The 566,173-nt window shown below is 42.1% G+C and overlaps 10 protein-coding genes and 3 long non-coding RNA genes across 19 annotated transcripts in view; 8 read left to right on the top strand and 5 right to left on the bottom strand.

Annotated features, from left to right (window-relative positions):
* Positions 1-93,491: 93,491 nt before the first annotated feature.
* DUSP7 (dual specificity phosphatase 7) lies at positions 93,492-105,796 on the bottom strand. Its single transcript, XM_051985382.1, has 3 exons — positions 105,168-105,796; positions 100,676-101,104; positions 93,492-95,453 (listed from the first exon to the last, which is right to left on the bottom strand). The coding sequence occupies exons 1-3, from the start codon at positions 105,565-105,567 to the stop codon at positions 95,146-95,148; spliced, it is 1,137 nt and encodes a 378-aa protein (XP_051841342.1). The 5' UTR covers positions 105,568-105,796; the 3' UTR covers positions 93,492-95,145.
* LOC127554130 (uncharacterized) lies at positions 102,832-120,771 on the top strand. Its single transcript, XR_007951903.1, has 3 exons — positions 102,832-104,754; positions 118,061-118,160; positions 120,650-120,771. It is a non-coding gene; the product is annotated as an uncharacterized LOC127554130 (long non-coding RNA).
* POC1A (POC1 centriolar protein A) lies at positions 113,502-329,017 on the bottom strand. Of its 5 annotated transcripts, XR_007951902.1 has the most exons (12): positions 328,662-329,012; positions 321,606-321,690; positions 320,681-320,852; positions 319,578-319,757; positions 316,742-316,849; positions 315,358-315,473; positions 295,344-295,477; positions 269,215-269,283; positions 267,024-267,119; positions 234,937-235,080; positions 233,007-233,106; positions 171,670-171,765 (listed from the first exon to the last, which is right to left on the bottom strand). XR_007951902.1 is itself a non-coding variant. In XM_051985347.1 (11 exons), exons 1-11 carry the CDS (start codon positions 328,499-328,501, stop codon positions 114,687-114,689), a joined length of 1,266 nt encoding a protein of 421 aa, XP_051841307.1. In that variant the 5' UTR covers positions 328,502-328,611; the 3' UTR covers positions 113,502-114,686. The 5 variants fall into 5 exon arrangements, 4 of the variants coding, with proteins under 4 accessions (XP_051841307.1, XP_051841300.1, XP_051841317.1 ...); XM_051985347.1 differs by lacking the exons at positions 171,670-171,765; positions 233,007-233,106; positions 328,662-329,012 and adding exons at positions 113,502-114,830; positions 328,484-328,611; XM_051985340.1 differs by lacking the exons at positions 171,670-171,765; positions 233,007-233,106 and adding an exon at positions 113,505-114,830 and having other exon boundaries at positions 328,662-329,017.
* A 58,294-nt stretch (positions 329,018-387,311) lies between these two features.
* On the top strand, positions 387,312-399,453 carry ALAS1 (5'-aminolevulinate synthase 1). The gene is made up of 11 exons (XM_051985218.1): positions 387,312-387,509; positions 389,119-389,338; positions 391,377-391,601; positions 392,445-392,594; positions 392,837-393,059; positions 394,238-394,422; positions 394,981-395,160; positions 395,521-395,685; positions 397,063-397,331; positions 398,425-398,587; positions 399,153-399,453. The coding sequence occupies exons 2-11, from the start codon at positions 389,140-389,142 to the stop codon at positions 399,311-399,313; spliced, it is 1,920 nt and encodes a 639-aa protein (XP_051841178.1). The 5' UTR covers positions 387,312-387,509; positions 389,119-389,139; the 3' UTR covers positions 399,314-399,453.
* Positions 399,454-416,806: 17,353 nt separating this feature from the next.
* TLR9 (toll like receptor 9) lies at positions 416,807-422,410 on the bottom strand. Its single transcript, XM_051985207.1, has 2 exons — positions 422,272-422,410; positions 416,807-419,988 (listed from the first exon to the last, which is right to left on the bottom strand). The coding sequence occupies exons 1-2, from the start codon at positions 422,356-422,358 to the stop codon at positions 416,893-416,895; spliced, it is 3,183 nt and encodes a 1,060-aa protein (XP_051841167.1). The 5' UTR covers positions 422,359-422,410; the 3' UTR covers positions 416,807-416,892.
* Positions 422,411-440,862: 18,452 nt separating this feature from the next.
* On the top strand, positions 440,863-442,208 carry LOC127554063 (hyaluronidase-2-like). The gene has a single exon (XM_051985296.1). It carries the CDS (start codon positions 441,253-441,255, stop codon positions 442,075-442,077), a length of 825 nt encoding a protein of 274 aa, XP_051841256.1. The 5' UTR covers positions 440,863-441,252; the 3' UTR covers positions 442,078-442,208.
* Positions 442,209-442,518: 310 nt separating this feature from the next.
* LOC127554072 (hyaluronidase-4-like) lies at positions 442,519-444,457 on the top strand. Its single transcript, XM_051985308.1, has 2 exons — positions 442,519-442,954; positions 443,396-444,457. The coding sequence occupies exons 1-2, from the start codon at positions 442,901-442,903 to the stop codon at positions 443,786-443,788; spliced, it is 447 nt and encodes a 148-aa protein (XP_051841268.1). The 5' UTR covers positions 442,519-442,900; the 3' UTR covers positions 443,789-444,457.
* Positions 444,458-444,549: 92 nt separating this feature from the next.
* Positions 444,550-466,799, bottom strand: TWF2 (twinfilin actin binding protein 2). Its single transcript, XM_051985273.1, has 9 exons — positions 466,585-466,799; positions 459,327-459,404; positions 452,620-452,798; positions 452,196-452,291; positions 448,835-448,939; positions 447,641-447,766; positions 446,286-446,436; positions 446,065-446,186; positions 444,550-445,437 (listed from the first exon to the last, which is right to left on the bottom strand). The coding sequence occupies exons 1-9, from the start codon at positions 466,607-466,609 to the stop codon at positions 445,270-445,272; spliced, it is 1,050 nt and encodes a 349-aa protein (XP_051841233.1). The 5' UTR covers positions 466,610-466,799; the 3' UTR covers positions 444,550-445,269.
* A 7,367-nt stretch (positions 466,800-474,166) lies between these two features.
* PPM1M (protein phosphatase, Mg2+/Mn2+ dependent 1M) lies at positions 474,167-486,389 on the top strand. Its single transcript, XM_051985261.1, has 10 exons — positions 474,167-475,373; positions 478,087-478,210; positions 478,341-478,595; positions 478,809-478,921; positions 480,235-480,319; positions 480,459-480,577; positions 480,680-480,743; positions 481,123-481,230; positions 482,023-482,171; positions 482,653-486,389. The coding sequence occupies exons 1-10, from the start codon at positions 475,039-475,041 to the stop codon at positions 482,810-482,812; spliced, it is 1,512 nt and encodes a 503-aa protein (XP_051841221.1). The 5' UTR covers positions 474,167-475,038; the 3' UTR covers positions 482,813-486,389.
* On the bottom strand, positions 485,606-505,098 carry WDR82 (WD repeat domain 82). Its single transcript, XM_051985285.1, has 9 exons — positions 504,601-505,098; positions 498,514-498,611; positions 495,263-495,329; positions 494,271-494,370; positions 491,891-492,007; positions 491,224-491,379; positions 490,842-490,911; positions 489,048-489,190; positions 485,606-487,279 (listed from the first exon to the last, which is right to left on the bottom strand). Exons 1-9 carry the CDS (start codon positions 504,759-504,761, stop codon positions 487,250-487,252), a joined length of 942 nt encoding a protein of 313 aa, XP_051841245.1. The 5' UTR covers positions 504,762-505,098; the 3' UTR covers positions 485,606-487,249.
* Positions 505,099-505,221: 123 nt separating this feature from the next.
* LOC127554089 (uncharacterized) lies at positions 505,222-512,033 on the top strand. The gene is made up of 2 exons (XR_007951892.1): positions 505,222-505,306; positions 505,610-512,033. It is a non-coding gene; the product is annotated as an uncharacterized LOC127554089 (long non-coding RNA).
* A 22,323-nt stretch (positions 512,034-534,356) lies between these two features.
* GLYCTK (glycerate kinase) lies at positions 534,357-548,691 on the top strand. 3 transcript variants are annotated; one of them, XM_051985231.1, is made up of 5 exons: positions 534,357-535,969; positions 539,436-539,846; positions 540,356-540,507; positions 546,697-546,872; positions 547,339-548,691. In XM_051985231.1, the coding sequence occupies exons 2-5, from the start codon at positions 539,476-539,478 to the stop codon at positions 548,200-548,202; spliced, it is 1,563 nt and encodes a 520-aa protein (XP_051841191.1). In that variant the 5' UTR covers positions 534,357-535,969; positions 539,436-539,475; the 3' UTR covers positions 548,203-548,691. The 3 variants fall into 3 exon arrangements, with proteins under 3 accessions (XP_051841191.1, XP_051841210.1, XP_051841201.1); XM_051985250.1 differs by lacking the exon at positions 534,357-535,969 and adding an exon at positions 538,837-538,865; XM_051985241.1 differs by lacking the exon at positions 534,357-535,969 and adding an exon at positions 539,170-539,273.
* A 15,933-nt stretch (positions 548,692-564,624) lies between these two features.
* LOC127554096 (uncharacterized) overlaps positions 564,625-566,173 on the top strand; it is a 3,160-nt gene continuing 1,611 nt past the window's right edge. Inside the window, exon 1 of the long non-coding RNA XR_007951897.1 lies at positions 564,625-564,687. This is a non-coding gene — a long non-coding RNA (uncharacterized LOC127554096). The remainder of the gene's footprint in view (positions 564,688-566,173) is intronic.

Here is a 566,173-nt window from a genome sequence, read left to right as displayed (position 1 = left end):
TTAGCCTGCTGAGAGGGGAGTAACATGATCTAAATTTCAGAAAGCTGGTCTGGCTCCAGATTGGGGAGGCTTTGAAAGCTTGGTGGAGAAATCTGAGCTTTATTTAGTAGGGAAGAGGAATTCATATTCTTGAGCTTAAGGGTTATGGGGTCTGGTCTATTCTAATAGTAGTAGGGAGTCCAGACGTGGAGGAAGAGGGAAGATTAGGTAAGTAGTACTGAGGTTCCCTAAAAGGGGGGCAGCTAAAGGAATAAAAAGGAAAGGATGGATGGAGAGGTGTTTGGAAAGTGGGCTGTATAAGGCTTGGTAACTGGATATGGGAAGGGAGGAAGAGAAGCCAAAAAGAATACTAAGGTCTCTGATGGGGGAGCCTGGGTGAATGACGGTACCAGAGGCAGAGGGAATGAGCTCTCCTCCCAGTCCCACAAACACACAACCAGTGGGATAGAGGGAGGACAAGGGCAGGTGTTTGCCCAGAGCCGGGGGATCACAGGCTGGGCAAGGAGCCTGCCTCTGAAAGCAGGTAGAGAGGGAGGTTGTGGGGTGACTGCTTTCAATCAGGCCTCTGGGTGCTTGTCAAAGCTCTGCTCCTCTCCATACTGCAAAGCCTACAGGGAACTTCACAGCTTCACGGTCATTTCCCCCAGTCCTTTCCCCTCCCTTTCCCTTCCTTTCCTTTCATGGAAAAGGTGTTGCCAGAACTGAGACCTGAAGGAAGAGAAAGGAAGGGGCTTTCCAGCAGGCAGGGGCCAGGCCATTTCACAGGGGCCCTGGGAGCATAGCGTGATCACTGGGGCCACAAGGAAGTACCCGCAGGGAAGCCATGGGCAGGTGATTGGGGTCGGAGATGCTGGGGGGCTGGACCAGACGGGGTCAGCAAGATGGAAAGGGCGGCTGGGGCGAGAAACATTGCAGAGGCCCTGAAACTCATAGCGTGGTGTGAGGGAAGAGTCACACTCCTGCTGCTCATTTATTATGGGAAAGATAGTAGGATGAATGAAAAGGAACAGGGGCTGGTGAAGAGAGAACTGGTCCTAGAGGGAGGGGACCTGGATACAAGGCCACTTACTACCTGAGTGAGTCAGGCAAGCCCCTTATCTCCTGGCCCTGAGGGGAAGGGCCCACCAGGCGGCTCGTGCGATCAGCGAAAGTCCTTTCTAGCTCTAGAGCTCTAATGCTGGGGTGGGAAGATGGTGGGAGCCTCGGCAGCCTCTGGGAGCAGGCGCAGCAGGTTGCTGGGTTTGTCTGGGGCCTTGGGCAGCGCGTAGATGTAGAAATCCCAGACTGGAGAGGAGGAAAGATAATGGCTGAAGATGTGGATTTGGGAGTCATTTGCATAGAGGATAATTATACCCATGGGAGTCAATGAGATCACTGAGTGAGAAAAGAGAAAGAAGAGAAGAGCCTTGGGGGGACACCCACACTTAGGGAGCAGGAGCTGGAGCAAGAGGCGTCTGAGCCAGGGGAAGAGACATACAAGGTGAATACAGACAGGGGCTCACAGAGTTCTGGGGAGGGGAGAGGGGAGAGAATTGTGAGATGAGTGGGGAGAAGAGTGGGATGGGGAGGGGAGGGGGATGGAGGATGGGGAGGAGAAGGGGATGGAGGATGAGGAGGGGAGGGGAGGGAGATGGAGGATGAGGAGGGGAGGAGGATGGAGAATGGGGAGGAGAAGGGGATGGAGGATGGGGAGGGTGGGGAGAATGGTAGGGAAAATAACCCGCATTCCACTCTCCTCCTCACTCTCCATCCTACTCTCCTCCTCACTGTCTCCCCATGCTCCCTCACCTTGGCTTTTACAGCCCTCTTGGCCTGGTCACCTCCTCCTTCATCTCCCCCTTCTCCAACTCCTTCACCGGTCTCATCACAGTTTCTTTATCTCTAAAAAGCGGGGTGGTACAGGATGCCCTCTGAGGTATCTGATTTGTGCTCCTACTTCCGGATCATGGGGTGGACTTACTGCCCAGTGGGGGGTTGTTCCCTTGGAATGACTTGATGTCCCACCTAGTGTCCCCTTTTCCATGCGTCCAGTGTAACTAAATCCACAGATGTTTGGTAAGCATTTCCCATCTGCTGCACACTGTGCCAAGTGCTGGGCATATAAAGAAACTACAAAAGAGTCTGTTATTATTAGCTATGGATTCTGAGCAAACCACTTAACTTCTCGGTATCTCTTCTAAACAGGGATCATCATATATCTCAGCATGTGCTATCATAACAGCACAGAGATGCTGAGAGGAAAGCCTATGGAAGTCACTTTGCAAACCTTAAAATAACATATAAATGCATTAGCCGCTGGCCAGCCCTTTCTCCAGAAGCTTACCTTCTAATAGGGTGAAAATATGTAAATGTAAAAAAGATAGATATCGAGTAGATAGAAGTAGTCAATGAACATTTATGAAGCACCTCCCATATACCAGGCAGTATTAAAGTTCGGGGACACAAAACCAAAACAAAACACCCCCCCCACCTCCTGACCCCTCCCCAGGAGCTCACAAGTCTAACAGGGGAGACAAAAAGCAAAACAACATCTGCCATGTGAGCTGTGTGCAGGATAAAGAGGAAATAATTAACAGAAGGAAGGTACTGGAACTAAGAATCGCAGAGTCTCCAAAATGAAAGGGAAGTCCAAGGTCACAGAGTCCAAACCATATCTGAAAATAAATCTTCCCTAGAGCTTTCCTAGTAATCCAGGCTCCTTCCAAAGGCAGCCCCTTCCACTTCTGGACAAGTTGCTTTAGTTTTTGTTAATCAGTTTCTTCCTTCCAGCCTAAATCTGTCTCTATAGCTTCCTCCCGGCGCTCTTAGGTCTGCCCTCTGGGACTGAGCCAGGGCAAGGATGAGCTCCTTTCCGCATGGGAGCCCGCAAATATTGGAAGGGAAGCAGCAAGTTCTCCTTCCATCCCCGAATACGGGCCTGGCAGAGAGGCCTCCGAGAGCGCCCGGTCCCGTCGTGCCCCGGTGGAGGCCCCTCTCGCCCGGTGTCCCCGGACTCCGAGGGCGAGACACTCCCCACTGCCCTCCCTCTCTTGGGGACAAACATTCCGTTTCCTTGAAGTGGTTCTTCACCGACTGCCTGTGGCCCCGGCACAGGTGATACGAAATGCCCGGGGAACCGCCCCTGTCCCAGGTGGCACCCATGGGGACACCCCACAGCCCCCAAGAGGAGGGAATGCTTCCCTTTGAGCCCAAGGGCTCCCTGGGGGCTTTGCCTTCCCCTCGGACAGATACGTCTCGATTTTTCTCCTGTGTCCCCCTTGCCTTGCCTTAACCTTCCCCGTTCCTGGAGAAGACTCAGTCTGTGGGTCGCTTGAATTTGGGAGTTTTGCAGGAGGGCTATAACTGATTGGACATCCCCCCCAAGTCTGGCACCCAGAGGGTGAGCCCCCAAGAGTGGAGAGACAGCTGGTAGGAGATAGAGAAACCCAGTCTCAAGCAAAATAAAACAAACAAACAAACAAAAAACAGTCTAAGATTGGAAATAAGAAGACCTGGGTTCATTTTAAGACTGCCATTCATTTGCTTTTTAACCTCTCTGGGTCTCAGTTTCTCCAATCTATAAAATGGGGACAACAACCAATTTGTAGCCCTTGCTCTCTTGCCATAGCTCATATCATCTACCTCTGCTGGCAATGCCCTTCCCGATCTCTTCCTATTGAAATCTTTCAAGACCCATCTCAAATATCTCTTCCTTCAGGAAGTCTTTCTTGATCTACCCAGTTTTTTATTTTTATTTTTTAGACTATACATGCACATCACTTTTAAACATATTTCTATGTTTGTCTTGTTGTGTAAGAAAAATCAGCCCCAAAGGGAAAAAAAGCCACGAGAAACCAAAGGAGCAACAACAAAAGGTGAAAGTACTCTGCTTCTCTTCAGTCTGCATCCACGGTTCTCTCTCTGGATGCAGTGGGAATTTTCCATTCCAAATCTGTTAGAGGTGTCTTGGATCACTGCTTTGCTGAGGAGAGCTAAGTCTTATCACAGTTAATCATCACATCATCTTGTTACTGTTTACAATATTCTCCCGGTTCTGCCCCCTTCACTCAGTATCCGTTCGTGCCTTTTCAAAGTTTTTCCAGGCTTTTCTGAAATCAGCCTCTCATCACTTCTTTAGAACAATAATATTCCCCGCATTTATAGCCATAGCTTCTTCAGTCATTCCTCAAACGATGGGCCTTCACTCAGTTTCCAGTTCCCGGCCACTACAAAAAGGGCTGATAAATTTTTGCACATGCTCTTTCCGCTTTTCCCTTTTTAAAGCTCTCTTTGGGATATAGGCCCAGTAGGAACACTGCTGAGTCAAAGGGTTTGCACAGTTTGATAGCTTTTTGAGCATAGTTCCAAACCGCTCTCCAGAATGGTTGGATCTGTTCACAATTCCACCAACAATGCATCAGTGTCCCTGATATTTGTCATTATCTTTCCCTGTCACTCTAGCCAATCTGACAGGTGTGTTGTGATCTCTCAGAGTTGTTTTAATTTGCATTTCTCTGATTAATACTGATTTAGAGCTTTTTTTTTATATGAATACAAATGGCTTTAATTTTTTCATCTGAAAGTTGTCTGACCACTTATAAACTGGAGAATCTCCTGTTGTGAAGGGTCTTTCCCTTTGACCTTCACGTAGCACTTGGTCTGCATCTCTCTCAAGCACTCATTATGCCGGCTTTTTATTCTCTTTTCGTGCATAAGCACAGGCACACTAATCCAGGGCAGAAGGAGAATCAGTCCTCGCCTTTTCCCACAGCCCCTCCATCCACCTCCCGGCCAGGAGAAATCTCTGCCCTGGGGCTCCACTTCCCTGATTGGCCGCGGCCTCTCCCAGAGCCTTATTAGAGGAAAAGCCCCAGTTTTGCTTGACTTCATTTGAGTTTTCTGGCTGTCTCCTCCACAGCCCTGACAACTTCCTCCCCAGGGGGAACTCTTGCCTCGTCACCTCCCCCCAACCGGATCGAGAACCAATGGGCCATAAACAAATCAACTCTATCATTGTTCCTGTGTGGGGTGTGTCAATTTGCTTTCCTAAAGCTCCCTCCCCATCATCCCTGTAACTTTCCAGTCCCAAGTGTCCCTCTCGTACCCACGGCCTTTTGTCGGCTGCTGGTCCAGTCACTCAAATGGAAAACATGGAATTAGGCAAGAAAAGTGGCCCCGTTTTTTACACTCTAGGACCAAGGAGTCCATTTGTTACTGACCACAAGACTGGATCCCTATCTACACAAATGTTCCCAGAAGCATTGTTTGTGATAACAGAAAATCAGAAACAAACTACGTCCCCAGGGATGGGGGGTGACCGAGCGAACTGCGAATGCAGTGGAATCTTACTGCAATGATACAAGAATGAAGCCTTCCGAGAGACTTTCATGCAGTAATGGAGAGGCTGTAGGAAACAGAACAAAAGAACCAAAAGTGTTTGGGGGGTGGGTCCGGACGTGGGATTTTACCGGGATGTGGAACTCACTCCTTCACAAGGCTCGCCGTCACCTGGAGGCCCCGAGCGCGGGCGCGGCAGGGATGTGGCCCCGGGCCAGGGCTTCTGACCCCGAGCCTGGTCTTCTGCCCATTTCACGGCAGCCTCTCACACACAATGAGCACGAAAATGTCACTGACAACAAATTGGGGTCGGACACAATGGACAATGTTGGTTTTACGCCGTCACGGTTGAAGCAAGTGCGCTCTGTTTGTGTTCTCCTGGTTACCGTGGGCTCCGTCTGGAAGAGTGCCCCTTTCAGGGTCCCGGAGAAGGCTGGTAGTGTGGGAGGCTGAGGAAGGGTCAGTGGAAGGAGGGAGGGTCTTTAGGCCCGCGGTACCCTCAGGCACATCCAGGAGGCAATCGGACTTTCGTGCTGCCTCCCAGAGGGCAGAACTGGGGAGAGTATCCGGCCTCAGCTTGAGGGAAGGGTGGGATTTCTGGTTATTAGAAACCTCCCAACGTGGGATGGGATTCCTTAAAAGGTGGCGAGTAAGACCCCAGTCTCCGGCTCCCAGAACTGTCCCAGGTTTTCTGAACCAGGACTGCCCAGGACTGTTGTCAGGGCAGGAATCTTTGCTCCAGGTGCCCACGGGTCTGGAGGCCTAGGGTGGCCCCTTTCTGTGGCGAAGGCCCCTGGAGGAGAGAAGGGAACCATGTGAAATTCTTCGGCCCGCATCCCTGCCCTGCCTCTCTCCAGTCCTGGAAGCCAAATCGTCTGTCTCTGGAATAATTCAAGTCCAGATTTATGCAGGTTCTAGGAAAATGCCTCTGCTCCCCATGTGCCCCCGGGCCTGGCTCTGTGCGAGGAAGGGTTTCCTTCCCGCCCCAGTGCCCCTTTCTCATCCCCATGATGGGCTCCGGGCTCTCCCCGCCTCCCCAGACCTTGCTCCGGACCCTTCTCCCAGCTCTTCTCCACCTGTGACTTTGCCCCCGAGCTCCAAACCTGCCCGGGAGCCCACCTTCCAGGCGCCCACCCAACCCCGCCCCCTCTCTTTTCTCCGGACCCCGGGATCCCTGGGCCCGCCTGTCACAGGCCCAGATGGCTGGTTCAGTGCTTTGCTACCTGCGCTCCTGCCAGACGAGAGGCTTGCCAGGGGCAGAGCCCAGTCTGCTGCTCCCGCCGTCTCCGGCTTTGGGAACCCTCAAAATGCGGAGCTGTAGTCCCCCTCCCCAACTTCTCCCCCTCCCCCCGTCCGCCTCCGCCGCAGTGGCCAAGCTCAGGGCTGGCTGACACACCGGAGACTCCCTGCACTGAGCGGGGCTGGAGCTGCAGACCCTGCCCCCTTCTCTCCCCGGGCCGGGGGCTGGGATGGAGAGGGCTTTATGGCCTAATTCTCTTCCTTTGGCTCTCCCCCTCCCCCCAGGCTCTGCCGAAAGGGATTCTGAGCTTCCCCGCCCCCGCAGCCTCGGCCTTTGAAGTTTCTTCTTCCTCTCTTTTCTAGGGAAAAGTTCTTCTTCCTCCTTGGGACGCTGACTACGTGGAAATCCCACCGAGTGTGGGCTGGGGGAGGGGCGCTTCTGAGACCCCTTCCAGCTTGAAGTCCATGAGGATCCCGCTCTTCACCCAAGGCCCAAAGACCCTAAGCGGGCTGGGGGAGAGTTCCCGGGAGCTCTGGGGGTGAAAGAGCAGCAACACGGCGGCTTCCTCCTCCCTAACTTCCGACTGACCCGAGGGCTTTCTCCAGCTACGACTGTAGGGAGCAGACTTTTTTCTCAGGCCTCCATCAGACTTGGCCAGACCGCACACAGGTTAAGGGCCTGGCCATAGGGCTCCCGGTAGGAAGTCGGGGGGGTGAGCCCCCATTCTCTCAGGGCAGTTTTATTTGGGGTATCACAGTTTCCCCGCAGGCCCCCCTTCTTCCCAGGCTGGGCTAGAAACGGGTGACTTGGAGACCACTTCTGGAGGGCGGCAGCTCCGCAGAGGAGCTCGCCTTTCGCCTTCCCTTGGGGAGTCTCTCCGTGACTCAGGAAGCAGCCAGGGGAGTCAGCTCCGCCAGGACTGGGGGCTTAGGGGGAGGCCGAACTTCCCTGCCTCCCCAGAAGTCTTGGCCTCCAGGGAAGTGGGGGCTCTCGGGGAGGGGGGACGCGGGGGACCCTGAGTCACTCCGCCCGTGGCCGATCCGTTATGGGCACAGAGGCCCTCCCTCGTGGGGAGAGGAAGCGGGAGGATGGGGCTGGGGGCTGTCCCTGCCGGGGAGCTGGAAACTCGCCTCTCTGGGACTTCCAAAGCCTTCCCACTGTGACCAGGTCAGGGAAACTAGGGAGCTTTGTTCCTGGGGACCCTCGGGGGCCCTCCTGACCCTCTCCTGGTCCTTCCTCTGCCCGAGGGGCTGCCCCCTTCTAGTGCTTTCTGTGGGCCGCCGGCTCCCGCCCCAGCCGGGACAGCCTCCTCCCAAGTCCGCTTGCTTTGGGCAGCAGGATCCCAGTCATGCGACTGTTCACAAGCCCCCACCTGGAAGTGTCCCCCCGGCCAGCCTGGCCAGTTCTCTGCCCCTTGCACCGACCTTCTTACTCCCCCATCCCCCTCTTAATCTGGGCCGTGCCCTATCTCAGACAATTTAACCCTCCAAAATGAAGCAGCTGGAAAGTACGCTGAACACAGCCACAGGCTCGGAGTCAGGAAAACCTGAGTTCGAATCCAGCCTTGGATACTTATCTGACTGACTGTAAGCAAGTTGCTTGTATGCTTCCTGCCTCAGTTTCCTCATCTGCAAAATGGGAATAATAATAATAATCCCTACCTCCCAGGGTTCTTGTGAGGATCAAATGGGATAATGTTTGCAAAGCACCTGTTTAGCACAGTGTCTGCCATGTAGTAAGTGCTATAGAAATGTGAGCTGCCATTATTAAATGTTTCTTTACAAATCATCTCCTCCAGAAGACTTTTCCTGATTAACAGGGCCAGGTTCCTATCATACCATTCATTTATATCCCTCCTGTATGGAAATGCCGTCTTCTCTAGAGAAACTTCCCAATAAAAGGGCTCTATTTGCCCCCTTAAACTGAGGGCAAAGGCTGAGCAGAAGCTCCCCCCAAATTAGGATTATTGTGTCTCCCTGTCCTTAAGTGCTGTGGTGGAAGGAAGTCTATTCTGGGAGTCTGGACACCTGGGCTTTTGTCTGGCTTCCTTCCTCCACTTACATTCTGTATAATGGGTGATTCCAATTAATAGATGATCCTAAAGGTTCTTTCCAGCTCCATACCCTAAAGTTCAAGCCTTCCAATCCTGAGAGGTAGGGACTATTATTATCCCCATTTTTGGGGTGAGGAAACCGAGTCAGGAAGAATAAAAGTAACTTGTTCATGGTCACATAGTAAGTATCTGAGGGAAGATTTGAACTCAGATTTTCCTGACTGAGCTAAAATGCTTCCTTGGGGCTCACAGTGGGCAGATTGGTCTCTTTACAGCTGGGCTAATCACACGGTCTCAGGCGGTGGTATTGTGGGCCGTGGATGCTGCTGCTGTTCCTTAACTTTACTTTGTTCCTCTGTAAAGGATGATAATAGCACTATTTCACCAGTCAATGTGAGAAAAAAATGAGAGGATAGTTGTAAAAGTGTCAGAGAAATGCTGGCCACTGTATATTACTACTGTTGCTCTTTTCTGTTCATGGGGGGGTCTCCCCAACAAGACTGGGGGTGCCCTGAGGGTAGGAACCTTGTGAGGAAGAGCAGCCAGGATCCCTTTGTGGGTAACTCCATCTCCTTCCCAGCCCCAGCCCCTACAGAACAAGTCTTTGTGAGGGAGATTAGAGCTGGGGGCAGGACGGCAGACGCGTGATCCCGTTTGCTGGGGAAACTGGGACTGGGCTGGCGGCTCTAGGGCCCGACTCCTTATGTGAGAAGTGCTCCTGTTCGGCCGCAGGCCGGCCGGGCAGCCTGGCCCAGGCCTGGGAGCCGAGCTTCCAGGAAATGACCGCATCGCTCCTGCTGGTCCCCCGGTCCTTGACATCATCAGCGGCTCCCCAAGCCAGAGGCGCTGCTTTCCAGCTGCGAGGCTGCCTGGGAGGGAGGCTTCCTTTCCCTGCCCTCCCAGGAGAGGCGGCTCGGTGGGGAAAAACCAGACCAGCACCGAGCAGGGGTAGGCTCTGGCTTTCCTTTCACATAGTGTGACCTTGAATAAACCGTCCTTTTCTATGAAACGAGGGCCTTGGAGACTCCGTGCTCGGGGGGCCTTCCTCGCTCTAACAAATTATGATTTCTGTTTTCAGTCAATTTGGTTCAAAAGACCAGTATTCCCTGAGCCCTTGCTGGGGGTTCTGGGCTGAGTGAGGGGAAAAGATGGGGAGGATTAAGCTCTGGGCTTAGAGAGCTGCCGTCTCCCAGTGAGGAAATGATATGGTCCCAATAACTCTGACACACGGCAGAACGTGGCCAGTGGGGGAAGGAGCTGTGGTCTGGCAGTCAGCTCTACCGCTGACGGTTCCTCTCCGTGACTCAGTTTCCTTCTCCATAAAATGGGCCCACGAGCTCTAGCCTGGTCTCTGAAGCTAGAACCAGAGAATGGCTGTAAGTTGCTCGGTTGGTATCCAACCTCATCCTTGCCCAGTGAGGGGGCGTCCCTTGAAGGACAGGCTGTGATGTCTCTCTGGGTGGATGTGACTTCTGATTAATGGAGAGGCTTCCGAGAGGAGAGGAGGAAAAAGGGAGCAATTGTGGGCTTTGAATGGTGAATGGGGGCCTCTGGACATACCCCAACAGAGACCAGTAAAAGTGAACTTCTGTGATGAAATCATGTTCTCTCTAGTTGAATTCTTGGATCACAAAGCTGCATCTCCTGTGTTTTCTTACACACACACACACATATATGCATGCAGAGACACACACGTGCACATATATACATCTTTATATATATATATGTTTTACTGCTTACATTGAAAAATATGTTTGATATATTGGATTACCACCCGTGCAGGGGCGGGGAGGGGAAAATTTAGAACACGGGGCTTTGCTAGGGTGAAAGCTGAAAATTCTCTATACATATGCTTTGAAAATAAAAAGCTTTAATCTTAACACTTCCTAGCTGAGGGACCTTGGGCAAGTCACTTAACCCCAATTGCCTCAGCAAAACAACCCCCCCCAAAAAAAGATTTAATTAAAAAAAAAGAAAACTATGTTTGCTCAGTATCTGTGGTTGTCTTTTATATACTAAGCATTGAGTGGGAGAGAAGGTAACTGAAATGAAATCAAGTTACCTTCTAGGTCTGGGACAGAACGATTCTTGTCCTCCTTCTCCCCAGGAACCAGGGGGGGCACTTTTATACTGAATCCCAACAGAAGAGTCATACCCTGTAATGCAAACATCTGATGAGGGATAAATAGAATTTCTAAGGCAACATTCCTCTTCAAGGTAGAAGGGCAGCTACAAGAGGAAATTCAGTCTCTCTGAGATTTAGGGGGGGCTCCCAGATCTCTCCGGGTGTGCGCGCACACACACACACACACACACACACACACAGCTTTGTGTCAGTCAGTCAACAAACATTAAAAACATGTGTGTGTCAGACCCTGTGCAAAGTGCTGGGGATGCAGAGAAAGGCAGAAGACGGAATTTACTGAGGGAGACAACGGCAAACAGTGACATACACATAAGCCATACACAGGAGCAATGGAATGTGAGCAACAGAACGAAAGGGTTCGGAAAGACTCGCTGTCCAAGGTAGGCTTTTACCTGGATTTGCAGGTGGAAGGACGCAGAAATGAGGAGGGGGAGCCTCCCAGCGTGGAGAATAGCCAGTAAAGTGCTGACCTCCTCTACATGATCGCTGCTACAGATAAACGGATAGATAAAGCATTTATGAAGCATTTTCTATGTGCCTGGCCCTGGACTAGGCTATACTGTTACCAAAAAAAAAAAGCAAATAAGACAATCTGCTCTCAAGAAGCTTACGCTTTAATGGGAGAAGTCAACAAATAAATGGAGTAGGTCCTTAGACCAGTCACACCCAGGCACCCAGCAAGCCCAGAGCACTTTAAAGCTTGCAAAGCCCCTTCAGTGTTCTCTAAGGTCCTTTCTGACTCCTGGTGGCTCTGAGTCCGGTGCTCTGAACCTCTGGAGCATGGTTAGACCCTGGTGATGATGGAGCCGCTGTTCCGTCGTAGCTAGTCCCTCCCTTTCTCTGTTTCCCATCGGAGAAGCCAGGGGATTCCGTTAGGGTTTTGAGCTTTGAGCATCTAAAACTCAAGAAAACCTGATCATTTGAGCATGTCCCCCTCCCCAGAGTTCTCCGGGCAGTGAGTTAGGGGCTCCCCTAGCAGGACACTGGCAGGGCCAGGAAGCCCGGCTCAGCTGATAACCCTGGATGCCGGGCCCAGCTGACTCCCCAGCAGGCCAGAATTTTAACTGTGACTCGAGCTGCCCCTTCCCAGGGTTGTTGGGGCGGGGGAGTCAGGAGGCCCAGGAGGCACATTCCTGAGCATCTAAGGGATGCAAAAGGTCGTTTGCCTTCGGTCTTCAAAGGCTCCGATTCTGTGTCCCACCAGTCCCTCCCCTTCCCTGCCCCTCCTCATACACAAAGTCCAGGAAATGGGTGGGCAGGCCTTGGGCTAGCTGGGCCCAGCTGGGCCCCCTTTGGGGCGCCTTTCCCTCACGAGCAAGGGGCGGTTCCAGGAGAAGTCAAAGGCTGCCTGCTCCCTCGAGAGACGAATCAGCCGGAGCCGGACCCCCAGCCGTCAGGTGATTGGACGGAGTCGGGGCCTCCTGAGCAGGACGGCCGCTTTCTTAGCTTCTCTCACACCATCTCTTCCACAAAATCTATGGCCAAGGCCAGCCCCAATGGACTGCTCTTGGCCCCAGTTCTCATCCCGCTGCTCTCCCTTTCTGGGCCCTTGCTCACCCTTCGAGTCTGACACGGCCTGTTCTCCCCTTCGCCGCCCCCTCCGTGAAGTCCTCCCTGACTCCCAGGAAGGAAACCGTGTCCCAGCTCGGTTTCTCGCCCTGCCCTCGGCTTGGACCTCTCCTTTACAGGCCTCCCTTGTCATTCAGACGCCAGTGGTTCCAAATCGGCCTTTCTTCCACAGCTCGCTTTGTCCTCCAGAGTCTAGGATAATATGTACACACAGGGAGTGTTTAATGTACGGGCCATGAGTATGAATCAGTGCACTCCCGATAAGGGGCTGATAGTCTTCCAGAATGTCCTGTCCTCAGTCCTCTTCCCACCAGCTAGCCAACAGCCACAGCGCGGGCTAGGCGAAAGTCGCTTCCGGGGGCTCTTCTCCCCCGTCTGTCTCCCCTTTCAGGCTCCAGAGCTGGGAGCAAGGCAGGCGCGTGAGCTGCTAGGTAATCATCACTTTTTATAAATATTCATTTAAAAAAATCTGAAAAATCAGCCAAACTGTGGGTGCAACTTCCATCGGGCCTGGAGAACACAGAACGTGGGCTACCAGAACTAGACGGGCCTTTAGAAAATGGAGCCGAGGAGGTGAGAGCTGCAGGGGATCTTAGGTCATAGCATGTTTGAGTGACAGAATGTAGACTCTCAGAGGAGAGGCGGATGTTAGAACATACTACCCCACGTAAGGGAGTCTGTGATCTCATTCGTGTGGACCTTCTTTCTAAGGGTGGAGAGCACAATTTGTTCTTGTCTGCTCATGACTCTTGTCCGCCCGTTCCCATAATTCTACCACAGAAGGGTCGCCTCCTCCAATTTGCCAGAGGCCTTCTTCTAGATCAGGAGGACTGAACAGTTTTGGTGGCTTGGAACTCTTTTTAAAATTTTTAATTTGCATTTTATCTTATTTTAAATGCATAAAATAAGACATGTAAGTTTCCAAAGGAAACCAATTATATTGAAATTAGTTATAAAAATATAATTTTAAAATAAGTTTGCAGACCCCCGTTTAAGATGTTCTGATCTCTGAACATTAAGTGTGAGAAACCGTGTAGTCCTCAACTTTTCCGTGTTTCATTCCCAATAAATGACTGGTCAACCTCACTATCTCATCATACATGTCCTGGTTAATAAATGTTATGTAAAGCACGTTGCAAAGTGAAATCACTATGATCATTGTCATGGTTGTTTAATTTTTAGACATTGTGGTAGTTTTTTATGATTACAACATGAGTTGTAATTATTTTAGTCACATCTGACTCTTGGTGACCCTTTTTGGGGGTTTCCTAATCCAAGGTCACTGGAGTGGTTACCATTTCCTTCTCCAGTTCATTTTACAGTTAAGGAGACTGAGGCAAATATGGTTACGTGATTTGAGTAGAGTTACACAGATTATAAATAATTACCCATTTTAAAAAGATGGGTTTTTGTTTTAAGAAGAAACTTGGGATTCTCAAATGGATTATCAGAACTGGAAGGGCCCTCAGAAAACGGAGGAGAGGACACGAGAGCTGGAGGGGACCTTCGGCATGTGTGAGGGAGAAGGACTCTTAGAACACAGGAGATAGACTGTCAGAGGGGAGGCGGATGTTAGAACATACAACCCTACTAAGGGATTCTCCAATTTGCCAGTCAGTTTCCCAGAAACTTCTTAGAAATCATCAGTTCAGTCATTTAACAGGTACTAAGCACCTGCTGTATTGTGTGAATAGCATTGTCCATGATATTGGAGATACCAAGGGTTGTAGTTCCATTTGAAACAGTGGCTGTAAATGCTGATGGATAAATTTAACAAGATGACCGGGCAACTGAATTTCATAGTCCGGACCAGTGCTGTCAAACCAAGATAGGAAAGCATCTTTCAGGACTGCATGTTAACTCAGAAGGCTATGAATTACCATTATCTGTTTTGTATTGTATTGCATTTTTATTTATTTCATTAAACATTTCCCAATTACATGTTAACCTGGTCCAGGACACTTGGAGTTTTGTTGTCTGGCAGTTTGATAGTGCTGGCCCAGATAATAAGCATTCTTTATTTAATTGGATTTTCCTATGTGAATTATTAGACAAACCCCTTTTAAATGGCTATGGATGTTATTTAGGAGGACTAATAGTATTCTGGGGCTCAATACAATCAGGACAATATTATCCACAAACAGGAACATCGCTAGAGAACATTTCTTCCATCTGGACTTTTTTTGGGCAGTCTTCCAGGAATGTCAGGACTAGGAGCTAACTTAGAACCTAGTATGGCCGGATTGGAAGACATCTTAGAACCTAGAATGTCAGGACTGGGAGACACCTTAGAACCTAGACTGTTGGAGTTGGAAGACACCTTAGAACCCAGAATGTCAGGACTGGGAGACATCTTAGAATCCAGAATGTCAGGCCTGGGAGACATCTTAGAATCCAGAATGTCAGGCCTGGGAGACATCTTAGGACCTAGAATGTTGGAGCTAGAAGGCATCTTAGAACCCAGAATGTCAGGACTGGGAGACAGAACATAGAATGTCAGAATTGAGAGACACCTTAGGACCTAGAACGTCAGGGCTGGAAGGGTTCTTAGAACGTAGAACACACAGTATCAGAACTCTAGAACACAGAATGTAAAAACTAAAAAAAAAAAAAAAAAAAAAAAAAAAAGATCTTAGACCACAGAATGGTAAAGACCATCTAAGAAGAAGAATATTGACCTGGTGTCTGAATTTTAAAAATATATATTTAAATCATTTCAATATGATTGGTTTTCTTTGTACTCCAAGTATTTTGTGCCTTTGGAAATATTCTGAGTAGCCCATAGACTTCACTAGAATGCCAATGTGGGTCCAAGATACTTGGATGTAAGATAATTTTGGGGAGGGGGGAGGGGGGGTTAAATGGCCTGCCCACGGTAAGAGCTAGCTATCGGTGAGAACCTCTCCCTGGAAGAGAGGGAAACTGAATTCCAGCAGAGAGGGGTCAGGGCGCCCATCAGCCAGGGCCTCTGTCCCTGAGTTGGAGCCCGGGCTCCCCCAGGCTCTGAGCCCCTGCAGCTCCCGTGGGGCCCGGGCTTCTCTGACCCTCTCTGGAGCCTGCTGGTCCTGTCACACCTCATGGTGTTTCTATGAATGGGACTGACCCTTGCCAAGAACACCATCCCCTCCCAACTTCCTGTGTTATGCAATGTCAACAGAGCCGGCCGTGGGCTGCAGAGGTGGCTGGGCCCCAGGGGGGCCCTGCCGGGCCCTGTTTCTAAAGGGCTTTGTTCTGCTATCTCCCAAACCTGGCCTGACCCGGCTTCTCCCCGTCCCACCTCCGCCTGCCGGGCCCAAGGCCCCGCCCAAGCCCTGTGTTTACCCAGGGCTCCCTCCCCACCAGCCCCCCGGCTTTAGTGCCCCGAGGGTCCCTCATGTCCAGCCTGGGCCGCCCCGTGGTGTTCCAGGGATCTCTGGCCAGGTCAGACAGGGAGGGTCCCCCTGACCCACGCCGACCCCAGCGGGTTAGGGAGCAGCCTTCCCGCTCTGGGCACTCGTTCTCCGCGGGCAGGGCCAAGAGGGGCGAGCTCTGCCTCCGGCCCCAAGTTGGGACCGCCTGTAGGTAGAGAGTAGTAATGAAGAGAGGGAGCTCTGATCCGGAAAGATCCTCATCTCCTCCATGAGTTTGATGACGAACATAGTCCCTTTGTAAGGCTACTGATTGGTTTGAGCAGGGAGACAGTCTGGTGGGTCGGAGTCAGGAACTCCGAATTCAAATCTCAGAAATGTACTCGCTATGGCTTAAGTCACTTAACTTCTCTTTGCCTCAGTTTCTAAAACTGTAAAATGGGGATAATAATAGCACCTACCCGGTCCCCTTTCATCCTTTTGTATATTTTAAAATACTGTACCCACGTCAGTTTTTAGTTTATACAGAAAAGCAAGGGGAAGCAAGATGCGAGGATGGAGGCTTTAAAGGAGTCTATTACAGTGCTGTGGTGAAATGGAAAGGCTATTCTGGGCCGGTCGCTGAAGCCCTCTGGGGTCCAGCATTTGTAAGGGGGAGATTACAAGACTTTCGTTCCCTCCGTTGCAGAGCTGCTGTGAAACGTCCTAAGGGCTGAGGCTCCTTAAGTACAGAAAGCGGGGAGGATTTGGGAGTGGTCTGCCATCTTTGTCTTTGTGCCCTAGGCAAGTAACTGCAGCACAGAATTGTCGGGGATTTTGTAGAGGAATTAAATGAGTCAGTCCATGCTGAAAAGCAATGATCTGTTTTATTTTGGCATTTTTAAGTGAAAGCTCCGTAGCTAACTTGGAGCCGCCCATGGGAGTTCGGAGGGAGAGACAGGGCCAATAAGAGGGGGTGCTCAGACACTCTGTCCAAGCAGCTCTCTCTGCGGCTGGGACTCACACTTCCAAGCAGGGCTGGGAGGGCAGGGATGCTGTCACTGGGCCTTGGGCTTCCAGCCATGGAAGGAGGACGCCTGGAATGGTTTGGGGAGAGGCCCTTGCGGGGTCCATGCTTCGGGGCAGCCTGGGAAGGTCTAGAATCAGAGGCACTGAGGTGTTATCCAGAGAGTATAATTTAGCATCTTGGTGGGAATCTCTCAGGATTCTGGCCTGGGTCCTTTTTCTCTCCCTCTGTGCTCTTTTACTTGGTGATTTCTTCCTCTCCCAGCTTGTGATTATCATAAGATTCTCAGATCTTCTTAAGAGAATCTCCAGTCTTGCATTTCTGCATCTTGACCAGGATGGCCAGTGGACTTCTTCAACTCAGCGAGTTACCTTTCCCTCCAAAGGCTTCTCCCTCCCGAACTTCCTGTTGGAGGTCACCCCCATTATCCCGGTCATCCAGGCGCACAACCTAGTACCATCTTCCACTGCCCACTCTCTCTCCTCCTGTATCCAATTTGTTGCCAAGTCCTTTGATTTCCCCTTTGCAGCATTCCTAAAAGATGCCCCCTTCTCTGCTCTGCTACCACCTTGGTATCTCACACCTGGATCGTTGCAATAGTCGGGTCCCTGTCCCAAGTCTCTCCCTACCAGCCCGTCTTCTGCAGAACTCTCAGAGTGATGGGTGGCTCCCTAGTCAATAAACTCCCGAGCTCCCTAGAGCCTCCAGGACCAAACGCAAAGGTCTTTGTATGGCGTTCCAGACTCCTGGCAAAATTCTCTCCTGTCCTTTGCATAGACAAGATGAAGAGATGTTTAGAACTTTGGGGGAATGGCTGGATCCAGAGAGTAGGAAGAACCTGCTTCCTGATGTTCGGGGCTACAAAAATGGGGGCTGGCTTCTCTCCCCCTGGGGATGTGTTGTGAGCCTCTTCTGGAGATTTCCTTGCTGTTTTTATTTAATCATAAATACTCTTTAGGTCTCGTCATTCTTCCTATATAGACCATTGCCTAGCCCACATCTTGCAGTTTTGCCCATGAGGATAATATGACGATTTTGTCAGATGTTTTGCTGAAATTGAGGTAGATGCGCTACTTTTATCCTATTCTAGTAATCCTGTTAAAAGTAAAGAAATAGGGTTAATCTGTCATCATTTGTTCTTAACTAACCCATGTTGGCTCTTTAAGGTGTTCTAGGATTTTGCTAGGAATCAAAGGGGGGGGGGAATCCTCTATAATTGACGCAGTCAAACTCATGGGTTTGTAGTTAGAAGACTCTTCGTTCTTAAAATAAACAAGCAAACAACCTGGGCGTTTACCTATCTCTCTTCCTTTTGACTGCTTTCCTTCCCTCTCCACCTCCACCTCCAACCCACCCCAAACCAAAGACTGCGTAAGAAGAGAGACTGAATAAGTAGTGCTCAGTTACAGATGCTCCCAGCTCCCCGTGACTCCTGGCTAGTTGCACTCGCTTGTCCTGGGATTCATTCAGTTTTTTCTATTGCCAGAGAGGGGAGCAGAGGGTTGGGAAGAGAGGATGAGATAAAATAATGAGTCAGAGTACACGAATTCAAATATTGGCTGGACCATTTGTTACCTGATAAGACATTTTCTTCTCCCTCGGCTTTAGATCCTGTATCAGTAAAATGATGGAGAACTTTCCAGAAATTCCTATTATCCAGTTGATTTAGCTTTTAGAAAGCATATTTACTGAGAAAAAATTCTACAAATAGTTGGTATAAAACATGCTTGCCAGACTAGGGTCGTGCTTTTACACTCCAGGAGAGAGTAGACTCAAAATCTTAGAAAGATATAGAGATAGAGATATAGTACATATGGAGCAAAGGAGGGCTTCCCAGTCCTGGCCCTTAAAGAATTCTCTTTAGGTGAAGTTCTCTTTGGGGCTCTGAAGACTAGTGTCTCTCAAGTTCATAGACAGTGCTTCCTTCCACTATGGAGGATAATGCTCCCTGAAGCTGGGCCCATTGCTGGCTGGCCGTCTTTCTTCCCTGTCAGAAGCTCCTTCCACGGAGACAGACCCTGAGAGCTCTAGTAGCCCCTGCTGTGGCCACTGCTCCTGCCTCCCTTCAGTTCTGACTCCCATGGGAGCTCGGGGTCCTCGAACTTTCCAGGTGGCCCAGTCACTTATGTCCTTAACTAATCAAGGAAGAATACAACCAAAAAGGGACGGTCCGAGCCACCACGGCAGCATGGGAGGCGAGCCTTCCTCCCTCCCGCCTTTGTCTCCAGGGACCTCTTCTAAGTGGTTCTGCCTTCTTAAACCCCAGAGGGAAAATAGGGCAATGAAGTGGGGGAAGGGTCTGGCGTATTCCCTGCCTCAATTCTTACCTAGTTGTAATCACTGATTGGATGTCTCCTCAGTTAAACTAAGACCCTTAAAGACCTTATCTTAAAAGACCCAGGTCTCCCACTCCATCCTGAGCCATCTCCAGACCTCCTGATCTCTCTGGTCACGGACCCAGATGTTCTGGAGGGGAAACTGAGGCAGGTGCCCTCCCTCCCTTAGCTCCATTCACTTGCATCGCATACAACCCCTCCCTGATGTCTTTCAGGTACAAAGGACAAACAACAATGACCGCAGGAGCTACCCCTAAGTCATCGGCCTTTCCGCCTCCAAAGGCAAATAGAAGGTGCATCTTCACACGGTATAAAGTCTTTGAGTCACAGAGGGCTGAAAACCGTTCCCCTCACTTGTCCACATGGTCACTTGGACTGAAATTAGGTGGGGAATATCTGCATACGTTCTGGCTCCTAGAGGAAATCTATTGATGCCATGGGTTTGTTTCTGCTGCAAAATTGTTATTATTTGTTGTTCTTGTAGCCAAAATATTGACTGTTGAATTTACTGAATTGGATTGGATGGGATTGGACAGGATTATATAGTAGAAAGAACCCAGGCAAATCAGGAGACCCAGACCTTGGTTCTGGGTAACCATGGAAAGAGCCCTCCTTCCCCTGGGTCTCAGCAAGAAGAGCTGGGAGGAAATCAGTCTCTAAAGTCCTTTCCCGGTCTGGTGTTTGGTGATTTGGAGGTTGGAGCTGGACTTGAGAGAAGAGGGCCCCATCTGCTTTTCTGAGACTCATCTCTAGAGTGTTGGCAGTCTGGTGGGAGACCCACCACCTTCCCTCAATCTCTACCCTTCCTTCTGGGGCTTTGAAGCTCTAGAAGCAGTTCAGAGTTGTCTCCTTGGATGATGGCTGAGAATAAGGCTGTTTAGGAGCAGGAAAACATAGAGGTAAATACTCAGTTCCTGGGTAAGCCATTTAACCCTTTTTGCCTCAGTTTCCTTATCTGTAAAATAAGCCGGAGAAGGAAAAAGTAACCCTTCCAATATCTCCACCAAGGAAACCCCAAATGGGATCACAACTGGAAAAAAGACTAAGAACAAAAGAATCTGGAAGCGGGCTGTGGAATAATAATGTGACTTTTACAGAGCCACCTGAAGTTTGCCAAGTGCTTTTCAAAAATTATCTCATTTGAACTCAACACAATCCTGTAAGACAAGTACTATGGCTGTAATGGGATGAGGAATCTGAGTCTTCGGGGGCATTAAATGATTTGCCCCCGATTCTATAGCATCTCCTTCTTCCCTCCGCTCCCAAATACACTCACTTGTCTCTGAAGTTAAGAGCAGCAGAAGCAGGCACTCAGATGTTTAAAGTCCCTTTCTCTCTTTTTTAATCCAAACAGAGACTTGGAGACTATCAAAGGAGGGAGGTTAGAGCTCCTGTGTTTGTTCTTATTGAAGGACTCGGGGCCAAGGAGTGTGTTTGCATTTCACAAGTCTTGCTGCTTCTTCTTTTTTTCCCCTAGGATTTTTTTTTTTAAGTTTCATTGATGTCTTCTGTTTTTAATATCACAATCATTTCCCAATATAGCCTCCTCCATTCAATCTTCCCTTATAATTAAAAAAAGATTAAGTAAAACTCAATGAGCACAGCAGCTGGATCTGACAACATATACAGCCTTCTGTATTGAAAGGCCACCTACCTCTCTCTACTGAAAGGAGAGAAATGTGATTTATCATTTGTCCTCTGGGACCCAGAACAGTAAGTACAATTTGGCTGACTCCAAGCACATTTTTGCACTGATTTTAATTTATGTTTTCTAAGTTATTGTGTATGTTGTTGCCTTGGTTCTTTCTACACTATCAGCTCATATATATTGTCCTCTAGTTCTCTGAATTCCTCATCTTCACTATTTCTCATGGGGCAATAATATTCCATTACATTTATATACTACAATGTATTCAGTTATTGCCCAATTGATAGGCACCTGTTTGCTTGCTACCACAAAGAGAGATTCAAAGAATCTTTTCTCTACTCACACAGCAGCCACCTAAACCGGGGCTCTCGTTCCTTCTCAACTAAACAATTGCAACAGTCTCTTAATTTGGTTTCCTAATTTTGATTTAATGTCCCTGGATTTTGGTTTCAATCCTCTCCCCATCACAGCCTTGGAAGTGATTTTTCTGATCTTTTCAGATCTAACAATATTACTTTTTTTTTCTTTTTTTTTTGCTGAGGCAATTGGGGTTAAGTGACTTGCCCAGAGTCACACAGCTGGGAAGTGTTAAGTGTCTGAGGTCATATTTGAACTCAGGTCCTCCTGACTTCAGGGCTGGTGCTCTATCCCCTGTGCCACCTAGCTGCCCTCAAATCACTTTTCTAACAAAAATTTATAGTGTCTCTCTATTGGCACTGAGATAGAGTTTAAACTCTTTTGTTGGATTTTTATGGCCCTTCCCATCTGTCCTCAATCTCTCTTTCCAGGCTCATTATGTAATAACCCTCTTTCTTTCTTTCTTTCTTTCTTTCTTTCTTTCTTTCTTTCTTTCTTTCTTTCTTTCTTTCTTTCTTTCTTTCTTTTTTCTTTTTTTCTTTCTTTCTTTCTTTCTTTCTTTTTTTCTTTCTTTCTTCTTTCTTTCTTCCTTTCTTTCTTTCTTCCTTCCTTCCTTTCTTTCTTTTTTTTTTTTAGTATTTTTTTATTTTTTAAATAACTTTTTATTGATAGAACGCATGCCAGGGTAATTTTTTACAACATTATCCCTTGCATTCACTTCTGTTCCGATTTTTCCCTTCCCTCCCTCTACCCCCTCACCCAGATGGCAAGAGTCCTTTACATGTTGAATAGGTTACAGTATATCCTAGATACAATATATATGTGCAGAACCGAACAGTTTTTTTTGTTGCACAGGGCGAATTGGATTCAGAAGGTATAAATAACCCGGGGAAAAAAACAAAAGTGCAAGCAGTTTATATTCATCTCCCAGTGTTCTTTCTTTGGGTGTAGCTGCTTCTGTCCATCCTTGATCAATTGAAACTGAATTAGCTCTCTTTATCGAAGAGATCCACTTCCATCAGAATACATCCTCAAACAGTATCGTTGTTGAGGTATATAATGATCTCCTGGTTCTGCTCATTTCACTCAGCATCAGTTCATGTAGGTCTCTCCAAGCCTCTCTGTATTCATCCTGCTGGTCATTCCTTACAGAACAATAATATTCCATAACATTCATATACCACAATTTACCCAGCCATTCTCCAATTGATGGACATCCTTTCATTTTCCAGCTTCTAGCCACTACAAACAGGGCTGCCACAAACATTTTGGCACATACAGGTCCCTTTCCTTTCTTTAGTATCTCTTTGGGGTATAAGCCCAGTAGAAACACTGCTGGATCAAAGGGTATGCACAGTATGATAACTTTTTGAGCATAGTTCCAAATTGCTCTCCAGAATGGCTGGATGTGTTCACAATTCCACCAACAATGTATCAGTGTCCCTGTTTTCCCACATCCCCTCCAACATTCTGCATTATCTTTCCCTGTCATTCTAGCCAATCTGACAGGTGTGTAGTGGTATCTCAGAGTTGTCTTAATTTGCATTTCTCTAATTAACAATGACTTGGAGCATATTTTCATATGTCTATAAATAGTTTCGATTTCTTCATCTGAAAATTGTCTGTTCATATCCTTTGACCATTTATCAATTGGAGAATGGCTTGATTTCTTATAAATTAGAGTAATTCTCTATATATTTTGGAAATGAGGCCTTTATCAGAATCTTTAACTGTGAAGATGTTTTCCCAAATAACCCTCTTTCTAAACTGGATAGTCCAACGAAAATAGCCTTTTATCTATTCCTTCTGCATAGCCCAAGTAGAAAATGGTCCTTTCTCTGTCCTGGCCCAAGCAGAAAAGACACATTTTATTCCCCAAACAGGAAGGGGGAATAGCATGATTTGACAAGCTGAATAGTGGCCAGAAAGGTGAAGGACCTTGAGCTCTGGATGTCCAGGGAGCAGAGAAGACTTAATGACTATTTTCAAGTATTTGGAGATGGCTGAAAGACTACCTTGCGGAAGAGGGAGTAGTGGGTTCTTCTTGGGTCCAGAGGGCAGGAGTGGGGCAAATGGGTGGAAGCAAAGAGACACCGATTTCAGCTGCTTGTTGGGGGCAAGTTGTAAACGATTGGAGCTGTCCAGTAGTGGAAGGGGAAGCCTCCAGAACTCGCGGGTTTCCCTCTTGGTCTCTGAGCAGAGTCTGGGTGACCACTTGTTGGCTGTGTTGCTGAGGGGGTTGGGGGTGGGTTGGAGCAGCCAGACGCCGAGGTCCTGCCAGCTCAGAAACCCTTTGATTCTCTCAGGCATTTTCTGTGTGTGATGGCCCCAGCAGAAGCTTCTGTCATTAATCATCCCGTTTTTGAGGTTTGGACTTTTTTCCTCCCCTTGATGTAATTAGCCCCCGGGCTTAGGAACAGTGAGTTGTTCATGTCGAGCAGAGAATGGCTTCACAGAATGCCGAGCCGCTGGGCTTCCAGGCTGGGGAGGAGTCATGTTGGTTCATGAAAAAGCAGAAGAAGGTAGGAAAATAGCAACAAATATCAAGCTCTCTTGCTCAACCCGTGGCTGACGGTATGTCAACACGTGGGAGGCCCGTTTCTAACAGGCCTTAACACAGGGAACTAGTTCCTTTACAATGAGAGCCTGACATGTCTGCGCCCATCCCTCTGACTCTCTCGGAATAAGATCCTCTCCCCAAAGGGAAGGGCTGCCTCGGAGCTCCACATGCAGCTCCCATTTCCATGACCTTGAGTGAAGGCCCAGAAAGAGTCTTTAAATTAGCCTCTGAAGCCCTGCTGCGACCAGAGCCGGAGGCAGAAAAGCGGGCCTGGACGCTATGGACTCACGCTCTGAGCCTCAGTTTCCCCATAACGCGTCGGGGTGGGACGACATGATTTCTGGCATTCCTTGTAACTCGAGCAGTCCACGTTCCAGAATCACACAACTTCAGGGTTAAAGGGAGACCAGATGCCCTCGACTCCACTCCGTCTCTGAACAAGAATTCTTTCTACCACATGACAAATGAGCGATTGTCCACCCTTTGCTTCCAGTGGGGGGACGTTGACAGTCTCCACCATATCTGGAAGCAATCCATTGCACTTTTGGATGGCTCTAATTGTTAGAAGATTTCTTCTTTTATCAAGTTAAATTCACGTCTACAATTTCAACCCATTGTTTCTAGATGCCATGATCGAACCCTTCATCCTTCCAGCTTTTTCTCTTCCAGGGTGAAGTTGCCAGCTCCTTCAACCGACCTTCCTCTGTCATAGAGTTGAAGATCTTTCCTATCTGGTCCTTCTCATATCTTCTATCCTATTTCTGTGGCTCTATGATCTCTTCCACTCCACTTTTCTGCTAGGGAAGATTGCACTTCCTCCATCAGGAGTGTGATGATAAATGTGTACCACAAATTCTCCAAGGGAAAAATATTTATGCAAAACATACTTTTAAGTTTAACTTTCATTATTGCATTTTCTCCATTACTTTCTTAAGTTTAGACAATAAACAAAAATCCTAAATCAAGCCCTGATTTGTAGTGCTTACCCTGGAAAATTTGTTCTCATGAAGCAGTTGGAACTGGCTCCAGCATGTTCCTGCCTCCATGTTTTCTTTTTCTCTGTGTTTCTTGTCCAAGGTTTTCCACTAGACCCCCATAAGAGATCTAGCCAATGAGACAGAGGCCTTCCTCTGGTTCCTTCACTTGTTTTAGAGACGCCAGTCCAACATGTTGACCAGCTCTCTGTTATATGTTTTCCATCTTGATATGTGATTCGAAGACTTCCTTTTCTGGTCACATATCTCCTTAGTGATGCTTCTTACGTCATGGTTTCCATGCAAGATATCATTGATCATATTCTGCAGCCTCCTTACTCCCCCTTGCATTTTTACATTGATCTTTTAGACCATTCAATTGAAATCTTGTTTCTTCAGAGATTGGGCTATTCCATGCTTCAAGCAATATGGAACTCCTGAAAAAGTGCTATTGTTATTTTAAAAATGGGCCTTAAATACTTTTTTTTTTTTTAAACATACATACTGGTATTTTATCTGGCAAGGAAGGAGGAGACTGGGGAGGAACATCAGCTGATTCTGAATTTGTCTCCTCGAGGAAGGTTAGCTCCTCTGGTTTTTGCAATAGCGGCCTGTTCTTGGGGTGAATGGGAGAGTAAAGGCCCCTCAGGTGGAGCTGAAGATGGGAGAATTCAGCCAAGTGAAAAAAAAAAAACTGCAGGGAGAGATGCTGTGGCTCAACTCAACCCATCCTCTAAAGGGCTTTCATAATAGCCTTGGATCTTTTTCCAAAGTACTGGACTATGCAGAGTTCCTATGTTCCCTGAGGCTTTTCCATCTCTTTGCTTCACTAAGACTATTTCCGCTGGTTGAAAGTTCTACCCCAATTGCTCTGTCAGTCAAAAGTCTGCTTATCCTTCAAGGCCCGGATCAAAGACCACCTCCTCCAGGAAGCCCCCCCGGAGAGGCATTTGATGCAGTAGAAAGAGCTCTGACATTGGAATGGCTTTGAAACTAACTTCTGACATCTTCTAGGAATGTGATCGTGGTCAAGTTGCTTCTTCTCTCTGAAACTTCGTTTTCTTTTCTGTAAAATTCAGATACCGATAATTATATCACCAAATGCACCTCAAAGAGTTGTGGGGTAGATCAAATAAGATGCAATAAGTAGTCCCTCACAATTCAATGAAAGGAGCAGCAAGCCCCATCAGTTCCAGGCTCTGCTTTCATTGGCTCGTGTGCCTTTATCTAACTGAAAACCCCCCACTTCCTTTTGAATGTTACCTGCTCTCATCTCACCTCATCCTCAAATTTAATTTATTTAATTAAGATTTTTAATTAATTATAATTTAAAAATTAAATTAAATAATTTAGTTATATTAGTAAAAACATGATGAGGACCAAGAAACATTATCTATCTATCTATCTATTTACACTATAGGATGGGTTGTTTCAAACTTTTCTAAGTTAGAGTCCATTTTTCCTTCTCTCCAGTCTTCCAAGCTGCAAGAGAAAGAGAACTTAGAAGCTCAGCATCTTATAACAAAGTGAGAGCAGGAGGTAGGCAGCCAAGTCTCAACAGGATGTTCACACCAGAATCCGGCAGCCCTGATTATCTTGGATGCAGCTGTGTGGGCAGCCCGCTCAGCAGCCTCCCGGCTCCCATGGTCCCACGGCTCTGGTCCCCCCAAGTTTCATGATCTGGCAGATGGATATTACCCTCCTGCCAGGCCCGAGAAGAGGTGCTGCTCCAACCCCCAAGCAAAAGCTAAATGCCTCCTCCTGCCCCCGGCGCCACTCCCCCCTTTCCCTTTCCCTCCCTCCCCACTTCTTTCTTCCCCAACCCTCAAGCTCCCTGTGTTGCTTTGGTATCAGAGCCACAGCCAAAGCAGCCGGGGACGTGTTGGCACTGAAGCCCACTGGAAAGCATCCCAGCACTGGCAGCTCCTGTGAAAACACTGCATCCCAACAGGCATCGTCCTTGTAGAGATAATGTATGGACAGAGTTTTGCATGACTTAAAAAGCTAAATGGTTGTCAACGATTATATTTGTTTCTAGTGGAAGTGCTAACTTCAGCCTCTGAACCCTTAGGACACTTTGTGATTCTAAGATCTTTTTTCATGTTGTCTTTGGGATCTTAGTTCCCTCTCTCTCTTTCTCCCTTTATTCATTCCTCTCCCTCCCTCTTTTTTTCCCTCTCTCCCTCCCTCTCTCCTCTTTTCTTCTCTCCCTCTCCTCTCTCTCTGTCTCTCCTCCTCTGTCCCTTTGTCTCTTTCTTTCTCTGTACCTTTCTCTATCTTCCCATCTTCCTCCCTCTTTCTTTCCCTCTGTCTCTTTCTCCCTCCTTCTCTTCTCCTTTCTCTCTTTCTTGCTCTCCCCCTTTCCCTCCTCTTTCTCCCCTCTATTTCTCTTCCCCCTCTCTATCTCTCTCTTTATCCCTCTCTCTCCCATTCTCTTCCTTTCTCTCTCTCCCTCCCTTTCTTTCTCATTCTATCCCCTTCTCTCTCCCTTTCTTTCCTTCTCTCTCGTCTCTTTGTGAGTCTGTCTGCCTCCGTCTCTGCCTATCTCTCTGTGTCTCACTGTCTCTCTCTTTGTCTCCATGTCTTTTCATGAAGACAGGAACCTGTCATTTCCTAGATGCTTTCAAAGAGCATCTTGTCTCCCTCCAAGCCCTTCTGAAATACAAAGCAGTCAGTTTACAGCCCATAGGCATTTACTGGGTCCCTCAGCCTCTTTCTTTTTGCTCGCCAGGAACACTCTCCCTATTCTAGGTCTCATTCTAACTTAGAGTTAGACTGTTGTCTTTATTTTCTATCACTTCCCAACTGATAACCCCCACTTTCAAAATAATGTCGACACTACATTTAAGCAAACCATGAAGGTTGGCAAATCAAAGGCCCCAAGATTTTTCTCGACCTTCTATTTTGCATCCATCCCCTTCTCCTCCTTCGCACAATCATTATCACAGCTCGCTTGAACTACACAATAGTCTCTTCACTGGTCTCCCTGCAGCCCATCTCCCTCCTTTCCAATACATCCTCCATAGTTACCAGACTACTACCCCTGAAACACAGACTTAACCACATCCCTCTCTCGCTCAGGAAGCACCCGTGATTCCCTCTGGCCTCTAGGATAAAAACAGACTCTTTGCTTGTTTCTTAAAGCCTTTTCAGTCTGGCTCCAGCCTAATTTTCCAGCCTTATTACTCATTACTACTCCTTTGGCCTACTTGTTGTTTCCTGTCTGGGATGCTTCATCCCCCCTCTCGGGGCATTGTATACAACGTCCCATTCCTGGAATACACTTCTTCCTTCCCTTTACCTTGTAAAATCCCTCACTTCCTCTAAAACTCAGTTCAGGTACTGTCTCCTACAGAGCCCTTTCTTAGTCTCCCCCCACAGACTTGCTAGAGTCCTCCTCCTTGAAAATATTTTAAAATATATTTTATATTTAGTTTTCTGTGTATGCATTGTTTCCTATCCCCATTTCTCCAGCCCGACAGAATGTAAGTTCCTTGAGGGCAGAGGCTATCTGATTTTTGCCTTTATGTCCTCAGTACCTACCTTTGCACTGAGCACTCAGTAGATGCTCTATAAATGCTGGGTAGACTAATGAATTAATGAATGAGTCCCCACAGAAGTGAGTGTAAGGGATAATGTTGTAAAAAATTACCCTGGCATGGGTTCTGCCAATAAAGTTATTTTTAAAAAATGAATGAGCCCCCAAGATCATTTTGGCTTCCCATGCAAATAAAAGGTCAAGGGGGAAAAAAAATCCAGATAGAGATGAGATAGACCATTGTCTTCCATTCAGTGGTAAATGTTTAACTGCAGGCTCTTTTTAAAAAAGTACTCATGGCACTGCTTTCCAGTTTAATCCGTATTATTCACATTTTCCCATCTTTTCTTAATTCTAGACAATCAACAAAGAAATAAATGAAGCCCTGAGTTGTAGTGTTTGCAGAGTTCTGAGATTTAAGAACCTGTGCTGAAAATTTAACAATCGGCCCTCTGGAAACATTTGGGTCTGGTTCCTGTGCCTCGCCTCAGTCCTGTTCTAAATTTCTGCCACTCTTGGCGTCTGTCTCACACACACACACACACACACACACACACACTCACACACACTCTCTCACACACACACTCACATACACTCTCACACACTCTCTCACACACACACTCACACACTCACTCACACACACACTCACACACACACACTCACACACACACTCTCACACACACTCACTCACTCACTCACACACACACACTCACACACACACACTCACACACTCACACACACACACACGCTCACACAAACACACACACACATCTGTTGTTTGAAAGCCCCGAGGAGCTAACAAGGAATGATGTGTAAAAGCTGCCCGAGCCAGGTCTCAGTTCAGTGTAAAGGAAAGCGAACAATGATCGTTGTCCCCGAGCCCATGAATGGGCTGCTTTGAGAGGTCAGTTCTCCATCGCTGAAGTGAGGCTGGATGATCCTTTTTCGAGAGGCTGTAAAATGAGACCCTTGTTTAGGTGTGAGTTGGATTTCCAAGCCTCCTTAGCGTCCTTCTCCCCGGAGACCTTGTGATTTCTCTGTTTTTATTTTCCCCTTAATCCTGTTCTGAATAAGCCAGTTGAGAACCACCTTGGCCCTGGGGAGAAAGGAGAGAAATAACGGGCCTGTGCCCAGAGAGGGGTGAGGGCTGTGGGTGGGCGCGGTGTTTCTGAACCACCAGGATGGGGGTTGCTTCACAACGCTCCCAGTGCCTTAAGAACAAATCGTTTTCAGACTGGGCTGGGATTGGGCCTGAGCCTGACAGATCAAAGAGGCCCCGATTTGTGGCCCTGACCCAGTGCTCTCCCTCCCCCGGGAGTCGGCCGAGCGGGGCTGGGCGTCCGGTGGGATGCGGGATCTGCCTCGGCCGGGCGGGATGCTCCTGGGACAGCCAGGACTGTCACTTCCCCCCAGGCCAAGCTGCCTGAAACTTTCTGCAGGGACCGAAGGGAGGGAAATTCTTCTTCCTCCGGCATGTTGCCCCTGGACTCACCTAAAACTCAATTTCTTGACATCACTGTGGCGCTCAAGAGCTTCCAACAGTTCCCCGGGGCCCACAAATCAGGCCCAGCTGTGCGAGGCTGACAGGGAGAGGGGAGGGTGTCCCCCCTAGGCTCTGACCCTGGAAGCTGCGGTCTCTTCCTTCATCTCCCCCACCCCCTGGCCCACCCCCTCTCCAAGTGTTCCAGCCGAGCCAGATCCTTCTCACCAACCGGACTCGTGGGCGCCTCAAACCTCCCCGGCAGCTGCACGGGGAGAGAGGCCCCGACTCTCAGCCCAACCCGCTGGGGCATCTCGGGTCCTACCTAGGGCCTGACATCGGCCTCGGGTGGGAGGCTGGAGAGATGATGTGAACCCACTGTAAAGGAAGGAAGCTAAGGAACCCAGAGCGTTTGAAAGCCTTGTTGTGGTCACATGGCAACAATAATTTCTTCCTTACTCCAGTAGAACATATTACAATTTCCTTCTTTCTTCCTCCCTCCTTCCTTTATTCCTTCTTCTTTCTTTCCTCCTTCACTCCCTCCCTCCCTCCTTCCTTCCTTCCTTCTTCCTTCCTTCCTTCCTTCCTTCCTTCCTTCCTTCCTTCCTTCCTTCTTTCCTTCCTTCCTTCCTTCCTTTTTTTCTTCCTTCATATGTAGATAGATACACACACACACAAAAAAAAAATACAGGTGAGATGATATTTATTTTTGGTCTGGAATTGTGACATTATTGATAGGGAACTGTCACTACCAATATACACCAACCATTTGCCTGTAACACACAGATGTTAAAAATTTCCTGGAAGGTCTAAGAGTTTAAGTGACTGCCCAAATCAGGAACTAAACCTGAAGAACTAGCCCCTCTCCCTGATAGAGCACACTGCCTCTCATTACTATTACAAGAGAAAAATCATGGCCCTTTTCTGAAATTATATTCCCTGATTATTATCTTTTTGAATGATAAGTTTTACAAGCTTATTACTTGCTAGGGAAAGGTTTGATTTTTCTAATTAGCCTTCTCTGCTGCTGAAGGGGACCCCACTTATATTGTATGCCCAGGCCCTTGTTTAGTGGTCAGGAATTCAGACTAGCTGGAGCTCAGGATATAAAACAAGGAAAAATTATTTTGTCTGTTACAGATACTATAGAACCATCACAGAACTATAGAAATGAAAAATAACCCCCCCAGAAATCATTTAATTCACTTCCTTCCCTGACTACTACCCCAAAATATGATAGAAAATTCGGGCTCAGAAAAAGAAATGAACTTGATGCAGGTCACAAAATAAGTCAATGGTAGATCCGCTGGTTGTGGTCCTTCATGCTCAAAGCTGTGTGAATGTGGGCAACTCACTTTATTCTGTTTGCCTCAGTTTCCTTATCTATGAAATGAGCTAGAGAGGAAATAGCAAACAATTCTAGTGACTCTGCCAAGAAAACTCCCAATGAGGCCGCAGAGAATCAGATAAGAATAAAAAGAATGAACCACAACAAAAAGTCATATTACTCTAAGTAACATGAAAGATGAAGTTGGAAGAAAGATAACAGACAAAAAGGGGAACAGATCTGTCAGCATTTTTATGACAAATTATTTCCTTTGTTGATAACAACGAAACTTTCACATTTGGACTAACTTTGCTATCCCATTGGGAGACTACTTGAAGTCATGGAAAGGGCATTAAAGATGAAATGAAGATCAAGTATCTAAAGAAAAGGACTGTGCTGAAAGCAATCCAATTTTAAAATTTTTTTATCACATCTTTCTTTTCTTTTTATTTTAATAGCATTTTATTTTTCCAAATATATGCAAAGATAGTTTTCAACATTCATTTTTGCAAAACCTTGTGTTCCAAAATTTTCTCCTTTTTTTCCCCCTCTACCCTCTCCCAAAGACAGCAAGCAATCCAATATAACATGTACATTTCTTCTAAACATATTTCCATATTTGTCATGAGCAGTCCAATTTTTAAGGATATTTGAAGAATTTATTCTCAAGATGTCTGAAAAGGAGAAGAAACTGATGACTGGAAGAAATAGTGGATGATAACACTACTGAAAAAAAAATTAAGAGGTTTTCAACAGAGACCAACCTATCATATGTTAATTTTTCAGTCTTTCTGAAACCTTTATGAGAATTATCTATACAACAGGATATCCTTAATGAAGCAATTTGACACTGAACCTCAATCCAATACAATGGAAAGCAAAATCCATTTGATAAATAACTACTAGACACAACCTTAACCTTTTACCACTGGAACTCTTAAGTTCTAAAATAATTGAATGCCCTATCATTTCACCAGGGTAATCAGAAACAATTAAATTATAATTCCCTTGGACATTTAAAAGCTTACACCCCCTCCCCTGGCTTGTATTTGGGAACAAAGGATGATTTATTATTTGGTCTCTTCTTGTTACTTTACTTTATATCTTAATTAAAAACTTTTGCTATTGAATTGGTGACTTTTACAATAGATGGTGCTATACTGTAATGGATTTGAGCAGCGATTTGCATAAATGATTATCTGAAATAGCTATCCTGAATCTAGAAAAGATTACTAGAGGATTAAGATTCAGATGTCTCAAAGTTTCTAGAGTCCCAGGGTGATCTTTTGTGGGGCCTTATCCAGGACATTTATGAGTTGATTAAAGCTATAGAGAATCAAATCAAAGCAATGCTACAACATTAAGGGATATATATATATATATATATATATATATATATTGGTCTAGGCTACATTTGTATTTCATATAACTTCATTAAATTATTTATGCCGCCTTACTATCCTACAGAGTGTAATATATTTGATTAATAGCATATACACCAATGGCGACATTGAAAGGTTCAGGGTTCTTCCCCCAACAGACTATAATTTGACAGCAAGTTTTCTAGTGAAGACTCTAATACAAGTCGGACTAGTTGATTCAGGTCACCATTGTTCCATTGTGTATAAAAGTGTCATTGCTTTCTTTTATTGATTGAGTGATATTATTGACTATGTGGAAACAATTTTGGTGAAGCGAAGTATAATTGTGTTGAAATAGACTTATAATTGTGAATATGAAGTGACGTTGTTCATGTCATCGTACATTGCACAGAACAGTTGGCGTGACTATTCATGCAATAAAGACCAGGGACACAGTGAGCACTTGACCCTCATCACGGTTGGGTAGTTTGGGGGTTCCTACTGTGATAGTGATATTTACAGCATGCTGTGGAAATTTTGTCAGAAAATTAGATATTGACTAAGATATCTAGAAAGATAAAGCAGGAAATATACAATGTTAGCTGTCTAAAATTGTGGGGTATTCCAAAGCCCCCAAAGGGATAATTGTCAAGAGAGTTTTGTGGAAACTAGTTATTAAGCTCCTTAGTGTTGACTAGTAGTTGAACCAGTTTACCAGCCTTCGGTGATGAGAGAGGGATGGAGTAATAAAACGTTTAAAAGGTTTAATGGCCCAGAAGCAAGAGATAAAAAGAGAAATCTCATTTAAAATACCTATAGATAATATAAAATATTTGGGAGTTTACCTGCCAAGACAAAGCCAGGAACTACATGAGCACAATTACAAAATACTTTTCACAGAAATAAAGTTAGATCTAAACAACTGGAAGAATATCAAGTGCTCATGGGTAGGTTGAGCTAAAATAATACAAATGACAATTGTATTAAATTAGTCTAATTATTCCATGCCATACCAATCAAACTGTGAAGAAATTACTTTGTAGAGCTAGAAAAAATAATAGCAAAATTCATCTGGAAGAACAAAAGATCAAGAATTTCAAGAGAATTAATGGGGAAAAAGTGCAAAGGAAGTGGCCTAACTGTACTAGACCTAAGACTAAAAGGGGCAGTCATCAAAACCATTTGCTACTGGCTAAGAAACAGAGAAGTCAATCAGTGAAATATTTCAGGTATACAAGACAAAAATAGTCAGTGACTATAGTAACCTAGTGTTTGATAAACTCAAAGACTCCAGCTTCTGGAATAAGAATTCTCTAATTGATAAAAATTGTTGGAAAACTGAAAAAAAATCTAACATCTAACATCTATAAAAAGAGCCACATTCATCGCAGTTGAGCATCACATAATCTTGTTATTACTGTGTACAATGTTCTCTTGGTTCTACTCATTTCACTTTCCATATTAGCCATATTTCAAAAAAACAAGCAAGAAAAATAAAGTGAGAAAATTTCAATTTGCACTCAGTTCATCAATTCTCTGTCTAGAGGTAGATAGTATTTTTTCATCCTAAGTTCTTTGGAATTGTCTCGGATCGCTGTATTTATCCAAGAAGCCACATTGATCATCATTACAACATGGCTGTTATTATTGCACAATAATCTGGTTCTTCTCATTTCACTTTGCATCAGTTCATCAGGTCTTGCCATGTTTTTCTGAAATGACCCTCTTGTAACTTCATTTGTTTGTTTATTTGTTGCTGAGATAATTGAGGTTAAGTGACTTGCCCAGGATCACACAGCCGGGAAGTGTTAAGTGTCTGGGGTCAGATTAGAACCTGAGTTCAGGGCTGGTGCTCTATTCACTGGGCGTGTTCTATCTAGCTGCCCCTGTAATTTCTTATAACACAGTAGCAGTGCATCCAACCATATGCTTCAACTTGTGCAGCTGCTTCCCAATCTTCTTACACTGTTCTTATAGCAATTGTGCTAGACCTAATCTCCCCTTCCTATTTGAAATGGGAAACTTTGAATAGCTTTGAAGAGAGCTCTGAGGAGATATTAAACCTTTGAGCACATATTTCATATTCCATGAGTATATATCCTGACCAGGCAAAAACAACAAAAATACATGTTTTTCATAGGCATAAAATGTTCACATTGATACTTTTGCCATTATGAAACAACATAGATAAACAGTGTCACTGCCACAGGAATCTGTCTTTCTGTTAATCTGGAGCTAAGAAAACCCTAAGTTTTCTTGTGACTAGGAACAAGTTCTGGTAAAGATCTCATTTCTAAAATGACTCAAATTTCTAAGAATATGATCCATTCCCCACTTGATAAATGGTCAAAGGATATGAATAGATAATTTTAAGACGAAGAGATTAAAGCCATTTCTAGTCATATGAAAAAATGCTCTGAATTATTATTGATAAGAGAAATGCAAATTGAGACAATTCTGAGGTACCACTTCACACCTCTCAGATTAGTTAAAATGACAGGAAAAGATAATGATAAATGTTTCAAGGGATGAGGGAAAACTAGGACACTAATGCACTGTGGGATTGTGGGATTGTGAAATGATCCAACCATTCTGGAGAGCAATTTGGAACTCTTCCCAAAGGACTATAAAACTATCCATAGTCTTTGATCCAGCAGTGTCTCTAGTAGGTCTGTCAAAGAGATCATAAAAGAGGGAAAAGGACATGTACAAAGATGTTTGTATCTGCAAGGAAATTGAGTGAATGTCCATCAGTTGGGGAATGGCTTTATAAGGTATGCTATATGAATATAATAGAATATTATTATTCTATAAGAAATGAGCAGCAGGATGATTTCAGAAAAGTCTGAAAAGACTTATATGAATTCGTGCTAAGTGAAGTGAGCAGAACCAAGAGAACATTGTACACAGTAACAACAAGATTATGTGAGGATCACCTGGGATGGAGTTTGCTCTTCTCAACAATGAAGTGATTCAAGACAATTCCAATAGACTTGGGATAGAAAATGTCCTCCAGAGAGCAAGAGAGGGAACTATGGAGACTGAATGTGGATCCAAGTATACTATTTTTCATCTTTTTGTTTTTGTTTGTTTACTTGTTTTTTTTTCCTTTCCAGTTTTTTTTTTCCCCTTTTGATTTGATTTTTCTTGAATAGCATGACAGATATGGAAATATGTTTAGAGGAATTGCACATGTTTAACCAATATTGGGTTGCTTGCAGTCTTGGGGAGAGAGGAGATAAGAGAGCGAAGGAGGAAAATTTGGAATAAGGTTTTACAAAAGTAAATGTTGAACATTATCTTTGCATGTATTTGGGAAAATAAAATACATTTTGGGGGAAAAAGGTTTAATGGATGAATGCCATCAACAGCCAATTATTCTATTGTTTCTGCTTAGTCTTTTTCCTTGAATGGTCCAAGTAGCCAAGCCTTTTTCTGTTACAAATGTGGACCAATTAAGCATATGTATGGTCATGGACTTAAGAGAAGGAACTAGAACCTATTTGCCAGAAGCTGAATTCCACTTGACCAGCATCAGGAAATAGAGTAGAGCATAAGAAGTGTCCTAGGCTCTGAAGACTATAACTTCAGTTCCAATAACCTTTCCTTGGTCCTTTCTACCTGGATTCACTTTGTTCAGCAGAGATGGTAAGGACTGGAGATGAAGAATATACTTCTATACTAGGCAATATCTCCCAACTGAAAATTATATTCCAGTCATTCGGTTATTGTTGTTGCTAATAATAATAAAAAAACAATTCTAGCTAATATTTATAAAGCATTTTAAGGTTCTCAGAGCACTTTAGGTACATTATCTCATTTGATTTTGACAACAACCTGTGAGGTAGGGATTATTTTTATCCCTACCTTGTAAAACGACAGACTATTTTTTTTTATGACATGTTAGAGGCATATAGTTCTGCAGACTGTGCAAGAGCTACGTTTCTGACGATTGAGTGAGAGGGACTGTCCATATTTAGATTATGTTCTGATGAGCTTGTAATTCCTAAAGTTAGGTATGTCCTTGGTGTAGTTCATAAGATGTACTCTAGAGAGCTCAAACATTTTTTAGGTATTGATTGGCAATGGATTGGTTCAATGTGTTCAGGGTTCAGATTTATTAGAGATTTGCATGCTAGGGCTCAGTGCCTGAATGCCTAATTACCTACATCTTTTATGCAGGAGTTTATCGGAAAAAAGAGGATGCTGCTGGAAGAGAGGAAGGCTAAAGTGCCATACCCTTGAATTCAAGGATGGATCCATAGGAGGTCAACTTCGATGAGGGTCTGGTGTCTGAAGAATGGGAAGATTGTCCAAGGAAAAATCTCAGGGTGAACTGGGGTGTTCTCACCACTTTAATGGGACATGGAGAGTATGTATGTGTGTGTGTATATATATATATATATATATACATATACATATATTATATAATATACATATATATAACATATATATTGCATATAATCTACCTCATCTTTTAACCTTTCCTAGAACATTCTCAGAAAAATCTCCTTAATAAGCCAGGAGGGGAAGAGAGAGCATCACAGACATGGGGGCCCAGAGTTTGGAGACAGAGCATCTTGTTTGAGCAAAAAGGCCAGGGTCAGAATGTGTGATGTAAAGTATAAAAAGATGGGGAGGTCAGTGGTTATTAATACCGGATCTCGACAGTGAGGTACCGGCAGCTTCTTCTGGTGGAAGCAAACAGGGAAATGCAGCCTTCATCAGCCCAGTAACCAGATCCCTACATCAAGCTGTGGCTGAAGCCTCCTTCGGGTTTGGGCTGGCCGCGACTCTGGAAAAGAGCAAATCAGTGGAAGGGACGATGACCTTTCCTAGCTTGGGCTTTGCTCTCCCCCACCTGCTCATCTGCATGGGAGAGCAGAACAGGTTTAAGATACAAAAATTAGGGATCCCCAAAAGTCACAGTTATTCGTAGGTTTTTAGTAAATAACTCTAAGAGGGCTCGTAGTTGAACTTGGAGAGAATAAAACTGAGAGTTACAGAAATGCTCACCAAGAGCTCGATTGAAGCTGCCCGGGGAGAACTCGAGCCAAATGACCAGGAAGTTTGATCCAAAAGGGAAAAAAAAGACAAAGGATCCTTAAGGGACCATGGACTGAGCTAAGAGGGCCTCTGTTCTTTGTTCTAAAGCGCTTGGCACCTAGAGCTGACAATCTCTTGTTGAAGAGACACCAGATCTAGAGCCAAAACTTGGAGGGGAACAAGGTGATTTACTCCCTCAGATGAAAAGCTAAGAGCCTGGGGGAGGTTTCCCACAGGGAGATGTGTTTGCTGGTCCAGGGCAAAGGTTGTAACAGGAAAATGCCCCAGAGACAAGAGGATGGCAGAAGGATGCTTCCCTCAAGGAGGAGAAAGCCAAGGATTTCTTTCAGCTAAGCCAGGGGAGCCTGCAGGGAAGCCAGGCCCACAGGGAAGCATCTCGAGGAGGCCACGAGTACGGCCGGACAGTGCCCGGCTGAGTCCGGCCCAGCATCATTATGAGCCAGAAAGAGCCACAAAAGGACCCATGAGTCTGCAGGAGTGGTCCTGCTGAAGCTCCTCAGGGTGACTTATTAAGTATAAAAACCTCTGCTTATCTAAGTTTCCTCAAAAATAAGAATAAAAATAGCACTTATCTTGCAGGGTGGTTGTGAAGATGAGATAAGAGTGTGAAAGGCTTAGCACAGTGCCTGGTATATAGTAAGCACTTAATAAATGCTTGTTTCCTTTCTTCCTCTTCCCCAGTGTTCCCTGGCCACATGCGTTTCTTGCATCTGTGTCTTCTATTTGTGTCTCTTACCTGGGTTCATTCCTCTTACTTATGCTATTTATATTGTGTTATTTTAATTTATTTATATTTATATTATGTGTTATTTGTTGGTAGGATGCTCACCCTCATATTTGTGGGGGAAATATTTTACCATTCTTGGGTTTTTTTGTTATGCCATTTCACATTTTCTTTGAACTCATTGTATATCTGGCAGATTAAAGTAACTACATGGATGCATTCACTGCTGTAATTTTATTTTGACTTTTTTTTTCTTGCTCTCCTCTTACTTAGTGCAAATAAGAATAAGATTCCCGAGCCCTACTTGTTCTTTCTTCACCTTTATGTTTGAATGTCCTTCACCTGGGAAACTTGTGAGCCCTGATTTGAGGAAATACAGAACCACAGCATATCTTGAGTCTGGGGAGTATTCTCCAGGAACTTCATCTATAAGTTGAAGGGAGGCCCATTTTTGTGGGCAGAGATTTCAGAAATCGTCTAATTCACTCATTTTATAGAAGAGGTGAATAAAGTCTTCCACTTGAAAATATACATGCATACAAACTTTTTTTTGAGGTTAAATTCCTTTTTTTTAATTAAGTATTTTATTTTCTACAGTTACATGGAAAAACAATTTTTAACATTCTTTTTTAAACTTTTAAGTTCTAGACAATTTTCCTTCCTCCCTTCTCACCCATTCCCCACATTGAGAATTCAAACAAATCAAAGTAGCTTATACAACACGTAAATATTTTTAAGTCATGCATGTGATAAAGAACACATATTCATATATGAATTCTTCCCCTTCACGAATCAGCATTGTTATATTATTTGTATATAGCATATTCTGATCAAGGTTGCTCAGCCATTTTCCTTCAGGAGTCATCTCAAACCCAGTGGCAAATTCTAAAACCAGATCTAGAGTTGGGTAAAGGCATCAAATCAAAGGCCAATAATTTCTTTTTATCACTCTTTATCTGTGAATCTGTAGTCCCATACATTAGTCCCACAAATTTAAACAGCTTCAGATTGGGGGTCAAGTGGGTTACATCTCTCTATATTCAATTTTGAATTGTCTCTCGTTGTCTATGGAGGTTTTAAGCATATGTATTTGTCCTTAAAAATATCTATTTTTACTGTTGTCTTGTCTGAGATGATAATTGCCATTCCAGCTTTGGGGGATTTAGGCGAAGCTGAAGTGCCATAAATTCCATATTTTACTCTATGAATCTTTATGTTTTATGTGTATGTCTTGCTTGTCATGAGCTGTTGGGTTTTGCTTTTTTTTTTTTTTTTTTAAATACATTCCACCATTCCATTTCATTTTATAGGTGAGTTTATCTCATTCCCATTCTCAGTTATGACAATTAGGTTTTAACACCCCTTCCCATCAAATCCTTTTTCTCCTCCTCCCACCACCACCACCACCAACCACTACCATTTCCACCATTTTATTTTCCTTTCTTCTTTAAGATAAAAACAATAATCACAAAAGGTAATTACCACTTCACATTATTTTGGAATAATTCAGTCCTATTTTCTATTCTTTCCAATCCCTTCTCTGTTCAGACTTGTCACTGAGTCTTATCCCTAAAGGGAATATATATCTGTAATTCCCCAACCCTGTGACTGTAGGACCACAAAAATGTTTCATCTTGATTTGGGGTATTTAGGCCAAGGGGTAACTAACTGCAGCTGCAGAGGGACAGCTTCTGCCGGTCCAATATGGTAGCAGGTGTGTGCAAGAAGAATGGCATTGAGCTTGGTGTTTTCAAGGGAAAATTCTCCTCCCTTGTAGGACTTTGATGGGGAGCATGAGCACCAGCAGCTTTGGATGTGGTATGCGTGAGCTTCTTATCTCTGGAAGGACATAAGCAACATCTGAGTGATGACAGATCATTTCACCCATATGTACTGTTTGCATGTCCTATCTTACCAGGAACCAGAAAATAACCTCCGGATTGTAAATGCCCTCAAGACAGAGCCCAGAGAGTAATCTGGGTACTCTCTTGAATACTGGGTAATCCTCCTGGGTACTCTCTTGTCTAATTGTTTTTCCCCCCTAGGTTTTCATAACACTCTTAACCACTTTACCACTCCTTTTCAGCCTCCTTTGCTTCTTCTTCTTTTTTTTCTCAATAGAAAAGATAGTTTTCAACATTCATTTTTATAAAACTTTGTGTTCTAAAATTTTCTCCCTTCTTCCCTCATCTCCCTCCTCCCCAAGATTAGTAAGCAATCTGGTTAAATATGTGATATTTCAAATTGCTTGCTGTCTTGGGGGCAGAGGAGAAGAGAAGGGGAACAATTTGGAACACAAGATTCAGCAAAGATGAATGTTAAAAACTATCTTTGCATGTCCTTGGAAAAATGAAATATTATTAAAAACTAAAAGAATGAAAATTTTAAAAATAAATATGTACTATCCTTTTAAGCATATTTTGACATTTGTCATGTTGTGCTGCAGAACTCAGATCAAAAGGAAAAAAATACCACGAGAAAGAAAAAAACAAACAAAAGGTGAAAATACTATGCTTTGATCCACAATCAGTCTCCTTAGTTTTCTCTCTGAATGAATGAATTTTCCAGCCCAAGTCTATTGGAATTGCCTTGAATCACCACATTGTTGAGAAGAGCCAAGACCATCACACATGATCATCACGTAAGCCTCTTGTTGCCTCCTGCAATGATCCCCTGGTTCTGCTCACTTCACTTAGCGTCAGTTTGTGTAGGTTTCTCCAGGTTTTTATGAAACAGCCTGCTCATCTTTTCTTATAGAACAATATACCTCTTTAATGTCTGTTTTCTGGATCCAGAAGCCTGGAGGAGGGGAGGGAGTGGTCACTGATCTGAAATACCTTGACTTTTGCCCTATAGACCTTGCTAGGACATGTACCAAACCCTGGCTTTTACCTCCTAATTCATAGCAAAGATCTTTTCAAAGATCTCGAATCTCTCTTTCCAAACTCTAATCTCTCACATCTTGTCTTTTCTGTTGCTTCTGAGCTTCCTGCCTTCCCCACTGCTTCACCCAGATTACCAGAGCCCCAGAAAACAGCTTTCCTGCTCTTTTTTTTTCACTTTCTCTTTCCCCGACTAATCCTGTATTATATCGAATAAAACTTACTCCAGTCAATTGTTAGTGCCTAGATCTCTGTCTGAAGGGAATACAGAGGAAAGAACCCCGATCTTGGAATTAGGAGACCCGGGATCCGGTCACAGATGTACCATTGACATGATTGATCTTGGTCATTTCTTTCTTTGGGACAAATATCTGTTTCTCCACCTATATAAAGTGAGGAGGTCTAGGTATTTGTGTGTTGTCTCTCTTCCCTCTGATCCTCCTTTGTGACTGTCTTTTTATTCCCCCCTTTCCTGTTGATCTCAGTAGGGTCTGGACCTTTGTATCTATCCATAATTAATTTTGGAGACCAGATCACGGGATTCTCAGTAACCTTCCCTCATCAGGAAGAAGAACTCGAGTGGGAGCCCTGGTCTGCTTGGTCACTGATTCCCCTGCCCTGCTGTAGGCAGGGTCTGGCCCATTTCTGGGTAGCCCTGGCCTTCCCACATGGGTGATAGAGGCCATTCTGGCCCTCCGCAGACCTGGCTCCTGGTCCTGCTTTGATTTTAGTCCTTGGTGTACCTTCTAGTAGATTATTAGTCATCTCTGGGCACCAGGTTCTACTTCTCTCCAATGAAAGGAGTCGGGTCAGATGCCAGGCAAAGAATCCAGCCAGCTCTGACATTCCTGCGCCTCCGTACCTCCGGATCCCATCTCACTGCATCTCTGCCATTAACTTTCTGGGTGATCTCAGGTAGCCAACCGTAGCCCTGAGATTGCTCCTCCTTGTAATGAGGACATCAGTTCTCCAACAGGTAAGTGATCAAAGGCCACTCTCAAGAGCAGAAACCCAAACTCATACAGCTATATGAAAAAATTCTCCAAATCACTCATAGGGAAAAAAATACAAATTAAAGTGGCTCAGGTTCCATCTGAATACATTGGGGGATAGGAATGTGGCAGAATTCTACCCTGCTTTAAGAAATGACACAAAGGGGACAGCTACGGGGCCCAGTGGATAGAGCACCAGCCCTGAAGTCAAGAGGACACGAGTTCAAATTTGACTTCAGACACTTCACACTTCCTGGACAAGTCATTTAACCTCAATTGCCTCAAGGGGAAAAAAAAGAAAATGGCTAAGAAATGACACAAAAGGGTCAATTTCAACAGAAGCCTCTGAAGACTGATATATCTCAGTGAGATGAGCAGGACCAGAAAAACAAATTATACTATAATATAACATCATTAAAACAAAAAACCTTGAAAAACTTAAAACTCTGATCAATCAATGCAATGATCAACTATGATCCCTTACTTCCTGACAGATAGATAGAAGACACATTTTAAAGCATATTCAATATAGAAATTTGTTTTGCTTGACTCTGCAGGAATTCATTTTGAGCTTTTTTTTTCTCCTTTTTTTTCCCCTAATGGAGGGAGGAGATTTGGAAGAGAAAAAAAATACATTTTTGTTCATTGAAAAAAATATTATTTGGTTTAAAAAAATAAAAAGAGGGAGTTGGATTAGATGATGTCTAAGGTCACTTTTATCTTTCTTCCTTTAATCTAAAACCCTTCCTTTTTTCTACTCATATGAGGCCCAGAGGAAGAGATATGATTCTCTATCCTTCTTCCTTCCATAATTAGTTACACTTTAGGATATACATTTTATAATTAATGGATGTTCATTTTTTCTTATCTTTGATTTCTCTTCTGCTGGCTTCTGCTCTACTGCCTTCAAAATAGCCTGGGTTTTCTTCCACTCTCAAAACACCCCTCTTTTTTGACCCTCCCAATCCTTCAAACTACCATTCTCTATCTGCTTTCCTTTACTGATAATCTCCGGAAAGAGTTATCTACACTTGCTTCCTCACCACCCACTCACTTCTTAACCCCTGGCAGCCTGGCTTTGGACCAAAACTGGTCTTTCTAAGATCCCCACGGATTTCCTCATTGCCAGGCCCTGTGGTCCTCCTGACCTCCCCGAAGCTTTGACCACTCTGCTCTTGGACAAGTCTCTTCCTCTGGTTTCTGTGACGCTGGGTTATCCTACCTGTCTGACTGCTCTTTCTCGGTCTCCTCCTCCCGCTCCCTAAATGTGGGCGTCCCCCAAGGCGCTTGTTAAACTCTCTCCCTTGGTGATCTCAACAACTCCCATGGGTTTAATCATCAATCTGTGTCGATAACACCCCAAATCTTTATCTACAGACCCGGTCTTTCCACTGTGCTCTTGGCCAGTCTCTTCAACCTGGATATAGGCCCAGCATCATCCCAAATCTCTAACCATCCAGCTCAACAAATCCTCCCAACTTCCCCTATTTGTATCAGTGAGGCTACCTCCTCCTGGAAGGGCTGGGAGGTATTTATTACTCTTCCCTCTTGTACATCCAGAGCCCACATTTATGACTCTGCCCTCCATCACATTCAAGCATCGGCCAAGCCCTGATTCTGCCTCTGAGGTCTCTCTTACACCTGTGTCTTTCTCCTTGTTCACAAGCTTTCCACCCCTGCCATCCTTTGTTTGCCTCCTAAGTGATCTTCCTGCTTCTCCTCTCTCTCTTCTCCAGTTCTTCCTCCTCACAACTGCTCAAATTCTCTTCCTAATTCTCAGCTCCCGCCGTGTCCCTCCCTGCTCAAAAAACTTATAACCTTCTTGGGCTTGAATTTAAAGATCTCCACAATCTGGCTCCACTCTGCCCTTTCCAACTTTATATATATATGTTTTTTTTAATATATATATATGTGTGTGTATATATATATATATATATATATATATATACACACACATATATATATTAAAAAAAAACTTGTCACCCAGTTTTTACTGAAAGTAAGATTTGTGAAGGGGATTGTTATTATTATTATATATAAAATGTATAATAATATAATATTGTATAATAATTGTATTGTATAATATTGTATAATAAATAATATAATATATATTATATATTTTATATATAATAATAATAACAATCCCCTTCACAAATCTTACTTTCAGTAAAAACTGGGTGACAAGTTTTTTTTAAATATCTCCCACCCTCTCCTGCTCCCATGCAGTTAACCACCTCCTATGCCTAGAATGCCCCCCCTCCCTTAGCTCCATCTACTGTAACTCTTCTCTTCCTTCCTGGCTCATCTCAGGTGCTACCTCCACCATGAAGTGGGGATTTCGTGATTAAACTAGAAGGTGACCTCTCCCTTCTCAGGTTTCCCCAGAGAACTCTGGATCCCTCCTTTGCCCCTACCATGCTCTTCTCTGCTTGGATCACATTCACCTGTAGTCATGTCTTGAGTCCTTCCCTCTCCCTCCTTTCCCCATCCATCAGTGAGCTACAGGGCAAGACCTCCGTCATTTTAAATTTCTGTATCCCCAGTGCCCAGCACAAGCCCTGGCACATAGTAGGCCCTTAAGAAAGGTTTTCTGGAGCCAGATTGAAGGTAATTTATACCAAAGACAACTGGCATTATTTGTCAAAGGAAATAGAAACATCCGTACAAAAGGATTCGTGTAGAGTGCATATTTAACTTCATTCTAAAATATATTATTTATGCTTTATTTTATTTTTGCTTATTTTGTTAAATATTTCCTAATTGAGTCCACTCGATTGTGTTGCTGCACCCAGGGCCTTCAGGTCAATGTTTGACACCTCTGATTTATACAAATGGCATAGACAGGGCCCCAGACATGGAGTCAGCTAAGCTAGAATTCAGAATCCGAGCCTGACACTCTCTAGCTTAGTGGATTGGAACAAGTCACCTGACCTCTAAGCCTCAGTTTCCTCATCTGCAAATTGATGATAATAATAGGACCTCTCCTAGAGGTTTATTGTGAGGATCAAGTGAGAGAAGATTTTATAAAACTTAAAGCCTTTAATATGTGTTAGTTATTATTATTATTAAGGGATGGGGGGAGGGAGGGAATCTGAGACTCACAGATTGAGAGCTGCAAAGGGCTTCCCAACTCACGGAAGCAAGTCCCTCATTTTATAGATTTGGACATGAGCCCCCGGAAGTTTAAGTGGTTTCCCCATCACAGAGAGAGATCAGGCAGCCAAGCCAAGACTGGGGTTTTGACTTAGTGATTCCCCCAGCCAGAATGGGAGCTCTTCCCGGGCCCAGACACCCGAAGAAAAGCTCAGTCTGGAGCTAGCATTTGAGCCACTGTGATAAGGCCCAGGAGATTCCAAGGACTCCTCCGACTTAACTGGGGCTCCTTTCTGTGGCAAGAGCCTTGGGCCACAGCCCCATCCCCCTTCCACGTCTGAGTTACTCAGCAGTTAGGCATGGGGCCAGTCTCTGGAGGGGCAGAAGCCCCTGCTCCCAGAATGGGGACCGCGAGGCTCCACACTGACTCTGTGCAGGGACCGGGCCCTGTCTGGTCTCCTCCGGACCTGCCCCAGGCCAGAATTACATTCTCCAGAGGTTTCCCATGCAAGCAAACAATTGGGTGTAAAAATCTGTATACAGGATAAAAATGGGAAATTATTAACAGGGGGAAAGGCATTCCAATTCAGGGGAATTAGGAACAACTTCAGGAGAAGATGAGATTCTCCTTGGGACTTAAAAGAAGTCAGGGATCTCTAGATGAGTGAAGAAGGGAACAGAGCAGCCCGGTCCTGGGAGAGAATGACTGGAATGGAAAGATGGAGGGTCTTATTCCTGGGACAGCCCGGAGGCCAGCATCCCTGGATCGAAAAGGACGTTTTGAGGAGTAAGGATGGTAAAGGCAGGATATGTGTCAGGTATTGGGACTACAAAAGCCAAACCCCAAAATGGACCCTGCCTTTGGCAATCTCCCACTCGTCGCTCCGATGTTCTTCTTCTGCTTGGATTTTGTCTCCCGTACTCTTCATCTAATTCCTCCTGGGTAGTTAGTTAGTCGGTAAGAAGAATCCCAGAGATTCATGGCTCCTAGAAGGGGAGAGCTGACGTCTGGCAGGGAAAGAGTGTTCCAGGGGCATGGGGAAGGTCATCTCTCTGGGGCATCTTAGGCAATTCCCCTCTGTTCCGTGGACCCCAGCTTCTTCCTGCGTTTGCTGGAGACACAGGCTTTCTCAGGGCCTCCCCAAATTTCTCATTTTGGATCCTTCACGGGCACTAGGGGCTGGGAGTGCGGAAGGACACTGCTTCTGGTGACCCAGTAATCCCAGTGCTGGGGACCGTTCCAAATTCAAAATGGCAGCCCACGGGCCTTCGGGCAGACCCCAAAGGAAGGTGGGTAAGACAATGGCTATCAATCTGGTTCCAATATTGCTAATTATTACCAAAGCCCAGTTAATGATCTCCCTCTGAGTTTGGAGACTGGGGGGGGGGGATGATAAACAGGAAAACACTAGAAGATAGTCAGGGGCAGAGCTGGGATTAGACTTCTAGACTTTGGATTCCCACGGGGAGACCTGGAGGAGTGACCATGTGCCTGAGTGCTCTGGGTCTCTCTGAGTGTGTATCTATCCTTGTCTATCTTTCTTTGTCTCTCTTTGTCTTTCTCTATCTTCCTTTCTCTGTCCCCCCCTCTCTGTCTCTGTCTCTCTGTGTCCCCTTCTCTCTGTCTCTCTGTCTCTCTGTTTCTCTGTCCCCCTCTCTCTGTCTCTCTCCGTCTCTGTCTCTGTCTCTGTCTCTCTCTGTCTCTCTCTCTTTTTGTCTCTCTGTCTCTTTGTCCCCCTCTCTCTGTCTCTCTCTGTCTCTGTCTCTGTCTCTCTCTGTCTCTCTCTCTCTTTGTCTCTCTGTCTCTCTGTCCCTCTCTCTCTGTCTCTCTGTCTCTGTCTCTGTCTCTCTCTGTCTCTCTCTCTCTTTGTCTCTCTCTCTCTCTCTCTCTCTCTCTGTCTCTGTCTCTGTCTCTCTCTGTCTCTCTGTCTCTGTCTCTGTCTCTCTCTGTCTCTCTGTCTCTCTCTCTCTCTCTTCTCTCTCTCTGTCTCTCTCTCTCTCTCTGTCTCTGTCTCTCTCTCTCTCTCTGTCCCCCCCCCTGTGTCCCCCTCTCTATCTCTGTGTTTCTCCCTGTATTTTTGTATTTTGATCTGTTTTTCCGTCTCTCTTCGGCTCCTCTGCTTCTCCGGTCTCTGCCTTTTCCCTCTCCCTCTCCTGTGCCGGTGGCTCCTCTCTGAGCCGACGCCTCCTTGGTGGGCAGGACGGGCAGAGCCTGGCAGGGCAGGGATGCGCTTCCCCCAGAAGCGGGGAGTCTTCCCCAGTCCTCCCGGGGCCCCTCCACATGAGCCTGCCCCGGCCTGCTCCAAAGTTCTTTACCTTGAATCACCCACAAAAGCGCGCCCGGAGGCCTCCCCAGCTGCTGGAACCTGACCACATCCTGCAGATACAGACAGGCCGGCTTCAGCCCTGCTCCCCCTCTGAGCTCCCACTTCCTGCGAGCCTGCCATCTCCCAGCGGGGCCTCCCAGAGCCTGACAGGAGAGCGGCCTTGGGGGCGAGGGCTGGAGCTGTAGGGTTTGGAGAGATACTCGAAGTCACCCGGAGCAGGGCTCTGGAACTTGGGGAACCAAGATCTCTGACAGAGCTTATGAAGGCCCTCCAGAGTGTTGGGGGGTGTGTGCTTAGTGCATAAAGTAAATGAAGGTTAGGGAGCATCAAGACAGAATGCTTTTCCCGTCCAAGGCCATGGGCCCCCTGAGATCGCTCCCCTCCGGGACCCCCAGGTTAAGGGCCTCTGATGCGGTCTCTCCCTCATAAGGGAGCCGTGGTCTCAGGAGAAGGGATTCTCCCAAAGCCACGCGACTGCACGAGTGCAGGGAGGCGCTTTTCCCGTAATGCTGGAGGGACCGGCCAGATCCAAAGCCTCCGGAGTCCAGGGCAGGAGCACGGACGGGCTGGGAGTCCCGGCGTGGCTGGGACTGGGCTGAGGAACACATGCCTGTGGGAGCACCTGTGCTTGGCCAGGGGGGCTTGGAGAGAGCGAGGGGTCTGAGGCGAGAATGGGGGCCCCGCTGCAGAGCCCACTGGGGTCACGGGTCCCAGCTTCACATGGGTCGGCCGGCTTTATACAAGGAAAGCTTCTACTCCCCAGGCCCAGACTGAGCCCAGATCCTACCAGCTGCCTCACAAAATCTGTGGGTCCCGGGGGGATTAGCGGGGCGGGTGGGCCAGCCGGACTCCTGCTTTATGGGGGAGACCCGCATCAAAGCCCACGGCCACGGTCAGCGGGCCGAGGCCGGCGGGCGGGGGACAGACGGCCTATGTTAGCAGGCCCGGGGTCCTGAAGGGCTCAGTGCAGACTGGGGTGCCCGGGCTCGGGCTGGGGAGCCGCCATTCAGCTTTCCTTCGGAAGGAAGGGCCTGGTGGTTTCCGGCCACTGGGTACAACCCAATGTTCTCTGGGCGCCCTCAGAGCCTCGGGAGATTACTCTGAGCTTAGTCAGAGGAAGTGAAGCCCAACAAAAACAGAGATATGAAGGCAGCCACGGGGGAGGTCTGGGGCTGATGTCACAGGCGGGCCTGTCGAAATCCATGGAGGGCGAGGCCGGGAGCTGAGAACCTGCTCCTCCAGAGGGAACAGACCCGCGCAGATGGGGCTCCCTCTGCCCTTGCCCGGGCCCTGCCGGGCCTGCTCCGGGGCCGCCCTCAGTATTCGTAGGGGAGCCAGCCACATTGCCAGAATGGTCTCTCTCCAGCCTGGGGTTTAATTGTCCAAGCTCTCCTCTTCCGGGAAGTCTTTCTTGACTAAATGTCTCCACATACTGGACCTAGAAAGACCTTTCTGAGACTCTCTAGTCCTAGTCCCATAATTTGCAGAAGATGGAATGGAAGGAGAGAGAGAGAGAGAGAGAGAGAGAGAGAGAGAGAGAGAGAGAGAGAGAGAGAATAAGAAAGAAAGAAGGAAGGAAGGAAGGAAGAAAGAAAGAAAGAAAGAAAGAAAGAAAGAAAGAAAGAAAGAAAGAAAGAAAGAAAGAAGGAAGGAAGGAAGGAAGGAAGGAAGGAAGGAAGGAAGGAAGGAAGGAAGGAAGGAAGGAAGGAAGAAGGAAGGAAGGAAGGAAGGAAGGAAGAGAAAGGGAGGGAGGGAGGGAGGAAGAGAGGGAGGAAGGGAGGAAGGAAGAAAGTAGATAGATAGATAGATAAACATTTATTAGATACCCAGCACTATGCAAAATGCTGAGAATACACATACAAATAAACTAAACAGTCTCTGTCTTCAAGGAGCTTACATTCTAATGGAAGAGAAATAATGGATCAAGGAAGGGGAAGGGGATTCCCAAAGCAAGGCTACCCAGCTGATATGGCAGAGGGAAAATTAAGAACCAAGTCCCTGCCTCTCTTCTTAGCCCTTCCCACACTGGTTCTGACCCCGAACTCCTCCTCAGAACAGCTCCAAGGGAGCCTGGCCTTTGGCCCAGGATTCCCCCTTTCCCAGTTGTAACTTTCATTGCTCCTGGACCCCAGGTCTTGGCGCTGGATCCAGGCCTCCTGATCTGCCGCCCCCCCTTCTCCCCACCCCCAGCTGGCTTGGTCTCCATGGACCTGAGAGGAGTCACACTTGACCCAGAATGACCTCCTTCCCCTTGCCCCTGACGTGGCACCCACTTCCCTCTTTCATTTCTTCCCCCTTGCCATCAAACACAACAGGCTGCAAGAGTGCATCTTGTGAGGTCTTTATTCCCGAGGGAACAGTTGTCTAGAGAAATAAGAAGAGGGCGGTTTCTGAGGGCCCTGGGGTGGGCATCAAAGCAAACTCTCCAGGATAGAGCAGGTGTATCAGAAATTTCGCAAACATTCTCCGGATAAAGCTGCCTGGGATCCATTTAGGCCCCGTGATTCTCTTCTGATCTAGAGCCCGCTCCCTGTGTCCTGAGCACAGTCACTCTGGCGTCTCTCCCCGTGCCCACGTAGGGGGCACCTACTGGGAGCTTGGGGGCCTGCTCGTTCTGACACAGGGACAGGTTTATTCTCAGCCACGGAAGTTCTCCTGGCTCCCGACTGACCCAGCCGGGGATTTTTCCTCCCTGATTCAGCCGTTTCGGCTTTTTCAGTCTCCGTTTACCTGTGAGGATACTGAAGTCCCAGCAGGAGAAGGGCCTGGCCCAGAGAGCTGGGAAACAGTGAGATCAGGGTCGACATCCTCCGCCCCAAATCCTGCATTGTTCTTAATGGACCAGACAGGAAATCAGTTTTAAGGGTATTGGGGTAGTTGAAACCTGGGGCCTTTGTCCCATTTCTGCTTCTGACCCTTTTAAAACCCAGTGACCTTGAAGAAAGTTGCTTAAATCCTACGAGCCTCAGTTTTCTGTTCTGAAAAACGGACAGAACAATCTCTGAAGTGCCTGAAGCCAGGGGACTGACTGGGTGATTTCTAGGTCACTTCTAGCTTTAGGGTCTCCGTTCTGGGATCTCTTTATCAGAGTTGTGTGGCCTTGTGGGGGAGGGCTCGGTCCGGCAGGACGCTGGTCCCTGGAGTGGGCAGGTGTGGCTGCAAGGAGCGGGTGCCCACACCCCCCTCCCCCGTACCTGGCAGGAGCTGCTGCTGTTTGCTCTTTTGCTGCTCAGACTGAGATTCGGGGGCCGCAGGAAGCCCCCGCTCACTCCCACATTCATCCCTCCCTCTGACCCAACTTCTCCCGGTCTACCAGTCAGGAGTAAACTCCCCCGAGACGGGACACTCACTCTCCCTGCTCCGTCTGGTGGGGGACCCCCTGCCCCCAGAACAAGGGGCTCTCCTTTGGGTCTCCATTGAAGGTTCCTCAGGGAAGGGAGCTGATTCCTGAGAGGCAGTTTGTTCTCAGATCCCAGTTAAAGTTGGTGATAGTTTTTCACTCACTTTATTTAAGAAACATTTATTAAACACTTACTATTTACAGAGTCCTGGGCTGGGCACTGAGGGAAATCCACATTTGGTCTAAAACATGGTCTCATCCCGCCTGTAATTCACAGTAATGGGAACAAGAATTAATGCAGTTACGGGGGGGGGGGCTTTCACTGGCTTTGGGGTCCAAAGAGCTGGATTCTGATCTTTCTCCCGTGGGGCTGAAGGTAAGTGACAATGTTTGGGGGCCAGAGATTGGGAGGCGATTTCTGAATTCCCTTCTACTTCTGGGGTGGCGGCAGGCGGGCTGGGGACTGAGCCTTTCCTAAGGCCCTTTTACAAAAATCACCTCATTTGGTTCTTACGGCAGGGGATGGCTGCTATTGTTACCTGCTGTTTATAGTCGAGGAAGCTGAGCAAGACAGAGGTGACGTAGCTAGTAAGTGTCTGAGTGAGTTTGAATGCAAGTCTTCCAGACCGTCGGCTCTCTCCGGGGTACCACTGGTAGTCTGGCAAAGACGAACCGGATCCATGCTCTCCCCTCCAAAGATGCAGTCTGTGGGACTCCTGTACATAACCTCCCTTAGTCGCCCCAGAGGTCCCACACTAGGGCCCTCCTCCTTCTGTCCCAGGGGTCCCACACTAGGGCCCTCCTCCTTCTGTCCCAGGGGTCCCACACTAGGGCCCTCCTCCTCCTGTCCCCAGGGGTCCCACGCTAGGGGCCCTCCTCAATCCCTCTTAATGTGTCAAGGGCACCCCCAGAGTATTCTTCTGGTTCCACTCTCACACCAACCCCATGACCAGCCCAGCTGCTCTTCCTATTTTTCTATGACCCTAAGTAATTTCAATGTATTACACAATAAGTGCTTAGAGCAGGACAAAATCAGGCCCAGGAAGAAAAAAGCAGTGCACGTCGCTCCAGAAAAGTCAGGGAAGTCTTCCTGGAGGAAGTAACATTCGAGCTGCACTTTAAAGAATGAATAGGAAGGAACAAAGAGAGGAAGGAAGGACGTCCTCAGCCCAGACATGAGCAAAGGCACCGGGGCAGAGGAGCTCTGACTGTTCTGATGAGAAGAGAGCAACAGGGCAAGCGGCGGGTCTGTGTGCAAACCCTGCCTCGGATAGAAGCTGGCAAAGGCGCTGCTGAGTCAGCGGGGCCCAGGAGACAGCGCTCACCTCTGGGTTAGCTCTGATTTAGTTCTCCGCCGAATGACGGGTCCTGGTGATGTGGGCACTCAGTGAGGGGCTCCCAGGGCCGGACACACAAAGCTCCTGGGGAGGAGGCAGATTCGCTCCCGTCCGCCTTTGTGCCGGCTGGGGCCGACCAGGGAGACGCAGAAGCCCGAGGGGACAGGCGGGGGCTCAAGCCCATGGAGCCCAGGAGAAAGGAGGGCCTCCAGAAGGAGCCGAGCCCCAGGGAAGGAGACAAGACTTTGAAGGAGGCGATAAAGGGTTGGGCCTTAACCCCTGGCTGCGTTTGGGGAGATTACTGAACTGGAAGCAAGGCTGCTCCCAGAAGCCCCCCAAGAACCCTGCTCCAGAAGCCCCCCAAGAACCCTGCTCCCAGAAGCCCCCCAAGAACCCTGCTCCAGAAGCCCCCCAAGAACCCTGCTCCCAGAAGCCCCCCAATAACCCTGCTCCAGAAGCCCCCCAAGAACCCTGCTCCCAGAAGCCCCCCAAGAACCCTGCTCCAGAAGCCCCCCAAGAAACCTGCTCCCAGAAGCCCCCCAATAACCCTGCTCCAGAAGCCCCCCAAGAACCCTGCTCCCAGAAGCCCCCCAAGAACCCTGCTCCAGAAGCCCCCCAAGAACCCTGCTCCCAGAAGCCCCCCAAGAACCCTGCTCCAGAAGCCCCCCAAGAACCCTGCTCCCAGAAGCCCCCCAAGAACCCTGCTCCAGAAGCCCCCCAAGAAACCTGCTCCCAGAAGCCCCCCAATAACCCTGCTCCAGAAGCCCCCCAAGAAACCTGCTCCCAGAAGCCCCCCAATAACCCTGCTCCAGAAGCCCCCCAAGAAACCTGCTCCCAGAAGCCCCCCAAGAACCCTGCTCCCAGAAGCCCCCCAAGAACCCCACTCCCAGAAGCCCCCCAAGAACCCTGCTCCCAGAAGCCCCCCAAGAACCCTGCTCCCAGAAGCCCCCCAAGAACCCCACTCCCAGAAGCCCCCCAAGAAACCTGCTCCCAGAAGCCCCCCAAGAACCCCACTCCCAGAAGCCCCCCAAGAACCCCACTCCCAGAAGCCCCCCAAGAAACCTGCTCCAGAAGCCCCCCAAGAACCCTGCTCCCAGAAGCCCCCCAAGAACCCCACTCCCAGAAGCCCCCCAAGAACCCTGCTCCCAGAAGCCCCCCAAGAACCCCACTCCCAGAAGCCCCCCAAGAAACCTGCTCCCAGAAGCCCCCCAAGAACCCCACTCCCAGAAGCCCCCCAAGAACCCTGCTCCCAGAAGCCCCCCAAGAACCCCACTCCCAGAAGCCCCCCAAGAACCCTGCTCCCAGAAGCCCCCCAAGAACCCTGCTCCCAGAAGCCCCCCAAGAACCCCACTCCCAGAAGCCCCCCAAGAAACCTGCTCCCAGAAGCCCCCCAAGAACCCCACTCCCAGAAGCCCCCCAAGAACCCCACTCCCAGAAGCCCCCCAAGAAACCTGCTCCCAGAAGCCCCCCAAGAACCCTGCTCCCAGAAGCCCCCCAAGAACCCCACTCCCAGAAGCCCCCCAAGAACCCTGCTCCCAGAAGCCCCCCAAGAACCCCACTCCCAGAAGCCCCCCAAGAAATCTGCTCCCAGAGAACATTATACTTTAGAGAAGAATATTACGGTTCTAGCTCATCATTCTGCTGAGATCTCCTCCCCTTTCTTTGCCCTTTCCCTTCTTCTCCTTGTCCTTCTCTCTTTCTCTCACCTCCCTTTTCAAATACGTGTATGTAAGGCAAGAGAAAATTGTAATAAAAATGTGTCTTGGGCAATGTTAGCATCCACTTTGGGGCCTGGGAGAGGAAGCTCCAAACAGAGAGGAGAGGAGCAGGACTGAAGAATATAGGGTATATAGGAGCAGGACTGAAAAATATAGGGTATATAGGCGCAGGACTGAAGAATATAGGGTATATAGGTGCAGGACTGAAGAACATAGGGTATATAGGAGTAGGACTGAAAAATATAGGGTATATAGGCGCAGGACTGAAAAATATAGGGTATATAGGCGCAGGACTGAAAAATATAGGGTATATAGGCGCAGGACTGAAGAATATAGGGTATATAGGAGCAGGACTGAAGAATATAGGGTATATAGGAGCAGGACTGAAGAATATAGGGTATATAAGCGCAGGACTGAAGAATATAGGGTAGATAGGAGCAGGACTGAAGCATATAGGGTATATAGGAGTAGGACTGAAAAATATAGGGTATATAGGCGCAGGACTGAAGAATATAGGGTATATAGGCGCAGGACTGAAGAATATAGGGTATATAGGAGTAGGACTGAAGAATATAGGGCATATAGGTGCAGGACTGAAGAATATAGGGTATTTGGGACACACACACACACACACACACACACACACACACTTTTTTGATCCTAATCTGTGACTTTATCATTACACTAATAAAGTGTAGAACTTCTGGTATGGGAACTCCTTTCACCATTACAGATCAGCAGCTTTTTCTTAAGAAATTGCCTCCGAGGGGGAAAGGGAATTGAAAGGTTAACTGGTCTGCCCAGGATTACCAGGAGTGTGTGTCAGAACAAAGGTCATCCTAACTCCTAAGGTCATTTGTCTATCAGCTGTGCCGTGCTGCCTCCCGTATAATTATGGAATATAATCTCATCGAGAATATTAGGGCTGGAAGGAAATTTGGAGCTCTGCTGGTAGGCGGTCCCGCTTCCCAGATGGGAGATAAGAGTGCCTTGTGGGGAGATAATCCAGGTGGCCAGCGGCGACCTTTGGCCGGGCTGGTGTTTGTGCTTACATCAGAATCCAGATGTCACTCAGGTCCACCGCAGCTCCCCTCCCTCTCCCATCGGCACGCTAGCTGAACTGTGCAGTGACCAGACTGCCAAGTGGGCCTCGGAGAGCTTTCCTTTTCCTCTTTCTCTCCAGTTTCCACTGAGGTAACAAGGCTCTGGGTAATGAAATAGGGGAGGGTAGCAGCGCGAGGGAAACGAGACCCCGGGGGGCACGGTTACCCCTGGAGAGCTCCGGCCCTCTCCGACTCCGCTCTGTAGCTCTCCCCGGTCATCCCCACCCTTCGGGTCCCAGCTCCGGTCTCTCCCCTTTGGAACCCCGCTACGATGACTCTCCTCCGCAGTGACCTTTTCATTCTCCATCCGCTGTTTTATCTCCCCCAGCAGCTCGTGTGCCCCTGGACAGAGGGACTGCGGCTTTTTCATATTGTCTCATTATCTTCCCCAGCCCTCAAAGGGATCAGATAGAAGGTGGAAATGAGGAGAGCAAGAGAGAGGACAGAAGAAAGACCCTAGGGATGGTGAGGGACGGGCCTGGGCCTAGTCTGGCTGCCAGGGCCTTAGCCTCCCAGAGCCCCCTCCCCATCCACCTCTCCTCCGTCAAAGCCCACAGGCTTCTCGGAGGTGGCTGATCCTGCCAAGGCTACCTGAGGGTAGCCGGACAAACAACCGTCCAGAGCTAGGTTTGGCAATTTTGCTTGTGGGCCTGAGCCAGCAACAGTGCTGATAGCGACGGCCCCAGCTGATAAAGGCCTAGAGGATCTCAGGAGAGAGCTGGCCCCTTTCCTCTTCCTCCTCCTCCTCCTCCTCCTCCTCCTCCTCTTCCTCCTCCTCTCCTCCTCCTCCTCCTCTCCTCCTCCTCCTCCTCCCTCCTCCTCCTCCTCCTCCTCCTCCTCCTCCTCCTCTTCGTCCTCCTCCTCCTCCTCCTCCTCCTCCTCCTCCTCCTCTTCTTCTTCCTTCTCCTCCTCCTCCTCCTCCTCTTCCCCTAACCTCAGCCACTTCTCCGACTCCAGCTGCTTCAGCCCCCCAGAAGCACAGCTGTGTCCTCCCCCCAGGAGGCCCTGGAGTCATGGGATGGGGAGCTGGTGGGAGGGGGAACAAGGGCCAGGAGGGGCCCCTGTGTGGGGCAAGGGGAGAGGAAGACAGGGCAGGACCCGAGCCGGGAGAGGCCACAGAAATCATCCTGTTTTCATCTGGGGAAACCGAGGAAGGTTTAGCACACGATGTGTCCCAGAGAACAGAGCGAGGATCTGACTCGGGGTCTCTTCCCAGAATTCGTTTTCTTTCCTCTCTAGCCCAGGGCCATGAATGGGAGCCGGGGGGAGGTGAGGAGGGTGGCCCTCTGGGAGGAGGCTGGGCTGAGAAAGGAAACTGGTTGACTGTGGCCCCTCCCGGGGCCTGCCTCGTTGTTGATCCGAGGGAACAATAATGAAATGGTCCCTTTGTCCCAGGGCAGCCAGAGTCCTGAGGACTGAAGGAGGCCTGATGAGAAAGGGTCATTGTTCTCCCTCTGGGGAGCCACTCAACGGAGCAAGGGCCAGGGATAGGTGGGGGAATGGAGTGCCCTGTGCCAACCCCACACGCCGGTCCCTGGGCCTGTGCTGGGAGTCCCTTTGCTTGAGGTGCCATCCCCACCTGTTGCCTGAAGAGAGCCCGTGCAGTCCGCCTCCTCCCCGGAACCCTTGGGATCCCCCTTCCTCCCCTCCTTCCGGCCGACTCCTTCTGGAAGCCTCCCTGATTAGCTCTGGTTCCTTTATCTGGGGGGCTCCTCCATCCGGCCTCCCACCAGTTAGAAACTATTCAGTGAATGACCGAAACGGGGAAAACGAGGGGCGATCCCTCTTTATCCCCAGGGTTCCCTCTCCCCGAGGTGTTCACGGATGTGCAGCAGGGCCGTTTGGGGGGTGACGGTTTAGATTAGACCCGGAGCCCTCCCCGGGCGTGTTACCTAGTATGATAAAGCGCACCCGTCCCGCCAAACCAGGAGCAAAACCATTGAATTCAGATACGAAAAAATGCCGGCAAGGAGACGAGCTAAGCGCCCAAACATGATCTGCTGAGGATAAAAACCGGTGCCGGTTCCTCCATTTGGGGCAGGACCCGGTTCCCCAGCAGCCCTCCCAAGTCCCCGTGGGAACTACAAGACACCAGGAGCTCATGGTGATGACGGATCAGGGAGGTCTGGCTGCTTTTTAGAAGTATCTTCCCCGGGGACTCCCTCAGGGACAAGAGGAGGATGGATGGGAGCCCCCGCCTCAGCTCTGGAGGCATCCTTCCAGTCTGGCCCCCTGGGCCTCAGGCCGTCCCGTGGGGCTCTCAGACTTCCCGCCCTCCGAAATGTGCCTCCGGATGAGCCCGCGGCAGCAGGGGGGCCGTCGGTTCTGACGGACCGGGCTCTTTTCAACAAGGAGGTGATCGGGTCAGTTCCAGTGGTCTTGTGGTGGAGAGAGCATCCGCCCCCAGAGGAGGGCTGTGGGGACTGAGTGTGAATCACAACAGAGCATTTTCACCTTCTTCTTGTTGTTTGCTTTGTTCTTTTTCTTTCCCCCCTTTTCGATCTGATTTTTCTTGTACAGCGAGATAAATGGGGAAATGGGTACAAATTTGCACACGTTTAACCTATTTGGATTTCTTGCTGTCGAGGGGAAAGGGAGAAGGGAGCGAGAAAAATTGGGAACACAAGGTTTTGCAAGGGCAAATGCTGAAAACTACCTCTGCAGGCATTTTGAAAATTAAAATCTATTCTTAAAAAAAAGAACTATTCTTCACTACTCAGAGTCCTTGCCTAATGACAGCACCTCACCGTGGCTCCTGAATCGCTCCAACACCATGGAAGCATCTCTCTCAACATACACTGAGACTGTAGGAAATGAAGATCCAGCAATGGGAGGGGGAGGTGGCCTTGGGAGGATCTCAGCAGACAAAGCAAGGAGAGCAGGGGGAAGACACAGGGCAGAGGTTCACTCTTGTCCATCTCTGCCTCTGAGGGGGGCTTTCCCTGAACGCAGCGCCAGTGTGTTTGGGGGGTGAGCCCTGATCCTTCAGCAAGATGAAGTACACCGGCCTACTGCTCTGCAAGAGCTTCGAAGTCTTTAAGTCGGTTAGGATGCTCACACACAAAATCCGTGTACACAGCGTTGGGCGTTGCTGGGAGCTGAGCCTAGGAAAGTACTTAGGGCTGATCAAAGTTGAAACCCTTGGGCTTGGCTGGAAATTCCAGGTCATGGGAAGTCTGATGGGAGCCCTCTGACCCTTCTCCCTGCCCCTGTGAACCCCGTCTGGGTGACAGAGTCGCTGTCCCTGTCCCTGACCTCCCCCGAGGTTCCGAGAAATGGAGACTTTGTGAAGGCCCCATGAGAAGTAACTAGTAGAGTCACATTTTGAAGCAAGGGCTTAATGTGGAATTTACCCTAACCTAAAATGAAAGTTGCAGAAAAAGAAAAAAATACCTTCTAGCACAAACACTTTTTTATTATAGCTTTTTATTTATAAGATATATGCAGGGGTAATAGCACAAACACTTTTAAACTGACTAATGGTAGTCTGAAACTTAATATTTTTATAAAATATTGTAATATTGACTTGCTTTGTGGATATACTTGAAAATAAAAGTTCTCCCTGAATGCAAAAAAAAATTAGCCCAGAAGTAGCCTTCCAGATTGGCACACAGTTCACTGCCATCCTTCCTTATGAGCCATCAGCCAAGCAACACTAAATATCAATCAACCCATCAAGAAGCTGTTAACTGTGAGCTGGAGATACAAAAACAAAGGCAAGGAGTCCCTGCCCTCAGGGAGCTTCCCTTCCATCCCAGGAGATAAATCTGTACCTAGATAAGTATCTGCAGGAAATCCACAGACAGCTAAACGCCTCAACCGAGAGATTCCGCTTCCCGAGTCTCACTTACCAGCTGTTGTAGCCCGGCAAGGCACTTAACCCTGCTTTTCTCACTTTCCTCATCTAGAATATGAACTGGAAAATGGAAAACTGCTCCGGGATATTTACCAAGAAAATCCCAAATGGGGTCATAAAGAATCAGGTGTGACTGAAAACCAACTGAGCAATGAACAAAAGATTAAAAGCAAAGTAGATTTGAGGTTAGGTTTTTGGGGAGACCGGGAGGTAGGGGCGAGAGGAATTAGAAAGGGCTGATTTTTGAGGGACTAATGTGGGCACAGCCCAGACACGGAAAGGAGAGTAGGAGGTCCTGGGAGACCCTCATGGGGGGGAAGGTAAGGAAAGACTCCAACTCTGCTAGCCCTGGGGAGCCAGAAGAGGAGGAAGAGTTCAGAGGACCCTCCCGGATGTGCCCAGGGCACAGGGACCAGCAGCCGCAGCATCCACCATACTGTGAAATCGGCTTCCAGAAAGTTCAGTTGTGCCACGTTTTCAAGGAAGTCACCTCGTGGGGGTCTTTTATTGTAAGCCCCCCAGTGTCCGGCTCAACCTGGAAGTGGATGGGGAGGAAGAGGGCCCAAGGCCTGCTGATATTCAGCTCTTTAGCCTGTGATATGCAGCTGAGAACAACAAATTCAGAATTCACAGTCACCTCTGACACATCCTTTGCCTTTTCTGAGCCTCAGTTTCCCCAGTAGTAAAGTTAGAACAATATTCTTTCTAAAGCGCCCTCCAGCTCTAGTACCCCGTGACTGTGGACCCCCTCAGGGTTCGGGAGAGTGGTGGGCAGAACTGGTGCCACATAGTTCCCTCCTAGAAGAGTTCTGAAGTTCCCAGGACACACTGGCAGCTTCTGGGAGGGGGAGAGGGCCTTCTGAAGAGACTTTGCGCCCCTAAAGGCACACTCCCCAAAGACAAGAGACTAGGTGGAGTTCTGTCCCCAGCTAACGGGTCAAGAAACCCCTAGTGCTCCATCGGAGCGTAGAGCGCCCAACCTTTCGGGTTAGTTGGGTTAACTGGAATAATTACTGGGAAGTTTTAAGGAATCAGGTCAATGTTCTGGTCCCACAGGCCCCTCATTTATCTTCTGCGACGTGTGGCCCCGCATCCCAAGTGGTGGGCTTCCGCCAACGGCGTCCAGTCTTGGCAATGTCCCCAGAAATGATAGCTTGGTTCGGATTGCCCCCAGGGCTGCATCGGGGCATCTCGGAGCTCTGCTCCCGTCCAGGGTTCCAAGTCTATGGGTAAAAGCATTGCTGGCTCCCGTGGTGACAACGCATACATTTGGTACCAGACAGCCATTATTCTGCAGAAAATAGAGACACTCAAGGACTCAGAGCAGCCCCTAAACAACTGGTCCAATTCTCCTCCCTCTCTGTTGAACACTGACTCTCCTCGGGGTCTCATCGTCCTCCACGCTCATGGAAGCACCTTCCGAATCTGACCTACCCTTGGAGAGGACATGAATTTAGGGTCGCCAGTGGCGCGATCCCCTAATATTCCCTTAAGTCTCACTTTTTGCCACTTCCAGCTTCCAGGCGCTATCCTGAGGACTTGGGTGATGAAAAAGGAACTACATTTCCCATGAGATTGTCCCACACAAGCAACTCATGGTAATGACAGAGGCAAAGGCCGCATCTCCTACTCTCCGATATTTCAGCTTAGACTCTAACTCCTCCGATGCTGGATGCAGATTCAGGACCCACTTTTCTCCTCAGGTATGACCAGGGCCTCCCTCTGCTGTCCAGAAGGAGGGTCCTATAGTGCTTGAACTTGAGTTCCTGTAGAGGGAACACGAAGTCTGGGGCTGTGCAGAAATTCTCTCTCTAACAGGTTTCTACTGCTCAGGAAATCCCCTCTCTTCCAGAAGGAGCTGGTGCTGAGGATTCTGAATTATCTCCAGAAAGCTGAGGGGCAGGAACTCCCACCACGGGCCACTCTTGTCTGCGGCTGCCGTCTTTCAGTCTTCTCCCCCAAACTGAGACGAGAAATTGGGGCACAGCAACTCTTCTCGGGGATCTTGTGGGCAGGAACACATAGTTCCCACGGGGATGTCCGCCATAACCTTGCAGTCCACATATGTATCCTGTCAACTCATTCATTGTCAGCATTTATTAGTTGCCTCCTGTGGACAAGAGCTGGGATAGAAAGACCCGCAGTAATCCTCGTTCTCAAGGAGCTCACTCCCCCATCGCTGCTCCTTGCCCAGGAGACCAGGACAACATAGTAGAAAGGGGACTTGTTCCCTGACTACCTGAGTCAGGGCAAGTGACGTCGTTTCTTGGGGTCTCAGTTTCCTTATTTGTGAAGTGAAAAGATTGGGTTAGAAGCCAAGATTCCTTCTAATTCCAGAGAGAAGATCCATGACTGTTTTTTGGTGATGGTGAGGGGGGGATAACCCCAAATGGGACCCGTGGCCTAAAGGAATCCAAGTGTGTCTGTAGGTAAGAAGTGGAAAGAAGAGTTAGTTCAGTATATACTGAATTTCTTGCCATCTAGGGGAGGGGGTGAGGGGAAGGAGGAGAAAATCTGAGACACGAAGCTATGCAAAGGTCAATGTTGTCAAATTATCTGTGCATATGTTTTGAAAATAAAGCTTTATATATATAAAAAAAGAATAAACTCAAGTGGGTTTGCTTAAAATAAGAGTTAATTCCGTGAGAAGGGATGACTGGTAGGAGAGGGGGATGAGTGGAGCAGGAGCAGCCCAGGCTGAGACTCTCTGGGGAGAAAGAAAATCAGGTCAGGGGCAAGGTCAAGGCCAAGGACAGAGAAGATGGAGGAGGTAGTTGGTGTAGGAATATGTGGGGATGGGGGATGTGCCAGAGGCAGAGGGAGGGATGGAGGGGAGAGGCAGGGCTCCTGTTCCCGGCCTCTGGCTGACGGGCCCTGCTTGGGGCCTGCCCTCCCCTCATCCCATGCATGGATCTGCAGACAGGTGGGCCCGGGGTGGAACCCGAGTGCCTCGTGGTGGGGTGTGCCTGGGAAACGCATGGCTGACCGAAGGGCTCTCGGGGAGAGGCTCACGGGGTTTAGATCAGACCACCGAGAGAGACGTTCGGACGCCGAGTGACCGGGCCAGTCCCCCCCCCCTCGGGCCACAGCTCTGGCCTCTCAGCCCGGGCACCGGAATCCCTTCAAAAGCTCCAGGTGAAAATAGAAAAAAGACCTCGGAGTGTAAGGAGCGTTGGAAAGCTGCTGCTCCGGGCTCTGGGGTCCCCGGCCTCTGGGCCATTTATCCTTCTAGGCCCTGCTGGAGCCCCCTCCTCCAAGCCCACCCCGGCCACACCGGCCTCCCCTCCTTCCGAGTGCCTACAGAATCCCCATCTGACGGGCCCATGGGGTCTAAGGGATTAGCCCAGTCCTGCGGCTCTGCCCTTGCTTTCGGTGAGTGGGTCTCGTTGTCCCTGGCTCCCTGAGGGCAGGGCTCGGGTCTGTTCTATGGATGGAGCCGGACTGAGAGTCCTGGCGTCCCCTTGCCCCAGAAGAGGCAAAGGAGGAGCGGGCAGTGAGTGAACGTCCTGCACTCAGGGATGGGCCAGAAGAAGTTAGTAACGGGGCTGGGGGAGGCACAGGAGGCAGGACTGGCCAGTGGGGCACAGAAACCAGAGGCCCAACTCTGGGGCAGTCTTCAGGCAATGGGTCTGGGAAGAGTTAAAAAGCACCAAAAACATCTGGAGGACAGTCAGTAGTAGAGGGGGTGGGGCAGGGGGTCTGTGAAGTCCCCATCAGGGATCTAAGAAGCATGAAATCTGCTTGTATGGGGAAAGCCAACTCTCCCCTATCTCCCTCTTTTTCTGGCCACACAAGGAATCCAGATGTGAGGGTGGGGTGGAAATTGCCCCCCGCCCGGGAAAAAAGTCCCCTTCTCTGCACAAGGTGTGTGGTGGGGCGGGGAACAATGGGGAAGGAAAAGCTGAATGCCTGAAACGTTGGAAACACGGGCTCAGAGCCAGGCTCCCCGAGAGTCCCCGAGAACCAGAACTGATGGATTACTCCTTGGGCCTAAGCGGCGTGCCAGGTGTGTGAGTTATGGGGAAGGTTCTCAGGAGTTTTTATTACAGGGGGAGGGTCTTACCAAGAGGCACAGAGCCCCTGCAAAGGCCTGGATTCAAATCCCTGGGACTGAGAGCTAGGAGGCCCCCCTAAGGTCATCTAGACTAATCCCCCCCACTTTACAGAGGGGGAAAGCTATAATTATTCAGAGAGGAGGTGTAATTTGCTTAAGGTAACATGACAAGTTAATGTCAGAGAGGAGACGAGAATAAGGCTTTCTCCAAATGCACACCCCCCCAAAAATAAAAAATAACTAAATAACTTTAAAAAATTAAAAAACCAAATACATACAGAAGTACACAAACACAAGGCCAAACCATCCTGCTCCATTCCACAAACATCTTACCCAGTTCTCAGTTGTCTCCCTGGTCAGCACCATCAGCTCCACAGCCCCAGCCACAGCTTAGTTCAGGACCACAGCTGCATTCCATGTTTTATAATCTTCTTCCTTGCTGCCCTGGGAGGCAGCTGCTGCCTTCCCGCTCCTGTAGCTCATTAGCCTTGGCTCTCCGGCCCGAAGCCCTTCCGTGGGACAGGGAAGCTGAAGGCCGGCCCGGAGGGGGGATTTCCCACGGCTGCCCGTGATCTGGAAGGCCCAAGAGCGAGTCCCAGAGGAAGCCGGACGGATGGGAGCTTTCAGAAAGAAGGGGCAGCTCCTTCTCGCAGAAGGAAAACACGCCCAGAAGGGACCTCCGAGAGGGGGGATGGCTAATGCACCTGCCAAAAGGCAAGAGCAGCTTCTTCAAAGGGAGAAAACCCCAGCGGCTCTCCAGATGTTGGGCGTGAATGGCTAAAACGCTCCCTTTTCTCCATCTCGAGCGCCACACGGATCAGTAAAGTAAGGCCACCGGTGACAAGCGCAGTGTCCGCGGTGCCCCGTGTGTTCCCATGCGTCCCTCATTCTCTCCCTCGGAGGCAGGAAGAGACCATCGCCCACATTTTCCAGATGAGAAACCGAGGCCCCCAGAAGGATTCCGCAGAGAATCAAAGACCGAAGGAACTTGGGACTAACATAGGACGATCTAAGTGCCGGACAAAGGGGGATAAGGGAAGTCTTCCCTGCAGAAGGGTCACGAAGGACGGGGAGCAGATCCGGGGGCTTAGACAGGCAAGTGGGGAGAGCGCTAAATTTGGGGCCCAAGTGCCGTGTTCGAATCCCGGTTCTGATGCACATCAGAGGCTTACACTTGGTTTCCAAAAGTCAGCTCCAAGGACAAGAGGGAAGCAGAATAACAATGTAGAGGCTCCTCTGAGGAAGACCTGAGAGTCTTAGGGGACTACAAGCTCAACAGAAACCAACTGAAGACAGTGAGACAAGACAATTAACAGGAAGAGATGAAGAAGGAAAACGCTTCTCTGCTGAGACACCTGGAGAGTCCGCCCCGCGCCACAAGGCCCAGAAGTCAGCTAGGACGGCGAGGGGTCCCAAGCTCGGGTCACACGAGGAGGGGGAGACGGGAATGAGTCAGCGGGAGGACAGACTCGGGGACGGGCGATGGAGTGTCTGAGTTGCTGCCGGGGAGAAGGGGGCCGCGGCCGGTCCGGACGGACCCACGGCACAGGGGACGGACTTAGGGCCCAGGAAAGGGCCTCTGACACTCACCTAAAAGGGGGAGGGGCCGCTTGGCAGGCCACGAGTCCCCTTCCCCCCCAGGCTCCAGGGCCCTCCAAGTAAAGGCTGCATCGGCCTTGTCGGGCCCTACCCACATTCCCACTCTGGGACAGGGCCCAGGCGTCCCCCCACATCCTGGGGGCCCCGTGGATGCTCAGTTCACACTAACTAGAACTTGAATCTGGCTCCTGGCTCCTGAGCCAGTGGCCCCCCTCGGGGTCTCCGTTGGCTTAGGGTCAGGTTGTCCCTTGTTGCCCAGCCCGCGCGGGCGCCCATTTGGGTGGGGATGGGGGGAAGGGACCCGAGAGGCTCTGCCCCAGCCCCGCCACACCTGACGATCACTCGGGCCCAGGCAGGGCTCAGAATGGGCCGTTCTGCCCTGGCCCCGGTGCCCGTAACTGAGCCTCACCTGAATCTCCTCCAGCCTCTGGGACTCTGGATTTCCACAGCTCCGAACAATGTCTTCCATTGAAGGAACTGCCCGGACACACCCCTGCCCACACCTGCGGGACTCCTGCTCCTGCGAGAGCCGTGTCACAGAAACCTTCTGTCCCAAGGTCAGGGAGCCCCCAGGGTTCCCTCTCCCCAAGCAGCAGGGACAGGGCCGCGGGAGGGGTGGGCGGAGACCCCCACCCAGCACCTGTCCCCGGTGCTTCCCGAGCCCAGTCAGGGGCAGATGGAGGCCCAAGCCCCCGGCTAGGAGCCAGATCCAAGGTCTAGTTAGTGTTAACTGAACATCCACTGGGCCCCCAGGATGTGGGGAGACGCCTGGGCCCTGAGGTGCTGAGAAAGCCCTGAGACTCTGTGTGTGTGTGAATGTGGGGAGAGACAGAGACAAAGAGACAAAGAGACAGAGACAGAGAGACAGAGAGAGAGAGACAGAGAGACAGAGAGAGACAGAGAGACAGAGAGACAGAGACAGAGAGACAGAGAGACAGAGAGAGACAGAGACAGAGAGACAGAGAGACAGAGAGAGAGACAGAGAGAGACAGAGAGACAAAGAGAGAGAGAGACAGAGAGAGACAGAGACAGAGAGACAGAGAGAGACAGAGAGAGACAACAAGAGCAGTAAATCTGTGCCCAGGGACCTCCCTCGGGAAGTAGGGAACATACAGTTTGGGGGGGAAATGGGGAGGAGGGGAACAGAAGAAGATGACTCGGTCCCCTCAGGGAGCTTATAGTCTGAGGAAGGATAGAGCTGGGGTCCTGTCCTCAGGGGGCTTACAGCCTGGGAAGCAGAGAAAGGGTCTCCAACACTTAGGGAGTGACATGGGCCAGCGCAGAGTGAGAGGCACAGGCAGCAAGCAGCCCGGCGAGGAGGGAGAGGGAGTGCGGGTTATTAAGATCAGAGAAAACTTCCTGGAGGTAACCGAAGGGTGGGGTAAGAATTGGACGGGGAGAGGAGGAGGAAAGGCATTCCAGGAAGGGGGAACAACACAGGCAAAGGCAAGAGGGGGAATGAGTCGGGGGTGAGGTGAGCTGGTACGGGCAGGAAGATGCTGTGCAATAGAAGGGAGATGTCTGCTGGGAGCAGCCGAGGGAGGCACTGGATGCCGGCCTAAGACGTGATGGGGGTCGTGCTGGCTCTCTGAGGAAGAGCAAGTCAGCCCTGGAGCTTGCGTTCTGCCAGGAAGGGCTTATGATGTACCCAGTGTGGAGGCAGAGGGAGGAAAACCAAGCAACAGGGCAGCCGGTGCTTGACCCCAGCTGGGCTCCCCTTGCTTCCCAGGCCCCCCTGGGCTGTAGGACTTGGGCTGATGTCAGTCTGAAGCGGGGATTACTAGTCGGAAGCGTCGGTCTGGGGGGAGGAAGGGCTGGCCGCCACCAGCAGAAGGCCTGGGCTTCCCACTGAGAGGAAGGGATGCTTTCAGACTCTGGGGCTCGGCTCCCACTTCCCCAGGAATTCCTTCCTCCCCCTCCCCACCTCCTAGAAGTCTGGGGAAGCCCCCGGAGCAAAAGTGCCGGGATTTTCCCGCCACCCTCAAGCCCCGGGCGGAAAGGGGTCAGGGCAGCAGGTGGAGATTACTCAGAATGAGGTGTTGGATGAGACGGGAGCGGCCGGGACTCATCCCGGGGAAGGTGGGTGGGTGGGGGATATGCCAGATCTGACCCTGACGTAGCTTTTCAACAAAAACACTTCCCAGCCCCTCCCTGATGCCCCAACCCGTCTGTGCTCTGTAATTAGCCAGCGGAGCATGGCCACCAAGGTAACCGAGGAAGAGGAGGAGGAGGCGGCAGCCGTGGCAGGAGTTCGAGTCTCGGCTTGCCCGCCTGTCCCCCTCCCCTGGGGCCTGAGTCCAGAAGGGTTAGTGAGAAGGAGGCTGAGCCGCTGCCATCCTTCTTCCCCCATCCATCAGATAAGAACTCTTTCCTGAGCTCCTGGGTTCCCAGCCCCAGACCAGGTGAAAGGGAACAGCAGGAGGGCCTCGCCCCGGAGCCGGCCGCTCCCTGTCCCTCTGTCCCTCTGCAGAGGAAACTCCTACAGAACCTTTCCGAGAGAAGGTCGCTGCTGGGATTCAGACCGACCCGGGAAAGGGGAGGAGGGCGGCGCCGGCTGAATGGGGAGAAGGGTGGGGGCTCTTTCTTCTGATTTTGCTTGTCGTGGGGTTTTGGGGGGTGCTCTTTGTAAAGTTTTACCCTTACACTGACAAGGACCAGGTCGAGCGGCCTGAATCCTGGCTCCAGCTTTGCTGCTGACTTTCTGTGGGAGCCTGAACAATTCACGACCCCTCTCAGTCTCAGTTTCCTTCTCTGTAAAATAAGCACGATAGTCTCCGGTCCTGCCTCCTCCCCAAGGGCTCCTGGGAAGATTCAATGAGCTAATGGGTGTGAAAGTGCTTTGAAACTATACAGCTTTGTACACACAGGAAGGGTTGTTATTATAAGCCAATATAGCAGCGCCCAGCCCTCCTCCCCCCTCCCAAAGCCCCCACTGCCTCTCATTACTTCGGTGGACTCCTGCCAAGGTGCCTCCAGCCCAGTATGACACAGGGTCTCCGCCCTGACTCAGTACCTCCTTTCCCCTCCATTTACACACCTCCTCCCCACCTCCCCCCTGCCCTGCCTCCAGCCTCCAATTACAGCCACCTGCTGGGAGATTTGGTTCCCCCATGACTCAGGCAGGAGAGGACCACTTCCCACAGAACAAAGGGCCTTCTGTCCCTCCTAAGACCAGGCAGGCCCCACGCCAGGGAGACTCGGAGGAACAACCTGAGCATTAGTCCCGTGATGGAGGTGGGGGAGATTGTGGTCCGGTGGCGAGAACCGGCACTCAGGAGGCTGGGGATGAGCCCGGTCATGGCTTCCCACGTCTTTCCTGAATCTGACGCTCCCCGTTCTAAAGCCCCTTCCAACTCTCATCTTCTGTGCTGTAAACTCCCTTCCAGCCCCGACGTTCTGTCTTCAAAGCACCTTCCTAGCCCGGCTGTCTGGGATTACTTGAAACAGAATCCATTGATCAAGATTTGGAAGCTTTAAATTTATTTACTTTTTGGTAAAGTAAGTTAGACCCTTAAGAAAAAGATCCTTCCAAAATGAAATTCTTCCTAGAACCAACGATTCCCTGAGCCGCAGCTGGGAACCCCCTTAACTGAACCTGCATTTGACATTTCAGCATGAAATTAAAAGCCCAAGGGTTACCTTGGAATCTGGGTTGGTGGAAAAACCTGTACCTGACTGTGCAGAGAAGCCGGACCAAAGGACCCAGGGCCTCCCCTTTACGTAGCAGTCAGCCATCGAGTGGGGGGAGGCAAGACAGAGAGCGCCAGGACCCTAGAAAGTGGGGCTGGGAAAGGCCTTCGAATGCACAGTGGAAGGGAATCCACTTTGTAAGACTCCAGAACTCTGAAGGATCCAATGACAAATGGTGACCGATAATAAAATGTACTTCTTACTTCTTGGATTGTAGGTATGGAATGAGACATACACTTTTCAAGCATTGTCAACATGTTGATTAGTCTTGCTATACTTGTTTGTTATAAGTGAAGGTTTCTATGAGGAAGATGACAGTGGGAATTGATAGAGAAAGAAGAGAAGGAAAGAAAAGAAGGAAGGGAGAGAGGAAGGAAAAAAGGAAGGAAAGAGAAAGAGAGAAAAAAACAAAGAAAGAAAGAGAGAGAAAGAAAGAAAGAAAGAAAAAGGAAGGGAGGAAGAAAAAAGAAAGAAAGAAAGAAAGAGAAAGGAAGGGAGGAAGAAGGGAAGGAAGAAGGAGAGTAGGTGTGAGAAAGAGCCAGACAAAGAGAGACAGAAAGAGCATAAGAGAGAGAGACTGAGAGACAGAAACAAAGACACACACACAGAGTGAGAGAGACAAAGAGAAGGAAGAAAAGAAAAAAGAAAAACAAAGGGAGAAAAATAAGAAAGAATAAAAGGAAGAAAAAAGTATTAATGAAATAAAAACAACAAACTAAAGAGAAAAGAAGACCACAAAGAGATATCAAAACAAAATTGTGTAATTTGGTTACTACCTTGTTAAATTTAATGCACACTTTAAAAAGTCCTGTAAATAATAGAAGTTTATGATTTCCTCCCTCCCTCCCTCGCTTTCTTTCTTTCTTTTTGTTATTTGTATATTGGAATGTGTTGGTTGAGAATTAAGTTCATAATAAAAAAGAAAATAGATTTTTTTTTAATTAAAGAAGGACTTTGGAGCCTAAGACTATAGAATGTCAGAGCTGGGAGGGCCTTTTAAGGAGCATCCCTATAGGTCACTTTCTCGAACCAAGAACTTTTAATTGTAGGAGAAACTGAAAGTCAGGGAAAGGATGAGACTAGCCAAAGGCAATACAGAGCGTTTTTGGAAGAGCAGGAACTGAAACCCAAGGCTGACCCTAGGAAGCAGCACCTCTTGGAACATTCCAGGAAACCGGCAGGTTAGTCTGTCATGCAGCTAAGCAACATTTATCGAATACCTGCTGTGTGGAGTGTGCCGGGATGACGTCCCTTTCTCTGGGCCACCTAATACGGGACCAATCAAAGAGAAGCTAGGAGGTGGTTATTCCATTCACAAAAGAATTCTTCAGAAGGTGACTTCAATTCAAAGAGCATTTGTTAACTGCCTACTGTGCACCCAGTACTGGTTTGGACCCTGAGAATACAGACAAAAACCCCAAACAGTCCTTGTTCTTGGGGATCTCACACTTGACTCAGGGAAACAACATGTTCACAGATAAGTAAACACACACACACAAAACGCAAAGACATTTTGGAGGCGGGTGGGTCCTAACAACTGAGGGAAATAAAGACCTCGTGGGAAAGGTTAAAAATGAACTGAATTTGTTGTTTTGTTTTGTTTTTTAAGAAAATCTTTTTATTTAAAAATTTTTTATAATAACTTTATTTTTCCAAATACATGTAGAGACAGTTTTCGACCTTCACCTTTGCAAAACCACGTGCTGAACTTCGTTTTAAATGGCAGATTCCCTTGGTACATCTCAACATTTGTTTACATATCATTTACTGCTTCACAGAAGGACTGAGAATCTTTAAAGGGCCTTATTAGGATGATCTGTTGTCAAAAATGAGTATTAGTCATCAGGAAAATGGTGTTTGATCTCCACATACATTTTCAGGAAAGCGATGTGAGAGGCGAGCGGCAGGATTAAATAGTAGTCCCGTTGGTTGAAATTTTATCCTGAGCAGGAAAAAGATCTGTTCTAATTATACCCAAAGGATCGTCAAACTGGGCATACCCTTTGACCCAGCAATACTGCTATTAGGTCTATATCACAAAGGTTTTTTTTTTAAGGGAAAAGGATGTACTTGAGCAAAAATATTCATAGCAGCTCTTTTTGTGGTAGCAAAGAAACTAAGGGGATGTCCATCAACTGGGAAATGGCTGAACAAGTTGTGGCATATGAATGAAATGCAATATTATTGGCTATAAGAAACGGTGAGCAGGAGGATTTCAGAAAAACCTGGAAACACACAAAATGATACTAAGTAAAGTGCACAGAACCTGGAGAATTTTTACAGCAATATTGTATGATGAGCAACTGTGAATGATTTAGCTATTCTCAGCAGCGCAATAATCCAAGACAATTCCAAAGGATTTTAGAGAAAACTGAGGAAATATAATGAAAATTGAAGCATACTTTTTTTAAACTTTATTTTCTTGATTTTTTTTGGGGGGAGTTTATGTTTTCTTTCATAACATTACTAATATGGAAATAGGTTTTGAATGATTGTACATGTGTAATCTACAATCAAATTGCTTGCCTTCTCAATGAGGCAGGAGGAGAGGAAGGGAAGGAGAGAATTTAGCATTTAAGTTTTAAAAGAGATGTAAAAAATTTTTACTTGTAATTAGGAAAAAATAAAATATATTTTTAAAGAAATCTAAACAGTTCTTTTACTCCATGCTCCTTTTCCAGGAAAAAATGGAAGAAAGATGCTCATGGGAAAAAGGCAGAAGGCCCCTGGCCCAAAGTAGCTATAAGCAAGAGGTAAATTTTCCAAGTATGGAAGATTTGAACCAGGAGGGCTTCCTGGAAGAGATGAGCCCTCCAATTTGGCTTTAAGGGGTGGGGAGGGTGAAGTATCTAAAGTACTCCACAGGACTAGGGAATGAGGAATGAAAGTTCATTTATTCCATTCATTCACTCAGTGTAAATGAAGGACGCATAGATAAAATCAGAGAACACCAGGGTTGAAAAGAGCCAAGAGATCGTACCCAGATTATAATCTGCAGTTGGAAAGGCAACCCATTGAGCTGGTTCATCAAGGTGCAACCTTCCCTAATCTACACCCTCCCCCATCCTGGCCCACCCCCACTCCTTCCTTCCTCAGATTTTCCCACAGCCTTTGATTTCTCCCTTGTTTGTGTTAGGTTTGTCCCTCCAGGGAGGATGTAAGCCCTGGACCAGGACTGGGTCCCTTAAAAAAAATCTTTGTGTCCTTAGCACAGTGCCCTCGTACACAGTAAATGTTGTTGAATCCTATCCAACCCCTTCATTTACAGAAGAGGAAACTGAGTCACAGATTAGGCCGAGTGATAGGCCCTGGGTCACCCATGCAGTGTTCAGGCAGATTCCTCAGTCTTACACTGGACCATATTCCTTTCTGTGTGTCCTGTGCCCAGGTATATTCTCACTTATAAAGCGAGGTAAGCAGACCACCTAGTTTTTAATTAATAAATATATCTAAAAATTTAAAAAAAAAGAACATTAGCTCCTAGATTAAGAAGAAAATATTGGAAATAACAATAAAAATCAATTTAAATGTCATGAAACTACAATAAAAATTACATAAGACCTAGAAGTTTCCACATTGAAGAACCATAGGTTTTAAAATACTATTTTTCCATAGCAAAAGAGCTAGGATTACAACTCAGGTAATTTATCCAGCAAAATTAAGCCTAATACTAAATGGGGGAGGGGAAGTGGGGAAGGATACTTAAAGACCTGACGGACTTTCAGGTTTTTATGACAAAAACTCTGGAAATTAAGGGAAACTTGGACACATAATATCTAAGAGAAAGATAAGGTAAACATTAAAGAGCAATTATAAGAGATTCAATAAGGTCAGATTATTTTGGATATGTGAAATTTTTAGCAGTATTTTTTTGATTGTCATCGTTATTTAGATAGTTTGAAAGAAAAACTTGGGCTAAGCTGAATGTGATGGGTGAGTCTTAAAAAATAAAACTGTAGCAACAGATTTAAAAAAGTAATTATCTCATACAAATGAGGAAAAAGGAAAAATGATGCAGAAGAAGCTAGTAGAGGGGAAGGGAACCTTGCTCTGATCAGGAATAGGTTAAAGAGGGATCAACATATATCTACAAGGTATAAGAGTATTCTAAATTCAGAAAGAAATGAGAGCAAGGGGATAGAGTGGAAAAAGAGAATAAAGGAGGGACTTGTGAAGAAGCAGGTAGGTTAAAGAATAGGAGGGAAAGGTAGTGTTTAGAAGTAAATCAGAGGAGTGAGGAGGGAATAAGATAAATAGATGGGAAGGACAGAGAGGAAAAATAAAAAGGAGGAAAATATACAAGTAATTGTAGTTTAGAATGTGAATGGTATGAATTTATCCATAGAATAGAAATAGAAAATAGATTAAACATTTGAATTCAACAATGTTGCTTTCAGGAAATATAAAAATGGGAAATAGACATAAAGATAAAATAAAGGGCAAGAATAGAATTTATTATGCAAAAAAAAGCAGGGAGAATAATCATGATGTGACAAAGTTAAAGTTAAAATAGACAATCAAAAGAGAGAAATATACTATAAGCCGGAAATATTATTTAATATTGTTTTAGACCATTTTAAATAACTAGACAGTATAAACTATCTCATATTTCCCAAAAGAGACACTTTTTATGTAAATAAACTCAGATCTAAATAATTGAAGGAACATTTTTTGTTCATGGGGTGGGTAAGCCAACTTAATTTTTAAAATGACAGTTTTACCTAATATCTATTTATTTAATGTCATCCTACTTAAATTACTAAGAAATTAGTTTTCAGAGTTAGAAAGATAATAACAAAGTTCATTTGAAAAAACAAAAGACCAGGAACTTCAAAGAAATCAAGGGGAAAAGATGCAAAGGAAGAAAATTTACCTTAAGCTATAAGGTGAGAGCACTGTTGAAGTGTAAAATGGGCAATTTCAATTATTTTAAATTAAACTTTTTTTTTGTATAATTAAAACCTATATAACAAGAATAGAAGGATTGCAGAAAATTGTGAAAAAATACTTTCATAGACAATTTTTCAGCTAGGATGTGATTGGGTTGAAATATTGTTGTGGTACAGGAAATAATGAGCTGATTGATTTAGAAATGTATGAAAAGACTTGGGTTTATGAAGGAAGATGCAAAGACAGAGGACAGGTAGAAATAAACATGCTACAGACTTACATCTATGTGTATGACTGTATATATGTGTGTTTATAGATATTTATATAAATGTGTATACACACACTTTTTTCACACTTAATTGTACCCTTCTTTAGGGTAGAGGAGACTAGGGAGGGAAAAAAAAGAAAACAAACATTAAAGCAAAGAAAAACTGGCAGCTTTGAAAATGCCACATTGTATTTATTATATAGGTTTTCTTGAAATGAAAACTGATTATTTTATGCTGAATCTTCTCTTATGTTCTGCTGTGTACATGACTAATATTCTTCTCTAAAATATAATGTTCTCTGGGAGCAGGGTTCTTGGGGGGCTTCTGGAGGCAGACTTTGTTTCAGTTCAGTGATCACCCCAAATGCAGCCGAGTATTAAAGTCCAAATCCTTTATTGTCTCTTTCCAAGTCCTGTCTCCTTTCTTGGGCCCGGTTAGCTTTTTTAGAGGCCTATCTCTCTCCTTGGTTCCAAGAGCTCCTGCCGCTGGTCCTTTGCCTCTGCCAGCTTCAGCCTCCAGCCACCACAAATGGAAAGAATCTGTCTCTGCCTCCGAGAGCTTCTAGTGCCTTCTCCTTTCTGGCCCTGAGAGCTCCTCCTTATATGCCCCACCCTGAGTATATACCAATCATTATATCCCTAGGAAACCATTATTTGTTATAGGATTAAATCAATGCTAAATTAGATTTAATCACTGTCTCCTCAATTCTACTTACTTAGCACCTTTTAAGAATCCTAACACATGACAATCTCTCCCTTTTCTTATTTTATATTTGTTTAAAATAAATTTTTAAAATTTAAATTTAAAAAGAACATTGTACATTTGCCACTTTCTACAGGAAGCCACTTCTAGCCTCCCTTTGTTGATGTATTTATCTGACTTATCCCAGATACAGCTTATTGGTACAAAGGTGTTTTGCCCACCATCCTCCCCATGAGATGGCAAGCTCCTCCAGGACAAGGACTTTCTTTTGGTTTTTGTGTGGTTTTTGTTGAGCTCAGGGCAGTGCCTGGAACATAGTAGGTGCTCAATAAATATTTATTGACTGCTGACTTTAAATGTCCCTCTACACTGCCTTCCTCTCACTTTCATCAACGATAGTGGTGGAAGTGGAGAAGAATGATTCCAAACTAACTGCCAGTTGTTCACTGGAAAGCTGACTCACTTGACGCTCAGCCTCTAGCTTTGGGATCTGCAGGAGGCATCATTTCCCATCAGTTAAGAAGAGATCCTGGGGACTTAGGACCCTAAGATTCTCTTCCCAACATCCCCAGTGATTAGAAGTAAATCAGAGGATTAAGGAGGGATAGGGTAAATAGGTAGGACGAACAGTGAGGAAAATAGAAAAGAGGAAATTTGTAGTTTAAAATGTGAATGGTATAAATTTATCCATAGAACAGAAATAAATAACAGATTAAAAATTTGAATTCAACACTATGTTGCTCTCAGAAAATACAAAAATGGGAAATATACATAAAGCTAAAATGAAGGGCAGGAGTAGAATTTATTATGCAAAACAACAATAACAACAAATCTTGCGAGGTTCCTGTTTCTGCCTCCTGGGCTGGAGTTGCAATAGACAAACTTGTGTTTAAGAGATTAGTGAATCACAGGTGTGGGACCCTTGGATCCAGAGCTAGGCTGTTTGGGTTTGTTTGCTTAGTGGATTTTTTTCAGCTCTAGATTTGAGTCCTCAGTCCCTGGGACTTCCTAAGGCCTCAGTCTGCCTTAGAATCAGACCTGGTTTCAAACACTAACTCCGACTCTTACTACTCTCTGTGTGTGAGAGCTTGAGCCAGTCAATTCCTCATCTAGGACCATATGTGAAATGAAAAAAGTTGTGCTCGATTGTTCTCTGCCATATGTGACCGAACCTCCTCCAACCCTACCCTAGTGAGTACAAGAGGAGACAGCGAAACAGAAGGAAGACCTCGATGAGGGTCAGGTTCTACAAGCCAAACAATTCTTCATACCCAGCCAGTTAGGAGGAAATTGTCAGCTTTCCCCTGGCCAAGATCATTGGGTTGTTTAATCAGGGCTACTGAGGAAGAGGAGGCAGGGAAAGCTGCGAGGAAGAGAGGGAAAGGTTGTCTGAGTTTTCTCGGCAGTGGAGCCAGCAGGGGCTGGCAGAGGAGTTCTAGGGCCGACTAGCCTGCCAAAGCCGAAGCTTTGTCCTTTCATCCAAGAGCCAAAAGAATCTGCCCAGAGCAGAGCCCGGAGTGTGGACCCGAGAGCTGTGTGAGGTCACTCTTTGGTGGCTTCCCTCTCAGAGAAGACCTGAAGTTTCCTGGGATCTGTGTAGAGGAATGGAGATAAAAGCCTGGGGTCCCATCCTGGGAATCCACCCCGAGGAGATTCAGTCTGGCATCTGCTCCTACAGGGACCAGTTGCTTCTACAGAAACTCCAGAAAGGTTTTATCACCAAAATCCTTGGTATTGTCGGATAGCTACTGAGATTTTATCAGTGGGAATAAGATTTAAGATAACATCCTGCATCTGCTTTGCGGCCGTACCCTGAGGACTGTGGGGCCTCTCTCTCTCTCTCATTTGCAGCTGAGAATTTCCCAGTGTGCTGTCTCCTTCTATGGGAGCTCCTGGAGAGCAGGGGCTGTCTTACTTTTCTGTGGCGCATCATGAGCCCTCGATATTCACTCCTTCACTTTCTCTTTCAGATACTTTGGCTGTTATCATTGTGTGCTCACTCTCCTTTCCCCACATTCGTCATTCACAATATCTCTGGAAATATGTGGCCCCTGGGGATCAAGAACCCGATTCTGAACATGCTCCACAGACTAGGGCTGTCCACCTCAATATTTAAGCAAAATCATCGAAGTATAAAAGGAACTTGTATGGGGGTGGGTGGGAAGTGGGAGATGGTGAAAGGGGGGAGCGGAGAAGTGGAGCTATTCTTTGGGACCAGGCTGTGGCTAAGTTCTCTTTGCTAATGTGACACCAGTTATTCTGATATTTATGATATCTACATATATGCTCTAGATTATCAATGACTTTCTTGAACTGTGATATTTAGAATTGAACACAACAGTCCAGATGAGGCTGGTGAGAGCAGAGTAGAAAGAAGGACTATCATCTCTTTATTACTGGAAGCTATGATCTTTTAATGTGGCCCAAACTTAACTCATCACTATTGTGGTTCATTTGGTGCATATGGTCCACTAGAACCTCCAGACTTTTTTTTTTATATATATACACTGCTATTCCTTCTACCATTTTGCACTTGTCAAGTTGATTTTTCTAATCCAGATATGACTTTATAATTATCCTCTTGACTTTCATCTTTTTCTTATATCATATTTATCCCAAATACCCCTTTCCCTTTCTCTCCGAGAGCTGTCCTATTTGAAAAATTGCATTTTTGAGAGGAAAAAAAGCATAACTGATTAATATGTTGAAAAAATTTAAAAATGTGTCCAATGAATAACACTCATGAACCTTCCACTTCACTAATGGGTAGAGTAGGGGTATCTCTTTAATTGAATCCTGCTTAATCTTTATAATTTTAATACATACACTTCTGATCTTTGATGTATTATTCTTTCCATTTTCATTGCTATAGTTACTGTATATAATGTTTTCTTGGCTCTTCTTATTTCATATAGATCTTTCCATGTTTCTTTGAATTCATCATATATACCATTTCTTATAGTACAATATTCCATTACATTCAAGAACCTCCATCTGTTTATCTGTTGCTCAACTGATAGGCATCTACTTTATTTCCAGTTCTTAGTTATCACAAAAAAAATGCTGCTATAAATATTTTGGTGTATATGTTGACTTTTCTTCTTATTAACTGATGTATAATCCAGTAATGGAGTCTCTAGTTCAAAGAGTATGAACATTTTAGTTACTTTATTTCCATGATTCCAAATTATTTTCCAAAATGGTTATACCAATTTATAATTCCATCAACAATTTACTAGTGTCTATCATTCCACTCCTCCAACATTGCCATTTTTCAATCATCTTTGTTCATTTGTAGGATATAAGACAAAACCACACAGTTGTTTTGATTTTCAGTTCTCAACATTCTTTCATATGGTTGTAAACTTTGCAATTCTTCTTTTGAGAACTTAGTTTATATCCTCAGACTACTTAACTATTGTGGAATAGCGATCATATTTTGGAAACTAAACCTTTATCAGAAAAATTTGATACAGTGATTTTTTCCCCTATTAAACCACTCTCCTTCTTATCCTATGTTCATAAATTTTGTTTGTGTAGAAGCTTTTCAGTTTCAAGTAAATAAAGTTATATATTTAATCATTTAATTGCTTGTATCTCTTGTTTAGTTAAAAAATATCTGTGAAGGCCATATGTTTTGTTTCTCTTCTAATTTTTAAATAACATATTTAGTATCAAGGTCATATATCCAATTAGAATGTATTATGGAGTCTAGTGTAAGATGTTGGTCTAAGCAGCAGGATGATTTCAGACAGGCCTGGGAAGACTTACATGAACTGATGCTGAGTGAAATGAGCAGGGCCAGGAGATCATTATATACTTCAACAACAATACTATATGATGACCAATTCTGATGGACCTGGCCCTCTTCAGCAATAAGATGAACCAAATCAGTTCCAATGGAGCAGTAATGAACTGAACCAGCTACACCCAGTGAAAGAACTCTGGGACATGACTATGAACCACTACAGAGAATTCCCAATCCCTATATTTTTGCCTGCCCGCATTTTTTATTTCCTTCACAGGCTAATCGTACACTATTTCAAAGTCCGATTCTTTTTGTACAGCAAATTAACTGTTTGGACATGTATACATATATTGTATTTAAATTATACTTTAACATTTAAAAAATGTTGGTCTAAGTCTAATTTTTGCCAGGCGCTTTCCAGTTTTCCCTGAAGATTCCCTAAGAAGTATTTTTCTTAGATAATTTATGTTTTTCACTTTATCAAGCACTGGATTATTGAGTTCTATTATTTCTGATTTTCCCTTCTTTAGACCCCACTGACTATCTCAATTTCTATTTTTTAAACTAATACCAGCTGATTTTGATGATTGTTGCTTTATAATACAGTGTGACATCTGGAAGGGTTATTTGCCTTTCACTTCTCCTTTTTATAATCTCCCTTATCTTCTAGATCTTTTGTTTTTGTTCTAGATCTAGATTATTTTTGTTTCTAGACCTTTTTGGTTTTGTCTTATCTAGTTCTATTTTAAAAATTCCCTTGGTAATTTAATTGGTGCAGCATTAAAAATGTAAACTAATTTTGGTAGTATTGCCATTTTATTTTGTTTTATTATGGAAACCTAGCCATGAACACCAAATATTACCCTAGTGATTTAAGTTGTTCTTTATTTCTTTAAGGAACACTGTAAATGAATCTAAGTTTTTTGAGGGTATCCTCATATATTTTATACATTTTGTAGCTATTTGGAATGAAGTTTCTCTTTCTATTATTGTTTCTTATGTTTTGTTTTTATGTAGAAAAGCAATTGATTTTTAAAAAAAGGTTTTGTTTTCAAAACATGCATAATTTTCAGCATTCATCCTTGTAAAATCTTGTCTTCCAGTTTCTTTCTCTCTTCCTTCCTCCCTCCTGCTCCCTGGCCTGCAAGTAATCCAATATATGTGAAACATATGTAGTTCTTCTATATATATTTCCACAATTATCATTCTGCACAAGAAAAATCAGATCAAAAAAGAAAAAAATAAACAGGGATAGTTGCATCTCCTTTTTATCTATCTTTATGCCATTAATTTCTTTCTCTTTGTATATGATGCTTGCTTTCTATTTTAAATAGATGCTTTCTAATATACTCAAAAAGAATCCCTGAATCTTTTTACTTTGTAGAATTTTTAGCATAAGAGATTGTTGTACTTTGTCAAAGGCTTTTTCTTTATCTACTGAGATGATTATGTGGTTTTAGATATTTTGTTTTTTAATATGACTAATTAAGTTTATTGTTTTCTTTATGTTGAACTATCTTTTCATTCCTGTTATAAATTCCAGTTGATCACAATGAATGATTTATAGGACTAATTGCTATAGTCTGATAGGATTCCATTTGAAATGTTTTTGAGTCAATGTTCATTTATGATATTGACTTGTAATTTTCTTTTTTATGTTTTGTCTTTCCCTGATATAGATATTAGGACAATATTTATCTCATAAAAGGATTCAGGTAGAGTGCTTTCTTCTCAATTTTTGAAGTATGGGTATTAACTGTTTTCTAAAAGTTTGATAGAATTTTCCTGGAATTTGGTAGTTTCTTTGCAATCAGATTTTTTTTTTTTTTAGTTTGAGCTATTTAATATTTCTACCTAATCTTCTGATACTTTTGGTAATTTTATATTTTTGAAGTTATCCTCTATTGGCCTGTATATAGGCCATCTCTCCCAGTTTTGTGTCGTTCACAAATTTGATGGACATGACCTCTAGGCCTTTATCCAAGGCCTTGGCTAGGGAGTATAGATGGTCCTACAGAATACCATCCTTCAGATAGGAGGATTACACTTCTTATCTTTTGAGCAGTCATAGGTAAGAAACTGAGAGCCCAGCAGGAGGAATGGGCTATCCTGAGTCATCCATATTTCCTGGTCAGTCCCAATAATAGACATGTGCAAGATGCTCCTAGGTCCTGGAACGTCCAAGGTATGAGAGAAACTTGTTAGGACTTGCCTGGCAGCCTAAGTGAAGGTTGGCAAAGACCCCCTCGGGGCACCCAACAGGGCTGCCCACATGATGATGACCATCCTCTGTCCTTTCTATGAATGACTAATGACAGTCATTAGGTAATGAGCCTTGAGCAGAGATGACATCACAGAGGACCTTTCTGGGACAATATTGCCCTGGGACAGAATGGGCAAGGAGATCCAGGAGTCAGAGGCCCCAGCACTGGTGACGTGGCCGTGGAACCTTCCCTGGAGCAGTCAGAGAGCCAAGAGGGCCGCCCTGCCTGTCTGGGAAATGAGGGGGCAGGAGGATGATAGGAAGGCCGTCTGCATTAGCCATCTGCTTCCTCCCTGACCCAAACAGAACCCTAGAATCTGGGTAAGAAACAGAAGGAGGATAAAACACAGTCTCTGATCCAACAGGGGAAGGGACCAGATTCTGCTTTCCAAAATCTGCCAATCAGAGAGAGGAAACAGGACGTTGCCTTCAGGGTGTCTCTAGTCTGAGGTGGAAAGACAAAGCTCTGGCTCAGGCCGCCCCTGATCTGGGGGAGAGGGAAATTCAGGTATTTCCCTGAGGATTTTCCCAGTCTGAGGGAAAAGACTGAGCCCTGCCCTCAGACTTCTTACAATCTGGGGCAGGGAAACATTGAGAGGACAGAACTGAACAAGGAGGGATGGAGGGCTGCATGTTCTGGTCCCACAGTAAGTCCTGGAGCTCTGCAATGTAGATTTGAACTCGGAGGGGCCTTGGAGGTCATGTAGCCAACTCCCATCAGATGAGGAAACTGAGGCTCAGGGAAGCCTCGACTTTCCCAACGTGACAGGCCCTAAGTGGCGGAGCCTACGTGTAAAACTCTTGTTCCAAATCCAGCATTCTTTCCAACAAAACACAGAAGGGGAAATGACAGGACAGAATTAATCAGGACAAGCTGGGACTTGAAGGCTAGGGACTAGGAAGAGGTGTTGTGTTGGAAATGTGATTTTATCCCCCAGTCTCCATGTGGAGAGGGTTGGGCCACATTAACACTGACCGGGACTGAGTCCCTCGGTGTCTAGAGTTGTCTGGTTCTCAGGCCTGGGACCCTGTTTCACCTCTATTAGTGGTCAAGCAGGTGGACCAGCTCGGGACAGTCCCCCTTTCTCCAGGAGGCTGATTCGGTGCCTCAGTGCCTACCTTGGGAGCCTTGAAACACAGCTCTAGTTTTCAGCTTCTAGGAGCAAGGCATTCCCCACTGTGTCTGGGGTTTTCCCGCTAAGCTACTTCCTCCTCCGGTGCCTCTGGTTCTGTGATCACTGGGTCCAGAGCCCAGAGTGGAAAGCCCAAAGTCCATAGCCCTGCTTCCCGGCTTCTCTACTGAGTCAGACCTGAGAGAAAATGCCTGAGAAAGTCAGGGTGTGGGCCAAAGGGGGAAACGCTCACCCGGAGACCCCATTCACCGTCCTGAGGTCGGGATTAATTCAGCCTCCGGGTCACTCGGATCTGGGATCTGGTCTAGGAGCAACTGGACAGAGATTAGGGGAGGGAATAGAGAGGAAAATAGTGAGACAGAGACTGGGAGACAGAAGAGAGAGACCCAGAGAGACGGAGAATAAGGACCCTAGTGAACAGGAAGAGAGAGACAGAGACAGGGAGATAGAGGAGGGGAAGGGAGGGACAGAGAACGAAAGATAAAAGACACAGGAAGAGACAGAAAAACCAAGACAGGAAAGAGGAAAATGTAGAAAGCCCAAGGTTCACCAGGGCTCCGTTTGTCCTGAGATCGCAGGCTGGCCCCTCCCCGCCCGACATCGAAACCTGAGATTGGAGAAGGGAACCCAAGAGCCCAGACCCAGCCAGCCCCCAGCAGGCAGGAAGGACTTTCACTGTCAAGCTCAAACATGGCCCTTGCTCAGCCACCAGCCTACTGAGGGCTCTGTGACTGGTTTTCCCAGAGTCCTTCCACCTGACCACTTATTGGCTGGGTCCCAGACTGCTCGGAATGGGGCCCTGCGACCCCGTGGGAGTCCTGGCCCCCGGGCCCGGTTCCCCTGCTCCCGGAGCCCATGTCACGGTCACAGACAGGTTACACACGGAGTGTTCAGTTCCTTGAGGGAGGGACCTGTTTTCTAATTTCTGTTCGCACAGCAGGACTTGATAAATATTTATTGGATGAATGATGAATTGCGTTCCCATTTCACAGATAGAAAGGGAGCTGGATTTGGCTCCACCACCGAGGGCCACCCCCTCCAGTTCCTTCTGACCTGCCCAGCCCAGAGATGAGTCGGTGCCTGAGCCCAGCCCGAGAGGGAGGGCAGGGCAGGGGGCAGACAAGTCCCGACGAGCCAGGCCCCTCCTGCGTGAGCGAGCCCTCCGGCCTGCCTCCAGCCCTCCTCCTCCGCTCAGACTGAGGCCCTCGGTGCTCCCGGCCAAATTCAACTCGACAAACTGCTCCTTTGACTAGAAAAAACGAGGCTTTCCTTTCTCCATCTGTTGGGTGAGGGTCACAGGAGCTGCCATGTAGGTCAGCAAGGATGGCCAGGGAGCCCCAGACTCCATGGTCTGCACCTGGGACAGCCTTTGGAACCCCAAGGGGGAAGGCCCTCAGCCCTCCATTCCTCCCAGAGAGGTTAGCCTGCCACAAATGAGGGGGCTCCTGAGTGGGAAAGGGCTAAATGTAATTCAGGGCAAGAGAAGGGAGAACCCCATGGGGGAAGGCCCTCAGCCCCTCCATTCTTCCCACAAATGAGGGGGCTCCTGGGCAGGAAAGGGCTAAATGTAATTCGGGGCAAGAGAAGGGAGAACCCTGGGGGGATGGGGGAGCCAGAGAGGGCTTCCTGGAACCAGCAGCATGAGCTGAGGGGACCAGGGGAATGAAGAGGTTATTCCAGGCTAAACAGAAATGAGGAAAAGCCCAGTGAGCCCCCTGCCAAGTTTCTCCTCAGGTTCCCACCATTTTCTCCAGAGCCAGGGCCCCGTCCCAGCCCCGGGATGCTGGTCTGTGGTAATACCAGCACTGCCAGGCACTTATATGACTAGCCAGAGCGGGAGAGGGGCCAGGGCCTGGGCGGGGGCCAGGGGAGAGAGCCCAGCCCCCAGCTGCCACACACAGACACCACTCAATGTCACCCATGGGCTCCCGGCTGCTCTGCCTGGCCCAGCGCGGGGAACAATGCGCCTGTGTCTGTGTGTGTGCCCTGGAAGGATCCGATCCGCCCCCTTCCTGATCTCCCCTGGTACAGAGGGAGCAGGGCCCAGCCCAGACACTGGGGACTCCTCCGGCTTGCTGGAGAAGGAACAAACACTGTGAGTCACCCCGTTATCCCTGTCAGACTCCCCAGAGCATCCCCTCTGCTCCCTCCTCCATCCCCTGCCAGTCCTGGGTGGAGCTGCACAGGGGGGAAACTGAGGCCAGAGAGGGCAGAGGCCCAGCCAGGCTTGGAACAAGGCTTCCTGATTACCCCATCTTTCCTTTATTAGGTGCATTTAGATTTCAGGAGAAAAGGGGCACCATGGTCCAAATAGCAATGGTCTGGGAGTCAGGAGAACTGGGTTTGAGTCTCATCTCGGTCACTGACTGGCTGGAGGTGGGAAGGGGTATTGAGGAGAAAGAGGACATTTTAGCTGGGGCAAGGGACTTCTCTGGTCCCAAGGTTTTCCATAAATAAGAAGAAGGAATTGAACTGTGTGACCTCCCAGCTCCAACTTCCTATGTTTGATGTTCAATGTTCCTCCCAGTTCAGATAGATCAAAGGATCATAGCTCAAAAACCATGTGGTCTAACCTATGTTCTGTGTTCCAGCTTAAATAAATCATGGGATCATAGCTCAAGAACCATATGGTTCTATATTCTATGTTCTAAGATTCCTCCCAGCTCAGACAGATCAAAGGATCATAGCTCAAGAACCATGTGGTCTAACCTATGTTCTATGTTCCAGCTTAAATAAATCATAGGATCATAACTCAAGAACCATGTGGTCTAACCTATGTTCTATGTTCCAGCTTAAATAAATCATAGGATCATAACTCAAGAATCATGTGGTTTAACCTATGTTCTATGTTCCAGCTTAAATAAATCATAGGATCATAACTCAAGAATCATGTGGTTTAACCTATGTTCTATGTTCCAGCTTAAATAAATCATGGGATCATAGCTCAAGAACCATATGGTTCTATATTCTATGTTCTAAGATTCCTCCCAGCTTAAATAAATCATAGGATCATAACTCAAGAATCATGTGGTTTAACCTATGTTCTATGTTCCAGCTTAAATAAATCATAGGATCATAACTCAAGAACCATGTGGTCTAACTTATGTTCTATGTTCCAGCTTAAATAAATCATAGGATCATAACTCAAGAACCATGTGGTCTAACCTATGTTCTATGTTCCAGCTTAAATAAATCATAGGATCATAACTCAAGAATCATGTGGTTTAACCTATGTTCTATGTTCCAGCTTAAATAAATCATAGGATCATAACTCAAGAATCATGTGGTTTAACCTATGTTCTATGTTCCAGCTTAAATAAATCATAGGATCATAACTCAAGAACCATGTGGTCTAACTTATGTTCTATGTTCCAGCTTAAATAAATCATAGGATCATAACTCAAGAACCATGTGGTCTAACCTATGTTCTATGTTCCAGCTTAAATAAATCATAGGATCATAACTCAAGAATCATGTGGTTTAACCTATATTCTATGTTCCAGCTTAAATAAATCATAGGATCATAACTCAAGAACCATGCCATCTAATCCCTGCACTCTGCTGATGAGAAAACGGGTCAGAGACTTGTCCAGTCACACAGCTCTCTGTGCAGGGAACAACAAATGGGGCACTTTGGTTGCCCTAGAGAGTATACAAGGAAGGGTAAAGCATGAGAAGATTGGGAAGGTAAAAAGGGACTTGTGGGGATCCTGAAATGCCAAACAAAGGACTTGATATTTGATCTTGGAAATAATAGGGAGCAACTGAAGTTTATTGAGCTGGGGAGGAGGTGAGGAGTGACAATACGTGGAATAGGGAATGAACAAATGTGTGTTGCTCAGTGTTTAACAACCAGCTTTTCAAGAGAAAAAAAAATCAATCACAAGAGGATTTAAGCCACATTACTGACACTTTAAGTTTAAACTATATTATTGGCATTTTCTCCATCATTTTAAAGTCTAGTTGATCAACAAAAAGCAAAACAAGCCTAGCTTGTAGTGTTTGTTAAATTTTCAGCACGAGCATTTACACTTTAGAAATGAGCAATCTATTCTTGGGAAATAGTAGGTGCTTGTTTCTGCAGACTACTGGTGAGATGGGGAGATTAATTAGAAGACTTGCAGCAAAATCAGGCAAAGGGGGATGAGTGACTGTGGAAAGGAGGGGAAGAGGACTCAAATGAGAAATATGATGAAGGTGGAAAGAATAAGGTTTGGCAATGGGTTTGCATATGTGCTATGAGCAAGAGTGAGGAGTCAAGGATGACGGTGAAGTTTCAAGCCTGAATGACTGGGAGAATATCTTTGACCATAAAAGGAGAATTGGGGGAAGGGAAGAGTTTGCGGGAAAGACTACGAGTTTTGTTTTGGACGTTTGGTTTTGAGATGCTCTGGCTCAGGAAGTTCAGTTGGTGATGCTCAGGAGAGAGAGACCAAGGCTGGTTAAATGCATCTAAGAATTATCTGCACAGAAGCGATCATTGAAGAATAATAATTGCTGATAAGGTCACCAAGGGAGAGACCATGGGTGGGAAAGAGCAGAATCTCGGAGAGCACCTGCACATCCTGGTTGTGACATGGATGATGATCACGTGAAAGAGAATGAGAAGATCGGTCCGTCAGATAGGAAGAGAGCCAAGAGAGGACAGTCATGAGAACTCGGAGAGGAGAAAGGAGCAGGTGGGCAAGAGCAGCCCATGCTGCAGAATAATAACAAAATGCATCTTGGGGAAAAGCCGCTGGACTTGGAGACTGGCACTTAGATGGCTCAAGCCAAGTCTCAGGCTCTCTCTAGCTGCCACTAGAAGTACTTTTAACCTGTTCACCTAGGAGGCAGCTGGGTGCGCAGTGGACATGGAGCTAGCCTCAGACACTTAACTAGCTTACTAGCTGAGGGAGTCACTTAATCCCCTGGAGAAATAAAAGACAAGCCGTTCCAGCATCTTTGCCAAGAAAACCCCACGGATGGTATGGCCCACGGGGTCTCCAAGAGTGGACACAGCTAACCAGCAGCAAGGTTTGGGGATTAAGTGACCTCTGGAGACTCTGGAGAGGAGTCTCAGTTGCATAATGAGGTCAGAAGCCAGACTGCAGAGGGTTTTAGAAGACAAAGAGACCCGGGGTTCTGCTGCCATGTACAGTGTTCTTCAGGCCCTTCAGTTCTTTCCTTCTAGAGTCCAAGTTTCCTGCAGGTGCAGAAGCTCTTTGTTGTAAGACTCCTCCCCAGCCCTATGTCCCAAGGCCCTTCTGGCTCTGACAGTGTCCCCAAGCCCAGCCTTGTTCTTAGGGGCTTCCCAGGCCTGACATCCTCAGGTCCCTTTCTCAATTCGAGTTGCCAGCCTGGTTCTGATTATGATTCTAGAGAACGGGACGGGAATAAGCATTTATTAAGCACCTACTCTATGCCAGGCTAAAAGCTTTGCAAACATTATCTCAGTGGACCTTGATGGCCATCTTGGGAGGTGGATGCTGTTGTTATATCCATTTTAAAGTTGAAGAAACTGAGGCAGGGAGAGGTTAAGTGACTTGCCCAGTCACATAGCTACCAAGTGTCTGAGGCTGCATTTGATTCTAAACCTAGTGCTCCCTATCCAGACGGCCATTTCTTTCATGTTTTTGAATTGTGGGATGGTGATTGAGGGGGGAGAAGGGGCCTTGGCAGGTGCTAGAAGGAGTCAGAGAGGTCCCTGTCCTGGGCACCTTTGGCTCTCTTTCCTACTTCAGGTAAGGGGAGTGAGTAGATGAGATCCGAGCCCCAGAAGCTTAGTCTAGGCTCCCTCCATACATGCTCTGGCCTTTTTGTGGTCTAGAGGGTGTCCAGGAGTCCATCTCCAGCAGATTCAGGGCTCTCCCTCTCCTGCAGGGAAACTTGGATTACCTGCCAGTTGTCATGGAAACCAATTAGCACCCCCCCAGGACTCCAGGCAACGGCTGCGGGAGAGAGAAAAGGGAATGTTTGGAGAATTTTTCTTTTTTTAACCACATTTTAATCCTCATCATTTTCTGCAGGTTTTCTCTTCTTTCTCAGGAGCCTCTCCCGCATGATATTCCATGATATTAGAGCAATGGAGCTAGGATTGCAACTAAGAATCACCTATCCAGCAAAAGTGAGGATGATCCTTCAGAGGAAAAGGTGGTCATTCAATGAAACAGAGGATTTTCAAGCATTCATGATGAAAAGACCGGCGCTGAATGGAAAATCTGATTTTCTAATACGGAACTTCTTCTGCATAGCTCAGATCCATCTTTTAACTCAGGGCTTTTTAAACTTTTTCTGTTTGTGTCGCCTTTTTGTCCAAGAAAGTCAGAGAGGTCCCTGTCCTGGGCACATAAAGTAGGTACACAGATTAAACATTTGCTGATAATAAATCATAATTTAGTGATCACCACATTCAGTTATGAAACTCCATATGGGGTTGCAACCCACAACTTAAGAAACTGGGCTTTAACCCAGCCCATAGTCCCACGCTGGCCCAGCTCAGCATCCTCAGCCCCCTACAATGATCAGAGTGCAGTTACTGTGTTCCAGGCACAGGGTAAGTAAACACTAGGAATACAAATAAAATGTTTTTTAAAACCCTGACCTCAGGAGACTTACATTCTAATTGAACCTACATGATCTTACATGAAACTCACAGTGGAGGGTAATCTGCCCAAGTGGAAAGAGCCCTGAGCTGGTACTCTGAGAGCCCTGGGTTTTAGATATGTTCATCTTCTGTGATATTAAACCAGTCTCTTCTTTCTCCATTTCATTTTCTGTAAAATAGAACATAATATTTGCTGCCCTGACTCACTGGGTGATTAGCTGCCTGAGAGCCAGAAGCTCCAAAATCGATGTCCAAGTGCCAGGGGTCAATGATCATAAGGCTTCCTGGGACTTATCCCATGAGGGGATTGAGAGATCCTTCTTCCAGCAGTAGAGACCAAGGGGATCCTCTTTGCTGATCCTGGTAAAGTGAAGCCTGGAATCTGTGGTATAAACAGCATCAAGCTGCCTATAATCCTTCACCCACATGAACCAGACCAAACGCTGGACTTCCCTCCATTTCCCTCAACCCCCTGTACCTGTCCCTGTCCCTGTCCCTGTCCCTGTCCCTGTATCTGTACCTGTACCTGTCCCTGTCCCTGTATCTGTACCTGTATCTGTACCTGTACCTGTACCTGTACCTGTACCTGTACCTGTATCTGAACCTGTCATGACCCAGGGAAGTTCTACTAAAGTATAGCTTAAGTTTCTCCCACTGTAGTCCAAATCCTATCATGATCTTCTCCCCCCGGGAGATTCCCCAGCTACCTCCAGGAATCTCAAGGTCCTGTGTCAGCTCTGAAGTAGCAAGACCACTTCCCCTGAGGGCACCCAAGGAAGCTCGGCATTCAAAGTAGTTCCTAAAGCCCCCGGTGAGCCAGGGCCACGTGGCTATTTATTACCTTGCATCCTGTCTGTGCTCTCTGAGTCAGAAACCAAATAGACACAGCAGCCTCAAAAGGTAGCGGGTCTAAAAGAGAGAAATGGATGCAGAGGGATGGAAAGAGACTGAGGCACAGAGAAACGGAGGAGACAATGAGAAAAGGATGAACAGAGGGATCTGGGAGAGACAGAGGCACAGGAAAAAAGAAAGAAAAAGAGCTGAGAAATGAGAGGGGGAAAGGGAAAGGAGAGGAAAAAAAGAGAGAAGAGAGAAAAGGGAGAAGAGGAGAGTGGAAGAAGATAGAATGAGAAGGGGAGAGAAAGAATAAAAGAATAAGAGAAAGAGGATAAAAGAAGGGAAAGAAAATGAGAGAATAAAAGAAAAAGAGAATGAGAGGAAAAAAATAGAGAGAATGAGAGTCACACACAGGAGAGTCAGAAAAGACAGAGGGAGCTTGATGTAGAGAAAGAAATGGAGCAGAAGAGAAAATGATAGAGAGAGGGGGGAAGAAAGAGACCAAGACAGAAGCATACAGACTGAATGAGAGAGAAAGAAAGGTGATGATGGAGAGACAGAGAGAGGAAAGGAGGGAAAGACACTAAGTCTTTGCCCTTCCCTTGCACCGGACCTCAGCATATAGAAGGCTTCTTCTCCCCGGGGGGCTTTCAGAAAAAAGCAGAAGCCACTTACTGGGCTTACTGGAAAAGATCCTCAGTCAAATAAGTAGATTCCCCATCAACAGGGGAATGGCTAAATAAGTTATGGTATATGAAGTTAATGGAATATCATTGTTCTATAAAAATGATGAACAAGTTGATTTTAGAAAGGCCAGGAAAGACTTACATAAACTGATAGTGAGAAAAACAAGCAGAACCAGGAATACATGGCACATAATGACAGCAAGAATGTGTGATAATCAACTATAAAAAACTCTATTCTTCTCAGTGGTTCAGTGATCCAAGTCAATCCCTTGGATGGAAAAGTTCAACTGCATTAAAAAAATGTTGAATGAATGTAAATCAACACATGCTATGTTCACTTTTTCTTTTTGTTTTTTCTCTCTCATGGTTTTTCCCTTTTGTTCTGATTTTTCTCTCCCAATAAGATTCATAAAGAAATATGTATTTTAAAAAATTAATATACATGTGTAACCAGAAAAAGTAAAAACAATTAATAGAAAAAAGAAAGGATCCTCAGTCAAATTGGATGAGTTGTCTTCCAGATCCCTTCCTGAAATGAAACGTTGTGAAATAAGTGGTGGAAAGCCTCCCAGTGCTGATGGGATAACCCTGGTCAAGGCTTCTCATCCCAAAACCTACAGTTCTCCTAAACTTCTTCAAACTGTACTTAACTAGAACACAGTGGATAGAGCGATGGTCCAGGAATAGAGAAGATGCAAGTTCAAATGTGACTTTAGACACTAAATGTGACTGGGCAAGTCACTTCATGTTTATCCCAGTTCCTTCAACTGTAAAATGGGCAAAACAACAGCATTGACCTCAAAGAGTTGTTTTGAGATTCAAATGAGATATTTGTAAAAATAAATAAATAAATAAAAAGCACTTAGCACAGTGTCTGGCCCAATAGTAGGTGCTCTATAAATGCTTATTCCCTTCCTCAAACAACTTAAAATGTATTTATCTAAGCACCTTGCCAATAGGAATCATTTCATCATTCCATTTATCCATTTACTCATTCTTTTATTAATTGTTTCTCTCTCCAGCACCAGCATTTAATATTGACAATTAATAATGGATCACTTGATTGCCACAAGGCCCTCACCCCAGAATAGGGGCAGATTTAGGAGTCATGGATGGGAGGTTGCCTGCCTGTAAACTCTCTTGCAAAAGAAGGGGAGGAGCCTCCCCCTTGTAAAGGAAAGTTTCGCCATACTTCCGCTGAGCTGGAACCACCCTGCCACAGATGGAAAGAAACCTTCTGAAGAAGCTGACCCTTTCCCATCGCCCTTTCCTAGCCCCCCATCTCAGGTGGGTGGGACCGGCCCCTCTCCTTCAGGATATGGCAGCAGACGGTCTCTAGAATCAGCAACCCTGTATTCTGGACTTGGCCCTGCTAATTACTAGAGGCCTGACTGGGAAAGTTGAGCCTACCTGAGAAGAGCAAGGAAAGTGCTTTGTGGAAATGGGAGGTGTCTCTCTGGGAGTCTCCCACCCCTCCTTACCAGAAAAGTCCCATCATTTTAAATGGCATGGGTCACACCTCTTCCAGGAAGCCTGCCCTGACCACCTCCCTCCCATACCGATGCCCCTTTCCTCCCCTATATTTCCTTCCTGTGCCCCTTATTTGGGCATCTCAGACTCACCTTTTTCCTCCTAAATTTACCCTTCCCCCTAGCTTTCCTATTTCTGTTAAGAGCAAACTCATTTTCCATTTCCCTAGGATCACAGCCTTGGGAGTCATTTTTAATTCTCTCCTCTCCCTCTTCCCCTAATTATAAGTAGCTGCCGAGTCTTCTCTATTCCATTTGGTCCTTTGCATCTGACCCCTTCTCTCCACCCTAGTAAGATCCCTCATTAACCTCTAACCCAGAGTATTGCAATAGCCTTCCCACTGGTCTCCACATCCAACATCTGTAATCCTTTCTCCACACAACTGCCAAACTGTATTCCTTTAGTGGTCAAGCCATTCCCAAGAAATTGCCGTACGGGCAGCTGTGTGACCCTGGGCAAGTCACTTAACCCCAATTGCCTCAGGGGGAAAAAAGAAAAAAAGAAATTGCAGTGACTCCCTATTTTCTAAAATACCAATTCCACTAATTAGCATTCAAGGCCCTTTGTCATCCAGCCCTAATTTATTTTTCCAGGAAGGATTACATATTCTTTTCCTTTAAGTACTCCCGGTTAGCCAAACTAGGAAGAAGGAAACAAAATTCTTAAGTGCTTACAGCACCTGACACTGAGATAAACGCTAGGAATATGAATAGAAACAAAACAAAAAAATCATTTCCTGCCCTCAAGGAGCTTATATTCTAATGGAGTAAGAATCACAAAATGGGTGGAGAGGCAGGGCCTGCGGTTGTGAAGTTGCTGCCTGTTGTCCTTCCTCCTGGAAAAGGACCAAAGTGCTATCGCCAGATTAGAGACCAGCGATGGTGGCTCCTACTGTGACTGAGCTCGGCGTGCTTGGCCGTAGGGCAGCCTCAGACATAACCCGTGAACATTCGGGGTGGACTTTGTGCATCTCCCATTTCTTCTGGGCTGATCCAGTTCCGCCTTGCTCATAGGGCACAGCACCTTCTCTGGTGAGGGCCCCTTACTCTGGGTGGTCCCGTGCCATGCCATCCCTTCCAAAGTCCTGGAGAGAGACCTTAAGGGAGTTCTTGTCTCCCTTTTTCTGACTCCCTTGGGAGCAGAGAAGGTAAGGAAGTGGGCCTGGAGAAGACTGGAGGTCCTTATGCAAAATGGAGGCTCTTGAAGAGCCTTGCCAAGGGATATTCTGTGGAGATTGGGCTTGGGGTGGGCTGCTCCGGGGTGGGGAGGCCCCTAAGGCAGAGAGAAGTCTCAGGAGGAGCCCTAGGGGTGAAGCTCAGAAAAAGAAGGCCGCCTTCTTCCATCACAAACACCCTTATCTCCTTGTCTATTCCTAGGCATGGAAGCTGGAACCTCTCCCATCCTCCCTCCCCCTCCAGCTCCCCATAAATCCTAGCTCAAGTGCCATCTCTTTCAAGGGTCCTTTCCCGATTCTCCCCCCAGATCCCTTTGTATCCTATTCTCCATTCACTTTGAAGTCCAACAGGTAGGCCTTCTCCCGTCCCAACGCTAACAAAGAAGGGTGACTCAGCTCCCCCGGCGCTTCTTCATTCATCAAGGCCGTCCTCAAACATTCCTGGATTTCTCCCCATAATTCACTTCTGCTCTTCCTCTAAGCAGCCCTGTCCCCAAACTCCAGGGGATAGTGAGTGGAAGGACTTGGTTCCAAATCCTGGTTCTCCCACTTTATAATTGTGACAGGACAAAGGACTGAAGGTCTGGAGAACTGCTTCCTCACCTGCCCGATCCTATGATCCATACTTCCGGTACCCCTACGCTGGAATGGTCTGTCTGCCTCTCACCTTCACCTCCCTCTCTATAGTCTTTGTCACCAGCTTGGACTTTTGCCATTGTCTCTTATGTGGGCATTAAAATAAAGCTATACTTTACTTAGCTCTATGCACATAATCCATCTGCTCAGAAATCTTTAGTGGGAATCCTAAATATTAGGGTCTTTCCCCACAACTACAATTTCTTTCATAGAAACAAACTTTTAAAATCTGTTATAAATAAGACTGGAAAATTTTTTAAAAAAGAAATCTTTGGTGGTCCCCTTTTGTTCCCTGTATTCATGTTAATTAACTTTGCAGAGAAAGCTCAACACTTTTTGGAGCTCTGTTCAAGACCTGACAATATGGCATTGCCCACCCCGCACTCCTGTGCTCCAGCCAAAGCACCAGCCTCGCCTCCACCCCCCGTTCACCCACACAAAAGTCCCATCTCTTCTTGCAGTGGGTTGGCTCCTAAGCCTGCAAAGTCCTTCCACCTTAATGTCCTCAGCATCCTTCAGAGCTCACCTCCCACTGGGGTCTTTCCTGAGTTTCTGGCTGCTGGTGCCTTTCCCAGAAACCCCCAATTACTTTTACTTCTCTGTGTGTCCATCTCCTCTGCATTACAACGGAAGCTCTTCCTGCAGACAAGGGCTCATTTTTTGCTTTGGAAGCCCCAGCCCCCCGGCCCAGCATGCAGCGACTCACTCCTTGCTAGCCGGACTAGCCCCTTTGGGAAGCCAGATCCAGTCCCCTTCAGGACAGCGTGCACAGGGCGCCAGGTGGCCTTTCCTAATGCTCTTCTGCCCCGAGACCTGGGTGGGAGCCCCAGCCCTGCTTTACCACTTACCCCCCGACTCGTCATTGGGCAAGTCATCACAGCTACAAGCCTCCAACTATAAAGTGAAAGATGCCCTCGGAGGTCCCTTCCCCATCCTAGTGATCTCAGCTGCCCTGGCTTCTGCTGGCTGAGGAGAGCTACTGGACACAGAAACACTCTTCTTTTTATTAAAGAAAAAATAATATTTATTTGCAATATAAACAAAGTCCCATTATTGGTTCAGGATATATATATATATGTCATATACATATATGTATATATATATATATAGGGTCACAAATTTTCCTTCATTAAATCACAAAGCAAAACCGGCCCTCTCTAACAAACCCTCATTTGCATGTCAGATGCATCTTTCTGGGTTGTTGAATGTAGTTTGTTCTTTTTTTAAAAAATAAAAGAATTTAAAAAACGAAAATAAAAAAGGAACCATCCACAGCCCAAGAAGCTGTTTGGTCAGCTCTCTCAGCCATGACAAGTTTTTATAATTCACGGCCCCAAAATTCCCTGAAAAGAAAACCCTCGATGAGGTAAGATGCAGTGAACACATTCTCCTCTGCTCCGAGGCTCCCACTCTCAAACCCTCGGACATCATTACAAAAAGGAGGATCCCTGTCCCCATCCCCACCTGCCCCCTCCCCCATGGATACCGGGCCCTTCCCTCCCCTCCTCTGGCTGCCTCCCCAACCCCTCTCCCTCTTCTTCAGGCAGAATAAAAACATCTTCTCTGGGCAGAAGGCACGGCGGGACAGGAGCTGCGGCAGGACAGGAGCTGCTCCGGCCCGACAGCGGGAGTCGCCCGAGTCCGGCCACGGCCAGTTTGGGGGAAACGCAGAGGTGGAAGAAGAGGGAGGAGGGAACAGCCCCTCAGCCCCCCCAGGGTAATGGGGAGGGAGTTAGGTGGGGACACCGGCGGGGGGCCGGAGTCCAGAGCCCGTTGGCTCGGTCCCAGCCCTCCCGGAGGCGGATTCACAAACCCCCAAACCCGAAGGAAGCTCAGAAGCGTCTGCAGCTCCATCCAATCAGTGCAGAGTCGGGGGGTGACAGAAGAGGAGTCAAGGGGGGAGGGAGAAATTTACAAATGGCGTCGGCCTTCCGGACCCAGCCAGCAGCCGGGCAGCCTCCCAAGGAGGGCCCCACACCCGGGACGACACCCGGGCTTCACATATGTGCAAAACGCATTTGGTCAGTCGAGACCCTGGATATTCTTCTCCTTTAGAAAATGCAGAACAAAAACGAGAACAATCCTCTCTCTCTCTCTCCTCCGGAGAAGAACAGGAGAAAATACTGGTTTTTCCATAGCCCGCCATTGTCTGTACACATGGTCAGAAAATTACATGCCTTTTTTTCTTTTAAAATGAGTTCGGATGCTCTGCTCCAGAGCTTGCCCCCCTCCCCTCGACCAAAGAGTAAACTCAAGCTTGTAGCTTTAAAAAAACAAGGAAACCAAAGTCGCCCGGATCGGGCCCTTGGGGAAGGTGGCGGGGCCGCCCGCCTGCCCGCGGGGTGGTGTCCGGGTCCCGGGGCTGGCCCGTGACCGGTGCGGAGGCCGCGGCGCCGAAGGCACCTGCGGTGACTGCCCGCTGACAGCGCCCGTCAGGACGCCCGAGGAGCCCGGCTCGGGACCCTCTCTTCCGTTTTAAAAAGCAGCGAACGGAGCCCCGGGGCCGGGGGAAGCAAGTCCTCTCTGGCCGCGGCGGAGAGGAAGGGGCGTTCCCAGCGGCCCCCCGTGCGGGGCGCTGCGCTCTGCGGGACGCTCCCACGGGTCCGTAGCAAGAATGCGATGCTCGCCCCCCTCCCACGGGGGCCCCGGCCTCATGTGGACTCGAGCGTGTTGAGCTGGAACAGGTTGTGGTTGGTGGGCGTCGTGAAGTACAGCTGCTCGCTGGGCACGCGATTGTCACAGGGGCTGCTGAGGCCCAGGGTCCGCTCGAAGTCCAGCAGCTGCCCCATGAAGTTGAAGTTGGGGGAGATGTTGGACTTTTTCCTCTTCACAAAGTCGTAGGCGTCGTTCAGGGACAGGTTCAGTTTCTGCATCAGGTAAGCCACGGTGACGGTGACCGAGCGGCTGATGCCCGCCAGACAGTGCACCAGGATCCCGCACTTGTTGGAGCGAGCCTCGTCTGAAATGGAGGAAGGGGACAGGTGAGTGTCTGTGCCAGGGGCTGCTGTCTCCCCCAGGCCCACAGCGAGGGGCCCGGACCCCCGAGTGACAGGGCAGGGGCTGCTGCCTCCCCCAGGCCCACGGCGAGGGGCCCGGACCCCCGAGTGACAGGGCAGGGGCTGCTGCCTCCCCCAGGCCCACGGCGAGGGGCCGGACCCCCGAGTGACAGGGCAGGGGCTGCTGCCTCCCCCAGGCCCACGGCGAGGGGCCCGGACCCCCGAGTGACAGGGCAGGGGCTGCTGCCTCCCCCAGGCCCACGGCGAGGGGCCGGACCCCCGAGTGACAGGGCAGGGGCTGCTGCCTCCCCCAGGCCCACGGCGAGGGGCCCGGACCCCCGAGTGACAGGGCAGGGGCTGCTGCCTCCCCCAGGCCCACGGCGAGGGCCCAGACCCCTAGTGGGGCAGGAACAGAAGGGCAGGAGCTGCTGCTCTCCCCAGTCATCCATGCCCTCTCTGGGCTCTGGCCTCCCCCAACGCAGCATTAAATAGGCCGCTGGAAAGGGGTTTTAATTGTAAAGCATGCAGATGCAACTCAAATTTATTCATATTCTTGGTCCATCCCATCATGGGCACCCCTCACTTTACACCACAGCGGGGGTCCCCAGAAGTGGGCTGAAAACCTTTAGTTTCTCCCCAGTCAATCAAACCCTTTTTTAATGAACAAGAGAAACTTGCTGTTTAAAGATACTCTGTAGCCCCTCATGAATCATTACCCTTACATTGCTTTAGCATAACCTGATTTTCCTTAAAGAGACTAGAGCGGAACTCACCCTCACAGTGAATTCTATTCCAGGCCTCAGTCCTGACCCTTAAATACTCAGTCACCCCTTCCAATTCTTAGGAACTACTTAGCTTTACAGACACCTCTCCATTTCTCCATCTCTCTCTACTTCTCCATTCTTCTTTCCTTCTATTTTTCCATTTCTCTATTTCTCCATTCCTCTGTTTCTCCATCTCTCTCTCTTTCTCCATCTCTTTGTATTTCTCCATTCCTCTGTTTCTCCATCTCTCTTTCTCATCTCTCTCTTTCTCCATTTCTATTTCTCTCTTTCTCCATCTCTCTCTCTCTTTTCCATCTCTCTCTCTTTCTCCATTTCTAATCCTCTCTTTCTCCATCTCTCTCTCTCTTCTCCATCTCTCTCTCTCTTTCTCCATTTCTATTTCTCTCTTTCTCCATCTCTCTCTTTCTTTCTCCATTTCTATTCCTCTCTTTCTCCATCTCTCTCTCTCTTTCTCCATCTCTCTCTCTTTCTCCATCTCTCTCTTTCTCCATTTCTCTATTTCTCCATTCCTCTGTTTCTCCATCTCTCTCTCTCTTTCTCCATCTCTCTCTTTCTCTCTCTCTCTCTCTTACACACACCCCGACGCTTGTGTCACCATTGTGAGACCTTAGCCCAGGTTTCCTGACAAAAGCAGTCACAACCCAAGCTACTCACCCGGCTGGGCCAGTTTCCTCACTTTGTAAACAGCCCCGGGTCTCTGTTCATGTCATTACCTGCCCTAGAATCCGATGAGACGGGTAATCGTTTTCAGAGAAAAGCCCTCCCGGGAGCTCCCTCCCCAGGCTTCCGGGCTCTCGCAGCTGTTGGTGAGACTGGCGGGACCTGCGCGTGGGCCCGAGGCGGCGCGGCTCGGCTGACACGGGGGAGCGCTGGGGCTGCGTCGGGTTTCTCACCCCAAATCGCTGCTGAGCGCGAGTTTCAGAGACAGCGAGAGGAAGCAGGTGCCCTGAAGCTGCCGTCAGTGGCCAGGAGTCTCACACGGACAGAACGGCGCTTGGGGCTGGAAGAGACGCCTCACCCGTGAGGGGCCCAACCAGGAGCCACAAGCAGCAGGGCCAGCGCTCACCCCCTTCGCCAGCGATCTCTGAAACACACGGCCGCCGCCTCATGGGCCTGAGCACGAAATGTGAGGTCCCGCTGCACTGGCATGTGCCGGGCAGCGGGCGGAGGGAGGGCCGGCTCCGGCGGAAAAGACCTGGGGGCCCTTAAAAGTTCGAGAAACAACCGAGTCTGACACGGAAGGCAAACCCTGTAGTGCTGCCTTAAGCTGTGCAGGAGAGGGGTCTGGCCGGGGAGACGGGAGCCCCCTGGGACCGCCAGACCCCGGGCGGGACGAGGACCGCAGATCCCTGGCCATCCCTTCTGTAACCACAAGCATTTCACATCCACCGTCCCATTTTACAGATGTCAGAGGCTCCGGTTAGCCACGCCGACCAGTCCAGGCTCTTTCCACTCGACGCTTGCCCCCGGCATCTGCAGGAGAGCCAGGGTTGGAGCGCAGGGAGGACAGAGCTGCCTTTAACGACCCGAGAGGCCCCATGGGAGACTCGCTCCTGCAGGCGACAGGAAGGCGGCTGAGGGGAAAACTCTGACTTCCATAGAGAGAAAGAGAAGAGCTTCCCTGGGCTGGGAGGTCCTCACCCCTCACTGAAGAGATTCCAGCCAACTCTGCCCGACGCCCTCCTCCAGCTCAGGGAGCTCTTTTCCCTCAAGAATTTTCCATTCATCCTCAGAACTGCCCAGTGAGCGCACAGCTAACTGCCCTATTTTCTTCCACGGGGCACAATCTAGCATTTTTATCATCTGCAAATAGGATGAATAAAAACAATCTCTTTTTCTTGCACAATTGCAGCCAGAGGACTCTTATCTGGTCCCCCCGGACTGTGAGCTCGGGGCCGAGACCCCAGGTACCCCACGGACGCCAGAGCCGTTCACACGCGGTGGGCGGCCCAGTGTGTGTTCCGGAGCCTGGGTTCTGACTTAGGAGGGAGGGCCGGGGCTGGGAGGCACTGTAGGGTTAGGCAGCGGGCCTCTGCTCCCCCTGGGATCAGGCCCTCCCGCTCTCCTGGGACCAGGGCCTCCTCCCCTCCCGGGGAGCTCTCCCAGCTGGCCTTAAGAGTCCAGGATGTGGGTCCTCGGGCGTCAGGACCCAGCAACACCCTCCCTGCTGGGAAGGCATTTCCTCTCCTCTTTGCTTCCTCTCTCAGGGGGCCGGGACACGGAGACCAGGAACAGCCCAGTCCCCGCCTCTGTGGTCTAGGGTCACCTCGCCCTCTGCTTGCTGCTCCCAGGCAGCAGGAGGGTGTATGGAGGGGGTCAGCGTCTCCACAGGCTGTTCTAAGGGCTACAGAACAACAAACCCCACAACAGACAGGTGTTATTGTCACCCCCATTTTACAGGTGGGAAAACAGAGTCAGATGGGCAGAGGCTTGCTCAGGGTCATGGAGCTAGGAAGTGGATTTGAACTTGGGGCATCCTCTCAACCTGAGGAGATGATGTTGAGCATATGGGAGAGCACAGGAGGCTGTGGAGCCAAATTCAAATTCTGGCTGCTGTATTCACTAAGTCTCTGCACCCACACTCTGGGCGAGGTCCCTCACCTACAGCCCCGGTGCTGAAGCTCATAAGCTCCTTCCACCCCGGTTCTGCCTCCCTGACCGGAGCAGGGGCTCGGGTGGCCAAAGGAGGGGCCGGGAATGGGCCCCAGCTGGCCGGCGGTCCCAGGTCTCCCACTCGGCAGCCTCGCAGAGGCTGGAAGAAGTGAGAGGTCGGGATTCCGGGGTCGGACCCTCCCTCGAGACACCCCGGGCTGCAGGGGACCCCAGAGACGGCCCGGCTCGCCTCCCCCCCTGAAGGTCAGGGGTACGTACGGGGCTTGCCCAGTAACTGGGACGAGATCGGAACTCAGGCCTGACTCCCACCCGGGGTCTCCATAACCCAGCCACCATATAATGTAGGCGACGTCCCGCTTCCCACCCCCTGGGGTCACTGCGGAGAGAGCCACCCTCGGGGGAGTAAGTAAGCACAGAGCCAGGGAATTTTGTCTCCTAAAGGGCTGTCCTCCAGCCACTCCACTCCCAGTGGGGACCAGGATGAACCCCAACTCTGCGCCTGCCCCCAGAGCGGACTAGGGGGGGGACGAGGAGCAAGGGCTGAGGCAGGGACCCCCAGCCCCGTTACAGCGCCTTCCCGTTTGGGGGATCCATTTGGTCAGTTCCTTAGAAGAGGATGATGTGAGTAATTCCCTCATTTCCTGTTATGAAATCCGGCCAGGGCCAAATTGGCATGGAGTGTGCCACGGCCGAGCCCAGCACGGAGGGTTCCCCGGGCCTGGGCAGGTGCCCTCAGCCTTCCCTCCCGGCCTCCCGGAGCTCCCAGGGGAGGGGCAAGAGCCCCAGCAGCACCAACCGCCCCGCCCCCGCCTCTGCCAGCTGGTCCACGCTGGCCACAGGCTCTGGAGACCCGGGTCGGGGCCTTGGCATCCTCCTATTGTTGGTAGAGCCCATCCATCTGGGGGGGTGAAAAGGGCCCCGACTGACCTCAACGGCTCCCCCAGTCACCCGCTGGACCTGCCAGCCTCCCTGCCCCGGGAGAGAGCAATCCTTCGGACCCTCCTCTTCCCCAAGTCCAGTGAGCCGCCCGCTCGTGCTCCCTGGGGGGCCCTCAGAGGACGCTCCCCCAAATTCTGCCAGGAGCCCCCGCATGCCCCAGGCTCGGCCCGGGCCCCCCGCTTTGAAGGGCACTAAAGCAGAGAGAAACCTCACCCAGGCTTGCCTTCATCTGGCGCCAGACAGGGCGGTTCGGAAAGCCCCCAGCCCCGGAGTGGGAGGTGGGGGTGGGGAGCTGAGAGTCCCTAGTGCAAGTGGGAGCTGCCCAGAGGCACTCAGCACAAACACTCACACTCACACACTCACATTGACACTCTGACACACTCACTGACACACTCATACACTCTGACACACACTCACTGACATGCTCACACTCTGACACACTCATACACACTGACACTCTGACACACTGACACCCTCACACTCTGACACACTGACACACACTCACTGACACGCTCACATACACTGACACTCTGACACACTCACACACTGACACTCACAAACATACTGACATGCACACATACACTCTGACACACACACACACTGACACTCTGACACACTCACTGACACCCTCACACTCTGACACACTCACACACACACTGACACACACTCACTGACACGCTCACACACACTGACTCACTCACACACACTGACACTCTGACACACTCACTGACACCCTCACACTGACACACTCACACACACACTGACACACACTCACTGACACACTCACACACACTGACTCACTCACACACACTGACACTCTGACACACTCTCACACGCGGGGCACCTACCGATGAAGGTGATGGCTTCAGGGAAGAACTGGGAGAGGTTCTGGCTCCAGTGGTCGGAGATGGGGATCTGCTTGTACTTGAACTCGCCGCCGTGCTCGAACATGTTGGGCAGGTTGGGCGTCACGTTCAGGATGTACTTGATGCCGTACTTGCCCAGGACGTCCAGGTTGGTGGAGTCCTTGGCGCAGCCCAGGTAGAGGTAGGGCAGGATCTGCACAGGGAAGGCCGGCTGGCTGGAGGGCAGGGGGCTGCCGTCCGACTCGGTGGCGCTGCCGGGCTCGCGGTCCGACTCCCCGTCCGAGCAGTCGGAGCTGATGCGCAGGCCGCCCAGGCCCAGCACCGAGGCCGGGGGCGAGTTGCTGGGGGAAGAGCTGTCCAGGCTGGTCTCACAGTGCTCCGAGTACTCCGTCTGGAACTTGTTGAAGCCACCTGGGGGGAGACGGCGGGTTAGGGCACCGTCGGCCGGCTGCCCCTCCTCCCCCCCTCGCCGCTGGCGTTTCCCGGGCCAAGGGGCTTCCAGACAACCCCCCCCCCCCCGTCCCGGGTATAACAGAGGAGTGCTGGCTCCGAGAGAGGGGCCCAGGTTCTCCCACAATGGCTCCTTTCACCAACCTCCCCGGCCCCCGGCTCCTCGCTGTATAATGGGGTCTCTGGTCCCCTCAGCCCCCGAAGCACTCGCTAAGCCAAAGCATCTGAGCGCTCCATGGGGCGCTCCCCAGAGACACGCTGGGGGTCTCCTCGTCCTCCCGCCTGCGAGGATCAGGACAGAGGGAGGGAAGAGAGTCAGGGAAGGCCTCCTGGAGGAGGGGGCATCTGAGGGGCCTGTTCCCCTTCATGCCCCAGGGGAGGCAGGAAGGTCCGGTCCCAGCCCCTCAGGAACATCAGAGGGGAACTGGGGGATGAGGAAAACATGGGGGTCGGCGGGCTGGGGAACTCGGCCACTGGGTAACCTTGGGCAGACCACACCAGGGCTCCAAGTCTCGGTTCCTCCTCTCTCTCTCTTTGGAGCCTCCAATTCTATGCTCACACTGTAGCAGAGGATGGGGAACAGCTGGCAGCCCAACTGTCCACCAAACACTTATTGAACCCCTGCTGCATACAAAGTGCCCAGGCCAGTGCTGAGCCCCTGCTGCATACAAAGTGCCCAGGCCACTGCAGAGCCCCTGCTGCATACAAAATGCCCAGGCCCTTGCTGAGCCCCTGCTGCATACAAAATGCCCCGGCCACTGCAGAGCCCCTGCTGCATACAAAATGCCCAGGCCCTTGCTGAGCCCCTGCTGCATACAAAATGCCCCGGCCACTGCAGAGCCCCTGCTGCATACAAAATGCCCAGGCCCTTGCTGAGCCCCTGCTGCATACAAAGTGTCCCGGCCACTGCTGAGCCCCTGCTGCATACAAAGTGCTATGGCCACTGCTGAGTCCCTGCTGCATACAAAATGCCCCGGCCACTGCAGAGCCCCTGCTGCATACAAAATGCCCAGGCCCTTGCTGAGCCCCTGCTGCATACAAAGTGTCCCGGCCACTGCTGAGTCCCTGCTGCATACAAAATGCCCCGGCCACTGCAGAGCCCCTGCTGCATACAAAGTGCCCAGGCCAGTGCTGAGCCCCTGCTGCATACAAAGTGTCCCGGCCACTGCTGAGCCCCTGCTGCATACAAAGTGTCCCGGCCACTGCTGAGCCCCTGCTGCATACAAAATGCCCAGGCCCTTGCTGAGCCCCTGCTGCATACAAAGTGCTATGGCCACTGCTGAGCCCCTGCTGCATACAAAATGCCCAGGCCCTTGCTGAGCCCCTGCTGCATACAAAGTGCCCCGGCCACTGCTGAGCCCCTGCTGCATACAAAATGCCCCGGCCACTGCTGAGCCCCTGCTGTATACAAAATGCCCAGGCCACTGCTGAGCCCCTGCTGCATACAAAGTGCCCAAGCCCTTGCTGAGCCCCTGCTGCATACAAAATGCCCAGGCCCTTGCTGAGCCCCTGCTGCATACAAAGTGCCCCTGTCCTTGCTGAGCCCCTGCTGCATACAAAGTGCCCCAGCCATTGCTGAGTCCCTGCTTCCCCTCAGTCCCCACAGTTCCTGGGCCCAGGTCCTCTGCCTCCTCTCTCCAGGATGGAGGGCCAGGGCAGCTCCTTCTGCCCTCCGGCCAAGGCCAGGTGCTCCTGGAGCCTGGAGCAGCAGCAGCAGCAGCAGCAGAGCAAAGCAGGGCAGGGCCAGGCCTCCCCTGCCTCCCCTCCCCCTGTCCCCGCCAGAGAGGCCATTTTGGAATGTTAATTGGAAACACAAGCAGTTTCCAGCCGGCTAGGGGTAGCTCTCAGCCAAAGGAGCTGCGGGGAGGGGGAGTGGAAGGGCTCTCCAGAGAGAAAACGGGCAGGGGGTTCCCCTCCGGGTGGGCAGGACTGAAGGCTTTTGGCCAAGGCCAAGGGAAGCTCTGGTCAGAAGCCTGGACGCCTGGGTCCCTTCCTCCAGCTGAAATTTTATTGTTTCCCTTGGCTTGGGCGGCGGGGAGGGGGTGAGAGGCTCCCTCACCCCTCACCGTCGGGCGGGTACAGAGAAAGAAGCCCCAACATCCTCTCTCTCCGGGGAAAGCTCCCAACAGGGGCCGCCTCCCTTCCTCTCTTTCCCTTCCCCCTCCTTAAAAAAATGAATCCCAAACCTGGTCTGCAAGAGGGGGTGCTGGCCCAGGGGGTGAGCCGAGGCCAGAACGGATTTAACTACAAGCTTGCCAGGCAGGAACAGCGGCTTCCTCCCCAAGACTCTGGCTGTGGGCTGCGGGGGGCAGGGGATGGGTGAGAGGGTCCCCACCCACCTGGAGGGACCGGGCGACCGCCACCCTCCCCTCCCTCTACCACCTACACTATTCCTTCTCAGCAACTGAGAAAAAAGCACGGAGGGGGGAAAAGTTTGTTCCTCCCACGGAAATCGTGCCGGGAAGGGAGAGGGGAGCCGGAGGGGTCCCTGCCGCGGGGTCAGGGGGGAGGGGAGCAGAGAGCTGGCTCCTCCATCCTCCAGGTGGGGAGCCAGAAAGGAGGGGAGGCCCCAGAGTTCTCCCAGTTGGGCAGAGAAAGATAAAAGGCCCCCAGCATGGGGGTCTCCTGGGATGTAAAGGACTCTGAGGTGGGGGAGGAGGGGCTGTCCCGCCCTGAGCCTCTCGAGTCTATTTTACTCTCCTCCATATCTAACCACTTCCTAACTAAGAGCAATGATTAACCGGGAGCAGTCTGGCCCTCCCCTTCCCCCAGACTGTAAATCCTTGGAAGGCAGGACTGTTATTTTTCCATTTTTGAAATCTCAGTGTCAAGCACCTAGGAGGTATTTAATAAATGTTTACTGAACCCAGGGCAGCTCAGCTCCCGGAAAGGCAAACAGATAAGGCCCGGGCTGGGGAGAGGGGTGGCCCAGGGACCGAGCCAGGGCAGCACAAAGGGAAAGGCAGGCTCCAGAGGGGGAGGGGGCGCGGCCCCCAGAGGCTAATTAGGATAACTCTAAGATAAAGAGGGGCCGAGTGGGAAGGGCAGGGCCAGGCTGATAATCCTGGGGCTCTGGGTCAAATTCTGGGTCAGGGGAAAAGGGGACCCAAGGCAGGGAGAGGGCTTGGGAAGGGGGCGGCCAGCATCCCGAGGAACAACACAGACATCAGGGTCTGGATGGCTGAAGGGTTAAAGGGGAGGGGTACCGGTCCCAGCCGGTCTAGATTAGGACAAGGGGGCAAGTTCCTGGTGCGAGGCTGGGGGGAAGGATGGTCCGAGTGGTGCGAGGACAGGGAGAATGGGGAGTGAGGGCGGTTAGAGTGTGGGTTGGGGAGGGCAGTTCCTGAGGACTGGCCTGAATGCGGGGAAGGCCGGTCAGTTTGGGTTGGTGTGAGGAGGCTGACTGCACTTCTCAGTTGGGGAGGGAAGGGGGGTCCAGTCTGGGCGAGGGGGAAGGAGCGCCCCAATCCCCACTTCGGCACTCAGTCTGGGGAGGCAGTCCCTAGTCTGGGGTGGTGGGTAGGGACGGCAGAATCTCGGTAAAAGTACAGGGCGCCCTACTTGGGGCCGGAAAGCACGAAGGAGAGCCCAGCTCCTGATTCCCCTGGCGGGTAAGAAGAACCAGTCTGGGTTGGAGAGGGGCGCGAAGGAGACCCCGGGCCCTAGTTTGGGAGGGTGAGGTGGCCAGCGGGGGGAGCACAAGAACGGCCCCAGTTCCCATTTGAGAGGGAAGGATGGTCCTGGTCTGGGTAGGAGGGACCTGAGATCCTGGTTCTAGCGGGGAGGGGGACAAGGGGTAAGGATGGTCGCAGCCCGAGTGAAATCGAGGGGGACAGTTTCCAGCTGGGGGAGGAGCCCGGGGAAGGCTGAGGGGCCTCGGAGATAAGGGGAGCCAGCCCCGGGGGAGCTCTCGGGCCCCGGCTGGGGCGGGAGGATAAGGGCGACCAGCCGAGGGAGGGAGAACGCGCTGGCGGGGGGGCCCAGCCGGGGCGGGGGCCGGGGTAGCGCTCCCGCTCGCCCGTACCTTTGAGGTAATAGGCCTGGCAGCCGTCGTCGCGCAGCTTCTGCAGCAGGAGGCCGAGCACGGAGCTGGGCGCGCCGGGCTCCGCCTGCCAGTCGGCCGTGGCCTCGTCGTAGAGCAGCACGGTGGCCGCCTTGCAGCGCTTGGCGAAGCGCTCCTTGTCCTCGTGGTTGGGGATGATGGAGCGGATGGGCAGGTTGCCCTTCTTGAGGCGGCGCAGCATCAGGCCGGGGATGGCCAGGTTGATGGCCGTCTCGATGTGGGACGACTCGAAGAGCTCGTGCGGCCGGCAGTCCAGCAGCAGCAGGGACGCGCCGCCGCCGGACTCGAGCTCCTCCTGCAGCCACTCGGCGCTCTTGCACGGCATCGCCACCGCCATGGGCGCGCGGACCCGATTTTTCATCGGGATCGCGGGCGGGCCTGGGGGCCCGGGCCGGGGACGGGCCGCGGGCGTGGACGCTCGGTCAGCGGCTCTCGGGCGAATCCCGGGCGGCCTCGGGGCCGCAGCTGCCCCCGCCCCCGAGCCCCGGCGCGGGGCTGGGCCAGGGTCCGTCCCGGTCCGCCGCTCTGCCCGGCCGCCCGCTCTCCCAGCCGCCTCCCGGGGCAGCTAGGCTCGCTCGCTCGCAGGTCCGCCCGCCCGCCTGCTTCCTCCCGCCAGCCCTCCCTCCCTCCCTCGCGGGCTGCAGCCTGACAACTTCAATTAAAAAGGGGCTTCTGTAGCTGCGCGGCGTGTCCTCCTCCGGGGGGCGGGGCCTGCGGCGGGGCGGGCAGCCCCGGCTCCAAGCCGCGCCCACAGCCCGGAGCCTGCACCCGTCTGGCCTGCGGAAATCCGCCCAGCAACACAAAAGGCTGAGAAGCCTCAGGGAAATCCACGTGAGCGCCGCCTTCTCCAGCACCCGGGCACCACCCCGCCAAGCCCAGCCGCTTCCTTTCAGTTACTACTCCCAGCCTGTCCCCCCAAGCTGGGTTTGGGGGCCCCAGTTAGGCCCCTGCACCGAATCTTGTGTCCCCCCGCGGGCAGCAAGCTCCCTTTAGCGGCAGAAGCAGGTTAACAGGACCCCGTCCGAGGTCTGAGAGCTGGGGCCGGACAGAGATCAAAGAAATCACAGAATTTCAGAGTTGGAGACCTCGAAAGCCTTCTTAAAAAAAAAAAAAAGCTCCCTATAACATCGCAAGTGGCCATCAGCCCGGTATTTTATGGGGCTCACCCAGCGTAACGTGGACATTTGGCTGAAGAGGAAACAGGCCCACAGAGGAAAGATTAAATAAACCCTGACCTGTCCAGTTCATCTTAGAAGAGCAGGCCCCAAAGATGGAAGGGGCAGGGGCACCTATCAGGACACTACTTCTCCCACAGCCCTAAAAGACCTCCTGAGCAGACTGCTATCCAAACTTCAGTGCCCTCTAGTGAACACTGGACTAAGGGCTGGAATCACTCTCCTCCTCCAGAGACCCCAGATGTTCAGGGTGAAACGGGTGATCTCTGTAAAAAACTGTGACCCCTTTTGATCTGTAAAATTAACACTGAAATTGTGTCCCCTTTGATCTGTAAAGAAGGGAGATTCGAGTCTCAGGCCCTCCTGGGAAAGCATATTTCCCTAAGTGCCGTTATTCAATTGGAAATCTTGGCCAAAAGCACCCATTGATCTTTTGGGGGATGCCAACCCTTTTCAGGAAATTCCAGATTCTTCCAAGCCTTCAAAGTGATTTTCATTCAATTGGGAGCTCTGGGCCTGGTATTGATAAGTATCTAGGCCTGGGGTTTTCAACTTGAAACTTCAGTCTCAGATTTCCTGTTAAAGGGCAATTTTAAACTCATTTCTTTGCAGAGGCACGAAGCGGGACGAAGTCTTGCCAAGGAACCTCTCCTTGGTGCAGCTGCCTGTCAGGACTCCCGCCTGCTGTGAAGAGACCATCTTGTCAGCGGAAAAGCCTTTTGTTATTTCTCTGCCACTGAGGAAGTCAGTCTCCTAGCAAAGCTGACGTCCGCAGTGCAGATAAAACTTCTCTTTTGCCATTCAAACTTTTCGGGTTCGTCTTTCAGGAAGGACTGCGCCGACCGGAGGGGATTCCCACGCCTCAGCTCTCCGCACTGCCACTCACCTCAAGTACTCTCTCCAATTCAATTACTGTCAAGTTTCCTCCCCGGGACAGGGGAGGGAGGGGGGTCTTCTCCCAGCAGACCTGGAATCTTAGACCCCTTTCCCAACTAGAGCACCTCTGTCCTGAAATCTACAAAGCTCCCAGTTTAGGATGGAGAGTGTCACTCAGCTAGCCTGCCACAGCCTGGATGGAGGCTAGAAATCTGGTACTCCCACCTCCAGCCACAGGGAGAGCTGACCCTTTGGGCTCAACCTAGCCCTTCCGTCCATTCCAGAGCTAAATGTTGGGAGGAGGGGGAGTGCCGCAGTGACCTGCGGGTGCAGGCCCTAGCCTCTCTCGGCAGAGAGGACCAGAGAGCCTGGAGCCTCGCGCTAGGACATGATGAGCCCATAAAGGAGGCTGCGCGCCCTTTAAGAAGGCTTTAAAAGCTGGGTTAACACTGACTACAGTTTGAGGCGACACGTGACTTTCCAGAGGCAGAAGGGGGCGGGCGGGGGGGGGGGAAGAAAAAACTCTTGTCTAATCCCTCGCTTTCTTCCTCTCTCTTTTCTCTTCCCTCCCTTTCAATTTCCCCAACCTACCAATCAGTTCCTGCGGTGGGCGGGAGCGGTCCGCCTAGGGGACCAATCGGAGGTCAGAAAGGAGAGGGTGTGGGGAGGTGGGAGAGGAGGGAGAACGGCGCGCGAGAGTGGGCGGAGGCCGGGGGGCGTGCCCCAGCGCTATGTATCGGATTGCCAGTTGCGGTAGCGCGGACAGCGAGGGGAGGGCTTAGAGGAGGTGAATGGAGCCGCAGGTAGAACTGTAACAATGTGACTACTTGGGAGCCCGGGAGGGCCTGAGCACGCATGCGCAGGACCCGGCCCGGCTGGCTCTGGGGCAACGAGGCTGCCTGGTTAAGAGGCGCTCTGCGGTCCTCTGGAGGCGGCCACGGGCTCTAACGGAGCTGGAAGCTGCCGAGCCTCCGCCCTCCAGCCACCGGCTCTCCGGCTGCTTCGAAAGGACGGCGCGTTCCCGGGACGGGGAATGGGACGAGAAAGGAGGGAACAGGCACCGCTTGTGCTGGGGCTGCCTCGTCCTGGAGCCCAGGACCGGGCATCGGGCCTGGCCCAAACCGACCCCGGCCAGGTGGTTCTGTAGTCCCTCTAGGAGCCCGTTAGCCCTTCTCTGCGTCGCCTCCGCCAATGAGTCTTAGACTCCCGGAAAGCCTCCTTTCCCAAGCCGGGATCTCCAAGTCCAGCCTCTGCTTGAATACTTCCAAGGACAGGGAGCTCGCTGGCCCCAGTAGTAGCTCGGCTCCGTGGTGGACAGGACCTGAACTTTCTTTCTTTCTTTTTTTAAAAAACTTTTTATTGATAGAACGCATGCCAGGGTAATTTTTTACAACATTATCCCTTGCACTCACTTCTGTTCCGATTTTCCCCCTCCCTCCCTCCACCCCCTCCCCCAGATGGCAGGCAGTCCTTTACATGTTGAATAGGTTACAGTATATCCTAGATACAATATATGTTTGCAGAACCGAACAGTTCTCTTGTTGCTTAGGGAGAACTGGATTCAGAAGGTAGAAATAACCCAGGAAGAAAAACATAAATGCAAGCAGTTTATATTCATTTCCCAGTGTTCTTTCTCTGGGTGTAGCTGCTTCTGTCCATCTTTGATCAATTGGAACTGAATTAGATCTTCTCTTTGTCAAAGAAATCCACTTCCATCAGAATACATCCTTATACAGTATCATTGTTAAGGTATATAATGATCTCCTGGTTCTGCTCATTTCACTTAGCATCAGTTCATGTAAGTCTCGCCAGTCCTCTCTGTATTCATCCTGCTGGTCATTCCTTACAGAACAATAATATTCCATAATGTTCATATACCACAATTTACCCAGCCATTCTCCAATTGATGGACATCCTTTCATTTTCCAGTTTCTAGCCACTACAAACAGGGCTGCCACAAACACTCTGGCACATACAGGGAGGACCTGAACTTTCATATGCTGCTTCAGATCCTCTGGCTTCTTTCAAGTCTAAGCCAAAATCCCACTTTTGCTGATCCCCTTACTGCTGGTGCCTTCCTTCAGTTGATTATCTTCAGCTTAATCTCTATATAGCTTCTTTATACATATTTTTAAATAGTATTTTATTTTTCCAAATATATGTAAAGTTTTCAGCACTCATTTTTTGTAAAACTTTTATGCGCTAAAATTTTCTCCCCCCCTCTCTGTCTCTCCCCTCCTCAAGACAGCAAGCAATCATAGGTCATATATGTACAATCCTTTTAAACTTATTTTCATATTTGTCATGTTGTGCAAGAAAATCAGACCAAAAGGGGGAAAACCAAGAAGAAAACAAAAAAGTAAAAACAGTATGCTTCAATCTACATTCAGTCTCCATAGTTCTCTCTCAATGGGAATGGCATTTTCCATCCCAAATCTAATGGAATTACTTCGAATCACTACTTTGTTCAGAAGAAATATGCCCATCGCAGTTGATTATCTTGTTTTTAGCAGGTTGTCTCCTCCATTAGACTGTGAGCTCCTTGAGACCTTTTTGTTTTGTTTTGTTTCCCCAAAACATAGTAGGATACTTAATAAATGCTTATTGACTTGACTGCCTTTGTGACTTAGGCAACTCAGCTTCTCAGTCTTGCTTTTGTCATCTGCAAAATGAAGATAATATACTCTACCTGAAAGGGTTGTGAGAATCCAATGAAAATGTGTGCACATACATTCCATTATTCCTTGATTAGTAGGAAGTGCTTCCTTATATCTTGAGTCAGAAAGTGCCTCTTTCCAGCTTCCCCTCTTAAAGTCCTAGTTTCCTCCTTTGTTACCAAAAACCTGGTCTGATTCTTCCCCCCGAATGACTTTAAATAGTTAAAGGTTGTGATCTTGTTCTCTTAAGTCTTTTCTAGGCCAAACATCCTTTGTTCCTTTAACTGGTCAATTACCCATAGGTCACTGGATCTCTAAATACATCCATTTGTCAATATCCTTCCTCAAATATAGCCCCCAGAACTGAGGAAGACTGAGATTCCTTGTGATCTGACCAGGGCAAAGGACACGGTTATAGTGGCAGAGTTCACACCAGCTTGTGTGTTTACCACATCTCACTATTTGATTAGTGGGTCAACAAAGTATTTATTAAGGAATGTCCTCCCTCCTGCTCTTTATCTGTTCAACTACCCACCTTTTGAGCTCAATTCAAATGCTGCTTCCTGGAAGTCTTTCCTGATTGGTATCAGCCTTCCCCCACAGATCTTATGTTATACAGTCCACCTCTCTACTCGTGTGATGGTGAAATTATGTATTTGTGTTTCTGTCCTCTCAATGGGGTGTCCTCAGAGGGACCATGTCTTGTCCAAATGTTTTATCTTCCATAATAGCTAATACCAGACTCCAAATTGTGTGAGTGCTCACTTTATTTGTGGATTTGGGACCGGTTTCAAATTCATTTTTTGAAAGTCATCCCACCATAGTTAACTCACACCCATTCCCTCTGTCTATGTGTACTCCTAACTGCTCGAATAATACGATAAACTTCTTAGAAGTTACATGTATCATCTTCCCACAAAGGAATGTAAACAGTTTAACTGTATCGAGATGCTTATGGTTAATCATGTTTATCTTTTTATGCTTCTCAAGTCTTGTATTTAAATATCAAATTTTCTATTCAACTCTGGCCTTCCCATCAGGAATGCTTGGAAGTCTTCTACTTCATTACAGATCTATTTTCTAGCTGAAGGATTTGCCCCTTCCCCTTGTAACTACAAGCCTCTTCTTCACTCTGTTACTGTAACCAGGGCCCTCTCTCTAAATTGCCTAGGGCTGGGAAATTGTTTCACCCGAGCTTTTGTTGGGTCTGCTGTCTCATAATTCATTTCAAAGTGTTATTTTGAAGTTGTTTAGAGGGGAATTTGTTACAGTTCCAGTGAGTTTCTGCCTCTACTTTGTCATCTCAGCTCCCTTCAAGCTAATTCTACTTTAAAATAACAAGGACTAATTTCCTCTCCCCCACAAATTGCACTTCCCTATTTCCTGATTTGTAAGATGGGGGTAATAATATTGGAATTGTTTCTTGAGGTGGTCCTGAGAAAATGTTTTGTCAGTCAATATACATGTATTAAGCACCTACTTTATGCCAGGCATTGTTGTTAATCCCTGGAGATATAAAGAAAGGCAAAGCAACAAATATGCATTAAGTACCTACTATATGTCTTACATTGGTGAAATCCCTGGGGAAATAAAGGCAAAAGATAGTCCCTACTCTCCAGATGTTTACAATCTAATGGGGCCATTATGTTAAAACAATTCATAGAATAAACTGCTGATAATCAACCGAGGGAAAGCGTGGGGATGGAGGATTGGGAAAGGCTTCCTGGAGAAGGTGAGATATTTAGCTGAGACTTTATATTTAGACTGAGGCCAGGAAGCCGAGATGAGGAAGAAGGGCATTCCAGACTTGGAAGACAGCCAGTGAAAAAGCAGGGATTTGGGAGATAGAGAGTCTTGTTGGAGGAACAGCAAGGAGGCCAGTCATAGGACTGAAGAGTAAAACAGAACTGCAAAATATAAGAAACTTGGAAAAGTGAAAGCTGAGAGGGTAAGAAGGATTTTGAACTTTAAGCAGTGGATTTTATAGGTCTTGGAGGTAAGGGGGAGCCACTGGAATTTACTGAATATAAAAGTGTGCTTGTATGTGTAGGAGGCAATTATGGGGGGGGGGGGAGGTGACTTGCACTTTAGAAACAACATTTTGATAGCTGAGTGAAGGATAGTATGTAATGGGAAGAAACTTGAGGCAGGAGGACCCACAGTGGGCTATTTCAATAGTCGGAGTATAAGGTGATGAAGACCTGGACCAGGGCAGTGGCAGTGTCAGGGGAGAGAAGGCAGGGTAAGGTGTATTGGAGAAATTTTTAGCAAGGTAAAACCGACAGACTTGGGGAGCCAGGCTGGGGAGATCAGAGTTGAGAGAATTAGAAGTCCAAGATAACTGAGGGACTAGAATGATGCTACTGTGTAACTCGGTAGTAGTAACACTTTGTAAAGCCTTAAGATTTTGTATGAATGAGCATTATTATTGCTAATTAATCATATCATCTTCTTTAATTTAAAGGGATTAGAAGGTAGCCTTAGTCCTGTGCTGCCCAAATGCTACTGGGTTTACATTGAAGAGCTGGAGGCCTATTTCTGCCACTGACAAACTCTGAAATCTTTGTGGAGTTCCTTTCCTTCTTTGGCAATCATGTAAAATGAGGGAACTGGATTAGATGATTCTAGCTCCTCTTCCTCCTCCTCCCTTGCTTTTTCTCAGCCTCTGGGACTCGGGTATCTACTACAATCTTTAACTGCCACCCTGATGGGTAGGAATGGAAGTGAAGGAGAATGAAGTTGGGACCTCTTTCCTGTTCTGTGTGAACTTCTAGGGGACCTCTGGGACCTAGAAGTCCTCAGGATCTGAGAGAGCTCCTTCCCTGAAGCTGCCTGGGGAAAAGGGGATGGATGTCTGTAGGAAGTCCACAGAGAAGTGGAGGCCAGGGATATGGCTAGTACAATTGTTTGCTAAAGTGAGTGAATGGTCAATTCCCCCCTCACCCTTTTCCCCACCCCCACTGTCTGGAGCAGGCTCTGGAAATTGCTTGTCATTCCCAAGCCAGGTGAAAAATAGGAAGAGATATGGAGCAAAGGTAATGAGACAGAGCCTTTGGTGTAGGGAAAAGATCATTCTTTGAAATCCAGAGCATCTAAGTCTGCCAGTCAACTTTATGGTTTTGTCCAAATCACTTTAGTCTCTCTGAGTCTGTTTCCCTAACTGCGAGATGGTTATCATAATAATATTAGATGGCCTGCTTCACAGGGTTGTTGTATAAAAGTACTTCACTGGGTTGTTGTGGAAAATATTAAAGCGCGAGAGAAATAGAAATTATTTCTAGCCATATTTGATGATGCTCCTCCCCCTCTTCTTGTGGCCTTCGGGGCCCAGCCCTAGGGTCAAAGGTCTCTAGTTTAAGCCCTGACTTCTTTCCTCTCCGGAGTCCACCATTTAGAGAAATTGCAGTGAGATAAATTTCAGCCGGAGGTAAAGAAAAGCTTGCTAACAATTAGGTTGCCTCAGGGAGACAGCAACTTCCCTATCCCTGGAGGGAAGAGTTAGGCTGAGAAATTATGGAAGGAATTCCAGTTTAGGTCCAAACAAGTCAAGTCTACCTTGGAGATTCCACAATTGGAGAATTGTACGACCTCAGACAATTGCTTGATCTCTCAAGTTTTCTTATCTATGAAATGGGAATACTGCCACTAATGCTTCCCTGACTGGGTTGTTGCGAATCTTAGAGTGGCCCAACCTTATTGATTGCTGCTATTGCTCAGAGCCAGACAGGTGTGGGCCCTTGCCCGTAAAGCCCGAGTGTTGGGGGTTAGAACAGGTTTCACCAAAGAGCCGTTCACCCAGAAAGCAATAGGACCGTTCAAAGCCTAAAGAGGAAACCTCTGGGGCTGGGGCAGAGAGCATGGTGGGGAGGGGACAGCAAAGAAGGATGGGACTGAGCTATTTGGCAGAACCATCCCCACCCCTCTGAGTGGTGGTCCAAGCCCAGATGGAATTGGGTCAGCGGTGCCCCCGGAACCAGTTCTGCCAAACTCTCCATCACTAATCCACCTGCCCCCCGAATCTTTGCAGCCTCCACCCCCTTTCTACATCATCTTTGGAAACAAGTCATCACTACCATTCCTGGAAAGGTCACGTCAATCAGTTACTTTACAGCAACACTCGCCATCCCTGTGACTTTCCCGACCAAAATACCTTTCTCCAGCCACCACTTCCTCATTAGTGCTGCCTCCCCCTCTTACAAGATAAGTTTTGGGGAAAAGACCCATATTCTTTTTGTGGATTTCCAACACCCAGCACTGTGCCTGGCACACAGAACTTAATAAATGCTGTTTCTGCCTTTCATTTATTTCTACCAGCCAGTGGAGAAGGGGCGGGGGTGAGTTTGGTTCTTGCTTAGTCTGGTTGATTTTCATCTCTGGTAACATGGATACAGAGCTTTGAAGTACTAATACAGGAGATGCAGCAGAAACAAATAGGAAATAAAAGCATGACTGGATTTTTTTTTTTTTTTTTTGCAAAGCAATTGGGGTTAAGGGACTTGTTCAAGTTATTAAGTATTAAATATCTGAGACCGTATTTGAACTCGGATCCTGCTGGCTTCTGGGCTGATGCTCCATCCACTGTGCCATCCTGCTGCCACAGTATGCCTTAGATTTTAAAAGGGATGGGTCAAGTGGTCACTGCCGCGGTCCAGAACAGAAGTGACATCAGAGAGTCCATAGACCCCAAGTTGTTGTTTGTTAATTATCACAGTGTGTATTTCTGGAGGAGAACATTAATCTAGGGTACAAAAGAGAGGAAGGACCTGGGATCCCTAGTTCTGGGTACAAATCCCATCTCTGAAATTACCCTTGTGACTTTGATCTCTTGACCCCTTGGTCTCAGTTTCTTCATGGGTCAAATGAGGGAGTTGGACTAGATGACTTTTGGAGATCCTTCCAGGTCTGGATCTGTGATCCTGTAAGGCAATGAATGACTTGACTGTACCTAGAATCTTGAAGCCTTTCCCAAAACACTTTGTAAATTGTAAAGCAGGCTTTTTCAGATGTGAGGACAGAGGTAATGAATGTGGGTGTGAAGCAATGGACAAGGTGATTTGGGTTTAAAAAAAAAATCTCAACTTACCTGAAACATTTCGGAAACTATTGTGTAAAACATGGCTATGTGTTATCAGTTAACATTCAGACTTTCCTTTCCACCCCTTTCCCCGCCCTTAAGAGTCAGAGGGTTGTAGAATTTAAAACTGGAGCCCAGAGATCTGATTCAAGTCACTCCTCTTACAAGAATCTCCCTCTACAACTGCCCCCCACAATTGGGTGTCAAGCCTGTTGGTGACAGGCAGAACATCAATCCTAGGCTGGTGGCTCCTTACCATGGTAAGGCTACCACACATCTTTCTGTACTTCCTACTCCCCCTTTCCCTAGCAGGTTTATGACCTCTCTCTCTCTCATTTCTGAACCTCTCCACCTCTTGAACTCAGCTTAGCACAATTTTCTAATCACTGTTGGCCTGAGAAAAACAAAATCGTAGATAGATGGATGGCTAGATAGACATAGATATCTAGCTGATAGACATAAACATAAATATATGGATACATAAATATAGATAGGAAGAAAGAAAGAAGAGAGGGAAAAAAGGAAGAGAAAAAAAGAAAAAAGAAGGATGGATGGATGAAAGAAAAATAAGCTACATCCAGCTAGAGCCTGGGGGGCTACTTGGTGGTATCATCCAAGGTGATCACATCCCCCACAACTCATTGGGGCCCTTCAAGTCAGGATAAGTAGCCTTGTCTACCACTGAAGCATAGTACCAAGAACTCAGCACTAGGAATCGGGACTGCATTCTGATGGATAACTCCATTTCCAAGTCCCTTTTCCTCTCAGGATCTTAGTTTCCTGCCTTTGATGGATTTTATGGTTCCTTCCATTTTTGAAGGTCTGACATAAACATTGCCCTGGGTCAACAAATCTCAAGAAGCAGGGGAAGAAAAATAAACTGGCCTGATTCCTTGTAGGGGAAAAGAATGCCTTTGGTCCCGAGCTGTGGGGCTAATGACAAGGAGCTCTTGCAGCACAGGAGATGGCAGGGAAGTCAGCAGCCCAGCCCGGCTTCTGGGATGAACACCTCTTAATTCCACCATAGAATCTGCCCCCAGGATGGATGGGTGGAAAGTGAGGCAGCCTCTAGGAGAGATCAACTGGTCCATCCACCTTGTACAAGACTGATCTGGGAGCTGGGAGGAATGTGAGGCTGGGGTGCAGGTCAGGGAGAGGGGGGGTCTGGTTTGATTACAGAAGTAACTAGAGAGCCTCATCTTGGTGTGGAGATGACCCTGGGCTCTCAAGACCATGCCATAGATAGTAAAGTATAGGTAGGACCCAGACTGTGGGCTGATCTCTGGGCTGAGGGCCAGGAAGGATAATTCTGATCACTCAAAGTGATTCCATCTCCTACCTCTTTTCAGTGAGAGCAGTTGTAGAGAGCCGGACACTTGGCTGTAGAGCCTGCCCAGTGGTTCAAGCTATGTTCCCTATGGCTCCAGAGGCTGCCTTCCCCTCTGACCTAGAAGCCCATCTCTGGGAATTGCATGTTCCAGCACATTCCCCGCTTTTGGGCCATGTGGAGGTGGTGGAAGAGGGACTGGCATGTCGGCATGCCAGAGCCTGCTAGTCAGTGTGCCCAGGATGGAGGTGGCTGCCAGGGGCTTGATTCGTGAGGGGTAGGGCCTTGGCAGGGGATCAGTGATGGCCATCTGGAAGGATAATTTCCAGAAAGAGGCGGAAGGTCTCCCTTCCCTGAAGACTTTGGTCCCATTTTGCTATTATGATCGAGACCCACAATACCAAGCACCCAGTTTACCTGGATGGTTACCTGGATGCTCAGGAATAAGATTAGTTTCAGCACTGAAGTTTGGTAAACAGAGGCAAAGGAAGAGAAAATCGACTGAGACCAGATGTTTAACTAAACCAGTAACCTGCATGGCTTTTCTTGGGCTCCTGCATAACTAGCTAGCCCTGGGCTCAAACTATGGGTGGTGGGGAAGATTAGGAAGCACCTGGAGTTCAGAAGAGTTACAGACCCAGGTCCTGCCCTCTGACAGCTTCAGATCCAAGGAAATGAGAAAGAGCAGAGATAGAGCTTAGTAGAACTCTCAGACCAGGGGAGACAATCAATCAACAATTGCTTATTAAGTATTTACTATGTGGTGGGTACTATAATAGGGACTGGGAATATAAAGTTCCTATCCTCAAGGAGTTTATACTGAAGAAGCCACATGCCCACATATAGATAAATGCAAAAGATTCAAAATAAATATAAGAACATTCAGGAGGAGTAGGTCAGTCTAGACCAGTGGTCCTCAAAGTGTAATCCAAAGAATTGTTGGGGTCTCTGAAACCCTTTCAGAGGGTCTACAAATTCAAAACTATTTTTTATTTCTAATATAGTAAATAGCTATAAATATAACCCATGTGAACAAAAACTCTTTGAACAGATCCTCCATAGTTTTTTAACAACATGAAGATATTGAGAACAAAAGTTTGAGAACCACTGATCTAGACCCTCAGGGGAGTCCCAATATGGCAATATATGAGCTGGCTAAAACTATGGTCTTGTGCAATCCATCACATCCCCAGTGTGTGTATATTTAGTTATTTGGACATTGTATCTCTGTGCAAATAATTATGGATGTCACAAAACAGACAAAAGTATGAATTTTAAAAAGTGGTAAGATAAAGAGGAAATAATGTTGGAGCTATAGAATCGATAGGGAACCAATGGAGTTTACTGAATGATAGGATCTCTTTAAGAACATCACTGTGTATGGATAATGCATTGGAGATGGAAGAGATATGAATCAGGAAAAGTAATCCAAAAATGTGAGAGATAACATACATAATGAGATTTGTAATCTATTACAACCCATCCATTCATGTCTATGTATTTATCACCCCATTGATCCTCTTTGAAAGGAAGGTAACAATCACTCTGAACCATCAAAAATGAAAGGAGACGAGGAGGCAGGGCTGGTCACTGGTCACTGCCGTGGAGCATAGATTCCATTGTTGATCATCACTCATTGTCAAAGGGGAACAGTGACATCATGGGACGATGTCTTGATTTGCTTGTGAATTGGACTTAAGTGAGGCGGAATTGTGCAAAGTGATCAGTCTTATTCTCTCTTCCAGAGTCACTGAAGCTATGGCAAGACCAAAGTAAACACTAATGGCATGACCCAGCTGATAGCACCGATTCTATCCTCCAACAGGCACCTGCTGCAGCCACAAGGTAATTTGGGGTAGGGATTTCTTCAGTAGCACCTGGGTAACTACTGCTGTGGGTCAGGTGCTCAGAGAGGCACTTATTAATGCCCTGTAGGGTTTGGGAATATACATAGGGGAGAGGAGAGGAAAAGTGGGTTAGTTTTAGGGAATTAAGTTGAGTATAGTTGTATAAGGGACAAACAAGGTTGTGCTAGTAAAAATATTTAACAACCAGCTTTTTCCATTTAAAAAATAAAAATTACACAACATACTTTTTAAGTTTACTCTGCAATATCAATATTTTCTCCATCACTTCTTAAATCTAGACAATCAACAAAACAAAACAAAAATTCAAACCTTCATCTGTAACTTTTGCTGATTTAGGAGATATAAATGCTTACATTGAAAATTCAAAAGTCGGCCCTCATGAACCAGTTTGAGCTGGCTCCAGCACACCTCTGGAGACAAATCCTTCACTGGTTGCAATGGAAAGGCTATAGAGACTGCATTCACCAATTGGTTGATACCCCTTTGGGTCAAGCCACAGCCTTCTTAAAATCAGGCCTTGCTTATATACTTAGGAGAATACTGGATTTTACACCATTTCAGATGAGCCAGTGAGGGTCAGAGGATCAACTGATACAGTTGGTGTTTAATCAGTGCTTATTGGTTGACTGAATGAGTGACTGTAAAGACCTCCTAAAGAAGGAAGGATGTGAATTGGACCCTGAAGAATGAGTGATAGTTGGATAGTGGAAAGGGGGTGGAGAGAGAACTGTAGCAAAGGCAGGGAGGTTGGATTAGTTTAGTATTTGTGGAAAGGGAGATTGTCGTATTTCCCAAGGACTGTTCTGATTTGAGACTCATTTTCTCTGTAACCTGGACAGTGCCCACTGATATGCATAATGAGGACCTTGAGCTACCCCCTCCCCACCGCCCACCAGAATTCTCCATAATAATCCCCTCATTTTTACATGATTTCCTAATCTCTCAGCCTCTCGGTGAGACAGGTCCTTACAGGGTCCGGGCCCTTTCAGCAGAGGAGGTGACTTGAAGCTCTGAGAAGCCTCTTGCACATGACTATGATATGAGGTGTCTACAACGAGGTTCAAATCCACGTCTGTGGCCTATAAAGTCCAGCGTTCCATTCGCTGTGAGAAGCTGTTTCTGCTGGGAGAGGCTTTTAGCACAGAGAGCCACATCCCCGCTGGAGGGGACTTCAGAACCCAGAATATTGGTGGTCAGACAGAAACTAGAGACTCCCTGACCCCACTGTTCATTTGGGAGCAGCCTTAGCGAAGGTCCGGCAAGGGCAGGACACACAGTGTGTCTGTAGCAGGGTTCCTTTTCCACTTTGATGTCTTCCCGGGTGCTATTTTTGACTCCTGCCCCATCACTGCTCTATGTTCCCTTGTGCTTTGATCCCAAAGTCTCGGGCATGTCGAACAAGGTTTTCCCCTTCAGACTGGGAGTTCCCTGAATACGGGCCCGGCTTCTCTCCAAAGTTTGGGGCTCCTTAAGGACATAGCTGTGTCTCCCCCCAGATCAAGAGCTAGCGTATGTTCCCCCTTAGACTGAAGGCTCTCCAAGGTCAGTTTCAGACTCGGGGCTCACCAAGGGCAAGAATGGGGCTTCTCCCCCTCCCCACTTACACCACCCAGGGCACGTGAGCCCCTTGGTGGCTGGTTGCTAGGTCACCAAGCCATCAGCACTCCCTTTCTGAGAGAAGCTAGCACTTCCAGAGTTAATCTGGGATTGGGTTCCTGGTGCCAGATGGATGGCATTCTAATCTGGGTTCTTTCTGACGTCCTGCTATGAATAGGCTGAGGCGAGGGCTGGGGTGCTGGGAAAGGGGGGTGTGGGGGCCCCTGCACGAGGCACTGGCCGTCCCCGGGCAGGGCTCCTCCCCTGACAGGTGCCCATCACCCTCCTGCCCGAGGTGTGAGCCGGCCCCTGGCCCAGGAAGGGGCTCCACATCTCAGTCCTCCTCTGCAATGCATCTCTGTGCACTGCCGAATGGTGTCGTTTTCTGGTTCTGAGCTTCAGGAAGGCAAGAAGAGAGCTGGACGTAAACGTCCTACACATCCCCTGCCGGCCTAGCCGCGGTGCCCTGACACTTAGCCTCCATCTACGGTTTCCTACCCATCACAACCCCTCCATGTCCTCTGTGTCCTAGGAGAAATCCTCTGTGGGGAGGCACCCGACATTCCCTCAGTGCCCTTCCTGTGACCAGGAATGCTGATGCTTCAGAGACTCCTGTGTGCCGTGACTCACAGTAGTGACTTTTTAAAAGACAAATCTGATGAAGGTTGCCCGAGGTTGCTCAGCTAGCACCTGAAAGTGGGCCGTCTAACCCCAGCTTTTGCAGAGAGAGCCGAGATGCCATCACTTCCCACCGGCTCTTGTGCTTGTGGCCCAGAAAAAAGCTATTTCCCTGTTCCGAGGGTCAGGTTTGGGGCTGATGTTCCGACCACACAACGGTTAGGAAAGTCTCCCTTCTTCCCCTACCCACAGAGCGTGTCTGTGACACTCCCTGCTCAGGCGAACTTCCCCCGGCCGTCTCCGCGGCAGGAAAGCCTAGCCCGAATACACCCCAACGCATCCCAGCATGTCGGCACCTGTGCGGGAAGTACCTGGTTGGGCGCTCTCCGGAGGGAGGGGCAGGTGAGATTGGCAGGGCCCTCCCCACCCCCCCACCCCAGTTCCCTGTCTCCCATCTGCTCGCTAGCAACATGTGGGCTTGTTGACTGTTGCTGTGTCACCATGGCAACTGTTTCCAGTAAATGATGGAGGAATTTAGACCTACGTGGTCCTTGTGACCCCTCGTACCACAGCGAGGGAGCCTGAGACATCAGACGGTGGAAACAAGGCCATCAAGGAAGGGGATTTCTCCAGTAGTGCTTAAACACGCATGCCATCCCTCACCCTGTGCTGAGTGGAAGGGAAAAGATCTAGCGACCAGAAACACAAAGATAATTGGGGAACATTACCACAGTGCTTAACCGACTGCTGGGGAATAGGACTGAGAGAGTAGGGACCGGAGGAAACCAGAGAAAGGGGATAGCCATGGGGGCCGAGGTAGTCTGGGAAGCTCCCTGGAAGAGGTTTAAAGATGCGGTCAGATTTGGATCAGCAGAAGGTAGGGTGCTCCATATATCTCTAGGATGAGACAAGAATCCAGCTCAGTAAGAAAAAAGGAAACTTCCCTATTTTCTTTCCCTCCTTTCTTTCCCAGAAATCTCTGTGGTCAGTCAGTCTCATAATGAATCTATAGAAATAATCATAAGGCAGCTGGGTGGCTTAGTAGAAAGAGGTCCAGGTCTAAAGTCAGGAAGACTCCTCTTTCTGAGTTCAAATCCAGCTTCAGACACTAATTGTGTGACCCTGGGCATGTCACTTAACTGTTTGCCTCAGTTTCTTCATCTGTAAAATGAACTAGATTAAAAAATGGCAAACCATGTCAGTATCAACATCAACAATATCAGTTAATTAATTAATATTGAAATAAATATAACAACAGCATATAGAGTAGCCATGGCCACAGTGAGAGCCCCAGTAGGAAAAATGGCATTATCAGAGAACGCTGCTATGGCCAAGCGTCAAAAACTACCATGGTAGAAGAGACGTGAGACTGTGTCAAAGGCTCCTAGAAAATAGATTACATAAACATCTAGCTATCAGGCATGGGAGAAAACTTGAATGTTGTGTCTCTCAGTTAAAGGCAACAAAAAAGAAATATGTTTGTAGGGATCCAGAAAACAGCTGAAGGCACAAATCCAAAGGTGAAGGTGATACCAGGAGTCAGTGGCGCAGAACTAGAGACAAAATAAACAATTCTACATCAGCCCCAAACTTTATGGAACAAGCCTGAGGGGGGGCACGACAGAGACAGAGACAGAGACGGACAGAGAGACAGAGGGAGACAGAGAGAAAGGGAGGAAGGGAGAGAAGACAGACAATAATGATCATCTCCTGGATGGTCCCAATAGGAACACAATTTGGATGGAGAGAGAAATGGAAAGCTTGTACATCACCAGTGACTGAAAGGCTATATCAAGGGAGATGATTGAAACACAGGCTTCTTTGTAGAAACTGGATAGCTGTTGAGGCTGGAAAAGAGCTGTTTTCTGAGGCTCAAGTGCTTCACAATGTGCATGAATTCCAAAGAAGGTCCCTAACCCTCTTCCTCTCAGACTAAAGCCTGACCTCACCATTCTTAAAAGAAAGCTTCACCTAACTACTACCCAAGATGAGAACACAACACGAGGGACTTCTCCAAAAAGAGATCAAGTAAGTATATGGATTTTATGCAGACATTTACATCTTGTATTACTACCCAAATTCTACCATAAAGTTGGGGTTCTGACCCTGGGATCCCTAGATTTCAGGAGTTCATGAACTTGCATGGAAAGATAGAAGAATCTTTATTTTCAACAACCTTTGTTTCCTTTCTACTCCTATGTATTTTATGCATTTGAAAACATTCTAAGAAGGATTCCATAGGTCAAAGGGGCTCATAATGAAAAAAAAGAGGTTAAGAACTCCTGAAAACACAAGAAAACAATCTGTTGACTGAGGAACAAAAGGAACGCACTGAGGTCCTGACACTTAAAGAACCACTATTGATTTCAGTAGTTTTTGAGCAAGCTCAAAAATCCATAACATTTCAACCATCTTTATAGCTTTGTGCAAAGCCTTTGACTCACTTCCACAAAAGTGGTGGAAAGTGCTTATTTATGTACTGCAGATGTATAAAATAGATCTAGATGTTGCCTGCCCTAATAGAACGGAAGCTCTTATAAGAAGGGCTCATTTCATTCATTGTTACTCATATCTCTACCTCCAAGAATAACATTTGACACACAGTAGTTATTTAATAGTTTGTTAAAAATTCTGCAGTATTTGATGTCCGTATGAGAAACTGTTCTCTGCCTGAAGCATGCCATCAACACAATAATGTCAAGAAAAGTCGACATAAGATGCGGCATATTTCAGGGAGACAATTTAAATCAATTATGGTTCTTTCTGTTTAGCCTTCATCCCATCATCATTTTCCCTGAATGGGAGGGAGCACTGCTTCTAAATGAAAGGAATACCTATATCAGAAGATCATCTTAATCACTCAATGTACTTTGATGGCATCAAGCTATATAAAATGATTTAATAAGAAAAGTGTTTACTGAATGCTAAAAAAGGCTTAAATTTAGAAGTCAATTTGAACCAAGAGGGACAAAGATGATCCTTTAAAATATTTTAGCCTTTCAGAGAAGCCTGGAGAGACTTACATGAACTGATGCTAAGTGAAAAGAGCAGAACCAGGAGATCATTATACACGGCAACAACAAGATTATATGATGATCAATTCTGATGGACATGGCTCTCTTCAACAATGAGATGATTCAAACCAGTTCCAATGATCTTATGATGAAGAGAGACATCCACATCCAGAGAGAGAACTGTGGGAAATGAATATGGCTCACAACATAACATTTTCATTCTTTTTATTGTTGTTTACTTGCATTTTATTTTTTTCTCATTTTTTTCTTTTTGATTTTTCTTATGCAGCAAGATAATTTATAAATATGCATACATATATTGGATTTAACATATATTTCTACCATGTTTAACGTATATTGGATTACTTGCCATCTAGGGTATGGGGTAAGGGAAGGGGGGGAATTGGAACACAAAGTTTTGCAAGAGTTAATGTTGAGAAGTTAATCCATGCACATATTTTGAAAATAAAAAGCTTTAATTAGAAAAATACTTTAGCCTTGCTTCACTCTCAGTTTCTGCCCAATACTCAGCTTGGTAAACAGATCAGAAACCAAACCTTTTAACATAACCCTTTCATCCCTTGAACTTCTAGCCTGGGACCTATTCTTCTGATTAGTAATTGCCTCATTTATCCCTTGTATTTAAGAGTGGTTAAGAGCAACATTCTATTTACTTATTTTTAACTGAAAAGCCTTTTATTGCAGGTAGACTGGGATAACTGGACATAGTTTAGATTATTTCCATTTTATTGAAAGCATCCAAAGCATCATTGTCTGGAGCAAATCAGATCCAGGCCTTCTTCTCATCATTGGGTCAGATCAGTATGTTAATCTTGGTCACAGTGATGTCGTATAGTTTCTTTATTGCCTCCTTGATCTAAAGTATGACTTCCACAATGAAAATGAAGGGTATTGTTGTTCCCAATCTTCTTCATAGCAGAGTCAGTGATCAAGGAAAACTTAATGATGGAACACTGATCAAGCTTGATTTTCCTAGGGTTCCTTTCCTGAGGGTATTTATCCTGCCTTTGAAGTCTTAGTGTTTTGGGTCACTGGAAAATGGGGGATGTTTGGATCTTCTTCTTTTTCTGACTATGGACAACCTTTAACACCACCCTGTGGCCTTCAAAGCCTGGGACTTGGCTTCTATTGTGGGGGACACAACCACTTTCTTCTTTGCCTTTAGTGTCATCTTGAGGGAAGGAGCTACGTAGCTGTGCCTTATTTCACTATGAAGCCATCTCTTCACAAGCTGCTATGTTTCTTCAATTTATACCTTCTATTTTTGCTGTACTCTTCTAATTTTGGGACCACAATCAAATAGATTCTGTTATTAAAATATTCCTTTTTGATCAATACTTTAAGGTTAGAATTTAAGTTCCTTGAGGATCAGGACTTTTTCTGCTTTGATATTTGAATATTATGGGCCAGAACTCTGTACTTGAAACAAGAATTCTTACAAGGTGTTAAGTCAGTGGAATTGCTAAGACAATGGTTATCTAGTTTAACTTGGTGATTAATAGTTCTCTAGTTCAGTATGATTGATTTAATCTTACAACAAATAATGGTTCCCTAGTGATAACAATGATTGGTTTATACTCAATATACTGCATATAAACTGGGACAAACTCGGCCAGAGGCAGACTCAGAAGGGGACTGGAACATTTTGGGGGAAGACAGTGGCTGGAGGCTGGAGCACAAGCGCTCATACTGAGACAGACTTCAAGACAGAAACCGTGGTGGTCCTCTTGCCTTCCCCACAGAAACCAAGACATATTCCAAGGACCTCCAGAAAGCTAGCCCGGGCCCCAGGCAAGGAAACTAGACTATAAAGGAGACAATAAAGAAAATAAAGACCAGCCACAGGGATAAAGTCCCTGGCTATTCTCGTGCTGATTACTTGCTGAAATGAAGGCTGATCCAGAGACTTCCAGAAAACCAACCAGAACAGTACAATGTTGCAAAAAAAAAAAAAAAAAAAGCAAGAAAAATAAAGAAAATGAATCTGCATTCAGAGTTCTCTCTCTAGAAAAGGAGAGCATTTTTCATCATGAGTACTTCACCTGGTCTCATCACGAGCCATGGATTCAATTGTCATCTGATGCTAGACATATCTTAAACTCAGCTTGACCCAAACTGAAGTTTCCATTTTTCCCTCTAAGGTCTCCTTCCTTTCTTTCCTGATAAAAGGTGCCAGCTTCCTCCTAATCACCAAGGATCCTGACCTAGAAGTAGTCCTCTCACCCTTCCCCAACCCCATCCAGCCCATTGCCTGGATGTGTCATGATATATTTTTTGCATATATTCATCCCATTCTCTCCTCTGAGAGTCTTTCCTCACCCCTCATCTCACACATGGAGGATCTGCCTGCCTCAGTCCAACCAAAGTGATCTCTCTACATCACCTGCCAAATTAAGTGCCTTTGAAGAAGATGGAAGAACCTCTTCCTTTCCTCTTCTCCAAGGAAACCCTGGCTGGCCCAAGAAGCTGCCCATCGATGTTTTTTTGCAACATTAGTGTTCTGGTTGGTTTTCTGGAGGTCTTATCAATTCCACTGAGTTAGCACCTTGTAAGAATCCTTGTTTCAAGTACAGAGTTCTGGCCCATAACATTTGAATCCCTTTTTTACTAAAGCTTTTTATTTTCAAAACATATGCATGGATAATTTTTCAATATTGATCCTTGTAAAACCTTGGGTTCCAAATTTTCCCCTTCTTCCCCCCGTCTCCTCTCCTAGATGGCAAGTAATCCAATATATGGTAAATGTTAAAGACATATATTTATACAATTATCTTGCACAAGAAAAACCAGATCCAAAAAAGGGGAAAAAATGAAAAAGAAAACAAAATGCAAAGCAAACAACAAAAAGAGTAAAAAATGCTATGTTGCGATCCACACTCAGTTCCCATAGTCCTCTCTGGGTGTAGATGACTCTCTTCATCACAAGACCATTAGAACTGTCCTGAATCACATTATTGAAAAGTGCCAAGTCCATCAGAATTGATCATCGTATAATCTCCTTGTTTCTTTGTACAGTGATCTCTTGGTTCTGCTCATTTCACTTAGCATCAGTTCATGTAAGTCTCTCCAGGCCTCTCTGAAATCATCTTCCTGATGATTTCTTATAGAACAATAATATTTCATAACAATCATATATCATAACTTATTCAGCCATTTTCCTACTGATGGGCATCCACTCAGTTTCCAATTTCTTGCCCCTATACAAAGGGCTGCCACAAACATTTTTGTACATGTGGGTCCCTTTCCCTCCTTTAAGATCTCTTTGGGATATAAGCCCAGGTATTTGAATCCCTAACATTTAGCTTAATACATGACACATAGTAAGCTAATATATGCTTTTTCACTTTTTTTTCATTTGTCTCTTCCAGGTAAAGCACAGCTCGCATAAAACTATCAATAAGTAGTTGTGGCTATGTATCAGGAATCTTCATAGCATTCTGAAATAAAAATTTGATGTGAATAACATGTTTAAAACAATAGCTATGCAATGTTTATCTTCACATACTCTTTCAAAGTTTTAACATATACCACACAGATTTGGAAATTATCCTAACAAAATCTTATATAGCATTAATGAAACAAAGATCATGTCACCCTAACACAACTACAGAAAGAGGCACACTGCCTCATAAAAAAGAAGGGAGACTGATCGATAGTCTCAGAGCACATGATAAATAAGTTAAAAATGTATAAAAATACTTTTAGAACAAGACATTATTTCACAAGTACTAGAAATAGCTGAAAATAGATACACCCCATGGATTAGTCTAATATAAATGAAAATCATTTTCTTCTGAATATAGCATATGAAATAGGTAGGATCCAAAGACCCTTCTATGGGCAACATCTGCATGAATTCAATCAACCAAACGCAAGCCAATGTGGACTTATTTATTTAATTAAAATGACTTTAATCTAATTATTTAATTAAATAACTTATTTATTTATAGAAATAAAGGAGTTTATTATGGCAATACTACAGAAATTATAGATGAGTTGTTCCTAAGGAACAACTTGGATTTATTGATCAATGCAGAATATGCTTTACAAGGAAATGATAGAAATTAGACAATATTTAACTGCAGGTTACAAAAATTTTGGACCTACACCACTCCTAATAAGACATGATCTGATGAAGGAAAAGGACTGGTATGCAAAAATATTTATAACAACTCCTTATGTTGTTATGAAGGAGATTATCAATCAGGGAATGGCTAAACAGATTGTGAACATTGTAAATCCACAGACTGATATATGTGAATATAATGGAATACTAAAACCTGGAAGACTTTCATGAATTGCTGCATAATGAAATGAGCAAAACCAGGAGGATAATTTATACAACAAAAGGATATCATAAAGACAAATAATTCTGAAAAAGTTAAGAACTACGATCAAGACAATGACTAATCATGATTCTGAAGGTCTGATGAAGAAACATGTTAACCACCTCCTGACAGCTCCATCATAAGATGGTGAAGGATTTAGACGTAGAATGAGACATTTTGCAGAATGAGTCATACTTTTTGGACACGGTCAATGCGGGAATTTGTTTTGTTGAGTATACATATTTGTTATTTAGCTAAGTTGCTTGACTATGTATATTTTTCTTCTTTTTTCAATAAGAGAGGAGATGGGAAGAAGAAAAGATAGATTTTTGTTATTGAAAATAAAATAAAACTTTTGTAAAAGGCATGACCTGGTCAACAGAAATACAGAATCACAGTTATCATCGATCTAGGTAAAAGATCTTAGAGATGATGTAGTCCAACCCCAACCTACATCAGAAGCTCATTATCTTTCATAAACTAACAGACCAGACACTCCCATATTCCAAATATAAGCTTAAAATCATTTTTGAAAATTCAACCAAAAAATTGTCTGGCACTGAAGCATTCTCACAGAACTGTTGCCCATACTCTCAAAACTGTTCTCCAAAAGGAGTAAGAAAATTTTAAAGGAAGCCCGCCATACCAAACATTCACAAGGAAACCTGACCCTGCTAGGGGAGAGGGAATGGAGGAAGGAGAGGAGCTTTCGGATTTGTCAGTTAATCACCTACTATGTGCCAGGCACTGTGCTAAGCAATGAGAATACAAAGGAGAACAAAAGACAGTGCCTGTCCTCCAGGAATCTGTGACAAAGCAACTTCTCCCTTCTCTCTAGGCTTCCCAATCAAGCATCACAGGTAGGGCCACAAGACCGCAGGGCCTCTGCCAATTCACAGCATCAAGGCAAGGTGGGCATTCTGGGGACTAGTTGGTTTCCTCCAATTGTGTTCAGCCTATGATGAGGGGCTTGGTCCTTGTTCTGATCAGAGGTCTTGAGTTTTCCAAAGATGGTTTTCTTTATAATGCTGTTGTCACCATATATTGTTTTCCTGGATCTACTCGTGTCATTTTGCATCAGTGCCCAGTACTTGGGACTCTCTGACATTCTCTCTTTCGTTATTGCTTAGAGGACCCTACCATCTCCTTAGTTTTGTACCCATGATTTGTTTTTGCATTCCCCAATAATCTAAAAGACCATCTAAGGTACCCCTTAGATGTTGGTTCTTTTCTTTTTTCCCTTTATATGATATAATATTTTATCTTTGCATTTCTACCTCGATCCTTCTTCTTGTGTTTGCTCTGAGCTCCAGGCCCTTAGTGCCTGCTATACCAGATTTTCACCCTTCTCTGACCGCTCTCTCTTCCATTCCCAATCTTGACCCTTTGGTGAACTAGTTCAATCCTATACTACCATGTTGTCTCGACTCCTTTCCATAACTTGCAAAATCTAAACCATGGATTTCCACCATTTGACTCCTACTCACCATACTGCTGAACAGAACTGGAGGAAATCACAACACCATTTACCAATTTATCCTGGCTAATCTAAGCCGGGCTTCATTGCAGCAAGAAAATCCTGCTTGTACCTAATTGAATCCCCATCACAATAAAACTGTAGCTTCCCAAACTTTTCCTTTTTTCCTCAAGTTTCCGCCCATCTTCTCCACTGAGGACTTTGTCTCATGCGTCACCAAATTAATTGGAGCCATTTGCTAAGAGCTCCTTCTTCCTTCCTCTTCATCTTGTATCCTTCTGACATAATTCTATCTGTTGCTCTACTCATGTCTCAAAGGAAGAAGCATCCCTTTTTATCCCTTTTCATCCCTTGATTCCATCCCCCTCTGTACTCTTAAGATGTTGCTTCCCTCCTGTCCCACCAGCTTCATTCTACCTCTAATCTTCAATCTTTCCTACCCACTGGCTCCTTCTCTGCCACCCACAAATATGTCCAAATCTTCTGTACTCTTAAAAAAATTACTAGAAATTATCATACCCATTGCTTTTATCCCATCTCTCTCTTCTCAACTACATGTGCTTCTCTTCTCACTCTCTTATAAATCTCTCTGAAATTTGGTTTCCAACCTCATCATTTATCTGGATGAATTTGGCTGAATTCACCTGCCCTCGCTAAAATTATTAATAATTTCTTCTTTTTTCTTTTTCTTTTTTTTTTTTTTGCTGAGGTAATTGGGGTTAAGTGACTTCCCCAGGGTCACACAGCTAAAAAGTTAAGTATCTGAGGTTGGATTTAAACTCTAGTCCTCCTGACTTCAGGGACAGCACTGTATCCACTGCACCATCCAGCTGCCCCTCAGTAATTTCTTAATGGTCAGATCTCATGACCTTTCCTTAATTCTCATCTTTCCTGACTCCTCCGCAGCATTTAACATTGATGACCATTTTCACTTTTTTTTTTTTTTTGCTTTTCCAACTCTCTCTTGGCCCTCTTCCTCTCTATCAGGCAGCAGCTTCTCATTCTCTTTGGCTGGATCTTCATTCACATCAAGCCTATTTTCCATGGGCATCCTCCAAGGCTCTTTCTTTATCCTGGCACTCGGGGATCTCACCAGCTTCCTTGGGTTCAGTTCTCAGTGCTATGTCTTTGATTCCCAGATCTGTCTATCCAATGCTCATCTCTTTCCTGAGCAGTATATATCCAGATCACCAACTGCTCGTGGAATATTTCGAACTGGTTGTTCTGTAGGCACCATGACACATCCGATCCAAAATCCTTTATCTTTTCTCCTGAACGCTCCCCTTTCTGAATTTCCCTATTATTGTGGAGGGAACCATCATCCTCCCAGTTCCCCAGGTCTGCACACTCAGAGGCATCCTCTGCTCCCCTTTCTTGCTCCCCCCATAGATATGAATCATTTGTCAAAGTTTCTCTACAACTTTCTCTACAAACGTCTTTCAAACATGTCCTCTCTTTTTACTTAAAATTTGGGCCTTCGTTACTTCATACCTGGATGATTGCAATAGCTGTACCTTAAATCTCTTCCCACTCCAGTCTGTCTTTCACTTAGCTACCCCAAAGATGCTTTTGGTGAGTCTACAAAAGATTATTTCACACTTCAATGCTCTTATTCGGTCACAAACCCAGTAATTTTAAGCTCCCTCTGAAGCTGTATCTATAAGTGTTAAATTGTTCCCAAAATCACACAGGTAATGGCAGAGTCAGGATTCAAACTCATTCCCTGATACTCAATTTCCACTATATCATGCTTCCCAACCCACCATTTACAGGGAATATCGAAGCTGGAAAGATCCTCAGAGATCACCGGATAATACCCCCCCCCATCTTATTTTATTGTAGAAGAAATGCAGGTCCAAAGAATCTTGTCCTGAATCACCCAGCAAGCTACTGACAAGGGCAGGGTCAAAATCCCTCCCAGTCCAGGATCCTCCCCACTGGCCCTGGAAGCCCATCCCCTAATATGCCCCCTGCCTTCCCTTGTCAGAGAAGGGAAGAATTTTCTCTGGGATTGTGTCGAAAGGGAACATTAGTCAATCTAAAGTTATGCTGCAGTTCACCCATCACTCTGGCTTGGGGGTGGGGAGAGACATGTGGACATAAGGGGAGGACAGAGGAGGGTTAAAGTGTGGAGGACGAGGAGAACGTGGAAACCGCTGAAGAAGACACGTGTGGGAAGGGAGAGCTGGGGCTGTGGTGTGGAGACCCCACTAAGAAGGGTGAGAAGTGGTAGTTTTTGTTTTTTTTTAAATCAGGCTGTCATGTACATACTGAGCTTCTCTGCTGTATCCAGGGAGTAGCCTGTGAATGGTCAAAGCAAACTTTCCTGGGAATAGTTTCTGCCCTTTGGCCCTTTAGCCATCTCCCATGATCACTGGGGGACTTTCCAAGCAGGCTTGTGTAATCGTCCACTCATTTATTCATTCAACAAACTTAGGGGCACTGGCTGGGTATTGGGAGTTGGCGGTGCATTATAGGGTCATAGTTTTTTTTTTTTTTTTTTGCTAAAAGGGGCCTCAGAGGTTGGCCATAGTAACTCAAACAAACTAAAATGCAAAATGACCCTCGAACCTGGGCGTCTCCTTCTGCAGTGACAGTGACAAAGAGGCAGAAAATGGAAAAAGGATGTCATCGATCACACCTTTTCTTAGACTAAATATTAACTTGACTGTTAGTACTCTAAATGTGATAGCCTCTGCTCTACTGACCAACAAACAGATATAATCCTGGAAGACCTAAATTGCATCAGTCTTAAACTTCTCATTATAACTAAACCCAGAAGACAAAAGAAAATAGAAGAGTGGCTCTTGGGCTCTTCTTGGAGAGGCCGGGGGAAAGGAAATGAACAAATATTAAGTACCAACTGTGTGCCAGTGCTATGCCAAGTGCACTACAAATATTATTTCATTTGCCAAATATAAAAGTTTCTACAGAATTGGTTTTATCCTATGTCCAAAGTCAGTAAGATGCACTATTTCATAGACTAATTGGCCATCTTAAATTGTAGCATTTTTTAATGAGATCTTGCAAAAAGAAGAAAATTGCAGTTTATTCACCAGCATAAGATTTTCTATGAAGTGTTTGAACTTCAAAATAAACACATACTTTAATTCCTGGTGACTTTAGGGCAAAAGTGAGCAGAGGAGAGGATGGCAAAAATGAAGCTGGAAAACATGGTTCAACAATAAGAAACCAGAGAAACAAAAGGCTTGTAGAGACTATACAATAACCTCATGCCTATGTATCATGAGTATTTTATTCAAGAAGAAAGCATGAGACACAGGATGTGACCAGCCCCAGAGAATATCACAAGACTATATCTTAATGGATAGGATGCATCTGGTTGGTGATGTGGGAACCATTTCTGAATCAGCTGTCTGTGCACAGTCAGATCATTGATGTGTTAGAGCAAAGATCCAAATCAGTGCCAAATTATAAGGATGAGAGCAAAAAGATATGGCACACCATTGCAGTAATTCCATTCTGACCTAGTTATACAAGCTATTAACAAACGCACAAATGGAAATGGATAAAAGAACAGTTATCAACACAAATCAACTGTGACAATGAGAATAAAAGAAACTGTCTCAAATGATTGACTTTCTTGCCAACCAGAGAAATATGGCAGTGAAGGGCAACCAGAAGAAATGGCATTAAGGAAAACAAAGATGGTCTAGATCAGATATGAAGAGAGAAGATCCTTGTTAAAGTCAGTACAATTAGGAAAGACTAGAAAGAACATTGACCATCCCGAGGAGTAAGATGATTGGAATAATGAAGTAACTAGAGACCAAGGTATATGAGAATTCATTAAAGGAACTAGGCATATTTAGCATAGAGAAAAATAATTAAGGGTGGAGGATGGGTATGATAGCTATCTTGAAGTATTAAAGGAATGTTTATAAAAGAGAGATTTAATTTGTTGTGTTTTGCCCTAGAGGACAGAGTTAGGAATAAGGAATGGAAATTACAAAAAGGTAGATGTAGACTTTATAGAAAAAAAAAAAAACCTAAACCACTAGATCCATCTGAAAGCAGAGAGGACTACCTGGAAAGGTCATCATTTCCCCATCACTGGAAGCATTAAGGCAGAGGCTGGACAACCATTTGTGGGGGATGTGGCAGACAGTATTCCTACTCAGGTAAAGACTAAACTAGACCACCTTTGAGATCTTTTCCAGATTCAATATCCTTTGATTCCTCTAATCCAGGGGTCCTCAAACTACTGCCGCGGGCCAGATGCGGCAGCTGAGGACGTTTATCCCCCTCACCCAGGGCTATGAAGTTTATTTAAAGGCCCACAAAACAAAGTTTTTGTTTTTACTATAGTTCGGCCCTTCAACAATTTGAGGGACAGTGAACTGGCCCCCTATTTAAAAAGTTTGAGGACCCCTGATCCATCTCATACCCCACTGCAGGGCTCAATGAAACTTTCAAGAGGCCCTGAGATCACATGTAGGTAACCCTCATGGTGTAACCAGAACCAGTCAGTATTAATAGTAAAGCACTATTTGCCATTCTACTGCCTCTCACCAGCAATTTTCTATCCTTAGGGTGAAGTCATTCACCCCAAAATTTCTCTCAATCTGAGGCTCTCAGGCTCCTCAAGCCAGAGCCTAAAAATAAAACTGGACTTGGAATAAGGAGACTTGGGTTCAAATTTCAGCTCTAATATTTACTGGCTCTGTGACCAAAAGAACACAAATCTCTGAAGCTCAGTTTCGTTCTTTATAGCTAGGGTAGTTGTGAGAAAAGTGCTTAGTGAAACTTAAAGCCCTAAATTGTTGTTGCTCTTATTGTAATTATTATTGTTGTTGCTATTGTCATTCCTGAGCTTGGGAAAGAGGCCCATAGACCCCTCAGGAAATAGCTGGTCTAGTCAGGGTCCTAAGAGGAAGATAGAAAAAGGCCAAGTCTGCGGGAGACTGGCCTGTTACTCACCCACCAGGCTGACTGAGTCAGTCCCCCAGGTGGGGATGGGCCAGAAACCCAGACAGACAACTGAGGTGAGGGTGAGGGAGCAAGAGCTGAGGGTGGGGGAAAAGGAGAAGGGATTAGGGACCTTTGATCCAAGCTGCAAACCCTATTCTCTCCCACCTTTTGATCCAAGCTCCCCCAAATATACAGAAATATAAATATAGCCACCAACAGTTTCTGGTTGGGGAAGGGAGAGTCCCATGCCCTCCTTGACCTGAGTGGGAGTCTGGGAAGGAAAACGATGGACACTGGCTGAGACCATTCTTGTTCGTGTAAGAGATTCTGGAGGAGATTAGGGCATTCTCAGGGTCAGGATAACCGTGGTCCTGAAAGGAGCATCCTGGGATCTCTCCTTTCTTGTCCTAGATTCACTGGTCTAGGCCAGGGGGAATCTCACCTCCCTCAGGGTCAACAAGGAAGGACCAGTGACAGTGAGTACCTACTCAGTTCTAGAAGGCAAAGATCACTGCAGCACCAAGAACACTAGATTTGAAGTCAGAGAATCTGGATTAAAATTCCTACTACTTCCGAGCTTAGCCCAGTATTTGGCACAGAGTAGGTGCTTGGTAAATATTTCTTGTTGACTACATATGTGATCTGAAGCAAATCACCTCCCCGCTCCTTTCCTCATCCACATAATGGAGAGAATATACTAATTGATAGCTAGTCTTTTCCAGCTCTAAATCAACGATCCCATGAACCTCAGCAAGATTGTGAGTTGGATATTGATAAGTCAATAATCGTTGGTGTTTGTCTCCCAGGCAGCAAAGCCAACTCAGTGGGACACACTGAGAAATGGTTTATACCATCCTTCCCCAATTCAGATGTTTTCAATAACCCCAGAATTGGGTGCTAGTGGTCATGGAGATGGGAGGGAAGGCAACATAGATAATCCACAAACTGGATAATTGATAAGCAATTGTAAAGAAGGCTATTATTATTATTATTCCCATTTTTAAGATGAAGAAAATGAGTCCCAGTTTCTGGCAATTCATCATAAAAATGATAGTTCTTTAAAAGATCATAAAATATTGTTTTCAATTGATCAATCTTGTTTTTAATACAGTAAACACAAACTCTCAAAGTCCAAAGTGTATCTCCCAAAAAGTACTTGAACAAGACAACACAAAAGGGTGATTGTGACCTTGCAAGCTTGCTCCTGAACGCTTCTGTGATTTAAAGAACACAAAGGTCACATCATCTGCTTTAAGAATGGCCAGGCTGGCCACTGGGTTTTGTTGCCATTTAAGGTTTTCTTCCTTTACCTAACTGTAATTAATGTTCTTTTGATTCTGCTTCTTTCTCTACATCATTTCATGCAAGTCTGCCCACATTTCTGGGAAATCTGGTTAGCCATTGTTCCTGTTGTACAGTAATATTCCATTACGCTCATGTACTATAACTTGTCTCTCCATTTTCTAAATGGGCACATGGTTTGTTTCCAATTTTCCATTATTACAAATGGTGGGAGACATATTTTTGTACAGATGTCTTTTTTTTTTCTTTTCCAGTAAATTGCTGGGGATAGAAACCCAGGCTCATTGAGTCAAAAGGTGTGAACCATTTTAGTACTTTTCTCCTACAATTCCATATTGTTTTCCCAACTGAAAAGACCAGTTCATAAAAACTTTATTTTTTGAGACAAAACTGAACATTACTATTTTATTGAAAATTTAATTTTTTAATTAAGCAGGTTTTTAATAGATGTCTGTATTTTTCAGTGTATTCTTCACTTGTCTCAGAGTCAATATTTTCTGCCAATAAATTCATTTCTAATTCTAGGATGCAAATCAGATAGGGAGTTGGGTTTATGGAGAAAGTCACTTTGCAGGCCACCCTTGGGGGTCCCTGGCTCTGGAATATAAAGGGCGACTGTCTGGAGAGCAAAGATGTGGAAATGGAAGGAATGTTAGGCTCCTCCACAGCAAGAGGCTGGAAGTTCCCTTCGGAGTGAACTGCAGCAGCTCTGCCGGAAAAGGGCTGGGGCTTTTCCCCCTTTATCTTTCTCCCCTCTGGGCCCAGTCAAGGCCCAGACCACAGCTTGCTCAATCTGTGCTCATTTCCCATGTGTCTCTGACAGAGGGAATGTACCCGAACCCCGGTCCTGAAGAAAGCTTTTGTCTAGGCTCTGGGGAAGGGAGGCAGCTGAGCTGCCTGGGGAGGAGGCACTTGGGGGGAATTCCCAGCATCAAGCTGACTGCCATCCTGAGACTTTGGCAGCCCTGGAGGCTCAGCCTGAGGAAATTACCAAACACAGAACTTCAGAACTGGGGGGGACCCTAGAACATAGTGTCAGAGTCGGGATCATCTATCATTTGAGCCCCCACCTCGGTTCCAATCTAAACCCTACTGTTTAATAAGAACAAGGATAATAATAACAATAGCTAGCATTGATAGCAGTGCTTAGAGGTTAGCAAATGTTATCTCATGCCATCCTAGGAAGTGGGTGCTATTCTTATTCCCATTTTACAGATTTACAAAACTGAGGCTGAGAAAAAAACCTGGCTCTTGGCTAACACTGGCCCTTGGAGGCCTCGGTCAGAGCTCCACAGCCCTTGTGTCTGAACAGCCTTTCTTCCTCCTCTGACTTCTGCAGACTGCCCACTGCTCCCCAGTTATGGAACTTGCTTTTCTTGGCCTTAGCTTCCCTATCTGTAAGATAAGTAGCCTGGACGCTTCCTCGGAGACCTTTCTGCTCTATGGCCTGTGATTCTGTGACTGTTCAGGAAGAATACGGCCCCCACAGGCCCTCCCCTGTGCTTCCCTTCCCCAGCATAATGACACTACTCCTGAGTATTTGGGGAGGAAAGTATCTGGGCTTGGGAGCCAGGAGCACCCTGGGAAATTCTAGGTGCCTCCTGGAGCGAAGAGGATGGGAGGATGGGGACCGCAGGGCGAGCTGTCAGGGCTTTCTTATCTCTCCCACAAGGCTCCCTGCCTTGGCGGGCTCTGGGAGGCCCTGAGCCTTTGAAGATAAAGGCTGTGGGCCGGGTAAATATTATCCTTGTGAGCTAATGCAGAGAGAGGCAGCCCGGGAAGGCAATGAGCACCACAGCCACAACTGCCCAGTCCACTTGTCTAGAGAAAGGCCCGCCGGGAGGTCCTGGGGGCCCATTATCCCCAGAGGGTTCTTTGGGCCCCACAAGCCACCTCCTTTAGCCTGAGGGAGCCGGGCCCGGGAGTCCAGGGGGCCCTGGGACTGTCCTGGCTGGCCCTGCCCAGGAGTCCAAGGGGACCTGGGACTGTCCTGGCTGGCCCTGCCCGGGAGTCCAGGGGGCCCTGGGACTGTCCTGGCTGGCTCTGCCCGGGAGTCCAGGGGGCCCTGGGACTGTCCTGGCTGGCCCTGCCCGGGAGTCCAGGGAGCCCTGGGACTGTCCTGGCTGGCCCTGCCCGGGAGTCCAGGGAGCCCTGGGACTGTCCTGGCTGGCCCTGCCCGGGAGTCCAAGGGGACCTGGGACTGTCCTGGCTGGCCCTGCCTGGGAATATAAGGGCTCCTGGGACTGTCCTGGCTGGCCCTGCCCGGGAGTCCAAGGGGCCCTGGGACTGTCCTGGCTGGCCCTGCCCGGGAGTATAAGGGCTCCTGGGACTGTCCTGGCTGGCCCTGCCCAGCACCCTGAGGTCTATGAAGGACTTCCCTGTATTAGCTCACAAGCACCTGGGGGGAGCTGTTATTGTTGCCATGTGACCAATGAGGAAACCTAGGAGAGAGACTAATATTTGCCATCCAGCGTGTGAGGCAGACCAAGGCGGTCCGGATGGTGGCTGGGAGTGGCGGGGGCTTCAGCAGCCCCCTCCTCGGGGGTACCCTGTCAGGGGCCCAGGCGATAATCCAAATGAGGCAGTCCCAGACAGAGTGAGACTCCCGGGAGGGACCAAACACTCTGGGACAGGCTCATCCTGCGAGGCTGCTAATTGCTAATAATTGAATGTGGGAAATAGGGCTGCCTGAGTCACGAGGCAAGGTCGTCATATGGTGGTGCTTTAGAGGCACAAAGTATGACAGGGCCACTAATTAAATAGCACACACACACACATACCCTCAGGTAGGGAGGGTGCCGTGGTTACATCTCCCTCCTTCCTGTAGTATGGAAAGAAAGAATGGAGGAAAAGAAGATAAAGTCTGACCCTGGGAGTATCAGAAGATAGTACAAATGATTTTAAAATAATAATAATTAACATTTATGTAGCACTCACCAGGTACCATTAATTTATAGATGAGGAAACTAAGGCTGAAGGTGAAGTGACTTGCCCAGGATCACACAGCTAGGGGGATGACTAAGAGGCGCAGGGGATGGAGTGCTGGGCCTGGAGTCAGAAAGACTCATCTTCATGAGTTCTGATGTGGGCTCAGACACTTCCTAGCTGTGTGATCCTGGGCAAGGACTTAACCCTGCTTGCCTCAGTTTCTTCATCTGTAAAATGAACTGGAGAAGGAGATGGAAAGTGCTCCTGTGTTTTTGCCAAGAATACCCCATGTGGGGTCACAGTGTCAGGACTACAAGGAAACAACAACTCCAGGATTTGAATTTAGGATGGGGAAAGGGCTCCACGTGGGTGAGTGGTGGGTTCTTGGCTGACACTGGCCCTGCCTCGGAGGGCCCCAGTCTCCAGAGCCTGGGTCAGACCTCCCCTCTTCCCCCCCAGCCATGGCTCCTCTCCATATGTCCCAGCACTTGTGTCTGAACAGCCTTTCCCCCTTTTCTGACAGCTACCCACCAGAGGACTACATCTCTCTTTCTGTAACTCCCGCCCCTGGGTTCTGGTGCTACCCCCTTGGATCTTGTTTCACAGGGGAGGACAGGGACCTGCAGATCCTAGCAGCCGTTCCGGGCCCGGGAGGCCCTCCTTCATGTCCACTGTTGGAGTTCTGTTTCCTCTCTTCGAGTTGCCCCCCCTACTCTGTCCCCCACCTCTGCTTCTCTCAGAAGCAGGATCTCAAGAAAACCTTAGGAGGGGTGTCTGGGAGGGGGGGGGTGACACTCTATAGGCTTAGAAACCAGATCACAGACTTCTAGAAACCCATGTCAGCAATAGATGCTCCCAGCTACTCTATGGGATGAGGTGGGGAAGGGGGAGAGAGGTAGAAGAGGGACGTGTGCCAGAGGGACAGGACCCTGGCTTCTGGGACAAGCTGGACTGAGGTTAACTCTCAGATTAGTATCAGGGAAATAGAATGGGAAGTGGGGGGGGAGAAACAACCTCTTGTGACCCCCCTCCAAGCAAACCTGGCCTACTGGCTTGACTATCAAATGAGAGCATTGACTCAGTGGCTCTGGGGCTTTGCTAATCACATACAGCACCCAGAGCCAGAACCTTCAGTTCCCCTGAACCCCGAACTTAAATGGAATTTCTCTGAGTGACTGGGGCTCCCAGAGCTCCCTGAGATGAGCAACTGATAGTCTGGGCCCTTCAGAGGCTTATCTCCTCTCTGTTCTCCCTTTCACTTCACTTGATCTGTCTCTCTTTGTTGTATTGTTCTTCCCTTTCCCTTTGTCTCTTTTTCCTTTTCCTTTCCATCTCCTTTGTCCTGCCTCTCCCTTCCTTCCTTTTCTATTTCTACCTGTCTTTTGTTTCATTCTTTTCCTCCTTTCCTCTTCCCCCTTTTCTTTCTTCCTCTCTTTCTTCCCACATGTTCTACCTTCTCTTTCAGATCTCTGCAACAATAGATCTGATGCTTTTCCCACCTGCTGAGCACTTGATAGAACTAAAACCCAAAGAGCTCCTTACCGTTCCTCCGCTCCTCTCAGAGAGGTGAGAATGGAAGGGAATGCCATTAGATGGGAAGACCAGAGAAGTGCCATGCAATTAGTTGATAGAATCCTGGAAACGGAGTTAGGAAGACTTGGGCTAAAATCCCATCCCCACTACTGACAGAGACTGAAACTGGTGGATCACTTGCGCTCAGGAGCTCCGAGATGGGATAAGCTAAAACCAACTGGCTGACCCTTTAAGGTTCAGCACTCTCCTCATGAGCCCCTGGCTCATAATAACTGAATAATAATATTCAATAATAACTGAAGTACCTCCCCCATGTATAAATAACACATGTTGTAAATACTATGTCATATTTTATATGAATATATATATGTGTATGTAAAGTGATTTGACCCCTCTAGATTTCATGGGAAATGAAGAGTTTGGTCTAAAGGACTTCCACGACTCCTTGTAACTTCTGATCTGTGCTCCTGTGAACCGGAAGAGAAATCTCTAGGGGGCTCCAGGGACTCTTCCTTGAATGGAAGCACGGCAGAGCTGCTCAGTGAATCCATTGCCGATGCTGAGCTGAGAAGTATGATGACCATGTTGAATGATCCATTTAGGATCCAGGGATATCTCAACAGTAATGGAAGAAAAACATGGAACCCTACACTTGACTTGGGAGCTAGGTGGCACAGAGAATGGAGGGACCATTCTGGGAAGCACCTGCAGTAGGGTTTGGCTCATGAGTTTCCTTAACATCTGTGCTGTCCCTTTCTGGTTCCCAAAGCCCCTCCCTGTGGTGAGCTTTTTCTTCTCAAAACGCCGCCAGGTGATAAAAGTTCAGATCTTTTATTATCTCCAATATAGCCCGGTTAGCTTAGAGGTCTATCTCTCTGCTTGGTTCCAAGAGCTCCCTCCGAATGTCACCAAATCCAAGGGTTTTGTCCTTCAGCCTCTCCCTCTGCTTTCTTCAGCCTCCAACCAGCACAGAGATGGAATGAATCTCTTGTCTCCTTCACTTGGGGCTCGGCTAGCTTTCTGGTGAGTCTTTCAGACCAGCTTGGTCTCAGTGGGGAAAGTGCAGCAGCCCAGCCACCTACCACAGTGGTGTGAGATGAAGATGAATCTGGTTGTCCACTGAACTCTCGACTCGTAACTTCTTCCTCTGAAAACTCTTCTTCTGCCACCAGCCAGCCAAGTGGAAAATATTCTGCCTTGCCTCGGAGAGAGGGCTTCTGGCGTAATTCCGCTGAAATCTCGACTTGTAGCTTCTTCACTCTGAAAAACTTCTTCAACTGGCCCATTGAAGCTCTATTTATGCTCCTTCAAGAGAGGGATTGTGGGTTTTCTCCCATAGTGCTCTCTGGCCCAAAGAGCTTCAAGGGAGGTGTGAACTCATAAAGTTACAAAGTTTACTTTGTGAAACTCCCATACTTGTGAACTCCAATGAGTAAAGGTGTGAACACAAGCCTTGTATTAATTCTACTTAGTACCTTGTTTCAGGTTCTGGCCCAAAACATCTTCTTATAAGATTAGATCAACTCTAATTAGTTGTAAAGATTCCAACACCTCCCAAGCAGTTTCATATGGCCCTAAGGGAAAGCTGGTGGCCCGTGGGGAGGGGCATGTCCCCGGGGACACACACAGTGAGAGGAGGGGTCCTGAAACCCCTGAAAAAGGGTTTGAAGCCAGCAGGTCTGGGATGGGGCCAGAGTTCTGCCACTTAACCTCAATATTCAGTGAGGGGAGAAATCACCTAGTTCAACTTCATCACCTTACTGTGCTCCTGGACAAGTTATTATTTTCACTGGGCCTCAATTTACTCATCTGTAAAGTGGGATAGTAATCCCTGTCCTCTCCCTTACCTGTGCTTCAAGAACCTGAATACATGATAGAGAGGATGGCCATTGTTATTTGCTCCAGCTCCCAGTGAGTTATAGCAAGGAACCCAAATCTGGCTCCCCATAGCCTGTGCTCCCAGGCTCCCATCCGGCCCTTTGGGTCCAGTGGATCCATAGGGCCCAAGCACCGTAGCCAGGCCTTTCCATCCAGACCCTGCTTAGCCTGGTGTCACAGGGGCAGCTCAGCCAGAAACTTGGGGGGCAAATTCCAACTGGGCCGTGGCAAACCCTCCTCCTCCTCTTCCCTATGTAGTCTCTGTAAGCCTCAAAGCTGCTGTCAGGTGTCCTTCCTTCTTGAAGAAGCCCTCAAAGTCAGGAAGGTGATGTCACGACACACAAGTGAACTGGACTGAAGTGGGGCTGGGCAAGGGCACCTGGCTCACTGTCCCCTCCAGAGCCACAGGACACCCAGAGACGGCCCAGAATGCACTGGAGGACCCGGCCCGGGATGCACTGGGGGACAGACCTTTTTAAGCTAAGGTCTTTAGCGGGTCTCAGTTAGATGGGGTGACCTCATTCAGAGATTAAGGCTGGGTAGCCATGGAGGCAGAGTCCCCTCTTTCACCTAGGGCCCCACAATCTAAATCAATCACTCTGGGAGGGGAAGACCCTCAGGGTTTCAAAGCTAAAGACCCTGGGTTGGTGGGGAAGGAAACAGGCCAGGACGGAGGGGTGGAGACAGGCAGCAGGACCACTCTCCCTGGGCACTCTGGGCTTCCCTCTTAATCAGCAGCCCTGCTGGAGCAGGTGGAGCTCCCCCAGGCTCCAGCCTCGCTCCCTCCCTACCCACAATCCCCTTTCCCAGAAAAAGGGGTGGGGCTGGGCAGGGCCGGCAGCCACTTTCACCCAGGTGTGGGCCAGGGGGGCTGAGGTGGAGAGGGCTGGGCCCAGTTCCTGGGGCTGAGGCCCTCCGTGTCCCAGTGACTGGGGGGTTGTCACCTCTGACTCCTCTGTAAAATAAGAAGGTTCAACTGGGCCCTTTTTAACCTCCATCAGAGAGCTGGCCTGTTGGAGGGCCGGGGGAGCCAGGGGGAGCCCCACTTTCCAAGGGCTGGGGCAGGTTCAGGCTCTCTTCCTGGCCCTCTCTCTAATGCTCCGAGGTGACTCCAGGCACACCAGCCCATCTGGGCCCTGGTTCTCCAAGATGACTCCTCAGGAGAAGACAGGACAGAGTCTAACATCAAGCAAGGGACAGGTTTCTCCCCAGACTCCGGAGTCTGGCCACCAGTCTGGATTGAGGGACGGGGCTGAAATATAAGGTCAGCTCTTTTCAGGTCCGGAGAACTGGGGACCAAACCTTTTCCTCCTTCGGCTCTGGGGAGAAGCCCTAGGAAGCGTTGAGGGATTCCCAGGATGTTGGGATGGGCGCTCAGCACCTGTAGGTGGGGGAAGGCCTTTCTGGGCCTTCAACACCCAGGGATCTGCCCCATGAGTCAGATATGTCTCCCCCAGCATCTGCTGGGACTTAAGGGCCAGTCCGCCAGTCTGTTTGCCTGCCTGCTGCTGCCTCCCTGGCTACCATCCCAGGCCCTGTTTGTCAAGAACCCTCCTCCCCTGGATTGCTGAGGTTGTGACAAAGAAGGAATGATTCTGGGAAACAGGCAAGCCCCAGTTTGGGGAGGCCTGAGTCACCCACAGACGGCCTGGGGCATCCTCATCGTCAGGTGCCAACCCTGGTGATCCTGGGGTATGAGAGCGCAGGGGTGGGGGGGGCAGGTGCCCCCTTCAATCAACCCCGCATCCCTCAGGGGCACCGATCCTCCCTGGGGCTCTGCATAAGCATTCCAAAGAGCTGCCCAGGCTCAGCACTCATTTTAGGGCTGGGGTCTCTGTCCATTTCGGGGCTCAGCTTAGTAGAAAGAACAGTTAACCCTTCCTCCCCTGGATCAGACCCACAATCAGAGGACAAGCATCATTTGGGCTAAATTGGAGATCAATGGAAGAGCCCCCCAATAGGGGACATCTCTCACAGAGATTCGGAGGAGGGGAGAGGAGAGTTTGGCTTGTTTGGGAAACGGAGGACAAGTCTCAAGGTTTGCTTCTCGAGATGTTCGCTCCCAGTCACTAAGGAAATGAAGAGGAGTCCAGACCATTTAAGTAGTTCAGGGCCTCTGACTCAGACTCTCATTAGTTCAGACTCAGCCTTCCACAAGGGCTCCTTTTCTCACACCCCCAAAGGCACTGGCTCAGAGCAAGGTGGACTGGGGATTCAAAATATTTATGGTTGAAAGGTCTCATGATGAATGAACTAATGAGTAAATCAACTAAAGACAAATGAATGAACAATGAATAAGTGAATGAATCGACCAACGAAAGAATGAATGAACTAACAAGTGAATGATCTAATGAACAAGTTAATGAAAGGATGAACCAGTGAACCAATAAAATAGTAAATGAGTGAATGAATTGACCAGTGAAAGAATAAATGAACCAACAAATGAGTAATCTAATGAACAAATTGACGAAGGGGTGGACCAGTGAACCGATCAAATAAATGAATGAATAGTAGTAATCAAATAGTAAATGAATAAATGAATGAACAAACCAAAGGATAGGTGAATAAAGCAACGAACAAATGCATGAATATATTTTTAGAGGAGGTGGAGATTACGGCAAGCTTTTATTTTAATCATCCAGATACAACGTGGAATGAAATCCAAACGGTCTGAGGACTCAGGATTGTCCCAGCGCTGGGGAGGACATCACCAGCTGAGGTCCAGCAGTGGGCAGGGGCTGGTGGGAAGTTAGGCAGCAGTGATGCTGCAGGGCAGGGCAAGCCCTCATTGTCACCAAGAGGGAAGCAAGCCTGTCTGGGCAGCCCCTTTGTATCTGAGGCCAGAGGCCGCTCCCCCAGCAGGAAAGCTCTGACTTGACCAATAAGGTTACTTAGCAAGGAAAGGCAGGGCCGGCCTCCCCACGCCTCACCCAGCACCCAGAGCAGGTTCCTGGCCCAGGCCCAGCTGACGTCATGGGAGGTAACCAAGCCCAGAAGCCGGGGGCACGGGAGATTTGGCTCTGGTCAGTGTGGGTCAGGATGGTTAAGGTTACAGTGGAAACTGTCACCCTCCCAGTCTGACCCGATTGCCCTCAAGTTTCCCATCTCCGAGCTCGAGCTTGTGGCGGCCTCCTTTCTCCTCTGAGGAGAGAGCTTGGTACTGGAAAAGAACATCAAATTGGGGTAGGAGAAGGGAAGAGAGGCAGAAGAGATGGAGAAAAGGGAGAAGAAGAGGGGAAGGAAGGCAGTTCTAACTCAGGCCCTCGAAAGACCTCAAGAGGCCACTGGTCCAAAATTGCCATTCTATAGATAAGGAAACAGGCTGGAAAGCATTCAAATCCTCCTCAGACACTTGCTAGCTGTGAAACCCCATGGAAATCACTTAACCTTTCTCAGCCTCAATTTCCTCATCTGTAAAAAAATAACAATTCCAACATTCACCTCAAAAGATTATTATTACAAGGATCAAGATAGAAAGAATATAGGTAAATTCATAAATTTTGAAGCCCTATGTAAACTTTGACAATTATTAGTATTATCATTAATTTTCAGAATTTGAACCCAGTTCCTCTGACTCCAAACTCAGAATCCTTTGTCATAGGGAAGAGGACAAAAGAATAAGCATTAGGCACTTATTATATGCCCAGTACCATGCTGAATGCTCTACAAATATTGTCTTATGTATTCCTCAGGATAGCCCTGGGAGATAGGTGCTATTCCTCCCATTTTACAGTTGAGAAAACTGAGGCAGGCAGTGGATAAGAGACTTGCCCAGGGTCACCCAGACCAGTGTCTGAGGTCAGGTTTGAGCGCTGGTCTCTCTGACCCCAGGCCCAACACTCTCTCCTCTGGGTCACCTAGTTGCCATAGTCAACTGTATCCCCACCTTTACTCTCAGGCTCTGCTAATCCACCTTTGTGGACATTGCTTCCCTTTCCCCCACCACCCAATCCGCTCCAGGAAGACTTCCAGACTGCCCGGTGGTCCCTTTCTCACATTATTGACTGTTGGGACTGCTGTGTGCTGTAAAATGTCTTTCTTGTGTCTGCACCAGGCTCCCCGAAGGCCGGGATCAGCCCCCACTCAGGACGAGCCCAGGGCCCTGTCACCGACGGGAAATAAAAATTTGTTGCTACCAGATTCCTACTCTCTGCATGGAACCGGTCTTTCTACGAGACCTCTGCAGGGAACCCAAGGCGCTAGAGAAGTGCCCAGTGGGTGGGGAGGGTGTCCCAAGGGAGGGGGGCCTGTCTGAGATCTGGGTGGGAGACAGGGAAGGCTTCGGAGGCAGAGCAGACCGGCTGGGACTCAGTCCGGGATCGGTGGCTTGGCTGGGAACACCTCCCTTCCCTTCTTTTTCATTCGTCCCTCCCTCCGGCCACTCTTCATCCAGTATTCACGGAAGGACGAAGTGACTGTCCCCCTTTTCCCTCGCTTCTATCCTGTCCTCCCTAGGAACTCGCTGGCTCAGCCCTCTCCTCCGCCGTCTCCCTCCCTTTGGCCTGTGTCATCACTGTCTCCATCTGCTGGGGCTCTCCATCTTACAACAACAACACACCCACTCCTTGGTCTGGCACCTGTCCTTCAAGTAATCAGCCATTATTTCAATTCTCTTTCCCAACTAAGCTTCTAGAAATCGTCCCTGAAACAGCTTCACTTCCTTCCTCCGCTTCCTCTCCACCCATGGATTTCTCAACTTCCCTGCAATCTAGCTTCTGATTCCAGCACTCTCCTTCAGTTCCATCCTCTTTTCAGGAGAGTCCAGCTCTTCTTGTCCCTGTCTGGGGTTTTCTTGGCAGAGGTCCTGGAGTTTTTGCCGTTTCCTTTTCTAGCCCATTTTACAGATGGGGATACTGAAGAGAACAGGGTTAAGGGACTTGCCCAGGGTCACCCAGCTAGAACGTCCCTGAGGCTGGATTTGAACTCGGGAAGGGGGGTCTCCCTGACTCGCTCGGTGCTCTCTCCGCCGCATCACCTAGCTATCCCACTCTACTCAAACGCTCCACTCCATGGTCTCCAACAATCTCTAAGCTGCTTTCCTCCCTCCTCCTTCCTGCAGCCTCCAGCACTGGGGCCAGCCCTTCCCTGCCTTCCCCGGCCCCGGTCTCTCGCTTTGCAGTCCTGCTTATCAGACTACTAAGAATCCTTCGCTGGGTGGCCACCCGCCTCTCTCCCCTCACCATGGCTGTCTTCCAAGGCTCTATCTTGAGCCTGTTTGACTTCTCTTTCTTTACCCTCTCCCTTGACGATCTCACTGTCTTCACGGGATCCAACAGATCTAGGTGGTCAGAATCATTCTCATCTCTATAAATCCAGCCCTCATCCCTCCTCTAAGTTCCAGCTTACTAGCTGTCTGCCGGAACTCTTCATTTAGATGTCTTCCAAGCAGCCCCAAACAGAATGCATCACCTCCCCTCACCAAATCCACTCCTTCCCCAACCTTCCCTGCTTTCGTTAATGGCGTCACCATCCTTCTAGTCGTAGGGCAGTCCTTCTGGTCACTCAGAGTCGTCCTTGACCCTTTCCACCCCCTCCTCTAGGATATCTAATCAGTTGATTGATCCTGTTAATTCTACATGGACAGCATCTCTGTTACCGGTCCCCTTCCAACCAATACCAGCCTCGTTCAGGATCTCATTATCTGTGGCCTTGGCTACTGTAATGATCTCCTAGCTGGTCTTCTTTTGGTCTTTCCTTTCTCTAATCCAAGGATTCTTAACCTGAGATTAAATTTCCTGGGGTCTGTGAACTTGAATAGAAAAAAAATACGTCTTTCTTTTACTAACCTCTAACGAAACTTTAGCATTTACTTCAGTTATGAGTATAGGCAACACGCAGTGATTCTGAGAAGGAGTTGCTAAGTTTCACCAGCCTGCCGAGGGAGTCCATGACACAAAAAGTTAAGAAACCTATTCTCATCTGTAATGGAGATAAATGAGAGGACTTTCCAGGGTAAAAGCAAGGATGTACATTATCACCATTGTTATTCGGAATATATAGTGCGAGAAGTGCCAACTTAGCAATAAGACAAACTAAAAAGAAATTGAAAGAATAAATATAGGCAAAGAGAAAACAAAACCATCACCATTGCAGATAATATAACGCTTTACTTAGAGAATCCTAGAGTTCACTAAGAAGCTAATTGAAATAATGAACAATTTTAGCCAAGTCACAGAATATGTAATAAACTCATAAATCATCAGCATTTCTGTATATTACCAATAAAACCCATCAGAAATCAAAAGAGATATCCCATTTAAAATAACTACAAACAGTATAAAATATTGGGAGGTCTACCTGCCAAGAGATAAACACAGGAACTTTCTGAACATAATCACAACATATTCTTCAGACAAATAAAGATATATCTAAATAACTGGGGAAATATTAATAGTTCATGAATAGATCAGGCCAATATAATAAAAATGAGACTAAACCTAAATTAATTTGCTTATCCAGTACCATACCAATCATATTGCCAAAGAACTACTTTATGGAGCTAGGAAAAAAGCATAAAGAAATTCATCTGGAAGAACAAAAGGTTTAGGATCTCAAGGGAAATAATGAAAAAAGTGGAAAGGAAAAGAGTTCAGTAGTACCAGATCTCAAGCAGTTAATCATCAAAACAATTAGATACTGGTTGGGAAATAGAGAGTCTCAGCACTAAGAAAAGAAAAAGAAATCAAAGGATAAGCATAGGCAGAAATGAGGAAACAAAAGTATCATTCTCTGTAGATGATATGATGATTTACTTAGAAAACCCTAGAAAGTCAATTAAAAAACTAATTGAAACATTTAACAACTTTAGCAAAGTTGCAGTATATAAAATAAATACATTTAAGTCATCAGCATTTCTCTATATACCACCAACAGAAACCAGCAGGAAGAAATAGAGAAAGTCTTCTTAAAATAACTACTAAAATAACTAGTATAACTAGTATGAAATACTTGAGAATTTATTTGCCAAGATATTCACAGGATATGGACACAAATACAAAACACTTTATATAAATAAGAGGAGAAATAATTAGAGAAATCATGTGTAGACCAAGTTAATACAACAAAATGACAATACTATTTAATTGATGTATTCAGTGTCATACTAATTGGATTACCAAAGAATTATTTCATAGAGCTAGGAAAAAAATATTAAGATTCTTCTGAAGGAATAAAAGGTCAAGAATATTAAGGGAATCAATGAAAAAAAATAGGAAGGAAGAGGTCCTAAGAGTACCAGATTCCAAACTATACTACAAAGCTGTAATCAGCAAAACAATTCAATACCGGGTAAGAAATAGAGAGATTGATCAGTGGAACAGATTAGGTACACAATATACAAAAACAAAATGAGGACACTATCTTAGGGTTTGATAAACCCAAAGATTCAAGCTTTGGGAGCAAGAGTTTTGGCAGCAATCTAGGCAAAGACCAGCATCTCATAGCATAGAAGTTCAAAATAGGTACGTAATTTAGACATAAAGGTCAATATCATGAACAAATTAGTTGAAAATGAAAGAAATTACCTTCCAGATCTACAGGTCCAAAAAGAGTTATGACCAAACAAGAGATAGAGAAGTCCACAAGAATTCAAAAGGATAATTTTAATTACTTAAAATCTAAGTTTTTACACAAACAAAACTAATGTAGCTAAAATTAGAAGAAAAGTAGGGAACTGAGGGAAAACCTCTAACAGGTTTCTCAGATTATAATCTTATTTAAGAAACATATAGGGAGGGGCAGCTAGGTGATGCAGTGATGAAGTCTGGAGGACCTGAGTTCAAATGTGATCTCAGACACTTAATACTTCCTAGCTGTGTGACCCTGGGACAAGTCACTTAACCCCAACTGCCTTGGGGGAAAAAAAAGAAACATATAGGAAAATGAATTAAATTTACAAGAAAAAAAGTTACTTCCTAATTTAAAAATAATCAAAACATAGAAATAGGCAGTTTTTAGAGGAAGAAATCAAAGCTAACAATAGCCATTTGAGAAAAAAATGCTGTAAAGCACTATTCATTAGAGAAATGCAAGTTAAACCATACTGAAGTACCACTTCCTATTTAATATATTGGCTAAGATGGCAATAACAAATGATAAGTTCTGGAGGGGATGTGAGAAATCCGGTACATTACTGCACTATTAGTATTAATCCAACCCATTCCAGAAAGCAAAGCTCTTAAACTGTATATTACACTTTGACTAATACTAACTATAAACCCTAAAGAAATCAAAGAGAAAAAATGGCATATATGTACAGAATTTTTATTTTGTGGTAGCAAAGAATTGGAGACTGATGGGGTACCTATCAATTGGGGAATAACTTGTGGTATTATGGTATATGAATGTGATGGAATATAATTTTACTATAAGAAATGATGAAAGACATGGTTTTAGAAAAACGTGGAAAGGTTTGTATGAATGTTGCAAAGTGAAGTGAGCAGAACCAGGGAAACAATTTATATAGCAACAGCAATATTGTAAAGAAAAGAAAATCAACTCTGAAAGACTTAGCAACTCTTATCAACACAATGACCTACCACACTTCTAATGGTTATTGATATTGATGATGATATCATCCACTTCCAGATAAAGAACTGATAGAGTCTGAGTATAGTTTGTAGCATATTTTCTTCTTTTTCTTTCTTTCTTTCCCTCTTGGAACACAGCCAATATGGAAATTTGGTTTGCATGTCTGTACAAAATTGTAATGGGTTTTATTTTTCTTGCCTTTCAATGAATGGGGGGTGTTTGAGGGAAGAGGGAAGTGAAATAAAATTCAATTTAAAAAAAGAAATAGGTTGATCAATGGAACAGGCTAGGGACACATATTATACAGAAGCAAATGAGTACAGTAGCCTAGTCTTATAGACCCAAAGATACTAGTCACTGGAGCAAACACTCTCTATTTGACAAATGTTGAGAAAACTGGAAAGTAGTCCAGTAAGAATTATGTATAGAACAACATTTCATACTGTATACAAAAATAAGGCCCAAATGAGCACATGATTTAGGTATAAAGGGTGATAACAGGAAGAAGAAAGAAATTACTTGTCATTAGTTTTTGCACAAAGAAAACCAATGCAGCAAAAATTATAAGAGAAAAGGCAAGTGTGGGGAAAAAAATCTTTTCTGATAACGATCTAATTTCTCACTTCACTTTGCAATGTTCATATAAGTTTTCCCAAGTTATTCTAAAACCATGTTCCTCATTTCTTGCTGCAAAATAGTATTCCATCACATTCACCTATCATAGCTTATGTAGTTTTTCCCAAATTGATGGGTACCCCATCAGTTTCCAACTCTTTGCTACCACTAAAAGATCCACTATAAAAAAATTTGTACATATATGCCATTTTTCTCTTTGATTTCTTTAGAATACAGACCCAGTATCTAGGCAACTGACTTCAACTAATAAGAATCATTTCCTAATCAATAAATGGTCAAAGAATACAAACTGGCATTTTTCAAGGGAAGAAATCCCAAGCTATCAATAACTATATAAAAATGCTCCAAATCACTAATAATTATAGATAAATACATATTAAGACAATTACAGGTCTTACCTCAATTGGCAAAACTGGCCCCCCCAAAAAAGAAAATAAGAAATGTTGAAATGGCCAAGGGAAGAAAAGATACTTTAATGCACAATTGGTAGAGCTGTGAACTACTCTAGTTATTCTGGAAATCTATTTGGAGCTATTCTCCTAAGGCTATCAAATATCAGCAATATTACTAGCAAGGGTATATTCTAAAGAGATCAAAGAAGGAGGAAAAGGAGCCACATGTAGAAAAATATTTTTAATATTTTATTTTATTTTATTTAATAATAACTTTATATTGACAGAATCCATGCCAGGGTAATTTTTTTTACAACATTATCCCTTGCACTCATTTCTGTTCCGATTTTTCCCCTCCCTCCCTCCACCCCCTTCCCTAGATGGCAAGCAGTCCTATATATGTTAGATATGTTACAGTATATCCTAGATACAATATATGTTTGCAGAACTGAACAGTTCTCTTGTTGCACAGGGAGAATTGGATTCAGAAGGTAAAAATAACCCGGGAAGAAAAACAAAAATGTAGATAGTTCACATTCGTTTCCCAGTGTTCTTTCTTTGGGTGTAGCTGCTTCTGTCCATCATTTATCAATTGAAACTGAGTTAGGTCTCTTTGTCAAGGAAATCCACTTCCATCAGAATACATCCTCATATAGTATCATTGTTGAGGTATATAATGATCTCCTGGTTCTGCTCATTTCACTTAGCATCAGTTCATGTAAGTCTTGCCAGTCCTCTCTGTATTCATCCTGCTGGTCATTAGAAAAATATTTATAGCAGTTTTTTTCATAGTGGCAAAAAATTGTAAACTGATGGGATGCCCAACAGCTGGGGAACAGTGAAGTAAATTATGGTATAAGGATATTATGGAATACTACTGAGGAAAAACAATGATGAAGGGTATGGTTTCATAAAAACCTGGGAAGACTTATACGAACTGATGCAAAGTGAAATAAATAGATTCAGGAAAACCATTTAAACAATTACAATATTGTAAAGACAATGCATTCTGAAAGTCAACACGCTGACCAGGCATTGAAATGGGGGATTTCATGCTTCTAGCTCTCTCAATTGGTGACATGGGGGGAAAGGGAGGAGACAGAGAAGGTGTATGTTAAATTGAATATGCAGAATTAATTTGTAAAAAGGACCTCTGATTTAAGCTTCCCTTCATTCACCTGCCCAGATATACCTCTTACTGCACAAGTCTGATCACGTCCCTCCTTTTACTCAAGGACCAGCGGGGATTCCCTCTCACCAGCATCTTACTTTCGCATTAAAGACCCTCCTGGATCTAGCTCCAGTCACACATCACGTGAATCCCCTTCACAAAACCCACTTTCTAGCCAAGTTGGGCCATTCTCGGCTGGCCCTGCCCAGGCCTGCTTCTGCCTCTTGGTTCAGGCCTCCCCCCCAGCTCCAGCAGCTGGGATGCCCCGCTCTCAGGCACCCCCTGAAGCCCTGATCCATCCTGTCTCTGGGTATATTTCCCCACCTCAAATTGTAAGCTTGGGTATCAACTCAAGTGGCAGCACCCACCATGGCCCAAGTGGAGCCCAAAGCAGATCAAACACAACTGGGAAATGCTGCACAAAATCACCATGGATGATGTTTACTAGTGACTAACACGTGGCTCACCCCCTTTTCATTGAGTTTGACACCCCTAGTTTGGTGCCGTTGGTCTCTCTTAGAATATCTCAGTGTGTGTATACATATAACAGACGAAGGCGCACCATCACCATTGCATGTCTCCGTATTTGCGTCCGCAGCACCTGCCTCCCACGGAAATGAGCTTCTTGAGGCAGGCTTGTGAATGCCCAGTGCCCGGCTGGCAGTGCCCCTCACTTAGTAGGCCCTTTATAGGGAGCCGGGATTGCTTCATCCCTTGCACCTACACCTCCTGCGAAAGCCTTGTACCTGGTGCATATTGGGTGCTTAACACAGGCTTATGCTGACTGGGTTCTTATTTTTAAATCAACTGCATTCAGGAAGGATGTCCTGGATCTGGGCAAGTTGGGGCCAAAGGCAGAGAAGAAGGGGCCCAGGCCTGAGGCTCCCGCTGGCCTGTGAAAAAGCCTGCTCTTCCCTGAAGGTCTTTCCTGAGCTGACGCCCAGTCCTCGGGGAGAGGGAGTCCGTACCCGCCTGCCTCATGTGGGTCTGCAGAGGGTGCCCGGCCACCAGCCTTCAGGGAGGGGCAAGAGCCAACCAGGAGGTCTCCCCGGGCTGCTCAGGAAGGAGCCCTGGTGGGTCCCCTGAAGGGGAATGGGGGGCAGCCCCTGGTGGGCCCCTTCTCCACCCTCTCCCCATGGCTTCTGCAACTCGGGGTGTAGGCGCGTTAAGCTTGTGTCTCTCTGGCCACTTGGGCCCCGTAAGCCGAGTCCAGCCCTGTGCAGCCTCAGGTTGTGGATGTGTTACAAACCCCTCCGGTCCCCCTAATGAGTTCCACATGCAACGTGGAGGAGAGAGGAAATGAGAATGTGGGGGAGGGGGCAATGGGCCTTGGAGGGAATTGGAAACATGTGAGGAGGTGGTAGAAGCCAGAGGAGGAGGAGAGGAAGAGGAGGAGGAGGAGGAGGAGGAGGAAGGATGGGGGGGGGAGATTCACAGCTGGCTCTACTGTGGTAAGAGCCACCACCCTCTTGCAAAAGAGACGCTTCCCATTGAGGAGAGAAACAGAAGAGCTTGCCTTTTGCTGGCTAAGTTCCCATCCTTTAGACAGGAAAAGCCCCAAATTCCTCCACCCAAGCCAGGCTAGAGTTACTGAGCTGAGAGAAGCAAGGTCAACAAGATTTAGAAGTCAGAGCTAGGAAAGGGACCCGCAGGGTGGCCCAAAGCCTGGGGAGATTTAGAGAAAGGATGAAAGTGGAAGATATGGCCAACAGGGTTTCTTTTGGAGAAGGGGATCTTCTCTCCTTCCCAATTTATTTGCACAGGAAATTCTGGGGGGAGGGAAAATCAAATTGCCTCAAACCCATATAGTATTTTTTGGGTTTCTTTGGTAGAATCCTTTGCTACCTTTCTCCCACTGTTCCCCTAGCCACAGGTCTGTTGCCCATCACATATATGCAATAATTGGAACAAAGTGTTGAAGTTGAACATTATATCTAGCCAGGATTTCATCTGACTTGCCTCAGGGTCCATAAAAGGAGTTTAATGGTAGCTTTAAGGAATATCTAATTGTAAGTCAGCTGAAATCAGGAACAGAAATGTTGCCCCCAGTGAGCAAGTAAGGGAGGTTCAAAGACAGATTAAATGCTTGGGGGCTGTACTTGGCTGTCTGGCTATTCCATGTTCCAAAGAGTTCAGTCTCTCAAGACAAGGTTATCTGTCCCACTAGAAAGAAATATTGTACATATTTAAGACTCCAGGAATCAAAATGTTCTTTTTCCTTATGAAGAAAAAGCCATTAAGGGTTCTTTCCTAGCTTTACCTTGGGTGTAGAAGGGCCTATCTTCCTCAACAAAAGAGCTGAAGCTTTAGCCACTGGGTTCTAAGCTAAAAGAGCATTGGTAAAAGTCCACTTTTCTCTTTATTTATTGAAAAAAGTATTATACTAATAGCTTTTCATTTTTCCGAATATATGCAAAGATAGTTTTCAACATTCACACCTGCAAAACCTTGTGTTTCAAATTTCTCTCCCTTCCTTCCCCACCTTCCTCCTTCCCTAGACAATATGTTAAACACATGCAATTCTTTTAAACACATTTCCACATTTATCATGCTGCAAAAAAAAAAAAAAAGACAGAAAAAATAAGCAAGCAAACAACAACATCAAAAAAGGTGAACATTGTGTTGTGATCCACATTCAGTCCCCACAGTCTCTCTCTGGGTGCAATGGCTCTCTCCATCACCAGTCATCAGAATTGTCCTGAATCACCTCATTGTTGGAGAAAGCCACGTCCATCAGAATTGATCATCACATACTCTTCTTGTTGCCGTGTGTAACGATCTCCTGGTTCTGCTCACTTCACTCAGCATCAGTTCATGTACGTCTCTCCAGGAGAGACCACTCCTCTTAAAGAGAAAAAGGCAGCATCTCCCCCAAGGAAGTGTGGGATCGACAGCTGGTAGTGAAGAGGAACTCTGCGAGCAGGAGTGCTCGTGAGAAGCACTGACCATCACCTCCTAGTGACCAGGGGGGTACAGCCTGGCCCAGAAGGCTAGCAGGGGGAAGGTCCCACCAGAACAGCCTCAGGGCATTCCCGAGACTGGCGGCCCATGTTGTTTAGTCCTTCTCCTGTCTCTCTTTGCGACCCTTTTTGGGGATCTTCTTGGCAAAGATGCTGGGATGGTGGCCGGCTCCTTCTCCAGCTCATTTTACAGGTGAGGGCCCGCATACTCTGGTACTCCTGTCCAGAGTAGCCTTGTCCACTCTCACTGACTGTGTGTATATAGAATATCCCGGGGCTTATGGGGGAAATGTTCTCCTGCTCCCTTCCTTACTGTGCTATTTCATTCAATGCCTTACCTCTGTAAGCTATGGGCTTTTAAGTGAATATGGGACCACACAGTTTTATCATTTTATTCTAACAGCAACCTGGAGTTTGCTTTTTCTAGGGGCTTCATGGATGAGAAAGATGTGCTGCACATACTGGAAAATGGACTTGCCCAAGACAAAAAGGTAATTAAATCAAATCATCAAGCATTTATTAGGCACCTAGTGTGCTCCAGTCACTAAGCACTGAAAGTACAAAGAAAGGCAAAAGGCAATCTCACAGAGAAGCTTATAGTCTAATAGAAGAAAAAACATGTAAACAATTATGGTCAAATAAAGTATGGACGGGGTGAATTTGAGATTCACAGTATTGGGAAAAGGCACTAAGATTAAGGAAGCCTAGGAAAGGCTTCCTGTAGAAAGTGGCATTTTTCTGGGCCCTGAAGGAAGCCAGAAGGCAGACCTGAGAGGGAGAGTTTTCGGGCAGGGGGGACAGATAGTGAATGCCTGGAGTCTGAAGATGGAGCGTCTTGCACAAGAAACAGCACGGAGACCAGTGTCACTGGGTCATGGGAGAAAGGTAGAAGTGGGGTAGAAGGTCATTTATGAAGGGTTCTGAAGGCCAGCTAGAGGTTTTTGATTTTGATTCTGGAAGTACTAGAGAGCCACTGGAGTTTGTTGAATAGGAGAGTGACAGATCTGTGCTTTAGGAAAATCACTTTGGGAGCTGACTGGAGAATGGACTGGACTGAGGAGAGATTTGAGGCATCTTCCTGGACAATGTCCAATTGCTGGATTTACCAGGAAAAGGTCTTAATGCACAAACAAGCAAAGAGGAAAGGGGCCTTGTTGAGGTCCCTGATGATCCCTTTCCTTGGGGGGCAGGGGCCTGGGGATGCATTCATCGATATAGAGCCCACTTGGGAGTATAAGCCAGGACAGCCCCTTGGGACAGAATCAGGGCAAGGTACCTTAAAGAATCTTAGTAATAATTCCAAATAAAATCCCAACCGGAAGCCTTCCCCTCGCTCTCTGAATCCCAGTGCTTTTCCTGTTAATTATGTCCTATATGTTCTACATATAGTTGCTTTATGTAGATTTGACTGTGAGCTGTCTTCCCTATTAGACCATAAGCTCATTCTTTTGCCCCTTTTTGTACCTCATTGCTCTGCACAGTGCCTGAAACATAGTAGACACTTAACAAGTATTTGTTGATTGATATTAATAGCTAGAATGGTGTGGAAAGAGCTTTATCAATGTTGGTCTCATCTGACCTTTATAACAACTTTGGGAGGTAGATGCTGCTATTATTCCCATTTTACAGATGAGGAAACCAAGGCAAACAGAGTTAAGTTTCTTGCCCAAGTTTGCACAGCTAGCACGTATCTGAGTCAGGATTTGAATTCAGCTCTTTTTGACTCAAGGTCTGGTTCTCTAGCCCCCTTGCACTTTAGCATCAAGGTCAGTCAAAGCTGGCAGCAGGCAGCCCCGGGACCCTCACAGTGTCTCATAGCGCTTCTTCAGCTGACAGGAATGAACCACCAGTAGCCAGCTCTAAGACCCTTGCCAGCTCCCATTTTCCAGGAGTCTAAGTTCCTGCTGGGGTCAGGTGTGGGGAGGAAGTGAGAGAAACCATGTCAGCCATGTCTGGGCCTTGGGGAGTTTCCTCAGGGCTAATTGGGACAGGCTGCTTTCCAGTCCTGGGATTCCTTTATTTCTAGGGCTATTAAGCACAATTGCTTTTCCCTGCGATGGGGTAGATGCACAGAGACCCACTAGAATGTGTTGTAACAGCCCTAAAGTGAGAAGGGAAATCCAGGGCAGGGGAGTGGAGCGAAGCCCCCTTAGACCTCGAGGGGGGGTGGAGGGGTCCCACGGACCGTCCCCTCGCTGGCCACTCACAGGCCATCACCTCTCAGGCTGCCATCTCAGGGGCCCAGGGGCCTCAGGAGGGGATCATTCTCTAGGGAATCATGGCTGATTCCTTCCTCTTCTTGAATGTCGCTTTCCCCCTTTTCTCATATGGCTTCCAAGGATCTTGGAGGCTTTTGTCTGGGAGGGAAAGCTACTCTGAGAAAGAGGGGCTGAGAAATCATTGCTTTTTCAGGGGCCTGTCCCCCGAAGGCTCACGTCTCTTGGGGAAACGATACCCACAGAGGTTTTGACAAGGGGAGGGTGAGAACAGATGAGGGAAGGGGCCTGGAATACGGGCCAACGTCCCAAGCCACGGTGGTTACCGGTCTGGCCGACCATTGGATTTTGGGTCTGAGAGACCCCTGGGGGTCCTGCCCTCGTATCACAAGGAGGTCAAAGGCCGCCCCCCAGCAACCTTTGAGGCAAGCGGGCCTAGGGCTGTGGGAATGTTCTCTGTGGAATCGATCCATCAGTCGGAGACGCCAGACCTCGACAGAATCATCAGAGAAGTAGGCATGAACAAGGCCTTCTTCACTGAACCAGTCAATAGAAAAGCCCAACAAAACCTTCCTCATTCCCCTTGATCTTTGTGCAGAGAAGGTTCAGCTCCCAGCCTCCGGGAGCTTCCTTCTCTGCTGGAGAAACTGGACTTTTCAGTCCGTCCGGGGCCAGTTCTAGGCTGCTCAGAGACAAGGCCCCATCAGCGGCAGAAAGATGCGGACAGAGAACCATCCTCCTGCCACCCGAGCCGCCCTGGCCCCAGCCCCCCGCTGGGACGAATTTTATTTCACCAAAGAACTATTCTATCTAGGAGAGATGTATGTTTCTACTTAGGGAGCAGGGCAACTTTTGCTTCTTTGCTGCAAGAGGGCTAATTACACTGCTTCTCCCAATTAAAATTTCAAAGAGCTTTCAAGAATAAATCCAAGAACAACTGAAATTCAAGCCCTCTTGGCAAAGCAGCATTATTTCCCAAACTGAGGAGATATAAATAAGATTCAGAATGGTTTGCATGAACAGGAGGTAATTACTCTCAAGGAAGAAAATCTCATTCTGCCCCTCCCCCATCCTCCCTCCCTCTCTCTCTCTCTCTTTCTCTCTCTCTTTCTTTACTCCCCCCTCTTCTTCTCTCTCCCCATTTGTCTCTCCCTCAATATCTCTCTGGGTGTCTCTGTCTCTCTCATTCTGTTTCTCTCTTTCTCTGTCTCCTCCTCCTTCCCTTCTCCCCCTTCCCCCTTCACTGCTTCTATTTTGCTCATTTCCTCCCCCACAGCCCACCCAGCCTTTCCATTCTCTCTTCAAGTCACCAGGCAGACTGGGCTCAGGACTCATGTTTGCCACTCGGAAACAGAGCATCTCCATTCATATGGATGGAGAAGGCAGGAACTACTCAGGAAAGAGAAGGTTTGGAGAGAGGAAGGAAAGCCCCCGTCCAAGCCTTGGGACTTCCAAAGGTCTCAGACAATTTACCTGTAAGAGATCCATTTTAGTGTCTGAGGTCTGAATTATCTTCAAGCATGAGATCCCAGAGTCCCCTTGAGAATCAACAGATTCTCTCAGTGACTGTGATGAAAGCCATCCCTGAAAACCCAACTAGCTCACCAAGGCTTGGGGGCTTTTTGATACTGCCCCTGCAAAGGGTGAGTTTCTCCTCCAGCCCCTTTGTCCATACTCTGCCTCCTTCCCCCATGGGTCTGATATGGCCACACTTGACTGTAAAGTCCAGGCTAGCTCCCTGAAGGGTCTCAGGGTCAGCCAGAGTCAGGATAAATTAAAGTCCTTGGTCTGTAGGAGAAGTGAAGGAGGCAGGCAAGCTGCCACAGGGCTTGCCAAAGATCTCTCCTGGATTCTGGAGTCTGGAGCCTCCAGCCTCTCTCCTTTCTCTCCCTCCCCCTCCAATCCTTGCCTAAGATTATCTCATTACCAAACATTCAGCCAGCACCAAAGGTGAGGAGAGCCATCATCCAAATATATGCTAATAGAGCCATTGTCTCACGTCACATAGGGAGCCTTAAGAGCTCAGCTGTGTGATTCAGAGCTTCAGCTCTCTACATTTGACCATTCAAAGAATGCATGTTACTTTGAGGAAGGATAGAAAGCTAAGTTACAAGCTAGAGATAAATTCAACCCTGTTATCTGACTTAACTTAGCAGGGGTTAAATCATAGTTTTATAGTCATTTCTAGGAACAAAATGAAAGCCAACTTCTACATGGCGCTTTCAGGTTCACCGGCTTTGGCCGTCTTATCTCGGCTGATCTTCACAACAACCCTGAGAGGCAGCTGCTCTTAAAAATGGAAAAGAATCCTAAAACAGGGCCAAGTAGCTGTATAGTGTGGCTGCCGTGGGTAGAATGAAAGCTTCTGGGAAGGAAGGATTGAATTTTTGTCTTTGTAATACAATAGGGGAAGCTCGGTGGCCCAGGCCTGGAGTCAGGAGGAGTCTTCTTGCTGAGTTCAAATCTGGCCTCAGACATTTTCTTAGGTGTGGGATCCTGAGAAAGTCACTTCACCCTGCTTGCCTCAGTTTCCTTATCTGTAAGATGAACTGGAGAAGGAAACGGCAAACCAGCTCAGTATCTTTACCAAGAAAACCCCAAATGGGGATCCACCAAGAGTCAGACAGGACTGAAGTGACTGAGAACAATGATAATGATAATAGCTAACATTTTTACCTGGCTCTTACTATGCACCAGGCATTGTGCTAAGTGCTTCCCCATTATCTCATTTGATCCTCGGCCTTGTGGGCTAAGTGCTATTATTATCCCTTTTTTATAGATGAGGAAATTGAGGTCGACAGGGTTCTGCCCAGGTCAGAACCAGTTAGTATCTGAGATTGGATTTGATCTCGCAACCAGGGTTTTGATCAGTTCTGCAATCGTGCACAAGCAGGTCACAAGTGGACAACCTTAGAGAGCCTGGGATTCCTGGTCGGGTGGTGAGTACCGTTCAGCTCATATCGAGACATCCTTACTAAGGGGCTAGTCTGTGCTAAGTGGTGTGGGACTTACGAAAAACCTGCTTTCTTTTCCTTGGAAATTCAGTCTGGTTGAAGAAATGAGATTCACACCCAAGAAACAATTGATTAGCCAGACCATGTGCCATCAGGTTGTAAGCAGCTGTGAGATGTCAAAGAAGGGAGTGACCCCTCTGGGGCATGGTGGCCAATAAGAACTCCTGGAGGCAAGGAGAGCGGTAGGATAAGGATGGAGATGTGGAGTGAGAGAGCACAGAAAAAGATCTAAGAAACGTCCTGGAGATGAGAAGGAACTGAAACAGGGATTGGCAAAAGGAGATTGCTTTAGCTTGTTTGTGTCCGGGTGCATTTATTATGTAAGGAGGAAGCATGATTAGTGTTAAGATTGCTGAGTCTGGAAGGAGGAAGCCTGGGTTTGAATTCTGGCCTTGACAACTATTATCTCTGGTTTGGGGCAAATTACTTCCCTTTCTGGGACTCAGTTTTTTCATCTGTAAAATGGGTCCCTTTCAGTTCTGAATCTAGAATTCTAAGGAATTTTTTAATGTTATGTGGATTGTGTGGACTTCGTTCTAAGTTTTTTTCACCTGTCAGATATCTGGGGATGATGTGGACTAGCTCTCAAGTCTATTGGTGCAGATGACTAGGTATAGGCCCCAAGGGCACCAACGTGCTTTCAAATGCCAATTCCTGCCTGTGGGAAATGCATAATCTAAAATTAAGACAAATGCAGAGTATTTATTTCAGATGCTGAGCTGAAAAGCAGATTTAAAAACCATGCTTTCTTCACCTGCTTGTTTTTAATGGTTCCAAGACTGCCAGAGTGTCGTGGGTAAGAGATGTGTGGGAGTAGAGCAAGAAGGACAAAGAGAGGATGGGATGAAGGCTGAGGGAAGCCTGAGTGAGGGGAGATACCTCCAATCTCACCTACAGGGAGAGCAATCCGGAGCTCCAAAGCCAGAAATAGTTCCCAGGGAGGATCTGTTTATGTGTAGGTTTTGCTGGAGGAGGTGATAGCAGACCGTTTTTAAATAATTTCCTTCTTGCTGGATGTTTCAGAAAAGCAGGATGGGAAGCCCCCAGGTCTCTTGGGAAAGCTCCTTGGAACCTCTGCATAGGAAACCTTCCCCCAGCGAGGGGCAGACTGTGTTTGTGGGCTTGACTTGGGGGAAGTCTGAAAAGATCGGCTCCCAGACTGCTGGGAAGAGAATCCTCCCAGAGACTTGGGGGTTGGGGTTTGGGCGTGGGGGCGGCAGCGTTGGAGGGAAGTGAGGCCGCAGTTACCAACCGATTACATTAATCCTTTGGGAAACAGGAGCAGAGGGCCCCCACAGCTCCTCGAGGAGGGCCCCGAGGCAGCTCCGGGCACTGATGACAGCCTGGCACAGGCTGACTTTCCCAGTCCAGTGAGAACCCATCAAAGTGCCCCATAATGAGCAAACTGTGTGAAGACGAGGCGTTAATCACTAGGGAGTCAAGTGGAAAGCCAACTAACTGTATGACCAAAACAGCCAGAGGCTACTGAATGGGGGGGACACACAGCAGGGGTGACTAGTCCTGGTTCAGCAAGTGACTCAGGCTCTCCTTTAGCCCCCTGGGCTTCCAGGATCATTGGCCTGGGCAATTATCACTCTAAGTGGGAGCTCCCACACTGGAAACAGGAGTGCCTGCAAGGGCCAAGCTTAAGGGAGCCTATGCTGGGCCCGGTTATCCCCGCAGTGAGCAGGGACCACTGGGCTCAGGAGCAGATGTCTAGACCAGACGGGGAGTGAAGGTTCAGTTCTGGACTCAAGATTTGCCCTCTGAACAACTTAGCCAAGCTGTCCCAAACAATCCGGATAGGACTATAGGGGGACTCCCCAGAAGCCTGGGTGCGGGATCTCCAAGAGCAATTAGAATATGGCAAAGGTGTTCCTCCAGGCCGAGGGCACCCAACAGAGCTGAACACAGTTATGGGTCCTGGGAGCCTCTCAAGGTGAGGAAGGAGATAGGGGGATGTCAGGAGAACCTGTCTACCAGAGGCCCCTGGGAGGAGGTGGGAGCTTTCAATGACTTTGTTCTTCACTCCCCCCCCAAAAAAGGACAGATTATCAAGGGCCTACGATGGTCAGCCGGCCCAATATGGAGACCTCTGGGCAGCCCGGCCCCCTTCGCTGCCTCTGTCTGCAGTTGTCTCAGCTCTCCCAGCTCAGCATGCTTGGCTACTGGAGCCCAAAGCCGACTTGCTCCCAGACTTTCCTCTGGTTTCTATTCTGACTTACGGTTCGTTACCGCAGCCCCAGGACTCTGGCAGAGTGTGGGTGGCTGATCTCAATTTAAACCAGCTCTGTCTGCTTTCATTCTGCTGGGCTGGAAAAAATAGGGCAAAGGGGGCCTCCACAAGAGGCCTGGGCTGGGGCTGATGTGGGGAAGCCGGGCTTTCGGAGGCTGGTTATTTATTTATTTAGGTCATTAAGAGACTGAAATTTGATTGTCTTGGTCTCCTGTAAACCACGGCCTGAAGTGAAGAGCTCTGATTTGTGATCCTTTTGTTTCCAAAAAGGCACCTCGGCTTCCAGGCTGGGCTGTGCTGCCTGGCTCCTGGTGATAGCTCCAATGATGAGGGAAACATGTCCTCAGGTTGGCAAGGGGAATGCCGATGAAGACACCGCGCCTTTCTCCGGGAATGGCCGTCCACCAGAGGGGGACCAGCCCCGGTGCTGTGGCTGCCTCTCCAGGAAAACCGTCTGTGTTCTGGCACTCTCCCGGACTCGGCAGGCCTGCCGGGCCATCGCTCCACCTCCAGTTTCCAGACAGGAAGGAGGGAATGAGTGGGCCGTGGGCCGGGCTCGAGATTCCAGTTTTTTCATAGATCAGGATTACACTTTACATGCTTCATCCCTAGAGCGGCCCAAGCTCTTCTGCAGCCACCCTGGGGTCACTCCAGCCTCCCCAGGGAGCCATCTCTGCACAAAGAGCTGTTGCTGAATGTTTAGTGAGGTCATATGTCTGGCAACTCTAATGGCAGCAAATTAAACTACTTTTTAAAGAACTTGGCTCAGGATGAGCTGGAGAGGCCCCAGATAAAATCCTTAACCCTCTGCAAGGCCCCATGAGCCATAGGGAATTTACAGACAGGCTGGTCACGTATATATCCAGTCGTCTCAGGAAAAGATCTCGCCTTCCAGGGGTGGGCATGGGTTTGCTGCCTTAATTGGGAATTTCTGAAGGCAAACGGAATTCACCAAGGACCTGAGTTGTGTACCAAACTATTCAGTTTGAATAGTCTTAATCTGCTGTTCTTTCAGTTTGGGGGGCTTGCTGATGGGCACAGGCCATGGAAGTAGATTTGGAAGTGTCGAGGGGCCATCAACCCTTGAGATTGTATCATAAGCCATACATAAAGTCTTCCTGAATTTGGCTTGTGGTGCTTCCTGGGCAATTTAGAACCCTGGACTCTCAGTTGCTGAGAAAGGTCCTTCTTAAATTAAGTCTTTATTTAACCAGAGCGTCATAGGTTCACAGCTCTGGAGCTGAAAGGATCCTCAGAATCATCTATCTGGCCCCATTTTACAGATAAGTAAATTGTGGCCCAGGAAGGCTAGCTGATTTGTCCATGGTTACATAACATTGGAGGAGTAATTTCAATCTAGTTTCTATGACTCCAGAAATGGCATTTTTTCCTTTCCATTTGTACCATGAAAACTGGCAGGGAACTTAGGACACTTCTGGTCTAACCTTTTTATTTTATAGATGAGAAAAGTGGGGTCTAGAAACAGATGGGGAGAACTTAATGGATATCCAATAATAGTGGGAGACCTAAGACTCAATCTCCTGTTCCTCCTCCTTCTTCCCCTCACTATATTACACTGATTTTATTATACCAGGACTGTTTTTTTAAAAATGGAGTGTCTGGTATACCTCTCCCCCTTTTTCTCTCCGAGTCCTAAGTCCAAAAAAGGGCAGGACCTCAGTCTCAGAACCTTGGGGGGGGGGAGGGAAGGAAGGAGAAAGAGACAGAGAGAGACAGAGAGACAGAAAGACACAGAGAGAGACAGACAGAGAGAGACAGAGACAGAGAGAGAGACAGAGAGAGAGAGAGAGAGAGAGAGAGAGAGAGAGAGAGAGAGAGAGAGAGAGAGAGAGAAGGAGAGGAGGAGAGGAGAGAGGGGAGAGAGGGAGGGAGGGAGGAAGAAAGAGAAAAGGAAAGAGAATGGGGAGAGAGAGAGAGAGAGAGAGAGAGAAAGGGGGAGGGAAAGAGGGAGGAAGAGAGAGACAGAAAAGGAAAGAGAGAGAATGGAGAGAGGAGACATATACGGAAAAAGACGGAGACCTTACTTATTTGAGAAAGTTGGACTCTACTGCCACATGTCTTATCAAGAGACAGGATTAAACCCAGAATACAAGTGGATCCCTGAATAGAAACAGTGCCATTTTTGAGAATAGAATAAACTGTATCAACAGAGCTACCTAGTTCCATGAAAATTGTAGGATCAAATACTGACAACATCCAACCTACATTTAAGAAAACCTCAAAGCATAAAAAGAATTTTATGTAAGCCTTCTTAACTCAGTGAAGATTGCAAATGCAAAGGACAAGATTATTGCCTTTAAAAGTCTGAGGGTTCTCATGGGGAATAATCTTAAAATCAGTTAGCATCAATTAATAAACAAGTATTTATTAGGTGCCTACTATGTGCCAGGCATTGTGCTAGGTACCAGGGATAAAGTATCTGACACATGGTAAATATTTAATAAATGCTTGTTGACTGAATAGGGATGCAAATAAAATAAAATTAATGAAATAATATTCAAAAGTAGGGATGGGGAGAAGTAGCAGGTGGTGTGGGTAAGGGAAGTTTTATGTGTGTGTGTGTGTGTGTGTGCATGTAGAGAGATACATATATATGCATACAGAATAAATAAAATAATTAACAAGTTGTTAAATGCAAGGCAGTTTGGGAAGGAGGGCTTTGGAGATCAAGGATAGCTTGCTGATTCTTTTTTGCTTTCTGCAAGGCAACTGGGGTTAAGTGACTTGCCCAGAGTCATATAGCTAGGAAGTGTTATGTCTGAAGCTGGATTTGAACATAGGACCTTCTGATTCCAAGCCTAATGCTCTATCCATTGCACCAGCTAACTGCCCTGGCTTGCTGATTCTTGAAGGAAGAAGAAATTTGCGAAGAGAAGCTGAGGAGAATATGTGGGATATGCACCACAGGCAATGAAGATGGTCAGTGAAAAGACATGAAGACGAGAGATTGAATGACATGTAACAAGTAATAAAGAGGTCAGTTCCTATTACAGAGTACAGGGAGTAGTAGCGTACAATGAAGGTTGTAAAGGGCTTTAAAAGTAAACAGGAATTTATATTTGATCTGAGGCAGCAGGAAACCACTGAGCTTTACTATGTAGGAGAGTTATATGATCAGATCAGCACTTTTTAAAAAATCACTTTTGGCAGATTGTATGGAAGATGGACTAAAGTGGGGAAAAAATTGAGTTTTAGATTATCTCCAGGATATCCAATTTGAAATATTCAAAAGGCAACTGGTGATGGAGGAACTTTTTTTTTAATTTAAATTTTATTTTATTTAATAATAACTTTGTATTGACAGAATCCATGCCAGGGTAATTTTTTACAACATTATCCCTTGCACTCGCTTATGTTTCGTTTTTTCCCCTCCCTCCCTCCACCCCCCCTCCCCAAGGTGGCAAGCAGTCCTATATATGTTAAATATGTCACAGTATATCCTAGATACAATACCTATTTGCAGAACCGAACAGTTCTCCTGTTGCACAGAGAGAATTGGATTCAGAAGGTAAAAATAAGTGGGAAAGAAAATCAAAAATGCAAATAGTTCACATTCATTTCCCAGTGTTCCTTCTTTGGGTGTAGCTGTCTCTGTCCATCATTTATCCATTGAAACTCAGTTAGGTCTCTTTGTCATAGAAATCCACTTCCATCAGAATACATCCTCATACAATATCGTTGTCGAAGTGTATAATGATCTCCTGGTTCTGCTCATCTCACTCAGCATCAGTCCATGTAGGTCTCTCCAAGCCTCTCTGTATTCATCCTGCTGGTCATTCCTTACAGAACAATAATATTCCATAACATTCATATACCACAATTTACCCAGCCATTCTCCAATTGATGGGCATCCATTCATTTTCCAGTTTCTAGCCACTACAAACAGGGCTGCTACAAACATTCTCGCACATACAGGTCCCTTTCCCTTTTTTAGTATTTCTTTGGGGTATAAGCCCAGTAGAAACACTGCTGGATCAAAGGGTATGCACAGTTTGATATGCACAGTTTGATAACTTTTTGGGCATAATTCCAGATTACTCTCCAGAATGGTTGGATTCGTTCACAACTCCACCAACAATGCATCAGTCTCCCCGTTTTCCCGCATCCCCTGATGGAGGAACTTTTAAAGCTTGAGGAGAGTGAAGATACATAGATATAGACATATATACATACATATATCAATAGAGATAATTAAACCAGTAGGAACTGAAAAGATCACCAAAAGAGAGTCAGGGCTTGAGAGAACCTCTGAGGAAATTCTACATTTAGGAGGTGCGATCGAGAAGAACCAGCAAAAGACTATGAATCTCATAACTGAAAGGGTCATTAGCGTTCAGTCCAACCTCCTCATTTCACAATGTAGGAAACAGAGGCCCAAAGGGCACTTTCTGGAGGAGAGGGCTTTGCAGTAAGGTAATGTCAGATAGAGCTGGCTTAAGTTGGCTGGCTGCAGAGGAGGAAGAATAGGGGAAGAAGCTACATTGAAGCAGGTTTGGGCTTAACAAAAGAATTTCCCAGTAATCAGAGCTAGTTAGCAAGAGAACAGGCAACCCAGGGAGGTGAATTCCTCTTTCACTGGAAGGTTAAGTAGGTAGAGAACCAGCTGCGGAACATGTAAAGGGTACTGCTGCTTTAGACAGACATAGGACTAGGGACACTATTGGATCCCACTCAATTCTGTGGTAGACTGTAGCAGCCCAAACTTCAAGGGGGGAGGCATCTCAAGTTTACCCTGTTTTTCTGGTTCGACTCCCTTGGCTAGAGGAGGCTAGCTTCTTCACTACAATCACTTTCTAGTCAATTGGATACAATTTTCCCAGTGAACATCACCCCTCAATTTATTCATTTTAACATCAACTTCATTCTGTCAGGTTGCTCCTTTGTACCACTGAATGTCATCTCTAATGCCAGGAATGAATAAAATACATTGTTTTTAAAAATCAGTTTTTCCATTCTTTCATGTCTTTTCATATACTGTTCAGATGTTCTCTTGATTGTCTATGCCCACATCATCTGTCTCAGAAGGTCCGCTCCTAAGGGAGTAGGGGCTACACACTAGAGAAGAGTACTTGGGCTTTTCCCTGGCAAACTGGCCTTCCAGAAATGCTCTGGGACATAAATGATCATTATGGTGTCAACTACCACAGCAGCATACCCATTCAATGACTCACTGTCAAAGGAGCATCGATTTAGAGTTGGGAAGGGAATTTAGAACTTATTTAACTCCCTATTATTTTTATTTTTTACAAATGAGGAAACAAGTTTAAAGAAGTGACTTATCTGGTTTCATACAGAAAGACAGATGATGAGAAGCCAAGTCAGGATTCCCAGCCAGGTCCTTTCCATTCCACCATAGTGCTTCACATACATCTTACTTGACACATACAACGTCCAGGTAAGGTGATGTGACTGGTCACACTTGACATGTGAGGAGGGAGAGGGAAAGGTGTCCTTGATTCTTAGTTCAAGGCTTTTGCCCCTACATCATACTGCCATGACAGCATTCTCCTTTAGTTATAAATCTTGGAGACATTTTCATTGATAGCTTTTGCTCTTTGCCTACATTTCCAAATTTGTCTACCTTTTCCCTCCCTGATACCAAAGAATTAAAAAAAAATTAATAGTTCCTCAAAACGAATACATCAACAAAAATTCAACATTATATGCAGTGTTCCACATGCAAAGGGGACGATCAGGATCTTCTCCAAGATCATGCTTCCTCAATCTATTTTCAAAGAACTGAAGTTTATCTGTTTTGTTGTTGTTCTGTTTATATTACTGTAGTCATGGTTTTCCTGGATCTGCTTACTTCATTCTGGCTCCCAGAAGTCTTCTTACGATTCTGTTTTCATACTGTTCCTTACAGTGCAGTAAAATATTCCATTGCGTTTATATTGATGGATATTTACTTTATTCCTAAATCTTGCTCCTACAACCAGTGCTGCCATCAATATTTTGGTAAATATGGGGACTTTTAAGGAAAAAAAAAAAAAAAGCACTTACCTGCTTAAGCAACAGCTTCTCTGTGTGACTTATAAACTTTCTAAACAGAAGAAGCCTTATGAGAGTTAGCCCAATTCTTGGTATGATTTAGGTAGATGATTCCAACTCAAAATAAAGACAGAAAAGAAACTTGTAAATCAATAGGGATCTCTACCAGCCCAAGTTGTTCTGTGTCTGTGCTTGGGTGTGCACGTGCTTAAAGCATTTTGCATTTCTACCCAGGCGATTTCACAGGCCATGAAACCAACAGGATCAAGAGCATACAACATCAATTGCAACTTGCTATGGGACAGTGGGAGAGGAGTTATTTGTTAAATCTGAGTCAACAAACACTCAACATTTGGGATACTGGACAGGGAGGGGAGCTGGCAGAGTTAGGCCCTCAACGGGCAGGCACAGTGCAAATCTGTGGGGAGGTCTTAAAGACAAAAGGCAAGGAACACTATCACAGAGTAATGAACAAAAGACAAAAGAGGATGGACAGGCAGATTCTCAAAGAACAGGAGGCGTGGGGGAACTTTTAGCTGCTGGCAAAGACCTGAGAAAGGCATTTCATCCATATGGAAATAATAAGACTTCAATAAAATTTAACAAGGTTTCAATAGAATGCAGACTTGAGCTGATTTTTACAGAAACAGGTGCAGAGGAAAGGGTCGCTTATGGAAACCCCTGTGAGCAAATGGAAACTTGTGCGCTCAAAACATTCAAGTCTATGTTTCTAGGGGAAGACTGAGTGCTCATGCGAGCCAGGCCTGGGCTGCTGGCCAGAGCCAAGGGCTGGCTGCTCTTAAGCAGTTCTGTTCTTTCTCCCAAATTACTTCAGAAATAACATGCTATGTATGGTTTGCTGGGGGAAAAGGGGCTTCTAAGGCCTCAGCAGAAAATTTCCTTTGGAGAGGCCCCTCCAAAACATGTAATTTTCTCTTTCATTTCCTTACTTTCACAGCTCTGGGTCTTGGTGAACTCATTAGATCTTGAGCAATGAAATGGAAACAGTGAATTCAGAGGGTGTCTGTTGGACCCTCACTGGGATGAGAGAGGAGGAAGAAGTCATGTTGAAATTAAAATGTGTCAGGCTTCTTTCGTTTTTGGTCCATCCATAAATCAATATTTTGGTACTTTTGTAAACAAGGCCTATTCCCCTGGTACTAAGTTTGACTCAGTCTAGTTTGGGCGTTTTTCTTTGGTTCTGAGAAAGTCTGTTGGCTTTTCCAGTCTCTTCTAGTCAATTTTTAACTTGAAGATGGAAAACTCTAGGACTGTGGGTGAAAGATGAAAAAAATCCTATGAGATTACACTTTAGGGCCAACCTTGATTCTTCACAGACTGGAAATCATGATTTTATGGCCTCCAGAAATTTACTCAAACTTTTCATTATTTATTTATTTATTTTGAGGTAAAGGAGATCACTGTGGCAAAGTTAAAGGTCACATACTATATTGGGTACATTAAAATATAGTGACTACTAATGCCATAGAGGTCTGACATCTATTTAAAAAAAATTTTTTTAATGTATATTGTTGTTCATCCTTTTAGGTTTTTTTTTTTAATTAAAGATTTTTATTCACAAAGCATATGCATGGGTAATTTTTCCAACATTGACCCCTACATAACTCCCTGTCGCAAATTTTCCCCTTCTTCCGCCCATCCTATCCCCACCTGGCAGGCAGTCCAATACATGCCAATTATGTCGAAATCAATGCCAGATCCAATATGTATATACCTATTCACACAGCCATCTGGTTGTGCAAGAAAAATCCAATCAAGGAAGAAGAAAAGAAAAACGGAGGAAAAAGAAAAACTGAGAAAAAAGAAACAAAATGCAAGCAAATAATAGAAAGAGTGAAAATGCTATGTTGTGTTTCACATTCTGTTCCAATGGTTCTCTCTCTGGGTGTAGATGGCTCTCTTCATCACTGAACAAGTGGAATTGGTCCAAATCATCTCACTGTTGGAGAGAGCCATGTCCATCAGAGTTGGAATACAATAGTATTCCATAGCATTCATATACCATAACTTATTCAGACATTCATTCTTCAATTGATAAGCATACACTCAATTTCCAGTTTCTTGCCACTATGAAAAGGGCTGCCACCATCATTTATAACACCTATTTTTAAGTATAATAATAGAAGTTTTGGCATCCATGTGCCAGGGTCCATGAGCCAGATCCTGAGGACAGAAAGGCAAAATGAAACCATGCTTACCCTCAACAGGCTTACATTCTATGAGAGGGAACATCAACATTAAGTGGACACAAAGTAACTGCAAGATAATTCTGAAGAGTGAAACACCACCAGCTGGGGAAAAGAGAAAAATAAGCTTTTAAAAAGCTAGCATCTAAGTGCAGTTTGGAAAAATGGCAGGGTGTAAATGCACCAGGGGAATGGAGGACGGCAGGAGATAGGCTGTCCTGTGTGAGACATAGGAAACAGATAGTTTGACTGGATTATGTGAAAGAGGTAATATATAATGTTAGAAAGACAGGGTAGAGCCATATTGTGAATAGCTTTAAATGAAAAACAGAAGATATCCATATATTTGATTTCAATAAAATATCAGTTTTATTTATACAATTCACACAATACAAATGCATTATACCCTCACCACTCACACACATACATGCACACATACACCCCGAATTTATTATCACACTTGATTTTGCTTTCTTTTCCAAATCACTCAGCTTTATTCTGCATGATTAACTGCTGATTTTCCAAGCACTGCTTGAGTTTGTCTTCTGTCAGAGTCAGTCTCTGTTCTAGAATGGAAACAGTCTGTATGACAAAATGGGAGAGAAGGAAAAATTAGGGATTCTAGTCAGTGCATCAAGCTGTTATGGATAGCATACACTTTCAACTCTTGCATTAATCATTAATTACACTGGCAGAAGTCTTAGAACTCTCTGCCACTGGAGAATTCTGAGATGGCATCTATTTTCCTATACAATATGGCCCCAATTTCAAATATCCTGCACCCCAATTTTATATTGGTATGACTAGCTATATCCTAGACTAAATAAAAAGGAAAGAGCAAGTCCAAGAAATTATTCGTTATGATCAAGCTGGATTTATACCAGGGATATCATGATAGGTCAACATTAGGAAAACAATGGACAGAACTGATCATATTGAAAAGCAAAACATCTAAAATCTCAAGATCAAGATACAGAAAAAACTTTAGATAAAGTACAACACTCATTTATGCTAAAAACCCTTCAAAGTACAGGCATGGGGAAAACCTTTTTAATGTCTTTTTAAAAAATATCTAAAAGCAAAAGCAAACGTCACATGCAATGGGGACATACTAGAACATTTCGCAGTAAGTATAGGAATAAAGCAAGGAGGCTCAGTTTCTTCAGTATTATTTGATATAGTTCTGGAAATGTTAGCAAGAGCAACAAGACAAAAGAATTAAAGGCATAATGATAGGTAAAAGAGGAAATAAAATTATTGCCAATGATATACGATAGTACACTTCAGGGATGAGGAATGTTTGGCCCACGGGTCACACAAAGCCCATGAAATCATTTTGCTATGACAACCGCAGGCAATAGGGAGTTTAAGACTAGATGAAATAACTTACTACCATTTGAGTTCTATAACTGGATAATTTTGTTTGGTCCACAAATTATAAGTATCCCAATGGCTCTTGGCAGAAAAAAAGGTTCACTACTTGTGGTATACTTGGAAAATCCTGGGGAATCAGCAAAGACACTAATTAAGACAATGAACAGCTCAGCAAAGTTGCAAGTTGCAAAACAAACCCTCAAAAGTCTACTGTATTACGATATAATAATAATAAAATTCAAGGGAATCTGACTCCAAATACATACAAAATACATAAACTACCTGGGGATCAATTTATCCAACTACAAACAAAATCTGTATAGATTCAATTACAAAATGCTTTCTTAAAGAAACAAACAAACAAAAAAACACAGAGTAAATAGCGCATTCAGTGCTCAGGGCTGGGACATACCAACATAAAAAAAAAATTATATTGAATTTATATGTGAATTTATACTTTTAATGCTATATTAATCAAATTATAAAAGAAATGCTTTACAATTTTTGATAATATAATGACAATGTTTATTTGGAAAACCAAAAAAATCTAGAATATCAAATTACATGATGAAATGAGTTGGGATGAAAGGGCAATAGCAGTTCCAGACAGTAAATTATAAAGCAGCAGTCATCAATGTCATCTGGTACTGGTTAAAAAATACAGAGGTAGATCAATGAAACAAACTAGACAAAGGAGAATTAAAAACAGTGGAACTTAATAACCCAGTGTTTAGTAGAAAACATAAATCATCACAAAAAACTACTTGATAAAAACTGCTGGGAATACTGGAAAGGAATCTGACAGAAATTAGGTTTAGACCAATAACATTATATCAATTTCCACTATACATTATAAACAGAGGAAGTGATATTAGAAGTCATACTATTAAAACAAATTAAAAGAGAAGCAGATCATATACTTCTCACAGCTATAGAATATATATAAAAAAATCTTTACATCAGATTTCTCTGGTAAGTGTTTGATATTCAAGATATAAACACAATGAACAAATAAACATATGGATGTAGGCATATAAACCAACAGCCATTCCCCAACTGATAAATGTTCAAAGGACATGAACAAATAGTTCTCAAAAGAATTGTAAAGTGTTCATAACCACAAAAAAATAAGACTCCAAATCACTAATAAGAGAAATGCAAACCAAAACAACCCTGAGAATTTTATCTCACACCCTGCAAATTGGAAAAAATGACAAAAAATGGTAATACTCAATGTTGAAGGAATTGTGGGAGGTAGGCATTATGTAAATAAAAATAGCCAAAATATCCATTCCCTTTCACCCAGAGATTATATTACTGGGTTTAATCCAAGGAAGAAAGTATCCATATACACAAAAATATTTACAAGAGCACTTTTTGTAATATCAAAGGATCTGAAATGATAGATGCTCATCAATTGGGAAAGGGATAAATAAACTGTGGTACATGAATATAATGAATAAATACAGAAAAGTATTGAAAGTTCAACATGAACTGATGCAGAGATGATATAAACAGAGCCAAGAAAATAATATACACAATTACTACAACAATGTTGATGAAAAGAAATACCACACAAAAATCAAAATGAATCCTGCATAATTATAAAGAACAAGATTCAAATGAGGAGATATAAAAGAACATCTCCAACCCACAAGTATTAGATATTGTAAATGTTTTTAGACTTTTTCAGTCTATTCGACTGGTTGTGCTGATTTTTTTCCCCTCTCCCTTTTCTTTTCTTTTTATCTTAAAAAAAAAATACTATTTGTTCTATGGGACACTTTCTGGAAGAGGAATGGGAGGGAAATTATGATATTAAAAAAAATAATAAAAACTCACTTTTTAAAAATATAAAGTAGATTAAACTTTAAAAAGGATAAAAGAGAAGAAGGAGAAGAAAATCCAGAAGGAATACAATAAAGAACAGAAAATCCAGAAGGAATACAAGAAAGAACATTCTTCAAGAGCAAAAGATCAGAGCCCTGCTACTGCTAAAAGAGTCATAGTCATTGGAGAGAGCATTTTCTCCCTTTGAGTCTATGACTTTTGTTTGCCCCTATGCCATTTGAGACTTGATCCAGCCCTAGGCCTCAGTGTATTACAGACAAATAGTATATAGAGAGGTGATTCTTGGGATCTGAAGAGGCCATTTGACTTAGACCATTTTACCCAACAAATTCATAAGTTAAAAATGCTTTGAGATTAATTATAAAGACAGTATTTTGAAATTTCTAAGTCTTTTCTTTTGTTCTTAACCATCATATTTTTGACTGACTAGCCTCTGAACTTGACAAAAAACAAACAAAAACCCACTTAACCATATTACTTTTTTTGGATGGGAGGGGGAGTTATATATTTGGTTTTTGTTTTTTAACCTATTGATACAATTTTATTGGTGACTTTCATTATTAAATTACAGCTATTTCCTACTGTTATTCCGAAACCCATAGTCTTCTCTTGTAACAAAGTGAAACAAAAGCCCCTGACACAATGCAAGCATCTATCCATTGTATTCCACATTAGGTATCCACAATCTATTCCAACAAAGGAGTGTTTCATCATCTTTTCCCTTGGAATCGAGAGATTACTGCACTTAATCAGAGTTCAACTTGTTGCCTACCAGAACCATTTCCCTGTGTTATCAGTGGAAGAAAAAAGGTACTTTAGGGCCATTATAGTCATTGTCCTGTCTTCACATACCCAATGAGTCTGAAAAAAGTTTTTAAAAAGCATGTACAACACCTAGATTAAAAAGGACAGCTGGCTCTGTGGTCATTATCAAAAGACTAAATTTATTTCACTTGCCCTGCTCCCAAAGGGCAATTAAATTCCACTAAAACTGCTTGGGATACACAGGCTAAGGCTTCATGAAAAAGGAATTTTAGAACATTGAGGCGGCAAAGAATTGGATGGTGCCAATCTAATACAAAGGACTTAAAAAATAATACTAATTGACTTTCTTTGATTCTGTGCTTAAAGATTTAAAAGGAGAATGTATTTAAATGACTTAAACATAATGAAAATCATTTATTTTTAGTTGTACCTAAATCCAGATTTATAGTTTATGTATGGATGTGGCTTACTGGCTTCCAAAAGCTCCACTGTGAATTGCCTAGAGATTTATCGTTGACTTTGTGTATATCCATAGAACATTAGAGACAAAAGGGACCTTAGAGATTATCCAATCCTTGCCCCCGATTTTACCAGCTAACTTTACATGTGGTGAAACTGAGACCTAGAGAGTTTTTATTTTACAATTTAGCTTATAACAATTTTTTCAGTGAGATGTTTCATTAGGAACAATGAAGGAAAGTGTGTCAAAGAGTGAAGACCCATAAAAATAGCGGGGCAGCTATGGGGCAATAGTGCCACCAGAAGTGACAGCGGGCTTGGGGTTCTACACACTGATTCAGCCCACTAGAAGCACAGGACAGAATAGGACTGTCTGGCCCAGGTTCCTCAGTGCTCACCCTCCCTCTCCTGGGATGTCCCCATTCATATTCAGTGCAGGTATAGCCCCAGCTACTTATACAAAATAGCCCCAGCCTCACCACACCTCCCAGGAAGATTTCCCAATGTTATCCCCAACTCCTGGAATCAAAATGACTAATTAATACAAGGCAAAACTCTCCTTTCCTAAGCCTTTCAAGAGTGAATTAGAAATCTCTTCAGCTTTGGCTTAAATGAGAGTACAGTACCTGGGTGTAGAAAGGGTTCTATTTATGACCTCATACTCTTCAAAAAAGAAAAAGTTGCTATTTAATTTCAACTAATAGTAGAGTGGCTTTGCATTGGATCCCTAGTACACAAGAAAGTTTCTCACATCTGTACTGTGTCAAGGAAATTTCCTTTTCCCATATCTAATAAAACCTAGAAACATCCTGGGAACTGTTCCCCCAGGCCAGATGAGATTTCATGACCTTATGCCTCAGTTATAAACTCTTTTCACAAAATGTGTTCATTCCAAATGCCTCGCTAATTGTAGAAGATTTGAATACTATAAGCAATTCGGTTTTTAAGGGGCTTGCACTGACTTGTGAAAAGAGTGTTCAAGCTGAATGCAACCACAAAACCTGGGTTTGAAAACCGGCTCTGCTACTATCTCTGGGAGAGCAAGTCCCTTAACCTCAGATTCCTCATGTGGAAGAGGGGCAGAGGACCTTTCTGGCTCTACAGCTATGAGTAAAGGATCTTGTGGTGGTCTTGGAATGGGATAGAGGAGCTTCTCTGAAGGGCCTGGAGGGGATCTTAGATCATTCTTTTAAGTTCTAGCCAAGCCTACATGGAGCCTCACACATTGCTTGAACATTCTTTTGTTTTCCACATCGCTCATTTCTTCTATGTCAAGGCATTAAATATTTCAAAATAAAATTCTTTCAAAGAAAAACAAATCACCTATTTTACACTATCAAGATGCAACTTTTTTGAAAGAGGGGGAAAGTGTTAAGTGAAATTGGTCTAGTAGCAAAATGGATGGGAAAGGAAAGAATGAACTTAGGGTCCAAAATGGGGGAAGAGAAACTCTAAGAAATTATGAATTTTCACGGGGATTTCAGGATCAAAGGTTTCAGGAGCATCATTGGTCCTTTTAAGGAAAACCTAGAAGTTTACTCTTTCTGGACTACTAGTCATGATAGATAGAGGGAGAGAAATTGACTTCCTGGAAGCTCTTCATATTAGATCAGCATATCTACCAACAGGGGCTAAGTTTCTTCCCAGTAGAAAAGACCAATTAAAAAAAATGGACACAGAGGGACCTGTTGACATTTCTGGGGCCAATGTTTACCATTTATTTGTGAGAAGTCATCTGATTTCATTATAATATTTAGTGTCTAGAACTCAATGAGAAAGAGTCAAAATTTCTATAAGACTGTTAGAACTTTATACTCTTGAGTTTCTTAGGAGGGATCTGGCTCAGCCAACACTTTCCCCATACTAATAGCAAAAACAATAGCACAGAGTTTCACAATTCTTTATCTGAATCAGAGGGGAGTATGGGTTGGAACAATAACTTAAGTTATTATTTTGTGAATGGGTCTTTTAGTTGGATAAGTAAAGTACTTGAAGATGGGAACTTTTACTTGGTCTTTAGTCCAATGACGGATACATCTTGGTTCAAATGTTATAATTATTCTGAGAAATTGGTGACATACTTACACAATGACATACTTAAATAATGTCTGATTTTGACTGTCAACAAACGAGTCACAGTAATTGTCAGAGTGGGTCACAGATTTAGGGCAAAGGGCTAAGTTTTGGAGAACAGAGCAAAGAATAGAGAGGCCACACAGCACACTAGTATCAGTGATTGTGTCCAGACACCCACAGTCAAAATGTAAAGCAAAGTAATAGGTCAAATCTGAGCAGGAAAGTCAAAAATGAGGCATATGCAAATAATGAAGATCTAGGACAGTGGTTCTCAAAGTATGGTCTAGAGAATCCTGGGCATCTCTGAAACCCCTTTAGAGGGTCTACAAATTCAAAAATAGTTTTTATTTCCAATATTGTAAATGTCTATAAATATAAACCAGATAAACAAAGCCGCTTTGGAGAGATCCTCAATAATTTTTAATAGGATAAAGATACTGAAAACAAAAGTTTGAGAACCATTGGTCTAGGATGTCAGGGTAAAATCAAATAAACAAATACACTGAAGTCAAAGTAGGCAAATGCTTCAAAATCCAAGGAGAGGGTCTAGGCAGAAATTTTTAGGAACTCCAATAAATACACTATGTATGAAGAGCAAAAAGGATTTTGACACTGTGATAACTTGCCATACACCTGGAAGCTTTTACATGTTTCCTACTGGGGCAGGAGTCAACTCTCAAGCGTAGTTATTCTAAGGGCCTAAAGGTAGAGATAAGTAAGAACAGCTGAATGAAACAGGTTTTAAGGGGGTTGAGAGAAAGGCAGCTCCTGATACTAATTTTGAGTCCTAAAATTTTCCATACAAAATCCTCTTGCAATTGGAAGCAAAGGCAGCCAGGAGGTACAGTGGACAGATCTCTGGTAGTCAGAAGTTGTTACTCAATCTTTTCAGTCATGTTTGACTCTTTGTGACCCCATTTGGGGATTACTTGGCAAAGAAACTGGAATGGTTTGGCATTTCCTTCTCCAGCTCATTTTATAGATGAGGAAACTGAGGCAAACAGGCTTACACAGATAGTTTCTAATGCTGGATTTAAATTCAGGAAGTTAATTTTTTCTAACTACCCTGAGTTCAAAAGCACTGAGGAAGAGCTGAGTTCAAAACTTGATTTAGATACTTGCCAGTCATATAACCCTGGTTAAGTCCATTAACCTCTTTGAGTTTCAGTTTCTCCATCTGTAAAATGAGGGAGTTGCATTCGATGGATATTAAGTCTCCTTCTTTAGCTTTAAATCCATGCCCTTAATATTTTTCTTGGTCCCACATGTAAACATCAACTTAATCCAGGCCTGGAACATAATTAATAGGCACTTAGTAAATGTTTATTGATTTGATTAATTAATCCATATGCTCTTAAACACTTTCGGTTATTTCTTCTTTTTATACATGTCCATATCAAGTTTTAAAGTTTACAAATATTATCTCATTTGATTCTCACAATAACCTGCGTGGAAGATGTTATTATTATGTCCATTTTGCCAACTGAAGAAAGTGATTCTCAGAGAAGGGGTTATGACTTGTCCAGGTTCACACAGCTAGTGTCAAGGGCACTTGAGCTCAAGTCCAGATCACTCCAGGTTACTCCAGGTCCTCCTCTCTGGCCACTGTCTCAGGCTGCCTCTTCTGAGGCAGCTACAAAATCTATCAAGAGGCTCCATGTAGAGAGAGAGAGGTTTCATAACTCCTGGCTATTTCCCACCAAAAGGGAATTCTTAAGTGCTCTGTTTTCTCTTCCTCTAAAGCTCATGATACTCAGCACTTGGATATTCTACAAGCACCTACTCTTGCTGCACTAGGGACACTGGAGCCTGGAAACAATACCAATATTGCCTGAGATGATGCAGAGTTATCTGTTTCCTACTGCTTTTTTTTTTTTTTAAGGGAATGAAAATTTTTCAAATGGATTATCAATGAACAGAACTCAATTTACTTTGGCTTCTATTTCACACCAAGGGAAGAAACAGCAGCTCCTTCTTTCTATTAGAGCCCAGAGACCTCTGGGAGTCCTATATAACTGCACATGGTGAATACTTATTAGCTAAGGGAGCTGTGGCTTCTCCATAATCATGGAGGTATAATCAGTGATCAATAATGGAAAATGTCTTTTGAGTCTCCTGACTGGCTTTCTGTCCTCTTTTTAAATAAAAATGAAGGGAGACTGGGAAGAATGGAGAAGAATCATAAACCCTTAACAGTTGAAGGGATCCAGAACAATTTTTAAATCTTCACAGACATGAAGTAGAGTCACAGAATACCAGAGTTGGGAAGCATTCTGGTCTAATTCTCTTAGGACATAAGCCCAGGAAGCTTGTGATATTGATCTATTCTATTACCAAAAAAGACAGCTGAGAAGATTCTACCATCTTTCTATTCCTCTTCTTTCAAAAAAATTTTCTTATATCAAGCTATCAAATCAAATACTTGGCTCTGGAATTTTTATCTGTTCTCTACTTATGGAATGTTTTATCTCTTATAGTTTCCCTGGCTTCCTCTAAATCCCAATTAAAACCCCACCTTTTATATGAAATCTTTCTCAATCCTTCTTAATTCTATTACCCTCTTTCTGTTAATTATTTCCAGTTTATACTATATATAATTGTTTTCTTGTTGTCTCCCCTAGAAGATTTTAAGTCTTCAAGGACAGGTCTTTTGCTTTTTTTTGTATTCACAGTACTTAGCACAACACCTGGTACATAGTAAGAGCTTATTATATTTGATTGATTGAATTGATTGAAATAAAAAATTTATCATTGAAGTCTATTTCTTCTCCTTCAATAGATGAAAGATGGAAAAGACCTAGTCACAATTTGATATAGTGCCCTTAATGACCGTTTTTAAATTAGTCTTTTCCTTTGTCTTCTCTAAATCAAATCTTATAACAATTATGTGACTTAGTAGTGCTCAATTCCAACATGTTGAACCTTCATATGCCCCCAGGACTCTAATTAAGATCTGATCATATTAAATATAAGGAGAAGATTAATGGCTTATATACAATAGGCTCAAAAGACTATTTCTGTCACTTTTCCTTTATACATGTATGATATTAGAATCATGTATTTCCTTTATACATGTATGATATTAGAGTTCATAACAGACTATAAGTTGATCATAAACATATATATATATGCTATACACATATAGGCATGATTATACATATGCCTACACACATGTACACACACACACACATACTTTATTCTTTTCTCCATCTGATAAATAGTTAGTTTGCTTTTTCTAGCTAATTACTCTGCCCTTGGCCTTCATGAATTTTATTTTATTCCTTCATGGCTAAAAGATATTGCCTGGGTCCATTGCCTTAATTATGTAGCTAAATTAAAGACAAATATTGTGACCACACTGACATATCAATGGAAGACAGAGGAAGAAAATGCATCCTGTTGGTATAAAAAGGTCAAAGCTTTGGGATAGGAGATGTAGTCAAATAGGAGCTGACTACCTTTATCTTGCATCCTGATCCAGGATTGATCTCTAGGGTTTAACAATCTGTTTTGGCACCTAGTTTCCCACTTCTACTTCAGTCTTTTGCTTTTTGGTGATTTGAAGAAAGCTAATGGAGATTTCTAATCAAATTTGGCATTTGATTTATATTCTTTTGGATCATGATTCAAATTATTTCTCAATTTTTTTTTCAGAAAGAGTTCTTTTTGGTTCTGTCCCAATAATTTCTTTTCTAGCTGAGAGTGGGATAGATAATGGCTAAATCATATCAAAAGATAATTTTGTATTTCTGCACTGAAAACAATCTTGCATCCTTAAATGGAAGTATCTTGTGGAAGGAGACATTACCATTCACATCCATGGTAGCATATTACCTGACTCCTTCTCTGATCTTGGATTATACCTGGACTCTGTCACCTTCACTTTTGCAATTCATTTAAGTCATTAGAGGGTATGAGGGAGAAAAAGAAGTTAAATTTGATACATTGCATTTTTACACAACATACTTTCCAATAAAAGCCCAAAGAAGCTCCTCCCTTTCCCCATATCTTTAAAAAGTTTGTTTCTTGATTAACAGGAAAGAGGGATATGTCCTTTAACTTTAATGATATTACTATGGTATGTTCAATGTTATAATATTTGTAGTATTTTGCTGCCATTTTATATCATCAAATTCATTCAATCCTAACCTCATTTTCCATGGTGCTTCCTACCTTAACACACCTTGGGGTCTATCTGTCAAGTAAAAGAGTAAACTCCCTATTTCTACTATGTATTGAATTCAGCAGATGCTTATTATGAAGAAGAGCAGTACTAGGGACACACAACAAGTAAGAATTCATTCAGAAATTTCCATTGCATAGAAATTATAAACCCAATTTGGGAGAGGGATCTGTCTCTGTTAGGATTGTAGCTTATCATATAATGTATTAATTTTCAATTTTTATAAATAAAATTCCTTGAAATAATCACATGTAAGAAAAGAAATCCCCCAAACAAGAATATTTTAATGGAAAAGCTATGTCCATGTCTAGATTTGAGGGATTCCAAGTCACAGAGTCACTAAATCAACAGCAGAAATATAATTACCTCCTTTATTTCTGCTTTTGAGGACATTAATCTCACTTCCTTATTCTGGATAATTTAATAATGATACTATAAGAAACCAGGGAACATTTTAAAGTAGACATCCTTGAAAATTAATAACATGAAGCTTAGCAAGATTATTTAAAAACACTGACAAATGATCACCATACTGCTACAGCTTGAAATGGTGGCATCTATGATCATCATCATAATCTTAGCCTGATGTTTGATTTCATTTATTATGGCTGACAAGAATCAGAATCTTAAGGAAACATTACCAAACATCATACTGGTTAAAATTTCTTCAACTGGTGACCTTGATCAAAGAATAAGTCAGCATGAGAACATGTGAATGTTTACATGTCCCTATGTATTAATTTTTAGCCATACTACTTCGTTCTCATTTACTTAACATTAACTGTAACTTTTCATTAGCTGATAGAGATCATGGCTTAGAAAAACAAAACAAAACAAAACAAAACAAAACAAAGCACCAAATAATCTAAACCGCTTTTATATTTGGCTCTAGAATACAGCAGATGGTGTTTTTGCAGAATATTTATTTTAATTTCATCTCACCTTGGCAGATATCAGAATGTGAATTCTCTCATCACACATTAGATGGATAACAAGGAAAAACAGCCCAAGAGCATCATGGGTAAAAAAAAGAAAGAAAAAGAAAAAAAAGAAAGGTCCACTGGGATTAAAAACAAGGCCCGGGGAACCTGCATGTGACTGTATAGCAATATCAAGGCCCTGAAGCAAAGTGACTGGCTTTGGTCAGATAAAAGAAGAGATTCAGTTTAACTAGTAAATAAGAGTATTCATTTCTTTTCCAGTAAACAAATCCGTTCATTTATTTTAACAAAGAAATGCTAAAGAATTTACAATCTAGAGGGAGAAAATAAGGCATGGCACTAATCACACCATGTGAGAATATGGAAAGTGCAATGAAAGTTCAACCCATGGTTCCCACGCCACATCTTTCCCACTGTGCTCCACTGTATGCCTGCTCCCATACAGGTTAGCAGCTCAAGCTGGGGGAGCAGGCCAGCTTGCCAAGGGAGAGGCTGTAAAGAGAACAGAGAAGAGAGGGCACAAGGACAGCGCCTTTGGGGACTCCTACACAGAGGAGGAGGAAACAGATAGGAAAGGAGGTCAATCCCAAGAGGTCAGAAGATAGGAGAGGTCAATCCTAAGAGTCCAGGGTCACTGAAGGTGAGGCAAGAGCAGCATCCAAGAGGAATGTTGGGAAAGTTCCAATGCCACAAAGAAGTTGAGAATGGGATTAAGAAAAGGCCCCTGGATTGGGGCTTTTAAACATTTTTAGCTTGCCTTTGAGCATTTTATTGGCATGGTAACAAAGGAAGCAAGATCATGAGAAATGAACCTAAGGAGGTGGAAAGTTCCAACATTCAACAAGCATTGTTTATATACTTGCTGTGTGCCAGGTTCTATACTAGGAGATGGGGATATAAAGACAAAAGAGAAAGAGTTCTTGAAGGAACTTCAAGGATCTTACTTTTTACTTAAGGGAAACATACAAATAAATAAGTGAAAACAAATAATTGAATTGTTTGTACCCTACTTTTTCAAAAAAGTATAATAATAAGAGAGGAGTGAAATAAAATGATGCCTCAAGAAAGGAGATAATAAGAAGAAAAGGTTTTTTTTTTTTTTTTTCATTTTGGAGAATAGACTGGAGAATGTTTCCAAACAGATGGGAAAGAGCCAGAGAGAAGAAAAGATTGAAAATGTAAGAAGCAGGGAATGGCTGATCAAAGAAATTCTGAAGGAAGTGGGAGAATATGGGATCAAGGACTCAGATGGAAGAATTAGCTTTGGAAAGGAGGAAGGTCATCTCCTCCTTAGAAACCAGAAAGTAGACAAGAAGGGTAAATGTAGAGAACTGCAAAAGGTAGAGGCAAAAAGTTTAAAGAATTAAGGATAGATGGCCTTGATTTCATTAGAAAAGTAGAAGCTAAAAGGGAAGTGAAAGGAATATAAGGTGAACAGTACAAATTCTGAACAGCCATTGTAAAGCATGCTGAACCATGAGGCCTACTACTGAAAGAAAGTAAAGATAATGGGGCAGCAGAATTAACCAGAGAAGAGAGATGGAAGAAGCAAAGGAGGTAAAAGAGTGAGGTAAAAGCTAAGGAAGCTACAGTCAGAAGGGAATTTCAGACATCAGAAATATGGGAGTTGGGGGGAAGAGTACTAGAGAAGTCTTAAGATGTAAAGGGGTGAACATACCACTGGGAAGCTAAAGTACTATAAGATAAGAACAGTTTTGAGGAACAACAAAAAATTGCCATATGACCTAGCTTTCTCCTTAGTAATGTCATCTATTAAATCTAACAACTAGGAAGAATTCCTTCTGGGAATTAGATTAGTATTCGTATTAGATTAGAGAAAGTGACATTTGGAAGAAAAATACAAGCAAAATTATCTCAAAACAATATATATGCACACACATATATAGATATACTTACACATACATATACATGTAAAATAAAGAGAGAGAGAGAGAGAGAGAGAGAGAGAAGAGAGAGAGAGAGAGAGAGATGAGTGGATACTAAAGTCTTTGACATCAATTTGGCTTTTTTTTTTTTTATTGGGAACAAAGCTGCATTCAATGACAAACTTGGTTTGTGAGTGGGGAAGGGGACAGGAGTACACTGTATATTTTTATCATGACTCATTCTCTGGAGGTCTCAAAAGCAAAACATTCTAGGAGCTGTGGAACAATAGTATTTTAGTCATACCATAATTTCCCCTCTCAGGAAAAGAAGACATTGTGACCTACCTCTCATCAAGATAAAATTAACATGATAAGCTCTTATTTTACTTGGTGCTCAAAAAGTGTAAGACATTTTACATAACGCACTTCTGAACTGAATATAAAAGGACATTTGGGGGGAAAAAAGCAACCTTTTTATGATTTCTAAAAATTATAGTGATACCCAAAGAAATAACATTTAAATCCATATAAGTGGAATTATATCTGGCCCTGACCAATCTTCACCCAATAATAACTGGATAAAAACACACCATTAGGGCACGAACACAACTAGGAAAACAAAGAGTGAAAAGTTACTATTCAAAACTGTTGGATTTTGAAAATGAAATAAAATGTTACCAGTCTATGGCACTACCTCCCTCTTTCTATATTCATTCATTAAATAATTACCTAAATGCACCACATCATATTAGATGCTGAATGCGAGACAAGAGAAACACATATAATATATGTCCCAATTTCTGCCTTCCTGCCCATCTGGCACCTGAGCTTCTTATCCTTCATCTTATAGGTTATTTCTTGTAACTCCAGTTCCTACTTCTAAAATTCCAGTGATCAAATTAGCCAAGTTGGGGGCCCACTTTTCATTCTTTCCTCGCTTATGCCTATCCATTTGACATTAATAGCCAGTCTATCTAGGGACTTTGATTACACTTTACTGTGTAAAGTATACAGATGGGCAGACATTTAAGTTTTTACTTCTGTATCTCGGGAAGCATAGATGTCCAAGGACCTAAATCCAAGCATACGTAGAAGTGCTCTGGAAGTGGAGCTACATCATCAGGGACCAAAGACCTCATCTGGGGTTTAAATAAACCCTTTGGCCTCAGTGTGTATGTTTTTTATGTACTGTCCCTCAAACACATACACACATATATGTATATGTATAGAAAATAAGAAGGCAATTAGAAGCCCCCCAAAGAGACACAGTAATGAAAAATGGGGGGGAGGGGAGAGCCAGGAAAAAAATGCAGGGGTAAGCAGAATTAAAAAGATTTGGCCTCTTTTTTTGTAATCTTTCTTTTAAAATGATTTATTGGGGCAGCTCTCTCTTTTAATAAGTATGGTGAAGGAAAAAAAAATCAACACACTGGCCATGTCTGGAAAATGTATCTTCCATGCACAGTATGTGTTCCCCAAAACTTGCTTCTGAGCTTTCTGATGGAGCCTACCTTTAGTCTGCATAAAATACGTAGTAATACATATTAGGAAAAACAAAGGATTATTAAAGTTGAAAATTATCTCTGGACTTTCCATCTACTGGGTCACAGATTTAGAGTTAGAAGGGACATTAGAAGCCATCTAGTCTAGCTTTCTCATTTTGTAGATACAAAAAATTGAGGCCCAGGAAAGTTATGTTCTTTACTCAAAGTCTCACAAAGTTGGGACTGAAATTTAATTCCTTGGATCCTAAATCTAGTAAGCTAGGGCAAGTCCTCCCTGAGGTCTGGGTATCATAAGATTAGGAAAACTGTTATTTCTGTAAAAAAAAAAATTCTATACAATTATCTTCCTCTTCACAAAAGCCCTATGATGTAGACAGTACAAATAAAATTATTCCCATTTTACAAAGGAGAAAACCCAGGCCTAGAGTAAGTGACTTGTCTAATATCACACAGGAAACTGTAGGGAAACTGAGGATTAACCCCAGGTCTTCTCTCTCCCAAGTACAGTTTCTATTAGATCATGTTGTCTTCACTTAAACAGAACATCTCACATCAGATACATGGTTAGAATGAAAAGTTTTAAGGGGCATTATGAGGAGGACAATTAAGTTACTATGAAGTTGTTTGGCTGAACAAACTGAAATCTACATTCAAAAAGCTGGGTACAGTTTGCCTAATACAAGGCAGTTCTAACAACAGTTTTCTTTAATCTTCATCAAGATAACTGAACATGATAAAAATATACTTCTTTTGCTGCTCTTTTTCCTTCCTATCCTTTTACATCTTTGCTTTTCCCTTGTTTCTCATTTTTCTTTTGACCCATTGCTTCTCAAATATTTCCCCACTTGTTATCACCCAGTTATGTGTCATCCTTCTAGATCCCAGGCTCTTCCTGGGTGTGTCTCCTCTTCTTAAAGCCACATTGGCCTGCTTCCCTAAGGTTTGGCCTCTTTTTGATTCTGCTTACCCCTGTACTTTTTTTCTGGCTCTCCCCCACCCCCCATTTTTCATTACTGTGTCTCTTTGGGGGGACTTCTTCTTGCCTTCTTATTTTCTATACATATACATATATGTGTGTATGTGTTTGAGGGACAGTACATAAAAAACATACACACTGAGGCCAAAGGGTTTATCTAAACCCCAGATGAGGTCTTTGGTCTCTGATGATGTAGCTCCACTTCCAGAGCAGTTCTAAGTATGCTCGGATTTAGGTCCTTGGACATCTATCTATGCTTCCCGAGATACAGAAGTAAAAACTTAAATGTCTGCCCATCTGTATACTTTGTGGGAATCAAAGTCCCTAGATGGACTGGCTATTAATGTCAAATGGATAGGCATAAGCGAGGAAAGAATGAAAAGTGGGCCTCCAACTTGGCTAATTTGATCACTGGAATTTTAGAAGTAGGAACTGGAGTTATGAGAAATAACCTATAAGATAGATGAATGATAAGAAGCTCAGGTGCCAGATGGGCAGGGGCAGCAGGGGCACCAATGGGTAACCAACTACCAAACAGGTGATCAAATATTATAATTAATACTAAATCATAAGGTCAAATCATAAATACCCAAAGTGTTCACAATTTCTTAAAATTATATGAGGACCTGGCAAAAACATGAAGTGTGTGAGTTTGAGTGTGTGTGTGTGTGTGTGTGTGTGTGTGTGTGTGAGAGAGAGAGAGAGAGAGAGAGAGTGTGTGTGTGTGTGGAGAGAGAGAGCAAAAGTTACCAACAAAAGTTACCAATAGAGCCTGCTATCATTCCATTGTCTACTTTAAGAGTTAACTTCCAAAGCAAGAGGCACTACATGTATCCAAAGGCCTCTAGGCCAGAGACTGACAAGCTGTTTCCACAGACAATGGAAACCATCTGTTTTCCCTCAGAGGTAATGTGAAATGCCAGTCTACAAATGAAGCATTCAAACACACATGGAAGCATTTCTGACTTTTTGAACACATAACAAGAGTCCATTTGTAAACAAAAACTAAAACTATAAACCTTTTCTACTTTTAAGCAATTAACCAAAGGAGGGCCTACAATTTTATTAAAAAAAAAAAAATCCAAAGCAGTTTCTTCCTCTCAAAGAGAAAAAAAGTCATTATGGATATTTTAATTAAAATGATGGCTTGGGATACTCCTGTGAAAACGCAGTCTTCAAGTTGAAACCAGAAATTGAGAATCCCAAGTTTTAGTTTGAAGAGCAAATGGCACCCAATTTTGTTAAGACACAATCTCAAAAAAAAAAAAAAAAATCTTTTTTAAGTCATCAAGGAATATCAGAATCAGTGTTGTGATAGCAATCTTTCCCAACCTTTTGACAGTACTATGAGTTGGTTTGGAGGTCATATCAATGAACTGACTTTTTTTTTTTTTTAAGAAAGTAAAACAAAGAGTAAAGAGAGCACACCACCACCAATACTTTTCAAATGGATTAGACACTTAAATAGTTCTTTTTACAGGCTTTTGTCCTAAAACAAAAATGAGTGCTGGGTTAGGACTCAGAAAATCTGGGTCCAAATCTTGTCTTTCCTATATAATCTTGGGCAAAATATTTTCTTTTTACGGACTTTGGTTTTTACCATCCATAAAATGAAGGGATTAAACTACAAGGCCTCTAAAGTTCCTTCCAACTCTAGACGGATGTTCCTACAAATGAACCATCATTTGCCTATCCATTCATTGGTAAACCTGAGAACCTTTGCCTAGGAGATCTTTGTGTATGCTTAGAGATAATAGTCCTTTTTTTGTTCCTGATTCTCTTTTTTCCTAATGGATGTAAGAAAACCTGGGTTCTATTCCCAGACTCTATCAAATTTTGTGAGGTCTTGAGTAAGTCCCACCCCTATCATTAGTTTCCTGTTTTCTAAAGTCCTAAGGCTCTTCTAACTATGAAGTTCTATGATACCAAATTTCTTTTTTCTCTGTTTTCTGAGCTTGCTTTGAAGACTCCACACTATAAATAGGAATTTTTCCTCTCATGATTCTCTATTCATTGAGAGTCTCAGGACAGTGTCCCATAATCACATGGGGATCATTTCAGAGTAATTTTTTTTTGAATGAAAAGAAATATTCTAATTTGAAATCCTTTCAGAGTTCCTTTGGTACGTGCCTCTGGGTGAACTAAATACAAATAAAGCACTGAGGTCTTTCTAGCAATGCAATCCTAGGAGAGGGCACTGAATGCCATGCTCTCAAAAGATAACCCATATGATTCAACAGCACAAAGTGCTACTTTTATCATCTGTTTCCTAAATTTTAGAATTTGAATAATGTAACAACTAATTCAAATGAGTAAGACTGATCGCACATTTTCAGTCTTAATATACTACTCCATGCCAATGTCCTAAAGTAGATCCAAAGTCTGAATATTTGGGTTATATTTCCAGAAAGGATGACTCTTGAAAATCTACCACAATTATGATACTGGTGATGTATTAAAGTTAATGAGATGCAAGTATGTAAAAGACATCTTTGATATAGGTCAAATAAGAAAAATACACATCAGGTATTGGGTTAGTTAGGGTCATGTATTTATTAGGAAGGATATGAAAAAATTGAAATGACTCTAGAGAATAGCTATTCAGATGATTAAAGATATGGTAAATGGGTCACATTTGGAAAGGTAAAAAGCCTGTTTGTAAAATGAGGGGGTTGAACTAGAGGGCCTGAGGTCCTAGAACTATGAATTAGAACTACTTAATGTGGAGGTGGTAAGACTAAGGACTAATGTGATTATCTTCCAGATCCATATACAAGGGAAATACAGAAGGATCTGTATGAAAAGTGTATATGTGTTATTTTCCAAAATGAATCTACCTCAGAGAAAGGAAAAGAACTAAAACAGAAGATATTTCATTTTATTATAAGATTACATTATTACATATATTATATGGAATTTTATTATAAGTATGATAAAGTAGAGTAGGCAATTGATAATGTGTTTAGAATCTTCATATTAGCAGAACTTATTCTGTATACACTTTTGGCCACGGCAATCTATAGTACTCTGACCTGATAATGTGTTTAGAATCTTCATATTAGCAGAACTTATTCTGTACACACCTTTGGCCACTACAATCTATAGTACTCTGACCTCCTTCAGCATGCTTTTTATTTAATGTGCCTTTCCTGAATAACTTCTCTGTGCTCAATATCATGCTTGTTGCTACGGGAAATAGACAAGAAACTCAAGACATCATCTTGACCTCTTAGAGTATTTATAATGATCCCAATCAGAGAGAGTACTTTACTCACACAAAGGAAAAAAAGAAGTTTGTGAAACAGGAGAAAATAAAGTGCCACAATGTTTGGTCAGAAAGAAGTCTGTAGGTTGATCTGATTAGGAAAGGTTTTCCTGAAGAAAAGGGAATCTGGCCCAGGCTTTTTGGTTTTTTGTTTGTTTTGTTTTTATTATTATTATAGCTTTTTATTTACGAAACATATGCATGGGTAATTTTTCAACAATGACCTTTGCAAAACCTTCTGTTTCAAAATTCACTTCCTTTCCTCCACCTCCTCCCCTAGATGGCAGGTAGTCCAATAATATTAAATATGTTAAAGTATATTAAAGTAATATTAAATATGTTAATAAAGTATATTAAAGTAATATTAAATATGTTAAAGTTAAATCCAATATATATGTACATATTTACATAGTTACCTTTCTGTACAAGAAAAATCAGATCTAGAAAGAAAGGAAAAAAATCCAAGAAGGAAAACAAAAATGCAAGCAAACCATAACAGAAAGCGTGAAAATGCTATGTTGTGGTCCTCATTGTTGTGAACTCATTTCCCATAGTTCTCTTTCTGGGTGTAGCTGATTTTCTTCATTATTAAACAACTGGAACTAGTTTGAATCATTTCATTGTTGAAGAGAGCCATGTCCATCAGAATTGATCATCGTACAATTTTGTTGTTGCTGTGTACAATGATCTGGTTCTGCTCATTTCACTCAGCATCAATTCATGCAAGTCTCTCCAGGCCTCTCTGAAATCATCCTGTTGGTCATTTCTTACAGAACAATAATATTCCATAACATTCATATACCACATTCAGCCATTCTCCAATTGATGGGCATCCATTCAGTTTCCAGTTTCTTGCCACTACAAAAAGTGATACCACAAACAGTTTTGCACATGTGGATCCTTTTCCCTTCTTTAATATCTCTGAAATACAAGCCCAGTAGAAACACTGCTGGATCAAAGGGTATGTAGTTTGATAACTTTTTGAGCATAGTTCCAAAATGCTCTCCAGAATGGTTGGATTCATTCACAATTCCACTAACAATTCCAACCCAAACTATTGAAAAAGATTTTAAATGGCTAAACACAGGGGGAGGGGTAGAAAGGAGGACATTCCAAGGAGCAAAGACAGGAATGAATTTGAAGAGTAGTAGGGGGGTTGAGAGAGTTCATGAGCAGACACGAAGAATGAGGAAAGACCATACTGGAGAGATGAGAGCCTTACTTCCAAAGAGGGTTTTGACATAATTTGATGGGCAATAGAGAAGTCTTGTTTAGGGAAGAGATAGGAAGGAAATTGTTTCAGAAGGAAAAGCTGCCCATATGTGAAGTTTAAAAAAAAAAGAAAAGAAAAGAAAACTTGAGTAGGGAGAAGAGACCAGACACAGGTGTGATGTAAGAAGGGCATGGACTGGAAATGATGGTAGATGGAATAGAGAGAGTGCAGGAATGGAGAATCTGAAAGTAAAAACTGAAAAAGATGGCACTCTGCTTGTTAATATGTGATTAATTGATTCAAGAGATTTTGAGTTCCTTGAGTTTGGGATCTTAAATGATTCAAATTTGTCTCCACCATGCCTAACATAGTGTTTACACATAGTAGTTATTAATAACTTGTTGAAATGAAGAAACAATGAAACTTGGTGGTAAACTGGATGTGAGGAACAAGGGGAAGGAAAGAGCAATATTAATAATCACTCTGGGCCAGATAAGTTCTTAGAATCTTTTTTTCTGTGTCATGCATCCTTCTAGCAGTGCTTAGTTAAGCTTATGGACTTTGCAAATAATGTTTTAAATCTCATAAAGTAAAATATATAGGGCTATAAAGGAAATCAATTATACTAAAAAAGTTACCAAAAAGTTTTAATAAAAAAAGAGTTGATAGGCTCAGGGCAGAACCCCTGATCTGGGCAATTACACTGATTGATGAGGAGAGTAGTGATGTATTACTGATAAAGAGAAAGCAAAACATAGCTGAGGATGTCAAACCCACCTATGATCAATTCCTGGGGATGTTTTTTTTTTCTTTTCCACTTCCCTACCCCTCCCCTAGATAGCACAGACTAAATATGTGCAATTCTTCTATATATTTTCCCATAATTATCATGCTGCACAAGAAAAATCAGATCAAAAAGGAAAAAAATGAGAAAGAAAACAAAAAACAAGCAAATAATAACAAAAAGTGAGAATGCTATGTTGTGATCCACATTCAGTTCCCACAGTCCTCTCTCTGGGTGCAGATGTCTCTCTCCATCACAAGACCATTGGAACTGGACTTAATCCTCATTGTTGTAAAGAGTCATATCCATCAGAACTGATCATTATATAATCTTACTGTTGCCATGTACAATTATTTCCTGTTATATTCATTTCACTTAGCCTCAGTTCATGTAAGTCTCTCCAGGCCTCTCTGAAATCATCCTGCTGATTGTTTCTTATAGAACAATAATATTCCATTACATACATATAACATAACTTATTTGGCCATTTGCCAATTGAAGTACACCTACTTAACTTCCAGTTCCTTGCCACTACAAAAAAAGCTGCTACTAACTGTGTCAGTTTTCCATAAAAGTCCTTTAGGCAAGTTTGGCTTTTGAATAATGGAACCATGGCCAGCCCACTGAAGTTGACTTCTTAAAGTAGAATTAGAATTGTTGGCAATTCAGGATCTCAGTGTCTAGTTCCTTATCATGCCAAGAGATCTTCAGAATCTCCCTAAAATAACTCAAATAGAAGTGATTCATTTTCCTGGTAACGTGCTGGTATATCATCCCAATTTAACAGGCATACAACAATATTATCACCACAGTGACTCCTTACACCTTCAGATTCCTAAGCAGCCTTATACCTTTTCTCTCTCACACTTTCCTTTAGAGCCTCCCAAACACTGAGCTAGCTATGGCAATGCAAGAATCAATTACAATGAAAAAGTCAGATCAAAAATGAAAAAAAAAATGAGAAAGAAAGTAAAATGCAAGCAAACAATAAAAAGAATGAAAATGCCATATTGACTTATTTCTTCCTTTTCTATCCCACTGTTGCCAACTCTGTATTGGCTCAGCTTTCCCTCCAAGTTAGAAACAAACTATTGACTTGAAGAAAAACTCGAAACCATTAACATTAATGTAATAGCCTTGCCTTAGGGTCACTACTGTTATTGAATTTATTGTTTTGCTTGGAGAAGATATTCTATGATAGGTATAGCAATCTGTACCTCAAATTGCCTTTGTCACACCCATAGACTGTCTCTTTTCCTTACAATGACATAGTCTATTGAATGCCAATGTTTTCATGAAGATGTATACATTAAATTTTCTTGCATTTAGGTAAATGGAACACAGTGCTGGTGATATAAGTGACTGCTGCTATTGCTATTTCCTACTCCATTCCTCCCAAGGAATGTCTGGTAAATTGTACCTATTAGTTGATTAAAGACATCTGGGAAAACTAGAAAACAGTAGGGCAGAAAGTAGGTACAGCCCAACAGCTCATGTCATATACCAAGATAATGTCAAAATGAGCACATTTACACATTGATTGATATCATAAGCAAATAAGGGGATTATAGAATAGTTTATCTGCCAGAACTATGAATAAGGGAAGAATTTAGAAAATTCTAAAGAAAATACATATAGCATTGCAAAGTAAAAAATAGATGATTTTGATAACATAAAATTAAAGTTTTTGCACAAATAAAACCAATGCAATCAAAATTGAAAGAAAAGCAGAAAATGTGGGGAATATCTTTACAGTAAATTTCTCCAATAAAGAGAACTTTATTTCTCAAGTATAAAGAGAACTGAGTCAAATTTATTATACAAATACAAGTCATGAGAAATAGAAAGCAGGATGTTTTAGAAAAAACTGGAAAGATTTACAAGAACTGATGCAAAGTGAAGAGAACGAGGATAATATTATACATAGTAACAGCTATACTGTATGAGGAAAAACTGTGAATGACTCAACCTATTCTCAGCAATATAATGATTCAAGACAATTCCAAATGAAGCATACCTACCTCCAGAGAAAAAACTGATATTGTTTTATCAGGCTGAAACATGATTTTCATCCTCTTTCATGCTTTTTCTTTTATTCAAGTCTTCTTGTTCTTGTACAAAATAATTAACATGGAAATGTTTTACATGATTGCATATATATAACCTATATCTGTTTGCTCAGTGTCTTAGGAAGGGGAAAGTCAGGGAAGAAAGGGATAGAATTTGGAACATAAAACTTTAAAAAAAGATGTTTAAAATTGTTTTAACATGTAATTGGGGGGAAAATAAAATAAATCAAAAAAAAAAGAGAAAGAAATAACAAGCTTGTTCTCTTTCAGTACATTGATGATGAGGATCTCCAGTTCTTCATAAAAGTTTTCTTTGATTTTTTTTTTTTTTTGTGCATCATGGTAGAATCATATGCAATGATACAGGTGAAGTGGTATTTTCTTGCAAGTGGCAATATCATTATCACAAGTCTGTTGTTCACTCGCCTTTTTGAAGGTATACTAAATTGTTGACTTAATTAGTTTTGATTGTGAAAACTACTCCAATTTCATGGTACTCCCCATCACTATAGCCACTCCAACAAATTGCATATCTAGCTCTGACTTCAGTGAGCTGGCCTTAATTTGCCAGTCTTGTTTCACTCAGGGCTGTTATTTGGATGCAATACTCTTCTCATAAGAAGAGCTATTTGTCTTTCAGATCTACTAGATTTCTTGTTCTATGTACCAATGTTGCACAAGTTTTTGTACATTTTTTTGTTTTGACCACAATTTGGGATCCCTGCTGCAGTAAGCAGGCTATGATTGGGTAAAGCAGATAATTGTTAGGACACCTTTTCTAGCCCCTTCCTCATGCCAGGAGGTGAACAGCACACCTTAAAAAAGGCTGTTCAGCAAAATGAAAAATAGATATAAGTAAAAAAGATATGGAAGCTTTATCTTGCTAAAAGATACCAAGGGTGATGAAGTAATAATAAATCTAAACATATGTGCACCAAATTGTTTAGCATCTAAATTCTTAAAGGAGAAGATAAATGAGTTACCAGAGGAAATAGACAATAAAACTATACTAGTGGGGGACCTTAACTTTTCCCTTTCAGAACTAAATAAATTTAACCACAAAACAAACAAAAATATAAGTGAAGTGAAATTAATTAATGTAATGCTTTTCCCGGTTATATTTATAACAATTTTTTACATTTGTTATTTTTTTTTGGCTTAGACAATTGGGGTTAAGTGACTTGCCCAGGGTCACCCACCTAGGAAGTGTTAAGTGTATGAGACTAGATTTGAAGTCAGGTCCTCCTGACTTCGGGGCTGGTGCTCTATCCACTGCTCTACCTAACTGTTCCCTTTACATTTGTTTTTAAAACTTTGAGCTATAGATTCTCTCTCTTAATGGATGCCCATCAATTGGAGAATGGCTGGGTAAATTGTGGTATATGAATGTTATGGAATATTATTGTTCTGTAAGAAATGACCAGCAGGATGAATACAGAGAGGCTTGGAGAGACTAACATGAACTGATGCTAAGTGAAATGAGCAGAACCAGGAGATCATTATACACTTCAATAACGATACTGTTATGAGGATGTATTCTGATGGAAGTGGATTTCTTTGACAAAGAGACCTAACTCAGTTTCAATTGATAAATGATGGACAGAAGAAGCCATACCCAAAGAAAGAACACTGGGAAATGAATGTAAACTATTTGCATTTTTGTTTTTCTTCCCGGGTTATTTTTACCTTCTGAATCCAATTCTCCCTGTGCAACAAGAGAACTGTTCGGTTCTGCACACATATATTGTATCTAGGATATATTGCAACATATTTAACATATATAGTACTGCTTGCCATCTAGGGGAGGGGGTGAAAGGAAGGAGGGGAAAAATCAGAACAGAAGTGAGTGTAAGGGATAATGTTGTAAAAAAATTTACCCTGGCATGGGTTCTGTCAATAAAAAGTTATTATAAAAATTTTTTTTCTTTCTTATCCCTACCTCCAACCCTCATTTTAAAAACACATGTGAAGTTATGTAAAACAAGTGAATAGAATTTTAGATATGAAGGGGCTCTAGTGAAAACTGAAAAAGGATAGAAGAGAAATTACCTTTTTTTCTCAGTGGTACATGGCACCTGCTTAAAATTGACCATTTATTAGGGTATAACAACCACACAATCAAAAGTATCAAGGCAGAAATATTAAATACATCATTTTCAGATCCTAATGCAATAAACATTAGATTCAATAATGAGCAATGGAAAGAGAGATTAAAAACCAATTGGAAACTAAATAATCAAATCCTAAAGAATAAATGGGCTAAAGAACAAATCATAGAATACAATTACAAAATACTTGTCACGCAAATAAAATCAGATCTAAACAAATAAAAAAAACTGAAAATAATAATTTTTTTTAAAAAAAGATTCCAATCAATGATAAAAATAATGACACAATGAAAAGGAATCTTGCTTTACAAAAGTAGGAAAAACAAAGAGGTAAAATTAATAATAAAAATACATTTATAAAACATTTTTAAAATTTACCAAGAAAATATATGAAATGAATTAGAACTGATTTATTTCTTTAAAAAATTTTCTGACAGAAATCAGGAGCATATAGCTATAGTCTGTAGTGCCTGTGCCATGAGACCCAGCCAAATAGCTTCCCTTAGGAACTCCTACTCTCTACCACTAAGTGGTAGAACTTCCTACTCTCTCTCACAGTGAATAGGCAAGGCATCTATAGTCACTTAACCCCAACTGCCTCAGCAAAAAGCAAAAAAAAAGAAGAGAAACAAACAGAAAAAAGAGAGAGAGAGAGATCTGAGCTCTCCTTTCCCCTAAGCAGTTAGCCTATCTGGTCCCTTCCATTCACCACTTTCTGGGTCTCTCCACATCACCTGGCAATTATCTAAAGATAGTGGAGCTGCTCGCACTGAACACTGCCCTTCCGGTGGGTTATAAAACCTGTCTGCCGGAGCCAGTGCATCTTTGTCAAAAATCAAGAAGTTAATAGTATAAAGAGCTAGATTTAGAAGCTCTCTAGGGTTACCTGTGGCATTTTAGGGTTAGGGTTAGGGTTAAAAATTTCAATTTCAGCAAACAGGAAAGCAAAGGAAATATTACAATAACATGCAGAGATTGTTCTAGGTTAGTGTTTTCTTCAAGAACCATCTAATAACTAACTGTGTACGAAACACAGGCCAGTCATCCTGCAATGGACAATTAAGAGTTGAAGAAATACCTCTGACTTATCAGGGAGAATAAAATATTCCTTAACAGAGGAATATAATTCCTTATAAAAATTTTATTAAAAAGTGCTACTCAAATTTAGATAACTCTAAAAACTAATTCCCTCAAAGGATATATTCACAAACCATTCATGCCCACTCATCCTCTGTGATCTTATGTAATGTTCTCCATAAAATGTAATAGTCTCTTGAGGTTTCCTTGAGGTCCCTGGAGGCAGCCTTCGTTTCAGTTCAGTGATACCCCAAATGCAGCCAGGTGTTAAAGTCCAAATCCTTTATTGTCTCTTTCCAAGTCTTGTCCCCTTTCCTAGGGCTCGGTTAGCTTTCTTAGAGGCCTATCTCTCTTTTTGGTTCCATAGGCTTGAGCTCCAGCCTATCTTCTCTGGCTTCTGAATCTCCCCGACTTCCAAGGGTTTGTGCTTCAGGTAGACGATGAAATGAATCTGTCTCAGCCTCCGAGAGCTTCTAGGGCACTTGTCCTTTTCTGTCTCTGAGAGCTTCTTGCTTATATGCTCCACACTGAGTATACACCAATCATTATATCGCTAGCCCATTATTTGTTGTAGGATTAAACCAATGCTAAACTAGATTTAACCACTGTCTCCTCAATTCCACTTAGTAGCTTGTTTCAAGTTCTGGCCCAAAAACATCTCCTTGTAGGATTAAATCAATCATATTGAACCATGCTAAATTAGATAACTATTGTCTCTAGCAATTGCACTGACTTAGTACCTTGTAAAAATCCTTTATTTCAAGTTCAGAGTTCTGGCCCATAACAATCTTAGATAGGTCCATAAGGTGGAGCCAACCCAAAGTGCAGATGTTTTTCACTTTCCTCTGGATCTTGGTTCAGGAAGAACTAAGTTCAAATATGATTTCAAATATTCATTAGTTCTATGACCTTGGGCAAGTCATTTACTTTGTGTTTGCCTCAACTTCCTCTTCTGTAAAATGGGGATAATAGCGCCTGCCTTCCAGAGTTGTTGTGAAGATCAAATGGGATAATTGGAAAAGTGCTTAGCAGTTTGCCTGGTACAGAGTAGATGCTATATGTTAGGTATTCTTATTCTTATTACTAGCTACTAGCTTGACATCCTCAGGTACCATTAAGGAATTCAGACAGCCCTCACCACCGACATCTCTAATTAGATCATCTTATTTTCTTAATATACAGTTCCCTAATGACATAATTTGCTCCTGCTTTTCTTCAAATTCTATCAAATGAAATCACTGTAAAGTATTCAGCACAGTATACACAGTACGTACTATGAAATGTTACTATTCTTATTGGTTCTGCGTTGCAGTCTCTTCACATCTATTGTGCACTTTTGTATTGCCTTCTGCGTGAAACTCATTATCCACATTTGACAAATGTGGCACTGAGGTTCAAGGAGGGCATTGATTCCACATAGCTGGTGTCTTCCTGACTTTACAGTTGGCACTCCTGCTATCCCCTGCACCCTCTCTACAGTTGTTGCATACTGTCTGATTAGAAGGAAGAATGTAATGAATTCTATAATAGATCATAAAGTTGGTATAAGGGCAGGGCAGAGTGGTGAGAAGTTCCATTATCTAGATACATATCGAGGTTTCTCTCTACTATGATCTCATCTCAGTATGAGAACATCCTCTCATGATGCTGAATGCAAACCTCCTAAATCTCTCATGACATCCTTGGGGTCAAGGTAGAAAGAGATTAGATCAGGAGTCTTTATCTTTTTTTTTTTTTTTTTTATGTTATGGACTCCTTTGGCAGCTGGGGAAAGCCTATAGAGCATATTTAAGGATAATATTTTTAAATGTACCCCCCAAAATACAGAATTACAATATTAGTTAATTTTATTGATGTGAAATTATCAAAATATATATTTTTTAAAAGGACACCAGGTTAAGAAAATTCAAGTTAGATGGATTTTGGAATTGGTTAGATGTTCAGAAACTGAGAAACAAAGAAAGGAAGAGACTTGTCTGAGGTCACACATATATTGGTAGCAGAAAATAGAACCCAGAGCACTGATTCCCAGAATTAGAGCTGGAAGAAATTGCAAATGCTATTCAGTCCATTTCATACTTGAACAAGAATATTCTTTACAATGTACCCAACAAGTAATCATCTTGCTTAGTAGTATTCAAGCTTTTGCTTATATCCTTAGGTGAAGGGCCACAAGTTCAATGACAACTTGTCAAGTAGATTATAAAGAGTTAGTTCTAAATAGCTCTTTTTAGTCCTTGAGCAAGTGGTGAGGAGAGAGAAGAGGAAGCTTACCCTAATTAAGTAAGTACCTTCATCCTAAAGGTCAGGATGGGCAAGGGAAAAGGGAAAAAGGAAAAGAGTGATTCTACAAGTATTCTCATAGGAACATCACTCTAAAGAGGCATAAATTTGGTCAGGTTGGACTAGTTGGTTGAGGACCCTTGCTACTCTTGCAGAGGCCTCTAGCACTGCATCAGAAGACTGTTTCTGTTCCTATTCTCAATACTTCTCTCAATTATTTGGTGAAAACAAAGATAGCATGCTTATCAAATTATCAGATGACACACAGCTGAGAATATCAGATGAAAGAAATGACTCAGAAGATGATGAAAAAATAGCATTATACAGGGCTTTGCAAAGTGCATTATGTTGGGTTTTTTTTTTTTTTCCATTCTTTACAACCACTCTGGGAGTTAGGTATTACAGATGAGAAAAAAGACAATAGAAGTGAAGTGACTTGCCTAGGGTCATATAGCTAGTACATATTGAAGACCAAATTTTAATATAGCAATTTAGCCATTATGGCACTCAGGATGAGCTGAATTCAAGAAAATTAAATGTAATAGTGATAAAAGGACAGTTTTGAGCAAGATGCGATAGTTCACTTTATACTTCCCCTTGTTTGAGAACATCTGAAATACTGTGTTTGTATTGCATTAATTCATTTAATTAAGTACTGAATGGATGGCGAATATTCTGCTAGGTGCTGGAAAACTACAAGGTATAGATTAGATATAGGCTATGCCTTGACAATGCTTAGTACCGGATAAAAAGATGTCCCTGATAAGATGAGCAAGCTCAGAGGAAAGTAACCACCAACCCTATTATACAAGGATTGCTTTAAGATATGGGTGATGCTCAATCTGAGGAAAAGAAGACTGGAGACAGAATCAAGACAGTATAAAGGAAGCATGAAAGCCAAACTCCCAACATTCCCCTTCAAACAACTTTAAAATAACTCCATAAATAAAACTGTGAAGCAGCAAAGACAATACATTAGAGGGGGATTTTTTTCAGTCCAAAATAATCTAGAAGGTTGGAAAGAGAGACTGTGACACTGGACTGGGGAATGATTTGGAACCCATGCAGTGGCAATACATTTGTGGACTGTGGAAGTGGCTGTGACAGCAGCAGCAAAAACTTTGGGAGCTCTCAGAAATATGTAAAGGGATTGGCCAACTGGTCAGAAAGAATACAGAAGCCCCCTTGAGCCAGCTCTGAGTCCAGGATTGAATCCAGTTTAGCAACTGCATTGCTCATACACAGTACTAGATTTAATTCCAAGATGAGGAAAATTGCTTGTCTTGCAAAGGAGCAGGGTCCCTATCATAAAACCTTGGCAATACTGAAAAATTACAGGCCTCAAAGCAGAACAAAAAAGCTCCCCATACCCCAGCATGAAAAGAGCTCAATTTCAACATAAGTTTAAAGTAAAAAATGGGGTGGGAAAATCCACTATGATTTCAGGGAAGATCATGATAAAAACAGATGACAACATGAAAACAGTTATAGGAAAACCCTCAAAAAAAAAAATTAAACACACCTCCCCTCCCCCCTCAAAAGATTCCTAGAACAACAAAAAAAGTGATGCTAAAAATCTAATAATGGTAGAGGAAAAGTTGGGGGGGGGGGGAAATGAGAGCAATGCAAAGAAATTATGAAAAAAGAATTAACCGTTTGGTAAAAGAGGGCATAAGGAAAATACTTTAGAAAATATCTTAAAACACAAAATTGATCAAATGGTAAAAACATTATTCATGAAAATAACTTCTTTAAAAAGCAGAATTGGCCAAATGGAAAAAGAGATGCCAAAGCTCAATGAAGAAAATAATTATCTTAAAAATTAGAATTGGGCAAAAGACCCCATGAGACAATAAAACCCAATAAAACAAAGACAAAAGAATGAAAACATAACAGAAAATGTGAAATATCTCATTGAAAAAACAAGTGACCTGGAAAACAGATCAAGGAAAGTTAATTTAAGAATTATTAGACTGCCTGAAAACTACTTTTTTTTTTTTTTAAAAGAGTGTTAGAATCATATTTTAAGAAATTATCAAGAAAAACTGTCCCATAATTTTAGGGACCAAAGGAAAAAAAATTCACTGATTATCTCTTGAAATAGATTCCAAAATGGGACTTCTGGCCAAGATGGCGGAGAGGAGACACACTGTTGTGTAACCTCCGAGTTTTTCTCTCACTATCCATTTCATTTCATGCCTCTGAATTAATGCTCGACTGAAAAAAACCATACAATTACTTACCAAGAGAAACCATCCTTGAGACTCGTCAAGAAAGGTCTGTTTTTGCGTGAGGGCGGGGACGGTTATTAGATTGGAAGCAGACTGCGGGCAGCAGCTGCAGCGAGAGCACAGAAAGCAGCTCAGAGCCGAGCAGAGCGGAGAGGGGGTGGGGCGTGATAGCAGCCGTCTCTGAGGGGAGAGCTTTGCTACAGGATTAGATACTTTGCTCCGGCAGCAAGTCAGCAGCCCAGCAGAGAAGCTAAAAACACCGGGGGTGAAGAATACAACCCCAAACAGCTGGAGTCTCTCAGGACCTGGCCACCCCTCCCCCACAGTGTCTCAGCACTCTCTCGGATCTCAGAGCGCAGGCGCCAGCACAGTAGGACCCGTGCCTCACGGCTACCCTGCCCCTCCCCCAAAGAAAGCAGCCTCCATTCAAGGGTTTTTTCCTTCTGTTTCTTTGATAGTTTGTCTTTGATTATTAGACAGAATGAGTAAGAAACTGAAAAAGACTTTAACCCTTGACAGCTTCTATACAGATAAAGAGCAGACTCCAAATCCTGAGGAGACTAAAAACAAACAGTCCCCAGGTGAATCCCCAAAGGAGAAGATCATCTGTTCTTCAGCACAGATGAATCTCATGGAGGAAATTAAAAAGGCTCTCACAAGGGAGCTAGAAGAAAAATGGGAAAAGGAGAGGGAGGCTTGGCAAAAGAGCCTGGAGAAGTCAGTTAAAGAGAGAGTGGATAAAGAAACCAAATCCTTGAAAAATAGGATTGGTGAACTGGAAAACAAAATTGGCGAAATGGAAAAAAATTCCACAGAACAAAAGAACTCAATTGGACAATTAGAAAAAGATTTTTAAAAAGTGAGTGAAGAAAATACTTCACTGAAAATCAGGGTCGAACAAATGGAATTGAATGACTCAAGGAGACAAAAAGAATCAGTCAAGCAAATCCAAAAAAATCAAACAACGGAAAAGAATGTGAAATACTTTCTGGGGAAGACAACAGACCTGGAAAACAGATCCAGGAGAGACAACCTGAGAATCATCGGACTCCCAGAAAAGTATATGAAAAAAAGAGCCTGGACACTATTTTCCAGGAAATTATCAAAGAGAACTGCCCAGAAGTCATAGAAACAGAGGGTAAAATAGACATTGAAAGAATTCATCGATCCCCTACTGAAAGGGATCCTAAAATCAAAACACCAAGGAATATAGTGGCCAAATGCCAGAACTCTCAGACGAAGGAAAAAATACTGCAAGCAGCTAGAAAAACCCAATTCAAGTATCAAGGAGCCACAATAAGGATCACCCAGGATCTGGCAGCATCCACATTAAAGGATCGAAGGGCCTGGAATATGATATTCCGAAAGGCTAAGGAACTTGGTATGCAACCAAAAATAACTTAGCCAGCAAGAATGAGCATCTTTTTCCAGGGAAGAAGATGGACATTCAACGAAGTAAGCGAATTTCACCTATTTTTGATGAAAAAGCCAGAACTTAACAAAAAATTTGATCTACAAGCACAGAACTTAAGAGAAATCTAAAAAGGTAAAGATTAATTTTGGGAACTATATTTCGGCTATAAAGATGTATAAAGAATACATGTATACCTTGTTCTAGAAACTAGATGTGGAAAGGACATTGTACCAGAAAAAGGGGAAAGTGGGGGTACTACATTTCATGAAGAGGCAAAGAAAACCTATTATATCTGAGAGAAAGAATGGAGAGGGATGAATATAGTGAGTATTTTACTACTTTCAGAATTGGCATTAAAGAGAAAAATTTTAGACATATTCAATCTATGGTGAAACTTCTCCCACCTCATTGAAAAGTGAGAAGGGAAAAGTGAAAAGGGAAGGAATAAGCTAAGTGGAAGGGAATACGGTAACTGGGAGGGAAAGGGGTAAATTAGGGGGAGGAACTCTAAGGAGGGGGGAGGGATACTAAAAAAGGGAGGGCTGTGAGAAGCAAGTGGTGCTCACAAGCTTAATACTGGGAAGGGGGGTAAGGGAGTAAGAAGGGAGAAAAGCATAAACCAGGGTTAACAAGATGGCAAGTAATACAGAATTGGTCATTTTAACCATAAATGTGAACGGGGTAAATTCCTCTATAAAGAGGAAGCGGTTAGCAGAATGGATTAAAAGCCAGAATCCTACAATAAGTTGTTTACAGGAAACACACCTGAAGCGGGGAGATACATGCAGGTTAAAGGTAAAAGGTTGGAGCAAAATCTACTATGCTTCAGGTGAAGTCAAAAAAGCAGGGGTAGCCATCCTGATCTCAGATCAAGCTAAAGCAAAAATTGATCTAATCAAAAGAGATAAGGAAGGGCACTATATCTTGCTAAAGGGTAGAATGAATAATGAAGCAGTATCTATATTAAACATATATGCACCAAGTAGTATAGCATCTAAATTCTTAAAAGAGAAATTAAGAGAGCTGCAAGAAGAAATAGACAGTAAAACTATAATAGTGGGAGATCTCAACCTTGCACTCTCAGAATTAGATAAATCAAACCGCAAAATAAATAAGAAAGAAGTCAAAGAGATAAATAGAATACTAGAAAAGTTAGATATGATAGATCTCTGGAGAAAATGTAATGGGGACAGAAAGGAGTACACCTTCTTTTCAGCAGTTCATGTAACTTATACAAAAATTGACCATATATTAGGACATAAAAACCTCAAACTCAAATGCAATAAGGCAGAAATAGTGAATGCATCCTTTTCAGACCATGATGCATTGAAAATTACATTCAATAAAAAGCCACAGGAAAGTAGACCAAAAAATAATTGGAAACTAAATAATCTCATACTAAAGAATGATTGGGTGAAACAGCAAATTATAGACATAATTAATAACTTCATCCAAGAAAATGATAATAATGAGACATCATACCAAAATGTATGGGATGCAGCCAAAGCGATAATAAGGGGAAATCTCATATCTCTAGAGGCCTATTTGTATAAAATAGAGAAAGAGAAGGTCAATGAATTGGGCTTACAACTAAAAATGCTAGAAAAGGAACAAATTAAAAACCCCCAATCAAACACTAAACTTGAAATTCAAAAAATAAAAGGAGAGATCAATAAAATTGAAAGTAAAAAAACTATTGAATTAATTAATAAAACTAAGAGTTGGTTCTATGAAAAAACCAACAAAATAGACAAACCCTTAGTAAATCTGATTAAAAAAAGGAAAGAGGAAAATCAAATTGTTAGTCTTAAAAATGAAAAGGGAGAACTCACCACTAACGAAGAGGAAATTAGAGCAATAATTAGGAGTTACTTTGCCCAACTTTACGCCAATAAATTCGACAACTTAAATGAAATAGAAGAATACCTCCAAAAATATAGCTTGCCTAAACTAACAGAGGAAGAAGTAAATATCCTAAACACTCCTATCTCAGAAAAAGAAATAGAACAAACTATCAATCAACTCCCTAAGGAAAAAACCCCAGGACCAGATGGATTCACATCTGAATTCTATCAAACATTTAAAGATCAATTAACTCCAATGCTAAATAAACTATTTGAAGAAATAGGGATTGAAGGAGTCCTACCAAACTCCTTTTATGACACAGATATGGTACTGATACCTAAACCAGGTAGGCTGAAAACAGAGAAAGAAAATTATAGACCAATCTCCCTAATGAATATTGATGCTAAAATCTTAAATAAAATATTAGCAAAAAGATTACAGAAAATCATCCCCAGGATAATACACTATGACCAAGTAGGATTTATACCAGGAATGCAGGGCTGGTTCAATATTAGGAAAACTATTAATATAATTGACTATATCAACAACCAACCAAACAAAAACCATATGATCATCTCAATAGATGCAGAAAAAGCATTTGATAAAATCCAACAGCCATTCCTAATAAAAACACTTGAGAGCATAGGAATAAAAGGACTTTTCCTTAAAATAGTTAGGAGCATATATTTAAAACCTTCAGTAAGCATCATATGCAATGGGGAAAAACTGGAACCTTTCCCAGTAAGATCTGGAGTGAAGCAAGGTTGCCCACTATCACCATTATTATTCAATATTGTATTAGAAACACTAGCCTCTGCAATAAGAGTCGAGAAAGAGATTAAAGGAATTAGAGTAGGCAATGAGGAAACCAAACTATCACTCTTTGCAGATGATATGATGGTATACCTAGAAAACCCCAGAGATTCTACTAAAAAGCTATTAGAAATCATAATTTTAGCAAAGTAGCAGGATACAAAATAAATCCCCATAAATCCTCAGCATTCTTATACACCACCAACAAAATCCAAGAGCAAGAGATACAAAGAGAAATTCCATTCAAAATAACTGTTGATAGCATAAAATATTTGGGAAACTACCTACCAAAGGAAAGTCAGGAATTATTTGAGCAAAATTACAAAAAAGTTTTCACACAAATAAAGTCAGACTTAAATAATTGGAAAAATATTAAGTGCTCTTGGATAGGCCGAGCGAATATAATAAAGATGACAATACTCCCTAAACTAATCTATTTATTTAGTGCTATACCAATGAGACTTCCAAGAAAATATTTTAATGATCTAGAAAAAATAACAACAAAATTCATATGGAACAATAAAAAGTCGAGAATCTCAAGGAAATTAATGAAAAAAAAAATCAAATGAAGGTGGTCTAGCTGTACCTGATCTAAAATTATATTATAAAGCAGCAGTCACCAAAACCATTTGGTATTGGCTAAGAAATAGATTAGTTGATCAGTGGAAAAGGTTAGGTTCACAAGACAGAATAGTCAACTATAGCAATCTAGTGTTTGACAAACCCAAAGATTCTAAATTTTGGGATAAGATTTCATTATTTGATAAAAACTGCTGGGATAACTGGAAATTAGTATGGCAGAAATTAGGCAAGGACCCACACTTAACACCACATACCAAGATAAGATCAAAATGGGTCCATGACCTAGGCTTAAAGAACGAGATTATAAATAAATTAGAGGAACATAGGATAGTTTATCTCTCAGACTTGTGGAGGAGAAAGAAATTTGTGACCAAAGATGAACTAGAGACCATTATCGATCACAAAATAGAAAATTTTGATTATATGAAATTAAAAAGCCTTTGTACAAACAGAACGAATGCAAACAAGATTAGTAGGGAAGCAACAAACTGGGAAAACATCTTTACAAGAAGATAAAGGCCTCATTTCCAAAATATATAGAGAACTGACTCAAATTTATAAGAAATCAAGCCATTCTCCAATTGATAAATGATCAAAGGATATGAACAGACAATTTTCAGATGAAGAAATTGAAACTATTACCACTCACATGAAAGAGTGTTCCAAATCACTATTGATCAGAGAAATGCAAATTAAGACAACTCTGAGATATCACTACACACCTGTCAGATTGGCTAAGATGACAGGAAAAAATAATGATGAATGTTGGAGGGGATGTGGGAAAACGGGGACACTGATGCATTGTTGGTGGAGTTGTGAACGAATCCAGCCATTCTGGAGAGCAATCTGGAATTATGCCCAAAAAGTTATCAAACTGTGCATACCCTTTGATCCAGTAGTGTTTCTATTGGGCTTATACCCCAAAGAGATACTAAAAAAGGGAAAGGGATCGGTATGTGCCAAAATGTTTGTAGCAGCCCTGTTTGTAGTGGCTAGAAACTGGAAAATGAATGGATGCCCATCAATTGGAGAATGGCTGGGTAAATTGTGGTATATGAATGTTATGGAATATTATTGCTCTGTAAGGAATGACCAGCAGGATGAATACAGAGAGGCTTGGAGAGACCTACATGGACTGATGCTAAATGAGATGAGCAGAACCAGGAGATCATTATACACTTCGACTACGATATTGTATGAGGATGTATTCTGATGGAAGTGGATTTCTATGACAAAGAGACTTAACTGAGTTTCAATGGATAAATGATGGACAGAAACAGCTACACCCAAAGAAGGAACACTGGGAAAGGAATGTGAACTATTTGTATTTTTGATTTTCTTCCCGAGTTATTTTTACCTTCTGAATCCAATTCTCCCTGTGCAGCGGGAGAACTGTTCGGTTCTGCAAATATGTATTGTATCTAGGATATACTGCAACATATTTAACATATATAGGACTGCTTGCCATCTTGGGGGGGGGTGGAGGGAGGGAGGGGAAAAAACGAAACATAAGCGATTGCAAGGGATAATGTTGTATAAAAATTATCCTGGCATGGATTCTGTCAATACAAAGTTATTATTAAATAAAATAAAATTAAAAAAAAAAAAGAAATAGATTCCAAAATAAAAACTCCTAGTAATTAAGTCAAATTCTAGCACCTTCCAGAAGGAGCTAATGCTGAAAGTAGCCAAAAAGAAACTGTGGCAGTGGAATCAGAGAGGATTTGGCATCTACCATGATAAAAGAATGGAAAGCTTAGAATATACAGTATTTGAGAAGACAAAGGAGCTAGAACTGAAATCAAGAATAACCTACCCAACAAAACTGAGTATAATCCTTCAGTGGGAAAAAAAGGCTATTTAATAACATAGAGGAATTTCAAACATTCCTACTGAAAGCTAAATAGAAAATCTGAAATTTTAAACATGAAATTGTAAATATGAAAGAAAAATCATGAGACTTAATTTGTTTAAACTGTCATATACTTCTATATAGAAATATAATTACAAAGAACTTATTCATTATTTGGGTAGATAAAAGGAGTCTAGGAGATACAATGGATAGAGAACTGGACTTGCAAGCAGGAATACTCCCCCCTCATGTGTTCAAATCCTTCTCCTTAGACATCTGTTACCTGTATGAACCTGGGCAAGTCACCTAAACCTGTTTGCCTCAATTCTTGATCTTGATCTAGCTGGGGAAGGAAATGGTAAACCATTCCACTATCTTAGCCAAGAAAACCCTAAATGAAGTCACAAAGAGTTATACATGACTGAAATGATAGACATAGGGCATGTGTACAAGTTCATTGGGATAACAACACAGACAAAGGGCATGTGTACAAGTCCATTGGGAGAAGGGAGAAGTAAGACAAAGAATGGGAGAAAATATGTCAAGTAAAAGAAGTGTACAAAGAAAAGCTTTTACAATAAAGGGGAAAATGGAATGGGGAGGAGACACTTGAACCTCACTCTCATCTGAACTGGTACACACACACACAAAATTTGGACTTTAAAAATCTGTCTTAGAAAAAGAAGGGGAAAGGAATTTTTTTTTTTAAAGGAATGAGTGGAGGTGGTGATAAGAGGGAGGGCAGATGAATAGAGGCAGTAGTCAGAAGCAAAACAGACTCTTCAGAAGGAGTAGGGCAAAAAAAGGAGAAGAATAAACAAACAAAAAATGAAACAGAGGAAAATAAACAGTAATGAATGTGAATGGAATGAATTCACTCATAAAATGGAGGCAGACAGCAGAATGGATTAGAAACCAGAATCCAACAAAATATTGTTTATAATAAACACACTTGAAACAAAGACAACCATAGTTAAATAAGAATCTAGAGTACAATCTATTATGTTGTAGTAAAAAAAAAAAAAGACAATTAAATCAAAAACAAAAATAGAACTAATTAAAAGAGATAATCAGGGAAATAACAATTTGCTAAAAGGTGCCATAGAAAATAAAATAATAGCAATATTAAACATATCATGCACCAAATGGCATGGCATTCAAATTCTTAAAAAAAAAAATAAATGAGTTACAGGAAATAAAAACTGTACCATTGGAGGATTTCAATTTTCCCTTTTCAGGACTAGAAATAAAATAAATAAGAAAAAAATTAAGGAGATGAATAGAATTTTGGAAAAATTAGATATGATGACCTCTGGAGAAAAATGAATAAGAAAAAAAAAGGAGTTTACCCTTTCCTCAAGGCACCTTCACAAAAACAAACCATATATTAGGGCAAACAAAAACAAAATATAAAATAAAATGTACTCTTTTGAGGCATAAACACAATACAAATTATATTCAATAAAGGGCTTAGAAACATAAAGAAAAAATTGATTGGAAATGAAATAATTCAAACATATAAAATGAATAGGTCAAAGAACAGCTTATGGAAACAATAAATAACTTCATAAAAGAGATCGACAACAAAAAACAACATACTAAAGTTTGTGAGAAGCAGCCAAAGCAGTAACTTAGGGAAAAATGTTTATCTCTAAATGCTTAGATAACTTAAAAAAAAGAACAGGCTAATGAATTGGGTATGCAATTAAAACAAACTAGAAAAAGGACAAATTACAAATCTTCAAATAAAAATAAAAATAGGTACCCTGAAAATTAAAGAAGTTAAAATGAAAAAAGTGAAAGTACCACCAATTAAAATGAAATTAAAGCAATTATTAGGTGCTATTTTACCAAATTATATGTTGATAAAGATGACAAGTTAGGAGAAATGAATATTTACAAAAATAAGACTCTCCTAGATTAACAGAAGAGGAAATTGGATATTTAAATAACTATATTTTAGGAAAAAGGAATTGAACAAGCCATCAAAAAAATCCCTAAGACCATACAGATTTACAAATAAATTCTATCAAGCCTCTGAAGAACAATTAATTCCAATCAAATTAACTATTTTTAAAAAATTTTAAAGAAAGAGTCCAACCAAATTCCACCTATGATACAAAGAGGGCTTTGATATCTAAATGAGGGAGAGCAAAAAGAGAGAAAGAAAACCAGAGGCCAATTTCTTTGATGAATATTGATGTAAATATTTTAAATAAAATACTAGTATTTAATACTAATTAAATAAAATATTTAAATAATACTAGTTAAATACTAGTATTTAAGTAAAATACTAGCAACATTTCATAGCAATAAATTGCAAAGATTATACGCTATGACCAGATGGGATTTGTACCTGGAAAATAGAGCTGGTTCAACATTTGGTAAACTATAACCATAACTGCCCATATCAATAACAACAACAACAAAAAAATCACAATTATCTCAATAGTTGCACGGGGAAAAAAGCTTTTTGACAAAATACAATGTATATTTTTATTAAAAAAAAATTACGAAGCATAGAAATAAATAAAGCCTTTCTTAAAATGACTAGTAGGAGGATTCTGGAAAGATGGTGGAGTAGGCTGGTAAATTTCAAGCACTCTACATTGTCCCCACAAACTGAATAGGGCAAACATAGACTAGGGAAAAATCAAGAAGACTTGGGGCATAATAAGGGTCCTCCAGGTACAACCCAAGCTCTGAAGAAAGTTCCTGGGCGGGAGATTAACCATGTGAAGAACAAACACTTCTGGGCTAGCTCTGCACAAATAGCAAATGGGGAGCTATGGGGCTAGCAAGGTATGGCTGGAGCCTCAGCAAGAACCACAGACTTTCACCTCCTGGACAGCTGGTGGAGTTGGGGTCTGAGTGGAAAAGATTAAGTGAAGCTCGGATGATTAGGAACGCCAGAGCCAACTGTGCTGCAGGGACACTGCTGTGTAACTAGCACACCCGGTTGAGTGTGTAGAAGCAGTGGGATAGGGATGCTGCTGCCTGTGGGCACTTGCTGCAGGGTGGAGCTCTTGGTTTGGGTTCCTGGTCACAAGGGAGAGCTGAAGTAAAGCCATGAAGTAAAGCCAGAAGCATTCCCACCCCACAATTAGAGGTGTTTACACTAATACCTCTTATTTAAAAAAAAAAAAAATGAACCAACAAAGAAGAAAGAATCCCACCACAGAAACTTACTATGGGAAGACTGGGGTTCATCTTCAAAGAAGGACACCGAAGAGAAAAAAAAAAAAAGCTTCTACCCCAAAGAGGAATGTTAAATAGCTCCCTGCCCAGAGACAATTTTAGAAGAATTTAAGAAAGAATTTAAAAATCAAATGAGAGATATTGAGGAAAAAGTAAATAAAATAAAAACCATCCAAAAAAAACAAGAAGATTATGAAAAAAAGTTAACCAACTAGAAAAGGACATAGAGAGTCTCAAAGATGAAAATAACTCTTTAGAAATTAGAATTGAACAAGGGGAAGCCAGTGAAACTATTGAGAGACGAAGAAATAACAAAACAGATTATAAAGAATGAAAAAATAGAACAGAATGTAAACACCTTATAAGAAAAACAACAGACCTGGAGAACAGATCAAAAAGAGAAAATATAAGAATAATTGGACTGCCTGAAAGTTGTGATCAAAAAAAGAACCTTAACATAATAATGCAAGAAATAATCCAAGAAAATTGACCTGGAGTGATAGAACATGAGGGTAAAGAAAAAATAGGAAAAAATCCACCAGTCACTCACTACCTCAAAGAGATCTTTTGTGGAATATAAATAGGAACATTATTGTCAAATTTTGAAACCCCAAGATCAAAGAGAAAATTTTGTAAAAAAATAAGGAAAAAAAATTTCAAATATGCTGGAGCTACAATTCCTGCCAGCCAAGATAAAAGACCACAGGTCCTGGAATCATATATACCAATAATCAAAAGATCTAGGTCTGTGGCCAAAAATATCATATCCAGCAAAATTATCTATAATATTAAATGAGAAAAAAATGGACATGCAGTGAAATTGTAGATTTTTAGAATTTTCTATTAACCAAACTCAAACGTAATAGAAAATTTTAACATATAAGAGCTAATATCAAATATCAATTTCTAATCAACATAGACAAATTATTTATTTTTTACATGGGAAACGGATACCATATGTTTTAAGATTGACATCAACAATATGATAGCTCAAAAGAAAGACCAGACAGAGTTAAGATAAAAATAGTAATTATATTATATAAATGAGGTACAGAGGAAGAATAATAGATACAGAGATATTAGAATGGGGAGAAGGGCTCATAGTTCTGAAACCCTAATCACATTGGGAATGGGTTAAATAGGCAGTACTACATACCATAAAAGGTATAGCCTTCAAAATCTATAAAGAAATAAAGGGGGAAGGGATGGATGGATAGGAAAACAAAGGGTTAAGGAAGACAAGGGAAGGATCTATGAGTGGGGGGAGATTAAGTAATAGCAAGGAAGGAGTTAGCAGGCATATGAAAGAAACGTGTTTGTGTGTATATGTGGGGGGGGACATGTGTGTACATGTACGTGTATGTATATATCTACATATGTATATATAAATATATCCTATACACTTCCAGAAAAAGAACTGAAAAACGTTGAGTGCAGACAAAGCTTTACCTTTTTCACTTTATTTTTTTTTCTTGCTTTTTGTTTTGTTTTGTTTTGTTTTGCTTTTTTGGAGGGGTACAACATGGCTAATAGGGAAATATGTTTTGCACTACTTCCCAAGTATAACTGATATCACATTGCTTGCCTTCTCAATGAGTGGTGGAGAGGTTGGAGAGATGAAGACAATTTGGAACTCAAAATTTTAAAAAATGAATGTAAAAATAAAGTATAATTATTTTAAAAGAAATCATGAGAGAGAATAGTAGAAGTAGGGGTGGAACATGCAAATGGTCTTCAATGATTTTACAATTGAAAATCTATTTTTTTCTTTGACTCTGGAGAACAGAATTAAGCATAATGGATGGAAGTTGCAAAGAGGCAAAATTTCACTCCATGGGAAGACAAACTACCTAATAATTAGGTCTGGATCAAAAGAAACAGATGTACCTTAGGAGTGCTGAATTCCTGATCAGTGGGTCCAGAAGTTTCCAAGCAGCAACTTAGTGACCACTTGTTGTCTAGGATGTAGTTAAGATCTGGGCTAGATAATCCCTGAGTCCTATCCATCTCTGAGATTCTAAAATAGGTAAAACTGTCAATAGACTTGGAAGAGGAGACTTTTCAAAAGAAAAATAATTTCCTCCATTAGGGAAATCAAACATTCATTCTCTATCCCTTCATTTTGCACATATTTTTATATAATATGCTTAGAAGATGCTAGGCACTGCACTAAGTAAGTGCTTTACAATTATTTCATTTGATCCTCACATCAACTCTGGGATATAGAGGTAGATGCTATTACTTATCTCTATTTACAGATAAGAAAAATGAGATCAACAAAGGTGAAGTGCCAGGTCCTCCCACTTTGGTCCAGGTGCTCTGCACACAGTGGTGCCACCTAGACACTATATGAGAATGTGAGCTCCTGGAGAAGGAGGACTACTTTGATTTTATATTCCTGGTACCTCAGGCAGTGCCTGGCATGTAAGAAAAGCTGGTTGATTAATAGAGAACCAAGTTTCTTCAGAATCAAGCCTGGTTATGATTATCTAATATGCAGTTTTTGCTTTTTGTTCTTTTTATTTTATCTATAATGTTGTATACATTGGGTGAATTATTTGACTCTGTATCTATTCTTTTAAGACTTTTCAGGTTTCTCTTCCCAGAATTCTTTATCCTTGTAACCCATCTTTTTTCTAAACAACTGAATTTCTCCTGATTGTCCCAGTTTCCAGAGCCTTCCTAGCTTCCCCAAACTAAAATATATTCTTTTTCTATCTAAGTTCTAAGTCTCTTCCTCAGAAATGTAAGATGCCTGAGAGCAGAGGTTTCAACAAAGTGCCTGACACAACATGTCAATGTAGAATTCCTTGTTTCTTGCAGTGTAGTAATAATTCATGTCATTCTTGTGCTAGAATTTATTTAGTTATTTCCTAATCAATGGTGATCTATTTATTGTGTTTCCAATTCTCTGCTACTATGAAAAGTGAAAAGGCATTGATTTTTTTAAACCATTTTTTCAAATTATCCATACCAGAATCAAAGATTGACTTTTGAATCCCTCCTCTCTCCACTCTCCACATCCTGTCTCTTCCTCCAACCTCTCTTTCCTGTATATGATTATGGACTCTGTGAAATGAACTTTTTATCTCCTATGAACTGGACCCTTCTGTTTCTGTTTCAGATTATCTCAGGAATATAGGATTTCTTCAACATATTTACTATTTCCACCCCAGGTCTCTCCCCTGCCCTCTTCCTGGCCTGTACTGAAGAGAAGTTTCACTTTGTAAATATACAAATCATCATTTTCTATTGGTGAATTCCATTGCTGTGTTTCCATTCAACTTTTCATCTTTTGTTTTCCAGCAAAAGAAACTGGCACTTTAAATTTTTTTTAACATTTAACAAGGATAAAGAATTCTGGGAAGAGAAGCCTGAAAAGTCTTAAATGAATGTTTTAAATGTTTTGAACTATTTATCCTGTAGACATCTCAAATTCAATATGTACCAAACACCTCTTGCCCTCTAAACTTCTTCCTCCCATCTTTCCAAATCTTCCTATTAATGTTAAAAATATTTATATCCTTCCAGTCACTTAAGCCTGGAGCACCCGCTGTCATCCTCAATTCCTTGCTCTTACTTTCTCTACATACTAACCTGCTACCAAAACTTGCTGTTTCTATTTCCACAATGTTTCTCCTCCATCTCTTTTTCTCCACTCAGTTACCCACCCTACTTCAGGTTTTCATCACCCGTACTGCAACAGCCTTCTAACTGGCCTCACTGTCTCAAGTCTCTCCCCACTCCACTTCATCCTTCATTCAGTTGCCAAGGTGATTTTTTTCTAAACCATAACCCTTATCACTCTTCTGGTTCAATAAGCTTCAATAGTTCCCTATTACCTCCAGAATTAAATAAGAACTCATGTTATTTGGTATTTAGAGTTCTATAATAAAGGTCCCTTCCTACTTCTCCATTTTTGTTATACTGCCCTCCTTTCCATCTCATCAATTCTGCTTCATACCTGTATACTTTTGCATTGCTGACTGGCCCCCAAGCCTGGAATGGTTTGCCCCGTCATCTCTGCCTCTCAGTTCCTTGGATACCATTAACCAACTCTGTAGATATTTTGTATGCACTTCATTGCTTACATGATTCCTTCATCTGGAACACAGGTTGCTTTTTGAAAGTCTTGGAGTTAAGCCCCACTAGGAATTTCAGGAGATGATAAGGGGATCAAGACAAATGGACAGACAAATGGACAAATGTTGCTGCTGACTGAAAACTCTATTGCTCAAAAGCTATTCTGAGTCTCAGTTCCAAGGCAGAGATGAATATTTCCAATTTGTCACAAGGCAGCAAGGGTCCTGGATCCAGTTCCAAGGAGGAAAGGAGTACTACTAGCACTTGTGGCTGCAGGAGAGCAGAGGATTTGGTCATAGTTTTAAAGCTAAGAGGGGTACTAGTACTTGCAGTTGTAGAGAAGCAAAGATCCTTCCAGGATAAAGACCAGAGCTCATAATAGGAGATCAATAACTATACTTCTCCCAGAATAACATTACTTTAGAAAGATAGAAAACTTATTGACCCCAGAACTAGCACTGAAAAAGCTTTAAGCCTCTTTCCCTAACCTCACATGAGCAAAGCCTAACTTTAACATAAAGTTCAAAGTTAAGAAAAAGATTGGGAAAATGAGCAAACAGTAACAAACAAAAAACCTCCTCCTCAAACCCCCCCCCCCAAAAAAAAACCTTTGACTATAAAAAGCTACCAAGACATAATAAAAAAAAGTTATAAGCAAAGCCTCAAAGAAAAATACTAATTGGAAACAAACCTGATAAGAATTCCTGGAAGAGTTAAAGAAAGAATTAAGAGTGGTAGAGGAAAAATAAGGGAAAAAAAAGTTGATTCAAGAAAATTGTGAAAAGAGAATTAACAGTTTGGTAGAAATACTGAAAAAAAGACTCATGAGAAGCATAAAAAGTAAACAGGAGAGAGAAATTATGAGACTTAATATGATTTAACTATTTATACCATTATACTACTGTTTACACTGCTTGTAATAACTAAGAACTACATCATTATTAGGGCAGTTAGTAGGAGTCTACATAATGTGAGTTGATTATGTTGGAATAAACATAAAAGAGGCATGAAAGGATATTGGAACTTCCACTGTCACTTTCTTAGGTCATTGCATTAGTGTTGCTGAAATTACTTGTTATACTCTCCCACACCCACTCCCAAAGAAGATATATACAATCAAAATCATGCTGGCTTCAAAACAAAAAAGCATAATCTTCAAAAGTCTTTGAGGGCTACTCAATTCTTACTACCTACAAAAAGCAACCCCAGATGAACTGCATTCATGTCTATTGAGATAGTTTTTCATGGCATTAAATTCATTGGCATGAGGACAATTTATGAAATATCAAGCAATTATCAGCTTAAACCTTTAGACTTATCAGCCACAGCTCCCCCCCCCCCTTTTTTTAACCTTACACTGTTGGAGGTATGATCACAAAAATGTTCACTGACATGGATGCATCAATTGCCCTTCTAACCAAGAACAGCACAACACATTTCTCTGATTATTACCGATTTGGAGCATTCTCAAACCTAAGAGAAGCAGAGAACAAAGAGAAAATAGAAAGAATCCACCAGTTACCCTCCCTGACAACTGGGCAATTAATCTACTTGGTATCCCTTGGTCAAGTTCATTTGTTCATTCTATAATTCTAAGCTCAAACTCAACCTGGAAGCCTCTCAGTTTCATGGCGGACTATAATGGCAGCTAGTGCCACAGAGAACCTGGAGACCTGAGTTCAAATATGATCTCACATACTTACTAGTTGCGTGTCCCTTAGGCATGTCATTTAACTTGTCTGCCTTAGTTTCCTCAACTGTACAAATCAGGATAATAATAGCACCTACCTCCCAGGATAAAATGATAAATATAAATATGAGGACAATTATTTATAAAATGCTTTAGAATAGCACCTGATATAAGTAGATGCAATATAAATACTTATTCCCTTTTCCCTACTTCTTCCTTACCTAATTATTGACTAGGCAACTTCTTTTCCTCAAGATCAAATAAAAAAAGTTCATGCATATGAACATATCAGAACCCTACCTTGAGCTTTGATCTTCCTGTTTCCTTACTACTTTTTTTTGTTGTTTTTAAAACTCTTGAACCAGGTGTTTTAAGTGAGTCTCTTCAGTTTAGATCAACTCATCCTTAATTTCCTTTTTCCTTCTTGGAATCCAAACTTTAGTAATCATTAACTCTACCCTTCAGCAATATCAGCCACCTGGCCAAAACCAGAGTTATACCTCCTTTTCCACCTCTTCCCCATTCAAAAATTTATTAATAAACCTCTTCTCAAGACAATCACAGTAATTCAAACTTTCATTAGACAGAGCCACCTTCTTATCCTACAAAATCCCAGCACATATATTAAATATTTAAAAGACTCCCATTATTAACTGTAACCACTCCTAATTCTCATCCAGAATTGACCCATAATTCCCATTTTTCTGGGAGGGGAATTTTTTAAACCACATTTACAGCCTATGTGATGGAAAATATGAGTACTCCAAAAGAACCACATTAGAATCTCTATCCTTACCATGGCACAATAATGAATATGATCTTACCACATGCTTGAATGCTGACGCTGCATGCCATATGAGAAAACCCTTAGCTTCCATGAAATATAAAGAACTGAGAAAGAAGATGTACATCATGTGTACTTATAAGGCCAGCAGAATAAAAAGATGTAATGCTATCAGTAAAAACATGAACAAAAGCAAAATAACATATTACCAGGAGTCATTCTAGACTAAAGCCGACAACAACTTTTGCTATAACAGTTAAGAATGAGATTTAAGTTACTATATGTCCTCTCAACAGAACTGGCCACAATTAGTAGAAATGCTTAACTGGGCTGCAAAGGTATCTGAATGTGTTCCATTGTGCAGACCAGAAGACCTTTCTAGCACCATTATTTCGACTTAAGCTAGACTTCAAAAGGAAGAAGACTTGCTTCTCAGAACCACAAGCATCAATTCAGTCCATCTCCATCCTGGCTGAGTTTAAGTTTTTCAAGGAAAAACCAGGGCAAGGTACATTTTCAGTCCAGAAAAAAAGTCTTCTTTGAGACCAAAGTCTAGAACTCTTGTCAAGCCCCCAATACCCTCTTTTCAGCTTCCTATATATGTTCAATATATTTAAAGAGTCTCAAATCTAATTGTCAATTTGGTGATGCAAAGAAGAAAAGGTTATAGTGCTATGGAACCACAGCCACTTACCTCATCCTTATTTCCTGCCACAATTCAAGGTCATGGAAGAGGATTCAAGCTATGATGACAAGATACACAAATCCTAGGTCTTCCTTATGTGGAATCACTACTTCGGCTAGTATTACTGCAGGCTTACAACTACATTTCTATAATCATGAAATAAGAGAAACATAAGCCTATAAAACAGACGGAAAGTGTGTGTTTTTAGATTAAAATCATGGGTTATTAATCCTGCAGGGATGTTAAAGATTTCCTAGTCTAAGCCCCTCATTTTATAAAAGTGGAAAAGGAAACCTAAATAGAAAAGGGACTCTACTTAAGATTGTACAGAAAGTTAATTTAAAGTTAACTTAAAGAAGCAGAATAACTCGTGATGAAAAATGTTATTCATCTCTAGAACAGAAGTGATGAACTCAGGAGTGCATATCTTTACTTTATTTTTCTTTTGCTATTTTTTCCAACAGAGCTAGTTTGAAAATGTTTTGCATGACTTCATATGTATAATTGATATCATACTAATTGTTTTCTCAATGGGTGAGGAAGAGAGAGAATTTGAAACTCAATTTTTTAAAAAAATGAATATTCTGGGTCAGGTAGGTGGTACAGAAAATACAGCATTGGCCCTAGAGTCAGGAGGACCTGAATTCAAACCTGACCTCAGACACTTAACCCTTATTAGCTGTGTGAGTCTGGGCAAGTCATTTAACCCCAAATGCCTCTCAAAAAAAATGAATGTTCAAATAAACATTTTAATTTTAATTTACATTTTTAAAAAAGAAGCAGGAATTATGACTTCCTTTCATAAATGGAGATGTGGAAAATTGAAAATAATTCAGATATGTTGATTACAAACCAAGACCAATCCTATTGGAATTGCACAGGACTATCATGTTCCATAAGAACATAATTATATTGCAAACTGCCTCAATGCTTTTAAATCAGAAATGAATTTCTATGAGCAGCCAGGGAAAAGAACTAACAAGCTTAACACTACATATAAAAGAGGAAACCAAATCAAGAAGTGAATATCCATAAGTATCTAGTGAGATCTTGAAAAGGCTAGACTGAATATAGTTTCCAACTATTCTTCCAGAGTGATTGAACATAGTAAAAGAATACATCCTACCTGGTAACCAATTAAGAAATGGGAAAAACAAAGCAAAGAACATCATTATACTTTGTGTGCCTGGGAATCACCTAATGTAATGATAGGGACATGTGTTCCTGAAACACCTGGTTAATACTCTGAATGCACTTGCACCCCAAAATAATCTCAGACTGGTTTTGGCTGAAAGAGTTTTATTAGCATTATATTCCAGACCAAAATCCATTAACATAGTTTCTATGGGAAAATATGATCTGAGTTCCATTCAAACTTCAAAAACAAAGCTGATTCATAAGTTGGGAACTGGGTACTGTAAGAAGCTACCAAAGAAGAAGAAAATAACAGTCTCTTTCTTCAAAGAACTTAGTGTCTCATAGTAATAACATATAATGATATACATATTAATGGCGTTAAAAATATGTACAGAGAGATGTAGGAGATACCAAGTCCTAGGCCTTATGAGATATTCAGCAACATACAGGGGAGGAATGAGTAGGAAGAAGAATGACTGGAGATCTAGTGAATGTGATGACAAAAAAATGACTTTAGTCAGAAGATGAGACCAAACTAGAATTTGAAAAGGGGAGGTTCACAGATGGAAAGAAGTAAAGGGAGGAAACAATGAATCATGTGCAAGAGGTCTAATTATGAGTGTTCATCTCACCATGCCTAATGAAACCTTTGCATCTATAAAATGACAACTCATTAGCAAAAATTAATCCTAAATTACTTGGAAGTGTTGAAAAGTCATTGCCCAGCAGAACTTCTCCAATATAACTTAAGGGAACTGGCATTTCCTTAGACTGCTGGATAGGAGACCAGACTTCTATATATACTATCCAGGGGTATCTTATTTCTGGAGGACAATGAATACGGCAGATACTTCAATTGGCATATCTGGAAATTAGGAAAAGAATACCACCTTATATTTGTAAAGCATTTTCTCACCTTTTATTTCATTTGATTCTTATAACAACACTGTAGATAACTGAGATTAGAAATTAATATGCAAAGAAAAAAGAGTACGGGTTGAATCCAAGCTCTTGTTGGAAATAGGTGAGAGGAGGGAGTTAAATGGAAAACAGATGGTATAGGTTTGGACATAGTTGAAAAATTATGTGGACCCCTGGATCTGGGCAAAATGAAAGTTTACTTATGAGAGCCCAGGATCCTAGGTTCTAGTCCAGGTTCAAGGAGAAGAAGGATGGAAGAGAGTGGCCAGAATGCAAACAGCATGTTTTAGAAATGGCCAAGTTCAGCTGTCAGAACCCACAGCCCTACATCATTCAGTTGGATTATTTTGCAGATATCCTTTCTCTTCACATTACTGTAGTCATTATATTGTTTGCCTAGTTCTGCTACTTAACTCTGTATAAGTTCATCTAAATTTTCTCATGCTTCTCTGTATTCATCAGTTGTTTTTTCTTGCAACACGGTAACACTGCATTATATTCACGTACTACAGCTTGTTTAATCATTCATTTCCAAATGACAGACATCTAAATTGTTTCCAGTTCTTTGTTAGTAAAAAAAAAAAAATGCTATCATAAATACTTTGGTATTTATGAAGACTTTCTTATTATCATTGACTTCCTTTACAATCTCTGGGTCAAAGAGGATGGTCATTTTAATTATTCTCTTGTCTTAATTTCATGTAACTTTCTAGGTTGGCTGAATCAATTCACAAGTCTACCAATAGTGAATCAGTATGGCAATAATCTAAGTTCCTCTGTTTTTCCATCTTTTCCAATTTCCTGGGTGTGAAAAAAATTTGATGTTTCATTTTGTAAGAATTTTATTAGTGATTTGGAGCATTTTCTCTTTTTGTTTTAATATTTTTTCCCAAGGGATGGTTTATTGAAATGTGTATGAAAATGTTATAAACAAACATAAGGCTTGGTTTTGAAAAGATTGTCATATCAATCATGGCATCAAATGTGTACATCAAAATTTGCCTAGGGAGACACTGTCTTTAGTTTTTGGCAAGAATCCTAAATCTAATTCTTTACTGACTCATACCTATTAGGAGGTACAATAATCATCATCATTTATAAGAACTTTAACAAAGGATATCAAGAGGAAATAAAGAAAACTATAGTCTAGCATCAAGCTTAGAAGCCAAAAAACATAAATTGCCTCTTAAAAAAAATCAGTTATTCCCCAAATGACATAGCTTGATGCACTGTAAAATTACAAGAATCATTGTAATGTTACACAAAAAGTAGTGATATGTAATCAGATGCTATGAATTCAAATCCAAGCTTGACTACATAGCAACCTATAGGATCTTAGACAAACCTTATGGATTGGACTTCATAATTTTTCAAAATAAATTATAATCCTATGATCACCTTCATATCTTCTGAGATTCAGCTTTTGGTAAAAAAAAAAAAAAAAAGTACCAAATTTCAAAGACTGAAAAGTGGTTCTTTTATCCTGAAACATATGAACTTTTCTCTATCAGGTCTTAAATATTGCTTTCTTGGCTTTGTCCAAGATATCTTAAGTTCATTTTCATCTTCTAATCTTTTCTCAAACTAGTTTTTCAAAATTTTCAAACCATAACAAGTGCCAAAACTTATAAGTGTTCAGAAAAAGTTGCCCTACCCTCTATGAATATCTAGCTACCAGCAAAACAAAATTCTCTTCCATATTCTGAAATAGGTACTATCTTTAACTTAAAAGAAATAAACAATATTAAACCAAAGTTAAATACCTATGTTTGACCAGTTAAACTTTCAATAGGAACCAAATTGCAAGATAATAAAAAACAACAATAATCACTTATATAGGAGGAACAGTCAGTTAAAGAAAAGACTACAATATACTGTCATCACTTAAAAAACTGAGGAAGAGAATTACAACTATAAATAAATAATCATATGAAATATTAATCCAAATCACTTGTAATTAGGGAAATACAAAGTGAAACAGTGCTGTAGCAATGTTGGAGGACTTGTAGAAACACAAGTACACTAATGCACTGCTGCTGGTAGAGCTGCCAAATGATCCAACCATTCTGGAAAGCAATCTGGAATTATTTTAAGAAATTAACTAAAATATTTATACTCTTTGACCCAGAAATCACATTGCTATGAATATATTCCAGAGAAATCACAATTATTTGTGGCAGAACTTCCTGTAGTGGCAAGAAACTATAAAGTACGTTTCTATCAGCTGGAGAATGGTTAAACAAACTATAGTACATAAATGTAATGGCATATTACTGCAGAATGAAAAACAATATATATGGAGAATTCAGAGAGCCACAAAAAACTTTAAAGGAACTGTTACAAAGGAAAGTAAATGGATCTGGAATATATTACATACAATGACTATAACAATATAAATAGAAAGAACAAGAACAAAAAATGAAATGGAATATATGGAATTATAACACTTAAGCTTGGTCCTAAAAAGGGGAAAAAAGACTTCCTCACTAATTTGCAGAAAAAGCACTGTGGGCATGGAACTGTCCATATTCTATCAGACTTAGCTAATATGATGGTTTGATGGTTTAGTTTTGAGGAATTGTCTTTTTTCTTTTTAAAAAATTCTTTATTATAAGGAATAGCTAAAAAAAAAGATACCATAGAAAAAAAAATTTAAATCAGCAATGTGATAATGGACAGAGATATAATGCCAGAAAAAGGTCAAGTGGTAATTCTGCCAAAATGACATTTACCAGGTGCCTATTAGAGGAATGTATCTTAAGTTTGGTCAGTAAAGTTTAAGAAAAAAAAAGGAGCAACTGGTAAAAACCCATAGAATAACAACAACGATCAAAAGATAGAAACTACTTCATATGAGGTGAAACTAAAGAATGTGGGGCTATTTAGAGAAGACAAAGGAAGGACTTATGAATGGAGGAAGGGAATAGTCGGGGGGGGGGGGGCGAGGAGGGGAAGAGTCATTTTGAGATCTTGTTTAGTTGTATGTTTTCAATATAAAGAAGAATCAGATTCCAGAGTTTGTAGGCAGCAGGAACGAACCAGGGTGTGTGTGTGTGTATACAGGGAATTCCAAATGTCTTAGTGTCGTTTTAAGTTATTTTAAAAGACTTTTGGGATACACCCTGTATATGTTTGTGAATATATTTGTGTAGGTGTTAGAAGGGAAATGGATGGGTGGGAAAGAGAGAATAGAAAAAACGGCAGATGAAAGGAGACACAAACATGCATAGTATCCCTAAGACTGATTCCCATATTATTCATAAGATTACAGATAGAACTGTAAGGAATTATGAAAGCTAGTTAGTCCAAATTTCTCATTTTCAAGTCTTTCTTCTCTTTAATCTTTTTGTCCAAAGATAATATCTTCTTTTTGGAAAAACACACACACACAGAGCTAGACAGTATATAGATATAGAGGTAGAAATACAGTATTTACCTTATAGAATACAAGTTTCTCAAGAGGGAAGGTTAGGTTTTTTGGTTTGTTTTGGTCTTTGTATGTCCAGAGTTTTGCATATAGTAGACACTTAGTAAATCCTTGTTAAAATGAATTGGAAAGGGCAGTTAGATGATGTAGTGCATAGAGCACTGGTCCTGGAGTCAAGAGGGCTTGAGTGAAAAAATCCAATGTCAGACAATTAACGCTTACTAGCTGTGTGACCCTGGAAAAGTCATTTAATCCCAACTGCCTTACAAAAATAAATAAAAAGTAAATTGAATTGGAAGCTGAATCAAAATCAACTTCTTAATAAACAGGAATCCTAGCTGCGCTTTGAACTATATACTACATGCCAAACAAAATATGGAAGGATAAAATGAGATTTAAGAGTCATAGAAATACTTTGAAAAGTCTGAAGCTTTAACACAAATATAAAGTATGATAATTATTATAGGTCCCTACCCACTGAGAGCTTTCTGTTTACAAAACTATGACATTGGCAGAGGTACCTCAACATTTGAACAAACAATGAAAACATGAAAAAAGAGAAAATGATTTAAATGAAATGGCTAGAATGAGAACACTGGATACACAAAAAAGGTGGATCCAATAGAAATTCAACTCATTTACTAAGTGTAAGGTCCTGTGGCACAGGCCTAATTGAAGAAGTATACAATCCCAAGGGGTCAGAAGTGAAAGGGATGGGAAAGGCATAGGAGAAAGAAACATGGATATTTAAAGCTATAATACAAATAAAAGCAAGATAAATACCAAAAAAAAAAAAAAAAAAAAAAAAAAAAGACACCTTTCATGAGAGAGGGCAGGGAAGTTAGGAAAAGCTTCATGGAGGTAGCATCTGAATTGGGCCTTAAAGAAACAGAACTATGAGGACAGGGAACAAATTCTAGTACAATTTAAGCAATTTTCAGAGGCAGAGCTAGCTAGCAGAAACTGACAAGGGCCTAGAAGGAAAGGAGTTGGTGAGGGAGACAGTGAGAATTAAGTTATACTTTGAAGAACACTCAAGGATCCATATGTCCCTATTTGAGGCACTAGCAATTAAACTTCACCCAAGTGCTTTCCTATGAAGAGTACCTTTCAAGGTGCTAGGAAAGATAGGAAGGTTAAATTAAGAATTCTGCCTAGTTTCCGTGGAACTTAAGAATTTCTAAAAGAGGAAACAGGCAAGTACTGATTAATCAACCACCACTATTCACCCCTGCCCTCAAATCTAGGGGCATCAAGTACCTGTGCACTTGTAAAGCAATGGCTTTTATAAAAGACAAGTGGAATAACAAATCCAAGTATTTTTTGGACTTGGCACAGCCATACCTGGAATGTTAGACAACTTTTTGAACCTGTAAGGCTTAGTTTGTACAAACTAAGGAAAAATTCTGCCTGTTCCAGGTCATGAGGAAAAATCTGAGAATGATACAAAACACACCAAATACCTTAAAATATATAAAATACCTCCTCACAACAATGTTGATTTGAAAACAGGTCTAAAACCTTCTCATATACTAATAGATTTTTTTTATAACTTTTTATTTATAAGATATATGCATGGGCAATTTTTCAGTATTGACAACTGCAAAACCTTTTGTTCCAACTTTTCCCCTCCTTCCTCCCACTCCCTCTCCTAGATGTCAGGTTGACCAATACATGTTAAATATGTTAGAGTATAAGTTAAATACAATACAATATAAGTATACATGTCCATACAGTTATTTTCCTTTACAAAAAGAATCAGACTTTGAAGTAGTGTACAATTAGCCTGTGAAGGAAATCAAAAATGCAGGCGGGCAAAAATAGAGGGATTGGGAATTTTATGTAGTGGTTCATAGTCATCTCCCAGAGTTCTGAGTGTAGCTGGTTCAATTCATTACTGCTCTATTGGAACTGATTTGGTTCATCTCATTGTTGAAGAGGGCCACGTCCATCAGAACTGATCATCATATAGTATATTGTTGTTGAAGTATATAATGATCTCCTGGTCCTGATCATTTCACTCAGCATCAGTTCATGTAAGTCTCTCCAGGCCTTTCTGAAATCATCCTGCTGGTCATTTCTAACAGAAGAATAATATTCCATAATATTCATAAACCACAATTTCATAAGATCTTTTGATATAAAGTACTTACATTTTGAGGGATTAGATGCTTGTAATATGAAGGTTGCTGTGATAAGGTGCCATTTGTTTTTAACTAATCCCTACTGTTAGATCAAAGTGATTTCCAAGTTAATGCCTATTAAAGTAGAAAAGGAGATTTTTCCCTGGGAAAACAAATGAAGGCCTTCCAGGAAAGATGATGCTAGTAGGGAAGTGAACATAGAAAGGAAGTTGGGAGGAAAATATGTAGATGAAAACAATAAGGGGGACATTCCCTTCAATCACTTTAAAGTGTGACTCAGAGTTAAGGAGAAGTTAAGGAAGTTCTCCCTCTTGACTAACAAGAGAGATTTAATGATGGAACACTTGGGAAGAGTGTATTTAAAATAAGTAAGGGCATGTAAAAGGACCAAGTTAACTCATGATATCTGACATTAACAAGTAAATAGCCTTCATTCATTATTGAGGGACCTGCCCTGGCAGTTAGCATTGAAATTCGGGTGACTAGGCTAAGTAAGAAGCCTGCAATATCTGCAAGAAAGGGAAACTCAGGCTTGGGAACCCAGAGGTATACAACTGTATAACCTACAGCTATGTTTCATCACTGTAGAAGAGGGAGAGGAAGATTCTTCATCTTCAGTTCAAAATATGCTACCAGTCCTTGGTCTGTGATCTATAAACAAAATTTCTTTTGTAAGAGCTTCACTGTAGTTAGAAAAGTCCTTTAGAACTACACTCAACCAGCAAGTAAAATGACAGCAAGAGAAAAAATAGGCCTAATATGATGGACAGTGGGTAAGACTTGAATTAAAAAAAAATGACTTGTAATCCTTGCCCACAATGCTTATGAGTTGTGTGACTCTGGGAAAGTGTCTTAACTTCTGTTAGCCTCAGTTTTCTCATCTGTAATACAAGGATCTTTAGGAAGATTAAAGATCAAAGGAGATCATGTACTGAAAGCTAGTGGTAAAACCATAAAATCCAATATGGCATAGGAAATAATTAAGATTAAGCGTTAACTCACATTCATTAGGCATTTATTTGCAAATGTATTGCAAGTTTAAGACTTCAACCACGAATGTTTTTCTCAAGGTCTAACAAGAGAACTTTCCAATGACCAACTTTTTTTTTTACAGTTTTAGTTCTCTATGAACTTTAACTCAAAGAAATGATTATTGTTTAAAGAAATCTTTAAATTGTTCAAATGAAAAGATTGAAACTATTTCTAGTCGTGTGAAAAGGTACTCTAAATCACTACTGATCAGAGAAATGTAAATTCATACTACTCTGAGGTATCACTACACACCTCTCAGATTGGCTAAGATGACAGGAAAAGATAATAACAATGCTGGAGGGGATGTGGAAAAACTGGGACACTAATACATTGTTGGTGGAGCTGTGAACTGATTCAGCCATTCTGGAGAGTAACTTGGAACTTTGCCCAAAGGGCTATCAAATTGTGTATCCATTTGATTCAGCAGTGTCTCTATTGGACCTGTATCCCAAAGAGAGCTTAAAGAAGGGAAAGGTACCTGTACGTGCAAAAATGTTTGTGGCAGCCCTCTCTGTAGTGGCCAGAAACTGGAAACTAAGTGGATGCTCATCAGTTGGAGAATGACTGAATAAGTTATGGTATATGAATGTTATGGAATATTATTGTTCTATAAGAAATGATCAGCAGGATGATTTCAGAGAGGCCTGGAGAGATTTACATGAACTGATGCCAAGTGAAGAACCGGGAGATCATTGTACACAGCAACAACAAGATTATATGAGCAGCAACTCTAATGGATGATCAACAATGAGACAATTCAGGCCAGTTCCAATGATTTTATGCTGAAGAGAACCATTTACACCCAGAGAGAGGACTGAGAGAACTGAGTATAGACTACAACATAGTATTTTCACTTTTTTGTTGTTATTTGCTTGTTTTCTTTCTCATTTTTTTCCCCTTTTGATCTGATATTCCTTGTGCAGTGCGATAATTGTGAAAGTATGTATGTAGGAATTGCACAGGATTAACATATATTGAACTGCTTTTGCCATCTAGGGGAGGGGCTGGGGGAACGAAAGGAAAAAATTTGGAACATAGAATTTTCTAAAATTAATAAAATAAAGCATAAGCCTCATACAAAAAAGGAATATGATGCACTAAGTAGGCCAAGTGTATGAGATCTGCTTAATATCATTCTGATGCTATTTCCCATCCTTTTCAAAAAATCATAGCAGTGTTTCAATATTCTAAGAAAAATTTCTTCATAAAAATCTCTTAGAATCCTTTGCTTCCCTGAAAACTCTGCTTGTGACACTTCTCTATGCATTCTCTCCTGACACTCTACATTGTCTACATGTAAGCCCTCAATCATTTAGCTTGATTCAGTGGCACATACCTAGCTGTGTATGTACTGCTGCCCTGTTAAACCTGGAAGGCAAGGACTGTTTTCATTTTTGTCTTTATGTGCTCAGTGCTCAGTATAATACCTGATACACAGTAGACAATAAACAGCAGTACTTGAAAAATTACTATTTTAGCTCCAAATACAACAGGACTTTCCATGTACCCCCTAAAATAATGAAAAATAATATTTCTGTTTTTAACCCTGGCTTAATATTGTTAGAAAAATATCTTCTACAACTCAACTATTTTTACCATCTTTTCAGACTTATTTCCAATTTTATCTTAAAACACTCTAATTTATTCCACCCCCACTGATCTTTCACTTTACTGGGTCAAGAATAACATTAAGTTTCTGTAGCTGACAAAATGCTGCAGGCTTCTGTGGCCTTAAATTTCTTCACACTGTTTATATGCCTACTTTCGTCTAGGAAAAATATCCATGAATTAGAAGTCCTTCAGTCCTGGAATCAGTCCAGAAGTAGACATAAATTATTTGCAATTTCAAATTACTTGGTGCTTTATATATCAAAGATCAGCTAACTGGCTGGGTAAATTGTGGTATATGAATGTTATGGAATATTATTGTTCTGTAAGAAATGACCAGCAGGATGAATACAGAGAGGACTGGCGAGACTTACATGAACTGATGCTAAGTGAAATGAGCAGAACCAGGAGATCATTATACACTTCGACAACGATATTGTATGAGGACATATTTTGATGGAAGAGGATTTCTTTGACAAAGAGACCGAGTTTCAATTGATAAATGACGGACAAAAGCAGCTACACCCAAAGAAAGAACACTGGGAAACGAATGTGAACTATCTGCATTTTTGTTTTTCTTCCCAGGTTATTTATACCTTCTGAATCCAATTCTCCCTATGCAACAAGAGAACTGTTCGGTTCTGCAAACATATATTGTATCTAGGATATACTGCAACATATCCAACATATAAAGGACTCTTGCCATCTAGGGGTGGGGGTAGAGGGAGGGAGGGGAAAAAAAAATCGGAACAGAAACGAGTGTCAATATAAAGTAATTATTAAATAAAAAATTAAAAAAAAAAAAAGATCAGCTAACTAAAATATGATCCTGATGTGCAGTGTTTGACCTATTCTCTTTCACATTGAGATGCAAAGCTGCCTCGAAGAACCAAAGTTAGGCCTCAAAGTCTAACCCAGATTCTGTACCCTGACTTTATGATGCTGCCCATGGAGGCTGTTTCATACTTTTTCTTCTCTGTTCCAGCCACTTAAAAAGAGGCCCTGAGTCATGAGTTTCCCTCATGTACCTTATTCCACACTTCAAATCCTCATGTGTTCATATATGGTCTCTCTTCCCTAGCATGTCTGAGAGCCTAAGGTTTTTCTCCTTGCCAGTGCCACATCATTATTTATATCTTTGATCCTCTCCCATCTTTTTTCATTTGCTTCTTGGATCATCCACTCTCCTCTATTTCCTTAAATTCATCTTATCTTTCCTCCTTTTCATGGTCAAATTTCTAGAAAAAGCTGTCTAAACTTGTTGCCTTCCTATCTTTACATTCCACTATTCAACACCTTGTAATCCAACTTTTGGTTTTATTTTTCAATTGAAGGTCTCCAAGATTTCCACAGACCTCTTAATAGTCAAATAAAGAGCCTTTCCAGAGTCCCAATCCCTCTTAACTACAGTATTTGACATCAACTTGCCTTAGTTGAGCTGATGGTTTGAATGGTTTGATGGCAGATTGATATGTCCCCAAAGGATCAATAGTGGATCTTTAAATAATAAGCAGTGAGTAACCTGTGATTCAGATATCTTCTGAGCTGTTTTCTCATCTAGGGATATATTCATTCCAACAAAGAGAAAACCAGTCTCCCTACTAATATTGCTAACATTTATTTCTGGGTCTCTTCTTCCAGTAAAAGATAATTGAAGCCATAGGTAACTAATTAAAAAACAATTATTAGCCACCTACTGTGTGCACAGTCCTATTCTAGATAGATTCTGGAAGAAGACAGAAAAATCAGAAAATATATAGTCTGACCTTAAAGAATTGCAGTCTAGGAAGGAGTCCTGGCTTTTTCATTCATCAAAACTAGAATACATAAACTTAAAGCACTTTTCTTTTCCTATCAGTTCTGTTCAGTATTGTAGAGAAGAAAGTAAGTCCTTGCCCACTGAATGCTTCTGCCATTACATCAAATTATGGCATTTACATAATTAAAACATAATCCTAAAAGTTTATTTCAGAGCAGAGTGGGGTTACAGGGCAAAACTGATTCCATACGGAAAAAAAAAATGGAACAAAATCCATCTCTCTCCTGAGCTCTAGTTTCAATCACCTACTAGATGTTCCAGAGACAGCTTAAATTCAACATGTTTCAAATAGAATCTATCCTCCTTTCCCTAAAAATTTCTTATGTCTGTTAGGGTCACCCTCATCCTTCTAGTCCCACAGCCTCAGAGCTTTGGAATCATCCTTCATTCTCCAAGTCTTGTACATTGAAACTCCACAACTTTTCTGGTCTTTGTGTCCTAGTTCCCATTTATATGGCTGTCAACTAATTGGTTTTCCTGCTTGTAGACTTTCACTTCTCCAATTCATCCTCTGATCTCTGTTGATCAATGTAATCTTCCTAAAACATGCCTGATTAGCAGAACAGAAGCTTTTCAAATAGAGGGGTTGTCTTTTTTTTGATTTGTCTTGCCAGCATATAATCCAGCCCTGAGGATAGTTGGTTTTTAAACCAGACCTGTGATTCCACTGGGTTGGGGACTTCCTGGTGAAAATTTTTTTCTACTAAGGCTGATGGGGTATTCTCAATGAGTTATTTTTCAAATGTCCAAGAAGGACTAGAACTTAAGCTTTCCTGATTCCATCCACTGTCATAAAACTTAGTAAAATAAATGCTTGTGGATTAATGTATTGATGTCCTTTCCTGTTCAAGAAGGGCTTCCTAGTGTACTTTATCCCACAGGGTAACTTGGTTTTTTAAGCCCCCTTCCTTCAACCCATAGATTACAGCAGACTTCTTCCAAACTGACTTCCCATTATCTCACCTCCATGTACTCTACATTCCAGAAACACTTGATTGGACACAATGCACTATAATGGGTCTACCCTGTGCCTATGTACACAGATATCTCCCCTGGCCTGTACTAGATTCCTTCCTTCTCCATAACCTTCTGAATCCTTAGGTCTCTCAAAACTCAGCTCAGATGAAGCCTCTCTTGGAGTCTCCCAGCTTGGAAGACTATCTTACACCTCAATTTCCTTTCTATTATATATTGCCTTACATCTGCACTACGATGGCCTGTTCCATTTTTGTCTCTACACCCCTCGTACCTAGCATAGTGCCTTGATCTCAGCAGGTTTCTAATGAGTAATTGTGGAATTTAAAATGAAATGATGCGTCCCCAATAAATGGAAGTTTCTCAAGGACTGGTTATTTTTATTTTGTGTATACCCCTACTATCTAAAACAATACCTTACACATGCCAAGTTTTTTAATTTATTAAAAATTTTTAATGATTAATTCAAAATGCCTTTTAAATTGAAATTCAATATATTTTGTTTAAAAAACATACACCTTCAGTCTAGCCCTAGCAGCCATTTTAGATGACTTAATTAATATTTAAGAGGAATTATATAATATACATGCATATACTATATTGTACACACACACACACACACACACACACACACACACACACACATCTCATTCCAAAGAACTTAAAAACAATTAAATGACAGCTAGACCCAGATTGAATAAACTGGTAGACATAAAATTAAGATACTTTTAGGGTAGGGGAAAGCAATATAGTGGAAAGCATACTGGCCTTGAAGTCTGAAGAGACCTGGGTTTTAAAAGCCCACTCAGTTACTAGCTGTATATCTTTGAGAAAGTCATTTAACCTCTCTGAATCTCAGTCTGCCCATCTGCAAAAAAGAGGAAATGATATCTACCTCACAGATTTGTTGTGGAAATCAAAAGAGATGTTGGCTATGAAGTGTCAAATGTCAGACATTATATGGAAAATGTTTATTTGCTTTTGTAAACCATTATAACATCTACAAATAAGAATGACTTTGTCTATGTTTATGTCTTTTATTATGATTAGCATTTCTATAACAAAGTCAAGTAATAGTAGAATAAAGGGTAACTTGTTTTACTCATATTTAAGAAAGCTTCTAGTGTTTCCCCACTAAAAATGATATTGGCTTTTGGTTTTAGGTATATAATTTTTATCATACTAAAAATGGCCCTTTTATGACCATGATTTTTAGGTTTATAGCATCAATTTTTGTTGTCCTATGTTGAAAGATTTTTTAAAAATCTATTAATATAATTGTGTGACTTTAGTTGTTTTTATTTTAAAAAGACTATTTGTTAATTGCATTTATAATATTGAACCATCCTTACATGTTTGAGATAAGTTCAACTTGCCTGTTGCTGAAGTCTTTTTTCCTAGAATTTTATTTAAAAGTTTTGCATTGATATACTTAAGTGATAGTATTCTATAATTAATGTGGCTTTAAACTTCTGTTTAAGTATTAGGACTCTATTTATCTCATAATAAAAAGAGCCTAAGATGATAAGCTAGAGAATGTATAGAAGTTAACTAGCATAGTGAAGGGTCTTGAGTTCATGACATTTAAGAAATTGGGAATATTTAGTTTGAAAAAAAGAAGATACAAGGGGGATAAGTTTGCTGTTTTCTAGAAATTACAAGGCTATTATGGAGAAGAGTTTAGACTTGTTCTATTTGGCCTCAGAGAGCAGAACCAGAAGCAGAGGACAGAAGATACAAAGAAGCCAATTTTGGCTTGATGTCAAGAAAAACTTCCTAATAATTAAAGCTGTCCAAGATTAGTGGCTTGTCTCTAGAAGTGGTGAAATATCTTTCCTTGAAGGTCTTTAAGCAGAGAATAGATGACCACTATGAAATATGTTATATCAGAGATTCCTTAGTACATACGTCAGAATAGATGGTCACAGAGGTCCCTACCAATTCTCAAAATCAGTGCTTGTTTTCTTTTTCAGTTTTTGAGAGTAATTTGTATGACACAGATATCTATTTCTCTTTAAAACTTTTATAGAATTCACTCACAAATTCATCATGACCAGGGTATATTTGCTTAAAACAGTAAGCACTGATTTGGAAACCACAGCTTGTGACATTTGGGAAAAATGACAGAAATTACTAAGGTAGACCTTAGAGATGATCTAATACAGCTCTCATTTTGCACAGCAAGAAAATGAAACCCAGACAAAGCAGTGTATTTTTAACAATTGGCAGTGACCTTGAGGCTATTAAGTGACCCAACAATGCCACTGATGACAACAAACTCTAGTGACCTTCATGTTTACTGTCTTCATTGTCTGGTAAATGATTCCTGGACTTCCCTTTTGGCAACCTTGCATCCTACTTCCCTCTGACTGATCTCTTTTGAGGAAATCTCAGTCTGAGTCATACAACACTGCACTAGTTCTATCTACTAGCCACTGTTATTAAGTTAGGGACTGACCTCAGCTCATCACAAAGACCCTAGGTTTATGACTCCTGGTGGAGTACTCTATATTGCACTTCATCTTACTTAGAGGATAAAGATTTTTCACTAAAAAATATACAGAGTTTGAGAAAGGGAGAGCAAGTGAGGGAAAGGGGTTTGTTTGCTGTTAAACTTTTCAGTAAAGTAGGTGAGTTTGAAACCATTCTTCTAATAGACTTTAAGAATTTTCTCCCATCATAAAAAATTGTTTCTTACCTGAGTTAGGACATCCAACTGACTCACGATATGCTCCAGAGTGTTGGTAATGGCTGGGGGAAGGGTGACTACATCTGTCTGTGGGTTCCTGATAGAATCTTGAGCTTTAATTCTGAAGGAAGTTTCTGAGAAATCCATTTCTGGCTGTTAAGAAAAAGAAAAAGTCATTCTCTCTCTCTCTCTCTTTTTTTAAATAACTTTTTATTGACAAAAACCATGCCAGGGTAATTTTTTACATTATCCCTTGAACTCACTTCTGTTCTGATTTTTCCCCTCCCTCCCTCCGCCCCCCTCCCTGAAATGGCAAGCAGTCCTTTACATGTTACAGTATATCCTAGATACAATATATGTGTGCAGAACCAAACAGTTCTCTTGTTGCAAGGGAGAATTGGATTCAGAAGGTATAAATAACCCGGGAAGAAAAACAAAAATGCAAGCAGTTTATATTCATTTCCCAGTGTTCTTTCTTTGGGTGTAGCTGCTTCTGTCCATTCTTGATCAATTGAAACTGAATTAGCTCTCTTTATTGAAGAGATCCACTTCCATCAGAATACATCCTCATACAGTATCGTTGTTGAGGTATATAATGATCTCCTGGTTCTACTGATTTCACTTAGCATCAGTTCATGTAAGTCTCTCCAAGCCTCTCTGTATTCATCCTGCTGGTCATTTCTTGTAGAACAATAATATTTCATAATATTCATATACCACAATTTACTCAACCATTCTCCAATTGATGGGCATCGATTCATTTTCCAGCTTCTAGCCAATACAAACAGGGCTGCTACAAACATTTTGGCACATACAGGTCCCTTTCCCTTCTTTAGTATCTCTTTGATGTATAAGCCCAGTAGAAACACTGCTGGATCAAAGGGTATGCAGAGTTTGATGACTTTTTGAACATAGTTCCAAATTGCTCTCCAGAATGGCTGGATGTGTTCAAAATTCCACCAACAAAAGATCAGTGTCCCTGTTTTCCAACATCTTCTCTAATATTCCGCATTATCTTTCCTTATCATTCTAGCCAATCTGACAGGTGTATGGTGGTATTTCAGAGTTGTCTTAATTTGCATTCCTCTGATTAATAATGATTTGGAGCATATTTTCATATGGCTATAAGTAGTTTTAATTTCTTCATCTGAGAATTGTCTGTTTATATCCTTTGACCATTTATTAATTGGAGAATGGCTTGATTTCTTATAAATTAGAGTCAGCTCTCTCTATATTTTGGAAATGAGGCCTTTATCAGAACCTTTGACTGTAAAAATGTTTTCCCAGTTTATTGTTTCCCTTCTAATCTTGTCTGCATTAGTTTTCTTTGTATAAAAACTTTTCAATTTGATATAATCAAAATTTTCTATTTTGTGGTCAATAGTGATCTCTAGTTCTTCTTTGGTCATAAATTTCTTCCTCTTCCACAGGTCTAAGAGGTAAACTATCCTATGCTCTTCCAATTTATTTATAATCTCATTCTTTATGCCTAGGTCATGAACCCATTTTGACCTTATCTTGGTGCACGGTGTTAAGTGTGGGTCAATGCCTAATTTCTGCCATACTAATTTCCAATTTTCCCAGCAATTTTTGTCAAATAATGTGTTCTTATCCCCAAAACTGGGGTCTTTGGGTTTGTCAAGCACTAGATTATTAAAGTTATTGGCTGTTTTGTAAAAAGTCATTCTTTATTCAATACCACTATAAATTAGATGAAATAAATTTATCTTTCAAATAATTCAAGAGAAACAAATCAAAAAATATAAATATAAATATATCAGAAAATGGAAACCCAACATTTCCCTCATTATGCCAAAGTTCCACATTCCATAAATCTTCATTTCTAAAACAAGGGAAAAATCAAGCTTAAATAAACTCAAAAGGTCATATGTATGCTATCAATAGATCCATACTTACCTTTATGTTTGTTAGTTGACAACCTATCCCTCAAAAGTGAAATTGTGACTGGTGGGAGTGCTTCCCAGTCTCTAATATCAGTAAGGTCTTTCCTAAGTCTTTTTGACTATCTAGCATCAACATTTGGTCACCAGCCTCTGCTTATTAAGTTGCTCTCAAGCCTTTTCTTCTCCATGCTACATAATCTTCATTTCCTTTACTCTTTTCACAGATCTGATCCTCTCATCTTGTTACCACTTCAGATGGTCACCTCCTACAATTCTTTACCCGTTGTGGGATCCAGAAATAAACTATTAAGCTTTCCTAGAGTTGTGATTTCCCCTCCACGGAAAACAATGGTGTGTCTGTATGGTCATATCAAGCCAAACAGAGTAGAGATGAGTCAGAATCTAGAGGAATCTCTATTCAATTATTTCAATTGTATCTCTTGAGATCTTCTCATGGAAACATGTGAGAATGTATACTAACATGACTGCTACATTATTTCATAATGGGTACTCATTCATATGAATCATAAATATGGCCTCTAGGAAGCATATAGGAAGTTAAAGGCACTTCCAGTTTACAGAGACCAATGGTATTAACAGCTGGACAGCATCTGTGTTGCAGTGTGGACTCCTAAGCCAGAAGATAATCATGATATCTGTTATTAGGATTAGGACCCTTGGAAGTAATGATAATTGATATTTACATAAAGCTTTAGAGTTGCAAACACTTATTTTCATACGAGTTTCACAACAATCCTGTGAATTAGGAATTGCAAACTAAAGCTGCATTTTACAAATGAGGATATTGAGGTTCAGAGCTGCCCATCACCATAAAGCTAAGAAACAGCAGAGGCAGAATATGAGCACAAGTTTTCTTGACTCCAAGTCTACTGCACTATCCATTGCATAAGCCACCACATTCCTATGTTCCCATCTGGCTAAACAGTCAGAATCTATGGCAGGAGAAGAAAGGAAGACTTCCTTCTCCCCAGGGAGTTAGCAGTGGCTAAGGCTATGAAAGAGATGTATTCCAGTATCCTAAATTTTTCCTTCCTGTACAAACAATATTTCAATAGTAGGAGGTTCCTGAGCTAGCTTTTCAGAAGTTTTATTTAGCTGACAAAGTTATTGAAATATCATTTGTATTTAGAATACTAATTTGTATGGGAAAATGTTATTGTACTCCAGACATTCAAATCCCAAACAAACTTTTAGAAACAACTAGTACATAGATATTCAAACTATCCCTAAGTCTTATTTTATATAGATTACAAAAGTTGGTAGTTTGGTGTTTGCCAGTTACCTGAAGGCAGCTGATTCTGTAGCAGCTTGATTAAATTTGCTCTTAGAAGTGAAACTAAAATGAAAGAGTAGCAGAAGGCAGCATGGTGAACTCTCCCTATCCTCTACTCTGGCCTTCCCACCCCCAAATATTTCCAAACGAATCTAGAAAATATACCAGAGCAAATCCAAGAAAAAAAATCACAAGTCATATTTCCAATCAAGGCAAAGGGAAACAGGTCTGTCTGCTTATAGGGTCTGGTCATAACCTGCTGTCTGAGTCATCGAATAGGAAAATACTGTGCTTCAAGACAAAAAGAGGTCCCAGATCCAGCATAGAGATACCAAAACATGTATAATGAATAGAGATTCTACCTGGCAACTCTGTCCCACACTACCCAATTCTGATTCACAGATACATGGTAAACTGAAGAAAGGACCTATGCCCAAAGGCAACATTCAAGAGTGAGGAACACTCTTACAAGGTGTTCCTAAGCTGTATATTAAATAAGGAGCAAGTTCAATAGTAATCAGCAGCTGTGTGGCTCTGAGCCCAACAGCAGAGCAAAATGTCAATCAACAAACATTTATTAAGCACCTACTTTGTGTCAGGTACTGTGCTAAGTGCTGGAGAAACAAAAAGAGGTAAAAGACAGTCCCTGCCCTTAAAAAACTCACAATCTAATGGAGGAGACAACACATAAATAAATATATATAAAGCAAACTATATATAGAATAAACAGAAAATAATTAACACAGGAAAAATACTGGATAGAAGGAAGAATAAGACAGACTTCCTATATAGAAAGTGGGATTTTAGTTGGGACTTAAAGGAAACAAGGAAGGTCAATAATCATAGTAGAGGATTCCCAGGAAATCAAAAAGGACCCACATGTGCAAAAATGTTTGTAGCAGCTCTTTGTGTGGTAGTAAAGAATTGGAAAATGAGTAGAAGCCCATCAACTGGGGAATAGCTGAACAAGTTGTGGTATATGAAGATAATCAACAAACTGATTTTAGAAAGGCCTGGAAAGATTTACATGAATTGATGCTGAGGGAAACAAGCAGAACCAGGAACACAATATACACAATAAGAAGAAGAATGTGTGATAATCAAGACTTGGTTCTTCTCAATAGTTCAGTGATTCAAAGCAATCTCAACAGACTCTGGACAGAAAATGCCATCTGCATCCAGAAAAAGAACTATGGAGACTGAATGTAAATCAATACATGCTATGTTCACTTATTTTTTTCCCTGTTTTTATTATTTTTTATCTCTCCCATGGCTTTTTCTTTTTGTTTGAATTTTTCTCCCCCAACATGATTCATAAATCAATGTATATTAAAAAAAATAAATTTAAAAAAAAATAAAAAAAAGAAAAATAATAATAATCAGAGTAGAGGAAAGAAAGCATTACTGGCATGGGGAACAGCCAGAGAGAATGCCCAGAACTAAAAGGTGGAGAGTCTTGTGCATAGAACAATCAGAAGGCTAATGCACTGGATCAAAGAATACATGTCGGGAAGTAAGAATTAAGAAGACTGGAAAATTAAGAGGGAGCTAGGTTATAAAGGGCTTTAAATGCCAAATAGCATTTTGTAGTTCCTTCTGAAGGCAACAGGAAGATGCTTGAGTTTGTTGTGGTGTTTTGTTTTGTTTTGTTTTGTTTTTGGGGGGGGAATAAAGGGAATATGGTCAGACCTGTACTTCAGACCTCTATTTTAATGACTGAATGGAAAATGGATTGAAGTAGAGAAAGATCTGAGATAAGCAAACCCAACAGAAGGATATTTCAATAATCAAAACATGAGATTATTAGAACTTGCAACTGAGAAGTGTCAGAGTCAGAAGAAAAAAATGGAAGCATATCCAAAGATGTTGTAAAGGTGAAATTGACAGACTTTGACAACAGACTGGATATGAGGGCTAAGATATAGGGAAGAATATAGGATAGCGTAGTCTCAGTTCCAGTTTCCAGCCTAATCTGCAGTGAAATAACCAAGGTCAGAATCCTTAGAGCAAGAGAAAACCTCCAATTGTTAATGTTTTTATGGCATCCATTACATTCATATAACATAATTTATTAAGTGGTTTGATAGGTGCCCCTCAGTTTCCAATTCTTTGCCACTACAATGAGAGTTGATATATTTTTTGTCCATCCTTAGAACTGGTTTCCTTAAGCTTAACCCCTCTATTTATCCTTCTTCTGAATGTCTCTTTTCCTTTTCCTTTTTCCCTTCCACTGAGTGAAATGTATTTCTGTATCCAACTTTTATTGCTTTTGACCAGTTCCTAATTGTATAGCCTTCTTTTTGAGAATCTCAATTATGAGCTAATTTCCCTTTACCTTTATCTCCTTTACCCCCCAATCTAGTCATCTTTTTTTTTTTTTCATTTTTCCTTTAAATTCATCAAAATATAATCACTTCTGGATCCTTTGTCTATAGATTCACTCTATGACCTCCGACGATAAAATTAAAAGGGAATACATGTATTATCTACACATATTAGAATGTAAACAGTTTGTCCTTATTTAATCCCTTATGCTTACCTTTTTGTATTTCTATTGACTTCTATGTTTGCATCTCAAAGATTCTATGCAGCTGGGTCTTTTCAACAGAAATGCTTGGAAGTCCACTATTTTATTAAAGATCCATTTTTTCTCCTTGTAGAATTATGTTTAATTTTGCTGAGTAAGTATTCATGATTGTAAACCTGTGTTTTTTGCCTTCTGAAATATGTATTTCAAGTTCTCCATACTCCTTTAAAGTGGCAGCTGCTAAATTATATGTGAGGTTCCAGCCCCTCAATATTTAAATTCTTCTTTTCTGATTGCTTACAATATTTTTTTCATTGACCTGGAAGCTGTAGATTTTGGCTGTAATGTTTCTGGGTTGATTTGGGGGTTTCTTTCAGGTGATGACTTGAAAGGTCAGATTCTTTAAATTTCCATTTTGCTCTCTCTGAGAGATTTCCCTGAGATTTCTGGGCAGTTTTACTTTATGATTTCTTGAAATATGATATGTAGGTTCTTTTTTTTACCACAATTTTCAGGCTGTTCAATTATTCTTAAATGTTCCTGAACCTCCATCTTTTCTTTGCTTCCTTGTAGATTGTTCTTTTGTTCTCTGACATACACATATTTTTACTTTACTTTTTTTTCCTCTTTCAACCTCTTCCCCAAGCAGGCTATAGTTAAATCAGAGATATATTTATATATACATAAATAGGTATATACATACACAATCACACCCCCCCAGCTCTCCCACATATATACACACACATATATTATACATCTATATTCCCACTCACCCACTTACATATTTATACCTATATTTATATACATATATACATAGAGTAACACATATACATATCTACATATACATAGACACACACATTTACCCATTTATAAACATGTATCTAAAACAATATTAGTAAGGCTGACACATAATGTAGATTTCTCTCTTGAATAAGTTTTAAGTTTGACTTTTGTCCAAGATCAATGATTATTAGTTATACTTTTATTTTTCTAAAAATTTCTACTCTTGATCCTTGTAGTATTTGTATATATCTCCTTTCCTGTCCCTGCTAACTCTTCTATTTTAATTCTGCTCCTTAACTGGCCTTGCTATTGCTTAACTTTCCCCCATGCATGGATTCCTTCCTTGTCTTATTCCCCAACCCTTATATTTTCCTCTCTTCTCACTCATCTTCCCTTAATTCTTTATAGATTTTGGAGAGTGCTATACCTTTATGGTATACTATTATGGTAACCCTTCATGCCTATTTAACCTATTCTCAATGTCATTAGGTTTTCAGAACTACGAGCCCTCCTTCCCCCTTTAATGTCCTGGCACCTCACTTGTATAATGCAATTAGTACTTTTAATTTTTCCTAGGCAATTTTGCTTTTTTGAGTCAAATCATACTTAATTCTGCCTCAGTCTTTCTTTTGAGCTATCCAATTGCTGATGTCCGTCTTTAACATGTGTTATACATTTCCACATAAAAAACAATTTGTCCATGTTAAGTTCCTTTAAATTGTTCTTTGATATTGGCTCTTATATGTTAAATTTTCTGCTGAGTTCATGTTTTGCTGAAAAAAAGCCTTGAAAATCTGCCAAATTTGTTGAATGTCCATTTCTTTCATTCAATTATCCAAAATTGGATAATTTTGCTAGAGATGATATTTTTGGCCACAGGCCTTGTTCTTTTGATAGCCAGTATAGGATTCCAGGATCTGCGATCTTTTATTGTGGCTGCTGCTAAGTCCTGTACAATTCTAATTGTAGCTCCAGCTTATTTGAATTTTTTTTTGTTTCTTCTGGAATTTTCTCTTTAACCAAGGGGTTTCAAAATTTAGCAATAATATTCCTTTGTGTTTTCCACAGGTGGTATTTGGTGGGTTTTTTCTATTTATACTTTTCCCTCATATAATATCACTCCAGGACAATTTTCTTGGAATACTTCTTGCATGATTATGTCAAGGTTCTTTTTTGGGGGCACAGTTCTCACATAGTTCAATTATTATTACATATTCTCCTCTTGATCTGTTCTCCAGATCTGTTATTTTTCTTATAAGATATTTCACATTCTATTTTATTTTTTTTTCATTCTTTATATTCTGTTTTGTTATTTCTTGGTCCCTTATACCTTTACTGGCTTCCCCTTGCCCAATTCTAATTTTCAAAAAATTATTTTATTATGATTTTCTAGTTGATTAACTCTCTCATCATAATCTTCCTGTTTATCTTGGATGGTTTTTGTTTTTACTTTTTAATTTTTTCCTCAATGTCTCTCATTTGATTTTAAAATTCTTTCTTGAGTTCTCCTCTGGGCAAGGAGCCATTTAATATTACTCTTTGGGGTAGAAGATTTTTTTTATTTTAAGGTCCTCCTCGATGATAAACCCCATCTTCCCCATTCCCATAATAAATTTCTATGTTTGTTCTTTCTTCTTTGCCAGTTCATTTTTTTAAAAATAAGAAATATTAGTATAAGTACCTCTTATTGTGGGGTGAGAGGATAGTGCCTCTAGCTTCACTTTAAAGCTTTCTTCTCTGATCTGGAACTCTAAACCAAAAGTTTGCAAGTGCTGATCCTACTGCTTCTCCACTCACTGGATGTGCTGGTTCCTTCCCACCCAGGACTGTGTCTCTGCAACACAGCTGGGGCTGGTGTTCCTAATCAGTTAAGGTTCCTGCAGTTTTCCTAGACTCAGACCCCCAACTGACAGAATCCTGGAGGTGAAAATTTCTGTGATTCCTGCCAAGGTGTCAGCCAAGGGCAGCTAGCCTTAGGTGTTTTTGCAGAACTAGCCTGGAGGTCTTTGTCCTTCACACAGGTTAATCCTGAGCCTGGGGTCTTTATTCTGGTCTCCTTAGATTGTGCCAGGAGGACCCCTATTCTAGCCCAAGTCTATTATTTGCCCTGAGGCACAAATTTGTTCACTTTGTGGAGGAAATCTGGAGAGCTTGAAATTTATTCACCTATTCCAACAGCTTCCCAGAATTTTTCCCTATAAGTACAACTGATGTGGCTAAAAATACCAAATGTTGGGCTTCTATCATGTGAAGAATTCACAATGGCCATTCTCTTTGGCAAAAAAGTAGTAGTTTATTCAGAAAAAGAGGTTACCGACAAAATGAAGAGATACAATAGATACCAGGAATAGTAAATATGAAAGAGAGGGAGAGAATATATAGTTAGCAATAAAGGAATTTTAACAATTAATGATGGAAAAGACAAGTTCCCTACTGGAACTTTCAATTAGCCAGGAAAAAGGAAATACCTCAAGAGGTTAGGGCATGCCCTTAGCGGGCAGGCTAAATCCTACCTAAAAGAGTTAGCTATAAGGAGAGCTATATTAGCTAGAAACTATAATTCCTACTATAAGGCATGCTAGGGATTAAGAGGAGAGAATAGTGGGGGGATGAGAAGAGATAGACCATGAAACATGATGGGGGGCTCAGAAGAGAGACACAACATGGCATGGAGAGATAAGGTGAAAGATATCCCAGGTAGAGTGCCATGGCAGACTGACCCAAAGGAGTGCAGCAAAGATGGCATGGGCCATAAGCAGATTTATAGAAGAAATTTAACCTTAGGGAAGTGAATGGGATTTCTGACAAAATATGGCAAGGTGAAGCTGCCCCCCTTCCATAAAAGGTCAGCCTCAGGGGCTTGACATAATTTGGATTTCTTGACTGGACACAACCAAGTGGGGCCACCCATGGGGTGGGGTGGGGAGAGCCATAGAAGGTGGGGCCACTAAGATAAACTGAGCTCCATCAGAGCCTTTTCCATGTCTCCCTTAGGGAACAATTCCATCAATGCTCCAATTCCTCTCTGCCAATTGCACCCCACTATCCAGGACTATATCACTATAATACTAAGTGAAGGGTGGCTAATTTACTCAATTCAATTCAAACTTTAATTGCTTTGCCTACTCTGTGCAAAGCACTTTCACTGGGAACACAACAACAAAAATGTTACCAGTCCATGCCTTTAAGGTGCTTCATTCTTCACACTTGATGGATACAGGTACACAAAGTTCTAACAGGCTCTAAATGTCACTTCAAAAAATAGAGGGCATTAATTGCAAAAAAAAAAAAAAATCATCTTTATGGTTCAAGTTTACTAACAAACAGAAACTCCCCATGAGAAGAATGGTAATAAAGGAAAAGTAAACAAAAACTAGCACCACCTTACAGTTATATAGCAATTTCTGGTTATAAGGTTCTCTCACATCTACTTTCCATAACTTAATCTGTTATGCAAATTACAGAATTAGAGATCGAGCCAGAATTCTGACTATCTATTAAGTCCAAATCCAATATTTTCCTCACAGAACCCAGTCACAAAGCATTCCAATAAAAAATATTTCCATGAGCAATTGGTCAATAAATCTATTTGCTTAAATGTATCAATCCTATATAAAGTTTCAGACTACAATTGCTCAGGAAACTTGAATGAGCACCAAATGTCATGAGCAAAGGCTTCATAAAAGGAATTTAAATGTGCCAGTAATTTGCTTTAGCTTGAAAAATGTAAAGACATTGTTAGTAGTACAACGTGCAAATGACTCACTGGAGGTGATGATGTGACAGAAACAATCACTGTGTGCAGAATAAATTATTAACATCTTACTTAGCCTCTAAAAAAGCATGGGGAGTGCCTACCAACACATTTCAACAATTTATAACCAAGAAAAAGTAATTAAAAGTTAAGGTCTCACACTTCAATTATTCAAGAACTATTTGCATATGAGATGGAAACAATGTATTCAGGTTCTCCTGGTAGGACTAGCCTAAAAATAGAAGTTCAAGGGAACTTTTCTCTTTGTATCATTCATAAGGATTCTCCAGATAGACACTGAGCACCAAACTATATGACTGATAAAGATAAGTTACAATACTTGGGTCATAGGAAAGGGGAGGTTCAGAATATCTTTTTTTTTTTAATACCCTTCAAATAAATCTTAGTAACTTATGAGTTAAACATGCAATTTTGTTTCCAAACTTGAACTAAAAATTATAATGGAAAGGGGATATATACATATATACACATATGTACAGATACATACTTACACCATACACATTTCATTGTCTATCTCTGTCAAGATTTGACTACAACTTAATCCTTGATCAAACTTTCATTTCCGGGCTTTTCAAATGGGAAGGAAGGCATGATGTGTGCATATTTGTTTACTTCTTAATTCTCACCTCAAAAGAATTACCATTATAAAAAACTAAAAGAGATAAACAGCAACTTATTTCCACATCTGCAGAGAGGATGATTTGGGACAGTGGTAATGAATGTCTATGTTTCTCTCCCTTCCAACTCTCACGCCTGGAAATTAGACACAATCTCCAATGGAAAAATGCCCACGTGCCTTTTCTGAGTAAAAGCTAGCTCCATAGAAACCCCAAATGAAGCCACAGACATGTTTGCTTAATAGAATCACCAATAGGGTTTTTGGAGACCCATACTAACCCTATGATTTAGGATTCTGGTTTGGAGTAAAAGAAGCAGAGGAAACTTCTGATTCTAAACATAGTACTGAACAAAACTATGAAGCAGTGTGATTTTTTTAAATTATCTGATTTTTCAACACTGAAAGCTTTCTCCAAAGGCAGCAGATACATTCACAAGTTTCTGTGTAAGAACACTGAAAAAAACTTGATTTTTATCTAGCGTTTATGAATGAAGCAAGTGTCTTTGAGCATTTTATTCTTCCCTACCAGGTTCCAAAAAAGAAATGGTCAGTGTAGTGGGTGAGTCAATAATGGCATTCAAATTAAAATACCCAGTCAGCCTCAGACTCAAGTCTCCAAGTCCACAATACAGTTACTACACACTAAACTTGGAAAAGGAAACCATGCTATTTCATTAGCTTTTTTTTGGAACCACTTTCCTGAAGGGTATGTTTGGTTGCAGAACTATTAATGCAACTAATATCTGATCTGAAGGAACAAGAAGGGTTATAATCTAGCAACAGCAATATATCAATTTTTAAAGGAATTATTTTTTTCTGTTGATCATACACTCATAAATTTAGAGCCATCTAGTTTAACTCCCTTATTTTCTAATTAATTATTTGTAAATTTAAAATCAAGGTATTTAGTCAGAAGAATATTATCAACAACTGGGGCTATCCGAAGAGTCAACCTTAAAGACCAATAAACAAAAGCCTAGGATCATAGTAGGTAATCCTCAGTAAGTGTCTACTATGTACATAACAACATTACCCTAAATTCTTTGGACAAAGTAAACTAAGCCCAGGGGCTAGCCTCAAGAAGATCACAACAAGGTAGACAACACAAAGAACACATCAAAACAAAAATAGCCATACTCTTTACAATCTAGAAATAAAAAAAGGAATGTGTTGGGGGAAGGGGAGTGAGAGGAATGTTTAGGAGCCCTAGCATTAGTTATGTTTTTAGATGAATAATTTATTTATCCGGTCTCATTATACTAAGTGTATTGGCCAGTAAATTGCCTACTTCAACATCTGCTTAACAGAATTTAGAAATATTATGAGAGGCAGTGGATTACTAAGACAGCAGGCAGAATCAACACCTTTTAAAATATGATAGAGCTCCTAGTGACAAAGAAGAACACAAGTGATTTATTTATAGTATCCACTCGAAGGTTGAACATTCTAACAATTAGGCTTGGATTGAAATGAAACCTCAAGAATAGGAGATGGCCATTTTGAGGAGAGGAGGAGGGAGAAAGAGTGAGAGAGGGAAAAAGAGAGGGAGAGGGAGAAAGGAAAAAATAGAAGGAGAGGGAAAAGGAGAAACGCATTAGTATCCACTGATAATTCTGTGGCTTCTCTTCAAGAATTCATAATTTCTTACAATGTAGGACATAAACAATTTCCTTATATAAAAACAACAACTAGAGACGACTAGTCACTTTATAAGGATTCCAATGAAATTTCCCCTCTCCCTTACTCCCCTTCACTCCCCCCCCTCCCCACACACACACATTTCAGGCCATTGGAACTACCATGCTTGCTAAAATTATTGGCGGACCAAAGCATCAACACTACTTCACATCATTCACTAAATTCCTAAGAGTAAGCTCTCAATTTTGTCACAAAAACATCTCTTTCTAGATAACGAAATCGTCCCCAGCTGTGGCAAACAATGGTTACAGCATCCCACCAACAGCACACAAAGCAATGTAACCATTGTAGAGTCCAACATTCCCTGTATAGGTAAGTGCTAGTTCAGCTGTCTACAAAGGGAACAGTGACATCCAGTGGAATGGAGTGGAATCCAGTGGAATCCTTATCTTCAAGGTAAGTATCAGTCTCATGCCAGGTGCAGCATCGGCCTGATTCCCCAGATGCCTTTTGCTCTAAGCAATAAGCTTCACAGTTTCTTCCAAATTTGTCTACAAAGCTATTGCCAAGAAAGGGAAATGTGTGAATATTCAATTTCCAAAAGGTATGCGTGTCAGTTAGGACTGGTTTTCTGGATTTAGTTTAAGTTTTGTATTTTTGAGGTAATCAATGCACATTTTCACTGTTCCAAAGTGCCTGCTACAACTGAAACCCAAGAAAATGGAGCTGAATCTCTATGTGCCTTTTCTGCCAAAAACATCATGATATTCAGAGTAGAAAGCTAATATCCTTTATTTTCTTAATCCACAGAAAATTCAGACTACCTTTCTTTTTGGCCACACAAGAAGCTTCCTGAGAACCATGGAAAGAATTCTTTAGTAATGCTGGAGTAACATTCAAAGAAAAGCAAAATTGAAAAAAGTAAAGACCTTCAAAGAAATTAATATCAAGATAAGCCCCATGGGAACATGAACCATTCTGATAGCTTTGCCATGGTAACCAATTAGAACACTAACTCAAATCAGAATCCATCATCCTTAGAGGACAAGGTATAAACCTACCTCTCCAATTTTTATAAATCCAAAAAACAAAGGTTTTTTTTTCCTTTCAGTGAAATGAAAAGAACAAAATTACACACAGTCTCACTCACATAGCAGCAATAACACAAGTTCAATGACAACTCTGAGACTGAACTCACAAATTTACATCTTACCACAACCCATTTTCCCCTCATTCATTGTCTTGGGCCTAGTCATCGATACTGTGTTTGTTACTGTTCATGAGCTGGAAGCCTATCTGCACTCAAAATAGAATAGCTTGCCAGAAACAAAGAAGTTTTTCTCGAGCAATTATAATTTTATGATGATGTAATGCTAACATTCTAAAGGAGGGGAAAATTGTCTCTTTAGAACCTTTCTGTCTTCAAAAGGCACTGAGGGAGTTAAATAAGAAAAACAGAGCATCTAGGGGGTGGATTGTTTCTGTTCTGAGGGTTTTAAGAGAGGACAGAAAAGGGAAGATGGTAAAAGGAATATACACTAATGTAGAAAGGAAGAAAAAATGGTATGGAATACATACTATTTCTCATAATAACATGAGAAGAATGGACAAAAACATGGAGGGTAGACAAAAATAGACATTTAATGAACCTTAATCACATACAAATAGGACAAATGAGGTTTGAACACACATAGGTTGATATAGAAATAAACTTAATAGGAAACCAGGTGGGAATAAGGAAAGGGAGAGTTAAATAGGAGAATACTACAGAGGGAATGGTCCCATTAAGAAAAACAAACTTTCTGTTCCCAAAGGGATCATTAAAAAGATTAAGGGAGGAAGCAAAGACAGAAATATAGGGGATAGCTAAATAACTGTCATATATGAATGTAATGCAATATTACTATGAAATGATGCAACAAAGAATTTTAGAAAATCCCAGGAAACAAAAACTGATACAGAATAAACAGAACCAAAAGAACAATTTGAGAACAATATTGTATAAAGAAAAACAATTTTGAAAGATTTAGGAAGTCTGATCAAAGCAATGACTAACAACATCTCCAAAGGATCTATAATGAACATGTAAGGCATCTCCTGAGAAGTGATGGACTCAAAAGTCATATATATTCTTGGATGTGGATACAGTATGGATGTTTTGCTTGACTATGATTATATGTTAAAACCCATCTTCTTGTCCATTTTAATTGAAAGAAATAAGGGGGAGGAAGAAGAAAGGGGGGGAGTTCAGAATGTAGTATATAACAAGCAGAATTATTTACTTTTTTTTTCAAAGCAAGAAGTATAGAATAGAGATTCATGATTCCAAATGTATGTGTATATACAACCTTCTCTTTGTGCTCTACTTTGTATACAGAAATGTTCATTTGTGTGTATGTGTCTCAAGTTTAAAACTGAATAGTAGTTTGACTAATTAATCGAGGGAACATAGGAAGAGTTATTAGGTTGAAATCACTGGTATAACATAGTTAAAGAATATTATATCTCATTTCTGGACTCATACTCAGGCAGACCAAAGCTACTAAAAAATAGTTCACTATATCCCAATACAACTTAACCAAGATAATCAAGGTGACACTTTGTCAACTGATTCCATTTCTATGGGAAGTATTTCATTTACTAGCTATGTGAGCAGAGGCAAATTATTTAATCTCTCTGAGCCTCAGTACTTCATCTACAAAAATGGATGTGATATTCCTTCTACTTCTAGTCTTATACAATTATTGAAAATAGCACTTTGTAAACCATATGATTTTATAGAAATTAAGAAATATCATTTCATTCTTCCAACATATTTATGTATGCACTTCCTCCATTTTTATGACTCACAAACCATCATTCTTGCCTGTATCAATCAATCACTAAATCCAAAGTATAGTGGAAAGAACAATGGACTAGGAATTTGATTCTCTGCCTCTGCTACATTGTGATAATATGTAGCTTTCCGATGTGATAATAATGTGATAATCTGAGTTTCAGTTTCTCTCTTTGTAAAATATGTATATTAATTTCTTGCTTATCCAACTCACAGGGTATGAGAAGAATCAAATCTGAGAATGGGTGAGGAACTTTGAAAACTATAAAACAGTATACACATATGAAGAATAATCATTATTGAGGTAATCTGTCTCTACCACTCTGCTGGAGCTAAAAAGAGGTACTTTGAGTTAGAAAGATACTGAAACAAAAACCTAGAATATTGAGATTCCACATAAAGAGAGAAATGAAAGAGTAAATGAGATTTGGAAAGCCTGGGTTGGTGCTGGTCAACAGGAAAATAATCTGAGGAATCTAGAAGGCTGGTGGCAGAGAAATACACTGCAGAAGAATTACTGGACAACAGTGAGTCAAATTCAAATAGAAACTTTCCCCTGCAGAACACATATTAACTTGAAAAACCATGAATTAATATTATCTATAGTGTCTTATATTTTTTTTTGTTAAATATTTCCCAATTATTTTAATTCAATTTGGGAAGCAACCAAGCATAAGTTGAATATCTTTACTGTACAACCCTAATGGTTCCAGGTTCAAAAGGCAGGGGCATGATGACAAGGCCTGTCCATCAGTATCAAATGGTGCAGGGAGGGTGCAATCATTCCTATATACACACACCTATTTAATTGCTAGAGCTTCATGGACACTTCTGATCTGTAACAGCAAAGCTTCAGCTTTCAAATCACCCTACCATTAAAACCACTAGTGCTTTCACTGTTCTCCTCTACTCTAAAAGTCAACTAATTCACATCATCAAGCAGCAGCAAGGGGGTGAATTACCTCATTAGCTTCAAGTGATATTCCCAATATAAAGGCAAGATCATTTTTTCTTCCCTGAATTCTAGTATTGCTTGGTTGTGACTTGCTCTACTATTTTCCAATAGATCAAATATATTAATGAACAGGACTATTTTTTATGACTAGAAGAAAAAAAAAATTAGCTATTCACATTTGTATTTCTGACAAGCTCAAGGACAATATGTGTAAAGCCAAACTCTTTCTTTGGAAATGTTAATTAAAGAAAATGTGCCTGGCAACAGGCAAATCCACATTCTGGTAGTCAATGTCATTCAGCAAGCAAAGCAGAATGACCCAAAGATGGTATCTGCAGGATCTATCTCAGAGTTGGTAAAGCCTTTAGGAAACCAGTTCAACGCATTAAATTCACAGGGAGAAGAAAGACTCAGAGAAAAGAAGGAACTTGTCCAAGGTCATTTCAATTCAAGTCTAACCTTAGAAAATCAAATATCTTATGAAGCCTGATACTTCTATTTCACATAGCACAGGGGTTGTCAAGGTTTTGGGGGCAGCTCCCTCATTTCAAATATTTCCACTTACTTTTTAGTAAGCTTTGAACTTTACCTGCAAAATAGCAGCAAGATCCTACCTCAAAGAATATTCTTTTAGTGTTTTTAATGCTGCTAAAGTCAGGCAATATTAGCACACCAAATTTTCTGGGATGTTCGTTCCTGATTTTCACGTCACATACTCAAATAGTAGAATAACACAAAAATGGAGGTTCCTTGCCACGTTTGTGAGGTTTCTATTGAGGAATCTCAAAAAAAGCTCTTTCTAAAGCAAAGGTCCATGTTACTATTCTACAAAAACTTCCAGTGGTTCACACTGTCTCTTACATAAAATGCAAATCTCTCATCTTGACCTTTAAGGACCTTCACTAAGTTGCTAAGAACTCCAACCTCACTTCATACTTGCCATAGAAATCACAGAATCTGAGAGCTCAAGGGACTCAGATCCTGTGTAGTGTACCTTATAACTGAAAGGAATCCTCACTACCACAAGGAAGGAAATCTGCCATTCACAAACTATGCTACAACCAAACAATTAACTATTCCTCAAACTCAACACCCCATTTTCCACCTCCATGCATTCTCATCTTTCATATTCTTCTTTATCAGAATCTTCATCTTTCTTCAAGATTTAACTAGGTGGCACATCATATGGGAAGGCTTTCTTAATGCTGCCCAGTTATTACTGTTTTCACTAGCTCTTCTCCATCCTCACAGAATAATATAATTCCTTAAGAACTGCTTTCTTTTTTCTTTGTAATTCCAAACACAGTGCATTGCACACAACAGATGCTTAATAAATGCTTGGCAAATTTGAAGACGTTGAACTATATCCAGAGAGAGAGCAAACAGGGCCTGAAAACAGGAGGTACATCAAGTATGAGAAAGTGAGAGGAGTAAAAAAACATGTTTGCTTTAGGAAGACCATTTTGGCAGTTTACCCGAAGGTAGTTTCAAAAAGAAAAGGATTTTGCAAAGTTCCATTCAGCACCAAATCACTAGTATGTGTCACTATACTCTTTTTTTGACTCTGGATTAGGAGGTTTAGCCACAGCTGTTTTGACAACCTGCTGTAAATAGTAAAAAGGAGATAATGAATGGCACATGCCTTCTGTCTACTCAAAGAATATCTTACATCTTTGAAGCCAAAGGAGACAGAAATATGTACCACAAATACAGAAGCACACAATATCTGTATTGTATAAAGCCACCTCATCTGACAATGAATGACCCAAGATCAAAGAGTTGCCCCTTTGGGATATGCTTTTGCTCTCCCTTTTATTTTCTCTCCTAAATACAGAATCTAGATGACTAGAATGTGGCACCTACACATCAGTTCCCTGAGGCTGAAGTACATTAGCACAGAGACTGGTAGGCCATGATTCCACTTTAACTGACTATTACAAAAGGATCAGTCAACTTCAAACTAGCCCATCTCCTACACAATGCGCAGTACATTTTAATTGACTGGAAAGCACTGATGCAAAGGGAGAAAGCTGTACAATAAATGAATGGCACATGGTCTTATGTATTTCCCAATGCTTTGAGATATTCTGCTTAAATGCTATCGTTGAAATTCTGAAAAGAAACAAGGGAAGGACGAGCTGAGGCAAAGAAAAAAGCTTTGCTAAAAAGGGCACTCCATTTTAGTATTTATTCTTTCTCTAAAATCTTCAAAAATGAGGCTTGAAAATACACCAATAACCAAACCTCCACTCAACAATCACATTTGTCCCAACGCTACCCAACTCTAACAGAGAAAATATAGGCTCAATACAAGAAATTGTTTTTAATTCTCACAAGAGAAAAATAATGTGAAGGTAGATAAAGAATTCACATTGTTATCTTCCAGGAACAATGAAGATGTTGCCAGTGATCAATAAGTCATGTAGCTCTTTATAATAATGAAAAAAGGTGAGTAGTTAAATTGCATCTAATGTATATTGCACATACCACATGGACCAGTTTTCTGCATTTCCACCAAGAAACAAATGATATAATACTGGGAGGAGCTATTGTACAAAAAAAATCATAGTTGAAAGCAGAACCTTCTCCCCCAACTCCCCATAACCCTCTCATGTGTTTTTAAAAGGAAATCTGATATAGCATAAAAAGGGACTTGAATTCAGGAAAAAAAAATCTGACTTTTAGCTATCCCTTGTGACAAAGACAAAGCTATATTATCTGTGCTTCAGTTTCCTTATATGTAAAGTGGGGATAATAACAGTTGCACTCTATTTCAAAGGACTGCTATGAAAAAAGTACTCTGCAAATCTTAATATATCATATATGAAATGTTATTCTATATTATTTTGTATTATGTTATCTATGTTTGATTCTTCCTTCGACTCTTATATGAAAAGCTCTATAAATGCAGTGTCTTATTGGGGTCTATCTACCCCAAGGACTTTGCCTAGAGTAGATACTCAGGAACATTTAGTGATGCTATCCTTTTTCCTCTACAGCTAGAACACATCACTTTTAATTCATCAAGTGTGCATGTTGGATTCAACTCAAATGGTTTTTCAATTTCTTTTGCTTAGAGTGGAAGATTGTAGAAACCATCTTGCCTTGAACTTTAAGGGATGAGAACATTTTTTTGGCATCTTCAGGGAAATAATCGTTCTTTGGAGTTTTGATTATAGAACAGTTTTATAATCTAGCTTGTTTCTAAGGAGAGCAGAGCAGGAAGGGAAGTCTTCGATACCCCACTGAAGTGTGGGGTTAAGTATCAGAAACTAAATTTAGCAGAGGGATAAACATATCTGTTGAAAGGAAGCAATCAATGTTGGAAATAGCACTTGTTATAACCTTTGCTTTCATTGTTAATTTTTATCAAGTATGAGGAATTCCAAAAGATACTGTGACAGCAGTTTCAAAGTTACTCTAATTTTCAATGGGATTAGTGGAAAAAGAAAAAGAAGATAAACATAAAAAGCAAAAACCATTAATGAGCTAAACCAAGAGCACTATTTATATATGGAAGGCCCTAAGTCTCCGACACTTTAAATGATCTGTTGAAATGGAAAAACATTTTTAAGACCTAGAAACAATCTAACACCAATTTCTTTTTTCTTTGCTTTGTTTTTGCTGTGTCAAATATAGCAATGTAGACAGTTATTGAAATATACTACTTTTCCAAATAAATCCTGACCATGTTTTCATACTAAAAAAACTACCTTGAAAAATCCTGGACTGAAGCCGTCATTAATGCCCATCATGGATTTTGGTTCAATTAAATTACATACCAGCCCTAAATCAGTACCATCTTTGAAGCATTATGAATATTTCATCTTCACATCAAAACATTTTGGATGCTCTCAATATATAATTCACAGGCTATCCTTAAAAGATAAATCAGTTCTTGGGTAGATGGCACAGTGGGTAGAGCACTGGCCTTGGAATCAGGAAGACCTGAGTTCAAATCCAATCTGTGTGACCCTGGGCAAGTCATTTAACCCCAACTGTCTTGTAAAAATTTTTAAAAATTAAATGAAAAAAAAAAAAGATAAGTGAGGACCTCTCTTATGAAAAGGCTCTTCTCATCTTCAGCACAGGATTGACTGTTCCTAATCAAGAGGAAAAACATTAAATTCTATAAACAATGGTTCTTTCAGGTCTTTTGCTGATTACAGATAGGTTAATATTGCCAAAAGTCAATTGTACTGGTTAGTATCTTTCATGCCATAATTCTAAAATAAGAGAAAGTTACAGAGACACAAATGATAAAAAGTGTATCTTATCCATGATTGAATAAAGAATAGAGGGAAAACAGAGCCCATTATTCTCATCATAAATGATTAGGAAATGGTTTTGCTTTCCAACATGAAATGTGCCTAAAAATAAGTTGTAAATTTCTACTCATATTTGAAAATAGCTCCATCCAAAGAACTGAGTACTGTTCAGAGAATACTCAAAGACATGTCTTTCATCCAAAGAATGTGAGATGGAACTGCTCATTCAAGGTCCATAGCAGTACAGTGAAAAGTGTAAAGTTGATAGGAATTTTTCAGGGATAGAATGGAGCATTATCTCCCACTCATGGGGATTTCTTTTTTTATATAATGTGAAAGATCTGATCTAATCTTGGGGACCTCTGATATATTTGTTTAGATGAGCCTGTTGGAGCCAAATTGGCTAGACCCTAAACTAAGAAGTTGGATTGTATAGAGTAACACCTAAAAATCTGTGCTTTTATCATTCAATCCCACAATAAAAAAAGGTGAGGGAATCTTAGCGCTGTCATATCATGATTTGTTCAATAGGTTCTTTTGAATCACCCTAAAAATGGATTAAAAGGCAAAAGTTATTCAGGTACATGTCAAAATAAAGAAGGAAAAACTAGGAAGTTCAATAAAACTCCACTTTCTTCTGTTCAGTCCCTAATGCCTAAATATACAAAAAATACTTTTTTAGATGTTCTTCTATACAAATATAAAGAATAAGGAATACAAGGCTGAAAGGGAAAATATGTGAAGCACATTACAACAGGTAAGAAGTTTTTTCCCAACAGTTTCAGTAACAGCACCACACTCTTTAGAACTCATATTCTTTCTAGGCATTTTACTTGATTAATAAAAGTCTGTCTTGTTATCTTAAAACTCAGCTTTGAGTTGGGTATTCCCAAGTTATAGAGTGTATTTAAGGAAGACTAATACCACTGGTGGGAGGGCTACTGACTCTTTTCAACTGCTTCCCACCTTGGTGTCCACCTGATCCACATTTCACATATGACTTCAAGAAGCACAGTATCCACACCCTGGTAAGCCATTTCAGCAAATGGACTAAACCATTTTGAGGGTAACTAAAGGGTCTCAAATCTATCAGTGATTTAAGAGGGTGTCTGTCCCAAACATGTGAGGATTTTCCCTGGTGGAATTGGTAAATGGGAACAACTTATTCCAATGACCATGAAAGCAGCTGAAGCAGGGGCTGTAGAGCACTTAGATCTTGATTTAGACATTAAAAACACCAAGTTCATCTACTACATTTCAAGCTATCACCAGTCATCTTGACTGTCTTGTCACTGGACCATGAAAAGAGACAGTGAGGCTGACAACTTTGTATAATCCAACCTCACTTAAATATGATTTATGCATGAATCAGAAGACATCATCAATACTATTTTACCATTTTTATCTATCTCAAAGTCCTGGAGCAACAGGCAAGTAATGAAGCAGCAGGTGCAGAGACATTAGAAGCCATTGCCACACTCCAGCATATAAGCAGCCTGGATCAATAGGGTTGTCTTCTCACTGAGAGCAGCAGCAAAATTCAGCAGTTCCCTAGGTGAGTTAACAGCCTTTTACTCACAATGTTCATCTCATGGTGGAAGAGGATAGAAAAGACATCTTAAAAATTGTTTGCTTACCCAACTCTGGCCTGATTATCACAGCGAGTAGGGATTCCATTCTGTGGTCAAAACACACAAAAAAGTGCAAAAACTTCTGCCAAGATGACTTCACTCACTATCAGTACATGAAATGTGCATACACTTACAGAAAACACAAAATCCAATAGACCAGAAAGAGAAACAGCTCTTATTGTGAGAGAACTCAGCAGGCATCATAACCAAACAGCAGCCCTGAGTGAGACAAGATAAATGAAGACCAGATTACTAAAGCTAGAGCAGGATACACATTTTTCTGGAGTAGATGCAGAGAAGGGGAACACCATGAAGCTAGTGTAAGTTTTGCCATCAAAATGTATCAAGTCAACAAGCTTGTATGACTACCAAAGGAGTGAATGAAGTTTCATGACAATGCGATTGCCATTGCAAGAAAATGCCATACCACCAGCATCAATGCCTGGTGCTCCCATCATGATAAACCCTGATAAGATCAAAGAAAATTTTAAAGAAAATCTAGAGATCCTTATCATCAATGTGCAAAAGGGGACAAGGTTTTAATGCTGGGAGACTTTAAAACTTGAGTAAGTTCGAACTACCAGAAATGGCAGGGAATCCTTGAGAGGAATGGAGTCAGATACAGCAACGGTCACTTACTACTGAAGACTCATGCATTTCACGATCTTCTCATCACCTACACTGTCTTTCATTTACCCAAATGCAATAAAACTTCATGGACACATCTTTGCAGCAAACATTGGCATTTAATAGACTATGTGACTTTTAGGAGAAGAGACTATGTGTGGTATGGAGAACTGGACTGATCATAAAGGCTTATCCTTAAAATATTCGAATTCAACAAAAGTATTGACCCCAAGGTAAAAAGACTACCAGAAAAATTAATATCAAGAGATTAGAGCACTTCTGTGAACAGGATCAGTTTGGACAACTTGGAGGGAATGGTGAGTCCCTACACAGTTGGCTACAGTGGAACAGAAAAGGAATAGGCAGTGTTCAGAGATCTGGTGTACAGCACTGCATTTGCCCATCTAAGTCAGGACAATCACAAACATCAAGACTGGTTTGACAGAAATGAAGAGGAAATTCAAAAACTGCTAAATGAAAAATGAGAACTTCACAAGATTTATCCATCTCTAAAAAGGCAGCATTTAATGCCATCAAAAATAAAGCACTAGTGAACATTAGAGATATGCATGATTCTGGACTCAATAAGAAGAAAGATGAAATTCAGTTTTATGCCGATAGTAACAATCTGAAATGCTTTTATGATGCCCTGAAGGCTATTTATGGATCAAAAACCTATGGTGCATATCAACTACTCAGTGCTGATGGAGCCACATTGAATAATGATAAGGAGATAATCTTAGAGGGTTGGGATGAACATTCCCATAGTGTTCTCAACAGACTGTCATCAATCAATGCTGAAGTCACTGACCATATGGATGGTCAACAAAAAGCCTCTGGTTGAAGTCAATCCTTCTTAACTGATGTTCCAATGAAGAAGAGATTTTGAATACCAATCTTCTCTTCTTGTGTGGCAAAGCACCTGGTGCCAATTCTATTGGAGGTGAAATTTACAAAGGGAGGTGGCTTGTGGAAATGGAGAGTGGACCGCAAGATAGCATTTTCATGCTTTCTGTTGATGTTTGCTTGCATTTTGTTTTCCTTCTCAGGTTTGTTTTCTTTCTAGATCCAATCTTTCTTGTGCAGCAAGATAACTGCATAAATATGTACACACATATTAGATTTAACATTTATTTTATTATTTTGGGGTGTGAATTCCCATGAATTCACTTTGGTTTTATTTAGTACACGATTAGCAAAAGGAGATGGATATGAGTTATCCTCATAATTTCACATCACAAGGCTCAGATGAACTATATCTCAGAGTACTTAAAGAATTTATAGATGTTATTGCTGAACTATTATTGATGATCTTAAAAAAGTAGAAAACAATATTGACAAATTCTCTTTTTCCCTATAAAAATGAAAGAAGATAAATTCCTCAAATATAGATTCATTGGTTCCATTTGTTAGCCAACAACAACAAAAAAAGAACAACAACAAAAAAAAAAAAAAAAAAAAAAAAAAAAAACCACCTCCTGCCCCTCCAAAATAAAGTAACAACAATGAAAAAACCCCTAATCTTAATTATTGTGAGAATTTACCAAAAAAAAAAAAGTGTTATTTTGCCTTTTGGGAAGCAGAAAGAGTGTTACCCGAATCTCCCTCCTTTTTTTTTTTTTTTTTTTATTATAGCTTTTTATTTACAAGACATATGCATGGGTAATTTTTCAGCATTGACCCTTGCAAAACCTTCTGTTCCAACTTTTCCTCTTCTTTCCCCCACCCCCTCCCCTAGATGGCAAGTAGTTTAATACATGTTAAACATGTTAAAATATTGAACATGCCTCCTGAAATTCTTCTTTTGCATATATCTAAATGTTAGGAATTCTCCTGATATCAAACCTAAATGTTGCTCTGCAACTTCCATTGACATCTCAGATACAAGATGATTAAAAAAAAGATCTCATAAATATTGTTGAAACATGATGGGATGAAACTTAAAATTGAAATATAGCAATGATAGAATACAGTCTATAACAGAGATGTGTTTTTTAAAAAATCAGATTCAATAGCTCAGTATGCTTTTCTGGTAGAAATCACAAATACAAAGGTAGAAGTGCAGCACTGAATATATAGTGAGGATAACAGGAATCAGAGAACTTCAGAGAGAGAAGTGGTATTGATCTGGAAGGAACAGGAAAACAAAAGGGAACCTCATAGGAGTATAATATCAGTAGAAAAAAGTAGAGATATATAAAATATATTACCTCAATACAGCCCTAAAACTTGGATCTACAGCAGGGGTCCTCAAACTACACAGCCCACAGGCCAAATGCAGCAGCTGAGGACGATTATCCCCCTCACCCAGGGCTATTTCTTTATTTAAAGACCCACAAAACAAAGTTTTTATTTTTACTATAATCTGGCTCTCCAACAGTCTGAGGGACAGTGAACTGGCCCCCTATTTAAAAAGTTTGAGGACTCCTGATCTAGAATGTAACATTCCATTATGAGTATTCACCAAAACAAACACCTGCTTGAGGTTTCTCACTGCTAGAAGCAGAGTTCCTGATATGTCATTACTTTTTCTGGTTAAGTCACTGAATTTCTCAAAAGGTAGACAAAGCAATAAGGAAAACTGCTGCTCTGGATTTCCTGCCAGCAATAAAGAAGCACAACCTAAAGCAACTTTAGGATGCACTGATCATGTCATCATAACAATTTCTAACAAATGAGAATATTAGGGGTTGGATAAAGACCTAGATTTGGGGGGGAAATTTTTTTTTAATCTCAAAGATTATAGTTATAATCTTATAGCCTAAGACATTCAATGAGAAAATAGCTAAGGAAGCACTAGAGGGTCTAAAGAACAAAATTCTAACAGTATGACTAAAATTTATACTAATGAAAGAAAAAAGACATGAAAGTGGAACGTGACTATACATCATTTTACTTCAGAAGGAGCTGGGTAGAGTGTGGGCCCCCAAATCAGAAGGATCTGAGCTCAAATCCAGCTTCAAACACCAACTGAAATGTGATTTGGGGCAAGTCACTTCATGGCTGTTGGCCTCAGTTTTCTCATCTGTAAAATGAGGAATAAGAGCACTTACATTCCAGGGTTGTTATAAAGATAATATTTGTAAAGTGGTTTACAAACCTTAAAGTAGTATATAAATGCTGGCTATTATTCCCAATAAAGAAGAATTCTATGAAGGGAAAGAAAAGAGAGGAGAATCACTGGAAAATGACCAGAATAATTTTAAAAAGTTACCAATTAAACATTTTAAAAGAAATAACCATGGAAAGTTACACAGGAGTTCTTTAAAAAGCCTTTTATTATTCTTCAAGGAAAAATAATTCATTTTACAAATATTTATAAAGCATCTATTGTGCTATGTTTTCAGGGAGAAAAAGATGAAAACATGATCACTGTTCTCATGGAGCTTATGAAGAAGGGGATTTAAACACAGCATAACCTGAAACAGTAACACAGATTTTTAAGATCAGTCTTGGGAAGACTAAGAAGCCCAAAATAAGCAGGTTTGTAGAACATTTTGAGGATAATAAAAAAGGCTTTTAAATGCTATATTCAGAAAAGAAGATGAACAAGGAAGGAATAATTCTATTGTTCAGGGTAATAGATGGTGTTATAGTAACAGTTGAAAGAAAAAAAGCTCAACTCTCTGAGCTTTATATTTTGTTCCCATCAAACTATTCAGGAGAATGATCTTTAAAATTAAAAAGTGAGCATGAACACGAATAAAAGAACTGAAGCACAAAATAGTTACAAATCATATGAATGCTTAGCCACTTTAAATAGGATCAAGTCTCTAGACCCACAGAGATTACATTCCATGATAATGAAAGAACCTGTTGATATGGTTTAAGAACTACTGTTAGTCATCTTTGAAAAATTATAGCAAATAGGAGAGATGCCAGAAGACTAAATACTAATTTTCAAAATAGGAAATTCTAGATGCTTTATAAGCACTTATCTGAGAACAACAAATATAACAAATGGGCTCAAAATTTAAGAGATTTCAATAGGCTGAAGTGAGAAGCGCAAATAATACCATCACCAAGTTTATATTTATATAGCACTTACTTTTTACTTAACAATGAATTTTGACATCCCACTAGTACAAGAATGCTGTGAGAGATGGAAAAAGACCTTCATTTTACAGAAGAGAAAATAGAGGCCCAAGAAAGCTTGGTTATATACCCGTGGTCACAAAACTAGTTAAACTGATGATAAAATATACATTAGAAGAGAAATTTTCTGACTTAACCTAAAGTTTTTCTCATTTTTATCTTAATGAAATTAGCTATAATGACTATCAAATCCCATTCAAGAGCATAGAACACAGTATAACTGAACCAGGTTAACAGGTCAAGATTGGGAAGGGCTGACGGTCTGAGAATCTGAGAGGTGACAGTAAAGAGGAAGAGGAGGAAGTAGACTAACAAGTACCAGTTGGAGGGCTCCCAGAAGATGCCACAGGAATAATAAGAAAAGGTGGTGTCAAAAATTAGAGTTCCTGTTTTCCTGGAAACTTCCTTTAAGGGCTAAAGTTGAAGTTTGCAAAGAGAAAATCACCCATGACACTTAAGTTTAAGTCAGAATTGATTTTTTTTAAATTTAGGGATATTCACAATTATTAAATGTACATGTAAAATAACCACATTTGAAATACACATGAACACAAGTTTAAGAGTAACTTCATTTGCTTTTATCAAACTTTTTATATCTTCCCCTAACTGCCAACCCTATCTCTCCTACAAAATTTCCTATTTCTAAAACTCAACACTACTCTTCTAGTCAACCAGTTTCCCAACCTTGAAGTCCTCCCCAATTCTTCAATACCCCTACTCTTCCCAGTTGCCAAGTCTTGCCAGTTATGCTTCCATATGTCTTAAATTCATTTTCTTCACTTCTACTGCCACTATCCTCATGCTATTGCCTCAATTACTAGAAGAATCTCCTAACTGACTGATTGTGTTTTCAGCCTCCTCTTTGCATATAATAGTAGCATATATTAGTAGTTCCCTATTACATTAAGGTTAAAATACAAACTCATAGGTACAGCAATTAAAGAACTCATGATATGGCTCCAGTCTATCTTCAAAAATTATTGTAAATTACTCCCCTTCTTGAACCTAACATTTTAGTTAAACTTTCTTGCCTGTTGTTCCCAAACTTAGTACCCCATCTCCCAGTTCTGTTTCTTTGCATAGTCCCATCTACTTGCAGTGCACTCTACCCATTCTGCCCTTCTCACCTCTGCTTCTCAGAATCCCTAGTTGCCTTCAAAGCTTAGCATAGGGGCCAGCTCCATTAGGAGCCTTTCTGGACACCATCAGTTCTTAGTCCTTTCTCTCTCTTTTCTAATTACAATGTGTATTTGCATGTGTATGTTTTCTCACAGACATATACACACAAATATATGTACTATATTGTGAGATTTTACATACAAAAATATATACACATATATGTAGAAATGTATATGTATATATTTGTGTGTGCAATATTTTACATAATACACATAGCCCCTATGTTTACAGATAAATAAATGTACCAGAAGACCTTCAACATTTTTGTTTCCTTAAACATGGCAGCCTCCCAATTCCTCAGTGTCTTCAAATCACTTGACACTTTTTTATTCCACAAAAGAACATTGACACTCTTGATCTCACCATTAGTCACAAGTGTTCCATCATATACATGATTCCAAAATTCCCTTAGATGATCCTAACTTCCTATCTCTTCTAGTAATTCATCTTCCTAAACCTATCCTTAATGTGACCTCCAGTCTCCTCCATTCCTCAGTAATCTCCAACACTTAATATAACTTCATTTTTCTGTCCTTCTCAATCTTGACCCTATAGTTAACCAATTCAACACTGCACTATCCTCAACTCATAACCTGCCCCTCCTTATCCTACTATCACTCATGTCTTTCCAAACCCCAATTGTGGATTTTTCCCACTATCCACTTCTTCCAATCCCGTTCATATGCTAGTGAAGTGCTGGAGAATTACATATCCACAGTGACTGGGTATACAAATTCCAAAGCACCATCTGATCTCCCAGTTATTAATATCTTCCCCCAAATTACCTTTATTTTGTACATTTATATCCTGTCTTTCTTATTAGAATGCAAAATCCTAGAATAGATAGAAGGGATATCCTAGATAGAAAGGACTATTGCCCTTTTATCTGTGTTCCTAGCATGTAGCATAGTGCCTGGAACATGCCAGTCTTAATAAATGCTTATCCAATTAGATGGTTAAACTAAGAATGTCTAACTTAATTCCAAACTCTTAAAAACTCAGTCACTTTTTGTTCAAAGCCTTTTCCTAATCCCTCTATAGCAGTCAATGCTTCCCAGAGCTCCCAATATGACTATGATTATCACTAGCATGAGTTGTACTCTTCCCCATAATCCTTGAAGTTAGGAACTCTTCTTTTTGGAGCTTCTAACAGAAAGCTTGTGCTAGAAAGACATGGGATTATGAACTGAAAGGGAAAATTTAGTACTTCATTTTTCTATTTAAGCCCATAATCACACAGGGTTAGTGTCTGGGATATAACTGGAACCCAAGTCTTCCAGACTCCAAGTTCAGCACTGTACACAGTAAACCATACTTCCTGCAAACTGATGAATGAAGGTTTGTTGGAGGAATAAATAAGTCTATTCTAGAATTAGAACTCCAATCTATAACTGGAAAAGAAATTGGGTTTTGATTGACCTCAAACTCAGGAGTCAGTAGCATGATATAGCTGCAGAAAGATAATAATGATAGTACAAATTGAGGCTATAGTATCAGGATATAATATCTTGATCAAGAGAATTAGGAGTCTCACAGGGCACTTGTCAATTTACAACTGGAATATTGCTCATCATTGCACACTACATTTGAAGAAGATTTAACAACAAACTGGAACACAACCAAAGAATGAAACATAACCAGCAAAAGGACTGGAAACCATTCAATTCAATGACAAACTGTTAAAGGGATGTTCAGTCTGAAGAAAGGAAGGAAAATAGAAAGGAGCTAAAGCTGAGGTCAGCAGGTCTAATTTCTAGTGAATACATGATCACAGACAATGGAACACATTAGAACTCCCTGTCCTTAATCTTCTCATCTGTAAAGTGAGAGGGCTACTTGTTTTACACATTCGTGAGGGAAAACATTTTGTAAAACAAAGCATAAAATATGAATAATAATTATTATTATTGATCATAATTGAAATAATAGGCACCTGTAAGCATTCTTCAAATGGCCAAGAATATTAGCATCTCTCTCTCAGAGAGATCAAATGAGATAATATGGAAAGATTTACTATTGTTATTTTAATATTTAAATGGATGTAAACTGGACAAGAAATCAAATTTATTTTCTATAGCCCAAGGAGACAGAATTAGGACCAAATGAACAGAAATTATAAGGAAGAAAGTTTAAACTCAATTGAGAATTTCCTAACATTTAAAGCTGAGATCAGCTAGATGGTAACAGTGAATACAAGGCTAGGCCTGAAGTTGGGAAAACTGAATTCAATCTGACCTCAGATACTTCCTTGCTGTGTGACCCTGGCCAAGTCACTTATCCTTGTTTGTCTCAATTTCCTCATCTATAAAATGAATTGGTGAAGAAAATGGCAAACCAATCCTGTACCTTTCCTAAGAAAACCACTAGAAGGGGTCACAGAGTGTCAAAAACGACTGAAAACAATTGAACAACAACAAAATACATGAAACAGGAGCAGCTATGTGGTACAGTGAAGAGAATGCCAAGCCTGGAATCAGAAAGAGAGTTCAAATCCAGCATCAGACACTTTGTAGATAGGTGACCCTGGGCAAATCATTTAACCTATATTTGTTTCAGTTCCTCATCAATAAAATGGGCACACATTAAAGAAGGAAATGGCAAATGATTCCAGTATCTTTGCCAAAAAAAAAATCCATGGCCAATTTCATGGGCACACAAAGAATCAGACACAATGACTTAACAACAACAATTTATGGAATGAGTTTCCTTATTAAACTGTGTTCAAGCATAGTCTGTCAGGGATATTACAGAGAAGACATCTACAAAAGGTGAGAAATCATATTAGATGGCACAACAATAAGATTCTACAAGTGAAAACTGGAAGCCAAAAAGCCAGGGTGAAGACTGGCAGAAATATGTGTAAGGTTGTGAATAACCTCTTCAGGCCAGAGTTGGAAAATATTTTACTAAGCACAAGATGATCTGTCATAAACAATCACACATACTTACAGTTGCCTCCACATGGAGGGGAGAAGGACTGATGAGTAGAGAGGAAGAAGAAAGAGTATAGTTCGTGTGGATGGATGGCCAGACAGGCCTACCTCAGAAACAACTTCTCAATTATATGGGTGAGAAGTCATAAACTGAGTGAAACAGGATAGGAGGGATATGGCCAAGAATTATCAGTTAATCAAAAAACAAATAGGGAAATCAGAAAACTTCCATGATTTTTTCTTTGACTTCTGCCAAAATTTATTATATGACCTTGGAAATATCACTTCCTGGTAAGTCAATTTCCTCATCTAATGAATGCACAGTTGGCCAGGGTTCACAAGCATAAAAAGGTTGTAGGCAAATATGAATATAAAATACCCAGAAAACACTCTGGATAACAAATTCCATATAGCAATACTTAGCTTCAGACATAAAGACTAGGACTTTAATGAATGAATCACATATTAATTGTACAATTTTAATTTGAACACTATGCAGTTCTTAAAGACACCTTCTTAAACTTACTGGAAATGGTTTGGCAAGAGATGAACTTTCTTCTGGTAGGTTTAAAAAGACATTCTGAAATCAAGGCAACCTTCTAAGTTCTACAACAGCTGGTGCTAATGGATCCAGCCTGGTTCTACACCTGAAAAATCACAACTTCCTGAAAGCCTCCCCAAAGAAAAAATGTGCCAAGGAAAATTTCCTCTAGCACATATAGGTTAAATAGGGTACAAAAGAAAGCCAGATCTTTCCTCACAGAAATCAAGCAGCTATTTTGATTAATCATTTTCTAGGTCCATATGTCTTACATAGGGAGAATTCCATTAATACAGTAAAGTATCCAAGTAGAAAGTATCCAAATGTAAAGTTTTCAAGTGTTCTTTGTGCATCAGATTTAGTAATAAAAATCTTCATACACAGGAAACCTAACATTCTCCTATCCCCAACTTTTCTGAAGTATGCTCCTCTAATCTCAATCCATTGACAAAGTCCAAGATCTCAAAAATCTCTTCTTCAAATTCACCTACCGGACTCTTGACATCATCCTTCGAACTGCCAGATCTGTGGGTCTTCAGGGGATCTCCATAATCAGTTGTATCAAAGTTAGACTTCCATACCATCACCTGAAGAAAAAAAGGCACGCATGTATGTACATGCACATACATACATACATGTGTGCATATGTGTATGCATGTACTTATATAAAACCCTATGTGGATCTTATTCAGTGGTAAAAATAAGCCTCTACATATATAAGAAATAGTAGGAAGATCGGGTAACAAAAGAGAAAAACTGTTTGCTATTCCCTTCCTATTTGGTTTTCCTAGAAAGCTGTGTATTTTTAGCCATTAGATCTTTGGATTTCCTCATCCTGGTGAATGGAAGTAATGGTGGAACAGAACAGTAGTTTGAATTATCAGGAGGATGGTAATGGAAATTCAGGAAGAATCAATGCATTCTATAGCATAAGGGCAACTTTTACAGGCTTAATTACTTTTAAAACTATAGATGTTTTCAAGGTTGATCCATACACTCATTTAGCTACTCCTCTGAAAAATGAAAGCCCACTAAGAGTTCAAAAGAATAACATAATAAGAACTCACTCTTTTCTCAGGATGTCAATTCTGAAAATCATGAGTACTGGCCGACCTTAAAGATATATTCTTAACCTGGGTAGAATCACTTTAATCCAAATGAAATTTTTTTTACCAATCAAAAGGTACCGGAAATTGGACTATATTGCAATGGGATGAAGATTCAAAAAATACATTATATCTTTTGCAATCTGATGTAGGTAAGATGAAGTAAAACTAAAAGGCTAAGAAAACTCAAAGGAGAGAAAAAAACAAGACACACAAATAAATGTATTTTTACACATATTACATTTATACATATGTAAGTGTAATGTTATATTTTTAATACAAATACACATGGAGGGAGGAGCAATAGTTTTAAGATATTGTAACAGTCTGAGAGCATCTTGCAAACTTCAATCAAAAACCAAATCTTATGACATTAGGGAAATTGAAAAGCAATCAATCACCAGCATAGGTCTAATGAGGAAGAGATTGTTAGCTTTGAAAAAGTCAAGATTTACAGAATGAGACTTTTCCAGGGATACCTGGATATATGAGGTGGCTTCAGGCTATTCATGTTTAGGAAAGGAAAAAACAAAATAAAAACAAAGCAGAAAAGAAATCTCTGCCTAAGTTTTAGATGGATCAGTTCTAAAATCCTATCCCATGATTGTAAGGCCTTTAAAGGTAGGGACTGTCTTTGGTCTCTTTTTATATCCCTAGCCCAATGGCTGGCACAACAAATGTACTTACAAATGTTTATCGATGGAAAAAAAAAATGAAAAGCACCATACTTATCCTCTTCATTCTTTAAGCCTTAGCCAGTGGAATCAGGAATAAATTCACAACTAGCTCTGTGACTTTTACTACTCATACAACATGTCTATTTCTCCATTTTCCTTTCTAATAAAATGGCAATAGGAACTTAGATTTATCTCTGTAACATTATGATACCATAACCATCATAACCAAGTAGAACCCTGTCTATAAGACAGGGATGGGGAACCTTTTTTCTTCCAAGGGCCATTTGAACATTTATAACATCATTCAAAGGCCATTCAAAATTATCAATGTATAGAACTCAGTCAGTAAGAAGTTGTACCTAGCTTTCAGCTCATCATTGTTTGCAGTTGCCTTAGCAAATGATTTCTTGGGTCTTATGCAGCCCTTAGGCAAGATGTTCCCTATTCCTGCTGTAAGACAAAGGGCACTTTTATAAGTTTAATAAATTACCAAGCTATGGATACTTGCAAGCTTGGTGCTTATATTAATGACTTTAAGATATATGTCAAAGGCTGCAGCATGTAAAAGAAAAATTAAACATACAATTAAAAATTTCCATCTTTAATACTGGCCATGTTCCATCAAATCATATTTATATTCAAGTACTTAATTTTCCTCCATACCACAAAGAAGAAGAAACCACCAAAAATAAAGACAATGGAGAAGACTAGAAGTACATCACATTTTGTTGTACAAAAAAAAAAAAAAAAAACCAGCTAGTCTTGAAAGCTGCCATTTTTTTGAATAAGAGAATGCACTTCATTTTATAGTCCACAGGTCTCCAAAAACGAAGGAGATAGAATGGTATGGCCCCACCATCTATAACACAATTTCGTGCCTGACAGATGTTTATACTTACTTGCTCATCAACACCTCCAGAAGCAAATAATTCCCCAGATCTTGAAAAGGCAACACAGGTAGCTGGTCCCTATTATTAGGTAGGAATGAAAAGGGAAGGAAGAGAAAAAGAAAGAATCATATTAAATTATAACATGTAAAGAAAATGAGAAAAGTTTATCTTAAACTAGTATTAATACAAAGCCTTTAAAATATAAGTAATTCTCCACTCAGGATTGAATCTTGAGCAGGAAGATGGCATCCTACCATACATCTCTTACCTGATCTTTGGATGATTCATAGTTTCAGGAAAATTCTGGTAATCTACCTGTTTCCTCTGCCCTGCCCCCCACCTCCGGTTCCCTTCCTCTCTCTGCCAAAATCAAGAGTTGTCCACAAAACATTAGCTATCCTCATTCCAAAAGATCCTTTCCCATCTCTAAAAACTTTCTGTCTAAAGAATGTCTAGTTCTTGGTTCTTCTCAACAATGAGATGATTCCGACTAGGTCTAAAGTACTTATGATGAAGAGAGCCATTTGCACCCAGAGAGAGAACTATGAGAACTGAATGTGGATTACAACACAGTATTTTCACTTTTTTGTTATTTGCCTGCATTTTAATTTCTTTCTCATTGTTTTCCTTTTTGATCTGGTATTTCTTGTGCAGTATGATATTTGTGTAAATATATATAGAAGAACTGCACATGTTTAACATATATTGAAATTACTTGTCATCTAGGGGAGAGGGAAAGAGAGGGAAAAAATTTGAAATGCAAGGGTGTATGTTGAAAATTATCCATGTATATATATTTTGAAAATAAAAAGCTCTAATTTTATACACACACATATACATATATATATTTACATTTATATAAAAATAAAATGCCTCCCCTTCAAAAAAAAAAAAAAACATCCACTTCTATTAACTCTTTGGTAAAGCCTAAAGCCTTTGCAAATGATATCTGTGCAGTTCTGCTCCGTCTCACATCTCAAGTGCATACTGGCTATTTCAAACTCAGTTCTCTGTAGACATCCTTAATTCAACATGTCCAAAACTTGGAATTCATACTCCATCTTAACAACAACAACAACAAAAAAAAAACCTTACCCTCTTCAAAACTTCCCATTTGAGCTAAGGACAACATTTTGTCACCTAAGTCTTAATATTAACACTGAAATTCTTCTTCCTCCTTCTTCCTCATTCAACATATTTAATCAACTGGTAAATTCTGTCATTTCTCCTTTTGCAATATTTCTTATATCTGTCCTCTTTTCTACTAGCATAGGCCCTACTCTAGTTCAAGCTTTCATATTTTGCTTCACATGTTGTTAAGCTTTTCTGAACTGCTTTCCCCCATCCCCTCACATGTTCTTAAATACTGAGAATGATATTCTGGATAGGAAATGGTTAAACATGAAAAGGAATGTTTGTAACCAATTTTCCATGTTGCATAGGGAATTGAAACAAAGTTCCCCAAAGTGCATAACGGGCCCATCTCTAGGTTGCCCAGCTAGAAGAACTAGAAGCAGGAGAACTAAGCTTCAGTCTCTGATAGAGGAAATGAAGAAAGACATGGTTTCTTTCCTTTTATACCAAGGCTCTAAGGTTAGGGACATCCCCCAAAATAGCCTTATTTTCCCCAAATACACTGCTGTTATTTATTCCCACAATGGTGAGCTTAACACTTCTGACTCTAGGAATATTTTCACCTCTTAAGCATTTCTGAGATTATTCTGAGTAATAGCTGGCACTGGAGAATAACAAGACATTTGAAAGTTGGACTCTTCAGTCAAAAAGAAATGGAATGTCACAAGGTAGTATTCTGGAAAGACCCACAAGTATCCACAATTTTAGATTGTTCAAATATAGCTACCCCATTTCTCACTAAATTATTTCAAAATTGTCTGTGGAGCCACAGTGCCAACAATATCCTACTCTCTCTAACCACAACCCCAACACATGAACAAAGAGAGTGGGTACCAAAGCTGGGATGGAAGCAGAGATGCCTCCCATACATCTGTTGCTAAGGAGGCTGTCCTCAAGTGGCGAGGAGTTACAGAACTTCACTGTTCACACCCAGGGCTAGGAGAGAATCTAGAACACTTCTTCCAATGGAAAATCACAGATCAGATTTATGTGGACAATCATGTTTTTGTTAGAAACAAGTGCCACTGTAATAATAGCTATATATGCTTTCAATAATTCTTTCACCAAATTCTCCTCACAGCTATGGAAATCAGACAAGGAGACAAGTCAATTTCAAATGTGCCTTTCAATCTGGCAGACTTTTCATTTCATCATGTTATCCATACAAATAGAAAACTGAGCACACAGTGAAATATGTAATTAGAAAAGGAAGCAGGGTGGAGAAGTTGAAAAGAAGAGGGAAAGAAAAAAGTATAAAAAGCCTAAATAAAAAGATTGCCTTAGCACAAGTTTCTAACTAGTGATTAGTTTCTAAGAGGTTTCAGTAACAACAAATGACTAAACAAATATTTGTTGAGTTCAATTCCTTGCTTGACCGCACTCAACTATGACCACAAAATGTCATGCTAGGTACATTATGTCTAGAAACAAAGTTCCAAAAGTAGAATCACAATGAGCAGGAGATAAGAAAACAAACAGAATTCTAATTCTTTGATAAGTTTCAGGATCATATCCTATTTGGGGAGGCCAAGTGTGAGCCAGATGTTCTAGGAGAATCACATAAGTTCCCAAAGTAGCCCAGCCAGAAACTGAGACTCTGCCTGGACCAAGCCACAACTGTATCTACTTGGCTTTTTTTTTTTAACTTTCAAAAAGAAGTCACCCAAATTCCACGACTCTCCAATTAAGAGCTGATTGTGCATTTAAAAAAAATGTGAGCCTCATTCAACAAATATTTGATGGTAGAGCTCTACATTCTGGGCCCTGCTGAGTGGGTTCAGCAAGAGAGGTCAAGTGCTTTAATGTTTGAGGGAAACTAAAAGCATAAGTTACTAAATTCATTCCTGACCACTAAAATGTTTACCAAATTGGTCATATACTATGCAATCGAGTTCTTTGAAGAAAATAATAAGTATTAGAAAAAAAGCAGTGCACTTGTCTGGAGAAGTATAATAATCAAGTACACATCCCCACTTCTACAGGCAATAGAAATTAGTTTTCAAATACAGAGGCAATAAGAGCTCCAGCGTTGGATTGACATTCTATATTTTTATATAATCTTTCAGAATCAGGGATTTAATATATTCCCAGAACCAATTAGGACAAGCACTCAGAGACTAAAATACTGTCTCTTTAAAAAGAGTCAGTACTTGACCAATCTAGTCAGTCAACAAACATTAAGCATCCAATATGTGCCAGCCATTGTGCTAAGTTCTGAGGATACAAAAAGAGGCAAAAAATAGTCCTTGAAGCAAACAAATATGTACCATTAAGTTACATACAAAAGAAATATGAATTAAGGAAGGGACAGCAGTAGAATTAATAGGGGCTGAAAAAGATCTAGTCTGTCACTACAGGGTAATCCCATTTTGCCATTGTTCAAACAAGACCAGGTATGTTGTTCCCAATCCCTGTTGTAACACATCAAAAAACAATGTTTGTTAATGGAGGAATATAACAATTAGAGAGGAATAGACAGCAATACCAAAAGCCCTTCACTGCTACTGTTTGGCAAAAATGCAGTACTAAATGTACTTCAGATCGATTCTTTCTAAGTCAGTCACTGGATAGGCAAATATTGTATTTAGATGATCATAAAAGCTCATATCCACTTTATACTTCTAAGTATTTTAGTACTCTGCTAGAAATTTAACAAATAGGATAATATAGGCAAGTGTTCATAAACCTTAAAGTTATTACACAATCAAAACAATTCTTATAGAACAATAATATTCCATTTACAATGAATATAAAAATTTTAAAATATTTAGAACACTACTTTTTTGTGGTAGCAAAGAACTGAAAATAAAGTTAATGCCTATTAACTGGGAAATGCCTGAATAAATGGCATTATGAATGTAATGTAACATTAATTGTACCATAAAAAATGATGAAAGACAATTAAGGGAAACTTGGAAGACTCTCAGAGAATCAAGAAAACAAGTTATATGGTGACAACAATAACATAAAGGAAACTGACTTTGAAAGACTTAAGAATTAATGACTCCAATAACCAGTACTACTTCAGAAGACTAATGATGAATTATGGTTCCTTTATCTTGGCAGAGAAATATTAAAACTAGATATGAAAGAAAAGAGACCTGTTTTTAGACACAACCAATATATGAATTTATTTGGCTTGCCTAAAACTCATTCGTTACAAAGGAGGGCTTTTTTCGGGGTGGGTGGAGAATGCTGGGAATGGAGGGATTTGTAGAAGGGAATGAATAATGAAAAAAAAAATTAGAGCTTTCATGAAATATTATAAAAGGATAAACAGCAGAGTAGAGAAATTCAGATGACAAAGATAAGCTGAATAATGTTAGTCCTATTATGTTAAAGTTAATAAATACCTTTTAAAATAGAAAGATAGTATGTTACAGATATTCGATTTTATATACAATCTTCTTTTTCATTATTTTAGTTCAATAAAAAAATTTAATTTTCTAAAGAAAAAGGGTCATAATGAATTCTATTTCTTTTTTTGACTCGTTGTCAAGATTTATTTTTTTTCTGCATTACTCAACAATCTTTCTTCCTTTGACATTCACTAAGGAAAATTTTCTACCCAATACAAATTATAATGGTTGTATCAAATTCCAGATCATTCTTCCTCTATTCTTAAATTTACCATTTTCGTCTCTTCCCCAATTCCTTCAACTAAGGGGCTTGAAAATCCACAAATATTCTTTCAAACTCTCTAATCTCTTAATTCCTCAGCCTCCTTAAATCCTAAAATCTCTTCTTTGACTCCAATTCAGCCACCTATAGTGATGATCACACATTCAATCTCACCAATATCCATAGGTGTTCTACTAACCAATTAGAAAGAAGCTCTTAATATTCCTTTAAATCATCATAATTTCCTTTTAATTCCATTCTTTCTCAGACTATTACCTCCGCTTTGACTTGATTTTTTTTTCCTTCTCCAAAACCAACCCAACAGTTGGCTATTTCCACTTTACATCATCCTGATGTAACCCCTTGTTCCCTTGTTCCATCACCACCAAACCTTGCCTCTAGATTATTATTTCCACCATTCTCATTCTCTTCTCTTACTCAAAAGTGCTGCATGCAACTAGAAGTTTCACAATTGTGCTCTCTAGGTACACTACAACTTTAACTGGGTCCTTACTGTAGAAAGACAGTAATTTCAATTTTAATTTCTCCTTAACTCACTACTTATCTCCCTCTTCAAAGAAGCTTTTCCAGAACTTTTCCTTCCCTTCTCAAGACTTCTCTCACACCTCTCTCTTTTCCCATTTCTCTCAGCTGTGGACTTTGTCTTCTTTGAAAAAATTAAAGGTATTCAAACTTGAGCTCTCTTTTCCTAGTCTCTTCATCTCAAAAAACCTCCTTACATCATCACTCACTCTCTCCTGCTCTCCCCAGTCCCCACTTTTTAAAGAAGTGGTCCTTCAGTTTTGCCAGTTGCCAGAACATTTCAAACCAGCCATGTCTGAGTAGCAGACAACTCACAGTAACTGTGTATCTGAGTCAACTTTAAAGCAATGACTTTTCAACCAGGAATGATCTAGTGTATGTAGATGCTTTCTCTGATCCCTGTCCATGGCACACTACTCTCTCTGGAGCATTTGCATTGCAGAGAAAGAAAGGAGAGCTGAGCTGCTCCAAAATGGATCAGTACTTTGACCTGTAGCCAGGTAGTTATTGTTACCTTTCAATTCTTCTGACCTTTCTCAAACACCCCAACCAACCTGCCCAAAGAAATTTACCCAAACTAGTAACCAATTCTTCCAAGTAAAAACTACAGGACAGAAGACTCAGGAATTGGAAAGAGAGGGAAGAAAGGGGGGAACCCAAGCTTCTTCAAGTGCTACTTTTTACCAAAAGCATTGCTTTCATCTCAATACTTTGTGATACAATTTCTAGAAAGTCTAACTGCAACAATGTTGCATTACAACAAAATGGGCCATTCTGGGCCATTCATTCATTTAACAAATATTTCCTGAGTTCCTTCTGTATAACAGTTACTGCACCAAGGTTGTGAGGAGTACACAGATTATTTTGACATGTTCCCCCACTTCCACCCCCATCCCCTGCAGAGTTTATAGTGCAAGAAGAACACATGCAATAGAAAACATATGCTGATGAGAGCAGGTAAAGGTTCAAAGCAGGGGAAGGTGGGAGCTAGATTTGGGGTGGGGGAAGGGTTCCCAGGGTAGGCTGGGACATTCTAAAGAGTTCACGCCAGTACAATGTAACCTTTATGCTAGAACAGCTAAACATGTGAACTATGTGAAAATCACTTTTACAACACAATGCATCCAGTTCTATGTTCATGTAGAGTCTAAGTGAACAAGCAACCAAAAACACAACTGGAACACCAAATTTAACTTCCTCCCACCCACCTACCACCCACCACTCTCTTACAAATAGCTCCAAGGGACTGAAACAAATGGCTATGATTCTATATTATATTTCATGCCCCAAAATAAATAAATCCATGTTTCTACTCTATTATTCCCAGTTCCAACTAATAAAAAAGGGTATCAGAATCTTTGCTCAGGTGAGATTTGCAAGATGTTATTAACCAATGATGTTGAGTAATTTCTCTAGGCTTGTTTTTACAGCAGACACATTAAGGGGTTGGTTCTCTAAAGCACTTCTAAATTTCTTTCCAGCTCTGATATTCTTCTATCTTTTCTATCAAGTCTTAGCAAGTAAATGCTGCCTTCTCTGCTCCTATTGCTGAACTGCCTACAGCTCATTCTTACCTTTCCTTCTAGAAAGATTGTTCTACACTCTACACTCCCCTGGCCTTTATTTTCTTAACTTCTCTCTCTTTCATTCCTTATGATCTGCTCCTGACAGCCAACTCTTAGAGAGTTCTTAGTTTGAATTTCCAAAGACTATCCTACCAGAATTCCTGCCAATATATCCAACTCCACAGGTCCAAGACCAAATTCATCATCTCCACCCATCTCTGACCTGATAAAACCAGCTCCTTCTCCTACATTCACTACTTCTGTTTATGGCATCTCTACCTTCAGCAGTCACCCAAGTTTGAAACCATTCAAATGACAAGTTCTATAATAAACTTTTCCCAACAGTTCTCACATTGATTCCTTTATATCTTTCTTTCCAAACAACTGCAATCACCTTTTAATTGATTTTAATTGCTTCCATTTTTTCCTCCTTCCAGTTTTCCTCACACTACTGCCAGGCTGGTCTTTCTAAAGTATGACTCTCAGAATGCCATAACCAGTCCCTCAAAATGGCTGAGTCAAGATTCAAAATCTTCCAAAAATCTGGCCCTGATCTATCTTTCGAACCTTAATACCTTACTCCTAAAACACCACTGTGAGGATAAAACTTACCCAAAATGACTACTCAGAGATCATTCAGTAGAAGGCAGAAAAGTTGTTTATTAAAAACCTCCAGAGGACGAGTTGTTCTATCATGAGATAAGGGAAAGAGAAAGCTCACAGTAGGAGGACTAAAGTAGTAGTAAAGATACATAGGTTTTATACAAGAGATTACATCACAAGTAAGAAAGCATTGAGAAGGATAGGGGGAGGCATCTAATTGGTTGTTCCTATTTGGAGAGATTGGAATGGAAGGTTTCTGTTTCCCCAAAATCTCCTGATTTCTAGGAAACAGAAAATCAGGCCTTCAGGCTTAATCAAGTAGATAGTGGTCCAGCTAATAGACTAAACATCTATAAATGTCAAATACTGATAAATGTCATCAGCTCAGGTTAAGTAAATATGTTTATAGCTGGCCAAAGCTCAAGTAACTATGAGCCTGCATATATTATACAGGTCATAGGAGAAACATAGAAATAATGAAAATAAAATACAGAAAAAGAATTCATACATTCCTGTAAATTCTTCACCTTATCTCTCTCTATTCCACACTACTATATATCTACTACTATTCACTATACTCTTCACTACTACAATACAAATATACTTCATTAAAGTATAATAGTAGAAAGTAGAAAGGAAATCTTATCCTCCCCTCCCCACATCTATACCTCTCAAAATTCAGCCTCTCCTCCAAGACCCAATTAAAACATCTCCTCCAAACGTTCTTTTATTTCCCAAGCAAGTGAATTCTCACTTTTCTGTGCTTTCTCTCTTGTGCCTGCTATTTGTATTATATTTGACATCTTATGTCTGTACTACCACAGTACTCTGTCAATAAAATATCTGTAAATATGTGCTGAATTTAAGTGAATTCTATTATATTTCACAAGGAGAGATGCATTACAAAAGAATCCAGAAAACTGCAACTGCTCCCATTTTTAAAATCTAAAAATGATTTTTGTGTTTTTAAATACAATAAGACTTTATTTTAAAATGTAAAGATCATTCTTAGTTTACTAGGCTATACAAATCTGGCTGACTCCTACTCTGAGATATAAAAAATATAAATGTCATCAGCAATTACAAAGTAAACTCTATTTGCAAACTCAGGCATGCCAATCAACATAAAAAAACACATAGCAGGCATATGTAATGGGCTGAAGCTCGAGTTAATGCACTGAGGTCCCAAGCACGTGAGGCTAAATAGTAATTGGACCATACTCTATTAATATATGCTTGGAGAAAGAATGGCCCTGCCTACTCTTTGTGCAAGTTCTGATGTATTGTATAGGAAATGACATAGGGACGATTTTGGTGGGTGGAAAGAGGCGGGGAGAGTCAGAGACCGCTGGCCAGTGGTGGCTGCTCACATTTCTATCACAATCCCCCTTCACCTCCACAAAGAATAAAGATCGAAGATTTTCCCTTAACTTGAATTCCTGACTCTGGCTGATTTTAAAATACGCAGTCATCACAGGCATAATCACTGTCTTTTCAAGGATTATACTCTAAGAACACCCCAAAGTAATATGCAGAGAAAGGGTAGGCAGAAGAACAACACGACTTGAACCAAAACCCAGAAAAAAACAAATTGCTGGGTACAGCCAACAAAGTAACAACAGATCAGAAATACAGATGCGAGATAAAGTCAACACTGCTCCACCACTCCATTGCCACTTCCTGGGATGGTGACATTTTAGGGTCTGTTTAAGCAATGACCAGAAGAGAATTTAGACAAAAAGCTGGCTATTCCCCAAAAGACACAAAAACAAAAAACTAAATGACCCAGATAAGCTAGAAAAATTCCAGGTTATTTTTAAGGCCTTTCTTCTCCCCCAAAATGTGAGATGGGGAAAATAAAAATACACTTATTATTTGTCATTTTAAAACAACATTTGTCCTTTTTCCACTTCCATATCCTTGTACAAGTCATTTGCAGAAATTATCCTCCATGCCTCTGCTAAAATCCTTCTCCAGCTTAAAATGTTACCTCCTCCAGGAAGCTTTCTCTGATCTTTTCACTGTTTATTAATTTTCCATTTGATGGACACCTGCTCAAATTTCAATTCTTTGTACTTCAAAAATATTTTGTATATCTTTTGCATTCAAAAAAATTAATTTAAAATTTTTTTCCCTTTAAATATTAATGTTCTATAAGAAATAATGAGCAGGATGATTTTAAGAGAGACACAAGGAGACTTACATGAACTGATGCTAAGTGAAATGAGCAGAATCAGGAGATCAATTGTACACGGCAACAACAAGATTATATGATGATCAATTCTGATGGATGGGGCTCTCAATGAGATGATTCAGATCACTTCCAATAATCTTGTGATGAAGAGAGCCATCTACACCCAAAGAGAGGACTATGGAAACTGAGCATGGACCACAACATAGCATTTTCACTCTTTTTGTTGTTTGCTTGCATTTTGTTTTCTTTCTCAGTTTTTTTTTCTTCTTGATCCAATTTATATTGTGCAGCAACATATATTTTAATATAAAAAAAATGAAATTCTTCCTTTATCTCTTCCAGATATTCTATTTGAATTTATGCCCAAGTTGTGTTCCCTTTGAAGCTTTGCTTGTAGATGTTTTTTAAATGTTTTGTAACTCAAAGAAAACCTTTGTTGTAAAGGATTATTCTGATTATAGAATGTTTTTTAATGGATCAAAACAAAGCACTCTTTTCTGGGCCAAAGCTGAGACCACAAAAATTGAGATAGCCTATTTTAACTAACTATGTTCTGTAAAAGAATTACAGTAAAGTTATTTGACTTGTACCTACAATTATTTGTCTCATCAAATCAAAGCCCCACTTCTAGAAGCAGATACTGAATCCTCTTCATACTTCATAGAGCCAAAAGGCACTTTTAATACTATCTCCACTTTAGAAGGGGTTTTTTATACTTAAAATACATTAACCTCATTTAACTCTAGGATTTTTTCCTATGGTGAGATATCAAAAACTATCTGCTGACAGATCTCTCAAGTGTCCAGCAATACCTTTAATTATTCCATTCCAAAGCTAAAAGTGAACAGCTACCAAGTGGTTCATTCAACTGGTATTTAATTATGTTCCAAATGCACATATTATCACACTGCCTTTTTGTTTGTCCAACTCTCCAGCTCGTTTTACAGATGAAGAAACTGAGGCAAAAAAGGTTAAGTGATGTGACCAGGATCATCTAGCTAATAAGCTCTGAGTCAGATTTGAACTCAGGAAGATGAGTCTGCCTGACTCCAAATGCAACCATCTGCCTGTTATACCCCCTAGTTGCCACATCACATATGCTTATGTGCTGTTTAATAGAAAAAAAAGAAAAAGACTAAATACAGTAATATCCTTAAGCAAAAAGGGATCTGAACTTGAAGCTCTCAGCAAAGATACTTTTTCAAAATCTAGTTTAAAGGGGCCTTTTATGGAAAGATTTGCTGAACCTTTCTTATGATTCACGCATAATGGCCTACTTGTAGTTCTTCCTTTCTAACACCTCTCTTCCAAAATGCCTTTCCAGTGGTCATCTTTCTTCACTCCATTTTCTTCCCCTATTCCTCCCTCTTCATTTCCACTTCTAGGAATCTCGTTTCCTTCAAGATTCAAGTATCCTATGTAGTTCTCTTCAACAATGAGATGATTCAAACCAATTCCAATTGTTCAGTGATGAAGAGAGCCATTTACACCCAAAGAGAGGACCATGGGAGTTGAGTATGGACCACAACATAGCATTTTCACTCTTTGTTGTTTGCTTGCATTTTGTTTTCTTTCTCAGTTTTTTTTATCTTCTTGATCTGATTTTTCTTGTGCAGCAAGATAACTGAATAAATATATATACATATATTGGATTTAACATATTTAACATGTATTGGACCATCTGCCATCTAGGGGAGGGTGGGGGAAAGGAGGGGAACAGAAGGCTTTGCAAGGGTTAATGTTGAAAAATTACTCATGCATATTTTTGTAAATAAAAAGCTTTAATAAAAAAAAAAAAGATTCAAGTACCCTATTCTACATGATCCTTTCCTGATCCCAGCTATTAGTGCCCTTGCTTGAAAAAATTTATCTTGTATTTATGGTGTATTGTAATGGGTTGAAGCTGAGCAGATGCACTGAGGTCCGGTCTGAGTACTTATGGCTAATTAGCAATTGGACAATATTTTATTAATATATGCTTGGAGAAAGCATCCCCCATCCACACTCTGTGCAAGTTTGATGTGTTGTATAGGAGATTGGATAGAGGATTAGAGGGGTAGAGTGTGAGAGCCAGAAGCACTGCTGGCTGGATTCCTGTTAGGATTGCTCTTACTTCCTATCGCTATTCCCCTTCACCTCCATAAAGAATAAAGATCAAGGATTTTCGCTTATCCTGACTCCGGCTGATTTTAAAATACCCTGGGTGCTAAACATGGTCATCATTAATAGAATATTGTCCAATTGCTAATTAGCCATAAGTGCGCTGACCGGACCTCAGTGCATCTGCTCAGCTTCAGCCCATTACAGTATATATATTTTGTTATGTGCTAACATCTGTACATGTGGTCTTCCCTTTAAAAATGTATACTCCTTGAGGTCAAGGATTATTTTATTTTGTCTTTATATCCCCAGTGCTTAGCACAATGCTTGGCACATAGTACTAACTTTAGACATGCATTTGATTAATTACAACAATACAAGTATTATACAACTCTCCTCCCACCCCCAAAAAAAAAGCTTTTTAGAAAATGGTTTCTCAAAAAATTCTTCCAGCTGCCAAGTTTCTGTTCACATCACTTCTTCACCTAAAATATGCCTCTCCTCCCCATGTTTTCCTTCTCTGCTACTGAAATTTTACCCCTCCAGATATGGAAAAATTACTGTAAATTGATCCAGCCATTGTGGAGAGCAATTTAAAACTATGCCCAAAGGGTCTTTAAAATTGTGCATATCCTTTGATCCATTAAGTCACCACTGGGTCTATAGCCCCCCCAAAAAAACATAAAAAAGGGAAAAAAACCCACATGTAAAACAATGTTTGTAGCTAGTAGTGGCAAGGAACTGGAAACTGAGTAAATGTACATCAGCTGGGGAATGGCTGCATAAATTATGGTATATGAATGTAATGGAATACTACTGGTCTATAAAAAATGATGAGCAGGTGGATTTCAGAAAAGCTTGGAAAGACTTACATGAACTGATGCTGAATGAAATGAGCAGAATCAAGAAACATTATACAGAGTATCAACAAGATTATGTGATGATCAATTGTGATAGACTTAGGTCTTTTCAACAATGTGGTAACTCAAGGCAATTCCAATAGACTTTAAGAAGGAAAATGCCATCTGAACCCAGAGAGAAAACTATGGAGATTGAATGTGGATAGAAGTATAGTTATTTTCACTTTTGCTGTTGTTGCTATTTATTTGCTTGCTTTTTCTTTGTCATGGTTTTTTCCCTTCTGGTCTCATTTTTTCTTGCACAACATGACAAATATGTAAATATGTTTAAAAGAATTGCATATATCTTATATAACTTATATCAGATTGCTTTTTGTCTTGGGAAGGGGGAAAGTAAGGTAGGGAGGAAGAAAAATTTGCAACACAAAGTTTTACAATATTGAATGTTTTTAAAAAAAACTATCTTTATATGTATTTGGAAAAATAAAATACAGTGAACAGGCTGATTTCAGAAAAACTTTTAAAGGCTTACACGAACTGATGCTGAGTAAAGTGAGCAGAACCAGAAAATATTTTACATAGTAACATCAAGATTATATGTTGATTAATTATGATAGATATCTCTTCTCAGCAATACGGTGATCCAAGCCAATTCTAATAGACTTGGGATGGAAAATTTCAATCTGAATCTAGAAAGGGAGGGATGGAGACTGAATGTGGATAAGGCATACTATTTTCACCTTTTTTTCTGTTTGTTTGCTTTTCATGTATAACCTATGTCAAACTTATTGCTATCTTGGGGAGAAGGAAAATAAGGGAGAGAGGAAGAAAAATCTGGAACTCAAAAATAAATGTTGAAAACTTTACTTACATATAATTTTAAAAAATACTATTGAGAATATTTAAGGGAAAAAAAATTTACCCTTTCTCCAATGTCCAATTTAAATACCATCTTTTAGAATCACACTGTTTAGAGCTTAAAGAAAACACACAAGTCACCCCATCCAGGTCCTCTGCTCTCATCAATCCTCCATACAGGCTGCAAAAGTGATTTCTTTAAATCCCCCAGTTCCTGTGTGCTTATAGGATCAAATATTAAGACCTTTTGTTTGGCACCTAAAATTCATCATAATCTGGCACTCTCTTCTCTTCCCAGTCTTTTTTACAATTTACTCCTTCCTTGGCTTCTATATTCTAAACACAATGGCTTAATTACTGTTTGTATATATATATATGATACTCCTTTGCCCACATCTATGACTGTCTCCTCTCCCCCCCATGACTGGAATGCACTCTTCTCATCTCCCTCCTCTGAGGATCTCATTTCCTTCAAAACTCAGTTCACTTTCCCCATTCTTCACGAAGCCTTTCCAATTCACCAGAGCTGCTGGTATATCCCTTCTCAAAACTACCTTTATTCATTTTGTACATATCCTACATATACTTGTATAGGACTCTTAAGCTATTTGAGAGCAGGAACTGTTACCTTAATATGTTTTCTTTTAATCTCAAAAAATTAGCAGAGTGCCTTGCACATAGTAAACCCTTAATATTTATTGTTTGAAGACAGATGTGGACATTGAGGATGCTAAAGTTAAATGGGCAATCCAAGGTACACAGCAAGTAGCAAAGTAGTAAATTGCAAAGCTAGGTGTCCTGACTTTGAAACCAGTATTTTTTCCATAGAAAGCTTCCCTACTATTCCTGTTTTCCCGTGCTCCAAATTTACATAGCATGTCTCATGTACTTATCACATTATTTCACCGGTGCATGTTTATGATCACACAAACCTGCCCTACAGACAGTAAACTCTTTAAGGGCAGGAATGACTATCACCAGAAGCTAATAGGATGTATTTCATGTCTGCTGCCTTAACTTAAGCCTAAGAAATAAAATTACAAACTCAGGGAAGCAATTTCCCAGTCATGGGGCCGGTTAGCAAGGCTCTTCCACATCATTTGCTTTGACAGGGGATCCAAGAACTAGTTCCAAAAGCTGAATCATTTATACCAGGCCCAAACTTGGAACCACACAGGAGACATAAGCAATTCTTGACATTTATCTTGTACCAGGATGGAAGGTAGTGGATATATCACTGGCATGCAACTATAGTATGTTTATGCAGACTTTCAATGCTTTGTCTAATCTATCTCTTTTCTCTTTTTTAATCCTCTCCACTATTTAAAATTCTTTAAGTCTATCAGAGAAAATGTACAAGAGTATGAGAGTCAGTAAAAGAAGGTAAGAGTGCCAATACACAGAAAAGACAGATAACACTATTAGATGAGCAATCAGGAAGGAATTTTTTTAAACCATAAAGACAAAAAGACATGTCTCTTCCCCCAAATATATGCTTTCTCAGGGGAGAGGCCAAAGTTCCTGCAGTTTTCCCATATAGAACAAAAGATAGGATTCATAATGAAATTATATGGATCTAACTTCTTGGATTCACAGAACCACTTTCTCCAAAGATTTCTTTCCCTATAGTGGCTTCTATTCTATTCTTCTGACTCAGAAGGTCTTAAATAATTAGAAGGGTAAAGACCTGCACAGGATCCAGGCAGACTCACCTCTGTCTTCTTCCTACTGGTTTTTAACCCCCTAGGGCTAGGTTTTGCTTATTTCACAAATGAAGGAATATAAGCAAAATAAAAATTGTATCCCCATTGGCCAAGAGAAACCCTCTAAAGTGTCACTTTTATTTCATCATAATCATAGAATCTTAAACCTAGAGGGAACCTGAGAAGCCATCTGACTTAACTCTAACCAAGTTTTCTCTATAACATCAGAGTACTTACTTGACCTCAATTCAAGATCTCATGAAGCAAAGCATTCCACTTTGGGTCAGCTCATTGTTAGGAAGCTTTTCTCAAACTGAGAAAAAAAATCTACCTCTCTATCTGGCACCCACTGCTCCTTGTTTGCCATCCGGGACAAGCTTAACAAGTCTATCCTTCAGATATTTGAAGAGAGTGATCAGGTGTCCCTGTAAGTCTTCTCTTTTCTTGGCTGACCACCCAAAGAGTACCTCCCAGCCATTCTTTCTATGGCATATTCTCCTTCTTCTAAACCAGGTCAGAGTTTGTCACAGGATACTGCCTTTGACCAACCAAAATGATGTGTCTGATAGGAGACTGTTTATTTCCCTTCTGACATCAATACCTTCCTGGAACAAAAAATGAAAGCACTGCTATCTAGATAAACAGCTCAAGTACCATTTTGAGTCTCATACATAAGGATGAAGATATAAAAGGATTTCACAACTGGAAAGATTCTTCAGAGTAAAAATAAGCAGCTACAGTATGTGATAAAGCAGCTGCAAACCATCAAATTAGTGCTAAGAGCTTCTGTGTCTAATTCTCTCTCAGGGTGATGGGCCAGATGACTTACAATTAAAACTTGGCCATTCTCCTTAAGTACAATGAGACCCATCAGCTGGTAACACGCGTCTCTGACATGCCAACTAGTCAATGTTTGAAGGAACACCAAGTCTTTCCTTCTTTTATAAACTATACTTAGAAGTAATTTTCCCAGAACAGAAGTTAGCTGTCAGAGTGAGAATGAAATCTGGACCCAAAATATTCTCCTACACAAACTCTCACAAGAATGTATTCAGAACAAGCCGTTCATTTGGGTGACTAATGTTGCCATAGACCTCACACACATTTTTTCCCTACTTTTGTGAATTCTGTAGCGCTTTGTTCAGAACCACTGTGGTAACTGACACTCAATGATCACAAATCCTCACAAGCCTCCTGGGTGATGCAACTAACTAGAGATTCAGATCATTCAAGTAAATTGCATAATCCAATTGGCCCCTTAATTTCTGTTTCTATCACTAGAAAAACAGCTACAAACTTCAGCCTTGGAGTTGCCAAACAAAGACCATGGAAGCTAAGTGACTTGTTTTGGCTAAATGAAGCTCTCTGCTAATATAAAAAGTCTGCCAAACATATAAGGGACAATCATAGTGCTAATATGCTATAAAAAGGTCAATCTCCTATATCAGCATTTTCCAAACACTGTTCTGTGAGTACATTCTAGTAATAATAATATTTTTCTCCTATAAAATTATATATCAAAAATGATTATTATACATTACAATTTTGGGTATGAAAATACTTATAAGATGATAGATTTAGATTTGGAAGAGGCATTAAATCCAACCTCTTCATATTATAAATGATAAAATAGATTGGGAGAAGTCACTTGCCACAGTCATACCGCGAGCAAATATCTGAGATATAATTAGAACTCAGGTCTTCTTGATTCCAAAATCCAATTCTCTATTATCCACTGTGCCATCTAGCTGACTTAAATTCCTCTATTTTGACTCATTTTACCTCAATTTTCTAATCCACTTCCATTATGAGAATATTTTCTTGTCTTCTAGGCTCTCATAACAAAATGTGCAGGCTCCATCATTATAAATACAAAAGAATTCTATACTTGGAGGAGATGGTGCTCTGTCTCTCTCCATTATCATAATTCCTCTCTCTTCACACAACAATTCTTCCTCATCCATGATCCTTTTCAATACAGCTACCCAAACAATGAGTCATACCTGACTATTTCAAGAACCTCTCCAGGGACTGAAAAACTTTTAACTACTGCCAGCAGTAAATACCAATACCAAGTCTATTCAAAACTAGCTCAAGTGCTATGACCAATCTTAGTGGCAATCTGTCTTTTATTTTATTTTTTTAAGAGCAAGAAGATGTTGTTTTGAGAAGATAGAAGTAAAAAATAAAAACAAAAAGTCATTTGCAATTCTGAGCTGACTTCTTCATTTTTAGGACTAGCTTCAGAGCCTAGGAATTGGCAAACTCAGCCACTCTTCCTTTAGAGTTCATATGTTACAGACTTCATTGTGAAGCCTGGGCTCACCTTTAGCCATAGGACACTATATGAAATATGCCAAGTCGAATTCAACTATGACCTGAGGAAAAGGAAAAACTACAAAAACCCAGAAACAGTCTCCAATTCACTCCCAATCCTTCTCATTGGGGTTACACAGAAGCAGAACAGTATATATTTGGGAGTAAGAGGAGGAAGGGACAGAGAGAGAAGACACTAGATATAGAATCTAATATGGGTTCCAATTTAGTTACCACACTTACTGGTGCTGTGTGACTTTGGGCAAGCTACATCTCATTATACTTTATTATGTTCCTCCCTCACAACATTGTTGTGAAGAAAACAACCTGAAAACCTGCTGGGAATCCTGCAACAGTTGGCTCTTCCACTTCTCACAAGTGATGGTCACAACACAGGCAGAAAGAGACAAAGATGTTAATGTTTAAGTCATAGCTAATTACTAAGTTAAAGGGTCACAAATGTTCTACATTGTTCTGGAACCAAAAGATCTTAGTCCAAATCTTGCTTCTGGTATATGTTCATATCCTGGGGGACCTTAGTGAAGTCCCTAAGCCCCTATGCATCTCCACTCCATCATTGGTTTCAAAGGAGAAGGCTGAAATGAAGGGTAGGTGATGGAACTTTCCATTAGGTTCCTTTTAATGACTTCCTCAAACTCCTAGAGTGTCCAGATCCTCGGAGTTCCTTAATTCCCGAGGAAGTCACAGGGAAGTTTCCTTTTTTCTCTACGTTTTCTTCAGGGAATAAGATAGCTGAACCATTCTCAGGAATACCTAAAAGATCTTGGAGCCCAGGAGATATACTACAGGACCAAAAGGGACAAATGTCCCAATTTTAAAAAATAAAAAATAAAAAGGGGGGGGGGGAGCAATAATAAAAGTCTACAGATTATAGAACAGTGAGCCCAACTTTTGATTTCTGGAAAGTGTTTACAATGGTAAGAGAAATTTAGTGAATCTTTACCAAAAAAAAGCATTCACAAGAGAGGAAGAACTGGTCATGTCTGACAGATCTCATTTCCTTTATTGGGTTACTAAACTGGTGGACCAGAAAAGTGCCACTACTATAGTTTTCCTAAATTTTTTCAAAACATTTGACAAAGTACCTTGTTATTCTGTGGGGAAAAAAAAATTTAGAAATTACACAGAATCGACAATAAGATGGGTTCAAAATTGTTAGTTGAATGACAAAATTCAAAAGAATCATTAACATTTTGATGTTAACTTGATGAGAGATGTCCAATGTAGTATTCAAGAGCCATTCTTGGTTCTTTTTATTGGTAACTTGGCAATCTACAAACAAAACAACCACAAAACCCCCACCTAGGATGGCCTCTAGTCCTAGCCCTCTTCTTCACTACTTTTGCAATTGCAGTAGCAAAGTGGTAGAAGAAGAGGAAGAAAGGAAGCTAAGAATCACCATTTATCAATTGTCTAGAAGCTTTGATTTGGCTACTGGTAGTCTAAATAGAAAGATCCATGTCCAATGACTATATATTAGACATATCTTGATCTTCTTGCTATAAATAAAACCAGAAGAAAGAATTGGACCACAAATTGGAGGATATCACATAGACATTCCTTGGAGATGCAAAGAAAGGAGTTGATGGGGTTGCTTTTATTATGTACCTACCCAAAAGCAACAAGAAACATTTGTGGGTTTTTTTGGTCACCTCATATTGCAAAAATTGCAGGTATTGCAAAAAAGACATACATGAAAATAACTGCCAACATCAGGAATAAATGAAGAGGTAGAGAAATTCCACAAAGAATATAAGAAAAACCCTCCAAATTATATAAATACAATATTCATTCACTTTATACAAAAGTAGAAAAAAGTAGTGACAGTAAGAAATTTATTGGAAAACATAGCTCTGGAAAAAAGGTGAGATCAGAAATTTGTAGGATATGTCTTTACATTATGAACACTATCTTCAAGAAAATAATTTGTAGATATTTGATATGGAAAGTACCAAATAACATCACAAAAAAAATCAGCAATATTTTAAAAGAAAAGAAAAAATGGATTGATATGGGAATTATCTCTGAATCACTTGTCTAAGCAGATACCACCAACTTGTCACAGCAATGATGAGAAGTAGTTAAAAAAAAAATACTAAGAGGAAAAAAAGATATGGAACACAATTGAAACAACACAATTCTAAACTATTCAAACAAGTGATTAATAATTAAAGATAGGAAAGAGACAACAGAAATAACACAGCAAGAATGATTATTCTTTACAGATAATGAAATTATGTAAATCAATGGGCATAAGAAAACAGTGCCAGGAAAGGGTTTCAAGCCAACAAAAATTACAGTTTAATCTGATACCAAAACTGTTTCCAGTGGTGATTTGACACTTCTGGTAGAGAATGCCAAATGAGTAAATCCACTCTATCAATGCAGATCATTACCATCTCTGCAAGTGTCTAAGGTAGGATGTAAACTGAGATTTTCCAGTCTGAGGCTGGCTTTCTATTTTTCATGCCACAGTCTCTCTGTGACTGAAAAAGTAAGGGAGAGCACTAGACTTAATCTAAGATGAAATTTAACAGGAGTAAATGTGAACTCTTATACTTGGGTTTAAAAATTCACCTTTCTAAGTACAGAATGAGGAAGATATAGTTAGACAGCAGCTTGTCTGAAAAAACTGGGGTGGGGGGAGTATAATGGGGGAATAATGGACCACAATAGAGTATGGTCAGAAAAAGAATGCAACTTTCAGCTGGATAAAGAAAAAAATGGTTTATATGAAGTCCCTTAGGTATTCTGCAACTAGCAGACCAAATTTTATATGCTGTTTTGAGTTCTCAGTAATACAGTTTAGGAAGTCAAGAGATAAAATAGAACATTCAGGAGCACAATGAGGATGGTGAAAAGCTTATAACTTGCTATTTATGAGGACCATTTGAAGGAGCTGTGAATGTTTAATCTGAAGAGAAGTCTCAGGGGAAATCAATCAATCAACAATCATTTATTTGTGCCTACATTCTATATAGGCACTTGCACCAAGTGCTATGGTAAGCACTAGGAATATCAGTACAAAGAATAAAACAACTTTTTCAAGAAAGGCTAACAAAATGTTTGTGGCATCCCTGTTTGTAGTGGCTAGAAACTGGAAACTGAATGGATGCCCATCAATTGGAGAATGGTTGAGTAAATTGTGGTATATGAACATTATGGAATATTATTGTTCTGTAAGGAATGACCAGTGGGATGAATACAGAGAGGACTGGCGAGACTTACATGAACTGATGCTGAGTGAAATGAGCAGAACCAGGAGATCATTATATACCTCAACAATGATACTGTTTGAGGATGTATTCTGATGGAAGTGGATCTCTTCGATAAAGAGAGCTAATTCAATTTCAATTGATCAAAGATGGACAGGAGCAGCTACACCCAAAGAAAGAACACTGGGAAATGAATATAAACTGCTTGCATTTTTGTTTTTCTTCCCGGGTTATTTATACCTTCTGAATTCAATTCTCCCTGTGCAACAAGAAAACTGTTCGGTTCTGCACATATATTGTATCTAGGATATACTGTAACCTATTCAACATGTAAAGGACTGCCTGCCATCTGGGGGAGGGGGTGGAGGGAGGGAGAGGAAAAATCGGAACAAAAGTGAATGCAAGGGATAATGGTGTAAAAAATTACCCTGGCATGGATTCTAACAATAAAAAGTTATTAAAAAGGTTAAAAAAAAAAAAAAAGAATGGCTAAGAAAGGGAACAGCAACAAGACAAGAACTGGAAGGGATATCAGGGTCTTTTGAAGGTATTTAAAGAGAGGAGACTTCAATACTTTGAAGGCAACTGGGAAGATTGACAACACCTATCAAAATTGAGTTCACTTATTTAACAGGAGCTTTTACATAGAGGAAGAGGCAGAAGTGGGAGCACCAAGTAGAAGCACAAAGAATCAAATTTAGCTGTGAGATTAAGAGCAACTCATGAGACCCTAGAGCTGGAGGGATGGCCTGTCCCTCCTGAAGGGAAATGACAACCCATCTGTGGAGGGCTTTGAGTCAAGTCTTCCTGACCCCTTACTGGTATGGCTGGAGAGGTTATACTAAACATCTACTCTCAAATTCTGTGATCTAAGCTTCGCTCAAAGAGAAGTGATTTTTAAAAACTTCCTTAAAATTTTCACTCATTTCAAAGTGGTACTTTCTAGGGTTTGCCAACCACATGTAACAGATCTCCTTCCAGATTTTTCTTCTACTTTTCATAAAAAGTCCCCCTGTATCTAAGACTCACAGAACAACAGAAGGCCAGGGAAAAATTGGGGATTTCTAAAAGCATTCTGGCAGAATCTTACTTAAAGCAAAACTAGGAGTAGGAAATATTTTGTGACTCAAATAGCTGCCCTCTAATTGATCTGGTTTATAAGTAATTTTCTTTAGGTTTGGGATTTTTTTCCCAATTGGAACAAGGCCACACCTGTTCCCAAATTCACATGTTGGTGTGCCACATTATTTTTAGCATAATGAGCTACCACAGCAGGGGTAAGATAATAATAATAGTTTGCCTTTAAATGGAATCACAGACTTAAAGCTGCAAGGGATCTTAGAGGCCATCTATCCCAACCCCTTTATTTGGCACAGCAGGGGCTGGAGTCAGGAAGATGTGAGTTCAAATTTGACTTCAGATAATTACTAGCTGTGTGACCCTGGACAGTCACATAAACTCTATTTGCTTCAGTTTCCTCAATTATAAAGTGAGGATATTAAAAAATACCTCTCAGGGTAGCTATGAAAATCCAAAAACTTAAAATGCTTAGTACAGTGTCTGGCATACAATAGGTGCTATATAAATGCCCATTTCTGAGACTCAGAGAGATTAAGTGGTTTGCCCAGGGCCATAGAGCTGGTAGAAAGAAGGATGTAGATTTCAGCCCAGACCCTCTGACTGCATAGTCAGGGGCTACTAGGGTTCTTGACACTCCCTGCCACCTGTCCGAGGGCTCCTTCTGAGTCTCCTTTGCTGCCTCTTCATCCAGGCCATTGCCACTGGCACGAGATCCCCCAAGGTTCTGCCCAGCCCCTCTGCACTTTATTACCTGGTGAGCTCACTATTCTCATAGACTTAACATTGATCCTCAGCTCTGAGCTGAGCTCAGCAGCAAGAAGCTACCTGCTATCCTCATGGTCTGACAGCAGGGGGCCTGAAGTTGCTCTAGGCAAAACCCAGGCATGGAAAGCCTGCTTGGTCCAAGGTTCTTTTTGGAAAAGAAGTAATGAAATGCTGAGCCTTGGAGCCCACAGCCAATTGGCTGTGACACAAAGTGAGAGGAAAGGGAAGAGATCATGCAAAGAGAGCTGTAGCTGAGGAATGATGAGGGCAGTTTTATCCATTTTCAGGTGCACAATATGTCAGCTGCCTGGTTAGATGTCTCAAATTGGGTGATCCACAGACACTTTAAACTCAACATTTCTAGAACTGAACTCGCTATCTTCTCCTCTAAAATCTTTCCCTTCTGGACTTCCTTGTTACTGTCAAGTAACACAATCTTACCAGGCCCTAAATCAAGTTTATCAACTCTTCACTCTCACTTCCTCATAACTGCCCCTTTCCTTCTTCAACATTGTCATCTCCTGGGCCCAGATTCTCATCTTTTCACATTGAGTCTTGCAACAGACCACCAGTTGGTCTCCCAGACTCAAATCTCTCCCCTACTTCACTCAATCTTTCTAAAGCACAGGTCTGACCATTCCATAAACTCCAATGGTCTTGGAGCACTGTCAGAATCAAACAAAAAACTCTTCAAACCTGATCTGCTCCTGCCTTTCCAATGTTCTGACATCTTATTTCTCTTTGCAGTGGAATGACATCGCCCTCCTTGCTGTTCCTCTCCTAGGACACTCCCTCTCCAGAACCTGACCATTTCACTGGCTAGCTATCCCTGTGTCTGGAATGTTTCCCCTTACTCCCCATTTCTGTCTCTTGACTTCCTTCAAGTTCAGCTAAAATCCTCTTCTACCAAAAGTCTTTCCTGATTCCTCCTCAATGTCAGTATCTTTCTGCTGAGTGAGATGAGCAGAACCAGGAGATCATTATACACTTCGACAACGATATTGTGTGAGGATGTATTCTGATGGAAGTGGATTTCTCTGACAAAGAGACTTAACTGAGTTTCATTGGAGAAATGATGGACAGAAACAGCTACACCCAAAGAAGGAATACTGGGAAATGAATGTGAACTATTTGCATTTTTGATTTTCTTCCCGTGTTATTTTTACCTTCTGAATCCAATTCTCCCTGTGCAAAAAGAGAACTGTTCGGTTCTGCAAATATGTATTGTATCTAGATATACTGCAACATATTTAACATATCTAGGACTGCTTGCCATCCTGGGGGGGGGGGGAGAGGGAGGGAGGGGAAAAAACGAAACATAAGTGATTGCAAGGGATAATGTCGTGTAAAAATTATCCTGGCATGGATTCTGTCAATACAAAGTTATTATTAAATAAAATAAAATTAAAAAAAAAAAAATGTCAGTATCTTTCCTCTGCTGATTATCTCAATTTATTCTGTTTAAAACTTGTTTAAACATAGTTGTTTGCATGTTCTCTCTCTCTATAGACTGTAAGTTCCTTTATAACAGAGTTTCTTTATTTTTGACTTTTTGTATCACCAATGTTGAATATCTGGCACATGGTAGGTACTTGATAAATCTTTGTAGACTGCCTTTCTATTATACCAGTAAACACGGTCCTCTCTGTGAAACTAGCAGCCCAAGTATAGTGATGTTCCTTTTCCAGATAAGCAAACTGAGTCTGAGACAAACTAGGTGTATTAATTAGAATCACCTAGCTAGAACTAGATTTGGAACCTCAGAGTACAGTGCTCTTGTCACTCTATCATATTGTCACCAATAAAAGGAAATGCGTAAGACTGAAAGAACTATCCCTTAAAAAAGGCCAAAGCTACCATAAGTTACACAGATGTTGATCCCAACCCCCTTTTTAATGTCTATTTCTTTCCAACATATAAGCTACTGTCTCCCAGATTACCTAGATGTTCTATTGTTTCAAGTGTCACTGGGACACAGCCTAGGCAAAGCCAAAGTTCAGCGGACAGTAGGAGACAAGCTCTCCTGATTCCCAAAGAACACTGAATGGAAGCAGCAAGAAGCTATCTGCTGTCCTCATGGTCTGACAGCAGGGGGCCTGAGATTGCTCTAGGCAAGACCCAGGGATGGAAAGCCTGCTTCATCACTGGAAAAGAAGTCATGAAATGCTGAGCCTTGGAGCCCACAGCCAATTGGCTGTGACACAAAGTGAGAGGAAAGGGAAGAGATCATGCAAAGAGAGCTGTAGCTGAGGAATGATGAGGGCAGTTTTATCCATACAGCGCTTTACAGTCACTGACTGCTTTATAGCCACTGAATTTCATACCAACATCCCCACAAGGCAGGCAAAACCATTATTACCATCTCCATTTTATCAACAAAGGAAACTAAGGCTCAGAGAGGCTCCCTGTGCAGTAGAGACTCAGGAAGCATATTTCATATCCAAAAATATACAACTAACAAGTGACAGCACCAGAACTTGAACCAAAACCAAGGTTTTTTCCTACTAGACCAGGCTGCCAAGTATCCCTATGTAGTAATTACAATATTAACACATAAAAAAGACATGGAGGTAGACATCCTATTCACTCAAGAACCTTTTCTTTGGAAGCAAATTCACCATGCAACAAATCATCCTGGCACCTATAGAAAGTTCATAATCAGAAGGGTGTTTTGGACAGAGCACTTGGGGGCCCTCAAAGAGCAGGAAGTAACTTGTGTAGTTCAACTTGAGAGAGAATTTGGTAAAGAACAAAAAAAAAGCAAAGTTAGAGAAAAGATTTCTGAATGGTTTGCCTCACAAGGCCCAGAATAAATGTCCTAAAAAACACGGATTTCTATTCTCTCAGAAAATAAGGGCAGAAACACAGAACGTATAAAGGATTACAGCTGGTTAGGGCAAGATAATAATAAAGCTCAGAGGCAGCAGCAAGGGCACAGCATTCTCCAAGGATATTCAAAGTGGAACACCACCATCATCATCACCACCACTACTGCTGCTGCCACCATCTTCCAAGTTTACCAAGCACTTCACACACTTTCCTTCATGTTAACCTCTCTGCAGCCCTATGAGCCAAGGTCTACATCTATCTAGAATAATCTGCATTGTACAGACAAAGATTGACAACTATAATCCTATTGCCAAACCAAAGCTTTCCTGACCCTACTTCCTACATTCTATCCGTTGTGGCTTTTCAATATAACTAAGGTTTCTCAGTAGGATAGAGGGGTATTTCCTGTGTTGTTTCTGTGTAAAGTCAGAAGATAACTCTTAGTCTTTGCTATTTCTCAGACCCTGCCTCCCCCAAGTCCTTCATCAGAAAATCTTTCTGCCCCTGGATCCACTGGCTGATCCACAGGCTCTCTCAGGGCTTCCAGTTTCCTCTAATTCTTTTCTCTCCAAGCTGCCACTCCATGCCATTCAACAGAAGAACAAAGAATCATGCCACAGAAAATGTTTTTCCATGTTGTGTCCTGATGCTTGTGGTTACTTTAGATCTGGATTCATTTTTAATAGGCCCTGAATCTAGAGACATTGAACTGTTGTGTTTATTGAACTCACCAGGTGACCATGAAGAGTATATAGCAACCTGCCTTCCATCAAGTCTAGAATCTTCAGTGTTGAATCACTGGAAGCTGTGATCAGGTAGTTTCCAGATGGGTGAAAGGAAAGGGCATTTACCACAGCACTGTGCACTAGGAAGAAGAAAATTCAAGTCAGAATCTTTACTCTGAAGATCAAAGGAGAATACACGTAGAGAAGGAGTAGGCCATATGACTGGAAAGATGAGTTCAGGACAGGCTGAGGAGAGCCATAAATGCCAAACAAGGGCAGAAGGAGAAGAAATTCATTCTGGATCCTATAGACAGTGTCAGTCACTGAAGCAGATGAATGAGAAAATCTAATAACGACAGTGATGTATGAGAAGGGTTAGATGGATTAGAGAGAGTATAAATGCAGGGAAATGAGTTTTAAGATAATCACAAACATTCAGGTATAAGTGAATGAAGAGCTAAACTAAGGGAAAAGAAAATAAGGACAAATACAAAAGATATTTCAAAGGATTTGGCAATTATCAATAAGAAAGAAAGGGAGATTTTAGTCAAGATTCCCTTTAACCTCCCTCCTATTATGTTTTCAATTACTGCAGCAAGTTTGAGATGGTTAAAATATTCAGCATTCTACATAGTCAAATATATGCATTTTGATTTATAATTAACTTCAAGGGAAAACAAATATAAAATAGGGTAACATACTATATGTATAGTTATATGTATATGTATACATATACATATATATGTATGTATGTATAGGGCAATATACTATATGTATGACACTTTGGACCACTAAAAAGAAAAATGAATTTTAAATTAAATGACCAGAAGTGGGATAAGGTGTACTGAAATAGCAACCTTTGCCCCTGCCTCCCATGTGACCAAGAACACAGTGACTGCTGGCCAGAGTTAGAACTATCTAGGACAGGATAAAAAGGAATTGAGTATATAGTCTATCATGGTGTCATTGGGACTCTGTTTTAGCCACTTGAAAAATGCAAAATTAACTATTAAGTGTCTGAAGAGGCTTTAGCTATCATCTAAAAATGTATACTTAGGACTCTAGACAACTGTGAAAACATATTTCTATGACCCACTCCAGTCCCAGGAAAAAAAGATTAAATTTCTATTAAAATATCAACTAGAAATTAAAACACTGTAACTCTCTTTTTCATCTAATGGGGCACACAATTATTGTTGTGATGCTGGACTTCAAGGGACCAACTTGGAAGGAAACTCTGGTAGTAACTGAGTACTTTTTGGAGCCTATCTCCAAAACCATGTAAGTATACATTACTACAATCCAGTATAACTGATAATACTCCATAGGAAAACCTTTTCCTACATTCATTAAAAACATTCAGATATGAAACTACTCTTTCTAAAGCCAAAGTTACACTAAAACAACTATTTGAACACTCAGCCAATCTGCTGAAATTTAAGTGTTTAGGGAATGTAAAAAACATGTAACTGAGCATGCTCAATGGTGAGAACATTTAGTACTTTACATAATGAGTTATTTATATCTTTAAAATCCACACCAAGCACTATGAATACTAGGAATCGTGTCTGGAGGTAAGCTGAACATTTGCCATAGCTGGCTCAAGAAATAATACACTGCCCAAGTCATGGGTAACAAAATGATGAGCCTTTGAAAAATTGCCTGATTTCCAAAATACTAGAGGTTAGAAGAAAGAGAGGCATCTAGCTCTTTTTTAAATCAACTTTTTACCAAAATAAGGTAAAAGAATTTGAAAAAGAAGTAAATGAAAAGTAGAACTAGTAAATGGAGTTCATCAAGGGAAATAAGGTTAAAGTGGAAGAAACATGAAAATTAGAATTCACAAGTTTCTAGTTCTGGCCCTATCAGGGACTCACCATATCAACTGGAGGAAATCCCTTCCCTTCCCAACCTCCAACTTCCTTATCTGCACCATGAGGGGATAGCTATAGGTCACATTCTCTAATTAATTTGACTATTCTTATTGGAAAATGAATGGATGCCCATCAATTGGAGAATGGCTGGGTAAATTGTAGTATATGAATGTTATGGAATATTATTGTTCTGTAAGAAATAACCAGCAGGATGAATACAGAGAGGACTGGCGAGACTTATATGAACTGATGCTAAGTGAAATGAGCAGAACCAAGAGATCATTATACACTTCGACAACGATATTGTATGAGGACATATTTTGATGGAAGTGGATTTCTTTGACAAAGAGACCTAAGAGATGTTTCAATTGATAAATGACGGACAGAAGCAGCTACACCCAAAGAAAGAACACTGGGAAACGAATGTGAACTATCTGCATTTTTGTTTTTCTTCCCGGGTTATTTATACCGTCTGAATCCAATTCTCCCTGTGCAACAAGAGAACTGTTCGGTTCTGCAAACATATATTGTATCTAGGATATACTGCAACATATCCAACATGTATAGGACGGCTTGCCATCTAGGGGAGGGGGTGGAAGGAGGGGAAAAATCGGAACAGAAACGAGTGCAAGGGATAATGTTGTAAAAAAAATTACCCTGGCATGGATTCTGTCAATATAAAGTAATTATTAAATAAAAATTTAAAAAAAATTGACTATTCTTTAGGACATACAGAACCTATACATTCTCATTTGGAAAACTGGAAACATATCAAAAATAGAGAAAGACTTAGAAAATGTGGGTGTAAAATGGAGGATACAATATGATGGGAGATGATTATATATTTATGCTCACATTGAAGGAGGAACGATATTATCAGATGCAAAGTATGAAATTAGATGATATGAGGATACAGATCAAACACAGAGCTAGAGTAGGAAATACCAATGTTTCATTCATACTATAAGGGAGGGTTTGGTGTGGGATGGAACAAATATCAAACACTGGTTAATATTAAGAGAAATCTCATCAGGACCCATGATGAAGCAAGGTAGTCCTCTTACTTATCCCTATTTGAGTCTCTATCCACTTACCACAAAGGTTGTTCTCCACCTTCCTTTCTTTCCTAAGCTTCACAGCACCCACAATCTAGTCTCTTAAGTGAGGTTTTTTTTTTTTTTTTTTTTTTTTTTACTGAAAAAAGCAAAGGTTATTCACTACAGTCACCCTCTTCATGTCACAGCTCTTTGACATATCCCCATCTTTATTCCAAGTTCTTATGAAGTAACCATTCTTGTCAGTCAGTCAACAGGTATTTATTAAGTACCTACTATGTGAGCTCACAATCAAACAGGGGAGAGAACATGCATTCTATGTACCAACAAGTTTTAAACAGAATATAAATTGGAGACAAATAAAAAGAGGAAAGACACTAAGATTAAGGGGGAACCAGAAAGACTTCCTGTAGAAGGTAGAGTTTTAGCTGGGGCTTGAAGGAAGCCAGGAAAACCAAAAGATGTTCATGAGGGTGAAGTTTATTTCAGACACGAGGTCAGCCAGGAAACACCCAAATCTGGAGCTGGAGTATGTTGTGAGTCAAATAGCAAGGAAGATGTTGTCCCTGGAGTGTAGAGTAGCCAGGGCCAAATAAGATGTGAGAAGCCTGCAAAACTAACACAAGAGTGAGGAGACTTGGCCCAAGGAGGTAGCAGCATCAAGTGAGGCGAGGACATCTAAAATAGATATCTGAATATAAAATCACCAAAACTCTCACTGCAATTATCTAGTCAGTAGCCAAATCTTGCCTAATCTAGTCCCCCATTTCTCCCCTTTAAAGGTCACCAACCTACCTGGGCAGTTCAGGCCTGTCTCACCTCTTACCTGGACTTTCCAGAGTCTCCCAGCTGACCACTCTGCCTGGGTCTCTCTCCCCTCCAGTCTATCTCACACACACAGAATTGCTAAAAGGATTTTCCAGACTCACAAGTTTAACCATTTCAAATTCTAATGGCTCCTACTTACTTCTAGAATCAAATGTAGCATTTCAAAAAGATCCAAGGACATTTAAAACATATTAAAGATCCAGGTCACAATAAGGTTTTTAGAAAACCCTCTGGAAATAGCCTGGCCCCTTTCTGCCTCTCCAGTCTCTATAAATATTTCTTCTCCACACACATCTGATGGTCAAGCTACCAACTGAGCCACAAAGCCTACTGGCCACTTTTCCCACATACCTCTCCCGTCTCCGGCTTTTGCCCTGGCTGTTGCCCAAGCCTACACTGTATTGCATCTTCCTCTCTGCCTCTTGAAATTCCCTAATGTCCTTTAAAATCTTTTCAAGCCACCTTCTGTATGAAGCTTTACTTATCTCCTCAGCTTCCAGGTCCCTCCCCAACTACCTCATATTTTGTGTGTGTGTGTGTGTGTGTGTGTGTGTGTGTGTGTGTGTGTCTTCTGTATAAACTGATTTATGTGCATGATATCTTCCTTACCAAAATGCAAGCTCCTCAAGGACAGGAACAATTACATCTTTGTCTTTTTATCTTCTGTGCTCAATATAAAATCCAACACAGCAGATATTTAATATGTGCAAGACTAGATGAAAACCTGAATTCAAGAAGGTGACATCTCTCTCTACTTGGTATCAACAACTACCTCCCCATCCTTTCTTTAGAAAATCCAATTTATAAAAGTCATTTTAGTAGAGCCAGTGGAACTCTTGTTCACAAGACACAGAAAGTATCTACATTTTGAATAATACCTGGTGCATCCCACCATCACAGCATACAACAGGAGAAGGAAGCTCTCAGGGCCAAAGAAAATTGGCACCAGGATGGAGTAGAGCATTTTTAACATTAGGCTCCATCTGGGCTAAGGTAGAAAGGGTAAAGAACCCTTAGGAAAATATGCAGCTTTACTGATCAATGAGCAAAAAGCCCAAGAAAGAACCATTAGTGATGAATTCAAAGTTGCCTATAAAAGATAAGACAAAGAGTAACTGGATCCAGTGAATACAAAGAAGTAGGCAAGTAACTAACTCCTATCCCAAACATGCCTCTATAATGGGGAACCTAGGAAATGTCATGGGAGCCCAGTTCACCCAAATCAGAGAAGCATGAGTATTCTGAACAACAAGCAAGAAGAATGGAATTTGAATCTTACTAAGTAAAATAAGCTGCCTTATACAAGTTCCTTTGATCTCACCTCTAATGATACAGAATAATAACTAGGTTAGATTCTATTAAAAAACTAAATGTGTTAAAAATCCATGACTGGTACGGATAGTAAATTGCAAAAGTCTGTATTCTCTAAGTGGTAGTTCAGTGTACATATGAACACAATCAATTTGACTTTTGAGAAGTTAAAAAACAGCACCAATTTTCCTCAGGGTAGTTATATTGGCTTCTGATAGTGGAAAGAACCCTGGGCTTGAAGTCATGAGATTGCCTAACACATACTATCTATGTGACCTATGTGATCTTGCATGAATGAGTGTGCTTTGAATGCTTACTGATCAACCAATCAGCCTAAAAGAGACTCTGTATCTGTCCCTACATTCTCTCACCTCAGTGCTTCATTCTCAGGAGGGCCACTTGACATGTGTTGCTATGAGCAGAGACAGACTTGTGGATGGCTGCAATGGGGGCAGTATGGGGAGATGCCTGCCTGGCCAATGCAGATTTTGTGGGCAGAATAGAATCTCTGTGGGTTGAGTGATTTGGGAAAACAATCTGCAAAGCTGCCGTAGGTGTTGGAGAAATGTTCTCAGAGAACCACCACAATGGTAATAGTTAGCTCTAGCCCTGTCAGGAAAGAAGGCAGAGATGACAAAGTACCATGGCACCAGCTTACTCAGGCAACACTAGTGCTTTTCTGACTGACAAAACTCCTTTTCATCATCATTTGATTGAAATAAGTAAAAATTGACTACATTTACATTGGGCTTCTGATTCACAAAATGAAATGCAATTCCAAGGGTGAAATCTAGCTTGAGGAACTCCTCTCTTCAAACAGCACATAAATATCCTTTTTAAAGGGAAAAAAAATGGATGCATGAGTAGGCTAACTCAGACAGAACCGTCTTCTAGGAGCTGGACTTCCAGCTTCAAAAATTAATTCTTTCCCACTCGATGATAAGTTGTTAAAGAAAAAAATTTTTTTTAATTAAAAAAAAAACTAAGCAAAAGGACACAAACCTGCCCTGTGGGTTTCTGTCTTCAAGGGAAGGAAATCTAAAAACAGGAATATGAGCCTTATCTGAGGAAGTGGTAAGATTCAGAGAATAAACAGGAAACTTGGGAGCTTCCAGTTCTAGTTCCAGGGCTACAGAATCTTACACAAATCATTTATTCTAGCTGTGTATTCACAGCTTAATCCAAAAAGGGGAATACCAAGATTGCCTACTTCATGCTCTTGGGATACATGTCAACAAATTAAACAACAAATACCCTTAGAGACTTATAAACCAAAAGCATCCCAGAGATCTAAAAGATCATCTATTCACTTTATATAGGGGGAAATGAGTCATCCCAGAAAAGGGAACTGATTTGCCCAAAGTCTCAAAGCTAGTTTCAAATTGCTAACGAAATCCTGAAATAGAATCTTAGCATGACTTTAAGCTCTTAGAACGCTTAGACTTCTAGCACCTACTGCAGTTCAATGGCTACCAACAAAAACAAGCTTATGGCTCCCACCTGGTGCTCTGCAGTCCTTCTGCAAGTCCTCTGCAGATTCTGACTAATGTTCCTTGCATTCCTGGAAAGACATTATTATGGTCGTTTCAGAAATGAATAGGGAGAGGGCAAGTGAGTGGTAGGGAGAGAGGAGAACTTATGCTCAAATCCAGCCTCCGGCTCTTACTAGATGTGAGACTCTGTGCAAGTCACTTAACCTCAACTGCCTCCAAAAAAAAAAAAAAAACCACAAATAAACAGGGAGTCCAAGAAGAGTTCAGGCTCCTCTTTCAGAATTCTTATGTCAGAATGAAAATTCTAAGGGAGAAAACTACTTTTAAAGCCTAAACCTAAAAAAAGGAGACAAATTACTTCATTTTTCAGAGACTCAGTGCTTCTTTCCTTTTTCAAAATAGGCGTATCGGATACATGTGTGCCTACCTCACAGGGCGCTTTGCAAACTTTAAAGCACCATGTGTTAGTCACTTTTATTATTATTATTCAAAGGGAGAGAACATTATCTTCATGGATATGTTCATTCTCCTATCGCCCGACTAGACATAAAGACACGTTAAGCCAGAATCTCCAGACAATGCTCTACATTGACATTCTCAGCCTCAAGCAGAGGCAAGGGCCCCCGGGATTCAGTTCATTACGAAACACAGAATCCAGAGAAGTCAAGAATCTTTGGAGCATCTGTGCCTCCTTAGGGCTGCTGGGGCTGATTCTAAAAATGACATTCTTGCTTTTAGAGTGGCGACATGCTGCCCCCTCTTGGAAGCATTTTCATGCATGACAATAGGCTGGTTCTCCTAGTACAGAGATCCCTCACCATGGTCGTGTAGTGCTCTAGTCAAATTCTGAGTTATCCTCAAGAGAGGTCATGAAACTCACAAAACAAAACCATTTTTACTTAATTTTTTTAAAATGAGATATAGCATTTTGGGGGCTCAAGGTTGCAAAAACCACGTATTTCAAAACCAGGAATGTCTGATGTATAATTATGGCATAACAGTTACTGCCACATTTCTAACACTGGCTTTGATTTCTCTTCCTCCTCTACTGTAACTGCTCTGAAATGCCCGGTAACCAACTCTCTAAACCGTGAAGCTAACTCTGCTGAATTTCTCAACACTTGAACTATTGAGCATGTCTTCCTCAATACTTCCTCGCCTCTGTATTCACATGGATAATCTAACTCCCTTACTGTTCCTTCTGTCTCTTTCACCAGGTCTTCCCTTTCAACTTCCCAAAGGTCTGTCAGTTGGCCCTATTCTCTCTGTTCTCCTTTCCTTGACAATCTTCTCACTCACTCACAGCTTTGATTCCTAAATCTGTTATCTCCATACCCGTTAGCTTTAGTGCTACATTTCCAACAGTCTGATAGATATCTCCAATTGAATATCTCAACACCTTAAACTCAGAATGTCCAAAACAAATCTTTCCCAAACCTGTCCCTACCTTCACTTCTCTGATTTTGTTGACAGCTCTATTAATCATTCAAGAGATTAAACTGCTGAATCACTTTTGAGTTAGGAGGAAGATTCATATTCCACATCTGATATGTACAAGCTCTGTGATTGCAGACAAGTTCCTTAACCCCAAGGTTACCTCATCTATAAAGTAAGGAAAAAACCACTTGTAGTACCCACTTCACAGGTTTGGTCCTTAAGATCAAATGAAATAATTAATGTAAAACCCTTTGCAAACTTTAATATTAATAATATTAATGAATAATTACTGCAATTATTCTTATTTAGCTATAACCAGCAATCAAATAACTGCCAAGCACTTGTTAGGCACCTGCTGTAAACCAGACCTTGTACTAGGCATTGCAACATATATAAGTATACACAGAATAAATATTTCTTAAAAATACAAAGTAGCTAAGTAAAAGGGCCATCAACAGCTGGGAAAATCAGGAAAGCCTTCAAGTTTGAATTATATCTTTAAAAATAAGCAAGATTTCCCAAAGTAAAGTGAAGGTAAGAAGATAATACATTCCAAGCAAGTAGAAAAGCTGGTGCAAACACAGTAAGACAGTGTCACGTGTGAAGGACGAAAAGCAGGGTAGTCTGGCTAGAAAGCAGAGCGTGGGAGGGAAACAACATACAGTAAGGTTGGAAAATAGGTTGGAACCAAAATACAAAAGACTGAAAACTAAGCCGGAGTTCACCTTCTGCCCAGAGGCAACATGAAGCCACTGGAGCTTATTATAAGGAAAGGGAATGACACAGATGTGAGCTTAGAGATAGTCAGTTTGGCAGCAGGATGGAGAAAGAATTGGATCGGGGAAAGACTTGAGGCAGGGAGGTCAATTAGAAGGCTATTGCAGTAATCTAGCTGAAAGGTACTAAAGAATCTAAACTAAAGCAGTGGCTGTGTGAGCAAAAGTAAAATTCAAGACAAGATTTGGCAACTGATTAGATATGTATGGAATGAGGAGTGAGAAATCTAGGTTAGCATTGAGATTATGAATCTGAGATATGAGAAAAATGGTATTTCAAAATAAATAGAGAAGTTTGGAAGACGGTGGCATTGGGGGGAAGGGACATAGGGAGTCAGAGAAGAACCTTGTTTTGGATATGTTAAATTTGAAGTATCTCTGGACAGCCAGTTTGAAATGTCCAATAGGCAAGTAGAAGAGGGATGGGAGGTTGGGGAGATGTGGCAACTGGATACAGAGATCTGTGCAGACATGATAAACTAAAATCACTGAGAGAGAACGAAGGAAAGAAAAGAGAAGGGGAGGAGAAAGCACAGGAAAGAGACATAGAAAACAACCACTGTTTGGGGAGGAGAGAGCACAGGACAGAGACACTGAAAACAATCACTGTTTGGGGATGAGACAATTCATCCTATCCCATTCTCACCAGCATCACTGGAGTCCTGATCACGTCCTTCCTGGAGTATTGGACTCTTATTTGTAAAGATCTCTTAAGTGGTCTCCCTGATTCCAAGGTCCCTCCACTTCTAATCATTTCTTCACACCAAACACTGGTATGATGTTTGGAATACTCCCTTTTGAACAAAGCACTATCTTACTCAAAAACTCAGGAGACTCCTCAATGCCTACAAATAAAGTAGGCGTCTTAACTTGACATTCAGATCTCTATAATCTAGACTCACCTGAACTTCATTTCTAACTATTCAATTATTCATCATCACCCACTCTTCTCCTTGCACATAATCTCTGCCTTTGTTCAACCCATCTGTCAAAGTCTAAAATGGACTCTCTAAACCCCCATGGCTACTGTTGAAATCTTTAACCCTTTCAGAATCTACTCCTCCACAATGCTTTCCATGATCTCCCTAAGAACAAGTAATACCTCCCTCCACAGATTTCTCAGAGACAGTGTACGGGTATCTCTAACACTCAATAGAAGGCCTGACATATGAGGGATGATAAATGCTTACTGACTGATTTGACAGATGTTACATTTATCTTCTCATTTGTATTAGAACTATGCTTTCCAAGATTTTAAATTGCCCAGGACTTACAAAAGACCACCTTTTTAATATTAACATTCTACTAGTAGTCCTATATGTTTGCAAATTGTGAATACAACCATCTCAGAAGAATCAGAAAATTTTAACTCAAAATTCTTTGACTAGTATTGAAAGACCGCAATAATCTGATATCATGAATCCATTTCCTTGTCCTCTTCCATTAAATTAATTTCTAGTCAAATCTGACCACCTTTTTGCCTGAGATTCCCCTGTACAGCAGCTCCCAGACTGCAAACCAACTTCCCTCTTCAAATTCACATAACACTTTACCTGATAGCTCTCATACATTTGTCAAAAAATACGATATATCAGTAATCTGCTGGTTTTCTGCACATCTACTCCAGAGTATCAACTCCGTGAACTGTGTCATGTTTTCAACTTTGTATACCTAGAATCCAAAATAGCATGCTCATTATAAGAAGCATTTAATTTGCATTCAGTGAGCACTCAATTGTCCATCAGTAGCCATGTAAAAACATTTCAATTGCACTGTCTGCTTCAGAAAATACAAATACTCCTCTGTCCTTCCTACTGTCCCAGGGTTGGCTTCTTCCCTATATGAAATTTCAGCCTACTTATTTAGGGTGACTACCAGCAGGGTAGCACTTTTTATTTGGACTCCAGGAAGAACTTGAAAATGTAACATATTGTTAGCTTCCCTTCCTTTTTTTTCCTACTTGAGGGAAAATGCTCGAAAAAGACTAACAGAATCTTAACAAGCCATCTATAAGCTCACATCCAGTTGGGTGTCTGAAAACCAAAGTTGGGGACTTAAAATAACAACACAGGGCAGTCAAGAAACTTTAGTGTGTTCTCCTCAAGCCAAATCCCTGACTTTTACCCAGAGTCCTAGGCTTCTGACTAGAAGGGAATCTTTGGCAATTTCTTGAGCAAATGCTATATGTAAGGCTTTGTGCTAAAACTACAAAGGCTGTTGTTGACTAAGTTGACTAAGCAAAGCTGACTAAGACAAAATTTCTGACTTCAACGAGTTTATAGTCTATTATAGAAAGTGAATGTTACATGGAAAGAAAAAAAACAAGACAGATTACAACAGTACAAACAAAACATGATGGAGATTCAAAAGAAGAACACATAACAAACAAGTTATAAAACAAGAGGATGATCACGCAATAAGATGGTACTTGCATTGAGCTCTGAAGAATGAGGAGAAATTTAAAAAGCAATTTAATAGGTTATATAAGCAACAAGATAGCAGATAGACAGACACTTTCTCCAATCTTGACAACCTGTCAAATATTCCCCAAACAGAAATTATGCACAAAAGATAAAGTAATTTCAATTGTTTCTAAAATCTAGGAATAACAAGGGTTCAAAACAAATTTTTAAAAATTCAGCCTTCTCCTGACTATATTACCAGTAATGAAGCTACTTGAGAAGACCTAAGGACACAGGCTTACCTCAAAATTTATTCCTCTGCCTCGGTACCCCCTCCCTCCTTCCAGTACCATAAAGACCCTGAGCTAGCCTGTGGAAGTTTTATTGAGTGTTAACAGCTAGCTTGGCTATGGCCCTTGAGAAGCAAAAGTCTGCCAGGAGCTGCAACCTGGAAGCACTAATGCCATAAAGTGCTAGGGAAAGCAAGCTCTGAACTGCCGATATGGGCCAAAGAACTAAGGAACAGAGGGAATGAGAAAGATCACCAGGCCAGAATGTTATATATGTGAGATGTGCAGTACTCCATCTAGCTGCTATGAGTTCTGACCACCCAAAAGTCAGCTGGGCAGAGACTTAAGCTGGTGTCTTACTGCCCAGTGTGGGAGAAGGTTGAGACACTGAGATCTAGTCCCAAAGGAAACCACAATGAGAGATGAGGGAGCCATAAGTGAACAACAAAGAAAATAGGGAGTAAAAAAGACTGGAAGTATCAAAGACCCCAAGAAGAAGAAATATCAAAGATCTTTGTAAACAGATAAATGAATAAGATAAAGAATAACAATAGAAGAAAATATGGCCTCCAAATCTAGTAAACAAATCTAGGCACCTATAAATATTGCAAAATGAAAAAAATGATCCACACTTGATGAAACAGATGACGACTCCATAAAAGAGAAATGAGAATGAGAACACAATTATGTCCTGCACATCAAAAGCAATGAGAATAGAAAAACTTGAATCTGCAAAGGCAAGTATTAACAAATAAACAAAAGAGAAAACAATAGATTGAGAATGCAAATAAACAGAAGTAAAAGGCAATCTCAAAGAAGAGAAGCAAAAAAAACAAGAACATTAAAAGAACATATGCTCTTTTTACAAGCAAAAATACAGATCTCAAAATAGGATGAACAGACACAATCTAAGGATCAGAGAGTTCCTGACAGAACATTATAGGACAAAAATGGGTAAAAGACTTACTGTTAATCAAACAAGACAACAGAAGCAATTTTAAAAGATAAAATAGGTAACTTTGATTATTTAAAACTGAAAAGCTTTTGCACAGATAATATTAATGCATCTAAGGGAAGAAGGAAAGTCAATAAATAAATAAAAAATCTTCATTTCAAATTTCTCAGATAAGGATGTGGCATCCAAGATATATAAATGTGTGTGTGTGTGTGTGTGCGTGTGTGTGTGTAACTAATAGCTATTCCCCAATAAATAAATGGCCAAAAGATATGAACCAATATTTCCCAAAAGAACTACAAAATATTCATAATCACTTTTAAAAAATAGTTTTTTTTAATATTTTAAAAATAATTCTAAAATAAAAAGTTCCAAATCACTAATAATAAGAGAAATGTAAATCAAAACAACTCTGAAATTTTACTTCTCAACTAACAAATTGGCCTTGCAAAAATGACCAAAAAATCCAAGGATATGAACAGATAATTTTCAGATGAAGAAATTGAAACTATTTGTAGTCATATGAAAAAATGTTCTGAATCATTATTGATCAGAGAAATGCAAATTAAGACAACTCTGAGATACATCTCTCAGACTGGCTAAAATGACAGGAAAAGATAATGACAAATGTTGGAGAGAATGTGGGAAAACTGGGACACTGATACATTGTTGGTAGAACTGTGAATGGATCCAAACCTTCTGGAGAGCAATTAATCTGGAACTATGCTCAATAAGTTATCAAACTGTGTATACCTTTGACCCAGTAGTGTTTCTACTGGGCCTATATCCCAAAAAGATCTTAGAGAAGGGAAAAGGAGCCACATATGCAAAAATGTTTGCGGCAGCCCTTTTTGTAGTGGCAAGAAACTGGAAACTGAATGGATGCCCATCAATTAGAGAATGGTTGAATAAGTTATGGTATATGAATATTATGGAATATTACTAATCTGTAAGAAACAACCAGCAGGATGATTTCAGAAAGGCCTGGAGAGACTTACATGAACTGATGCTAAGTGAAGTGAGCAGAACCAGATCATTGTACACGGCAAAAACCAGAGTTTGCAGTGATAGATTCTGATGGATGTGGCTCTCTTCAACAATGAGATGATTCAAACCAATTCCAATTGTTCAGTGATGAAGAGAGCCATCTACACCTAAAGAGAGAACTATGGGAACTGAGTGTGGACCACAATAGCATTCTTATTCTCTCTGTTGTTGTTTGCTTGCATTTTATTTTCTTTCCCAGTTTTTTTTTCCCTTCTTGTTCCGATTTTCCTTGTGCAGCAAGATAACTGTATAAATATGTATACATATATTGGATTTAACATACATTTTAACATATTTAACATGTATTGGACTACCTGCCATCTAGGGGAGGAGGGAGAGGAAGGAGGGGATAATTTGGAACAGAAGGCTTTACAAGGGTCAATGTTGAAAAATTGCCCATGCATATGTTTTATAAATAAAAAGCTTTAATTAAAAAAAAAAAAGATAAAAAATGGCAACAGTAACTATGGGAGGAATTGTGAGAAGACAGACATACTACTATGTTGTTGGTAGCACTGTGAAATGATATAACCATTTTGTAAAGCAATTTTTAAAATGTTCACGCCATTTAAACCAAAGAATCTCTTACTGTTCCAAGGAAGGCATCAATAAAAGAAAAAGTTCCCATATATTCCAAAACATTTATAGTAGTACTTTGTGTAATAGCAAAGAACTGATACTTATGAAAAGTAGATGCCTATCAATTAGGAAATGGTTTAACAAACTTGTACATGAATATAAATGGCACACTACTGTATTGTAAGAAATTATGCCTATGATGTATACAGAGAAGTATGAAAGACGTACATGAATATGTGCAAAGTAAAGTAAGCAGAGCCAAGAAAACAATATGCACAGTAGCTACAACGTAAATGAAAAGAATGACATAGCAAAAAAACCCAAAAAACAAAAAAGCAAAAAGAACAAAAAAAAAAGTAAATGTAACAAAATTATAACGCTCAAGCTGTACTTGAATGAAGAAAGATGAAAAGATATCTCCAACTCATCCCTCCATGAAGGTTGAAGTTGTAGTGGTGTTACACATAACACACGTTCTGGGACTTTCTCAATTAATCAATCAGTTATGTTAGTTCCTTTTTCCTCTCTAGAAAACAAAACCCACCATATGTCCCATGGGATAGCTCTCAAAGTAGGGGAGGGAGAAGAATACATGGGAAACTCTGTTGATGCAAGAAACAAAAAGCATCAATTTTTTAAAAAATTGTTTTTATAGCAATTCATCCTGTGTTACCCCAAAGCTCAACAAATCCTCCAACAAATTTCCCCAAATTTCTTCAAATCTGCCTCTGAAACCATCCAGTCTATTACTTTTACTACCTAAATTCTTTTATTTCCAACAGCAAATTAGTTTCATTCCAACACTTTGCATCTTTCCCTATTATGTCAGTGTTGTTCCAAGTAGCAAAGGGAACAGATGCTGTGCAAAATGTTTCTCACATATTTCATGTGCCAGAGTCTACCAAATTTTTTCTCCACTCTTTGAAACTTTATCGAAAGGGCTTTTGCCAGGTTGTCAAGGAGCATTGTTCTCCTCTCTTCATTCTCAGAGTTTGGAGGAAAACAACCATAGCGCTGATGTCTGTTTCATTTCTAATGCACAGCCTATTCTCACCATTGAGAGACAAGGGCCAAAAGCCACCTCACTCTAAAATGGAGTCAAAAATTAGAGACAAATGAAAGAAGCACTCAAAATGTAGCCTGACCCATGGTGCAGATTCAGAAAATTTAATAATCATGAATATGAAATAGGAAGCAATCCTTTCTCAAGCCAGACAAGAAGCCAGCTGGAAGCATGTTGATTGTTGCTTGCTATCAATATGTTACAATACCACACAGGACTCTGTGCCAGGCAGAAGAGAAATTTTCTATCAGTATTGCCTAAAAAAATGTATTATGGAGGTTAGAGATATATTCTCACAACTCCCTCCTTCTACAGAATATAAATACAAGTCAAGCATAACTCCCAAGTGAATCTAAATCATTTTAGAGGAGATTGAAGTTACTAAAAACAATCAAGGCTCACTCAGCTCTTATCTGCCATGTTCAAAAAAAAATTACATTTATATAGTGTTTTAAAATTTGCAAAATATTTCACATATGTTCTCTCACATGATCCTTACAGTCACCCTCTGAGACAGATAAAACCACTAGTATTATTCTTTTTTGAGAGATAAGAACATTGAGACTAAATGAGATAAATGATTTGGTCATGGTCACACAGCTATTAAGTGTCAGAGGTAGGGATTTGAATCTCTACACCTTCCTAATAATACTCTTCTAAGTCTTCTAAGTCTAATTCAATCAATAATGCTATGCTGCTGCGGCTTCTTTTTTTTTTTAATTTTAATCTTTTATTGTACTTTAGAGCTTAAGAAGAGTGTTCATCCTACTTTTTAAAAACATGTGTGTGTATATATATATATATATTTAATTATTATAGCTTTTTATTTATAAGACATATGCATGGGTAATTTTTTAGCACTGACTCTTGCAAAACCTTCTGTTCCAACTTTTCTCTTCCTTCTCCCCACCCCCTCCCCTAGATGACAACTAGACCAATACATGTTAAATATGTTAAAGTGTATGTTAAAAACAACATATGTATACATATTTATACAGTTATTTTGCTGCACAAGAAAAATCAGCTTTAGAAATAAGGTAAAAATAACCTGAGAAGGAAAACAAAAATGCAAGCATACAAAAACAGAAGAAGTGGAAATGCTATGTTGTGGTCCACACTCATTTCCCATAGTTCTTTCACTGGGTATATATGCTGCTTCTTTGTAGACACTACAGCCTTTTGGAAAGACCCTACCGTGTGTGTGTGTGTGTGTGTGTGTGTGTGTGTGTGTAAAAGAACCTCCTGAAGGTCCTGGGGATATTTAACTTGAAAAATTTAAGATTTAAGAGATCCATGGCAGTTCAATGTTAAAAAAAAAAAAAAAAAAAAAAAAAAAAAAAACCTCTTATCAGAGGTTAAAAAGAGCAATAGACAACCTCAAATTTCCCTTCTTTAAATGGAACCTATATGACACTCACAGGAGACATTATAAAAAGGATATGAGTTAAAGCTATCTATAATTATATAAAAAGATGCTCTAAATCACTACTGATTAGAGAAATGAAAGTTAAAACAACTCTGAGGTGCCATCTCATACCTCTTAGATTGGCTAAGATGACAGGAAAAGATGATAAATGTTGAAGAGGATGTGGGAAAACTAGGACACTAATACATTGTTGGTGAAATTATGAAATAATCCAACCATTCTGGAGAATAATTTGAATTTATGCCCAAAGGGCTATAAAACTATGCATACCCCTTTGACTTAGCATTCCCATTGCTGGGTCTGTATCCCAAGGAAATCATAAAGGAGGGAAAAGGACCCACATGTCCAAAAATGTTTGTAACAGCTCTTTTTGTAGTAGCAAAGAATTGGAAAATGACTGGATGCCCATCAATTGGGGAATGGCTGAACAAGTTGTGGTATATGAAGGTAATGGAATATTGTTATTCTATAAAAAATGATGAACAAGCTGATTTTAGAAAGACCTGGAAAGATTTATGGAGCTGATGCTGAAGGAAATAAGCAGAACTAAGAATATGTTGTTCACAATAACAGCAAGAACGTGCAATAATCAAATATGAAAGATTTGTTTCTCAGGGGTTCAGTGATCCAAGGCAATCTCAATAAACTTTGGATAGAAAATATCATCTGAGAATTGATGATGCCCAGAGAGAGAACTGTGGAAATGACTGTAAATCAATACATGCTATGTTCACTTTTTCTCCCCTTTTCCTTTGTCTTTTTTTCTCATTGTTTTTCCCTTTTTTCTGATTTTTCTCTCCCAACATGATTCATAAAGAAATATGTATTTTAAAAAATTAAGTGTGAATGTATAACCAGAAAAATAAAGAAAACAATAAAAAAAATTTTTTAAAGGATATGGGTCAGAGAAGAGCTAGAATCGATGGGCTCAAAATGACATCCATCTTCTCCAAGCATGTATGGAGTTAAGGGAATAATAGATTGCTAAGAAATAATGTTATTATAAACAAGAAAATTTAGAGAAAAAAGAGGGAGAGAATAGAAGAGGAGAAAAGGAGCCAAACTTTACAATAATATTATGATGTCATAACTTTTCATCATTGAAAAGTTACATTCTGGGGAGACAAAGCTAGTTACACAGTTCTAAAGACATGCTCTCTCTGAGATAACAGAAGCAGGTTGGTTATCTGTCAGAAAAGTCCCAATGCTTCTGGACTGAACAAGGGCATCCCCTTATTCCTCCCTCAGAGAAGACATTTATCAATTATGGACTTTTATCATTGTTTCAGTCATATCAACTCTTCATGACTCCATTTGTGGTTTTCTTGACAAAGATGCTAAAATGATTTGCAAAAACTTTCCTTCTCTAGCTCATTTTACAAATGAGAAACAAAGGCAATTATTGTTAAGTGATTTGCCCAAAGTGACACAACTAGTAAGTGTCTAGGTTGGATTGGATCTTAGGTTTTCTTGATTCAAGGCCTGGGGCTGCAGGCCCACTGTGCCACTCACTGCATATACTTTGGGCCTTATAAACCACTAAACTAAGTTCTGTGGAAGGGTGGAAGACATATGTTCTACTGAACACCTCTAAGAGATTAAATTTGTCTTTCTAAAGGCCTTAGTGGAAATGGGGTTTATTCCAAAAAGGACAAAAGTCCTTCTATTCTAAGTTTAGTCCTGAAGATACAATGCGAATTAAGATCTAAAGTATATAAGATTATTAAAATAACTATAGATAGATAGATAGATAGCATTTTCGCCACCTAGTGGTCAGCAACTGTGGCCCTTCATTCAAAATAAGACACTTCATTGACTCAATCCCTAAAAAAGCATTGTCTCCCAACTTCCAGATCTTATGATCCATTCTTGACTTCTTTCACAGTTCAGTTCAAGCACCACCTTCTAGGTTAAGCCCTTCCTCCTCACTTACCTCTTTTCCAAATTACCTTGAACATATACTCACATACATGAGTATATGATACACATGCTTGTACACATGTTATCTCTTCTAATATAATGTAAATTCCTTCAATGGCAGGTCCATATTTGTATTTATACCACCAAGGGCTACTATAGTGCCTGGCACATATTAAAAACTTTGTTTGTTAATTGGTTGATGTACTTTCTAAGCCACTGTCAGTAATATCTGAACAATCACAAGGAATAAAATAGGTACTGAAGAAACAGGACTGAAGAAAGGAAAATATCCCATTTTTCAAAACAAGAACAGAATAGAATCTACAAACTATAAACCTAAGTGTCTAATTCCTGAGGAAAATCTCGAATGGATCATTAAAAAGATAGTCAATGTCTAGAGATGGAAGATGTTATTAGGATGAGATACCACAGCTTCACCAAGAACAAATCATGGAGAGTCATCTTATTTCTTTTTATGTCTAGGTTATTAAGCTAGAAGATTGAGGAGTACAAAAAATATAGGTTACCTAGATTTAGACAAGCATCTAATAAAGAATCTCATGGTATTTTTGAGAAGATAGCAAGCTGTAGACAATTCACTGAATTTGGAACTAACTGAAAGACTCAGACTCAAAGGCTGAATGACCACCATTATGTGGGATTTCTAGGTTAAGACAAGATGGCCTTGGGCCCCTTCTAATTCTGAGATTTTTTAGTAACCTTTAAATCACAGGGTAGCATTAAGGAAGACTTTAATGAAGAACAGGATGAAGATTTTTTAAAGAGGATAAGAGAAATGAATCTAGCAGTAAGAAATCCAGATACAGGCAAACAGAGAAGTTAAGGGAAAGACAACAAAGAGGATCGTATCACAGTGCTTGTCCCATAGAGAAAAGGCCAACCATAACAGGAAAAGATGTGCCATGGCAACAGGAATCCTGGAGTTGGGTGGAGAGCTAAAGACCTACAAATAAGTAAAATGTTATATGATAATGAAGCAAAAAACAGGAGCAGCAGCAACCATAGTAGCCACAGACACAGCTCTTTCTGGGGAGGCCTCCCTACTGAGGCCTCTAATGGAGCACACTTCTACCCCGACTAGCATATGCTGAAATCAAACTCCCCTAGGCCCATACTAATTACCCTAGCATATGCCCTAGTAAAGACCTCCTGTCCATACACCATTACAACTCCATGGTCTGCAGGATGATCTGCTGGCCTCTTAACTTCAATGAGTTCGTCAGACATTAACTCTGAATGGGATGTCATAGCAACAGTCAACAAACAAAGCAGAAAGTTCACTGTTTCTCTGCAGACAATTCTGCTCTTCATCATCAAGGTTCCAATCAAAACCAAAGGCTTTTTTTCTAAACTGGTAAAGAGACTCTTCATAGTTGCTGGGCAAACAGGCCAAATGTTCAATAAATAAAATGGAACTAACAGAATTGTCTGTAATAATCATCCTTTCCTCCATCAATTAAATCATAAGCTATCTTCCTTTAAGGACTTTAAGCCTAGTTGTCACTTATGCAGACCAGTCTCAAGGAAAGTCTTACCAACTTACACTGATAATGCTGAAGGAGCCTGTTGGTCCTGACATCCCATAACTTGACAGTGTTATCTGTACCAGCAGCAGCAATGCACGTACCACTGGGATGGAAGTCCACATAATTGACAAACCTAAAGTAGAAAATACCTTCTTACATTATGTCTCTGAATTAGGGTCAAGAGATAGCATTAATCATTAATAAAAAGGGATCATACAAAAAATTTCAAGTCCTCGCCCTATTAGTCCCACACTTAACAAATGGTAAATGCTTGATAAAATATAACTGATAGGTACAATTATTCTACAATGTAAAAACAAAACAGATCTATATTTCTATTAATTGATTAGTCATAATTTTAAGGCAAAGAGAAAACAGACTGGGACCAAGATTAAATTGAGAAAGGTCAACTAAATATACTGTTTCAGTGTTTTTAAATCACACTACAGGCCTCAACATTAAAGTGTCACCACAAAGCTTCCAGTGTTTTTCTAGTCAATACACAACAACCACATGACATTTTGTTTGTCTAGAGAAGTACTGAGGCCCAAAGATGTGACCAAGATGTTCTCTCAAACATTATCTTTTCACCTACTGGTCAGAGGAGAGATTTTAGAATTTTACTAAGGAAATTGCATACAATATCATTAGTTCACATATTCATATTATAAAAGTTGCCAAAATGCATCTGACGGAAGATGAGATTACATCAACAGTTCTGGACAAATCACTATTTAAATAAAGTAATCTTTATATTTTTTCTACTAAAGCACTCTGTATGTAGTAAGCTATAATTATCATTCATGTAAATGACTATAATATTGAAAATACTAATATTAAGATAAGTTGTGACTCTTTGATCATGAAAAACAAATCAAAAGCAATTACCCTTAGAGCCAAAAACTTTCAAATCCATGGAATTACCCCCCCCCAAAAAAAAAGCAACCTAAAATATACTTTCCCTTCCAATAAGTTTAATTATGTTTACATGGATTTTGAATATCACAGTTTTCTATATTATAAAAAGGAGCTATCTTGACATTTAAATTTCTAAGTCAAAACCTCCCTATTTTCTGTTGGTACTTTGAAGTGATTAAACCTTATATCCAGTCACTAACATTAAAGCTGTAAACCATTCTTTATTTCCTGCTTTTCTTCCCAGTTTGGTCAACATCATTTAGAAATTATCACACATTATTTGTTACACTAATTATTTTCCAAGTATATAACAGCTCTCTGACATTACCTTGTGCAAAAATGGCTTTTTAAAAACAGGAAGTGAATGGATAGTTATCAGATTTCACAACCTGTGTTTCATAGACAACTAACTAGTCAAAACAGACTGGAAGGCAGCTTTGTGAGTGTGAGGATAGGAGAGAGACAGCTCAGTGAAAGGCTTACCCGCCATGTTCACAAAAAGAATGCACACATTCTCTGCTAGTCTTATCCCACAATTTGACAGTTTTATCATCACTGGCAGACACAATCAGCCTTCCATCAGGAGAAAATCTGAAAATGAAATAAAGCATCATTTTTATACTGCCTACTAGGTTAGTCTAGGCAGACTGTTTTTTGAAACAGGTTCAAAAATGCAGTTGTTAGCTATGCCAGAGGATGTTCTCATTGGAAAAAGGAGGATGCTTTTATTTAAGACTCGAATCATTTGTTTTCTTCTCCTGCAGGTTCCAGTTACTGTCTTCTAGAATCAGACACCATTACAGCATTTCCCAACATATCAACCTGGGACAGCTTCATTATTTCAGGCAGGCCTAAATTTCAGAGATATTACTCATAACAGAAATAGAAACTGTTTCAGAAAATAGTATTAAGTATGAGATCACAAGCAAAAGGGGGCCAATTACCATGCCAGAGAATGTGGAGTAGGGATTAGTAATTCATGAGGATGGCAGAATCCCAAGATAAATGGCAAGCAATCTCACTCTTCAACAAGATCACAATGGGGTTCTGATAGTAGTAAAACCCCACAGTGTGATCAATTTTCTTCTAACATACTATACTTACTTACACTTCAGCCCACTTAAGAAGCAGGCAGAAGTTATCAATATATCTGTCAAGCAGATTTTATCTCTTTTTCCTTTCAGTCAGTTAACAAACATTTCTCTAATGAAAACAAAAATTTTTGGTGATGCACCTATTATGTGCAAGACAGTCCCCCTGCCTTCAAGGAGCTCACAATCTATTGTGTCCTTAATCTATGTCCTTAAATTTGCTCTCTTCATTCTTTTTTTTTTCTTTTGTTTTCTGTAAGTTTCCCTAAATCAATGAGAAAGCATTTAAAAATTTCCTAATGAAATGTACAGGATAAATCCAAACTGCTATATTCATTCAATAAAGCCTTATTAAATGCCTACTGTGTGCAAAGCACTGGAAATGTGACATCATTCCTGCCTTGAAGAACCTGACAACTCCATAATTATTGCTAGGAAGGAAGATAATGTCCAAGAGACTTTGTAGCAACCACAAAAGACAATGCCCCAGAAGTAAGAAGAGCCCACCACCTTGCACAGGATCTAAGAATTGTATTTAAATAGGAAAGAAAAACATTGTTACTGATGGGGTTCTAGTGGCAGTCAGAGTTGTGGAAATCTCCTTTTGAATGGAGGCACAGGTCCTTCGTGAAAGAATTCACGAATCTGTAGAGTTTTAGGTGGCAAAAATAGAAGTTTATTGTTGGGTGAGAAGTCAGCTTTGCTAGAGAAACTGACTTCTGTAGTGGCAAAGTCCTATTGGGAATGGAGGCTGGCACTGAGAAGAGAATGTCTTCTCAACAGACAGGAATGCTGTCAGGCATCTATGTCCTACTCCAGACTTCTGCAAAGAAATGAGAGAGCAGAAACCTATTTTATGAGTAGATCTTGGGGGGTAAGGAGAGGGAATTGCCGTTTGAACTGATCAGACCAGGGTCTCCCAACTGAAATTACTTTGAAAACTTTTTCAGCCTGAATTTGAATGGAGATCCAGTTATCGATGGAGGTGATATGCCTTAGAAATAGCCCAGCCTGAGAAGCTCTCTCACAGACTCCACAAAGCCTAGGAGACTCAGGAATCAAAAGGGACAGAATTTCAAAGTGTTAATTTCTAAAGGGAACACAGTTTCACATCCCCATCAGTTACTGCTTTGGGAAATACAATAGGATAAATAGAATACATCTAGATAAGGAAGTCTCCTAAGTATACAAAAGGAAAACATAGAAGGAAATAAGTGATAAGAAAAAAGATATTAAGTACAAAATATGTGTTGAAAGGAATACTTAATGGGAAATCATGTATCTTTAGAATCAAAAATGGAGAGCTAGGAAGAAGATTAATAGCCAAGGGGCTGGCTGGTAATTCTTGAGCCCATAATCTCGAGGGTTGCAAGAATGTTTCTTTTGTCCTTTAATTCTCCAGACTCCTCCCAAAAATAAGTCATTATATGCTTCAGGTCACAAGTTTCACCTGGCCTGAATCACTTTAAGCCAAGGCAGAAAGAGGGGAAAGCTCTCAAATCAGTATTAGGAACTTAACACAACTGGATTCTTTCACCTATCCTAGAGCCTCCTAAACGTTATGTAATCATTTACTAACTAGATTATCCCATCTCACCTTCTTCTTCTCTAAAGGGATATGCCATCACTACAATTAAGAGTCTACCCCATCACTACCAAGAACGTAGCACCCCTCCAAAAGTATACAAATGCAAACCATTTAGCACACAGTTCTTCAAAGTGTTCAAAGACAGCAATCATTCCTCCCTGTCTCCCCAGCAATCATTATCCCTACACTATCAGGTTCTCATGATGTTTTTTTCAAATTCCTTTCACAAACTGGTTCTCTTCTTCAAGACATACTCTAATCTGTCAATATCCCTTTAAAAAATGTGGTGTCTAGATCTGGACACATTATAATGAGAACTACCTCTAATTAAGAATAAACTATAGTAAAAAACCAGAGCCAAGAAAAAGTATCTATAACTCCATACCATAAAGATAGCCAAGCCATAATTTCTCAAAGCCAAAAAACAAGGGATGTGTAAAGGAGATAGAAGAGATTATACATTTTCAACTTACTAGGAAATAATATCACATACAAAAGGCCAGATTGGACCTAACATCCCATCTCCTCCCCACTCCCGACTCCTCCGCCACAAGTTATCTGTAAATAGCTATTTGATATATAATGTTTAAAGAAAATTATACATTTCTTGACCTTTCTTCTCAAGAAGGATATGACTTACTTGGCACAACGGACCCAATTGATGTGCTGGCTGAATGAGAACAAAAATTTCTGACGGTGTACTGTCCACACCTTTACTGTTTTGTCATCTGAGGCTGTCACCAACGATTGACCATCATTGGAAAAATGTACACTTCTTACAGTTCCTGTGTGAGCTCGGAAAACAGTAGATTCTCCTTTGCTAAATGCAAAGACACCAGGTCAATAATTAAAACTCACTTAGAAATTATTACACAGTATAATGAAAAAGCCCTCCTGGTCCCAAGTACACCTCTACTATAAATTCAGAACAAAGATAGCTGCCTCTCCTAAAACAATGATGGAATAGGGACCTGAATGGGCCTGGTTTGGGGAATGGAGTACTAAGATCCTCCCAATAATCTTCTAATGTGACGCTGCAGGTAGCATAGTCTCTTTTTTTTTCCAAGTGACTCAACTGAAGTGACTTCTCAGTCCTCACATATGTATGAGCAGCAGAGGCAATGTGTAAAACCCAGATCTTTTTGACTCCAGCCACTATTAGTCTGTAGAGCCCATGGCAGCCCTATCCACATGGGCCATTTCAGAGGAAGAAAAAGAAAATTGATCAGAATTCTCATGTTCCTGAAGGCTAAGGATTATCTCCCTAAAGAACAATTAGCATATTACAAATTCACTTATAGAGACAAGAAGAGCATCTATGTCAAGGGAGCTGAGCTCCCACAACCTGGCTAATTTGTTTCTCACTAAAGACTATTAAGAAGTAATTTCTAATACTGGAAAGAGCTATGACCTGTGGGGCAAGAGATCAGGTCTAAATTCCCAGCTCTGTTCTTTATAAGCTGCGTGACCCTGGGTAAATAGCTTTCCCTTCCTGGATTTCATATTCCTTATTTGTCAACAAAGTGGGGGTAGGACTTAACACTAGATTATATCTAAGATTCCTTCAAGAACTAATGACCTAGACCATCTCTGAGTATAATCTAAGAATAAAAATAAAAAAGAGAAAAAAGATCTTCACAGAAATAACTGTGAAGAGAATAATCATAGCCCTTGGACTTGTGATTTCTAACAAACCAGCCAATGATATAAAAGTTTTACAGAAAAAAAGATGAGTATACTTACAGATTTGGCACCCATATTCGGACAGTTTTATCTCTAGATCCTGATGCCACAAGATGACCAGAAGGGGAAAACTGAACACACATCACTGCATCTTTATGCCCCACAAAGCGATAGGCTCTCATATGAGGTTTCATGTGCCAGATCATCAGACATGAATCCATGCTGCCACTTACTAAATCAATAATTAAAATTCTAGTTAATATATCCACATATTATTCTGAATAATCATGCATGACAGAAGAGACAGAATTTTCCCCTTCATATATGAACAGTGACACTGCTTCTACTTTTTGTGAAGTATATGTTTTAAATTTTTTTGGTAATGATAGATTTGACTGAACCATCAGTGTCCTCAGTACTGGAGTACAGTCTGTGATTACAGAAGCATACAAAACTACCCGCCCTAATAGGAAACAAAATATGTAAATGACCTTGTTCACTACCCAACTTAACTGGCTAGTCATACACAGTAAATAATATAAGCCATCAAATAGCATTTCCATTAAAAAAGCAACAACCTCACAACATTCCAATGGCAGTGAAGAATTCTCAGTAAAATGAGAAATGACTTTGAATACATATCATTATTATTCATTTGACAAACATTCTTGTTTGCATATAAACTTGCATATAAGACAACCTATGAGAGAAATAAAAAAGAATATATGGTCCCTGATCTCAAGAATTATGGATACCATTAGAAGACATATAACATAAATTAAATGGGTTTTTATGTAAACACATGAAACCTCTTGCATTTCATCTTGTCTAATTAAGCCATTGCTCAGATGAGGCTAGAGAAATCATGGTTCTTAATTTTCCATTTGGTTCCTCATATATATGTGTGTGTCCATATATATTCCATATTAAAGCATGCAGCTTCTAAGATAGATGAGTGCCTTTAAGAACATCAAAATGACTTTACCTAACTGCTTCACGTTGAGATTAAAATCCACACTGGTGACAGCATCTTTGTGGCCTCTAAAATTTCTTTCCAATGATGGATCATCCTGTAGAACAGGAAAATATTTAAAATGAAAACCAACAATACAAAAGAGAACAAGAAACCTTTGCACAGAAATATGCTTCCTTCCACAACACTCAGAAAATGAGTCCTATAAGAATTTTATTGTAGTTTTCTTAATCTACCAAACATTAGAAGAAAAAGGTACCTTTGAGGCTTCCAAACTTTGCAGCTCCCCCCACCCTCAAGCACACACATTGAGTTCTAAATTCCATATTCTAAGAACATTATGAAGTTAGAAATTATGTGATCAATCTACAACTAGTTCAAAATTATTCCTGAACAGACCACTGGAAATAGATAATGAAAGGATCACAGATATAACTCTGGAAAATAACTCAAACAACAGCTAGTCCCACAACCTCCTTTTATGGAAGAAACTGCGTTTGGAGGCGCTATGTGATTTGAAAGTGCCTAAGATCCCTCTATCTGACTCTCAAAGCCATTGCTTCCCACTGACCAGGCCATATAGTCTGTCATCTTCAGTATAGATTAGCATCATTCTTCCACAACATCTGTTGGACGTGTTGGCTAATAGTGAGCAGTAGGGAAAGCAGTAGTGGAGTGGATCAGGTACAAAGAAGTGCTGGGGGAGAGTAAATATTCTGCTTGGAATTGAGCATATATAATGAGCTTATCCCAACTCAGAGACAAATCCACCACCTAGAATAAACAGCCAAGAAAATGGGAAAAGGGGAAGATGCTAGCATTTCCTATTGTCAAGAGGTTTCCATTTCTCTCAGAGAAGTCAGAAGGAGAATACAGTTCTTATTACTGGCTTTTCATAATATTGGAAGATTCCTCCAAAATAGTAATTGAATCCTTAAGCACTCCCTAAAGAGATGAAAAGCAGTGTCCCAAGTAAAAGAAGCAGGCCTTGGCAGCCCAGGCCAATCGGTAGCAGCTGATGACAGAAGTGAAGACTGAAACTCACAGACCTTGAAGCTGCTGAGATATCACATTCAATTTAACCAATTCAATTTGATAGACATCATTAACATGTTTGAGAAATAAAGGAAATAAAATACTCTGCTCTCAAGAAATTCACATTCTTCTAGAAGGTGTCTAGAAACATGAACTTTGGAGGGGAGTGACCAGGGCCCCCTCCCCACCCCCACTACCCCCATTCCAAAATTGTCTAGAATCAAATTGATCCCCCAACCAAAACATACCTTAAAAGGCACAATGCCACAATACTAATCCAGCCCCTCTTACTCTGCCCCTTCCCTCCCCCCCAGCCACCCCCTCCTCCCTGAGAATTACAAAGCTCTACACTGAGCATCTGGGGCAAAGTTCAGATACAAAGCTATTAAAGTATTTCCAATGATTCCACTAATTGAGTTCTCCTTTCTCTGAACTCCTACCACTCTTCTCAGGGTTAGAATATGTGGCTCAACACCATGATGTTATTTTTTTTTTTAAGGCTGGGAAGTGAATGGGTTAAGGATACAAAAGAAGCATACCTGGCTCCCTCAGTTTAGGAGGTACAAAACTCTCCTTTGCCAATTATGCTCATAAACACTTTATTCATAACCTTATGGAATTCTTTTTTGTGTGCATTTATTCTTGCTGAATTTTTGTGCACTTATAGATGGAACAATTGGGTCATGCTTGATCTTTGCAGGGTTCTAGGTATTCTATTATTTCAGGATTTTGAGGAGTGTTCATGCTAGGGACCTGCAAAATGGTCTGATCCAGAGTGAATTCTAAGTACTATGCTCTTAGGCTAAATTCTGCAAGCTGTTAACTTGAATTTGGTTCTAGGCAACGCTACTGAGACACTTGTCTCAGTTGGGGATAGATAAAATGCTGAGCCTGGCCACTTTTAACCAGTTGGAAATCTCTGGGGTTCAGAGTGACAGAACTGCAAGTTTTACTTTGGTACAGGGTACCTGCCCTGGTTTTTCTTCTGCAGACCAGACTAGGTGGTTCTAAGATCCCACTCTGCTGACAGGGTCAGAACCTCAGAGCTGCTGTTTAGTTCAGTACTTATCCTCACTCAGTAGACAACTTAGGACCTTTAACTATTCTTATCATTCCTAAGTTCAGGTCCCCTCTTTGGTTCTTATTGGATCTATGACCCAACAGAGTGCAGTGAATGACAGGTCTGCCAGTCGACACTTATTGTTGTCTATCCAAGATGAGCATGTTCTGCTAGATCTAAGATCTGTTCTTACCCTGGTATACAGCCACTGGAAGGCCCTCAATCAATTCAGAGGGACAGACTTCTATCTATCCATCCATCAGCAAGCATATACTAAGCACCTACTATGTGCCAACTCTGTAGATACAAAGATCAAAATGAAATGGTCCCTACCCTGTAGAATGTCAGCTCTACACCAACCTCAGCTAAAGGGGGGGAGGGGGGGAATTATTGTGCTTTTCCCCCTGCATTTTCTGACCAGATAGATTTTCTAGACTTTCTGGAGGAACTACAGTGGGAAGCTAGTGACTTTTCTTCTTCTTCTCTTATCTTGGCTAGTATTCCCAAGGGCCTCCTAATTGATCTTCCTTCCTCAAGTCTAATTCCAATCCATTCTCTACAAAGTCACCAAACAAATTTTCACAAAATTTAAGCCTTTCCATGTCACTCCTGAACTTTTAGATCAAAGATTTAAATAAAAACTCCTGTGTTTGGCATTTAAAGATCTTCACAATCTGACCCCTTTTTATTTTTCTTTTTGAATTTACCATACCATTACTCCTCCATGTACATTATACTCTAAACAAACTAGCTTTCCTGTAACTTTGCATGGGCTATTCCCCATGTCTGGAATATCCTGGAATTTTATCTTTTAGAATAACTTCCTAGAAGGATTAGGTAAAGCATTAACCTATTAATGAAATCTTTCTTGATTATATCCCACCTCCTAGCTGTTTGTTACTTCTCCCTAAAAAAAAAAAAAAATCACCTTATATTTATGAAGTATTTTCCATATACAAATGTGTATGTATATCTATATGTATGTTTGTGTTGTATATACCATATCACATATATACATATATTTATATATACCCACATATTTACATATATAGTTTTCCCCAACCATACTGTCAGCTCATTAATCTTTGTCTTTACAGTATCTAATTTTTATTAGGTATTTAATAAATGTTTGCTGATTGATGGTTTGAAGATAGGCAAAGAGATAAATGTGGTCCTTGTCACTGTCAAGTATAGAATAACTACAAAACATGAGTTTGAGGGGGTAGTGTGATATAAAGGGAAAAAAACTAGGCTTAAGGAGTAGAGTACCACAGGACCAGAGTTTAGAATTAGAAGGGACTTTCAAAATCATATAGCCCAAACTCTCATTTTATAAATGAGGAGACAAAGGTCTAGAGAAATTGTTATGCCACAGTCCTCTTTAACTGTCCTGACTCAGTTTCCTTGTACAAGTTTCCCTTATCTCAGTCTCCCTAATTACTCCCCTAAGCTGTAAATCTCCCTCTGGTCCATTAAGGCTGAGGACCAACTACTCTAAGGTTATAAATTGTTAGCCCAAGCAAGATAAACAAGAGAGTTGACCTCCTGATTATTTTCTGTCCTCAAGAATTTATTATATCCCTCTAAAATATTCCAAGATATTTCACTGACATCTTTATCTCTGTGTATTCAGACATCCTGTCTCTGGGTTTTTTGGTTTATGGCCTTTTCTAGCTTGACAGGGGCTTTCCTGCGCTTTCCCTCTTCTTTGTCTCCAAAGGTACATAAAGGTTAAAGATTCTCCCATTCAGCACTGGATAATTTGAGACGAGAGTCCTGTCCAGTCACTCTTACTCTCCCATTAATAAAATATTAAAAACTCTCTAATCTCTCTCCTGCCTCAGTTTCTCCGGCATTACAAAATGACTAAGAAGGAAAGGAGTAATAGAGAAGGAATTCTAGACTTGAAATCAATACAGACTTAAGTTGAAATCCTTTAATACTTACTGTATAATCATACAAGTCACTTGCCTTTTATAAACATCAAATTCCTCATCTGTAGTCAGGGGATATTACTACTAGTTCTACTTACATCACAAGGTTTTCTGAATATCAAATGAAGTTTATGTAAAATACTGTGTAAATCTGAAAATGCTAAACATCTACTTTCATTATTATTGCCACTACTACATCTAGTAAGGTACTGGACCAATATGCAAAACCAATTTTTTGACCCATCTTGAGAGTTCTTTCTATAAATAATTCCCTTCTCTCCCTCTGTCCCCAAAAATATACCATTATTTCTGCAAAAAAAATTTGTGCAAATAGGTGGAGAGTGAAATAAGTTTTCATTTTATGTTGTTTTAATAGAGGAAAAAAAAAGTAAAAAGTACAGTGATATGTAAATTACTTGGAACACAACAGTAATTTTGATAGTTTCCTTTTTAATAGCAATAATAATGCATATAGGTATGCTTCTACTAACAACAGACTCAGAACATGACTTTGACCAGATGAAATGAGATTAAGCTGGTTTCCCTGTTAAGTGTTCTGAGTACTGATTTTGTATCATACTAAGGTGTTTCATTGTTCTCTTTTGTTGTATTTTAATTCTGTAGCTTTTAAGAAAGGATATGACTCCCAAGAAAAAATTGTAGCTCTTAAAAAACACATTTCAATGACATTTATTGTAAGGATTTGGTGATGTAGGAAGTCAAGCATTTCAAGGATTATTTAAACCTGAAATGATGGTCAGTTAGGCCTACACAAAAGAAAAGGTGAAAAAAAAACAAACAAGAATTCACAATCTACTAATCAATACAGCCTAAATCACCTTAAGAAACCAAGCAAAGATTTTCAGAAAGACTTGGAATTTAGAAAGAATATTACCAATCCTGCAAAGATTTTCAGAAAGACCTGGAACCTAGAAAGAATATTTACTAATCTCTTAACAATGCAGCACAGTCTTCTTAAATAATAGAGAAGACAAATTTTTTAAAGGAGATATTAACCACTCCATATTAAAAAAAATTTGTCGTGGGCCAAAAAATACAAAGGCTAGCATATTGAAGAGTAAGAAAAGTTATTTTTTAATGATAAAACTCAGCTTCATTCAAGAACTTAATAAAATACTCACAAATCCAGGTAAAATAAGATCTTGGCATCTTCCACAGACCATAAAATATCCAACCAAAAAAAATGTTTTGGGTATTTTTAAAAATTTTTCTATTGGGCCTAAAAGGCTGGCCTCAATTGAAGGAATGACAAATTACGACATATAATGATATGCTGAGAATCAAAATTACAAAAATTCACAAATGGAGATAGAATGCTGCAATACAATTTTGCACCAAGAAACAAGTCACCAAATAAACAAAAAAGATGGAGTTAAACACAATGACCAGGTAACTTGCCTGTGTTAAAATTCACCAAAAACTTACAAGCCTATAAGCCTGACTAGACTTGGAAAAAATGGACTATTTTTCAAAGGTATACTTAATAAACAAGATAGAGGCAGCTAGATGATACAGTGGAGAGAAAATAAACCTTGGAGTCAGAAGGACCTGAGTGAGTTCAAGTCCAGTCTCAGACACTTATTAGCTGTGTGACTCTGGGCAAGTTACTTAACCCAATTACCTCACCAAAGGATTAAAAAAAAAAAAAAAAAGATAATAAATAATAACGATCAGCAAGATAAATTTGTAGTTGCATGATGAATGAAATAACAGATCAAAATCTTGTGAACAATCAATTCCATAAAAGAAGATTTTTTAATCTTTATCTTTGTGTTCTGGACCCAAAAAAAAGTAGACTATACATTTCTCCACTAAGTTCTTTGTACTCCCAGTGCACTATATATGGCCCACGGACATGGCACATTATGATTAAGTACAGTAAGTGTTTGAGTAATGCTAACTGACCAACTGGATGGACACTTTGGCAGTCTAGCAAAAACTATGAATCTCCTCTCAGATTGTTTTTTTGGCTCCTTTCATAACTGAGGAAAATGTTAAATTTCCGTGAAAATAAAGAAGTAATTGCTTTCCCTTCAAAAAGTTCGTGGTTCCCGTGAAATCTACTACTGGCAGAAGCCTTCCCCAGTCACCTTACTTCCAGTGCCTTCCCTTCATCCGTTAATTACTACTTTCCGTTTATCCTATGCATAGCTTACTTTGTGTATAACAGTTTGCCAGCAATTCCCAACCTGCTCCAATTAATGGGTAAACTCCTTGAGGGTAGGAACTGTCTCTAATCTCTTTTTGTATTCCCCCATATGCACAGTGTGAGGCACCAGTAGGCGCTTAATAAATGCTTACTGAACTTATTGTTATGTTAAAGCAAGCAAAAAGGGCATATTTTACATTTTGCTGAGATGGTAGCAAGGTTTATTGTGCTGGTCAATAAAATACACTTCATTCTTTACAATAACCCAGGCCATTCGAACATTACCCAAAGATTTTATTTACCCAAACTTCCACCCTAAATTCATTGATGAGTTGAGGTCTACTATCTACATGCTGACCACCCCACCCCTCAAATAAACTTGTTAAAAAGTCATTAGAAAGCATCAGATCTGGAATCCAAGTTTCCTGATCCCCACTTCGGGTCCTTTCCCACCACACCAAACTCCCAGGAGCAAGCGCAGAGCCTCCTCCTCATGTCACGATCCCAAGCAATCATTAAGCCCCTACTGTATTCAGAGCACTATGTCCGCACCCTGCCAGCCCTCAGAGAGGGGCCAGTCTGGAGAGAAGGGCCGCCCCCAATCACCGTAAGCTCCGCGGGTCTCACCCTCTTCCGGCCCAGCCAGAGCGGCTCCCTCCCTCCGCCACCCCGACCCGGCCCGGGCCCTCACCACGCAGGGGGCTGCCATGGCGCCGGCCGGCCCGAAGTTCCGGCAGTTCGGTTTCCGCGCCCCCAACGGCCGCCAATAGCAACGACGTCCGCGCCTTAAAGGGGAGGCACTGCCCCGCAGAGCATGATGGGGTTTTTTTCTCCGCCGACCGGAAACTAGGAGTTGTCAAGAATCCTACCTCTGCCCCGCCCTCTCTCCGCCTCTTTTTCTCGTCCTCTATTCCCATGCCAGTTCTCCTTTTCCTTCTACCTGCTCCCCCTCAGTCTCCAGGAATACCCTTCTTCCTCCTTCCCTTCTTCGACAAGCTGGGAAGTGGGACTACGTGAGAGGGGAACGCGCAGCCTCAGTTAAGTGTAGATTATCCAAGCCGCGGTTCCTTCGACTAGCAGCAGGGGGAGCTATGGGTGTTTTGTTATCTTTCGGCTTGGCTAGCAAAGGATTTAAACAAAGCCAGGAGAAGAATGGGGGACGCCCTTTCCAGGGCTCCGCCCTCTCCAGCCGGGCTTCTCGGTTTCCTAGCAACTACCAAGCCCGCACTGAAGAGGCGGAGTAGGGATGAAGGGGGGAGTACGATGAAAGCGGAAGCAGAGAGGCGGATGAGTGAGGACATCCGGAGCAACGTCATTTCCGGAAGAAAGTGAACAGCTGCCTTCACCCGGGAAATCTGGAGCGACCTAGTTTGACGCTGGGTTTTTCTGTGTCCTGTACCGGTGTCTCTGAGACCTCAGTTTCTACATTTGTAAAGTAGATATTTATTGTTGCTCAGTCCAGCACGACTCGTTGTGACGCTAAGAGTCACGGCAACCAGACACCTTTGTCTCCCGAAGTCCGTCCAAGCTCGTGGTCCTTGTTTCCAAGGCACGGCTTCTCCATCTCATCCTCCACCTCCTCCCCCCTTTGTCTCCCACCTTTCCCCTCTTCAGGGTCCTTTCCAGTGGGTCCCAGCTTCTCATCATGTAATCAAAGTCTCACTTTATATGCCGAATAGCCAGAATCGATGGACCTCCTTGCTGTCCATGAGCCTTTCCGAAGTCTTCTCCAAGACTACAGTTAGAAAGATTCTGTGGCTTTTCTTTACACTTCAAATATCACAGTGATGAGGTTTAGATTTAGGGAACCAAAATGAAATTAGGGTTGGTGGTGGTGGGGGGAGTTAAATGAGGTCTAAAGGCAGGTTCAGGGTTCAGGGAACCAAATGGAGAGGTTTGGCTCCCCTGCACCCCCCTGGGATTCAGCCAAGGGAAGGGAGTTTTGGGGACTCCCTTCTGCAGTGCAGAGGTTCTCTGTAAAGGAATTTACAGACCCGAAAACCTAGATTGATAAAAAGAGGTTTATTATAGGAATTGGAAGTAAGGTTAAAGTCTGGTTAGGGAAATAGGTGAGAGTAAAAAAGAGGATGGCACTGGAAAAGAATATTATTCCAACAGGCAGATCTAGAGAAAATGCACTGAGAATGCAGTTCTCAGTGGACAGAAGATCTTAGCAGTAAAGGGAACTGCCAAGGTCCCATCTGCAAAGACCTTAGTTGATGGAAGCTCATAATATTGGTTGTCTTGGTGGGGGTTGGAAAACCCAAGCAGATCATCAAAATGGGGGCTGGGACAATCGGAACAGATCAGAATCAGTGGGGGCTGGGAGAGCCCAAGTTGGCTCGGATCCAATTCGGGCTGGGACAAGCCCAGATCTCCTATTGGAATTCAAAGGGGTGTTTTTGACCAGGATTTGTGAATCAAAGGCCCTGGCTTCCTGGACTGATATACCTCAGCCAGGAGGGGCTGGGAATCTGAAAGGAATCACAGATCAACCTGAAAGGAATCACAAATCAATAGGAAATACAGTTTATTAAAGGGACCACAATCCACTTAAACAGTCATGCATTGCTACCGGGAAAGATATGGTTTTGGCTATATGGATCTTTGTAAGCAAAGTGATATTTCTGCTTTTTAGCATCCTACCCACATTTGCCATAGAGTTCCTTCCAAGGAGCAAATGTCTTAATTTTGGGGCTGAAGTCTCTGTAGTGATCTTTGAGGATGTAAATCTAACCCTACTTCCATTTCTTCTCCCTCTATTTGTCAGAGAGTGATGATACAAGTTACTAAGAATTTAATGTAAGTTGTTAATTTGTTTTAATGTTAAGCTTCAAGCCAATGTTTACCCTCTTCACTTTCAGCCTGATCAAGATGTTAAGGTTGGAATGGGGGACTCAAACTTCTGGGTTCATAGACTCATAAATAGGAAAGAGTGGTCTCTGAAATTTGGTTCAGATTATTACTGACCAGATTATCAGTCAGCAATGAATTGAGTAGTAGTCTATTTATCTCAGGAGTTTGATCTGTGGGACTATCCTGAGGCCATAAGGAGCAATCAGAATCAGACAGATTGAGTCTGGGAGTTTCCTGAAGGCAGACTCCAAAGCCAGAAGATCCAGAATCATAGACTTATAGCCAGAATAGAAGTACCCCCCCTAAAAATCAGGCAATCACAGAATCATATTACATCAAAGAGGCTTCTTAATTCCTCTTTACTTTCTGCCATCAAGAGTAGTATCATCTGTCAACATCTCTTGAAATTGTTGATATTTCTTCTAGCAGTCTTAAGTCCAGCTTTTGATTCATCCAACCTGGCATTTTCTCATGAAATACTCTATGTTTGAGTTAAATAAGATGAGGACATACAACCTTGTTGTATCCCTTTTCCAAACAAACAAATCAGCTGTTCCATGTTTGATTCTAACTTTTGCTTCTTGGCCAGCATACAGAAGATATATCAAGAGAAAAGTAATCTGATTGGTACTCCCATCTCTTTGAGGACTTGTCACATATTGTTTTGATCCACATAGTCAAAGGCTTTCTTGTCAATGAAGCAGAAGTAGATGTGTTTTTGTTTTGTTTTTTTTAATGGAACTCCCTTAAATGTAAACTGTGAAATTTGGGGGAAGGATGGTCCTGGGTTAGAAATCTCAAACTTGGAGCAGCTAGGTGGTGAAGTGGTTAGAGCACCAGTCTTGAAGTCAGGAAAACCTGAGTTCAAATGGGACCTCAGACACTTAACACTTCCTAGCTGTGTGATCCTAGATAAGTCACTTAACCCCAATTGCCTCAGCAAAAGAAAAAAAGAAATCTCATCCCTCTGAGAGGGGCTTCACCCTCCTGTTCATAGGGGGAACTCCCAGATAGTAATCTTATTCAATTCAATTGGAGATCTTGGCCTGGGGCATAATTACTACCCTCTATTGAGTTGAAAATTAGTCTTCAAATTCATCTGGAGATTGGTCCCCAGCTCTAGGCCAAAAAAAACCAATATAATCAAAAGTTATGTGTCCAAACCTTAGCAAAAAAGTCCCAACAGGATTTTTCCTGATGAGAAAGTTGTTTTCTCAGTGTAATAAACCCATTTTTGCCATATACCTTACCTGTATTCATTCAGGATTGTGAATTCTTTTGGGAAGTTTGAGACACCACCCAGGAATCCCATTGCCACTATAAATTCAGTCTTCTAGCAAAGCTGACTTCTCATCCAACAATAAACTTCCATTTTTGCCACCTAAAACTCTTTTGAGTTCGTGAATTCTTTCACAAAGGATTTGGTTGCCTCTGAACAAAAGGGGATTTCCACAACTCTCTGCTTGCCACTAGAACCCCATCAATATCACCATCATTCCTGGGGAAAAAATACCTTCCCACCCCCCAACACTATTGAATCTGTTTTTGTGACAAAGAAAAAGATTAAGCAAAAACAATGAACAAATCTGGCCATATAATAGAACATGTTGTACTAGGAGAAAGCTCCCCAGGTCCCTGCCAGGAGAAGAGTATGTTACATAGTCTGTTCTCCTTAGTCTTCATGAGTTTTTCAGTTCCTGATAATTCAATTTCCCAAAGTCCTGCCTTCTACTGGAAACCTTTCCCAGTGCTCCTTGATCTCAGGACCTCCCCTTTCAGATTCTCTCCAAAACATCCTGTATTTATCTCCTTTGCATATAGTTGTTGCATGTCGCCTCCTCCATTAGCTTATGAGCTCCTATCTCTGGCACTTAGCATAGTCCCTGGAACATAGTAGATATTTAAGGAGTATCTGATGAATGATTAAACTTCCATTGGAGAAAGTCACTCATCACAGAGTATCTCATTTCTCACTGGGCTACACTATTTCAGGGCCTCTCAAAAACTCATTATTAGGGAAAACTTCATCATTCTTGGGCCCCTACCCCATCCCTACTCTCTGTCCCTTTGGGGCTGGAGACATGAACTAAGGAGGGAGCTCTGTGAGAATACCAAATGTCTTACCCATTCTCTGCAGCTTCCACCTTTCTTGTGTATGTTGTCTTCCCCATTAGATTTTAAGTTCTTTCGGGACAAGTGCTCTCTCTTTTGTATTCTCAAGCACAGTACCTGACACAAAGTGGCCTCTTAAAAAATATTTATTGATTCATTGACTTTGTAATAATTTTGTTTATTGTTCTTTTGGTTCCATTTGTTTCATTCCACATCAGTTTATATCAATTTTCCAATATATCTTGGACTTCCTCATATTTCTTCTTATATCACAGTAATATTTCATTAGATTTAAATGTAATGATTTGGTTTTGTTATTGTTGTTTCAAATCTTTCTCCCTACCCTTTTCCTTTTTCTGTGGTTTCTAAGGTTAACCGAGTGCTTTTTACATACTAAGATCTCCCCAAAGAGAAAAGATATTCTCAATGTACAATATAAATCAGGCAGGAAATATGTATTTATCATCTACATTTTTTTAAAAATGGTGAAAAGACAAAACCTCACAACAAGCACTGACAAGTCATAACAAAATTTGATTTATTGTTATTATTACAATCTGCTGGGTTTGACTAATAAACATCAGAAAGCCAGATAAACATTTCAAATTTCACTCTGGGCTTCATAAAGTCCAAAAAACTTCCAGTCCATGCCTTCTGTCATTCGAGGCCAAAATGTAAATTAATCTTCTGGTTAACACCCTCTTTGGTCTGGCTACTCCCTTGATTTGCCTTCAAATAATTTGGGATCCCCAGAAAGTGACTATTGTTCTCTTAAGGTCCTGGGAGTAATCCTAAAATGCTGAATTTCTAACACTGTGGTTTTTTAACCCCAACAATTCATCCAGCTGACTCAATTAGCTTTTTAAAAATTAAAAATGTAAAAATGTTTAATTATTTTATAAATATATGTTATATAAATATAATATATTCAAGTGGTATAATAAAAATAGATGATATAAAACATTCCTCCAAAACTTGGAATGTTCTCTCTCACAAATGCAGCATCCATGGAAAGAACTCAAAAATAGCATTTTAAAATAGTGACACACATGTAGAGAGCATGTTTGAGTCCTTTTGGGGAGACAAAAGAAGGAGGGGCAAGTCACTTTCTTTTTTCATATATTCTGAGTTATAACAGCAGTCAAAGAACTTCATTTTCCCCTACTGCCAGCTCCCAAGTCATGCTTGACTGGAATAAAGCTCTCAAAGTTCCATGTGATGGCCTGGAGCCAAGAAGGAAATTTCTGCACATGCTCTGTATAAGTCACCAGGAATGGAAAATCTGAGCAAACTCTATGCCCATTATAGTCCTGCTGATGGCATTTTATCTAATTTAGAAAAATATCCCTTTGTTTCTAATTATTCTGTCATAACCCCTAGCCCTCTCAAATTCACAAAGTCAGATGCATTAAAGGCCCAGCACCTAGGAGGGACCCTGAAACAATAAGAGCAATAATAGAAAAAACTGAAGTTTCTACACTAGCTATTATTAGACACTCAGATGCAGGGAGGAATCATATATTACTGGTAATCAGAATCCTATTCCTTTATTGTTAATGGGAATCATGTGCACGTTTATACATTAAAAAAAAACATAAATATTGAGGGGGGATGAAACTGTGTCCCCTTTGATCTGTAAACAAGGGACTTGGAGTTTCAGGTACTCCTGGGAAAGCTTATCTCCCCAGACAAGTGAGGTCATTCAACTGGGCTTTTCTAAGACAAATCACCTCCCCCTCTCCCCCCCATTCAGAAAGCCTCCAAAGTGATTTTCATTCAATTGGGAGATCTGGGTCTGAAACTGAGGCTTGAAACTCCAAGTATCTAGGCCTGGGGGCAGTGACAACATTGAAGAAATTTCATTCGGTTGAAACTTCAGTCTCAGATTTCCTATTAAAGAGCAATTTAAACTCATTTCTTTGCAGAGGCCCGAAGCAGGACTATGCCTTGTCAAGGAACCTCTCCTTGACATAGCTGCCTGCCAGGCCTCCTGCCCACTGTGAAGACATTCTCTTCTCAGAGAGAACTGAGACTGAGACTGAGAGACTGAGGAAGTCAGTCTTTCTAGCTAAGCAGGCTTCTGCAGTGCCAACAATAAACTCCCTTTTGCCAGTCAAAAGTTTTCGGGTTCGTGAATTCTTTCACATTGAATCTGCACGGACCAGAAGAGGATTCTCACACCTATGTTGTCACCAATGTTATGGGTAACAATGCAAAGAGAATGACAGAAAAAAAAGCCCATTGGGTTTGGTGATAATTGGGGTTATTAGTGACCATGAAGAGAATCTTCTTTCTAAATCAATGAAGACCAACCAGATCAAGGAGGAAGTAAATAGTGAAAAAACAGAGATAGAATAGTAAAGTGTAGATAACAACATCTTGGAGTTCATCAGTAAAAAGGGGAGAGATATAGGAGGAGTAGTTGAGAATGCAAAGTTCATTGGTTTCCTTGGGGCTTGTTTTTGTTTGTTTTGTTTTTATGCCTAGAAGAGGCCTAAGCATGAGGGAAGGACCCAGTAGAAATGGTGAGATTGATGTTACATAGGAGAGCATGGTCAAGGGAGAAAGGCAGAGAAAAGACAGTTAAGATACAGTTAGGAGCATCATCAAGGACTTGAGTTGGGGAAGAACGCCCAGCCATGGTGTGGCTCCATTCCAGTTCAAGCCTATATGACTTTTTGGGGCCTTGGTTTTCTCATCTATAAAATGAGAGAGATTGGGCTTGGGATTTCCAATGACTTTTGCAACTCAAAAATCATAGACATTTCATGACCTTCAAAGTCTCCCCCAGCTTTGATGTTTTAGCATTCTGCATTTCTAAAGTTCAGAATACATAGAGTTTGGATTCAAAACAGAGACTAGTAATTTTTCAATGTAGCCAACAGAGGGCAGCTCTTGTTCATTATAATGCAGTGTATAAAACATGAATAAGATTGTTCGCCACTCCCACCATGTTCAGTGTGGTGGAGAGAGATGAGGCACACAAAAACACATATAATTAATGAGATACACAAGTAATAGGGGAATCCCAGTGACAGAGAAGAAGCTCACTTTCTGAGATAATAGGGAAAGCTTCCTGGAAAAGATGGTCATCAATTTAAGCCCTGAAAGAAGATAAGGAATGGACACCTAGACATGGAAAGGACAAGAAGGGGGCAAAATCAGGGATAGGATAGTTCCTATGGGGGGAAAAAGAGCTCAAAGAGCAAGGAAGAGATCATAAGAGGTCAATAACTTATAATCATGTAAACAAACAACTCTGAAAAGCAATTAAACTCAGTAATTGCAATGATAAATCTTAATGCTAAAAGGGAAAAAAAAAAAAAAGATGAAATGTTCTTCCTTACTCAGAATTGAAAAAGGGGTTTATGTATACAGCGTGATGCATTTTTCATCAGATTCAGTTGCTTTGCCAATTTTGGTCGACTTATTTTTCCTTGCTGTAAGAGAAATTTATTGTGGGGATAAGGGTGAGGATTATCTGAAAATAACTATGGTATAAAATATAAGGAAGCATTTTAAGTTGATCTTTGTTACCTCCTACCCAATGGGAAAAGTCCCTCACTATCATTTCATATACATTTCCCCTTTGTATGCTTTTTCTGATTTCTATTTTAGCATAGAATAATATTAAAGGGTTTCTTGACTTAAAAAAAAAAAAGATAAGTCATTCATTTCTGCCCCCCATGGTTACTTCCATATGTTTCCCCCAGCTTGAATTCAGCTTGGTCTCAGTTTGGTCTCAGAACAAGAGAATCCAAAGCATCCCTGTTTCTCCTTCTCTCTGATCTATCCCTATTCTCAAAACTGAATTGCTCCAAATCATTAATAATAAGAGAATGCAAACCAAAATAATTTTGAATTTTACTTCACATCTAATAAATTGATAAAGATGAAAAAAGATGGGAATTCTCAATATTAGAAGATCTATGAAAATTCAGGCATAGTAATATCCTTTTGATTCTAAAGTACTACCTCATACCAGTCAGATGGGCTAGTATGACAGAAAAGAAAAATGATAAATGTTGGAAAGGATGTGCAAAAATTGGAAAACTAATGCATTGTTGGTGAGTTGTGAACTGATTCAGCCATTCTGGGGAGTAATCTAGAACTATGCTCAAAAGGCTATCAAACTCTTCGTATACTTTAATCCAGCAATAGCTCTACTAGGTCTAAATCCTAAAGAGATTAAAAAAAAAAAATGGAAAAGGACTCACATGTGCCAAAATGTTTATAGCAAATTTTTTTGTTGTGATAAAGAATTTTTTAAATTTTATTTAATAATAACTTTTTATTGACAGAATCCATGCCAGGGTAATTTTTTTTTACAACATTATCCCTTGCACTCGCTTCTGTTCCGATTTTTCCCCTCCCTCCCTCCACCCTCTCCATTAGAGGGCAAACAGTCCTATATACGTTAGATATGTTGCAGTATATCCTAGATACAATAGATGTTTGCAGAACTGTACAGTTCTCTTGTTGCACAAGGAGAATTGGATTCAGAAGATAAAGATAACCTGAGAAGAAAAACAAAAATGCAAATAGTTCACATTCGTTTCCCAGTGTTCTTTCTTTGGGTGTAGCTGCTTCTGTCCATCATTTATCAATTGAAACTCAGGTCTCTTTGTCAAAGAAATGTGATAAAGAATTGGAAAAAGAAGAGATGCCAATCAATTGGAGAATGGCAGAACAAATTGTGGTATATGAATGTAATGGAACACTATTGTTCTATAAGATTTTCAGGAAAACCTGGAAAGTCTTATATGAACTGACGCTGAAAAAGCAGAACCAGAAGAACATTGTACACAGTAACAACAACATTGTATAGATGATCAACTTTAATGGACTTTGTTCTCAGCAATTCAATGATCTAAAAACATTCTAAAATTCATGATAGAAAATGCTAGCCACACCCAGAGAAAGAATTATGGAGTCTAAACACAGATTAAAGTATACTATTTTCACTTTTTGTTCTTATTCTTCTTTCTCAACATGACTAATGTGAAAATGTGTTTCATATGAATGTACATGTCTAACCTGTAGCAGATTGATTGCCAAGTTGGGGAAGGGTAGGGAGATGAAAGGAGAAAAAAAGGGAAATCAAAATCTTATGAAAGTAAATGTCAGAAATTAATAAATCATTTTTAAAAACCTCATACCCTGTTGGAAGAGCTACAAAATGGCCCAATTGTTTTAGAAAGCAATTTGAAATAATTATCTCTAAAAAGGGACTAAAATGTCCCCACCCCTTGATTCAGAGGTCTCTTTGCCAAGCATATATTTTCAAGGAGTTCAAAGATTAAAGAAAGAAAGAGTGGGGATAGAGAAAGGTATCCTATTTTGCCAATCCATCATCCTGGTTTTGTTTGTTTCCATGCTTCCCTTCAAGATATGGTACTTGAATATCTCACTTGGATATAGCCCCAGAATTCCCATGACTTTCAACTTTTTCTAATCCCCTAATCCTTTTGGGTAATCTTCACCATCAAATTTTTCATCTATTCAGATCTACTGATGATCTCTGGATAAAGAGAGGAAATTGAATTGTTTTTATCTACCACAAATTTATAAGACAGCATCAACCAAATCTTCATTTCTGCTTGACAATTATCAGCAACCTAGCTCATCCCCCAAACCTTTTCTTGCCCCCTCTTACTTGAAACTTATATACCTACAGCAGATGAGCTCCCCTATTAGTTCAATCATCAAATATCAATTCCCTTAATTCTTCTTTTCTATAGCTCCAAACTTCTCAACATCACCACTCATTCTTTCATTCTTCCCTCCAAAAGAAGGAATGTCATCAGTAAAAATGTTTAGACACTCCAGTTATGCATATTCATTCATAAATTATAAACTATAACTCTATAAATAGTTGTGTTCATTATAAAAAAATCAAAAATGTAAAAGAATGAGATAAAAGCACTACACACGAGTAGCTATTCTGATTACTGTGGTGATGATATTTGAGCCTAGAGGCAAAAGAAAGTCACCAGACTTTATTGAGCAGGTGAGTGACAAGGTCAGACCTGTGCTTGAGGGAAATCACTTTGGTAGCTATGTAGAAGGTGCATTGGAGTGGAGAGATATTTGAGGAAGTTAAATCAATAAGGAGGTTATTGGGAACATTCAAACTTGGGAGGGGGGGATGGGCCCTAAACTAGGCCGGGAGGTACTGTGTGGGTGTAAGAGGGACAGAAGCAAGAGATGGCATGTAGGGGAAAGAAAACAACTTGGCACTGGATTAGTTTTTTAGGAACAAGTCAGAGTGTGGAGCTGAGGGGAACACCAAGGCCATGAACCTGTGGGAATAAAAGAGTGGTGACCTTGACAGATTTGCAAGCAATGATGCAATGAGAGATCCACCAAGCCTCTTGTCACCCATTCATACCTACTTATCCAGTACAACCCACTCTATCCCAGCACAGTGAAAATGGGGGTGGTGTTCTCACTCTCTGAGGGACCTGCCCCAACCACAGCCATGAAACAGTGGGGGGAGAGGGGGTTTTCTCCAGAGCACCTATGCAGCTACAGTCCTGGATGTCAGGGTCATAGCTAGATTTGCATTGGGATGAAAAGCTGATGCCCACTGCAGAAGTGGGAGAGGCTGAGACTTTATGTTGGCAGGAAGGAGCAGAATTGGGGAATTGGGGGTGGAGACAATGAGTAAAGAGTAGGTAGGGTTGTGTCAGAGACCAGTCCCACACCTGGCTGTGGTGATGAAAATGTGATGAAATCACCTTCCCAGCTTCCAGCTGATTGGTCAAACACACCTTGGATTTATGTCCGAACCTGGAAAGGATGAATGGCCTCCCCTACTTTAGAGACCACTGAAAGCTCCTCTTTCTCTTCCTAGGATTCCTCCCTAGGGGTTGGTCCTCTGCCTCCTTCGAGTCTCTCAGCGTGGCTCCCCTCATCACTCTTCTCTCATTCTCTAGCTTCAACAACCATCCGGATGTCGATGACTCCTAGATCTACCTGCTCAGTCCTGGGCACTCTTCTGAGCCCCCTAATCTATACTACCAACTGCTTTCACAATCTAGTACTTTGTCATGATGTCCCACCAACCCAAGCTCATTATATTAGTGCCCTAATTCAGACTTCCCTACTTCTGTCTCTGACATCACATTATTGTTTTTCATATCCAATATCTCTGACTTGTCCTTCTCCCACTGTTAAATCCAATTAGTTACCAAGTTCTGTCCCACATCTGTCCCCTTCTCTAGAAATACTTATTATTATAAGTCTGGACCATCCTAATCCTCTCGCCCATTTGCACTTTCTCTTATTCCTTTTGAATCAGTCCATCATCTTGTTAGAATAATCTTCCTGTGAGGCATACTTCTTTGCTCAAGACCCTTCCATGGCTCCCTATTGCCTACCAAGTAAAACTGAAATTCCTTTCAAGACCATCCCCAGTCTAACTCTCCACCCCCTTACTCTTTGAGCCTCATTTCATAGCATTGAAATCCATGTACTCCAGTCAAACTAGAGTTTCCCCATTTCCCTGATATTCTCTGTTCTTCTTAACTTCATGCTTTTTCCCAATGCTCTTCCTTAGAGCTGGAATACATTCTCTCCCCATCTTTATCTGATGGATTCCTACCTATCCTTTAAAGCTCAATGCAAATATCATCTCCTCCAGGAAGCCTTCTCTGATTCCATTCAGCAGCCCCCAAAGAGTGACAGCTTCCCCCATAGACTTCACTTAATGTTATTTTACAGCTCTCATAGCACACATAACTAGATATTTTAGTGTCTTATTCCTCCCACCACTATTATGTGAACTCCATGACAGTGTCAATATTTTTTTTCCATTTTCTTCACTTTGCAATTGATATGCTAATTTTTCACTCAACACATTTATTAGCACATTGTGTCAATCACATCTTTCTCTTAGACATTATGCTCTTCATAAATAAGATTTTATCTTCTACCTCTGTGCCTTTGCCTATGCTGTCCCTCATTTCACCCCTGCCTCACTTCTGCAACTTTTACTTTCACTTTTACAACCCAGATCTTTCTTCAAGTCCTAGCTCATGTTATTTTTTACAAGAAACCTTTCCTGCCCCTCCTCCAATTGTGAATGTCTCTCTCCAAACAAAATTACGTTATTTTTGTATTGACATATGTGTCTTGTGTGTTCCTTCCTTTAAAATGTAAACACGCTGAGGGCAGGGACTGTTTGTGGTTTGTCTTTGTTTTTGCTTTGTATCCTTAGGATACAGGACATTGACCTGCTCATACTAGGGACTTAATATAACAACACTAACATGATTAGGGAAACACATTTTTTAAAAAGGCAAAGAAGGGGACATGAAACAAGGAGAATGTTTTTGTTACTTTTTAAATTCAAGTTAATATACACAGTTTTACACAAACTAACATCAACAGTCAAGTGTTTAAAGACTTGTGATGGAAAATGTCATTCAGAAAAAGAACAATAGAGTCTGAATGTAAGTTGAAGCATGCTATTTTCATTTTTTAATGTATTTTCTTTCTCATGGCTTTTCCCTTTTGTTCTGATTCTCCTTTCACAACATGACTAATGTGGAAATCTGTTTAACATGATTGTACATGTTTAACCTATTTTAGACTGCTGTCTTGGAGAGGGGGAAAAGAAAGGAAGGAGAACGATTTGAAATTCAAAATCTTACAAAAATGAATGTTGGAAACTTTTTATATGTAATTGGGGAAAATACTATTAAGTGAAAAAAAGTCAGGTTTTTAATTCTTGTTTGTTAAATTTAAAATAAATACTCAAAATGAGCCCCTAAGAATGGAAAATACCCCATGAGGGCACCAACACACACATATGTGTACACATACACAACTATAGAAAACAGATTTCCAAACTGGGATACCCACAATAATTCTACAGGAATTCAGAGAGAAGAGATTTCTAGGGAATTTGGACACTCAGAGTAGAGAAGGCTTCGTTGAGAAGGTGGCCATCAGATACTTTCTAACAGATAGCTAAGAGTAAGCTTTGGGAGAAGAAAGAGTGGGCACATAGGCCTTGAGCAGAATTGGCAGGACTAGGGGACAGTCCTAAGAATCTAGAGTGATGTGGGATGACCAGGAAAAAGACCAAAAAACAAGACTTTTCATGCTGTGACTATTCCAAACAAAGTGGGGATCTGGGTGCCAAGACGTATATTGGGCAATGAATGTGGTTTAAAATGTCCTCAAAATCTCAGGGAACCTGGAGTCCTGCCCTGATTTGGACTAAGCCACTGACCTCAAAACTTCTGGCCCAGAGACAAGTGGCAGTTCTATTGTAACACAATTACAAAATATTTTTCACACAAATAAAGTCAGATCTAAACAAATGGAGAAATATTAATTGTTCATAGGTAGGCTGAGCCAACATAATAAAAATGACAATTCTACTAAAAATCAATTTACTTAACTGCTTGCATTTTTGTTTTTCTTCCTGGATTATTTATACCTTTTCCCTGTGCCAATTCTCCCTGTGCAACAAGAAAACTGTTCGGTTCTGCACACATATATTGTATCTAGGATATACTGTAACCTATTCAACATGTAAAGGACTGCTTGCCATCTGGGGGAGGGGGTGGAGGGAGGGAGGGGAAAATCAGAACAGAAGTGAGTGCAAGGGATAATGCTATAAAAAAAAATTACCCTGGCATGGGTTCTATCAATAAAAACTTATTTTAAAAAAATCAATTTACTTATAAAATGCCATACTAATCAGACTACCAAAAAAATTACTAAAGTTCATCTGGAAGAAGGACAGGTCAAAGATATCAAGAGACTAGATGAAAAAAAAAATTGTGAAGAAAGGTGGCCTAGCAGTACTGGATCTCAAACTATATTACAAAACAGTAATCATCAACAATCATCAACACAAAGAAACAGATTGGTGGATTAGTGAAATAGAATGGGTACCTAATACACAGTAGTAAATAACTATAGTAATTTAATGTTGGATAAACCCAAAAATTCGGGCTTCTGGGTCAAGAACTCATTATTTGACAAAAATTGTTGGAAAAACTAGAAAGCCATTTGATAGAAACTAGGTATAGACTAACATTTTGCACTGTGTACCAAGATATTTAGACATAAAAGATGATATAAGCAAATTAGGGGAGTATGTAATATTTTATCTGTCAGATCTATGACAAGAGAAGAATTTGTGAACAAACAAGAGATAGGAGTATTACAGGATGTAAAACAGATACATTAAATTAAAAAGGGCTTGCATAAACAAAACCAGTACAGCCAAGATTAGAAGGAAAGTAGAAAACTGGGGGGAGGGGTGGGGGGTATTTACAATAAGTTCTTCAGACAAACTCATTTCTCAAATATATAGAAAAATGAATCAAATTTATAAGAATATGAGTCATTCCCCAACTGATAAATGTTCAAAGTACATGAACAAGCAAATTCCAAAAGAAGAAATCAAAGCTATTTATAGTCATATGAAAGGAAAATGCTCTAAATCACTATTGATTACAGAAATGCAAATAAAAACTATCTTTGGATACCACCTCACACCTATCACATTGGCTACTATAACAGAAAAGGAAAATGACAAATGATTGAGAGAATATGAAAAATTGGGACATTAATACAGACTAATGCTCAAGTTGTGAACTGATCTAAACAGTCTGGTGAACAATTTGAAACTATACCCAAAAGGGCTATAAATTCTGTATACCCTTTGATCCAGCAATACCACCACCAGGTCCATATTCCAAAGTGATTAAAGGAAAAGGAAAAATTTGTACAAAAACATTTATAGCTGTTCTTTTGTGGTAGCGATGAACTGGAAATTGAGGGATTGCTCATCAATTGGGAAATGGCTGAACAAATTGTGGTATGTGATTGTGATGCAATATTATTGTGCTGTAAGAAATGACAAGCAGGATAGTTTCAGAAAAACTTGGGAAGAGATATGAACTGATACAAAGTGAAGTGGACAGAACTAGGAGAACATTGTATACAATAATAGCAATATTGTACAATAATCAACTGTGAATGACTGGTTGTTCTGATCAATACAATAATCTAAGATAATTCTGAAGGATTTAAGATGAAAAATGTTATCTATCCATCATTAGAGAAAGAGCTGAATAGTCTGAATACAGATTTAAGCATTTTTCCTTGTTTTTTTTTCTTTTTGCTCTATTTTCCTTCAAAACATGGCTAATATGACTATATTTTGCATGATTTCACATATATATATAAAGTTTGTCTTCTCAAGGAAAGGAAATGGGAGAGTGGAAAGGAGAGAATTCAGAATTCAAAATTTTTACATGTAATTGAGAAATAGTAATGAAATAAAAATATCTTGAGGGAAAAATACAAAGAAAAAATATTTTTAAAAAACTTTGTCTTCCTACTGTCAATAGGACCCTTTACCTGTAGTTTAAGACCTTTCATAGTTTACTTTTAAAGAAACCAAACTCCCTGCCCAAAAAAGACCCCAATGAGTGACCCTGATTATAACCTTATTCTATGTTTTATGACATCAACCTTTTCCAAAGAGGGACACCCTCTATAATCTATGAAGTCCTTTCTCCCAGGTTTTTGGGGTAGACAAGGCCATACAAGGTTTAGTCCATCTCTTTTTCTACCTCAGAAAAGAGCTCAGCCCAGCCAAGTAGGATGCCTGGCTGGTTGTCATGGTCATATTCTCTCAACCTTTCCAGAAGTAGAATTGCTGGGGACAGTTACTGGTGGAAGACAAGTACAGAGGGAAAGAAACATAATCAAAAGAAAGCTTTGTCTTGTTACAGGGGCAAAAAAAACCTTCTTATCACAAGGTTACAAAAGAATGGATTTTGGCTGAGCTGAACAAACAGGTATTTTCCTCCCTTCTCAAAAGCCTATATTATGAGATTTTGAGTTGAATAAAGAATTATCAAATATTAAATTAATTTTTTAAAAAAAGAATGTCAATTAGAAGGGTACTTTAGAGATCGAGTCTAACTTCTTTATCCTTTATCTTTTAATTTTATTGATGTCTTTTGTTTTAAATCACATCATTCCCAAATATACTCCTCCTTACTCACTCCCAAGAGAGGATAAAAAGATTTCTTAAAAGAGAGAAAAAATTTCATAATTACATATGTGTATATATGTATATATAATCTATATCCAATTGCTTGCCATCTTAGGGAAAGAAGAGGGAAGGGAGAAAATTTGGAACTCAAAATTTTATTTAAATAAATTTTATTTACTCTTCAAAGAAAAGGGGGAAAAGGATCCATTTGTACAAAAATATTTATAGCAACTCTTTTTGTGGTGTCAGAAAACTAGAAATTGAAGGGATGCCCATCAACCGGGGAATATCATCATAATGGAATATTATTATGCTATAAGAAATAGTAAGCAGAATGATTTCAGAAAAACCTGGAAAGATTTAGATGAACTGATGCATAGTGAAGTGAATACAACCAACAGTATGTTGTATATGGTAACAGCAACATTGTTCTATGAAGAACTGTGAATGATTTAGCTATATTCAGGAACCCAAGACAATCTCAAAAAACTAAGGGTAAAGCATACTATCTACCTCCAGAAAAAGAACTAATATTGATTGAATACAGGGTGAAGCATGCTAGTTTTTACTTTCTTTCATTTTTTTTTGTTCAAGTCTTATACAAAGTAACTAATATGGAAATGTTTTCTATAATTGCACATGTATCACCTGTATCTGCTTACTGTCTAAAGGAGAGGGACGAGAGGGAGGGAGAGATAGCATTTGAAACTTAGAACTTTAAATAAAAAGAAAATTTTTTTAAAATAATCTTTACATATAATTGAAAAAAATAAAATATTAAAAAATTTTAAAGAGGGAAAAAATATATCAATTTAGCAAAACTTGCCAACACATTGACCAGAGTTGATAAAACACACAATATTCCCCATCTCTGGAATGAACTAACTCCCTTATACTATAGACTGAACATGTGAGGCCCAGAGAAGGGAGGAGACTTTTCTACACAAGGTCTCAGAGCTAACTGCCATATAGAATTTCCCTCATCCTGGGGATTTCTGCAGACCAGCCTTCAGTCAAATGGAGCAGAAAACTTGAGACTTCAGAGCCCAGTGTCTCTGGACATCCATCCTAGAGTGGGGATTCTTAACTCTTAGGGCTCTTAAGAGGAGCTACTGTCCATCCTATCTCCAAGAGCACAATGATCCTATCCAATGAAAAGGATGAGAAATCCAAACCAAAGCATCTTAAGAATCATGGGGGGAAGAGGTGGAAGAAATCCCTACTTGTTTTAGAGCCTTATTCAGTGCTCTCAACCTGCAGCTTCATTACTGAAGAAAGTTGAATAAAGCTCAGAATACTGAGATACTCAGAACTGACTCAGTATTTTTTGAATACTATCTTCCAAATGTTCCCTCTTAAGTTCAGTGAAGTTCATCATGGGTTGTTAGGGTTTATCGGATGTACTTTGGTGACCTCAGAGTCAGGGAGACAGGTGAAGAACAATTTGTTCAAAGTCCAAGCTTCGGTGACTTCCCCTAGAACATTTGGAAGATAGGGTCCAGAAAAGGTAGCTGTATTCCTGGGCCGCATTCCAACTCTCCACCTCTTCTATGTGAGGTCTCTTTCTAGACCCATGATAATACCTGTTCTCTTAAATTCTCTGAGCTTTGCTTAGGCATTTCAGTTAAGGATTCTGATTCTGCCTTTGCCCCCAATCCTGCTTCTATTAATGATAAATTACCCAGACTCTTAATTAAGTTCTGGACCATCTTTAACATGTTTCCCTTAGAAATTGAAGGGGATACTCATCAACTGGGGAATGGCTAAACAAGTGTGATATGTAATTGTGATACAATACTATTGTGCTATAAGAAATGACAAGCAGGATGGTTTCAGAAACACTTAAGAATATATATGAAATGATGCAAAGCAAAGAGAGCAGAAGCAGAAGAAATCATATACAATAACAGCAATCTGTGGAATCTGCAATATAGCTTTCATTGCTTTGTGAGCGTGTGGTTTTGATTGATAGGAAGTTTTTCTTTAATTAAATCTGCCTTTCTATATCTTCCATGCATTACTACTCATTTCAGAAAATGGGCCTAAGCAGATCCTTGAAAGCCTATCTCTTTATAAGTTGAGTTTACTTCCATTTTAGCCACAAAGGTTGCTTTGAGAGTCATAATACACAGAATAAAAGAATTGGAGTTTTTGTTGTTGTTGTTTTGCTTTATTTCCTCATGTAATTCTGTAAAAACTTCTTTAGATCCCCATAAAACTTATCTAGATTTCAGTAAAGCATTTTACAAAGGACTCCCATACAATTCTTATCAATAAGAGGTAAAATTGTGGACTAAAAGACAGTATATAAAAGACAGATGTATTCAGAACTGATGGAATTGCTAAATACAGAGTTACTATTAATGATATTATGTCAGCTTGGAAGCAGGTTTCAAGTGGAGTGACCTAGGGAGCTGGCAGTTCATAGTCTTTGACCCTAGTTATATAATGGCTTTGTCAATAAATTGTGATAAGGGATTAGATGATTTATCAAATATGACCCAGATATGGGAGAAGTTTGTTGAGTCAGGAAGAGAGTCAGGGTCCAAAAAGATATGACAGTCTAGAATCTGGACTTGATCTAATGAGATATAATTTAATAAAGATGATTATGAAGTCTCACACCTGGATTTTTTTTTAATTACCTCTATAAATGGAAGATGACAGAGGCATGGTTAAATAGCAGTTTGTCTGAAAAAAAAAAATCTAGAACCTCAAATTCAATCTGAGTCAATAGTGTGAAATGGCCGTCAAAAAGGGTCATGTGATCTGAATCTGTAGTAAAAGAAGCAGCATAGACACCACAACCCAAAAAGGTTTCTAGGTTTACCGTAGCTGCCCTGGTTAGACCACACCTGAAATGCTGTATTCACTTCTGAGAACCACATTTTAGAAAAGTTGTTCATGTATGAGTTTCCAAAGAAGAACAGAAAATGATGAAAGATTATGACATGAGGAGCAACTAAGGAAACTGAAGATCATCAGGTAGGACAAGCTAAGTAGTATGTGGGATCATGATTGTTATTTTTAAGGACTGGATGGTGTGAGAAAGAGGGATCAAACTGGTTCTGCTTAGGGCCATTTGCTGGAATGAGGAGTAATGCATGGAAGATACAGAAAAGTAGATTTAATTAGAGAGAAAAAAACACTTCCTTTCAATCAGAATTACACTATCAGAGAGCAACTAAGGCTGTGCCTCAGATAGCAAAGTGTAGGATGCAATAGTAAAAAAATCCCAATCCCAGCCCCCATAATAGTTAGACTAGGTTTTCCTTTAAGGTATTGAAATTATCTTCAAGACTTGGTTGGCTCAAGGGATTAACGGCTCATCACATAAGTACAATAAATGGCGCAAGGGGCTACAAGAATTTTCTCCAAATCTTTGCTTTGTTTTGAGAAAGGATGGAAAACTCAGGAGGGGAGATTTGCTCAGTTGGATCCACTTGAAGTGTCTTGGTGCCTTTTCTTGGTAATTATTCTTGTGCTATGGATAATTAAATCTTCCTTTGCATTGCTGAAAGGTCCTCATGCTTCTCAATTTTATTCCAATATCCAATTTGAACTGGCCCTGCCCAGGACACAGGAGTACTAGGTTTCCCCAGATACTTTTTACATGCTGACCCTTGCCCTCTCACAGCCTGGCAGTCCAATCGCCAAGTCCTGTAGGTATCATATGCATCTCCCCCAGCATCTTCCTTTAGGGCAGGTCGACTATACTCTCCATCCTTTCCTCATGAGCTATCTAATCCCAGGTCCCTCACAGAGGGCCCCTGAAATCAGGAAACTAGTATGAGATCAACTTGCAAGAGGAGCAGTAATAGTGGTTTGCCACTATCTCAGCAGCCACGGCCTCACTTAGTAAACTTGGTCCTAGATGTCCCCAGTCACCATCCTCTTCTGCTATCAGATACCTCTGAGATACTTCCATGATGATGCAATACAAAGATCACTCAATTTCCATTTAGAGATTCAGCAGAAAGTTCATTAAAGAGAACCTGAGTTCAATCTAATATTTGCTATCTATGTGACCTCAGGCAAGTAACTTCATTCTCTTAGCCAGTTTCCTCATCTGTAAAACGAAGAAGCTGGATGAAATAACCTCTGCCGTCCCCTGCATGTCTAAATCTCTTTCTCTCACATCCCTTCTGACCGAAGCATAGCTTTCTCCAGGTGACATCTCTCGGCACCCTCTCCAAAGCTGGCTACTCCTTCTCTCACACCACTTGACAAAGAGGTTCAGAAATAGGATTGCACATATTTGACCTGTGTCAGATTTCTTGCTGTCTTGGGGAGGGGAGAGGTAAGAGAAGAGGGAGAAAAAAGTCATTAAAAATGAATATTGAAAATTATCTTTACATGTATTTGGGAAAATAAAATGCTATTTTAAAATACAAAATAAAATAAAATGAGGGTCAGGACAAAGGATTAACATATCCTTGTTCCCTGAAGCTGTGTTCAGATTCTCCTTCTACCACTACCACCATTAAACAACTACCTCTCCTTTATAATGCAGTCCACCATGTCTACAACCTTGATACAGATTTTATTGGTTCCTCCTCCTTGCTAACAACCTCAGTACTTACACACTTCTCCATACACAAACCCTGCCCTACTCTGAACCCTCTGGCTTTGAGATTCTCCCAACTCCCATGCTTTCTGTTTCCAATCTATCTCAAACACACACACACACACAGGGATGGTCACCTTAGCTAACTCTGCTTCCCTCAACTCCAAGACCCAATTTAATGACTTGGGCTAGAGCTGGAGTTCTGAATTTTTTGTGCTCTCATCGTTAGGCAGTCTGGTGATGACCATGGCCACCCCCTTCTTGGAAGAAGGGTTTTTACTGAACAAAACAAAGTCCAATTGTATGGACATACAGTTGTCAAAGTATTGAAATGAACAAGTTCATAGACCCCAAGTAAAGAACCCAGTAGAGTTTTCCAAAAGTGGAATGAATGGTCAGCCCAGTTCACCCTACTAGCCATCTGTAAGCAAGAGCCGGAAGAACATTTGTTCAAGAGTTGCAAAGGAGATCTTTATTCAGGTATAATTTAGACTAGGGGGCCTTGGAGACCTCCTCCAACCAGGGGTGTGCTAGAGCCATTGGAACCCACTCTTGAGAAATGATTATTCAATTTTCAGTGTGAGTACTTATACCTTAAGAATCAACAATTGCTATAGAGGAGCACAATATTGATGTATTGTCTGGTTGATTGTCTCAAGGCTTATAGGCCTAGATTGGAGGCCTAGGCCCTAGCTAGTCCCAGCTCACTCATTGAGTTCTATATGACCTTAAACAAGTCCTTGACCCCCTCTGAATCTCAGCTTCTCCATTTGTCAAATAGGAATAATAAACCCACGCCTACATCGTTCTGGGGGGTGGGGATGGGAGTGAAGGTTGTGAGGAACAGAATGTGAAAATTAAGAATTGTTAACCATGGATTCTGGACAAATTTTTTTTTATTAATATATAGTTATATTAATATATAGTTTAACTTAACCACTAATTGAAAGTTAACATTTCCTTTACTTATGAATTTTTTTAAAAATCACTCTAAGAAGGGGTCCAACAGGTTTCCACAGACTATTAAAAGGATCTGTAACCCCCAAAATCTTAACAATCCCTAAATTCTATAGATGCAGAGAGCCCAAGTACCATTCCAGGTCTCATCTCAATGAAGTCTCCTAAGCTCTGTTGTTTCCCAGAAATCTGTACTTACTCCTTCTGACTCCCTGACTCACCTATTCCTAGAATTGTATGATCCTGGGAAGGTGAGAGGCAAAAGGGTCTTGTTTGAGCCAGGCCAATCCCAGCCCCCAATTCATCATCAGCCTAGCTTTGTCCAAGGAATTGACCTTGTAAAGGCAGCATTGATGCTGACTCTCACCTTTTCCCTGGGATAACAAGGGGTTTGTATGGGAAGGAGCTGCCTGACAACCCCACGCAGTGACGCATAGGGGCTCCTGCATGTGCATATCCATGTAATCTAACTATACAGAGAGAGGCAAACCCAAAGATACATGCATTTAAGCATAGGAAAGAGGGAGACAGAGATCTTTTTGTCTTTGTATCAAAGGAAGGGAGGGAGGGAGGAAAGAGGGAGGAAAAAGGGAGAAAAGAAGGAAAAGAAAGAGGAAAAGAAAGGAAAGAGAAAAGGAAAGGAAAGGGGAGAGGGAAGGAAAAGGGAAAGGAAAGGAAAGGAGCCCATCTAACCTAGTTCAGGTCCTTATCCACAGTGACCTGGACTGTTTCCATAACTTTTCTAATGGTCTATCTGTCTCAGGTCCTCCTCCTTCTAAGCCACTCTTCACTGATATATAAAAGTGATTTTCCTAAAGTGCAGATATGATCATGTCACTCCTCAATAACAAACTCCAGTGGTTCTCTTCTTTTTCCAAGGTTAGCTAACACACTCTTCTGGCATTCAAAACCATTTACGTAACCTTTTCCAAACATATTTTTCAACTTTAATGTGCATAATTCCCAGAACTCCAAGGTCTAGCCAAACTGACTTTCTTGTTGTTCCTTGCATACAGCTCTCCATCTCCCATCTCAATGGTTCCATACCAGCTCTCCCCCCAAGCATGAAATTGCCCCTCACCTATGACTCTTAGAATACCTAATTTTCCTCAAATCTTAGCTCAGGGCCGCCTTGTTCATGGGACCTATGTTCTTCCTAAATAGCCACGAGTCCCAAAATATCACAGTCTTTGGGAAATCAAGATTGTGAATCACCTAAATGAGGTGTGAAGTCCATGGTGGGTGTGAACAGACACTTCTATTATTACCGAGGAAAAATTGCAAGGGAGATGTGAAGTAAAGATGTCATCAGACAAATGGGTAATTGGGAAAAGAGCTGATTAAGCAGCCAGAGGCAGAGACCACCAAGCAAAGGACAGCTTCAGAGATATCTACTCCTTGTCAAGAGACCTAGATAAAAGCCCCAAGCACCTTGAAGGCACCCCCAGGGAGCATTTATGGGGAGGAGGACATAGATAAGTCACACAAGATAACAAAGTACAAACTATTCCTAATTCTGAACCTTCCCTCCAGATTACTTAATAGAACTTAACAAATGTGTATTAACTGACTAGGATTTGCGCGTACCCACATGGATGATGACAATATCCATCACATTATCATCTTTATCATATCAAGCATTTATATAGTACCTACTATGTGCTAGATATTTTTGCATAGTACCTACTATGTGCTAAGTGCTTTACAACTATCTCATTTGATCCTCACAACAACTCTGACAGGTAATGGTTATTATTTTCCCCATTTTTACATTTGGGGAAACTGAGACAGATTAGGTGATGTGCCCAAAGTCACACAATAAAGTAGACATCTGAGGCAGAATTTGAATCCCTCTCTTCCTGTCGCCTACCTGCCTCCATGGTGAAACATGTGTACAGAGCTAAAAACTGCTCTCCCCTCTAGTCTCTCCTCTCCTCCTTGAAATCATTCTTATGAGGGAAATACAAGAAGCTTGTTCATACCCATTTTCCAGAAAAGGAAACCAAAACCCAGCTGGGAAACGTGGCTTACCCAAAGTCACAGTACCAGTGGTGAGCCAAGGCTGGGACACACCTGCTGACCATATTTCTCCCCAGATGTGTGCAGAGGTTCTGCTCCCCTCTATACAAAGGCAGACACCCCCTGCACAGGTGTGCACACAGGTGCCTCTGAACAGACGTGCATTAATTAAGCGCCTCCCCAAATCTGGAGTGCCCAGAGACTTCTGCATGGGAGGGAGCCCCTCCTCAGGGTCTGGGCTGCAAGGCCCGGGCGTGTGCGTCACAGATTGCCCAACACACCTGGAACCAAGCCACTCACACTCCGCAGAAACAAACTGAACTCTTGCCGGGGTCATGGGCGAAGGCTTCCCAGAGTGTCTACCTGGCTGTGAGGGGCCCGTGGAGCAGGGCCCAGGGGGCAGGCAGCAGGCTCTGAGCGAGCCGGCTTCCTCTCAGAGAGGGCTTCTAGAGTTCTCAGGGCCTGGCTGGTCTTTCCCATCCACACCCGAGGAATCGGGCTTTCTTCTCCTTAAACTCTGCGCTTTCCCCTTCTCCTCCTCCCTCAAAGCCGCCTCCTCAGTTCTGTCACCTGGCTACATGACTATGGGTAAGTCCTTATTTGGCCCAGCTTGAATCTTCTCTCCTTCACTGGGGAACTTGTGAGAATTCAGCGAAGGCTGAATGGGGATGTGCTTTGTGAGTCTAAGGTAACAAACATATCAGATTATTGTTGTTATCTGTATTATTAATCAGTCCAGCTATTTACTGAGCATCTGCTGTGGAAGAAGTCGGGAGTCTGGGATCCCAAGCTGAGGGTCAGAGGCCTGGACTTGAGATCCAACTCTGCCAGTTTCCTGTCAGAAGCTGGGTTTTGTTTTTGTTTTTGTTTGTATTTCAACTCTTTTCTCTTAGCCTCTAGATTAACTCTGAATTCAGTCCTGAGTTCATAGAAAGTTACCCCCAGAGCCACTCAGGTGCCAGGTTAGCCCAATGCCCCTTGGCGACTCTTTCTCTGCCGCGCAGCCCCTTCCCCTCCATTAAAAAAAAAACCCGTGATTTCCTTGAAGGCAGAGCCCAGAGCTGTTTCCTAATACAGAGCCCAAGAACACAGGAATGGGTAAACAAGCAGGGCTGGGTGCATGTGAAAGGAAAGGCTGCTTGGCTGATTAACTCATCAAGGTCCTCAAGGACAAGAGCTTGCCCCGACTTAGCTTTGACTGCCATCCATCTGCCCAGCAACCTTCCGCCCAACAGCCCGAGCCCTCATGGTGACCCTGGGTCTGTCCTCAGAGGCTCCCTGTCTGTCACCAAAAATAGTTCCTGCAGCATGTGAAGGGGCAGCTGGGCCCTGGCTGGAGGAGGATGGGAGACAAAGCCTGCTGCTGGAAATAAAGCACCAGGGGGTAGCCTTTGCCCCTCCTTCTCCCCCTCCCTGGCCAGGCCATCCCCCAAGAACAAGGAGCAGCTCTGGGGTCAAAGTCGCCAGGGCTGAGCTGTGTCTAGTATCCCTTTCCAAGAAGGGCCCTTTCTCCGCCCTGACTCTCAGGGTGGCTGCTAGCTTCCTGGATGGTTTCCCAACACCGATTGTTTTCAGGCTGGCCGCTCCTAGACCTGTCTGCTCATCTCTTTTTCCTGTTTGTGGTTCTGGACGCTGAAAACTATTGGAACTAACCCTAGCAGATGCACGACTTCCCTGCAGTTCCAGGTCCAAGTCCTTTAAGGTCAGATAGTTCCGGGCAAATCCAGATTTACCCCTGGATGCAATCAGTGGCCATTGGTATAGATATGGCCTTAAAAGCCCCTGGAAGGGGCCCTTGACTCTTTCTACCAATTCTGCTTCCCATCTATTGGATGATTCCTTTCAGTTTCCACATCTGTAAAATGACTCCGTTGAATCAAATCGCTTCTAAGGTCTCTTCTCATTCCAGAACTATGGTTCTAGGGCACAGTGAATTATATTGTATCCTGGTGGCAAATGGTCAAACCCTCCCTTTGGTTCTGTTGGACCACGGGCCACTTCATATACTATGACTCAGCCCTGAGTAATTTGGCAATTAGATATAACACAGCAAACCTGAGTGGTCTCCCTCCAGACAACTTGGAGGGAGAAGGGGGATATTGCATCCCTTTGTCTGGGGCCCACAAACTTATTACATGTATACATGTATATGTATGTAAACATACCTGTGCATATATGTGCAGGTGTGTCTCCATGCCCGTGTTTATAGACACAAGTATATACCTATATCTATTTCAATATAATTTAGTTCTTTGTAATGTTATGTACTTCATTTTATGCATTTTAAGATGTTATTCTGAGAAGAGGTACATGTTTTTAAAGCTTAATACCTAATTTAGAAGGATCGCTCCCTTCTCTTTCTTCTTACCTGTCCCCCTAGATTTCCCATCAGGAGTGAAGAACAAGCAGGCATCTTTATCCCTATCCATGTAGAAATGTTGGATTACTAACACATGGCAGCCAACCTAGACTGAGCTAAATGGATTTGAATGACCTAATTACTTCTGCTTTCTGTTTCTTTTCTGAGACTACGTGTCCAATGCTGAGATGGAAAACAAAGATTGTATCTTTTTTTAAAAATAACTTTTTATTTTCAAAATACATACAAAGATAGTTTTCAACATTCCCCCTTACAAAACCTTGTGTAACAAAATTTTCTCCATCCCTTCTCCTCTCGCCCCTTCCCTAGACAATAATCCATTACAGGTTAAATATATATAATTCTTCTAAATTTATTTCTACATTGATCATGCTGCATAAGAAAAATCAGATCAAAAGGGGGAAAAACAAGGAAGAAAAAAAGCATCAAACAACACAAAGGTGAAAATATTATGTTGCGAAACACATTCAGTCCCTCCCACATTCAATCTGAGTACAGATGGCATTGAAAATGTTTTGAATCACCTCATTGTTGATCTGCAGAGATTGTATCTTATCCTCACAGAATCTCATCATCTCAGATCTAAAATAAATGATCAGAGATCATATCTAGTTCCAACCTGTACCTAAACAGAATTCCCCTTTCAATATCCTCAATTAGTAGTCATGCAGCCTCTGCTTGAAAACCTCCTGGGAGGCTCATTCCATTCCTGACACCTCTAATTGTTGGAAAGGCTTTTTGTTTTTGTTGGGGGGTTTTTTGTTTTTTTTATTTTTGGTTTGTGTGGTATTTAATACTGTTTATAAAGACAAACATTGAAACAAAGAAAGATTCCCAATGCCCAAAGGAAAAGATTTCAAACTCTCATAAAGGAGTTCAGGGAGAGGGAGGAGATATAAAATTAATATTTTAGGGAACATAATTCTTTGGGTTTGTTTGGTTGGTTGATTGGTTGACTTGAAGTCAAAATCTGCCCCTTTACAGTGTCCAGCTATTTAACTTTATTACTGATGCTATGGAATGAGGTAGAGTATAGTAGGGGGAATATATTTCTCTAAGATATTTGTGAACATCTTGCTATTGAAGTCTGTGGAATTGCACACCTTTGAGAATTTTAACAGCTAATCACTATGCTGTGATTATTCATTGTGCCCCTTGTACAGCAGTGTTAGGGGGTGGTATGGTGATCAGCAACATTCAAACATTTCTATTTGCCTCTCATTTAACTCATTGTCCAAATAGGTTTCCTGATATATATCCTCACTCTGTCAAGTAATATCAAATAATATGTAATTTTTTTTTGTTACTCTGAGACCCCAACCAGAGACAGTACTTCTGACAAAACATCTCAGTATTAAAATAACTTCTATCTCTTTTCTGGAGATGTTTCCTCCTCACTTGCCTCCTGCCAGCTATAGTTCCAATAAATACACACTGACTACCAAGTGTGGTATTTAATACTGTTTATAAAGACAAACATTGAAACAAAGAAAGATTCCCAATGCCCAGAGGAAAAGATTTCAAACTCTCATAAAGGAGTTCAGGGAGAGGGAGGAGATATAAAATTAATATATTAGGGAACATAATTCTTTGGGTTTGTTTGGTTGGTTGATTGGTTGGTTGGAGTTGGGGGTAGGATTTACATTACACTTCATACCTCTTCAGCCCACACAATCTCATTGCCAGAGGTATGGCTCCTTGTATTTGGTGGCTATTGGTATGTTGCAGCTTTCCCTATTTTACATGGTTTCTGTTAACAGTTTCCCTTTTTCTAGCTCCAAGAATCTCTTCAGTTGTCAGAAGTTAGATTGCTCTTTGAGTCTGGATCCAGTGAGCTGACTTTTAAAGGTCACCACTAATCCATAGTTCTTTTTTCTCTTATTGTTTCCTTTCTGATTCATCAAGAAATTCATTTGTACCTCATAAAAGATTACCTGGCATGACCAAATTTTTATAGTTAAACACTTCATTATTGGACGCTTTTCTGTTTGTGAAAAACAAACTTCCTTGTACTTGTTTAATATCAGTTGAAGGAAGACTCTCCAAAGGAAAAAAACAAAACTAAAGAGTAGTTAATGCTCATTTTATTTATTTTATTATCTTTTTATTGGTCATAAGGGATAAATCTCAAGTGAACAAGTCCCTTCTGATATTTATACTATATAACTGGGAATGTAATTAAAATTATCCTCAATATATGAAAATTTGTTTGATAAGACATAAAAGGTTAGATGCCTCAAGTTGCCAAAATAAATACTGGAGATAAGTCTTGGAACTACACTTAAAAAAATGTCATTTTGATGTATATATTTATCATCACATACTTGCAGTTTTTATAAATACTAGTTTTACTTACAAATGAAGTTTCCTATAAAGTAATCAAAATTATTAATTTCATTAAATCTCAATACTTATCTTTTTAGTCTTTAAATTACATTTGATAACTTTAATATAATGAATGGATATTTTTTAAATATTCCATGTGACAATATTAAAGTACAATGATTTTCTTGAGAAAAAGCATTTCAGATGCTTGAGGCACATTTTTATAACAAAGAACAAATGACAAATAAACTATGGTTACTTGAGATTGGGAATTTTTCACACATTTTCCCTCTAAAAGGAATGAAATGAATCTGTCACTTAAAGAAAAATAACTATTTGTTGTCAGTAATAAAATTTAATCTTTCAAGCAAAAATGAAAATTTTGGAAAATTTGTATCCACAGTAAGTTTGTCAACTTCTTAATACCCTGATGAGATCAGTGGTGATATTTATGAATATTTTTTAAAAAATGTATCTGTTGTGTAATGAAAATGTATCAGCCTTTGGAAGCTCTGCATAACTCAGGGAACCATTTACAAACAAAACAAAACATGTCACAAAATCATACATGGGTAGAAAGATTCATTTAAAGTACAAGATAGACCAATGAATTTTAGAGTAACAGAAGATCAAAAGATCACTGATATACCACTTGATTTTTTATGTAGTAGCAAAGAAAAATATCCCTAATTATTTGAATATTCAAATATTCTTCTCTTTTCCAACTACATATCCTAAATTTTTTACTATTCTTCAACCAAAGAAACATATCTCAATAGATTGAATGTTGAATAATAATAATGACAATAATAATAATATTTAATATTTACATAGTACCTGCTATGTGACAACTATTATGCTAAACACTTCATAATATTATATTGCCAGGCACTGTGCTAGGATGTTTTTATAAATATTATCTCATTTGATTTGCATCACAATGCTAAGAGACAGGTGCTATTTTTAGCCCCATTTTACAGATGAGAAAACTGAGGCAAACAGATTAAGTCACTTATCCAAGATCACACAATTAATAAGGTTGGATTTGAACCCAGATCTTTCTAATTCCAAGTCCAGTGTTCTTTCTACTGTTCTACTTCACTGAAGAAGCAGATGAATATAGCTGTCTTCAATTAAGCCAGACATTAAAGACATTTGCAAAAATTTGTAAAACAATATTACTCTTCTAGCTATTTTTTTTGCTTTTGAAAATATAGTTATGTTTGTTACAATATATGTATTCACGTGTAATATATTTATTATTGTTATCTAGAAGTAGATATTTAAATATTATATATTTTCATTTCTAATATATTAAATATCAATAACCCACATAAAAAAGGCTTTTTGAGAGACTCATAAAGTTTTAAGAATATAAATAGGTCCTGACATCAAAAAGTTTGAGAATCATTGCACTGTATAAATTCCAGTTACTAATTCAATGCCTAATTAGTCCTAATTCAGATCGGGTCATTGACCTAGAGCTGGATTAGACTTCAGAGACAATCTAGTCCAACCCCTTGATTTCAGTATAAAGATTGTGTCCCTTTCAGATTTTGGCAAATTTTCTGGATAGGAGGGGCAAGTAATAGAAATGTAAAGGTACATCCCATTTAGATGGAGTTTATATTTTGCAAAGGACAAATGCCTTTCAGATGGCTCATTTTCAGTGACTCTTTAATCTAGTAAAGGTTTGAGTGGAGCTAGGTTGCTCAGGGGATAGAGCATTGGTCCTGGAATCCAAAATTCAGATTACTAGATGTGACCCTGAGCAAGACACTTCACCTGTGTTTATCTTAATCCACTGGAGCTGGAAATGGCAAATCACTCAAGTATTTTTGCCAAAAAAAAAAAAAAAAACAACCCATGGACGCCACTGGCAAGTTATGGTCCACTGGTCGAGAAGTTGACCTAACACAAAGCTTCACCTTGTTACTATGTGAGAGTTTACATTGCTCAAAAAAAGGGACTAATGACGATTCATCCATCAGCTAAGCCAAAATTGGAACTGAATTTTTTCAGTTGTGTCGATTTTAAATTTAATTTTTCTAAAAGGAAATTTAAAGTACACAAATTTAAAGTAATTTCTACATAGCACTTTCCCCTACTAAATTCTTCAGTTGCCTTTAATCTATTCTAGGTCATACAGGACACTTTGAGTATTCCTCTTCTCTATCAGGGTTCCAGCAAATCCAAGCACAGCCCCGAGCTTCTGGCAACTAAACTAGACTGTTCTGTACTTTTCCCATACCCACTCATTTGCATTGACCAACAGAAGAAATTTAAGACCTGTTGGGTTGGTGGCGGGTTGTCTATTATTTGTTTGTGTGTTTTTTAACCAGGAAAACTTGAATCCAGAGCTCATTGATGAAAACTGGTCATTTCTTCTGGTCATTTTTAATTCTCTCCTCTCCCTGTCCCCATCCACTGAGAAAGGGGCAGGCGGGGGGGAGGGAAGGAGAGTACATTGTAGATATATATAATCATGAAAAACAATGAGAGGAAGAGAGGAGAGAGAGGGAAAGAAGGGGAAGAGAGAAAGAAGGGGAAGAGAGAGGGGGAGGGAGAAGAAGATGGAAGAAAGGAAGGAATGAAAAAAAGGAAATACATTTTGATCTGCATTCAGGCTATTACTTTTTTATCTAGAAGTGGATTTTCACCTCAGTTTCATTTAACCAATTAATATCAATTAACCTTTACAAATGGATACTTATTGCAAAGATATAGCAAGGACGACGGTTACAAAGCATCCCTCTCCCCCAACATCTGGACACATATTCTCCCCTATATACTTTAATTCTTAGGGAGAATGGCCACATATTTAAAGCAGTATGTACATAGCATTTTCCCTACCAAATTCAGTTCTAAATTTGGTGTAGCCATTGGGTAAATAGCTATTACTCCCTCTTTGATTACCTTTAATCTATTCTAGGTTAGTTGGGTCATTTAGATAATGCTCTTCCCTATCAGGGCTCCAGCAAATCCAAACCTGGCCTCTGGCTTCTGGCTCCAATTCTCTTGAACTTCACAAAGTTCTAACCATTTCCAATACTCTCTCCTACTAAAGCAAGAAAGAATAAATACAGAGGCAAGAGCAGGGGCCATATGTATGGACCACAAGCCCAAAGGCTCAAACCATTATCCCTCTTATCCCAACAGCCATGGGGCAGACACAGGGAAGAAAGAGATTCCTTTGGCGGCTGGTGCTTTTTGAAGACACCCCAGCACAGCAGCCAATTCACAGTCCATCTCTTGACCACATAGTTAGCAGAATGGAGCCAGTTTGGGGAATTTCCCCAGCTCCATATTGGGGAATAGGGTCCTTCTATCACACATCCTCAAGCCTTTCCTGAAAGACTGCTTTTTTTTTTTTTTTTTTTTTTGCTTTTTTTTTCTTTCTTTTTTTTGGCAGCAGGCAAAGTGTGCTATTCATATTCTTGGGAATGGAACCCCACTGACCAAGTTCCTCCTCCCCACACAGAAAACTTCCTAAAGTAGAAATCAAAGACAATTCACTTTTGCTTGTTTTTGCATTTTTATATGGTGATTACCTACATATGATTCCTACTGAAGAGCCATTCTGTTCATTAACTGTTGTGACTTTTTTGTGTGTGTGGAGTCTTATATTGTGTATCTTTCAATTTTAAAAGCATCCAACAAAGAAGAAATTCACTTGCTTGGTTAAATTGACCAAATTAACTGAATAATTAATTACCAACAAACAGTTATTAATGTCTGCCCTATTCCTAATGATATATGTGGGCATTTTAAAAATGAAGTATATCCCATCATATTATACCATAGAATTGTTATGTTAATTATGTTGTATTATATTGTTATGTTATATTCATCATATCATATTTTTAGTGAGAACAAAGTTTAGCTTCTAATAAATTAAAAATTTAAAAATACTGTTTTACTTTTATCTCATTCTGATTCATTCCTATCATATTTATTTATTTATATTTTCATTACATTTATAATACATTGCTAAATAAATATACATATGGGGCTCCATGCCCAAAATATTTTTACCAGTGGGAGTGCCTGACTAAGGCATTCGTGATATTATTTGGATATGACTTTAATAGGATCAGTTGCCATCTGAGTTGTAGGAAGGAGTATGAACATCAATGAGATCATTGCATTAAGAGATGTTTCTGGTAAATATATTCAGGAGATAATAAAACTGTGATTTGAACTAAAGTCTTTAAACTCCAAGCATGACTGTCTCTTGGAGAAGAGAACCAGATATGAATGTACAAATATAACACAGAACAAGTCTAGTCAGTATTCCTGGAACCTCCAGCAAATCTGATGTGATATCCTGTGTAAGGAGCTCTCCCTTCCTGCTTTGGGTAAGGGAGGGATCAAGGAAAGGTATTTGTACAGTCGTTTTTAAGCTTTATATTGTACTGCCCTCTCTTATTACCAAAATAATTTATCAAGTTCCTCTAAATGCATAATCTATACAAATAATTTTCTCAGCTCATATTTATTTAAATAAAATCAGGAAGGTAATTATAATTGTAATAAAATTATAAATTTACATCACAAGACAAATCTTAAATATACAGCAGAAATAACATGACATCATGGCTATTTGGTCATTGATAAAATTGCTTATAGGAAATTATGAAGAAAAATGTCAATATTAACAATGTACTCTGTACTTTGCTTAGGCTCATCTTCCAGAAATAAATTTTATTTAAATTAAATAAACTTGTATTTAATTTAACAGTAAGATATATCTAATCTACTTCTGTTAAAGGCCTCCTAAAATATATAGAGAATTGATTCAAATTTATAAGAATTCAAGCCATTTTCCAATTGATAAATGGTCAAAGAATATGAACAATTTTCAGAAACATTTCCAGTCATATGAAAAAGTATTCCAAATCAGTATTGATCAGAGAAATGCAAATTATGACAACTCTGAGATACCACTACACACCTCTCAGATCGGCTAAGATGACAGGAAATGATAATGACAAATGCTGGAGAGGATGTGAGAAAACTGGGACACTGATACATCGTTGGCGGAACTGTGAACGGATGCAGTCATTCTGGAAAGCAATCTGGAATTATGCTCAAAAAGTTATCAAACTGTGCATACCCTTTGACCCAGCAGTGTTTCTACTGGGCTTGTATCCCAAAGATTAAAGTTGAAGAAAGGCACCCACACGTACAAAAATGTTTGTAGCAACCCTTTTTTTAGTGGCAAGGAACTGGAAGCTGAGTGGATGCCCATCAGTTGGAGAATGGCTGAATAAGTTATGGTATATGAATTCTATGGAATGTTATTGTTCTGTAAGAAAGGACCAGCAGGATGATTTCAGAAAGGCCTGGAGAGACTTACATGAACTGATGCTGAGTGAAATGAGCAGAACCAGGAGATCATTTTACACAGCAACAACAAGATTATACCACAATCAATTCTGATGGACGATCAACAATGAGATGATTCAGACCAATTTCAATGATCTTGTGATGGAGAGAGCCATATGCACCCAGAGAAAGGGCTGTGGGGACTGAATGTGGACCACAACATAGCATTTTCACTCTTTTTATTGTTGTTTGTTTACATTTTGTTTTCTTTCTCATTTTTTTGATCTGATTTTTCTTGTGCAGCATGATAATTATGGAAATATGTATAGAACAATTGCATGTGTTTAACATATATTGGATTACTTGCCATGTAGGGGAGGGGATGGGGGGAAAGAGAGAAAAAAATAGGAACACAAGGTTTTGCAAGGGTGAATATTGAAAATTATTTATGCGTATGTTTTGAAAATAAAAAAGCTTTAGTTTTAAAAAAACTGATTTCCTTTGAGAATTGATGGGGGGAATTTAGGGGAAAGGATAAAGGATTATGTTTTGGATGTCTTTGGGACATCCAGTTGGAAATGACTACTAGACAATTATGATGAAACCCTGAAGCTCAAGAAAGAGACCAAGGCTGGAAATATGGAGCTGGGAGTCTGTGTATGAATGATGATTGAATCCACGTGAATTGATGAACTCTCCAAGAAATAGATCCTGCTAGAGAGAAGAAAGACCAGGACAGAGTCTTGGGGGACATTCCTAGTTAGGAGGCAGGACGTGATGGATGTTCTAGCAAAGAACATTGAGAAGGAGCAAGCAGAAAGGTGGAACTAAGAGGGAAGGATAGAATATATAGGTAAAAGGGACAGAATTCAAGAAAAATGACTCCTGAGAAAAGACCCTGGATTTCACAATTAACAGACCAACCTTGGAAAGAACGATTTCATTTATATGTTGAGGTCAGGGACCAGACTATAAGAGAAGTGAATAAAAGTCTGACTAGTAAAAGTAAGCATATAGCTGGGAGCTTATCAGCTTTTCAAAGGGATGCAGACCCACAGAGAACTTGAACATGGTCAGTCTGTCTAATTCACATTCAAACTGAGAGGTCATCTTCTTGTACTACATGCACATTGTGGATACATCTGTGTGTGTAGAGGTGTGTGTGTGTGTGTGTGTGTGTGTGTGTGTGTGTGTATTGTTATGTCATATGTATATCTAAAAATGGATCTTGTCCAAAGGCATATTGAGCTGAAGCTCAATAAATAACAAAAACTCTAGTGATTTAGGGTTTTAAAAGTTCCTTATGTGCATTATGTCACTTTATTCTCGTGAAAACCAAGTAAAGTAGATGTTCAAATGTGTTTGCTTGTTTTTTGAGACAGGTAAGGCAGGCTGTTACTTCAGAGTACTTTAAAAAATTAGTCACTTCAAGGATCTGGGAATTGAATGGATGTCCATCAGTTGGAGAATGGCTAAAAAAGTTATTGTATATGAATGTTATGGAATATTATTGTTCTATAAGAAATGATGAGCAGGCTGATTTCAAAAAAACCTGGAAAGATTTACATGAATTCTTGCTGAGTGAAATGAGCAGAACCAAGAGAACACTGTATATAGTAAGATTATTGTGTGAAGATCAATTGTGATAGACTTGGTTCTTTTCAACAATGAAGTGATTCAACATAATTCTGATAGACTTATGATGGAAAGTGCCATCTGCATCCAGAGAGAGAACTATGAAGACTGAATGTGGATTTTGGGGGTTGTTGTTGTTGTTTGCTTCCTTGTTGTTTTTCTTCCTTTTTATCTGATTTTTCTTGTGCCACATGACAAATATGGAAATATGCTTAGAAGAATAGCATGTTTAACGTATATTAGATTGCTTGCTGTCTTTGGGAGGGGGAATGGGAAAGAGAGGGAGAAAAAATTGGAATATAGGGTTTTGCAAAAGTCAATGTTTAAAAAAACCCTATCTTTTCATGTATTTGGGAAAAAAATACTATTAAGAAAATTAGCAACTCACATCATAAAGTTTCTTGTGGTTGGTTAAGTGACCTGCTCATGGGCACACCTATAACATGTATAGGACTTGCACCTAAGTTTTCCTGACTCCAAGACATGCCTTTTCTTCAGTGTTACAAACTTACTACTTCTCCAGGTAGTTAATAATCCACATTTGTAAAATGGGGAAACAGAGGCTGGAAGAGTTAATCTTTGATTCTGATCACACAGCTAGTGAATGTCAGAGACAGAATTCAAATTCAGAGTTCCTGACTCCAAGTCTATATCACCAAACTACATCAAACAAACATTTTTAAGCATCTGCTGCATACACAGTTCACATGCATGTAATAGTCATTCAGTATTTCGGTTCATAATCTAGGATCTTTCCCAAGGCTCCTACTCACAGTCTCATTTTCTGATGTCTGGACTCTCCTTGTGTTCACTCTGAGTCTCCTCTCTTTGCCTTTGTTCTCCAACCAAATCCAACTTTTTCATTTCCAGTGCTTTCTCTTTTGTAAACTTCAGACACTAAGCAGAATGTTACTACTGTTGCTGCTGCTGCTTAACCTCCTTAGTGTGGCAATCACCTCCTCCCTCTATATTTTCTTTCCCAGCGAACACAGATATTCCTTCACCCAGTTTTTCTCTTTTCTTTTCTTTTTTCCTTTTTTAAAATTGTTTTTCTGGTTTTACATGTACAGTAATTTTTTTAAATACACATTTCTTTATGAATCATGTTGGAAGAGAAAAATTAGAACAAATGGGAAAAATCACGAGAGAAAAGAAAACAGAAGAAAAATAATATGCTATGGCATGTGCTGATTTACATTCAGTCTCCATAGTTCTCTCTGGACACAGATGACATTTTCTATCCAAAATTTATTGAGATTACCTTAGATCACTGAACTGCTGAGAAGAACCAAGTCTTTCATAGTGGATCACAGAACAATCTTCCTGTGACTGTATATAATGTATTCCTGGTTTTACTTGTTTTGACTTATCCCGTTTTTCAACAAGCTTGTATTTTCATTTAGGAGATAAAAAGTTTTATTAGCATCATGTGAAGGGCAGTTGCAGTTGGCTAATAACTCCCTGACATGCTTTCATTCAATCTTTATTGTAGCTAATCATTGTGGATGTGATGAAAGGCAAAAATAGTCTCTAAACTCACATTGTAATGAGGGAGACCACATGTAAAAGGGACATCCAAGAATGGAAGACAAATTACAGTGAGGAAAGATCTGAGGCAGGGAGAGTAATTAGAAGACTATTTCAATAATTTAGTTCAAGTAAGAGGTGATGAGAGTCTGACCTAGGGTAATGGCTTTGAAGCAGGGAGACCAATTAGAAGACTATTTCTTTTTCTGTTGTGTTAAAGCTTTTTGTTTTCAAAACATATGCATGGATAATTTTTCAACATTGCATAGCTTTGTGTTTCAGATTTTTTTTTTCTTCCTTCCATGTGCTCCCCTAGATGGCAAGCAGTGCAATATATGTTATACATGTCAAAAATATTTTAAATCTAATATGTGTAAAGATTTATACAAGAGAAGACTATTTCCATTCTTTAGTCCAAGTAAGAGGTGATGAGAGCCTGAACCAGGATAATGGCTTTGTGTCTGGATAGAAGAGTATAAAATATGTGAAGAGAAACAAGATTGACAATAGATTGGATACTGGGGTTAAATAAGCAAAGAGTTGAGTATGACTGAGGTTAGAAACTTAGGATACTGGAAGAATGGTAGAGTAATAGTATTAGAAAAGTTTGGAAGAAGTAGAGCATGGGGGAAAGGTGAGTTCTGTCTTGGGCTTGTTGAGTTTGAGATGGCTACAGGACATCTAGTTTGAGGTACTCAAAAGACCGAATATGTAGATCTGAGAATCCTCTGTACAGAGATAATCAATCTCATAGAAGCTGGTGAGGTGAGTGAAACACTCACTATAGAGAGTGAAAAGAGAAGATCTCAGTTAAAGGGAATGAAATGGAAACAGCAAAAGAGATTGAGAAGGAATAAAGTAATAAATAGGAGAGAAGCCAGATAAGAAACATATCACAAAAGCCCAGGGAGGGAAGAATATCCAGATGATCAACTATGTGAACAGAGAGGTCAAGAAGATCGAGTCTTGAGAAAAGTCCGTTTGATTTAGCAATTAAGTGGGCCCCCACAACTCTTCTTCCCTTATTTTCTCACTAGTATCATTAATATACTTCAGTTTTCTAGTAGACAGGGCTAGGCTTCCTTTACACTCTCTTAACACTGCTTAGGAAAATAAGCTAGAGAGAAAGTGGTTCTGGGTAGGCAAGGGAAGGGGAGTTGGGTACCCACTAGCCCTTAGGGAAATATTGTGGTAACTAACCCCTTTCACAACTCAGCAGCAGCAACTTCCTTCCCTCTTCCCACTTCCCACCCCTGCATCTGGCTTTCAGCCTCCTCTCTGGCCCGGCTAGGCCCTGCAGGAGCTTGCTCCGGCTTCACCCTGAGAAAAGATGCAATACAGGTTTCCAGGATGGGAGCCCTGTGGGAAAAAAGCCTCTGACTGCTGGGGGAGGCTTTAACTGGCGGTGGTTTGAGGTGTGGTTTTTTTGGTCTGTTTTGGATCTGCGCTGAATTCTGAAGGAGACTGAACAAATGTTTCCTGCTTTGTGGGTCTCAGTTTCCTCCTCTATTAAAATGAGAGGGTTGTCTCAATAGTGTTTAAAGTTCCTTCCAGCTCTGACATTCCAAGGATATTTTGTCATTTAGACCAAGTGAGTTGGGAAGTTCTTTGGAATTTCCCACAAGGACTCAGAGATATCCATGCTCATAGACATACCATTCTAACTATACTTGTATATCTGTTCCACCCCCTCCTCACTCCTACCTTTTTTTTATTACATTCCTTTTCTGGGCCTTGGGAAAAAGAGGGAAGGCATTTATCTCCAGACACCCTTGTAATGAATTAATCCCTTATTCCTTCCAGATGTTGGCACACCATTTTGATCACGTCAAAGTCTGAATTAAGAAAATTTTGAGCAGCTTTGAGATGGATGTTTTACATTAAAAAGCTAGCTAGTGTATAATCTATACTGAATTGCTTGCTCAAGGAAGGAGGGAGAGGAGAGAAGGGAGAGAATTTGGAACTCAAAATTTTTTTAATGTTAAAAAAAATTACATGCAGTTGCTAAATAATGAAATAAAACTGTTTTGGAGGGAGAAAAAGATTTGCACCCATTTCTATGGGAAACAATGGGGTAGTGGAAAGAACTTTTCACTGGGAGTTGGGAGCCCCAAATACCACTAACTTATCTCATGTAATCTCAGGAAAGTTCCTTTCCCTCTCTGATTTCTGGTTCTCTAAAATGAAAATAACTCTTACCCTGCCAATTTCACAGGATGGTTATAAAGAAGGGGCTTAATACAATTTTAAGCAATAGAAAAATGTGGATTGAAATGTGAAAATTATGATAATTGTAGAATGTAAGTGGTGCTGGCCTGGGGATGAGAATGGGTTCAAGTTCTACTTCTGACACAAACTAGTCATGTGACTCTGGGAAATAACTTCTCGGGCAATTTTCTAAGACCATAAATACAGAAATGCAGAGAAGGTACTAATCTTCTTTAGTAGAGGAAATTCTTCCCACCAGCCCCCATATAGATAAAAAATTAGATTCAGTTAAATATATATATATGTATATATATATATATATACACACTATATACAAAACATATATATGTGTGTCTACATGTAATTATATATATATATATGTGCGTGTGTGTGTGTGTATTTAAATATGTATATATCTTGTGTTAATTGGGACAACTAGGTGGTACAGTGGATAGAGTGTCAGGCCTGGAGTCAGGGACTCATCTTCCTGAGTTCAAACCTGGCCTCAGATACTTATTAGCTGTGTGACCCTGGGCTAGTCACTTTACCCGGTTTGCCTCAGTTTCCCTATATGTAAAATGAGCTGAAGAAGGAAATGGCAAATCACTCCAATATCTTTGCCAAAACCCCAAATGGGGTCAAGAAGAGTGAGATATGGATATACACATATATATGTATGAGGTATGTATATATAAATACATACTGCACATGTGTGTATGCACATACAAATGCCCATATACTTGTATCGTGTATATATACATATTTATCTGTATGTATGTATTCGTATCTAGAAATCAAGTCCTCCAGCACTTTGACTAGATGTTCTGTGATGAGTTTGTGGCAGAATTTGGAGAAACATCCCACTGAGTAAGAAGATCAGCATCTTTTCCAAAGAAGGAAATGCCTATATGGGCGAGTTCATAAATGTATTAAATAGTATGTATGTAAAATGCTTAATCATCATTCAATTCCATTTCAGTTCAACAAATACTTATTTAAGCTTCTACTGTGTACAAAACCATATGCTAGCTAGTGCAAATACAAAGACAAAAAGGGAAAAATAATCCTTCTCTTCAAGGAACATACATTTTATTGATTGGAGTAGAGGCAATAAAATATATGCAAATAAATAAATACAGAATAAAACCTAGGGGAATCATGAAAGTTCTCTTGCAGGATGATGTCCTTGGGCAGAATCTTTGAAGGACTTAGGGATTTTAAAAGATAGAAATGAGAAAGGAAAACATTCTGATGATGCAAAGACTTGAAGATGGATGAAGGAATATTATGAATAGGGAGCAGCAAACGAGCCAGTTTGCCTGGAATATAGAATACATGAAAGTAATGATGTGAAATCAATCCAGAAAAATAGTTTGGAATCAGATTATAAATGGATAAAGTGTCAAAGAAATCTCTACTTTTTTCTAAAGGTAATAGGAATACATTGATATTTCGCAAGTGAGAGAATATGATTAGGACTGTGTTTAAAAAATGTTAAAAGCAGCTACATGGAGGTTAAATTGTAAAGGAGATAGACTAGAAATAGGAAGTCCAATTAGGAAATTGTGGCAAAAACTATTCGAAAAGGAATGAGGGCAGGAATCACAGCCATGTAAAGTGAAAGAAGGGATTAAATATGAGAGATTCTGCAGAGAAAGAATCAACAAGACTTAGTAACTGATTGGGTATGGAGGGTTAAGAGAAAGTAAAGCATGGAAGATGACTCTACATGGTTAATATGGATAACTGGAGGAATGATAATATCCTGGACAAAAACAATGAAGCTAGAACATGCTTGGAATAGAGACTCCTAATGATGGGCCAACTGATGCTCAAAGGATGAACTCTTGTTAGGGGAGCTATCCTTCTCCATGGGCTCGAAAGGCAAATGGACAGACCAGTTCGCTTCTTCACCTTTTCTCTTGAGCTTTCTTTGGAAGTCCTATGACAAAATTGGAAAAGAGACATGAGGTGTTCTTTTCCCCAGGAGTAATTGATAACTTGTATCAGAAGTACATAGGGAAGGTAGAGATTTGTCTTTTTATGATCTGAGATGAGACAACTTTTAAAAACAAATCATTTTTAACTTTTTTTAAATTTTGAGTCCCAAATTCTTTCTCTCCCTCCAACCCCTCCTCCATTCATTGAGAAGGCAAGCAATAGGATATCAATTACATATGTGAAGTCAAGCAAATCATATTTCTATATTTGTTGCAAAAAGAATTTTTAAAAATAAAGTGAAAAAAGTATGCTTCAATCTGCATTCAGTTTATCAGTTGGGGAGAGATCTTAAGAGTAGACTTTTCCACTCTCTTTTCTTTTGTTCTCCACTCTTTTTTGCAGAGTGCTACAGAAGAAGCACATAGGAGAAAGAGATGTATTCATGCCAGTTGGCCTGAAATGGTTGTCTAGTCTTGTGGAAGTTGCCTTGTGAGTGGCTCCCAAGCTCAGGAATTCAAGTACAACAAGCCTTCAAAGGAGAAATTTCCTCAGCAGAATGTTCCCTAGAGAAGAAAGGAAATCATCAATATGACTTCTTTAATTGAATATCTAAAGCCATTTCATAGACTGGAGGGGTAGAGATTAAGAGAACTGGACATTACCATCCTGCTAGTACCATCAATTACATATATAGTACAGGTCCACTTGGAAAGGGATTGCTACTTCACCAGTCCCTAATATTTATCTTCTGGTTAAAGTTTAAGGTATAATAAGTTGTTTTTATTTATTTTTTTGGCAGGGGGAGGGGAGAAACCATATAATCAGGGGTCCTTCCTTCCTTCCTTTCTTCCTTCCTTCCTTCTTTCCATCCCTTCCCTTCCTTATTATTCCCTTGCCCAGGGTCACACAGCTAGAGTTCTAGAAGAATTAAGGGACTCTGGGAAATATAGAGTCACTAGAATTGCAGAGATTTGGTCCAAAAACAACTCTATGTTCCATTCACTACCAAGAAGAGTAAATGGACTATATAAGTGATATATATATATATATACATATATATGCACGTTTTTACAAATTCTTTGTGTCTTTTACTTTTTCTGTGGGGCAAATTAAAGACTGTTTCATCCCCAATTTACATTTGTTACTTGGAATGATCACAAGCACTTAGCCATTTATGGGTGATAGCACATAGGTTTGAGATTAACTCTCCCAACCCACACTGGGACTAGCAGGTTGGGTCCCTAGAGTATGGCTATATACTTCTCCCCCAAGCTTTAGGCATGACCATGAGGAACTGAAAATATCTTTTGACTAAAGCTTTTTAGGTCATGAGTCCAGCAGGACCAACAGACAGAAGGCAACAGGCCACTGCCACCTGAATGTTTATAGAGAGGACAGATAGAATGAGATGACAGACAGAGAGACTGACAGAGGATATTTGTCTGATCAGACCTTTTCTATGATCTTCATTGGCCGATCCTCTGTTCCCCTTACATAGGAAATCCCAATCCAAGCCATTCTATGAATATATTAAGGAATTTCCTAAAATAACTACTAGGGGCATGAGTCAACAGTCATGTTTCCTTTTGGAATCAGACTCCAAGATCAGACCCATTCTCTATTTTCCCAGAGTCCTGAGGGATCCTGTAGGTTACACCACATCAGATTGGATGGGAGACAAAGTAGTGGAGCAAATAAATGACAAGCTTTGGAGTCAAAAGGAACTGAGGAAAGTCTGGCCTCACATGTGTTACATAGTGAGGTTTACCTTATGAGGGTTACCTAACCTCTTGATGACAGAGGCAACTCTCCAGGCCTCTGGGTTCCAGGCAGATTACTGATGGATGTCTATGACTTACAATAGGAATTCCTTACACATATGAAATCAAAAGATACATATGTCTATATATGTATCTATATCTATCTGCATGTATATATGATATAAATATGATACAATAGGAATTCCCTACATATATGAAATCAAACAGGCCCAGCACTCTATTAAAAAAATAATAGATGAATGAACAAATAAAATCATGATAGGAAAGAAGGAAGGAGGAAGGGAAGGGATGGAAAGAAGGAAGGAAGGAAGGAAGGAAGGAAGGAAGGAAGGAAGGAAGGAAGGAAGGAAGGAAGGAAGGAAGGAAGAAAGGAAGGAAGAAAAAAGGAAGAAAGAAGAAGAAAGAAGAAAGAAAGAAAGAAAGAAAGAAGAAAGAAAGAAAGAAAGAAAGAAAGAAAGAAAGAAAGAAAGAAAGAGAAGGAGGGAGGGAGGGAGGAAAAGAGGGAGGGAGAAAGAAAAAAAGGAAGAGAGAAAGAAAAGAAAGAAAGAAAAGGAAGGAAGGAAGGAAGGAAGAAGAAACAGAGGGAGAGAGAGATGGAGGGAGGGAAGGAGGAAAGAAAAGAAAAGAGAAATGAAATGAAATGACATGAAATCACCTTGAGCAAGTTCCTTACCTCTCTAATTGTTTCCTCCTTTGCAAAGTAAAACTCTGGGGACAGTTGATCTCCAAGCTCCTCCCACCACCTTTTTTCTTTCTTTCTTTCTTCCAGGACTAGCTGTCCCTCTGAGAGATAAATTGTCTGTTGATTTATAGGTTGACACTAGTTAGAGGTAAGCCCTTTAGCAAAAGGAAGCAGTTACTATTTCACAAGTCTGGTATTTCATATCAGGAAGTCTGGCTCATCAAAATTTCCCTCCAGTAAAAGAGGGAAATTTTGCAGACTAATTCTTAATAACTGATTGAAAAACTGAATTTAATTTGAGAAATATTCATTAAGCACCTACTATGTTTAAGGTACTATGTTAGGAAATGAAAGAATTCATTTCTGACTTCAAGGCAGCTTATGTTTTACTGCCTCTAAACATACAAAGATACATAAAGCAAAATAATTTGAGGAAGAAGAGATCCCTAAAAGTGTTTTGCAAACCTTCAAAGGTTCTATAAATGCTGTTATCATCATTATTAACTCAGGGATCCTCTAGTTGAACTTTGAAGGAAGGACTCTGAGGGAAATGCTGGGATTCATTTCCAGGTGTCATGAACAAATGCACATAGGAAGGAGATTGTATGTGGAATAGTCTAGTTTGACTGGGATGGAAGATGAGTGGAATGAAATTAGGGAGGAGGATTTGAAAAGGAAAGATTTGAGAAAGCAAAGTGAGAAGGGTGGATTCAACTCTGGAGGAGGAAAAAGATTACAGTGCCACCACAAGGGTTCAGATAAAATTATGTAATTAGAGTATATAAATTATGTATGAGTTTACATAAATTTGTGGTTCTAGGTAATTTAGTCTGGTGATTTCCTTTAGCTTCCTTCTCAGTTTATCTAGGTGAACTGAGCCTGGGACCTTGGGCTTCAGACTATTTTTTTTTTTTTTTTGCTTTATGTTTTTTTCTTAAGCAGAGGTGACTGAATGGTCAACTTGAGTTTAACAATTTCAGCCTTGAAGCAGCCTTTGGGAACTCAAGAGGTTGAAAGCCCTAATTCAGGGAGGATGGACAACAGGAAGAGTTTGCTCAGTGGTAAATATAACCACTACCAGGATAGTGAGCCTATATCACCTAGCTTGTCTTGCCAGAAGTCATAATCCTAAAGAGGGACTTATTTAGACAGTGCAGAGCTGAAGTGAAATATGATATGCTGATTTAAAATCTCTGTGAACATTCATATTCTGAAGTATAAGTCTCAACCTCCTGGAAGAATGTAATAGTGCTTATAAGTGACCATTGTTTGTTTAAATTTTCCTGCAATGTGTCTTTATGAGTCTTCTATATGGTCAGTATTTCATTTGTGTGAAGGAAATAAATAGATATTCATACAAAGAAGAAAAAAAAAGAATGAAATAAGTCTGGAAAAATTAGACTAGAGCCAGATTGTGGAGAGCTTAAATAGTAAGCTATCTTGGAAAAAGTATTTTAAATTGTGTTCAGTTGTTATTCAGTCATTTTTCTATCACTTCAGACTCTTTTTGACCTGTTTGGAGTTTTCTTGGCAAAGATATTGGAAGGGTTTGACATTTCCTTCTCCAGCTCATTTTACAGATGAGGAAACTGAGGTAATCAGAGTTAAGTGACTTTTCCACAGTCACACAGCAAGGAAGTAGCTAAGGCCAGATTTGAATTCAGGAAGATGAATCTTCCTAACAACAGATCCAGCACTCTATTCACTGCTCCACCAGTAGCCCATCTTAAATTGTGAAGGCACTTAAATAATAAGTATTAATGTTATCTCAGAAAGAAGAAGGAACCAGTAAAGAATTTTGAATTGAGAAGTAACATGGTAAGAAACCTGTGCCTTAAAAAACTATTCTGGCAGATATGTGAAGGATGAGTTGAAAAAGTAATAAACTGGAAGTAGGAAAAATTTAAAGGTCATTAAAATAGTCAAGGTGAGAGGTGATAAGAGTCTACATGACTCTTTGCATCCATGTCCATGATAATGAAGAGATGAGGGCCTGTATGAGAACTCCTACAGAATTAGAATCAGTAAAACTGGTTGATGTGAAAGGCAAAGTATTAGTAAGAATTCATTTCTAGCTCTAAATCTATTATCCTCTGACTGTAGTCATAACTCTGAGTGTCTGGAACAATGGTAGTGCTGTTAATAAAATCTGGAAGGTTTGAAGTTGGGATGGGTTGAGACAAAGAGATGTAATGGAAAAGGAGGAGGGGGAAAGACCAGACAATAAGACCTTGGGAGTATATAGGCTGTACCATCCCTGAAACAATCCTCACGTGGATGTCTAGTGAGATTGCTTCTGGATATGCTTAACAGAGCCCTCCACTTTTTACTTTGGAGCATACACAAGTAGTCTATGACTGTTTCCCTTCTGTTTGCTTAAGAGAAGTCTTTTGATCAACTGCAGAGCTAGTACTAGGTACGCATACATAGGTCCTAATGACTCAACTTCCATCTCTTTTCTGGTGGATAGAAACACAAGCATAGAACCATAGAACTACAGAAGAAAAAGTTTATCTTTTTTTTTAAGGAGGCATTAAGTAAGATTTGAACTCAGGTTCTAGTGATCCCTAGGACTGGCAACTATTAATTTTAAAAGTTAACATCAATTATTTTTATAAAGGCATAATTACTGAGAAGTTACAGCATCTTCCCATCACGAGCACAATACCCTCTACCACTTCAGTACCAGAATGAGTTAAAACTTGAAGCTGGAGTGGCTACAAAGCATTGGTTCCCACCAAGCTCAGTTCTAAATGTGACATATCCAGTGGATGAAGTCATTCCTTGCTTGCAGAAAACCGGTGGATCTCTTATTAGAGTAGATTCCTTTTTGCTGACCTTGGCTGCCGATAAACTCTATACCAGTTCCTGGACCTCTGCAGACTCTGTAAGAAAGAACTTTCTCCTGGAGGGGAGAGGCTCAAGTGGACAATTGACCAATAGGTCTCTCCTGAATGTTCCGTTCCCCTGCTGCTAAGCCTCTGCCTTTCTATTGCCATCACCTGGGTGCCTGCCTTGTGCTCTCTGGAGCTGAGAGAGAGAGAAAAGAAGTAGACCAGAGGCTTTATACTGCAGCGGGACTATTTTTCTTATTATTATCAACTATAGATGTACCAGACTTTCCCAACTTTCCTTCTAGTTCCCTGAGTGTTTTTCCCTGCCTCAGCCAAGTAAAGCTGCATATTCTCATCTTACTTTCCAAGGGCAACTATTCATCCTTGAAATGTGCATCATATTAAGAAATTGAAATGACTTCCAATCATATGAAAAGGTGTTCTAAAGCAGACAAATGCAAATTAAGACAACTCTGAGGTACCACTACACACCTCTCAGATTGGCTAAGATAACAGGAAAAGATAATGACGAATGTTGGAGGGGATGTGGGAAAACAGGTTCAATAATACATTGTTAGTAGAATTGTGAAATGATCCAGCCTTTCTGGAGAGCAATTTGGAACATGCTCAAAGGACTATAAAACTGTGCATACCCTTTGACCCAGCAGTGTTTCTACTAGGATTATATCCTGAAGAGATCTTAAAGATGGGAGAAGGGACCCTTATGTGCAAAAATGTTTGTGGCAGCCCTGTTTGTAGTGCCAGAAACTGGAAACTGAGTGGATGCCCATCGGCTAGAGAATGGCTGAATAAACTGTGATATATGAATGTTATGTAATATTATTGTTCTGTAAGAAATGACCAACAGGATGATTTCAGAAAGGCCTGGAGAGACTTACATGAACTGATGCTGAGTGAAATGAGCAGAAGCAGGAGATCATTGTACACAGCAACAACAAGACTATACAGGATCAATTCTGATGGATGTGGTTCTCTTCAACAATGAGATGATTGAGGCCAGTTCCACTTGTGCAATGATGAAGAGAGCCATCTATACCCAGAGAGATGATTGTGGGAACTGAGGGTGGACCACAAGATAGCATTTTCTCACTTTCTGTTGTTGTTTGCTTGCAGTTTGTTTTCCTTCTCAGGTTTTTTTTTCCTAGATCCAATTTTTCTTGTGCAGAAAGATAACTGTATAAATATGTATATATATATTGGATTTAACATATATATTTAACATAATTAACATGTATTGGACTACCTGCCATCTGGGGGAGAAGATGGGGGGAAGGAAGGAAAAATTTGGAACAGAAAATTTTGCAAGGGTCAATGTTGAAAAGTTACCATGCATATGTTTTGTAAATAAAAAAAATTTTAAAAAAAGAAATCTGCATCACATTTTTCTTGTGCAGCAAGATAATTGTATAAATAGGTATGCATATATTGGATTTAACATTTAAAAAAATTTTTTTTAATTTGCATCATGGGAGGTAGCTGAACCTGTTTCCCAGGCCGTGACCTACCCCCTAAACCCCAAGAAAGCTGACCCACAGGTATGGAAATGGCCTGAGCATGAAGCTGAATTTGGGGGCTGTGCAGGAAGTCAATTCTCCAGATCAACACGGAGGTATATGGCAAGCCCAATGTGTGGAACATAAACCATACTGACCTCTCTGGGGTCTGGAAGCCAGGTAAGAATGAGCAATCCCCCCAGTGCTTGTGCTGGCCCTCTAGGATTAAGCCTTCTTATTCTGTTCTTGCTTTTCTTTGCAACCCTAACACTAAAGATTTCTTGAGCCCTTCTCTGCTCCCCCATCAGCAGAGCCTCCCCAGGAACACAGACATCTGGGTGTCAGGTATAGAAGGTAGAGGAGACAGGGAAATGGGAGGGGGAGGGGGTTAACATCCAGAGGGGCTCCAGGCCGAGGCTCCTTCTCCCTTGAACCATTCAGGATACATTGCCTGCCCCCACCCTCCCTCTCCAAGGTCCTGACCCTGAGATGTGCTGACGCAGCCCAGCGCAAGTACCAAGGCCGTGGAGGACAAAGTGAATGAACATTATCTCCAGAAATGGATATCTGGCCTTGCTGGCCACTCTCCCCAGACAGATTCCCTTCCTCTCATACTTCACCCAGCCCCCCTGCCCTTCTCTCTACTGCCTCCCTCCAGGACCCAATTGAAAAGGAAAAATTGCTGGCAGCAAGGTTGATCAGCTAGAATTAATGCTTTCTCTCTCTTCTCCTCTTCTCTTTCTCTTTCTGTCTCTTTCTCTCTCTATCTCTGTCTCTCTCTGTTCTCTCTCTGTGTCTCTCTGTCTCTATCTGTCTGTCTCTCTGCCTCTGTCTCTCTCTTCTCTCTCTAGATCTCTCTGTCTCTCTTTGTCTGTCTCTGTTTCTGTCTCTCTCACCACAGAAAATGTCAAATCTGCCTGGGGATGAGCGCAAGGAGTTAGACTCTGAAGCAAAAGAGAAGTTGATGAAAATAGGAAAACAGAACTGTGTCCCAATGTGCCTGGTACAGGATGCCTACGTTTGAACCAAGCATCACTTAGCTAAATCATTTTGCCTCTGAAAACGGGCATAGCAGATGGCACAGGGGATACTGCACCAAGTCTGGAGTCAAAGGCTCATCTTTATGGATTCAAATCTGTTCTGATACTTTCTAACTGTGTGACTCTGGACAAGTCACTTCACCCGGCTTGCCTCAGTTTCCTCCTCTGTAAAAGAAGCTGCAGAAGGAAATGGCAAACCATTCCAGTATCTTTGCCAAGAAAACCCCAAATGGGGTCATGAAGAGTTGAACATGCCTGAAATGACTGAACAAGAACAAAATGCACCAAATAACTGACATTCATTTAGTGCTTCTCAAGAGGGAGGGAGTTCAATGTCATCAGTCTGGTAAAAGGGAGTTTGAAAAATGCTGACCATAGAAATCCACTGATAAAGTAGGTAATCAGAAGAATTTTCATGGCCCTGAGCTACCAGCATAAGCCGCAGCTTGAAGCATGGGAGTGATATGGCCTGGGAGCTCTAGAAGCCTATCTACAAAGAGATAGGAGGTATTCTGTTCTGGGACCCTAGAATGGAGAAGAAATATGGATGCAGAATTGACAATGCTTCAATTGATTAGATATGAGACATCTTTCCTTGGAGTATCTCTCTGGCTATTGCTTTGTTTTTGTTGGATTTTTAAATTTTATTTTATTTCTTTTTTTAAAATTTTGAATCCCAAATTCTCTGTTACTTTGAACCCTAACTTAAATCTTATATTGCCATTTAATCTTTCCAGGGTTTGCTTCCCTTTGGATTTAAGCATCATAATAATCCCTTTCATACAAATCAAATTCACCAAACACAGTGTTCCATCTTCCATCTCTACACTTTCCAATGGTCCATGATTAGAATGCATCCTCTCCTCTTGTCTTCTGAGTCCTTAGCTTTCTTCAAGTCTCAGCCTGGGTGCCACTTACTAGAGTAAGCTTTTCCTGAGACAGTATAATGTATGATAGATCTCTGTGTCAGAGGACTGATGAGATTCTGATCAGTAATTTCTTCAATCAGTTCAAATTGTACTCTCAGGAGACAACCCCCAGCATCAGAGGAATCCCAAAATCTTCTCAGGAAGTCATGATAACAACTGATATAAAAAATGATCAAATTTTGGTGTATGAATATAATGGAATATTGTGCTCCAAGAAATGAGAAATATGAAGACTTCAAAGACATGTAAGATGACATCAGAGGGCAATATAGGAGCATTGAGTTTTCTGCCACAAAATGATTAATATGGAAATATATTTTACATGATTGCAAATATATAAATTATCTTAGATTGCTTACCATCTCAGGAAGAGGGAGAAGAGGGAGGGACAGATTTTAGAAAACAAAACTTTAAAAGAAAAATGCTAAAAATTATTTTTACCTAATACATTGTTGGCGAAATTGTGAATGGATCCAACCATTCTGGAGAGCAATTTGGAACTATGCTCAAAAAGTTATCAAATTGTGCATACCCTTTGACCCAGCAGTGTTACTACTGGGCTTATATCCCAAAGAGATCTTAAAGAAGGGAAAGGGATCTGTATGTGCAAGAATGTTTGTGGCAGCCCTCTTTGTAATGGCCAGAAACTGGAAACTGAGTAGATACCCATCAATTGGAGAATGGCTGGGTAAATTGTGGTATATGAATATTATAGAATATTATTGTTCGGTAAGAAATGACCAACAGGAGGAATTCAGAAAGGCCTGGAGAGACTTACATGAACTGATGCTGAGTGAAATGAGCAGGACCAGGAGATCATTATATACTTCAACAACAATATTATATGATGAACAATTTTGATGGACCTGGCCATCCTTAGCAATGAGATGAACCAAATCAGTTCCAATGGAGCAGTAATGAACTGAACCAGCTACGCCCAGGGAAAGAACTCTGAAAGATGACTAAGAACCATTACATTGAATTCCCAATCCCTATATTTTTGCCTGCCTGCATTTTGGATTTCCTTCACAGGCTAATTGTACAATATTTCAGAGTCCAATTCTTTTTGTACAGCAAAATGACGGTTTGGTCATGTATACTTATTGTTTATCTAATTTATATTTTAATATATTTAACATCTACTGGTCATCCTGCCATCTGAGGGAAGGGATGAGGGGAAGGAGGGGAAAAATTGGAACAAGAGGTTTGGCAATTGTCAGTCCTGTAAAGTTACCCATACATATAACCTGTAAATAAAAGGCTATTAAAATAAAATTTAAAATAAATAAATAAATGAAATTATTTTTACTTGTATTTGAGAAAAATAAAACATTATCATGAATTTTTTTTAAAGAATGTAAGCTCCTTGAGTGCAGGGATTATTTTTCTTTCTGTAGCTCTTTGCCTAGGGTCTAAGAGAAAGTGAGAACTTAATAAATACTTGTTGGCTTGATTTGACAAATCCCCACCCTTCTCTGTGAAAGGCTAAGTCCAGGAATGCGGGCCTGCTCCCTGCTGTTCCCACGTGTCAGTTCATGTAGTTCCCTTTTTTGGGGGCCATGTGTTTCCTACTCTGGGAACTCTCTGGCCTCTTCAGGCCTGCCACTCCTGGTCACAAGACTATTCTATCCCCACAACATAGGCTTAGAGCAGGAAAAGGTCTTAGAGGTAAGCTAGTCCAGCCCCATCACATTTGCAAACTACTTTTCCATAGTCACTAAGGTTATAAGTGGCAGAACCAGGGTTCTGAACGCAGCAGTCTTTCCATTTCATTAAGCTGTATCTGTTCTCTGATCTTTGTCCAAGCTCCTCTCATTCTGATCCTGATCTCTGGCAGATCTAAGCTAGCTCTCCAATATGGGCCCGAGTCCAAGGGTGATGTTCAGCTCAGACCTGATGAATCATCTCACTCATCCAAAAGGAGGTACCAAAGGGTTCGTGGAGGATTCAGACCAAGTGTCCTCCTCATCCCTCTCTGGAGAGCTGTGTTCATGGAAATGGCCACCCTTGCTGCCAACTAACATCTTCAAAAGTGGAATTCATTTTACTGATGTTAAGCAGGATCCTCAACAACAACATCAGGAAACTCACCGAGAAGGAATTCCAAAGAGAACATTGCTACAAAAAGAACATTTTTGTTTTACTGGTTGCATGACTATGGACAAGTCTCAGCCTGTTTAAGTTTCATTTTTCCCATATTTAAAGTGAGAATAATAATACTTTCAGCATTTATGGGACTATTATAAGGAAAGTGGTTTGCAAGTCTTTAAAGTATCACTGAAATAAGAATTATTTTTGTCACAAATTAGTTCAAGTATTTCAGGAAACTATAAATAACTAAAGGTTACAACTTTATACATGATTATTTATCATTCTTGTTTATGTATTTGAATACAAGTTTGATTGGTATGTTTTTTTTTTCCATAATTACTAAGTATAGAATGTCTAAAAAAAGGACTTGGGAACCAATTCTACTGTAAGGCTGCATGTCTCACATGACATCATTCTGCTTTTGGTTTTGTCCAAAAAAAAAAAAAGGAACTAGATAATGAAGAGTCACAGTGATAAAAGTGTCTTAACATGGAGTCTGGAAGAGCTTCTTACACCTACCTTTGCCTCTCCCCACAACAGGCTCTGTGCTCTAGGAAGACTAGTTTCTTGCTCCCCTAAATACTGCTCTTCCCACTTGAGGTTTTTTTTCTGGCTGCCTCCTATGCCTGGAATGCTCTTACTCCTATCGCCACCTCCTGACTCCCTTTAAGTTCTAACTAAAACCTTCTACAAGACGCCTTTCTCCATTGCCCTCAATTCTATTACCTGATCTCTATTGATTATCCATTATATCCTGTATATATCTTGTTTGTGTATAGTTGTATGCATGTTTTCTCTCCCATCAGACTATTTTTTTTTTTTGCCTTTCTTTGTGTCCTCAGTGTTTTTGGTGCTTAATAAAAGCCTGTTGACTTGCCTTCATTTGGAAGCTAACTTCTAACTTCTCTGAGTCTCAATTTCCCAAAAGATAATAACTGTAATAACTACCCTGATAATGGTGTTATCAATAAAGCTGAACTGAGTTAATCTATAAAACACTCTGCAAACTTTAAAATTATATACATATATAGATGCATATATATATATATGTATGTATATCACTTTTAGTTATCATTATTATTCAGCATTACCTGGGGAAGAGTGTGCTCCAATTCTAGACCACCAGTATTAGCTCTTTAGGCAGAGAGATCCCTAGTGTGGAATAGGGTTCATCATCATAACTAATAGCTATCATTTACATAGCATATATCACATAATTATTAGATAATATATTATGTATTCTATAGAATATATTATTAGATATTACATACTCTCTAGAATGTTAGATATCATTATGTATTCTCTTCTATAAGATATGTGATTAAATATACTATACTCTGTTCATTATTAGATATATCATTTATACTCTAGTATATAGTATATCTTACATATTTAAGGTTTGTGGATTTATTTACATATATCAATTAATTAGCATTTATTAAGCATCCACTATGTGCCACCAAGTGCTGTTATCTCATCTGATCCTCACAACAAACCTGGTTAAGTAGCTGCTATTATTTTCTCCATCTTATAGATGAAAACTAAAGCTGAGAGGAATGGATAATGAGCTATCTTGAATAGATTCTGAGTTTGGGGGCCATTCCCAGACTACCACCACCAACAGCTTTCTGGGTCATGTCAAAGGTATACATGAGCTGGACCCAAAAGGCTGTATTCTGGAATCATCGACTATCAGAACTAGAAGAAACAAGGAAGAAAGAAGTAAGCTACTTACTGAGTCAGGATGACACAATGTTAATAGACAGACAAACTGTTCAACACTCTCATTTTACAGAAATTACGCCCTCCAGAAAGAGGGAGAGACATGCTTGACACCACAAGGATAATAAGGGGCAGAACTAAGACATATCATGGAATTCGACCCAAAACTGCTGGTGGGCAAGCTTCGCTTTTACCCAGTTTGAGTGTTGGGTCTCCTCCCATCCACTTTCTGAAAAGACTATCACCTTGGCCAGCAGACTTCCCGGTAGCTGTGAGCACATGTCCTGGGGTCAGGGCTTATGTTCTGTCTCCAGCCTTGAGCGACAGATGGGCAGCCACTTCCAGAAGGCTGTGCCCAAGTGCTGACCTCCTGAGTTCAGAAGGTACAAAAGTCTGCAAGTATGGCAGGAGCAGCATCCCCTGGCTGTTTGGTTGTGCCAGCTGCAGATGTAACTGAGCATGAAATCAAGAGGAGGTGGGGGATTGTCCCAGAATGCAGGACAGTCAAAGTAAACTACAAAATGCCCGATTAGCAATCTTGCAAAAAATTTGTGTATTAATATATTTGTGTATTAATGAAGTTTAAGTATCATCCTCACAACAGACAGTCACAGTGGTTATTAGTCCTTACCAAATCTTACTTGGGATAATAAATAAAGCATTGGACTTGGAATCAGCAAGACCCATTTTCCTGCATTCAAGTACAGCCTCAGATACTTACTAGTTGTATAACCCTGGGCAAGTCATCTATCCCTGTTTGCCTCAGTTTCTTCTTCTGTAAAATGAGCTGGAGAAGGAAATGATAAATCACTCCAGAATCTTTGCCCCCAAACCCCCAAAAATAGGTCATGGAGAGTTGGGCACAACTGAACAACAAACTCTTACTCTGTTAATGTGGTTTTTTTTTTATTTTAAATTTTAACATGTTTGTACATGTAGAAATAAATTATCTACCTCATTCCCACTTTATATTAAGTCTCACCAGGCCCCAATGTGGGTTAGCAGCAAGCAGAGCACATTGTATGTGCTTGAAGGGCTGGGTCTCTTATTGACCAGTTATACATTAAAAATATACATGTATATGTGTGTATATAATATATATGTATATGCATACACATCTGTACAGCACATTTTGATGCTTTTTATCTTTATAAAATATTAAACTCTCAAATAAATTTGTTATTTATTAACAAATAAAAACAGCTAATAAATAAATCTAATATAGACAACATATTTTGACAATATGTACAATAGTATATCTTAGCACTATTGTTATCCATATCTACCACTTTCTACAGTAAAGAGGAATATGTTTATCTCTTCTCTAAGACCACACTGTTTTTTTTCCATTACTCAGAGTTCAATTTCCTTTTGGTGATTTTTTCATTTACATTATTGTGGTCATCTTATATACTACTTTCTTGGTTTGTTTATTTTATCCCACATTAATTTATACAGATCTTCCTTATTTCTCTAGACTCCACATGTATCATTTTTAATTGCAGGATAAAAATATTCCATTACATTCATAGACCACATTTTTTAGTCATTCTCTAATAAATGGATAAACACTTTGTTTCCAGTTCTTTGCTACTGCTATAAATAAAAAGCACTGCTATAAATATTTTGGTATATATTGGACCTTTGTCCTTTTGTCTTTGGCTTGAGGAGGGGAAGAGGGGGAATTTTAATTCCATGGTTGGACACAGTTCCACCAACAATTCATCCCCAATCCTGTCTTCCCACAGGACTTCTGACACTGACTGTTTGAACTTTTTGATGGTATTTGCCTATTTTCATGGTGTAAGGTGAAACCTTAAAGTTATCTTAATTTGTATTTTTTCTATCAGTAATCTGAAGTATGCTTTCATTAGGTCATGTATAATTTGAAAACTTCCTTTGACCACTTATTAATTGGAGGGTGGCTCTTGGTCTCATCACCTGTGTGCATTCCCTGTACTCAGGTCACTTCTATAAGATCTGAAATACCAGGATGACATCTGACTTAGCAAAGTGACTTGATCTTACTTAAAGTAATTGGCTGCTCCCTAATCATCTCTTTTTTCCCCTTTTGGACTTTTTTCCAGTAATGATGAGGTTTTTTTTCCCCCGTTTAAAGAGCAGGTTCTACAATTAAGAAAATAGAAGCAGAAATCATTAGTTGTTATGTACACTTCTGCTTTCTTTCTAGCTATTATTATTGCCCCATCTCTTCCAAAATAGCCTCTCTATTCCCTGTTTCTTCCTCTTCTTGCCTGCAGTGTCCTTCCCTTTGCTTTTAGTAAATTTGGCTAGCATTTTAGACTCACTTTGTGACAGCATTCTTTTTTTTTTTTTTTTTTTTGTGCAACAGAAGGAAACTTTGAAATCCTTCCATATATATATATATATATATATATATATATATATATATATTTTAACAGCTTATTTTTATTTATTTATTTATTTATTTTTTAATAAATTTTTATTGATAGAACACATGCCAGGGTAATTTTTACAGCATTATCCCTTACATTCACTTCTGTTCCAATTTTTCCCCTCCCTCCCTCCACCCCTTCCCCCAGATGGCAAGCAGTCCTTTACATGTTGAATGGGTTACAGTATATACTAGATACAATATATGTGTGCAGAACCGAACAGTTTTCTTGTTGCACAGGGAGAATTGGATTCAGAAGGTATAAATAACCCAGGAAGAAAAACAAAAATGCAAGCAGTTTATATTCATTTCCCAGTGTTCTTTCTCTGGGTGTAGCTGTTTCTGTCCATCTTTGATCAATTAAGGTTCTCTTTATCGAAGAGATCCACTTCCATCAGAATACATCCTCAAACAGTATCATTGTTGAGGTATATAATGATCTCCTGGTTCTGCTCATTTCACTCAGCATCAGTTCATGTAAGTCTCTCCAAGCCTTTCTGTATTCATCCTGCTGGTCATTCCTTACAGAACAATAATATTCCATAACATTCATATACCACAATTTACCCAAACATTCTCCAATTGATGGGCATCCATTCATTTTCCAGCTTCTAGCCACTACAAACAGGGCTGCCACAAACATTTTGGCACATACAGGTCCCTTTCCCTTCTTTAGTATCTCTTTGGGGTATAAGCCCAGTAGTAACACTGCTGGATCAAAGGGTATGCACAGTTTGATAACTTTTTGAGCATAATTCCAAATTGCTCTCCAGAATGGCTGGATGTGTTCACAATTCCACCAACAATGTATCAGTGTCCCTGTTTTCCCGCATCCCCTCCAACATTCATCATTATCTTTCCCTGTCACTCTAGCCAATCTGACAGGTGTGTAGTGATATCTCAGAGTTGTGTGACAACATTCTTACTGGACCAGCTCTGTCTTCTGCTTGGTCCTCACTTTTGTATACCTCCTTTCCATCTTTTTTCCTATTCTTTAAGAGCCTGAGCTCAATGGAGGCATTACTTTGTCTCTTTAGACATTAGAGTCATCTGATTTGTATCATCAGGATTTCATTTAAATGTCCGGGTTGCCTTAGCATCACGTAACTACATAGAATGACAAAATAATCCAGAACATAAAATGTGAGAACTGAGAGGAACCTTGGGACGCAGAATGTCAGACTGGACAGGGCCTTCGAGATCCCGCCTTCTCTTACAGAAGATCCAATGCCACGGAGCTGTAGAGAAAACCTTGGCCTCTTGATTCCAAGCTCAGGAAGTTTTCTCTGTTGCCCTTCGGGAAATGGACGCTTGGTGAACTTGATGTGGGTATACCTTACTACACTGCGAATTACAACATCTCCAAGGATGGCACATCCACAGCTTCCTCCACAAGGAGGACTGGCGACACTGTCTGCAATCCCAACCTTTTGGGGTTTTCTTTTAAACCTCAACAGATCCACTGGATGTTCCAGGGTCTCTTCACTACTTTCCAATAATAACCCCCATTTTTACGATGCTCTATAAAGCTCTGGAAGATCAATCATGCAAATACTGTCATCCTCATTTTATGTCAGAGGAAATTCTGGTTCAGAGGAACGACTTCCAAGGCCATAAGCAGTGAGTTAACTGTCCTCGTTTAGTCTCAGAACCGAGTTTGCTGCAGTGGAGAATGTGTCCAGCCTGAAGTCAGAGTCATCTTGGTGAGTTCCAATCTAACCTTAGACACGTCCCCATTGTGTGGCCCTGGCCGAGTCACTTAATCTTGTTTGCCACAACCGCTGGAGAAGGAAACGACCCAGCCCTGCAGTATCTCTGCCCAGTCGGACACAGCTGAAAACCAATGAACCACAAACAAGGTCCCTGATTCCCGCTCCTCTCTCTCTGCGTTGGACCCTGCTGGTGCCTAATAAATGAACGCTAAATGAAAGTCAGTGGCCGCGCCGTTTCCCCTTATTTTTTCTCCTAACTTCTTAATCTCTTAACTCGCGCGCCTTCCTCAGTTAATTACTTCCTACTTATTCTGTCTATAACTTGGAGCGTATCCCTTGGCTTGCTTCTTGTCTCCCTTTAGACTGCACGCTCCTTGAGGACCTTTGCTTCTCTTGGTGTCTCCAGCCTTTAGCACAACGCCAGGCGGGTAATAAATGCCTCTTAACTGACAGACTGGAGAGATGCCCGTCTCTGCCCGCGCCTCCTGCTCATCCCGGCCAACTATCTCCTTCCTCGGAACTGTACTTTCCCGATCTGTAACATTCAAGCGTCTCCCATGGGGCTCTCCCCCGGGAGAGCTGGGAGCAGGAATAAGCCCAGGGTGGGCGCGATGCTTAGAATTCCGGCGCGGGTAGAGGAGGGAGAGCCAGGCAAGAGAAGGAATAGGCTCCAAGGTGCCCCGTGGCCCCTAGGGGGCTCTGCTCTGGGACCGTGGTCCGGAAGCTAAAGAGTTAAATCCTCCAGCCTCGTTCCCATCCAGCCTTCCTCAGAGTTGGGAGAGCGATTTCCGGAGAGGGGGGGAGGGGGGGTGCAGAAGGGGGCAGGTTCTGACGCATGAGCGGCGGACGCTTGACTGCGCCTGCGCCGGAAGGAGCGCGTAAGGAAGGTGCGGAGTAGTGCGGAGTAGTGGCACGGGAGGAGAAAAAAAAAAGCAAAAAAAGAAAAGCAGAGTTGCGCCTGCGCGCTGGGCCCTCTCGCTCTATAAATTGAGAGGTTTGGGCGGCCTTAGGTGCCTTCTCTAACCAGAAACCAGAGAAGTGACCTTAGTCCCTCCGGCCACCAAGTCCCAGCTCCACCGCCGACGACGACACATCCTCGAGACTGTTCAGGTGAGGGCCGGAGCGGCTTCCCCTCGGAGCCTGCCCCTCCGCAGAGCTGATCCCGAATTTCCCTCCCGGGCCGGGAGCCCCCATTCTGCGTGTTCCACTGCCGACCTTCGGCAGACCTCCCATTATCCGTGTTCCACTGCCTCTCCCAGATCCTGCCCGGATCCCCCATTATCCGTGTTCCACTGCCGTCCTCAGACCCCGCACCTCCGATGATCCGTGTTCCATTGCAGCCGTCCCCAGGACTTCCCTTTATCCGCGTTCCACTGTCTCCTCCATGATCCTGCCCTTTTCCCCACAACCTCTAATTGCCCCTGTTCCGCTGGCCCAGGACTCCTGCCCTTGCTCCTCCAGGATCCCGCCCAGGACCCTCTTCTCACCCATCACTTCCTCGTGAAACCCCAGCCTTCCCCAGCGCCGCTTTTCCCTCTCCCCCCGGGGTTAGCCCAGTTCGATCCCAATTTCCCCTTGACCGTCGTCCCAGAACTCCAACGTATCTGACTGCTGTTATTGTCCCCAGAACTCTGATTCCCTCCTCCCCTCCAGGATCCTCCTTTATCTCTGCCTCTCGAATTTGACAATCCCTTGTTTGCCGCTCCCCCTCCCCGGAACAACATTAGGCCACCACCTGGGGTTCTGCCTTTCCTCCAGGACCCTGCTTTATTCCTGTTTCCCTTCTGTCAGACTTTGCCCTTCTTCCCCAGAAGCCCTCTTCAAGTTCCTTTATTCTCCTGCTCAGGACCTTTTCCTGTTTCATTTTCTCCAGACCAATGCTTTTAATGCTGTTCTCCCTTTATAATCTTCCCCAACTCTGGGGTCTCTTTATTCAGAACCCTTCATCTTGGCTCTCTAGGACTCCTGTGTATCTGAGCCCCCACCCCATCCCTATTTGCTCCCCCCTCCAGACCCCCTCATAGATAGCCCATTTATTTTCCATCTCCTTCCCCAAACTCCCATTTACTGTTTTCCGTGGATTTACTTAAGGAAGCCAGACTCATACTTCCCTTACTCTGTGGGCATCCCCCTCAGACATTTTTTAGCAGGATATATGCCACTGAAAGGCAATGCCATTTCCTTTAATAGGGCTACAAGCAACGACATTGGCCTAGTTTTCCCAACAAGGAGCAGGCTGGGAGGCCTCAGGAAAGCCCCTTTTCCCAAGGACTCTTAACGGATTTCTTTCCCCAGGCCTTGATGGGGAGACCTTGAAACGACTGTGAGATCGGGGAAAATACAGACTACAGAAGTATTTTGTTCAAATTAATAATAGCCTTTAGTCTCTTCCCCCCTTTCTCTCCCCCCCCCCCGGGCCCCCCAGCCATTCTCTGAAAATATCTGACTCTGCAAACAGTGTCTTAATTTATATTTGATTTTTCCTGCTAATTATCATGCATTGCTAGGCCATTGCCTAAGTAGGGCTTCATCTACTTAAAGTATAAAATATATTCCCAGACTTGTTACATTTGAAAACTTTGGAACTAGATAGTTTCTCTTTGTATGTTAATGTTCCTCAGCTCTTGTGGCCTTGAAAGAAAGGTCCTAGGTGATGGTCTAATGGTACTCGAAATTTACTGATATGTGGTGATGGTATTCACAATCAATCATTTTACAGGATCCTGTCTTTTTTCTCAAAATGGAGACCATTGTTCGACGTTGCCCATTCTTGTCAAGAGTGCCCCAAACCTTTCTCCAGAAAGCTGGCAAGTCTCTGCTCTTCTATGCCCAGAATTGCCCCAAAATGATGGAAATCGGATCCAAACCTGCTTCTCGCACTATGAGCACTTCACCATCTCACTTCCAGCAAGTAAAAGAAACACCTCCAACCAATGAGAGTAAATACTGGTTTATTTATTATCTATGAATTATTACCATGTCTGTGACTAAACCCAAAGCCGTTATAATGTTTTGTTTGTTACATGTTGTACTTTGTGTTTATAATCTTTAGGCATTTGTGTTTTAGAAGAACATTATTATGGGACACTTCATGTTTAAAATTTACATAAATGCTAAGTTTTAATCTTGTTACAACTTTTTTAAACATTTGCCAAGTTTGTCATCATTTAGCTTTTAAAATTGCAGTTCTGAGTATGAAGTTTCTATCATAATTTTTATTTGTCCTTATTTCATTCACCTTTGTATCACTTTATTTCTTAAAAAAGAAAGAAAGGAAGAAAGAAAATAGAATTTTTATATTGGCCTGATTGTGATTAGAAGAGATTCAGAATAAAAACCTTTTCAGGTCTACTTATAGTCCCATAAAGTCTTTACATTTTAGGGTTTTCCTAGTTGTATATCCACAGTGTAGACTTTTATGTGGAATCATTTAGGGAGAAAATGTGATAATGTGTGTAGACTGTTGCTTTTTTTTTTTTCACCTATCAACAGTCACGTAGATATCTGTGCTGACATAAATTTGAAGATTCCTTCCTAGTATGAAATTGGAAAAGAAAAGCAATAGTGAAACACTTGTTACAAACTATAGAAAAGGCGAGGCTGTGACTCATTGGGGTGTTCCAGCATCAATGAGGAAGAGCATTTCTGGAAGGAAAGGTGATCTATTAGCTCAAGGGGAAAGGGAGGTCATTCGTTTTAGAAACATAATTACCAGCCAACTGTTTTAAGGGAGCTTTGGAGCACTGAAATAAGGAGATAGCTGGTGAATCTCTATTATAAAACTTATTTATAATATAGTTTCCTGAATTAACCTTTTGAACTTCATTTAGTAAAAATAGTCTTAAGGTCTTTTTTGTTCTATGTTAGCTCTGTTAAATAGTTTATCCTTTCAAAGAAACAACAGATTTATTTGTTGAGATTTGGTTGTATGAAGTGATGATTTCTTAGATCAAGAGAGAGGAAACTTAAAAGTTTTAGTTACTTAAGTGGGTGTACCCCTTAGTGAAATCTGTTGAACATTTTTGGGTAAAATTGATATTGGAAATAATCCAGATCACAAACTCTCGATTGCCTAAGACTAATTACTTTGGACTCACAGTCAAGAATGAAATGAATGCAAAAAGCAAATAGAATATATCCCTTATCAGTTAATGGAGTAATTCAGGTCACAAATTCTTGATTGCCTAAGATTAATTATTTTGGATTTATAGTCAAGAATTCAATGAATGCAAAAAGCAATCGGAATGTATCACTTAATGGAGAGATTAATAGAAATTTGTATAACAGAACTATAAACTAAAAAAGCACAAGTATGTTATTCTCTTAGGTAAACACACATTTTGACTGCATTTTTACATACTCATTTCCAAATATATCCTTCTTCCCTTACTTTCCTACAGGATCATCCCAGGGGGGAGGGAGGAAGGGTGGCAAGGGAAGACAGTCCAGCAAAACTAACCAACATATTGGAAAGGTTTGATATATTTGTTGAGTGTTTGTACCCATAATGCCCAATATTCGCAAAAAAGACATGGAGAAATGCATTTTCTCATATCTTACGTGGAGCCAAGATTCAGATCTTTTTCTCATGGAGTCAAAATTAGTCATCCAGGTCTTTTTCTTTCCATTTACAGTGTCATAATCACTTGTGTATTGTTTTCTCAGTTTATTTTTATTCAGTTTATTTATTTAAAAGACTTTCATATAAATCTTCCCATACTTCTTCATAGTTACTATTTTCTTCATATATTCATTATTGTTTAGGGTACATTCATATCCTATTATATTTTTTACATACTACAATTTGTTTAGCCTTTTTCTAATTGATTGTCAGATATTTTTAGTTAGGCACTGCTAGTATAAAATTTTAACTATATATGTGTCATAATACAAATATTATGAAGCAGTGAGACAAAAAAACTGAGTCGTTTTCTTGTGTAGTTAGTTTGGTACTTTAATTTCTCCATCTTTCCCCAGAGGACAAAACTTCCAAAACTGTAGTCCAGCATGCTGATGGTTCTCAGCAGACCACTGGCGGATCCCAGCTTCCCTCTGGGCACCCATCCTCTGCTGCGAGTCAGGGAACTGCCAGTAAATGCCCTTTTCTCGCGGCTCAGATGAACCAAGGAACTAGCAACGTCTTTCGTAAGGCCAGTTTAGAACTACAAGAGGATGTACAGGAAATGCAGGCGGTGAGGAAAGGTAAGCAAGTCATCACATAGAATGAATTGCTCTTGTAACTTTTCCTCTTGAACCTTAGGACTCTATTAGCTTGATAAGTATGTTTCAAATGCTTCTGTTGGAAGGCCAGAAGGAAGCACATCATGACTATAGTTAATGGATTCCATTAAGAAATGTGGGAGCTGTTCTCAATGTTAACTGCTGTGTCACTGAATGAAACCTCATAAAAAAGAACTAAACAAGAAATAAAACAAAAAATAAAATATTTTCCCCTAAAGAAAAAAAAAAAAAGAAATATAGGAGCTTTGAGGAATTCTCAATATTTACAACAACTCATTTCTATAAATATTTTGTAATTGAGAATAACTACTGATAGACAGTAGTATTTTCCCTTACCCCCAACCATTTTAGTGGAAGAAGTGAAAACTGATGATGGTATTGTTAGATTATTGACATAGGTCAACCCAGCTTGCCTCATTGAACCAGCTATATGACTCTTAGTTGATTATGCTTATGGGTCTGGATGAACTCTTAGAGGGCATTAGAAAACCTTAGATAACAGGTAGTCTACATTGACCTGAATTTTGAGTAAAGAAAATTGGAATTTTCTTGACATCTTAATTCCTGGTATCTTGTGCTTTCATCTTTGTGAAAGATTATTGTGGGAAAGACATATAGATTAGAAAATAAAAGAAGTCAGAATCTTAAAAATAGCCATAATTGTTCTTTCTTTGCCTACCATTTTCTATATTAGAAAGCAAATTCTGTATTTTTCTGTGTTAGAAAGAAAATTCTGTATTTCAGAAGTGCTATAAAACAAGGATTTTATATCAGATTTGTTTTATTTTATTCCTTCTCATGAAGAAGTTGCTCAAACTCCAGTTAATCCTACTGTGATCAATCTCAAGACGGGGAGAGAAAACCAGAGTGGTTTGCTAAAGAACTTTCAGGATCTCATGCAAAAGCAAAGACCAGAAAGAGTATCCCATCTCCTTCAGGACAACTTGCCAAAATGTAAGTTTTAAACCACTACCACCAAAAACCTTTTTCTTCTTCTTCTTCTTTTTTTTTTTAAGCTTTACTTTTGCAGTTTTGTAGTTTGTCTGGAACCTAACATAGCTCCTAAACAAGTCACATCAAAACTTAAATTTTTCAATCTGTTAAGATTCACAAGTCCAAAGTTACCATTGTTTATGTAAACAGGTGCTGTTAATAACTAATTTAGGAATAAAATGGCTCTCTTTTTTCATTTTTAGCTGTTTCCACTTTTCAATATGATCGTTTCTTTGAGAAAAAAATTGATGAGAAAAAAAGTGATCATACTTACCGAGTATTTAAAACTGTGAATCGGAGGGCACACATATTCCCAATGGCAGATGACTACACGGACTCTCTTGTTACTAAAAAACAGGTGTCTGTCTGGTGTAGCAACGATTACCTAGGAATGAGTCGTCATCCTCGGGTGTGTGGGGCAGTCATGTAAGTAGACTATAGAAGGATCATTTATGCCAGTGGATATATTATTGGGAATCTCTTAAAGGGAAATGGACATTTGGGACTTGATCTTTTGTTTAAAACATGTGAATTGTATTCTGAACCAATAATTTGGTGGCATATTTAGTGCTTAATCTCAAATATATTTTAAAAATCTGTTTGCCTAAACACACATATGTATAGCTATTGCATTATAAATAAAGATTAAACTCTGTAAGCTATTGCAGGCAAGATAATTTCCATTATAAAGTCTTGTATAGTTTTTTTAACTTAAGCTCTCTATTTTGACAAAATATCTTAGAAAGTATATATTCTCAGATTCTTAGTGAGCAAAGTATCTGTAGTAGAAATTAACCATTTTGCTGCAAAATTTTTAGCTGTGGAATTTTGGTCAAAATATTATAAATAGATAAAAATCTGTTTGTGAGGCAGTAGGTGCTACATAAAATATGCTCAGTTCAGTTGTTTAACATGAACACTATAACACCCAGGTTGATAGGCTTAATCTTTGAATCAGTTTCACAATTCTCTATCATGTGAAAATATAGAGTTCAGCATTCATTTTTGTAAGATTTTAAGTTCCAGATTTTTCCCTCTCTAAGATAGCAAGCAGTCTAATATAGATTTATACATGTATAATCATTTTAACCATATTTTCATATTAGTCATAAACATAATCTCTTGACTATAAATCTAACCTTTACTATGCTAAGGAAACTTAATTCACTGTGTGCTCCCTAATTTCAAGGTAAGCACTTCTGGAGCTTACCTCATATACTTATTAACTTTGTGACTCTGGATAAATCCCTTAACCTCTTTCAACCTTAATTCCAAAATGAGTCCCTTGGACTAGATGGACTCTAAGCTTCCAACTCTATAATCTTATATAATGTAGTTTATCATGAGATCAGGCTTATAAAACTAAATGGCTACATTTCAGAGGACTTGAACTCCAAATCAAATTCTATTCATTACATTTCAGCTTGTGAGTCTGAGCAGATTTTGAAAATAAGTGTACTTCTGGGAAAGAATTATTTGGTTAATCCTTAAATTAGCACTTCACGCTTGCTGTCTGGCACAAAAATATTTGTTGTTCCTTTTGGTAACCTCTAGAAGAAATTTGTTCTTAAAAGAATATCTTCTTTCATGTATGTGTTACACAGGGAAACATTAAAACAACATGGTGCTGGAGCAGGTGGTACTAGAAATATTTCTGGAACTAGTAAGTTTCATGTTGATTTAGAACAAGAATTGGCTGACCTCCACGGCAAAGATGCAGCTTTACTGTTTTCATCCTGTTTTGTTGCTAATGATTCCACTCTCTTCACTTTGGCCAAGATGATGCCAGGTAAAAAAATTATTCTATTGGATGGACTATTGTTTAGTATGTTTCTGAGTGAAAATAAAAATCCAAGTAACACTTTATTTCAAAGAACTTCCAAAAGTCATTCCTTTTTTAAAAAACAGCTTGTCATGAGGGACAAACTCACGTATAACATTTCTAGCTCCACATTAGAACTTGAAATTGAGTGTAACAACCAAATTAAAGACGTTCATAAGATCATATTGTCTTGACTATGTTCTGTAACCTATACTTGTTTGCTTTGAAAACTATTTTTATAACTTCCAGAAAGTCAAAGACACTTTGAGTTTTTTGGTGTGTTGACTGTAAATTTGAAGTTGCTTTAGTTATTTTAAACCTAGAAACAATGTTCTAAATAAACTGTCTTTTTGCTGTTGGCTTGTAATTTACTTGTCAAACAACGAAAAATATCTGCAAGAAAACTTTGTCAAACATTAAGTTCCTTATCAAATAATGTAGAGATTGTTTTTATTGCATAGTTTTATCTTAACCACTTATGAAATAAATTTGAGATACATGTCAATAAATGTTTTGTCATATCAGGCTGTGAAATTTATTCTGATTCTGGGAACCATGCTTCCATGATCCAAGGAATTCGTAACAGTAGAGTGCCAAAGTATATATTTCGCCATAATGATGTAAGCCACCTCAGAGAGCTGCTAAAGAAATCAGACCCATCCATCCCTAAGATTGTTGCATTTGAAACTGTTCATTCAATGGATGGTGAGTCCTCTAGGTACTGGTATGTGAAGACTATATGTTGAAATCCTTAATGTGCCCCATTGAACCAGGAGTAGACACCGAAAGACAGGTTTTTGGCTTTGGGGTTTCTGTCTCGCAGACACTGAAAGACAGGTTTTTGGCTTTGGGGTTTCTGTCTCGCTTTCTAGCAGAACTTTGCAGTCCATTTGCTTTGCTTATGTTTGCACTGAGTATTTTCTGCCCATGCATTTAATTAAGATTTAGAAATCATAGGGTTGCTGTATCTTGGGGCTTATTTTGTTTCATTTATCTTGTGTCAGTCTTGCTTTTCATGAGATTTCTTTGGTATGCTCCACAAAATGTTGCTTGTTGTGTGCCCAGGAGCGGTGTGTCCGTTGGAAGAACTGTGTGATGTGGCCCATGAATATGGGGCCATTACTTTTGTGGATGAAGTCCATGCGGTGGGATTGTATGGTGCCCGAGGAGGTGGGATCGGTGATCGAGATGGAATCATGCACAAAATGGACATCATTTCTGGAACCCTTGGTATGTATGTGTGCTCAAAGATAAAACTAGTCAAAGTTGGGCCTTTTACCTAGAGACACACCCCATGAAAAAGAAATTAAAAGCACACAGACTCAAGTTAAGATCTAAGGAGAAGAGAAAGATATGAAATGCTCAGTTTCTAGGTTACCATTCCATTGAGGAGGACAGGGGCATGAAGTCTTTTGGGATAATTAGCAGACAAGAACAGCTGAATTGTTCTGTGGACTAGGGCTTTCCCGTGAGAATTTCCTGCCTCCGTTTCCTCATCGGGGCAGTGATTAGAGTGCCACTTCTTGATCTCGGTCGGTATGAAGGTAGCTCAAGTAGGAATTCTCCATGGTGGTAGCTAATGCCAAATGTGACTGCCCAGATTTTAAGCAAGCACGTTAATTACAGGACACACTGTTATTATGTTAAGACAGGGCTCTGCTAGATGGAGCGGGCACGTAGCTAATCCTGAAACCTGAGAGACAGGTTATACAAAAGGATTTAATGAGAACTGAAGAACAAGTCTGGATAGAAACCAGACTTAACTAGCCTGCTGTGATTGATAGGTCTCATTTATCTGGCAAAGCCTAATCATCAAAGCTTTGTACTTGTAGAGGATATTAAATGAACTCTGCAAACTAAAACAGTTAATGCTCTTATCTGGCTCTCACCTTAAATATAATGAAATAATGTGGTTATAAGATTGGCACCTTGGCTCAGATTGAGACATTTGTGTTCTGGGAACATGGAAAATAAGCTGTTTTGAAAAAGACACAGTAGGGAACACAGGAAATGTTCCCTGGCCAGTGTGCTACCCTCACCCCCATCACACCCTTCCCACCCCCCACCCCCCACGTTCTCCCCCCAGCCCCACCTCTGCCCCAGCCCATCCCATCCTGGGCAGGATCTGGCACTGATCTGGTAGGGAAGGTGGCAGAACCAGGAGGGTCCAGTGGGGGGTTGCATTGAGGCAGATTTGGGGCTGTTATCTCTTTACACAAATGAGAGGAGCACTTGTTGGGTATTTTGTGACAGATTCTTGTTGGGGTGAAGGTTAGAAGAGAAGACACTGGAAATGTCTTTCAGTCCCAGGCTCTGAGGATGCAGAGTTAGCTGCTGTGGACAAGAACCTTCTTTTGGGATGAATAAAATTAGACAGACCCAGAAAGTGTTTCTGATCCCAGGAGGTTTGATTCAGAGTCAAATAAATAAAATGATGCTTTGAGACCCTGGGCGCTGGGGTTGAGAGTCAGGCAGTCCCAGTCTGAACTTCAGAGAAAGTCGGTGAGGAGGAAGAGAGACAAGGAAAATGCCTGAAGTTAGTAGAAGGAACATGCCAATGACTTGGGAGAGCCCGGGTGCTAACCCCTTTGTGCTTTTTTCCTTCAGGCAAAGCCTTTGGCTGTGTTGGGGGCTATATCGCCAGTACCAGTTCTTTAATAGACACTGTTCGCTCCTATGCTGCCGGCTTCATTTTCACAACTTCCCTCCCCCCGATGCTTTTGGCCGGGGCCCTCGAATCGGTCCGCATCTTAAAGAGCGCCGAAGGTCGAGCCCTTCGCCGGCAGCATCAGCGCAACGTCAAGCTCATGAGGCAGATGCTCATGGACGCCGGGCTCCCTGTGGTTCACTGCCCCAGTCACATCATTCCAATCCGGGTAACGACAGCTTGACAGATGTGCTTTGTGCTTGGGAACGTACGCCAGAAAATTCTGGCATGCAGGTGTTCTGGGGTCAGGCGCTTCAGGGCCATCCTGAGGTCCGTTACCACATAAGGCGGCTGACGGCTTTCACCTCTGCTGCTGCTGCTGCTGGTTTTCCACCATGTTCTTCGGGAAAAGTAAATAAGGCTGACTTCCCAATGAAAATAACACTTCTGGGGCCAAGGGACTGGTTTTCTTAAGAGGCTGATGCGTATGAGCATAAACGTGACTGCCCTGGGCCACTTTGGGGCTGAATTCACTTCTGAATAGGTCTGTGCTTTTCTGTGGACACAACAGTCCTGTTAGTTCTGAGTTAGCTTTGCAACAATTATATAAATCTCCCTGTGTGAAGAACAATCAGTGTCTGCTACTATGGCAAGTACTTTCTGCAAAAAGGCAGTGAAGAACATTCATTGTTGCAAAAATTTATCAATTCTTCTATTACTAATGACAAACACTCACCTGTTTTAAGCCCTGCTCAGTGGATTGACCAAAACAGTGGTAGCATTCTTATATCTTACATAATAGATACCAAAAGGAGACAGTTCACATTTATGTAGAATTTTGAGATTTACAAAACCCTTCTCTCACAATAATCCTGTGAGATAGGCAGTGCAAGTATTTTTTCAATAATTTATTTTTTCCAATTACATGAAAAGACATATTTTTACATCTTTTTAAATTTTTTAATTCCAAATTTTTGCTTTCCCTCAATTCCCCTTCCTAATTTAGTAAGCAAATTGATATAGATTACATATATGAATGCAAGCATCTCCTAAGCCCCTACTGTGTGCTAGGTACACTGCCCATAATTCTTTTCTCATTTCCATGGAAATTGTGATTCTTTGAAACTGAGAAGTCCGAGCAAACTGTTTCTTCTCTATTACTTAAAGCTCTCTTACTCTGTGACTGTATCCCAGTGTTTCTTAGAATGAGCTCTGATTTTGATGGAGGTTGGGAGCTCTTCGTTCTGGAGGCAGCTCTCTATGTGGCTCTGTGCCCCAAATGAGACACATACTTATTCTAGACTTCTTGTCATAAACCCCAGGTGGCAGATGCTGCGAAAAACACAGAGGTCTGTGATGAACTCATGAGCAAACATAATATCTACGTCCAGGCCATCAACTACCCCACGGTCCCCCGAGGAGAAGAGCTCCTCCGCATCGCGCCGACCCCTCACCACACCCCGCAGATGATGAACTATTTCTTGGGTGAGTACACAGAAATCCCTGAAGTTGGCATGGTTTGCATTTGTAACTCCCTGGTGTATATTTAGAGGCAGTGTGGTGTAAGGGATAGCAGCCAGGAGAGCCCTGGGCAGGCCTCTGCCCTCCTCCTACCTCAGCAGCTCCGCAGACCGGAACGGATCAGCCTCCTTCTAGAGAGGATGTGACCAGCCAGGGAAAGCTTCAGTTCCTTCTGGGGCATTTCAGTGGATTTTTAAAAGCTTCTCAGCAGGCCTCCTGGCTGTGCTGTGAACACCCCTTAGATGTACCACATTCAGCCATTACACTGCTTCTGTAATGTTGACCTAATAGTGAATCGGCCCTAAATACAGAGTCAGCGTGTTGAAGTGTGGCCTCTACTACAAAGCGACTCTGCCATGAACACCCCAACAATCCAGTAAAGTTTGGTTTTTGTGCTGGAGTCAGATATGTTTAACTGAGCTCAACATACGTCTCAGCTCCAAGGTTTAAAATAACCTTTTCTCAAGGGAATTGGGTTTGGTTTTAAAGAACTTTAAACATTCATTTGAAAATGTTCTCTCCTTCACAGAGAACCTGCTGGATACTTGGAAGTGTGTGGGGCTAGACCTGAAGCCTCATTCCTCGGCAGAATGTAACTTCTGTAGGAGACCCCTACACTTTGAAGTCATGAGTGAGAGAGAGCGAGCCTATTTCCAGGGCATGAGCAAACTGGTTTCTGTCAGTGCCTGAATCTGACCTCCATATCTACCTGATGTCACCCAGTCTCTTATCCATGTTGTCTCTCTGTAGCCTTTATATATGAATTAACTTATCTTAAATTTTAATCCATAGTAGAAACATAGTTCTTAAAATAAATTCCTATTAAAGCAGTATGGTCTCATTCTATAATGTGAGGGTATTCTGGGTGTTAGCACAGACTGATCGGTTATTCCTTTTTTTCTCATCTATCTTATTATGCTAATTAATAATAAAAAACAACCTTTTTCTGGCCCCGTTTAAAAAGCCAGTCATAATCTTTGTCTATTTTCTTCAAACATAAGAAAATAGATGATTATTAATAATCATTAGATCTTTTTCCATACTCTTTGAAATACATTGCCTTCTGCTACATTGAAGAGAATGTAATGGTTCAGACAACTCTCATATTTACAATATGTTGAAAGATTCCTTTGAAGCACATTCCTGAATGCTGTGTTAGACTTGTAGTTAGGGTAGATAGAGACTGAAGGCTAAACTTGCCTCCCATCACTTAATAATTCAGTAGTTTCTTGATTCCCTTTGTTTTCTTGAAATTGAAGGGAAGTGTGCATTATAGGCCTTTTACTGCCTAAAGAGAAGGCTGAAGGGTTGGTCAGTCCTAGAGAGAAGCTGAGAGATCATCTCACCGAGGGTTCTTAACCAGGGATCTGTGAAGTTGGGTTCTTTTAAATCATTATTTGGATACCGATTTCTATATTGGGACCCTATTACTGTAGGCAGACACCAACCTCTCAGTCCCTTGGGTATAATGAGTTAGAATTTTAGACTGCCTTTTAAAATACTAAGACTGATTATTTTATAAAAAGAAACCAGAACATGAGTGTCTGAAGGGAAGGAGGCAGTTAGAACTACAGAGAGGCACTCAAAATGCTACAGAGAGCATTCAAAAGAATGGGAGTGTCCAAATAGGTGACTAGTAACCTCCTTCTTGGTGTGTACCTTATAAGACCCTAGCTCTTGGAAGCAGGAGCCTCTTAGCCTTGTTCCTACCTGTTCCAACAGCACTCCTTTGAACTGGCAGCCAAAGGGACTATAAAGAGTTAGTAGCACACTCTCCTGCCCTGGAAACAGGCCTTCGCATTCATTCCCAAGCACCTTCCTTATGAGAACCTTCTGGTTTAGCCCATTGTTGCAGAAATTCTCATTATATGGGTTTCCTTCAAGCTTTTTTTTTTCCTTCAAAAACCTTGCTTCTTGCTTTATGTAGGCCGAAAAGTACCTACCGTGACCTTTGTACGGTCCTACCAGTTGCTGGCAAGGTCTCAGATCTCTTAGCCCGTTACTATCAGGGAAGAAAGCTAAAAGTGTCAGCCCTAGGTACAAAATTGTCTTAGTCCATATATTTCTTAACCAAGAGTCTGTGAACTTAGTTTTCACTTGGATACCAATTTCAGTAGATACCATTTTAGGTATGTTGTTTTCAATATAATTAGTTTCCTTTTTAATGCTATGTTTTCATTTTATGCATTTAAAAATCTTATTTTCAGAAGGTGTCTATTCACTTCCCAAAGGAGTCCATGACAAAAGCAATGAAAAATCCTTTTTCTAATTCAACTCTATGACTTCATAGAGAAGGCAACAAGCTGGGAAATGCAGGAGGCTGTCCTGGGAATACGATACAAATAACCAAAATGAGAAGTGCCAGATCTGAAGCAGCTTGAATTCTTCTGGGGAGGGAAAATAAATATATGGATTAAGTCAGTACAAATTATAGGTTTGGGGGGATCCCAATTGAGCCTTAAATGGAGCTAAGGCTTGCAAAACAGGGCAAAGCTTTGCATTAATAGGCCCTTTATGTTAATAGGCAAAGGTGTGGAAGACGAAATGTCACATATGGGGATCAGTTAGTGGTTGGGTTGTTACATGGAGTTCCTGAGAGAGAGTAATGTGATTTTTTAAAAAGTTTTCATAAAATTTAAAGTTTTTTTCAATAATATTTTGTTTTCCAAATTCATGTAAAGTTAGTTTTCATCATTCATTTTTATAAAATTTTGAGTTCCAAATTTTTCTTTTCCCTCCACTCCAGCAAGTAATGTGATGCAGGTTATATATGTACAATCATGTTAAGCATTTCCACATTAGTCATGTTGTGAAAGAAGAATCAGAACAAAAGGGAAAAATCATGAGAGGAAAAAACCAAACAAAAAAGTGAAAATAGTGTGCTTTGATCTGTATTCATAGATTTCATGGTTCTCTGCATGTGGATGGCAATTTCCATCGTAAGTTTTTTGGAATTATTTGAGATCATTGTATTGCTAAGGGAGCAAAATTTATCATAGTTAATCATTGCACACAGTTGCTGTTACCAGATACAGTGTTCTGGTTCTGCTCATTTCACTCAGCATCAATTCATGTAAATCCAGGTTTTTCTGAAATCTGCCTGCTGATCATTTCTTTTTTTCCCTTTCAATAAATAGTATTTTGTTTTTTTTTCAAATACACATGAAGATAATTTTCAACATTCGTTTTTGTAAGCCTGTGTTTCAGATTTTTCTCCCTCCCTCCCTTTATCTCCCCCTTCCCAAAAACATCAACCAATCTGATATAGGTGAAATATCTGCAATTCTTTCAAACATTTTCATATTTATCCTGTTGTCTTATTTAGATTTTTGCAAGAACTTTCTGGTTATTAAAAATTTCCTCCAATTCAAGTCCATCCTACACAATGGCCAAAGCTATCTTTCCTAAATGCAGATATAACTCAATAAACACTGGTGGCTCCTATTTCATCTAGAATCAAAATTCAACTCCACTCTTTAGTGTCACCCTTCACAACCTGACTGCAAAACACCTTTCTAGCTGAATTGGATGCTTCTGTCCTGCTCTGTGCAATCTAGTCAAATCACCCTTTATTCCTCACAACATTCCATCTGTAGCTCTCATGTACTGGCCATTCCCCAAGGCCAGATCCCAGTCCCACCTTATCTCTAAAAATTCTCTCCCTTCAAGATGAAACTCAGACATCAGCTGTATATGAATCCCTACCTGGATCCTCCAGTTGCTAGAGATCTCCCTCCCAAAGTAATTTGTATTTATTCACTTTATAGTTATTCTATGTATGGATTTTTTATATGTACCATTAGAATAAAATGTTTCCCATTAGAATAAAAGCATCTTGCAGTTGTCATTATTTCATTCTCTGATCAAATGAGATTACTTATAAAACATTTAGCACAGTACCTGGCACGTGGGTACTATATAAGTGCTTATTCTCTCTTCCCTTGTATCCTAGTGGCTGGCACCTAATAGGTACTATATATGCTTATTCTCTGCCTTGCATCCTAATACTTGGCTCAGGACGTGATACATACATACATAGTAGGTGCTTAATAAACCTAGATTGAGGTTGTAGTATATATGAGCCTATAGTATAGTATATCTGGAGCCAGATAGTAATGGGATTTAAATATCAAATACAGTCTGTTTTGTTCCAGAAACAATATGGAGCCTTTGGAGCTTTCTCAGCACTGGGAAAGTCTGCTTAGTCTAAGGATTGTTGGATGATTAGGAGAAATCAGGAAGCAGGAAAATCAATGAAGAGGATGTTGAAATCCTCTAGGTGAGGGAAAGTGAGCCCGAACTAGGATGGTGGCTGTGAGTGGGAAGAAGATAGAATCTGATTAAAGATAGGGGTGAAGGAGAAGGATGATTGCAAGGTTGGGACTGTGGGTGACGGATAGTATGATGGTTCCCTTATGAGCAACCAGAAGTTAGACAGAGGAGGATGTTTAGAGGAAAAGATGAGTTCTCTTTAGGACAGGTTAAGTGGGATGGAGGTAACCAACAAACAAATGATGATATGGAAATAAAGTTCAGCCCTGGAGTCGGGAAGACATATTGCCACACATTGGAAATAGGACAAGGATTAAGATCCAGCCCAGAAGACTGAGAAGCAAAGACCTGAAGAAAGAATCAAGAAAAAATAGGATCAAGAAAATCTAGGGAGTAGAGAGTATCAGGAACAAAGAATGGTTGACAGTGTCAAAAGCCATTGAGAAATGGCCACTGTATGTAGGAGTTAGGAAAAGCAGTCTCAGTCAAATAAAGGGTGAAAGACAGATTTCAAGGGAATAAGAAGGGAAGAAGGAGATGAAAGGAGATAAAATATTTTGTGAAAGAAAGATTATAGAAGATGGCAAACGCAAGTGAAAGCTTTTTGTTAAGAATAGAGAAAAGAACTAAAAACATTCCCCTTTGGGAAATAACTGAATAAATTATATTAATGAATATTATTTGATTTATTAATAGAAAATATGGCATATTAATAGAAAATTATTGTGTGGCAAGAAATGATGACAAGGGATAGTTTTAGAGAAACCTGGGAAAACTTGTATGCAAAGTGAACAGAAACAGAACATTTTATATAATATATAATAATAATATATAATAAAATAATTATTATATAGAATATAATATAATATATATTATATATATATGATATAATATATAACAAAATAATAAAAAATATAATAAAATAATAAAATGTTATTTTATATAATAACAGTATCATATAGACAAATAATTTTGAAAGAGCGCTCTGATAAATGCGTTGACAGCCATAATTCCATAGGATATATGATGAAGCATGCATACTACCCACCTTGTGACAGAAAAGAGATGGACTCATGGTACAAATTAAGACATAGATATATTTGGACTTGGCCGGGGGGGGGGGGGGGGGGGGAGGATTGGTTTTGCCTGACTATACATAGTTGTACCAGCATGGAGGTGGTTCTTTCTAATAGAAATGAGGATTTGGAAGGAAAAGAAAATACATTTTAGTTCCTTTACACCTAATTTTTTTTTAATGGGGGAGATCTGAGAATGTTTTTAACTAGCAAGAAAGGAACTAGTTGGGGACAGCTAGGTGGAGCAGTGGATAGAGCACCAGCCCTGAAATAAGGAGGACCTAAGTTCAAATCTGACCTCAGATACTATGTGACCTTGGGCAAGTCACTTTACCCCAATTGCCTCAGAAAAACAAAAAAAGGAACTAGTTAATAAGGAGTGATTATTAAAAAGGAAAAGGGATGATCGTTGAGGAAAGTTCCCAAAGGACACAAGAAAGATGGATTAACCTTAAATCTAGGAGCACAAAGAGAAGGATGGATCTTGACAAGATGGAAGGACACCCATTCCTCAGACACTGAAGCCAAGAAGGAGACAGCAGGAAGGATGTTAAGGATATTTAAAGTACAGAACTGAGGAGAAAGAGCTTGTGACAGATGACCTCAATTTCTTGCTACAGCATAATTATGCTGAGAGGGAAAGGATGGGGAAGAGTGTAAATGGCTTGAGAAGAGAAGAGTTTGCAATGTGCTATAGGAAGTGCAGCAGGGAGTTTATCAGGGAGAAGTTAAAGGACTGGCATCCAACAGTGAAATCAGGCAGCATAAATTGATAGTGTAATTAGCCACAAGGTAGACTATGCCACATCTCCTAATTTCCAGTCCAGTACTCCTTGTGCTACATTATGCTATCTATTTTAAGGAAGAGTGTGGCCCAGGATTATCTTCCAGAAAAAGAAAAAAAAAATAGTATCTCTACATAAAAATGAGAATCCTAACTTTAACAAGCAAAACTATTTTAAAAAATTGACAGAGAGTGGGAATTTTCCAAGAATAGCTGAAAATTTGGATCATTTAATAGATCCCTGGGGCAAAAGGATAAGTTGTAGGAAAAACTTAGCCTATATTCTTACTCTCCTGCACCATGTTTTACATTCATTTGTGTTTATGAGCAAAGAATACCATTCCTTGCTCCTCTGGGCATGTGCATAACAGACTAAAAATAGAATTGAATTACAGCCAGTAGTTATTTTCCCCCCATGAAAAAGAATTACTCCTTAGAGAATGCTCAACTCACATCTACTGAGTCCTACAGGCTCTGAGCAGGAAGAAACTGAGATTCAAATCCAGGAATGATTATGGGAGAGAACATATCATTTCCAAAGAATTCCTTTTCCAGAAAGGGCAGATCCCCATTCCACATGTATCCAGGAACATCTGCAATTCCATGGACAGGGACTTAAGATCAGCTATGCTGGAAAAAGATAAAATCCAATCCTTCCCTCCTCTCTGCCCATTATCTGCCCAAGCTTACATTTAGTTGGGAACATAAGGCAGAACCAATAAGGTTGATACAAGGCAATTGCAAAGAAGTGGCCAAGTAGTCCGTAGGAATGGAAGCCATAAATACCTGGTTCTGATAGTGATCAGAGAAAACTGCATTGAAGGAGTTAGAACAGAAAATAAAGAAATAATAAGTTCAATTTAGGTCTTCCTGACTCTAGGCCTGGCATCCATGGTAAATAAAGGAATATTTTCTCTTTTACCAAACTATAGTCTAGTGGAAAAAGCACTGGATTAAGAATCAGAATAATGGCTCTGCTATTTACCAGGTTTCTTACTTTGGCTAAGTTACTGCATTCTCCTCTTGGCCCTCAATTTCTTCATTTGTAAAATGGAAGAATTGGACCACATGGGCTCTAAGATAATTTCTAACTCTAAATCCTATGATCTTTTGGATCTTCAAGACATAATAAAAGCTGGGTCAAAGAAATTAAATACAAGAGAGATTTTCCAATGGCTAAGTAGCCAAAGAGATGAACAAACAATTCTCAAAAGAACTGCAAACAATTGTCAGACAAATGAAAGACTGCTTCAAACTACTAATTAGAGAAATGAAAAATCAAAACAACTGAGGTTTTGCCTCTCACTTAGAGAATTGGCCAAAAGGGGCAAAAGACAGAAAGAGTCAATATTGGAGAAACTACAGCAAGACATTCTTACCCATATCCTCTTGCTGGAGCTATAAACTCATCCAACCAACTTTGGAAAGCAGTCTGGATTTTTAAAAGTGTGACTAAAATGTATTTTCCCCTTGGCATCTAATCCAGTGAAATCAGAGAGAAAAGAAGTTACCACACATACCAAAATATGCATGGCAGTATTTTTTGTGATGAAAAACCAGACACAGACATTGCTGCTGAGCAAATGAAGGATGGCTAAACAAATGATGGGACAGCTAGGTAACACAGTGGAAAGTGGCCCTGACCAAGCCACTTAATTCTATTTGCCTCAGTGTCTTCATCTGTAAAATGAACTGGAGAAGGAAATGGCAAAATGGGGTCACAAAATGAAAAATGGCTTAGCAATAATAAAAGAAATGACAGCACATGAATGTGGAGAAATAATCCCATTTTCCTTTAAGAAAGAACAAATATAGAGAATTTTTTAAACCGTAAGAAGAAGACAATGGAACTGATGCACAGTGAAGTGAAACCTGGGAAAAAACCTACCCAATGATTTACACCAATGTCCCTGGAAAGAACATGCAGACAAAAGAAAATGTGGTGTAATTTTAATGACACAGCTTGAAGCTAGAGAAGAGCAGGGAAAACGTCTTTTCAATGCAAAACAAAGAGGCTATGGACTAGAAGTGTTGCCTCTACTGTCAGATGCAGGTAATGTCAGTTGGTTTTGATAATTGTTTTTTTTTTTTTTTCATTTTTAATCTTTGTGAAACAGAGAGGCTTGATGACTAAGAATGGAGGGAGGGAAGACTCTATCTGGAAATGATTGTGATGGGGAAATAAAAACCAAAAAACATCAATAGAAATAATTTTTTAAAAAATTAATAATAGATCAAAGAAGATGAGAAGTCCTGTGTGTTTCTTCTTCCACAGGTAGAGTCACAGAATGAATATTATGGTTACACGAGCATTTAGAGACCAAATCTCCCATTTCATAGAAAAGAAAACCGAGCATCAGACGAGAATAATATGTGTCTTTGCCAACAAAACTCCAAATTAGATCTCAAAGAATGACTAAAAGCACTGAATAACAATGATAAATGACTTGCCTAAGGTCACACAAAGTCTTAGGGGTGGAATTAGGCGTAGCCTGAATCAGCTGAGTCTGAGCCCTGTGACTTCCCAATTGTAATCTTTACCTCTCTGCTGACCTCTAATCTGCTCTTCAGGCAGCTTGAACTGGATCTCCAGTAGAGTTCTTTCAGAACTCATAACTTTCTTCCTAAATCTTCCCTTCTTCCTTCCTTCTCTAAATCTGTAGAGGGTAGCAGCATCCTCCCGGTCCCTCAGACTAGAAGCCATTCTTGATTCTTCACAATCTCTCACTCCTCATGTCCAAGCTGTTGACAGGATCTGCAGATTTCACCTTCACCACATCTCCAGTATCTATGTCCCCTTCTCTCCTCTGACACTATTACCAGTCTAGTAGCTCATCACCTCACTTCTGGACGGTTGCGATAGCTGCTGGTGGATCTCCCCACGCTAGCCCATTCTCTATCCAGCCACCAAAGTGATTTTCCTAAAATACAATCCCCTTATCAATAAATACCAGAGATTCCCTATTGCCTCTAAGATCAGATACAAATGTTCTCTTTCTTTGGTATTCAAAGTATTTTCTAACTTAGCCCCATCTTATCTTTCTAGTTTCACACCTTACTCCCCAACACAAACCCTTCCATCCTCCTGGAAGATCCAGGAACAAGACCTGCCAGGAATAATTTCCCTCTTCAACTTCACCTAATGACTTCTCCAGCCTCCTTAAGTCTCAACTAAAATCTCATCTTTTTTTAGGAAGTGTTTTCTAATCTCTCTTAATTCCAATGCCTTCCCTTTATTATTTATTTCCTATTTATCCTATATATAGCTTACTTTATATCTGTTTGTTTGTATGTTGTCTCCCCCATTAAATTGAAGGCTTCTTGAAGAACCGACACTACCTTTTGCCTCTTTTTGTTTTAGCACAATGTCTGATATATAGTAGACACTTAATAAATGTATAATTTTAAAATTTATTTAGCTGCTCTTTCATTTATTCATTTGTTTTATTTAATTATTTCATTTAATTATTCATTTGTGTCATTATTTATTTATTTTTTATTTATTATTTGTTATTCCCACCTTCCCTTCCCCCAATTGAACAATTAAAATAAAATATAATCCTCATAAGAAATATACACAATCAGAAAGATAAAATCCCTCAAAAAGATCCACATGGGCAAAAATGTTTGTAGCCACCTTTTTTGTGGTGGAAAGGAACTGGAAACTAAGTGGATGCCCATCAATTGGAGAATGGCTGAGTAAGTTATGGTATATGAATATTAGAGAATATTATTGTTCTATAAGAAATGATCAGCAGGATGATTTCAGAAAGGCCTGAAGAAACTTACATGAACTAGTGCTAAGTGATGTGAGTAGAACCAGGAGAATATTCTACACAGCAACAAGATTATACAATGATCAATTCTGATGGACATGGATCTTTTCAATAGTGAGGTGAATCAGGCCAGTTCCAATGATCTTATGATGTAGAGAGCCATCTGCACCCAGAGAGACGGAGTATGGATCACTTAGTATTTTCACTTTTTTGTTACTGTCTGCTTCATTTTGTTTTCTTTCTCACTTTTTTCACTTTTTGATCTGATTTTTCTTGTGCAGCATGGTAATTGTGGAGATGTATATAGAAGGATTTTATATGTTTAACATATATTGGATTACTTGCCATCTAGGGGAAGGCTGGGGGGAAGGGAAGGAGAAAAAATTTTTGGAACACAAGGTTTTACAATGGTGAATGTTGAAAACTGTCTATGTATGTGTTTTGAAAATAAAAAGCTTTATTAAAAAACAAAATCCTTCATTGGCTATGCCCTTAAATGTATTTCTCATTCTGTGTTTTACTTTCATCACTACTGGAAAAATATAAATGGTAAGCGTTATCTTTGGTCCTTCAGTGTCATGATTTGGCAAAGCATTGATCAGAATTCTAAAGACTTTCATGTTTTTTTCTTTCATAATATTGTTGTTACTGTATAAATTATTTTCCAGGTCAGTACTTTCCACTCTCCATAAGTTCACAGGAGCCTTCCCAGCTTTGTTTAAAATTATTAATCATTTCCTTATGGGGCAATTTAATATTCCATTGCATTTATAAATACCATAATTTATTTAGCCATTCCCAGTGAGAATGAGAAACCCTTAGTTTCTAGATTGGGGCTATTACAACAAGAACTGCTATAAATATTCTAAAAATAGGTCCTAGGTCCATTTCCTTTGGACTTTTTGAAGTTTAGGCCTAGTAAAGTCATGGCTAGATCAAAGCATATGGCCAATTTAGTGACTTTTATTTTTTTATCATAGTTGTTTATTGCTTTCTGTATTGGCTCTACCCACAGTTCATTGGTATGCTTGTTTTTCTACAATCCCTCCAACATTTTCCTCTTTTAAATGTCAAAACTGTTTCTGGAGGGGGCAGCTGGATGGTGCAATGGATAGAGCACCAGCCCTGAAGTCAGGAGGACCCCAGTTCAAATCCGGCCTCAGATACTTAACACTCCTAGCTGTGTCACCCTGGGCAAGTCACTTAGCCCGAATTGCCTCAATTAAAAACAAAAAAAAACAAAAAAACAGGAAAGGAACTAAACCTAAGATGTGTGTGTGTGTGTGTGTGTGTGTGTGTGTGTGTGTGTGTGTTTATAAAAGAACAGTTAAATACAGAATCAGAGGATCTGAGTTTAAATCTCAGTTTTTGTACTATGATAGGACTTTGAATAGCATCACTTACTATCTCTATGACTCAGTTTCTTCACCTGTAAAAATGAAAAGTCTGAATTAGAGGGTCACACAGCCAGAAGTGTTAAGTGTCTGGATGTCCCCAAGAACTATCTCCCCTTTTCTTTCCCCTTCTATCCCTCTGTCTATCCCCAGGAGACTCCATTGGAAGAGTGCCTGGTGGGTCATTTCTCCCAACCCCACGGAAAGGAAAGCTCTAGCTTGAGAAGGTCCCACCATCACCACTACTCTGTAGCCAAGGAAGTCGATGAGCAGACCAGAGGCTTATTTTTGGTACCATTCACCCCTGACCAGGAACTTGGCTCCCCTTGCCTCCTGAGGCTTCTTCCCGCAAAGGGACAGAAGCAACCTTTGGTCTCTTTGCCTGTGGGATGGGCAGCTGACAGATCACAGGACAATTAAGTGCAGCTATGAGAAAGTTCCCTGCTCTACCTCTAATTCCCTCCTTTGCCTCAGTGACTTCATCTAGAAAATGAACAGATTGTTCTTCTTTGCTTCTAGTTCCTCCCAGCGCTGATGTCCTATGGCAGACACATGTGGAAGCTGTTCATCTCTTTCCATTCCAAGGTCAGGAGAAAGGGAACCTGTTCCAGAGGCTATCTAGGGGCTCACCCATTATTTCTTCAGGAGAAAGGAGACGAAAGATCCACTGGCCAGAGCTAGGAGTAGTCCAGTAGGAGGAAGGAGGGAAGGGGACACTCAGAAATGGCCTTGGAGACCAGGGCAGGATCATGTCCCTGAAATCAGAGCTGGGGAATGAGCTCTCCTATTGGCAATGGTGGTAGGTTATATAACTCATTACCCAGCCCTCCTCTAGGATTAGGAAGAACTTCATTAGCAGCCCCAGTGGGTAAAGGGCCTCCTGAGGTAACTGGAGAGGGGGGAGCTCATCTCCGCCAGTGGGGAAATTGTGGAAAAGAGAAAGGCACACGAAAGTCAAGGGCAGCAGTGGCAATGGGCACATAGCTCGAGCCCTCCCCAGAGGTTCCCGAAGCTCTCTAGTTCTCAGTTCTATGCTGTCTGGGTGGCCCAGCTCTGGGCTCCCCTTTTGCTGCCCCCCTATTCCCCAGGAAGCTGCTGACCTCAGAGCCCGGCTCCCTGAGCCTGGCCAAGGCTTGCCACCGAGGAATGGTGACAGAAAGCGACACCCTAAAGACTGGACCACTGATCCTTGAAGGCGTTGTGATGAGAACACGTCACAAGGCTCGGTGCTGTCCTTCCTGTGCCTGGGAGCTTGGAGCCGGTCTGGGGCTGCCTGCATGGGACTCTCTGGACAAATATCTAAAAGGAAAGGAAAGTAAGCCAGGCCAAAGGCCTGGAGCCTGCAGATGGGGCCCTCCCAGGAAGCCAGCCAAGCATGACACAGATTCTGGAAAGGCCTCCCTTCCTCCTGCTGGATTCCCGGCCTCCCCAGAGACTGGGCTGGGGAGGAATGGCCTTAAAAGGAAGTTTAAGTTAAGCTCCAGACTCGGAGGATCCCGGTCCTAACTTCCTCAGTTACCAACTTGTAACTGTGGCCCTTCTCTGGAAGACTCAATCAGCTCAGACCCCCAAGAGGAAGTGTTTTATAAATCATAGTGACATTAATTGGATCGTCCTCTCCAGAGCTAGAAGGGGCCTTTGGCAATGGTGAGTCCAACCCCCTCATTTTTCAGATATGGAAACAAACCCAAAGGGGGTAAAATGACTTGCTCCAGATCAATGGGTTGTCTCAAAGCTGAGATCCAAACCCAGCCCTCCCGACCACAGATCCAGACCTTGCCAGCATTATAATTACTGCCACGACTGGGTTCCTCCAGTTTCAGTCTCCTACTCTAAAGCAGAGTCCCTTGTCCTCTCCCTTCCATCCCCATGTGTCCTGGGAGCATGGCCAGGGCAGGTCTCCAAGGAACAGGATCAGAACCCTCTCCTAGGCTACCATCATCCTTTTCTTTCCACTCTCCTCATGGAACTTCACAATAGCCTGGACAAACGTGATTTATCTGCTGGTGAAACTGAGGGGTGTGTATAGGGTGGGATTTTTGTGGCCCCCTGATTTTGGGGAGCTTCTGTTCTGACAGAGAGCCAGGAAGTCCTGGAGTCTGCCTCAGAAAACTCCCATGCCCTATTTGATTCAGAATAGACTATTTCTCAGTTCATAGCTAACTGATGATCTAGTCAGTGATAATCAAATTTCAGAGACCACCGCTCAATCTGGAGACTAGTCCCTTGCCTTACCCTTGGGCCACAGAATTAACATCAATGATAGACTCCCTAGCCCTATCCTTGAGCCCTAGAATTAGCATGTCTATGATAGAAGCTGGATAAAATGTCTCTCCTTGCTTCTGTCTCTTTACTGGATCCCCTTAGAATTCAGTCTGCTTTGTAATGGCGTACCATAACTTTCAATAAACTTTGCCTCTTGACTAGGAGATGGGTTCAAGACTGCAAATCTTTTGAGACACCTTGTGACACCAGTCTGGGAAACTTTTGGGGTACTTCCTTTCCCAATGTTAACAGAGCGTAATTCTGTCCAACAAAGTCCCTTAAAGCCAAAGTTAGAGCTGGGATTGGAGCCAGATTCCCAGACTTCTTTCTGATACTTGGTACCTCTGGGCAACTTTCTTTTCTTGGGACCTTAGTTTCCTTTTCTGTAAAATGAGAAGACTGTGTTCTGGGGGCTTTGCTAACTCTAAACCCTATGCTCCAATAATCAGGATTTGTTTCACCTCACCTGCTGCCAGAGGTGACTTAATACTTCCCCAGATCTGGATCTAATTTTCATCCAGGGCCCCTTACCAGTGAAACTATGACACCAGAAGATTGTATTTAAAGCTCTGTTTCTGACTCCTCCTTCTCTCCTTTTCCAGACAACTAGCTGAAGCCCTCCTGTTGTCTTCTGTCTCTAGCCCCAAGCAAGACCCATTTACTCAGGTTATGGGGATAGGGATTGACTCTCCCTTTCCTAAAACACACACACACACACACACACACACACACACACACACACACACACACACACCCCTTTCATTTTTAAACATCCCAGAGGTAGATAAAGGAAGAAGAGCACAGTGATGGACACACAGTCAGCACTTAGTGTCATTTTGCTATCCATTACAGGATATCCCCAAACCATCCTACTGCTTATATAAGTGCACTTGTCCCAAGACACTGTCCTGTGAGTAAAACCATGATTGTCTCAATTCTCCAAATGAAATAATCCATAAGCCAACTTCCTTCTGTTTGTTGATAGAAATGAGTTTCCCTTAATAAGAGAAACTAACTTATCCACAAACTATTCCACTTTTCTCTTTCTCTAAAAAAAAAGTGATCTAAGTAATTTAAGTAATCTAAGTAAATAAAGTAATTTATCCCCACTGCTAATGACTTCCATGTCATGGCTTCACCTCCCTGATGTCATCGTCCTCTAGAAGAATGAAGAACAAACTACAACCTCCGTGAATAGAGCTGCATCACTGGGAACTCAACTTGACAGGTTAGCTCCTTCCTTCCTTTTTTCCTTCCTTCTTTCTTTCCTTCTTTCCTTCATCATACCCTTACCTGAAGGTACTTTGTCCAAAGAAATGTAATTTTTTTTTGTTTAAGGCAGCCTTTTTTGTAGTGGCAAGGAATTGGAAACTGAGTGGATGCCCAGCAGTTGGAGAATGGCTGAATAAGTTATGGTATATGAATGTTATGGAATATTATTGTTCTATAAGAAACAACCAGCAGGATGATTTCAGAGAGGCCTGGGGAGACTTGCATGAACTGATGCTGAGTGAAATGAGCAGAACCAGCGATCACTGTACACAGCAACAGCAAGATTATACGATGATCAATTCTGATGGACTTGGCTCTTTTCAACAATGAGATGATTCAGACCAGTTCCAATGGTCTTGTGATGAAGAGAGCCATCTACACCCAGAAAGAGTGATGAGGTTTGGCGCAGGGCAGAGAGTCGTGGGAATCCCTTCTGGTTGGCGCAGGTACAACGTGAAAAGAATTCACCAACACGAAAAGTTAGACTAGCTAAAAGAAGTTTATTGGCACTGAGAAGTCAGCTTTTGCTAGGAGGCTGACTTCCGAGTGACAAAGTCCTGGCAGAGAGATAAACAGGGGTGTGCTAACACTGAGGGGGTCTTTTCTCAGCGGGCAGGGTCCTGGCAGGTAGCTATGCCAAAGAGAGAGAGAGAGGGGTTCCTTGATAAGGCATAGTGCTGCTTCAGGCTCTGCAAAGAAATAAGCCCCCAAATTGTCCTTTAAGTAGGAAATCTGAGACTAAAGTCTCAATTGAATGAGATTCCTTCAATATTGTCATTGCCCCCAGGGCTAGATGAGACCATTTACTGGGTCCTGAGCCAATTTTCAGCTCAATAGAGATCCACAGAAATATCAAATCTAGATCTCCAGCTAAATGGGACCACTTAAGTTCCAGCTAAGTAGGGAGTGGTCCCAGGCCAATCTTAATGAAACCACTTAAAAACCCTGAAGGGTGAGTAGGAGAATTTCTGGGCTCACCCCAAAGGTCTAGGAGGACAGTTTCAGGGTTCATCCCCATCAAGAGGACTGTGGGAACTGAGTGTGGATCACAACATAGTATTTTCACTCTCTGTTGTTTGCTTGCATTTTATCTTCTTTCTCATTTTTCCCTTTTTGATTTGATTTTTTTTGTGCAGCAAGATAATTGTACAAATATATAGGCATATATTGGATTTTACATATATTTCTATCATGTTTAATGTATATTGAACTACTTGCCATCTAGGGGAGGGGGGAAAATTGGGTTTTGCAAGGGCTAATGTTGAAAATTTATCCATGTATATGGGTTTTGTTTTTGTTTTTGTTTTTTTTTGGAGGGGGAGGGGTAAGTGACTCGGCCAGGATCACACAGCCAGGAAGTGTTAAATATCTGAGATCACATTTGAACTCAAGTCCTACTGAATTCAGGGCTGATACTCTATCTACTACACCACTTATCTGCCCCTTTCTTATTTCCTTTTTTTCCCCCATGCATATGTTTTGAAAAATAAAAAGCTTTAATTTAAAAAAACATAATTTTTATTGTGATCTCTGAAACCTCACAAAACAGCTTGGGATTTACCTGGTAGATATCTTTCTTTAGGACCACGCCTTCAACCCAAATCACAGGCTCTTCTTGTTGATTGTCCAACAATAGATCTCATTCATCACCTAACCCAATGAAATGCCCTCCTTCCGCCTCCTTAATTCTCTTTAATTATCCTATTATTAGTGTAGAATTATCCATGCATATGTTTTGGGGAAAAAAAAAGCTTTAATTTTAAAAAATGTAATTTTTATTTTGATCTCTGAAGCCTCACAAAATAGATAGAAATAGATAGCTTTCTTTAGGACCACGCCTTCAACCCAAATCACGGGTTCTTCTTGTTGACTGTCTAACAATAGATCTCATTCATCACCTACCACTTTTTTTTCTTTTTTGCTGAGGCACTTGGGGTTAAGTGACTTGCCCAGGGTCACAGTTAAGTGTCTGAGGCCAGATTTGAACTCAGGTCCTCCTGACTTCAGGGCCGGGGCTCTATCCTCTGCAGCACCGAGCGGTCCCTACTTGATTCCTTTCCCGATCTGCCCGACTGCTGGCGCCTTCCCCTTCCGGAATCCCTCGGAACCCACCTTGTATTTATCCAGGTATCTCCTCCCAAAAGAATGTCCGCTCCTTCAGGGCGGCCCATCAACAAGCCCTGAGTAAGTGCTAAGCGCGGGACGTGGTCCTGAGCCCCAGCCGGGGACAGGAGCCCCGGGGACAGGGGCCCGGGGGACAGAAGCCCCGGGGACAGGAGCCCCGGGGGACAGAAGCCCCGGGGACAGGGGCCCGGGGGACAGGAGCCCCGGGGGACAGGAGCCCCGGGGACAGGGGCCCCGGGGGACAGGGGCCCGGGGGACGGAGCCCCGGGGGACAGGGGCCCGGGGGACAGGAGCCCGGGGGACAGGGGCTCGAGGGACAGGAGCCCGGGGGACAGGGGCCCGGGGGACAGGGGCTCGGGGGACAGGAGCCCCGGGGACAGGAGCCCCGGGGACAGGGGCCCCGGGGGACGGAGCCCGGGGGACAGGGGCCCGGGGGACAGGAGCCCGGGGGACAGGGGCTCGAGGGACAGGAGCCCGGGGGACAGGGCCCCGGGGGACGGGGGCTCGGGGGACAGGAGCCCCGGGGACAGGAGCCCGGGGGACAGGGGCCCCGGGGGACAGGGGCTCGGGGGACAGGAGCCCAGGGGACAGGGGCTCGAGGGACAGGAGCCCCGGGGACAGGAGCCCCGGGGACAGGGGCCCGGGGGACAGGAGCCCCGGGAACAGGGGCCCGGGAACAGGGGCCCCGGGGGACAGGAGCCCGGGGGACAGGGGCTCGAGGGACAGGAGCCCCGGGGACAGGGGCTCGAGGGACAGGGGCCCCGGGGACAGGAGCCCGGGGGACAGGGGCCCGGGGGACAGGAGCCCCGGGAACAGGGGCTCGAGGGACAGGAGCCCCGGGGACAGGGGCTCGAGGGACAGGAGCCCCGGGGACAGGAGCCCGGGGGACAGGGGCTCGGGGGACAGGAGCCCGGGGGACAGGGGCTCGGGGGACAGGAGCCCCGGGGACAGGAGCCCGGGGACAGGGGCTCGGGGGACAGGAGCCCGGGGGACAGGGGCTCGGGGGACAGGAGCCCCGGGGACAGGGGCTCGGGGGACAGGAGCCCCGGGGACAGGAGCCCCGGGGACAGGGGCCCCGGGGGACAGGGGCTCGAGGGACAGGAGCCCCGGGGACAGGAGCCCGGGGGACAGGGGCTCGGGGGACAGGAGCCCGGGGGACAGGGGCTCGGGGGACAGGAACCCCGGGGACAAGGGCCCGGGGGACAGGAGCCCCGGGGACAGGGGCCCGGGAACAGGGTCGGGCTTAATCAGTGCTTGCCCGCGGGGAGGCGCCCTCGCCCCGTCCCGCCCTCCCTCCCCGGAGGTCTCAGGGTCCCCGGCAGAAGTTCCGGTTGTAGAATCTCCGGTTGTTTGTAGCCAGGGCGTTGCGGAGCTGGGCCCAGAAAGTGTCCTGGCCGCTGGGCTGCTGGGGCCAGAACAGGACGGTCTCGCGGCAGAGGCGCTGGCGGAGCCGCACGTAGCGGGACTTGCGCACCACGCGGTTCAGGATGACCAGCACCACCACGTCCTGCTTGTCCTCCAGCAGCCGCTGCTGCGCCAGGTGGAAGGTGGCTCGGAGCAGGCCGCTGACGCGCGGAGGGGCCGCCGGGCCCCGAGCAGACAGCACGAACAGGGTCTTGCGGCTGTGGTACACCGAGTCCCAAAGGTTCTCAATGAGGCTCTTCCCGGGCAGCCAGTCCCGGTCTTCCAGGCACAGCCGGAACCGGAGGCGCCCCTTCCCCCGGCCCTTGCCCTCTTCCAGGCGCACCCTCAGCTCGTTGTAAACCCAGTCAGCCACGGCTTCCTGGGCCTTGTCAAACACCACGAAAGCGTCGTAGTCGTAGGCCTGGGCCGCGGCCTTCCCCTTCTTCCAGACCCGCCAGGCCAGGCCCAGATGGAAGATGTACCAGAGGTCCCAGCCAAACAGCCGCTGGAGGGTGGGCGTGGCCAAGGTCAGCAGCGTGCCCACGAGCGAGAGCGCGAAGCAGCCGCAGGCCAGCCTCACGTCCAGGCACAGGCGCAGGTCCTGCACGAAGACGCTCTTCCCGTTGAGCGGGAAGGGGCTCCCGCACACCACCTGGTTGGTGAGGCCGGGCACGGCCGTCTGGATCTCCAGCAGGAAGTCCAGAAAGGTGGCGTCGCACTCGCAGTGCAGCGGGTTGGCCCCGATGTCCAGCTCCTGCAGGGAGGGGGCCAAGCCCCCAAACCAGCCGCGGTCCAAGGTCTTCAGAGAGTTGCCGTACAGGTTGAGTGCCCGCAGTTTGGTGGCCGGGGCAAAGAAGCCCTGGGCGATAAAGTCAATGCCGTTGCGGCTGAGGTTCAAGGTGTGGAGCCGGGTGCTGCCGGGGATGTGACCTGTGGCCAGGCGGCCCAGCAGGTTCCCAGACAGGTCAAGCACCTCCAGGGAGGGCAGCAGGTGCAAGCTGCTCCAGTTGAAGAAGGTGATGTGGTTGTCCTTGGCCCAGAGCAGGCGGAGGCTCTTGGGTAGGTGGTCCAAAGCCTGGTCAGGCAGAGTGCGCAGTTTGTTCCGGGACAGGTCCAGCCACGCCAGCTTTCTGAGACCCTGAAAGAAGCGCAGGTAGAGGTCACCCTCGCTCCACATGCGGCTCAGCAGGTTGCCACTAAAGTCCAGGGCCACTAAGGAGGTGCTGAGGAGCTTCTGGGAGACCCTCGTGTAGATCTGGTTGTGAGCCAAGCTGAGGTAGCGCAGGCTGGGGAGATTGCCTATAAAGCTCAGGTTGTGGCCGATGCCTTGGGCCCGGAAGGACTGGCTGTTGTAGCTGAGGTCCAGAGCCTTGAGCCGCGGCAGTTCGGTGAACGCCTTGCCGTAATACAAATCCAGCTTGTTGTGAGACAAGTCCAGCAGCCACAAGCTGGTCAGGGGGCTGAACTGGGAGCCGTTGACAGCCTGGGCGATGCTGTTGCTAGACAGCCTCAGGCATTCAACAGCAGCCAGCTGATGGAACATCTCTGGCTGGATGGTCACCAGGTTGTTCCTGGAGAGGTCTAGGATGAAATTAGAGGAGTCACAGCGGGGCATAAAGCCGTCAGAAGGGGGTTTGTCTTGGGAGGCCGTCTTCAGCCTCAGGAGAGGTTCGGAGCTGGCTACCGGTGCTCCGTTCCCACTGGTCGCGGGGCTTACACCGGTCACCTTGTTTTCTGACAAGTCCACGTATCTCAGAGAGCGGAAGTGACCGAAGATAGACAGTTCAGCCTTGCTGATGAAGTTCATGGGCAGGAGCAGCTTCTGGAAGGAGGGGAGCCCTAGCAAGGGCTGGAGGGTAGCCCGCGAGAGGGATCGGAAAAAGATACCTGTCATATCCAGAATCTCCAGGGCGGTCAGATTCTGGAAGGAGGGAGCCAAGCGGAGCCGGGCGTAGGACACCTTCTTGTGGTAGTTGAAGGACAGGTTCAGCTTTTTCAGCTTGGGCAGGCTTCGAAAGGCCGTAGTGTTGGTGATATCCTCGGAGAGAAAGTTCTCACTGAGGTCTAACACGGTAAGGTTGCCCAGGTTCTGAAACCAGCGGGGGTCAAGCTGACTCAAGGAGTTGTCCTTCAGGACCAGGCCCTCCAGTGCTCCCAGGAGACTAAAAGTGTCCGGGTCCACCTTGGGGTAGCCCGCGGGGCACTCCACACACGGGTTGTAAGCGTGGTCGCAGCGCCGACAGTTCCTGCTGACGTCCAGCACGCGAAGGGCCGGGAACCCGGCAAAGTCTCGGTGGGACAAGCTGACGATGCGGTTGGAGGAAATGAGCAGCATCTGCAGGCTGGCGGGCAGCCCCCGCGGGACCGACGTCAGGTTGTCGTACTTGAGCGACAGGTTGGTGAGATGCCGCAGGCCGGCCAGCGCCCCCGGGGGCACGTCCACCTCCCGCCCGCAGGGGTTCTTGTAATAGCAGCTGCCGTCCATGTAGAGGGAGCGCAGGCCGGGGAGGCCCGAGAAGATGGCCGAGTCGAGCGCGAGGATCATGGTGTAGCTGATGACCAAGCTGGTCAGCGACGGGGGCAGCTCGGGGACCGAGGTGATGCTGTTCCCCGACAAGTCAAGGAGCTTCAGCTTGGGTAAACCCAGGAAAGTGCCCGGCTCGATGACCATGCGGCAGGGCAGGCGCAGGGCCGTGAGGTTGGTGGGCGCACAGTTCCATCGGAGCAAGAGCTGCCGGAGGCTACCCAGGTGGGCGAAATGCTCTGGGCGCAGGTGGCTGATGTGGTTGTGTCGGAGCAGGAGAGTGCTCACGTTGGCCAAGGCCGCCGGGGTGGCCCCGGCGAAGGAGGGCACAGCGCCCAGGCTCCTCCGGTCGCAGTCCACCACGCCAAAAGGCTGAAGCTCGCAAGGCAGAAACTGGGGGAAGTTGGTGGCAGCCAGAGCCAGTGCCAGGGGAAGCAGGAAAAAATGCAAGCCTAAGGAACCACTTCCAGAGCCCTGCGGAGGAGCCGAGGTGGGAAAAAGAGAGGGGAAAAGTTATCAACCAGCTCCTGCAATGCCCTGGCCTCCTCACTCCTGCTCCTTCTTTCCGAAAAGGCCCATAGCCCCCGGTCCTCTCCCTCAGGCTCCCCCCACTATCGGCTCCCTTCCTATAAAATTTTCCACCCTACAGAAATATCTAATCCAGCACCATGATTTTGTATCGGAGGAACTAAGAAACCACTTCCAGAACCCTGCGGAGGAGCAGAGACAGGAAGGAGAGAAGGGAGAAGTTACCAAAAAAACTCTAGCCAGCCCCCTGGGCCCCTTCCTCCGGCTCTTTAAAAAGTACCTTCTTTCTGAAAGGCCCTTAGCCCCCAGTCCTTTCCCTCAGGCTCTCCCAGAGCTCAGTCCCCTCCCCACAAAATTTTCCACCTTATAGAAATGTCTAATCCAGCATCATCATTTTATGTTGAAGGAACTTGAGACCAAGACAAATGGAGTGACTTGTTCAGGAACATTTAGCTGATCATTGGTAACACCCAGCCTAGGACCCCAATGTCCTGATTTCCAGTTCCAGGGCCATCTTGCCTTGTTTGCCAAGGTTTACTATACTGGAGATCATAACTAACTGCTTCCTTCTGTGGCCCCTGAGCCACAACTGGTAAATAAAGAACTCAAGAGGAAAGAGTTAGACAAGTGGCACAATGAATAGTGCTGGGCTCGCAGTCAAGAAGAGCTGAGATAAAATCCTATTCCAGATATTTATTAGCTGTGTGACCCTCACTCCCTCTGTCTCATTTCCTGCATCAATAAAATGGGGCTAATAAAAGCATCTTTACCCAAGAAAACAACATATATAAAGTACTATATAAGATCTTTTATTGTTAATTAGTATTGTTGTTAATAACTTTCCTGAGCCTTATCCACGGGAGATAATCAGTAAATGTTGAAGTGAATAGAAATGAAGCCCTAACTCTTAGAGCTAGAAGGCAGTAGACCTGGAAATTTGAAAGGTGAGAAGATGGCCCAGGGGATAGAGTGCTGGGCCTGGAATCAGAAAAACCTGATTTCAAATACAGCCTTAAGACATTTATTAGCTCTATGCCTCTGTACAAGTTCACTTAACCTGTTCGCCTTAATACCCTGGAGAAGGAAATGGCAAACCACACTAGTATCTTTGGCAAGAAAATCCCAGGGATTATATTGGTCTGCTATGGTCCACAGGGTCACAAAGAATTGGGTATGATTGAACAACCACAAAGAGTATTTTTACCCACAGTCTTAATAGAAAGCAGGAAAGTATTCCTGGCTGACCAGACTGGTTTAGAAAAAACAAAACAGCTGCCAGGAGCCATCATCTCTGAAATTTTGACTTTCTTCCAGTATGTGATTCTGCTTGGTTTTGACCCCTCAGATTTGGAGGCTGCCCTGATTAGCCAGAGAAACCTCCCTGAAGGCCACAAGGCTGGGTCTGAAGGTTGCTGCTCATTGGACCCTCTCAAAGCTAGGCAGAAGAAGCAGCAGCAGCCTTAACTATGTGGAAAGGTCTCAAAAAAGAACCACACTGGACTTCTGACATCAGAGTTTTAATTGCTGAGGTGCTCAGGATGAGAACTCTCTCCTTCCCGTTTTTATTACATATGGGATTAAAGTGGACAAAAGGTGGCTTCTTGTCCCTCACTTCTCTTTTCCATCCTAAAGCTGATGTTTTCTGTTTCCCTGTGGTCAAGAAGGATTGATTTATTTCTTCCTTAAGCTCCCATCCCTGTCTTTTTACTCAATCTCCAAGAGGAGAGGGGAAACTGAGGACACTCCTAATGGACCAAGTTATCTTTTGGAAGAGATATCCTGCTTATGAGATGCTTGCCTATGGAGTTACTACTCCCATCTCATAGTCAGGGTCTCAGGCAGCTTTCTAATACTTTCAGCCTCAGGGAACCCTGCACTAAAGCTACTGCATGAGGCAAAAAAACCATCCCTGGTTCACAGTCACACACACATACACACACACACACACACACACACACACACAATCTTTCCACTCTGAGCCTCTTGGGACCATCTTGATGCAGTAAAAAAAAAAAAAATTAGATTTGAGTCAAAGGGTTCAAGTAACAGGAATAGAGCAAATGTAAAATCATCTAGAACCCTCTGGAACATCCATCAGCTACCCTACCCAATTTTTCCCCCTTCAAATCCCAAACCAGCTCCTTTTTGTGTCCCAAACCTTTCCCCCGTATCCCAAGAACCAAAAGACTTTGACACCATGAATCTGGTGGCCAAGATCTGAACTCTTACCATGGCTCTTTGGAGTGAAGGAAGAAGATTTGATCTGATCACCGCAGAATATCTGTTCCAAGAAGCAAAGCTGGTAACCAACAGCATAAAATGGCGTGCTCTGAGTTTCTGAGAGCCTTGTGTGTCTGGCTCACTCAAAGGCAAGAGGAAGTGAAAAAATTGAATCAGGCCTTAGAAGCTCTACCAGTCTCTGTCCCTCAAGACCCCTCTCACCCTAAACCAGGACTCAAGGTGATCCAGGGAGCTCTCTCTTATATTAATCTCAGGATCTGACCCTCGTTGGGTTCTCAGAACTTTCTCATCTGGTCTGGATCTCCAAAAAAATGTTGGGGCAGCTCATCTAATTCCCAGGATGTGAACCTCTGTGACAATGGAAAATAGGGTAAATTTGCATGCATTTTATAATAGCAGTTGCCTAAAATATTCCTTCTCTACTTCCTTTCTCAGTTTTATACCTTCCAGACCCGGTCTCAAGGAGGCTTTAAGAATCAGGCCTGAAGATTTAACTGAGTACAACTCCATTGTCTTTGGTCCACATTTATTGACAGTGTCCTATCTACAGGATTCTTTCTGCAGAACAGGAGCTTTAACAACAAAAATTATCACAGACCCTTCCCTCAAGTAGTTCATAATCTCATGGGACGAGAGATGGACAGGATTATTGTGACCTGGGAATAAACGTGTTATATTCAATAGAGTAGGAACAGCAAAGTCAGTCTATGAGAAATGTCTAATACAAGCATAAATTTAGGACCAGGAACTGCTGGCCAAGGAAAAATGAATTGGAGCTCTGGACTAGAGGCAGTTGGTAATTCAGTGGCTTAGAGACTTAGGAAAATCTGAATTCAAATCTAGCTAGGTGGTCCTTGGCAAGTCACTTGTTTTCTTTGGTTTTCTCATCTGTAAAATGGGTATTATAATAATAATAAAGATAGCTACTACCTCCTAGAGTTGTCATGAGGCTCAAAATGAGACATTTATAAAGTTACTTAGCATAGTCCCTTTCACATACTGAGTAATATATAATCCCTTCCCTTCTTTCCCTCTCCCAGACTCTCACCTTGGGAGCTCAAGCAACACTAATCCCCACTGAGAAGAGGGTCCTCTTGCCCCCACACAGTCAATCTAGAAATCAACACCCTCCAAACTTAAAAAGGCAGGACAGACATCGCCTATCTCATGTTCTGGGAAGAAGTAGGTAGGTATACTGTAAAAGACATACAAGAGAGACCCACTTGAAGAGGACTAAGAAAATTTGAGGAACGAAAAGCAGAGAGCCTCTGAGAAATGAAAGGGATCTTAAACCACAGAACATCAAATCTCAGACTGGGAGGGTCCTTGGACATAGAACATCATCAGCCTCCAGAGGCCCTGCTAAGGGTAGGAGTAGATTGAATCAATCAGTCCATTACTCCATCCCTTAATAAGATCTCTTAACCAGGTAAGAACAATTCTTAATGGAATCATAAGTTTGAGAGTAAGTCTGGCAAAAAGTGCTTCCTCAGTTGGGATGATTTTGACAGTTTTTGGTTGGAGTGGAATGAAATTGCATAGGGAGTGTATTCAGACTGAAGAAACGTGGTCACTGTCCCATGGATCATCAAAAATAGCAGACTGCTTCAGAAGTCAAAATTTCAAGTAGAAGTTTTTCCCTGGAGTAGTGATAGAGAAGAGCATCAGTCTCAGTTTCAGGGCCTACACTTTAAAGGAACAGGACCTTGTGAATTATTAATTTTTAGGGATTCTAAAGATTTGGGAATTCCTGTTATTTTCCTAGAAGCATCCCCAGAATGACACCTAAGCAGCATAAATGGATAGAGTCTTGGTCCTGCAGTCAAGAAAATCTGAGTTCAAATTTGACCATAGACATTTACTAGCTGTGTAATCCTAGGTCCCTCAACTTCCATTTGCCTCAGTTAACTCCTCTGCAAATGGGGATAATGATAGCTAGCGATCCTCACAACAAAGGATCAAATGAGATATTTGTAAAAAGTGCTTAGCATAGTGCATGGCACAGGGTGGGCACTGTACAAGTGCTTATTCCCTTCCATCTCCCCGAGTCCACATTAGCCGGCAAGGACACAGTGAAGAAAGGCGATGGAGTGCTCTATGAGGAACTCGGCAGAAATGCTTTGCCTGTCTAAACATGGGCTCTCAATGATTCAAGAAAAAGGACTTCCAGGGGGTAGAAGTGATCCTCTTTGCCTAAATTTAAATCTGACTTCCCCTTAACTCCATATATACTTGTTGAAGAAAGTGAAACTTTGGGAAGGCGAGGTTATTTTATACCAACTATACTACTGTAGTAAACACCTTGTTTCTAAGTGCTAATTAAATACAGAAGACTAATTGACAATAGATAATCATGGTGGGGAGAGGGGGCGGGAGACACACACCAGTGGGTGGGCTTATAACATTAATAAAACAAGCTCCTACCTTCAGGGCTACTCCCTAAAACTCTAACAGAAAATGTAGCAGCCTTGTTCTGAGGACCCAACTTATCTTTATGAGTTCTGGGATGGGAAAGTAATAATATTGGTAATAGCTAATATTTATGTAGTGCTTACTATGTGCCAGGGACTTGCTGAGTGCTTTATTATTTAATAATTTTACAATTATTAATTCATTTGACTTGCATAACAATACTGGGGGCTAAATATTATTATGATGATTCCCATCTGTAAAAGATGAGAAAACTGAGGCAGAGAGAAATTAAGTGATTTGTCCAGGGTCACGCAAATAAGTGTCTGAAGTCATATTTGAATTCAAATCTTTCTGCATGCTACACATTCTCTGCCCTCTAGAGTTAGCCCAGAATGTGGACTACCTAGCCTTTAGAGCTGGAAAAACTCTGGGAACACAGAATGTCAAAGAACGTAAATGTCAGAGCTGGGAAGGCCTGTAGAACACAGAACCGAAAGAAATCAGCGCTGCGATGGGCATTTGGCCATAGAATATAAAATGTCAGAATTCAGAGAGATTTAGAACTTTGAACAAAGGAGTCTAGAACAGATTGTTAGAATTAGGATGTCAGAGTATGTTCTGTAAAGCTGGAGATTTTTCTAGATTCAAATTCAATAAACATTTATTAAGTACCCTGTGTATGCAGAGTACTCACTGTACTAAGTGCTGAGACAAACACACAAACATTAAATAAGATGTAATTGCTGCCCCCATGTTATTCATGTTAGCTCAGGAATCTGAGGTGGGAGGAAAAGGTGTCCCCCACACACACTGAGTCCCAGACTGAACGCTGCTACACTTAATTAATGCTCATTAATTGGGGGAAATGGCTGGACAAGGGGGAATTTCGGGGCATACTATTGTGCTGTAGGAAACGATGAGCAGGGAGATTTCAGAAAAACCTTGAAAGACTTACACTCACTAATACAAAATGAAGTGAGCAGGACCAGGAAAACTCTGTACACAGTAGCAGCCCCATTGTAATGATCAACCATGAATAACTGCTCTTCTCAACTACACAATGATCTAAGACAGTCACAAAGGACTCATGATGGAAAATACCATCCATATGCTAATGAGGACTCTAAATGCAGATCGAAACCTAGTATTTTCACTTACTTTGCTTTTTTTTGTGGGGGGGTTTTCCTCTTTTGGCCTATTTCTTGTTTCACAGTGGTGACTAATATAGATACATTTTACATGACTGCATATATATATTTATATATATATATGCATATATATATACATACATATATGTGTACACACACACATGCATATATATAGCCTATATCAAACTATCATTTTAGGAAGACAGGAGGGGAGGGAGAGAGAAAAAGTTGAAATTCAAAATCTTATAAAAAGGAATGCTATGGTCTCAGACACTTAATTACTTTCCTGTGTGACCCTGGGCAAGTCACTTAATCCCAATTGCCTCAGCAAAAAATAAAAATAAATAAAAATAAATGAATGAATGGATAAACAAACAAACAAATAAATACATTTTTTAAAAGGCATGCTAAAAAATTTCTTTACATATAATTGGGGGGAAATACCATTAAAAAAAGCTACCTTTGCTCTATCCTTTCAGGAACCACAATCCCTCCAGTTCTATTAGACTGCTCAGGAAGGCTGGGGGAGCTACCTGGTTAACCAGGGATGACCTGGCCCCTGCTCAGGGGATGGTTGGTGTGAGCACATCCAGAGACCAAATACCTCGGGGAAAGTGGGGAAGCATCTAGTTGAGGGGAGGGGACATTTGAGAAGATGCTGTTCTGATCCTGCACAGACCCACACAAATATGCCCTTAGCACACCTTCAGGGGCTAGCTATACTTCCCATTAACTTCCATGGGCAGAATCATGCCTGAAATTCATTCTTCTCAGATCTGTAATTCTTAGAGTTCCTAGCTTCCTTTAAATCTCAGCTCAGTCATTACCTCCTACAGGAAGCCTTCTCTGATTTCCTCCCGCGGTTGGGCTCCTCTTTCCTCAAATCTCCTTACTTGTCTGGCGATGTCATTTCCTTCAGCAGAACATAAACCCTTTTGAGGAGCAGAACTATTTCATGCTTTTGTTCATGGGGCCCCTCAGAGTGCCTTGCACAAAGTATGCAGGTAGTTGTTGAACTGGATGACTTCCCTGCAAGGAGTTACCTGCCTTCCGGAGGCCTACTCTGAAATGTCCACAAGACTGTGCAAGGCTGCAGAACTCCCCAAAACACTGTGCAGGTGTGTGAGGCTGTTGGTCATCCCTGATCCTTCATCAAATGAATCTTTCCTTTGAGGAAATAAATCTCCAATCTGAAAACTCCTGGAATTAATGGCCACCAAAGAACAAAGAGGGAAGGACTTCTTGGAAGGAAATTTCAGCCCTCTCACTGACTGGATGGGTTACCTTCAGCATCTACTGATGGGAACCATATACACACAAATAAAAAGTGGATGTTGAAAACTTATAAAGAACAAACATGGCTCAAAAGAAAAGATATGATAGAGCTGGTGGATTCTCAACAAATTGGAATTATTTTCCAAAAGAAAAGAAAAAAAGGAGATATGAGAAAATAATTATAGCCCACCCCTTTGCAGAGATTTAAGATTCACAAATATTGCATTTTGTACATACTTTTACACTTTTTCAATTTATCGATTAGCCATGCTGATCTTTTTTCCTCTTTATTATTGATCTTTTTAAAAATGTTCTTTGTTATATGGGATAACTTACTGGGAGTGGGAAACTAGGATGATATTACAAAACAAAAGACATCAATATAAACTTATTTTTAAAGAAAAAAAAGCATACTGATAAGTTACAAAGCAGGAAGGTAGAGGCTGAGGTTAGAGCAGAAGTTACAAAGCAGGAAGGTAGAGGCTGAGGTTAGAGCAGAAGGCTGTAGAAGACAAACATTCAATTCCCTGCACCCTTTTTCAAACTATTCAAGCAAAGAAATATCTTTGTGTTTGAGGAAGCAGAAAAGCTTACAAAAATGCTTCCTACCTCAACTTCATGAGACTCAAAGTAGAAAGAATATAATAATAATAGCTAATAGGTTAAGTGACTGGCTCACTGTTAGATATATAGGGACTGCTTGAAGGCAAATTTGAACCCACAACTTCATAATTCCAGATCCAGCTCTCTATCCATAGTTGTCTTTAAGGTCCAAGGACAAATAACTATACTAGTATTTAACTATTCATGTCTGAAAAAATCTTTTTTAGCTGGAAAAACCAGGAAAGTCTTCCTGGAGTTGAGATTTAAGCTACATTTAAAAGGCTGGGCAGAAATTCTAGGGGAAGAGAGGTTTTTCTAGGCTTAATAAATAATGTAAATAAAGATATGGAGGAAGGAAATTAAGAGTCATGTTCAATCTCGCAGAACTGTGACTTGCCTCAGTTTACCCTTTCAAAGTTCAGTCTCTCAGAAGGTCTAAACAGTAAAGAGTGAAAAGGGGAATTCTCTGACAGATTGCTATGTTTATATTCACATTACATCCCCTTCTATAGAATGTCAGGCCATTGAGGGGAGACTGCTTGGGTTTTTATCTCTGCATTCTCACAACTTAGCAGAGTTGTAATAGTAAACATCTTTATAAATATTTATTAGTTTGAACTGAGTAGAATCAAATTGAGGCTGAATTGCTTTAAGTGTTATGTTTTTGGTTTTTGTAATCTCACTATCTTCCTCTGACTGTGAAACTAGATCTTTTTCACCAGTTATCTATTTATAGTCAGGTTTTTTGCTTATTAATTTTTATTTTCATGTTATTTTATTTTATTTTTAGCAGCTTATTATCATAATCAAGTTTTAATCCTGGAATTAAGAAAGAAAAACTTTGCTGGCAAATCTACTTTTCTGTGTCTTGTTGACTAATATGTATCTCTTCGAGTTTTCAGAAAGATTCTTTTTCTCTCTTTATTTTCCTGAAGTATGGCCAGGTTCTGGAGTAGAAGAATGGATAAGGAAAAAAATTTTAAAAGGAGAGGAAATCTTTTCTCCTCAGACCTAAATTGTGCTTTGGATGTTTTTTCTTAATAAATTTTGAAATAAATGCTAGCAAGTAATTAAAATTGATATTCTTTAGAATTTGTTTTAAAGGAATTAAGAACATTTCCCAGCCTCCATCCCTAGAATGACAGATTTATTTGTTTCATAGCTAAAGAAGAAAATTATTTTAGAGAGATGGGTTTGGGGGCAATACTAGTGAGGTTTCAGAGAAAAAAAAATTAGATTTGACACTTAGAAACTGACAGCCTATATTACTATTAACTCTTTCCTGCCCTTGAGAAGAGAAAAGGTTTGTAAACTAGGAAACAGCCAAAAATAATCGAATTTGATTGGAACATTTAGTTGCATGTTCCAAATCAAATTTAGTTGCATGTAAAAAATAACTTTTTAAATTGATGTCATAAAATTTGAAATTGGAAAATACAAATTATTTGAGGCCTCTACCTATTTTGCTAATAGATTACTTTCAGTCTGAATTTTAAGAAATCTTTTGCTTCCTCCCTACAAAAAGAGAAATTTGTTTAAGTAAACAGGAGGGACAAGTTTCAACCCTTCCTGAGACTTCTCAGATAAACAAGCTGCAATAGCTTGGGCAAAATCTTGTCATTTATATCCATTACTGAATGATGAAACTTGATAAGAACTAAAAAGATTATGGAAAATTGGGGGAAATTGGCAATTACTGTGTGGGAAAAGGTACAAGAAAAGACCTTGTGGATTCCCCTAATTTGTAAAGGTAGGTTTCTAGAAACCATTTGGGCAAGGTTATATATCTTATCACCCTTGGTGTTTGTTATGGGTTATGGAATTACTAAACAATGAAATTGGGTTACTGAGAATTTTTATATTTGTTTATAACATAGAAGTGACCTTTATACTAGGATGAGTTTAAACTAGAAAAGAAGAAAAAATCAAGTGAAGGATGTTAAGTGAAATCTCTTTTTTGTGAATCCTGGTAAACTTTTATTGCTTATTACAATTCCATGAGTGTAAAAATAATTGTATCCAGCCCTAAGTTGTAATTAGTGATATTAGTCATTTGAGGTAAAAGCTCTTGGGATTATTAATGATGCTGTTCTAAATTTGAATTCGAGTATTGTCATCTGATGGATCATTATCAGTAGTCCACTATTTGAGAGATATGCCACAAGTTACTGAGAGGAAAAGTGATCGTGAATTGTTACAGTTGGAGGTCCATATTTGATAAAAAATTAAGAGGAAAAAGCAAATCTAAAGATGGAATCCTTTTGGCTCAGTTTCTCCATTGTATTTCTTCTTTCCTAACAGGAATCTTTCCCATCTGATTATTCCTGAGACTGGCTGTGAGGTGGAATTATTACTGCATTGCTGGTCGTACACTAGAACTTTGACCTGAAGTCAGAACTAAGGATGCTTTATCCTTACAATACATGTGTATTCATTCCATCTCCCAAACAACTAAGTGAACTAGTATTGGGGTTTACCCTCTGCCTACTAATACTTATATTAGCATGCAAGATTAAGTTCCTGAAATTGCTCCTTCTTTCAAAATGCTAGGATGATAATTGGGCAAAGATAAAAAATCTTGTGAAACAAAAATAAAAATCTATGAATTTTTGAGATCAAAGTCAGAAACCGTTTCTGTTTTATTTTAAGGAATAGAATTTCATTACAATCAGTCATCTTAGTGAAGAGTAATGTTTGTATCAGACCTGTTCTATTTGAAAATAGTTAACAATTGAACATGTTTTACTACAGGCAACCCATTTCATACATGGTAATCTTCATACAATTGGGAATTAATTATATAAGTGTATCTACACATTCCATCCAAACTCTTTTGTTATAGTCCTAGTAAAGTTAACCCCTTGTAAGTAAATCCATTTGTGTAATCATTGAACCTAGTGGTGGAAAGCATCTCCCTGAAAAGTGTTGCTACCTATATTTTATGTATTGGATCAGATGTTTAATAGCATCTGTTCCTCCTAAAGGAGTTGGAATTAATTGGAATGGAAAAATTTAGAGAAAACAAGGTTAGACATTTCTGTAAGTCAAATATAAATGATTCTAATGGTGCATGCAAACATCTACATTCTCTGAAGTTTCAAGTGAACTCCAGGTTCCTAATTTGACGTTCCCCTTAGAGTTTCTATTGTTGATAAGATCAGAACTATAAAGTTCCAGCTGGGTTTCACCACATGAACTAGTTCTTGGAGAAGTAAAATTTGGGAGGCTGTCCCAATTTGTATTGAGCTCTGTTTTGTAAAAGATTTCAACAGGAACATTTAAGAAACGTGGAACCAAAGAAGAAAATCTACTAAAGAGGAGACCTATCCCAGGATGTCCAAGAAAAGATGTTTTCAGAGATCAATTATAAGGGACATCTGAGGTGCTAGATGAAATGTGTTGATTAAATGGACATTGGGAGTGGGTTACTACTATACAAAAAGACTTGCTGTTAGCTGATGTTGTCATTATTATGTTACTTTGGCTTTTTGTTTCCCTGTATCTGTAAACTGAGTTCTCTCATTTATCTTGTTCTCATGTAAAATTAGTCCATGGGTCTTAGACATTCTTAATATGGCTTGTACTGTGATTGCTCAATCTTGTTATCCCTTATATTAACTTATCAGGGAAAATTGTGACAAGTTTCCCATTGATTAAAAAAAAAAAGGAGGAATTAAGAAAATTAAATCACTCTGACCCATTTTTGTAATTGAAACCATTCTTTTATCATATCTAATATATTATAAAATTGCCCAAAGCATATTTCTTTGTTTCTGAACTTAGTTGAAAAATTCTGTTAGCTTATAATAAGTTAAATTTAGAAATCGAATTCTCCCACTAATCACTAAGTGCCAATGATTCTTTTTTGCCTCCCTAGGGATGGGATGGAAGAAACTTATAACAGTCGTGGTCCTTTTCATATTGGCCATGTGTTATCCTACTTGTATTGTTTGCATTGCTATTGTAGATTGTGCTTCCAGAACTCATCAACAGATCCCTCTGCTTCCTCCATGTTATTGAAACCATTCATGTACTTAGGAAACTTTGGAGATATCATTGGCCTAGCATGTGACCTTGAGATCCATTGGAATACAAGCTACTTTGAGTAAATGTAAACAGCAAAAGAAGCTCCAACTATCCCATGGGAAAACTTGCACGTTTGACCTGGGCTGTTTTTAGCATTTATCTTCCTTTTTCTGTTTCTATCCTGGGATTGGTGTGGGGATCCACCATTCTATCCTCCTGCCACCCAGGACCATTAATTAATCTAATCAACTCTAGTAAAACCTATTAATAACCAAGCAGTAAGAGCCCCTCTTTCTTTAGTATCTCAGTATTCTCTTGGAATATGTGCCACTCTAGAAATGGCATAATTAGAACAAAGTGATTCTGCCCCCTCCCTCATAGTAGAATATAGACTTTGAGGGAAAGACAGCCTGAAGGAAGTGAAACTTTATTAGGACTTAAAGAAATCCAGGGACACTGGGGGAGAGAGAGTGAGGTGGGAGAATATTTCAGGCAAGGGGGAGAGCGAGGGCAGTCCTTGTGCTTTTGACAGGAGATGGAATCATGTGTTGGGAATAACAAATATGTCATTATGGCTGGTCCAGGGAGTGTGTGGAGAAGAGTAATGTGTTAAAAGGTAGTAACTGTGTGAAAGCAGAGAGAAGGGCTTAGCTCCAGAAAATATTGCAAAAGGAGAACTGGCAAAGTGTGAGAACTGATTAGATATATGGGGTGAGGGCAAGTGAGGGGTGAACGATAAAGGAAGAACAATATTGTAAACCCCAAATGGGAAAATTTGGGAGAGGGAAGAGTCTGGTGGGGAAAAATAATAAGTTCTGTATTTGACTTGTCAAGTTCAAGATATTTAAGGGACAAGAAAAGTCTAGTATGGTCTAGTTCTGATAGTCATCACCGGGAGATGGTTCTTTAACCTATGGGAGCGAATCAAATCAACAAGAGAAAGATCCCAGAACAAGACCCACTGTTAGGGGCTCGTGAGGTGGATGTTGATCCAGCAAAAGAGAATGAGGAATGTTCAGACAGGGAAGGGTGCGGACATAAGTTCCATAAGGTCCAAGACTGGTCCAATTTGGCAAAGAAAAGTTTAGGACTGACTTTGGAGGGGCTTTTTCAGTTGGATGATGAGTTGAAAGCCAGATGACAGAAGATTGAGGAGTGAGGAAATGAGAGGAGAGAAAGGGAAGTCAGTGGGTATAGACTTTTTCTGGAGTTTGGGCTGAAGAAAGAGAGGAGATTTATAGGATGATAGCTTGAGGAGCTGGTATCATAAAAAAATTTTGCGGGGAGAGAATTGAGTATATTTTAAGGCAGTAGGGAAGGAACTAGTAGATAAGGAAAAGGTGAAGGTTAGAGAGGTGAGCAAAGATTGAAGCAGTAATCTGCCAGAGAAGAGAGAAAGGGCTAGGATCATGGGCACGGATGAAGAGTTGGTCTTGACTCCCTCATTATCAGAGGGCAACTAGGTGGTACCATAGTGCAGAGAGTGCTGAGCCTGGAGTCAGGAAGACGCGTTTTCCTCAGTTTAAATCTGGCTGCAGACATTTACTAGCTGTGTGACCCTGAGCGAATCCATTAGCCCTATTTGCCTCAGTTTCCTCATCTGTAAAACAAGTTGGAAAAGGAAATAGCAAATCACCCCAGTATCTTTGCCAGGAAAATCCCAGATGAGGTCATGAAGAGTGGGACATGACTGAAACAACTAAACAACAGCCTCATTATTAGAAGCTGGGTGAAGGGAGGAGAAAGTGAGGAATGATATTAAGGAGTGTTGAGGGAAAGAGGAGAGGGAGCTCTCGTGGTGAATGCCTGAATTATAGGTTACTGTTGGTTGACTTAAAGCAGTACATGCTCATTCTTTTTTTATATTTTAAATGTTGCATTTGTGTAGAATAAAAAGCTGTTCTAGGATCCTGACCTGCATTATATATTGAGTCCCTTTTGGGGACATGAGTCACACTTAACTTTAAGTGATTTTCTCTGGGTTACAGCCAAGGATAATGAGCGAGTCTGACCTCTCTCTTTAGAGATCAGGTTGCCCTATCACTGAACCTGGTCCATGTGAGCTCAGAGATGGGAGCCCTCAGTGTGAGAGCCAGATCCCCTGAGCCAGTCTGTCATTACCTGACACTCTAGGATTCTAAGATTCTATCATCCTAAAGTTTTAGAAACCAAATGATTATTAAGAAAAGTGGTCTTCACCTGGGGTTCATTATCTTTTTTATGGTGATAACTATTTCAATTGAATAGTTTTCTTTTGTAATCTGAAATATTTTATTTCAAAGCATTATTCTGAGAAGAGGTCCATAGGCTTTCCCAGATTGCCAGCACAAAAAAGTTAAGAACGCCTAAGTTGTTCATCTCACTCATGCCAGATTCTCCAGGGGCCCCAGCTGCCCCCTCCCTCCTGCCCCAACCCAGACAGGCTCTGCTAGTGGCAGCAGGGGGTGGTGGCTGCGTCTGCTTTCTCCCATCAGGAGAGCAGGGGATTGGCGGGTAGGAACTGGGAAATGTGTCTCTTTCTATACCAACTCTCATTTTGGCATTAACGAGGAGGGGAGGCAGAGGAGCAATGGAATATGGGGGATAGGAGACCGTGACCTGTTTGTTCATCAGCTCAGACTTGAGGAGGAAAAAAGATAATCAGATAGTTCTCTCTTGGGAAGGAGGCAGGACTCACAGGCACTGGTCATGGAAGAAAAGGAAAACATCCCAAAGGAAGAGTTCTGAGCTTCCCTTTTTGAGTTCAGTTTTTCTCTCTCATCTATAGCTCCAAGTTACCTGTAGTTAAACGAAACATGAAACTTCCTGGGAAGGATTATATAGTTGAACCCATTTACAAACATATATATACACAATAATAATAGTTAAAATTCAAAAAGTGCTTTAAGGTTTGCAAAGTGCTTTCTAGATAGCTCACTTTGTCCTCCAAACACTTCTGGGAGGTAGGTGCTATTATTTTTCCCATTTTACAGATAAGGAAACTGAGGCACAGAGATTAAATGACTTAAATGACACGATGAGATCTGATTTGAATTCAGGGCTTCCTGACTCCAGGTTCAATGGTCTCGTTCTCCCTCTCTCTGATCTTCCTTCTCCTCCAAGGCGGACCCTCAATGGCACCAGAGCTAGAGTGAAAAGATGGGGTTCTGAGAGGGTCGTGGTAAGCAGAGGGGAATGACTGACAGCCTCTGGGGAGGGGGAAAGCTGAGCAAAGTTGGGGAGCGTGGAAGGAGACGCGAAGGGAAAGAAAGGGAGCTCTAGACTGTGCTCCTGGACAGAGGAGATGCAAAATGCAGAGACACCCAGCCCAGCTTCCTCTTTTGGGGAGGGGGCAACGAGGGACCCGTCCATCCTCGGGCAGGAAAAAGTGGAGGTGAAATTCCACCCCGGATTCTAAAGCCGCCCCCCTCGGGAGAGCTGGGTGCAGTGGCAGGAGCCCTGCGATCTCCAGCGATTCCTTTGGGACTATAAGCCTCAGTTTCCTCATCTGCAAAGCGAAGGGCTGGACGAAGGGTCTCTAAGGTCTCTTCAGTGACCTTCCGCCCAGAGCGCGAAGCCGGCCGCTCAGCCTCCCTCCGCCACGGCCAGCCGCTCACTCATTCAGCTAACCCGCGGGGCTCTGGGGTTGGGACCCGGGCGAGGGCCGGGGGTGGGGGGCGGAGCGCTCTGCCACAGCCGAGGGAGCCCGGACCCCGCCGATAGACAGGGGCGGCTCCAGAGAGACCCCCGGGACCCCACCGGCTCCATCCAACCATCGGCTGGGGACGGAGGAGTGGGGGCGGGGCGGAGCGGGGCTCAGCATGGTGGGGAGGGGGGCGCGCTGGCGGGGGAGAAGCAGGGCAGGAGATTCAGAGCCGGCGCTGGCTCCGGCGAGACGGCGGGAGAGGAGCGCAGGCAGCAGGTGGCGGCGGGACCATGGCCTCGGGACAGCTCCGGTAGGTGCAGCCGCGCCCGCCTTCCTTTCCCCACCGCTGCCCTTGGGGGGATGCGGGGACGCCGACTGAGACGGGGACACCGGCCAGAGGCGGGCGGGGAGACCTCCGGGCATAATGGACACATATGGGGATTAGGGATACCTGTGAAGAGCCAGCTCGGAATCGGGGAAACCTGTGGAGATAAAGGCTCCCTCTGGAGAGGGAAACACCTGTGGGGATGAATGGGACACCTGTGGACATAACGAACACCTGTGGACGTAATGAACACCTGTGGGCATAGAGAATGCTGGCGGGGATAAGGGCTACCTGTCGGGAGGGGATTACCTGTGGGAATGGGGGAACCTGGGAGCAGGGGGATAGCTGGGGGGGGCACCTTCAGGAAACGGGGACGACTCGGGGTGGGGGACAGCTCTGAAGAGGGGGAATAGCTGTAGGAATGGGGGTCCCTGCGAGGGTGGGAACATACTCCCCTGTGGGATAGGAGACACGTGGGGATGGGAACCCTGTAGGGACAGGGGGAGCAGCTCTGAGCTCCTGGAAGAAGGTATCGAAGAGAAGCTAATGAATGGTCACCAGCCGTGGAACCCAGAATTGGCAGGGGAGGGGCGAGGAAGGGGTGGAGGAGGGGAAGTTCTGGGCAACAGGTTGGGCTTCCTAATGGCAAGGGATGGAACCGCAGGGATCATGCTGAGAGGTGGAGGGAGGGGGTGGAATCAGCAGCGGTGAATGGGGGTGGGAAGTGGGAGAGAGAGGAGAGTTGTCTCATTAAATAGCTTGAACCTTGACTAAGATAAAGGAGCCAGCACTGAGGAGCACAATCAGCCAGTACGGTAGAAGGATGGCTAAGGAGAAAGGTATAGGGTGGGGACAAGAGCCAGAGATTTGGGATTCTGTGAGTGTGTGTGGATCTCTGGGTTGGAGGTATCTGTGATTATCTCTGCTATCCCAATTGTATTCAGTTCAACAAATTCAACAATTCAAGAAATACCGATAGTAAGCATTGTTGTACATTGGAAAGAAGGGGGAGGTTCTGGATTCAGGGGAATTTGATTCAAATCTCACCTTTCATTTTACCTCCATGATCTTGGTTGGGCAAGTCACAATCTTCCTGAGCCCAGTTTCTTCATATGTAAAAGAGGAGAGCTCTTCCAATTGGAGGTCTAGTAGCCTATAACCTACCTTAAACGCTAAACATCTTGTGTATGTGGGTGGGTGGATGGGTGGGTGGGTGTGTTCCCTCTTTGTCTTGGGACAAAGCATCTAAGTACAAAGTCAGAGCCAGAAAACTGGGACGTTGCCTGGGGTTCATGGAACCTTTAGGAAATTGAGTGTTTGCCTGGAGGTCCCTCCCCTAGAGAAAGCATGAGGTATCCACATCTTTTGGGTGAGGAAGATCCCACCCTTGCTCCTTTTATGTCTCAGCCTTTTCTTCCTCCTCACATCTCTAGACTCCTTCCTCTATTATCCTGTGCCTCTGGTTTCTCCTCCTTACCAGAACTTCCAGTCCTTCCAATCATTTACCCACCCCCAACTCTCCCAGGCTAGCATCCCTGCTCTAACTTCCTATCCATCCTTCCTAATCCCAACTGTATAGTTAACTAACCAGCTCATCCTGCCATGGTCCTAGAGTCTCCAATCCCATGCTCCCCTTTCCTGTCAAGGATCACATATCAGCAAACCCTAACCTTGGATCACTCCCACCTCTGTGCTGCTGAACAAAACTAAAAATCATGACACTGTGCCCATTGCAGTTATCTGATCTCCACTGGATCTTCACCAGGACAAGGCAATTCTTTTGCTCTTCTCTGATAGATTTTCTATCCTATTGCCCAAAGAGAATTCAAAACCATATTCTCCTCAAACCTTCCATGTCATCCAGTTCCCTCACTTACTTTATTGAGAAAATAGAGGTCACTGGCTTCATTGCCTTGTCTATGTCTCAGCCCCAACCTCATCATCCCTCCATTCTGTGAAGAGTTTACCCGTCTTCTCATCAAGGGCAACCCTTCCACATGTACTCTTGACTCCATCTTTTTCAGCTAATTAGCACCCCCCACATCTCCTTATAATCTTCAGTCTGTCCTATCGTTTCTTCCTTCCTGTCTACAAACTATTCACATCTTCTTCATCCTAAAGAACAACCAAAAACCCCCTTCACTAGATGCGCCTATCCTCTCAAACCATCGTCCACCTGCCTACCTTTTTCACAGACAAAATGGCAGAAAAATATGTCTCTAGTCATTACTTCCACTTCTCTCAGTCATTCCTCACCCCTTTGCAATTTAGCTTCCAGTCTCACCATTCAACTGAAACTGTCCTCTCCAAAATTACAGGGAACTCTTTTTTGCCAGGTTTGCCCAACTTCGTCCTCGTTCTCCTCACCCTTTCTGCTGATCCTCTTACCCTTATCTCAATATTTATTCTTTTGATATTCAGACCCGAGAGCTGCATCAGATGGTGTATCAAGTATGAGGTGAAACTTGTGAGCTTTACGTGCACATTTTTTGACAGTTCACCTTTTCCCTTTGCATCTTTTGATCTGTAAGGTTTAGGGACTACAAGCCAGTGCCCCATTTGGTTTTGCCAATAAGTCAATCAATTTCTCCCCTTTCCCCTTTCACATTCTCACCCATCCATCATAAGCCCCCTAATTAAGAACTTTTCATGAAGTGAATAATATATCAGTAATTCATTGAGACCTCGTCACTCAATTAGAATCAAATGGGGGAATATGTGAAATGAATATTTCTCTCTCATATTTGATACACTATTATTGTATTAGAACCAAGGATTTTGGCCTTTTCTATTTTCTCATCCAAAAACCAACCAGCATGGGAAATTTCTCTTAGAGATTTACTCGGACAGTACAAGAAATTCTAAGTATAAGCTAATGGATATATTCCTGCTCGCTGTGTTTGCTCAGATAGGCCTGAGGAAAGATTTTCCCTATTATCAAGACAAGTGATATGGAAATAGACGTCTCTGACAAACATTTGAGTGACTTAAGTACCCAAGACCTTCATTTTCTATAGCCCACATCTGTGTCTGTGTTAACCAGTCCAAGTTGAATGTTACCCCTCAGGAACACTTCCTCTTTGAGGTCACGCAAGCTGTGACCCCACTGCCATGAGGGGCCTTTAGTCTAAGAGAGATGGCCAAATGACCATCCTTTTATTAATAATATGCTGATTTTATTAATAAAAGAATTAAATTACCTAGAAAAAAATTATCCTTTTGGATACTCTTTCTTAGACCCTTTCTTCTGGATATTCCCTCCTCTCTGGATTTTTATGGTACTATTCTCTCTTAATCCATCTATGTGATGGGACATCTCAGTGTCACAGTGGGTAAGTGCCAGGCCTGGAGTCAGGAAGACTCGTGTTCCCGAGTTCAAATCCCATTTCAGACACTAGCTGGATGTGTTGCTTTAACTCCATTTGCCTCAATTTTCTCCCCTATAAACTGAGAAGGAAATGGCAAATCTTCACCAAGAAAATCCCACATGGGGTCATGAAGGGCCTGAAATGGCCACAGACATCTTCCTCAGTTTCCTTTGCTGGTTTATCATTCATATCATGACTTCTACTTAGGAATGCACTCCCATATCTCCTCTAGACTTTCCTCTGTACTCGGCACTTAGCGAGCCCGTCATTTTCTTTCTATGCCGTGGGATTTATCATCTTCTCCCTGCCGATGACCCCCAGATACAAGCAGCCCCAGGCTCCTTCTTGATCCCCAGCTACCGACTGGGCGTTTCAAACCAATGTCCCAGAAGCCTCTCAACGGGCCCGGAACAGGGCTCATGATATTCCACCCTTCCTTTGGAACTTCCTCCCTTCTGTCAGAGCCTCTAGTTCGTAGAATTCCTCATTTTCTTCAAAATTCACCTTTTCTTGATCTGCTTCCCACCCCCAGGTACCGGTGCCCTCCCCCACAAATTAGTCCGCGTTTATTTTGCACTTGTTTTGTAGACGTCTGATGCCCCAAATAGAGTGTATGATGATCCCCACTGGCCTAGCATTTATATAGGGCCTGCTATGGGCCAGCCCCTGCTCAGTGTTTACAGGTATTATTGGACCCCCTCAGAGACGAGGACAGAGGCGCTGTTATTATCCCCATTTTACCCAAAGTCACACACCAGTTAGTGTCTGCGGCTGGGTTTTCTTTGGGTCTTCCCGACCTGCACTCTCCGCCTGAAAGCTCCTGCAGTCCAGGACCATTCCGTTTGTCTTTGTACCCCAGAGGCCAGCCCCCTGCACGCAGTGGAGTTTAATGAGTGCTTGTTAGCTGAGGGAAGAAACGCCCTCCTCCCCCTTGTCCCCTCTCCTTCCCTTCCCTGCTCAGGCTCCTGGGGCGGAGACCAGCAGAGCGGGGCCGAGCTGTCTGTCATCCCTGGGGAGAAAGGGTTTAAAGCGCTGCCCGGAGAAAGGAAGGACTGGGAGACCTCGCGGGGCCCTGGCCCGCTTGTGTCTTGGAGAAGTTTAGGCTGCGGTTAGTTCCCTCGGGAGGGGGGCTCTCAGGCCACCCCACGGCCCGGAGCAGGGAGCCCAGAACTCCGGGGGACACTGCCGGGATGACCCTGTCACAGGCACGGGCGCCCGCCCCCTTCCGCTCTCAGCCTGACCTACATTCCCACACAGGTTGCGGGGGTGGGAGGGGTGTGGGGTGTTAGGGGCTTTGGGAAGACGGTGGTTGCCATGGTTACCCTTCTCCAACTGGTGCCCACCTCGGAGGTCCAGGATCAGAGGGGGCTGGTGGTGTTTTCCTGGAAAATGAGGTGATGGGGGAGAGAAGAGGAGGGAGAGAGGAAAGGTGGATGCAGAAGGGACTGCTGATTGGTGTAAGGGGACCAGCTGCCCTGGGGCCCAGGCGAGGGATGTGCAGGGAGGGCCGGGCACAGTGGTACCCTCGGCGGGGGAGCAGGGCTGAGGAGGAAGGGTTAGGGTCCCCACTGCTACCTCTTTTCCCCTGAAAGAAGGACCCCCCACTTCTCCCAGCCCAGAGCCCCGAGCAGCAGACCAGTTCTGGAGCCACGGCCCTCTGGGCTGCCCTGAGCAGCCGGGGGAGAGAGGCTGGTAGGTCCGGATCAGCGTTTGGATCCTGGTTTCCATCCTCGGCCGGAGCCCCCCCGTGTCCCCTGCCCCGGCGGGGCTCCCGTCTCACGGCCGTGTCTCTCCCTTGCCAGGTCCCCAGCACGCGGCTCCCAAGGCCGGCCCGGGCCCCCGGGCCTCCGCCTCCCGCTGCTGCTGCTGCTGCTGCTCTCGGCCGGCCCCACGGACCCCCGCGCCCTGAAGCCCTCCTTGTCCCCGGTGCTGCAGAACCAGCCCTTCCTGGTGGTCTGGAACGCCCCCACCTCCCGCTGCCGCACGGCCTTCGGCCTGCCGCTGCCCCTCGAGCCCTTTGGCGTGGTGGCCAACGACCAGGAGGTCTTCGCCGGGGGCAACATCACCATCTTCTACCAGCACCAGCTGGGCCTGTACCCGCACTACCAGGCGGCCCCGGATCCCGTGCCCCTGCCCGTGCACGGCGGCTGCCCGCAGAACGCCAGCCTCCGGGCCCACCTCGACGCCATGGAGCGAGACCTGGAGGCCGCCATCCCCTCCCGCGCCTTCTCGGGCCTTTCTGTCATCGACTGGGAGACCTGGCGGCCGCTCTGGGTCCGCAACTGGGACAAGAAGGGCGTCTACCGCGCCATGTCCGCCCGCCTGGTGCGCCAGCGTTACCCCACGTGGCCCCAGGGCCGCATGGAGCTCCAAGCCCAGTGGGAGTTTGAGACGGCCGCTGCCCGCTTCATGTCAGAGACCCTGAGGCTGGCCAGGGCCCGGAGGCCCGGGGGCTGGTGGGGCTACTACCTCTTCCCCGACTGCTACAACTACCACTACTGGGAGGACTTCGAGAACTTCACGGGGCACTGCCCGGGCATCGAGCGGCAGCGTAACAACGCACTGCTCTGGCTGTGGGAGCAGAGCCGGGCCCTGTACCCCTCCATCTACCTGGAGGAGGTGCTGCGGGGCTCGGCCCAGGGCGAGCGCTTCGTGAGGGCCAAGGTGCGGGAGGCCCTGCGCGTGGCCGAGCTGCCCCCCTCCGCCAGCTACTCGCTGCCCGTCTTTGTCTACGCCCGGCCCTTCTACTCCTACACTCTGAAGGAGCTGGCGCAGGTGGGGGCCGGACAGAGCCCGTCCCTCAGCAGTGTAGGGCAGCCAGACCCAGGCGGTGCCATCCAGGGCACGGGGCACCGATGCGGGGCAGCAGCCTCGGCCTCCCAGGCAGAGGGCCCGCGTTCAGAGCCCCCCTCTGCTGTTCCTAGCGGCGGGAATTGGGGCCTGTCGCTCCCCTCGGGCAGCGTGAGGGAGCCCCGAAGATCTGAGTTCCAATGCGACCTCAGACATTTATAGCTGTGTGACACGGGGCAAGTCCCAGCCTTGGGTCTGGTCCAATTTCCTCAGCTAAAATGGGGAGATAGCCCCTAATGAGCTAAATAGCCCCTAACTCCCAGGGGTGTTGTAAGGATGGGGTATTTGTAAAGCCCTTAGAACAATACCTGACACATTGTAGGTGTCTAGTAAATGCTTGTTTCCTTCCTTCCTTCCTTTTTTCCTTCTTTCTCTCCTCTTTTCCTTTCTTCCTTCCCTTCCTCCTTTTTTTCTTGCCCCCTCCCTTCTCCTTCCCTCCCCCATCTTCCTTTTCTTCTCCTTCCTTCTCTCCTCCTTCTCCTTCCCTCTCCTTCTTTCTCCTTCCTTCCTTCCTTTACTTCCTTCCTTCCTTCCTTCTTTTCTTCTTTTCTTCCTTCCTTCCTTCCTTCTTTGCTTCTTCCCTTCCTTCCTTCCTTCCTTCCTTCCTTCCTTCCTTCCTTCCTTCCTTCCTCCCTCCCTTCCTTTCTTCCTCCCTTTCTCAAATGTTCTTTCACATCCCTCTGGCTCTAATGTCTATGAATTCCCGCTATAAGCTCCCCACGCCCATCCTCCAAAGGGAAGAGACACCAAAAGGCCCCCTCAGCCGTTGCAGCCCCACCTGGCCAGCTCCCGGCCCCCTCACGCCCCCCAAACAGTAGGAGTTGGGGCTGGGCCAAAGGCTGCAGCTGCCCAGAGACAAGGAACGAGTCAGGGCTGAAACGGGGACAAGGGAAGCCGGACCGGGGCTGAGAAACGGGTAGAATGTTCTCCCTTCCTCCCCCACTCCCAGGTGGACCTGGAGCACACCATCGGTCAAGCAGCTGCCATGGGCGCGCAGGGCGTGGTGCTCTGGGGGGAGGCCGACTACGCCAGGAACCAGGTGAGCCGAGGGCCAGGGGGGAGGGAGGGGCTCAGCTCCGATAAGGGGGGGTGGGACGGCTACCTCTCCAGGGCCTGCTCCCAGGTAGCAGCCGGGCTCCAGGAGCAGCAAGAGCCGGGGTGTCCGGAGCAGCTTCTCTCGGGGGCATCTCGCAGACGGGGACCCTCCCCTTGGATCAGCCTGTGGGGGGGGTGCCGGGGGCCAGGGCTCCTGCTCCGGGGATGGGGGGCCCGGAGGTTAGAGTAGCATCCCCCTCAGCTACGAGAGGCTCCTTCACCTGGTGGTCTCAGACCCAGGAATACGTGGGCGGAGTGGGACGGGCCCGACCTCGGAGTTCCTGTCTTTGCCACTCAGGGCTCCGGGATCCTGGTCATGTGTTTTTTAGCCGCTCTGGGCCTCAGTGAGCGTCTCTCACCCTTCTGGCCGCTTCCCCTCCCCCAGAGCACCTGCCTGAAGATGCGCCGGTACCTGCTGAGCCGGCTGGGCCCGTACGTGCTGAACGTGACCACGGCGGCCGCGCTCTGCAGCCGGACCCAGTGCGGGGGCCACGGACGCTGCCGCCGCCGGGCCCCCGACTCGCCCAGCTACCTGCACCTGGAGCCCGCCACCTTCCAGATCCGCGTGGCCACGGCGGCCAACCGCACCCGGGCCTCCATCCAAGGCCGCCTGGGCCCCCGGCAGCAGGAGGCCCTGAGTAGGGACTTCATCTGTCACTGCTACCAGGGCTGGCGGGGGGACGGCTGTCAGGAAAGGAGCCGGGCCGGGGGGGCCCCGTCCCTCTCCCTGCTGCTTCTGGCTGCCAGCCTTGGGGGGCTGTGGGCCTGGACCCCGTGACCGCCCACCGGAACTCCCCCCCACTGAAGAACGGTCACTGCTGTCAGGAGGCAGGACCCCAGAGGACGCCCAAGCTCCGCCGGCTTACGTTCTGCATGTGTGGCTGCGGGCAGGGCACTCGGCTCCCTGAGGGTCTCGGGCCCAGCAGCCTCCATTGGGGACGCCTTGGGATCCCTCATTTCCCTCTGCCCTTTCCGATTAGAGAAGATCTTGACCTTTGGCCTCAAAGCTCCCCTAGAGACCCCGTAGTTCAACACTGTAACCAGGACATTACTGAGACTGTATCCTATCACCAAGGTCCATTCACATTGGAATCCAATGGTCCTCCGAGCCCAGGCCAGACCCCCACGACCCCCACCTTCCACTCACCCCGGGGGCCCTCCCTTGGTGAAACCCCTCGGGAGTGGGCCGTGGCTGGGCTGATGTGCCAAGTCCAGCTCCCTGTCTCCGGGACCAATGGTGCTAGTGGGCCCTGGGGTGTGGGGAGGGCCTCAGGCCGAGCCCCATCCCTGCCCCCACAGGGAGTCCTCCCAGAAGCCTCCAATAAAGTGTTTTCAGATGAGAAAGCTGTCCTTGGCGGTCTGGAGCTGGGGAAGGTGGGCTGAGTGACGGGGGCGAGCCCTTGTTCCTCTCAGATGTCTCTTACATCAAACGGGAGGTCTCCCAGGTCCCCCGGTGGCTCTCTGCAGACCCACATTTGCATGAGACATACACGAGCCCATCATGAGGGGAAAGTTGCCCTCAGAGAACCAACCGAGGAATTGATTTAAAAATACTTTAATTCCTTAGAAAATACAGCATTCAGTCCAGTAAGTCCTGCACTCCCTCAGTCCCTGAGCCCGTCCCCGCTGGCCCAGCTGAGCCCCGAATCTCCAGGGGTTGGTGTCCACTCTCGCACCCAGTGCTCACTTGCCATCCGGGTGGGGGGCGGGGGTGGTCCTCGGAAGGCAGAGGGGCTCAGGGCCCAGCTAGAGTCCTCTGCTGCTCCTCTGGCTCCCGTCCCCTTCCCCGCCTCAGAAACGTCCCTCCACCCGTCTCCTCCCTAACCCTTGGGGGGCCCTCCGGCTGTGCTGCCCCCACCTCAGAAACAACACACAGAGGCCGGGGCGGGCGGATGCGGTGCCAGAGAGAGGAGTAAGGCATGGAGCCGCCGTGGGGCCCGAAAATGGGTGTTCGGCCCAACGCAGCGGGCAGAGTAACTGGGACTGAGGGCCTGAGCAAACAGAGACGGAGGGCAAGGACGGAAATACGGACAGGTCAGGAGGGTGAGGGGAGACCGAGGGGGGCTCACATGTCTCCCTCGGGGCTGCCGGGGAGGAGCGAGAGAAAAAGGGGAAGGGGAGGAAAGGAGAGAAGAAGCACACAGAACTCCTGGGGGAAGGGCAGGGGCTGCGGCCGGGTCGCTGCGGTCCAGGACTCCCAGCTGGGGTCAGCCTGCTGGGCTCAGTCTGCGGCAGATGTCAGGGACGCCCGGACCCCGCCTAGCTCTCATCCCCGTTCTCTCCGGGCCCCCGGATGAGCCGCTTCTGGCCCCTCTTGCCCAGCGGGCCCTTGGGCTTGGCAAAGGCCTGCTTGAAGGCGTGCTGTTTGGGGTGGACTTCGTCATACAGGAACTCCGCTGTCAGCTCCGCCCCGTCGTCGATCTCCATCTGGGGAGGGGGGCGCCGAGCTTCAAGCCAGACCGCCCCTCACAGCCCCCGCACCCCCTGCGCCGGAGGGACCCAGGCCCGAGCCCCTCCTCACCCAGCAATATCCCCGGGAGCCAGAGGCGGGAGGGGGCGCCAACACAAGGGTGCAGGGCGACTCAGGGTCCCCTTCTACACCAGCAGGGGGAGGATCTCGCCCTGCCTCCTTCACAGGGGACGCTGGGGCGTGGAACCCAGAGGTCTGAGTTCCAATCCTGCCTCTTTACTCCGGGCAGTTCCCGCGGCCTTACTGGGACTTATTCAGGAGGGCCTCCTCCCTCCCTCAGGACTCTCACCGGACCTCTGGGAGTGTTTGTGGGGGCTGGGAGGGTCCGAGTCACCGCTAGGAAGCGGTAAGTGTCTGCGCCCACATTAGAACTCAGGTCCTCTGACTCCAGGGCTACCCCTCATAGTCCTCTTTTACAAAACAGAGCCAACCAGCGCCCCTCTCCCATTGTACAGATAGGCAGCCTGAGGCCCAGGGACTGAGGGGCAAGCTAGGGCAGAGCTTCCCGGGTTCTTCCGGAGCGGAGAGACTCCGTCAGGGCTGGAGCAGGGAAGGGGGTCCCGGAGCCCCCCGCCCACGCTCACCTTCTTAGTAATCTCCAGCTGGAAGTCCTGCTCCACGGAGTCCAGGAGGCGGCTCTTACAGCTGGAGTAGAGCATCCGCTCCTTGATACTACACTTGTAGCCCGGCATGGAGTAGATGAACACTGCCGCAGGGGTGGGAGACGCGGGTCAGAGGGCAGCCCCGCCCCCTCTGCCCCTCCCCCTATCCCTTCCCACAGCCCTAGAAGCCCGCCCCCGCTCACCCACAGATTCCAGGTAGTCGCCCTCGTGGGAGTGTTTGTAGAGGAAGAAGTGGTAGCGGGCAGAGTCTTGGGGCACTCTCTTGGGCAGGTCCGCCACCTCTGTGGGGTTCGTGTGCACCAGCTCGATGGTTTCTCGTTCCAGGTCCAGTTTCTGGGGGCGGCAGCTCCTGTGAGGCGGGGCTGGGGCCGGGGGCCGGGTCCCAGCCCCGCTTCCCCAGACTTTTATGGGGGAAATGTGCCGCGGGAGAACTGGCTCCTGCCCAAGGGACATCGGGGGTCCCCCTTCGAAGCACTTAGACAAGGCCTAACTGCTGGGGAAGAATCCACTAAGGCAGCCTTTCCACCGCAGAGATCCCAGGGGTCGCCGGGGGCAGGGCGCCTAGTGAGGGGGGGGAGGCACTGGGTGACGCAGGGGGCGGGGTGCCTGGTGGGGCAGGGGCGGAGCACTGGGTGGTACAGGGGGGCGGGGCGCCTAGTGGGAGGGGGGGCACTGGGTGACACAGGGGGGCGGGGCGCCTGGTGGGGAAGGGGCGGAGCACTGGGTGATGCAGGGGGCGGGGCGCCTGGTGGGGCAGGGGCGGAGCATTGGGTGGTACAGGGGGGCGGGGCGCCTGGTGGGGCAGGGGCGGAGCACTGGGTGACGCAGGGGGGTGGGGCAGGGGCGGAGCACTGGGTGGGGCAGGGGGCGGGGCGCCTGGTGGGGTAGGGGCGGAGCACTGGGTGGTGCAGGGGGCGGGGCACCTAGTGGGGAGGGGAGGGGCGCCTGGTGGGGCAGGGGCGGAGCACTGGGTGGTACAGGGGGCAGGGCCCCGGGTGAGTCAGGGGGCGGGGCGCCGGCCCCGAAGTCAGGAGGTCCTGGGTTCTAATCTGCCCTCAGACACGGAAAACTTCCTGGCTGAGAGGCCCTGGGCAAGTCACTTAACCCCAATTGCCTCAGGGGAAAAAGAGAAAGCCAGTGACCTCTCCAAAGGTCATGCTTTATAACCAGAGAGCACCAGGGAAAACGTTAGCCAAAGCTCCAGCCAAGGGGCGCGCCTAGATTGGGGCAGTCCGTCCCGTCCCTTCCCTTTCCCAGGGACCCGTTCTGCCCCCTCACTGAGGGAACTGCCCTTACAAGGCAAGCTCTTTGATCTGAGAAATTATGCTGTGAGAACGACCCCGTTATGGGAGAAATCCTTCTGTGGGAATCTCCAGGAGACTCCACTCTAGAAATTCTCCAAAAAGAAAGAGCTTTCCTGGGTTTGATGAGAGAACCAGCTTTGAGGGGGAGGAGGGAACCCGGCCAGGGTCTCTGGAGGGGGGAGAAGAGGGGGCCTCCCAGCAGCCTGAAGGAATGGGGGGCAAAGGAGCCTCACCAGCTGGATGTAGTTGATTTTCTTCTGTTTTAGCAGCAGAATGGCTTGTTGGGCCTCCGGCTGCAGGGGGAAGGCGAGACCCTGCAGGGTCTGATGCTTGCTCTCCACACTGATCTCTGTCTTCACCTAGGCCAGAGTCAGGAGGGAAGGGTGAGCCCAGAGCCCCCAGAAGCCCCCCACTCACCAGCCAAGGAATTCCGGCTGATCCCCAGACCGGCCAAGCTCCTGTGGGGGGGCTCCCTTCCTAGCACCAGCTCACTGGGAAGGGCTCTCAGAACACTCCAAAGCAAGCGTGGGCAGGAGGATGCCCGGGCCGAGCCAGTCAAGGAGGGACAGGCGGAGGGAGAGAAACGGGAGAAGCCAGGGAAGCTTGGGACCCCAATGTCCTCCGCCGTCCCAGGGGAAGCCAAAGCTGATGGAGCTGGAAGCATCGGAGTCTCCCAGCTAAGAGGAGCTCTGAGAAGGCATCTCTGACCTGGGCCTGAGCAGGAACCCCTGAGAAGGGTCATCGGACCCACCCTCTGGTACCCTGCAAACTTCGGGGAGAAAGCCCCTGGGAGCTCCCGACACACACACACAACTGTGCGCCGCTCTGCCTGTCCCAGGGGAAGCTTAGAACTCTAGAACGAGCCCCCTCAGAGAGTTCACGGCCTCCCAGAAAGGGGTCTGTGGTTCTCCCTGAAGCCCTCTCCATCCACCCTATGACTGCAGACCCAAGGGGCTGGGCTGGGAGTCGGGACCCTGGGGTCTAGGCTCAGAGCCACGGGGGGGCCTCCTCAGACCCTTCTCTGAATTCCTGCGGAGATGTCAGTGACAGCCAGAAACCCAGCTTCTCTAGGAAAGTTCTGGGGTGACCAACTGCAGACGGATGTTGGGGCCACGAGACAGACCAAGAGCACCAGCCCCTCCAGAGGAGCTGGGGTGTGGCACTGTCTCTGCCCACAGAAAGGCAACAGAGGGCCAGTGAGGGTCTCAGCGGGAGTTCTGGGGCTCGGCAGGGGGATTTGGGCCTGTGTTCACCCCGAAGCTCTGGGGCTCGGCGGGGGGATTCAGGGCCGTGTCCGTCCCCGGAGCTCTGCGGCTCAGCGTGGGGATTCAGGGCCGTGTCCGTCCCCGGAGCTCTGCGGCTCAGCGTGGGGATTCAGGGCCGTGTCCACCCTCCAGGACCTTCTCTTCCTCCCGCTGGAGACCCACCTCGTTGATCCGGATCTGCTGGAGCTCCCTCTCCGCCATGGTCAGCGGGGCTGGGGCAGCGCAGGATGAGACGTGCTTCTGGTAGCCACTGAAGGAGAGGTCGTCCTGGGGGAGAAGACAGTGTCACGAGCAGGAAAGGGCAGGTGGGCTGAGAGCTGGCTGCCCCCAGGGGAAGTCAGAGCCGGCAGGACCTCTCCTTTCTCCCTCAGTCTGCACCTCTTTGGAAGGGGAACAATAGGTCCTCCTTGTGCTATAGGAATTCCCTACAGGAATGCCGTGTGGGCCGTGCTTTGTGGACCTTAAAAGCACCCAGGAAAGGCGAACCTCCAGAGCATGAGGAGTGAGATCAGAGCTAGTTGTGGACACCAGCTGTAGAACTCCAAGAAAACCTCTTAATCTCTCTGCACCGCAGTCTGTTAAAAATGGGGATAATGACAGTACTCTCTCCCAGGGTCACTGGGAGAATAAAATGAGCTGTTGTATAAATCTACATAAACGCCAACTTGAGAACAGTGTAGTTCCAGTGCTTAGCACACAGTAGGTGCTTAATAAATGCTTACTGACAGCCACAACTAATATGTGACAAAACCAGGATCTGAACCCAGGTTTTCTCAGCTCAAATCCACAGTACCACACTACAGTTAGCATTACTCCTCTCACTGTGCCTCAGTTTCCCCACTATCCAAGGAGAGGGTCTCTGAGATTGTAATGTTGTGTCTGGAAGGCCCAGTCAGGGGCCGGGGCAGTGAAGAAGGAAGCGGGAGAGCCCAGTGGCTACCCAGGAGGGCCCGGCTTGCAGAGGGAAGCCGGACATGGAGAGCCGTCAGTGGGCTTGTGCTGCCCCCTGGTGGCCCATGCCGTGCCCCACCCAGAACGACTCCATGCTGGGGATTAGAAGGGAGCTCATTGGGCTGCAGAACCCTGGGGAAGAGAACCGTGCAGCTCCTCCCCTCGCCCCCACTGCTCTGCCCTCACTACTCATCCAGCCTCCGAGGACAAACAACTCCCTACCTTCCCAAGCGTCCCTCCCAGCTCTGACTCTGAGGGATTCTTCCTTTGGAACAAAGCTAACTCCGCTTCCCTGTGCCTTTCCCCGCGCACCCAGCCCTGCCCTCCCGCTTTCCCTTGGTCCTGCAAGATGGAAAAAGGACTGGGGAGAAGCCAGGGGCTGCAGGTTCTCATCTGACAGCCCAGAACTTTGTGTGACGATCGAACCACAAGCATTCATTATCTATGATCGATCATCCAGAGGAGCTCCAAAGGCCTACAAGTCGAATTGAACTTGGGCAGATGAATTTTATTAGAGGAAAAAGTGTCGCCCTCGGGCACCGGCCGGGCGGGGCCACAGCCGCCCAGGGGCCAGACCAGGCTTGGGAGCCTGGAGGCTCCAGGACCTGCCAGCGCCTTTCTCTGCCCAACCACAAGAAGGGTTCTAGGCTGCTCCAAGAGAGGCAGGCGGTGTCCGAGATCACGGCCCCGGCCGCAGCTCCGGTCACATCATACCGGAGAACCAACTTCAGTGTGGGCTCATTTGAAGAAGGGCTCGGGAGTGTTTACCAAAAGGTAACCAGCATGGTGAAGGCCCTCGAAGGTTTCGCTGAAGGAACTGGGGATGTTTCCTGGTCAAAAGACTCTCAGTGGAGAGGGGGGATAGAATGACTACATCCAGAGACGTAGAGAGCTGTTATGGGAAAGAGGAATTCTCTCTGCTCTGCTTGGCCCTGGAAGATAAGACTAAAAGCATCTGTTGTTGACAGAGATGATTATTAAATATCCAAATATTGGGGAGATTCGGGATTTTTTCCCTGGGAGATTTCTTTGAAGGGCAGGGCCAATGAAGAGATGAAATCTTCTCCACCTAATTAAAGAACTTTACAAAGAATTTACTCTAAGGTAAACTCTGAGCCTTTGTGTTTTACTGACAGGCTAGACAGCCCAAGCTGGAGGATGGGGTGAGGGGAGAGGATCTGGCTTGAGACAGTCTTTGTCCATGTGTGACATAATCAGTTTTGTGCTCCCCTACCCATCCATGGAGCCTGCCATTAGAATAGGTCCACCTCTCAGTTTATATTTTAATCTCTCTCATTATTTAATCTGTTGAGTCAATTATCACTCTCAGGAACACCCACTCTTCCAAGGGCATGTAAGTGCTGCGTGAGTTCCACGAAGGGCCTCTGACATTCAAGAAAGCCACTGAGCCCTTTATTACTTATATGCTAGTATGATTAATAAAATGATTAATTACCCATCACACTGGGTGCCCCCTCTTATCGTTCCGCTTTCTAGCTTTCCAGTCTCCTTTTAGGTGTTGTGTGCAATTGCAAGCTCCCTGAGGACAAGGTTTATCTTTCTCTTATTTGCATCCCCAGCACTTAACACAAGGCCTGACACATAACAGGTACTTAATAAATGTTTAATTAAATTAAACTGAAATTGGACATTGCAAAAAGGCAAATTTAAGTTTCCCATAAAGAAAAACTTCCTAACTATGAGATCTGTCTGTAAGTATGATGGGCACATAGGACTTCCCCTTCACTGGAGGTCCTCAAGCAAAGGCTTTGTCATCCTGGATCTTCTACTCTCTTCCCCAAAGGTTTGTGAGGTATATGATGCAGAAGTAAGGGTTGAACCAGAAGACCACTGAGACCCCTTCTAACCCTTTCTGGGTTTCAACTTCTTTCTCTGTCAAATGGGGACAGGAACCACAACCTGCCATTTTCTCAAGAGAATGTAAGCTCCCTGAAAGAAGTTGTCTTACTTTTTACTTGTATTCTGAACTACTAGACAGCAGAAGCTCAAGAATTGCTTATTGATTGGTGGATATCGGACAGGGATAACTGGGAGATAGAGAGATAAAGCATTTATCAAGAGCTTACTTTGTTCCAGGCACATTTCTACAAGTGCTTTACTCACAATTCCCCTGTGGGGTAACAGCACAAGTATAATTATCCCCATTTTACAGATGAAAAAGCAGAGGTGTCTAGACACTACGTGACAAACATAGTGCTACGTGTCAAGATCTGGTCAGCTCTCCTGAGTGCTAAGTCCAGACCTCCTTCCACTAGACCACACATCGAAGGGATATCAGAGCCTAAAAGGATTTTTAGGGTTATCTAGTAAAAATCCATAGATGTTATAGAAGGAGAAGCCAGACAGGTGAAGGGCACGGAACTGAAACCTACTAGCACAAAAGGTGGGGCCCCGGGGGCTTGCTCCAGTACTTAAGTAATAAGTGCTTATGCTCAAGTCAGGGATCAGGACAACAGTCAGCTCCCAACACCCACCTTCTATCTGCTGATAGCCACCGACCTGATACCATAGGATGCTCTGTGGGGAGGGGAAGGGGAAAGAATGGCCGTACCTTCACCGTCCCGAAGAGTTCATCCTTGATGTGGCCTCCACCAAACTCCTTCTTCACTGTTGCTCTCGTGGCTGCATAAAGCATCTTCAGTCGAACCTGGGAGAGGAAGGGTCCATCTCAGCTGATGCCCAAGGAGGTGGCCATGTCTCCTCCCTCCAACCTGTCTCAGCCTCTTCAGATCTAAGGGCTGGACTATCTCTTGTTCTCGGACACGAGCACTCCCTGGGGGCAGGACGTATTCCTCCCCACTTGAGACCTAAACTCTCTGAAGGCAGGATCCAAACTTCCTCCTTGGGTTCCCAATCAGGGCTCTAGTCCAAGAAATGCTCACTCTCAGGGTCAGGAGGAAGACACTGCCCGGCTCCCAGCCCCCCCGGGGAAGTCTCATGTGTTCTATCAATAGGTCAGGAAGGCGGGGGCTCACCGGAGAGCTGTCGGGGGACCAGGCGAGGAAGATCCACTGGAAGCCCTGAGCATTGTGGGAGTCTAGCCGGTACAGGATATAGCAGGGCTGGCCCTCATCCAGCAGAGGCAAGACGGCAGCATCGTAGTCCTGTTCCCATCCCTGGGCTGGCTCCCTGAAGGCACCCAGCACGAGCTGTTCTGGGGGCGCAGGTGGGGTCAGCCCCTGGAGCAGGCCGGCAGCAACTCCCCTTCCCCAGACCTTACCTCAGAGCTCAGGCAAAGGAAAAGCTGGATCTCCTACTCTCCTCCCCAAAATATCAGGCTGGACCCAAGCTAGATTCCACCATATAGTGTCAGTGCTTACAGCCCCCGACCTGGTACCCCTTCCTGAGTCACCCTTCAGCCATCCGTCCTTCAAGTTCACAGGGACTAGATCTAAGATCTCTCTGGGATCGTGAGAAAACTGTCCACATAAAGGTCAACGCTTTCCCAGCCTTGGAAAGGGCCAGCCAGGATCCCCAGCCAGCACGCATCCGGAAGAGACTCAAAACTCAAGTGTTACTAGATTCACAACTGGCTCTTTCTCTGCTGCTCTGGCAGAAACCTGGACTCTGGCTCTAATAGGCAAGCATATGCCTTACCTATGTTGTCTGGATCAAGGCTTTCATTTCCCCTGAAACCTCAGGAGCCCTTTATGTATCACCTTCCCCCATCAAATTGTGAAGAACTGGACTATGGTGCTGGGTTTTTCTTTGTATTCCCCAGCACGGGCGCCCAGTACATAGTAAGTGCTTAAATAAATACTTTACTCTCTATCTCAAACTGCTCTCAGCCCATTATGTACTATCTTCTTCCATTAGAATATAAAGACCTGGACTGTGGTGCTGGTTTTTTCTTTGTATTCCCCAGCAGGGCATTCAGTACATAGTAAGTGCTTAATAAATGCTCTACTCTCTATCTCAAAGCCTTCTCAGTAAACCTTTATGTACTATCTTCCTTCATTAGAATGTGAAGACCTGGACTGTGGTGCTGGTCTTTTCTTTGTATTCCCCAGCAAGATGCCCAATACACAGCAATTGCTTAATAAATGCTCCATCCTCTCCCTCAAACCCCTCTCAGTAGCCCTTAATGTACACCTTCCCCCATTAGAATGTGAAGACCTGGACAGTTTTGTTGGCTTGTTCTTTGTATTCCCCAGAAAGGCACCCAGTACACAGTTAAGTGCTTAATAAATGCTCTATCCTCTAGAAGAAGCCATCCACACCCAAAGAGAGAACAATGAAGACTGAATGCAGATCAAAGGATACTATTTTCCCCATTTTGTTATTTGCTTTTTCTTTCTTGTGATTTCTCCCTTTTGTTCTGATTTTTCTTTCACAGCATGACTAATACGGAAATATGTTTAAAATAATTGTATGTGTCTGGCCTATATCAGATTGCTTCTGGTCGTGGGGAGGTAAGGGAAGGAGGGAGAAAAAAATCTTAAGAAAATGAATGTTGAAAATTATCTTTACATGTAATTGGAAAAATAAAATACTATTCAGAAAAGAAAAAAGATCAATAAATGCTCTATCCTTTATCTATCTCAGTAGTCCTTTATGTATCACTTCTATAATGAGAATGTAAAAACAAAGACTGTCTCTGGCTTTTTCACTGCATCCCAGCACAGTCCCTGATATACAGCAAATACTTAATAAATGCTCTATATCTATCTCAAACACTTCTCAGTAGCCCTGTATATAACCACTTTCTCTAATTAGAATGTAAAAACAAAGACTGTCTCTGGCTTTTTCACTGCATCCAAGCACAGCACCCAATATACAGTAAGTACTTAATAAATGCTCCATCTTCTACCTCTTTTTCTACCTCATACTGCTGCCAAAATAACCTCACTAAAACCTGATTTTTGGGAATAACCATGGCATTCCTCTGTTTCTGAGGCTCTTTAGTGCCATGAAAGAAAGTCTGACATCAAAGGCCAATCTCTCCAACTAGTGAGCTTCTTTCTAGTCTTATTTCTCCCGGTGTCCCTCAAGCTCCGCCCAAGTTGGGAAAGCAGCTGTTTCCCAACCTGCAGGTCCAGCCAGCTGTCTCCCACACCTGGGATGCACTCCTGCTGACCGCTGCCTCCAACATTCCTTCATTCAGCCTTCTGTCATCCCCGAGTCGACCCCAGCTGAAAGTGACCTCGCCCTTCTCAAATATTCTCAAAATATTCCATCATTTTCTACCGTGTGCTATACTTATCTAATACAAAGGCAGCTAGACCTGGAGTCGGGCAAGTTCAAATCCAGCCTCAGACATTTATTTACTAGCTGTATGATTCAGATAAGTCACTTTACTAGTTTGCCTCAGTTTCCTTAACTGTAAAAGGGGATAACAATAATATTTGTCTTCCCAGATTGTTATAAGGATGAAATGAGATAAAATTTGTGAAGTAGAATACCTAACACATAACTATATAAATGTGAATACCATATTTCCACTCCCCTACAGTGGAACAAAAACACTTAGAGCAGAAAATATAGCAAGTTTGTCTTTGCACCTTTCCAGAACCCAAGAAGAGGGCATCTCCATACTTAACAAGGCCCAGGAGCAAGATAGAAAGAGAAATTCTATTTAAAATAAAATCATAGACAATATGAAACATTTGCCAAGAAAAACCCACAAACTATATAGACACAGTTACAAGACACTTTTTCACACAAAGTCAGATCTAAACAACTGAAAAAATATCAATTGCTCCTACCCAAGCTGAGCTTATATAATAAAAATGACAATTCTACCTAAATTAATCTACTTATTTAGTACCATACTAATCAAACTGACAAAAATTAGTTTATAGAGTTAGAAAATATAATCAAAATCACATGGTAGAAAAGGTCAAGAATATCAAGGGAATTTAATGAGGAAAAAAGCACAGAAAGTTGTACTAGACCTAAAACTATAATCTAAAGTAGCAATCATAAAAATCATTTAGTACTGGCTAAGAAAAGAGTGATGGATAAGTGAGAGAGTTTAGGTGCACAAGATATAGTGATAAATGACTCTAATCAGTCACTATTGGACAAACCCATAGACTCCAGCTCCTGGGATAAGAATGCCCTATTTAACAAAAATTCCTGGGATAATTGGAAAATAGTATGGTAGAAAGTAGGCCATAGACCAACATCTCACACCACATACTAATAATCAAAACGAATTTGTGATTTAGACATAAAGGGTGACACCATAAACAAATTAGGAATTAGGAAATTAGGAATTAAGAAAGCAAGGAATAGTTTACCTTTTGGATCTAAGAAGGAAGGAAGGAATTTATGACCACACAAGAGTTAGAACATATTATTAAATGCAAAATGGAGAATTTTGATCACATTAAACACAGTAGGCACTTAATTAGTACTTGCTAAATTGAATGGAAAAAAAGATCTCAGGCTTTCTGATTTTCTTCCTGCCAAGCCCACCCTGTCCCCAACAACTTTGACTTTGTAAGGGCTACACTCATTTCTATCTTCCTCTGGAACTATCATTTGGGAGAAGAAAAGTGAGTATTGTAATCTCTTGATATTCTAGACCTTTTCTACCAGGTGAATTTTATTATTTTTTTCTAACTCTATAAAATAATTTTTTGTCAGTTTGATTGGTATGGTACTGAATAAGTAGATTAATTTAGGTAGAATTGTCATGTAATTACAATAATAATAATTGACATTTCTATAGCAATTTAAAGTCTGCCAAGGGTTTTACACACATTAGCTCATAAAAGCTTCACAACATTATACAAATTATGATGTCCATTTTAGAGACAGGAGGTTGAGGCCCAAAAGGCTGAGTAATTTATTCATCAGAGCTTTTAAGTTAAATGACCTTGACACAAGATTCAGGTCTTGTGACTCCCAAGTCCCCGGCTCTAAACACCCATTGAGCCACACACAGGAAACAGACGGCCTTATTCTCAGTCGACACAGAGATACTGCAGAGTGAGGGCTGAGTGTTGAGGGTTAGGAAGAGGACGGGGAGAGGAGGGGGAATGAGCCTTCAGAGGAGATGAAATGAAACAGGCTGACGGAACACCAGATATGAAAGGAAAATGATAGGAACGTCCAGGACAGCTTGTCCCTGAACAGGGGGGAATTCACACTCAGCCCAGGGAAAGCCAGATTGCAATCTAGTTACTTGTTGACTGGTTACATCGAAATTAGATTCAATTCAATTCAAAATATTTTTAAGTGCCTACTATGTACTAAGCCCCAGAGATATAAAGAAAGAAAAAACATGCCTTAGGAGCATGAAATTTAAAGGGAGTGACAATGTGTAAATAACTAGGTATGGTCAAGATAAATACAGAGAACGTGGAACATAATATTCCAGATACACGAGTGACTGGGAGGGAAGAAAAAGCAGGAGACAAGCTGAACTTTGAAGGAATCCAGAGGAATCAAGAAGTAGAGGGCAGGCCTGGGGGCAGCTCATGCAGACAGGGGGCCCGAGGCTGGCAACTGGGCCCCTAAGGCTGAACTGCAGCATTTGTGGGAGGGAGAAAACTGAAAAGGTGAGAAGTGGCCATGTTAGGAAGGACTTTTAAATGACCAACAGAAGGACTTAACATTTGGTCTGAGGAGTAAGAGGGAGCAGGGTGACAAAGTCAGATCTACTGCACTTTAGAAAAATCCCCTTGGCATCTGAGTGAAGGATGGATTTGATGGGGAGTCAAAGAACCAAAGAATCAGAGGGCCTTCAGAGACATCTGCTCAGATGCCTCCGGGGATGAGAAACCCAGTAGTAGTCATCATAACTCATATTTACACGGCTAATTTCACCGTCTGTCAGACAGCCCTGGATGTCAGCAAGCTCGTCCTTGGATTGATCTGATATATTCCTTTTTGTAACAAGCCCCCGAAAGCCCGGTTGCTCACTAGCACCCCTCTCACCCCCTGCCCTCCACAATGCCTAGATGAGCTCCAGTGGGCCTCTGAGGGGAAGTAGGGCTGAAATCAGATGCAGAGTAGCCAGAGGGAGCCTGCCCCCTCCCCCACAATAGGGGCCAACTGAGATCTGAGAACTCCGCTGGCCAAGCATCCTCACCAACATCCTCGGGACCAACGCCAACGACCTACTGGGCCCGAGGCCCAGCCCAGTGGGGTCCCTAAACAGCTAATGGGCAGGCAGCAGTTAGACACGGCCAAAGGAACTGACCGCTCTGGAGATGCCCTGTGGTTAGAGACCGTTCCACAATCCTCCAGGGTTGACCCCCTTCATCCTGGAAGTCCTGCCCCCCAAAGAAGGTAGGTGGGACTCACAGAGGAGGCTCAGCCAGTTTTCTGGCCAAATTTGGAACTCATTCCAGCTAAAGGATTCTCTAGGGCCTGAGAAGGTCCCTCCTTATTTAACTCAATGACATAAGCAAATCCAGGTACCGGGTCACCATTTAGAACATAAATGAAGGGTGAAGGCTGTGGGGGTCTAGTCTATACTGCAAAAAGGAAGGTCTAGACAGCCAGAGCTATCTTAGCCCAAGTGTAAAAATGAGGGGTCAATGGATTCTATAATCACACAAGACCATCCCAAAACAGGGGTCATTGTGCAAAATGAGGATTACCTAACAGAGATGCTTGCATCTCTGTTCCAAACCAGGGTGGGAAGGGGAGCAGAGGGGTTCCACCAGAACCTAAGGACCTTGGGCACAAATAAGAACTTTCCCCAAATCCAGTTTTAATCCAGTCACTCCCCTATTGGAGAACTTTCAATGACTCCCTATTACTCACCAGATTAAGTCCCTAACCCACAGCCTGGACATTTAAGAAACATCTTTATGTGAAACCCCTTCCTCTTTAGCTTCATCTCTAGATTCATAGACATAGTTGGTGATTCTCCAATTTTTCTGCTTCTCTAAAGCAGGCCCAATCTTTAGGGCCCAGATCAAGCTGCACCTCCTCCAGGAAGTCTTCCCTGATTATCCTTAGACTCTACAGTTCCTCCTAAAAGTAGAGGTTCCGAGGCTAGATTCTACCCCTTTGTCTTTCCCCTCTAATGGTCCTCTGTTTTCTCCCAGATGGTTAAATCCCTCAGGGCAGGAGCTGGATCTGGCTTGGAGGTTCAAACCCACTGAATATCCCGTGCTTCTATGCCCAAACTAGGACTGCGACCTTCTATGGCCACAATGGAATCCAAATTCACCAGACTAGGAGTATATGGGACTTCCTCCCAGCAGCCCCTTCTCCCCCAGACTCTCAACACACACACACACACACACACACACACACACACACACACACACACACAGGGATTGCGAAATCCCATCAACAATCCTAACCCTGGCCTTGAATCTAAAATTCTGCCAAATTTTCTAACTTTACCCCTTCTCTTAAAACTCCTCCTAAAAAAACAAAACAAAAACCTCCTTCTAACCCTGAAACGCCCACATTTTTACTCTAACCCTCCCAAATGTAAATAAAATGGCCAGGAAAAGAACGCCACATCCCCTTTATTCCATGACCATCACACTTACAAAAAGTTAGAGAGGAAAGAGTCTAGCTTTGTCCTCAAGGGGGCTTGGATTTGAATCTTGCTCGTCCATTGACCAGCGGTGGAATTCTAGGCCAGTACCTTCCCCAATCTGTGTTTCAGTTCCCTCATTTTTAAAATTAGTAGACAGGGAGGGGGGAGCTGGGCGCTCTCCAAGTTTCCCCCCGACTCCCTATGCGGGCCCCCCGTGGAGATACTCACCATCCTCGATGACGACTTTGATCAGCCTAACAGATCCATTTCGAGCCTTAGCAAAGAAGTCCTTCAACTCAGGAGTGGCTACAAGGACCAAAAACATGATGGTCAGAGGCACGGCAAGGACCAGGGGAAGGGACGCGTATCCTCAGGCTCAAGCCCTGGAGAAAAGTCAGCCGGAGCAGGGCATAACAGAGTTAGGGGGGAGCCCCGGAGGCCTCGAGTTAAATAGAGCCCCACCATGTGACTCAGGCAACCTGATCCTGGGGCCGGTTGAACATAATCTCCCAAATTTAGCTGATGGTGTCGCCGGCACGGCTGGGGGCCAGCTCGGGTGACAAGAAGTCCGTGGGGGGAAGGGATGGCTTTCCCTCCCCCCTCCACTTGGATCCCCTCTACCCACAACAACAATCACAGCTTCCAGAGCTCCACTGTATCTGAAGCTAGTTACCTCCAGTCCTGCTGCCTTGGCTCTTTTGTTTACCAAATGTTTACAATTTCTCCAGCTCTCCTAAAGAAGTGGCTTGTGGGCTCCATCACCCCCCTTGAGAGTCTGGGAGCCCCTGCTTACACACAACCACATTTTTACTCTCACTCCCCAAATGTAAACAAAATGGCCAGGAAGAAAACCCCAGAAACTATATGGTTGACATATGATACCCTGGTCCCCTAGAGCAGAACGTGAGCTGGTCAGGTGCTGACCTTAGCCTAATTCTACCCATGGCCCCTATCTTTTCATCTCTGTAGTCCCCTTCCCAATAAACACTTCTTGGAAGGGGAAAAACAGGTTAGTCATCCTAACCAAGAAACATACTCTAAGGCCAAGAACATACTCATTCATACACATGGACACACGGTTACATAAATGGCTCTTGCTAACAGGTGCATGGACACAAATACTGTGCCCATGTGCATGTATATTCACATGCATGGATACATGGTTACATAAATGATTTGCTAACAGGTGAATGACCACACAGTGCGTATGCGTGTATATTCACATGCATGGACACACAGTTACACAAATGACTTGCACACAGGTACATGATCACAAACACAGTGCACATGTGTGTATTCACATGCATGGACACGTGGTTACATAAATGACCTGCAAACAGGTGCATGACCACAAACACAGTGCACATGTCTGTGTATATGCACATGCATGGACACGCGGTTACATAAATGACTTGCAAACGGGTGCATGGACACAAATAGTGCACATGTGTGTGTGTATTCACATGCATGGACACGCGGTTACATAAATGACTTGCACACAGGTACATGACCACAAACAGTGTACGTGTGTGTATTCACATGCATGGACACACGGTTACATAAATGACTTGCACACAGGTACATGACCACAAACAGTGCACATGTGTGTATATTTATATGCATGGACACGCGGTTACATAAATGACTTGCACACAGGTACATGACCACAAACAGTGTACGTGTGTGTATTCACATGCATGGACACGCGGTTACATAAATGACTTGCACACAGGTACATGACCACAAACAGTGCACATGTGTGTGTATTCACATGCATGGACATGCAGTTACATAAATGACCTGTAAATAGTTGCATGACCACAAACACAGTGCACATGTGTGTGTATTCACATGCATGGACACATGGTTACATAAATGACTTGCAAACTGGTGCATGACCACAACCACAGTGCACATGTCTGTGTATATTCATATGCATGGACACAAATACAGAACACATGTGTGTATATTCACATGCATGGACACACGGTTACATAAATGACCTGTAAATAGTTGCATGACCACAAACACAGTGCACATGTGTGTGTATTCACATGCATGGACACATGGTTACATAAATGACTTGCAAACTGGTGCATGACCACAACCACAGTGCACATGTCTGTGTATATTCATATGCATGGACACAAATACAGAACACATGTGTGTGTATTCACATGCATGGACACGCAGTTATATAAATGACTTGCAAACGGGTGCATGGACACAAATGCAGCACATGAGTTTATGAATATGTACGAGCACGCCCTTAGGCAGCAGGTGCACCTGGGCATGCACTGTGCATGGAGCTGTAGTGAGAAAAGACAAGCAGAAGACCCGGGCCCGCAGCTACCTACATGCACAGCCCCCCCGCTGTAACGGCGTGCATGGAAGAACATCCTAACATCACGCAGTTGCTGGTTCTCAGCCCTTCGAGCCTAACAGACCACATCTATGAAGCTGGCAGGACACCGGCCTGCTGGCCAAGATGCTGCCCTCTGGGCCCTGCCAGGATGTCGAATGCTCCCCACCCCAAGCCAGAGGCTCAGAGAGATGGCCCAGGCCCAAAGGAGCTCCAGTGTCAGTGGGATCTTGAGGTCGACGGGGGAGAGAGAGCTGCTTCCTCCCTCCGGGTGGTCAGGGCCGGCTGCCTGGAAGAGGGGAGCCCTTCAGAAGCGGTGCAAAGGCAGGCCGTGCGGGGAGCTGAGAGCGGGCCCGGGGAGGCCTTCCCGCCCGGGCTCCCTGGGCCACGTGCCACCGCAGCTGGCTAACGCCCGGCTCTCAACAGAGAAGGAGCAGTGGGGAGTCAGAACTGAGCAAGCACTTCTCATCCTGGAAACATGGTGAGTGGGGCACCAAGGGGGAAAGAGGTAGAGGAAGGAAGGAAAGGGCTGTACTTCCTGGAGGCAGGGGGATAGATGAGATGACCTGAATGACCTCCTAAAGAGCGGTCTGTGCTTCCCCGAGTCTGGAGCTGAGACCTCTTGCCCTTGGGTCCTTGGCAAGAAGTGGGAACATCAAAGACGGTGTGATTCTGTACACACATTTTTGGGCTGAGGTCAATGAGTATTTTTATGCTTAGGCGAGCAGCCAGCCCCTGGGGTATAAACAAGCAGGGTCACACTCCCAGGTCCCTACCCCCTAATCCCGTTCCAAAGTAAGGGGGCAGAGGGAGCAGGGCACGGGCGCTCCTCCAGACTGGTTTGTTGGTAACCCCCGTGTAAGGGGAGCCCCATCCTCCAGGCTCTGTCCGGAGCTTCTCGTGCTGGAGAAGAAAGCTGGGGACTCCTCCTGGCCTCTTAGAGTGAGGGGAAGCTGCTGCTTGGGGATCACAGGTACCTTATTCTCCAAGACCACACAGAGCCAGTTCTCATACTTCTGACTTTTTTTGAGGACTCTCAATTTAGTTTGCAAAAGTATCTTGCTTTTCATATTCTTAGGACTACAGCCATCAGTCCAGCACAATCTCATTATTGCCCTGGCTGGTCTTTGCCAGGAAGTGGACTGTTGCCACCAGTCTTATGTAGTCAGGAGACCTGGATTCAAATCCCCACTCATTTCCCCTCTCTGGGTCTCAGTTTCCTCATCTGTAAAATGACGAGATGACCCCAAAGGATAGGCCATTCACTGTCATCATCATCATAACAGGGCTGAAAGTTTTAGGAGAAGATGAGGGGGGGAAAGATACCCTCCTCTTCCTCAGGGAGAAAGCAGCCTTGGCTCTGTGCCGTAAGAGCTGGGGAAAGTCCCCGTCACTCAGAAGAACTGATGTCCTGCCAATTTCCCTTCCAGACTTCCGTTTCTTATTCCATTGATCTCCCTGATACTCAGCCTGCAGAAGCCCTTCCTGCCCATTAGCTCAGGGCTGATTCCCCAGGTCTTCCTGGTTCTGTCCCACTCCTGGTCCACAGCTCCTCCTCCTCCTCTCCTAGCTCCAACCCAAATTTACAGAACCTTCCTTCTTTTCCCTGGCCTGCTAGCCTCCCATACCCCACCTTGCCTCAGTCTCCCAGACTCTCCATTTCTATCTCCGTGAGCTCCCCCTTCTGCTGGTTTCCCCGCTTCTCCAAAACTTACTCCACCTGTCTCTATGCCCTCCCATCCTGAAGGGAATGCTTCCCAAATGCTTTCCTCCATTGTCCCTATTAATCCCTAATTCCTATCCCAGGGATCCTGGCTCAGTGCCTAGAACACAGTGCTTGTGGATAGACTTACTGATGGATTCCCCACCCACTGCCTGTTCAGCCGCTCCTTCCCCCTCTCCCCCGGCTTCCCCAACTACTTCATTCCTAACCTCCCGATCTCGCTCCCTTCCCCCTACCGGCCTGTCCCACTGGTCAATCAGTCTCCATCAATAATCCAGGTCCAGCCGAGGACACCGGAGCTGAGCTGAGCCTTCCTCATCAATGTTTCATGGGGCCCCTCCCCAGGCCCCAGCACAGCTTGCTTGGGTTACAGGCTCAGCTCCCTCCGCTGGGAGCTGGACCCACAAGGGATCATCCTGAAGCCTGAAGGGGGAGAATGATGGAGGAAGGGGCTGGGGCAGGGGAAGGGACAGAAATATTCAGGAGTAACTGGGGGTTGGGCAAAGAGCTGCGGGGAGAGAAGGCTAGAACTGGGAGTGAGATGGGGGAGGGAGGGGAGGGAAGGAGTCCACGGCAAGCTAACAATGCTTCCTTCACTCCCACAAGCCAGGTAACTTCCCCTAGTCCCCAGAGGAGGAAGCGTAGGGCCTGTCCCTAACTCACTGGGCACCTTCCCCTCCCTGGACTTCACTGTCCTGATATACAAGACGGCGGCGGGGGAGTTGGGCTGGATTGTCTCTAGAGTTACTTTCCAAGCTCTGATATTCCGCGCCGTCTATGACTGTTCACCTTGATGAGGGTCTCTGGGGAGCTAAGACCCGAGTCTGTCCATCCCTCAGAGAGCTCCATCTAGCTCAGGAATGGACAGGTGAGGGCGAGGATGGGGGAAGAAAGGAGAGAAAAAGGAAGATCCGAGATGTGAGTCAGGAGCCAACGGGGGCAAGAGCCAACTATCCCACAGAGGGGAAGGCCACGTTTCTGAAGAAAGGAGAAATGGGGAGAGGGGGCGGAGGAGGGGATGCCCCAGAGGCTGCTGGGATATGGGGACTTTTCCACAGCAATACCTCCCTGGTCCTGAGTGGAGGGGAAGGCAGCTCCAAAAGCCTGCATCGCCCACCCCCTTTCCCCAGCTTGAAGCTCCAGGAGAACAGACTGCAAAGCTGCGCCCACCTCCCTCACGACAGAGGGAGGGCTTGGGAGCTCAGGGATATCCGCCACCAAGTTCCAGCCCCAACCCTCAGAGCCTCAGCCGGCAGGGCTGCAGGAGGGGATGTGGGGGGGCCCAGGGAGAGGGGTCTGAGGCACCTCAGGTGGACACAGCTGGGTGTAGGAGACTTAGGCTTGTAGGGAAGCCGCTCACACTCTCTGATCAAGGGGCTTCCAAGGTGGGCTGGGGAGACAGCCAGAGAGGGGGGAAGGTATGGAGGAAAGTATGAAGATGGCCACCCCTTCCAGATGAGCTGGGCCAGCCCCACCCTCCCTCCCAGTGACCCTGGGCGTGCTGCCCACAGGAGTCGGTGAGTTTGGACCCAAGTGACAGATAACCTTACCCTGAAACTAATGCAGTCTGACAGCCTAGCACAGGGGTCAATGCAGGAACCCCCATGGGAAGCCCAGTCAGGCAAGAGTGATCTGACCTAGATTTTGAAATCAGAGGTATTGTTATAAACACTCTCTGGGCTCCTCGCCCCCAGCCGCACCGCCCCCCAGAGACTCCCACCACCAGGACCAGCTTTACAAGCCCTAAAGATCCCAAGCAACTAGTAGGATGGCAGAAGCGTCAGAAACCTAAGAAGCCTCCGCTGACCAGCTCATCCCTCAACTTAACTTGCCTGTGAACTAAGGCCTCCCTCCCACGCCTCCCCCAAAGAGCCTTAGCTCCACAAGGAACAGGATCTCAATCTAGAGGTTGCCAAAGGTTTACCAGGAGGAAAAATTGAAGAGCAGAGCTGCACGGGGCCTCAGAGACCATCTGGTCCAGCCCTTCTCCTGACAGGAAAGGAAGCTGAGGCCCCACGACGGTCACAGACTCCTAGATTAAGAGCTGGCAGGAACCCCCACTCCTCTCATTTTACAGGTGAAGGAGCAGACCCAGAGAAATAAAGTGTCTTAACACTTGGGTCACAGAGACACCCAGAAGCAGAACGGAGGTTTAAAATCAAGGCCCAGAAGCCTAAAATTAAAAGGGTCTTTGCATCATACCGCACTGAGGAGTTTTATCTGCTCCAGTCTTCGGCTTTCCTTGTGTTGGGATGCCTTTGGCAGTGTAGGAAAGCCTACAGACCCCCTCTCAAAGTAATGCTTTTAAATGCTTAAAATATATAAATTCTTAATATAAACCAAAGATATTGCAATAAAGATTATTTTTCTCCAAGTTAATGCGCTAGTGAAATCATAGACCCCTAAATTAAGAAACCCTAACCTATCTTAACCCTCTCATTTTTCAGATGGTGGAACTGAACTCAAAATCCGGCCTCAGACACTTAGCACTTCCTGGCTGAGAGACCCTGAGCAAGTCACTTAACCCCAACTGCCTCAGCCAAAAGAAAAGGCCCAGCAAGGAGACCCCTCATGCCCACCCTCGGATGTGAGCTGGAGGGGGCGTAGGAACCCCGGCCCTGTCACTCACTGCCCGAGTGGGCCAGGCAAGTCTGGGTGCCCTTGTAAAATGCGGGGTTGGAGTCGCGGTTCGGGGGGCGCCCGGGGCCCAGACGCGGCCACTTTAGAGGAAGCTCCAGGCAGCCTCCCAGTGCCTCCTCTTCCTCCTTCCGCCCGCGGGGAGAGGCTGCTTTGGGGGATCCAGTCAGTTTCCAGACTCTGGGTCACTGTCTCCGGAGACAGGGTGGGGGGGCTACACCCACGTGCACAAATAATACAAGTGCAGGCTGCGTGGGATCGCAGAGCTCCCTGCCCGCCCCGGCGTCCCCGCAGGCGGACAGGTAGGAGCGCCCGTGACGCAGGGAGCATCCGCGCGCAGGGCACCAAGCTCAGGGTCGGAGCGGGGAAGCCCTTTGTGAGCCCGAGGGCACGCACACGGAAGCGGGAGCGGTCCCTGCTACAGGAGGCTCCGCACGGACATCTGGGGGGCCCGGGGCACTCACGCGCCGCACACGTATGCGCGCCCACATGTGGGGGCGCATGCACATACGTGTAAACAGAGGCATGGGCACGCGTCCCCGAGCCGCTGGTGCAACCAAGGCTTCCGGGGCGTGGGCCCCAATTGCAGGGAAGGAAGCGCCGGGTGGGGGAAGAGGATGATTAAAAGGGAAGATGGAAGGCGGACCCGGGCGTGGGGGTGGGGTCGCCGGCGGGGGAGAAGGGACCCTGGCTCCCGCGGGGGAAGCTGGGGGCGGGGGGCACCATCTGGACCATCCCCGCTGGGCCCCAGAGCTCTCGCTCACCGTGAATGCCAGTCTGATGGGCCATGGCCGCGGGCCGGCCCAGCGCCGCCGAGCTCCTCAGCAACAGCAAGAGCAGCAGCAGGCGCAGCAGCAGCAGCAGCAGCAGGCGCAGAAGCAGGACCAGCGGCGGCAGCAGCAGGACCAGCAGCGGCCGGAGGATGTGGCACTCGAAGCTTCCCGGGCGGTGCCGCAGTAACTCCCGCCCCCTCCCCTCGAGGCCCCGCCCCATCCTGCCCCTCGGGGGGCCGGCCAGGGGTGGAGCCCCACAGTCCCCTCCCCCCGAGACCCTGCCCTCCGGGGGGCTCGGATGGCCCGGGGGCGCGGGCTCGGGGAAGGAGGCTGCGGGTGCCGGTGGAGACCTGAAGGGGGAGGCTTGCACCTGCCAGGAAGCCGTCGGGGCGGAGGAGGGCCGCTCCAGGGCTTCTGTTTATCCTCCCCTCCCCCTCCAAGGGCAGGGAGTCCAGGCAGCGGAGGAAGCCTGGCAGAGAGCGAAAACCAGAAGCTTCCATCTCACCGCGAAGAGCCTTCCTTGTTGATAACAGCTCTGCGCGTTCTTTCAGAACTTGGGCAGAGGTCGAGCTTGTGGTCCTGTCGCGGGGACTGCGCTCCCTAAACTCCTTACTCCCCAGGGTCCTAATGAATGAATGAGAGCTGGAAGGAAGGTGAATGAATGAAAAAGGCATTTATTAAGCGCTCTGTGCCGAGCAAGTCAGTCTGCGCCCTCAAGGAGTTTACTTTCTCACGGGAAACGACGACTTAGAGGGGGGTCGGTGACTAGGGAAGGAGGCCTTGGTCTGGAGAGTCACTGGGATGCCAGACTGATCCTCGGCGAGCTGACCGGCATTTCCCCTTCCCAGGAGCACTATGCCCAAAGCATGAAGGGCAGAGAAGGGAAGGGAAGCGTGCATCTAGAGGCAAAGCTATTAACTGGATGACCTTGGTAGGCTTGAATGAGCTGTGAAATTTGGTCTTATGTGAGACTGGCTAGATACGGTGAGATAAGTAACAGCGCAGGGTTTTGATGGTCACAATGTTTTGGCCAGAAATCCCAGGCTCCTGACTCCCAATCAGCGACCTCCCCTCCTCTCCCTGTCTCAATCTCTCACACACTGACTATAGCCCTAGATTGAAAATAGTCTCCCGGCTATAAGATTATTAAGACAAGAAAAACAAAGACTATTGATAGATAAGGAAACAAAGACGAAGAGAAGGGCCTCTCCCAGGTCACGCAGATAGTATAACAGCGCTTGGAACAAGGCCTTGAGGAAAACTCATATTCCTAAGAGTTGGGAGCAGAATGGAATCTCTGAAGCCCATGGGGGGGAGAATATTTATACTTATCAAAAGCTGCCAAACTGAGAAAAGCCCATTGGATTTGATGAGCAGAACATCACTATTGATTTTAGCAGGAGCAAATGTATTGTGTATAGGGGAAAGAGAGGAGGGTATTAAGAAGAAAGATTCTAAGAGATCAAGTGTAATTGAGAGATGAAAAAGGGAAGTAGAAAATGTTATCGAGGTCTTTTTACTAACCTTAGCCTTCTTTGGACACTCTCCAGCTCATCAAAGTTTTAAAAATGTGCAGAGAAGTGGATGCATTTCTGATGGGGTCTGAATAGGACGCAATGTAGCCCTTCAACATATTGCTCAGTCTGGATTTATGTCTTTTTCTCATACTATTATGTCCTTCCTCTTTCAATATGATATTTTCTCTTCCCTTCATAGTTAAATTTAGATTAAATGAATCATTCAACAAGTATCTATTAAGTTCCTAATATATGCTGATAGGGTATTAGGTGCTTGGACTACAAGGATGAAGAAATGAAACAATCCCCACTCAAAGGGAACTTACATTTACATTTTTATGTAAAGTTAATAAGTATATACATGTTTGTGTATATATATATATATTCTTTTGTTATTCAGTTCTTTTTAATCATGTTCAAGTCTTTGTGACCCCATTTAGAATTTTCTTGATAAAGATACTGGAGGGGTTTGCCATTTTCTTTCCAGCCCATTTTACAGATGAAGAAACTGAGGCAAACAAGGTTAAATGCCCAAAGATACAGAGTGTCTTTGTCAGAAGTCAAATTTGGTTTCAGTAAGATGAATCTTCCTCCCTCCATTCCCAACATATTCTCCACTGCGCCACCTAGCTACCCTTCCGTACATATACATTATGCAAAATATTGTAGAAGGGACTCTGACAGGGAGAGATCATAAACTCAGGGCTGATTTACACCTAGGGGTCATCTTGTCCATAAACTCCTTTTTCACAGATGAGAAAACTAAGCCTCATCGAGGTAAAGAGACTTTTCTCAAGGTCACACAACTGCAACACGGGGGCTCTTTTTCAGTGTCTCATTAATGCTTCTGGTTTTCTTCTTCCTTCTCCTGCTCCACCTCTAGAAGATATAGTCAGCCTCTCTGCCTCCCTTTCTCCTCCCTTCTCCCTTCTAGTGGGTAGATGCCAAAACAGAAAAACCAGGAAGAAGTCAACTGGAGGCTCTAGAGTCCTTTGAGCAAAGTCTTTTTATTTTCAAAACACATGCATGGATAATTTTTCAACATTGATCCTTGCAAAACCTTGTGTTCCAAATTTTCCTCCCTTTCCTCCACCCTCTTTCCTAGATGGCAAGTAATCAAATACATGTTAAGTATGTTTAAAATATATGTTAAATCCAATATATGTATATATGTTCATACAATTGTCTTGTGGGTAGCCTCTTCTAAAAGGAACCAAGAAGAGGAAGTAGCTTTGTCATCACTGGGAGATGATTGTACTGGTGATTTATCAACACCAGAGCATGTGCCTAGAAGGAACTTAGTGTATGCTTGATCTAGTCATCTCTCTTTTCAAAAAGGAATTCTCCCTCACAGTATATGTACTGTGTGTAGACACCCACACACCAACACACTAGGCAGCTAAAAGGCTCTGTGGATAAAACGCTGAGCCTGCCATGTTTCTATAGGGCAGATCATCTGGGCATTTCTTCCACCTTTTCTCCTTCTTTTCACAGACGGAATACAAATATCAAACAAAACTTCAGTTCCTGTCCTCAAGGAGCTTAGATTTTACTGGGGGAAGCAGAACAGAACAGAAGTAGAACAGTTATGTTATAGACAAGTAGTACTAGTTGCCATTGGTTAGATTTACAAAGCTTCTTAAACTTTACCCACTTATGACTTCTTTTCAGCCAAGAAATTTTTATATGACTGTGTATATATAGATACGTAAAATAGATATGCAAATCAAAGATTTGCTGATAATACATCATAATTTTGCAACCTCCACATTCAGTTACAAAATCCCATATGGGGTTACAAACCACAGTTTAAGAAACAAACGGGATTAAAAGGTAGGCAGGCAGAGGAGGTGATCTCAGAGAACTCTCTGTTCTGTGAGGCTCTTACACAATCGTTAAGGACAGTAAGGACGTCAAGGAGGATACCCTTTCCAAAGATTTCCCCTATATCTTCCCCTTTTTAAGAATCACATAACCTTGGACTCTCGGCTGTGAGTTCTATTGTATTCTGATGTACAGAGAATGAAACCCAGTACTAGACTAGCTCTTAATTTCCCTAAATTGTTTTAGGCTCATTGCAGATTCACCACCAACTCCTCCACTCCAGGATGTAGAAGATACTCAAAAAAGCTACCCCTAAGAAGGAGAGCAATTAGGTCTCTACGAGGCCAAATGAAAGGAAATAGGTGGAGGGCTTGGCTGAGACAATAGGAAGGACTTCCTGGCTGCAAAAAAGTAAATACCCAAACAGGTGAAAGAACCAGATGATTCCAAAGAAGTGGCTCTTCCAGCCACTCCCCATTCTCCCCCCATCCACGGGTGCATCTCCAGGATTTATTTCCCCTTAGGGCCAAAGAGCCCTTCCCACAAGAGGTATTTTGAGACAATAAACTGAAAGTGTATAATTACTGCCTCATGCAGGTACTAACCTACTCCACCTTGGCTCATTTGTTTCCTGTGCTGGGATTTTCCCTTTCCCAGTTTCTATCCATTGAATTCCAGTCTATTCCTTTCCAGCTCCATCTCAAATGCCAGCTCCTCCAGAGAGCCTCCGCGAATGCCTTCTTTAGGATCTGTATAGTTTCCCATCCTTCTGGAGCTCTGCAGACTTCATGTATCTTTGGGCAGTTTTGTGTCTTCCCCAGCAGCTCCATATGCTATGCACATGTTAATGTCTGCTATTTGCTAAGTGAATGGCATGGGGCATACAAACTCAGGGACCAATACAAAGAAAGAAACATATATATGCCAAGATCATAGAACTTAGAACCAGACCTTCCCAGAATCCCAGAATTTCAAGCTCAGGAGGCCGCTGAACTAGTCCAACTCATAACTGTACAGAGATCTCCCCTTACATTATATGTATGAGCTTTAATTGAAGATCTTGTTTAGTTGAAGTTTCCTCATTTCCCATCTCGACACACTCATTTTAGACTTCTTTTTGATTTCTTCACCATGATTTGCCTTCTTCCCTCCCGCTTACCCTACCTCCGACAAACTTTTTCATTGGGAAATCCTGTCATCCTGCAAGATCTTGCAAAATCTTGAATCAGCCCTAAAACCAACGTGTCATCAGTGCCCTTTCCCAGGTCATGAATTCCTTAACCTCCATTTAAGGAGGGGACATGGGACAGAAATTGCCTCATTTCCCACCCAGTTGTACTCATGTCAGTCTTTGACTTCCCCACCGTTCCCCCTACTCCTTCCACTCCCCTTCCACCTTCAGCTTTCCTTTGTGTGCCATCTTACTCATTAGATGTTATCTCAGACCTTAGGGCAGTGCCTGGCACTTACTAGGAAATTGTTGCTCAGTAGCATCACTCTATTTGACTCCATGGATAAAAGTCCATGGCAAAGGCTGGACAAAGATAGTTGCAGTAGTTTACCATTCCCTTCTCCAGTTCATTTTATGGATGAGGAAACTAAGGCACATAGGAGTTAAATGACTGGCCCAGAATCATATGACAGTTAAGTGACCTCAGGTCTTCCTGGTCCCCAGCCCAGTGTCGTATCCACTAGCACTACCTTCTTGTACATAGTAGGTGATTAATAAATGTCTATTAATAAATGACTATTATTAGTCAAACTCAGAAAAGGAAAACCACAACCTTCCTGAACATCCTGTTCATTTTTAAATTGCTCAAACTTTTTAAATAGGGGCCAGTTCACTGTCCCTCAGACTGTTGGAAGGCCGGACTATAGTAAAAACAAAAACTTTGTTTTGTGGGCCTTTAAATAAAGAAACTTTGTAGCCCTGGGTGAGGGGGATAATCGTCCTCAGCTGCTGCATCTGGCCCCGGGTATAGTTTGAGGACCCCTGCAAGACAATCTTTTTGCCTAATTGCTCTAAGGGTTACAAATTTTCTCTCCTATCAAGCCTAAAATCTCATCATAACTTTCAGAAAGCCTTGTTCTGTTTTCTGGAGTCCATAGTCAACAATCAGTAACATTAAGAACTGACTATGTGCCAGGCTTTGTGCTAAGAGCTGGAGATACAGAAATGAAAAGGAAAATAATTCTTGCTCTCAAGAAGCTTACTACTAATGGGGGAAAACAATGCATAAATGTAATGGGCTGAGGCTTGAGTTGATGCACTGAGGTCCCAAGCACATGAGGCTAAATAGTAATTGGACCATACTCTATTAATAGATAAGCTTGGAGAAAGAATGGCCCCCACCCACTCTTTGTGCAAGTCCTGATGTGTTGTATAGGAAATGACGATTTTGGTGGGTGGAGGCAGGGGAGTGGAATAGGAAGGAGAGGAGAGACTTTTGGGACGGCCATTGCCACGGCTGACTCCACTGTTGGCTCCACTGTTGGCTCAGCTCACTTTTTCTGTTTGTTAAGTGTCTGAGGCTGGATTTGAACTCAGGTCCTCTTGACATCAAGGCTAGTGCTCTATCCACTGAGCCATCTCCTCCCCTTCAACTGGGACGGCGGCTGGGGCTGGGACGGTCTCGGGGCGCTCCCCCCGATGTAGCCGCCTTTGCCGTAGTGCGAGGACCCGTCGGGCATCGGGCCCTGGCCCAGGCCGAAGTTGCCCGCGGGGAGCCCCTCGTGGTTAAACATGCCCAGCTTGACTCGGCGGGCCGCAGCTGTGGACGGGACCCAGACCTCCCCCTCGACCTCCGCTTCTTGGTCCTGGAGACAGATGTGGAGCCGCAGCTACAGGGGGACCGGACTGACCGTGTAGGCACTTGGACCTCAGAGTACACAGGGGGGGTGAGGCCCCCTCAGACTTTGAAGAGTAGACTGTCCTGGACTAGTGCTGGGGGACAAGTCTCACCCCTCCCCTCCCACCCAGGGCCCAGAGCTTTCAATCATTATGTTAATAGCATCCCAGCTATTGGCCCTTTAAAACAATAGAGGGGGGGCTGAGAATGAACTTGGGTATCCTTTGGCTGGGGTGGGGGTAGAGGTCCGTCGGGTGGGGGGGGCTTCGCCGCTCCTGACTCCACCTCCGACCCCGCCCCCTCCCCACCTAACGCCTGCCCCGGTGATAGGCGAGGAGGCGGCATTATTTACTGGTGTTTAGAGCTTTCCTGGGCCTCCCTAGGGACTCCGGGCTCCTAAAAATGCAGGCTCCCGGAGCCCCACCATAAAGGCGAGTGCCAGTCAGGGACAATTACTGGGCTGTTCCTGGCCGGTCCCTGACACACTTGTTAATGCAAATAACAATTTGTCTAATGGCCCTGAGTAGCTGGGGGGCTGACCTGGGAGGTGGGGAGAACTCACGACACTTTTCCCCCAAAATCCAGAACAAAATCACAAAGTCTCAGGGCCTTTGGGGGGTCTGTGGTAAAGGCCCAGAAACCACTTGTGGATTGAGCACACAGAGGACAGCCTTACAGACACCAACATCCACATAGACGAGACAGACCTGCATACAAAAACACAGGCATGACACAGACCAAAGCACAAGCTCACCTAGGTAGGCACTGCCCCGGATCATGGAGACCCCCAAGCCCAAGCGCAGACAGATGCACAAAAACACTACCCACCTACTGAGACCTACACAATCAACATGACCTCTCCTATATTCCTTCCCCATCCCGATCAGCGGTGAAACTTCACCTCCCAATGACTACTGTTCCATGATAAAAAAAATTAAAAAAAAGAGGTTGAAAAAGTGAGCTGAGTTACAGTGGAGCCAACAGTGGAGTCAGCCGTGGCAATGGCCGTCCCAAAAGTCTCTCCTCTCCTTCCTATTCCACTCCCCTGCCTCCACCCACCAAAATCGTCATTTCCTATACAACACATCAGGACTTGCACAAAGAGTGGGTGGGGGCCATTCTTTCTCCAAGCTTATCTATTAATAGAGTATGGTCCAATTACTATTTAGCCTCATGTGCTTGGGACCTCAGTGCATCAACCCGAGCCTCAGCCCATTACACATAAAGAAAACTGAGAGGGAAGAAGGGAAGAGAAGGTAGCCCAAGTCAGGGCATAGTGAAGAAGCCAAGGAAGTCCAGAACGAGTGGAAAATGAGAACAAGCCTAATGTTTTCTCCACAAGACATCCTTTTCAATATAGCCCACATGCTGCTGCTGCTGCTGCTGCTGCTGCTGCTGCTGCTGCTGAACAACATTTAAGATTGGCAAAGTGCTTTCCAAGATGATAACGCTTTAGATCCTCCCCCACAACTCGGAGAAGGCAAATGTTTTTATTATTTATCTCCATATTATAAAGATCACACGGCCATTAAGGGTCTGGGAAGGATTTGAACTCAGAATTTCCCTAACTCCACTTCCAAGGCTGTATCCCCTGCTCCACCTAGCCCTCTTTTCCTAAAGAATAAGAAGTTTCAAAAATAGCACAGCACTTTGACAAGGGCAAGGGCAAATAAGCTCTCTCCAGCATTCCCCTGAGTTACAACCTTTCCAGGCCAGCGAGCTTCAGACTTCTTGGTGTCGGTCGGGACCCCTTAAACTCTTAAGAAGTGTTAGAAAAGAAAGCGTCTCGGTATTATGCTGAAAACAGGGCGCCCAGACTTCCCTCTGAGAAGTGCAGACTTATTCTATCGACGGATGATTTGTTCGAGAGTATATTTAAGAGTTAAGTAGCCCGGCTGGGACTCGAGCCCAGGCGTCTGCTCGGTGGCCCGGGGTTTCTGCCAGCACTGCGTACCCAGCTTCGGGGGTCGCCCGGACAGACCCGCCCAGCAGGAAGGAGAACATGCCCCAGTCCGGGTTTCTCCTCCCCCAGTCCGGCCAGCCCCACTCTGGTCCCTCCTCCCGGCCCCGCCCCGCCCTTTTCGGCGCCCCAAACTCCAGACTCCGGGCTACGAGGTCCGCCAGCCCGGGCCAATCGCGAGGAGGGGACTGCTACCGCGAGCAGGGTTTCCGAGATCCCGGCGGACCCCGGGCCGAGCAGGAGCCACCCATTCACTCGAGGGATACCGTCTATCAGAACTCCGACGAGGCCGTGGATGAGGGCCCCGCGTGGGCTACCCCCTGCCTCCGCGCCCATGTCCACGGAATGGTTCCGGCGCCGCTTCCTGCACCGGGTCCCCTCCTGGGGCCGGGGCCCCTCCGAGGCACTGGGATGGAGAGCCGGCCTCGAGGACGCTGTCGGGAGCCCGGAGCCCCCAGCTTGTGGCAGAGCCGGGCCGGCCAGTCCGCTTCCCTACCGGCGGCCCAAGTTCCTGCGTGTCGTCGCGCCGGCCCCCCGGCCTCACCCTTACCCAGATCCTCAGAGCCGGCCCAGGCCGGTGTACTCTCCGGCCCCGGACCGGCCCCTGCCTTGGAACGCGGGCTACGCTGAGTGAGTTGGCGACAGTGCCCTCCGCCTCTCCCCGGCGCTGGGCTCGCTCCCATCCTAGCCTCTTCTCTCCAACTCCAACCACCCCTGCCTCCGAGCCCCTTCCCTCTCCTTTCTCCTCATTTCCTCCTCTTCTGGAACTTCAGCCTTCTCCCTCCCCTCCCCCCCGCGGCTCGGCCCGAAGGACGAGGATGCAGGCAGGGGGAGGGGCTGCCCCTTGGCACGGGGACGCGTGCGTTTGTGTAGTAAGGCTCGGGAACGGGGAGCACAAGCGAGGGAAGATTTCGGACTCCCCCGCTGTGGGGAGAGAGCCCGCTTGGGAAGGAACCCGAGGAGAATGTGCCTGTGGGACCACTTGCCTTACCTCATTTACCCCCTTGGCAAGCTGGGAATTATGGGTTCTGCCCGGATAGCTGGTGCCAGGGTCCGAAAGGGGGACTGGAGAAAGAGGAAAAGACTCTGCCCGAGAGGAAGAAGCGTTCGTCATGGGAGGAAGGGGAAGGGGCTCAGCCTAGATCTCAGGTGTTTTTCTGGGGAAGGTGTGGGTGTAAGTGTGAGCCTGGGCGCGCTCAAGCGCGGAACAGTTCCTCTTTCCGTGCACTTGCAAGGTAGCTGGGCTGCAAGCTCTGGCCTGGGGACTGTGGCTGGTCTTTGTCAGGTGCCTAGAAACCTCCTGCCATCGGAGGAGGAAGGCTGAGAGGGGCTTCAAAGGGACCCAACTTGAGCAAGTCATCTGATAGGATAATAGAGATTTGATTTGAAGGGATCTCAGGGACAACTGAATCCACAGAAACAACCCCGGGGAGAGGGTAAGTAACTTGCTGGAAATCACACAGCTGGTAAACAAAAAACACATCAACATTTATGGAAGACCGCTACAGAACTTAGATTAAAAACTGGTCCTCTCTTTGGAGGATAAAGAAATAAAATAAATTTGGAGGATAAATAAATTTAAAAAAACAATAAAATAAACTTTATTGTTTAGAAGCTGGCCATGATGTCAACAGTTGTAATTGTAATATCAGATCAGAGAATTACGAACAAAAAAGAAGAAGTTCTTTTTTTTCTAGAAAGGAGGATCTGGGAAGACTTCTTGGAAGGGGTGACCTTTGAGTTGGATGTTAAAAAATGTGTAGAAATGTAAAGGTTGGGAGAGGGGGCATCTCCCAGACTGCCCGAGCCACTAAGGCAAGAAGCAGAAAAGCTCTGGGCATATTTGGAAAAAGATTTTCCTAATTTGGTGAGAGTCTAAATTAAGTAGAGGAGGCCGTTTTGCATGGAGGACCACAAATGCATGGAGGGAGCCATTGAAACATTTTAAAAATATATTTTATTTATACTTTTTGTCTTTAAATCACAACCCTTTACTACCCCCACCCCCATCCTCCACCTTTTCACATTGGAACCTCCCCAGTGACAAAGAAAGACACTTAAGTGAAAACTGTCTGGGGAACTTGACCTGCACGCAAGTTGTGTCCTAGGAGGCATTTGCCTCACTGCTATGATTAAGGTTATGGAATGTTTTTTTATCTGGCATCTGGGACCTTCAGATCCTCAGAACTTGGCCATTTTTTAAGTGATTTTTTTTTTTAATAGTCATTCTGTATATCATTCTCTGGGTTCTACTGATTTCATTTTTATCACTTCTAGATCTTCCCAAATTTCTTTTAAAATCCTTATATTTGTCATTCTTTTTTCTTTACCACCCAGCTAAGTGGCACAGTGATTAGAGCCTGAGTTTGGAGTCAGGAGGACTTTCAAATCCAAACTCACTTACTAGCTGTGTGATTCTTAACTCAGTTTTCCTCCGTTTCCTCATCTATACAATGAGCTGGAGAAGGAAATGTCAAACCATTTCAGTGTCTTTGCTAAGAAAACCCCAAATGGGGTCAAGAAGAATCAGACACCACTGAACAGTAACATTCACATGCCGTTTTCAGCCTCTTTTTTTGTTTGTTTGTTTCTAGATTTTGGGGATTTTTGATACCAAGAATGCCCCTTTAAAAATTCAGACACGTTAGGCCCTTGTCTCTGATTTGGACCTTCTTGGAGTATGTGCCCAGGAAAGGGAGTGCTGGGCTAAAGCCCTAGAGATTCTGAGGCAGAGGATTAATTATAACCAGGTCTATGGGGAGGGGGGAGAGTTGTTCTAGCTTTGGGAAGGCAGGATGAGTTGCATTGCACTGGGAAGTCTGAGAGAAGGTAATGAGGACCTGTACAAGGGCAGTGGGTAGTAAGACTATTGAGAAGGGATGATGGGAGAGATACTGAGATGAACTTGACTTGACCTAGTAACTTGAGTCTTGTAGCATCCATGCAACATGTGAGGAAGAGGGAAGCATCCACCTAGACACCAAGGGAGTCACATGGGGATTCACTTCATCTGTAAAACGGTTAGAAATGAGTCTGCCATTCCCTACTTCGCAGGGTATTGGGAAGGGCTTTTGCAAACCTTAAAATGCTGTCGCAACTGGGATTAATAATGACCCATCACGCTGCCATGATATCCCTGGAGGCCTGATTTTCTCTCCTTTGGCTGGTGAGAAGAGAATGCATGGGTTGGCCCAGCTGCCAGAGATCTCTGCTCCAGAGAAGAGCCTTCTAACTCAGAGTGGGGAGGGGGATCCTAATTCCGGCTCCGCCCCTTTCTGGGCCTGCAGCCTCCCTGTGGGACATTTTTTGGAGTGGAGCCTGAACCCCAATTCTGTGACTGCAGGGTTATTAATGCAGAGAAGTCTGAGTTCAATGAAGATCAGGCAGCATGTGGCCATCTCTCCATCAAGCACAGGGAATTAGGGGATGATGAAGACCAGGAGTGGATGATCCTGTGCCAGGAGGAGGTGAGGGGCCAGGCTGGGCTCTGGGACTGCGTAGGCCTGCTCCTGGAAGGCCCCCATGGATAAGGCTGGGGAAGGACCTACGCTCACAGGGAAATGACTGCCCTAACTTCACATTGCTTTCCTGGCGCAGTACGTCACCGGCTGCTACTGGGCGCTGTTTGATGGTCACGGGGGCCCCGCCGCGGCAGTCATGGCCTCCAATATCTTGCACGGCTGCTTGCGGGCAAAGCTGGAGGACATAGTGGAGGGTATCCTGGCCCCCCAACCTCCTATGCACCTCAGTGGCTGCCGCATCTGCCCCAGCGACCCCCTCTTTGTGGAGGAGAAAGGGATCCAGGCACAAGATCTGGTGATTGGAGCCATAGAGAAGGCTTTCCAGGAGTGTGTGAGTCTGGCCCGGAGCTGGGAGGAAGCTTGGGGTGGGGTGTCCAGGAGCAGGGATGGACTCCTCCTTAGGTGATTGAGGAGGGAGGAGGGCTGGGGGAGGAGGAGGAGGAAGAGGGAAGCCATCTTCTTGAGGTCTCCCAGTGGCTTCTGGGTCTCTTCTGGGGCAATTGCCTGAGGGCATCTATGGGTGGGATTGGGTTTATGCCAACAGGACACAGTGATTGGGCAGAAGATGACAGCCACTGGCCAGTCTGGGGGCTGCACAGCTCTGGCCGTCCTCTACCTGGAGGGGAAGCTCTATGTTGCCAATGCTGGGGATAGCAGGTGAAGGCCAAGAAAGAACTCTTGGGGCCTCAGATGGGGGGCCCTGGAAAAGAGCCTCAAGGAGGGGTGGGCGGGCTTCCAAGTCCCTTCCCTTTCTGAGGGTCAGTTTCCTTCCCTAAAAAACTAGGGGTTAGGCTAAATGATCTTGGGAACTTCCCTAATCAGGGAGACAGCATCCACATCATTTTCTTTATGAACTCCCGATTTTGTCCGGGCAACTAAGTCACAGATAAACAGCTGTAGTTCAGAAGAGAACCTGGTAAGTATGTGAAAAAGATGTGTACAAATAGTGAATTTTTTTAAAAAAGGTGGGGATGGGGGAGCACATTACTAATAATTACTGACATGTGTCAGTAATCGTGTGTCACCTGGCCAGGTGACAATGTCTTTTAAGTCTTAATGATTGATAATTCTTGTAACTCCCTAGTGGACAGCATTGTGTAAAATTGTCAGTAGCATATCAGAGTTATTAACAATTTCATATATAATGTTCAACCATAATACTATTTTATACAATTAGAAAATGTTAATAACAATTGTTATTAATGAATGTAAGATACTTATGAACTATTAATAACACGGTACAGCCAAGGACTCTTAATTCAGGAGATTTGCGTTCTAATACAGAAGTTTTCCCACCTGTAAAATGAAGTGGGGATCTCTGGCTTCTGTTGAACTCACACTTTGGACATATACTTGATAACACTTACCATGTTCCCTATTGTGGGAAGGTTGTGCCCGAGTCTTATCTACATTGACTAGTCTGGGATCTCCCAAAGACAGAGACTATGCACCTCTCACCATCAGAGGTCACACTACGGGTGATTTAGGAGGTACTGAGGCATAGGTAAAAGAGCCCTGGCTCTTGGCTCATGCCTTTCTTTGTGATATTCCTTGCCTTCTCTGGGCCTTTTTCATTCTCTATTAAAGAAAGGGGTTGGATTAGGTGATCTTGGAGATTCCTTCCCTTTAGCTTCCTAAAATTCCAAGGACAGCTCAGGTTAGCCAGAGAGGAGGCAAGAAGGGCATTCTAGGTAAACAAGGGAACAGCACTTGGGAATGAATGGGTAAGAAAGAGCAGACCGAGTTCAAGTAGGAGAATAGAGAAAGATTAAAGTGAGATAGCACAATCATTGATCCTACTTTAGATTCTAGCTTTAGAATTGAAAAGGGCCTCAGAGACTATTTTACAGATGAGGAAACTGAGCCCTAGAAAGCTTAATTTGTCTAAAGTCAGGCAGGCAAGGAAGTGGTCTATTTGGGCAGAACTGAGCTTTAGACATTTACTGACACCCTCTAAATTTCTTTCCCAGGGCCATACTTGTGCAGAGAAAAGGCACGAGAGCTCTGAGCTCTGAATTTACTCCCGAGACAGAGAGACGGCGAATCCAGCACTTGGTAAGCACTCCATGGTGGGTTGTCAGGCAGCTCTCTGAAGTCAGGATGACTAGAACTCCCGAGCCAAGCAGGCAAAAGGCTGGGGTATGTCAGCAAGAGGGCCAGGGGACCACACCTCACGTTTGTCCTTGCCCCTCAGGCCTTCACTCATCCCAGACTTCTGGCTAATGAGTTTACCCGGCTGGAGTTTCCCCGGCGCTTGAGAAGTGAAGATTTGGGACAGAAGGTTCTCTTTCGAGACTATAATATGAATGGCTGGTGAGTGTTGGGATATTGTTTCTTCCCACTGTCACTCCAATGAAGGAGCTGCCCAGGGTCCTCCCTCCCTGTGGAGGTTCTTTGACCCTGTCTTTTCCTCAGGGGCTACAAACAAGTGGAGAAATCAGACCTCAAATACCCACTGGTTCATGGACAGGGCAAGCAGGTCAGTGATTGTCACATCCTCTCCTGCCCTGGTTTTCTCCAGTTAATCCCACCAGTGTTTGATGCCATTATTCAATGTCTAATAGGCACTTATGACCTTGGTTGGGGGATGGGGCATTGGGGCAGAAAAAGGCCGAGTGGGTCTCCTCTCTCAGAATGGGGACTGGCCGAGGGCAGGGACCCCATCTCTCTCACTAGGGCCAGTTTCCCCCTCACTCCCAAGAGAACCAAATACAGGGCCCTGCTCAGCAGTCTTACGGGACAAGTTTGCTGCTTCCCAGTTGTCTGCTGCCTAGTTTCCCTGAGGGAAAAGGGTTGCCACTGACCCAGATACCTGATGGTCACTGATCATCTGATCATGTCTCCACATCTCCCACCAGGCTCGTTTGCTGGGTACACTGGCTGTGTCCCGAGGACTGGGAGACCATCACCTGAAGGTCCTGGACTCAGATATCCACATCAAACCCTTTCTTCTCTCCATTCCCGAGGTGAGGGATCAGGGCCTGAAGTTCAGGCCCAGCCTAAGGTGGGTGCCAACTGTGGATTGGCAACTTGAAACTGCACACCTCAACTAAAGGCCTCCCTGATCTTAATGTGGGAGGTTACTTTGAGTTCCCATGGCCATGTCTACAGAGCCCAAACTCTGACACTTTTCCAAGCTCCAGATGTTTGAGCATCCAAGGCCCATCTGAATTTGAGAGAGGCTTATCACATGATTGGTGGCACAAGTTCAAAGAAAGCAATCCACAGTAAGCTACAGATCCCTGAAGTAGTCACTGGCCATTCATTATCCACTCACTCTGCCTTCAAACCTCTTCTTCCTTTCCTAGGGACTCAGGATACCATAGATTCATCAATCTTCTTAGATTCAGAATTTCAGGCGATTGATTCAAAGGCCATTTATTCCCTGCATTTTACAGTTGAAACCAAGCCACAGTTCAGCTTGCCTATGTTCCCACATTTAATGCTTAGAGACAAGCTTTGAATCTCTGATTTTAGAGCAAGTACTTTCCATTCTATCATGTCACTTCTCTAGGTAAAGGAGCACTGCAGAGGAGACGACCTGACTCCTTAGATGACCTTGGACATTTTCCCCTTTCCCCACTCGCAATTCATTTCTTCCTCTTTAAAAGCACAATGTTGGGTTCCTTGGTTTGGTTGGTCCCTTGCCATTGTGAAGCTGATTCTGAGCAACCCTCCTATGCTAGAGAATCAGGTAGCTGTGGATGGCTTGGATGGTTGGGAAGGTGACACTGAAGCTCTCTTGGCTCTGACCACAGGTCACTGTAATAGATCTAGAACAGCAGGAGCCCGAGGAGGAGGATGTGATCATCATGGCCACTGATGGCCTCTGGGACGTCCTGGCTAATGAACAAGTAGCCCAGCTAACACATACCTTCCTCCAGAACAACAGACATGACCCTAACAGGTAACCCAGAGAAAACATGGGGGTGTCAGGGGCCATGAAACCAGGCTATTCAGCTCTGACCTCTAAACCTCCAAAGAGTCATTTGAAATCTGGAATTCAAACCCTAATTGTATGAACTGCATACCATTTACCTCACTGCCATTAGGAGTATTTAATAATTTTTAAAGCATGTGTGAGAATTCTAACTTTTTAACATTCTCTCCACAAATCAAGGCTTCAGAGTGAAGAATTGGGGCAGAAGTAGCAAATAGGAAGTAAAGAGGATGAACAAAAACAGCAGATATAGTCAGATCTTGGCTTCAACACAACCATGGGACACTATGGAGGCCAATCTTGACTGAGCCTCCTTTCCCCATCTGGATTGTCTTGGGAAAAGTACTAAAGAAATCAGTTAGTCCCTTAGGATAAAGGGTAGCAGTTCATCTCCAGTCCTCTCAGAGTATTCAAGGAGACAGAATCACTGGTATTCTCCCTTCCTCAGGTTCTCAGAGCTGGCCAAATTGCTGATCCACAGAACACAGGGCAGAGAGGAAGGCACCTGGCAACAGAGCTCAGTTGGGGATGTGCTAGTGTCCTATGATGACGTCTCTGTGTTTGTGATTCCTTTGTACCATAAAAAACAAAAAAGTAGGGATTCCTGACGCCTTCCACTACTGGCTAAACCCCTCTAGGGGACAAGCAAAATGAGGACTCCATCTCTTCTTGAAACCTGGGACAAAGGGGCAACCTAAGGAAAAATTCAGGAGTGGGCTACCTCAAGAGGAGTGGAGGAGAACCATTAGTTTTAAGTCCAGCCCAAACCTGTGCCTCATTTTGTTACAGCAGGCTCAGAACTAAATGCATTATGAACCACAATGACATATCTTGGCTCTTGTTCTCACACAAGCTTTCCCAAGGACCCGGGGACATCTCTGGATAATTTATTCCATGAAACAAGTTCAAGAGACTTTTAAGAGACAGTTTACTCTGGAGAAGGATTCCTGTCAATAAAAGCCCCTACTTAAGGGTTACAGAGAAGGAGGGCTGAAAGAGCAAGGACTTTAGACTTTTGATGGGTGGTTCACTTCCCATTCTTTGTCTCCTCAAAGTTTCTTCCTTCATTTGTCCAACCTTACTTGAGGAGAGGATGGAGTTACCTTTTCCTTAAGAAGACATCATAAAACTCCATGATCCTGGTCAAGAAGTTTCTTTATGCCTCCAGGATCTATTTCCCTGGACCTCCGATTCAAAACATTTTATACATGGGTAAAGCTCCAGAATGGTCTTCTCTATGCTACTTAAATTATCATATACATTAAAGCCAGGACTGAAAATACAAACTTATTAACTAGCACAAGCCAATTTGTTTTTTGTCTTTGTAAGGTCATCTAGCTTTGTCAGAAGCAGTTGCTATAGAGATGGAGGTATATGTTTGACCCATGCTTTCTTACCTTATAATTTATAAGCACCAAAATGCTTATCTAGAAATCTCACTTATTATATAATGTTGGAAATAAAAGATTCCTTCCTGATAAGCTTTTTAATTCCATTTTACAGAAGGAGACTCATTCACTTACCCACCCATCCACCCACCCCAATCCAGTGTCTTCCCACCAGAGCTTGAGCCAGATTGGCAGGAAACAGACTTCCGAGATATCCCAAATTCTATGAACAAAAAAAGGGATTAATTTTACTTATAGGTGAAGTCCTATTGTAAAAATTTATAAATAATTCTAACAGGCTAAATATTTTGTCTACCTGGCCATTAGTGATTTGGGGTACTACAGGGAACCTTTGAAGTGACAGCTGAAGAGGCCAAAAGTGAAGCAGACATAAACATTTGTAGAATAGCAGTTCCCCATAGAATAACATATTTGCTGCTGAGAATGTGCTAATTAAGGAAAACTTGTCATCATCCTTTTGAAAAGGGGGATGGGGGGGAGAAGAGAAGAAATATCATAATTTTAAAATGTTTCCATTAGATGGAAAAGCTAGACCTCAGTGAAAAACAGGGAAAAAAAATACTTCCATTACAAAAAGCTTACAGGTACAGAGTATTGCACATTCATTCTGTCAGATTAAATGTTAACTGGTTTTGCTAAAATGTTTCTTTTTAATGTATTTTAAAAACTTTTTAGAGAAGGTAAAATTGAGATGTTTAACTCAACAAAAGAAAAATTCTTGTATTCTTATCTGTGCTAAACTTCTCATGTCACATTCTCCATCAGCGCATTCTGGGTGCCAGGTAGTAGACAATGGTAAGTGCCAATCAATTATCACTGTAGTCACTCTCCTGGAGACCATTCACATTCCTAGCCATCTATAGTCCAAAATAATTTGCCTTGGCCTATCCTGTTCCTTTGTTCAGCTTTGGCCTCCTATCCTTCTCAGCATCACAAAGTGTCAAAGATCAAAATGCTAGGGAAATGCAAATTATTAGAAGACACTTCCTCCCAACTGTGTCCCAAATATCCCCAACTTGAGTTATTTAAGGCTTATCTATCAGCTGCACAGGAGAGAGTAGATGTAGGTGGTCACCAGTACTGATTAAGAATGGGCTAGAAGTCACGAAAAAGGATTTTTAGGCTCATAAGAGCTTTGAACATGAGAAAAATTGAAGGATGGAGTGAGTGCTTTGTGCAACTTATGGATGTGCTGATTGGCCTTACATAGTAACCATAAAAATCTATTCCCAATAGTATTATTAATACTCTTTCAGTGGGAAGAGCTAACCTTTACTAAAAAAAAAATAAATAAATAAAATAATAAAATTGATTGGTAGACTTAATTCTTTACAAAAAGAACTGGTGAGAATCCTTTTACCTCCACCTCCTATGCCCATCCCAACTTCTTTTGGAAACAACAGACTCAGAACTCTGCTTTCCCTAGCCTATACACCTCTTCCCTTAGGCAAGTGATTTTCCCTAAAGCTTTAAGACATCTCCCAAACACCTATGGCATGAACTGTGGTCCTCTCCATCCCCAAAGCAAATGGATACCACCTCTAAGACCTAACTAGTTCTCTCTACACTGTACTTTCCATCTAACCCTCTAAAGCAAGGGAAAACCACATCTTTTGTTGAACGTACATTGAGCAATGGATATGGAGGGACCCCTCCCTTGTTACTAAACAAAAGTAAATAAGTTATTACTCCAGAACTGTTAACCTTACTCCTTGATCTCCTACTCCAACCTGGTGGCTTAAAGATAGTAAGAATCTAATGTATTTTTTTTTAAAAAGCCAACCTGCACTGCCTGATGTAGACATAGCCTTATTTATGTCCCCTACTTGAAATGTGTCCCCTTTCTACCTAGCCCTAAAAAGGCTACCTTCCCACCACATACTGACTTCTACCATTAAAAAAAAAAAAAACCACTCCTTTCAACATAGGAGAAACATAACTTTCTCTTCTTATTTACCCCTGAAGGAATGCAAAGAACACAGATACAAGCAATAAGTGTGCACAATATAATTAGCACAGAGGCTATTTACAAACTGAAACCACTGGTTTGGGAATCACAATTTCTGAGACATTATCATGCAGAGTGACTTTTGTTCACACCACATGCGCAAAGACAGACTGGGCTGGAGTACAACAGGGACTAATACTGGAGAGGTTTCCACTATAAAGACTGGGAAAATACAGAGTAGTGGCTCTCGTGAGCTTGCCAGTGATCATCTGAGGGAGCCAATCAATGGTCTCCAGGTTAGGCAGCAACCGTGCTAGTTTTCCAAAAAATGTAAAAGGAAAAGAGGGAAAACTTTCTAATACTTGTGGCAACACTCTCAGGCAGAAAAACAGGCTGTTTCTCATCTCAAAGGTGAGAGCATTTCTCCTGTGGCCCAGGCCCAGCTAAAAAATCAACACCACCAAGAATCAGGTGAGAACAAGAGATCATAAAACTATTGTACTAAAGCCTGATGTTACAACGTGTAAGTTTTGTTTTAAAACGAAGGTGCACACACAGAGCTGAAATGTAAAATAAGAAAAAGTCATATAAAAAGGCTAGACACTAACAAAAATACAAGCCCAGAATCAGCTTTGTGGGGTTGGGTGGCTGGAGAAAGGGGTAGGACTATCTGCAAGTTATTTACAGGATTTCTTTTTTTGGGATTGGGGGGAAGGAAGGCAGAGGAAAGAAAGCAGTGTAAACAATTTGGACTCATTCCACAATACTGGCCCACATGAAATAGTTATTGATTTCTAAAGTAAAAAAATAGGCTCCCACCCCCACCCCCTCATAAATATGTACACACAAAAGATCATTGGACAGAGACAACCTGGCTGTAGCCCAGCTCAGCTGCCATTTGCTTACACAGGGCTGGCCCCCTGTCTGTGAAGGAGGTATGTATGCCTCCTTGACTGCTGGAGGCACTTGACCCGTTACCACTTCACATCCCCTTCGCCTCTCTCTGCTCCCCACGTCAGTAAGGAACAGACTTGAGTCAGCCACACAACTAAGCCTATACCTGGCACCCTCACCCTAACAGTCTGCAGAGTTCCTCGAGTTCCTTGCAAACCAAGACCTTACATAGCTCTGTCCTTCCCTCTGTACCTACCACATCTGAACTGATTATTCTTAAACTTTTGGCACAGAAGAAAACCCATGGCTATGGAATAAAGCCACAACAATACTGGGAAAATTCAATCATGACACATGCAGAGGGAAAAGGGGAAACTGCACTAGTATCTCAAAACCAGAACTAATTTCCATGCATTTATGGGGACAGGGTGCAGGAAAGAAGATATGTGGAGTCAAGATTTTATGGGCTCCCTATACATTCAGAAGAGGAGGCTATGCCGAGGGTCCGCACTGTTGCCCGTGAGCCTGACACAGCTCACCCCTCAGGAGGAGCTTGTCACAGGCCACGAGAAACGCTGGATCCAAGTCAGGTCTGCAGCACCGAGAGTCCTTCGGAAGGAATGCAGCCAAGGAGTGTTGGTGGGGTATGTTTTCAAAAGGATGGGGAGCGATGTCCATGAGAAGGGCTGGGGAGAAGGAAGCTTCGGGTCGGGAGAACAACTCAGTCCCAGTACCCAGCCCCTTTCCTCCTCGTGCTGGCTGCCCTTCAAGGTGCAGACGCTGCTCACAGGGGATCAGTCATCGATGGTGGGAAGCCAGAACGCCTGCGAGGAGAAGAATGACTTCAGTTCTAAGTAAAGCAGGAGGAACAGTACAAACGGTCTGCATTAGGACCAAAAGCTTCAGGAATCTCCAAAGTACAAGGGAAACAGACTCACAGGAATCTTGAGCAACTTTATTCTTTTATAAAATGAGTTCCCTAACAGTACTGACACTCAAGGATCTTTTTGGTAAGGAAAAGACAATTATAGTTGTAGGACAACTTCCAGGAACCTCTATAAGGAAGACCTCTAATCCAATTTCATCTTATATTTAAGGAAGCTAGGCCCAAGAAGGGAAAGATTCTTGGGTAAAGTTATACAGATAAAAAGTGAAAAGCGCTGCATTCACCTCAGGTCAGGCAGGGGAAGAGGTGGGATTCCTCTGCCTTGCCAATCACTAGGCACCACCTTCCCTCCCCCCCCCCCCCAAAGGAGCTCACTCCTTAGAGACAAAGTAGGGGACCCAAGGCAGACTGCAGACAGAGCACTGGAGGGAAAGGGAAAGGTTTCACCTCAAGGATGCTGCTTACCCCATATCTTACAAGCACTAGGGATTCCGAGGCAGACCCACAAGTGCCTTTCAGGTATAAGCCTTAGAAAGGGGAAAGGGACTAATGCCAAAGAAGGAAGAACAGAAAGGCAGTTTTGGCACAATCCTAGCCTAAGAAGGCAACTAACACTCACTATATCCAGAAAGACAAGCTGGGATCAAAGCTTTAAAAACTAAATAGAGGAGTTCGTAATTGATCCTCAAAGCAGTAGCAAGTCACTAGAGTTAAGTAGCAGAGTAGATAACAGTCCATCTACATGTAAGAAAAAGCACTTTGGGCAGCAACATGGAGGTTGCACTAGTAACTTGAGGCAAGGAGAGAAAAAGCAGGGGACTGTTTCAGTAAGCTAGGTAAGAGATAATGAGGGCCTGAACTAAGATGGTGCGATGTACTAGGAGAAGCTGTGATGGTAGAAATGTCAGGATTTGCCAGTACCTGATTGATCTGTGGGGTGAGGAAAATTGAGATGCTTAATAGTAAGGTTACAAAAAATTGGGACCGTGGCATAGTAGAAAGTCCTGAGCTGGAAGTCAGGAGATCAGGATTCTAATTCTCCCTTTATTACTCTGAATTTCCTCTGCTTCCAAGAGTTGGACTAGAGGAGGACCCAATAGTATTGACATGCTAGGAATTTTTGGCAAGGAAAGAGGGACAATATATGACATAGGGTAAATTCTGTAGTAAAAATTCATATCTTGGTCTTCTTTCTCCCCAATTCCATTTGCAGCAGAGAGAGGAATAAGCGCTGTGTGGAGTTAGAAAAAGTGAACTACAGATGTGTTCTAATGTTGTTTGGGAAAAGAAGGATTTTCCATAAAGTCTATTAAAGGCAGTTGAAGGCTTCAAGAGTTCAGAGCAGCAGAACTCAAATCTTGGACTGGAGATATATAGATGAATTAAACAAGAAAGTAGAATGACTCAAAAGAATAAGGTTCCAGGATCCTTTCTACCTTTGGATAGGTAATACAAGGAAGCCAGGAAGAATTCTGCTCATGAAACTTTATGTTACACACATGGAATATTTAAATAACATGTGTACATTACCATGGTTAGTCACGTGACCTGTCATACAGGGGATACTAGGGGCAAAGGCCCATAGGAAGTAAAAGAAAGTAAATCAATAAATCCCAATCCCAGAATCAGTGTCTTTGTGGGAGACTTACTCTTGGGACTCAACAAAATTCATGTTTACCGGAGGCTATGCATTTTGCTATACTCACCATGTTAGAACACGCACTGGCAAAAGTCATGAACTTGGGGTTGAATTGCAAACAGGTTATAGGACCAGTATGTTTTCCATCCAAAACAGCCACCTTTATGCCACTTTCTCCGTTCCAGACATGAATCTTACCATCATCAGAGCCTAGAGATAAGAAATAAAACAACTACATTAAATTCAAGTTACACAGCATGGAAAAAGCACAGCAATTCTCTGGTAGAAATGCAGAAAAGGCAATTATTAGGCAAGGGTGTCTCGCTAGAAGCTATTAAAAAAGGAGTATAATATCCATTACCTTTCTTACCTACTTCACCTACTAGAATGACCTGCTCCTCCCCTCCTCACCCTGCTTTTTGCTGAATACTTAGTTTACTTTGCATGATACTATAGTTTACAATCCAGTACTATTCCTAAGATGTTATCATACTCAACCCAGCTAGAAAATTAAGACTTAAAAGACTAAGATGCACTGAAAAGTCCATAACTAATTTATCTCTATGTAGCTGTAGCAAAATGGAAGAAGAGCATAATCCTGAAGGGTGTTTCCAAAGTCTTAGCATAGTTAATAACTTAAAATGGCACTAAGACATTAGGGACATACTGTATTTTGGCTCACAGACTCAATATTCTATAAAACACCAAGTGAATTCTCATTAATGACAGGGAAATGGTTGAGACCATGTAATATTACATTATTAGTGGTACTTTTCCAGAAAGTCGGTGCTCATAAACACCGATTTTGACAAAGAACAAGTTTTTGTTTAAAAACAAACAAACTAACTTCTATCCAGGGAACAAGACTAGCATTCCAAATGTGAGTTTTGAGAGAGAACGAAAGAGAGTGCGCACTCTCAAGTTTACTTTTCTTGAGGATTCTAGATCTACAATGTCAAGCACATAATAGTCAGCTCCACTTGGATATCCCATAAGTGTTGGAAATATTTCCAAGAAAGTAATGACTTCCTTTACCATTATTCCACAACTCAACTCTCCTAAACCTCTCCTTTTTTTTTTTTTTTGGGGGGGGGAGGCACTACCTATCCTGTCACATAGATTTATAACTATAAAAAGTTTCTATAAACTAGAGGTTCTAAACCATCTTTATGCTATATATTCTTTCAGCGGCCTGGTGAAGTTTCCAGAATCCTTCAAATAATGTTTTTAAATACACAAACAAAAACATGTCAAATTACAAGGGAAACCAATTATACCAATTATAGTTAGCATAAGTATTAAAAACAAGTTCACAGATGACATATAAGAATCCCTTGCTTTACTTCAATCCACACACTTAAACAAAAATCCTCTCTAAAACACACCGATCTGAAAAGCAATCATCCAGATTTTGCTCCAAGATCTCTGATAAGGCCTGTCCCTAGAATAGTTCATTCGCTTCTGGCCAACTCTGTTAAGACATTCTTCCTTCGAATAAGTTTAAGTTTACCTCTTTGCAGCTTCAACCCATCTTCATTTCGTCCTCTGATATAGAATAAATACAATCCCCATCTACAATACAATACTTAAAGAGATCTGCAGACAATTATGATGTTCTCCCACCCACACAAGTCTTTTCTAGGCTAAAGAGCTGAAATCATATCACTGACCTTTCTAAAATTCTTTGCCCAAGTCTGATAACCTTAGATAAGAAGTCAGATGTGGTCTAAATCAGTAATAATAAAACATTTTCATAAGTGATTATTACTATCATTTTAATATTTAATACCAGATTACTATATGCAGAAGAGTTCTAATTCAAAGTTACAAAACCCAAAGAAAGGACAGAGAAATATCTTACCAATCATAATAAATTGAGAATCTGGAGTGAAAGAGGCTTCCAATGTGACAGCTTTGCTGTTGTTATATCCCTAAAATACAAGGACAAAAGAATTGTTTTTCTTGTTAAACAAACAAAACCCAATACCATTTGCCACTCTAACTATATCCACTACCACCCAGGAAGGTTGAGCAACTTTTTTCTCTCGACTCCAATCTCCATCTCCCACCTCTTCCCAGTCTTGTAACAACATACACCACAGCCCTTAGGCATACTTAATTTCACATACAAACAGTATTTTTCCCTCTGCCACATTCCCCACAATCTAATTAACAAAAGGCAGCCTGTAGACAGTTCAATGAGAATATAGCCTAGAGAGAAAACAGTTTGCAATTTCACTTACCCCAAATGTATGCATCACTGCTCCCTTAAATGCATCGATCAGACGGATGAAACTGCCATTGGTAGATATAAGGATGAGTTTGCCATCATTGCTGAACTTTAAGCCTGTCCACTCACAGTTCCTATCATACTGCATTTTGAAGGTAGCAAATGGCCCCTTCAAATATTAAAAAGAAAGGTAGATTCATAAGATAGTATTAGAACATCAAAATTATTTTTGATAATGAACCCTTATTACTTATCTCTGTGATATAAACCCCATCTTAAATATTTATGAGAGCAGCCAATTGGAGGGCAGAAATGGATACAAAAAACTTAGGTTTGTGTGAAAAACATATTGGTCTTTTTATTGGACAAAAATGTCTCTTAAGGGTCAAAAGAGTATTATATTTCTTCTTGTCAACATGCACAAGGGTAACCTAGACGAGAGCTAAAATCCAAATTTTGTAAAGCTACATGAATTTTAGATAGCAGCTACCCGATGGCAGCGCAAAAGAAAATGACTCATAGTTGAAAAGGAACATGCATATATTAAAAATGAGTTAGCATCCACAGCTTTAAAATATCATTCTTTCACAACTAAATTCTGCTATTCTTTTCTACTACCTGCAAACTCAACTCTGAACATAGGGTATGTCTGGATAAATGAAAAACTATCAACATATTACCTTATCAAAGGAACGAAGATCATAAAGTTTAACCATTTCAGAATTGACACCAGCAGCAAAAATTAACCCTTCTGGGTCAAAAGAACAAACAGGTTTTCCTTGGAGATGCATTAGGCCCTATGAGAAAAAAACAAATATCTTAAGAATCAACAGAAAGTTTTTTTGTTATTGTTGTCTTCCCCCCCACCCCCAAAAAATTAATGAAGATCACAAACCCTTGGGGCATACAACAGTCATTCTGGATAACATTTACCTAATGAGAACTTGAGATTTGATAGATGGATGTAAAGAGGAGTCACCCTCAAGATTTGAGATAGATTAGATTTTCTTTTATAGAAGGAAATACACAAGTAACAACTCAAGTCTTTAGGTAGGCTATCAAATTCAATTAGAATTGAACACAACCAATAAAGCCCAGCTATCAATGGATTCAGAATTCTATTCCTTGTTGCCAGTTGTAACCATAATCATCATTTAGAAACTTCAAAATGAGGTTACTATTGTTATGGGAATTTTTTTTCTTTTCTTTTACCATTCAGGACCACTGCAACTGAAATTCAAGTATTTTGAGGTACATTAAATTCATTGGTAAGGCTAGCAATTAACAATAAAAGGGGCCTCTCAACTTCTCAAACAGACAAAAGACCACAAGACTTACTAGCCTTCATATAAATTGTGCAAAGTCCAAGAGAACAAAGATTAAAAACATAAAACTGTCTCGGCCTGCGAGACCTAGTTACTCGTGTGGGCTTCAAGGGGGGATCCAGCCTGAGGAGAAATGAGCGAGAAAGAGGAGGGAGACGAGGCTGATTGTTGCCAAGGTCTCAGTTTATTGCTCTCAGGATACAACTTATATAGGAAAAAGCATGGGAAAGAGAAGTAGGGTGGTCTGGGAAAGGAACATGGGCTATAGCTGGTCCAGTGAGCAGGAACATAGTGTGGTGACAACTCAAGATTGATTCTCAAGACCGTTTTGCCCGGCTGCAGTTCTCAGGACTGTTTGACCACCTGCTCGATTCTGTTGCAGCAAGGGGTGGGGAAAAGGCACCTGGGCTAGGGCCATGAGAAAGGCACCTGGGCGGGGGCCTTCGGCTTCCAACATAAAACAACGTGATTGGTTACAAAGTTTGAAATCTGACAATGATGGAAAATAGCACATGAAGAACTGCAGGTCTAGCAATAGCTTTATTTTCCATTTTGTTGCTATGGAAAACTCATTGGTAGTGTCCACCTACATGGTTAATAGGCCAAACTTTGTTGAACAGCCAGCTCTGCAGACTTCCTGAAGCCCACCTGCATCTTGTGAGATCTCCCTTAATTCTACAAGGTCAGCAAGATATATAGAGACCATCCATTTCTTCGAATTAAGGTGATTTATAGGACAACTTAGTTCAGAAAGGAAAACAGAACTTTTGAACTTATTACTCAGAGACTTAGACAATGGCTCAAGAGAGTTTACAAAATGCTGGAGATGATACATTAGAATCAATTACAAAATGCAATCAGAATCAATTTGATTTTGTTAGGATTTAGGGTCAATCCTCCTGCAAATATTAATGAACCAAAAGTCTGTCTTTACGTTAACTTCACTGACAGAAATCTATCTCATAGGATATGAAAATTTACTAGTTTTAAACATTCCTTAGATAAGAAGTCAGAGGAAGAATGCCTAACTACTTGGCAACCCATAAATTATCCTTCCTTAATCAGCTTCAACCTTCTACATATAGTTTAATTGTAACTTAAGTTTTTCTAAAGATTGTTTAATAAAGCTATTTTTTAGAGGATATATGAGATCATGTCTCTGCTTAAGTTTGCTCAATTTTTATGACAATAAAGGAAGTATGGGATTGTGGCTCCAATTCTTCTTTAATTTGTATGATCTAAGATCAATGAACAAGATTGCAGCATGTAAAAGTACTTTTCAATTCCTCTGATATAAATTTTGTATAAGAAAGTTAGTTAGAATTCTAAAGATTGTTCAGATTTTCTTTGGAACCCAAACTTTTACTTGAGTATAATAATAAAACCAAGTTTAGATTAGTAACCTGTGTCATTTCTACACTGTGGCAAAAAAAAATATATATATATATATATATATATATATATACACACATACACATACACACACACATATATATATATTTTACCATACCACATAAACACAGAAAAGATATTTCTTCCATCAACCAATATACCAGGAAATATAAATTTTGCTTAAGATTTATAAAAACTCAGAAACTTAAAGAGAAATAATACTGTAAAGTTTTCTAACTCAATGTCAAGTTCCAAATACACTAAGTAATGTATTAAAACCTACAATTTCAAAGTTCTGATTAACAACTAGACTCCTGGGACTTATCCAATTCTTATTACTTACCTGACAATTAGGAGACCGAAGGTCCCAGAGTCGGATGGTTTTATCCAGAGACCCAGAGATAAAAGTGTCATCTATTGGTGACATGGACAAGGCTACCACCCTGAAATATGTCCAAGACAAATGCAATTCAGGGGAAAAAAAAGGGAGAAGTTAACGTATATAGTTCCATTATCACTGTCACTAGATCTACCATTCTTCTCCAAGACCCTATAAACCTAATATAAATACAGCAAAGGATTGTGATAAACAACAATAGCTAGTATCTACATCGCATTTTGTGCAAACATGCACAATACATGAAGTATTATATAAATTTGAACTCTATTAGCATTATTATCAGGAACTATTTTCACATTACTTTGGGCAGAGAAAAAAACATGAGATATTAGCTTTTAAAAGCAATACTATGTAAATTAGGAATATACATGTTCACAAACACCTAAATGTGTGACCCTGAGCTAGTCATTTAATATTTTCAATCTGTAAAAGGGAAGTTACAATGCCACCTACCTCACAAAGGTGTTGTGAGGTTCAAATGAGACAGCAAAAATTATACAGTGCTATGCAAAACTTAAAGTACTAAAAAATGCTAGCTTTTATTATTTATTAGTGATACAGAGAGATACATAAGTTCTGCCAACCAGAGAAAGTTTCACCAGCTTTGAGAGCTTAAAGAAGTATATACATAGATTTTTAAAAAAGCAAAACAAAAACAAGAAAAAGAAAACCTCACTAATAAAAAGCTTTTATAATAATATAAAAAAATAATAAATAATAAAAAGCCTTATCAGACATTGGATATATATACTTATATTATGTATCCTCAGTGCTCTAGAAAACTGCCAAATGCAGAAGAAGACCAGTGAACAGACTGAAAACACTCACAAGGAATAAATTTTTTTTAAAAAAACTAAAGGAATAACTCTTTCCCTACCTGCTTAACTAGCTTAAGAACTCTGTTAAGTCGCCTATCCACTCCTTTTGGGTCTTACCTCTTGTTGTGTCCAGGAAAGTACCGGATGTATTTGTTATCATGCAAGGACAGGTAGCGGATTGTATCTGAAATCACACAAAGTACCAAAGCAATATTCTTAATCAGATGAGAAGTTATTGGGCCCTTTCTTTGCAAACTTCATTTGAAAAAAAAATTGCTAAATTAATTTAGGGTCAGAAGATCTAAGTTCTTTTAAAATACTGATTTTCTTGTTTCCACATGTCTTCATCCATAGACTTTACCTCCCCCAAAGTAAAGAACAATAAAAAACTTTAGTAAAGAACAGGAAAGGAAGGCAAGATCAGCCAAACTAGCCAAAATATTCACCCAGATTGACCACAAATGCAAGGTCTGCACCTAAAGGCCCAAAAAGTGAGGGAGGAACATTTGTCTGTCTTGATCAGAAGATTCTTAAGAACATAAAAATATCAAGTAAAACTTCTGAAATGGGGGGCAGCTAGGTGATTCAGTAAATAGAACACCAGCCCTGAAGTCAGGAGGAGCTGAGTTCAAATCTGGCCTCAGACACTTAACACTTTCTGGCTGTGTAACTCTGGGTAAGTCACTTAAACCCAATTGCCTCGGGGGGGGGGGAACACTTCTGACATGCTAGGTAATAGTGTGCAAGGCAAGAAAAAGCAGCTTGACATAATTTCTCATTAATAAAAATTCTTGGCAAACAAAACTGCTGATAGCACTTGGCATAGACTTTTTTTTTTTAATTATTTCCCCATCTTTGCTTCTAGAAAATAAATTGGATCTTTTTACAATAAAAAAAAGATTCATCCAAACATTAGTTACTATGCATAATTCTAGCATGACTTTTTTTTTTTTAAATCAAAGAAAAAGAATAGAATATCAAAAGTGAAAAGGATTGTAGAAAATAACTGGTCCACACTCTTCAATTTAGAGAGGGGAATAGAAGAAGACTTAAAATCATTTGGCCAACTATGTGGCAGAATATGAATTAGAACCATGGTTTTCAGACTCTCAGTATTTTTTCCCCAATACCATCTAACAAGTAGATTGGTAGTTTGTTCTTACTTTATTCCCAGACAGGCTGTTAAAAGTTAAGCTCACATGGACAGTCTTTTTTAAAATACATAAATCAAACTATGCTTCATTAAATGTCAAAAGTAAATCCAATAAAGCACAAATTTTCATCCCAGGGGATTTAAAACTGTAAGCTTTAAAGAAGCTTCTCAATACAAAAAGAACTTGGATATCTGTTGGATCAACTCCAGCCTGTTCTTATTTTCTCTAAGAGAACTTAATATTAGTAATTTAAGCAATTATCAGGCTTTGACAAACACCAAAGAATGAATTACTCATAGAAATATTTGTGAAAAAATAAATATTTCCTTTGATAATAAGTCCCCTTCATTTGGAGAGGTGGGGAAGGGAAAAGGGGATATGTGAAATGCTGGAAAGAAGATTGAAGAGTCTTAAGAGTCCTTTAGATAAAGAGTAGTACTGAGGAGCCACTGGTCAAAGAGGCTCTAGGAAATGAGTCTGGAAAAGATACTCACAAACAAAAGATACCCAGCAGAATGGAATATAAGGTCATTTTTAATGAGCTATCCCATGACCAATTATAAGGGAGAAATGATATCTTCAAATAATTTTCTTTTCACTATAATGTCCTTATGTTTCTAAATATTTGAACAATTGCTCAATAATACTATTTACTTGTCACTTCGGTGACAAACACGGAGGCCTAGGACTTATGTTGTAATCTCGGTTAAGTGCAATAAATTTAAGGACCAGTAATATTTTCAGTACTTTTACCTACCCACAAAGAACCATTAGACCCCTTTTCTGTTAGAGTTACCTGGTTTCCCAGAGGAAGACCGTCCCCATGTTCTGCTACAAACCATTGTTGGTGGCAGCGCTCTGTCCCTGGCAAGGCAGTGGCCTGTACAGTTATCTCCTGTACCGGGTGGTATCATAGACCCTCAAACTGTACAAACTACTACCTCAGCCTGGAATCAGGCAGAAGGAAACAGGGTGGAGGCCGGAGCTCTTCATGAAGAACAGGGGGGGAATGAAAGTTACAAGAAAAGCAGCATCTTTAAAATACAAAACCAGCAAGGTATCTTCTTTTACTTGGAGCCTGGATGAGAAGCTTTATATACATGTCTCCCCACTGCGTATCAGGATTTTCAAATAAGGAGAGAAAAGCCCAAGAGGAAAAACTCTCTACTCTCAAGTTTGCAATTAAAATATATTCCCTGTGATGTGAATCCTAATTATTCCTTCTTAGCTCACCTGCACTGGCTACCCTATTTACTTAGAAAATAACCTATATTCAAGTCAGCAAGCTTAGAAATAAAGGTATTCAAAGAAATCAATTTATATACAAGAAAGTTTCCTAAAAATGACACTCCCACTTACCTACCACTAACATAAAGCAGAATTGCAGATATAAGTAAAAAAGCAACCTTATCAATTCTTCAGTAATACACTGGAGAACATGCCCTATGCTATCAAGTAGATTAGCTAGTAAAGTAGAAATAGCTTTTCCAACCAACTACTCTTCTACTGGGGAAAACCTACACTAAGTGAGAAAATTTAACTGATATCCAGCCTGCCTATTTTTAAAAAATCTCAGAAGTTTGGTTATCAGTTAAGACAAAATATCTAATGTCAGTAGCCTTTAGTTTCAATCAATATTAAAAGGAATTAAATTCAGATAAAATTTAATTTCATCTAAGAATAAAACAATGTCAAGAAAGGAGAAGTACTCTTTATGACAGCAATTTCAAAATATTAAGAATATAGCTGTAAACATATTGAAATGCCATTATCACCTGTGAATCAATGAAATCCTCAAACCATTTCTTTTCTGTACATTACAATTTGTGTGTAAAGCAGTTCCGTAATGGTGTGCTAATCCTACCATTTAAAATAACTTCTCTCTCTTGAGGCTACAGTTTTCTCCTTGTTTCTCTGACTCATCCCCATCTCAAGTTATGACATATACATCAACCTTCAAGAAACTTCTGAAGTAAATAAAAGCTGTCACCAATTTCTAATTTCTTTTCAGTTTAGATGGCTGAAATAACACGGTCTATCAGAATATTTACTCCAAGAGACTTTGATACAAGCAAAGTTTTAAAAATATTCTTATTAAAATGTAAAATCTAGGCACTGTTTTACAAGGCAGGCAGTGGGGTAGAAAAGTAGACAAAGATCTTGAACATGTCTTTAAAAAAAAAAAAAAAAAAAAAAAAAGGAAAGCTTACTTACCATCTATTTTGTTAGAGCTGTACACTACAGTGTTTGCTGCGTGTGTATATCTGATTAGGTCTACTCCATACTTCTTACTGTACAATGTTCTCTTTGGTCTGAGGAAATAATAAAGAAATCTCAGAAAGGGAATATCACCAAACAAACCAATTTACAACATTTTAGAGCAGAACCATTAGTGCAGATAAATCTGAGTTTATCTGGTGATCCTATGTGAAATAGAAAACAGCTGCAACTTTTAAGTTGGGGAGAAAAGGGAAATATACACTAAATTGGGTTTGATGGCTTCTATTTTTAATTCCTGAAAAGAAAAAAAAAGATCTAAGTTTCTTTAAGAATTTGACCAGTTTGATGTTTTGCATAACTTCACATGTGGTTTCTTAATGGGGGCTGGCAATAAGGGAGAGATGTAAAAAAAATTGTTTTAAGTTTAATAAATGATTTTTTTTTTTTTTAAAGAATTTGAACAGTCTGGAGACAAAGTGGGGGGAAAAATCTGATCAAATATAAAGAATTTATCTAAACATAGAAGTAAACAGAAAGATTCCCAGTTATTTCCTAAAACTAACTTCTTTTAAAGAAAAAAAAAAGATTTAAAAACAACGTCCTGGGGTTCATACACACAGGAAGCAGCACTTTCTTGTCAAGAGGAAGGCACTGATATATAAAAACTGAAACTAGAAACAGGGCTTTGTAAACAGAATGTTTACATTTCCTGATGGAATTTGCCTTTAACAGTGAACTATAAAACTATCCTATAATTACAATTAAAATACGGTTTTTAAAAAATCAGCCACTTTGTTGGGCTTGCCAAATCCAAGAACTGTAGCAGTTTAAATAGTGACTTTTTACTTGAATTTTCCAACTACACAATGTAAGAATCATGACCCTTTAACATAGTAGGAAGTACTAAAGTTTCTGCAGAACAAGCTTGGTAACAACCTCATTTCACTGAAAAACACTTTAGAAACACTTCTAAAGTTAGCAAAGCTATGTATTTATTACTTTTTTATTTATTCTTTTCCCTTTCATCACAGATGACCCTAGGCAGACACAAACAAGCGTGCATAGCTGTCTAAGATGACAGATCCAAGAGCTATACAAAACCAACTTATGAAACTATGTTTACTAATCTGTACAATATAAAAGAAAATCTTGTTCAAATGAAACTTTTTTTACTTTTGCACATGGGGAGTCTAAAGAATAAAGAATGTAATGTCATAGTCCAGCCTGCCATAAAGAGATTTTGTTATTCCAGTTTCAATGAGACAAGAAATTTTGCACTATCCTTCCATGGACCCTATAGATAAATTAACTATTTTACCACAATCTCCTACCCTCCCCCCAACTAACTCACCCCATATAAAACTGTACCTGCATTAAATTTTCCCCATTCCCTTTCCTTTTTGCCTCCAACTCTCTCCAATAATTAAAAAAATTGGATCACTTCTTCTGAACTTGCATTAATCATTTTTCTCCATCTAGCCTCCCCAAGAAGATTGTAAATTCTCTGAAACTGGACCTATATAACCTCCTATCTTGCACATAAAAATAGTTTAATTTTTAAAAGTCTGTAGAAATGTGCATAGAAGAATTGTATAAGTTTAACATATATTGACTTACTTGCTGTCTGGGGAGTGGGAGAGGAGAACAATTTGGAACATAAAGTTTTGCAAGGGTGAATGTTGAAAATTATCTTTGCATGTATTTTGAAAATAAAAAGCTATTATAAAAACATAAAGAAAAAACTTTAAAAAAAAAAAAGTCTGTTAAATGAATGAAAATATTTTAGCTTCAATCTGCAGATGAGTCCTTTAGCTAAACTGAGAATACTGAATTAAGTTCAAATCTTGGCTATGGTCACTATTTGATATTAGGCAAAGTCTGAGTCTGTTTGCTCATCTGTAAAACAAGAACATGTTGAACTACATGACTTCTGATAATCACTGGGTACCCAAAATATAATCCAAACCACATAAAATATGAATGAGTTGTTAACTACTTATAATCTGATTAAGTTAACCCTTATTTGGGAAATAAGCAACTAGCTGGCACAATAGACAGAGAACCAAGCCTGGAGTCAAGAACTGAGTTCAAATGTAGCCCTAGACACTTCCCTAGCCATGTGACCCCGGGCAAGTCATTTCACCCTGCTTGCTTAGACCCCAATTGTAAAACGAGCTGAAGGAGAAAATGGCAAACCCTCCCACTATTTTTACTAAGAAAACCCCAAATGGGGTCACAAAGACTCAAATATTCAAATATGGCCCAACAACAATAAAGTATTGGGGGTGGGGGAGGGACGGACAAAAAATTAATCATAGGAGCTAACAGGCAAACTTAGTTATGACTTGAGTAAAACAGGCAATTTTATCTTTATTTTGTCTATATACAGTAAAGAGAATATACATCTATGTGAAAGTGAATTATGTGACTGAAACTTTCAGTTTCCACAGTCAAACATGGTAGACTTTCTCATGTTTACTAATAAAGCTACTGAAGAAATGAAGCAGCTGATGATATTTATATAAAAATGCATTTTAATATACATTTTACATTCCTGTCCTTGTTGGGGGTGGATGGCATAGATGACAGGGGCAAGAAAACATTTTCATATTTGATATACTATATCTAGTCTGAAGGAAAAATTAGTTTATTGTCTTTAAAGGTTTTGATTTTTTATTTTTTACACATCAGTCATTTTTCTATACACACTCTCTCTTCAATCCACCTAATTTGAAGGAAAGTTTAGTTTCTTGTCTTTAAAAGTTTTGATTTTTTTATTTTTTTACACATTAGTCATTTCTATACATACATATACAAACACACACACACACTTCAATCTACCTTTCCTTATAATTAATAACTACAAGTAACTGTCTCAACACTGTAGTGCTGTGTGTGGCCCCACAAGATTAATTTCTGATCACATACAGGTAGTCTTTACGAATGATGGTCACTTTGAAAAGCCACTATTCCGACTTAACAATATTTCCAGATTATGGGTTTTTAAAAAAAATTATAGTAATAAGGTTTGGAGAGGAAAAGATTAGGTATGCACATATAATTATATCTTCTTGGTAGAATATGTTAAAAAAGAATTAAGGTGGAAAGGGAAAGGAAAGAAATTTGAGGGATGTGTTAAAAGATGAACATGGAGTCGTAAGAGCTCCAAGAAAATAGGTTTCCTCTATTTTAACTTGTTTCTGCATCAACAATGAGCATTATCCATATGAACAAAAAGTTCTTTGAAGGTGAAATCATTCAACAATTAGATACTATTTTTAAATCTCTCTAAAGAACCTTGAATGTATTTTAACATTATCTACTGCAGATCTTGTTTCCTCATTAGGCAAAACTTGAAGAGAGCAGAGATTGCCTCTTATCTAAACTTTTAAGTTATCACAGGAGAGCACAGTGCTCTACACCGAAGCTTCTTCGTCTAGATTTTGTGACTTTAAAAAAAAAATCTTGATGACTATATTTCAATACAACTATATCCTTTATAATTTTTGGTGTTTTACTTTATGCATTCAAAAACACAGGCTCCACTAGACACTAACAAAACGTCCTAATACATTCGAAACTCCTGCTTTACAAAAATAAAATACCCTAATAAAATAACTGTGAAAGTGAAAGGCTGGAAAGTACATGAGGAAAATTTAAATTCATGATAAATAGGAAAATGCTTAGCAATTGATATTTGTGTTTTAATAATTTTTTCTATTCCTAATATAAGTCAACAGCTTGGAAGAAAGGTGCAGTATGCAGATGTTCAGAAAACTTTTTATACTCCAGAAATACATTGGAAAAGAAATCTTTCCCAAGCTTTAGCAATTTGGACTCATTCTAAGATTTAAAAGAGAACTTTTAAAGATAGTCTATTCCAGTCTCCTAATTTTATATGAGAAATTTGAGGCCCAGAAAGTTTAAGTGCATACGCTCACACACTGAGTAGGCATAAATGATCAAGGGGAAAAAAGGAAAGAATAAAGGGTGAAGAAATTCATGCTATACACTGAAAATCAGCTGACAAGTCACTCAATAACAAGCATTCAATAGACTAGTTGATTTCTTGCAAAAGGTGACCTTTTTTTTTCAGCTTCCAACAGTGAAAGAGAATTCAAGCACAGAAAACTACCAAATCTCTTCATTCAAACTTGTCTGCATATCTCAAGCAACTTCCCTGTCTTAAAGTTCATTCAAGGATACAGACAAGGGCAAAGGGCTACCTACAAATCCCTCAACTAGCTTATTATGATCAGTTATTGAGAATCTAGACCAGTGGTTCTCAAACTTTTGTTTTCAGTATTTTTATCCTATTAAAAATTGAGGATCTCTCCAAAGAGTTTTTGTTTATCTGGATTATATTTATAGACATTTATCATATTGGAAATAAAAGCTGTTTTTGAATTTGTAGACCCTCTAAAGAGTTTCAGAGATCCCCAGGATTCTCTAGACCATACTTTTGAGAACCTATACTGATAGACCATCTATTCCCTCTAAAAAGACTAACATCAAAGGCTATTCTACAGATCAAATTTAATGTCTCTCCACATCATTTAAAATACTAACCCATTAGCAAGCTCTTCAACAAAAATATTGATAAAAAAATTTTTTTAAGAGCTGTAACATAAAAATGATAAAAATTGAAATCTGGAATAGTGGAAATAAAATAAACAATCTTCACATAAAGTAAAAACGTACCAGACAACCCAAACTCAATTATATTGTAAAGCAAACACTAAGATGTCTTAGACTACAAAAATCACAAAAAGACATCGTTCCTAAAAACCTAAGTGTGAGACAAGAGAAACTGAACTAAGATTAAAAAAAAAAAAAGTCTAGGAGGAATGTAGAGAAAAAAACTTAAAGATCTAAAATTAAACACGGGAAAGTGTGGACCCTGAATCAAGAAGCTGAATATCATTAGACGCATGAGATGAATGCATCTCATTAGAGTTGTCTATGTAGAAAGCAATGAAGTTCATTATCACAGTATTTGGCAGAATAGGTGATGGGAGCCGGTAGGAACATTAAGTATGAGAAATGGAGCACTTAAAATTAAGACAGACCAGCCAAGATTCCCTAGAGTAAGCGGCAAAAAAAAAAAGAAAAAAACAAAAACAAAACCCAACCACCACTCATATCAACACACACAGAAAACAAGACACCAAACATTAAAAGTACAAGTTTTAAAGTATTATGAAGAGTTCTCCATAAAAGACACTGTTGTACTTCACAAAAGAGTCGAAAAAATACTACCATTATATACTGGAATTATCAAGAATGTGCTGATTCGGTAAGAACTACGTGAGGAAGTTGAGTGGGCAGGGGTTATAAAACACAGCCAAAAGTTTAACTGAGGTCACCGGGATGTGACCAAAAGCCACATTGTTTAAAGAAAATCAACATGTTTTTGCAATCTTCCTGCAACAGCTTGCTAAGTCTTTTTTTTTTTTTTTAAACAGTAAGCAAAATGTTAAAAGACTTAAAAAGTGACCAGAACGTTTAAATTATCCAAGTGAAGTTTGTGCAAAAAAGCACCCCAAAGAATACAGTTTGAAAGTACCACGAATATGCAAATATTTAAAGGGACAGAAGAGAAAACCTCCGAATGCAAGTCGAAGATGTAGTCAATGTAAGGGCAGATTCTCATCAGGGTAGAAAAGCAATCATGCTCCGAGCGAAGTATAGCGAAGTATTGCCAAGCGCGGCGGGCTCCCGTGTGACCTTGGACCAGTCACTTCCCCCAAGTGAGACTTCTTTACTCATCTATCTAATACGCGGTCTATATTTCGTTTAGTTGGTTTCTTTTGCAATCCTAGGCATTTTATTTTATGCACTTAAAGCCGTTATCGTGGGAGGGGGTTCATGGGGGCCGTGCATCGCCGGCCACGCGTGAATACACTAGCCGGCTTCAGGCGCCGCGGCCAGGGGGGAAGGGCCCAATATTACACAACACGGGCATCAGGCTCCCTCCCCCTGCCCGAGCCCGCCACAAGCGGCGTCCCGGGGGACCCACGAGCGCTGCCACGCGGCGGCGGGACCGGGGCCCGGGACCCGGGCGCGGGGCGGCTCACTCACTTGCCCTCCTGACAGTCGTACAGGACGATGGAGTCGTCGTCGCTGCTCGAGATGACCGTCTCGCCATTGGGGCTGAAATCGAAGCAGTTGATCTTGTCCGAGTTCTCCCGGAACACCTTGGCCACGCGGAAGCTCCGCAGCACGATGTCCGTCAGCTTCATGGCGCCGGAGACGAACCGGGAGATGAGGAGGCCGCAGCGGGGTCAGGGGCGGGGAGCGACAGTGGCGGCGGGAAGGAGGGAAGGAGGGAGGGTGGCCGCGAGGGCCGGGGGAGGCCGGGGCGGGGCCCCAGGGGGGGGAGGAGAGGCGAGGTCGAAGGAGAGTCGGGACTGCCGGCTCGCTGTCCTCCTCGTCTCCTTCCTCGGCGTCGTCGTCGTCGTCCCTCGGCCTGGGCCGCGAGGCTTCTTCTCACGGGATCCTCAGGACAAGCCGGCGCGGCTCCGGCTCATTGTGTCCGCCATTTTGGGGCGAGAGGCAGAAGCAGGGGGCGCGGGGGCGCGGAACCACCGCCGCCAGCGTAGTGCACTGTGGGAAAGGAATCAGGAAGGGGGGGCTAGCGCGGGCTGGGGGAGGGGGTACGGGGGGGGCGGCGGTGGGAAAAGGTGGGAACCGATGCGCCGCAGCGCCTTCTGGGATCGTCGAAAGGCGGGGGCGGGTGATGACGTCACCATCCCGGGAGCAGACTTCCGTGGGGCCTCAGTCTCCGGTAGGCCTGCCCCCTAGCGCCGCGGGGGAGGGGAAGAAAAGGGAGGGGAGAAGGGAGGGGAGGAGAAAAGAGGGCAGAAGAGAGGATGCTTTTACTGGGACTCCTCTCCCCATCTCTTGGGAGTTGAGAGGCCTGAGAGGAAGGATCCTTGGCGGTTTGGGGCTGAACTTTCCAGGGAGCTAGCTTCGCCAGCTGGCTCAAACCTCCTCCGGGAAACCCTGAAGCCAAGTTACAGTCCCGGCCCTCTGCCCTTCCCCCCACTTTCTAAAAGGCTCTTGGACATGTGTGAAATCTGTTTTCTAGGATTTCCTCTATGTTTGCTTCCAACTCTGAAGCTGGTTATTCCTGCAAGGGGCTATGGGAAGGTTATTTAGTGCAGCCCCGAAGAACTGTGGGAAACTGCTTTCTCTAAGCGGAACAATGAAAAAAGCACCTGCCCCGGACCAATTAACCTGTTAATGGGCCACTTTCCGGCTTTATTCTTTAAGCACCACCTGAACCCAATCTGGCGCCTTCTGGCTCTAACTTTGTGCTCCTCTAATTGTTCTATTGTTCCTCACGCTGAGCCGAAGAACGCTTTAGTGCTTAGCGCAGACTTAATTTGCGGGGCTAGCCCGCCTCTTGGTGTCTATTTAGGCAGATCCTCTGCAGTTGTAAGAATAAAGAACGCTTTAATTAAGCTAGAAAACACGGAGTACCGATAATCCTTCCACACGTTAAGTTCTGTCCACTCGTCTTAGAGGAAAGGGAACCGAAGTGTAAACGGCGAAATCTCTTGCCCAAGCTCAGTCGGCTGAGAGTATTTTCTGAGTACCAGCTGTGTGCCAGGCAAGTGCTAAGGCAGCAAAGCCCGAAGTCGTGCCCTTGGGGATCTCCGGAGCAAAGGAGTAGAAACGACACACACAAGGCAGGATAAACTGCAAACGATCAGTAGAGGGAAGGCGCTAGATTTAAGGGAGCTCAGGGAAAGCTTCTTATAGAAGGGAGGATTTTCGCTGGATTCGCAGAAAGCCAGGTCACCTAAGGAGTAGCTACAGAAGTCAAATTTGAATCCAGGACCTCCGACTCATTGATTTCGACATATGCAGAAAAGGCTTTGTTTGTTTTTAAGTTTTTTGATAGGTTCTATATCCCCATAGTACCTAATAACCTTTCTCTTCCCAAAGAGGCATGCCATATGACAAATAGTATTTTTAGAGTTTGGTCGGGAAAAGTCCACATAAGTGAAAAGATCTAAAAAATTATGTGCAGTGTGTAACAACTCGACCTCCCAGCTCCATCAAAGGATAGGTTGCAGGTGTAAGGTCCCACTTGATCTTTATAAATTTTTAAATTAAAAAAAAATTTTAACCTATCATTTTATTCTTTAACATTGCAGTTACTGGCTACTCTTGATTCTGCATCCGTTCATATAGATTGTTCCATGTTTCTCGGTATTCATTGCATATATAATTTCTTACATTCATGCTGCAATTCATGTACCACAATTGATTTTAGCCACATTCCAATTTATGATCATCCACTTTATTTCCAATTCTTAGCTATCACAAAAACTGGTATTATAAATATTTTGGAGTATGTGGGGGCTTTTTTTTTTAATTTTTATTTAATAATTACTTGGGGCTTTTTTCTTATTGATGGTTTCCTTGAGGCATATAATCTTGGTAATGTCATTTCCAGTTCAAAGGGCATGGATATTTTAGTCACTGTATATTTATTATATTTAATCATGTATATTTATTATTGGTTTGAATATCTTGAATGCCAAACTCTTATTAGAGAAATTTTGATACAAAAATTTTTTCCCATTGGACCATTTTTCCTTTTTATCCTACATGCATTAATTTTTTTTTCTGAAGCTTTTCAATTTCAAGTAAATCAGTTATCTGTTTTCTCTTTTGTAATTTCCTTTTTCTCTTGGTTAAGAATACATCTCTTACGTGTTCCAAATCATTATTGATCAGAGAAATGCAAATTAAGACAACTCTGAGATACCACTACACACCTGTCAGATTGGCTAAGATGACAGGAAAAAATAATGATGAATGTTGGAGGGGATGCGGGAAAACTGGGACACTAATGCATTGTTGGTGGAGTTGTGAACGAATCCAACCATTCTGGAGAGCAATCTGGAATTATGCCCAAAAAATTATCAAAATGTGCATACCCTTTGATCCAGCAGTGTTTCTATTGGGCTTATATCCCAAAGAAATACTAAAGAAGGGAAAGGGACCTGTATGTGCCAAAATGTTTGTAGCAGCCCTGTTTGTAGTGGCTAGAAACTGGAAAATGAATGGATGCCCATCAATTGGAGAATGGCTGGGTAAATTGTGGTATATGAATGTTATGGAATATTATTGTTCTGTAAGAAATGACCAGCAGGATGAATACAGAGAGGCTTGGAGAGACCTACATGAACTGATGCTAAGTGAAATGAGCAGAACCAGGAGATCATTATACACTTCGACAACGATATTGTATGAGGACATATTTTGATGGAAGTGGATTTCTTTGACAAAGAGACCTGAGTTTCAATTGATAAATGACGGACAAAAGCAGCTACACCCAAAGAAAGAACACTGGGAAACGAATGTGAATTATCTGCATTTTTGTTTTTCTTCCCGGATTATTTATACCTTCTGAATCCAATTCTCCCTACGCAACAAGAGAACTGTTCGGTTCTGCAAACATATATTGTATCTAGGATATACTGCAACATATCCAACATATAAAGGACTGCTTGCCATCTAGGGGAGGGGGTGGAGGGAGGGAGGGGAAAAAAAATCGGAACAGAAATGAGTGTCAATATAATGTAATTATTAAATAAAAAATTAAAAAAAAAATGAAAATCTGAAAAAAAAAAAAAAAAAAGAATACATCTCTTACCTATAGAAGTCCTGTACTTAACACTGTATTGCTTCTCAAATAGTACTTTAATTTCAGCAAAGCATTTAACAAGGATTCCCACACTGAGTCATTAGTGAGTCAGGGCCATCCTGGAGGAAAATTTATGATAGTGTGACAATAGAGATCTGGTCTTAGCCCTATACTGTTTAACATTTTTATCAATTTGAATATAAAATTTGCTTAGTACAAGATGATACAAACCTGTCATTAAATGACTTAAGTATCCAAAGTGATCTCAACAGTTTACATCAATGGACTGAGCAAATAAAAACTGAATTTAACCAGGACAAATAGAATTACAGTTTAAATCAGGAAGGTACCTTAGAAATAATATAACCCAATTCCCTATTTTACAGATGAGGAAACTGAGGCATAGGGATCTGCCCAAGAGCACCCACATAGTACCTGGCAGAACTGGAATTCAATCTCAGTTCTATATCTAATATATAATGCTCTCCTAAACTGCATTAAGAGAGGTATAGCTTTCAGAATGAAGGAGATAAAGGTCCACTTATTTCTTATCTAATCAAACCTAAACTGTTGGATCACAGTATTCAGTTATGGGCACAATATTTTAAGAAAAACATAGACAAGCTGAAACTTTCAGAGAAAAATAATCAAGATCATGAAGGAACAGGAGAATGGGCCATATAAAGTTTGGTGAAGGGATTTTTTAACCTGGAGAAGGGAGGATTCAAGTATCTTAAGCACTTTAATATAAATAAAGGATTAGATTTTTTTCTGTTTGGCCAATTGAGTCTATAAGTTTGCCATTTATGCCTTAATTCAAATTATGCTCTAATGTTAAATTACCTTGAGTCAAATACAATCTCTGGACTATTCTATGAGAAAATTCCTTTCACATTGCCACCAAACGATCAATGATCCTTTGGATCCAGCCTCTAGATATATCTTTAAAAGATTTTAAATGCCAGAAATAGGAGTGTATCCTAGAGGCACTAGAGAGTCACCAAAAGATTTCTGAGCAAGGGAATATTGTGGTCAGACCTGTATTTTATGAATAGCAATTTGGCAGTATTCTCCTATGTGGAGGACAGATTGGAGAGGGGAGGGATTAAAGACAGGAAAATCATTTATAAAGCTATGGCAAAATCTGAATGAGAGGTGATGAGGACCTGAATTAGGGTGCTGTTCATGTGAGTGGACAGGGAAGAATGGCTGTAGAAGGCAGAATGAGATTTGGGAATTGATTGGAGATGAGATCTGAGAGTAAAGATGGATGACTCCAAGATTATCAACCTAAGTGGCAATGGAAATAAAATATGTGGATAGGAGAAATACTGCAGAGATTGGATGTGGAAGCCAAAGGAAAAGAAAGAGTTGATGACTGATTCAATGTTTTAAGTCGAGGTGACTAGGCAGATAGTGGTGCCATTAAAAGAAATTGGAAAGTTTGGAAGATGGATAGGTTTAGGGAGGAAAATGTTGATTTCCATTTAGCACTTGTTGAATTTAAGGTGTAGACAGAATTTCCAGGTGGAAATACCGTTTGGGAAATTAGATATACCTGTGAGAGCTTGTGGCTAGAAATGTATATTTAGGAGTCATCTGCATAGAAGTAGTAATTGAACCCTTGGAAGTAAATGAACTCTTTGTGAGAGTGTATAAAATAGGAAAAGAGTGCTTCAGTTGAAGTCTTGATGAAAACACACATTTAATAGATTAGGAGAACAAGGAACCAATGAAGGAAATAGAGTAGCTAAAGAGGAAAGAGGAGATTCAGGAGGGATTCATAATAATTCTACTACCCTTCCCTTTTGTTGACTATGGTATGAAGCATATATTTTAAAGATCTGTTTCAGTGGAGGGGAAGTGGAGCATTAAGAATGTTAAAAACTGATGAGAGAAATAATCGAAGTTCCTGTTTTGGAAATTATTGAAAGGTAAAATGTGGAACAATACATAATGCCTTACATCTATTGGATACAACAAATAAATGTTTGTTGAATATGCTTTCCATTTTAAAAAATTCTCATAATTTTACCTTTAGCTACTAAAACTACATTAGGGAAACCAAGAAACTCATAATTGCTTGAAGCTACAAACAATGGAAATGAGTCATTTATTTCATTTTTGCAAAGCTGAAGTGCTTGAACTAAGAGAAAAAAGATGTGGGATGATGGTGAGTCATTTCAGTTACAGAAATAAGATAGCAGGATGGTTTATCTGTGGACCCCACAGAAAAGTAGTAGGATAGGTTGGGATCTTCCTAGAAAAAAAAGATGACATCATATGGCTTCTCACCCACACTGAAGAAAAGTATATGATTTTATTCTGGATGGAGACCTTTAAAAAACAATTCTTTTTAAAGATAAAGTGTTCTCATCACAAGGGGACCCAGATGACCTGAAAAACAACTGCTTTAAAACCCTAATTATTCATCTCCCTGCTTCCATTTCCTCTCCTCCTCTCACTATCCATCTTCTATACTATTGCCAGATTGATATTCCTAAAGCAAAGAGATAACCTTATCACTTTCCGGTTTAAAAAAAATCTTAAGTGGTTCCTGATTATTATTATTAGCAACCTAAGATAAAATAAAATATATCCAGCCTGGCATCTTTATAAGATTTGGCCTGATGGTCTTGAGATCACCATGACAGTTTCTGCTCAAAGGAGACTATGGTTTATAGAATCTATGAGTGTAATGCCGAAAAATTGAGCAAGATAGAGATTAGAGAGTATTTAATAATTTATTAAATGGAGAGATATACTGTGACCAATGGATCCATGTTTGGTCCCAGGGCTGAATGAGACTATCATCTCCAAGAATTCAGCAAACAGAGTTTTCAATGACATATATACACCTGGCTCAGACAAAGAGGGTAGACTGAGGCAGGGGTGGAGTCAGGGTACTGAGAGCAGAATGGGATTCTGGCAGAGTCGGGTGAGCCTCTGGAGAAGGGATGACAAATCAGGGGGAGGCATCCCGGAAATGGGGAGAGGCATCTTGATAGGACAGTATCTGATATTTTAATTGCTTGGGATGGGAGAGGCATTCTGATGTTCTATCAAGTATTCTGATAAAGAGGGAGGGGAGGTTTTGCAGAATTGAGAAGCAGGAAAACTGAGGCAGGACTGAGTCAGGATAATTAGGAAAACTGAGTCAGGACAATAAAAGAGAACTGTGCATAACATGAGTAAAAAAAAAAATGCTGGCAATATTTTTTTTAAGATTTGTGCACCAGAAAGAGAACCATGGGAACAGAGTGTGGAACACAACATCGCATTCTCACTCTCTCTGTTGTTATTTGCTTGCATTTTGTGTTGTTTCTCAGTTTTTCTTTTCCTTCCTTCTTGATCTGATTTTTCTTGTGCAACAAGATAACTATATAAATATGTACACATAAATTGGTTCTAACATGTATTTAACATGTATTGGACTATCTGCTCATTGAGGGAGGGGATGGTGGAAGGAGGGGAAAATTTGGAACAAAAGGTTAGGCAAGGGTCAATGTTGGAAAAATTATCCATGCATATGTTTTCTAAATGAAAAGCTTTAATAAAAAAAATTTTTTTTAAGATTTGTGCACTTGTGTATCTACAAATACCTTGCTGTTTTCCCTGTATTTATGTCCCCCAAGAATCAATCCTCTGTGAACCCTGACATGGAAAGCATCCAATTCCCCAGGGCCACCAAAATGAGGGTATAGATACCTCACTTTCTGAAGGACACCTGCAGAATTTTCTGTAGAATTGACCTGTGTCACTGTGCTTCCCATCACTGAGTAGACTCTCCTCCCTTTCCCTTTCCTCCTCTTCCCTATTGCTTGTCAATAAAGTTTTGCATGGAACCAAATCCTGTTGTTTTATCCATTATTCTCCGCATTGTAACTCATTCAATCTCTTGTTGAACCAGAGCCTTCCTTTAAACATAAACCTGCTCAGTATTCAGCCCGGTACAGCCTGTAAGTAGCCAAGGAACATGACACCCTGAGCCCAGAAAGCAAGAATCCACAGAGAGCCCGGGGTTTCCCTGGAGGAACTCCCTCCTGCCAGAGGAGTGTCCCAAAAAGCTCCTAAAGCCCCTGGCACCCGATTCTCACCATCTCTTCCTCCCCTCCTCCTCTAGGTGCCTTAGTCCAGCAGGGCTCCTGGCAGCTCCCCCTGCCGCTCTGAGCTCTCCCTTCAGGCTCCCCTTTTGCTGATCCCCTCACTTGCATTTCCCTGGTGAAATTACTTTGCTTTGACATACAGTTTGCATTAACGTAATCTTTCTGCATATTGGGCAGGGACAGTTTAGAAACTTGGCCAAGTCACATAACCACTGTTCACTCTGGTTTCTTCATCTGTAAAATGGGGATAATATTACCTACCTCACAGGGTCGTTGTGAGGGGCAAATGACATCATAATTATAAAGTGCTTAACACTACCTACCTCACAGGGTTGTGAGGGGCAAATGACATCATAATTATAAAGTACTTAATACTACCTACCTCACAGGATTGTTGTGAGGGGCAAATGACATCATAATTATAAAGTGCTTAATACTACCTACCTCACAGGGTTGTTGTGAGGGGCAAATGACATCATAATTATAAAGTACTCAATACTACCTACCTCACAGGGTTGTTGTGAGGGGCAAATGACATCATAATTATAAAGTGCTTAATACTACCTACCTCACAGGGTTGTGAGGGGCAAATGACATAATAATTATAAAGTGCTTAATACTACCTACCTCACAGGGTTGTGAGGGGCAAATGACATAATTATCAAGTGCTTAATACTACCTACCTCACAGGGGTGTTGTGAGGGGCAAGTGAGATAATAATTATAAAGTGCTTAGTGTGGTGCCCAGAACATAATAAGTGCTTTACAAGTTAGCTATTATTGTTATTCCATGTCCCAATATTGAGTTATTTATCAACAAGAATGTGGCTTCTCAGTCCCTTTCTGCATGTTGGGAAGGCTGATTAAAAGAGACAAATCTGTTCCCAGAATCCTGATGTCGAGTCAGTGTACACAGTGAAGAAACCTTGAATGAGATTTGCCTTCGTCTCTTTTTGAGAGTGGGTACAATGCTTTGTGTGTATCAACAGAGGTAAATGCAGAGACAACCTTAATGAAGATGTATTTTGTCAACTGAAAGATTTCCTTGGCAAGGCTGCACTCTGCCTTGGTCTAACAATGTAGTATATTTAGAATGGTGTTTCATCAAGCACAGCCCTCTCTGAAGAAAGCTCTAGCTTGGAGCTGCCTGAGTCACTCCCTGTTCTGGAGTCCTCACACCCACTCGCTCCTGTCCTGGAGTCATCCCCAGAACTTCCTAGCCACAGAGGCAATGCTTCAGAAGCCCTCACTGCCATTGCAAATCGGAATCAGTAATCTAATAGCTACAGCAGAAAAGTTTGCTGGAACAGGAACAAAAAGTACTCTATCAGGTGCCCCTGGTGCTAATTTGAGATTAAAGAAATACTTGAATAATAATATAGAACCTGTGATACTCCATAGAATCCCAGGTGTCTCTGTGGGTTCAAATCCACATAAAACAAAGTTCACAGTCCCCTACCCAAGTATCTATTTTTTCTCTACTCAGCCAGAGGATATAGTTAGATCAAATCAAAGATTTGATGGAATGACAGTAAAAATATATGCAATAAAAAATTTCCCCCCAAACAAAGAGCAAATATACCTTCTCACATTAAAGAGAATGAATAAACAAATAGGTATCATGCATGAGGGGCCCACACATGGAAATGTGGGTTAATGACAACTCACACATATGATGCTGCAGGATGTCATGTGGTAATGTTTTTGCATTTATTCTTAGTGGGTCTGCTTCTCACTGAGTATCTCTTCTAGGCAGAGTGCTCTGTCGGGCTTCCTAGACTACTAGTAGTCAATCATACTTCAGTCATGACCTATTGTGGCTGGAACATCTCTTTAGTCAAGTCTTTCCTGATTCCTTGACTGTGAGGGCTCTCCCCTCCTTGGCTATCTTATATTCAGCCATTCTATATTAATTTTATATTTATTCTGTATTCAAATTTATGTACATGCTATCTCTTACAGAGAAAGCCCTTTCAGAAGAGGAATTGTTTCACTTCTTATATTTTTTTTTTTTAAATTTTTTATTTAATAATTACATTATATTGACACTCATTTCTGTTCCGATTTTTTTCCCCTCCCTCCCTCCACCCCCTCCCCTAGATGGCAAGCAGTCCTTTATATGTTGGATATGTTGCAGTATATCCTAGATACAATATATGTTTGCAGAACCGAACAGTTCTCTTGTTGCGTAGGGAGAATTGGATTCAGAAGGTATAAATAATCCGGGAAGAAAAACAAAAATGCAGATAGTTCACATTCGTTTCCCAGTGTTCTTTCTTTGGGTGTAGCTGCTTTTGTCCATCATTTATCAATTGAAACTCAGGTCTCTTTGTCAAAGAAATCCACTTCCATCAAAACATGTCCTCATACAATATCGTTGTCGATCACTTCTTATATTTTGTATTTATACACCTAGCAACCTAGCATAGGGCCTGATAAATATTGGCACTTAAAAAAAATTCATTAGTTGATTGATTAAAAATGGGGACCAATTTAATAGTACTTAGTGCTGGTAGAAGAAGACTCAACATATCCCAGGCATCAGATTTCTAGGAAACCTAGAAACTTCATAATGGCAAAACATAATGTGCAGACAAAAATGTAAATACCCTTATATATTAAAATTCTTCGTCTGATTGAGACATTATATAACTACTAGCTCCTTTGGAGGCAAAAAGAACATGTGCCAGAAGACACACATACTCTCTCTTTCAGTCTCTCTCTGTCTCTCTGTCTCTGTCTCTGTATCTCTCTCTGTCTCTGTCTCTATGTGTCTCTCTGTCTCTGTCTCTCTGTCTCTGTCTCTCTCTCTCTGTCTCTGTCTGTCTCTGTCTCTGTCTCTATCTCTGTCTCTATCTCTGTCTCTCTGTGTCTTTGTCTCTGTCTCTGTCTCTCTCTCTCTCTCTCTCTCTCTCTCTCTCTCTCTTCTCTCCTTTCCGTCTTTTCCTCCCCACAGCAGGCTCCTATGCTGGAGTTTGCAGATTCCCAAAGCCCCTTTCCCAGTCTCTGGGATCTTCTGTTTCCTACAACCATTGCTACCACAACATGTTTCCATTTCCCTCTCTTGCCCCGCTCCGCAGTGGGAGTGCATATTAAGTTACCTTATAGTTAGAGACCCTCCTTCTCTGAGTTCTGCCAGTGCTCCCTCCAGCTGTGCTCCCTCCCTGCTTCAGAGGTATTTCTGCTCGGTAAATCTCTTTTCCTGGGAGGGTCAGCCTTCTAGGTGCAGGAAGCACAGCCACCCCTCACCTCTTCATCTCTTCACATCCCCCATACTCCTGCATTGGATTGCCAGCTGGCAATGGGCAAGGAAAAACAAACAACCTTTTATATTGTCTTTAGTCTCCTCCGGCCCCTGTTTTCCCTGACTTGGCCTGCAGGAATGTGGCCCTGGAGGTCTGATTAGTGTGGCAAGAAAACAAAAAAATTAGCATTAAAAAAAATATCCTTCTGGTTATCAGTCTTTAAATTCTACCATTAGCTTTTCAGGGCAAAGGACTGGACTAGGGGAGCAAGGTAGAGCAAACCATCGTTTTTTAAGTCAAGAAGGTAGAAGGCTGAAAAGGTTGTTCTCTATTTTAGGCGCCCAGGAATGATTTAATTAAAAGGAACCCTTTGCAAAGTTTATAATTCTCTTTTTCCCCCTGAGGCAATTGGGGTTAAGTGACTTGCCCAGGGTCATACAGCCAGAACGTGTTAAGTGACGAGGTCACCTTTGAACTTGAGTCCTCCTGACTTCAGAGCTGGTGCTGTACCCACTGCCCCTGCAAAGTTTATAATTCTGAAATGAAGTTTAGTTGTAGATTTTTTTTTAAGTGTCTGAAGTTTTAATTCCTTCAGTTTGATGAATAAAAATAATGTCCTTTATAATTAAAGACTCAATGAATGGTCGCCTTTTTAAAAAATTAAAAAAGTTCCTTGAGCTTGAACAACCCAATGTAATATGGTGCATGGGCTTACAAAAAGGAAGGATGCCAGGCTCAGGGAATGGTTAATGTTAGCGAGAGACAAAGCCAAGAGGGCGGGGGCTCCGACTTGTCGGCTCAGGCTCCTCCTTCCGCCGGTGCCAGCTTGGCAGGGGGGCCAGCCTCAGCCGAACATCTTCCTTCCTAGCCCTCTAGGTCACTAATATTGATGGGCATAGAGCTGATGAGTGTATTCATTTCTTAATGACTTGTTTATCAGTGACTGCATTCAAAAAATCCGAAAAGTGAGTTGAATTTTATCTTATGTTCAACTCACAACATTTTTGTTATTTCTATTTAGTAAATATTAAGTCTCAATGCTGCATCTAAAACCTCATTGGCTAGATAATAAATCACACTTTTCCATTTATTATCAATAATAGTTCTCATTTTTACTTAGTATTTTCAGTTTAAAAAAAGACCTTTTCCTTGCAACAATTCCAGGAGGCAGATAGTGTAAGTAGTGTAAGTTATATATATATATATATTTTTTTTTTTTTACCACATTTTACAGATAAGGAAACTAAGGCTCATAAAAGTGAAGTTGTGGTATCTACTGTGTGATCTTGGATGAGTAATTTCTATTCTCTGGGCCTTAATTTTTTCCTTTACAAACTGAAATGTCTGGACTTGGTGTCCAAGATCTCTTATTTACTCAGGTTCACACAGGTAGCAAGGAATTGAATCTTTTGGCTACATAATTTAGTGCTCTTTCCAATATACTACACTGTCTCTTAGTGTTTTATATACAAATAGGCTCATTGCCACATGTAATTTAGTTAGATTATTAGTTTCTAGCTGTTACCTTGCATTTATGTAGATACATTAATATGGGGAGAGGGGATGTCTAGTCCTGAGCTAAATCAGCCAAATCTAGAGAAATTGAAGTATAAAGAAGATTGCAGTCAAAAGAGGCAAAAGGAAGATACCTATACTAACAAGTAATTTTTTCCTAAACACCTGCTGCTCCATTCTGAAATGTGTGACTCTTCCCTGATAGAATTAAACGACAGCTCATTTGACTAAACACTGATCACCCAGGGTCATCTTTAAAAGCTAGCTTGTTAAACTCTGCAGCCTCTGACAGCAAGGAAGAGCGTTAAATATGCATCCGGAGAGAACAAGGCCTCGGGAGTGAGGGGGGGCACTGGCCCCCTGAGCTCCTTGTTGAGAAATCCCACCCGGGGCTCTGGGCTCAGGAGGGTCAGGACTCGGACTGGTGAGGAAAGAAGGGGCATCGAGGCCCAGAGGCAGGCTTGGCCTTGGCCAAGGTTCCCTGCGCATCTGACTCGCTGATGTTATACTTGTGCCTTCTCTTCCTAGGGATGAACGCTGTTTGTATTTGTAGAAAAGAGAGGTTCCAGCTTTATGGCAGCTGCCATTATTATACTCCCTTAATAAATGCCTGTGCTTTAAGCAAACCATATCTCCTAGTAGAATGTTAAGGGAAAGTTCACAATAGTTGTAGATGTATGATCCCACAGGGTACCCTAGGACTCGGAAGTTTCAGGTTTCTCTGGGTACTTAGTCTATGAGTATAAGTAAACATTGGAGAATAAGTAAATAATGCACAAAAATATGTTATCATTTGTTTTTGTGGTCCTGTTAGGGATATATAAGTGTATAATATATTGTTGGTGGAGCTGTGAACTGAGCCAACCATTCTGGAGAGCTATTTGAAACCATGCCCAAAGTTGCTACAAAACTGCTTATCTCTGATCTAACAGCGTTTCTACTGGTCCTGTATCCCAAAGAGATCTTAAAGGAGGGAAAGGGACCTTCATGTGCAAGAATGTTTGTGGCAGCCCTTTTTGTAGTGGCCAGAAACTGGAACCTGAGTGGATGCCCATCAATTGGAGAATGGCTGAATAAATTGTGGTATATGAATATTATGGAATATTATTGTTCTATAAGAAATGACCAGCAGGATGAATACAGAGAGACTTGTACAGACTTACATGAACTAATTAAAGTTAAGTGAACCGAGAAGAACCAGAAGATCGTTATACACAGCAACATCAATATTATATGATGATCAGTTCTGATGAACGGGATTCTTTTCAATTATGAGATGATTCAGGCCAATTCCAGTTGTCTTGTTTATGATGAAGAGAGCCATCTACACCCAGAGGGAGAACTATGGAGACTGAATATGAATCATAACACAGCTTTTTCACTTTTTTTTTCTTTGCTTGCAATTTGTTGTTTTATTTTTTTTCCTTTTTGATCCGATTTTTCTTGTGCAGCATGATAATTGTGAAAATATCTATAGAATTGTACATGTTTTGAAATGGACAAAGGACTGGTCTCCCCTTCCCTCCCTCAGTCTTTAGGTTAAAGGGCCTGGGGCTCACAGAGCGAAAGATCTGCTCAGCTAGATTAAAGGAGGTGTTTTGCACTTCAAAGTGCCTGCTCAACAATGAGGGGTATCTGTTGATAACCCAGACCTATAAACTATGTTAAACATCTACCATTGTATCTTTCCTCTGGTAAAGTCGAGTCACTGTTTAATGTCAAAATGTGCCAGCAAGGATGCTTATAAGGCTGTCCCTACTTCAGTTGGGCATGGAACCAGGCCAGAATCCTACTGGAGGTCTGTCCTGGCCATGCAGACCATCTAGCCCAGTTACAAATAAATTATTTCTAAATTATGAATTACTATGGACGTCTTGAATTTTATTGCCTGGGCTATTTCAGTTTAACATATATTTGGATTACTTGCCATCTAAGGGAGGGAGTAAGGGAAGGGAGGGAAAAAGTTTGGAACAAGGTTTTATAAGGGCAAATTTTTTTTTTTTTTTTGAGAAATGAAATCTTTATTTTTTTCATTATAGCTTTTTATTTACAAGATATATGCATGGGTAATTTTCCAGCATTGACAATTGCAAAATCTTTTGTTCCAATTTTTCCCCTTCTTCCCCCCCACCTCTTCCCCCAGATGGCAGATACAAGAGTAAATGTTGAAAATTACATATATGTTGTGAAAATACAAAGCTTTAAAAAAAAAAAAAGTGATTCTTCCCTTTCTCAAGTGAGAATGTCTTTTCATATCTTTTTTTAAACTCATAGTTATTTTTTATAATTTTGTAGTATTTTTTTTTTTTTTTTTGTAACACAAATAGCTCTGACTCCTACTTCCAGAAGACCAGGTAAGTTACCTTTTACTCTTCCTGCAGCATTCTCCAGATCCCTTAAGTTTGGGTATGGGTTTGGGGCATGTATCATGTGCTTCTCCAAATTATTGCAGCCCCCAAAGAATATTGTCTCCTCAATTGTAGCCGGTGGTTTCCTTCACTTCAGTTCCATTTATCCACTAACAAAAGTGCTTTTATACAGAAGTATTTATTTCAAACTATTTACTCCATGTTAAGCAGACCAAGAATTCCCAATCTCATTTTTAGTTTTTCTGTTTACATTGATTTAATCAGTGTATATATTGTTTTCTGGGCTTCGCTTATTACACTGTGTATCAGTTCATGCAAATCTTTCCATGCTTTTCTGTATCTGTCATATTTGTAATTCTTACAACACAGGGATACTCTATTACATCACAATTTGCTTAGATATTCCCCAATCAATGGGCATCTACATTAGCATCTACATCATTTCTAATTCTTTGCTATTATAAAAAACACCACTTTAAATATTTGATTTGGAAATAGTCTAAGCCTACAAATTCTGAGACACTTTGGAACACTAGCTTGAAACCGCAAGATATTTAGGAGTTCAACCCCACACCCCAACAGGTTCAAGGACCGGCTGCCCATCTGTTCCCTGAGGACTAATTCAGCAAGGATCAGGGAGACTTTATTAGTGTAATGTTGATCAAAGACTGATGGACTTTTCAGAGACAAGAACAACAGGATCTGACAAACCATTTATTCCTTGTTCTCCTAATTTGCTTGTGTTACTTCCCTTTATGTCTAAAACATATACCTATTCTGACTTTATCCTGAAATGGTAAGCAGACAGTAATCAATTTCAGAATTTCTGTGTATGCTCCAAAGTTTTCTTAAAGCATTTTAATTACACTGGGGAAGCAGGCTCTCCTGAACTCTACTTCTTGGAATCCTTAGCTCTCTCCTAGGCTCAACTCATGTTCTACCTCCTTTTTCCTGATCCTATCAGTGATTAGTGTTCCACACCCATAAATTTAAATTGTACCTACTTTTACATATATACATGCAGGTGATATTTAATTTGTATATTGTTCCAGCACAGTTCCTTACATATAATAGGTACTTAATAAATGCCTGAGAAATTGAAATGGAATTAAATGAATCATTGATATATTGAAATAAGTATCTCATACCTAAATTGTTGACCTGGCTTCTAAAATGCAAAGCAAATCTTAATTCAAATAAATTGAGGAAAAGGTCTGCTTATTTATTATTTTGCTTCTGTTTCCTCTTGGAAATGACAAAACAAAAATAACTAATAGAGATTAAGGTCCAAGATAAATAAGAGGACCTATTTAGCCCTGATGAATTTAAATTATTTGGCCCAAGTGAACTGGATTGAAATTTCATTATCCATACTACTTCAAAGATCATGGAAAATGGGAAAGGCACAATGATATTGGAGAAGAAAATGTCTCAATTTTCAAAAAAGACATTCTAAAGGGAACTTTAGATTCAATTCCTGAGAATAGTATAGAATGGATCACAGAGATGATTGTTGGAGAACTACAAAGGGAAAGTATGTTTATTAAAAAAAAAAAAAAAACATCTTCAAGAGCAGATTACGCTATACTAACCTAATATCCTTGACAAGACCACTTACTGAAAAGATGAAGGGAATGTTGTTGCAAATCTGATTTATCTACATTTTAGCAAAAATGTATTCCCTTAATAGTATTTTATTTTTTCTAATTACTTATAAAGCTAGTTTTCAACATTTACTTTGGGAGGGGGGTTGGCAAAAAGAAATATTTTATATAGGACATAAATATAATTATATAAGCAGACACCCTTCCACTTATTAAAATGGAAAGAGCTGTCATAATCACTGTAACATGTGTTTTCAACATTTACTTTTTTATAAAATTTTGATTTCTGTTTTTTATCCCTTCCTTTCCCCAATCCCCAAGGCAGCAAGCAACCTGATATAAAGTATACACGTACAATCATATTAAACATATTTTCCCATTAGTCATGTTGTAAAAGAAGAATCAGAAGAAAAGGGAAAAGCCACACAAAGGAAAAAAAAACAAGAAAAAAGTTAAAATAGTATGCTTTCAATCTGCATTCATATTCCACAGTTCTTTCTCTGGCATGCCTGATTTGCTTAATATTCCCTGCGTCCTTTACCATGTCCATGAGTGGGTGTAGCCTCCTTTGATTGACTTCTGAGATCTTTAAAACTAGTTACATGGCTACTCTTCAGCCTGATTCCTCCTGCTAAAGTGAATACTATTTTCTATCATGAGTCTTTTAGAATTATTTTAGACTATTGTATTGCTGGGAAGAGTAAAGTAATCAGTTTATGGTCACACAATGTTGCTGTTACTGGGTACAGCGATCTCATTCTACTCATTTCATTCAGCCTCAATTCATGTAAGTCTTTGCATTTTCTGAAATCACCTGTTCATCATTTTATATAGAACAGTGGTATTTCATTATATTCATATACTGTACCACAATCTGTTTATCCATTCCTGATTTGCAATTCTTTGCCATGACAAAGAGAGTTGCTATAAATATTTTAGTACATGTGGGTCCTTTCCCCTTTTTTATGAGATCTTTGGGGTATACAAGCAGAATGGTGGATCAGTGGAATAGGTTAGATACATCAGACACTAGTAATCTACTGTTTGATAAACTCAAAAACTCCAACTTTTGGCCTAAGAACTCACTATTTGATAAATTTTCATATGAAGAAATTAAAACTATCTATAGTTATCTGAAAAAATGCTCTAAATTACTATTGATTGGCAAAGAATTGGAAAATGAGATGTCCATTAGTTGGGGAATGGCTGAATAAGTTATAGTGTATGAATGGAATGGAATATTATTGTTTTACAATACATGATGAGCAGGCTGATTTCAGAAAAGACTGGAAAGACTTACATGAACTGATAACTGAGTGAAGTGTTTTAAGTAGAACAAAGAGAATGTACATAGCAACAAGAAGATTATGTAATGGACTTGGTTCTTCATAACAATGAGGTGATTTAAGGCAATTACAATAGACTTGGGATGGAAAGTGCCTCAGCATCCAGAGAGAACTATGGAAATTGTATGTGGATCAAAGCATAGTATTTTCACTTTTTTGTTATTGTTTGTTTGTTTCTTTTTTCTTTCTTGTGGTTTGTTTCCCTTTTGATCCACATTCCCTTTTTTCATGCTCAACATGACCTATATGGAAATATGTTTGGAAGAATTGCATACGTTTAACATATATTGAATTGCTTGTTATCTAGGGAAGGAGGGGAGAGGAAGGGAGAAAAATTTGGAGCACAAAGTTTTTAAAGATGAATGTTGAAAACTATCCTTGCATATATTTGGAAAAATAAAAAGGTAATAATTAAAAAAAAGAAAAGAAAAAGAAAACCCCAAAAGGGGTCATAAAGAGTTAGAAATGACTGAAAAACAACTGGAAAAAATTTTTTTTTCCTGGATCTATTTTCTAGGTCAGTTGTTTTTCCAATGAAATATTTCACATTGTTTTCTTTTTTTTTTTCTTTTGGTTTTATTTGATTGTTTCTTAATTCCTTATAAAGTCATTAGCTTCCATTTGCTCCATTCTCATTTTTAAGGTATTATTTTCCTCAGTGAGATTTTGTACTCCTTTGTCATTTGGCCAATTTTGCTTTTTAAGGCATTCTTCTCCTCATTAACTTTTTGTATTTCCTTTGCATCATTTTGAATTCTCTTCCCAAGTTTTCCTTTATCTCTTTTACTTGATTTTCAAAATCCCCTTTGAGCTCTTCTATGACTTAACACCAATTCTCTTTTTTTCTTGGAGGCTTTGACTATAAGATCTTTGACTTTGCTATCTTCTTCTGAGCATGTGTTTTGATCTTCCTTGTCACCATAGTACCTTTCTATGGTCAGAATCTTTTTCTGTTGTCTACTAATCTTCCCAACCTATTCCTCTGCTTTTAACTCTTTGTTAAAGTAGAGCCCTGTCCCTAGTGTGGAGGGTGCCCTGTCCCAAGGTGTTTTTAGAGAAACTTTTAGTGGGTTTAAGTAACAGAGTCCTTCCTCATGCTGCTAAAGAGACTTCTTGGGAGCTGAGGCCTCCGGAGGTGGCCTCCATCCTGGTCTGCTGGCTTCCCAAGGCCCTCTCACCCCAGGGACAGACCTTTCCTGCCAACCTTCCAAACTGTCTCTGGTGTTTCTGGGCTGAGAGGTCTGGAAACCAGCAGCAGTGCCGCTGATTCAGGGGTCCAAAGCCCAGTCCTGCTTTGCTGCAGTCAATGCTGGGGCTGGGGCTGGCTGCACTGGCTGGACTCTCACCCTGGGGCCAGATCTTCCCTGCTGACCTTCCAAATTTTCTTCTGCTGGAAAACTATTACACTTCATGTTCTGTGTTCTGATGCTTTAAAATGGGGTTAGTCATTATTTAAAGGAATTTGGCTTCCTCTCTCTTATACCATTCTTGTGGAAAAGATGGAGAAATATAGATCCAGATTTGGTTGGAGGCTAAACTCAAAGAGTAATTGTTAATGGTTCGTCAACATGGCAGAATTCTCAGCTTGATCCTGGGCAAACATAAAGGTAGGAGAGAGAACTAACACAATTAATTATAAAATCAGGATTCAAATATATCTTGACAGGTTAGAACAGGGGGTTAAAATTAATTAGATAAAATTCAATATGAGTAAATTATGCCTAAATACAAAATATCATTTTACAAGTACAAGATGGGGGAAGTATAGTTAGAATGTAGTTGGTCTGAAAAAGATCAGGTTTTAATAAACAAAAAAAATCTCAATATGAGTCAGCAGTAGAAGATGACAGCCAAAAAAGCTAATTCACTTAAAAAAAAATTTATTAAAGCTTTTTATTTTCAAAACATATTAACCCTTGCAAAACATTGTGTTCCAATTTTTCCCCCTTTCCTCCCCACTTCCTCCCCTAGATGGCAAGTAATCCAATATATGTTATACATGGTAAAATATATATGTTAAATCCAATATATGTATACATTTATATAATTATCTTGCTGCACAGGAAAAATCAAATCAAAAAGGAAAAAAAATGAGAAAGAAAATAAATTGCAAGCAAACAACAACAGAAAGAGTAAAAATACTATTTTGTGATCCATACTTAGTCCGCACAGTCCTCTCTCTGGGTGCAGATGGCTCTCTTCATCACAAGATCATTGGAATTGGCCTGAGTCACTTCATTATTGGAAAGAGCCATGTCCACCAGATTTGATCATTATAAAATCTTCTTGTCTCTATGCACTTTTGAACTACATAAATTAAGGGGTGTCTCTTTTTAAAAATAATGTTAATGGTATTATAATTCCATTGTATGACTATACTATAGTTTATTCAGCTACAATGTCATATTCTTTTGATAAGAAATGGGATAGGACTTACCTGCAACATATAGTGCTAGAGAGTTGTCTGGGATCCTATGATGTAAAGAAATTTACTCACATCAGACAATTTATATATGCCAAATACAGAACTTGATCTTCCATGAGTTCATGCAAAGTTAAATGTTTTGTGTACAAAGTAAAAGCAATGTTGCGGATGATTAGCTGTGAATGACTTTATTATTCTCAGTAATACAATGATCCAAAACTTTGGAAGGATTTATGATGAAAGATACTATCTATACCTAGAAAAAGAGCTGATTTTGTTATTGGGGTTCAAAGGAGACCCCAAAAGGTTGGAGTTCCATACCAGTGTTGCAAGATGTCTCAACAAAATTTGCAGATTCAGATTTATTTCCAAATTGGGAGCAAAGATTCTTATGATTGTAACACTAATTAAAGTGGGCTAAGTTCCAAAAGAATTTAACAAAGAACCAAAATCAAGAAAATAGATTTGTAGGAAAAAGAGATCACATGCTTCATGTCACTGATATGCTAATTTTATGGCTTAGAGATAGAATTGAGGGGTGGTCTTAGATATGGAATTGAGAAGTAGTGGGGTAAACATCTCATTTTTGTCTCAGAAACTTTGTTATTACTAACCAACAGATTGTTATTTGACAGTCAGCAATGTTTGTGGAACTATAGCACTTCCAAGACCTAGTGGCCTTAGGGTTATTGCTACATCCTCTCTAGGAGCTGCACCATATCAGTGTCTCATATAAATTGAAGCATACTATTTTTTACTTTATTTTTCTTGAAGGTTCTTTTTTGGGAGATGGGGGAAATCTATGTTTTCTTTCACAACATGACTTTTATGGAAATATTTTACATAACTTTCCATGGGCCTTCTCAATGGGGGAGAAAGGGAGGAAGGGAGAGAATCAGGAACTCAAAGTTTTAAAAACAAATGTAAAAAATTTGTTTTACATGTAACTGGGGGGGGGGAATATTAAATTGAATACACAGAAAAAAATAAAAGAAAAGAGAAATACAGCTCTTGAACACAACTCTTCTTTACTCAAGGCCAATCCTTTATCCACTATTCTGGCCTACTTCTCTGCATTTCAAAAAAGACAGAGATAAACATAAATGCATTGGATAAACTGAATGAGGACTTCTCATGGGAATGACTTTGAACTAGGCTCTAATTGTAACTTGAAACTACAATTACCAGTTGAACTATAGCTAGAAATCTGCAGGTGTTGTCTTGGATGAATATTTCCCTTCATATCTTAATTGGCATTTAAGTACTTCTTTTAAAAGCAATAATAGCTTTGGGAATTCAAATAACAGAATTCTCTCATCTAAGAATATCTACAGTTCTCTAGGGATATTTAAATTAAGATTTTGTTATTTAGGAATATTCTTTTATTTCACAATGGGAGAAAAGAGGAAGGATTGGGGGAGTAGGGTTCTGTATTCAGAGTCTATTTAATTTTGTGTTTTGCAGTTTGTGCTTTGCACTCCTTTATTGACACCTTGTCTGTTAGGAGTTGCCCCTTCTCACAGATCAAAATAAATCCCTTTTCCCCTTTTTCTTACCTCAAGTCTCTAATTATTTTAGTGGTTATTACTGTCCCACACATGAAGAAGTCAGAAGATACTTATGAAGTGTTTGCTACATACCTGAGTTGTCTTTAGAACACAGAGAAAGATAAATAATCCATATAGATTCCATTTTCAAAAATCTGTTTTCTTTACTTCACATTACCTCATTTATATTAACATAGCAGGGATTTATGATTTTCTCCATGTTGGGATCCCATCCACATGATGTAACTTGGGATATCAACACCTGGTTCAAAATAAACTTGTGATAAATTCACAATGGCCATTTCTCTGACAAAAAGCAGATATATTTAGGGGAAGGAGTTATGGACAAAATGAGGAAATGAAATAGATAGCAGGAATGGTGAGAGTTGGATGGGTCAGGTCCACAAAAACAGAGACTCTTAGAGTAAGAAAAAGCAAAAAGAGGCTTCTTATGATCTCCCAAGAAAGGACATCTCTCATCTGACAAGGTGTTTGTCAATAAAGAAGCACAAAGCATAAACTGCAAAACACAAGATTAAATACTTGAACCAAAAGCCCTTACTTCTAGTGGCCTTTTCTCCTATTGTTTGGGTGAGTAAGGGCTTAAATTTAATCACAATCTAACCCAGAAACAAAAGAATACAAGTCTTAATTTAAATTTCCTTAAAGGAATGCTATACAAGCAGATATCCTCAGATAAGAAAATTCTAAGCCACCATCACCTTTAATAAAAGTAATTAAATGCTAATTAAGAGGTGGTGGGAAATAGGAGGGGACAGACACCTGCAACTTTTAAGCTATAGCTCTATTTGTTATTATAAAGTCTGAAATCACAATTAAAGTATAGGTTAAGGCCATATTCCCATGAGAGTGTCTTCACTCAGTTAATTCCACACTGAGTGAAATAGAGTTGGGAGAGCATATAGTTAGCTTAAGGAAGGAATCAGGCAAGTTCCACAGGGGAACCCACAATCAATTGGGAGAAAGGAAACTCTCCATGAAGTGGGAGAGAGCCATTATCTGGCAGGTCAGACTGACCAGAGTTAGCTAGAGTAAGGAGAATGGCCCCATTAGAAGGAAGGCCCAATGAGGGAGGGAAAGAGAGTTCCTGAGAGTGGGCTTGAACCTCAAGAGAATTTAGCAAAGATCTTCATCATAAGCAGATCTTTTATAGGGCAAATTTACCCAGAGAAATAAAGGCAGAAACTTGAGGAGTCAGGATGACTGGTGGAAGTACCTAGCTAAAGATATACTAATTGATATTTCAAAAGGTTATTTGAAGATACCTAGAGATTGAAGAATGGACAATGGGGATTCCTAGATAGTCTGGGAATTATCTGATAACAGCTTCTTCCTGACCAGAAAGAGATAAGTCACAATCACACAGATAATGGCCACAACTAAGTTTTGGCATTTAAATAGCCTTTAAGAATATCTGTGGCACTGATACATTGTTGGTGGAATTGTGAATACATCCAGCCATTCTGAAGAGCGATTTGGAACTATGCCCAAAAAATTATCAAACTGTGCATACCCTTTGATCCAGCAGTGTCTCTACTGGGCTTATACTCCAAAGAGATACTAAAGAAGGGAAAGGGACCTGTATGTGCAAGAATTGCACCTACCCAAACTGACTACTCAGGAGTCACTCCAAATGATGTACAGAAAGAATTTATTAGAATCTCGAGAAGCAGACCGTCCTGGCCTGTGGGCCCGAAAGGACAGCAAAGATACCCACAGGAGGAGAGTCATTCACATGAAGATGCTTACAACTTTTATACATTTCAGACAAAGAACCCCCCAAATCCCACCCTTTACAGGCTGTGATTGGTTACATAAACCTTTATCTCCCTATTTGGTCAGTGGAATGCAGTGAAAAAGGTGATATATAGCTTTGGCCACTTAATTCCTTCTTTGGACAATGGAATGCAGTCCAGGTCTCATCTAAAATCACGTGACTGGGGCCTATAGGCCTGATCTACTTCAGTTAACAGTCTCTGATCAATATGTGCTTAATCTGTAAGTTCTTCACCTTTCCACACAGTGGCCCTTTTGGTAGTGGCCAGAAACTGGAAACTGAGTGGATGCCCATCAGTTGGAGAATGGCTGAATAAGTTATTCTTATAATATAAGAATATTATATTATATTTAAATGTTATGGAATATTATTGTTCTGTAAGAAATGGCCAGCAGGATGAATACAGAGAGGCTTGGAGAGACTTACATGAACTGATGCTGAGTGAAATGAGCAGGACCAGGAGATCATTATATACTTCAACAACAATAGTATATGATGATAAATTCTGATTGACGTGGCCCTCTTCAACAATGAGAGGATACAAATTAGTTCCAATAGAGCAGTAATGAACTGAACCAGCTACACCCAATGAAAGAACTCTGGGAAATGACTTAGAACCACTACATAAAATTCCCAATCCCTCTATTTTTGTCTGCCTGCATTTTTGATTGTACACTATTTCAAAGTCCAATTCTTTTTGTAAAGCAAAATAACTTTATGGATATATATACATATTTGTATTTAACTTATACATATTTAATGTGTATTGATCAACCTGCCATCTTGGGGAGGAGGTAGGGAGGAAGGAGGGGGAAAACTGGAACAAAAGGTTTTGCAATTGTCAATGCTGAAAAATCACCCATGTATATATCTTGTAAATAAAAAGCTATAATAATTTTTTAAAAAGTCAAAAAAAAAAAAAAAAAGAATGTCTGTGGCTCTCAAAATCAGCACCTTTTGATCAACTGAGGTTGTTTATTGAGGTTCAAAAGGAGACCCCCCCCCAAGAGGTTGGAGTCCCAGAGCAGTAATGATGATGATGAGAGGTGCCTCAAAAGAATTTGCAGGGCAAATTCCAAGTCAAAGAGCAAAGTTTATTGTAATTGTGATGCCAATTGGAACAAGCTAAGTTCCAAAAGGATTTAGTAAAGAACCTGGAGCAAAAAGATAAATTTATGGGAAAGAGAGAGCTGTTTCTTCATATCACTAATAAGCTTATTTTATGGCCCAGAGGTAGAACTGAAGAGTAGTCTGGCATGCACCTCACCATTTGTCTCAGAAACCCTTTTATCACTGACCAACAGATCATAATCTGCAGCCTATATTATCTAGGGAACTACACCCTTGCCAAGGCCCACCAGCCACAGGGGCACTGCCATATTTCCCCTTGAAGCTGGCTCCCCTCATATGGATGAACTTCTCTGAACTTAACTGAACTAGTCCTCAGGCCATAAGAAAAACAGTTCATCACTGGTTCAAGCTTATTTAAGTCTTTACTATTAGCTTGAGAGATAGCATTCTCCTATAGTCTTTAAAAATTTAGGATCACCTTCATAACACCATGAGATATTGGAAAACTGTATGGAAAGAATATAGACACTGCTTTTATGTGTGAGGTGCTGAATAGCAGTAGAGGGACCAGAACTAATTTTTTTCTTTAAAAAGTTGAGGGTGCCCTCTCATATAAGCTGGACCACATACCATTTGGAGCTGGGATGGCCTTCCTCTAAGGCGTTTAGGTCCTCATACTTTTTAAATAAGGGGCCAGTTCACTGTCCCTCAGACTGTTGGAGGGCCGGACTATAATAAAAACAAAAACTTTGTTTTGTGGGCCTTTAAAGACACTTCATAGCCCTGGGTGAGGGGGATAAATGTCCTCAGCTGCCGCATCTGGCCCGTGGGCCATAGTTTGAGGACCCCTGAAACTATCTTAATAAGATGGTTCCTTGTGTATGTTAATCCTTCTACAGAGAGACAAGGCTCTTTTGAGCTGCAGGAAATTTACTGAAGTAAAGATCTTGTCTCTCTGAGTGACCCTTGAGATCCATTGTTTCCTAATTTCAATTACACACTTTTCTTAAACACCTACTTTATAAGAAGCAAATTGTCATAGGCAATGACCAACTTGATGTAATATAGCTTCTAGGGCAGACAGCAATAATTTTAAGATCCCCTGACTTTAGGGGGCTTCTGTTCTAATAACCTGTCAATGATTCTAAATCTTCTGGCTTTGGAATCTGATCCTGAGGCCCTCTGATCTTAGGATGTTATTGTTCTGTCAATGATTTTAAAGTCCTTCGGCCTAGAAATATAATATTTCTTCCCTTAGACTTTAGGGAAGATATAGTTTTTTTTTTCATTTTTTATTAAAATTTTTTATTTTCAAAACATATGCACAGATAATTTTTCAACACTGATCCTTGTATAGCCTTGTATTCCAAATTTTCCCCTCCTTCCCCCTACCTCCTCCCCCCTACCTCCTCCCTTAGATGGCAAGCAATCCAATATGTTATACATTTCAAATTTTAAAGCTATTCAAAGTTATTTTATGTTACGTGATTAAAAAAAAATTCTGCTTTACTTGGTATAAGTTCAAAGATATTCCCCATTTCTTCTGAAATTAATTTCATCCATTCTTATGACAATAATTTTCTATTACATTCACATACCACAATTTGTTTCCAGTTTCTTTTCTACTATGAAAAGAGCTTCTATAAATATTTGGTAAAGAAAAATTGATTTTTCATGGCTTTATGAGGTATAAGTGGGTCATAGTATATGTACAGTTTGGTAACTTTCTGAGTATAGTTACAATCTGCTTTTCAGAATGTCTGGATCCATTCACAACTTCAGCAGTGTACTCACTAGTATACTTTTGTTCCTTTAGTCCCTCCAACATTTACCATTTTTTCTTATGTCATCTTTTTAGGTAATAGATGTGAGGTAGAACTTCAAGCTGTTTTAATTTGTATTTCTCTATTAGTGATTTACAGCATTTTGAAAATAAGATTGTTAATAGCTTGATTTCTTCCTTTGAAAACTGATAGTTCATTTCCTTTGACCATTAACCTATTGAGGAAAAACTCTTATAACAAAGTTTTGTAAGATAATTTTTGTTTTCATATGCCTTACAATCTCGTTGGACATAAGTTTGAGGGAACCGTAAGTTATATACACAAATATCCACATCAAAAAGCACTTTTCCAAAGTTTAATACAAAATGCTCCATTAGTTCAGAAAATTCTCTTTTAGCAAAGATGGGTGAGAAGAGGGGCGTTTGAGGTCAAATTTGAAGGACAATTTGATAATCTAACATTGTTAGGGATAAGGAAACAGCACAGTGAAATCCACATGGAAAGAACTGCATGAGCAAAGTGGTGTGGGGAGAACGCTTCACATTTTGTTCCAGGAACAGTTCTAGATCAGTCCAGTTTGTGTGCTGTGGAAAGTATCTAAAAGGGAGAAGTGAGAGATAAGCTAAAAAAGTTTACTAAAAAGAAGAGACAGTTCAATAAACATATAGTGTGAGTTCCTCTTTACTACTACCTTTTACTCAAGATTCTCTCAGCTCTTGCCCTCACAAGATGAGTTGGCCCCCTTGGGAAAATAAATGTTGGCAAACTGACAAAGATGACAAAAACAAAACAAAACAAAAAACAATAGAGGGAAAGAAAATAGTAATGCATTGTTGGAAGAGCTGTAAATTGCTCTAGCCATTCTGGAAAGCATTTTGGAACTACACTCCCAGTTATAAACAGTATATTCCCAACTATTAGGCTTGTACACCAAAGAATTCAAAGAATGATATAAAGGGCTGTGATTATAATGATAGGAACTCTTTCTGTAGGAAAAAAGACCTAGAAACTATTCTCTTGGGGAATGGCTAATCAAGTTGTGCTGGATGAATAAAACAAAATTTCATCATGAGATATGGTAAAAAGGATGGTTTCAAAGAAATCTAGGAAAACTGATGCAGAGAGAAGTGAATAAAAGCAGGAGAGCAATGTATATAATAATATTATAATGAAAAACAACTGTGAAAGAATTAAGAACTCTTATTGATGCAGTGGTTGTGATTCCAGAGGAATAACAATAAAGTTTGCTATCCATCTCTTGACAAAGACGTGATGCAATTAGGATGAAGAATGAAACATTTTTGGTGTTGCCAGTGTGGGAACTTTTCTTAACCAAGTACATTTGTTACAAGAACTATGTTTTCTTATCTTTGTTTTTTTTCCCCAGTGGGAGTAAGGAGAGGGCAAGAGAAGAGATAGGATAGAAACAAAAAGTTTATTAAAGCAGTTCTTTTTTTTTTTTTAAAGAGAAAAAAGGACTGCAAGAAGGCCAGAAAGTCAGATAAGCAGGAAAACTTTGAAACCTGCATGTTGATTTTATTACATATTTAACAAGAAAAGTAACCTATATATAATAGAGATCTGTAGTTTCATATATAATCTACTGTTCTACTCTATATATGCAAATATCCATTTTATTTGGTTTTTAAGAAGAAAAATGAAAGTGTTAGTTCTGAATTCTCTCCTCACCCCTTTCAGGAAGGCAAGAAAAACAAAACTCATTATAAATATACAAAAAAGTCATGTAAAACAATTTTTGCCTTTAACCATGTTCAAAACTTTTTTTCCCATTTGAAAAATGAAAAAGGAAACATTAAAAAAAATTGCTGGTGTCTAAGCCATTATCTTCTGTATCCTGCTATGACCCAGGCCCTGATGCCAAGAAATTTGCCATTTAAAGGAGGTAAAGAAAATCTACAAAAAACTAAGCTACTAAGCAGAGTAAATTAAGTAAAAATGTGAAGTCTAGGCAAAGTTCTAGGAAGAATGGTCAGAGAAATCATCATGGAAGAAAAAGCACTTGTGGGGTATTTAAGAGTAGAATTGTTGAAGTTCAGGGACTATATCCACATAGGGAGATTATGGGGTACAGTCAGACTCTTCCCAGGCCAGACCACCAAAATGATAAAATTTAAACCAAAATTATGTAGTGATACCCAAAAGCATAATGGGATTACAGGTCTGTTGCAAGTCACCCCCAAAGATTTGTAGGCACAAACCTTTAAATTAAGGGGCAAAGGTTTTATTGGACTGCTAAGAGCAGGCTAAATCCAAAACAGTCTTTAACAAGAAAAGGGGGTTTTAGTGATTAACAAGGGGAAACTAGATAATTTCCTTAGTGGAATTCACAATTAATCAGAAGGAAGATGCCATTAAAGGGAAGATGCCATGAGGTGGGAGTGTGCCACTGACTAGTGGGCTAAATTCATAGAGAAGTTTAGCAGATTAACCCCCAAAAAGTGTAAGCATGGGAAGGGGATTACACCATGATCAGGCTAACCCTAAAAGGGATTTGGCACTCTAAAAAGTTAGCTATAACAAGGAGAAATATGCCATGAGGTGAGATTAGTGGGCTAACCCTAAAAAGGAGTTATCAAAAATATAGTTTGAGATCTTTTATGGGAGAAATATAACCTGGGAGGGGAGGTTGACATCATAACTTGCCTTTCTGATACTCAAAATACAGAATTACTAGAGACTTTCACCTAAGGTAGGGCTTTAATCAAAAGTCCACCAGAACAAATGGTCCACTTAAGGCTGAGATGTGCTCTTTCTAGCTTACTTCTGGGAGAATTATAATCCTATCAGTGTTTCAGGCTTTCTCTACTTAACTACCCAGGACTTCATCAGAACCTTGACAAATAGGAATCTAAGGAGATTACATTGTGAACATGAGGAAAAGGTATAAGTCTATGTTGATTAGAGAGGAGAGGGTGAAAATGAGAGGACCAAAGATGGCCCCTTTGGCTGCAATGATGAATAGTTGAAGGGAAACAAATGAGTTTAAATGGGTCAAAATAAGTCTGTATTTTCATGGCACTTAAATTGTTTGCAAAAACATTCCTTACAATAATCCTGTAATATAGGATGCTTTATCCCTATATTGTTATTATTCTATCCCTTTTATATGTGATCTCTTATCTAAGGTAGTCTTACTCTCCTTATTTTAGAGGTGAGGAAGCTGAGGCTCAAGAAATTACATGAATTCACCATATTCACTCTACTAGAAAGAATTAGAGCCAGGACTTGCCCCAGTTCCTGATTCCTAACCACCTCTTGATGGTTGTTTGTCCTTCATTCAGGAAGAAGACCACAACATCAAGGAGGTGATGCCATTGTTGCAGTCTAGCTTTGGGGTACCTAAATGAAATAAGGGTTAAGGTCTAATGGTAGGTTTGGGTTACAGATTCCACGCAAGGGGGTCTAGTAGCGGTGTGAGTTCCCAATAAAAGCATTTATTGGCCCAGAGAGCTAGACTGATAAAAGAGGTTTATTATTAGATAAGCAAAGTTAAAGTATAAGCGAAGGTAGAGATAAGGAGGGCACTGGACAGAGGGTCCTCACATGGTAGCCATGTTTGGAATCTCTGCAAAGAGGGGTTCCCAGCGTGGCCTTTTTATAATAGGAGACTTAGCTCGAGGGGCTTTGAGGTGTAGCCCCAAAGTTGGCTCATATCCGGGTGGGGCTGGGAACAGGTCAGATCTTCTATTGGAATTCAAAGGGACCAGGATTTGTGAGTTAAAGGGCAATTTACATTATTAACTAGGAGAGAGTGGGAATCTAGAAAGGAATCTTTCCCGCATCACCATGACATGCAAGCAAATTGGAACTAAGTGGGGGGGTGGGGAGGGGTGGAGGCTGGGCAAGGTCTCCTTTGGTCTGATGAGCCACAACTGCAACTGGACTCTTAACTTAGTGATGTCATTTTGGTCCTCTTAAAGAAGGAAGGCCAGCAACCAACCAACCTTCTGGGACAGATGATTGACATCTGGAGAGACAGGGAGAGTTGTGAGACAGGGGATGCAAAAAAGAGTGTAAATACCTAAATGGGAGAGCCTATGCTCATCCCGAGTCAAAATTGACTGTGGCTGTACTTGTAACCTAACAGCATGCCCCCAAGGAGTTTGTAGTTACTCCCATGCCCCAAGTTACAAAATATAAAGGGAAGAACTATGAGTTTGAGATGCTAGGGCACATAGGAGGTAGCAGGAGCAATTGGGAGGAATGACCAAGCTTAGACATGGATACATGGGCTTCCAAGTCCACTTTGAAAAGGATGAAAACTCCCAAGTTATTAAGAGCAGAGAAACAAGAGCCCTCGGCAACGCGGGGCGGCTACAATGGGCGATCCAGTAAAAAAAACAACTTGAGAAGGTGTCGTGAAGTCGCGTACAGAACCCCCGTTTCGGCCATTTACGGTGTCTCGGGTGACCTTGGGGGGGGAGGGGTGACAGAACAATGAGAGAGGAGGCGGGGGGTCAAGGGCTGGGGGAGGGGACGAGGCCCAGGGCCGATGACGGGCTCCGAGGAGGAGGGGACAGGGTCTGAACATAGCGGGGAGACTGAGGATACGGAGCCCCACTGGCGAAGGGTTCCGTGCGGTGGGCCACGACGACTGGGCCGGACACTTGGGCTTTCTCCAATACTCTCCGCCTCCTGCCCCGCCTGCTTCTCTCTCGAGCCCCGCTTCCGTCAGACTCTTTCTCTTCTTCCGGCTCTGGCCTTACGCTCGTCCGAGAGCTTCCAATTCCGCCCAAGACTGGCAATTCTGGAAGCGAAAAGTCAGTAAGAGTTGAACTGCGGGCATCAAGCTCGGAAGGGAGACTGGACCTGGGACCCCTGCGCCTGCGCTTTTCTACACTTCTCACTTCTTTCCTGGCTGGAGCTGAATTACCTTGTTTACGGAAAGAGGAAGACGGAAACGCGAAGTGCAACTCCCAATCAGAGTGCAGAGCCCATTAAAACGTCATCTCCGGAGTAAGTGACTAGAGGGAATGGGATCACTTCCGGATCCAAGTTGAAGGTGGGCCGGAAGTAGGGTGGAAGTGGCTTCAGCATTTCCACTTGAAGGCCATGAGTCCCAGTTGTGGCCCGGGGCCTGCAAATGTGGGTCTGGGCTCCTTCGTTGGGAAAGGAAAGGCAGAAAAGTGGGAGGAGGAGAGAAGGCCTTTGTTTTCCAGCTCCCCCCTGTCCCTGGAAAGAGCCCTGGGCTTGTAGATTCTACAACTCCAGTGTCAGACACGGCTTAGTAGCCATGGGGAAGTCCTTCCCCTCCCCCATTCGCTTTTGCCTTCTCTCCCTTCCCCCCTACCCCCTTCCGTGGCCTTAATTTCCCAATCTGAAGGAGCTGCACTAGCTGTCCTCCCGCCCCCCTCTCAGCTCCTCGTCCTGTGTCCTGCGTGAGCGTAACTACCCGAGGACAGCGGTTTATTTTATTCGGCCTCCATTTTCTCTTGTCAAGGCAGGAATAGGGCTCGACCCTCGAGGTCCTCTGGCTCTAAGCGCGCTCCCCCAGAGCTCCCCAGCCCTTAGCACATAATCAATTCTCACTAAGTAAATTAAAGAGGTTTGCTGAAAAGTGGCCCTGAAAGCGGGCATTGTCCCCGGGGCCGGTCCCCTTTCCCTCGTGCCTCAGTTTCCTTATTCGTAAAGTGGAGATTATGATAAGCATGACAGGCAGAATGGGCGGAAAGCTCTTGGTAAATGGAAGGGATCTATGCACGTGTAGACGGTTCCTCTTGTGAGTTGGGATTGAAAAATGTGGGTAAGATTACAGATCCAAGAGAAAGGATGATTATTCATCAATCATTTCTTCAGCATAGCAGGCATAATGAATGCCCAAGGAAAGCTTAGAGCAGGCTTCGTCAATGAGTTGGTTTGGGGTTTGTTTGTTTTTTTGTGTGCTTTGTTTTTGATCATGACATGTTTGGCAGTCTGACAAAATCAATGGCTGTTTCTCAGTATTTTTAAATGCATAAAATATAATGTGCAGGTCTACAAAGGAAGGTAATTGCATTGACAATAGTTATCAACTTTTTTTTTTTTTTTAATTCATGGAGCTTAGGTTAAGAAGCACATTGTGAGGTGAAAAAATTGGATTGGGATTGGGAGACTTGAATTTATTCTGGGTTTAACCCTGATTAGCTAATAAGTAGCATATGAGAGGACAGAGCTTTCCTTTTAAAACCACCAAGCAAAAAACAGGAAAAGAAAAAAGCTCATACACACAGGCCCAAATAGTCAAATCTAGTAACTGGGGATCTAGCTTCCTTCCCCATTCTATGATATTGCTGGAGAAACACAACAAAAACTTATTGTTTTGAGAAACTAGAATTGTGGTTGTGTTCTTAGATTTCAGAGTAAGAGATGTTTTAAATTACATGATTTCTTAAAAAAAAAATAAAAATGATACATAGATGGAATCAGTAGCACATTATCTCATTAGGGATGCTTTTCCATCTCAGAATATAGCTAATTTGTAGGTTGTGTATTTTTTATTAAAGTGAAAGGGGCTAGACTAGATCACCCTTAAATCTCTTCCAGCTCTAAATCTATAAACCTGTAGGACCCTATAATTCGATCCTGAGTGTTTGAATCAGAATTTGAAACCATGCCTTTCTGACTCCAAGTTGACTACTGTAGGACTTAGGCCTTTTTTTTTTTTTTTAAACAGCTTTTTATTTACAAGATATATGCATGGGTAATTTTTCAGCACTGACTCTTGCAAACCTTCTGTTCCAACTTTTCCCCTCTTTCTCCTTACCCCCTCCCCCATGTATGTATGTATTGTAGACCAATACATGTTAAATATGTTAAAGTATAGGTTAAGTACAATATATGTATACACATCCATACAGTTATTTTGCTCCACAAGAAGAATCGGACTTTGAAATATTGTATACTTAACTTGTGAAAGAAATAAAAAATGCAAGCAGACAAAAATAGAGGGATTGGAAATGCTATATAGTGGTTCACACTCATTTACCAAAGTTCTTTCGTTGAGTGTAGCTGGTTCTATTCATTATTGAACAAATGGAACTGAGTTGGTTCATTTCATTGTTGAAGAGGGCCATGTCCATCAGAATTGATCATCATATAGTATTGTTGTTGGAGTATATAATGATCTCCTGGTCCTGCTAATTTCACTCAGCATCAGTTCATGTAAGTCTCTCCAGGCCTTTCTGAAATCATCCTGCTGGATCCAGGCCTTTAGATGGTCAGACCAAGGGTCTTTCCTTTGAACCACACTTGGAAGTGAGTGGATGTTGTTTATTACTTTCCCCTCAGTTCATGCAGTTAATTCTAGCACTCAGTAAAAGTGGGGGGATAGAGAAGGTCCTTCTGTCCCTGTGGATCTGGACCTTGGAGACTACCTCAGATTTCAGTAGATGTTGAAATACTTAAGGATTGACCTTGGGTCAAAGTTCTCTAGCTGCCCAAAATAGAAATATCCCTTAAGCCCAGTGAATTGTGGTTCTTATATATCAGAATGGGCATGGTTTTGGGTTTTCCTGCCAGGATTTTCCAAAGCAGTTCAGGCTTTGTCTTTTGCCCAGACTCAACAATGATTTACAGCAGAGTGAAACTTGGAAGGTGTTTGGTGGGGGGGAGGATCTGACAGCTAGTAGAGTCTCTTGGCAGAAAAGTGTTTCGGACAGACAGAACTAAATGCTTATGAGGAGGTATGGTTGGCACTGGGAGAAGTATGTAGATAATCTGGGGATGTGGCACTAGGGTCAGGGGGTGTCAATGAGGCGGTGTTCCCTCTGTGAATGATTAACTTTCACTGAGGATGACCTTGCTGGAGAGTTTGAGTAACAGGACCTCTGGACTCTGGGAGAGAACCACTTGGGAATCCAGAAGAACAGAGGGAGTAAGAAAATGGGCCAGAGCTGTGACTGCTATACCAAGGGTGGTGGGGGCTTCTGTGGTGAGGTGGGCCCTGTGGGGGCGAGGCTTTGGTAAGGGGAACAGGAGTTTGGGAAGCAATCTGAAATAGTGGGATTCATAGGATGATGGAACAGCCAGTAGGAGTAGGAAGGGTTTTGATCAGAGGTTAGGAATGAGAGCCAGCAGTTAATAGGACTAAGGAACACTCTTCAGAGCTTTGTAAATTGTCCATTACTATAGCAACCCCTATGAAACTAGAGCTCTTGAGATAATAGAATCATAGGGTTTTAGAGCTGTTAGGGAGGGACCTTGGAGACCATCTGGTTCCTCAAGTGGCAGAGAAGGAAATGGAAACCAAGAAAATTTTAACTTATCTAATCTCCTACATATAGTAAGTGATAGAATCCAGATTCAAATCTAGGTTTTTGGGTGCTAAATCTCTCGTTATTTTTATATATTATGTTGCCTTTCATGGTGTCTGGAGGTTAGATGGAGGTCAGTTCCTCCCAAAACACATACACAATTCATTTGACCCTGACATTTTTTCTTATAGGTGATCATGAATACCAGACACTGCTAAGAGTGGACTAAACATGGCTTCCACACTTCGAGTCCTACCTGGCTTTGCACGCACTCGCCCAGTACTTTGGGGGAGCCCAGCTTCCTGGTCTTCCAGCAGCATGACGCTGGCAGAGCAGGCCTGGCAACTCTTTGAGTGTGCAGTGGGTGCAGTGATGCCAGGCCCTATGATCCGCCGGGTCCTGACAGTAGACGCAGAGACTGGACAGATGAAGGTTCGGGACAGGAACTTCCAGCTCCATCACAATGTTTACCTGGCAGGCTTTGGCAAAGCTGTGCTGGGCATGGCGGCAGTGGCGGAGGAACTACTGAGCGAACACCTGGTTCAGGGTGTGATCAGTGTGCCCAAGGGCATCCAAGCAGCTATGGAAAGTGCTGGCTTGAAGTAAGACCTTGGGGGGCAAAATGGGGGTGGGAAGGAGAAAGGGTGGGGGAGGGAAGACAGAGACAGAGGAAGAGGAAATAAGAGGGGGCTGAGGGAAAGACAGAGAGAAAAAGAGAGAAAGAGAGAGAGAGAGAGAGAGAGAGAGAACAAGGTATTCAGAGTTGGGTGCTACGAATTAGGGTCCTTTCCCCATATTCCACCTCACAGGCATCCTCAGATCCTGACATAGTAAGCTATGTAAGAGGAATAGAATCCTTGGGGCTTGGTTTAATTTTATTCCCTTTCTTCTATCATCTGAGCTTGCCTGGTTCAGGCCTATTTGAGAAAGAAAGGTGATCAGGAAGGGCACCCAGCAGTTTGGCAGCAGTTTGGGAGGTTCAGGACTTAGCTAGAGGAGTCATTCCCTCTTTCCCCATTTCCTATCTTCCCTGTATCCTGGAAATGAGAGTAGAAAGATGTCAGGAACATAAGGTCCCCCCTGTTTGGGACCCCATGGTCCACCTTTTCAGGGAGATGCTGCTGATGCCACAAAGCCACATCCAAGTGTTTGAGGGAGCCAAGAACAACCTGCCTGACAAGGACTCCCTACAAGCTGCAGTGGCCATCCGGGACATGGCAGAGGGGCTGTCGGCTGACGACCTGCTGCTGGTCCTTATCTCAGGTGAGATCCCTTCCTCTGGATATGGGGAGGAGAGGTGTGGAGGTGGGATCGGGAATGATTCCCTTTGCCTCCATTCCTCCTATAGGACTTTTCATTTCTTTTATGAGCCCCTTTTTCATACAGTGAACTGACTTTTCTACTCCTTTCCTCACCTCTCTTCTACCCTTCTTTAGATCTTAAAAAAATGGGAGAAATCTACTTTGAGACAAGGGAGTGCTATTTTTCCTAGAGAGACTGAGTAGTCTGACCCTCCCTGACAACACAGTGTCTAGCCTTCCCAGCATCTCCCCTTGAGAGTACCCCCAGTCTGGATTCAGTGCCCTGTCCTGATTGGGCTTCCATTACCCAATTGTGCCCTGCTTTCAGGCCCAGGAGTAGGGGCCCAGCTTCCTTTGACAACCCCAGGAGCATCTCATTTCGTTACCATTCTGCTCTAGATCTAGCCAACAGAATTCAGCTCGAAAGGGCCCTGAAATGGGAACTTTCTAGTCTTAAAGAGTTGTTGACTTCTACTTTCTAGAAGCCAAGGCAGCCCAGCCATCCTACCTCTATCCCTGGTGCCCGATCTCAGGCTGCTTCCAAAGCTGAATTCCCACTCCCTGGCTAAGCTAAAGTGGCTGTGAGCCTAGGATTTAAAGTAAGGAGGTGACTATAACCACCTTGGATCAACTTGGAGTCACCTCTGAGTTTCCCAGGCAGCTCTCTGATAAGACTGGGAAGAACAGAACTGCTCTTTCTCTGCTTTGGTGGGCTCCTGGAGTTCCCCACATAAATGAGATCATAGGTCTAGACCAAACAAATGCAAGGCATTGTGCTAGGAGACAACAATAATCAACTGGGTCCTTCCCTCAAGGGGCTTACATAGTGCTGGGTAACATAATTGGAAGAGGGAGATGACTGTAAAGCACTAGGTGATAGGAAAAGGCTTCCCATCTCTAGGCAGCTAAGGACTCAGCCCAATCCAGGCCGCCTCTAATACTGATATGGAGGAGGCAGATGGTGTGCTGATACCTGAGATCAAGAACAATAAAAATGGTCACTCCAACAGGAATGTTGAGTTCGTAGAATAGGAAGTAGTGTGAAGCACTCTTAGAAAGAGAGCTGAGAGCCAGATAGTGTGGGGCTTTGAAAGGTGACTAATAAGTTTATGGTACTTTCCAGAAGCCTCGAGATTCTTGAGCAAAAATGGCCCTGCTTGTGTTTTAGGGAGAGTATTTTGTTAGTATTTTATAGGAGAGCCAGGAAGGGACAGCCTCAACTGAGTCAAGAACAACCCCATTCTTTGCAGAGGCAGGGGACAGATTATCATGTAGGACTTGACTCATTTTGCTAAACAGTTTTCTCTGTTTTTATTCCTTGTTATAATGTATGATTCCTTATCTAAGACAAAGGGAGAGATGTATTGAGAAAAATAGGTGATGGAAAAAAAAATTTTAAAGCCAAGGAAGGCATGAATGTCCCAGAGGAGGGGATGTCAGGAATGTCAAAAGTTGAAGAGAAGAATGAGGCCTGGAAGAGGCCGTTGGCTTCAGGATTTAGGAGAGCTCTGGTAAACTTGACACCTTCAGGTGAGTAGCAGGATGAGAAGCCAGCAGTAAGGAAATGGGAAATGATGGGAGAAACCAGAGGCATTCAGTAGTCTCGGCTTTTTCTGGCACTTTGGCTATGAAAGGGTGGGGAGAAATGGGAGTGGCCAACAGGCAGAAGGGAAGGTTTTTAAGGATGTGTGAGAATGCAGAGGAGAAACCAGGAAAGAGAGGATGAGGGAGAAAAGGAGCAGTTCTGCTGGGGAGAGCTAGGGCAAGGACCCAAGTAGAGGGGCTAGTTTGGGCAAGAAGGGCCGATTCATTAGACTAGAAGAATTGAGGAGAGAATAGAAGCTGGTGAGGAGTTCCAGCTGTGAATTAGAGGAAAAGAGAGACACTATAACAGGTTGTATGTATTTTCATGGTAGAATATGAGAGAAGGAAAATCTTGGAACATTTGCATTAAGGAGTCCTAGAGACAGAATTTGGGGAAAAGTAAAAAGATTGCCGTATAGGCCTGAGGCCATGAGGTAATAAAGATGTACAGAGTCCTATTACAGAGGAGTTACATTGTTTCCCTCAGCAGGGACCCAAAAATACATGAGTAGGAGGAAAGAAAGTCTCAGGTTGGGATGAGATCTGTGCCTTGAGATTGGCCTAATGATAATGGTGAAAAGCTGCTCTTTGTTCATTGTTCTCCAAGAAGACCAGGATATCAGTGACAGGATGCCATGACATACAAATGGATTTAAGTCAGGGAGAGCTGTGCAAAGTTCCCTGCCTCACTTTCTCCTCCAGAATCATCTGGGTCCAGTGGCCTGTAAGAGAGGAGAAGGCTGAAGATGCAGTGGGAGACCTCGGCCTTTTTTAAGCTAAGGTCTTTTAACAGGTCTTAGTTTTACTGAGGCAACACCCATTCAGTAATTAAGTCTGGGTTAAGGGAAAAATGGGCCAAAAAATGGTCTGTCTGTGTGTGTGTGGAGGGGATATGTGCACACATATATACATACACGTCGTACATTCACACACAGTGAGAGTTGATATTTTTGTGAGTTTTAAGATTTTCCAAATGCTTTACATCTATAATCTCATTTAATCTTCTAGATAACTCTAATGTGATAGATATAATAGGTATTATTTCCAGTTTATGATGAGGAAAGTGGAAGTTGAAAAAAATGACTTTCTGGTATCACTAAGCTGAGAGTGATCTGTGAGATCACTCATAGACAAGGGTCAAATCTAAAGCTCTCAAGATAGCAAATTCACTTCTCATTCTATTGTATTATGCCTGTTGCCTCAGGGAAGTAGCTGAGTATAGAAAAGTGAAAATTGCAGAAAATGTTCTGCATTTGGACTCCATCAGTTTTCTTTGGATATAGATAAAGTTTTCTATCACTAATCTTTTGGAATTGTCTTGGATTATGGTATTGCTGTGAAGAGTTAAGTCAATTATAATTGATCATGATAGTGCAATAATTTTCATATTTTGCAGTGGCTACTTTCTTTTATTGTGTCTTCTTTTCTCCTGAATCTAGAAATGTTTTTCCATTTTCATAAGTCAAGTTTTTCCATCCCCAGAAACTTCCATTTCTGACACATGGAGATCATTCTGACAATTATTAAAATCCTAGAACTTGGAGTGGGAGCAAGAAAAACTAGATTTTAATTCTAGCTTTGCCCTTAACTTGAAATCTTGAATAAGGCATCTTAAACAAAAAATTGTTGTAACCTTCCTACTCTTAGATGGATATATGGATCATCTTAATGATGAGATGACAAGGGGGGCAAAGGCAGAAGATGTGTGTTTATAGAATGAGGATTTCAAAGAGAAGAAAATAAGAACAAAGCAGTGGTAAACTAGGAGAGCAAGAAAGGAGAGAGTAACTGGAGGCTCTGCTGGGGATGCAAACTAGGTTTTTTAGAAGTTATGTAGTGGAGAAAATGAAAGGGTAGGATATATAGTGATCAGAGAAGAATGAATTGCAAGAGTGCTGACTCTGCTTCTACAAAAGTAGAATTTACTGACAATGGCTTCATCCAACTTTTCCCCCACCAATTACTGTATATTTCTTTTGTCTGTATTTTCATTCATTTATCTGTGTGCATGCTATTTTTTCACAGTAGACAATAAGTCGCTTGAGGGTAAGGACCATTTCCTTTGTGACCATGGAATCTGGAATTGTGTCATAATAGGAGCTTAATAAATCATTGTTGAATGTATAACGTGTATGATCATTCCTGTGTGGTTAAGGAGACGTGCTGTTCAGTTCATGAGAATTGAAATTAATGACCTAGGAGATCACAAGTGTTTTAAGGCACATCAGGTTGTATAACAAAGCTCAGGAATAGGAATACTGGGGGGAAAAAGGGGAGGAAGTTTGGCATGGTGGAGAGAGAGGCTGAGAGCAAGTATTAAACTTCTTGAGAAAATCAGGAAATAGTATTTCTTTTAAAAGTGTTTTGTTGAACTTTTCTTTAAAAACAAAACAAAACACCAAAGCACTTTTCTCTTGTCACCGATTCTTCATCCTCTATTAAGTCTCCCTTGAAATAAATGAATATAGTTAAGAAAAATCAACATATTCCCTTGTCTGAAAATATATACCTCATTTCACATCTCTATTCCATCCTGCCTGTGTAAAGTGAGAGGCATTCTCTATCAATCAGTCTTATAATTAATTACTGATTATTGAGCTCACTAAATTTCTTTAATTTTTTACTGTTGTTTTCCTTTATAATATTGCTGTCATTGTGTAAATTATTCTTCTGGTTCTGCTTAACTCCATCTGTGTCAGTCTATATAATTTTTTTCCAAGTTTCTCTGTATTCTTTGTAGTTTTCATTTCTTAGGACAATATTGTATATTCCTATATCACAATTTGTACAATTGTTCTCCAGTCAGTTCCTACTATAAAAAGTGTGGCAGTAAATATTTTTGTATCTATGGCTATCTTTGAAGTATATGTTTCATAGTGGTATTGATGTGTAAAGGTATATGCACTTTTTTGTGTATAAATACAAGTTGTTTTCTAGAAGTTGGATTAATTTGTAGATCCATCAATCATACTTTAGCATTTCTCTTGTTACTAGTGATTTGGAGTATTCTTTCATGTGGCTACTGATGGCTTACATTTCTACTTTTAATTTGCCTATTTGTTTTCCTTGCTTTATCTATTGTTGAATAGCTTTATTCTTATGTATTTGTATCCATTCCCTGTATATACTGGGTAACAGGCCTTTATAGAAATATTTGCCACAAAGGATATGAGAATATGTCCAAGAAAGGAGCCAGGAATAAACCTATACCCTCAGATGTCTTTATACAAATGCGTAGCATGGAGGTAACAAGTAAGATGAACAAGAACACCAATATAAAGAGGCAGATTCAGTTCTTGAGCATCAATCTCTAAGACTTGATATGGTGAGACTCATGATAAGAGGAAGGGGAAGGGGAAGATTAATTGGGGCAAAAGGGAAGGGAGGGCATGCAGAGCAGGACTGCTTTATAAACTCAGACATTATGGACCCAGAATCAAAGGGGCCTGGTAGAAAGTATTTGGACAAAAATCAATGGTAGGAGAAACAGAATCATTGTTACATTTTTGTATTACTGGACAGGAAGAAAACAGATGAGTTCAGGAAACAATCTATGAAACCAGCTAGAAAGAACCTTAAAAGCCACCAAGTCACACCTCTTCATCTTACAGATGAGGAAACTGAGGCATTCAAAGGTTAAGTGACTGACAGCCTGGTACAAAGACATGAAATCATTTTTGAGTTCAATTATTTGGATATTTGTTGAAATTTTTCTCCTTCCTTTATTCTCTCTCTCTCTCTCTCTCTCTCTCTCTCTCTCTCTCTCTCTCTTTCTCTCTTTCTTTCATTCTCTTTCTCATTCTCTCTCTTTGTCTATATCTGTCTGTCTGTCTCACCCTCCCCACCTTTTCTCCTTTCTGCTAAAAGTTATACAGTTGGTATTTTCTTGACTAGCCTTATGAAATCCTCAGTTTAGAAAAATAAAGCTCCCAAAAAGAAATTAAAGGAGGGGTGCAAAATACCATTTAAAAGAAAATCTCATTTTTAAGAGTCCTGTGATGGCAGTATGTTAACATGTTCTTTCATGCAACAGGAAAAAAAATGAGATTGAGTTGGGTATTTGTCTCTAAAAACCTGATGACTGGGTGCCCAGGGGCTTGACTGAATTCAAAATCAAAGCTGACTCCTTTGCTTTGTCCAAGATATCAGTGGATGAGGTGGTCAGAAGACATGCTGCTTAGGAGCATGTGCATTGCTCTTGGATGGGTTGGGTCTGATATCTGAGGTCTTTTTCTGGCCTTGAGAGGTATATGCTTTCTGAATCCTTAAAAGTTATGGAGGGCTGAGGTGATACTTTTTTTGTGGTTTGATGAAACAACAGAGGGAAGAAAGCAGTTGGGCCAGTACCAAATGTATTTCCTGGAAATTCTTGGCGAATTTCTAGGGTGTCCAGACTTAAACACTGCTGGGACATCTCCCAACAATCAAGCAACTGCATCATGACTAAACGAAGTGATATATGCAGGTGGATTTATGAATGTAAAAGAACTCCCTTCTCCGAATTCCCTCCTCTGCTCCCAGCCTTCTCTGTTCTCCCTCTAACCCTGACCTGACTATCTCATTGCAGGGGGAGGCTCAGCTCTGCTTCCTGCTCCGATCCCCCCTGTTACTCTGGATGAGAAACATTTGCTCACTAAGATGCTGGCCGTTCGTGGTGCCACAATTCAGGAGCTAAATACCATCCGTAAGGCCTTGTCCCATCTCAAAGGTGGGGGCCTGGCCAGGGCTGCTTACCCTGCCCAGGTGAGTGAGCTGCTCTGGGAGGCCTCCTGGGTTGATGTCTGGGACCAGAGATGGGGCTAGGGACATACAGGGTGACCATTGTTTCTTTTCTCTGGGACCTTGCAACCAAATAGGGGGGATAGGACACAAACATATTATTTACAGATTGATCCATAAAACATATTGCTAAATTATGGCATGCTGCAAAGCTGTGTGTCAGGAGAATGCAGAGTAAAAGAGAGACTGAATTAATCGTGGGAGGCTGGTTGAAGGGAAGGAGAAGGGAAAGGTAGGTGACGCTCCTTGACCTGCTGAGAGCAAGAATAGAGTCCATGCTGGCAAGGGAGGGGTGAGCCTGGGATGGTCTGAGACATTTCTCCCAAAGAAGTTTGGATTTACTCTAATGGGCCCGGAGCAGAAGCTTCCGCAGGTACTCCCCGTGCTGGTCTCTGTCCCTCTCAGCTTTGCTCTCATCCCTTTCTCCCAGGTGGTGAGCCTGATCCTGTCGGACGTGGTGGGGGACCCTCTGGATGTGATTGCTAGTGGTCCCACGGTAGCAAGTGACCACAGTGTTCAGGATTGCCTGCAAATCCTCACCCGGTATGATCTCCGTGAAACTTTGCCCCGCTCCATCAAGACAGTGCTGTCCAGGGCTGATTCCGATCCTCGAGGCCCTCCTTGCTGTGGCCATGTCCTCAATACAATTATCGGCTCCAATTCTGTAGCTCTGGCCGAGGCCCAGCGCTGCGCTGAGGCCCTGGGCTACCAGGCTCTGATTCTGAGCACGGTCGTGCAAGGTGCGGTGGGCCGCCTGGCCCGCTTCTACGGGCTGCTGGCTCAGGCAGCCATTGTCCGCCTCTCCTCGTGGGTGGGGATGGCCAAGGAGGAGGAAGACGAGCTTCGGAAGCTTGTTGAAGAGCTGCAACTCCCTGACCTGAAGCTGGGGGACGTTCTGAAGTTTCTGGAGAAGGCCAGGGGCCCCGTCTGCCTTCTGGCTGGAGGGGAGCCTACAGTGAAGATCCAGGGCTCAGGCAAGGGTGGCAGAAACCAAGAGCTGGCGCTCCGGGTGGGCGTAGAGATGAGTGGGTGCACAGGGAGCAACTGGGAGGCGCTCTTCCTGAGTGGTGGGACTGATGGGCAGGATGGTAACACCGAGGCCGCTGGGGCCTGGGTCACCCCCGGGCTGGCCTCCGAGGCTGCGTCTGAGGGGCTGGATGTGGCGGCTTTCCTGGCCAACAGCGACTCGAATACCTTCTTCCAGCGCCTGCAGGGTGGAATCCACCTCCTGAGCACGGGGCTGACTGGCACCAATGTCATGGATATCCACCTGATACTTCTGCGGCCCTGCTGACGGGACAGGGCTAGCTCAGGTCTCACCATTTCCTCAGGGCCTATGAGATATTTGGAAATGCCCTTCTAACTAGGACTGGAAGGTGGGGCAGGGCAGGGGAGTCTGCCCCAGGCTCTTCGCTCCTTCTGTGGAATTCCCTGGGCCACCCAGGCTTTGAAGCAGTGGTGCCCATAGAAGCACACTAGGAATAAGCAGTACTCAGAAATCCGTTTCTGACTTGTCAGGTCTTTATTGCAGTCTGCTTCCCTTGTGGTCACCCCTCTTTCTCACGGCACTACCCACCCCACATTCTCCAGGCACAACCCTTGGCTCCCCTGGGAGAGGTAACCAATGTGGCAGGAGGACCTTCCAACCAGTCACTAGCTAAGTTTTCTTCTCTTAACCTTGTTACCTTAGGCCGGCCTCCCCTCCAGCCCACCCCTGGGGTTGGTGATGAGAAAAATGTGACTGAGTGTTTAGGAAAATAAAAAGGCTTCATTCATTGGCTAATTGAGGTTTTTTTTCCCTTAGTTCCACATATAAGGAGAGCTTGGAGCTGCCCTGTTGGGCAGCCCTAACCTATGGGGCTGGAAGTTACTGACCTTTATCATTCCAAACAAGGCTAGGGCTTTCTGGAGACCCAGTGTGGACTTCTTGGTTAGATCTATTAAGAAAAGACTCAGCCAGGCTCCAGGAGAATAGCAGGGAAGCACCCCTGGCTGGGCACAAAGCATTCTCTATGAAATGCATTGAGCCCCTGTTCCTTTCTCTTCTTCCTGCTGAGAGGCCACACTTTCTCAGCTCAGTGATCCTCCAAAGTAGATAGGGATAAAAAGAGAGAAGAAAAGATCAGTTAATAGCTGTAGAGCTTGCTATATGCTGGCTCCTGGAGAGGGTCCCCATTTCCCAGCCCACCTGGGTGCTACCTGAGCTACCCCAGCACTGTGGTTCCTATTGTGGTACATGGTTCTAATCCCTATAAGAATGAGCAGCAGAATCATCTGGGAATAAAAAGTCATGGAGCACAGGAACACTGTGGCCCAGCCAGGCCCCGACCCTGGGCAAGCCCCTATCCCTGTATCCTCCTCTCCCTCATTTGGAGCTCTTAATTCATGGGCCAGATTCAAGGGGCAGTTGGGGTTGCAGTGGATAGACATCTGTCTGAAAGGGTGGGATTGGAGAAGGCTAGCCCTGAGCTTTAAGTATTAATCTAGGTGAGGCTCCTGGGCCTTTGCTATTGGGGTACTCCCTGCCCTCCTCCTGAAAGCTTCACTAAATGCAGTCTCCCCAGTCTCGGGGGACCAGGATAACCCTGTTTTTTAGGTTTGGAGACATCTCAGGCCAATAAATCAGGGGCCTGAGGTTTCATTTTCTGTGTCCAGTAGACTGGGGAACTAAAGAAAGCTTAAGTGGATGGGAATTTAGGGCCTGAAGGGGTTTGTCAACAGGGACATGATGAAGTGGGGGCAGTTGAGATAGAACTCAGCCTTAAGTAAAGCTAGGACTGGAGAGCGGAGGAGGGGGGGAAGTCTAGGAACTCAGGAAACAGGAAAGTTGATGGGGGGGGGTCACTTTATCACCCCTCCCCCTTCCCCTTTGGTGCCAGGAAATACAGGATGACCTTAAAGACTCTTGTAGACCCAGGCCTGTAACACAGATCTCGTATGCTTCCTGGCTCACTCTGCCCTGACTTTGGCACACACACGCTCATGCTCGGGGCAACAGGGGAACTGGGGGATTCTAAGAGTAGGCTCCAGTTGATCCTCTCGTCCTCCATGGCACAAACTGGTCCAGATATATATGTGAGCATTTAAGCATATGTATGTGAGCTTAATACACATACATGTGTAGAACTCAAATGTATTCATTCTTAAGGACAGGGGCATGTATGTGTGAGTGTGTACATGTCCCACACATGCGATTTGCATGCATGTGCATACTTATCCGTAAGCATATTTTTAAACTCACTTTGTGGACCCAGCTTTAGAGTCATCCCCAAGTTCTTGGAGGCTGAGCATCCTTAGCGACTCTCTTTTTCCCTCCACCCTACATCCCACTTCTCCAGGGCAGGAGGTAAGCTCTGCTATGATTCCACCGGCCTGAGTTATTTACAAAATCTTACCTGTGTACCACCTTGGAAAAGAAGAATAAAATGGATTGTGCTGCTATCTAAGCTAGAAAACCTTTTTCCACTTGTGATCCCTTTTCACCGGAGAAATTTTGGTGCAACCCCAGGCAGATAGGTATATAAAATAGGTATACAAATCAAACATTTACTGATAAGTCATAATTTCATAATCCCTAATTCAGCTATGAGATCCCATGTGGGTTACGATCCACAGTTTAAGAAGCTTTAATCCAGACTGATAAAATTAGATAAATACTGCTGGGTGAGCATTCAGGAGGACTCAATCATTCTATAAATACCAATATATTCATCATACCTAGGAGTCTTCCTTTCTGTCCCTTCCATGCTCACTCTCTCCTAATTCTCTATCACTAATCACTCCTTCCCTGATTCTCATCTCCTTAGCTCCAGCATCAGTTCTGGCTAAAGGAAGCTAACTGAATTTTTTATTGCCCTGAGGAAGTGAGGAAAGGTGGGTGAGTGGGAGGGTGAGCACAAGAGTCTTGGTCTCCCTGCAGATGGCAAAGATTCATAGGGTTTGGAACAGGAAAAGAACAATCTAGTTAGAATGACGGAATGCTCCATTGCCCAGTAATTAAGTTCTGGGCGGAATAGGTAAGCCAGTCCCCCCAGGGCTCTGCTCTGTTGGCGTGGTTTAGTTCACACCATTATTCTCAGGGGAAGAGCATCTTCCTTGCTCTGCCAGCATTCAGCTCAAGGTCGCCTTCTCCAGGAAGCCTCCCTAGATCCCTCTAGCACATACTGATCTCTCCTTTTGCATAGCTGTACCTCTTCAGTACTTGCTGTTCCCATAGTGTGTAGTCAGCATGTGTTTGTACAGGAGCATGTATAGCTGTCACCATATTTCATGCTTCCATCTCGCTAGCTCTGGTCCTGGCTCCGTTCTGTCCCCCAAGGACTGCCCCCTCTTATCCCCTCTATTTAGTAGTTTATACCAAGGGTTGTCAATGAAAACCCCATTTCTCTTCCCACCCTTGTTCCCCAGAGACACCAAGTCTTCATTTATTGAGATCAAAGGTGGGTCAAGAGGAGAAAGTGAGATTCTAGGCCCTTGTGGCTGAAGCAGCTCGGGCTTATAGAGCCTCAGGCCAGCAAAGCCACCCAGCTGGGCTGAAACTGGTGCTGCCCTGTTTCCCTGCCAGGTGGACCCTTAGATGCGCTTCCTTTTGTTTCTCCGCAGTGTGCGGGGCGGAACTCTTTAGAAGTGCTTGCCTGGTGGACTGAATGACTGGCCTGGCCAGTGACTAAGTGAATAACATGTTGGTCAAGTGACTGATAGATTGACTATCCAATCATCTGACTAATTGAAAGGTACACCAGGCAGTGGCCCGGGCCCAACACCAAACCTTCAGTACCCCCTTCCCCAGATTGTTCTGTTAGAGCAGGGCTTCTTAAACTTTTTCCATTCGCGACCCCTTTTTGTCCAAGACATGTTTACATGACTCCGGGAATGTAGGTTTATAAAATAGGTAAGAAAATCAAACATTTACTAATAATTCTGTGACCCTCACATTTAATTATGAGATTCCATAAGGAGTCATGAACCATAGGATCTGGGTTCCTCAGGCCTGGGTCCTTTGTTTTGTCTCTGATCCCTTATTCATGTAGTATTTGGGGTAGGTTGATTGACAGCCCAAATTAAGCACCTGCTATGTGAGAAGACTAGCCCTGTGAGGGAGACTGTGGGGCTTGCCCTCAAGAAGCCAGAGACTCATATATGCAACATATACGAATAGGGAATTCTCAGGCTCCGAGGGAAAGACAGAAAGGTGTGTGTGGGGGTAGCTATTCTGTATTCCGAGGGGGGAAGAGGAACAAGAAACAGAGCCTTGCCTTGAGGACCTGAAGTAAGACATAGATTCAGGTATGAAGGAACAAGTTGGGGAGTTTTTCCCACTTTTTCCCAGCCAATTCAAGTCCTTTCCCTCTTTTAAAACTTTACTTAAAACTGATCTCCTTGAGAAAGCCTGGCTTAATTAAGTCTACTTAGCTTTATTTAAATATGTGTTTGAAGCAGAATTCCAGCTCAGATCTTCCTAACTACAAGACCAACAATCTGTCCACTAGGCCTCTTAGGCCTCCCGGCAGAACCTGATGGCCAGGAACACTCTCTAGGGACAGTGGGAGACGAGCAGCAGCTCACAGGTTAACAGCGGGCACTCTCCTGTACTGTGATGGTTCACTACAGTTTGCTGACAAGCACTCCCCAAGCTAGGCATTCCAAGTCTTGTCATTCCCAATTAACAGGTAAAGAAATGGAGGGCAGGAGGAGTGAAGGGACAGTCAGGGCCAGCACTTGAATCCGAGTCTTTTGACCCTGAGCCAAAGTATATAAAGAAAAGTATTTCCTGAGCCCAGGATACAGAGCAGAACCATTACCATGAAAGGCAGTGGAGGCATCTGTCCAACTCTCGCACAGAAGGGGCTCACCCTCCAAGCACTGGTGGGGCTCGAGAGATTAAAAGTGGTGCCCTGGTTTAAAGGTGCTAAGGAAACCTGGAACTCAAGTAAAACTAGTAAGATCTCTCCTCCAAGACCGAGACTGAGCGTTGGGGGAAAGAATGCCCTGGGAAGTTAGCTCAGCATGAACGAAAGACAAGGAGAGCTGGGTCCCAAGTGATGCGAGGCTGGGATGAAGGTCAGATCAGGCTGGAAGAACTTGGGCCTGAAAAATGTCCACACTATGGCATCCCTGACAATGGTCATCCAGGATCTGCTTGAAGATCTCCAGAGATGGGAGACCCATTTTCCAGGTTTCCAAGAACAATCCTTCACTCCCCTCACCCATGTCTTCTATTGTTGATCTGTTCTTGTTGCTAGACATTTTTTCCTTATTTTGAGCCTAAAATTGCCACTACAAATTCCACCCATTGCTCTCACTTTATCCCTCTGTTATCAAGCAGAACAAATCTAAATACTACTACCCTGTGATAGCTCTTCACATACATGAAATAAACTACCTTTTCCTTAAATCTGGAGGGTAAAAAACTCTAGTTCCTAGAGTTGAATTGAATTGAATACACTATTCCATATATGGCTGACTTGATCAGATGACAGCAGGATAGTGGTGTTATAAATGTTTGGGCAGAGGGAATATATTTTCGGGTTGAGGAGGGGACAATAAGCACGAGATGGTATTCAGACCTAGCTATTTCACTCCTCACTATAAATCTAGACTGGCTTTAAGTCTTACTAAGCCTAATAAGCTTCCCTAGCTAGGGGAAGCTCTGTGGTATTCCTGGGTGCTGGAGTCAGTTCAAATTCTGACCTCAGGCACTTCACAGATGGGAAAGTCACTGAACCCTAATTGCCTGGTCAAAAAAAAAAATAGCCAAGCTGAATATTCTCATCTTAAAGAAAATCATGGACCAAGCTTGGACAAAGGAACTTTAGTTAGATAGGCTCTTTTAGAAAGCTGAAGCACTATCCAATCTAGAAACCAGTAATTAGCTTTTATACACAGTTAATTTTCTTCCCCTAGCGAATGATATTTGAATGAATAGATTTTCTTTTGCTTCCAGATTGTGTCAATACACGGCAGAAGGGAGAGAAGGAGAAGAAGGCCAATTAGAGCATCCAGTGGCAGAAGAAGGGGAAAGCATCATTAGTGAGGGGGTGATTAATCTCCAAACTCAGAAAAACAAGAAGATTCAGGTTTCAGGAAGATCCAGAGAAATAGGAATCTTGCATTGAGGGTCAGGAACTTAGTAAGGAATATGAAGCCTTGTGACAATGCAAAGATGCTGTGGCTTGGCCCTGAAGAAGAGCTAGAGCTGATGAAGGAAGCTGATGCACTTCAGTTAGGTATGAGTTTGGGATAGAGTTTTATTTTTAATTTTTCTGATTAAATTTTATTTTTAAAATTATCATTTTTTTTCTTCTTTCCACCTCCTCCTGGTAGGAGAAGAAAAAGAAAACTCTTATAATGAATATACTTAATCAAGCAAAGCAAATTTCCACGTTAGTCATGTTTAAGAATGTGTATCTCCTGTGTAATAAGCACTAGCTGCTTTATGGTCACCTGAGTATCTAACTGGATTAAAGGTGGAGAATAAAAAATAGTGTCAACATAGCTGGGGGAAGAAAAGCAACTCCTTTTGTGCCTTCATTTCTCCACATGTGGAGAATGACACTTGTGCTAGCCATCTCAGAGCTTATGTGAATCCATGCTCAGAAAACTTTTGATTGCTATTGAAATCTAAGATTAGGGCTTGGCCCTGTGAGTTCCTTAATGTAGGAAATTCCCTCTAGCAAGAGAAGTTGTCATTTTCTCCATAATTTGCTTTTTTTGTAGAATATTCTAGAGTTGTAGTATCAAGCTCAAATAGAAATAGAGGCTACTCTTTTCAACAATGAAGTGATTCAAGCCAATTCCAATAGACTTGTGATAGAGAAAGCCATTTTGCCTCTAGAAAGAAAACTATGGATACTGAAATGGACCATAACATAGTATTTTCACTTTTGTTGTTGTTTACTTACTTTTTGTTTCTTTCTCATTTTTTCCCTTTTTGATTTGATTTTTCTTTTTTTTAAAAGCTTTTTTATTTTCAAAAATATGCATAGATAATTTCCAACATTCATCCTTGACACCGGAGGACCAAAGAGCAAGCTTGCCATTTATATACTTCGAGTGGCGATAAAAGTAAAACACAGAATGAGAAATATATTTAGGAGCATGGCCAATGAGGGATTTTATCTTTTTTTTTAAATAAAGCTTTTTGTTTTCAAAACACATGCATAGAAAGTTTTCAACATTCATCCTTGCAAAACCTTCCAAATTTTTCTTCCTCTTTCCCCCCTTTTCCCCTAGACAGCAGGCATCTAATATGTTAAACATGTGCAATTCTTCTATACATATTTCCACAATTATCATGCTGCACAAGAAAAATCAGATCAAAAGGGGAAAAAATGAGAAAGAAAACAAAATGCAAGCAAACAACAACAAAAAGATTGAGAATATTATGTTATGATCCACACTCAGTTCCCATAGTTCTCTCTCTAGGTACAGATGGCTTTCTTCAATGCAAAACCATTGGAACTGGTCTGTATCATCTCGTTGTTGAACAGAGCCACATCTATCAGAATTTGATCTGATTTTTCTTGTGCAACATGATAAATGTGGAAATATGTACAGAAGAATTACACATATTTAACTTATTTTGTATTACCTGCTATCTAGGGGAGGGGATGGAGGGAAAGGAGGGAGAAAAATTTGGAACAATGGTTTTGAAAGAGTGAATATCTGCATTTATTTTGGAAATAGAAAGTATTATTAAAAAAAAAGAACAGAAAAAATAGAGGCTACTAAACCATGCATCTGGCAGGTAAATGGTGCAGTGGATAGAGTCTGAAATCAGGAAAATCTGAGTTCAAATTGGGCCTCTGATATTAGCTGTGTGATCTTTTTTCTGTGAGACACAAACTCTGCTTCATTTCCTTATCCATAAAATGAACTGGCAAAAAACATAACAAAGTATCTTTGCCAAGAAAATCCCAAATGGGGTCACAGTACGTCAGACACAACTTGAAACGACTGAACAAAAACAAATCCATACATAAAGGATCCCAATAGGCTGCACATTTTGTTTTAAAAGTTGATATTATTTATGTTTTACTGTCTTTTTATTGACTTTGTTAAACTTTCCCCATTTACATACCGGGGAGTGTTGGAGGGGACTTATGCATTTGACCTTTTTGGTTTGGAGCCAGAAACCTCTGAACCTAGAGAGTGTGATTCTGGGCAGGATTTAAGCCTGAGTTTCCCTAGCACAACATGATGCATCTCATTGAGATTGAAATGTGCACAGTTACTCTCCATGCCCTCTGTCCCTTGACAAATCAGATCAGAAAATGCTGAGTCCCTGGGAAGACATCTGAAGGAAGAGCAGCATGGCTTCCCAGCTGGAAGAAAGCTCAGAGGCCATTTGGTCCCATTTGCCATGTTGTGGAGGGAGGATACCGAACATCAGATGTTGCAGAGGGTCCAAACTAAAGGGTCCGGGCTGCAGGAAGCTGGGGAGTGCTAGGACCCCAAATCTTTTGCTATGTTTGCCTAATGTTGGGTGGCCACCACTTCTGAGACCTGGGCCAAACTTGTTTTGCCCAGTTTCTGGTCAGAACAACTGTCGGTATAAGATAAGCCCCATCTTTTCACATATGGCCAATGTGTTTTGTTGCTATGGAGAGATCTTTGTGTGGAGAAAAAGTCAATGGAAAGTGATGGTGATTTCTGAGCACCTGCTTTTGCCGTGGGTATCTCAGCAAGCTTTTTGGCCAGGGTCAGGAGGGAGAGCCAGGGATAACAGAGAGGGGCCAGGATCAAACTAGCATGAAGTGGGTGGATTGTTTGGGTTATCTTGGATTTCTGGGTCCTTGGGCTGCATAATTCGGGCTCTGTGCAAGCAAGGCAGGTAGGTAGAGATGGAAGTGCTTAAAATCTCTGAACTTCATGCCCCTTAAACACCTAAGAGAAGAGGGTGTAGGGTACTCCAAGGACAGCTTCACACCTGTCTCCAGTACTTAACACAGTATTCCTTAGTGGGTGTTTAATAGACACTTCTTGACTTTTTAAATTGAATTTATCTAATCCTGTGGATGCTCCTGAACTCACTCTTCCATCTCTAGGGATAGCCCTGGACTTGTAACCCCCTTTCTTTTTTTTTTTTATTAAAGCTTTTTATTTTCAAAACATATGCATGGATAATTTTTCAACACTAACCCTTACAAAACCTGGTGTTCCAATTTCCCCCCTTTTCCCCTCCCCCCTCCCCTAGATGGCAAGTAGTCCAATATATATTAAACATGGCAGAAATATTTGTTAAATCCAATATATGTATATATATTTATACAATTATCTTGTTGCACAAGAAAAATCAGATCAAAAAGGAAAAAGAAATGAGAAAGAAAATAAAATGCAAACAAACAACAAAAAGAGTAAAAATGCTATGTTGTGGTCCACACTCAGTTCCCACAGTCCTCTGGGTGTAGATGGCTCTCTTCTTCACCGAAAAATTGATCCGAATCATCTCATTGTTGAAGAGAGCCACATCCATCAGAATTGATCATTGTATAATCTTGCTGTTGCATTGTACAATGATCTCCTGGTTCTGCTCATTTCATCAGTCTCTCCATGTAGCTTTGTGTTTGCATTGAAAGTCTGCATCCTCCTGCCTATCTCTGAGGGTGACATTCAGATGATAGGGGGTGAGAGAAGAAAGGGGATTTGTAGCTAAGATAACTGAAGAAAACTTTCGCCGGAGTTGCCCTAGATCCTGGCCTTTGGAAAGCTATTCAGCATCCTTGGGAAACATCTGGAGAAGGGTAAAGTGGTCAGCAATGTGCTCCTGGGAATTGCTAGATAGAGCCACGGAGGTGGGACAGAGATGGGGAAGTGTATGGGTTCGTGGGGGAAGACCTTCTCCCTGTATTCTCCTATTCTTATTGAATTAATCAAACCAGTTTCAAACTATACAGCCCCCTCATTCCTTACCAACTCTAACTTGGTTCCATCCCACGTCTGTCTCAAGGCTCTTAGCCAAACTTTTCTTACGTGCCACAGATATAATACACCTTTGAACAAAGCATGTGACAAAATCTCTGATATTTCCTTATGGATAAAACAGTTCAATAGATTCAAAACTAGTCTAATCTTCCATTCTAAGAAGCCGTCATTAATAGGTCATTAGTGGAGTATCCCCGAGATCTGTCTTTGGCAATATGTTGTTCAATATTTTTATCAATGACTTAGAGGCATGTTATTTATATACATGCATGTGTATATATACATATAGAATATGTGTGTGTGTGTGTGTGTATATATATATATATATATTTTTTTTTTACACATACACAAAGTTTGCAGGTGGTAGATTAAAAACTGGAAAGGACAATGGATATATTGGATGATAGATTCAGTTTTCAAAAAGGTCTTAACAGGTTAGACCAACAGAACTAAACTAAGAAGATTAAATTCTATAGGGATAAATTTCAAATCCCGTTTCTGGATTGTTGTTTTTAATCAACTTCCTAAGGAGAGGATAACTGAACAACAGTTACAGTTAATCTAGCTCAGCAACATGACGAGACAGTAAAGCCTTGAGAGACAGAACAGTGATGATGGTTCTGTTTATTCTGCCTCGGTCGATCCATTTCTGGTGCTTTGTAGCTCAGTAAGACACATTGGGAGTGGGTAAAGAATATGGTAACCGTGATGGGGATTTCTGAAATCCTTTCCAGTCGGAGATTTTGCAGTTTCATGGGGAGGGTTTGCTTGGCTCCCACTGCCTTCAGAGATCAGATTGGCTAAGATGAAGGCTCCGAGAGCTGTGGAGCTGTGGGCAACAGCTGTAGACAGCTGTCTGAGCCCATCTGTGCCTCGGGGATGCCCAGGAAGGTCTTAAGATAAAATGCAGCTTAGTGTTTGCTGCATCCTGGGACAGCCTGGTAGGAGTGTGGGGGAGGCACCCAAAAGCCACCTCAGCCTGATTGACAACTATGGCAGACATTGTCCACGGTAGTGTGAATAAGTGTTTGAAGGGCCTAATTGCAATAGGAGAATCTCATGCCATAAACTAAAATAGGTCAGAAAAACGACAAAATCTTGCTTTTTCATCTCAAAAGTATATTCAGGAAGTCTTTCTCTGTTCTTTAGTCCTGGTTGGTGCTCCCTACAGCTTATCCCTGGTCATATTTCAGCTTTCCCAGGCACTGAGGAAACATCATTTTTGCTTCTCCCCAGTTATCAATTTCCCTTTCTGCTCTTTGGTTCAGTTTCCTCTGCTCAGAATGCATTCCCCTGGCTTTCTGTCCAATTCTCCTAATCCTTCAGGGGTTTAGTTGACCAGACTCTACCCTCCCCCAAATCCTTCCTCTCTATTAAATCAATTCCATTCAATTCAAATAACATTTATTAAAAATCTACTGTGGTCTAGGCACTGGGATTAAAGACTGGGATTACAAAAATAAAAACTCTAAATCTCTTACTTCAATAAATTGGGGTTGTGGAGAGGAGGGAAATAAAATAATATGCATTAATATGTAATGGGAAGGAATGGTAGGGTGGAGCTTGAAGAGGGAATCAGCAGAGAACTTTTGGGGTGAGCAACTTTGGTATCAGCAAACTCTTCTCTACAATTTTTTTAAAGACACTTTAAGTGACGTGCCTTACAGGAATGTTTAATTTTCTTTTATTATTTGGTCATTGGGGCCATTCCATCTGCAAATTTTGGTGAATTAAAGGTCTAACTTCATAGTAACCTCACCAGACCAAAACCTGTCCCATGGGATATGAAAATTTATTTAGAGCCTTAAACATTCCTTCGATAAGAAGTCAGAGAAAGAATCTCAACTCCTTGACTTCTTGATAACATATAATCCCTCTCCTCAATTTGCCTATTTGTGTCCCCTCTAAATGTAGCTTAATCTATAACCTGACTTAGTTTACTTATAGACTTTGTTTGATAAAGTTTGCTTCCTTGGGAGATGTATGAGATTTTGACTGTTTACCTAAGTTTATTCAACTTTTGTGACAATGAAGAAAGTAAGGGATTGTTGGCTCTATCTTTTCTTTAGTTTTTATGACTGAACAGAAAAATGTACAAGATTGCAATCTGTAAAAGTCCCATTTCTCTATCACTCTGATGTCATTTGTCCTTCATTCTTGAAGAGGATCCTAATATCAGGGAGGTGATGCTGTAGAGATTATGGGTTGCAGATAGAGAAGTCATTTAACTCTGTTTGCCTCAGTTTCCTTCTCCATCAAATAAGCTGGAGAAGGAAATGAAAATCATTCCAATATCTTTACCAGGAAAACCCCAAATAAAGTTACAAAGGATTGGATGCAACTGAAACAGAACAACAAAAAAGAAAGTGATAGATAAAATTCAGGTTAGATTTCAAAGTAAATCATGCATTAATTCTACCCCCCTAGAGAACCTAATTGTTAAACATTTATCAGTATAAATGCCTGGTTTAACCAGTAGGTCTACAAACAGAAATTTCTTGTGGTCCCCCTGATAATCCCATCAGTAAGTATAGTAAGTATGTAGATAAGCAGCCAGTAGAAGGGTAATAGTAAATGAGAGTGGAAAGGGGAGTGTAGACGCCCCTGGAAAACTGCTTCATGAATTAACTGAGGTTACACACCCGAGATTAGGTGCTAAATTAGGAGGCGCAGGCTAGTTCCTAATGCAACAGCTCCTCTCTGCCTGGGATTGTAAACTCCTAAAGTAAAAATTAAATGTTATGTAAGTTAAGGAACTCCTAGATGGCACCGATGACTGTAAATGGATGTGGATAACGACCTGGACCTCAGGTGCTCTAGATTCAGAGATGGTCAGCCCTGCCCTCCCAAAAAGTCCCTACAAACACCTGCCCCTCACACGTTCCCCCAGCATCTCCCAGGGCCTGCTGCCGGACGGCTTCTGCTTCTGACCAGCAGTCGCACAAGTGACTCCCTGAGCCTTCTCTCCTTCTTCCTTGAGCCGCCTTCCTCCTTCTACCGCCCAGTTCCTTGGGTAGTCCCTTGGGCACCCGCTCGGTGCTCTCCGGGCCAGAGTAGATGCGACTGATGCATTTTTTCCCTGTTGATGCTAGCCAGAGCTGTCCCAGAGCATCAAAAAACAAAAGCCAAAAAAAGGGGACCAAGAGGGGCCCAGGCGTCTCTTCTTTATTCGGTGCATGACCCAGGAGCAGGAGCCAGGATTTGTTTTTCTGAGGAGCTCCGGCTGACCCCAGGATCATGAATCCACAGGGCAAGGGCAAAGGAATAGCATCCTTCCTCCTGGGCAGGGACAGGTGGGTCCCAGAAACAGACAGTGCAGGTCTTAGGCATGGAAAGGAATTGAGAACACAGAATGGCAGAGCAAGAAGGGAGGTTAGAAGGGGGGACTTTAGCTCTGGGAGGAAACCAGAAATATTGCACCTGAGACTTGGGATCGTGGAGTGCCATGGTCTGAAGAGACCCAGAACACAAAACTCATGTCTGTGGCAGGTGGCAAGCATGACCCACAGCCTAGTCAAGAGCCTCCAGGTGTGGTGATGCTGTCCCACAGAAAGCCAGGCCTGAAGCTTGAGTTTCTCAGCACCTCCAGGGGAGATACCTTCCCTTCAGCCTGGTGGTTGCTTCCTATCCTGTCCCAAAGTGTTTTAGGAATGGGGGGAGGGAAGCAGTACAGTAGAATGGAAAGTTGTCATTAACTTACTCTGCAGCCTTCCCTTTTGCAGTCTCAGTTTCCCCTTCTATAAAATGGATCTCGCACCTCCTACGTGGCCCAGGGGAGTGATGGGAATCCTTGTTCCTACCTATCTCAGCTTCCTCTGCCCCAGCTCATCTTCCCCCAGGTTCAAGGTCTGCCTCCCTCTCCCCCCTCACTGCCTGTCATCCCAGGGGGTGAAAGCAGCTCGATTTGATATAGTAGCTTCTCTTTAGAGACACAGTCCTCCCAGCATCTAAGTCAAAGTGAAGGAAAGTGTTGCCATGGAAACAGGAGAAGGCTGTACCGGTGACTTGAGACCCTGTCCGGTTTTTTTTTTTTTTTTTTTTTTTTTTTGGCTCAGTCTGGCTTGCACAGGGAGCTGGGGAAGCTGTAGCCCCTCGTTCCCTCAGAGAGGACAGGAAGGCAAGACCAGGAATGGGATAAATAAGGAACGAATAATCTGAAGAGAAAGGAATGAGAGCTCTGGCTTTCAGACTCCTCTGGCATTCAATCCTCTTTGGCTTAGCCAGATTAATTAAAGAGATTAATTAAATGCTCTCAGGTCCAGCCTGACTCCTCCATGTAATGTTCTCAGACCCAAGGTATCTGCCCTTCCTCTGCCCCTTGGAACTCCTAGGCTTCCTCAGGGCTCAGCTGGAAAGCTGCCTCTTTTAAGGAGCTTCTCACATTTTAGAACTTCTCCCTCCGATGAACTCCAAATACCATTTATTTTGTATATATCTTGTGTTTGGCAGTGTAGATAGCACAATAAGCCTAGAGTCAACTTCATGAGTTCGAATCTGGCTTATGGCCCTGGGAAAGTCACTTAACTCATTTGCCTCAATTTCCTCATCTGTAAAATGAATTGGAGAAGAAAATGGCAAACCTTCCAGGTTTTTGCCAAGAAAATCCCAATTGGGTCACAAAAAGTTGGACTGGAGCGACCAACAACAAAACATTCTGTATTCGATTATTTTTGAGCCAAATTTTATCCCTTTAATAGAATATCAGTTTCCGGAGGGCAGGGGTTATTTGACTTCTGATTTGTATTTTCAGTACCTAGCTAGCACAACACCTGTCACATGTTGTTGCTGAGTGACCCCTATGGACTTTTGTCAATGGGCTTTTCCATTTTCCTTCTCCAGTTTTGCCATTTTCTTCTCTTGTTCATTTTACAGATGAAGAACTGAAGCAAATAGGGGGTAAGCGATTCGTCCAGGGTGATATAGCTAGTGTCTGAGGCTGGGTCTGAATACAGATCTCCCTGATTCTAGTCTGGCCCCCTATCTAGCATGCAATGGTTGGGGGAGAAGGAGGGTCTCCTAAATTGCTTTCGGTTTAGCTTCACAGCTTAAAGAACAATCTCTCAAAGCTGACCATTTTTCAAAGCTTTTTTCTTTCCAGTTTCACATTTGATTTGCACAAATCCCTTGGAAGAAAGGCATTTTAAAGAGAGGGAAGGCAAAGGGTAAGAACTTGCCAAGAAGTCACACAATAGGACTGGCAGAAACAGGACACATTCATCAGCTTGTAGGAGAGAGGCAAATGTCAGATGAAGGTATTCAACTCCATGACCTACCATGCACTTTTTAAAACCTTTAGTCTTTGGCTTTGTTAATTTAAAATGCGTCTCCAGAACAATAATCATTCTAAATTAAAAAATTATATATTAATGTATTTTTAAAGTGCCAATATATTAATATTATAAAGATAATAATATAATTAAATTTTAATTTATAATATAATAATTTAATGATTTATTATTAATAAAAATAATAATATAAAGATACCTTTATTAATCAGTTGAAACTATTGCATAATATATTGACCTGTTCTTCTTTGTTTTATCGATTAAAGTATTGAGAAAGAAAAAACAAATCTTAAAGACCATGTCTATTTCCAAAAAAATTTTTATATGAATCTCACTATTATAACATTTATTGATTAAATTATCTATTATCTGATGTTTCTTTTTTGATGTATGAGTTTAAGCATTAAAATCTTTTCATTTGAATATTTTTTTATTTTATATGATAAAATATAGATTATTTTTTATTGATGTCTTTTAATATCATAATCACACTCATTTCTGAATATATGCTGACCACTGCCTAGCAAATCTATCCAACTCATCCCCATCTAAAAGCCTTCAGCTCCCTCCTGCTTTGAATTTATGGCTGGGATAATACCTGCTGCACTTGAAACTAGTCTACGCCAAGACTCTATCCAAGAGTGGGGATGGCACCTTTCTTCCCCCAAGGGAGTTATGTGTCCTACAACAGCCTTTTCCCTCACCCCTACTAGGGACTGCAGCTCAGCAGGCCTGAGAAAGTCTGGCTTGGGATGCCCACCCAGGTAGCACCTTTCGCCTCTCTATCCCTCTATTAGAACCCCCTCCCCCATTCTCTGCCAAGAACAGTAGGAGTCAATTAAGTAAAAATAGGCCTCCCAGACCAGTGTAACTCATTAAGGGCTAATTAAGTTAATTAGTTCCAGGTGCAGATTTCGTACTCCCCAGTCCTTGGCTGTTGTGTGCTATAATTGCATTTTCCAGCCAGGGCTCCCTCCCAGAGTTCCAGCTTTCCAGGCTGAGGTGTTTTGGGTTGGAGGGAGATGTGACAGAGTCTCTGGGCAGGGGGAGCAGATTTAAATCAGGCTGAAGGGAAGTTGGCAAGACCCTCCCAGAATCCTGGGTGCTCAGGGCCCAGCTGCCTATGGATTATATGGCTTTAGGGCCAGAAGCTTCTGAGACTGACTCTGGGATCCAGGGCCCACTTCCAGGGATTCAGGCACCTAGGATATAAAGGCCAAGGCTGCAGGTGGGATGAAGTGGGACCAGGACTAATCAGCGGCCTCAAGGGAAGTTGTCCTGGATCCAGTAAATAGTGGGGCGGGGGAGGAGGGGAGGCTAAGAAGGATGAAATAGGGAGACTTAGCTCAGCTGCACTTGGGCTTCTATTTGTGGAAGGGACCACGGGGAGAAAAGTACTATTATGTGCATTTTGGGGAGGAAATGGCAGAAAGGGCTCTGGGTCATCAGGATGCTAGGGTTCTAATGTTTCTCTGCCAGAAATTTGCTGGGTGAGTGACCTTGGACATCTCGATCTCATTTCTAGGTCTCCATTTCCTTCTGTAAAATGAGGAAACTCATACAGGATCTGGGTGAGTCTGTGATTCAGTAATCTTTGTAGAGTCTCTTCTACCTCTGACCTTCTCTCTTCTGTTTGAACATACATTGCTGTTTCTAGACTATCTCTTGGGCAAGAGAAGTCTGTATTTATTAGAAGATTCTAAGATTTTGATGAGTAAATGTTCAAAATGAGGTCACCTTTCTCTCACACTTGGGTGATCGTTAGGATTTGGGAGCATGGATGCTGGGACTCGGCCCCCAGAAACAGAGAGAAGGGGGAAGAGAAAAGCAGAAGAGGCAGAATCTGGAAGAAGCCTGAGAAGATGACTTCAGGGACTCCTATCTGGGGCTGGTGAACGATTGAATAAAGGAGCCCAAGAGAACAGCTCTCTTCCCGGCAACAGAGACAATGAGGTTCAGAGGTTCAAGAGAGGGGAAGAGGAAAGAAAAAAGAGATGATTAAAGACTGAGCAAAAGAAAGACACAAATGAAGAAAATTAAATTCGAATTGGTGATGGAGCTACAAAAACAAAAATGAACCAGTCCTTGCCTTCAGTGAGCTTTTATTCTACTATGGGCATAATGTAGTATGTGCATAAAGAGTAATTTCAAGAGGGAGAGATCACTAATAACTGGGGATCAGGAAATGTTTCTTGTTCGGGGTATCAGTATTGAGGTTCAGAAGAGACCCCAAAATGTGGGGTCACAGACCCATGTCGTGAAGTGTCTTAAAAGAATTTGCAGGCTTGAATCCAAGTCAAGGGGCAAAATTTGTTGTAATTGTAACGCCAATGGAAGCAGGCCAAGTTCCAAAAGAATTTAGCAAAGGACCAAGAGAAAGGAGACACATTTATCCAGTTCTTCATGTCACTGATATGCTGTTTTATGGCCCAGAGAAAGAACTGAGGAGAGGACCAGCAGATCCAGGACTATCTTAAGACTTTAGAATCACTGACAGACAGATTGTCAGAACAATAGTGCTCTAAGGTCAGGGAGATCTCAGGATCACTGATTCTAAAGCCAGAAGACTAGATCCATTGACAGATTATTAGAACAGAAGCAATCTAAGGTCAGGGGAACTCCCTACTGTGTCTCCCTAGAAGCTATATTCTATGACCAGAGCTAGGCTTGTGAAGGAACTTAGGAATTCTAAGACTGGTTGATGAGCAAGCTGTGCAATTCCAGCCATGTACAAACTCAGAGGCAAAAGATGGGTTGTCATATACAGGAAAAAACTGGAATGTAGAATGTATGAAGAGCAGGAATATAAAATGTCTGAAAACATCGGTGAATGAATGAAAGGCATTAAACATTGTATTACATTACACTCCAAGAGCGCCTTTTGTACTAGGAACTAAACTCAAAATGAAGGTAGTTCCTGCCTTGATGGAACTTAATAAAAGTTTTATTTATTTCTTCATATTCTGGTTAAGGGAAACTCTACCTGTTAAGGAAGTGGAAAAGGAAAGATGTTTGGATTTGGGAATTCAAGGGGATAGTTAATAAATAATACTGGTG

Source organism: Antechinus flavipes, chromosome 1 (genome assembly GCF_016432865.1).
Source record: "Antechinus flavipes isolate AdamAnt ecotype Samford, QLD, Australia chromosome 1, AdamAnt_v2, whole genome shotgun sequence".
Taxonomy (NCBI): domain Eukaryota; kingdom Metazoa; phylum Chordata; class Mammalia; order Dasyuromorphia; family Dasyuridae; genus Antechinus; species Antechinus flavipes.
Note: the sequence above shows the minus strand (reverse complement) of the source record. Positions and strands in the feature narration are given on the sequence as shown.

Coding starts and splice junctions, on each gene's coding strand:
- DUSP7 (XM_051985382.1), bottom strand. CDS start 105,567: ATGAAAAATCGGGTCCGCGCGCCCATGGCGGTGGCGATGCCGTGCAAG. Junction 101,105..105,167: donor CCAGGCCTATTACCTCAAAG/GTACGGGCGAGC, acceptor GTCTCCCCCCAG/GTGGCTTCAACAAGTTCCAG. Junction 95,454..100,675: donor TGAAGCCATCACCTTCATCG/GTAGGTGCCCCG, acceptor CCTCCATTTCAG/ACGAGGCTCGCTCCAACAAG.
- POC1A (XM_051985340.1), bottom strand. CDS start 328,709: ATGGGAATAGAGGACGAGAAAAAGAGGCGGAGAGAGGGCGGGGCAGAG. Junction 315,474..316,741: donor TCTTTTTGTGAACATGGCGG/GTAAGCCTTTCA, acceptor TTTCTACTTTAG/GTTTGTCAATTATGTGGACT. Junction 235,081..267,023: donor AGGATGATGTCAAGAGTCCG/GTAGGTGAATTT, acceptor TTTTCTTAACAG/CCAGAAATGGATTTCTCAGA.
- ALAS1 (XM_051985218.1), top strand. CDS start 389,140: ATGGAGACCATTGTTCGACGTTGCCCATTCTTGTCAAGAGTGCCCCAA. Junction 392,595..392,836: donor TCAGGACAACTTGCCAAAAT/GTAAGTTTTAAA, acceptor TTTCATTTTTAG/CTGTTTCCACTTTTCAATAT. Junction 395,686..397,062: donor CATCATTTCTGGAACCCTTG/GTATGTATGTGT, acceptor TTTTTCCTTCAG/GCAAAGCCTTTGGCTGTGTT.
- TLR9 (XM_051985207.1), bottom strand. CDS start 422,358: ATGCTGTTGGTTACCAGCTTTGCTTCTTGGAACAGATATTCTGCGGTG. Junction 419,989..422,271: donor CTTCACTCCAAAGAGCCATG/GTAAGAGTTCAG, acceptor GCTCCTCCGCAG/GGCTCTGGAAGTGGTTCCTT.
- LOC127554063 (XM_051985296.1), top strand. CDS start 441,253: ATGGAGCGAGACCTGGAGGCCGCCATCCCCTCCCGCGCCTTCTCGGGC.
- LOC127554072 (XM_051985308.1), top strand. CDS start 442,901: ATGGGCGCGCAGGGCGTGGTGCTCTGGGGGGAGGCCGACTACGCCAGG. Junction 442,955..443,395: donor CCGACTACGCCAGGAACCAG/GTGAGCCGAGGG, acceptor CCCCTCCCCCAG/AGCACCTGCCTGAAGATGCG.
- TWF2 (XM_051985273.1), bottom strand. CDS start 466,609: ATGGCCCATCAGACTGGCATTCACG. Junction 452,799..459,326: donor CAAAGTCGTCATCGAGGATG/GTGAGTATCTCC, acceptor CTGCGCCCCCAG/AACAGCTCGTGCTGGGTGCC. Junction 448,940..452,195: donor AACTCTTCGGGACGGTGAAG/GTACGGCCATTC, acceptor CTTCTCCCCCAG/GACGACCTCTCCTTCAGTGG.
- PPM1M (XM_051985261.1), top strand. CDS start 475,039: ATGAGGGCCCCGCGTGGGCTACCCCCTGCCTCCGCGCCCATGTCCACG. Junction 478,596..478,808: donor AGAAGGCTTTCCAGGAGTGT/GTGAGTCTGGCC, acceptor TTATGCCAACAG/GACACAGTGATTGGGCAGAA. Junction 480,744..481,122: donor TTCATGGACAGGGCAAGCAG/GTCAGTGATTGT, acceptor ATCTCCCACCAG/GCTCGTTTGCTGGGTACACT.
- WDR82 (XM_051985285.1), bottom strand. CDS start 504,761: ATGAAGCTGACGGACATCGTGCTGCGGAGCTTCCGCGTGGCCAAGGTG. Junction 489,191..490,841: donor TTCTCAATTTATTATGATTG/GTAAGATATTTC, acceptor TCTTATCTCTAG/GCTCTGATGATGGTAAGATT. Junction 487,280..489,047: donor CCAGTGCGTGTTCTAACATG/GTGAGTATAGCA, acceptor TTCTCCTCGCAG/GCGTTCTGGCTTCCCACCAT.
- GLYCTK (XM_051985231.1), top strand. CDS start 539,476: ATGGCTTCCACACTTCGAGTCCTACCTGGCTTTGCACGCACTCGCCCA. Junction 539,847..540,355: donor ATGGAAAGTGCTGGCTTGAA/GTAAGACCTTGG, acceptor CCACCTTTTCAG/GGAGATGCTGCTGATGCCAC. Junction 540,508..546,696: donor GCTGCTGGTCCTTATCTCAG/GTGAGATCCCTT, acceptor ATCTCATTGCAG/GGGGAGGCTCAGCTCTGCTT.